Raw genomic sequence first — 576,716 nt, forward strand, 5'->3', positions numbered from 1 at the left:
AGGGATCATTTGTCATGATCAGTTGTACCTTGAGAGACAGAACTTACTTTATGATAATACTGTGAGTCAGCTATAAGGGAAGTCAGCAAGCTCCCTGTACCACACCCCTATTCCACTGCCTCCCATGAAAAGACTGAGGGAAAAGAAATATCCTGCAGAGGGAAAGTTGGTTCCCCTCTCTGATGGCTCCAAATATTTGAAAATAATACAAGAAATAGCTCGTGTACTATTAGTTCTAGGTAAGACAAGACTGTGCTCAGTGAACTAAACAGATTAACCTGAAATTGGACTCTGATCCCCAAGGAAACAGGCTGGTATAGCCCAGTCCTTACTGGCCCTGCAGAGGAAAAACACCATGTGTCTATCTCAACTGTGATCTGGTTGGATATGATCTAAGCTCTGAACAGTGCCTAAGCGCATTTCAGATGCATAATACCTGTTAGACAATACTAAGCAGGGAGCTTTAGGGAGGGGGAGGCTGCACCCTAATACTGAGGAAATACTGAGGAACTGACACCGGAAATGAAGATCCAGCATTGTAATTCTGCCTTCCTCTATTCCATCATTTTAGTCAGACAAATTTCCTTTTCTCTTAGCTGTTTCTCAAATAATTACAAAAACTAACTCAATAAATTAACTAACAAAAAAGTAAGGGGTGGTTATTTATATGATAGAATTCTTCCATTCAAATCATTTGTTGCAGAATTCCTTTTAAAATAAAACCCTTCCCTCACAGTGTGAAAATTCACAGCCCTTCCCAAGCACCCGGCCCTCTCCATTACTCCTCTAACTACTTGAGGAAAAGAGCAGGAAAGGAGCAGGAGGGCAGACCTCCAATGAAAACTTCCTTGTTAATAATATTCCATGTTTGTTTAAGTGCTTTATAGTTTTAATGCACTCTCAGATCCACTGTGGTCTTTTATGAAATGGTATAAACATACTATACCTATTTGACAGATGAGAAAAGTGACATTTACTGATCGGTGCAGTAAGACCTGAACCCAAGATCTTTTCAACCAATGCAATGGTCTGGGACCTGACACGAGTGGTCCCAGGTTCATGCTCACCAGTTTTCTGTGCAGTTTTTTCTTCCCTTCAGTGAGTCAGTTCCAGGCATCCTCCTCCTTCCTCCTCAGTTAATTCTGATTCATGCCTCACCTCATGTAATTACTAAATGGGAAAGATTTGAGTAAACCAACATCCAATCAACTAATATTCACTGAACACAAACTAGAAGCCAGACCTTTGAATTTTTAAGCAAAGGGAAACTTAATCTTCTCTATCATTCAGAAAGACTATGGTGAGATTAATCACTTTATCAATTTTTAGAACCAATTATCTAAAAATAATATTTGCATATTGGTCAAAATGGAGTCCCTAGCTAGATGTGTTCAGTCCCTCTTTATAAATCTGGAAACACACTTCAAGTGGCTTCTGTAAGAAAGTAAGGCTTGGACAATGTCTCTGCATAGACTTGATAAGATTTCCAAGTGTGCCATGGTAAAAATCTCATTTCTTAAATCACTCATTCAACATTAGCTTACTGTACAAACTTGCTTGTGCTTGGTTCCGGAGGTAAGAAAGTGATAAAGTTAGATGCAGCAGTCATGAACCTGAAGGAGGTTAGAATCTAGAACAGGAAGACCAGTGCCCTACTCTGGACTCACCAAGGGTCCCCAGGTTCTGAATGGTCAGGCCTCACAACCCTCTGGGCCAAAGGTGGAACCCAGCTACCCGCACCCCGTCTGCAGCCACATGGGCCTTCTCTCATTTATATGAACTCTCCTGGCTCCTTCTCCCACTGGACTCTATATAAGTCCCAGTTTCCTCAGCTTTGAAGTTCACCAGGCTCTTGGTGGCCTTAGCTCCACTTCCTCCTTCAGCCCTGAGCTCCTGACCTGCTGCCCTCAGGAAGCCTTTTCTGACTTGCAGGTCTGGTCATATCTGCCTATGAAACCCTCTACCACCTTCAACCTAATCACATTGGTAGTTTTACATGCACTTGTCTGATTGTTTGATATTTGACTGTCTGCTCTCAGGTGCTTAAAATCCTGACAGGGCTGGGATTGGTTTTAGATGCCAGTGCCTGGTACACAGTAGGCCCTCTAGGAATGAAAACGGAACAGTCAAGTATGTGTGGAACTAAGTAGCCTGGGCTCTGTGGAGGGGTCAGGGTGGACTGGGTTAGCTTCTTTAACACTGGGCCTCCCAGATCCTATCTTAACCCTTGAATGACACTCTGAAATGGAAAGATTGTTTGGTCAAGTCCCCAGAAGACTAAACTCCTGGACAGCAGAAATCCCATTATATTTAGTGCTGTGGCCCCAGTACCTAGCTGCCTGTCACTGAGCATGAAATACACGTGCAAAACACTTCATAAATATTAGTCATTGCCAGTATTAATGAATACATTCCGGAGGGTGGGTCAAGTGGAAGATGTTATCCACAGCTTCAAAGAAATATTTAAGACTGAATGGACTCTCACAAGACTCCAACCGGGGGGGGGGGGGGGGGGGCATCTGCGTGGTTCAGTCGGTTGAGCTTCCGGCTCAGGTCATGAGCTTCCGGTTGGTGAATTCGAGCAGGCCCTTCCCTGGCAGCGTAGGGTCTGCTTGGGGTTCTCTCTCTCTCTCTCTCTCTCTCTCTCTCTCTTTCTCTCTCTCTCTGCCCCTCTCCAGCTCTCTAAGTAAATAAACTTAAAAAAAAAAATACAAACGACCCCCTAACCAAAGTGTTGTTTTTTTTAAGGAAAAAAAAAAAATTTGCCTGCCCTCTTTCCTCTGGAAAGCAAACAAAACCCCCAAAGCAACACCCCCCCCCCCCAAACAAAAACCTCTCAACCAACGTCTTCCCCTTTCCGGGCCTTCACCTTCGTGTCTCCCCGCACTTCATGAGCGAACTCTGGGCGTCAGTCACTGCGGAGACTGCAATCGCTGCGGTGCAGCCAGGCATTTCCTGACCCGGGTGCAACTTTGTGAGGATGTACGCAGTTGGACCTCCTCTCCTTGAGATGGCATTTATGGGAGATGGGAAAGTGGTGGTGTTTATAAACAGGCAGGGAGGGGTCTTTGCCTCTTAGCTGACATTTTAGCCGGCCACCTCCATCCGGCGTTTGGAGGCGGCAGCCCCAGCCCGCAGGTACCGCGGACCACTGGACGCCACGCGGCCGAGGCCCCTCCCCCGCCGCAACGGTCCTGGCACGCAGGCGCGGTGGCGCGCGCGGGGCGGGACGCGCAGGGGCGGGGCTGCGCGGGCTCACTTAAATACAGAGCCGGTGGGGGCGGTGCGAAGCTGCCGCGGCGCTGCTGCCCGGTTGCCGCGAGTCCTCGCAACTGCCTCCTTGTGGCGTGAGCTTCCAGCCTCGCTCTTCCCCCGGCGGCGGCGGTGGCGGCAGCAGGAGGAGGAGGGAGCGGAGGCGAGCGGGCGGCGGGCTCCATGGAGAGCGGCGGACGCTCGGGCAGAGGCGGCTCTTCCTCTCCTACACCCGGGCAGCAGTGACCGGCGCTTGCGCCCTCCTCCGCGTCGAAGCGGCCGCCGGCTCCGGGACTGACCGGCCTCGCTGTCACTCCCCGCGCCGCCGCCTCGCCTCCCGGCGCCCCTGCGCCCCGACTCGCCCGCGCCCCAACTCCCCGGCGGGGTGGCGGCAGCCGGGCCCCCGCGGCGGCGGCCGGAGCAGCAGCGGCAGCAAGAGCCCGCCTCTATGATGAAGTTCAAGCCCAACCAGACGCGGACCTATGACCGCGAGGGCTTCAAGAAGCGGGCGGCGTGCCTGTGCTTCCGGAGTGAGCAGGAGGACGAGGTGAGGGCGACCAGCCCGCTCTGCGCCTCCCGCGGCGGCGCCGGGGCAGGCTGGGGGGTGGGGGCCAGGGCCGGTCGGGGTGGGGGTCTTAGCCCTTCACCTTGCTCACCCGACCCTTCGTCTGGCCACCAGGCTAGGAGGGATTAGCCCCCTCCTTCTTTCCCTCCCGCCCTTCCTCCCTCCTTCCTTCCTTTCTCTGGGTTGATAGAGGAGACAAAGGGGCTCGCCCAGCCCAGTGTTCTGCCGGGCCATGGTGAGGACCTGAGGCCGAGACGCCTCCTGGCCGGCGGGAAGGTCCCGGGCCGTATAGGTCGCTTCGGGCGGGAGTCACCATTTTAACTAGCGAATTGAGTATAAAGCCAGATAAACCTTGAGTGCTAACGGAGGCGGCAGAAATGGCGTGAGTGTTGCAGTCCAAGCCCTTCTGCCTCTGTTACATTTCCCTTCCATGTTACGGCAATTTGCGGTTTCGGATTAAATCTAGGGATGTTTGTGGAATAGCCAGGCAATCCCCGTGCTTTAAAATAAAACCCCATTCGGTCTAGTTTTCTCAATCCCACTCTTAAGTGGACCTTTTAACTCGCAAGCACTTGGCATAATTTATTTATATATATATATACATATACATATACACATACACACACACACACACATATATATATTTAAAGGCCTCTTTTTAAAGTTTTCTGACTGTAGAAAGATGGCTAGTGAAAAATGTGGAATAATGCCTGAGGAAGAAGATGGACTAGAGGTGGGCAGAGTTGCCATTTTCAGACCATAACCTCTAGCTCTGAGCATATTTATCACGGCTTCTTAACTTTGCTGTATTTGGCTTGACATCTGGAGACGAGCAGCCTTTCTTTTTCTGAGAGTAAGCAGCCAGTCTTTAATTTACCTTTCTTCATTGGGTTGATAGTGAGGCTCTCAAGGTTTTCCTGGAGAACAGTTTTTCCTTCTTTCAGTTCCATTTAATTTAAAATGGTTCACTGTTTTAAATTTACTTAAAGCAAGGTGGCCAAGAAAATATTTTATAAAGCATTGCCACTCCTCTCAATCGGATAAGCATCTGACTTCGACTCACGGTTGGTGGGTTTGAGCCCCGCATTTGGCTCTGTGCTGACAGCTCAGAGCCTGGAGCCTGCTTCGGATTCTGTGTCTCCCTCTCTCTCTGCCCATCCCCTGCTCATGCTCTGCCCCTCCCCCCCCATAAACATTAAATTTGTTTTAGGGGTGTCTGGGTGGCTTAGTTAAGTGTCAGAGTCTTGGTTTCGGCTCAGGTCATGACCCAACAGTTTATGGGTTCAAGCCCCATATTGGGGTCCGTGATGGCAGTGTGGAGCCTGCTTGGGATTCTCTCTCTCTCTCTCTCTCTCTCTCTCTCTCTCTCTCTCTCTCTCTGCCTGCCCCTCCCCTGCCTCTCTCTCAAAAATAAATGCATAAACTTAAAAAAAAATTTTTTTTTTTCATTTTTTAAAGCATTGCCACTCCTAAAATGATTAGACCGGGAAAAAATTAATCTGAATTCTGCTTCCATAACCAACTGTGTCCAATAAAATACCAGGCTAAAACTGGAGACAGGAATTTAATGGCTTCCTTATTGCTAATCCCTGCAGTTAGGATGAATATGACATAGTGTACACTCTGTGGTGTAGTCGTTCTTACTCTATGACCTGAGGCCACTTAGGAGAGCTAGAAACTAGAAGGAGATAGGTTTTTGTGGGGTTGTTTTGTTTTGTTTTTAACATTTACAGAGTAACAGTCAATAAGCATTAAGTGCATCGAGGCCCCGTTAGGAAAAAACAAACTTTGAATATAGAAGCATATAATAGCCCAGAGTGATCAAGATAGGTCAAGGACCTTGTCTAATTTGCTCACTATTGTGTAATCGCATTCTTAGTTGAGTGTTTTTACTGTGTGGGACTTGCCTGAAGACCTTTTAAGTTTGCTGCATTTAATCCTCTTTGTGCTGGTCTGTAGGTGAGGAGAGGGTTGCAGGGCCTAAGTACTTTGCCCAAATGACATAATTAGGAAGTGGTAGAGTCGGAATTCAGGATCCAGTCCCTGTTTCTGATGCTGGGCTCTTGGCACAGGGCTCCATGGCAATTGGGTGCACACTGTTTGCTGAATGAGAGATTTTGTGAGGCTGAGCTTGGAAGCCTTTCTGGAAGTGATGACTTTGAAGTCTTGCCATAACCTGAACTTGGAATTCAGGCTTTAAAAACGGTTCCCAGGGGAAGATATAGGAAATAGGAAATTGAAATGATCTGCATTGTGTGAATGGTAAAGCAAAGCCTGAAGAACACTTCAGAAATTCCTGTAGCAGATAAAGGAGTTATTTCTGTGCTTGGAAATTGTTCCTACTGTAATAAATGCTAAATTCCTAGCCTCGAGTTGAGTCCACAGACTAGTGCCATTAGATAAAATGAAGTAAGGAGGAAGCTCTGGAGCATTTATTAGAGAAATCTGTTATGTAAATAAATCTGGTACCGTGCAGGTTGAGAAACCAAGTCAGTTGGTTAGAGAATATGCTGTGAGGGAAGGCTCTGGAATTCTCTAAGTAAAATGCACAGCCAACTTTAATGTGTGGTCTAGGATCTTCATTTTTGTAGTTGTATATAGTTGAGGCTCCTTCTATTATATAATAGTGACAAAGATGAACCTGTTAGCTTTCCTGAACATCTTGCTATTTTGCTGTGAATTTGATTTCACTCTTTTGAAATTACGTTGGTAGCCTTCCAAGGATAAGATACAAAACAGCCTGAATCCACCTCTTTAGCTAATAGATGAGACTTTTTCCCCCTCCTGGGTTAATAACACCTAGATCCCTGTTGGGAGATTTAAATGTATGCTTTATTTAAGGATGAAATGTTTATAAAGTATAAATTGAAATAAAATAAGGATTGCTGTTTGACCACAAAAAGTTATGCAGTGCTCCAGGATGGCTCTCCTTGTACTGAAGGATTTCTCAGTAGCCCTTAGTTGAGAACAGATTGTTTTAGGGAAGAAACAGCAGTCTATGTTCTCTTGGGGGTGGTTTTATTATTTGCCCATTTTGTCTTCCCCGCGAGGTAAATAAGCATTAGGATTTGTATAGTAAGAAATTAGGCAGCAGAGTTAACTTGTCCCAAGATCATGGAAGCTGGCAGATCTTTTTGAGCCCAGGTCCTTTATTTCTAAATCTCCTGTTCATTTGATCCTCTCTCTGGTTCTGTAGGGAGCCACCCTTAGTTTTGGTGGTTGGGCTTCCACACAAGCCCACAAATAAGCATCCCATAGAGTAGCTGGGATACTGTGTTTGTACAGTGAAAGAGGACAGTACATTCACAAAAGGTAGCCAGAAATGGATTCTGTTCAACACATTTGCATATAACTGAACAGGGATGCAGAGATGAAAAGTATCAGCTCCTAAGAAACATAGGAGTAAACATAGGAGAAACATTCTGTAGTGTTTGGACAGACAGAAACTGACATAAAGGGAAATCAAGTAGGGGAAGAGTACCATCAGGTACTGACAGCAGGGTTAAGATCACTGGAGCTGGATTTCAGTGAGTGAGAGAGGAAGGACCAAGCATCACAAACAGAGCAAGACTTGGGGCTGTGGACTAGTTGAACTGCAACTTGGGATGGCATTGAACAAATAATGGTTGAAAAAGAGCACCTTAATATATAAGGCTAAGGAGTTGCTAGGCAAGACAGGAACATTTACATTTTAAATGTATTCAAGCTTGAGGATGATCTAGCAGCAATATAAGATAGAGTGCTGAAAAGAGAAACAGAAGTGACTTTGATTCTGGGTGGAATCCAGGCACAGTTGTGAGAAACACTAACAAAACTCTCTTAAGAACTGCCTATTACTCTTCCACTTGGACTTACTGCCCTAATTAGCTTTTAAGCTCCTTGAGCCAGGGACTGCATTCTACCACCTGCCAAATGCCAAATGTGTATTAACTAAAATGTCTGAATTCTACAAAATCATGCACTAAGACTTGGTTGGGAAAAGCAGTCTTAAAACCTGTGGGACTCTAAAACCAGAGCTCTAATAAAAACAATCTTAATAAGAAATGCTAGTACAGTATTTGTACGTATGTGTATATGTACTAACATTTGTATGCTTGGGGTCAACAGGCAGTCTGCCTTTTCAGATAAACACTCTGGGGCTCATACTTCTGCAGAAGTCCTTTTAGATTTAAGGCTCTGAAGATACTTGCTTCAAGCGGAGACCACTTTCTAATGAAAATTAAATAACTATCTGAAGGCAATCTTTTCTAAACGGAGGGAAATAACATCTATGCCTGCAGCTTTCCTAGACATAAAGGGCTTCTTGGGCCACTTAAGCGGCCACTTCCTTCAAGGGAAGGCATTTTTGTACAATTTGCATCTGTTTTAGGCTTTTGGTATATATCACGAAGGCTTTCTCCAGTGTGTGTAAAAGCTAAGCCCATCATTTCAAGACATTGATGTGCTGCAAGAAAATGTCATGATCAGTCCATTTAGCATTCTTCTATCTACCAATCCCATAAGGATGGTCCCTGATTTACAATGATTCAACTTGTGATTTTTCAACTTTATGATGGTATAAAAGCAATACGCATTCAAGAGAAACTACTCGAATTTGGAATTTTGATCTTTTCTTGTCTAGCAGTAATCTGAGTTAAACACATTTTCCCAAAATGAGCTGTTATTTCTGACCCTCCTATACAACTGTGCCTCAATAGTCCAAAAAGTAGGACTATTAACTTGTTTAATAGTAGCAGTAGGTAGCTGGTTAATGGATACAGTAACCACTGCCATAACTTAAGATCTTTTAAAATGTCTGTGTGCATACTGGGTGTTCCTAATAATATACTGCTTGCTGGCCTAATTTTGATTAAGAGCCCCTAATACAGTTAACTGTGGTGAAGTAGTTTTAAACCATTCATGCATCCTGGTTCATGATAGCATGTGAAGAAAGAACAAAAACCCCAATACAGCTTCTAAATAGCTACAGTTTAAAACTCTTCATTCCTAATTTAGGGATCACTTGAGGGGTTTTCCGGATAGCCTTTTTTTTTTTTTTTTTTTTTTTCCTGGGAAAGAAATAGTCATTTGTAGTGACTAGTTGTTCCCAGAAGCAAGCTGTGACCAAGAACAGTTATAAGAGTGAAAGCTGAAACACAAATGGCATTTGGGGGCCACTTGGTGTATACAGCTAAGAATTTCATTTACCTCCATGCTCAAATCTTGAACAGCATTTTTTTAGTTTACAAGCTCTTACACACCTCCAGTAAGGAGGACTTACTAGGTGATAGTAGGGTTTTGAATCTATACTGTAGATTATTCCAATTCACAGACAAAGTGTTGTCTAGTAAGACTCAGGGCTGGTTCCAAGTAGACCATTATCACTACACTACTGCTACTTAAAGTGAGAAGTACTTATATAACAAATGCTTAAAACATTAGGAATCGAAAAAGACAAGTGTGGGAAATGGCTTCTTAACAATGACAGGTGAATGGTGTTTTATGTTGAATGTTGGATACACATGGAAGGAAGGTTGAGGTCAGATAGTATAGTAGCAGGAATGCTTATATGAAGGTGGGCAACAGCACTGCCTTTGAGGTTGACTGTGATTCAAGTCTAATTCTGCAGCCTGGTGGATTGACTAACCTTTTTATAAATCTTTCCTTTGGACTCAGCTCTGGCCTATCTGGAAAGTTGAATGCCTGCTTTCCTCTCCATCACCTTGTCACTAATGTGGCAGACTGTCATCTTGTTGAATACACAAAATGTAATATACCTACAAAGGTAGTTGAAAAGGAATTTAAAACCTATGAACAACCAGGTCTGGATTTGTCAGCTGTTGGTGTATCCCCTTACTAAGATTTTATAACCTAAATAATGTTTTTAGAGCGTTACCAAGCATGCTGAAGTACAGATCTAGTAGATTGGGGATGTTGTAGAAATGTTTAGATGGCTCCCCCCCCCCCCCCCGAGGATATGGAATAATAATGATTTGTGATACAGTTCTTTACAGTTCTTCTAACATGTAGTAGGGATTTTAATGGTCTTTGCTTATGCTATTCAAATTCATTTCTTCTACCCTGCTAGGTAATCACCACCACTCCCCACTCCATAAACAAACAACAAACATAATGTGGCCTTGACCTCACTTGAACTTCGAATGAAGTACTCTAGATGAGTAGGCAAATTCATAATGAAACATACTGGTTTTCAAATCTGTTTCATTACCAAAGGCTCATTATCAAATGTTTTAAACTAGTAGTTTAGATGCTGATCATTCTATACCACAGGTATTAATTACTCATTTATTTTGGAAAGATACATTTGAAGTTAATGGTTTGATCAAATTTAATCATTTTGAAATGTCAGGGGATTCTTGCACGATAAGGTCTCAGTTTCTGCTAAATCGTTTGTCCAAAACCATACAGATCTGTCTTCATGAGGCTTTAGAAAAAGTAATTTATGAAGGGAACTGTGGAAGCATGTAGGTATTTCCTGTCACTGACTTTTGGAAGACAAGTTCAGTCATATGTGAATTATGTCCTGTAGACTGCAGATTAAAGATTTGATTTCAGTTAGAAGCATAAGTGTTCAGAAAAGCAGGCACAGACTATACTAATGGGTATTCAACATTATTAACCTTATATAATTTATCTCTTAAATACTATCTTGGGACAGATGGGAATTATCATTGACCTAGATATATGACACTGAATTTCATTTTTTCAGGACTCCAACATTATGAATATTGATGGTTTTGAAATTCCTTGTTTACTAAATAAATAAGAATGTAGTTTTCCAGTTAGCAAGCCCCTGCAGTGTCGTGTCCCATTATGAAGGTAATCAAGGAAGTTGGACTTGGGTAGTTAAGAATTTCATCCAACCTACTCGGCAATGAAAAAGAATGAAATCTTGCCATTTGCAACAACATGGATGGAACTATGCTAAGTGAAATAAGTCAGAGAAAAACAGATACATGTTCTCACTCATATGTGGAATTTGAGAAACTTAACAGAGGGAAGAAAAGGAAAGGAAAAAGAAGTTACAAACTGAGGGAGTCAAACCATAAGAAACTCTTAAATACAGAGAACAAACAGGGTTGATGGGGGGATGGGGAGAGGGAGAATGGGTGAGGGGCATTGAGGAGGGCACTTGTTGGGATGAGCACCGGTTGTTGGATGTAAGTAATGAATCATGGGAATCTACTCTCGAAGTCAAGAGCACACTACATACACTGTATGTTAGCTAACTTGACAAGAATTTATATTTAAAAAAAAATAATAAGAATTTCACCCAGGCAATAAAAACTAGATTGTCCGTAACCCCACACCTAGTGACCAGGAAAAGAAGCCTCCAACTCTGCAGTCAGAAACAGTAGTTACAGTTTACTTTTCCCTTGATGCAAGACATATGCTTTTATACCTCAAGCATTTTTTATTTTAACTTAAAAACTTACACTTGCCAATCTCAATATATAGGCCAAAGCCTTGGAATACCATAGATATTTGGTAAGCTTCCTTTTTGAGTAAAACAAAAGATGAAATCTGATTCGCAGTCTCACTTTGTTTAAAAAATTTTAATTGAACTTTGAACACTTGCAGGCTCTTTCTGGATTTTTAAATTTCCTTTTTACAGTAGTCTCATCCATATTTAATTTGATAGCAGTTTTTAATAATAACCTACCTTTAATCTTTGCAAAGTCTTTTTTGATAATTCCTTTTTGCCCTCATTTCATCACTAATTCTCAATAATTATAAAACTAATGCAACTGGCAAAATTTGGGGGGAAAGCCTAGTTCTTGGTAAGCTGATGCAATTCAATTAGTAGGAAAGCAGAAGAGCTAGAAATGGCCAACATCGAGTGCTTAGGCCAGGATATAAGGTATTTAAGTGTCATAAACACTCAGTAATTCTACAAGGATAGGTGCTTGGAGGAAACTGGGGTACTGAATGGTAGATTATCAGCCCATCATTGGGTGCATCAAGGAATGAAATACATCTTGGGTATGATCTGTACAGTTGCAAAACATCTTTGAGTTTAAACCAGTATTTGCTAATTCTTGCTAGATTTGTTTATTCTGGCTCTTTAGTTTCTAATTTTGATATGTAAGCCCTGTTTGCTAATACTTTAAATTTAAAGCTGTTTTATGTTTCATTTGACCAAAATTGCTATATTTGGACTTGGTGATACCCTCATAGTCAGCCATTCATATTTTAGCTAAGGCTTTATCAGCTGTTGTTAATTTACAGTGCTTTCTCTGGACTTGCATTGTTTTGCCAGTTATTTGTTTGAAGGAATGAAGCTGGCAGAAGCAATGGAGTCCTATCCAGGTAAAGGATGAGAGAAACAACACTCAGACCCCTTGAGCATTAATTGAGCACTGCTCTGCGATGATGGTGTGTCCATAGGCAAAAGTGTGCTGCTTTGTTTTCAGATTGAGGGGATAGGGGCCTGAATAGACGTTCCCTTATCTTCCAACTCAGTGTGTTCAAGGCTGGGGGAAAGGTGGGGGTTGCTGAACTCCTGAGTTGCTGAACCCCGGGAGTTACTGTCATCCTGGAACTTTTCCGTTGGGGAAGGCTGAGTTTCTGGCAGCCTCCTCAGGTGGGAGGTGAATCCTTGTGCTGGCTATGAACTCTCAAGTGCCAGCAGTTCCTGCGGCAGTAGAGTGGGAGCTGGGCAGATAGGACCACCGGCATGTCAGAAGACCAGTACACATCAGGGATCATACTTTGCTCTGAATTGATTGATTTATCTGGAAAGAATGTTCTGTGTTTACTTAGAGATAATATACTAAGGGAATTTTGTAACCAGTTTTTGTTCAAGTTGGTTAAGACACCTGTTACTTCATATAAACATCCTTTGCTTATTTATCATAGTAGCCAAGCCTTTGTTGCTGTTTTAAGTTGGGTGCATTTCAACCTAACCTAGCCCACAAATTTTCATGTAGAAGATGGGTATATAATACTTGTTTCAGGTACTGTTTAAGTAGTGAACCTCTAGGATACTCTGTGGTAATGTTTGTTTTTTAAAAAGCATTTGCAAATTTAAAGGTTAATGCTATTCTCGATTGGGGTCTGCAGACGTTTCTTATAAAGGGCCAGATAGTATTTTAGGCTTTGTGGACCATGCAGCCTCTGTCACAGCTACCTAACTCTGCTGTTACAGCATCAAAGCAGCCATAGGCAACATGTGAAAAATGAATGAGTGTGGCTGGATTCTCATAAAATTTTATCTGTGAACAGTGGAATTTGAATTTCATATAATTAAAAATATGAAAACCATTTTTAGCTCACAGACTGTACAAAACAAGCAATGCACTCAACTGTAGCTTGCCGTCTCTCCTAGATCATAAATTATAGCTGCCTGCTATCAAAAGAAGTGACTCTTACCCATTTATAGAAGTTTGGAATATGAAGGGTACTTCTTCCCACCTAATCATAAGTGTAAAAATAACAAGAACTCTCTATCTACCAAGCATTGACTTAATTATTTCCCCTATTCCTTTTTCACAGTATCTGTTATCTTTTAAGTATCCTTACTCTTTATAGGTGAGAACAGGGTGACCTGCCTAGGGTCACATATCCTTAAATTTGGAGCGGAAGAATAAGATTCTGTAACTCACGAATAGCAGATATGACCACAAACCTAAGTGCACGCAGTTCTGGGGCTAGTAAACCCAAGTATCCACTTTTATCTTTCATTGGTATCCATGATTTAGGGAATTTTACTAACTGAATCTGGTAGTTGAAGTGATTTCATTAGGTTCAGAATGATTTCGTGGTGTGATTACATTATTGTTGAATTCGGAATTCCAAGAGTGTTTACAAAGGCTGTCAACTGCACTTTCTTGTGGTATAATGTGTACACCTACTAATTTTAATGAAATTACAAATGGGCTAATCAGGAAGGGCTTTCCAGCCTTGTAAAGGGTTGAGAATGTTACATCCATAGTGCTTCGCAGGCTGTGGGGCCTACACTCGCGGTTGGTCTTGCAGGTGCTGTTGGTGAGCAGCAGTCGGTACCCAGACCAATGGATTGTCCCGGGAGGAGGAATGGAGCCAGAGGAGGAACCTGGTGGTGCTGCCGTCAGGGAAGTTTATGAAGAGGTGAGACGAGTAGTAGCAGCTTATTTGCTCTCCTTTCACACACACCGTATTTTGAGATTTTACGGTGTGTTCCCTGTGGCACTTTGGCTATGTGCACTGAGAAGGAGGCAAGGCAGGTCACATGAGTGCTCTTTTTGTTGTCTGACTGAAGATTTTTAAGCAGGTGACCATAGCTAGCATTTTGTTAAGCAGGTATTTGTTAAGCCTGGTAAAAGAGAGCTAAAAATGAATGTAGAAGTCCCCCAGAATTGTGTAACATGCAGTTGTATAACAGGCAATAAGCCTGATCAGTGATCGATGTAGAACAGGATGGCCCTGTCTCAGAGCAAGGTTAATAAATATTACACTGCAATGCACTGCAAGAATGCTCAGAGACATTAATCGTGTGCTGTAATTTTTTCAAATGAGTAAGAAGCAAATTGCTTTTATTCTACTCGTTTTGTCTTAAAGTTCAGTAAAAAGTGGTGCACACGCACATGCACAAAAGCGTACACGGCCTGCTTGTCTTCTTATAGTTGATGATAGAACTTGCTTTCTACTCAGAGACAAAACAGCATATTAAGTGCCATAAGAGTTACTGAACAGCAGTGAGGGTGTATATGGGAAGCACATGCTAATGCTCCCGTTGGGTCTTGGTGTGTAGCTGGAGAGGTTTCAGAGAGATGGGTCTCGAAGGATGAGCAGCTTTCTGAGGGAAGAGCGCGTCCCTAGATAGAGGCAGCAGCGGGCACTGATGCAGTGTGGATCGGCATGGGCTCACACTGCAGTTCCCGTCAGTCTGTCACCTGTCCCAGTCCCGGTAAAGTAATGAGGACTGCAGTAGGAGAGTAACCTATAGGAAGAATTGTACCTCCTAAGCCATGTGAAAAAAGCAAGCAAGAAAGACAGTCCTTTAAGTAAGAAGGGGATTGATCAGTTGGTTCAGAAAAAAAGTCTGTTTTCATTCGTGAAGCTTGCCCCAGATTGGTAGAAAGTCTAATTTTTGGTCAATCCCTGTCATTTCTTACAAAATAAATGACAACAAATCTGATCAGTCTGAACTTGTATATGGAATAAATTAAACCATGTTGTATAGCAAACCATAGGTCATGAATCTTGGCATGGCCAAAAAACCTTCACAGACGCAGGGTTGGTATGGAAGGGCCTATTGTGTTTATATCCTTGAGTTGAAATAGCTAGAAAATAACGTTCGTGTAACCTTTTATGAAAGCTAACAGTTTTACATTGCATCTTTTTTATAATAGGCTGGAGTCAAAGGAAAATTAGGCAGACTCCTGGGAATATTTGAGGTGAGTTACAAAAGTAATCCTTGCTGATAACAGAATTAATGATTCTTTCCTAACTGGCCAGATAATCTGGCAGCAGCCCAAGTTAGACATTCCTTTTATCAGTAAGCAAGTAAGTTATGAGGATTAGGGGGAAGGGAAGTAAAAGTTACCTTTGATGTGCCATCAGTTTTATGCAGCATTACAATTACTTTCATATATGACAATACAGTGGAGCTGATAGAGAAAGACAGATCTCTTGGTTCACTGTATATTGTTTAGGTATAAACTTTTTAGGAGGTACAGTGTCCTCAGTATCACCGAAGGACTTAGGTCTCTTGTGGATACTGTCTGGAAATGTACCCTGTGCCTTTAGTGCATAACATGTAGATGATACACAAATAATGACTTAATCCTTAGAGGACTGTATGAAGGTAAAAAACTCAAGATACAAAGAATAGATGCTAACAGCATAGAATTCTCCTGTATATTATTACTGAAGGCAGAATGGAATTTGTGGAAGGAATTTGGAATTGGCAGGTATTCTGTGGAAGGTAAGGAGAAATGTAGTCAGGTCATGAGACCCAAACTATTCTCAAATGTATTTTCTTCCAAGAGTCAGACATAGATACATGGTATACCTGTATACCTGACACATCGTGACATATTTTTTCAAGATAATATTTAAGGGTTCCTTCAGTCCTTCTGGTAGAACCATATAAATTTGATTTTTAAGGCTTTTTACAGAATTCAGAAATTCAGATTGTGGAGCACTTGGTAGAATTGATGACTCCCAGAATACAATGTTAGTAGTGAAGTTCTTAATATTCACTTTCCCAGAATTCAGCACTTGCCTTACCCAATTGAACAGCACCATCTCCTGGTTGAAATGAAAAATACATTGAAGGTTTTCTGTAATTCAGAATAGCCATGGTACAAATAGCACATTGTCAATATGCTGGTAAGATTTTTGAAGAAAACGTCTCACATTATAAATAAAGCTTTTATAACATAGAAAGATAATAGTATTAACTGCTTTACAAGTGCTATTTACATTTCATAGAATCTGAACAGAAAATAGTAACCAATGTACCTTTCTCCTTAGAAGATATAAGGGAAAATTAGAATTGTCCTGCCTATTCACTCTGGTGATTTCAATGAATTTTTGAACATAGAATAATAAATGTATTTATTTTCCAGATACAGAGATAAGACAATGGGTTCTTAATGACTAGTAATTTTTTGTTAACATTTTTCTTTATTTTTGACAGAGAGAGAGAAAGAGCATGAATGGGGGAGGGTCAGAGAGAGAGGGAGACACAGAATCTGAAACAGGCTCCAGGCTCTGAGCTGTCAGCACAGAGCCCGACACGGGGCTCAAATTCACGGACCAAGAGATCACGACCTGAGCCAAAGTCAGACGCTTAACCGACTGAGCCACATGGGCGCCCCGACTAGTAATGTTTTATGTGAGAGATGCCTCTCATTTTTTGCTGTTCCTATTCCTTCCCAAAGACCTAATACGCTATTTGAATTGAGTGTATTACTCAGGTTGTCTGTGGTGGAAAAAATCGGGGCAATTATCAGGCAACCTGGCTACCTGTCAGTAGAGCACATGACTCTTGATCTCAGGGCCATGAGTTCAAGCCCCACGTAGGATGTAGAAAGTTTACTTTAAAAAAAAGGGGGGGGGGTAACTGTGTGGTTCAGTTGGTTAAGGTCTGACTCTTGATTTGAGCTCAGGTCATGATCTTACAGCTTGTAAAATGGAGCTCGCGTCAGCCTCTGCACTGACAGCCAGAAGCCTGCTTGGGATTCTCTCTCCCTCTAGCTCTGCCCCTCCTGGCTCTCCCCTCTCAAAATAAGTAAACATTAAAAAAGGAAATTAAAAAACCCAGGCAACAATCTGAAGTCCTAGACTATAGTAAACGAGGCTAACTTAAATCGAGATGAAAGAAGTGAGCCCCTTCATTTTAAGACCAACTCATGTTTAATTTCACAAGGTGGCAGTTTTAATATGGGTAAAAAATTGAGTTTCAGCATATAGGACTAAAACATTCCAGAAATGACTAGCCCATTCTCAACCCTGGTTGTGCATAGTTCACCTGGCAGCTTTTAAATTGCCAATACTTAATTGAATTAGTCTCTTAAAAAACACATACATTGAAATCAAAGGTGCTAAATGTTTCCTATGGGGAGCTAATTTCAGCATTTTAAATGTTTTGTGTTACAGAAAACTCCCTTCTGTACTGGGTTAGACAACCGTGTATGCTTGACTATGTGCTAGTCAGCAGTATGCCACAACTGAATTTTTCTCCTCGGAGATGTGTAATGGCTAGTTCCTGTAGATTAAAATGCTTTTCTTTTTATATTCAAGCAGAACCAAGACCGAAAGCACAGAACGTATGTGTATGTTCTTACTGTCACTGAAATATTAGAAGATTGGGAAGATTCTGTTAATATAGGTAAGTTCCCTTTCCTTTTGCCATCCAGAGTCTTAATTCTGCTACTACGCGCTTGTAGAGTTTTCGTCTTAAATTATTTTGGGTTACCTTTTTTTAATAAGATCAGTATGTCCACATTTGAATTACATCAAAATTCTTTCCCCAACATATTATTTATTGTCTAAGCCATTCCAAAAAACAATAAAGCTGTTATTTGTAGGGGAGGAGTGATGGGCATTGTCAAAGGATGTGGCTTATTAGTATTTTTAAGTGACTTTACTATATACTGACCAATGTCATACTGTTTTCTAGGAAGGAAGAGAGAATGGTTCAAAGTAGAAGATGCCATCAAAGTTCTCCAGTGTCATAAGCCTGTACATGCAGAGTATCTGGAAAAACTAAAGCTGGGTTGTTCTCCAACCAATGGAAATTCCACAGTCCCTTCCCTTCCAGATAACAACACCTTGTTTGTGACTGCTGCACAGACCTCTGGGTTGCCATCCAGTGTAAGATAGAGAGAATGGGGAGGGCCTCCCATGTGCAGTCTCACGGGGAGAGGTCTGTATTTTCCTTGGCAAACATCTGAATGACGCCTGCAAACTGTCTGAATTTGCCATGCAGGATTTTCAAACAATTTGCATGTTTTTCAGATGTTTTCAAATCTTTAAAGAAAAAAGTGTAAAATATTTTAATAAGCCAAAGCCATGTGTAATTTTTTTTAGATGCCTTAACTATGCCCCCGGCCCCACCCCACCCCCCATTTTAGTTGTCATTTTTTCACAGCATTTTGTTCAGTTTTTTTTGTCCATTTGATGTCAGTCTGTGGTTTTTGCCAGATCACCTTACTTGTGGGTATATTTTCCCTCTAAGTTATTTTCTCATTCACAGCATTAAGGTATTCAACAAATTCTGTTTGGAGATTTATGAAAATAATTCTTGATATTAAATGAATCTACTGGTCCATAAACTTGTTTCATAGGATCACAGTTTTAATTCATAAATTCCAGACTTGGACTTTATGGTTCAATAACTGTTTTGACAAAGGACTTAATTTACTATTTTCAGAAATTTAACTCATTTGTCTGTTTTCACAACTGGTATTATGTCACTAGCTACCCGATATGGCCAATTCCTACCCCCCCCCCCCCCCGTCCCACCCCATAACTCAATAGTCCTTTAACACAAAGTTTAACTATATAGAGTGGTTTTTAGAGAGGTGTTGTAAGAAAAATGCACGCAGTAAATACATCTTATCATGAAAAACTGTGTTCATGGAACTTGAGTTAGCATGCTAGGTTGCCAATTCCTTTTATCTATAACCTCTTTACACAGAATACTTGATTGAGAACCAGAATACCCTTGATGTAAATTCCTTTTAAAGATATATTTCCAGTTTTTGAACTTACTGACCCCTCTTCAGTTAAACTTGCTGGTACTACTAACCACAGGATTAGAGTCTAACCTCAAATGCTGATCAGTGGTGACTGCATCACAATTGAGTAAAATGGCCTTCTTACTGTTCAGCTGTTACACACTTAGGACACCTCAGAATGTCTCATCTTTTATAGATTGCCAATAAGTACTGTTTATCCTGTAACTAACTTTTGGGGCACTGGAACATACCTGAGCTAAGAATTTCGTCTTAACACTTGTCTTTAGTACTCACTTACCATCAAGAATCCCATTGAAAAACACATAAGGTACCCTGTCTGAAACTCCTGTACTCGCCGACCGCCAAGTCACAAATGAAATGGGAGGAAAACAAACTTTGAATAAGACATGGGGTTCGGGGCGAGTGAAAGATCTTTCTCTATGTAGACGTTAGCCTTGTAAATATTGTAACTGGTGAGTATAGAGTAGAAAGTAAGTATGGTTGTACATTTGTTCCACAAATTGTTAACCTTTATAATTGCTGCTAAATAGCGCTGTTACACTTAAGAAAAATCAGTGCCATTGTTCCGAAAAAGATCTTGTGCCATAAATGCAGCTGAACTAAATATAAGCATTAGTTCACAAGTTAATGCTGTCAGAGGAATAAGCAAAGTAGAAAAACTTTTAACCAATGACATTTCATTTGAAATTATGTAGTGTGATCAAACATGATCATCCAGAGTTTTTATATTTTTCTTTGTACAGAGGTTATCCATTCTGGGTGTTTTTAAAAGAAACATTTTAAATCCACAGATTGACACTTTCTATCACTCTTCAATGGACTAGGATTTTTTTTCAGTAATCTGAAATTTCTTTAAATTACATACCTTAACACAGCAGAGAAACTGGATTTTGTATATAAAACTGTCCACCTGAAATGCTGTCACAAGTACTGGGGGAGGGAGGTTTCTTGTACATGATATTCTTAGAGGTAATAATGCATGAACTTATTTTATAAACTCTTGGACTATGTATTTGACATGTAAAATATGTACAGTATTAATGTCTGCCACCTCTTAAAAGTGAGCCTATAAATATTGTTGTATAATTTTCTTTGGTCAAAAGCATTTGGACTAAGTAGTGCCACTCGGGTCAGGATTTTCTTCAGTGCCATTTAGCAAACCAACTGTCTTTAGTCTATGCAACTAGCAAAAATTGGTATGACACAACAGAATACAGTTGTTACACTTCGAATTTCACATGAGGGATTCTTTACTATTCTTCTGGGACCCAGTCTAGCAAAACTAGAGGAAAGGCCCTAAGATTTCTGTTAAGAGAAAAAGCCTACATTTTCAGGCTCAACAGTTGAATCTACTACACATAACAAATAGTGTCTACTATCTCAACCCTCCAAAGTTTACACTGTTGGGAATCATTTGTGCTTTCTGTGGGGTAGTTGGATAAAATTGGCAGCTAAATTTTTCAGTCCCATGTGCCTCCTAAATAAAAGAAATAACTAAGTTACAAGTTGACTTGCAGACACAAAGTAGCAACTATCCTGAATAATTGTTGTTGGGGAGTTTTGTGTGTGTGGCTTTTTTTTTTTTTTTTAAATAAACAGGTGAAATATTCCAAACGGGCACATGCCATTCAATTTTCTGTCAATCACAGTTGTATAAAGTAGCAAAACTGAAGGGGTGGGGGGCGTGGAGATGACTGTTGTATACACTCTAAATTGCCTTGCATGGTCTCATTTGAGATAATTGGTGTAAGAATCTTGACTTTTTTTATATTTGGAAACCAAATAAAAATGGAAATAAATTATCTTTTTTTTTTTTTTAACATAACTGAACATCGTCCAAGTGGAAAACTTGTTTGGCATTCCATTGTAAAAATTTTACTGTTCTCTCGTTGATGGGTCGTAAAGGTCATCTCTCAGTTTATATTTTATACACTTCCCACTTCCTAACTGGGTTTAAAGGAACTTCCTGCCAGTCAGGTGTTACCTGCCATTACTCTCCCAAATGGATATTTGTCTTACTAGATACCATTCTCATGGTGTCATGCTATGGTTGTCTTATTTATTGCCATTTCTGTTCCTCTGTAGATTTTGTTTCTTAATAATTTTCAAGTTCTTCTAGACTTTATTCCGTTAAGTACTCTGCTATAACATGCTGCAGATAACTTTATATACTACCATCACTTCGCTGTTTTAGAAGGGTAAATGGCTAGTCACCTTGTCCACCATTGTATTTCCCCAAAATACTGTTTGCCCAAGACCAACTTAAGAATCCTCATGTAAAAGTTCCATTCAAACCTCATTTGGCTTTTGACTAGGACTATTGCGGGGGGCGGGGGAGCCTGGCATCTTCCAATACTGTCTTCACACTGGGATACAAGAATTCTCTGCAGGTACCTCTACGCTGAACTTCGTAGACAAACCCTAAACCCTAGTCGAGTTTATTACTCTCCACAAAATGGTTAAAAGCGGGAATGCCCTACAGTGGATTCTGTCTCAAATGAAGTTTCCAGCTAACACTTTGTCTAAGTTCTTGGTGTTTATCAGAAGCTGTGCAATAATCAGCATCTGCTTTATGCCCAGGATTGTTGCTTATATAGCACAGAGTAAATTTGCCCTCAAGAAGCTTATAGTCCAGTGGAGTAGATAAGTGACTTATCTAGGTGTTTACATAAGTTCCTAAAACGTCTTTCAAGGTGTTACTTAAGCAACATTTTATTTAATAATGCAACCCCCCCCCCCAGTACTTAGCAACATTTTATGTGGAGCTATAAAAAAAAAAAAAAAAACTGGTTGAAAATGATCTCCCTGGTGCTACCTTCCCCCCTGACTTTCTTTTAATACCTTCCTGACTAGTGCCATTGGCTAAACAGCAGTAAGGTGAGAAGGCCCCTAAGGCCTGTCTTATTATTAGCATTGCATTATACAAAGACCCAAATTTATTCAAAGGCTCAATTGTCTTTTTGCCAGATGCCAGTCTTAATTTCTCTACTTTGCTATGATTCCAACTAATTATGAGCCCCAAAGCTACTCTTACCAGTATATGGAATACTAACTACCCCCTGGAGATACTTCCTGGTTATTAAAACACCAATGCCAGTATTGTAAACCTGGTGTTCTCAAAAATTTTCTTAATGTTTGAGAGAGAGCAGGGAAAAGGGCAGAGAAGGGAGGAAGAGAATCCCAAGCAGAATCCAGAGACCATGACCTGAGCTGAAATCAAGAGTCAGGCACTTAACTGAGTCACCCAGGTGCCTGTTTTTCTCAATTTTTAATAAAACTCATTCCTTTAAAGAATTAAAATGAAGTTAAAAGAATACTTCGACCATTAATGTGTATCAAGAACCTTAAAAACATATCTCTTGATCAAACTATTACACTAGGAATCCAACTTCTGTCCAAGAATGTCGACAAAGATTTCTGTACCAAGATTAGGCAACTAAAGTGAGACATGGAAATAACATACTCATGCCTAAAGGGGCAATGGTTAACTAATAAGTAATATGTCTATGTAATGAAATATTATGCAGACATAAATGACAATGCGGGTCAGGTAAGGATCTGTGCATGTAAATCAGTATAGCCTTCTGGAGAACAGCTGAGTAGTACCTATCAATTTTAAATGCATATGAACCTTTCACCCAACAGCTCCACTTCTGGGAATCTAGTCAAGGGAAATAGACAAGATGCACAAAATATGATTAAAGATGCATATTGCAGACTTTGTAAAACTGACATCAATTTAAATGTGCAAATGGGGGGGCTCCTAGGTGGTTCAGTTAAATGTCCAACTTCAGCTCAGGTCATGATCTCATGGTCTGAGTTCGAGCCCTACGTCGGACTCTGGGCTGACAAGCTCAGAGCTTGGAGCCTTCTTTGGATTCTTTCTCTTTCTCTCTCTCTCTCTCTCTCTCTCTCTCTCTATGCCCCTCCCCCACTCATTCTCCCTCTCCCTCAAAAATAACCATTAAAAAAATTTTAATGTGCAAATGGGATTAAATTAGGATCAACAGATACTATACGGATACCAAGGAAATACAATGCCACAGTGTAAACATTCAAGAACACATTTCAAAAAGCACAACTGTGCAGCATTACCTGCTGAAGGTCACTGTTTTAAAAACCCAGATTTATTTAAAAACCAGCAGAATTTTAATTTTAAAATTAGCATTCCAAGAAATTTTAAATGTGAAAATGTTCAATAATCTTGCATGAAAAAACTAGGTTTGATAAATGCTCAATCTGTATATAAATTTTATCAAAATATGTACACATTAACAGCAAAAGGGGAAAAAGAAACATGTACCATCTTCGTTACTACTGGAACAACAGTAACGTATCACTTTTTAGAGGAGGAGGGGGTTGGAGAGACACAACATTTGGTTCTAATAAAAGAGCAGTGAATAATCAGTCACTGCCTAGTGTGAGGCGGGAGTAACTCGGCCTACCGGCCAAACCTAGCCCCCACCTATTTTGGTACAGCTTGCAAACTCGGTTTTTTTGTTGTTTCCCACAATTTCAGTAGTTGAAAATATTTTGTGACATGTGAAAATTAACGTTATATCACAGCATATAGCATGTCCAATCATTTAAAATGGTCTATGGATGCTTTCTCACAACAATGGCAGAGGTGAGTAATTTGGTTGGACAGACCTATGACCATAAAGCCCCCAATATTTTCTTGTAGAAGGGAAAAAACGGATTGTAAGACTCTGGTCCTTCTTCATTCCCTTGGTTACTCACAGTCCTAATGCTTTCTGCCAAAACAAGGAAAACAGCACCAAGTTCAAATCTAGTGCAACCAATCTACCATGTCTAAACTGCTTTTCTCAGGTCTTGAGTAGTCTACTCTTGAATTCAAGCCAGAATACTTTGTTTACTTATGGGGGTGGGGGTGGGGGCACAAAAAAGGGAAGGGGGAGAGAGAGAAAATCCCAAGCAGGCTCTGGGCTGTCAGTGCAGAGCCTGACGTGGGGCTCAATCTCAGAATCCGTGCAACCATGACCTGAACCAAAATCAAGAGTTGGACGTTTGACTGACTGAGCTCCCCAGGTGCCCCAATCATGGAACCATTTCATGGAATATGGCGGGTGAGAATGGATCAGAGTATGCAAAAAAGGAAACCTGCTAGTTACTCTACATGGCAGGAAGATGAGGTGAGGTTATCAATCTTTTCTGATTTCTAAGACCTGTTTTACCCCATAGATACAAATGATTAGCAAGGGAGAAGTGTTAAAAGCTCCTTAATGAACACGATGAAATGAACTTTTAAATGAAAATGAGACTCAGTCGCTGCTCTGCTACAAGAGACAATAAGCAAGGTCTAAATATTCAAGCAATTAGTCTATTACAACCTATCAGACCCTTGAAACAATTACATCAAATCAGGAGAGGCTTGGCAGTGTAGCAAGTCTACATTCAGACAACTGAAACACCACACCCAAAGGCACAGATGAAATAAGACCAGCTGAAGGAGGCCAAAGTTGTAACTGGGAAGGAAGACCTGAACTCTTCACGCTGAGCTCTACACTTAACAGGAAAACTGTAGCCCAACTTCTAGTTTTGCAGCCAGGGGAAATTTACCCAATTTGTAGTAAGCTGTAGCAAAGCTAACCCTTGGAACAAATCCTCCCAATTTCCAACATCAATGAGAAATGGAATTAACACATGGGAGTATGGCCAAAGTATCAAACAAAGTATCATCAGTCTGGGTGGAAGATTACAGGTTTTTATTCTTTATATTTTTTTCAAGTTATTACATTCAACAAGTTTTGCTTTTGTGATCATCAAATCATTTAAAAAATAAACCCCGGATATAATTCCTTAAACTAAGCAGCATGCTAAATAGCTAAATGTTATTACTCCCAGCCCAAAAATACATTATTCCAATGAAATATTACATTTTCCTTAAATAGGCTGATGAATTAGCTGCCCTATAATCATGGCATTTCAATTGTTTTTTGGCCAGCTTTGCGAGATAAGGCTACTTTTCTAAACCTTTGCTGCTGCAACTAACAAAAATCGATATGGCTAGCATAGCCAAGAGATTCCTGAATCATCAAATAGAAAAATAATGCCAATTCCTAGGACACCAATAGTTCCATTTCGCTAAAATTGTTTATGAGGTCTTGCAGAATACCAGATTTCCTCCCCTATTCTCCTTGAACAGTGCTAAACTATACAGCACCTGTAGCTATCCTGGCTTGTATTTAAGCTTATTTTAAATTACTTCTGTAGGGGGCAGGGCAGGGAATAAAATAAAATGCTTCTGCAATTTTGTATTGCAGTATGTTCTTGGTCTAGAGCAGGGTTTAAGTTCTATACACTTCAGATCTAAGATCTTATCAGGCAGGACTAAGAATAACTAGTGTGGAAACAACAAAGCAGTACAACAAAACAAAAAATCAAATAAAAAAACATAAAAGCTCTTATGAATGCCTCAGGATTTCAGAAAAGCTCCTCCTAACAGGCAGAATCGATTTTTAAGAAGCCACTTACATATTCAGATTCTTTTCTTCTCCCCCAGGACTTTGCACATGCTGTTCCTCCTGCCTGGAGGTGTTCATCTGGCTTGAATCCAGAGGAGCAGACCTTCCCCAGTACTTCCTTTCCCTTCTCCAGGCAAAGTTGGAACTGCTGTTTGTCCGTGCCCCTGCCCCATCAGAAGGTCCAAAAGGGAAAGCCCCATGCCTATCTCATTCACCTAATCATCCCCAAGTAGTACAGTGTTGGATGCATATTAAGCTTCTGTCAAATTAACGGTTTCCTTAAGCTTAGGAGTCACAAAATGAAAGGCTTACAAGGGAAGAGGAAGAAGACTACATGAAGGGGCAAGCGGGCGGGCTGGAAGGGGACTCTAACCAACTGGAGAGTCACTGGATGAGAAAAGAATGACAAGCTCTTTGTTAGGGCGGCTGCTGCTCAGCTCCTCCCAGACGGTGCTGTGCACAAAGGCTGGTCATGTCTGCAGTAGCCAGATGTTCAGATCATTCAGGTCACCAAAACTCTGGGTTTTCACGTGCATCTCCTGACTTTTAAAAACGTTAGCACTGAATTCAAAATATTTTAACCAAACACATTGTGTGGGCCAAGGAAAACAGGCCCAAAAGCCAGATGTAGGTGCCGGTTTTTGAAATCTACCCTGGCCTTCCCAAGCCTTTTAAATCCTAAGCAAGTTCAATCAACAAACTGTCTCCTTTCATCTCACTGCTTAAGTCTTATCAAAACAATGGGGACTCTTAGCAAAATTACAAAGGGAAAAACATGATGCCATGAAATCAGGAATTTATACGTTAGAAACAAAAACAGAATTATTCCATTTCAGTGCTTCTATAACTCTAATTCAGCAGACATCAGAGTCCTATTCTAGACATATTTTTATGGTACAATGGCTTTAAATTTGGAATTTTATGACATACTAATCACTATGTGATACTAGCTATCATCACGAGCAGGGTCACCTGCATTAAAATAAAGCTGCTCTCTACTGAACTGCCTGAGTGTTGGTTTCGGCCCCAGAATGAGATTCAGTTTCCTTAGCTGCAAGACACCCTCTGTACAAGCACAAGAATTGTGATAAATGATAACTGCTCCTAAGAGCTTTAAATTTACAACATTAGGGTTACGAACAATTTTATTCTGAATTAAACTAACATTTGTTTCCAAGCAATGCATTTTATTTGGAAGGATACCAGTTACCAGTCATCAAAACCTTTTGTTATGTTGAAAATGTAATTTTAATAGATAATTCTTCATCTTACATAGGAGCACAATAAAATACACCACATTCTGAAGAAACTCCAGAAGTTATGAGAATAAAGAGTAGGGGAAATTCAGATGGGCTACAATATCCATTACCTTAAATTGCAAGAGACAAAGGTTCCAACCCGCAGGTTAACATTTACATACTTAGGACTGGCTACACTGATGACTTAAAAATAACAAGGATCAGAAATTAGATACGGAAACGGGTGGGAAAGAAAAGTTTTTCTGAGGGGAGGAACTCTGTCAATGCAGAAAAAATTACTTAATATCAAACAATAGCTCCCAGAGCAAATACTGAAGGATGAAAGTAAGAATCATGAACTGAGGATTTGATGCTCACAAAGGAAGAAACCTTTCGGATGACGCTTATGCAAGCTGTTGCTTGAGATCTGCTCGTCAGGTCTACAAGGAAGACTCATAAATGCCTCAGCAAACCCCAAATGATTATCAGATTGGTGTTTCCTAATAGTATCATACACCAGTGGTTACACATGAAGTTTTCAGACAAAAACGAAGAAAAAGGTCATAACCAAAATGCCAGACAAACAAATGTGGCACATGTGAGTCCTACACAAAGCCAGTCACAACGGCTGCTTTGCTGTGACTCTCCTGTACAGTAATTTTCAAACATCATGGCAAGACACCAATGATCATCTAACTAATCAGACAACACAAACACATTTATTTCAAATTTCTAGGACGTAAAAAAAATATCAGATACCAATGCTTTATGCATGCTCAGGGCCAGCTTATAAATACTCCATTCAGTGATATCTTAACACAAGTTTGTATTAGTGAAAAGAAACTGGCAAAATCCACCTCTTGTCATTCGACTTGTCAGATGGTGAAGACCAAAACAGAATGTTCCATCAGTTTTAATTTTTAAATACGATTGTCACATTGGGAAAATGAAACACAGTAAAATAAACTGTACAAAGGCAAAGTAGAATAACAAAAAATATTTTACTAAAACATAAGATTTACAGAAGTTTCCAGACAAGCCATACAAAATGGTCACAAGCTTTTTTTGAAGGAAGGATTCTACACTTGACAGCAAAGTCACAATGTTATTAGTGAGGGCTGTGATGTCTGTTTAATGTTCCCATTTTGGTTCAAACAATCAAGCTTGTCCATCTACAGCGTCTAAATAAAGTTAGACTTGGCTAGAGAGCATATTCTAAAGAACTGGTTAGCTGCTTTTACCCAATGCAATTAGATCACCATAAAAAGGGGGAAAGGAGCCCATAAAATTAAAACTACCTCTCACCCCCTCAAAAAAAATAATAAAGAGAAAACACCCACACCCCTGCAGCTAACCCTGACAACTACCTTCATTCACAGTGCTTTATACTTTAACCATCATTGGGGAAAAGAATAAAAGCAGAGAGGGGCCACTGCTTTTAAACGTTTCACAACAATCCAGATGGTACTTCTAGCCTCTGCTCATGCTTTACAACAGTGAATCAGGACAAGACATAGATTTGCTAATGTGCATTTAATCACCAAAGGACTGAAGATGTCTGGGCTTTTATTCTGTAATGTTTCTAAGACTGTGTCCATTAAATGCAAACAAAAAAGGAAGAAGTCTTGGCAGAACAGGAGAAGTGATGCACACTTGATGATCAGATCGATTTTAAATATTATTCATGGCATATAGCCTAGTCCATGCTCTAGCTGTAGACAAAAACAAACATGCAATTATTATTTTACTTAGCTTCATGTTACTTTCCAAACTCTATAAAAATTAATTAGTATTAAGTTAAATTCATGCCATTTTTCTGTCATCTGGATCAGACAGAAAGCCTATATATGTCTAATTACAAAACACTACAATGGAATCCAGAAGTTCTACAGAATTCAACAGAATGAAAAGACTCGTCTCCTTTTGTCTCCTTCATTTCTAGATATATGATGCTCTCCCCTAATTTTGTTAAAATCTGTAGCAGGAAGAAGCTCACTGATTTCAAACTCCCTAGCTCTAAAGTGACACATAGTTTTATTAACCAGATGAAATACAAAAGCAGCTCAAGGAGTTATAAAAAGCTTTCCGTTTTCTCTATGTACTGCTAGATAAATAGCGCACACACGGTATTTGATACACCAGGTATAGGTTATACAAGAGTTGAAGAGCTCCCCCAATTACAGGCTGTCTTTCATTTGGGGGTCATGAAGCAGGCCGGAAGTTGGAGCTTAAACATCCGTTAAGAGGTGCTCATATACCAGAAGCGGGATCCGACTTACTCCTCTCGATACGTATTTTTTTTTCTTTTTGCTAAGACTCTAAAAGAAGTTTTTTAAAAGGTAGTGTGTATTTGTTTTAAAAAGTGGAAGTGGTGTGAAGGAGAATGGACATTAAATACCTGTTTCTATGGCTTGGGCTTCGTTGGTCTTCCACTGCTCCGCTACGTCATTTGCTAATGGATCATCTGGATTGGGAGCACTTAACAATGCCTGGATCGAGAGCAGAACTGTGCGGATCTGCAGTGCTGGGGACCACTTATCTATGAAGGCAACAGGCCCAGAATGATCAAGCATGAAACGACAGCCACAGAACTACTGCATTTCATTCCCACAGACCTTTGTGGTCTTTATATAATAGGCAAGATTACAGTGTTCAGATTCTCAACATGGAATGCTTAAGAGAAAAAGGAGAAATCTTAATAGCATATATTAATAAAGGTAACACTTACCTTTCAAAATATCTAAACATATTCTTCCCAACTTGTCTACATTAGGATGATAAATTTTGGTCATGAAACGTACTTTAGGGGCTGCCATCGGGTATTCTTCTGGAAGGAATAGTTCAAGTTTAAAAGTCCCTCCCTCAAAGGGGGAATCCTGGGGGCCAGCAATGACCACATGAAAATAACGGGCGTTGCTCTCATCTGGTTCTGCTTTAATGCCAGGAACTGGTTCCGCCAGCAAACGCTGGGTTTCCTACAATAGAAAGACAATGCATTCGTCAAACAAATGTCACTTTGCTGAACACCAAATTAAAAATTAAGAAGTTCACCTCTTGGAATTGGACTTAACAGAACCTCTCCAATCTCCTGATGGGTTTTTATTCATTTTATAAGACTATTTAAATCATCCCAATCAGCTGAATGCAAAAGCAAATGAATACTGATGACACATATACTCTGTAGCTACAAATATCTGAAAATATGTTGATAATAAAAATTAGGCTAATGAAACTGATTTTATATTAAGTTGAGAAGTGAGGAGAGGGGAGAGGGAGGAGAAAAAAGAAAATAACACTGGAATTATCACATAAGTAAAGGCAACTTGCTCTCTTTAAACTCCACTAAAACCAAGCTGTTTAAAAAGTAAAATTTGGGGCGCCTGGCTGGCTCAGTCAATGGAACAAGCAAACTCTTGATCTCGAGGTTGTAAGTTCAAGCCCCACACTGGGTGTGGCGATGACTCAAAAATAAAATCTTTTTAATAAATAAATAAAAAGTAAAATTAGTGTTAAAAGTCACTAAAAATCTTTCCCCTGAAAAACAGAAGGGAATGTAGTAGGGACAAGTGCCTAGGCACCTCAACAGGGCTAGAGAAATATGTACAACCCTGACGACGAACCCTTACGCTGCTCCCCAACAATCAATCTTTAGTTCTCTTTTCCATCTTTCTCCCTCTCTCCTAAAGTACTCAAACGTTCTCTCTCTTCAAGCCTCCAGCATCTTCATTCTCACCCTCACTTTTGGCTGAGAACTCTGCTTTCTATTTCACAAAAAAAGACACCTCCTTAAGTTCCCACTGTAGCATTTGTATACCCACCTTCAACTGCGTGCCCACGTGTTCTGCCTGTCCTCTTGTCACTGTCGATAAAATGGCCATCACCCTTGGCTAAGACTAACCTCTCCTCTAAAGAAAGCACTAGATCTTATCTCCTTTTTGCCTATTCAAGGACATTGCTCTAGCATCTCTTTCCTCTCCTGAATCATCTTCCCTTCTTTATTGGATTTTTCCCAAACTGTACAAACTTGCTATAATTTCGCCCAATAAGAGGGGCAAATGACCTTGACCTCACTCTCCCCAGACCAGCTAATGCCCCACTGCTCAGCTGCTTGTTGAAAGTTATCTATGCTTGCTTGTCTCCAATTTCTCTCCTCCCCTCCTATCTTGAACACAACTCTCCAATCAGGGTCTAGCCACTAACCTGCTTGTTGAGGTCAGCGGTGATTCCCGCACAGTTAAATCAAATGGACAATGCTTAATCTTCATCTTACTTGACCTAAATGGAACATCTTTTCTAGCTGGTCTGCCCTCCTCCTTGTTCCTTGCTCCTCACCCAGCTGCCATTAGCCATGTTCTCCTGTCTTCCTATTAGTCTGGCAGCAACCTCCATGTTGGTTCTTATCTCCCCAACACTGAAGTGCCCCAGGGCCCTGTCTTAGGGCTTCTCTACTACACACTTCCATAGTGACCCCATGTAGTCCAATGAATCTAAATACTAAATATACTCTGTATGATGCTTTGCCAAATTCATATCGGGCACAGATCTCTCCCCTGGATCACACTTCCTCCATCCATAAAGACCTGTTCAACAGCTCCTCTTGAATATCTGATAAGCACCAAACTTAGCATTCCCCACCCTCAACCTGCTCCTCCCTCAATGCCTTCTTTTTATCAGTTAACCATAAATCCATCCTTCCAACAGGATCAAACATTGTCCTTCATAACCCACCACATCTAACCTGATTGGCAGATTTTGTTGGCTTAAACATCAAAATATATCCGTGACTGGACTACTTCTTACCACCCCACGGCCACACTTCTGATCCAAGCCACCATCAAGCTCTCACCTAGCATACTGCAATAGCCTAACTTTGTACTTCCTGCTTCTGACCGTGCTCCCCACTCCCTCCTGGGTCTGTATTTCACAGACTTTTCAAATTCCTTATAATGGCCCCCCAAGAAGAGGTTTTACGTGATCCCCTCACTCAGCCTACTCTTAACTCATCTTCAGCTATGTTTCCCCCAACCTGCTTCCACCCTGGCACTTTGTTTCACCCATATTAGCTTCTTTGTAGCTCTCCAACCTGCCATACTCCTCCCTCAAACAGCTCTGCACTTGCTCTTTTCCCCCAAATTTCTATCTGGTTTGTCTCTCAGCTCTGAAGATCTTCATGCAAATGTGTTTTCTCAGTGAAGCCTCCATAACTGAAACTGCAAAACCCCATTCCACACTAACCTCTACCCTCCCTCTATCCCTGTTCCCCTATTTTATCTCCACAGCACTACTAACATATTACATATCTAACTTATTTTGTTCAAACTGGAAGTGCCATAAAAGGAGATTTGTGCCTGTTTTATTTACTGCTATTTCCTCAACATCTGGAACAGTGCCTGACACCACAGATGTTCAATAAATACTTGCTGAATTATGAATCTATTTGATGTCACAAAGAACAAGGAATAAACTATCAGAATTTCATCTTTAACATTAAAGCAGGGTTATTCAAAGCAGGATGTGCACATCAACTATCAGAATTTCATCTTTAACATTAAAGCAGGGTTATTCAAAGCAGGATGTGCACATCAGAGGAGGAAAACAAAAGGATCCATTCAGGCATAGGAAGAAATAATCTAACTTCTATTTATAAACAACTTACAAACAGCCAAAAAATGTTAACATGCAATAACGGAAATGGACAATACTGAGTACAATTTCATATATTAGTAATATATTTTCAACATTTTGAATAAGCATGTGCAATCAGAAGTTTCAGAACACTGCCATATCAACAGTTTTAGATATAAAAAATGAGAATACTGTATTTATGCTGCCTTCACTTCAGAAAACCCATACACCTTAATACCATTTCACTCTAAGCCTACAGTGCACATACTAAAAAAGATTTACCTTTCATAATCATAAGGTCCAGATAAAAAATTAAACCCTTTCCCAAATTGTGTTAATAAACTCATAGCCATTTAAAGTAATGCCTTAACCCAAAAACACCCTAGTCTCTAATTAGAGACTAGGTTTTTGGTTTTTTTGTTTTTTGCTTTGTTTTAATCATGGCAATGCAAGGGCAAATGGGAAGCTGAAATGCTGTAAACTAAGGTTCAAAGTAAAACATGTTTAGAGCATTAAAAACATCTCAAGATACAATAATGAAGCCTCCCACTGTGGGAAGTCCTCCAACATGGAATCAGAACAAGAGGCCAGTCTTCATTTTTTGCAAAAAAGTGAAGATACTAAGGATGAAGAGTAAGAGTAAACAAAAGAATGAGAAAAAAAAAAAAAGGATGGTAAAATTCCCTGAATTCTGGCCTCTCCTCACCTCCCTCCTCCTTTCCTTTTGTCCCAGGTCTTCGTATTTTTAGAAACCCATTAAGAGAGAGATTGGTAAAAAAAAGAAAAGGCTGGGGTCCAAGAGCCCCAAACCCACTCCCTGGTTACACAAAGTAGTAGCAGCTCTATTCAAGACTATAAAAAGCTCCCGAAGGGCCTCCAAGATCATATCCCAAAATAGCCTCAAAATCACTCTTGGAACACACTGTCAGAGACTGCATTCCTTCCTCATCTTCAGTTCCTCCGCAAAATCAGAGGCTTTCTAAAGAATGTACATGTAAACATATCACACGGCCTGGTCAATTACAAGACTTCATCAGGGCACAATCTAGAATAAGCTTTTAGGTGTGGAAGACTTTTTCAAATAGTTTTTATATGCTCTCAAGTTCTCATAGATTTTGATATAATGAACAGATGCATAATTATTTGACTGTATGGCACTGATTTCCCAAACCCACAGCATAAATTATAGGAGGAAAAACAAATAAAATCCAAACCAAATGGAACAAGTCTCACCCACAGAAGTTAGAGTCCATTGTTTTTCCCCAAAAAAGGCAAAATTGGGTAAGAAATAAAATCCTTCATATTACTTACTATTCACACATGGTAAACTATAAAACACCTCCTAGTTTTATATTATTTTTTTGGTAGAAAGACAGTGAAGTACACTGTGATTTCTTCAAGTCTGTAAGTAATGGGTTCAAATTCCTACCACACTGCTTACTTAACTACGATTTCTAAGCAAATAATTTACACTGCTCTGAGCCTCAGCTGCCTTATCTATATAATTAAGATTACCTCTCATGCAGAGTTGCTATGAAGATCAAAAAATATAATACTGCAGAAAGACTTAAACGAGATCCCATAAGGCGGCCATAGCCCTATACAACCAACTCAAAAAGAATGTTAAGAGCAAAGCACAATAACAAATCTTAAGATTTATTAAATAAGTTTGTTTCTAAAGAAAATAGAATAACCATTAGTTGCACTGTGACCTACTTGTTTAAAAGCAATCCTAGGACCCAATCCTAGGTAGCAACTGAGTTTAGGTCATACAGAACAAAAAGTACCCTAGACTATTTAGGGAATTAGTTACTAAAAAGTAGAAAAGGAAGTACATAAAAGTAGAGTATGAATTTAAGTGACAGTATGATTAAGTCTCAAGGAAACTCATTTTACAGAGGAAGTATAATAATTCATGCTGTAAATATTTTTTTCACCAATAAATACTTTAAGAAGGAATTAAGTAACATCAAATTGATCTGATCATCAATAGATCTACTGGGACTTGAAGAGCAAATCCCAGAATTATACACCACAGTAAACTGTAACACTTGACAGTCTGTCAACTAAATCCCACGAACTAGGTTTTTTCCCCCCTTTAAAGTTCAGTAACGCTTGTGCTCACTATAGCAATGGAAGGTCTTATACGTTTTTTAAGGCAATGATTGAATAATGTACAGTAAAATTCTAGATAATAAACAGAGTTCTTAGAAAAAGAGTGGTAATGTGCATATGAGAAAAGTTAACTTTCTCTATACACTTCCAACATACATCTACAGCACTCAGGTTTTCCCGTATTTAGAATATTCTCTGAAACACAAAATGCAATGTATTACTCATAAAGCCAATTGTAGACATTTTAGATCATCTCACCCAAGAACCATCTGACTATCCTGGACAATATTATCAATTTTGTTATCACAATTAGTCTTAGAAAAACTGACAGATGCCTCAGTGATACCTACTGTCTATTCCAACCTCTGTTAAATACATCTTTAAGCAATTCTAAAGTATTAACAAACAAGGGCTCCTTTTTTGGGATTACTGATAAAGCAAAAGCCAACTTATCATTATATACACAATTGTAAACTACTTAAGGGTATTTACAACATCACCCCCTACAAGTGGGCATTTAAAAAAACGTTACCAACATTTTTGAATGTCATGCCCCTAACATTTTATACATGAGCCAGATGGTTTTTACTGACAATTTTGGTTAACACAATGAATTTTAGGAATGCAAACTATCTCCTTATAGAATTGACTGTGTTTATTCTAGCGGGGATTATAAACAGAGCCAAAGTTGTGCTCAATTTCCCTACTACACTTCCCTACAAATCCTAAAGTCAGCTAGAGGTATGTACAGCATGAAAAGAATGGTCGATGAATGTTTTCCTTACAGCAGTGCTGCCCAACAGAAATATGAGCTGCAAATATGCTAAATTAAATTCTCCACTAGTCACTTTAAAAAGTAAAAAGAAACAGGTAAAATTAATATTGTAGTTAACAATATATCCAAATAGCATCATTTCAACACATAATCAACATAAAAATAATTGGGGCGCCTGGGTGGCTCAGTCGGTTAAGCGTGACTCTTGGTTTTGGCTCAGGTCACAATCTCATGGTTCATGGGTTTGACCCCCGCATTGGGCTTTGCACTGAAGGTGCAGAGCCTGCCTGGGGTTCTGTCTCCATCTCTCTCTCTGCCCCTCCACCGTGCACGCACTCTCTGTCTCTCTCAAAATAAATAAACTTTAAGATATATATATATAATTAATATTTTACAATCTTTTTCATACAATGTCTTCAAAATCCAGTAATTTAGATTTGTAATACATATCAATTCAAACTAGCCACAGTTCAACTGCTCAATAGTCACATGGGGCTACTTAACAGGAAACTGAAAACACAAGACAGTCCTGTTAGAATGATGTTACTTACAGGTTATTAAACTAATTTTATTTCATACAGTGAGTAAAATCTGGTAGAGAAAAGCATCACTTTTTCCCCTCCAAAAATTCTACACAAAAAGTAATGTCAGACCATTGGAATCACTAATAACAGGAATGTGGGTGTTAGTTTGTTACAGTCACAAGATTGTGCTTGAAAATAATGATTTGCAGCAATTTCGAAAAAACCTAGATGCATAAAAATTAATTCAAACAAGGTAACTGCATGAGGAAATTAAGGGTCAATCCCTGAGAAATAATTTTAATTTTTACAGTCCACACTACCCCCTAGTGGATGAAAGACCTCACTTACCTATTCCAACACCTTTTCCTTCACAAATGGCTCATAAATTATTTCACTGTAATTCACTAAGTTTTTAAAAAATGCTTATCCTAAAGTCAGATGAGAAAAAAGATTCTCAAGGCATACCCTCCACCTTCCTCTTTTTCTCCCTCTACTCCCACACACATCAACCTCACAATTTCCTTCTCTGAAAAGAAGGAAAAACTGGTAGAAGCTGTTTCAAAGGCTCTAGGTATCAAGGACTACATCTTAGAGTTCAGACCAAGGTACCCCTTTAATGAAAAGTTTTTTTCCAGTTGGACTGGTAAGTAGCAGAAAGTGCAGTTAACCCGTGAACAACACAGGAGTTAGGGGCATCAGTCCCCAGCATGGTTGAAAATCCACATTTAACTTGTGACTCCCCCAAAACTTAGCTACTAACAGCCTGCTGTTGACCAGAAGCCTTACCTGTAACAGTAAATTAACACAAATTTTACGTATTATATGCTGCATTCTTACATTAAATCAAGCTAGAGAAAAGAAAATGTTAAGAAAATCATAAGGAAGAGAGAGAGTACATTTACAGTACTGTACTGAATTTATCAAAACAAAAAGATCCACGTATGAGTGGACTCACGTGTCAGTGGACCAGCACAGTTGAAACCTGTGTTAAGGGTCAACTGTACTCTGTATTCAACTTGGAGGAATAACCAAAAGATGGGACGGAATGACCTGGGCTAGAAGCTCTAGTTTTTTCTCCCCAAGACTATATCAATAATTTGACTTTATCAAAATTCTGTTAAATTCAGCAAAAAGGAACAGAGATGTGGAAGCCAGAGAAGGATTTCTGAAAAACAAAGTACAGTCAACCAACTTGTTTCTCTGGTTTGAATTAGTCTGGAAGCCTCTTCCCTGTACTTCAGTTTCCTGGGCATTTATACCATTCCTCTTACTATAGCTAGGACAATAACCGTTAGCTGACTAGTCAGGCCCTAAATTGTCTGAAGATAGGAACTCCAGCTACCAAATGGTGGTGGTGAATGAAGTGCTAAGCGAATGCTTGTTCAGTGAATACATACTTGCATGATTAGGTACCACATGGAGCTGAGAATTACTATACTTACTGTGTTAGTTGGTAACTTCCACCCCAGGAACGGCATTTAAAATTATTCCAATCATTGACAACAGACAAAAATCTGAAAATCCTACTAACAGAGTGTGCCTACAATAAGGAAAACCACTAGCCTGAATTCCTTGTCCAGCACCTCCCAATTCTTTTGTCCCACTAATAAGTACACCAGGTTATACTATAGTCTTTCTTTTCCTCCCCCCACTAGTCTGTAAATTCCTCAAGGGCCGGAACTCTATGCAATTATCAAGCACTATGCCCAGATAGGCAGAGAATCAATAAAAGATCAAGTAACAATAAAAACTAACTGTGGCAAATAGTGACTTAAGTGCTCTACGTGTATTATTAACATTTAATCTTCATACCCATTTTACAAACGAGGGAAATGAGAAACTAAGAGTGACCACTTACATTATAACCAAAGCTAGCAAGTGGCAGAGCCAAGATTAAAATCCAGATTACTCAGTCTGGGTTTACTCAGTCTGGCTTCAGAGCCTGACTGCTTAATCTCAATGGTATACAGAAAGACAATTAACAATATACAGTAAATGTCAAATGTTTGGCAGGATAGTAAATAACACAGAAGTCAAGGGCTATTTTCAGTAGTTCATAATCATGAAGAAATGCTTCATGAAAGAGGTAAATTAATTTAAGCCATAATGTCATTTTTTTTTTCCTTTGGGACTGGCAATTGAAGAAGTATAGTCTTATTAACATAAATGAAATAGAATAAATCTGCTTTATTTTGATGGAAAATTTGGGTGTATGCCATTTTGACCTGGAATTATCTATTACATAAGCCACTTTGCCTATCTCTTATATTACATGAAACCACTATGTCTGAAATGTTATGACTTTGAAATATGGATTTACTAACAAATGTTTATTGTTTACTTTGTACATGACATTACGGTATCAACTAATTCAAAGGAAGAATAAGACAAAGACCTTGCCCCTCAAGAAGTTATTTCATGTTGAGTATGAAGTACACATAAAAGTCAATTTTCAATTTTTTTTAAGTTTATTTATTTTGAGAGAGCACACGAGCGGGGGAGGGGCAGAGAGAAAGGGAGGGGTCCACGGAGGGGGAGGGGGAGGAGGAGAGGTAAAGGAGGGGAAGAGGGAGAGGGAGAAGCAGGGGAGAGGGATTGGGAGAGACAGAGAGACACGGAGAGGGAGACAGAATGAGAATGAATCCCAAGCAGGCTCCTCGATGACAGCGTGGAGCCTGATGCAAGGCTTGAACCCACAACCAAAAGATTGTGTCCTGAGCTGAAACCAAGAGTTGGATGCTCAACCAACTGGGCCACGCAGGTTCCCCTAGTCAATTTTTGAAAGATGCATTTTAGAGTAGGGTATGTCAAGGTCTTAGAGAAGGTGGTACAGATGTGATTAGGAATACTAACAACACGAAAAACAGCACTACACTAGAAGCACATTATGTCCCTGCTTGTTTCTAAAGACATTTTAGAAGTTTTCTGGGGGCGCCTGGGTGGCTCAGTCAGTTAAGAGTCCAACTTCAACTCAGGTCACAATCTCACGGTTCGTGGGTTCAAGCCCCGTGTCAGGCTCTGTGCTGACAGCTTGGAGCCTGCTTCAGATTCTCAGTCTCTGTCTCTGTCTCTCTCTCTCTCTCTCTCTCCATCCCCCCATGCTCATGTTCTGTCTCTCTCTGTCTCTCAACAATAAACATTAAAAATAAATAAATAAATAAATAAATAAATAAATAAATAAATAAATAAAAGTTTTCTGGAAAGATAACTTTACATCTTCATCTTTCTTTTTTTTCTGTTTTTGAAAGATTTCTAAATATCAGCATCACAGTTAAAGACATGCCAACTACTCCTTCATAAAACACTCATGAAATTCTTAACGGTAAAACTGTCCTTTGGATACCCAGCACTGTAATTAGACTCATGAAAGTTAACATCTCCATTTTTTTCTTGATTTCTGATTTGATGGATAATATAAACACTTCATTGCCTGGACTTTCTTTAGCACCAGCTCAAAAACTGTAAAGACAAAATATGTCTTTAATGATCTGAATAATGTAACTGTCCTGTCTTAATGAATTCTGTGTCTTAGGAATGATGTCTTAGAACTCTGAACAGAGGATCTGGCTTAGTAACACTTCACTGAGATTGGGGCTGTTGAACAAGGTCCCTAAGGCACCATTAACAAACCCATCAAAAGCATCTTTAAAATATTTGCATATTTTAGGTTTGGGAAAGATGTATGTAACTTAGTAGGCAGAAGAGGAAAGGTCTTCTGTATTCATCCTGAATGAAAATAGGAAAATTTTTAAATGCCTGTTTCTATATAGTGAAAACCAAAATTATGAGTGATGTATTAGCAAAAACCAGTGAACATGTACTTTTTAAAAAATTCAGCATTTAAGTTAGAAATTACCTCAATTGTGGGTTTCTTTCTTAAACTTTTAACTGGTTACTTGAAGTTGATAATTCATTTTAAGGCCTTTATGTGTAATTGTAGCCATTTGTCTACAAACTCATCTATTAAGCAATAGTAAAATCCCCCCATTCATTCATATCTTCCCTCCCCTTCCTGAGTGTAATGCTGAAACTGGGAGCTTAAGAATGTGGAAGTTTGAAAATAGAAAAACTTATCTATAGTCACGTATAAGGAATGCCTGGCAGCATGAGGCAAAATGAGGTTCATAATGGACCTTCATCATTCCTTTTAACAACCTGACAAGAGCCTTGTTGTGAAATAAATAATCCCCCAGCCTTTATGGATTCCCAGATCCCTCAACAGCAGCTTTAGTCTCATAAGATTTCCTAGCTGTCTGCCCAGCATCTAAGACCTAGGCTCAGTCAAAACCTGTGTATCAAAGCTAAAATACACAAGAAAGACCCACTGTGGAGTAGTTACCTTCAGACAGCAACAGAAGGGGTTCTAGAGTAGCATGCTGTACTTGGCATCTGCAATCAAACTGCAGAGTGTGATGCATACAATGCTGGCAGTGAAGTCTCCACCATGATGGGATTCTGAGCCTTGTTTCCTGAATGCCTCATTGGCACCTTTGAAGACCATGTGAGGTACCTAATAACTCAATAAATACTATTTCTATTCAACCTAGCCAAAGTTGACCTCCACTGCTTGCTAAAAATACAAAGTCGAAGCTAGACAGAGAAGAAAGTGAAGAGAAGGTAAGAATTAATAGACTAGGGGGTGGGGTGTGGATGAAGAGGTTAAGAAGTGAAATATCTCTTTGGGATTAAATGAGATCAAAGGAGAGCACCCAAGTCGGCTAATCTCTTTATCAAAGAACTTCTACCTAGTATAACAGCCTTTAAAGAGGGAGCTAATTTCACATTAAGAGAGCCAACTTCAACTAGACAGTCTGGTACATCTACTGGGGAAAAAACTTGGAGCTAGGACACCTAAATTAAATCCCAATTCTAACTGTACCAATTTGTTACCCAACTATACAAACTCACTTACCTCCCTAGCCTTCTAAAAATGTAGTTCCTTGAACATTTCAAAGGTTCTCTCTAGCACTAAAATTGATTGGAAATTTTATTACTGGAATGGGTTAAATCTTACTGCTATATACCTCCTTCCAGTAGAAGGTCCCTTTTATAATACTCTTTAACCTTACAATTACTGTTCAATATTTTGACCTCCCTGTTGAGGGAAGAGGTATTATGGACTGTATCCCCAACATCTACACCAATGCCCAATATCTAACTAAATAAAGAAGAAGTTTGTTGCTAATGAGACCTGCTTTTTTCCAAATTATTTTTCACCTGCTTACTAAAGAAAAATACAGTATCAACTTAAATAGGCCACACTCCTAATAGCCAAAATCTAATTAACATTTTAGTATGTTTATATTTTATCCTGATATAAATAAAAGCCCTTAAAAACAGTTTAATATTGGGGCGCCTGGGTGGCGCAGTCGGTTAAGCGTCCGACTTCAGCTCAGGTCACGATCTCGCGGTCCGTGAGTTCGAGCCCCGCGTCAGGCTCTGGGCTGATGGCTCAGAGCCTGGAGCCTGTCTCCGATTCTGTGTCTCCCTCTCTCTCTGCCCCTCCCCCGTTCATGCTCTGTCTCTCTCTGTCCCAAAAATAAATAAACGTTGAAAAAAACAAATTTTAAAAAACAGTTTAATATTTTTACACTTTTTCGTTTACTGTGTCACTGCATCCTGTTTTCCTGGTTGCTTTACAGGTAAATTAAACAATAATCTTTGCCAACTGTATGGCATAAATAGGCACTTTTACTAGCCTAGAAGCTAGTGGCTACACTTGTACAGCTACCATATATTACTTACCTAATCCCTGATCACTAGTTACATCAGGTTTCAAATGTGGTAATCACAACAAAATTTAACTGCTAAATGCCTTAGGTCTCCACTAAAAGTCCTACACTTACATTAACAGACAAGAAGATGGACAGAAGCAAAAGCAGTTTGAATTTTCAATGAGGCAAACAAAAACAAGTTATAGTTGGTCCAGATTTGCATTCTTAATTCAATTGTGCTGACATAATTTTGTCCGAAATCCAAACCACAGGAAGAAAAAATTATTTTTTTCACATACTGCATACTAATTCTGAGATAAATTAGGAAGCGATCAGATATTAGGATTTCTGTCTCCCCCCAAAACAAGCATCCCTTAAGAAGCCTGCCACACTGCACAACTCCAAGAGAGGACCATTCACATCACAATCTGTATGAATATCACCCCCTGAAGCTGTGCAGGGCAAGATCCTAAATACTTTGGATTAAAGAATAAAACCAGTTTAGCAGCTGTACAAATCAGCTTTATTGTTATCTAACTCAGGGAAAATTGATTATACTAAAATCAAAACAATTCTAATAAAATCACAATGTATTATTTACCTCAAATATACCATTTCCCTACCCACTGTTGACAAATGGGCATTGACTGTGCTTTATAAAGATCTCTGTCCCATTTCAGGGGATTATGTTTAAGGTCATCTATTTTATGGAACTAATACTTAAATGATGAAGTTTACCCACACTGAAGAGATACTCATTCTTTCCCAATTCACAGTGAAGCAACATCTCTGCAAATCAGAAAGCAGTAATAACACTATAATGCTCAGCATTACGATAGGCTCTCCTCTGCACTCTAACCCTCTCAACCACCCTAGAGCTAGACTAATGTATTAAAGAGATAAAGAAGTAGAAGTAGGCTGTACAAGCTAGTACTTGGCACAGCTGTAAGTCAAGCCCAGAAAGCCCAACCCCCCATCCTGTGCTCCTACCACATATATCCTACACATCTAGTTCCACATACCCAAAATCCTTCTGCTATGGAGAATTAGCAAATAGATCTAAGACATTTAAGACACTAACCATTATTTTGCCCACAAAGAAGCATTTCTACCATTTTGAAAATCAACTGTCACTTAAGAGGTAAGCAATTAACTAGATGCTAATTAAAAAAGCAAGAGTATTATTGGACAGTAGGAGTGCACTTTCTGCAAAAAGCTATCCCTCATGCACTTTCCCCCGTCTGACTCCCCAGCTACACTAGTCCCTATAGGTCAAGGCCAAGGTGTAGCATTTGCAGCCCTAATAATGAGCACCACATAGTGTCTCACGTTCCATACTGGCTGAATGAACATATCTACTACTGAAGTAAGCCCTAGAGAGGAAAAATATACATATATTGACAGGTAAAGGGGGATTCAAGAACTTCCAAAAATGGTAGGCCCAAGGCTTTAAGGAGCCAGACAGTGGCCATAAATGGCCAGGAGTATGCAGAAAAAAGGACTTTTTAAGGCTTTAAACCCAATCTTTATGAACTGATTCATACTTTTGCTTAAAAGCCTTGGCCTGGAGGAGCACTTGGGTGGCTCGGTGGGTTGAACGTCGGACTTCAGCTCAGGTCATGATCTCATGGTTCATAAGTTCAAGCCCCACATCAGACTCGCTGCTGTCAATGCAGAGCCCACTTCAGATCCTCTGTCCTCCTCACTCTCTGCCCCTCCCCCGCTCACGCTCTTCCTCTCAAAAATAAACATTAAAAACAAAAAAAGAAAAAAAAAATCATGGCCTTGATATCTTCCTTACAAGTTGTGCACTTAAAGGACCAAACACTAAGCACCAGAGTATCGGGCTTAAGTTTCTTTTGCCCCATTAGCAGCTTTGATGATCTAATAATCATTTTTGTCGAGTTTAATAATAATCATTTGCTCAATACCAACTGGCTGAAGTATCAAAGATTCAGTTTTCTACCTCAAGGTTTTTGGAACAATTTGAAACGAAACTTCTCAAGAAACCAAGGTTAGAAATTTTAATGTTTCACACATTATCAATCTGGTTTGAAAGTTAAATAATCTCAAAAGATCCAGCTGGAGTATATAACTCAGTAGACATTTTATTCTTCTGTGATTTCAGATGATTATTTTGTCCTGTGCTACTGAGCCAGAGAAGGAAATGACCCAGACAACTCAGATTTTAATGTAACTGAAATAACCACAAATTTACATACCGAGGCAGACATATTATATATGACAAAGTATCTGTGTATAATACTGGGTCAGATTCACCCACTTCATGTGGACAGCTAGTCTCTGCAATAATGCAATATGAATGCTGGACTTAGGGTTTGCTAGCAGTGTGAATATATCATGTAAAACTGCACCTAAACAACAACAAAATTTCAAACAAAAATAACAAAAGCTTACAAAATTATAAAATAATTGATTTATGTGGTCCAATAGTGGTTTCCTTGAGGAAAGTAATTAGATGACTGAGACACAGAGGTGGGGGACACTTCAGTGAGTATCCTTTTGATTTTGTAACACATGCAAGTGCTACTTACCAAAAACAGCAAGAAAAAATGTTTTTAAAATAAAATCACCCAAGGAAATTGAATAAGCATTTTAAGTAACCCTATTCTGAAAGTGGCAATGTCTCATTATCAAGAAAACCCTTAAAACTCAGAATAGACAAACTTTTTAAGTTATTTAGTGTTGTGGAGAAAACTGGCTCTCACATACATCACTTGTGGGATGGATTACAAGCTAACCCAATCTTTAAAATTTCACAACTTGGAATTTATCATAAGCAAACCTGTGGATGTGTTCAAAAGTACACCTCCAAAAATGACCACACCAAAACCTATGAGAAAAAGATGTTGTTAAAGGTAATGTGTAACACCAAAGAAATATACCCCCTATATAAAGTGAAACCACACTTCAAAACAGTATAATCTTTTAATTAAGTGTTGTGCTGGGGTGGAATATTCCAAATCTTAATGAGATGTTGGTTTTACAGCTGTTGTCAAAACTTAAATTTGTACACTTAAAATGGATGCATCACTTGTATGTAACTTCTACCTCAATAAAGTTTATATAAAAGGAAAAAGAAAGTGTAGTGTGTGTCTTGAGCATATTGAGGGCAGCAATTGGGTCTTAATTTGGGTAGACAGGGCTCTTTATTCACCTATTTGTTGAGACTTAGAGGCAGGAGTTACACTGATCAAGCAGTTATGAATTTGAGCAGCGGAGCAACACAGGAAGAAAGAAACTAGAGGAAAAACACCAAGAGCCAAGGACATGGCTTATGACCATTGGCTGCTTAAACTCCTAACTCTCCAATAAAAATCACTCAACTTGCAAAATGCTTGCAATCACACAGTGGATTCTTTTATGGAAACTGTTGAAAGGGCTGAGCCGTGTGTCTGAGTTAACAGCAGGCAAAAGGAAACCTCAAGACCTTCAACTACTTGATAAATGGCCAAACCTTAGGAAGGATACTAGCTTTTCAGAAGCTAATGAATTAGAAAGCTAGATAAATTTAGTTAGAACTCCAAGGTGTAGGGATTGACACAAGAATTAATCCTTAAAACTGACCTGGTTGTTCACACATGTTGTTTCATTTAAGCCCCAGAACCACTTCTGGAAATGTACACCAGTGACAGAACATGGACAGAAGCCCACTTCCGGTCAAGGGCTCTCTTCACACTCAACAGAACTTCGAATCCTCAGCATCCAGCAGTGCTTCACTCACATCCACACACTCATGTTAGGTGAACGACAGAGTCAGAACTATAAGGTGTATCAGAGCTAAAAATACAAAATGTTTCTTCATTTGTTCTCATAATATATGAAATGTCCTTAGAGCTGATGCAGAGAGTCACCAAGAATAAACTGCGGAAGTACCATTTGCTTTGGCATTTTTCTCTCTCTAACCCTGCTTTCTTCTCTAACATCCTAGCTTGAAGACACGCAGTTCTGGTCTTTCCTGAGATTTGAAGGTTGGTCCAAAATACAGGGGAAAAGATTCAACTGATTTGGAACAAAGGCACTTCTCTATAGTATATGTTGCTTACTTTCTTAAGGTTATTTATTTATTTTGAGAGAGAGAGCACGTGTGCACGTGCAAGGGACAGGCAGAGAGAGGGAGAGAAAAAAACCCAGGCAGGCTCTGGGCTCTGTGCTGTTAGCGTGGTGCCCAATGCAGGGCTCAACCTCACGAACAATGAGATCATGACCTGAGCCGAAATCAAGAATCAGACGCTTAACCGACTGAGCCACCCAGGCACCCCTATATGTTGCTTTTTAAAAATCCTGACTGTCAAATGGTGTGTATGTTGGGGCAGGGGAGTTGTAGCAGGGGTCCCCTTACCCTAAGTGTAATTGTCCTATCTCCCTTCAGATGTCTATATCCCAGCTGGGGCCCCTCAACCCAAGTTTCTAAATGTTAACAATTTCAATCTTTTCTCTGTTTTCTTCCCAGATTTGTGAGTGGTACCTGCTTCCTATTCTACCACCACAATACCTTAAAGCTCTCTTTTCACCCTTTCAGTCAAGTAACACTTTTTAATTATTATTTTTGATAGAGCGCACACGTGCACGCACAGGGGAGGGACAGAGAAGGAGAGGGGGGAGAGGATCCAAAGCAGGCTCTGCACTAACAGCAGAGAGCCCAATTCCAGGCTTGAACTCACAAACCATGAGATCATGACCTGAGCTGAAGTCTGACACTTAACCAACTGAACCACCCAGGTCCCCCCTGGTAACACATTTTATCTGTGATAGTTCCCACATGTTCACAGAACTGCCAGAGTAAGGATTAGTCCAGCCGCCTGCACACCATTTAGTACCACCCCAACCTCCCACTCCTGCCCTCCACTCTGCAAAGGATAAAAGGACAGCTGGGAAGTAGAAGGGCAGTTATGCCAGTTAAGGAAATGCCAATCCTAGAGGGTGCCCATGCAAGTACTTCAGGCCCCTACATGTTTGGGAGCCCTTCCACTGGACATGGGTAGAAGCCACAATACCATATCTAACAACTAGAATCAAATAATCAAATTCAGTATTCAAAGGGTGGTTTACTCAAAACACTAATTTGAAAATATATGCATCCCTGTTTATTGCAGCATTATATACAATAGCCAAAATATGAAAGGAGTCCCAGTGTCCATCAACAGATGAATGGATATAGAACATGTGGTGCCTGTGTGTGTGTGTGTGTGTGTGTGTGTGTGTGTGTGTGTGTGTGGGAGGGTGGGTGGGTGGGTGATGGAATATTACTCAGCTATAAAAAAAAGGGAATGAGATCTTGCCATTTGAGACAATCATGGATGGACCTAGAGAGTATAATGTAAGTGAAATAAATCAGATACAGACAAATACCATAATTTCACTCATATTTGGAATTAAAAAAACACAACAAACAAAAGGCACTAACAGACAAATACAGAGAATAAACTGATGGTTGCCAGAGGGGAGGAAGGTGCGGGGATTGAGCAAAATGGGTGAAGGGGAGTGAGAGACACAGGCTTCCAGTAATGGAATAAGTCATGGGAATAAAAGGTACAGCACAGGTAATATAGTCAATGGTAATAGCTTTCCATGGTTACAGACTCTAGTTACACTTGTGGTGAGCACAGCATAAGGTATAAACTTGTCCTAGTCACTATGTGGTAACACCTTAAACTAATGGTACATTGTGTATCAAATGCAACTCAACATTTTTTATTTTTTTTTTAACGTTTATTTATTTTTGAGACAGAGAGAGACAGAGCATGAACGGGGGAGGGTCAGAGAGAGAGGGAGACAGAATCTGAAACAGGGTCCAGGCTCTGAGCAGTCAGCACAGAGCCGGACGCGGGGCTTGAACTCACGGACCGCGAGATCGTGACCTGAGCCGAAGTCGGACGCTTAACCGACTGAGCCACCCAGGCACTCCGCAATTCAACATTTTAAAAATGTGGTTTACTGGTAACAATGTATAGGTTTCACAGAGGTCAAGACCAACACTATACCAACTAAGATCCACCATTCCTCACTTTTTAAAGCAGCAGACCACAGCTAGATGCCCTTCAGAGAACAATCTGATGATACGTGCTCAACGCAAGCCATACCCAAATGTGAACAACCCACTTTCATAATCTGGCAAGATTTCTGAGATTCCCAACCCCTATACGACCAACTTCTCCCCAGTCACACTTCTCCAATACCCCTGACAGAAGATTTAGAGTCCAGCAATACTCTGAGGCAACACCTTCACATCTATGGGAGTCAAATGAATCTACAGAAAAAGGTAAACTGCAGATAACAAGATTAAGAGAACAATCCTTGGGATCTCCCTGCCAGAGGATATAAATAAATATCCCTTCTCCGTCTTTCTCAGTTCCATTATAAAGCTTTTTCATTACAGATAAAAACAAGACTCTTAATACTGAGTGAAATGGGCAACATTTCTGTACTTTGCAATTAATCACATTTTTTCAAGATACTTGTTTTCCAACCAAGGTTGTGGGATTGATTCTACGATATAAGAGGCAGCATGATAATGTGAAACATGCACAATTTTATAGTTTTTTTAAATGTTTATTTATTTGAGAATCTGGGGGCAGGGGCAGAGAAAAGGAGAGAATTCCAAGCAAGCTCTGCACTGCAAGGTCTCTTGGTTAGTGAGATCATGACCTGAGAAGAAACCAAGAATCAGATGCCTAACCAACTGAAATACCAAGGTACCCCACCAAGATACCTCATAATTTTATCATTTTAAAGTGAATCTTTGGACTTGGAATACAACCTGTTTGGGGTCTTAGAAAAAAAATAACCTTCTTTCTTCCCCTTTTTCTTAAACTTATTGTGTTTCTACCCCCCCCCCCGCTCCAGCCATACATTTGCTCTCATTTTACTAAAATCAAATATTAAATTATTCTCTGACTATATATGCCAGCTACTGGCAAAATGAAGTGGCTGACATATACCAAGCAGAAAGAATTAAATATTTTCAGTGCCATAAACAGAGAAAACTAACTATAATCAGTACAAAGAACAAACATACTCAGCATAATAATACTTGTAATGTTTAAAAAATTAACATACATAAATCATAACCATAACTGGCCTGATGATTCAACTCAAGAAATAAAGGACTACTTTGGAGTAAAGAAGTATGTGTGTGCACGCTAAGAATATTAAAATTGCTATAACTTGATTACTCATAAGATGGAACGTATGCTAGTTTTACTTTCTTTTTTCACTGACAGTAGACTAAAAGAGCTGCATTTTTTAAATACATACCTGTAGGACACAGGGAACGAAAGCCTGCTCGCTGACTAGGACTTGGTTCTTGGCAGTCAGGGTCCCACTGCATTCTAATACAGGAAAACCTGCTAAAGTAATCCCTACAATGAGGGACTAGCATCAGAATTCTCCAACACCTTTGTTTATTGTCCTGTTATGACTAATCAATTATTATCAATTAAACAGCAGAAAACAAAAAGGCTAGTATGTATGTGTGTGAACCATCAGAGCAAGGATCTATATAGGCTTTTTAAAAAGTATATATGGTGCTTAAAACTTTGACCCAGGGAGTGCCAAATATTTTATTTTTCCAATGGTTACAAAGAGCAAATTAAATTATTTTTTCATCAGCTTTAAAAAAATAAGTAAATCCTGCCATTTGCAACAATAAAATTATGCTAAGTAAGCCAAAAGACAAATATGCATGATCTCACTTATGTGTGGAATCTTTAAAAAGAAAAGAAACAAACAAACCCTAAGTAGAACAGAAGTTAACCACAGAGGCTAGAAGGTGGAGGAAAAGGGAAGATGGTATGAATCAAAGAATAAAATTTTTCAAAATAAGAAAAAAACAAAAAGTAAAAATTTTCAGTTATAAGATGAATAAATTCCGGAGACCTAATTTATCACATGTAACAATAGTACCGTATTGCACACTTGGAATTTGCTGAGAATAGATCTCAAGTGTTCTGACCACAACAAAAAAAATAACTATGGGAAGACCTACGTTTACATGTTTGTAGTAATCATTTCAAAAGGTATACATACACATATCAAAACACCATGCTGTACACCTTCAATGTATACAATTTGTAAAAAAAAATTTTTTTAACGTATTTTTTCACTGTAATTAATGACTCAACAACAGGACCAACAATGGGTTTCCCAGAGTGCCTCAACAGGATTCCAGAAAACAAAGCAAAGAACTTAAATTTGATCCCTGATTTTCTTTTCAAGGAACTTATAGAAATAACAGAAAATAGTATTTCTAGTTCTAAACCACAATCTACTTGTTATTAAGAACATTCCCAGGAGAGCAGAGGAAACAAACCCAAACAACACAGAATGCTGGGCAGTCACATTTGATGAGGGATGCTTCCTTGCAAACATGGCATAATCCAGAAGCCAGAAAATACATCATTTTGGCTGGTAAACAACATCACTATCGGAGGTTGTATAAGAAAGAGGAGACAGGAAGGAGATGCCAATGAAATAAGATGAAAAGGCCATCTGGTCAAAAAGTCGTATATGCCAAGTTGAAAAGTTTGAACTCCATCCTATATACAGTGGACAGCCATATCACATCAATGTTTTTAGAATGATGGTGTGGAAAATGGGGAGAGAGGGTCGGCAGTGAGTGAAGACAGAGAGATTGCAAAAACAATCAGGAAAGGATGAATAAGGGCCCACAAACAAAGACAACTGGAAAGAGAGAAGACAGGAATGGGTTAACAGATGCCAGATACATTTGTCAGGCTGAATCAATCTGCATGTGGAAGAGAAACAAGGGGAGGAAAGAGAAGGAGTAAATCTCAGGCAACTGGGTTAATGGTGACATAATAAAGAGAAGAAACACTAGAAATGCTGACTCACATGAGGGGAGACAGCAATATGAATACATTTCATTGTAAAAAAAAAAAAAAAAAAAGGTGATTTTAAAATGTCTGCAACATTATCAACAACAGCCAATAGCCAAACTATGGAAGAGCCCAAATGCCCACTGACTGATGAATGGATAAAGAAGATGTGGTACAGGGACGCCTGGGTGGCTCAGTTAGGCGTCCGACTTCGGCTCAGGTCATGATCTCGCAGTTCATGAGTTCGAGCCCCACATCAGGCTGTGTGCTGACAGCTCAGAGCCTGGAGCCTACTTCGGATTCTGTGTCCCCCTCTCTCCGCCCCACCCCTGCTTGTGCTCTGTGTCTGTCTTTCAAAAAATGAATAAACATAAAAAAAAAAAAAAAGATGTGGTATATATATACAGAATATTACTCAGCCATCAAAAAGAATGAAATCTTGCCATTGGCAACAATGTGGATGGAGCTAGAATGTATCATGCTAAGCAAAATAAGTCAGAGAAAGACAAATATCAAATGATTTCATTCATATGTAAAATTTAAGAAAAACAGATGAACATACTAAAAGGAGGAAGAAAAGAAAAAGGAGAGGGAAACAAACCACAAGAGATAATAAGAGAACTCTGAGGGCTGATGGAGGGACATGGGTGGGGGATGGGCTAGATGGGTGATGGGTATTAAGGAGGGCACTTGCTGTGATGAGCACTTCAATGCAAGTGATCAGTGAATTATACTCCTTAAACGAATACTGCACTGTATGTTATTTAACTAAAATTAAAAAAAAAAAAAAAAGGAAAAAAAATGTCTGCAAGACATCTAAGTGGAGATAAAAAGTAGGCAGTTGGAAAGACCTGAAACTCTGCACTAGATTTTGGAATAATTGATCGATGTGGACTGAAACCAAGTTAAGCAAATAAATGTGTTCAAAGGAATATATAATGAGAAAAGGTCCAAGGAGACCCCAAGAGAACATAAACATTTAAAGAGGCTTTAAAACTTTCAAAGCTGATAGGATACAGGCCTGCACATTAGTTATACTAGAAAACTATACATTTATTTCAGAATACTGCTTACTACTCAGCATTTTAACATGGGGCGGGGGGAGGGATTGCCTAAGATCCAGTTTAAAAGCCAAAAGGGAAAATCAGTTCCAGGACTATGCGATCATGGCCTTTTCTCACTGTTTCAAATTCTGCCCAAAGGGATCAAATAATCACCAAGTTTTAAAACGGGAATTTGAGGGGCGCCTGAGTGACTAGTCAGTTGAGCATCCAAGTCTTGATTTCGGCTCAGTTCATGATCCCAGGGTTATGGAATCGATCCCCTCATTGGGCATGGAGCCTGCTTAAAATTCTCTCTCTCTCTCTCTCTCTCTCTCTCTCTCTCCCTCCCTCCCTCCCTCCCTCTCCCTCTCCCTCTCCCCCTCCCTCCCTTTGCCCCTCCCATGCTTGTTTTCTCAGGGAAAGTAAGTGACTTGGCCAAGGTCACAAAGTTTCTTAATCCTTGAGATAAGAATAAAAGTCAGTGCTGATCCCTAACCATTGTTCACCAGCATTGGCTTAATTTTCTCAATGTCCAGCAATCAAATCTAATCTTTAAAGATAAAGATTTACTACCTTTGACAATTTAAAAAAACAATAATGGCTTAGAAGGCTCAAGAATATTTCTTAAATGTTCTAAAGCAATGCAGGTTTCAAATGTGACTAGTTTGGGGGAATAAATACAGATTACCTACCTGCTGAAAGTACTGCTTTGTTTCATTCAGCACTGTCATTTCTTAAAAGTTATTAACTTAGGAAACTTCAGCTAAAAATTTTGAAAGGGAATGAAGTACTGACATACACTGCAATATGAACTTTGAAAACATGCTAAGTGAAAGAAGCCAGACACAAAATGCCATGTATTATGATTCCATTTATATGAAATGTCCAGAAACAGATGAAACCAGAGAGACAGAAAGTAGATAAACAGTTCTCGGAGGTTGAAGGAGAAGGGGTGAATGTTAACTGCTAATGGGTGTAGGGTTTCTTTTCGGGGTGATGAAAATGTTCTGGAATTAGTGGTTATGGCTGCACAACTTTGTCAATTATTAAAATCACTGAAGTGTACATTTCAAATGGATGAATTTTATGGAACACGAGTTATATCTCAAAAAAATAAATGGAGCATTTAGGTTTTTCCTTCCATATTCAGTAAGATTTTAGTCATTCAACCTATGAACTGAAGACTAAAATAGCAAAAGAAAATAAGGAGGAAATAATTCTGTATTATTTTATTACAGAACATACTTAGTATATTAATTGAATGTTTATAATGAATATACATTCATAAACTAGACTTCTGGAGAAAAAAATTTTTCAAATTAAGACTGCATTTAAAATGTCTGTGGTCCAAGCAAAGAAGTGCTGACTCACATTACAGCTTTAGCACTGCTCAAGTATCTTCCTGGAGATTTTGAGATGCCTAACCTGAAATGACATTCTAGTCTCCACACACACACACACCCCCACCTCACTTTTCTACTTAGCCTTCAAATGTGAACTCAAATGTCATTCTAAAAACTGTTTCCCTAAACCAGTCTTGAAGGTTTCCCCACCCCCAAACTGTCATGTCTTTGGCGTTTCCATTGATGCCGTGCTTTCTATAAATGAGAAGGTCCTGGCTATGTGACTTTACTTATATCCTGTATCCCCCACATTCTACCCATCTTTACATTGAAGTGGAGCACACACAAGGCCATTGTTCCTGCAAATGCCCATAAAAACCATCTGGAGATCTTAAAACATAACAACAACAACAAACCATGCTAGGCTGACATGTATATGTCAAATTTATGAATGCCCCGGATAATTCCGATGTACAACCATGAACTCAGATCATAAGCAAGTGGTCACAGAAAATATCTTCTAGTTTCTACACCCATACACCAGCAGCCTTCCCAATGAAACTGGGAGAAGATTCTGACAGGAAACAGGTGAGGTTTGGCCAAGTATTCACTGATCTCCAATCGTATCAGTGGTAGGAACCTGAATGGAGCTTGCAGCACTTTCAGCTTAACCCTTTCCTGAAGGGCACCAATAAAGACAGGGTGGACAGAGTGCTTTATTTGAAAAAAAGTAAAGGCAAGAAACCGCAAGCTTTACAGCTGTAAATCACTGTGCCTCCAACTGTAAAAAATGACTTTTCTAAAAAGCCAAAACAAGAATTCTAGTATATGCAGGTGTGTAGGGAAAATTCTACTGGAACAGCACTTTTCCCTACTCTCTCCAAATGAGAGTGAGGAAAACAGACACAAATATCCACCGTGGGTTGAAAACACAAAATTCAATTTAATGTATAAATGAGTGTAATAATTCTAATCTATTTTTAGGCTTAATGAGTGAAAAAAAAATTTTTTTTAAGTAGGCTCCACTCCCAGCATGAAGCCCAACGCAGAGCTTGAACTCATGACCCCGAGATGAGCTGAGATCATCAGGAGTTGCATATTTAACCAACTAAGCCACCCAGGTGCCCCTGGGTGAAAATATTGTTTAAAATTAACATTAGAGACGCTATGCTCTGATGCAGTGATACCTCAAATGTATTTTGCTAGTAAGAAATAGCAAGAAAGAAGGGAATAGCTGCTCTTTAGTTCCTTCTCACCAGAACCCCAAACTTCCCCAAATGCAAGGATTCAGAAGGGCAGGAGAGGAATACACCGCCCCAGACCAGAGGCATTCCATCCTATGTGAAACTATTACTAAACAGGGATTCACTTGTGCAAAAGCCTCTAATTAAACTGCAGTAAGGAGACTTCTGATGAAAAAGAAGAAAGCTAAGCGCTTAGACTCTGCACATGAACATGTTTTTCCACTTCATCTGTCCAAATGATAAAATATACAAATACATACAGTGCCAGTTATTATCGAGGGGCAGATAAGCTCTGGCGCCTTCCATCTACAGCACCTGCAGTCTATAGATTTACACTGCAGAGGTTCGTATCACAGCTCCACCAACCATTTAACACCTCTGTGCAGGCTTCTATATCTGTAATGCAGGACTAATACTAACATCCATATCATAGGATTGCTGTTGGAATTAAATAAATTAATGCATGTAACATGCTTAGAACAATGCATCATACATAGTAAGTGCTCAATAAAAGATGTCTTCCTTACATAATAAAAACCGTATGACCAATCTCACTTCAAGAACAGTTGTCACACAGCATTCTGGTGAATGATTCATACCCTAAGTCTGAACTTAACAATTCAAAACTTAACAATGCTTTCTTTGCCCAACAGTTCTTGATGTCAACTCTCTACACGTAGTATTTGGACACTAATAGTTCTTGTGGGAACTTGATAATTATATGTAAGACCCTATCCATCACACATACTGGATTTCTGGAATATGCTATACTTTTATGCACTTTCTCCCTCTCCCTTTCTCCTTCCAGCTTTCCTACCTGCTATTCCATCTACTCAAACTCACTCCCTCCTTCTCTTCAACTTTAATAACATTCTCTCATCCTTACTTTCCTTGACCCTCAGACTAGAGTAAATCTCATGTATATCTTCTCTCACAACTCACCTCACCTAATTTCTTGTTTCATGACGTGTTTCTTAGACAGGGATTGTCTTTAGACAGGGATGTCTTTCTTGTTCACCTAGCTTAGAGCTAAATATGCATTATGCATTTCAATAAATGCCCATTTAATTGAACTGAAACATGCCTTAAGAATGGATTTTTTTAAAAGGATAATAAAAAGGCAGACAAATTGCAATGTTATGGAAAAATGAAATTCGGCATTGGGCTCTTAAATAGCTTACTAAAGTCACTTTTGTCCCTGCCCTATTTTAAGGGGTGAAGTGGATGGTAATGTCCTTAAGGGTCATAAAAACACAGACTTTATGGGGACATTTTCCTTAGAATAAATTAAAACATCTTTAAAAGTTGTGAAGAAATAAAGGCACCCATAGTCTCAAAACATAAAAATAACATGTTATGCTTCCTTCTAGTATTTTCCTGATATTGTACAATGCCTTCAGTTACTAGATTGTAAAGACTTTGAAAATAAAAAACAGATTTGCCCAAAACAGACCAAATTACTGAGAGACACATACTGAAAACTAAGAGTTTAAAATCTCAACAGGAAATAGCCAAAAAGCAAAATATGTCAACATTAGATTCTGAAACCAATGTCTAAAAGCACTTTAGAGACACTTGGCTGGCTCAGTCAACAGAGCATGTGACTCTTGATCTCAAGGTCATGAGTTCGAGTCTGAAGTTGGGCACAGAGATTACACTTATTTATTTATAATAAATAACATAGGAGGACTTTTATAGCTGAATCCTAATAATTTAGAAACATCTGAGTTGTAGGCCAAGTCAGAATTATAAAAATTTTGATCTCTAAGTATCCTCAGGGGATTTTAGAATAGCTACAACCAGGACTTTAGCAAATATACAATACCCTGAATAGTGTGGTACAGCTCTGAAAGACAAAGAAGTCTTTCTGTTGATTCTCTGAGGGCTCATCCAATCACATAATAGTTTCTGCCACCAGAGATGCTAGGACCAGTTCTCAGACTATGGTGATGTTACATCATATCTAATCCACAAATTAAAGAGAACTATTTAACATTAAAAAAAAAAAGTTCACTTAGGAAGCAGTTTTAGAAATTGCTAAGACTTCAGGTGAAGTTAACTGATTCCCTATTATACCACCTCCTAATTTATATATTCATGCTGATGTCCTTCATACCCTAAATTTGCAAAGAAAATTTTAACTATATAATAAAATACAAGTCCAACTCATCTTTCATACAGGAGTATTCTTGATATAAAATTACTACATATACCTTTCAGATCTATTTTGTTTTCGGAAAATGAAATTATATAGTAATTAGGCACCTGCATCAAAACTGTGATTACTACAACTGTAATGCCCAAAGCCCTGGTGGATGCTATCCTCATCTCCTTGTTTCTGTATTTCTCTAGTGCATACGTATCTGTAACTCATGATAACAGATTTAAATGTTATGTTCACAACCCATACTACCAGAATCTGTAGCACAACTTATTTTCTTCTTAAAACCACTTACACACAAGTAAACCATCCTATAAGGTATAGAGGGGAAAAGCAAAGATATCAACTTGTAAGCAGAATCCTAGTTATCCAACTTCTTTGCCTACAGACTCATCAGAGAATGAAAACAATCGGCATTCTAACGTGCAAAACTCTATGCCTATGAAGTGGTCACAAGTGTGGAAAAAATTATGAACTTCTGCTAACCAAATGCATATTTCTGATGTCATAATTAGTCAGCATGGTGGATACTCAGGCAACGCTTGATAATCTGACAAAACTCAGTTTCTATTGTGGGAGAGCTGATCAACCTGGACTGAAGAAAGTGCTTGACAGAGAGAAGCTTAAATAACACCACAGAGGCGCCTGGATGGCTCAGTCAGTTAAGCATTAGGCTCTGGATTTTGGCTCAGGTCATGATCTTACAGTTTCATAGGTTTGAGCCTGCATTGGGCTCTGCACGGACAGCACAGAGCCCACTTCAGATTCTCCCTCTCTCTGTCCTTCCCCTGCTCATGCTCTCTCAAAATAAACTTAAAAAATAAATAACTATTTTTAATTTACTTTCAATTATGCCCACATTTCATAATCAAAACATTAGGCAGTATATTAAACAATATCCTTATAACCTGAAAGTTTAATCACTACCAAAAGTAGTCCAGGGATTCTTAACCTGGAATCCATGGAGACCAAGATGATTTACAAATAAGCTTGTCAAGAATCTGAATCCCAACGCACCTGGGTGGCTCGGCTGGTTTAACGTCCTGACTCGATTTTGGCATACTCTACGGGGCAGAGCCTGCTTGGGATTCTTTGTCTCTGCCCCTCTCCAGCACTAGAATGTGCACACTCTCTAAAAATAAACGAACTTAAAAAAAAAAAAAATCTGAATCCCCAGAAGTCACCCGCAAAAGTAAGGCTTATTTTCCTAGGATGGTCAGAAAATTCTTAAATTGGGACAACAACCAAAAGAGCCAAGAATCACACTGTTTCTGGTCAAATATTTACTATAAAAGTTTATCAGTTTCCTAAGGATGTTTTAATTACATATAACAAGTCCATCCTCATCACGTAAGATTTCATGGCTTTTTTTTAAATGGGAAAAAAACATTATTGAACTTTCAAGGCTTAAAAAAAGGGCCAGTTTCCTAAATAATTTTTCTTAGTAAAAACTACCTTATATACTAGAATAGATATCCAATGATCAAATGAGTGGCTTTTAAATAGTGCTGGGGGAGGGGGGTCCTGGGTGGCTCAGTTGGTTAAGCACCATACTCTTGATTTCAGCTCAGGCTGAGCTAAGCATGGAGCCTGCTTAAGATTCTCTCCTTCTTCCTCTGCCCCTCCCCTGCTCACGCACACACACAAGCACGTGTTCTGTCTGTCCACCCCCCCCTCAAAAAATAAATAAGGAAAATAAACAGTGATAGGGAAAAAGTGACATCTGTATTTTTAAAAATCAAAATTATTAAAGTAAAAAGTATACACAACTCAAGCCTAAATGCAGAGTCAGATCACATCAGGTTTTTAAAAATCTGGAACCAAATCTCACCAACAGAAGAATAAAAATCTAATCTAAGCAGGTTGGTTTGCCAGGTTTTAATCAAATAAGTCAACTCCTTGAGTAAGTTAACTACTGTTAACTTACTGTTTCTTAAGGCTATATTTTAGTTTTCATGATTTATTTTGAGAACACAAAAGAACATCACTCTATTTTTTTTATTTTTTTGTTTATTTTTGAGAGTGAGAGAGCGAGACAAAGACAGGGCATGAGTGGAGGATGAGCAGAGAAAGAGAGAGACACAGAATCTGAAGCAGGCTCCAGGCTCTGAGCTGTCAGCACAGTGCCCGACACGGGGCTCAAACCCACAAGCCACAAGATCACGACCTGAGCCGAAGTTAGACACTCAACCAACGGAGCCACCCAGGCACCCCAAAAGAACATCACTCTTAACGTAACATGTAAATCTGAAATAAATTTTTGACCAAGGCCACAACGACAGATCTCATTTATCTGCCCCCCAAGTAACTGTAATTCTTTATGACGAGTAGGTTAGGGAGGACCTTTTATTTTAGGTGTCTTTTAATGTGATTTCAAGCTTTAATTGCTCAGTCACTTTGAGAGACTAAAAAAGCTCTGGCCCAGGAAAAGAGAAAAAAGCAAATTCTAAAAATTCTAGCAAAACATGAAACTGCCAAGATTCACTGTAACTCACATGTGTACAAAATACCTCTAACTATGAGACTATTACAGCACTGTTTGCATGCAAATTTGGAGGACAATCTAAAAGTCAGCATTAAGGTCTAACCATACGGTTCCACAAAGAACCCCTTTAAAAAAGGAGTCACCCGGGGGTGCCTGGGTGGCTCAGTCGGTTAGGCATCGGACTTCAGCTCGGGTCACGATCTCATGGTTTGTGGGTTCGAGCACAGCATCAGGTTCTGTGCTGACCGCTCAGAGCGTGGAGGCTGTTTCGGATTCTGTGTCTCCCTCTCTCTCTGCCCCTCCCCTGCTCGCTCTCTGTCTCAAAAATAAACATTAAAAAAAAATGGGTCACCTCAAAGATGTATTGGTTTGGAGGGAATAGACTAAGTAAGGTATTAGCAACAGGAGGAGGGGAACAAACCTACTATATACATACTAAGTCTCTCTGTCTTTCTGGAAGAACACAATAAAAATAATGGTTGTCTGGGCAGGAGAACTTCAATGCTGAAGGACAGAGGAGAGTATTAATTTTCTCCATATACCCTTTAGAACCTTTCAAGTGCTGTGCTCTATGTATGTATTCCCTATTAGACAGAATAAAAAATTGACTTACTTTTCAATGAAGTAGAGATTAACTTTTAGCTCAGAGATTGACTTTTGGCTCAGACACTGGTTTAGATAGAATCTACTAAGCAATAACAATGTCAAGTTAGGATATAGCATAACTCTCCTAAAACGTCTTCCAGAAATTAAAGCACATTCATTCATTCAACCAACAGTTCAATGCCTACCACATCCTTTAGATATTAGAGCAATGCCCAAGTCTTCTAAGAATCCCTGTCTTCATGGAGATTTAGTAGGAGCAGAGATAAATGGTATAAAATGTAACTTCAAATAGTGATAACTGCTACACAGAGAGGGAAATAAAGGGAATAAAGAGGAACTACAGAGGAGGGGGAGAGGAAAGCTGTGTTTTGAGATGACACGTGAGTCAAGAACTGAACAATAAGCCAAAACAAGCAATGCAGTAAACAGAAGGAAAGCCCTGTGACTGGAACAAACTTAGTCTCTTATTGTTCAGTGTACAGCAAAGCAACAGTGTGGCTGCAGTGGAGTGACCCAAGGAGAGACACGCAGGAGATGACCTCCGAGGTAGGAAGATGTAAGGCAGACCTTGAAACTAAGCGGGGGTGGGGGGAGTCAAGATTTTATTCTAAATGTGATGGCGAACCTTTGTAGAGTTCTGAGAAGGGGAGTGACATGATCTGTATTTTAAAAGGTAACACTAGCTGCTGCTTAGGAGGCTAATACAGTAGACTAGGCAGCAAATGATAGAACTGAAAAGTGGTTTCAGAGAGAAGAGTAAATGTGTCTGATAAAATATGTCTGGGTGGATCAGTAGGTTAAGCGTCTGTCTGACTCCTGATTTCAGCTCAGGTCTTGATCTACGATTTGTGAGTTTGAGCCCCATTATCTGGCTCTGCACTGATAGTGCAAAGCCTGCTCGGGATTCTCTCTCTGCCCTTCCCATGTGTGTTCACGCAGGGCGTGCATGCACATTCTCTCTCTCAAAATAAAATTTAGGGGCGCCTGGGTGGCTCAGTGGGTTAAACCCCTGACTTCAGTTCAGGTCATGATCTCGTGGTTCATGATCTCTTGGTTTGAGCCAAGCCCGGCGTTGGGCTCTGTGCTGACAGCTCAGAGCCTGGAGACTGCTTCAGATTCTGTGTCTCCCTCTCTGCCCCTCACCTGCTCACGCTCTGTCACTCTCTCTCTCAAAAATAAAATAAACATAAGAAAAAAATTTTTAATAAACAAACTTAAAAAAAAAAGAATATATTTTGAAAGTTAAGGGGCGCCTGGGTGGCTCAGTCGGTTAAGCGGCCGACTTCAGCTCAGGTCATAATCTCGTGGTCCGTGAGTTCGAGCCCCGTGTCGGGCTCTGTGCTGACCACTCAGAGCCCAGAGCCTGTTTCAGATTCTGTGTCTCCTTCTCTCTGACCCTCCCCCCTTCATGCTCTGCCTCTCTCTATCTCAAAAATAAATAAACGTTAAGAAAAAAAATTAAAAAAAAAAAAAAAAGAAAGTTAAGTGCCTAGAGAATTTGCTAGTGGATTGTATAGGGGAATCTGAGTGGGACAGTAAATGTGTGAAGAGTAATTCAAAAAATCACCTTATATTTGTATAGTTATTTACAGTTGTCAAGGTATGTTTACATACATTATGTAATTTCATTATAATAAGAGGCAAGGGAAGGTCACACCAGGTCAAAATCCAAGTTCTGCCTCTTGCCAATTTTAAGGCCCCAGGAAAGTCATTTGAATGATTTCTAGACTATAAAAGGTAGTCTACTTCACAAGATCAAGATCTGCAAGTATCAAAAGGTTCAAGAATTTTGCAAATGTAGGGGTGCCTGGCTGGCTCAGTTAGTGGACATGCAACTCTTGATCTCAGGGTCGTGGGTTCAAGCCCCACACTGGGTGTAGAGATTACTTAATAAAAAAAGAATTTTGCAAATGTAAATAATGACCAGTTGGAGGTAAACAGCATCCTATTATTAGCTGTCCACCACCACCACCACCATCACATTCTATATGGAACCTTGTATTGTGGTTGACAGAGGAGGCAAACTTAAAAAAAATTTTAACTAAAAAACAAACATTTTTGCATTGGCTGTTATATGTAGGGGATGAATCACTGGATTCTACTCCTGAAATCATTACTGCACTATATGCTAACTGACTTGTGAGTAAATTTTAGAAAATTAAAAAATAAATTCATTAAAAACACTTTTACTGAGTAAAGGAAAATATACATAACATAACAACAACAGGCACTAGGAAAAACATTACAGGCTTGTAATCTTTCCTAGGGATTGGAGAAAACAGTTCTTTTAAGATAAGCTATAAAAGGCATTGAAGTTAAACCACTTAACTTTTACAAGATAAAACTCAAATCAAGCCCCCTTAATAGAGATGTGCTATCCACAAGATACTGTAAAATTATGATCATGAGTTATCACTGTCTTAGTTAAATAGTAAAATGAAAATACCTAGTGTAAACTAAATTATTGTGTGCCAAATGAACTAAATTATGAGGCCTTCAATTCACTGTCATAAGTCATTTCTGTAACTTCATTAAACAAAGCTTCACAGAATTTATTTTTCCATCCAAGGCTTTTGTATTACTGCAGAATATGTCCAGAGTCAAGCAAACTGGAAAAGAAAAAAGTTAAATCTTTAATTCATTACGTGTTCTGGAGAATTATCTTGAATATAAATTTGTATTATGTAGTTGATGACCCGAATACAGAAAACAAAAATTTAAATGAGGGATCCTCTATCCCTCATTTTCAACTGAGCCTCAATAAACATGATGGGGCCACGTGAGCAAAACTACATCGTTAAGAACCATCCAGTGCACACAGCAATTAAACTGCCTTGTGCAGAATCTGAGACAAATCCATAATACAACAAATTTCTCACTATGAAGGTTCACTTTATTAAACTCCAGCATACCATGACAATCTATGCTACTTCCCTGATTTCTAAGAATTTCTACCACATAAAACGTCTTATTTCTCCAAATCAAACACCTTTTAGGTTAGAGATATCCTCGCCATCTCAGATATATTTAAGTGCAATTGCACGAAGCACTACACAATACATCATCCTTCAAAAGATCCTGGGCTTGCTATGAATCTCCCCGCAAACTTTGGAAGAACAAACCAGGCTATGCCAAGGAAACGATGCTGCAAGTTAGTCACTTTAACTCGCATACAGAGGTTCTGAGGTTCTGAGCAATAGAGGTTCAACGAAAATTTTGATTAAAAATGACAAGAAAGTTCAAGGTTTTGTTTTTGTGCACTGCAAGAAATATTGCACATCTGAGGACCTGATATTACGTAAAGAATTTACAAAACAAATATGTCGATTTCCATGCTTCCATATGCATTTGTCAAAGTGTAGTATTTATAAAGAGCCGAAGAATGGTTTAAAATTAAAAGTGCATAAAATCAAGAGGCAAAGGATTTCAGTCTCCCATACCTGCGCTGCCCCTCCCCTCCCCCAATGCTGTGTTAAACTATTCCCTCTGAGCAAAAACAGCTCTCAGAGTTTGCCAACCAGAGTAAAATCACTTCACAGAGATAACGGGCGGAAACGTATTAAAAAGGGAGGAGATCACGAAAGCGAGGGCAGCGGGACGCGGAGCCCCACGTCCCCGGACCCCAGCAGCCAGCGGCGGACATGTGCCTACTGCTGCAGGACGCGCGGCCCTCCCGGAGCCGCCTCCCGGGGCATAGGGCCCCGCCCGGCCTCATTCTCCTGGTTCATTCATTCTGAATCCGGGGCTTCCGCACCCCCGCGCTCCCGCCCGGCCCAAAAGAAGGCTCCAGGGCTGAGGAGCTGTGTCGGGCCACAGCTCCCGCCCGAAGTCCGGGCCCCGCCGCGATTCCCGCGCGCCCGCGGCCTCCTCCCAGGTGGTCTGAGAGACTGCAGAGGCCCGCACCGGCCCGCACCCGAGACCAGAGCCCCGCAACCCAGCGGCCCCACCCTCCGCCAATGTGCAGGCCGGGCCTTCCCCGCCTGCGGGGCGGCCACCTGGAAGCCCCCGGTCTCAGCCGCCCGGCTGCCCCACCGCGGCCGGAAGTCTCCCCGGAGCCCCCTCCCCAGCGCCTGACTTCCCTCGCCGCCGCGGCCAGACCCTCTCCGCGCTGGCCTCGGGCCTCCCAGCGCCGGCCGCGGGCCGAAGGAAGCGAGGAGCCGCGCCGCCGGGTCCGCCGAGCGGGCAAGAGCAGAGCACAGAGCCGGGAGTTGGCCTGGGCGGTTACCTTGATAATCCTGCGGGGCAGCCCGGCCATCTTGTCAGAACCCGAGTTCGGCCTCTGGTCTCGACTCTGGCTCCGCTAGCCTCACGCACGAGTGGAAGTCCAGGGCTCCACTTCCGGGGGACGTTGCCGCGCCCGCCGCCGCCGCCGCCGCCGCCGAGGCCCCTCGGGAAATGTAGTCCCTGCTCGCGCGCGGGCGGGCTTCCCTCGGACCTGGCCCCCTCCCCCGCGTTCCCCGCCCCAACCCCGGCCTGGGGATGGCGGAAGTGACGAGTCCCGGTGGGGCAGGGAGTTGGGGGAGGCGGCGCCGGGCGGCGCGGAGCTCCGGCGCTCGTGGCGGAGCTCGCCGCGCGGTGGTGGGACTGTGGGGCCGGCGCCCCGCCCGCACCAGTGGGCGACGTAACAGAGGCCCGGGCGCGGACGCAGCCCATTCATTCATCCGCTAGTTTTTTGGTTCATTCAACGTTCCTGCATTGCGCGCGGCCGCAGTTGGCGCTGCGGTGAACGACTGCGGTGAAGCTGAGCTGCGGGCCCCTTCCTTTAAGGGAGGTGGAAGATGGGAACTCAGTAGCCAAACTCGTAAATGCGGGCTTCGGAAGTTATCCGCGAAAACCCTAGCCAGAGAATTTTGATATTTAAATTTTGATATTTAAATTTCACATAAATCGGTCCCCTTAAAACCCAGAGAAAGCTGAAAGAAAGCGTTTGGAGAGAGTTGGGGGCAAGGAAGTGGCTTCTGAACGCCCGGACCTCGTGGTTGAGACGCAGTGTTGCTAGCTGGAAGAATGACCAAGGACAGGATTAGGGAGCCCAGAGTAATCCCTAAAAGAGGGATTACCCATGGAGCGCAAGGCTCTAAAGGAAGATTAGAGTGGCGGTACCTGAAAATGGGATTGTTCGGGAAGCATTTTTGTGACATCCTGGTGATTGCTTGCTTGCTATAGTTTTTTCACGGGTTTTATTTTAATTAATCTTCACAGCAATCTTAAGATGTTGTCTCCACTTTACAATGTCCACTTTACAAATGCGGTCCAGAAACGTTAACTTTTTCCAAGGTTATGCAGGAGAAAATGGAGCTGTTTTGATCCGAGGCGTGTCTCCCAAAACATGGACCCCTTAACTGCTTAACCACAGTTTTTCCTAGCACAGCACAGACAGTAGATGGTGAATAAAGAATGCCAGGTGCTGTGTTGGGGGTTGAGAATATAAAGACCCTAACTGCCTGCCAGTAACTTAGAGTCCAATAGAGTAGAGAGACAAGTAAACAATTAATTACAACCCAGTGTGTTAAGGGGTATAATAGAGGTTCCTCCAAGGCGCTGTTTGAGCCCACAGGGGCATTAATCGATTGACAAGTCAGAAAAGGTTTCCCGAAGAAGTGAAGTACTTCAAGGATAAATGAGAGTCTAACTGATCTGGTAGGGAAGAGCATGTCAGGCATAGTAAATAGCCTGTGAAATGGCACTGGACTACAAGAAAATAATTGTATATCTATCTCTGTATCTACATCTATTTATATGTAGAGAAAGAGAGAGAGCATTAAAGAAGTGGAGACTATGAGTGCAAGAAACCTAGTAAAAATGATAAGAAAACATGTGTGGGGCACAATGCAAAATGATTACATGGATTACCTCATCTAACTATAAAGTTCATAAGGTAGGTTCTCTTATTACCAGTGCTTTTTAGATGAGAAACCAAGCCTCAGAGGTAATAATGAGAACTTCACATAACCAGAAGCCTGAAATGAGTGGTTCTGTGATTAGAAGAATCTGGGATAGTAAATGACATCGGACAAGGATACTTTCAGAATATTTTAGAGAAGGCCCAGGAGAATTCACCCTGATAGGAAGAAAAGCAGCATGACTATTAGGTTAGAAGTGTGTTCTTCCAGTTATCTTGTTGCCTAACAAACCAGCTCAACCTTACTGTTTAAAACGACAACAATCATTTACTTAGCTCTTGAATCTGCAATTCGGGCAGGGCTTGGCATGGAAGGCACATCTCTGCCCCATGCTGTGCTGTGTCAGCCTGGGCAGCCTGAATGGGCCCAGATCCACTTCCAAGATGGCTCACATAGCTGGCAAGTTCATGAGACTATTAGTTTCTCTCCAAGTGGGCCTCTCCCTGGGGCAGCTTTGCCTTTCTCAGTACATGGTGGCTAGATTCCATGGGTGACTCTTCTAGCTAGCAAAAACAGAGGCTGAATCGTCTTTTTTGACCTAGCCCTGGGAGTCACATTGCATCTCCCATGATAATTTATTGGTTGACTAATCACAAAAACCCACGCAGTTTCCAAGGTATGTGGCATGGACTCCACCTCTTGAAAAGGGAGTGGAGAGATTCTAGAAACTAGCACAGTATGTGTGTGATGGAAGATATGGTTGTGGCCAACTTTGGAAAACACGAACTATCACAGGTACATTTGTTAGTATGCTTACAGCCACCTGTCTTAGGGTCACCTGCCTGTGATTCCAAGTGCTGGTTAGAATAAGCATGTCCAGAGCCCTTCCCTCAGAGATTCTAATTCTCTAAGTCAGTGGTGAGGCCTGGGAATCTGCATTTAAACATGAGTGATTTTTATGGATCCTAAAATTTGAGAATAAAAGATTTTGAATAAACATCAACAAGAATGGATGAACCCAAAATGTTGCCATGTGCCTTTTTTGGCTATTCTCTATTAGGATAGATAATGAGTATCATGCAAAGTAAGAGTGAGGGTTCTGGAGCCCTGATCTAGGTTTGAAAACTTAATATTTGCTTAGCTTGTCTAGCTTTCATTTTCTTCATGTATAAAATGTACCCACGTGTGACTGTTGTGAAGTTTAAATGAACACTACATAGCTCTTAACAAGGCCTATTATTTTTATAATCTTAATAGAACTAGGTATAGTTTTCCTTAGGAAACAAGATTTTTAAAACTTGACAGTATAACTTTGTTTGGCAGAGGCTGTTTGATGGCATAAAACACTCTTAAGAGTATTAATACTAAAATATATTTTTTCATGCCTCTTCTAGTTGTTTTTCCCGTTCTTTTCCCCCTTGAGAACAGCTCACCCTATACTCATCTGAAAAATAAAATCTGAACTTCTGATTCATGTCAGTCCTGTAGAACAGGATACAGTCTAGAAGGACAGGTTGCCACAGGACCAAGATGAGGTCTATTCTCAAGTTAGAAATCTAGTCAAGAATCCTCCTTATTATATCCATAAAATATAGATAAAACAAGGATATCGACCAAACTGAATCGATTCCTTCAGAACAGGAGTGTTGGGTATTAGAAAACAGAAGTAAAAGGAAGACATTTCACTTATACTCTTGTACCTTTTAGATTTTGGACTGTGTGAATGTAAAACCTACTTAAAACATTAAATAATCCAATTCACGAATTTCAACAGCCTTAAGAGATATTTGAAGTTCTTTCAGTGCTGATCAAGGATTATACCATACACTCAAAACTCATCGAAGGATGCTGGTCCATGGTACTGAATAAATTATATTGACCAGATAGCTCCACTAAGCTGAATAGCACTAGGCAAAATTCTTAGCTAATTAATCTTCTTTGGCTTTTTGTCAGGCCTCACTCTCAACTGTGTTTTGTTTTGTTTCGTTTTGTTTTGTTTTCCAGTCTCTGTTCCCTCTAGGACTCCAACCACAAGTGCCTTTGCATTATGATACAGGGAGGGACCAAGCAAGAATGCTGTGCTGGAGGAATTAGAGGGGTTCTATTCCACGCACTCTTACTCCCAGAACTATTTTATTGCATTCTGTGCCTTTCCCACCCTCACCCCCAAATATTCCATGTTTGCTACTTTGGTCCTATAATACCAGATACATAAGTACTATTTACCTTGCAGGCAATATCTTGGGACATTTTTACCTGAGCTCTTCAGTGTTGTGGATCTCTTCCATTTTGGTCACTAGTGGAGTCCTGGGGCCTAGCTCAGGGCCTACTACATGATAGTTCTCAAGAAATATTTGTCAAGGGAATGAACCAATAACTGGAGGGGGAAAATAAACACCCCTTTGAGAATAGGTCACATCGATTCATGATCAATAAGTGAGTGCTTACAGAAAGCACAGGATGTTTATGTTCACCCCTAAACTTTTCAACTTCCTGAAGGGCAACAGTTGTTTTTTTCGATTGTTTGTTTGGTTGTTTTTTTTTTTTTGGTTTTTTTTTTTTCCCACAACCATCTTGTGCTTTACAGAGACAAAATAGAAGGTGAGTTTGGAATATGGTAGATCAGTCACCTCTAATAGAGGCCCTGTTTCAATTCAAGAGCGGTAGTCATCCAGCAGAAATATTTGTTTGCAAATATTTGTTCCTTATGCTGCAAGAAACAAACTTATTGTTTCTTGCAGCATAAGAAAACCATTTAGTGGGCGGTCAAGACAGGAGTATCTGTGAGAAGAGAGTTCATGAGCAGTGACTCAGGGAGGAAGTGGGGGGGGGGGAGGAAGAAAAGGCTGCACACTGATTTTAAAAAAGAAAAAAATGCCTGCTGCCTCATATTCAAGACTTCAATGTAAATAGCTGAGCCAATGTAAATAGCTGAGCACTTACAAACTGTTAACTGACACAATGCCAGCCTGTAAGGAGCTGAGTGTCCTAAGAACACTCATGGTGGAAGGCATCAGGAAAGACAAGACCCAAGGGAATCAGAGTAATAAGGTTTACCTTTGTTTACTGCTTTATGCTTTAGAAAGCATTTTTGAATGTTATCTCATCCACAGAGAGCCATCGTTGGCTCCACCATGTGTCTATAAAGGTAGATGAGGAGGGTAGGCCTTTCTCTGGGCCAGTTCCCAGTAGAAACAGGATCCCAGGGGATTGTGACTCAAGACATTTGGCCGGAAGCCTGGCTGGAACAGGAACTCTGGAAGCAAGGTTCTTTTCCCTGTAAATGTGTGCCACCCTTTCAGGTTCCCAAGGAACTGTTTGCATTCCATGACCTTGGGCTTCAAGTCAGCGCATAACTTGGCCTGTGATTGCATGTTCAGCCTGCCAGCTAAACTGTTCCTGCATTTCTCTCCTTCTGGTGTGCCTTGACCTTTCTTCTTCCCCAGCCAGCACCCCTCTCCTTCAATCCTATGATTTTCTCATACGCTTCTGTTGTGTTGCTGGCTTTCTGCAGAAACTGCCCACCTGGTTCCAGCACGATATGAAATGTTTTGAAAAGTGTTTTTGCCCTTGATAACAATGACTGGGGATCGTTAAACTCTGGAGGTTTCCAAACTTTGGGGGGTTAAACACCTCAGAGGCTGGTTAAACACACAGGTGCAGGGCCCCACCCAAGGTCTTCTGTGTGCAAGTCATGGGCCCCATGCGTCTGTGTTTTTAACAAACTCCCCAGGCACTACTGAAGGGCCCAAAGCTTGAGAGAAACTGTCTTGTATTTTCTGATCTACTCAAGAAAACAGAACAGTTGCAACAGGAATCTTGACTTATACTGTTCTTGTTCCTGTTTTTCTATATCCTCTTTGACCCCCAAACCCGTATCTTTCCTCCTGTTTGTTCTAATTTTCTGGTCCAAATGTTATATATTTCAGATTATTTGTATTTAAGTTGGCCCAAGTGCTCAGAATTCCAGATTGTTGGGTTTTGAGGAGGCCAATAAATAAAACCCCCTTTCCCCTCCTGAAACCACAACCAATTGAAAGAGATGGAGGTCAGACCATTGCTTTCATTACTAATAAAGCTTATTGGAGAACACAGCTCTGAGTCTGCAGTAATTTGGGTTTACTAATATTCCCCCGACCCGTTCCCTAGTTGCAGGCATAGCCACTCACACTTAGCACAGCCGGACAACTACAACGCCCCTTAACCCAAGACAGAGCAGCGCTGGGAATGCTGGAGAGCAGAAGACAGGCCACTGAAGAAGAAGAAAGAGAAGGAGGAGGAGGAGAAGGTGGCGGGGGGAGAAAGGAGGAAGTGAAAGAGAGAAGGAGAAAGGAAAAGAGGAAAAAGGAAGGGAGAGAAAGAAGAGAGAAGAGAAAGAGACAAGGCTGAGCAGACTCAGCTCATTATTCACCAATCACATTGGGGTGCCTGGGTGGCTTAGTTGGTTAATCTTCTGACTTCCGCTCAGGTCATGATCTCTCCGGCTGGGCTCCGGCTCCGTGCTGACAGCTGAGAGCTGGAGCCTGCTTGGGATTCTGTGTCTCCCTCCCTCTCTGCTCCTCCCCCACTCACGCTGTCTCTCTCTCTCAAAAATAAAATAAACATTAAAAAAATGTTTTTAAATAAAATAACCAATCACAAAACTTATTCCTCTTACCTTCAATTTACAGAGTTACTTGACATCTTAACCTACTGCTCACTTTCAGTCTCAACTCCCCAGAGGCCACCTCAGCCCACAGTCTGGACAATTTCATCGCAGCTTTGGCTATGCTGTGATCCATCATACCTGCACTCTCTCTAACACCGTAATTTTCACATCTGGGTGCCTTTTCACTCACGGTTCTCCACTCCATCTGCCAACTGGTCTTACCTTCCTTTCCAAAACATCTTGCACAGTATGTTCTACCAAATGCTCACTCTGATAATCCGTTTACCTATCTCCCTCACCACACTGTGCACCCTTGTTAAGTCAGGGAGCACCATATTCTTCTTTGCTATGTTCAACAGTAACACGATGACTTGACACATATGCCCTCCTTCCTGCCTTCCTTCATTCTCTACCTATTGTGTCCAAGCTCCTCCCTAGGAACCAGTTTTTTAAAATGAACTGGGTAGGAGTGCCTGGGTAGCTCAGTCAGTAAAGCGTCCCACTTCGGCTCAGGTCATGATCTCCCGGTTCATGAGTTCGAGCCCTCCATCGGGCTCTGTGCTGACAGCTAAGCCTGGAGCCTGCTTCAGATTCTGTGTCTCCTTCTCTCTCTGCCCCTCCCCTGTTTGTGCTCTATCTCTCTCTCAAAAATAATAACTAAACACCGAAAAAAAATAAAATAAAATGAACTGGGTATTGAGGCACCTGGGTGGCTCAGTCGGTTAAACATCCGACTCTTGGTCTCTGCTCAGGACATGATCTCACAGTTTGTGAGTTCCAGCTCCAAGTCGGGCTCTGAACTGACAGTGTGGAGTCTCCTTGGGATTATCTCTGTCTCCCTCTTTCTCTGCTGCTCCCCTGCTGGCTCTCTCTCAAATAAATAAATAAATGCTTTAAAAAATAAAATAAAATGAACCAAGTAGGACCTCCAGTCTTGAAGTTAATTTCTAACATGGAAATATCTTTAAACAAATTAATATATTTGATGTGATAAGTTCCATAATTGAGATAGAAGATACAGTGAAGAGTATATATAAGATACAGGGAAGGCTTCATTCACTCAATTATTTAATAAGCATTTAGTGAGTGCCTACTAAGTACCAGGCACAATACTAGTTTCCACAGGTAAACGATGAGCCAAATCAAACTTGGAATTACCCTCATGGAGAATGGATGCAGACATAAATGAATGAAATTAACACAAGATAAGTGTGAAATGTTATTTTAATCAAAGTTCCTTGTTGCAGGCATAGAAACTGACTCAGACTAACAGAAAAGGAATTCATTGGGAGGACATAGGGTGGTTCATCTGTTCACAGGGAAGGCCTCAGACCAGGCTCAAAAACACAGAAGGTGCTGGCATTCTGGAGCTGGGCAAGGAAGGGAGCCAGAGGACTCACCTTGTGAGTTTTCTGCTGGACACTTCTCCCCTGCCCTCCTCCAAGTATGCTGTTCTTGGGTGTAGAGCCTCTTGGATTCTGACTGCCGTTTCTGACTAGGGTGGACTGATGGGCATGGGAGTGGGGTCTGACTGCACTTTATATGGACTTTCAACCATTCCATCAGTTTTCAGTCCCCTCCTGACTCCCTTTTCTTAAATGCTTGGTGCCACCAACTATATGAGCCTTGGTACGACCTGTAGTCTTAACTTTGCTAAGTCAGGTGCCATTCCTGCATTGGCTGGCTTTCACCCTTGTTCTCATCAATGTGTGGGTATGATTCTTGAGGTAAGAGGGTAAAAACTCATTTTATGCTGAAATGAGTATTTTTGTGTCTTTGAGGCAACATATCCTGCAAAAGGAGATTATTCACAGATTAGTTTTTAATTAACAATTTATTGAAGTAACAGTAAAATCTTTTTCCATAAGCTTTCAATTACAAATCTTATTATTCCATATGTAAGACTAACAAAATATTTTTAAAAATTAGAATCACAGGGGCACCTGGGTGGCTCAGTTGGTAAAGCGTCCGACTTTGGCTCAGGTCATGATCTTGTGGTCTGTGGGTTCGAGCCCCATGTTGGGGTCTGTGTTTCAGCTCAGAGCCTAGGGCCTGTTTCAGATTCTGTGTCTCCCTCTCTCTCTGCCCCTCCCTGCTCATGCTTTGTCTCTCTCTCTCTCAAAAATAAACATTTAAAAATTTTTTTAATTAGATTAATTTAATTCTACTATAATAGCTAATCTAACAGACCACAAATGAAATCTAATACAAATTATCTTATATATTCTAAATATTTAAATATAAACATGGTATACACATGTTTGTAAATGTTATATTTTCAAATCTAACTAGAAGTTAGATGGGTTTGATTTACTTAGTCATTTCTACACTTAATTCTAAATCTTTTTTTTTTTTTTGAGAGAGAGAGAGAGAGACAGAAAGAGAGAGAGAGAGCATGAGAGCACAAGTGTGAGCCAAGGAGAGGACAGAGGAAGAGAGAACCTTAAGCAGCCTCCACACCCAACACAGAGCCTGATGTGGGGCTCGATCTCACAACCATGAGAGAAATCAAGAGTCAGATGCTTAACCGACTGAGCCACCCAGGCGCCCCTAGTTCTAAATCTTTGAAGAACTGAAGTCACTTACATCCAAGGAAACAATTAAGGAACCTCCAGGTAATCTGGGATTATCTATACCAACAATTTGGGGTGCCTTCTAGATTGGTTGTGAGGGTGAAGTTTGGAAGGGCAGTCTTCCAGGATCATCTTCTGAGTGACCTGGAGGGAGAAGCAGAGTCCTATTTTATGGTTGCTATGTCAATAGAAATTCCAAGTCCATGCCCACCAATAGGGTTGTCTCACTGCCCATGTCACTTGAATTCAGGTTATCCATATACTTAAATCTCAGTGTGATTTGAGTCCCTAATCTCTTACCTAGGTTGTTTCACTATTTGATTTACCAATACATTCAATAAAGCTCCCATTGCTCGAAACTATTCAGAATTCCTTTCACATTCTATCCATATGGGAGAGTCACATGCTTATGTTTAAGTGAAATCCAGTTGGATTCTGCACCAGTCTCTGGCTTTCCATTTACAACACTAAACGCATGCTGATGACACTCTTTCTGATATGGTGCCAGTTATCTTCCTTGTGCTCCTCTAGACCCACCCTTTACCTTGTCCACCCTGCTCTCTGCCCAGGAAGTTGATCTGAATGTACTACCCTGCATGGAGGGGGTTCATTGCCCTTTGGTTTGGAGAAGGATGGCCAGGTGAGAGTAATTATTAACCTAGGTTAGTCCTGGCAAGATCACCTTAGGCTGGCTATGCCCTTTGACAGAACATTACTGCTCTTGTCAAGGTAGCCAACTATAGGATTCTCTCCCTTCTGGGATGGAAGGAATAGCCAGTGCTACGAAACCTGGGTTACACTATTACTATCACTTCTTGTGATTCCACTCACACCTCTGTAAAGAATCTTTCTGTAAATAAACCCTTCCGGAATTACATACTTTGACTATGTCATCTGTTTTCTGCTCTGACCTTAAGTGATATACCAACTTAAAGATAGAAATTATTGGGGCACCTTGGTGGCTCAGTTGGTTAAGCGTCTGACTTCAGCTGAGGTCATGATCTCACAGCTCATGAGTTTGAACCCCATGTTGGGCTCTGTGCTGACAGCTCAGAGCCTGGAGCCTGCTTCAGATTCTGTGTCTCCCTCTCTCTCTGCCCCTCCTCCATTCTCTCTCTCTCTCTCTCTCTCTCTCTCTCTCAAAAATAAAGAAACATCAAAAAAAATTTTTTTAAGCTAGAAATTATTATTGTTTATTTTAGACCAAAATATTTTTTCATTTTTAATTACATTCATTAGATTATTCCTGACAGTCAAAAGGGAAGGATTGTATCTTAATGCCTAAGAAATAAGTAATCTTCTTGGGCAAGGTATTCACAAATATTTACTAAACACCTGCAAAGTATAAATGTTACTCACATTGATTGAGTGCTTATTACATGCCAGGTATTTTGCTAAGCATTTTACTTACCTTCTTTTATTTAATCCGCTCAACATTTCTATAAAGTAGATCATTATTATCCCCCTGTTCTAGAAAATAAACTAAGACTCAAAAATATTAAGAAAATAAATTTTCCAAAATAACAAAATTAGGAAATAAGAAAATCAAGATTCAAATTTAGGCAGAGAGATTCTCAGAATCCACTTATTAATCTCCACACTCTACTGTTTCCTTAACATTAAACTATACATATGAGATACACAGATGAGAAGTAAGTTGAGCCTATATGCAGGAAGCCCAAGATCTTATAGGTAGAGAAGACATGAATGTAAAAATCACTTGGAGCATTTGCAAAAGAGCTTTTGAAGGAAAAGCAGTTTATAACTCGTGGTCTATATTGTATTTAGTATTATGTATCATGATGTGTGTATTAGTATCATGAAGGCCCTTACTGTTTAATCAGTACAAATTTTTGTATGTATTTTTCTCGAATCATTTATGATTTATTTCATTGTCATTTCAGTGAGGATTTGGCTCCACTAATAGTAAAAATGGCTTAAAGTAACACTGGCTTAAACGAGATAAAAGTTTACTTCCCTCTTTTATAAAAACCTGTAAGTAGGAAGCACAAGAACTGGGAAATCTGGTCCACAAAATTATCAAAATCCCAGACTCCTTCCAGCTGACTGCTCCATCATTCCAAAGTCAAGGCCCTTCTCTTAGTCTTTTAAGATAGTGACCATAACATCCACACTGCAGGAGAAAGGATGGAGTAAGGGGCAGAGAGAACCTATCAGATGTCTTTAAGGAAGAGACTCCAAGTTGGAGTCTTGTAAGACTTGTAAGTCTTGTAAGACCCATTTGCTTACACCTCATTGGCCAGATTTTAGTCACACGACCATACCTATGTTTGTGAGATATGCTGGGAAATGTGGAGTTTTAAATTATGAGTAGGCAGGGGCACCTGGGTGGCTCAGTTGGTTAAGCGTCCAACTTTGGCTCAGGTCATGAGCTCAGCCACATGTTGGGCTCTATGCTGACAGCTCAGAGCCTGGAGTCTGGAGCCTGCTTTGGATTCTGAGTCTCCCTCTCTCTCTTTCTGTCCCTCCCCTGCACATGCTCTGGTTCTCTCTGTCTCTCAAAAAAAAATAAACATTAAAAAATAAATTAAAAATAAATGAATTCTGAGGAGGCATATACCCAGTCAAAGATTATGGGTTCAATTAATATGGAAGAAAGGGAGAAATATCTATTGGAGAAAATCTCTAGCAATTTCTGTTATAAACTTCTCAAAGTTTCTGGTGGGATCATTTATCAGTGTGATTAAAGGTATACACTTTTTCTCAAGAAGGCAAAGTGGGGGTTCGTGGGTGGCTCAGTTAAGTATTCAGCTCTTGATTTCAGCTCAGGTCATCGTCTCCCAGTTGTGAGATTAAGCCCTGAGTTTGGCTCTGTGCTAGACATGGACTCGTTCTCTCTCCCTTTTTCTCTCTCTCTTAAAAGAAATGAATAATTAAAAAAAAATAGGGGCACTCGGGTGGCTCAGTTGGTTGAGTGTTCAACACTTGGTTTCAGCTCAGGTCATAATCTCACAGTTCGTGGGGTGGGGCTCTGCACCGGGATTCTCTCTCTCTTTCCTCTCTCTCCGCCCCTCCCTCACTTGCATGCACTCTCTCTCAAAAACTAAATAAACATCAAAATAAAGAAACAAACAAACAAACAAAATAAAAACTAAATGAATCATCAAGAAGGCAAAGCAAATACTTCTTCAGAGGAACACCAAATGCTTACTAGGAAAACAGGGTCTTATGTTTTGGTTAAGTACAGTTCAAATAGATGTAGTCTGTAAATCTAGAAAGCTCCTTTTAAGTGTTACCTGTTGAGTGTGAAGTATTTCTGAGAAATATAAAACAGATCTGCCTTTGTCACTAGCTTCATTGTTTTTGTTGCACTCTATATTCTAGTCATATGGAGCTTATTTTTTGTTTCTTGAGAGACCCATACTGCTTCCTATTTTAGGACTCTCACACAAGCTGTTCTTTTTGCCCTCTTCATCTTCCTCACCTCTACCCTTCCTTCAGATTTCTACTTACATTCATATCTGTAGGGGTGTCTTTCCCAACCTCATAGACATTTCCCAACCTCATGGCATTCTTTTCCTCTGAGACACTCAGCACAATAGTAATAAAATGAATAATTACATAATTATACATTTAATATTTGTCACCCCCACTTGATGTGTACTTCATGAAGACAGAAACTGTTGCTTTGGTGTCTGGTACATTAATAGGCACTTGGGACATATGTGTTGAATGAATGAGTGAAGTAGAATGAATTTAAAATTTAGGAGTTGCATGAAATCACCTAATAATGAAATAATTTTATTTTATTTTTTTATTATTATTTTTTAAATAATGAAATAATTTTAAAATTAAAACTATATTGTAAGGATTTTTAATAATGTAAATAAGTCCTAATGATGGAGGCTTGCAGTTTAAAATTGACACTATTTGGGGGGCCTGGGTGGCTCAGTCAGTTGAGCGGCTGACTTCGGCTCAGGACATGATCTCACTCGAGAGTTCGAGCCCTCCATCGGGCTCTGTGTTGACAGCTCAGAGGCTGGAGCCTGTTTCAGTTTCTGTGTCTTCCTCTCTCTCTGCCCCTAACCCACTGGCATTCTGTCTCTGTCTCTCTCAAAAATAAATAAACATTAAAAAAAAATTTTTTTTTAATAAAATTGACACTATTTTTGGGCACCTGTGTGGCTCAATTGGCTGAGTGTTTGACCCTTGATTTTGGTTCAGGTCATGATTCCAGGACCCTGCTGAGCATGGAATCTGAGATTCTCTCTCTCCCTCTGCCCCTCCCCTATCTCTTGCACACGCATAAGTGCTCTCTCCTTTCTCTCTCTCTAAAATAAAAGATAAAATAAAATAAATAAAATAATAAAAAACAAAATAAAATAAGAATAAGATAAAAAACTAAAAATAAAGTAAAAATAAAAAGAAATAAATAAACAAAAATAAATATAAATAAAATAAAATACTAAAATAAAATTAAAAAATAAAAATAAAATAAATAATAAAATAAATAAATAGAATAAAAATAGTATAAAAATAAAATAAATAAAAATAAAAATAAATAAAATAAAATAAAACACTAAAATAAAAAATAAGCAAAATAAAACATTAAAATAAAAAATTAAAATAAAAGAAAATGAAAAATAAACACTAAAAGAAAAGAAAAGAAATAAAATAAATTAAAAAAATAAACAAATAAAATAAAAAATAAAACAAAATAAAAAATAAAAAAACACTATTTAGGCTATTCATAGGAAAGATGTTCATGATACATTAACTTATTTGTTTATTATGCACATATCTATGGTTTTATAAAAAGAAAATCTAAATGTGCAAGTATATGTGGATTTATACATGGATATTAATAGGAATAAAAGAAAACCTAAACATAATGTGTTTGTGTAAAAGAGAGGGAGATTGAAGGAGAACCAGGCTATCTGGTTCATATCTCAGCTCTGCCATTTACAGACATAGGATTTGAAAACAGTACACATAATGTGTCCAATAAATGTTAGCTATTATAACATAGATATAAGAAGCGATTAAAAGTGACAGATTATACACCAGGGTGTTAGCAGTGATTATCTCTTGGGTTTTGTTTTTTAAATCTGTATTAGCATTTTTAAAAAATATTTATTTATTTTTGAGAGAGAGACAGAGCGCAAGTGGGGGAGGGCCAGAGAGAGGGGGGCGGGACATAGAATCTGAAGCAGGCTCCAGGCTCTGAGCTGTCAGCACAGAGCCCGAAACAGGGCTCAAACCCACAAACCAGGAGATCATACCCTGAGCTGAAGTTGGACATTTAACCAACTAAGCCACCCAGGTGCCTCTGTATTAGTATTTTTTTTTAATGTACATTTTCTATTTGGAAATGAGCACTTCACAAGTTCACACAGTGGTCAAGCTCATGGGTGCTGTATCAGTAGTTCTCGGCTTAAATCACAGTTCTGCCATTTGTACCTTGCATGACTTCGAACAAGTTGTTTCACTCTCTGTGTTTCTGCAACTTCATTTGAACAACAACAGTCATAATAGTTATACCCATCTCCTAGGACTATCAGAAGGAAGAGAAGAAAAAAAATATGTAAAGTGCTTGAAGAATAAGGCCTGTCACATACTTAGTGCTCAAAACTGTAGCCAATTTTATATAATAAAATAAATAAAAGGTTTTAGAAAGATTGTCTCTAATAGTTTGGCAGTTAGATTGCTTTGGAGTCTTTGATCTCTGATTTATACAAAAAGTGACTTTATTTTATGAAGTTAGAGGAAAATTAAGGCAATCCCCTTTCAGCTGAAGCCATTTGTAGCCAACTCCAAAGTTGTCCAATGTTGTCTGTTTCATCATTTTACTAGCATGAATTTAAACTGCTTTTATGTAGGCCGATGTAAGTTATTCGCTGGTGTTTCAAGTTTGTATTTTGGGGAATTATAGTTTTAAATTTGCTGGCACCAAACTCTAAAGTTAATGAAAACACTTCATGACATGCCTTGCTTCACTACTCACACACCACGGTCTCTTGGTTTTCATACTGCCTCTCTCCTTGCCACTTCTGAGAGGCCCTTGCTGTCTGTCCTCCTCCACATGACCTCTAAATGTTGGGATTCCCTGGGCCAGGTTCCAGGGCCTTTTTCTTTTTTTTCTACACTGTCTCCCTGTATGCACTCAACATTCCCGTGGCTTCAAATCTGCATCTAGCCTAACCTCTATTCTTCGGACACATCTGTCCAACCACCTGCCTCATTTTACGTGTCTATTATATCTCTATTTCTATCTCAGAGATATCTCAAATCCAACAAGTCCCAAATGGAATTATTCACTTTTACCCTCATCAGACTCCAAAACCTGCTCCTCTTCGAGTCTCCCCTACCTCACGAACCATACCACCTTCAAGCTAGTGGTCAAAGAATCTCCTGAGGTGTCTTTCCTCTCCCTCAACTCCCACATTAATCAATCCATCAGCAGGTTCGGTCATCATTTCTACTTCCAGTATATATCTGGACTCTTTGCCCTTCTCTCCATCTCATCTTTGCCACCCTCCATCACGCCATTACTCCTCACAACACAGCCAGAGTAATCTTTTAAAAACTTATATTGTAGGGGCACCTGGGTGGCTCAGTCAGTTAGGCGTCTGACTTCAGCTCAGGCCATGATCTCATGGTTGTTGAGTTCAAGCCCCACATTGGGCTCTGTGCTGACAGCTCAGAGCCTGCAGCCTGCTTTGGATTCCGTGTCTCCCTCTCTCTCTCTGCCCCTCTCCCCCTCATGCTCTGTCTCTCTCTCTCTCAAAAATAGGTACATATAAAAAAAAAATTTAAACATATATTGTATCACGTCTCTTCTTTTGCATTAGAACCCTTCAGTGACCGCCTACTGCATTTAGAATAACATCTGTGCATATGGCCTCCATCCCAATCCCATGTTATCACTACCAACACCTACAAAGCCCAACGTGATCTGGCTCTTATTCACCTCATCTCCCGCCACTCTCCTCCACACCATACTCCAGCGCATGGCAAGCTATTTCTATACCCTTTAGAGTTTTAAGTTGTTCCCTTCTAGAACTGTCTCTACTCTCTTTCCCATGCATGTGGTTGGTGTCTTTTTCTGGTCTCAGCTTTGTCAATTTTTCCTGGCCCCAATAAGTGAGTCTTCTTGTTAGTCAGTGGTCCCCACTCAACTCACTGTCATCAAGATGTGTCCTCTGGGGTCACCTTTGATCCATCCCTCTTCTGCTTTGCTTAGCAAATGTTTAACAAGTCCATTTGATTGTTCATTCAAATCTGTTTTCCTTTCTGTCTCTTCCTACAGCAGAGTCCAGAAACACATTACAGGGCAGCTTTGAAGGATGGACAAGATTAGAAAGGACAGAGTCGTGTTCTCAGTGTGGGCTCTACAGGAACAAAGATTAGTAGCAGAATGAGCTTGGCATTCTGTGAAAAATACGGAGATACCAAAGCAGCTCACATTTATTTTTCTTTACTGTGAACTTACATTCACTTATTTTCAATATTAATCACTCAGGACTATGGCCCTTACCTTTTTGAGGAGTTTATTGCCCCCCTTGAATACATGATAGAAGTTATGAACTCTTTTCAGAAAAATGTACATAAATACGCAATTTTGCAAATCATTTGGGAAAGGAATTAGTCAGTCATCTACTGTTTTGGATACCCACAGTGTTATTTGTTTCATTTATTCAACAAATGTTGGAGACCTACAATGGGGCCGAGAGGAGTTCTAGATGTTGGGTTTGTATACAGTGTAGAACACGATAGATACTTGTTCCTGCCTTCATGGAGCTTGCATTCTAGCATAAGAGACAGACAAACAAGGAAAAAATGATAATAGAATGTTAAATAATGATAAATGTTATAAAGAAAAATAAAGGACGGCAATGGGATAAGGGTAGATGAGGCTTTTTTAATGATGTGGTCCTCTCCGAGATGACATGTGAACTGGACCTGTATAAAGTAAGGCAGTGGTCATGAGAAGTGGTGAGAGAAAAGCCTTACTGGCAGTGAGAGCAGAAAGTGCAAAGGCCCAGGGGCTTCTCTCTGCACTAAATATAAGGCAAGGTCCAGGATTCTGCACATTTTCTTCTTCCGTAATGAATAGTCAGCACAATTCTCAGAACACAGTGCTGGGGTTTCGGGTGGAAGGGCCTCCGCACTTCCTCATTTCAAACGCCAGATCCAAGCCACCGGCCGTCAGAGCTTCTCTGAAATACCTCTTCCTCCAGGAAACCTTAACTCATCCACCTAGGAGCGATCTTGAGCTCATCTATTAATTTGTATGAACTTTAAAAAAAGGTAGCGCTTGTTTCTTTCTAAGGATGTGTGCGTAGGCACTGATTTTGTTTTTTGGGGGTGTAACGCCGCTGAAGTTTAGCCAAACGGCTAAAACTAACCCGAGAGCCGGTTCGGTGGACCCGCGCTCGGCCCTCGGAGACTACATTTCCCATACTGCCCCGCGGGCCAGGGAGGTGCGTGAAGCGGTGTCTCCTAAGACCCGGATTGAGGTAAGATGGCGGGCTCGCGGTGAGCGTCTGTCAGGTAACTGCTGTCTTCTCCTCCTGTGGTCAGGGAGTTCCTAGAAGCTAGACAGGCTCAGAAGCTTTATGGAGAGATGTTGAGGTCCCCTACCTGTCGTTCGCGGTAGGATAAAGCTGGTATCACCAGTCGCGGTCCATCCTGCAGAAGGGTTGGCGTAATGGCCTTGCGCTTGTGGGGCTTTCCTCGTGCTTGGGTGGGTCACTCGGGGACCCCTCCAGTCCAAGTCTTTTGGATCTGTCCCTGGGTCCTAGTCCCGGTGCTCCTGGTAGCCTGTTTCTCAGACCGCGGGTCCTCCGAGGCTCCCCGCAGCTTTTGTTTCGGGACTGAAGTATGGGCCAAGGAATTGACTACCTGAATTTCTCGCCCTGGAGTGAGTAATCTGGCTTCCCGCTGGGGTGCTTGTCCCGGGTTGAGGGGACCTGATGTTCCTCCAGATATTTTGTTCCTTGGTTTGTGGTCAGAAAACATGGCATTGCTTTCCATCCATGCCACCTATAAAGCAGGGGTAGAAGTGGACAAGTAAATCGTTTGACCTCCCTGAGCCTCGGTTCTCAGTTCTCAGTGTATAAAATGGAGTTGCCTACTTCACAGACTTGTGATAGAACATATATTGTATAGAGAAACGTGAACTGCAAAAACCACAGTGTATGAACTCAGGGAAAGTAGACACATGTACTAATCGTGCAGGGAATCGCCCTGCATAGGTTAGTCCAGCATATAAGACTGTGCGGCCTATGTCCCCATTCCATTTTATCACTGTTGGGGGAAGGGAACCAACAGTTATCAAGGCCATTTAACGTTTATTTATTTTTGAGACAGAGAGAGACAGAGCATGAACTGGGAAGGGGCAGAGAGAGAGGGAGACACAGAATCAGAAGCATGCTCCAGGCTCTGAGCCATCAGCCCAGATCCCGACATGGGGCTCGAACTCACAGACCGTGAGATCGTGACCTGAGCTGAAATCGGACGCTTAACCGACTGAGCCACCCAGGCGCCCCGATCGAGGGCATTTAAAAACAAGGGATGTAGCAATGGTTAGAAGTCATTTACTTACAAAAGCCATGGAGGTTGTGGTGGTTTTCCCCATTTTACCATCAAAGAAACAAAGGGCCCAAAGTTTCCCAGTTTATGAGTGACTGATAATAAAGTTCTTGTAAGCAAATCATTTAAATTGTGTACTTTAGTTTCCTCATGAATGGAAATAAAGATACCTGTCGTGATTAATAGAATAAAATGGCAGTGAAAGCACATTGTTAAGTTAAAAACCTTGTACATGTATAAGAGGGTGAAATTTTACTTGGGACTTCAGAGAGTTTATATGTGTTCCCCTAAATCAGTATTTACTAGGCCAAGGATAGGACTTGTTTAAATTTAATCAGAAACAATCCTACTTCAAATGATGTAGTAAGATCTTGCGTATGGCACCTGAGAGGCTGTACACAGACACATTAATATTATGAGGGAGGATGTTTTGTGTAGCACGTGTGAGTGTTTCTTTTCTTTTTTTTTTTTTTGAGACAAAACTTTCTATTATTATTATTCTTATTTTTTTTTTTGTAATTTACATCCAAGTTAGCACATGGTACGCCAATGACTTCAGGAGTAGATTCCTTAATGTCCCTTACCCATTCAGCCCATCTGCTCTCCCACAACCCTTCCAGTAACCCTCTGTTCTCCATATTTAAGAGTCTCTTATGTTTTGTCCCCCTCCCTGTTTTTATATTATTTTTGCTTCCCTTACCTTAGGTTCATCTGTTTTGTCTCTTAAAGTCCTCGTATGAGTGAAGTCATATGATATTTGTCTTTCTCTGACTAATTTTGCTTAGCGTAATACCCCCCAGTTTCATCCACATTGTTGCAAATGGCAAGATTTCATTCTTTGTAATTGCCGAGTAATACTCCATTGTATATATATACCACATCTTCTTTATCCATTCATCCATCGATGGACATTTGGGCTCTTTCCATACTTTGGCTATTGTTGATAGTGCTGCTATAAACATGGGGGTGCATGTGCCCTTCAAAATAGCATACCTGCATTCCTTGGATAAATACCTAGTAGTGCAGTTGCTGGGTCATAGCATAGTTCTATTTTTAATTTTTTGAGGAAGTTCCATACTGTTTTCGAGTGGCTGCACCAGTTTGCATTCCCACCAGCAGTGCAAAAGAGATCCTCTTTCTCCGCATCCTCACCAACATCTGTTGTTTCCTGAGTGATTAATTTTAGTCATTCTGACAGATGTGAGGTATCTCCTTGTGGTTTTGATTTGTATTTCCCTGATGATGAGTGATGTAGAGCATTTTTTCATGTGTCGGTTGGCCATCTCGATGTCTTCTTTGGAGAAGTGTCTATTCATGTCTTTTGCCCATTTCTTCACTGGATTATTAGTTTTTTGGGTGTTGAGTTTGGTAAGTTCTCTATAGATTTTGGATACTAACCCTTTATCTGATACGTCGTTTGCATATATCTTTTCCCATTCCATCTGTTGCCTTTTAGTTTTGCTGATTGTTTCCTTCGCTGTGCAGAAGCTTTTTATTTTAATGAGGTCCCAATAGTTCATTTTTGCTTTGGTTTCCTTTGCCTCCAGAGATGTGTTGAGTAAGAAGTTGCTGCGGCCGAGGTCAAAGAGGTTTTTGCCTGCTTTCTCCTCTAGGATTTTGATGGCTTCCTGTCTTACGTTTAAGTCTTTCATCCATTTTGAATTTATTTTTGTGTATGATGTAAGAAAGTGGTCCAGGTTCATTTTTCTGCATGTCGCCGTCCGGTTTTCCCAGCACCATTTGCTGAAGAGACTGTCTTTATTCCATTGGATATTCTTTCCTGCTTTGTCAAAGATTAGTTGATCATACGTTTCTGGGTCCATTTCTGGGTTCTGTATTCTGTTCCATTGATCTGAGTGTCTGTTTTTGTGCCAGTGAGTGACTGTTTCTAAGAGGAGTTATGCATTTGCTGAATGCTCACTAAATGGAAAGAACTATAGTAAGTGCCAAGAAGTTTGCATTTAAGAAAAATCGTAATGGACATAGTTCTAAGGCTTTAGGTCTTATATTTTGGTGTTGATCTTTGTCCTATATCACAGGGAAATTTAAAGTTGTTTAAAAGTTTTTCTTGTGACTGTAGTTCTAGGTAGTGGTTCCTGTCTTGTTCTTACAGTGTTCAATATATTGTACCACTTTAATTTACCATAGGTAGCACTAATTTTTCTTTATCTCTTACGCAGGGATGAAAATAGGTATGCCTGGAAGCAGATTTTAAAAGCAGTTTCTCCAGGTCATCTTTCACACCACCGGATAAGCATCTTGAGTCACCATGGTATTAGCAGCAGTAAAACGGGTGATATCAAACAGAACTATCTGGAAACATTTATATCCGATTCAAAGTGAGATTTTTTTTTTTAATGTTTAAAAAGAGTTTAAAAATTTTTCAAATATTATAGAAATCCTTGTTCACTGTAGAAAATTTAGTGTCTAGTTATTAATAAAAAATGTTTATTGTATATGCTCTTAATAGCAGGAATGTTTGCAATAATGGAAAAGGGGAGAAAGTCTAAATGTCTATCAAAAGGGGGTGGATAAATTATGGCATATCTTTACTATGAATATCATACAGCTGTTACCAACATGAAAAGATCTCTAAATAGCAGGGGGTAAAGTAGGTCACAGAACGGTATCTATTGTATGATCCCATTTGTGCATTTTAAAGAAGATCTACCATACATGTGTGTATGTGTATGTATAAATACAGAGTAAAAGATGTGGACCAAAGAGATTATCTGTGTAGACCACTACTGGGATTTAGCTGAGGGCAAGTGAGGGATTGACAAAGAGGAACTTTCTCTGGTCTGAATCACTTACGTTTACTATGTTTTCACACATTACTTTTTTACTAGTTCTTAAAATTAACAAATAAAGGGCAAATTTACAATTCCATCTTATAAAAATCATTGCTAATATTTTGGATTTCAGTTTGTGTTTTCTATATACTAAGCCATTTAAAAAATATATTTACGTATAATATAAAAATGTTTTATGTATTATAATACATAAAATATTTATAATTTATAGGGGCACCTTTCTGACTCATTGGGTAGAACTTGTGACTCTCAGTCTTGGGGTCATGAGTTCAGGCCTCATGTTGGGCATGGAGCTTACTTTTACAATTTTATAATTTATATAATATATAATTTGTACCTTTTTTTCCTAAAGACATGTGGGTAGTCTAATATTTTCTTCAGAGCCTATTAATACATGTTTGATAGTCAAAATATTGACCCATATAAATAAGTAGACTATTAAAATCTTATTTCCCAACTGGTCTTGCTTTCGCTCTCCCTTCCTTCTGTCTGTGAACTCTCTTCTTCCATTTCTAGAACAAACATGGTTATAGTGTTATAATAGGTTTGCATTTTCATCTTTAGCTATGCTAGCCAAATTTTTTTTACACATCTCTGGCTGACCTTAATCTCTTCCTTCATGTTTCCTATTGATTGCAATTTGTAATTGAACAGTGGTTTATTGAGTTGGGGGAAAGAGTTGAAGACTAGGGTAAAAACTGAGTAAAAGTATAATTAACCAAGTAAATGAAGGAGGAGATTGCTAAGAGACTTTAGATATAAACTAAAATCAGAATGAGAACAAAACAAAACTATAGTTTGCTCTTGATTACTTAGGAGCATTTTAGTTGTTGAGAATTGGGAGAGACCTCTGCTGTTTACCCTCCCCTTTGCCTTGACCAGAACCCAGCCTGAAGGCTGATGGGAAATCAGACCTAATCCATTTTTCCCTGGTCTATGTGCTGAAAGAGAGCCCTCACTGAGGTTAGTGTGAAAACCAGTTAATATGCCCCTCGATAAGTGAAAATTTTCCATATATACTTTATCCACTGGATTATAAATTTGTAATACCTAATTTATTTTGGTTTCCTCGGTACCTCTCATACATGGTAGATGATAAGTGGTTGAACTGATTTGAATGGATTGGAGTTGTCAAAATGCGTAGTTAACTAAGAATTAATTTGCATTACCCCAGTAAATGAATCCATTTCACTCAGTCATCCTAGTATTTAGTGAATACCTCACTTCTTGCATTCTGAAGCCTCTTATTCTGCACAAGTTCTATTATTACTATTATTGAAGGTAAAGTATTACTATTATGATATTTTATATGAAAAGGAAGAACATTAAGATTAGAGGCAAAGCAAAACCATGATTAAGGGAGAAAGTTCAGTGAATAGAAATAAAAAGGCCTCCCCATATGCCAGAAGGAACTTTTAAAACCTTTAAAAATATGTAGTCAAAATGGGAATGTAGAATATTTTAGTTTTGTTAAGTGTACTAAGTCATTTGATCTTTACAACTTTGAATTTTACAACTTTGAATAATGTTAGGTATTTAATAAAGGAGAAGGAAGTTGAGTTCTCTGACCTCTCTGAAACCTAATCAAGTTTGTATATCTGATAGATGAGAGCCGTAATCAAAACTTAGGTCTTCCCATCTTGTTTAGCCTGATACACTTTCTCCTGTACCTTCTTTCCTGTACTAACTTAAAATATTGAGTATTTGAAAGTTAGGCAAGACTATTAGTTCTTATAGATCTTAGCAGAAAGCAATTGAACACATGTATACATAACAAAAATAGCTTGTAAGTTATGGAGAGCTGACTCTCTGAAATTCTTTTTAGTGCATTGAGTTGATTGATGTTAACTTTGGCATTAATTCTAGTTACATGTTAAAAACCTCTGATATTTACCATATCTAGAGTTTTTCTCTTGACAAAGTGTCAAATTAGTTTTTTAAATTATGTACTAATTAAGAAGTTAACATTTAGAGGCAGTTTGGGGATCACTTTTTTATTAGTAGTCACTATAGGGGACAGAGTAATGATCAAAATTTGGTTCCTGGCCTTAAAGAACTTATTTATGCTTGTAGGTGAAATAGACATCTATGAAAATAAGAAATACCTGGAATATGAAGTAGAAGGCAATGTATGTCATGAGGGCATAAACAAATGTCTGCACAAGTGTAGGGTAGAAATTTAACAAGAGTTTCTTGTTCACCTGAAATACCATTGTCTTGAGTTTCCCCTTTGCTTATTTTTTTTTTTTTAATTTTTAAATTTTTTAATGTTTATTCTTGAGAGAGAGAGTGTGTGAGCAGGGGAGGGGCAGAGAAGGAGACAGAATCGGAAGCAGGCTCCGGGCTCCGGGCTGTCAGCACAGAGCCCGATGCGGGGCTCAAACGCAGGGCTCGAACGCAGGGCTCGAACGCCCGGCTTGAACGCGGGGCTCGAACTCACAAGCCGAGAGATCATGACCTGAGCTGAAGTCAGATGCTTAACTGACTGAGCCACCCAGGCGCCTCGTCCCTTCCTGCCTGTTTTAAAAACACTTAAGTCTGTCTGTCCTGCCTCTGCCACCCAACCCTATTTGTTTCACTGAATGTATATATCACCTAGCTTGTTTATATTCAGAGAAGACAGACTTCTTTTAAAATTAATTCATATATGATTAGGAAGACCCCCAACAGTGTCAGAGAAGAAAATAGTGTAAGTGGTTTTTATGTTGTCCTCTGATTTGTCTTTTTGAATGCTTCTCTATATTAGCACAGATAATTGAAAATCAAATCTTTTGAGAGATGAGGTTAAATTTCTAATTCTTTGTATTTTATTATTTTACATCAATAGAATTTTGGCATTGACATTTTGCTGAGCAGTCTTTTATGATAAAAGAGAGTTTTGCTAAGGTACTTTTTATGCTTTGGAGTAAGAATTTATATTTAGGTCTATAAGTATATGCAGTCTTCGGGGAAAGAAGTATACAAAGATGGAAAATACACCTTTTTTACACATCTTTTGTACATATAAATAACTGACGCAGAAAAAAATAAGAAGGACCTCACAGAAGTTATAGTAATGTCATATGAAACGTAGGTTGTGGGACATGCAAAATAGACCACTCTTTTCTCTGTGTTGGGGGTTGTGGGGCAGGGAGAGGAAAAAAGATTTCATGAAAGAGTAACATTTGACTTTGAAGGATGAGTGGTATTTGAACAAAGTGGGGATTTCACTCCGTACTGAAGATCCGGAGGCGGGGTTGAAAGAAGTTGATCTTGGCTTTAACCAACATACACAGTAGTTCACCCTTATCCCCGAAAGATACATTCCAAGTGTCCCAGGGTTGCTTGACAATGTGGATAGTACTGAACACTACGGTTTTTTTTTTTTTTAATTTTTTTTTTCAACGTTTATTTATTTTTGGGACAGAGAGAGACAGAGCATGAACGGGGGAGGGGCAGAGAGAGAGGGAGACACAGAATCGGAAACAGGCCCCAGGCTCTGAGCCATCAGCCCAGAGCCTGACGCGGGGCTCGAACTCACGGACTGCGAGATCGTGACCTGGCTGAAGTCGGACGCTTAACCGACTGCGCCACCCACGCGCCCCTGAACACTACGTTTTTGCCTATACATACGTGCCTGTGATAAAGTTAAACTTCCTAGTTAGGCACAGTAAGAGAGATTAATAACCATAATTAATAATAGAATAATTTTAATATACTGTAATAAAAATTATGTGAATGTGATCTCTCAAAATAGCTTATTGTATTGTACTCACCTTTCTTTTTGTGATGATGTGAGATAAAATGTGTATGTGCTAAGATGAAGCAAGGTGGATGACATTAGCATTGTCCTGTAGCTTTAGGCTACTGTTGACCTGACACTATGTCAGAAGGAGGATCATCTGCTTCTGGACTGAGGTTGACCTTGGGTAACTGAAACTGCAGAAGACAAAAACACGGATAAGGTGGAGGTGGCGGGAGGGAGGACTACTGTGTTCAGAACTGTTTTTAAGTTTACTGAGCTACATTTACATTTTTTCTTTATATTTAAAAACATCATTTCTCTGAACATACTTAACAAACTTCAAGTAGTTATGGCTTTTGAATTTGTAGGCTTTCTAAAAAAGGGAAAATATTCTGTGAAATGTGAGCATTTTGATTAAGAAGAGTTAATTATGAACAATTTATTTTATATTTCATCGCTAACACTCCCCCTTTGTGAACTGTGCACTTGGTCTCACAAAAGCTTTTATTTATTTATTTTTTTTACAGACGTTTTTTAGACTACCTAAATACTTCATGTTCTTTCTTACCTCTGTCCTTAGTACTTATAACTCTCTGCAAAGATCATTGTACTCAACCCCTACCAACTCCTGCTTATTCCTCCATCCTTTAGAGCACTGTAGACATCATCTCTACTGGAAGGGCATTCTTAAACCTGCACAGTCCTATTTTGTAACCTGTCCGGGTGCCCCTCTCGTGGTGCTTACCCATCCTAACAGGCTTATCGTTTATATTGGAATTGTTTGTTTATATTGGAATTATCTCTCACCAGACTTGTACCCTTTTTGAAAGCAGGGACTAGATCTTGTTGTTGAATCCCCGGTCTCTAGTACAGCCCTGTTTCCTGTAAATGCAGTAAGTGTTGGCTGAATGAGTGAAACTAGCTTTACATTTATGTGAGAAGGTATGCTGAAATTAACTAAATCCATTTTTTTGCAGACGGCGCTTTATATTGTGTTTGTCATAAATCTACGTATTCGCCTCTTCCAGATGACTATAATTGGTATGTATTTAAATTCAATTGAAAAAATAACAGTCTGTTTGTTGTATCTGAAATGATTTAATTTTATTTCTCCTTTTGGTATTTTCTGCTTTCTTTTCTGATTATTCTTTCTTTAATTCTGTATTTAAAAATTATTTCAGTGGTCTTATTTACCCAGTATCTGGGCTCATAAATATTTTAAATAGAAATCATTATCATTGTGTTTCAGTGAATACTTAATTTGTTGTAAGACATGTTGTTAGAAATGCTGTCTTTTATCCCAAAACCTTCCTTAGCTTTATAGAAAAGTTAATTAGTTTTTATAGTTTTTTTCTCTTGGGGTTCATAGCTGTTAGCTTAAGCAATTATTTATCTTTTGTTTGATGAAGAATAATCCTAAATTACAAATAATTTAATGCAGTCACAATTTATTTGGTATTTATTTAATTCTTGTCACTATGTTAAGAACTAGGAATAACGTGAATAAGATGTTGGCTTTTTTTCTCTGTAGGAGAGTCTGATATACAGAAACAGCAACATATCTTCTTAAGCTATGTTTTTATTGCAGATTTTGGTAAAAATGTATTTTCTGCCCTCTTGACACTAGTTTTAGTTTTAAGTGTATATTTAGTAAGTACTAAGATAGTGATGAGATTAGACTAGGTAATAGGTAATACTTTCTGAACCTGAAAAGATTCAGACTTACAGGTGTTTTGTATTATGTAAAACTCCATTCTTCATCCAAAATCATTGGGTAGATGCAATGTTCGTTATAGCTGTGTTACGTTATTCCATCTTAAAATCGTGGTGAAACAACTTGATACCCTATGCTGTGTTAGCTAAAAGACGTTGTAGTGTCTAATTGCCACTCTGGTTCAAATCTGCTTGGTATTGAAGTCCTAGAAACTTATATTTATAGATGTGTAGAAAACATATAAGATTAATGAAAGCTGAAAGTTGTTCTCTTTAGAATGTATATGGATCTAAGTATAATAGTAGTTGCTGTGGTCTTTGACAAACCAGCGTGGTCAGTTGGTACCTGAATGAGATCCAGCCACAGCACTCCTGGAAAAAATATTTGGAGGAGTATTGCCCAAAATGTGTTTTTCTAGGAATATTAATGGAGGGAAGTGATACTATTCAGTAATTATGAAATTTATTTGACCTCAGAACCCTTTATGGGAGGCTTCTTACAGTTGCACTGTTCCACCAAAGGCACTTAGAGAAATGCTAATCTAGAAAAAGTGCTCAGCTATAGACTTTATGATTGGAAATTCAGGTGATCCTTTGCCTGGAAGATTATTTACTTTGTTGATCTTTAATAATTCAACCAAGTAATGTACTTCTTACAGCTTTTTGAAGGTAGTTTTTAGATAAGGGGAAAAAGTTCTAATAGTGATGAGTAAACATGAAAATCTCTTCCAAAGATTTGGATATTCTACAAATAAATAATCTGAAGAATAATTTAGATACGATAGTGGGTAACGCATTAAGGGTTTGTTGTGGTAGTTAAGCTGACATATTTCGTGGGATGGTCAAGTTGTCCTCTATGATTTGGGTACCAGGTGCCATAGCACCCTTCAGGGGTTTATGATTAATTACTTTTATCTCTAAGAAAATCATTCTGCCTTGAATACAGTATAACTCTTTCTAAAACATTTTTTTTTTAGCAAAGTAGAGCTTGCTTTGACATCTGATGGCAGGACAATAGTATGCTACCACCCTTCTGTGGACATTCCATATGAACATACAAAAGTATGTATGAGAAAATCTCTTGTAATTTTTAATTTGCTGTTAGAAGTATTCACACTTCCTTACAGTATCCAAAGAGAATAGAACTGTTTGATTTCCTTTATATGGTGTAGATCTTTTTGTTTTTTTAATTTTACCATTTCAATTTTTCTCATTTCTTTTCCATCTTCTTTCTTTAAAAGCTTTTTTCTGTACACAAAGTGAACCATTTAAATGCAATCATGGCATCAATTTTCTGGTCTAAAATCTGGTAGATTTTTGTATAGTACAAATTTACAAAACACATTGTCCCATACTACTTTATATTGTCATAAGTCATGAAGCACTATATTTTAGAATGCTGTTTTATACCTTTTATATTGAATAGGATCTGGTAATCCTTTTAATGTTTGGTGAATTTCCTTTTCTTTTTTTCCAGTTAGCTTTTTCTAATGGGACAACATGGACATGTATTTCAAGGACTAGTTTTTTTTCCATATTTCTTCAAAAGCCACACACTAGGTAGAGGAGGTTTTTTGTTTTCAATACAATTTCTTAAAAAAAATTGTTTTTAATGTTTATTTTTTTGAGAGAGAGAGATCGAGCGTGAGCAGGGGAGGGGCAGAGAAAGAGAGAGACAGAATCTGGAGCAAGTTCCAGGCTCTGAGCTGTTAGCACAGAGCCAGATGCGAGGCTCCAACTTCCCAACAGCAAGGTCATGACTTGAGCTAAAGTCGGACGTTTAACTGACTGAGCCACCCTGGCGCCCCTCAATACAATTTATTTTAGCTTGACCCAAGTCTTTTTATTAATTTATCTTTATTTGAAATGCTTTCTCCTATGTCTCTAAGCCTTCTTTTACCATATTTGATAATGTTTGGTGTACTTTTTGAGGAGAAAATAACTAGATAATTCAAATCATGATGTGATGCATCTAGTTGTGCCTGTTTTTAAAAAGCATCATTAGGGCTAGAATACTGGTTGATTTGACAAAATAGATTGTTATTTTGCTAGTTTTTATTCCCTTTTTAACCTCACCATTTTGTCTGCCTGCTTTATACTGCTTTCTATTCTAGCCAGACATCATAGGCGATAATCCAGTACCTCTTTTGTTTCATTTCTTGGGACAATGTGTAGAAGATAGGTGTAAGTCACTGACTTTTATCTTGTAAACGCTCCAGCACATGCTGTTTTGTGTCCTCCCTCATCGTTATTTTGAATTCTATCTCTGGTTATGTGCTTTATCTCTGTTTTAGCAGTTCTACCAAGACCATGACTGCAAAGTCATTTCTCAACCTCAGACTCTCATCCATATATGGCTTTTTACATCCCTGAATCTGACACTTTTCCTTTCTTTCCTAACTCTCAAAACTTTGCACTGTACTTTTAGAACTTACCATCATCATTAAAATCTCTCATGATGTTAACTTCATCCAGAATTTTGCCTTCACCTCTGGCTCTACCAGAGACCTGGCTGTACCTGGGGTCATTGCTTTGCCAACAGTTTTTTTTTTTTTTTTCTTTTTTTTTTTTCAGTGATTGATGTTTTCTTCCCTATTCCCTTTTACTACTGGACCTCCAGGGGAAGTAGAAGTCCCTGTAGCTCCTTGTTGTCATATCCAGACCATTTTCCCTCCTTTCTAACAATTTCTAGCTTTGTAGTTTGTGTCATTAAACTGTAGCATCTACTCCCTTTTTTTGTTGCTGTTATCTCCTGTCTTTCAGTTCACTTCTCCTCCCCCCATCCCTTCACTCTTCCTTGAAGATTTTAGATATACTGTCACACCCTCCAATACTGTTTCTGTTCTAATTCTTTGTTATTTCAGTATCTATATAGATAATCTAATATCCTGGCCTCTGTCTTGTCTTTTTCCCGACATCATCAGCCCCACTCCCATGGCTGCACTCTAGAGATGTTCTAATCACAAATGCCTCCTCCTCCTTCTTGCCAATTTAGATTTCAAGAATTCCCCCAGCTCCCAGCTCCAAGAATTCTTCATCCCCTCATTGAGACCTACATCTGTTGATTGAACCCCTTTATCACAGCTGCCACACACCTCACACATCCTCACTTCTCTTACCTGGTGTAGATTCTGTGGTCCATCCTTGCAGTCACTCCTTGCATACATGTCCAGCTCCCCGCCTCCTTTTTTTCTGTTGCAGTCTCTGTGTGGTAGCAGTTGTTTCCCCTCCCGCATCCTCAATATTCCTCTCTCATCTAGAAGATCACTCCTATCAGTTTACATGTAATCACTTCACTGCTAACCACACTGCTTCCCTGCTGTTATTCAAGTATATTAGGCTCCTACCTCTGGGCCATTGTAGTTCCTGCTTCCTCTACCTGGAATGCTTCCCTGCCAGAAACCTCATAGTTTATTCCCTTTCCTTATTTGTTAACTAGTGAGTAACTTTTGCATTTAAAGTAGTACCCCTGCCCCTGGACTCCTATTGTCTTTTCTCAATAGCTTTTATCATTTTTGGCACAATAGATATTTTCTTGTTTGTCTGTCTCCCACCACCAAAATGTAAGCTCCATGAGGATAGGGCTCTGTGTGTTTTGTTCTCTGCTATACCCTTAGCATCTGGAATAGCACTCGTATTTGGTAGGTGTACAATATTTGTTGATTAAGTGAATACATTTGTTTCTCTCTCTTCATGCTTATGGCTTTCTTGTTTTAAGGCTAAGAGACATTCATATAGGGAAACATGGAATTTTTTTGTTTCTCAAGTGATAAATTATAGATTGGGCTGCATAGTAAGAAACATTCTTGAAAACGTGTTACTGTTAGAATACAGTGTGTTCTTTTTGAATCTAGATTTACAAATCTTATGCAGGTACTACATGATAGTAAATAAATATCTTCAAACATGACTTCAATTTTAGTATTGATTTTTTTTCTTTTCTCAAGGAGGTAGGGCTGCAACTCCAGCAGGCCCTTTGGTTCTTTAGGCCCTGGAAAGCATACTGCATGCAAAGATCCTAGTCATGTGTAGATATGCCTACTGAGACTGGCTTTAAGAAAGTTAAGTTGACTTGCATCTTTGGTGTTCTGGTAATTTATTTGAATCCAAAACATGTTGATTGTTTTCCATAGATCTAAGTAAAAAGATCCTTTTTTCTTCTTTTGCTGAGTATATACTTTATTAAAAGTACTAATATTCTAAAAATGTTTTTCTAGAATTTAGGATTGATTTCTAAATTTCTAAAGTTTAGGAAAATAAAGATATAATTCCAAGGGTAAAAAAATAAAGACTTGGAAAAATAAAGTGAAATGTAAGTACTAGACGGTTCTTTTTAGTGTCTGATTTAGTGGCAAATTTCAAAAGTCAAATTTTGAAAATCCTTAAGAGAAACAAGGGAAATTCAGGATGATAGTTCTGAATAGTTTTCAAAGTTGACATTCAGTTTTATTTTAGTTTTTCTTTTTTACTGAAACATTCACATATCCTTTCTTTGGTTAAGGAGATCAGATACTACCTAAAAATCAATTCTGAGTCAGCCAGAGGCTCTTGGTATAGACTCGAAGAATCCATTAATTCCAATGTCTTTTATCTATGTGCCTGGTAAAGAAGTGTTTTTAATCATACAAAGCAGAGAGAATTTGTGATATGTTAGAATTGAGCCTGCTTGGGAATAGGAAGAAAGACCGTGAGCATTCATTAACACTTGAAAACAACTTAACTTTTGATAATACTAAAAACATTTAATCTTTAGCATCAAGTATAGTAATCTAAAAGAGAGAAAATTATTATAGGCTCTAATCCTGTGTTTGCTAGATCCCTGAGGGTCTGATAGTAGCTTGCAAAAATACTAATATTTTACTTTACATACAGGTGATGATCTTTTAAAATTACTTTAAATGCCTAAGGAGAGCTTTTTCTTTAAATTATAAATTTAAATTTTTGTGTTTGAGGCCTTAAATCTTAGTAGCTACCTACCATTATTGAACTCTTAAGAGTACAAGGGACAGGGCCGTCTGGGTGGCTCAGTTGGTTGAGCGTCTGACTTCGGCTCAGGTCATGATCTCATGGTTCATGAGTTTGAGCCCTGCCTTGGGTTCTCTGCTGTTAGTGCAGAGCCCACTTAGGATCCACTGTCCCCCTCTCTCTCTGCCCCTCCCCTGCTCATGTGTGTGCTCTCTCTCTTTCACTCTCAAAAATAAATAAACATTAAAAAAAAAAAAAAAAGACGAGGGACAGCTAAGCATACTATCTATGATTATTTCATTTAATCCTCATTAAGCCCTTATTGGGTAGGTATTATTTCTCTGGTTTTACAGAAATAGAAACTAAGACCTTAAGTAACTTGTTCAAGGTCAGGAGCTAGTAAGTGGCAGAATTAGAGACCAAAGCTCAAGTCCTTAACTTCTTTTATTATTCTACTTCCTTATTTTCTCCTACACTATGTAAGTGGTTCCTTATTTCTGCTTACCTCAAATTGTTACTGGTAAATCTAATTTGAAGACCTTTCATAATCTGGTTTCTCAAGATCCATTTTTAAAGCTTATCCCTATTGTATGTTCTTACCTACTTTCCTTTACTCATAATATTTGTTATACCTTGTAGAATATATTCTGCACTCTGACAAAGTTCTGACTTTGGCTCCTATTCTACTTCTCACTAATATCTTTGTTACTTTGCATTTCTGTAGTACTAAGTCAATTGTGTCACCTTCATGCCCGTACATACTGCTTTTTAAAGAAGTCTTATTTTGTCATGTGCATATACCAAATAAACATAAGTATATGCTGTAACATTTAATACAATGGTAGAATGTTGTAGTTGACGTTAATAGTGTATGAATGTGAGGACTCTTACGTTTGAATTGTTTCCTTTCTGGTTGTAAATTCAGATTTTCATTGTATTGTAATATATATGGTATCTGTAAAGCAAGGCAATGTTCCCACCCTCTGTTACATACAGTGTCATTTAATATTTAAAATATATATGACTTCACTTTCCAAAACAGTGACTTTTTTTTTTTTTTTTTTTTTTGAGAGAGAGAGAGTACACTTACAGGTTGGGGAGGGCAGAGGGAGAGGGACAGAGAATCCCAAGCAGGCTACACACCTAGCACAGAGCCTGATGCGATTCAGGGCTCAATCTCACAACCGCGAGATCATGATGTGAGCTGAAGTCAGCAGTTGGACACTCAACTGACTGAGTCATCCAGGTGCCCCCAAGACAGTGATTCTTTAAGGCTTTAATGAGCTAGTGTTACTGATGGGAACATGTCATATCACTCATAATGTGTTGTAGAGGAGATGAGATTTTAGTAATTGATGTCTTTGGGCAAAAAATTTCTCAAGTTACCATAAAGCATCATTTGATGACATTTCAGTCACGTAAATGAAAACATTAAAATTTTTAAAATTTCCTTTGGATATAAGAAATACCACTTCAATGAAATGTTTTTTACCGTGGGGCACCTGGGTGGCTCAGTCAGTTAAGTGTACAACTTCAGCTCAGGTCATGATCTCGCAGTTTATGAGTTTGAGCCCTGTGTCAGGCTCTGCTGATAGCTCAGAGCCTGGAGCCTGCTTCAGATTCTGTGTCTCCTTCTCTCTCTGACCCTCCCCTGCTCGCACTCTGTCTCTCTATCTCTATCAAAAATAAATGAACATTAAAAAAATTTTTTAAATGTTTTTCATTGTATTTCACTTTAATGATAAGCAAGGTTAGAGACTATAAACTTTTTTTTTTTAATGTTTATTTATATTTGAGAGAGACAGAGCATGAGTAGGGGAGAGGCAGAGTGAGAGACACATAGAAACTGAAGCAGGCTCTGAGGTGTCAGCACAGATCTCAACGTGGGACTCAAACTTACATACAGTGACATCATGACCTGAGCTGAAGCCAGATGCTTAACCGACTAAGCCACCCAGGTGCCCGAGACTGTAAACTTTTAAGTTAAAAAATAATGGGTACAATTTATAGTTTTAGGAATAGAAATTAAAATAATAAGTACTTTATTACTGGGGGAAAATAACATTAAATAAAGAAATTTATTATTGGAAAAGAAACCCAAAACTTGATAGGAGAGGAAAAGTATTTCTGATTCTTTAGTGGATAATGCAACTAAAGCAAAATTCTGTTCTGAAAACTTACCTACCTTGAGGTACTGTAATAGATTCCTGAATATGGGTATTGTTGTATTGTGAACTCAATCTACTGCTGGCTAACATTCCTACCTTTTGATGTTCTTCGTTACTTATTATTTTGTAGCCTATCCCACGGCCAGATCCTGTGTGTAATAATGAAGAAACACATGATCAAGTGCTGAAAACCAGATTAGAAGAAAAAAATGAACCCTTGGAGCAAGGACCTATGATAGAACAACTTAGCAAAATGTTCTTTACTACTAAGCACCGTTGGTATCCTCGTGGACAGTGAGTTCTATTTTCTTTTCTTAACTCCCACTCGACAACTAAAAGAATACATAACTTTTCTTGCATTAACAAACTTCTGAGGTTATAGTCTGTGTGGTGAAATTAACACCCAGTATGATCACCTAGTAAATTGTAGTTTTAGATGTACATATAGTGTAGCTAAAATGAAATAATACTTCTTTTTTCTTTTATTTGAGTGGGGGAATTTAACCAAACTTTCAGTGAATTTTGTAAGAATTCTTGAAACTTTTTCTGTTCTGTGATACAGTCATTTGCTGTGTTGTTTTATTCATCCTCCTGCCAAATAATTAATTTTGTCCTTGGCCCTTCATCCATTTATTTAACAGATTTCGAGTTATCGTTAAAAAAATTGGGGTACAGCCAATGATTGGGCAGTGTATATGGTTCTCAGTTCCTTTAGAAACTAGTTGTCCCTCTGTTTGCTAGTACTCATATTTTATTACATAGATTTTTTTTTTAACCTCCTAATTGACTCTGGCTTTAGTTTTTTTTTTTCTTTTGATTCTTCTTTCTTTTATATCTATCTTACTCCCTATCAAAACTGAGAGGTGACTGTTTTTAATCGTTTATGTTTGAGCAAATTTTGTTCTTACTGTCACCAGTCACCCATCACCCAGTAACTAAGCACATTTTATGACAGGACATGCTTATGGAATTAATAAATATACATTCATCTACCTGCTCTACTAAGTAACTGCTGGGAGATCACAAACACAATCCTTGTTTGCAAGTTATTTATAGTCAAGGAGAGAGGGTAAACAAAATCAAGTGATTGAGCCTTGAAGAGTGGTTAGGAGTTAGCCATGAGGAATTCTGAAAAGGCAGAGAGAACAGGATGTCATAAAGTATGCTGGGGAAATTGCAAGTAGTTCAGCATGGAGGGGACCCAGAATATGAGGGAATGTAGGAAGGGTCTTATGAAGGATTTTGTATTGTGCTGAGGAGTTTAGGTTTTATTTTCATTGCCATATTTTAAGAAGAAAGGTTTATGCATTAAAAAATCAAGGCGGGGGGTGGCGCCTGTGTGTCAGTCAGTGAAACATTCAACTTCAGCTCAGGTCATTATCTCACAGTCTGTGAGTTAGAGCCCTGTGTCGGGCTGTGTGCTGCCAGCGTGGAGCCTGGAGCCTGCTTTGGATTCTGTGTCTGCCTCTCTCTCTGCCCTTCCCCTCCTCGTGCTCTGTCTCTCAAAAATAAATAAGCATTAAAAAAAAATTCATTAAGTGGGTTCTGTATTGGGATAAGGTGATCTATGGAAAGTTTGGAGTCAGGGGGGCCTGTTTGGAAACTATTATAATAGTCTAGGTGAAATTTGTTGAAGGCCTAAATGAAAGGACCAGCAATGGGAATAGAAAGGGGGAACATAAAAGAAAGAACTATAATAAAAGGAGGAAATAAAAGGAAGAAGGAAGAAAACAAAAGAATTTTAATTAGCAGCTCTAGGTCACTGATTAGGCATGGGAAGAGACAGGTGGCCTCTCAAGTTACAGACAGAGGTGTTTGGGTGGATCGTGGTGCCATTCATACACATGGGGAAACAGGTTTGACAGTGAGGAAGATGAACCCATTGTTGGTCATACTGAGTCTGAAGGGTCAGTGGATCCATTTGGTAGGGAGCAAGTCTGAAAGCAAATGAATGTATGGATCTGGGGCTTGGTTTACTTTTTTAGTTTCTCTTTAGAAGATCCTCCCTTTTTCTTAGTTAAAATAGAGATTCCTTGAGGCTTTGTCTCATACTCCATGTCTTGCTGAAAATCATTGCAAGAGCTTTAATTATATTCATTATACAGATGACATGCAACTTGCTCTATTATACATTCTTTTATTTCCTTGATCTTATTGCCAGTATTTGTCCTTAGAAATTTCAAACTAAGTATCTTGTCCAAAGTTTTAAATGCATTATAACAAAAACACAGCTCTTCTTTTTCTGTCTTAAAAAAGCTCCTCTTTTAATAATCATTCTATAATAAAAGTGATCTTTCTGTATCAGTTTCTCAAGAAGAAATTTGCAATATTTTGGCCACCAAGCTGTCTTTCAATTCCTGCTTCTGTTCGTTCTTTCTTTCTTTCTCTCTTTCTTTCTTTCTCTCTTTCTTTCTTTTTTGTTGAAGTTTTGGGGTGCCTGGGTGGCTCAGTCAGTTAAGCGTCTGACTTCAGCCCAGGTCATGGTCTCACGGTTTGTGAGTTCGAGCCCTGCATTGGGCTGTATGCTGACAGCTCAGAGCCTGGAGCCTGCTTTGGATTCTGTCTCCTTCTCTCTTTGCCCCTCTCTGGCTCATGCTCTGTCTCTTTCTCTCTCTCAAAAATAAATAAACATTAAAAAAAATTAAAGTTTATTTATTTTTGAGAGAGAGAGACGGCACGAGGGAGGGGGGAAAGAGAATCCCAAGCCCATGTGGGACTCCATCCTACAACAGTGATATCATGACCGGAGCTAAAATCAAGAGTTAGACACTTAACCAACTGAGCCACCCAGGCATCCCAACCTACTTCTGTTTTTTATCCTCTTCTTTGGTTTTTCTTTTCTTATTTAGTACCTACTTTGTTTATACACTCTGTCTGGGTTTTTTCGTGTCTTTGTAATTGTAATTTAGGGTATGTGGGAACAAATTAGCAAACTATTTCTTAGCCCCATATGTATGTTGTTACTGTATTCTAAGATTTCTTTCCATGATTTGTAATGTCGCTCATGTTTATCTTTTATTTTGTCTCATTATCCAGATATTTTAGTTCAGGCCCTATCTTGAAATTCTTCTGTAATGGCTTTCACTACCTATTTTCTCCCGGCATGTTCCATACTGCTGTAATCTTTTGGCATCTTTTGTTTGTAACCAAATTACTGTAGTTAATGAAAATCTTGTAAAGGGGACTTGAAGGGGACAAAATTGAAGGTAAGAAGACCAGTACAGAATCTTAAAACCATGCATGTTATCCTCATACTTTTATGTCTAGTATCCCACCTATATTTAATCTTATTTACTTTTTTAATCATTACTGCTAATTAGCTTTTGACTGCTAATTAATTTAATCTCCTGGTATGTCTTGTCCCATCAGGATTACTAGGTTCTGCAGTTGTAAGCAGACTTCAATTAGATGCAGTTGATTATCCCAATATCTCTCCTGATAGTTTACTTTTTTTTTTTTTTTTTTTTAATGTTTATTCTTGAGAGAGACAGAGCATGAGTAGGGGAGGGGCAGAGAGAGAGGAAGACACAGAATCCAAAGCAGGTTCCAGGCTCCAAGCTCTCAGCACAGAGCCCGACATGGAGCTGGAACCCACAAGCTGTGAGATCATGACCTGAGCTGACATTGGACACTTAACCAGTTGAGCCACCCAGGTGCCCCTCTCCTAATAGTTTAGCAGAAAAACTTCAGATACTAGCTTATGTGTATAAAGAAAATTTTTTTTTATAAATTTTTTTTTTCAACGTTTATTTATTTTTGGGACAGAGAGAGACAGAGCATGAACGGGGGAGGGACAGAGAGAGAGGGAGACACAGAATCGGAAACAGGCTCCAGGCTCTGAGCCATCAGCCCAGAGCCTGACGCGGGGCTCGAACTCACGGACCGCGAGATCGTGACCTGGCTGAAGTCGGACGCTTAACCGACTGCGCCACCCAGGCGCCCCAAGAAAATTTTTACTTGTAGGCATTGTCCTTGTGTGATGCATCATCTTTCAGAATTTTAAATAAGCTGAGGTGTGATCACTAATCATCCAACAAGTATTTATTTGCTGTCTAAATATTTATTTTGGATTAACATAAGCCATTTTTCAAGTGTTGATTTCTAGATGTCATTGAGCTCTTCTTAAATATTAGGCATATATAGAAGGATATTTTACTAAATATTTCACAATTTTTAGGTTATGGCAATCAAAAGACTAGGACACATTATGAATTTAATAATTGGGGGTATATAATATCTTTTTAAATAAGTGTGTATTAACAGATATAAAATGTTTGTTTAAAGTATTTTTGAACAATGCATTATTTTAAAGTATAAGGTAGAAATTTTCTTTATACTTATTCATGTCCTGTGCCCCATAGGTAAGCACTGTTAAACCCTTCTTATATGAATAGACCTATCTCATACTCAATATTGTGCTTTTTAAACTCTAGTAAAGTAAAACTCTTTTCTGAGTGTATGGCTTTGTTTTAAAGGGGCCTGGGATTACTCAAATCATCTTCCCTCTGCTAGTTACTAGCTCTTTATTTAATCTTGTTATTTATTAAAGAAAATAGAAATAATGCCTAATTTGCCTGGTGGTTTTTAAAAGTTAATTAATTTAATTCCAGTATAATTAATGCATTGTTATATTAGTTTCAGGTGTACAATGTAGTGATTCAACAATTCCGTACATTACTCAGTGCTCATCATGATAAATACACTTTTAATCCCCTTTATTTCATCTGTCCCCCCATCCCCCTCCTGCCCCTCACTCTACCTCCCCTCTGGTAACCATCAGTTCTCTGTTTAAGAGTCTGTTTTTTAGTTCGTCTCTTTTTTCTTTTTACGTTTGTTTAGTTTCTTAAATTCCACATAATGAGTGAAATTATATGGTATTTCTTTCTCTGATTTATTTCACTTAGCAGTGTATATCCCGTAGATCCATCCATGTTGTTGCTATGGTTGAGTAATAGTCCGTTGAAAATATATATACTACATCTTTATCTACTCGTCTGTATATACATAGATATTTGGGTTGCTTCTGTAACTTGGATATGTAAGTAATGTTACAGTAAACATAGGGGTACATATATCTTTGCAAGTTAGTGTTTTTTATATTCTTTGGGTAAATACTGCATGGTGGTTTTGAGATAAAATATGATCATATAAGTTAAACACCTGGCATATAATATATGCTTAGCGATAATATGGTAATGACAATTATTAATATTGTCTCCTATTCATAGTTTTCCTCTTAACTATTTTTAAAGCATTTTATCTTAGATAAACTCTTTTGAGGTATAATTTACATACAGAAAAATTCACTGGTTTTAAGTATACACTGTGATGAGTTTTGACAAATTTATGTACAGTTGTATGATTACTACCATGAGCATAATAAAGACTGTTACATCACCCCCAAAAAGTTCTCATGCCCTTTTGCAGTCAGTGTCTTCCCTTTAATCTCCACCCTGGCAGTCACTGATCTCCTTCCTATCATTTTTTAAAATTTCCTGAACTTGTAGAATTTCATGTTTGCCCTTTCTAGAATTTCATGTAAATGGAATTATACAGTCTGGAGCCTTTTGTAAAGTCTGGCTTTTTTCACTTATTATAATGCTTGTGAGATTCATCTTTGTTGTTATGTTACCAATAGTTTATCCCTTTTTATTTTTGAATAACATTCTCGTATGGATAAACCACAATTTTTTTATCTATTCACCAGTTAATGGACATTTTGGATTCTTTCCATTGGGGCTGCTTTGAATAAAGCTGCATAAATGTTCAAGTACAAGTCATTGTATTGACATATTTTCATTTCTCTTGGGTAAATACCTAGGGTTAGGATTAGTTGGTCATAGGATAAGGACATGTTTAAATTCATAAGACACTGTCAAAGTAGCTGAACCATCTTTCATTCCCACTGACAGTTCTAGTGTTCCACATCCTCCCCAACACTTGGTATTACTAGTCTTTTTAACTTTAATCATTCTGTTGGATAAGTAGTAGCATTTCACTGTGTTTTAAATTTATGTTTCCCTAACTGCTAATGATTTTTAGCATCTTTTCATGTGTTTATGGGCCATATGTACATTTGGCAGGAGTTTTTTTGTTTGTTTGTTTGGGGGGTGAGGGTTTATTTGTTTTTGGTGAAATATCTATAAACAGCTTTTGGCTATTTTTAAAAAGCAGATTAATTGTCTTACTATGGTATAAAACTTGTGGATCAAAAGTCCTTTGTGAGATATATGTCTTGCAAATATTTTTGTCTGTGGATTGCTTTTTTATTTCTTTAATAGTGTTTTTTGAAGATCAAGTTTTTAAAATTGTGATGAAATCCAGTTTACAAATTTTTCCATTTAATTCACGCTTTTTACATACTACTTAAAAAATCTTTGCTTGACCCAAGATCACTAATACTTTCTCCTGTGTTTTCTTCTAGAAGTTTTATAATTAGCTCTAATATTTAGATGTATTATCCATTTACAGTTAATTTTTATATATGGTGTAAGGTATAACTTGAGGTTCATATTTTTGGCGCGTGTGTCTGTGTGTGTGTGTGTGTGTGTGTTGCTCCAACACCATTAGTTAAATATACTGTCTTTCACCACTGAATTGCCCTGGCAACTTTGTTGAAACTCAGTTGACAATGTATGTGGGTCTTGGCCTCTCTTATTTTGGTCTGTTGTTTGTCTTTTCAATACCACTCTGTTTTGGCTAAATAGCTTTAAGGAAGTCTTGAAATCAGGTAAAGTCCTCTAATTTTGTTCTTTTTTTCAAAGTTGTCTCAGCAATCTTAGGTCTCTTAGATTTCCATATAAATTTTAGAATCAGCTTATCAGTTTTGATAAAAACCTGCTGGGATTTGAAGGAGATTGTATTCTGTCTCTAGATCAATTTCAGGAGAATTGATGTCATAATGGTATCGAATCTTTTTATCCGTTAAAATAGTGTATTTCTCCATTTATTTAGGTCTTTAAAATTTTTTCACTTAATAGTGTTTTATATAATTTGCAGTGTATGAATATTCTACATTTTTGTTAAATTTATTTCAAATATTTCATAGTTTTAATGCCATTATAAATAGTATTGGGTTTTTAATTTCAATTTCCAAGGTTTTTTGTTTGTAATACAGTTTTATTTGTTGTAGAAATGTGGTTGATTTTTGTTTACTGATGTTGTCTCTTGTGATCTTGAGAAGTTCTAGTAGCTTTTTAAATATATTCCTTAGGATTTTCTATTTAGATGATCATGTATCATTGAATAAAGACAATTTTACTTTTCCTTTTACAATCTTTATGCTTTTTATTTTTCTTGCTTTAGTGTGCTGCTTAGGATCTTATATACAATGTTGCAATAGAAGTGTTGAGAATGGACATCATTGCTTTTTTTCCAGTTTTAGTGAAGGAAAACACTGAACCTTTAAACATTAAGTGTGATGTTCAGTATGGGTCTTTATAGATGCCCTTTATCGGGTTGAGAAAAATCCTTCTTTTCCTCGTATGGAGAGATTCTATCGCGAATGGGTGTTGAATTTTGTTAGATGCTGTTTTCTGTACTTATTAAGATGATCATTTGGTTTTTCTTTTTTAGTCATATAATGAATTATATTGAATGACTTTAAATGTTGTACCAATCTTTCATTCCTGGGCTAAACTTCACTTGGTTATGGTTACTTTATCTATCTATTTATTGTTTATTTATTTTTGAGAGAAAGACAGACAGACACAGAGCATGAGCAGGGGAAAGGCAGAGAGAGAGAGGGAGACACAGAACTCAAAGCGGGCTCAGGCTCTGCGCTGTCAGCACAGAGCTCAATGCTGGGCTCGAACTCACAAACGGCGAGATCATGACCTGAGCCGAAGTTGGACGCTTAATCGACTGAGCCACTTAGGCACCGCATCATATATTATTTTTTTTTAATGTATTGTTTGGATTTGATTTGCTAAAATTTTGTTGTGGATTTTTTACATCTTTGTTTATTAGGGATACTGGCCTATAGATTTATAATATCTTTGTCTGGTTTTGGTTTCAGAGTAATGCCTGCAACAGAGTGGGTTTGGTAGTATTCCCTCCTCTTCAGTTTTTGGGAAGAATACCTTAGAATAGGTATTATTTCTTTTCTTTTTTTTTTAACGTTTTATTTTTTATTTTTTAAGATTTACATCCAAATTAGTATATAGCGCAACAATGATTTCAGGAGTAGATTCCTTGATGCCCCTTACCCATTTAGCCCATCCCCCCCCCACATCCCCTCCAGTAACCCTCAGTTTGTTCTCCATATTTATGAGTCTCTTCTGTTTTGTCCCCCTCCCTGTTTTTATATTATTTTTGTTTCCCTTCCCTTAGGTTCATCTGTTTTGTCTCTTAAAGTCCTCATATGAGTGAAGTCATATGATTTTTGTCTGACTAATTTCACTTAGCATAATACCCTCCAGTGCCATCCATATAGTTGCAAATGGCAAGATTTCATTCTTTTTGATTGCTGAGTAATAGTCCATTGTGTGTGTGTGTGTGTGTGTGTGTGTGTGTGTGTGTGTACATACACCACATCTTCTTTATCCATTCATCCATCATTGGAAATTTGGGCTCTTTCCATGCTTTGGCTATTGATAGTGCTGCTATAAACATTGGGGTGTATGTGTCCCTTCAAAACAGCACACCTATATCCCATGGATAAATGCCAAGTAGTGCAATTGCTGGGTCATAGGGTAGTTTATTTTTAGTTTTTGAGGAACCTCCATGCTGTTTTCCAGAGTGGCTGCACCAGCTTGCATTCCCAGAATAGGTATTATTTCTTAATGATAGAATTTACTAGTGAAATCATCTAGATATGGGATTTTCTTTGTGAAAAGATTTCTCACTGCATTCAATTTCTGTGCTTGATAGATAGGGCTGTTTAATTTCTCTCTTTTTGAGTAAGCTTTGGTAGTTTGTATCTTTCAAGGGATTTGCCCATTTCATCTAAATTATTGAATTTATTTGCACATGGTTTATAATATTCCTTTATTATACACACTGCTACACTAGTGTGTAGTGATGTCACTTCTCATTCCTGGTATTGTTATTTTGTTGAGGTTTTTGAGAATCAGCTTTTGGTTTAATTGATTCTGTTGTCTTTCTGTTTTCTGTTTTTGACCCTTGTTATTTCCTTCCTTCTGCTTACCCTGGATGTAATTAGTTCCTTTTCTAGTTTCTAAAGGCTTGTTGTTTAGAAACCTGTCTTCTTTTTTATAATTTTTTTTTAATGTTTATTTATTTTTGAGACAGAGAGAGACAGAGCATGAACGGGGGAGGGGCAGAGAGACAGGGAGACACAGAATCTGAAGCAAGCTCCAGGCTCTGAGCTGTCAGCACAGATGCTGACGCGGGGCTCGAACTCACAGACCCGTGAGATCATGACCTGAGCTGAAGTCGGACGCTGAACCAACTGAGCCACCCAGGCACCCCACCTGTCTTCTTTTTTAATTTAATCTTTTAATGCTATAAATTTCCTGTTAAGCACTGCATTAGCTGCATCCCACAAATTTTGATATGTTTTCACTTTCATTTAGTTCAAAATGTTTTCTAATTTCTCTTATGATTTCTTCTTTGAACCATGGGTTACTTTTCTGTTAGTGGTTTCTAGTTTAATTCTGTTGTGATCACAAAACATACTTTATATGATTTCAGTCTCTAAATTGATTAAGATTTGTTTTATGGCCCAGATTATAGTCTGTCTTGGTGAATGTTTCACATACATTTGAAAAGTAGGTGTATATTCTGCCATTGCCGCTGGTAGTATTCTAAAAATATCAGTTAGGTCTACTTGGCTGGGAGTGTGGTTCAAGTTTTCTATACCCTTACTAATTTTCTATTTAATCAGTTGTTATTAGAATGATATGGAAATCTACAGCTATATTTGTGGATTCTTCTGTTTCTTCTCCCAATTCTATTTGTCTTCATATATTTTGAAATTGTGTTATTAATTGTATATACATTTGTTATTATAGGTTCTTGATGAATTGACACCTTTATCTTTATGAAGTCTTTTTTTTTTTTTTAATGTTTACTTATTTTTGAGAGAAAGAGGGAGAGCAGAGGAGGGGCAGAGAGAGAGGGAGACAGAATCCCAAGCAGGCTCCGTACTATCAGCGCCGAGTCTTATGTGGGGCTTGAACCCATGAACAGTGAGATCATGACCTGAGCTGAAAGCAAGAGTTGGACACTTAACTGACTGAGCCAACCAGGCACCCCTGAAGTCTTCTTATTTATTGCTGGTAATATTTCTTATTCTGAAGGATAATTTGTCTAGTATTAATATAGCCTATCCAGACTTATTTTGATTATCATTTACATGATCTGTTTCTGTTCCTTTACTTTTAAGTTTATTTATTTATTTTGAGAGAGAGAGAGAGAGAGAGAGCAGGAGAGACAGAGAGACTGGGAGAGAGAGAATCTCAAGCAGGCTTTGCACTGTCAGCAGAGTCCAATGTGAGGCTCCAGCTTATGAACCATGAGATTATGACCTGAGCCAAAACCAAGAATTGGATGCTTAACTGACTGAGCCACCCAGGTGCCCCTCTTTTCTTTGACTTTTAACCTATCTGTGTCTTTATATTTCAAGTGGGTTTCTTAGAAGTAGAATTTTACTTTTGGATTTTACTTTTTTGTCCAATCTGACTTTTCATTTCAGTCAAGCCATCTTAAATGCTGTTTCCTTTGATTTTTGGTACTTTCATTTTTCTACCATTTGCTCTTACTTAGCTTACTTTTTCCATGAAATTTAATTTGATTATAGTCATTGACTATAGCACATAGTTATACACACACACACACACACACACACACACACACACACAGCTAATAGTTTCCCTGTTAGCACAACTATATATAACCATAGATGGCTGGATATATGTTAATGTTATATTTGTATTTATGGGTAATTTTTTGTCTACATCTCCTGCTCTAGACTATTTTCTCTTCATCAGGAATACATCTTTTGTAGTTTTCCACATGATCTCTAATACAGTATTCTTAATACAGTGTGTGGGTACTCAGTTGCTGTCTGATGAAATATATCTTACTAATTATGTCCACAGCTTCTTGAAGGTGTTCAGTTTTTTTTCAATGGTACTTTATTTATGGTAGTTTTGGGGAAGGTCCACTGGTAAATTTCTCAGTGATTCTTAGAAGTTTTATTCCCAGAGTTTAGCTATCAAGTTATGTGAGTTTATTCAATTTTCGTTTTATTTGATAGGGTCACAGGTAGAGTAAGTTGTTTCTTATTATCAAATTCTTAATCAAGGTCAGCAGTGGCTTTATGATCCCAGGATGTTGCCTCACTTCATTCAGTCCTGAACCTACATACATTTAATTAATGGCCTCCCCCAAAGTGGGTGGGTTGGAAGTGTAGGTAGTGTGACTGTATGCAATCGATGCTGAAATAGCCCAGTGGCCAAAAACATTGGTGATTAGATTATCTCAAGTCTGGAAATCTAAAGTTAATATTGTTACTGCGAAATTTGTGAATTGCTTTTTGCCTTTTCCTGATCCTGGTGATCCTACTTACTTTGGGAAGGCAATTCAAAGATTCTTCCTAGGCTTGAGCTTAATGCTGAGATTGGGTGCCAGAACTATTTAAATTTTTAGGGTGGGAGATAGATAATGAGGAAACCCAGGACACTGGGTTTGCAGTTAAATCGAACTTTTAGTTCCTTATGTTTTGCCTTTGCCTGAATGACTATTTTTATATTCATTTGTGCTGAGGTTGATTTTAATAGATAACCATGTGGTTCCTGCTACTTCCTGTTTGATAATATTACAGGTATGAAAACAAATTAAACTAGCTTAGCTATTACATCATATTCACCTGAAGTCATGGGGCTTTGAACATGTTCTTTGAAGGATACCCATTATGCAAATCCATTTTTTTTCCATATTCTCAACAGCAGTTTGCATTAGATATCTCCTTCATAAATAGTTGTTGAGGACCTGATTTTGAGTGGCTTTGCCTGCACAGCAGCCCCTGCAGTATCTCCTGTTGGCCTTTAGGGTTGCTAGTACTCAGGAAACAAGTATGTCATCTGTGCCCTTATGTATAGCATTTGTGTACAGGATGTTTTCCCTTTCAGTCTTCCTCAGTTGGCATGAAAAACATCAGAAGTGATGGAACATTCTTTCTGTTATAACTCTTTCCAAAACACATCATTTTAGCAGTGTTACAGAGTCCCTAATAGTTGTATTTGGGTTATCTGTTATTTTTCTCAATAATTCAACCTTAATAGCTTCGTTGAAACTATTTATATATATCTAAAGTTCATATACTAGGCTAGTCTCTCCTACTGATTCCTTTTCATATCTTTTATCAATAAATTTTGGAGTGCCCAAAGATCAGTCCTTGGTTCTCTCTTCTTTTTTGTCCCATTTTCCAAGATAGTGATCTTATCCAGTCTCATGGCTTTGAATATCTTCTGTATGCTGATGGCTCCCAACTCTCTTTTTTGTTGTTGTTATTGTTTAACTTTTATTTCATTATCATAATCTTCACTCTGCAATCCAGCTAGACTTGGAGGGGAGTAAGGAAAACATGGAACCCGTGAAACTGCTGCAAGAACACAAAGATTATAGGAGATTTTGACAGATGGGGGTGGAGGGGTGCTTTCCCAAGCTACAGAAGGAATGGTCTAGTAGTTAAGGTAAAACACAAGTCAAATTTTTTAGATTTGTCCACAGTCAGCAGTAGTGATCTTCTTGCTGGTCTTGCCATTCCTGGACCCAAAATGCCTCATGGCTTCCACAATGTTCATGCCCTCCTTCAACTTGCCAGACACCACGTGCTTGCCATCCAACCACTCAGTCTTAGCAGTGCACGTGAAAAACTTGGAACCGTTTGTGTTGGGTCCAGCATTTGCCGTGGACAAGATGCCAGGACCTGTGTGCTTCAGGATGAAACTCTCATCATCAAATTTCCCCCCATAGATGGACCTGCCGCCAGTGCCATCATGGCATGTGAAGTCACCACCCTGGCGCATAAATCCTGGAATAATCCTGTGAAAGCAGGAACCTTTATAACCAAGTCCTTTCTCCCCAATGCTTAGAGCATGGAAGTTCTCTGCCATTTTTGGAACTTTGTCTGCAAACAGCTTGAAGGAGATGGAGCCCAAGGGCTCACCATCCATGGAGATGTTGAACATGGTGGGGTTGACCATGGCTGGGCAGCATGGGCGGCTCCAGGGTGGTGGCGTCTGCAAAGCCCCAATTCTTTTTTTTTTTTTTTAACTTTATTTATTTATTTTGAGAGAGAGCTAGAGAGAGCACCAGCACCTATGTGGGGGAGGGGCAGAGAGAGGGAGAGAGAGAATCCCAAGCAGGCTCCATGCTGTCAGTGCAGAGCCCGATGAAGGGCTCAATCTCACAAACTCAGACCTGAGACTCATGACCTGAGCTGAAATCAAGAGTCTGACCTTAACTGACTAAGTGACCTAGGCATCCCTGATAGCTCCCAGTTTAATCTCTGGCCAAGCCCTGTTCCTTGATCTCCAAAACTGTATATCCAGCTCCAACTGTATATCCACATGTCTAATAGGCAACCCTAACTTAATATGTCTCTAACTGAGCTTCTAATGGTCCGCCACAAACCAGCTTCTCCTGCAGCCTTCCCTATCTCAGTTAATGCTAACTCCATTCTTCTCATTGCTTGGACCAGAAACCTTGGTGCCATTCTTGATTCTTCTCTTTGTCTCACACCCAGTGTATGTATGGTCTCTCAGCAAATCCTGTTAGCTCTGTCTCCCAAAATGTGTCCACATTTGACCATTTATCACCATTCCTTCTGCCACCATCCTGCTCCATGTGACCACCCTTTGCCTGGTTTTTTAAAGTCACTTCTTAACTAGTCTCCCTGCTTCTGCTTTGCTTCCCTACTGTCTGTTGTTAGCACATTGCCAGAGTAACCCTGTTAAAATTTCACTTATAATTCTTATAATTTTTCTGTTGAAAACCTTCCAACAGTTTCCCATCTTACCCAGAAAAAAAGCTAAAGGCCTTAACTATTACGTATAAGAACATGTGTGATCTGATCCTCCATTACATCTCCATTCTCATTTTCTTTTGTTCTCTTCCTTGTTCACTCTGTTCCAGCCATGTGGCCTTTTTGCTCTTCCTTGAACATGCCTTTCCTTCAAAGCCCTTATACTTGCTGTTCAGTCTCTGTAGAATTCTCTTGCTGGTATCAGCAAAGCTAGCTTTCTCACTTTGGGTTTTTTCTTTCTGAAACCTTCCCTGGCTAACTTACTTGTTTTCCTGTCTCCTGCACTGGAATGTCAGCCTTATGAGGGTGGAGATTTTGTCTTGTTTTGTGTACTGCAGAATTCTGAGCACCTAGAAGTAGTGCCCGGCACATAGTAGATGTCCACATATTTAAAAATAAATGAATGAATAAATGATACTCATTCTCATAATACCTCTTAAAAAAGAAGATAGTAAGCTAACAGCACTACTAGATGTCAAGTTATGTTGAAAGAAAGAAGGATGGAAGGATTGAAAGGAGGCTGGAGGAAAAGTAAGGATTTGGAAAATAATTTGAAATTTCTCAAAATATAGGGCAATCCTATAAATATATGAATAGCAGTACTACTTTATTTAAATAACTATTTTAATATTTTTCCATGGAGCCCACAAAAATTAGTTACTACCATCAGTAGGAAACAGATTTGAACATCCAGCTGTGGTGTGAACCAGGAGATAAAGTTCTGCTCTCGATTAAGAACTGTGGACAAGTATTTCAGATGTCACTGAATCATTGTGTAGTTGAAGAAGGGTAACAATATGTCTTGGTTTTCCAGGAAGAGTCTTGGTTTCGTTGTTTTGTTAATTATTAATAGGGTGGGTTTTTAATTCTCTCAAGAGTCCAGGTCCGAATGGTAAGTTATAAGGGCACCCTATAATCAAGGTGCTTGCTTCTGGCTAGTGATTGTAGCAGAAATTGAAATTCATGCATCCTAAGAAATTGTGACTTCCCAAACCCCTATTCTGGTGACTAGTTGCTTTGAGAGACCCCACCTTTCAGGGTGGCACTAGTAAAACCTTGATTATCTGGCATATAACTGGAGAGCTTAAGAAAATGGTGAGTTTTTTTCTGTGCCAGTATAAGTACATGTAGAAAATATATGTATATTACACTATATGTATATTATTCTACAACTTAATGTTCTGTGTTTTTGTAGATAGATGTACTTTCTGTGTACATCAACATAATTTTATCAACGTAATTTCTGTGTTTTGTCAGTTTTCAAAAAATCAGTATAAAAAAAACAACGTATAGGAAACTTGCCCATATGAAACCATGAGATAAACAAAAAGAATGCTTTTGATATCTTAATCACAGCTAAAGAGTGCAAGATACATGGCTTACTATTTATGGTATAGAAATCCTTACATTGGGTTTCCACATTAGCAAAAAAGTAAATAACTCAGGCCAACTTGCCAAAATCTGGCCTAAAGGGAATTTTTGAAGAGAACTCATCACCATAAACACATGTATCTATGCAGAAATTCTCTTAAGAAAGAAAATAAGGAAATGCAAAGAAGCAAAAAGAAAAATTCTTCATGGTAAAATGACTCAATCACTGGTAACAATGCATTTCATATTTCTATTTTAATAAGTTTTGTTAGTTTGCCTATTTTTATATGGTCTTAATCCTACTGTATATGTAAATGTGCATCCTGTATCTCCCCCTCCCTGATTAATATTTAATATTTAAATATTTAATATATTTTAGTATTAAAATAGTTACTATTTTAACTATTTTTCTATGTGTTTTAGAATAGATTTCCAGAAGAGGAATTACTAGATTAAAAGTAAAGACTATTTTAAAAAGTTTTTTGATATATATATTGCCACACTGCTTTTCCTGAGTATTTTACCGATTAATACTTTAACCAATCATGTCTGATGGTGCTTATTTCATCACACCTGTGCTTGGGTTGGGAATTATGATTTTTTAAAATATTTGTGATTGCAAAAACAAGTAAAAGTTTCCTCACTTAGAATTTGCATTTCTTTCATTTTGTTGTGACCTTGTACATTTTTTCTGTAAACATATTACTGATTGTATCCTATTGTGTATTAAAATATAATTTTGTAGCTTAAGAGGGCTCCATGTAGGGGAAGACATCCCTTTTGAATAAAACTTTAATAGAGCATGCTCAGCACGTTCATGATGTGCTGTTTCTTTACGATAAAGACAATTATTCGTTTTTAATTAAGGATTAATTACCCAGGTTACCATATTGAAATTAACCTCAACAGCTGCAAAATCCTTTCCAAAATGCTTAATTAGTAGAAAACAATTCCCACAGTGGGGAAATGTGGCTTCCTATTAAGAAATATTTATCTAGCTAAGTATGTATAAATTATATCTAACAGCGTATATGTATATATATATATATATGTATTAGGTTTTGTTGATTTCATTGAGTGCTAATGAACAGCAAACTAATCATAGAAATTTTATATTTTTATCAGGAACAGTTAACATTTACTAAAATAATATCTTAAATATTTTCTTCTTTTAAAGGTATCATAGACGTCGTAGGAAACTGGATCCTCCAAAAGACAGATGATATTGAGGTTTTCAGGAATCAAAGAGATGTTATCTTGTGTCTTATTTGCCATTTGAGAAAATGCAATTGAGTGTATTCACTGTTATGTAGCAAAACAATAATAAAATGTCTTTTTATGTCTTAGAATGTCTTAGAATGTCAATTTCTTTATATATCTTAGGTAATTGTGGATTTGACATTCTTATATGCGGAAACCTACTTCATCTTATCTTGCCTTTGAGATATGAAGGTATACCATTTATTTTTATGTATCTAGTTGTGATTAAGTATTTTTACATTATCAGCCAAATATTGTTAGTAGTACAAATATGATTCATAAAAATGTGCATGGTTCTCCTTCACAGGGAGATTTTTTAATTGTCTTTGAAAAGAAACTCATGTGGTCCACCCAGAAAATAAATGTTATGATGTTTTCTTTCTTGTGGCTTCTAGGAAATAAATTCTAGTTGACCCTTGAACCACATGAGTTTGAACTGGTCTGCTTACACACAGAATTTTTTTTGATAAATATAGTACAGTACTGTAAATGTATTTTCTCTTAAGATTTTCTTAGTAACATTTTCTTTTCCCCAGCATTATTGTAACAATATAATAATATAAAATACATATAACATGCAAAATACATGTTAATGAATTATGTTAATCGGTGAGGCTACCAGTCATCATAGGCTATTAGTAATTAAAGTTTTGGGGAGTCAAAAGTTAGACATGGATTTTTGACTGCAATGGGGATTGGTACCCCTAACCCCTTTGTTCAGGGGTTAACTGTAGTTACATTTTAATTAGTTTCTACTGCTTGCTAGGTCCTTTACATATATATACATTATTATTAAATTCTCACAATAATCCTTTGAAGAAAGATCATCATTCCTACTTTATAGGTAAGGCCAAGTGACTTTGAACTCCACTTACCTAGCAAGTGGAGTGGGAGAGCCAGGATCCCAAATGGTCTGGTTCCAGAGCCTTTCTACTGTGCATTACAGTGACAAAGGGGTATTTTCTTTTACCCAAGAATGTACTTTCCTAGAAAGGATATTACAGAATTTGTTTTAAATTTTTTTTTTCTGGCTGTTTTAGAAATTATGCTAGCTTCAGAACACATGCAACTCTGTGGTTAAAATGTTAATATCACTAGTGTGATGAGAATGTTAATTGATTATTTTGCTGTTGGTTGTCACTACCACCTTATATGTGATCCTTAATGGCATTGCTGCCCCTCTGATTTCTGTTTAGGACGTGAGGAATCTTTTAAGAAGGTGGAAAGGTGCTTTATTGAAACTTGTAAAATATTTGTGATATTTTAAAATCTGATGTGGAAAATGATTTCATTGAAGTAAAATTGAAATGAAATTCATTGAAATGAAAACTTCATTTAAAGTCTGTTGTTTTGGGATGCCTGGGTGGCTTGGTCAGTTAAGTGTCTGACTCTGCATTTTGGCTCAAGTCATAATCCCAAATCTCAGTTTATGAGTTTGAGCCCCACATCAGGCTCTGCACTGACAGCATGAAGCTGCTTGAGATTTTCTGTCTCCCTCTCTCTCTGCCCCTCCCCGACATGTGCACACGTGCTCTCTCTCTCTCAAAATAAATAAAAACTTTAAAAAAATAAAATAAAAAGTCTATTCTTTAATCTAGTTCTTTTAATAGAGGAACTCTCCCTGAAGTTTCAAGTATTCAGTAAAAATGTAAGGAATAATAAATAGGAAAGAATTAAGGAAGTAATAATGGCCACCCTCTGTTACCAAAAGGAAATGTTTTTAAGTGGCTTCCTTTTATCATTAATATATTAATGTGGGGGAAAGAGCAAAGAAAAACAGGTTGATAGAACTTACGAATCAGAAATTTTAAATATTTACCAGCCATGTTCAGTGGCATATTTTTGAAAAATGATTAGATTTTTTTCCAGTTGATTTATATCCAAATTTTTACAAAGATTGAGATATGCCACATTATAAAAGTAGGAAGAATAAAGAATAAATTAATTAAAAACTTTTTTTCTAAGTACAAAGATGTACTAAATAGAGATTGTTTGATTGTAAGATGCCCAAACCACACATCCACATGTCAGTGCTTTGGAGAATTAACTTTGATTTTATTGTACTGGAACTACAGGTTAATACTGTAGATGCTAGAATTTTGGCTTTCATGGATTGCTGTTATTTAGTTTGCTAAGTAAGTACATATTCCATCACCACCATCACCTCCTTCCTCTCTGCTCCTTCCATTCTCTACCCCAGGGGTAGTAACTTATCCACCATCACAAACATTTTAGCAAAGGTCCACTTACTTGTCTCCTTTTTTCTAGAAATTTAAAAACTGCATAAGGTGGGATGGTCCTTTAAAGCGAATTCATTCAGTCGTGAAAAATTTTCCAGTTCGCATGTTTCCATTGATGAGGTGGATTAACACACCTCAAGCTGATATAAAAGCATTGTCAGTGAGCCACCAGAGGGCACTCTTAGAGTTCAATTCAAACACTGCTTACCCAAAGGCAGTAACAATGTGCTTAATTACCAGAGACTATTTGGATGTTCTTTAGGTAAGAATGTCTAGTAGAATAAATGGGAGTAGTGAAATTATGTGTTGAGATATTCTGAGGCCATTATTCATTCTGTTGATCTAGTTGTCAAGGATTTACCAAACCCCTAATACATTTGAAGAGGCATTATACTTTTTGCTAGGCCAACAGCAAAAAAATGGTCCCTTCTTAAGGATGATAATATCTACTTAACTAGTATCTACTGAGCCACTGAATTTTTATAATGATGTTTATAACTTTTTAAAAATGTTTAATGTTTATTTTTGAGAGAGAGAGAATGAGGTGGGGTAGGGCAGAGAGAGAGGGAGACACAGAATCCAAAGCAGGTCCCAGGCTCTCAGCTGTCAGCACAGAGCCTGGCATGGGGCTTGAACTTGTGAACTGTGAGATCATGACCTGAGCCAAAGTTGGACACTTAACTGACTGAGCCACCCAGGCACCCTTATAATGTTTATAAACCATAAGCATAATGCATTATTATTTTTTAATTAAAAAATAAATAGAAAATAAAAATTTCCCATAATTGTCCCTTGTAAAGATAACACTTCAATTTTTGCTTCACTTCTTCCCACTTATTTCACTGCATAAATATATTTCAAAGAGTAAAAACAGTATTAATTATGCATGCTGTTTTATAACTTGCTTTTTTCATTTAATAGAATTTTTTTGCCATATCATTAAATACTCTCATTTAATGAATGCATATTATTCTATAATCTGGATGTCATAATTAACTTCCTCACTGCTTTTAGGCATAATCATTGTTTCTCTTTGTTCCCTATTATAAATAATGCTGTTGGAGTGCCTGGTTGACTCAGTTGATTAAGCATTTGACTTTGGCTCAGGTTATGATCTTACTGCTCATGAGTTTGAGCCCCACGTTGGGCTCTGTGCTGACAGCTCAGAGCCTGGAGCCTGCCTCAGATTCTGTTTCTGTCTCTCTGCCCCTTCTCTGCTTGCATTCTCTCTCTCTCTCAAATATAAAATAAAACATAAATAATGCTGTTATTAACATTCTAGTGGATATTTTTCCTTTTTTAAAAAGACTTCATTTTTTAGAACAGTTTTAGGTTCACAGCAAAATTGAAAGGGAGGTACAGGTATTTTCCATGTCCCCACACATGCATAGCTTCCCTTGTTATCACCATCACCCACCAGGATGATGCATTTGTTACAATTGATGTACCCACATTGACACATCATCACCCAGAGTTCATAGTTTACATTAGGGTTTACTCTTGGTATTGTACATTCTGTGGATTTTGACAAATGTAGAATGGCATATTTCTACCATTATATTATCTACAGCATAGTTTTATTGCCCTAAAATTAGTGTCTGCCTATTTATCCTCTTTTCCTTCCTAACCCCTGGTAACCACTGATCTTTTTTGTCTCTATAGTTTCGCATTTTCCGTAATGTTATATGTTAGAATCATACAGAATGTTGCATTTTCAGGTTGGCTTCTTTCACTTCGTAGTGTGTCTTTCCATAGCTTGGTAGCTAATCTCTTTTTAGCGCTGAAAAACAGTCCACTGTCTGGACATACCATGCTTTATCCACTCACCTACTGAAAGGTTTGTTGGTCACTCCCAAATTTGGGAATGATAAATAAAGCTGCTATAAACATCTGTGCACAAGTGTGGACATAAGTTTGCATCTCCTTTGAGTAAATACCAAGGGGCATGATTACTGGATTGTAAGGTAAGAGTAAGTTTAGTTTTGTAAGAAACTGCCACGTTTGTTTCTAAAGTGGCTGGACCATTCTGCATTCAGACCAACAGTGAATAAGTTTCTGTTGCTGCACATCCTCACCAGCATTTGGTGATGTGAGTGTTTTTGGATTTTGACCACTCTAATAGGTGTGTAGTTGTATCTGATTGTTTTAATTTGCATTTCTTTGATGCATGACTGTGGAGCATCTTTTCATATACTTATTTGCCATCTGTGTATCTTCTTTATTGAAGTGTCTGTTAAGGTCTTTGGCCTATTTTTTAATCAGGTTATTTGTTTTAATCGGGTTATTTGTTTAATCAGGTTATTTAATTGGGTTATTGTTGAGTTTTAAGAGTTCTTTTTATATTTTGTATATTAATCTATTATCAGGTAGGCCTCTTACATATATTTTCTCCCAATCTGTGGCTTGCCTTTTCATTCTCTTCACACTGTCGTTTCACAGAGCAGAAATTTTTAATTTTCATGAACTCTAGCTGATTAATTTTTTCTTTCATGGATCATGCCTTTGATGCTGTATCTGAAAAGTTATCATCAAACCCAAGATCATCTAAACTTCCTCCCATGTTATTTTCTAAGAGTTTGATAGTTTTGCATTTTACCTTTAAGTCTGTGACCCTGTGTGTGTGTGTGTGTGTGTGTGTGTGTGTGTGTGTATGTGTGTATGTATGATCCATTTTAAGCAAATTTTTATGAAGGATGTAAAGTCATTGTCTAGATTATTATTATTATTATTATTATTTTTTTTTTGCATGTGTAGTTGTTCCAGCTCCATTTGTTGAAAAGACTCTTTGCTTCATTGTATTGCATTTACTCCTTTGTCAACAATCAGTCGACTGTATTTATGTGGTTCTGTTTTTAGGCTCTCCCGTTCTGTTCTGTTGAAATATTTTGTCTGCTTGTTCACTAGTACTGCACTCCCTTGACTGTAGCTTTGTAGTAAGTCTTGAAATCAGACAGGGTCAGTCCTCTCACTTGGTTCTTTTTCAATACTAGTATATTGCATTAATTGATTTTTTAAAGTTGTACTAGCCTTATACACCTGGCATAAGTTCTATTTGATCATGGTGCATAATTCTCTTTTACACCTTTTTTTTTTTTTTTTTTTTTTAGATTTGAATTGCTAGTATTTTGTTGAGGATTTTTGCATCTATATTCATTTTAGATACTAGCTAGTGGCTTTCTAGTAATGTCTTTGTCTGGTTTTCGTCTCAGGGTAATGTTGGCCTCATAGAATGAGTTAGGAAGTATTCCCTCTGCTCTATTCTATGAAAAAGATTGTAGAGAATAGGTATTATTTCTCTCTTAAACGTTTGGTAGAATTCATAGTGAACCCATCTGGGCCTGGTGCTTTATATTCTGGAAGGTTATTATTGATTCAATTTCTTTAATAGATACAGGCTTATTCAAGTAGTCTTTTTCTTGTGTGAATTTTGCCAGGTTGTGTCTTTCAAAGAGTTGGTGCCCTTTATCTAAGTTATCTGAGGGTATAGAGTTAGTTGTCCATGGGAATTGTAATAATGTCCCTTGTTTCATTTCTGATACTAGCAATTTGTGGCTTCTCTTTTTTTCTTAGTTAGCCTGGTTAGTGGCTTATTAATTTTTTTTATCTTTATAAAGAATGAGCTTTTGATCTTATCAATTTTTCTATTGATTTCCTGTTTTCAATTTTACTGATTTCCACTCTAATTCTTATTATTTCCTTTCTTCTGCGTACTTTAGATTTAATTTGCTCTTCTTTTTCTAGTTTCCTAAGGTGGGAGCTTAGATGGTTGGTTTTAGATATTTCTTTTTTTTTCTAACATGTATATTCAATGCTAAAATTTCCCTTTAAGCATTTGTGGCTTACACTGCATCCCACAAATTTGGTAAGTTGTGTTTCATTTTCATTTAGTGCAAAGTACTGTTTAATTTCTCTTGATATTTCTTTTTTGACCCACTTGTTATGTAGCGGTGTATTGTTTAATCTTCAAGTATTTTGGGATTGTCCAGCTGGCTTCCCATTAATGATTTCAAGTTTAATCCCACTGTAATCTGAGAGCAGACATTGCATGATTTCTGGGGTTTTTTTAGTTAATTAATTAATTTTTAATTTATATTCAAGTTAGTTAGCATATAGTGCAATAATGTTTTTAGATTCCAGTGATTCATCTCCTATGTATAACACCCAGTGCTCATTGCAACAAGTGTCCTCTTTAATGCCCCTTGCCCATTTAACCCATCCCCCACCCACAGCCCCTCCAGCAGCCTTCAGTTTGTTCTCCATATTTAAGAGTCTCTTATGTTTTGTCCCCCTCCGTTTTTATATTATTTTTGCTTCCCTTCCCTTATGTTCATCTGTTTTGTATCTTAAATTCCACCTATGAGTGAAGTCATATGATATTTTTCTTTTACTGACTTATTTCACTTAGCATAATACCCTCTAGTTCTATCCATGTTGTTGCAAATGGCAGGGTTTAATTCTTTTTGATTGCTGAGTAATACTCCATTGTAAATATAAACATCTTCTTTATCCATTCATCCCTCAATGGACATTTGGGCTCTTTCCATACTTTGGCTATAGACATTGTATGATTTCTATTTTAAATTTGTCAAGTTGTGTTATATGACCCAGAATGTGGTCTATATTAGTGACTGTTTCATGTGAACTTGAGAAGAATATGTATTCTGCTGTTGTTGGTTGAAGTAGTCTATAGATGTCCATTTTATCTATTTGATTGATGGTGTTGTTGAGTTCAGGTATGTCTTTACTGATTTCCTGCCTGCTGGATCTGTCCATTTCTGATAGAGGGGGTTAAAGTCTACAATTATAATAATGGATTCATCTATTTCTCTTTGCAGTCTCATCAGTTTTTGCCTCACATATTTTTGGCATTCTGTTGTTAGGTGCATATGCTTTAACAGTTGTTATGTCTTCTTGGAGAATTGATCATTTTATCATTATGTAATGTCCTTCTTTTCCCTGATAGCATTCTTTGCTCTGAAGTGTGCTATGTCTGAAATTAATATAGCTGCTCCTTTTTTTTTGAATAGTGTTACTATAGTATATCTTTCTTTCTTTATTTTTAATCTGTATGTGTTTTTATATTTTAAATGGGTTTCTTGCAGACAACATAGAGTTAGGTCTTGTTTTTTTATCTAATCTGACAATCTCTGTCTTTTAATTGGTGCCTGTAGACCATTGACATTCAAAATGATTGCTGAGATAGCTGGATTACTTTCCACTATATTTGCTACTGTTTCCTATTTGTTGCCCTTGTTCTTTGTTTCTATTCTATTTTTGTTTTTTACTTTTTCTGCCTTTTATGGTTTTGATTTATGTGACTCCGTTTTCTCTCCTTTCTTAGCACATCTGTTACACCTTTTTTCCCCTTAAGGCCTTCCTACTTGCCAGGCCCTGTTGTAATATACTTCTTTTTTAAAAATCCTTTTTAGTGGTTGCCCTAGAGTGATTGCATATATACATTTGCAAATAAGCCGAGTCCACTTTCAAGCAACACTATACTGCTTCATGGGCAGTGCAAGTATTTTATAAAAACAAGATAATTCTAATTCCTCCCTCCTGTCTCTTGTATCGTTGTGGTCATTCATTTCTCATGCATAAGCGTATATACATATAATCAGATACACTGTTGTTATTTTTTTAAACAAACTGTTATGTTAGATCAGTGAAGAGTAAGAAAAAGTTTGGGTTTTGTCTTGACTTATCCTTCACCACTGCTCTTTATGTAGATCTGAGTTTCTGACCTGTCTTGTTTTCCTTCTCTCTAAAGAACTTCTTTTAATAGTTTTACAAGACAGGTCTATTGGCAACAGATTCTTTACATTTTTGTTTGTTTGACAAAGTCTTTATTTCTCCTTCACTTTTGAAGGATAGTATTACAGGGTACAGAATTCTAGGTTGGTGGGTTTTTCTGCTCTCAATGCTTTAAATATTTCCCTCTATTTTCTTCTTGCTTACATGGTATCTGAAGGAAGTTGGATGTAATTCTTACTCTGTAGCACTTGATCAAAGTTTTTAATTAAGCATTTGTGTGTGTGTGTGTGTGTGTGTGTGTGTGTGTGTGTGTGTATGTGTGTGTGATTATTTGATAAATATCCATCTTTCCTACTAAACTCAGCTCTATAATTTGCAAGGTCCCTGACTGGCTTTGTTTACCACTGTGTCCTTAGTGCCTAATATGGCCTGGTACATTCATATAACCACAAACATGATGTTGTAAAAGATTTGCTGTAGTGCAGAGCACTTTAACCTAAGAATTTTACAAATGGGATTTGGGGACAGGTGATATCTATGTGTAGAATTTTGAGGATATATATCTGTGTGTTTTCCTGGGGATAGAATCTGTTGTTTTTCAATTCATTAAAGGCTGTAGCACATAATGCCCTAGTTCTTACTTGCCTGCAGCTAAGTACATAATAACATTAGTACTGGAGTGCTGTTAATATGCAAGATAGAAAGTTTGGTTTCCACATATTCTAAGAAAGCAACCTTAGTTAGATTCCAAGCATTTTTAAGAACAGAAGAAAACAAGACAGCATGTACCTCCATTTTGGAAAGCTCTAGCAATGTATGCAAACCCTTACTTACGGAATATTTTTCAGTTGTGTATTTATGATTTCCAGAAAGGAATCAGCTGAAGTATCAGCACATAAGCCCAAGAGGTTAGCAAATTATTTTATTTGCTGAAGGCATAAATAAATGTCTTCATTGCTTACAGGAAAAGGGAATGATTTCTTAGATTTTTTTTCTCAGAAGTTCAAAATGACTTGCTAATATTCTTAGCAAAATAATTTGCAAATACTGTCCCAATTACAGTTTGGCCATTAGCCCCCTACTAGTTTTTAATATGCTGTTTAACCTTCTGAAAGAAAAGATATTTTAACACGCTGGGAAGAAATGCCCAGGTAGAATATATATGTAATGTGCTTTCTAGTTTGGCACAAAGGCATCTACTTTGATTTAGTCACATCATCTTCATATTTATATAGCATCTTCCTATAGGATTCCTGACATGCTCCACAGTTATGATTGCCTGAATTCTTATAATGTTGCTTATAAACATTTTTAGATGGAGAAGCTGAGGCAGAGTTCCACAATTACATATGGAAATTACAAGTAGAATCCTGAGTCAGTCTTTAATTCAACAAGATTGTATTTTCTTTCCAATTTTCTCTCCAGGTATATAATTACTTCAGCACATTTTATTAAGCACTTGTAGAGTTCAAGCCACTGTATATTCAAAGATGAGACCTTATTCCTGATTGACAAAATATCTTGCCCAGACCTTTCCTAATCCCCTCTAGTCAGAATTCACCTCTTCCTTCTCCATAGTCCAAAGCACATTGAATTACTAATGTATTGCCCTCTTTAATTTATCTTGAATTAGAGCAAAAATTGTGGTTGGTAACATGGTCAGTGTGCCAATTTTAATTAATCCTGTTGGTCTTTTTCCTCATTGCCACCCAGGTAGAACTACCATCAGTAGGATCAAAGAAGATAGAAATAGTAGACCCGAAAATCACCTTAAAGATGATTTTGAGGCACATACTTTGATTTTATAGGTAGGGGAACTGAGATTCAGTAAGACTAATTGACTTGCCCAAGATCACAGCATGGCAGAACGAACCAATGTCTTTAAATATTAAGGATATTTTTATATGTGTTACGCACACACATACTGATGAAATTTGCAACAACAGATGTGTTCATTGATATACTGTGAACTCTGGCTCTGCCTGGTGATGTTTGCCAATTTCCATGGTGCACATATTCTCATCATGGCTGATTTAATCTACCAAAAGTTTAACAACTGGCTCACAAAATTTCTGAAAATTTAATAATTGTATATCAGGTTGCTATGAACCAGCTCTAGCATTCCACTGGATGTGCCCCTGAAATCATGTATTTACAATTAAAACATTCGACCATTTTCTTACTCTTTCTAGTTATCCATTCAGAGACACTTTACCTTATTTTCTGATTAATATTTCCGTGAGGAAATAAATTATTCCTCACATGTCAGCTTTATTTATTTTTTTAAGTTTTTTTTTTTAATGTTTATTTATTTTTCAGACAGAGAGAAACAGAGCATGAACGGGGGGGAGGGTCAGAGAGAGGGAGACACAGAATCCAAAACAGACTCCAGGCTCTGAGCGGTCAGCACAGAGCCTGACGCAGGGCTCCAACTCGCAACCACAAGATCATGACCTGAGCCGAAGTCGGACGCCCAACCGAGTGAGCCACCCAGGTGCCCCTGTACATGTCAGCTTTAATCTTCACTTTAAGGTGTTTTTGTTTTGTTTGTTTTGTTTTTAGGATTTAATAACTTGTTAATAAGTGTTTAAAACTACTTGAGGGTCTGTCTATTAAGAGAACTTTGGATGAATCCCTGAGTATCAGTTATCTATTGTTAGGTTACAAATCTCCCCAAATACTTATTAGCTTAAAACAACAACCCGGCGCGCCTAGCAGCTCGGTTGGTTGAGTGTCCAACTTCGGCTCAGGTCATGATCTTATGGTTTGTGAGTTCAAGCCCCATGTCGGGCTTTGCACTGATAATGTAGAGCCTGCTTCCGATTCTGTCTTCCTCTCTCTCTGCTCCTCCTCCTCTCACACAAGCACGCTCTCTCAAATAAGTAAACATTAAAAAAATTTTGTTTAAAGAAATTAAAAAAAAAAACCTATAGTTTACGGTTCTGGCTAAATCTTGTCTAGGTTGGGCTCACCTGATCCTGACGGGGTTTGTCCATGCATCTGAGGTTGTTAATGCAACCCATTAATAGGGTTGATGAGGCTGGCTGGTCTTAGCTGTTGTCACCCATATGTCCAGTGATAGAGTGGCTGTTGGCTGAAGCCGTAAGGGGAACTTTGTGTTTCTCACTATCCAGTGAGTCAGACCTGGCCTGTTCACATAGCTTCAGGGTTTCAAGGGTACAGAGTGAAAACTACAAGGTCTCTTAAGGCCTAGTCTCCAAACTGGTCATTACTTCCACAAGTCCATCCCAGTTGAGGGAGTAGGGAAATAGACTCTACCTTTTGAAGGGAGAAACACCAAATATTGTGGCCATTCCATTCCATTCCATTACTGATTTGTTTTAAGGTTTAGATCGTTACGTCCATGGGACAGAGGTGAGTGTACATGGCATGGTTGGCCTTCAGTCAGAAATTGATTAGGGAGGCCAGGGTGGCTCAGTCGGTTAAGCATCTGACTTCGGCTCAGGTTAAGCGTCTGATTTCAGCTTAGGTCATGATCTCACAGTTCGTGGGTTCAAGTCCCACACTGGGCTCTGTGCTGACAGCTCAGAGCCTGGAACCTGCTTCGGATTCTGTGTCTCCTCCTCTCTCTCTCTCTGCCCCTCTCCCGCTCGCACTCTGTCTCTGTCTCTCTCTCAAAAATAAACATTAAAAAAATTTATAATAAAAATTTTAAAAAAGAAATTGATTAGAGTTTTCTTTTCCAGTGTTTAAAAGAAATTAATAACCTTTACTTATAAACCATCTCTACTTGGATGATCACTCATTGATACACTCAACAACTAATAATTTCCTTATCAGTTTAATTCATATATTTTAACACTCTCTTCTGCACACACTAGGTAGCTAAGGGTTGGGAGGGGGGCAGAACTAAACAATAAGGCAGTATTGTCTGCCTAACAATTGGAGACCAATATAAGACATTAAGTAATCAATTGATAAATTTTATACCATCATTCAGGTTCAGGAAAAGAAACAGTCACTGGAGAAGAGATTAGTTGGGGAAGATTTCTTCATAGAGAACCACTTTTTATTTATTTTTTAAAATTTAAATCCAAGTTGGTTAACATATATTGTAATAATGATCTCAGGAATAGAATTTAGTGATTGATTACTTACATATAACACCCAGTGCTCATCCCAACAAGTGCCTTCCTTAATACCCATCACCCATTTAGTCCATCCCTCCACCCAACACCCCATCAGCAACCCTCAGTTCTCTGTATTAAAAGTGTCTAATGGTTTGCTTCCCTCTCTGTTTTTATTTTACTTTTCCTTCTCTTCTCCTATGTTCATCTGTTTTGTTTCTTAAGTTCCACATGAGTGAAATCATATGATGCCTTTCTCTGACTGACTTATTTCGCTTAGATAATACATTCTAGTTCTATCCATGTTGCTGCAAATGGCAAGATTTTTTCTTTTTGATCATCAAATAATATTCCATTGTGTGTAAATACCACATCTTCTTTATCCATTTGTCAGTTGATGAATATTTGGGCTCTTTCTATACTTTTGCTATTGTCAATAGTGTTGCTGTAAACATTGGGGTACATGTGCCCCTTTGAATCAGCACTCCTGTATCCTTTGGATAAATACCTAGTAGTGCAATTGGGTACTTTTATCTTTAATTTTTTGAGGAACCTCCGTACTGTTTTCCAGAGAGGCTGCACCAGTTTGCATTCTCACCAGCAGTGCAAAAGGGTTCCTCTTTCTCTGTATCCTCACCAACATCTATTGTTTCCTGAGTCATTAATTTTAGCCATTCTGACAGGTGTGAGGTGGTATCTCATTGTGATTTTGATTTGTATTTCCCTGATGAGTGATGTTGAGCATCTTTTCATGCGTCTGTTACCATCGGAAAAGTGTGTATTCATATATTTTGCCCATTTCTTCAGTGGATTATTTGCTTTTTGGGTGTTGTTTGATAAGTTCTTTATAGATTTTTGGATACTAACCCTTTATCTGATATGTCATCTCCTATTCCCTTGGTTGCCTTTTAGTTTTGCTGATCGTTTCCTTCGCTGTGCAGATTTTTATCTTGATGCTTTTATTTCCCTCGCCTCTGGAGCCATGTTAAGTAAGTATTTGCTGTGGCCGAGGTCAAAAAGGTTGTTACCTGTTTTCTCCTCTAGGATTTTGATGGCTTCCTGTCTTATGTTTAGGTCTTTCATCCATTTTGAGTTTAGTTTTGTGTATGGTGTAAGAAAGTGGTCCAGGTTCATTCTTCTGCATGTCGTTGTCCAGTTTTCTCAGCACCACTTGCTGACGAGACGGTCTTTATTCCATTGGATATTCTTCCCTACTTTGTCAAAGATTAGTTGGCCATGTGTTTGTGGGTCCATTTCCGGGTTCTCTATTCTCTTCCATTGATCTGAGTGTCTGTTTTTGTGCCAGTACCTTACTGTCTTGATGATTACAGCTTTGTAGTACAGCTTGAAGCCCGGCATTGTGATGCCTCCAGCTTTGGTTTTCTTTTTCAAGATTGCTTTGGCTATTTGAGGTCTTTCTTGGTTCCATACAAATTTTAGGATTGTTTGTTCTAGTTCTGTAAAGAATGCTGGTGTTATTTTGATACAGATTGCATTGAATAGGTAGATTGCTTTGGGTAGTATCGACATTTTAACATAGTTCTTTTTCCAAACCATGACCATGGAATATTTTTCCTTTTTTAATGTGTGTCTTCTTCAGTTTCTCTCATAAGCTTTCTATAGTTTTCAGCATATAGATTTTTCACCTCTTTGGTCAAGTTTATTCTTAGGTATTTTATGGTTTTGGTGCAATTGTAAATGGGATCAATACCTTGATTTCTCTTTCTGATGCTTCATTATTGGTGTAGAGAAATACAACCAATTTCTGTACATTGATTTTATAACCTGAGACTTTGCTGAATTCATGTATCAGTTCTAGCAGTTTTTTGGTGGAGTCTTTTGGGTTTTCCACATAGAGTATAATGTCGTCTGTAAAGAGTGAAAGTTTGACTTCCTCCTTGCTGGTTTGGATGCCTTTTATTTCTTTTTGTTGTCTGATTGCTGAGGCTAGGACTTCTAACACTATGTTGAATAACAGTGGTAAAGTGGAACAATGAGCAAGTTTTTATTAATCACTCTTTTTCCCTTTTATCTTTGTTCTAATTCTAGTTGCTGAAATGTAATGTTCATTGAATCAGATAATAAAAAAAATAAAGCTTGGACTTTTAATTTTTTTCATTTCTACTTATTTCATTTTATTGTAATTTATAAAAGCATTAGACCACAAGAGATGAAGGAACTGTCCCTTTAGCAGAAGATTTGACAACTCCTGTTTTATAGTATACTTTCCAGACAATTATTCAGCTTTGGCTTGAACCCTTCTAGTAACTAGGAGCTCATTACCTTTCTAGGAAGCTAATTCATTATTGGACTGTTCTGATTATTAGAAAATGTTTTCTTAGACTGAGTAGAATTCAACCTTCCTATGATTTGTAATCCTAAGACTTGATCCTGCCCCTGGAACTATACAACATAAATGTTTTATGTACGACAGATCTTTTAATGTACGACAGATCTGTGGATATTCAAAAACACTTGTCATATCCCTCTTTAGTTTTCTTTAAGCCTCACTTTTTCTGATTATCCATATGACAGTTTCCAGAACCTCCTTGTCCTGATTGCCCTTTTCTGGACGTACTCTTTTAATAATGTCTTTCTTAAAATGTATTACCCAGAGCTAAATGGATCATAAATTTCTTGTTCTGGACAATAAATATACCTCTGCTAATGGTGCCAATAATGCAGTAAGCTTTTTAGCAGTCCTGTCACTGTTGATTCACAATGAGTCATAATTTCTTAAGAGGGAATCAGAACTTCAGAATAGTCTCCATAGTCAGCTGACTCCTTGTGTAAATACACTTGTCTGCCTTTTTTGATTCCTTTTAGGGAGGAAAGAAAAAAGTTAATTTTCATTTCTAACCTTGCTGATTTTTAATTTTTCCATTTAAATATTGGCAACATGGCTGGTAATGTGACAGCAGATTTTAAGCAGGGGTGCTATATTTAGAAACATCATTGTGGGTAAAGGGTGGAGGGTAGCAGATGAACTGGAACAGGAGGGAGATGAAATGTTGGACGAACTGTTCAGTGACTGATATAGAAACTCAGATGACAAATGACAATGGCCTTAGTTAGAGAAGAAACAAAGAAGATGTAGAGAAGGGAACAGAACCCAGAGATACGTAAGTAATAAAAATTAATAGGACTTGATAACTAATTTATATGGAAATGACAGTAATGAGTGAGGAAGGGGGAAATGGCAGCTCCTGACATTTAGAAGCTGACCTGGCATTTACAGGTAAGCCATGTTATTTCCTGTCGGGCGTAAGAACTTCACAGAATACTATCCGATGAGATATTCTGAGGCCATAATAACATGAGACAAAACAGGTCCACTCCATGCTTTGTCTAAGTGTAGACAAAAGCAGTCACTGTGCCATCTACAAAATTCCAAACACCCGCTTCTTTTGACTGAAATGAGTGATGGCACTTTTTACCAATTATAGCATTGTCCTTGCTCTGGGCTCTCCTTCCTGTACAGAAGATGTGTTGAGATCACTATCATAAAATTTCCCCTTTCTGCCAGCATTCAATCTAGAATAGACCACTGCATCCTTAGACTCTTTCTCAAATTACTCAAGCAAATAGCAAATCCTATAATGGGTTCTTTTTGATGCTCTCATACTGAGTTCTATGGTTCCCTATGCTGTGCATTCTTTACTGCAAATGAGCCATAACTCACCTCATTCAACTAGAGATGGGTTCCTGGTTGTCTCCAGCTGAAGGGCGTTAAGAATAATTCCAGAGTTTCTTGCTTGGACAATAGGTATAGAAATAAAGTATACTTTATTTAGTATAGAAGTAAAGAATACTAGATGAGAGGAAGGTAATGTCTTCAATTTTTAACAGCTTATCTTTGAAATAATAGTGGTTTAATCTCAGTGGGGATATCTAGGAGGATTTTGGTTGGATATATGGCTCTGGGGCTTAAGAAAGATGTCTTTTAAAATAATAATTTTTCTTTTTTTTTTTTTTTAAGTTTACCTATTTATTTTGAGGGGGTAGGTGAGAGTGGGGAAGGGGAAGAGAGATTGGAGAGAGAGAATCCCAAGCAGGCTCCACACTATCAGCGCAGACCCCGACTCAGGGCTCAGTCTCACAAACTGTGAGATCATGACCTGAGCCGAAATCAACAATTGGATGCTTAACTGACTGAGTGAGCCACCCAGGCTCATCTTAAAGGTTTTATTAATTATTATTATTATTTTAATGTTTATTCACTTTTGAGAGAGAGAGAGAGAGAGAGAGAGAGAGCGAGCGCACAAGCGGGGGAGGGGCATAGAGAGAGGGAGACATAGAATCTGAAGCAGGCTCCAGGCTCTGACCTGTCAGCACAGAGCCCAACATGGGGCTTGAACTCACAAATCGTGAGATCATGACCTGAGCTGAAGTCAAGATGCTTAACCAACTAAGCCACTTAGGCACCCCAAGATTTTATTTTTAAATAATCTCTACACCCAGTGTGGGGCTTGAACTTACAACACTGAGATCAAGAGTCGCATGCTCTACTGACTGAGCCAGCCAGGTGCCCCTAAGTGAGATGTCTGTGCTGAATGTATCTATTTCTCATCTCTACCCATACATAAGTATACTCAGAAATATATATTTGAGAGCCATTGTTTATATAACAATTGAAGCTGTGGGGTTAGCTAAGGTCAGCAGGGAGGGAGAAAATGAAAAGAGAAAAGCCTGAGGACTGAACTCTGAAGAACACCTATATTTATGAGGTGAGCAGAAAATGAGATGCCCAGAAAGACTCTTGGGGGAAGCTGCCATTAAGAAGAGAATCAGAAGTAGAAAAAGACCAGAAGTTAGAAAAGGAGAGAGTTTTAAGAAGAACAATGAGATTAGTTCTATATGCTGCTAAGAAGACAAGTGAAATAAGGAGCCCTTCAAGCCATCTGACATGTTCCGTTATTTTTTTGAGCACCTCTTTACTTTCTGGCACAATAAGATGTCTCACGTTCCTCTTATTCTTCCCTACCCTAACCCTAGCATCAGCCATTTGTCTAAGAACTCCTGTTTCCTTTGAGTGGAAAATGGTATTTAGAAACCATGATCTGGGATATTATTCCTTTTAAGAAGCTTGTCTGTGAAGGCCAATGGCTATATGGTGGTCACATGGGGGAATGGAAGGATGGAGAGAGGGGGAAACTTGGCTTAAGTAAAGATGAGCAAACCAGAGATCTGATTATCAGACCTGAAGCTTAAGGTCAGAAGCAAGATAAGGATGATTTGACCTTGAGTCCCGGAGTGGCATATAGAACTCCAAAGGTTAGGATTCATTTTAGGAATCTGCGTGGAGCTCTGCCTTTCAACATGCATTAAGAGAGGCCATCTGCCAGGGTTGCACACCAAAACAAAGCTTGAAGCCACCTGTGAAATATTTGGGTTATCTCCTGTGCCAACCATTTTTCCTGGCATGTGGGCTTTAGTGGTGCAATTGTAACTCTCTAATTATTAAGGTGATAATTATGTTTATTGACTTTAAATATTCTTTATCATTAAGAAAAGAATTGGACATTGGTATAAACATCTCTGGTTTTGTTGACCAAGTATTGCACCTCTCTTTCTTCCAGAAAATATCCATTTTCTTACCACAAACATAGGGAATCCCAACTCCTGGCTGAGGTTATTGGACTAAAGATGAGTAACCACATCAAGTAGGGCTGATCAAAATACTGTGTTTTGGTCCTGAGTGAGCAGGTGACCTGAACCAGGTCAATGAGAGTCCTTTCTTGGGGGTTGAAAAACTGATGCTGGGAAAGAGGCTTACTCCCCCTGTCAGACAGAGAGGTGGAGCGTCAGTTTGTTTGTGGTAAAATTCCCAGGAAGAAGCCAGTGTAAGAGAAACAGAGATGCGAGATGCCACTCCGAGTGGCATTTGAATCTCTCTGATCCCTTGTCTGTGAGGCCCAGGTGCACTCTTGCCATCTCAGAACTGGAGGAGCCTGCTAACACAGATTCCTTTTTGCCTAAGCTAGTTTTGACTCGAGTTTCAGTCACTTTTCACCAAAAGAGAGAGACCTCACTCATACAATGACTTCAAATAAGTCTCATTTGAATTTGTATTGTCAGAAGCTTATGACTTCATTGGTACTGTCAAGAGTTAACTTCATTCCCCCCCCCCTTTTTAAACTGAAGTATATTAACATACCATGTTATATTAGTGTCAGGTGTACAATATAATGATTCAACAATTCTGTACATTTCTTAGTATTCATCAAACGTAAGTGTACTCTTGATCTCCTTTATCTATTTTACTCCTCCCCCCACCCACCTCCCCTCTGGCAACCACCAGTTTGTTCTCTGTATTTAAGAGTATGTTTTTAGTTTGTCTTTTTTAAATTTGTTTTGTCTCTTACATTCCACATATGAGTGAAATCATATGGTATGTTTCTTTTTCTGTATGACTTATTTCACTTAGCAGTATACCCTCTAGGTCCATCTTTGTTGTTACAAATGGCAAGAGCTCATTCTTTTTTATGGCTGAGTAATATTCCACTATGATATATATGTGTGTGTGTATCTATATCTATATCTGTATCTATATCTATCTATATCTATACTTATATCTATCTTTATCCATTCATCTTTTTCCACATCTTTATTCACTTATCTATCGATGGATACTTGGGTTGCTTCCATATCTTGCCATATCTTGGCTATTGTAAATAATGCTACAGTAAACATAGGGGTGCATATATCTTTTCAAATTAGTGTTTTTGTTTTCCTTGAATAAATACCCAGTAGTAGAATTACTGGATCATAGGGTAGTTCTATTTTTAACTTTTTGAGGAAACTCCATACTATTTCCCACAGTGGCTGCACCAATTTGTATTCCCATCAAAGTGCATAAGGGTTCCTTTTTCTCTACATCCTTGTCAACACTTGTTGTTTCTTCTATTTTTGATTTTAACCATTCTGACATGTGTGAGGTGATATCTCATTGTGGTTTTGATTTGCATTTTCCTGATGATGAGTGATGTTGAGCATCTTTTCAAGCATCTGTTGGCCATCTGTAGGTCTTCTTTGGAAAAATGTCTGTTCAGGTCCTCTGCCCATTTTTAAATTGTATCTTTTTTTTTTTTTTTTTTTGGTGTTCAGTTGTATAAGTTCTTTATATATTTTTGATATTAACCTATTAATGGATATGTCATTTGCAAATACCTTCTTTATTCAGTAGGTTTTCTTTTTGTTTTGTTGATGGTTTCCTTTGCTGTGCAAAAGCCTTTTGTTTCGGTGTAGTCCAAATAACTTAGTTTTGCTTTTGTTTCCCTTGCCTGAGGAGACTTACCTAGAAAAATGTTTCTATGGCTGATATCAAAGAAATTATTGCCTATGTTTTCTTCTGGGATTTTTATGATTTCAGGTCTCACATTTAGGTCTTTAATCCTTTATCCTTTATCATTTAAAATGAAGTTAACTTCATTCTGACAAGGATTTCAAACAACCCACTCAAATAGTAAGAAGTAAAGTAACCACAAATGGCTATTGCGTTTTTCCTAATAAAAGCAGCAGTTGGGGGGCATCTGGGTGGCTCAGTCCATTAAGCATCCAACTTTGACTTTGGCTCAGGTCATGAGCTCACAATAGGGAGTTTGAGCCCTGCTGAGAGTGCAGAGCCTGCTTGGGATTCTTTCTCTTTCCGTCTCTCTCTGCCCCTCCTGTACTTGTGCATCCCAGAAGTTGTTCAAAATGTTTTTTCCTACTTATGCCTAATAGTAGAACCTCTATCCCAGGTGGTCTCCCAAGGATCTTTTTCTTATTAACAACCTTAATTTAAATTGTATTTTCTATTCTTCACTTTCTGCACTTTATTGTACTGATTGTATATTATCTTGTTACTTTGTTAAATCTCCCATTTAAAAATTTTTTTTTTAACATTTATTATTGAGAGAGACACACAGAGCATGAGCAGGGGAGGGGCCAAGAGATGGAGAGACACAGAATCTGAAGCAGGCTCCGGGTTCTGAGCTGTCAGCACAGAGCCCGACGCTGGGCTCGAACCCACAAACTGCGAGATGATGACCTGAGCCGAAGTTGGAAGCTTAACCAACTGAGCCACCCAGGTGCCCCTAAATCTCCCATTTCTAAAGCAACAAGAAATAAATGATCTGTAAGAGAAAGTATGTATACTTTCTTATCTTTCACCCCTTTAGTTACAACCTACCAAGTGCTTACTCAAACTTACACTTTCCATAACTGAAAAGTTATTTTGACAGGTTTTACTATCTACTCTTTAGCTTTTCTAGCCCGTAAGGATAAGTAGAAGCCTTAATCCTTATGTTTACCCAGGCATTTGCAGAATTCAAGGACAGCTATTCAAGTTGGCTAATGGCTTTGTACTTTAAAAAGAATCTGGTTAGGGTTCAGTGCTTATAATCACTCAATGCATTCAATGCATTGTTAGTCATTGCATTCCATAGTTTTTCTTTGCCAGCCCCTCCTTACAGAATTATCCTCTAGTTTTCTTCTGGGGATTGACCTTTCCCCCACTTTGAGTCTATGAGATCTCAGTGCACTATGATCCCTGTATCAGAGCCCAAGATCAAGATCCTTGAGCCATGACCCAGGCCCAAGACAATCTGCACATGTGTTCCGGAGGTAAGTACTTCACCTAACCCAGTACAGTCCGAGCACGTTTCGGGATATTTGTTAATGTTACCAGCAGATATATTTTTCTTCTCCCTTGAATATGAACTTAAGGGTCTGTGAGGCTGGGATTTCTGCAGCCATCTCATAAGCATGAAGGGATTCTCTGTCTGAGGACGGAGCCAGCCTGAAAGACACGGAGCTGAAAGAGAAAGAGGAACCCACGCCTAATTACTTGAACCAAAAATTAACTTTGTGCTCAAGCCTATTTGAATGAATCTTTCTGTTACTTATAACCAAAAGAATCTTTTTTTTTTTTAAAAAAAAGCTTATTTATTTATCTTGACACAGAGAGAGAATGAGTGGAGGACAGGCAGAGAGAGAGGGAGAGAGAGAGACAGAGAGAGAGAGAGGAATCCCAAGGGGGCTTCTGATCATCACAGGGCTCAGTCTCACAAACTGTGAGATCATGGGCTGAGCTGAAATCAGGAGTCAGACACTTAATCCTACAGGAGAAAACAGGCAGCAACCTCTTTGACCTTGGCCACAGCAACTTCTTGCTTGACATACCTGTGGAGGCAAGGGAAATAAAAGCAAAAATGAACTATTGGGACCTCATCAAGATAAAAAGCTTCTCAAAAATAATATAAAAACAGGGAGGGGGACAAAACATAAGAGACTCTTAAATATGGAGAACAAAAAGAGGGTTACTGGAAAGGTTGTGGGGGGGATGGGCTAAGTGGGTAAGGGGCATTAAGGAATCTACTCCTGAAATCATTGTTGTGCCATATGCTAACTAACTAGGATGTAAATTAAAAAAATAAATTAAAAAATGGTTAAAAAAAAGAAACACAAAAAAAAGATAAAAAGCTTCTGAACAGCAAAGGAAACATTCAACAAAGCTAAAAGGCACCTGATGGAATGGGAGAAGATATTTGCAAATGACATATTGGTTGGTATCCAAAATCTGTAGAGAACTTACCAAACTGAACACCCAAAAAACAAATAATGTACTGAAGAAATGGGCAAAAGACATGAATACACACTTTTCCAAAGACATCCAGATGGTAACAGACCCATGAAAAGATGCTCAACATCACTCATCATCAGGGAAATACAAATCAAAACCACAATGAGATATCACCTCACACCTGTCAGAATGGCTAAAATTAACAATTCAGGAAACAACAGATGTTTGTGAGGATACAGAGAAAGAGGAACCCTTTTTAACTGCTGTTGGGAATGCAAACTGGTGTAACCTCTCTGGAAAACAGTATGGAGGTTCCTCAAAAAACTTAAAAAATTACCCTATGACCCAGCAATTGCACTACTAGGTAATTATCCACAGGATACAAAAATGCTGATTCGAAGGGGCACATGTACCCCAATGTTTATAGCAACGTCATCAACAAGAGCCAAATTATGGGAAGTCCGGGCGGCTGGCCGGGCCATCCAAGTGTCCATGGGGCTCCAAGTCCCCGGCCCCACCCGCCCTCAGTTGTGATCAGACTCCTCCTCCTCTGCTTCATGAAGCCACTTGAAGAAGGCTGTGACAGATTTAAGGCTACGCCCTTGCCCTGTTGCTCAGCGGGGTCCTTGCTACTCTCCCAGCTATAGAAGGCCTCCTCTTCCACCATGTCCTCGTCATACAGCGCATCAAAGAACATCCAAAGCAGACTGGCGCGCTGTTCTAAGGTCACTACAAGGGCCTGGAGGGCGTAGAGCGCCTGCAACTCCTTCTGTTCATCACATAAGTATTTCTGTAGCAGTTTCGCTCAAGCTTTCAGCACCGCCACATCCACTTGGAGGGGCGTCTCAAAGAGAATTGCAGAATAGCAGACAGCTGTCATGAGGGCAAGAACCAGTGTGTTGGATGCTACCTGCTGCTGACTCAGGTTGGCCTCTATCCAGTCAAACACCCACTGGTTACTGCTGCCCTCCTTCAGCAGCTTCTCCAGCTGTCTGCTCAGCTCCTCAGAGGAGAGCATCCTCTGGCCAGGGGCTTCAGACTCCTCGCCCAAGGTGTACTCCACCTTCTGTTCAGCGATGAATGCCCTGACGTCCTGGCCTTCAGATAGAAATTCTTTCCAGCTGAGTCCAGCTTCTCGCCCCAGCATCCCCACCTTTTTGGGACCCATGCTTTTACACAGAAGCCCCAGGATCTCCAACAGAGAAGCAGCTTTGCCCAGGGGTCTCAGAGGTTTTATAACCTCCCTGAACAGCTCCCCCATAGGTCCTCCACCTTCCTGCAGAATGGGCGTCATGAGTTCTGCTCAGTAGAGCCACACATGGAGGGTGTGTGTCAATTTCCATGTCTTCAGCCAATTCTAGGATTTCATATAAACCTTGGTAGTACTGAGCAGTGGAGAGGTGCCCGGCAAAGAGCAGCTGGTGCAGCAGCCACCCCATATGCCCACGAGCGATGGTGCTGCGCTCCAGTGCCGACTGGATGCCATGCGGCACAAAGGTGAAGAGCAGGGAGGGTGAGGCCAGCTCCTGTACGCACTGTGCTGCCTCCTTCATGTCATTGAGATGGAGATATTCTTCAATAATGGCCTTGGATTTCTTTTTCCAGCTCTTCCTCAGAGAGCGCAGCCTTTGGGGGGCTCGCCGGGGGCAGGGTGGCTTCTCGCTTCACAGCATCCCGCCCACGGTCCCGATCCTCCGTGAGGCTAGCTGCCTTGCGCGGTCACTCAGGCTGGAAGGGCTGCTCTCTACTCCGCTCTTCCTCTTCCTGGCTGAAGCTCCGCTTGGTGGCAGGTGTCCGAGAGCGATCGAGCCGGTCTCCACGCTCACTTCCCCGTTCACTCCGCTCTAGGCGGTCCCCCCGGTCCCCAGCTTTCTCACCTCTTTCCCGGCTCAAGCTACTCCTCTGTACCACACGTCTGCTATCTGTGTTTTCTGTAGGTACTGCTTGTTGAAGGGCTGAGAAGCCGTTCAAGGTACTAGTAGCTGGACGAGCAGCTGCTGGTGCTGCATCAGAGGGCTTGGCCCCTGAGCCTCCACTGCTGCCCTTGCCGCAGCTCGATCGCCCGCCAGGTGCAAAGAGCTGGTTGTGAGAATCAATGGAGCCAGGCTTCGTGATCTTGGTGAGCCGTGAGGTGTCAGTAGGTGTCAGCAAGGCTGCCCTTGCCGATGGGGACTGTGTTCCAGCCACCATCATCCACAAGTGGGAAGCCTCGGCTAATGAGTGGGCCTGGAGGGCCACCCCCACGCTTGTCGCTGCCCTTGACCATTAGCTGCTGCGCTTTTACATGCTCCCAGTGCTCCTCCATCTCAGCCTCCTTGTGGATCTGGTCTTGCAGCATGGTCTTGGGACCCTGGTCCCCACGGCGTGGCACCCAATTGCTCTGTCGCAGATCCAGCACGTCTTGCAGCATAAAGCGGATTCGGGATGAAGTCTTCTTTTCCTTAATGATTTTTTCCGTCTGGTTGAAATACTGATCCATTCGGGGCTTGGCTTTTTCAAAGTCCAGATCTTTGCCAATGGTAGTGAGCAGACGACAAAGGCATTCAAGAGACTCTTCATCATGGTTCTTAAGTAGTTTAACCACACAGCCATGCGTTATTGCCTCCGTTAACATCTTCAGCTTAAACGACTCCCCAATAAACTTGATATTCCCTAACGAGCGCCGCCAGGCTATGTCTCGAGCCTCTTCCAACTCTTCCTTTAGGCGTCCTCGTTCTTCTGCCGTAGCAGCTTCATCCATTTCTTTTTGCTTCTTCTCAAAAACCTCATCATCATCTTTGTCTTTCTCAAACTCCTTCTGACGTGGATTCAACAATAGTTTTCGGAAGTTCACAGTCACTGTTGGCTTTTCTGTAGTGGGCACTTTCAGCACCATGAGGCAGCGGCACATGTTGGCAAAGGCCACAGAGAAGCTGGGCTCTGAAATGGCCTTGTCGAAGATGAGGTCAATGAACCCTTTGAGGCGTTCCTCAGTGTCGATGGCCCGCTGTGTCACCTGCTTCATCAGCTGCTGGAACATCTGGGGTGTCAGCTTATTCAGTATGGAGCGCACCCTGCGGAACAGGCCCTGGGTTTTGCTGCCATCAGCATCCTCTTCCCCTCGATCCTTATCAGCAGCCGTCCGCTTGCTGCTGGGTTTTTTAAAGTTTTTATTTATTTATTTGAGAGAGAGAGAGAGATTGAGAGAGAGAGCGCAAGCGGGGGAGGGGTGAGAAAAGGGGGACAGAGGATCTGAAGCAGGCACTGCACAGAGAGCAGAAAGCCTGATGTGGGGCTCAAACTCATGAACCATGAGATCGTGACCCGAGCTGAAGACAGATGCTTAACTGACTGAGCCACCCAGGCGTCCCTTTTTAAAGATTTTTAAAATGTTTTTTATTTATTTTGAGAGAGAGAGCGGGTGTAAGCGACCATGAGTGGGGAAGGGGCAGAGAGGGGAGAATATCTTAATCTGGCTCTGTGATGACAGCACAAACTGTGAGATCATGACCTGAGCTGAAATCAAGACTAGGATGCTTAACCGACTGAGCCACCCAAGCACCACACTCCTATTACAATCTAACTTGGGTCAGTGAATGGGAAAAAAATCTCTGCTCCACAGAGTCATTCACAGAACGCAGGCTCCTGCCAAGCTGTGGCTTCACCATCCTCTGGGGCCTCAAATCCTCTACTGGATCCTGTGTGTCTAATGGCAGGCCAAGGAGAAGAGTGAGTGAGGAGAAGAGAGGCTTATGTGCCAGGTTTTAGTCAGCCCCCAAAGAGGGGGCTTCTGCCACATTCCATTGGCCACAACTCAGTTCTCTGCCAGCCCATCTTACCAACTGCAAGAGAGCAGAGATCTGTGATCTAGTGGCATGTCCTGGGAGAGGAGAAACTTGAACATCGATAAGAACTAGCTTTCTCTGCGCCACCCTCTGAGCCCCAAGTTTTCTTCTGAACAGAAAAATTAGTAATTGCTATTTGCCAGCACTTTATGACGATTGAATGAGGCAACAGGTGTGGACATGGTGAAGTGGTAATCAAATGCTAGTTATGAATACTCCTGGGTAATTTTGTCCCTTTACCTCTGCATTTCATTTGTGAAATGTGTAGATTGATATGCTTTCTAAGAATCCTTCCCAACCCTGAGACGCTTAGATTCTGTAGTTCTTTTAAACTTTCACCAAGCAAATGCCTCTCTGACTGCATTGGTGCCTTAGGATTCTACACATGATTCTATAACCCAGTCCCCCCGCCCCCAAACCCTCCTTCACTGCTGTAATATTGCCCATGTTCTTTCAGAGTCATAACCTCATTCTCATCCCATGTTAATTCTGTTCGTTCTAACTGGATAAAAGATCATTTTTTGCCTTCCTGTTACATCAGCCAGTTCCAGCCTGCTAGATTTCTTAATTTCGGAAGAAACTTGTAGATGTGGGGAAGAGAACCTAAGAAAGCATTCACCAGATTTGAAATATTCAAAACACACATGATTACTTTAATCCTGTCTTGAAAGATCCTATGTAATAGTCATTTGGCTCAATCTAATTCCTTTGTCTGTGGTTGCCTTAGTTCTCTTAGCCCCAGTGTCCCAGCTTTTTTGCTCCGGCTAAATTCCCTTTGCACAATTCCTGGGGGATGTCAGCGAGGGGAGGTCTGAATTCTCCTTTTTTAAAGGCTGATGAGGGGCTGATATGCCCCTCAGGACTATTCTGGCTTCTAGGTCAGTCACATAAAGCAGAGGTAACTGGTCTACCTACTTCCATTCTAGGCCTTTCTTACCCTTCTCCAGACCACAGCCAGAGGACTCCTTTCACATTTCAAATCTCCTATGACTCCTGTGGTTAAAACACTCTGCTGTATGTATTATACTTTAAAAAAATAGTAAGTTTAATGTATATTATACAAATAACACAATGCACAGATGTTCAGTACAGTTTGAGGAGTTTTGATAACTGAATATGCCTGTGTGAAATCACCACCCCAAATAAGATATAAACATTTCTTTCTTTCTCTTTTTTCATTTCTTTTTGCCTCAGAAAGTTTTCTTGCCCCCTTTTTTTCAGTCATTGGCCCCCTGCCTAGCCTCCACTCCCAAAGGCAACCACTTTCTGATTATCATCACCACAGATTAGTTTTGCCTGGTTTTGGATTTGATACAAATATAATCACATGGTATGGACTTTTGTGCCTATTTTTACTCAGTGTAAGTTTTTTGAGAGTGTCCCATGTTGTTGTGTGTTCATTCCTTTAAATTAAGTATGAGTATATTCCACAGTTTATCCATTCTCTTGTTGATGGACATTTGGGTTGTTTTCAGTTTTAGGCTATTTTAAGGCTTTTATGGATATCTAAGTCCTCTGAGGATGTGAGTTTTCATTTCTCTTGGGTAAATACCTAAGAGTGGAATTGTCACCAAGTAACATGGGGTTCAGCAATCTAAAGATCCATTTAGGATGAAGACCCAAACCCTGCGTGGCCCTGATCACCTCTCTGCATGCACCCCCTTCTGCGTGCACCCCCTTCTCACTGAGCTTTGGTCCCTCTGTCCATGCTCTTCCCTGTGCCAGAAACACACTTCCTTCCCACAGCTGCCTACCTTCCAATCGGGTCATTCCTGTCATAGGCATTCACAGCTCTGTGTCTGTGATGCCCCAGAACTTACCAAGCCTGAAGTTTTATGTTTCTGGGCACAATCATTTGTTTACTGTTTGCCTCTCACTCAGCAGCAAGCTCCATGAGGGCAAGTTATCTGCCCATTTTACTCACACAATGCCCCGCCTGGTTTCTAGCCTGTACTAGCTTGTACTGAGCATCCAGTACTCATTGGTGGGTGAATGAATCATGGCCATTCTGTACCCACCACAGATTCTGTTCTCCACTTTGGTAAAAAGCCCTTTTGGTCAGCCAGAGAAGAAACTGTGCCCTCATCAGGGATTTTCCAACAGTCTGGACTCAGTGAGAGGGGGAAACACCCAGGCAATCAGTTGTGTTCAGGCTGCCTGACTCCCAGGAAAGAGAAAAGCTTGAATTTCAATCTTACTAGCTGTTGTCCTAAGCAGACCATTATCAAAACAAAATTCCTGCTTAAAGGGGCTTCTGATCCAAATAAGATAACAAGGCAACACAGGTAGCAAATACGCTACCTCGAACTAGACCAAAGGGGACTTGCTCCTGGTTTTGTTTCCCCTAGATTTTCTTTTTGAGGACCATGTCCTGGGGGCATTCTCAAGATGGCACTGGTTTTCTTGGAAGGCAGAAGTTTTTCTTGGTAGACAGGAAAATGAAGTTATTCCAGAAAATATTAGAGGACAAAGAACTAGGCGATGAAATTTACTGCTACATTGAAAAGCACCCCTGTGAGGTATTTTTACCGTTTGACTTGCCAGAGCAGAGACGCTGATAGCTAGGAAGGCTCATTTCCCCAGTGTGGGCTGCGATTGTGAGTAAGGCCATTCAGGGGTGTGTTTAGGATACATTGTCACTCCCTCCTCCTCAGAGGCCCCAATACGAATGGTAATGATTACTATAACCTTACATTCCTTTCTATGATTCTGTATTTCTCGTGGGTGATTTCCTCCCCAGGTTGACTTCTCATCTGCCTAGAGTGATAATAACGAGCCGAGTAAATGGATACTCTTTCTTCTGTGAGTGTTTTGGCTTTGCAAAAAGAGTGCAGAAATGTGATCCTAGACAATGGGTATGGTACAGAAAGGACTAGAGGTATTCAAGAAACAACCTGATTACTTTTATTGCCATTATTTTAGGAATCAGCAAACCTCTACAGAAGGAATTGAATATGCTCTCCTGTCTTTAAATGGGGGTGGGTGATTCTTCAGTTGAAGAGGATTTGAGGAAGTCAAAGGTGATAATATGCATTAGAAAGTCTGCCAGAAATATTTGTCAAGAAACTCAAGTGTTCATACCCTCCAATCTAGTAATTCCACTCGTAGACGTCTGTCCTGTAGAATTAATCATAGATATGGACAAGTGTCTATTACAAGGAGGATCATTGCTGCCTTACTTATAATAGGGAGAAATTGGAAATGGTCTAAATGTTTAACAAAACCAGAATGGCTAAATAAATTCTCAGGTCTGCTTATTATAAAATATTATGATACTAAATCATGTTTGCAAAGAGATTTAATAACATGGGAAGATTCTCTGGCCAACTAATCTTTCACAAAGTAGGAAAGAATATCCAATGGAATAAAGACAGTCTCTTCAGCAAGTGGTGCTGGGAAAACTGGACAGCGATATGCAGAAGAATGAACCTGGACCACTTTCTTACACCATACACAAAAATAAACTCAAAATGGATGAAAGACCTAAATGTAAGACAGGAAGCCATCAAAATCCCTGAGGAGAAAGCAGGCAAAAACCTCTTTGATCTTGGCCTCAGCAACTTCTTACTCAACACGTCTCTGGAGGCAAGGGAAACAAAAGCAACAATGAACTCCTGGGACCTCATCAAAATAAAAAGCTTCCACACAGCGAAGGAAACAATCAGCAAAACTAAAAGGCAACAGACCAAACGGGAAAAGATATATGCAAACGACATATCAGATAAAGGGTTAGTATCCAAAATCTATAAAGAACTTATCAAACTCAACACCCAAAAAACAAATAATCCAGTGAAGAAATGGGCAAAAGACATGAATAGACACTTCTCCAAAGAAGACATCCAGATGGCCAACCGACACATGAAAAATGCTCAACATCACTCATCATCAGGGAAATACAAATCAAAACCACAAAGAGATACCACCTTACACCTGTCAGAATGGCTAACATTAACAACTCAGGCAACAACAGATGTTGGTGAGGATGCGGAGAAAGAGGATCTCTTTTGCACTGCTGGTGGGAATGCAAGCTGGTGCAGCCACTCTGGAAAACAGTATGGAGGTTCCTCAAAAAACTAAAAATAGAACTACCCTATGACCCAGCAATTGCACTACTTGGCATTTATCCACAGGATGCAGGTATGCTGTTTTGAAGGGACACATGCACCCCCATGTTTATAGCAGCACTATCAGCAATAGCCAAAGTATGGAAAGAGCCCAAATGTCCATTGATGGATGAATGGATAAAGAAGACGTGGTATATATGTGTGTATACACACACACACACACACACACACACACACACACTGGAGTATTACTCGGCAATCAAAAAGAATGTAATCTTGCCATTTGCAACTATGTGGATGGAACTGGAGGGTATTATCCTAAGTGAAATTAGTCAGTCAGAGAAAGACAAAAATCGTATGACTTCACTCATATGAGGACCTTAAGAGACAAAACAGATGAACATAAGGGAAGGAAAACAAAAATAATATAAAAACAGGGAGGGGGATAAAACAGAAGAGACTCATAAATATGGAGAACAAACTGAGAGTTACTGGAGGGGTTGTGGGAGGGGGGATGGGCTAAATGGGTAAGGGGCTCTAAGGAATCTACTCCTGAAATCATTGTTGCACTATATGCTAACTAATTTGGATGCAAATTTTTAAAAATAAAAAATACATAGGAAAATGCTCCTAGTGAAATAAGTACCTAGAACAAGGCCTGAAATATTGTAGGCACTCAGTAAATATTTGTTTCATCAATACATGACTGGATTACTGCCAGAGAAATGAAGATTAACATTTAAAAAAATTTTTTAATGTTTATTTATTTTTGAGAAAGAGAGAGAGAAGAGGCGGGGGAGGGAGAGAGAGACAGACGGAGAGCAAGCAGGGGAGGGGCAGAGAAAGACAGAAACAGAATCTGAAGCAGGCTCCAGGCTCTGAGCTGTCAGCACAGAACCTGATGAGGGGCTTGAACCCACAAACTGTGAGATCATGACCTAAGCTGAAGCCAGACACTTAACCGACTGAGCCACCCAGGTGCCCCTGAAGGTTAACACTTTTAAAAACTATAGGTAGGGTTAACACTCCTGGAAAGGCATTTTAGAGGGGGAAAAGAAGATAAAAAAATAGATCCCCCCGCCCCCACAAAGAAAGACCACCAACAAAAAACTTGATCTTGAATCTAAGTCAATGGAAAAACCTCTCTTCTGAGACATTGTAGTGTGTTTCACTAAAATGAGATTCTGTTAACCTACTAGCTCTTGGGCAACTAGTTGTGTGTGTGTGTGTGTGTGTGTGTGTGTGTGCACTAAAAATTTTTCTGAGATGTTAGTTTGAGGGACTTTTCGAATTTAAAAGAATTTAATACTTTTACCGTTTTGTTAGGTGAAGAGTTGGAAATATTTTTATCTCATTAAAACAGCTTCAATTCCAAACACCCAGACAGAGCACCTGCCACATAAGCCTGTTTCCTACTCTTGTCCTCTAAGGTTAAGACTGGCAGCTGTGGGCGTTCTTGAAAGTGTGTGCCTTGTAGATTTTAGCTCATTTTGAAAAACTGGCTCATTGCCATTCTGCACTCCAGCTTGTGATACTTAAATAGGAGATTGAACTGAGCCAGATATAAAAGGGAGAGAGAGGGAGAGAGAGAAAGAGTGCGTGTGTAAGGTGACAGTGGGGAGAGGCCCCAGAAAGAAAACTAACAAAGATATATGAGTTCGAAGCCATACTCTGAGCCAAGGGCTGCACTTGTTGAGTGGAAATTGGGGGTCCACCTACAACATGAATGTTTCAAAACTAAGATCAGGACAGAAGCATCATCAATACCCAAGGACATCCTGAGGGATATGTAAGTTCTTTTTTTTTTTTTAAGTTGATTTATTTCGAGGAGAGAGAGAGAGAGAGAGAGAGAGAGAGAGAATCCCAAGCAGGCTCTGCATTGTCAGCACAGAGCCCCACGCAGGGCTTGAACTCACAAACTGTGAGATCAGGAGCTGGGCTGAAGTAGAATGCTTAACCGACTGAGCCACCCAGGTGCCCCTGAAGTGAAAAGCACTGTGCTTCATGGCGTGGGAAGACTCGGCTTTGTGAAGTGAAAGAAAGCGTTATAATTTTAGAAACATTCTTTGAGAAAATAATACAATTTTAGGATAGAATACTGCAACAAGGAGACACAACAGTGCTTAAGAAACATTTAAATATATCCACTAAACCCTACAACATGTATCCCCAAGCCAACTTTCCTTCAGCTAGATCCCATAATGTCTAAGGCCACTTCAAAGCTCTCTGACAGGAGGGAGATTGTGATGGAAGGAAAGTCGGAGAGCAAAGACAGAGGTCTTAACTGATTGTGGTTAAAATACCATAAATTTGCAAATGTAACAAAAACATGTGCCTTTGTGAACACGTTGTTAGGGCTCCTTCTCAGGCCTTGCCAAGTTAGGGGCCTTGAAACTCAAGCTTCATTAACTTTGAGAGAAATCCTCCTCTGACCAGCCCCACCCCTCCTAGCATTTTTCTGCAGATTAAATCCGACTAAACTTAAAGGCAGCCAGTGGGATGAGTAGAAGGCAGAAATTATAGAAAGATCACAGTGGGGACTCATATTCCTCTTGCAAATATCAAGCCCTCAGACTGGGAGATGATGAAGGACACGTTAGGTCTTCGGGAAGATACATAAAGGAGTCTTTGGGCTGACAGGCCTCCAGAGGTAAGCATTAGCACAGACTGGAAAGTAAGGCTGTTTCAACCCAGTGGAGAAGAGAAAATGACCTAGGAGGGCAGGGGGGTTATTTGGAGGTAAGAGAACAAGGAGACAGCGTCTTGCCCAGATGCCTTAGTTTGGGATCTACAAGGAATACTCTCACTGGGCACTCAGTGCTGGCCTTGCAATTCCCTCCAGGCTGGCCAATGGAAAACTTGCACCAAGTTTCTCTGGAGAAGGCTACACGTAAGAAGAAAAACAAAACAAAACAAAAACCAAGGTTGACTTTTGGGTGAACCTTAAATACTGGGCCGAGCCAGGCGTTGGGGGTGAGTCGTGGATGGAGGGTTGATGAAGGACGCACCTGCAACTCCAGGAATCCCGTGGCAGCCACAGCAGAAACAGGGAGAGCGTTGAGTATCTGGTGTTGGGTGGGTGGAAGTGTGGCGGGCCGGGGGAGGGAGGCAGGGAAGACCCTTGAATGAAAGATAAAATCAGACCCTTTAGGTAAATTAAAAGTACAATGCATGTGAGAACACTCAGAAATGGAAGGAGGCAAATTAGATACATCAGAGGGGCTGCTTATGGGAAAGGGTTAGGAGTAAGAATCAGGGTTAAAAGAGAACACATTGCTCGCTCAGTCACTCACTCAGTCCACAATAAACAAAAGAGGACCATGAAAACAACCAAACAAACAAAACACTCCAACAGCAATGAGAGAATGTCAGGGGTTTTTTTTTTTTTTTTGCAAAATGAGGAGATTCCCAATAATAACGCTTGGTAGGGTGTGCGTGGAGTAGTTTCCGACTCTTGGTTGTTCCAAGATTGTGGGGCTTTAGGAAACAGGGGCTCCCTCTCATGCAGGAGAATCGAAGGGATATTTTTATTTTATTTTTATTTTTTATTTTATTTTATTTATCTGAGAGAGACAGAGAGAGAGTGCACGAGCAGGGGAGGGGCAGAGGGAGAGGGGGAGAGAGAATCTTAAGCAGGCTTCAGGCCCAGTGTGGAGCCTGATACAAGGCTTGATCTGAGGACCATGAGATCATGACCTGAATGGAAATCAAGAGTTGGACGCTTCACCAACTGAGCCACCCAGGCGTCCCTAGAAGGGATATTTTTAAAAACTACTTTGTAGTTTTTGGGAAAACAATGATAATGCTTTTGTTTTTTAAAAAGATGCAAATAATACAGATTATTAAATGAGTTGAATCCACAGAAAGTACTTAAAAAGAATACCTGACACATAATAAGCCCTCAATAACTACTACAAAAATAACCTGAAATTCCACCACCCAAAGAGAACCACGATTATGATTTTGGTAAATGTCTTTTCTAGGAAATGTATCAATTAACTTACTTGTACATAAATGAGATCAAAGATCATTTCATGTCTAGGAATATAGACTATCCTTATGCTTTCTAAAGTCTAGTATGTATTCCATTGTACAGATGTTCTATAATTTACGTAACCTGCTCATAATCTGTGACATTGAAGATGCTTCCAATTTTTTATCACGATATGTAACATTGCTGGACCATGTACATATACCCGCCTCTTTGTACTTGTTTGAATATTCTCTTAGAGTAAGCTCCTAGAAGTGGAATAGTGGGGTCAAAGAATATGCACATTTGACATTTTAATACCGCCAAACTGCAGTACAGAAAAATTTGTTGGTGTCTGTGCCCCCAGCAGTGGTGTGTGAGTATTCTGTTATCTCTCAACAAAGGGTGCAATTCTTTTCAATCTCTGGATACCTGCTGAGTGAAAAATACCTTATTGTCAATTATATTTGCTTTTTTGTTATGAATGTGATGGTTAATTTTATGTGTCAGTGTGGCTAGGCTTTGGTGCCCAGTTTTTTTGTCAAACCCTAGTCTAGATGCTGCTGTGAAAGCATATTTTAGAGGAGATTAACATTGAAATCAATAGCTCTTGAGTAAAGCAGACTACCCTCTGTAATGTGGTGGGCCTCATCCAATCAGTTGAAGGCCTTCAGAGGAAAAACTTGGGTCAGTTTTTCCCTGGGTCTCCAGCCTGCTGTCCTGCCCTGCATGTTTTGGACTTGCCTGTCCCCACAATGGCATGAGCCACTTCCTTAAAATAAAGTTCAATTTCTAAATATACACATATCTTGTTGGTTTTGTTTTTCTGGAGAACCCTAACTAATACAATCAGTGAAGTTGCCCACGTCAACTGTTTATTAGCCATCTGTATTTCTTTTCTCTTTTCTTCCTTCTTTCCTTCTTTTCCTTCTTTTTCTCTTCCTTCCTTCCTTCCCTCTTTCTTTCTTTCTTTCTTTCTTTCTTTCTTTCTTTCTTTCTTTTCTTTTCTTTCTTTTTCTTTCTTTTCCTTCTTTCTTTCTCTTCTTTTCTTTCCTTTTTTCTTTCTCTTCCTTCTTTTCTTTCTTTCTCTTTTTTTCTTTCTCTTTCTTCCTCCCTTCCCTCCCTCTCTCTTTTTCTTTCTTTCCTTCCTTCTTCCTTTCTTTCTTTTTCTTTCTTTCTTTCTTTCTTTCTTTCTTTCTTTCTTTCTCTTCCTTCCACCTTCCTTCCTTCCCTCTCTTTCTTTTCCTTCTTTCTTTCTCTTCCTTCTTCTTTTCTTTCCTTCTTTCTTTCTCTTCCTTCTTTTCTTTCTTTCTCCTTCTTTTTTCTTTCTCTTTCTTCCTTCCTCCTTCCTTCCCTCCCTCTCTTTCTCTCTTATTCTTTCTTTCTTTCTTTCTTTCTTTCTTTCTTTCTTTCTTTCTTTCTTTCTTTCTTTCTTTCTTTCTTTCTTTCTTTCTTTCTTTCTTTCTTAAAATTATCTCCTCACCCTGTGTTGGGGTCTTTTTCAGCCCCTCTGCTCATGCCTGACATGGGGCAATATGACCTAGGACCCTACCAAAGTGATGGCTTCTGCAGTATACTCCCTGATTTTTTTGACAAAAGACTTCTACTACAAATGATTTAATGTAAATAAATAGATTGAATAAATAAAGCCAAGTAATGGAGGATGCCGCTTCATTAAGGGAACTTACTTAAAAACCAGTTCCTCCTTCACCTATCAGTTAACAGCTGAACACAGAATTTCCTGTTGTTTTTCTTCTTTCCCCCTCATAGAGGTTGATGTCATCACAGCCACAAAGAAGAATGATTTCCTACAGCAATAGTGGATCTGTGACGGCATCGGGATTACAAAAGCTGGTAAGGAAATTTGCTATCAGTACTTATTATCAGAAATTACAAAGAAAATTAATTTTAAACTTTCTGGGAAAGGAGCTGTTCAGTGAAACTGGAAACTTTTCTGAATTTATTATATAAAGAAAGCCTATCTCCCATCTACCAGAGAAAGAATTTCCTACAACCTCAAGGGACCAAATATACAGGACTGGCGTAAGAAACAGATGGTCCTACTTTGGTAGGTTACTAATCTGTGCCAAAATTGTAACTACCTTCATCTTGGATAGGCTGGTGCCCGGACTATTTTTCAAGCACCAGACCTGCCCTGAGGAAGCTTTGAAATTTCCTGTTTTCGATGTCTTAGGTCAAATCTCCTAAGCAGTATTCCCCTCTCCACCACCCCATTAGAATGGAAACAGGATAGGGGCTCCTGGGTGGCTCAGTTGGTTGAGCGTCCAACTCTTGACTCCAGCTCAGGTCATGATCTCATGGTTTGTGGGCTCGAGCCCCGCATCAGGATTCACACTGATGGTGTGGAGCCTGCCTGGGATTCTCCCTCTCCCTCTCTCTGCCCCTCCCCCACTGTCTGTCTCTCACAATAAGTAAACTTAAAAAGAATGGAAGCAGGATGTATTAGTTTCCTATGGCTGCTATAACAAATTATCACAAGCTCGGGTGGGGGGAGGATATTTAAAACAACAGAATTTATTTTCTCACAGTTCTGGAGGCCACAAGCCCCAAATCAAGGTGTCAGGAAATCACACCTGAACTATGCAAACTGGGCGGGGCAGCTGCTGCCAAGAAGAGCGATACTGTCATCAGAAGGAGGCGGACCCACGCGGCTGAGCAGGCTCATGGTGCAGAGGAAGGTGGGGAGTTCCATCTGGACGTGCCAAGTTGTGACACAGCAGGTGAGACACCTGAGAGTGATGTCCCTGTCCGTTAAATGTGGCAGTAGGTGTATCATTTTTAATTTTAGCAAGAATACTTTCAGTGGAGCGTGGAGCAAGGGGACTGCTGAAGGGAGCTGACGAATGGATGGGAACTGAACAAAGTCGAAGCGGGGCTGGTCAGAAGCCAGAGAACTAGGGTCTCACCATGACGACAGTGTTGCTGAGGCAGCCTTTCAGGAGGCAATGCCCTAAAGCAGTAGTTCTCAAAGGCTGTAACCCAGATCAGCAGCATCAGGCAGCTGGGAATTTACTAGAAAAGCAAATTTTGAGGACCCATCCAAGACCTACTGAATCAAAACCTCTAGGGTGGAGCCCTAAAATCTGTGTTTAACAAGCCCACAGGTGACCCTGATGTGGGCACTCCGGCCTCCGGAGCCTGGAGGAACCAACTTTGACAGAACTACTGGTGCCGTGTGCTCAGGGAGGCACACGTGTGTGGTAGTAACATGTTTACTCCAGCTGGGCTTGCTTGGAAGCACGGAGTCTGGTTTGGGGTGGGGGTACATGGGGGTGCGGGGTCTAAGGGCATGAATTTTTGGAAAGCAAGGCAGTGAGGAAAAGGACGGGTTCCTTCCCAGGGCAAGGTCCCTGCAGCTGGAGTGTGAAATACACCTGTTCTGATCTTTCAAGCAGATCAGCAGCTTGACATCCTCCCACTCCAGAGCCAGCAGCTTTCTTGAAGGATGGGGCTAGTGTTCGGCTAAAGCTGTCACAGAGTAGCATTTCTCACAATATTTGAAGAGCCCCTGGGAAATGTTAACCAGAAACTCGGTTGGCTCTTTGACTTCAGTCTTTATGGTTGAAAACCTTTCTAAAATGGATCTGTCTTTTTGCCACTTTAGAGACTAGAATAACATCTAAAGTAGCAGAGTTGTGAAAGATTTATTATCTTTTACAATGCAGAGTGGGTTTAAGATGAGCGCTCTGATATTATCACTCTCACCCTCTTGCATTTCTGATTTGTTTCTGAGAGATTGGGGTGGATGGAGTTCCTGGTGACTGCTGGGATTTGCATGTGCCCCCTACCCGACAGTGCCTATGACACACTCTGCTGTATGTGTCTGCCTCTGATGTCCCCTGAACAGCTGTGCATGAAAGTCATCTGTCCAGTGGGCAGATAACAGGAAGTACGGCACAGTGTGAATGCCACGAGGGCAGGGCTGGTTAGTTCATGGTTTGACCTCTAAATCCTGGAATTATAACAGTACCCAATAAGCATGTTGAATGCATGAAAGAACATGGTTATTGTAATTGGATTGGGGATCATTTTGGAATCTATAGGTCTTAGGGTTGCCATTCTGAGCATTAGTCCTCACTATCTGGGACCATAAATATAACATGTATAGACAGGACTGGCTACATAATTTGTGGGGACCAGTGCAAAATGATAATTTAGAGCCCCTTATTCAAAAATTATTAAGAACCTCAAGACAGGGACAGCAGAACATTAAAGCAAATATGGGGTCCTTCTGAATGTGGGCCCCCATGCTCCTGCCTGAGTCCCATGAAGTCAGACCTAAAGGTAGGAGATGGAATGACATTTTACTAATCCTGGTAACTTCTGGAAATAGCTTTCAGAAAATTTTTGCAGAAATCCTTGAAATGACCTTTTTATGTGGTTTTCTCTTTTTTTTCATGAAAGAAGAGGGCAATTTAAAGATGGAGGGTGTCTGGGGGTGCCTGGGTGGCTCAGTCGGTTAATTGTCTGACTTCAGCTCAGGTCATGATCTCGTGGTTTGTGGGTTCGAGCCCCACATTGGGCTCTGTGCTGACAGCTCAGAGCCTGGAGCCTGCTTCAGATTCTGTCTCCCTCTCTCTCTGCCCCTCCTCCCCTCAGTAAATGAACATTAAAAAAAAATTTTTTTTTTTAATGGAGGGTGTCTGTGATAGGACTGGATTATTCTAATTCTTCTCTTCCCCCTTGGAATGTGTCCAGTCTTTGCCATGATACTCTCTCTACCTTGCCACTCCACCCCTCACCCCCCTACTGGAGAGACCAGAGTATATTTTCCCATCCACTGATGTTGGACTTGGCATATGGCTTGTTTTGGCCAATGGAATATATTAGCGGACATGATATGAGCAGAGACTTTAAACATGCTCCTGTAGTTTGGCTTGACCTCTTGTCCTTCTGTCCTCTACCATGAGAACTGTCCCTGGGGTGCCTGGGTGGCTCAGTCAGTTAAGCGTCTGACTTCGGCTTAGGTCATGATCTCACCATTCATGAGTTCAAGCCCCGCGTCGGGCTCTGTGCTGACAGCTCAGAGCCTGGAGCCTATTTCCGATTCTGTGTCTCCCTCTCTCTCTGCCCCTCCCAGGCTTGTGCTCTGTCTCTCTCTCTCTGTCTCTCAAAAATAATAAATAAAAACGTTAAAAAAGAAGAAAGAAAGAAAGAAAGAAAGAAAGAAAGAAAGAAAGAAAGAAAGAAAGAAAGAAAGAAAGAAAGAAAAAGAAAGAAAGAACTGCCCTTGGGTACCTTCTGGTCCAAGGACAGTGAGAGAAATGGGAGTGGACCCAATCTCCATCTGCGGCCCGAGGCAGAGCTGCCCCAGCAGCCCCACAGACCTGTGAGGAAGAAAAAGAAATGCTTCTGGTGTGCCACAGAGACTTGTGTCATTTCTTACACAGCATTCACAGCGCAGAAGCCCCACTAATAATGTGTGCTTCGGGTGGATCCTAGCAAAAAGATATTTTATTGCAGTTTTTTAAGCTTCGGGGATGCCAAGAATGACAAAGGAGAGGCTGGAGAAGCAGTCAACATGCTGAACACTGGTGTGCATCCTGACGCTCAAAGCAAGCTGGCGAGTACCAAACGAAGTACTGAACAGTGCTAAGCTGGGTCGCATTAAAGAGATCTTATTTGAGTTGTCTTTGTTTTTTAGAGATTGTTAAGTGCCACATAGTAGCTCCCCGAAGGAGCAGCAGGAGGAAGGGGCCTCATTTTTAGGGACCCTCGTCCCATGTTTCCATAAAGTTGGGCACAGCAGCTACCGGCTCATCACCCCCAGCAGCAGGGAGGACTGTCACCGTATTTAACAGCCAGTGCAAAAGGCTCCGACCACTCAGGGAGAGGGCCACTCTTGAGCTGTGATCAGCTCTTTGGGGGGTGAGGAGGGCCTCCCTTTTCCAAGAATTCCAGTAAGGTCCCAGACCCATCCTGTGAGGCAGGGTTATTGAGCTGGACTAATGCAGAATATATGGTCCGAGAGTGAAAGAGGGAGGTCTCCTGGGGCAGGTAGAATGAGGCTCCCAGAGACACATATCTCCTAACGCTGAGGAGCCGTGAACAGGCACAGAGGAATTAAGGTGGCTGGTCAGCTCCTTCACCCAGGGAGTTTGTCCAGGTAAACCCGATACAGTCAACAGGATCGTTAAGTCGACGAACCAGTGTGAGAAGAGGACTTGGCCTGACAGGTTGCTGGCTTTGAAGGTGGAGGAACCCAGCCATGAGCCTAGGAATGCGAGCGTCTCTAGAAACTGGAAAAGACAAAGGAACGGATTGTCCCTGAGGGCCTCCTAGAGAAATTCAGCCCTGATGATACCTTGCCTTTTAGCTCAGCGCGACCTGTTTTGGACAACTGACCTCCAGAACTGTAAGATAATAAATTTGTGTGGTTTTCATCCACTAAGTTAACGGTCACTTGTTATGGCAATGACAGAAAACCAATATATTCCCCAATAGAAAACAAGAATGCTCTTAGCAAAATGAGAGGAAAATGCTAGCAGGCAAACAAAGAGGCCAGAGAAGATGTATAGTGGAGACTGGGTCTCCAGTATGTCTTGTTCTGTGGCTCTCTGGATCTTTCCCAGGGGAGACGGCAGAAACCATACTTTACAAAGTGGTATCTGTATCGGCGTGCACCTGTTCCACAAAGCCGAAGCTCACAGCACCTGTGAGCAAGAGCACACCCTAAGAGCACAGCCTAAGAGTATTGCCTACAAAGGCACTCTACAAAGACTCGAAACCTAGTTCCTTCACTTACCAGCTGGGTAACCCGAGGCAAGCTGCTTAACCTCTCTGTGCCTCACAAAAAGAGGATGATAAATGTCAATCTGATGGAGTTTTTATGAGGATTGATGTCCATACATATAACTACGCATCATCGTTGGCATACAACTGAGACTCGAACGTTGTTGGCTGCTGTTACAACTAACGCTATGAGGCAGTATGTGTAATGATTTGTAAATCCTTGGGTCTGGAGCCAGGATTTGTAGGGTCAAAGTTGGCTCTGTCACTTAGAATTTCTATGCTTGGGCAAGTCCTTTAACATCTATCAGGCCCAGTTTTCTCATGTGCAAAATGATGATATTAAAGTTACCTACCGGGTTGCCTGGCTTGCTCAGTCGGTAGCACATGTGACCCTTGATCTGGGGTTGTGAGTTTGAGCCCCACGTTGGGTGTAGAGATTACTTAAAAATAAAATCTTTAGGGATGCCTGGGTGGCTCAGTCGGTTAGGCGTCCGACTTTAGCTCAGGTCATGATCTGACAGTTGGTGAGTCCGAGCCCCGAGTCGGGCTCTGTGCTGACGGCTCAGAGCCTGGAGCCTGCTTTGGATTCTGTGTCTCCCTCTCTCTCTGCCCTTCCCCTGCTCATGCTCATGCTCATGCTCTGTCTCTTTCTCTCTCTCAAAAATAAATAAATATTAAAAACTAAAAAAAAATCAAAATAAAATAAAAAATCTTTTAAAAAATATTATAAAGTGAGTGGGGGCATATAAACACTTCTCAGTGGATATTTGATGATATTAATGGTGAGATAATGGTAAGATGGTTATGTTTTTTAAAAAGCTCTTAGGTGGGGCGCCTGGGTGGCTCAGTCGGTTAAGCGGCCGACTTCAGCTCAGGTCATGATCTCATAGTCCATGGGTTCGAGCCCCACGTCAGGCTCTGTGCTGACAGCTCAGAGCCTGGAGCCTGTTTCAGATTCTGTGTCTCCCTCTCTCTGACCCTCCCCCGTTCATGCTCTGTCTCTCTCTGTCTCAAAAATAAATAAACATTAAAAAAATAAAAAAAAAAAGAAAGAAAAAAAAGCTCTTAGGTGTATAAAAATGTATCAGATGGAATTAAAAATTTTTTGTTTAATATTGATTTTTGAGAGAGAGAGAAAGATAGAGTGTGAGCAGGGGAGGGGCAGAGAGAGAGGGAGACAGAATCTGAAGCAGCTCCAGGCTCTGAGCTGTCGGCACAGAACCCGGCACAGGGCTCGAACTCACAAACCACAAGATCATGACCTGAGCTGCAGTCAGATGCTTAACCAACTGAGCCTCCCAGGCGTCCCTGGAATTTTTTTTTTTAAACAAGAAAACAGGGGCACCTGGGTGACTCAGTCGGTTAAGTGTCCGACTCTTGATTTCGGCTCAGGTCATGATCTCACAGTTGTGGGATGGAGCCCCGTGTCAGGCTTTGCTCTGACAGCAATGAGTCTGCTTGGGATTCTCTGTCTCCCCATCTCTCTTTGCCACCTCTCTCTCTCTCAAAATAAATAAGCATTAAAAAATGAAAATAAAATTGCCTCGCTCATAGAGCTGTGTTGGGGCATTAATCAATGAATACATGTGAAGTCCTAGAACAATGCCTGACAGATCCAATCAGTGTTATCTATCCTAATTACTGTTACCAGTAGTACAGGGTCACATAACTCTGGATGCTTAATAACTAAGCAATCACCACCACAAAGTCAGTGGTACCTCATGGGATCACGGAGACCTTCTAGGTTGGAAGAGCTGTGGTCCTCACACTGTGGAAGTTATTGGAGCAACAACACCTCTCTTTTTAGGAGGTCAAAACGTCATGGCAGTGCCTGGGTGAGATGCACATATAATATAGAAAAAGAAAGGAAAGTGGAAAAGTTAGTTTTCAGAAACACACCGCACAAAAAGACTTGTAAACAGGATACGAAGGGAGCCCACCTGCTTTCCTTTCTTCTTTCCTCTGCAATTATACAGGGTTGTACTTGTCTGTTGCTTTTGATTCGGTGTTTTTACACTTTGTCACATAGTAAGAACATTAGGTTAAGGAACCTTGTCATTTTCCTATTCAAAGCAGTTCACTCAATAATACCAAGCATTCCCACTTTGGTAGATAATGGCAAGAAGTAAGACAGCCCGTTAGTAAACAAGCAAATCATTTCATGGCAACAGCTGATTTGATCAAAACATTCTGGTTCTCCCTCGTCTGAACCCACGCAAGGAATGAACCAATCCAACTGGAAAAAAATATTTGTTTTATCTTTGCCACATGTATTTACTCTTAGGGACTATTTAACTTGATCGGGCAGAGAAGTTGGAAGGAACAAAAATACTCGAGGCACTGAACAGCCTTGGTGGGCTATCTCCGGCACCAGGCAGAAAGGGCCTGGAGGTATCGCCATGGGGGTCTGTTCTTGAGCAGTTTCTTGAAATCCTTTGCCCTCATCTTCACAGGGGAGAAATGAACTGTTGTTCATATGCTAAGTTTGGGGGGTGGGGTGCAGAATGGGAATTAAAATGACTTCAAAATATGAAAGAAGTCATTCCACAAAATTCTCTGACAATTGGATATGTGTAAGGCATTGGGAAGATGTTACAGGAAGGCAAAGGTAAACTAGATATGGGTTAGATCTCAAGGGGTGCCCAGTCAAAAAAGTCACATACACGACACACATATATCTGTGAGGAGTAGAAACCCACAGGTGCAGGGCTGTGTGTGTGCGTGCTTTATTGACAAAGGGCTCTAGGGTGAAACCTTTGAGGATGCGAGTGAAGCAGGACAAGGCAGGGGAGAAGCTAGGCAGAGGTGGGTACCGCCTCGGCTGGGTCCCACAAGATGCCCGTGACATAATAAAAAGTATATATCTGACACAGAACTCCTAAAACCCTTAGAAATGATTCTCTTTTGTTTGCTAATGAGGTGAGTTCTGGGGGAGGGGGGCCTAGATAGCTTCAGGATGGGAGCTGCTCCACAGAAAAAAATAGCCACGTGATTAGAAGGTTAGACCTTTCAGCCCTGCGTCCCCACCTCCGGCAGGGCATAGGGACGGGAGATTGAGGACAATCACCAATGGCTAGTGATTGAATCAGTTGTGCCCACAGAATAAAACCTCCACAAAACCCCTAAGCCGTGAGGTTCGGGGAGCTTTTGGGGGTGGTGAACACGTCTACGTGCTGGAAGGGTGGCACACCCTTAACCTAAGAAGCTCCCGCTCTTGGAAGCCTTTCAGATCTCCCCCTATGTACGTCTTCACCTGGCTGTTCATTTTTATCCTTTATAATAAACTGTAATAGTAAGTAGAGCGCTTTCTGAATTTCTATGATGAATTGTTCTAGCAAATTATCGAAACTGGGTGGGGGGCCTCGTGGGAAGCCCTGAATCTGTAGTCCGTTAGACAGAAGTGCTGGCCACTTGGGGACCCCATTTGTGGTTGGCATCTGAAGTGGGGTCTGTCTTGTGGGACTGAGGCCTTTAACTTGTAGGATCGCATGCTAACTAACTCCAGATAGATAGCGTTAGAACTGAACTAAATTGCTGGACACCCAATAGGTGTTGGAGAATTGCTTGGTGTCAGGAAAAACCACATTTGGTGTCAGAAAACACCACAGAGTACCACAAAGTTGTTGCAGCTTGAGGTAAGGCGGTTGAACTTCCATGCCCTGTGTCAGCTAGCCATTGGCTATGGGCTTCCCTGAGGGTAGAATACTCTCCTGAATGTTACTGGGCAAGTTGGCTCCCATGGGTCAAGGGCGACTCTGCAAGGGAAGGGTGCAGCTGTAAGCCTGTGGCAGCCGTTACTTGCAGTAGCCATGGGCCGGTACACCTGCCGGTGAAGGGAATCTGGACAGCACACAACAGCGCTGATTACAAAGTTGCATTTGGAGGAAGATAGGAAAGTGTTGGTGGAAGTTGCCAGGAGATGTGAGTTGATCCACTGAAATCAGTAGGGGGCTGTCGTTCAAATGGTAGCTCTTCCCCCACAAAAGTAAAAGAGATCGCTTGGAAAAATCATCAGGAAGCTCCTGCCTAAAGATTCCAATAAGATATAAGGTGATTATATTACCCAGGGTTCACCAGACAAATAATACCAATAGGAGATGCTAATGTGTGCACACACACACACACACACACACACATGCACACATATATATTGATATAATTATGGAGGCTGAGAAGCTCCACTATCTCTTGCCTATAAGCTGGAGACCTAGGAAAGCCAGTGGTATATTTCAGTTCAAGGCCAACAGCCTGAGGAAGGGGGTTGGGGTATGTGATGGTCTAAGTCCCAGCCTGAGCTGAGAACCAGGAGCATGACGTCTGAGGGCAGGAGAAGCTGGATGTCCCAGCTCAGGCAGAGAACAAATTCTCCCTTCCTCTGCTTTTCTGTTCTTATTCAGGCCCTTGACAGATTGGACAATGCCCACCCACATGGGGGAGGGCGATCTTCTTCACTCACTCTACCCATACTAATCCTTTCCAGAAACACTCTCTCGGACATACCAGGAAATGTTTTAGCAGGTATCTGGGCGTTTCTCTGCCCAGTCATGTCAACATGTGAGATCAGCCGTCATAGTGACGCAATGGAAAAGTGTTTAGGGCAGAATTGACGTGCTGGGCGTTTAAATATAACACCTAGGAGTGTCTGAGGAAGAACACTTGGAGGGCTCCTAGCACTAAAAATAGAGCCAAAAATGAAGTTTAAAATGAAATCCTGGTTTAGGGTGTGAGACTACCATCCTGCTGCTTTTTAGAAAGCTAAGACAAAAACAAACACATAACTATTTATTGAGCACATACTATTTGTCAGATGCTGTGACTATTTGGCTCCAGCTTTACAATTTATAAAGAAAGCACTTTCACATATACAGTCTTGTTTACCTCCCACAACAGTCTTACGAGGGAGAATGATCTCCATTTTAGAAATGAGGAAACTGAGACGCAGAGAAGTTAAATAACTTGCTTATGGTCCTTGGTCCTTGAGTGGGGCTTGGGCTCTGGGAGTTATTCAGAGAAGGACAGATAGATACAGCCCTGGGAATGGAGTTCCAGTTCTCCATGCCACCGTCTCCTGTTCCTTCAGGACTTAGTGGAGACCTGCCACTTTCCTTTTATCTAGATCAGGTTCTGACTTCCAGAAGCATAAGACTGCAGCATGGGGGCGCCCAGAAAAGATGCTTCCATGCGAAGTGAACAACCTCACCAGGGGCACCTCCATTATTCACAGTGGTGTGTCCTCGCCTCAGGAGCTGTCCCGGAAAGTCACATAAGATGTATACAAGAGAGGGCCACTAGAAGGAGGGGTGAGATGGGGTGTGGAGTCATTTTACGGGGAAGTGGAAGGTCACAGGTCACAGGTCAGCACACGGTGAGATACATCAGTAAGGGGAATTCTAGGGTTGTGTCTAGACATTGGCTCCTGGAAATAAAGTGAATCATAAATAAGAATCTTTCTGGAGCTGTTCTGAGAGGCAGGAACCCCTCCTTCATGGCCTTAACGCAGCTTTGCTGGAGCGTGTTTTTACCGCCGTGTCCCTGCCCCTAAGCCCGGTGTAGGTACGCAATGTTTATGAGAGTTTACCTGGTCCGCCCTCTCTTCTCTGCCAGATATGAGCTGCCAGGTCAAGCACAACCTCCTCACCTCAATCAATTCTGCAAACATTTATGGAACATCTTTTCTCTGGTGGGCACCTTGTTAGGACTTATGGGAAATGCCAAGGTGAAATGCCCAGATCAACACGGACAAGCGTCACAGGGGAACACTTGCTCGTCCCAAGCATGACCTCTGGCCCTGCTTTCCCGGTCCTTTTGGTGTAACATCCCCCACCAAGTCAGGAACTTTAGTGTGACCCCCCCCGCCAAAGTCACTTTCTCTGGCACCCCTCACACTCAACCAATGTCCAAGGCTCACTGGGGTGCTGCCCCTAATTCCGTTGTCTCCAAGTATCCCAAGTGAGGGGTCTGATCATCTGTCAAGGGATGATTTCAACAACCACGTCCGTCCATCTCGCTTTGCCCTCATCAAATTCAGCTTTCCCACCATGACCATCAGAGTGACCCCCGCAACATGTTAAATCCAGGTGCATGTCCCCCTGGGTGGAAACCAGTCTCCACAGCATCTTGCTCTACCTGCATTCCGCTCGCAGAACTATCAGGAGCTAAGAACAAATGTGTGTAAACCACTTCAGCCTATCTGGGAGAATGTAAGAGTGCTATTTTTGTTTTTTGATGTATTTTTATCTTTTAAAATCGAGATATAATTGGGGCACCTGGGTGGCTCAGTCGGCCGCGTGTCTGACTTCGGCCCAGGTCACGATCCCGCGCTTTGTGGGTTCGAGTCCCGTGTCGGGCTCTGTGCTGACAGCTCAGAGCCTAGAGCCTGCTTCCGATTCTGTGTCTCCCTCTCTCTCTGCCTGCCCCCCACTCTGTCTCTCTATCTCCCCAAAATAAATAAACGTTAAAAAATTATTTAAAATCGAGACATAATTAACATCTAACATTGTGTAAGTTTAGGATATGTAACATGTTGATTTGATACGTTTATAGGTGACAACATGATTATCACCCCATCCCATAATATTATTTCTTTCTTATGATTATAACATTTAAGATCTAGTGAGAGTGCTAATTTTTAAAAATGTTTATTTATTTATTTTGAGAAAGAGAGAGCACAAGCAGGGGAGGGGCAGAGAGAGGGGGAGAGAGAATCCCAAGCAGGCTTTACACCATCAGTGCAGAGCTGACCCGGGACTCCCATCTCGTGAACCAGGAGATCATGACCCAAGCCAAAATCAAAAGCTGAAAGCTTAAGTGACTGAGCCACCCAGGCACCCCAAGAGTGCTATTTTTAAACCTGTTTTTGTACTGAAGGTAAGTCAGTATCTTTTCTTACGTGTAATTTCACTGACCCTGAACTATTTTCCTTCTTGAATAATCTGAATTAAGGTGGAGGGTGAGCATGTGCCTAGACCTTTAAGTTGTGGGAATTAAAAAAAAAAATCACCCTTACCTCTCTTATTTGTCTTTCTGGGGTGAGGACTGTACAAATGCCAAAATGTGGGTGAGAGGGAAGGAAGGTTATTCAGTGATGGAATCTTCCATGTACACTGACTTCTTAGACTGCACGATACAAGATTTCAGCTTTTCCCCTCTCTTTGTTCTTCTCCAAGTTAGTTATTTTTTAGTTTTACCTTTCTAAGAGTCAGATTTACTGGGAAATAATTTACGGAAAATAAAATTTACCCCTTTAGGAGTGTATCGTTCAGTGAGTTCTGTCCATTGTATACAGTCGTGTAATTGCTGCCTGAATCAAAACGTAAAACCTTTCTACCAACTCCAAAAGCCTCCTCGTGCTCCTCCACCGTCAGTCTCCTCACCCACCCCCATTTCCTGGCAACATCTAATCTGTTTTCCAGAAAGGCATGTCAATGGACTTCTATAATATGTAGCCTTTTGTGTCTAGCTTCTCATACTCCACATACTGCTTCCGGACGAATTCATAGTGTTGTATGTGTCTGTAGTTTGCTTTTTTTTTTTTTAATTGTTGACTATTATTGTTCTATGGTCTGGATATAGTATGGTTTTTTAATCTATTTACCGGCTGGTGAACATTTGGGCTGCTTCCAGTCTTTAGCTAGTATGAAGACGTTGTTACAAACATTCATGTACAGGCCTTTGTGCGGACATACGAAATCATTTCTCTTGCATAAATACCTGGGGGTGGTAGTACCAACCACAGGAAGTGCATGTTTGATTTTATAAGAAACCACTAAGCTATTTTATTTTTAAAGGTTATTTATTTTGAGAGAGAGACAGAGACAGAGACACACAGAGAGAACAAGTGGGAGAAAGGCAGAGATCGAGAGAGAGAGAGAGAGAGAGAGAGAGAGAGAATCCCAAGCAGGCTCCATGCTGCCAGCGCAGAGCCCCACTCGGGGCTCGATCTCATGAACCATGAGGTCACGACCTGAGCTGAAATCAAGAGGCAGATGCTTAACTGACAGAGCCACCCAGGCACCCCACCGCTAAACTGTTTTCAAGTGGTTTTACCATGTTCCGTTCTCACCAGCAATGTGAGAGTTGCAGTTGCTTCATATGCCTGCCAGAGTTTGATAATGCCAATCTTTAAAATTTTCGGCATGCTAGTGGGTGTGCAGTGGTATTTTATCATGTTTTCACTTAGATTTCTCTAAATTCAAATTAGCATCTTTTAATGAATTGATTGGTCATTTATATACACTCTGTGATGAAAAGTGTCTGTTTAAATATTTTGACGACTTTTTAGTTGGACTTTTATATTCTAACCAAGCTGTGAAGGTTTTTTATAAGTATTCTAGATACAAGTTCCTTATCAGATATAGAATTTTCTAATAATTTTCCAAGTCTGTGGCTTTTAAGATTTTTGTCAACATTATCTTTTTTTTTTTTTGTAACAGCTTTATTGAGATATATTCACATAACATTATCTTTTGAAGAGCAGAAAGTTTTCATTTTGATGTCAAGTCCAATGTATCAATATTTTCTTATGGTTTGTGATGTGTGTGTCCTGTGTAAGAAACAGCACTGTCAACAATAGCCAAAGGATGGAGAGAGCCCAAATGTCCATCGATGGATGAATGGATAAAGAAAATGTGGTATATATATACACACACACACATACACAATGGAGTATTATTTGGCAATCAAAATGAATGAAATCTTGCCACTTGCAACTAACTATGTGGATGGAACTAGAGGGTATTATGCTAAGCAAAATTAGTCAGAGAAAGACAAAAATCATGTGACTTCACTCATATGAGAACTTTAAGACACAGAACAGATGAACATAAGGGAAGGGAAGCAAAAATAATATAAAAACAGGGAGGGGGACAAAACATAAGAGACTCTTAAATATGGAGAAGAGAGGGTTACTGGAGGGGTTGTGGGAAGGGGGATGGGCTAAATGGGTAAGGGGCATTAAGGAATCTACTCCTGAAATCATTGTTGAACTATATGCCAACTAACCTGGATGTAAATTAAAAAATAAATAAATTATTCTAAAAAAAAAAAAAAAAAAGGAATCCTTTGCCTGACCCAAGGTAACAAGATTTTCTCCTTTGTTTTCTCAGAAGTTTTATAGTTTTGTCTCTTATATTTGATTTAAAGTTAATGTTTGTGTGTGGTATGAAGTAAGGGTCAAGATTCGGTTTTTTGGTGTATGGACGTCCAATTGTTTCAGCACCATTTGTTGAAAAACTATCCTTTCTTCATTGAATTACCTGGGCAGTTTTGTCTAAAATCAGTTGACTACATTTTGGTGGATCTATTTCTGGACTCTCTAGTCTGTTCCCTTGACCTGTATTTTTGTCTTTAGACCAGTGTTACTCTGTCTTGATTACTATAGGTTTAGAATAAAAATTCAAATCAGATAACGTGACTCCTCCAACTTTGTTATTCTTTTTCTAGAATAATCTAGAATAATTTCTAGGCCCTTTGTATTTCCAAATACATTTTATTTCTTTATTTTTTGTCAAAATTCATTTTTATTAATAAAAAATACTTATTCCAGTGTCAGTTGTTATACTTGAAGTGCTAATAAAAAAAAAAAAAGAATTTAAAATAATCACTCCATCATCCTGTTTTGACTAAGGCAATGAAGCTGTGGGTTAGGAAAAAAGTATTCAGCACCATTTGCTCATAGGCCTTTCAGAATTTATTCTTAAAGTTTCTGGAACTTTCCTGTCTGTAAAGAACAGGAATTACTGAGCTACAAGAGGCAGCCTCTCTGGGACAACCAAAGAGAAGTTAAGCAATCATCGTAAAAGGAATCCGTGTACATTTAGCACAGTAAACTTGGACAGTACCACAATCCCCTTCCCTCTAGCTCAGGAGGGATGTGCTTCTAAGCACTGAAGTATGAAGAGGCAGACTATTATTTGCTGTCAGAATTAGTAACAGTAAATCTCTGGCACGGATGCTACTGGTCCTTAACATCCTGTGATTTTAGGAAATCCTGTAAATAGTTTGGATTTGATTCAGTTTATTCAGAAAATAAACCTGTTGAATAAGGTTCACTACTCTGCCAAAGCATCGCTGGTTTAGTATCCTTATAAAATATATATAGTATGTGCAGGTAAATCATAGTCTTAAAGCATATTTAGGAGTGCCTGGTGGCTCAGTTGGTTAAGTGGGTAAGCGTCTGATTTCAGCTCAGGTCATGATCTCACAGCTCGTGAGTTCAAGCCCTGGGTCAGGCTCTGCACTGACAGCTCAGAGCCTGGAGCCTGCTTCAGATTCTGTCTCTCTCTCTCTCTCTCTCTCTCTCTCTGCCTCTCCCCTGCTTGTGATTTCTCTCTCTCTCTCTCTCAAAAAAATAAACATTAAAAGAATAAAGTATACATATTCAAACCAAAATCTATGTCAACAAAATGCCTATAATTAAAAGCACCTGATGGAACGAAATACTAAGTTATGACAAGGGAGACTTACTCTCACTAAGCTGTGTTGCTTAGAGAAGTTACAAAAGGATGTGCCCTTAAAGCCATTCGAGGACGTGTAAGGAGACACCCTCTCCTCATTCTTTACCATAGGATTCCAACCGAGGATGGGCCAGAAATTAGCATTTTTAAATATTTCAGAAAAGTCCACAGAAGTGTTAAGACTTTTAAGAATGTCTCCCTATCTTTCTGTATCTGTGAGCAGTAGTGCTCATCAGAACTTCCTAACAGTGCAAAGGCAAAGGCAAGTGCATACATTCGCTCAGATGTTAGAAGAATGGGAGGTGAACTGTTAGGGCCATCCTTAGCTGGAGCTTCTGTGGGTTTTTTACTATATGCTGATCACCAGTGAGTCAGGTGAACTGTTGTGAGAGAAAGTGTTTGGTGGCCAAGACTTCTTTTGGGCATTTCTTTCTAAGTGGAATACACAGCAGGTAAGGAAGTAGGGGAGGTAATACAGGGAATCTACTCTTTGCAGCTCAGAAGGAGTTGAGGAAGCCCATACAGGCAGTCAGGAAGCCCAGGGGATCCTCTAGCTGTGGATAGTGGCTAACGTGGTCATCCAGAATCGACACTGTGGTATTTTCCTGTACAGCTCCAAAAACTCTGGATAGGGGACTTACGGGATCCAATGGTCCATAGATAAAATGAATGGGGACAGTTAGAGAAGCCAGAGCTCCCATCTAGCATCTTCTAAACGTCTTCCTCAGGTTGATGTACTGTAAAAGACTGTCGATAACTAAGCTTCCATCATTGTGGCAGATCCCTGCCCACATGTCCCATGGCTCACTCTTAGAGAGGCGGGTGTACAGCCTAAAGACTGGGATGAGACCTCAAGAGAATACAAAGAAGTTCATCAATCGTGTGAGGATGGGTGACATCATGCCTCCATCTTTGAGAAACTTTTGGAGAAGGAGAGGACGGTAAGTCTCAGGAAATATACCTTCCATTTGACAGATAGAGACTCCTTATGGTAAGGCTACCAAATCGATTCTGCCTGAACCTACAAAGCAGCTCCTGAGCAACGATATCTCCATAATCATGAGACAAAAGGTTGATCCTGTGGTTCTGGAACCCCAGGTACCACAAAAGTGCCTCCACAATGCTGGCCTGCTCAAACATGGAATAGTAATGTGGTCTCAATTTGTTACTGAAGCCAAAGCCCACGAAATCAAGGGCAATCACTTGATGAAAACTTAGGGTTTCCCAAATCCTCTACTAATCATAGCTGGAATGTTAGAAGGCCATGTAAAAGCACAACTATCTCAGGACATCCAACCACACCAGAAGAGTCTTGGTAGAAGATGCGCAATCCCTTGTAGGTGAAAAATTTGCCTGACAACTTCCAGGAGTAAAGAGCAGGAGAAAGCTGGGGGTGGGGGTAGGGGATGGGGGAGGGGTGGGATATGCAGACAGGCTGCGAGCAAGGGCACAGCCAATAGCCCAAACTGAACCCACCACTCCCTCATCCTCATCAGGTGAGACCGGGACTACAAGGCTCCATGTTTGGGGGAAACGGTTGTGCATGTGTTCCAAATACATTTTAGAATCAGTTTGTTGATTTTTACAACACAAGGAGAAAGGCTGTTGAGATTTTGTTTAACAGTATTGACCTTCCCATCCATGAGCATGGTCTGTCTCTTCATTTAATTTTCCTTAACTTTTCTCAGCACTCAAAAATTTTCTTTTACATGTACAGCTCTTGCACATATTTGATTAACTTTATTACTATTTCATGTTTTTAAATCTATTGTAGGTAGTATTACTAACATTTTCAATTTCCAGTAGTTTGTTACTGGTAATTAGTAAAACTTATTTTTTGTATTGATCTTGTATCCCGAAACCTAGCTAAACTCACATATTTGTTGCAGTAACTGTTTTTGTTTTTGATTCCTTACAATTTTCTATGTAGAAATTATGCTGTTTGTAACTAAAGACATTTTTATTTCTTCCTTTACGATCTATATACTTTTATTTATTTTTTTGTCTTAAGGCACAGGCCAGTACCTCCAATACAATGGTGAAAAGAAGTTGTAAAAATGGACATTCTTGCTTTCTTCCCAATCTTAGTGTGGGAGCCTTCAATCTTTCACCATTACCATGATGTTGGCTGTGGTGGTTGTTGTTGTTGTTGTTGTTGTTGTTGTTGTTGTTGTTGTTGTTTTGTAGGTAAGGTTTGTCAGATTGAGGAAGTTCCCTTCTATTCCTAGTTTGCTGAAATTTTTTTTATGATGGATGAATGTTGAATTTTATAAATGATTTTTTTACATGTATTAAGACATGATTTTACTCTTTTAGTCTGTTGAGATTGTGAATTACCAACTGACTGTGAATGTTGAACCAACCTCACCTTCCTGGAATATATCCAAGTGGGTCATTCATATATCATCCTCTTTATGTATTTCTGGATTCAATTTGCCATTATTTTGTGATTGTGCTTTTGAGAAATATTGGTCTATAGTTTTCTTTTCTGTATTATCTGTTTTTTTGTTTTGTTTTGTTTTGTTTTGTTTTTATATCTAGAACATTCTAGCCTCCTAGAATGAGTTGTGAAATATTCCCACTTTTATTTTGGGGGGAAAATTTAACAAAGAATAGGTGTTATTTCTTAAGTGTTTGGTAAAATTCACCAGTGAAGCTTTCTGAATCTGGAATCTATTTCTTTATAACAATAGGGCTATACAGATTACCCATTTCTTTTGGGTAGGGTTTGGTGTTTGGTGTTTTATTCTTTTGTAGTGGTCATCTTTACGTGAGATGTTGTCATATTATAACTGTTTTCTGATTTCCCAGTTGCTATTAGTGATATTTATTTATTCATACCATCTTTATTTACTATGCTATCTTTATTTTTGTCCATTTAATGGCTGGAATCAACAGATTACAATATAATTAATCGGGTAGACAATGAGCATGTGGTGGGGTTGGGGGGGAAACTAGGTGATAGTGGCAAACAGAAGGCATGATAGACTTTGGACTAAAAATTCTATGTGGTGAAAGATAAGGATCTGCCTGATGACTTTGCCAGGAAAATTTGTCTCTTTTAAGTATTGGTGTTAAAAATGGGAAGGGTGGGGCGCCTAGGTGGCTCAGTGGGTTAAGCGCCCAACTCTTGATTTCAGTTCAGGTCATGAATTCAAACCCCGCCTCGGGCTCTGCACTGAGAGCATGGAGTCTGCTTGGGACTCTCTCTCTCTCCTCTCTCTGCCCCTCCTGTGCGTGCACTCTCTTTCTCCCTTGAAATAAATAAATAAACATTTAAAAAAATAAAAGAGGGAAGGAATAAAAGAGGGGGGGGAAGGGGAGAACTTGAAATAAAATCTCTGTGGGGCGCCTGGGTGGCGCAGTCGGTTAAGCGTCCGACTTCAGCCAGGTCACGATCTCGCGGTCCGTGAGTTCGAGCCCCGCGTCAGGCTCTGGGCTGATGGCTCAGAGCCTGGAGCCTGTTTCCGATTCTGTGTCTCCCTCTCTCTCTGCCCCTCCCCCGTTCATGCTCTGTCTCTCTCTGTCCCAAAAATAAATAAACGTTGAAAAAAAAATTTTTTAATAAAAAAAATAAATAAAATCTCTGCAACACTGGAAAAGCCAAAGGGAAAAATGGCAGGACTTACCAGCATGATGTCCACAGAGTTATTTCTAAATAGATTTTTTTCAATGTGTTTTATAAGAAATAAGACTTTCCTTTTATGTTTATTTTAGAATTGTTGGCACATACTGAAATGTAACAATTTCTTGATTGGGAATATTTTAAAACAAAACAAAGGAACCTAACCTTTCCCTTCAACTTCTATCCTTTGCTTTTGTTCAAATGTTGTAAATAACATTTGAAAATATTACAGCCACATTTGTTGGGATAGGTACTTTTAGTGACTTGAATGACCTATTTAAAAAGCAACTTACCTGAGGCCCCTGGGTGACTCAGTTGAGCAGCCAACTCTTGATTTCAGCTCAGGTCATGATCCCAGGGTTGTGGGATTGAGCCCCGCTTCAGGTTCTGTGCTGGGTGTAGAGCCTGCTTGATATTCTCTCTTTCTCTTTCTCTTTCTCTCTCTGCCCCTCTCCCCTGATCGTGTTCTGTTTCTCTCTCTAAAATTAAAAAAGAAAAAAAAAAAGCAACTTACCCTCCAAGCTACTTTTCCACTTAAAAATGTTTTCTTTGTTCATATTAAACTCTATACTGTTTTCCCAAGGACAATTTGTTTACAAGTACAGAATAACCTACTTAATTGACTTCAGCTTAATTTATTTACACATAAACTAGGCATTTTTTCCTACTATTGTCAACGTGTTATGTGAATAAGATCAGGTATATGTTATGATACATTGGTGAAGAGAGATTTAAGCCATTATATACAGGCAAACTGGTGATATTATATTGCTTTCCATTAGGTCAGGGCACGACCATTATAATTTTAACATGCTACATTAGCAGAAAAGGCCTGTATGTGTGACCAGCGTGCCTTCCAATGTAGAATGCGTATGGAGGTTGTCCCGTGGCTCAAGGAAGTGGCAGTTGTGCTATTCAGAGCTTGCCTTTTGTAGCCCTGCCACATGCCTTAGGTTAAAGTTAGTCTCACCCATGACTGCCAATCTCTAGCCTGGTTCACTGGGTACTGCTGCTTCTCAGAATTCCATGAGTAAGCCAGGAGTGCTGTTTGTTATTTACTAATAGGTATTTCTTCTGACTGCTCTGCTTACCACATCATCACACCAGGCCTTGACCTTTGTGAACTTCTCTGGAAAATCAAACATACCTAGAAGCTGCCCAGGCTTATGTATAAAAACATCATCAGTTGCTCTTTGGGAGGTTGTGGAGTGGGGCTTGGAAGGTGATTTGAATGAGAAGGAAACACAACTGCTCATCAAATCCAAGGTTTTTTTTGTTTTGAGAAAACACGAATCCCGAGAAGTTAAGGGGCTTGATCAAGGTCCCCTCTCCTGTGAAGCCTTTCTGGACTTCCCAAGGTGGTTGTAGGGGTGCTCCCCAGCTGTTTGCAAAACCAGTCTGCATTTCTCTATTACTTTTAACCCTTTGTTAGCATCATCAGTGATGTCCCTCTCACTTAACTGAGACCCTCTTAAGAGTGGGCTGGATTATATTTGTCTACAAGGCCTAGAGCATTTAAATACCCATGAACATTTATTGGGTGGGTGAGTCTCTCACATGCTGTCTACTAGGTACCATAGTTGTGAGGTCAGGCTCCAGAGATTAAGAAGAAATTCTAAAACAGCCAATTTCTTCTTGGTAACAGACCAGAGTCGGAAGGCTAAGCCATAGATTAAGGTGAGCATCTGGGGAAGATGAAAAGTCAAGGGATCCAGGGCAGAAAAGTGGTAAACGCATTTGTTTTCTTACTTGTGGATGCATTCAATTCATTCATTCATTCATTCATTCATCCATTCACTTTATACTGGGTATCTACTATGGGCCAGGAGCTTCTTTAGGCATTGGGGATAGAGTAGTGATTATAACATACAAAATCTCTGCTTATGTTTCAATGAGAGAGAGACATTAAACAAATGACAAATAAAAGCCATTATAATGTCAGGTAGTAGTAGCTGCTGACATGAAAAATAAAGCAGGAGAAAGAAATGGTCATTGATAAGAAACAGGAGGCCTCTCTGAGCAAAGACCCAAACAAAGTGAGGGAGTGATGCCATGAGAATACGGGGCAAAGAGCAAGTGCAAAGGCCTTGAGGCAGGCTTGTGTGTTTGAGAAATGAGGCAAGAGGATTAGAACATCGTGAGGGAGAAGAAAGAGGACAAGGAAAATTATTCTGCACCAGTGAAATGATGTCCTTTCTAGCACCAAAGTCTGATGATTGGTGATCCTCTGACTATACTACCAGTTCAATACAGAAAGACCCATACAGAACTATCTTCTGTATGATGAGCATCTCTTACTTCTCCCCTGGTGCTGTGCAATACCAATTCCCTTTTACAAGGTCCTGCTCGCTCCACCCCATGATGGAGCCTACTCCTTGGTGCCCTGGCCGGCTTCAGTGCTCTGGGTCAGGGATTCCAGGAGGGAGAAGCTGGGCAGATGGCTTTTATCTCTAGTACTCTTATCTCTAGGGAAGCACTTCCTTGGAGGTTCTCCACCTCAGGACAGGGTTCTTGCCTCAGGTCAAGAGGCCCCTCAGGATTCATAGTTGGGCTTCAGGTTGTCAACTGATCCCCCAAATCTGTGCTTCCAGAAGATACTTCTGTAGAGGCTGTCTTAGATGGAGGCTGTCCACACACGCCTGGGTCGTGTAGGAACATAGAGGAATGAAACAGGTCAGGTATGAGAATCTAGCCACACTTTGTTCGCTTATTATACACAGAGGAATATGTTTCACTTTTATAGAGAAAGAAGTTCTCTCCCAGTTGTCTGGAAATATCTGGTCTTTTCGATCTTTCATTTCCCTGCTTCTGGTAGAGACTGGGGTCCAGAGAAATATCTCACCACCGTAAGAAAAACACTGCAGGTGTGATGACAAATGGCAAGTCATGTTCAGAGTTGGGGAGGCCGGGGGATGGTGAGGACTGTGGTGAATGTGCCTTCCACAGAGGCAGCCACCACTCTGCTTCAGCTGATCTCTGCCTTGAGGGAATGGGATCCAGTGTTGACAGAGTTTCAGGTTGGTTAAGAGAAAGCAGAATTCTGGATCACTTTGGGGTGAAATCTCTAGAATTTTAATTTGATTCACATGGTTTTAGAGAGAATCTTGGCACACCAACCGTGACACTCCGAGGGATCAAATATGGCCCACAGGCAGGTGGTTTGTGAACTCCAGTCTATAGATTTTACCAGAATTTCTGAGAGATCTGTGATTTTAGATTAACAACTACTTTCCTAGAATATGACTCCCCTCAGCTTCTGTGACTAGAAAGACCAAGGGCATGTCCATCTCGCATGCTCCTGGGGCCCAGAAGTCTAGGGGAAAGCCATCTGCCCAGCTTCTCCCTCCTGGAATCCCTGACCCAGAGCACTGAAGCCGGCCAGGGCACCAAGGAGTAGGCTCTATCATGGGGTGGAGCAAGCAGGACCTTGTAAAAGGGAATTGGTATTGAGTAGCACCAGGGGAGAAGTAAGAGACGCTCATCATACAGAAGATAGTTCTGTCCTGTATCTTTTCAATTCTCTATTCCACTCCCTCCCATGGAGTCTTTCCTACCCAACTCCCTACACCCCATGAGAGTGTCTCTGACGACAAGTTACAGGACCCAAGTCAAACTAAGGAGGAAAAATTAACGTGTTGGCTCCTATATCTGAGCCCAAGGGTGGTGTGGCCTCAGGCAAACTGGATTCAAGCGCTCAGAGACCTCTTCGTCCCACTCTAGCCTGAGCCCTGCATTCTCTGTTGCTTCCCTTCTTTGAAGGGCTCCTTCTAGGTGGTAGAAAATTTGGCTCACATGGTCATCACTGCTCATCATCTCAGAAGCGGGGGCCGGAGGGGGGATCGTGTCTGCAAATAGGCAAAACAACAACAACAACAACAGCAGCAACAACAACTTAGTGTGGAGCACTTGTCAACTCCAGTATTAGAACATCTGCATTGCAAATCAAGAGCATCCAGTTTGACTTTGGCACAGAGAGATTTTCAGGCCTTGGCAATTCCTCAAATGCAGGCCACAGAAGAAACTTCTCCCTTCCCCCGTCAAGTAGAATGACAGTTCAGCATCGCAGCCATGCACCTGCCCCGCTGAACAGAACAGATATGAGATACAGTGTTAGAGAGATACAGGGATATAGATATGAGATATGATGATCTCATTTAGTTCTCCCCACCGCTCTCTAAGGTAAGTTCCAGTATTATCTCTGTAAGAGGATAAATAATTTGCCAGAGATCACTCATGTAGCAAGTGGTGGCAGAGTGAGGATTCATGCCTGGGAAGTTTAACCTTAAAGCCACACTGCTAACGGACCACCCATCCATCCACTGACTCATTCAACACGTACGGGGAATGCCGGCTACATGCGGGGGACTATTGGAGGTGTTGAGATGTAGCTGTGAAGAATGCAAACACGAGTACATGGCCTCATGGAACTTACATTCTAGTGAAGGAGAAATACGGGAAACCAGACCAATAAATAAAATATACCTAGGTTAGATAGTGATCAGTGTTAAGGAGAAAACCACAGCAGGGAAGAGAGAGAACTGTGTGTGGAGGTGGGTTGAATCTGAATACGGTGGTCAGGCAAGGTCTCACTGAGCCGGTGGCACTGAATAAAGGTCCGTGGAAGTAAGGGAACAAACCACGCAGATATCTGAAGGAGGAGCCTGGTGGGTCGAGGAGAAGGTGCTGAGGAAGGAGTAAGGGCAGTAGGTGTTGGAAAAGGCAAGGAGTCCAATGTGCCTTGAGCGGAATGATCAAGGGACAGAGCAGGAGGGGATGAGATCAGGGAGATAAATAGAACCGAGAAGCTACTGGGATTTTGTCTTTCACTCTTGTGTGATGCAGCCATTTGGACTGGAGCAGATCCTTAAACAGGGTCACTGTTGTTGCTCTGTCAGGAAGAGTCTGTCGGAGGGACAAAGGTACCAGGTAGAGGCTGCAGCAGTAGGCCAGGCAGAGACTGGGAAGCCTGGCTTCGACTGGTGTGTGGTGAAAATGTGGCAAGGGCTTTACTTCTGGGTTTGTTGTGAAATCAGAGTCAAAGGATTGGCCAACACGTGGGATGTGGGGCGTGTGACAGAGAGCAGGCAAGGACGATTTTAAGGCTTTTAGCCAGAGCAACGGAAGATTAGAAGTGGCATTTCTCAGAGATGGGGAGAAATGAAGGAGGAACTGCTTTTGTTTTTGTCTCAAACAGGGTCGTTTTAAGAAATTATCGGGGGGCGCCTGGGTGGCTCAGTCGGTTGAGCGTCCGACTTCAGCCAGGTCACGATCTCGCGGTCCGTGAGTTCGAGCCCCGCGTCAGGCTCTGGGCTGATGGCTCGGAGCCTGGAGCCTGCTTCCGATTCTGTGTCTCCCTCTCTCTCTGCCGCTCCCCCATTCATGCTCTGTCTCTCTCTGTCTCAAAAATAAATAAACATTAAAAAAAAAGAAAAAAAAGAAATTATCGGGTCTCGGTTTGGGACATGCTACACTGGGGGTAACCATTAGACATCTGAAAGGCAGTGCTGAGTGACCCGCCTGGGAGTTCAGGAGAGAGGTCCGTCAGGACTAGAGTCATAAGCTGTACGGATTACACTCTACCCTCTTAGAGTCACTGAAGACACTCACATGCAACTTTGGAAAACAATGACTGTATCAAAAATACTGGAACAGTATTAAAGAAAGTCAAGTTTAAAAATTTACCCATATCCTGCCACCCGAAAAAAAGCTTTCATTTCTCTACATTTCCTTCTGTTTTTGCCCACAGGCATATACATAATGCTATAATATTGTAACCATAGCATAGATACAATTTCACATTCTACTTTTTTCTCACTTAACACCATCCCATAAATATTTTCCTAAGAGGCCCTCCCATATGTGTTTCTTGGGGATTAAAAAAGCCAACAAAATGCTGGGATCTCTGGGAAACAGTTCAGAAACAAAAGTCGAAAATCTTTCTTTGCTACAAAATTTGGTGCCCCTGCAGTTGGCATTGTGCTTACTGTAATTTTCGTGAACAATGACTGTCTGTGGAGGTGACTTTGAGCTGCGAGCTGAATGATGAGAGCTGGCCACACACCCATTCTGGCGAAGGGCATCCCAGGAAGAGGGAACAGCATGTGCTAGGAGGCAACAGGAAAGTACATGCATGTAGGTTGCATGAAGGTTGCTGGCAGATTCATTTCAACTGGCAATTAAATAGAAATTTATCTTTGTAAAAACCTTAAAATCTTTTAAACTGCAGAACAGGGGGTACATCCTTGGTCTGGGATTCTCCGCAGAGGAATAAGAAGCCAAATGGAATAACCTAGAACATAGTGAACCCTAGTAGATACAGTGGTTCTTAAAGGTTCTCTGGGCCTCAGACTACACACAAACTCTACATGAATCTGATTTGTTCATTCATCCCAGTCCCTGAGCCAGGACTGGAGTCCAGTTCCTTCATTTTATAGAAAAGGCCGAGGGCCCAAAGATGGTAAATGATTTGGCCAAATTATTCAGCCACTTTATGGAGTTTTAACTAGGGTTGAATTAGCTCTGCCCTCTACTTGTTAGACTCTAAAAAACCAAACATGATTCCATCCACACCACTCTATTGTTGACAAAGTCATTTGTTAGCTTGGAAATGCCTCCCTCCCCCCGCACCCCCCCCTCCCGCCCCTACTTCCTGGCTCACCTGCCTATCATTTGCATAGTTACTTACTCAAAAGCAGGAAAATTATTGAGAGAATCATTCCTGCCTGACTCCTGCCTGTCCGGGAAGGCAGGAAGCTGGTTTACGTTTCCTCCTAGGGCCAGCAGGGGGGACATCAGGCAAGGTTTGTGAGCCGGCCTCCCCCACGCCTCCTCCCCCTTCCTCGCCCAACTTCCCCTTAGCCCCTGCTTCAACTGAAAGTGGCCATTGACCTTTCAAGCTTTTGAGCAGTGATGCAATAGAATAGTATTTCAAAGAAAAATGGTTATCGAAATTTGGGATCCGGTTTTCCCGTGAGTGCTAATGGTTTTTTAAAAGTAGGTCACACTTTGGAGGCGGGCATGCAGGCGAGGAGCTGAGTTCCAACGGAGTCCAGGTGGCCTCCAATCGGGTGGGAGGAGGTGAGGGTCTCCGGGCAGGGGAGTGACTAGATCTTTCCGAATTTCCAGTCCCTGGGCGCTAGCCCTGCGGGAGAAATCGCCAAGACGAGAGCTCTCGGGACTGCAAGGCACCGAGGCCGGCGGTCCAGCACGACCCGGGAGCGTAGGTAAGGGCGCCCCTTCAGCAGTCAGAGCAGGTGAGCGGGGTCTACCAGCGGAAGGAGACAGTGGGGCCGTGTAGACTACGAAGAGAGGGAGGAGGGGAAGGGGGAGGAGGGGAGGAGGAGCCCGGCTGGGCTGCTGCCGGTGACTTGAGATCAGGAGCGCCTGGGGGAGGAGACTGAGAGCCGCTAGCGCCGCTTAAGGAGGCACCGCTCTCAGATCGCTGGCTGCCTTCTAGGACCTGGCCGAGGGTACAGCCTTCGGTCCGCTCCCTCCGGCTCTCAGTGGGGAGCGCGGGGGCCTGGATCGGGGCCTCTCCCACCCCCACTAATGTGCCGTAGAGCGAGAGGGGCCGTTTTCGGGGACCCCCAGCCTCTCCCGCATCCCTTTCACAAAATGTGCAGTTGGGAGGGTCACGTCGAGAAGGCGCGGAGCGGGTGGGAAAGACAGAGCCCCGCGGCTGGGCGAGGATATCGCTTGGTCATCAGACCCCCGCGCACAGCTGACATGGTGGGGGTCAGGCTCCGACCGCCGAAGCGGGGACGGCGGTGGCGGTGGGGCTTGTGCGCGCCTCGGAGCACTCGGAGCTGTGCGGTCAGAGGCGGGCGGACTCCTAGGCAGCCGCGCCGCCCGGCACCGCAACGAGCGCTATGAGCCCGCCTCGCCTGAAGCCTGCGCATTAGCGCCGGAGCCTCTTTAAAGCGGGAGCGGGGGCCGCGGTCACGTGAGACGGATTCCTGGAAAGTTCCTGGAAAGCGGCCTCCGCAGCAGCCGGGAGGGGCGCACTGAGAGCGCGGACAGGGGAGGGAGGCGGGGAGCTAGGGAGGCGCGCGGGGCTGGGAAGTCGCGCGCACACCCGACTCCGGGGACAGACGTTTAACTCTTGCCATGTCTGGCCGCCGCCACCGCGGCTCACGGGCCTTGGGCTTCCCTTGAAGCATGAACCTCCTCGCCCGCCGCAACCGGCGCTGCGCGGGCCGCGGACAGTTCGCCCCCCGGACCCGGTGCGCACAGCCTCAGGATCCCCTGCGCCCGCACCCCGGGCGCCGGAGGAGCTCGGCCGGGGGTTGGCGGCAGGTACTGGTCCCGGGAGCCCGAAGGCTCCTCCCCATGGAGGGTCGCCGGGGAGGGCACGGGGCGCGGCTGCGAGCGCCCGGCGGCCTTGGCTTCCGCAGTTCAGAGCGGCCAGGGAGAGAGTCCGAGCTTCGGCTCTGCCCCGCGGCCGGGCGCTACTGCCTGCTTTCTTGGGCTCCTTCTAGGCGTCGGGAAGTCTCCGGAGTTTACTCCCCCGCCCCAAACAGCCATCCAAATTAATAATCCTCCTAATAACCTGATCTGCCGCTCCTCCCCACCCGCCTGCCTCCCGCCCTAGTTCCTTCCTCCTCCCTCTCTTCTTCCCACCTCCTTGGTCGCAGCCGGAGGGAAAGCCAGCAGCTGCCCAGGGTGGGGGATTTCAGAGCCCGGGGGTTCTAGGCGAAGATCCCCCGGGCTTTTGTTTGCCCTCTGCGCAGAGAACTCTGGCTAGTGCGGAGCGCATCCCCAGGCATCTCGTTCCCAAATTAAAAGTCAACTGGGGAAACTCGGGCAGAAACCCCTCCTCTCCCTGGCCCCTCCCGACTCCCCCGCCCCATGTCCGCTGGGGAGGCTGCCTGGTGTGGACGCTGCGGCCGAGGCCGAGGTAAGGGCTCGGCGTTCGTTGTCTTGCACGTCCAGCGGCGCTCGCAGCCGCCCATTCTGCCCCGGCCCGGGTCCCGGCTCCGGGCTCCGAGCCCCCGCGAGGGCTGCGCGCTTGGGCCGATTCCTCGACAGCGCCCGCGGCGGCTGCAGCAGCCGCCGCCGCCCGGCCACTAGAGGGGCAGCCACGGAGCCCGGGGAGCCCCCCAACTCTGCCCCAAGCGGGCGCTGGGGAGCGGGCAGAGAGGAGCCAGGCAGCCTCTGGGCGGGGGTGCGGCAGCTCGCGCACCTTGGCGCCCCGGGCTGGCGGCTCAGGGTGCTTCGTCCCGGGGCCCCCGGGCTGTGCGGGGTGTGAGATAGAGGGGTGCCAATTTGGGGATATCTCCTGTTCTTTCCTTTGCGATTTTTCTGCTTGTCCTTGACTAGGGCCTATTTACCACCATACCCGCAGGTGACTCGTCTTTGCTAGTCTGCGATTTCAGCTAGTAGCCCTGGGCGGGAAGACACCCTGTTCCCCACCCTCATCCTGTCCCTCCCCCCTCCCCCTCTGCAACTCCGGCGTCTTGGATCGCTGCTCTCTCTTTTATCCTCCTTTCTCTACAGCTGGGCCGGGGCAGTCACTGGATGCTTGGGGTTAAATGGTGCGGGAGGATAGACGCGGAGGAGTCCCCGGGATTTTCCACGTCTGTCTTCCCACCCACAATCCCGGACGCAGGGGTCCAATTTGGACCGACCCAAGCCCATACTTTCTTTTTTGCAGGCAAACTGTGGGTGACCGCGCCTGCGGGGGACTTTGCCATCCGTCCACTGGGACCTGGGGAGGAAAAGCCAGAAGCCTCCCATCCCCTCCCCCTCCACCAATTCGGATACCCCGCAGAGACTTGCTTTGGGGTTCTCACTGATTTCCAAGAAGGACGCGTGCCCCTCTCTGATCCCAGTGCGGGCGGCCACCTGTCTTTGCCGCGGTGACCCCTCTCCCATGACCCTGCGGTGCCTCGAGTCCTCCGGGAATGGCGCGGAAGGGACGCAGAGCCAGTGGGGGACCGCGGGGTCCGCGGAAGAGCCGTCCCCGGAGGCGGCGCGTCTGGCGAAGGCCCTACGGGAGCTCAGTCAAACAGGTAGGGAGCCGACCAGCCGCGACGCGCACGAGAAGGGTCGCTTCCCCAAAGACGCGGTTGGGGGCTTTGCTGACGCGGAGCGCGGCTAGGAAGCGGGGCCGCGGTGCGGAGCGAAGAATGGGATTGAACTGCAGCCCCTCGCCTCCCGTCCCCGCCTCAGGGCGGGGGCCCGCGGAGAGGATGTCCGCACGGCCCTGGATCCTTGGGAATGAGAAAGAAAAGTGGTTCTCGGGGGACCCAGAGGCCTAGGGGTGGGCAGAACGCGAGAAGGGCTGCTTGGAAATAGCCTCTCAGGGAGCTGGAGCCTTCAGCTGTTTGCCGCAGCTGCTCAGGGGTCGGTACACGGGCTTGAACCCTAGCGGGAGAAAGAGCCAGGCGCCTCCCTTTCCGCGGGGAACGAGGGCGGCCAGTGGGCGCTGCGCTGCCCGCAGTTTCAGCCGCATCCGGCTTCCGAGCCGAGCCGCCGCTGCAGCCCGGGACCTTGGCGGCCAAGTTCCAAGGACTGATTGCCGCGCGGGCGGCTGCAGCAGGGCCGGGAGGAAGGCGGCCAGCGAAGCCCCTTGCAGAGCGCGGCCTTGAGGGGCTGCGCGCCCAGGGTTATTGCTTGGTTCAAGCGCAGTCCTGCGCTTTGCGTGGCCCGCCGTCGTCTCTCGGCGTCTGAAAGAAGAGAAGATTGGAAAAAAAAAAAAAAAGGCAAACCACGCAAGCTTTCAAAATCTGAATCCCAAAAGCTTACGTTTGGGGCAAAATTGAAGTTTTGGTAGCCCTAGAGAGAGGGAAAAGTCATTTGCGGTTCGGTCTTTGAGTGTGGACCACCGACTTTCCCTCAGCGGGGCGGACCAGGCAGATTGCAGGTATCCGAGCAATTTGGGGGGTGGGGGATGGGGGGTGGGGTGGAAGAGCGCATTGTTCAGACTTCTTATGCAGAATGGCTCGAAGTGATTTTTGAAAACGAGATGGGCCCCGGGATGGTGCAGGCAAATGAAATGGAGAATGGAGAATGCTGGGGGGACGGAAGGTTGTGACGGGATTTGGATTAGGGCAAAGTCCAACGGAGGTGCGGATTGTAAACTTGAATTACTTCTTATCAGTTGGGGTTTCCCTCATTTCTCAGTGGCTGATATGGCAGTTGTAACCAAAGCAACAAACAGAAGCTGTTGTAGTAGAACCGCGCTTCAAAAACAAGGAAATAGCAGTACTTTCCAAGGTCTCTGAACAGAGTTTCTGCCATGAACGGATTTGGGGAGGGAGGGAGAGGGTGGTCGCGAGTCTTCCAAGAAGTTTTGGGATTACAAAACTGCTGGGATTGCAGGAGTTGGGGTTTCCACCTTTGTAAGGGCACGCCTTTTATTTCTAACTTCCGAGTTACTTCTAATTTACTTTGATTTCACCTGAACGGTGCTAGAAGCATCATGCTTTCTCAGCCAGTGTGTCCTATGGCAAAATTCTGTGTCCTTCGGAGAAAATCTCAAGAGAGTTTAAAGGGCTACCGAACGTTACTTTTTAAAGAAGAAAACTGGCTCACAGTTTGTGTTCATAAAACGGACCCACATTTTCATTAGATGTCTACCTAAAATATTTATGGTAGTCTGTGGTAAACTGTCACACACTTCTCTTTAGAGCTAGAAAAATTGTTGCCAAGTATTTGCCCTATTTAAGAAATTCTGTATAATAACTATTTTACCCTCTCTTCTTTTTCTTCTTGAACGGAAACCCCAGGTTGGTACTGGGGAAGTATGACTGTTAATGAAGCCAAAGAGAAATTAAAAGAGGCACCAGAAGGAACTTTCTTGATTAGAGATAGCTCACACTCAGACTACCTACTAACAATATCTGTTAAAACATCAGCTGGACCAACTAATCTGCGAATCGAATACCAAGATGGGAAATTCAGGTTGGACTCGATCATATGTGTCAAATCCAAGCTTAAACAGTTTGACAGTGTGGTTCATCTGATCGACTACTACGTTCAGATGTGCAAGGATAAGCGGACAGGCCCAGAAGCGCCCCGGAACGGCACCGTTCACCTTTATCTGACCAAACCGCTCTACACATCAGCCCCGCCTCTGCAGCATCTCTGTAGACTCACCATTAACAAATGCACCGGCACCATCTGGGGACTGCCTTTACCAACAAGACTAAAAGATTACTTGGAAGAATATAAATTCCAGGTATAAGTGTTTCTCTTTTTCTAAACATGCCTCCTATAGAGTATCTCCGAATGCAGCTATGTATAAAAAAAAAAAAAAAAAAAAAAGGAACCAAAACTTGAGTCACTACTCTGGATAACTACTCGGCATTCTAAAAACAGCTGAAGTCCATCTAACTTAAACGTGTGACGAGGTAGCTAGGTATTTAAAGTTTCCCCAAATGTTTTCACCTGAGTAATGCTTCCTTTCCTAAGGCTGACCAAGACCAGCTGATCCTTTTAAGTTAAAAATAAAATGTCCTGAGTAGAGGCTGAAGGAACATTTTATCAGAATGCCTTGCCTTCCCAGGGTTCCTGTTTGCTAGGTAGAAGGCCCAGACCCTGGCGGTAGAGCAAGAACTCCGTGCAGGAGCACTGAAGAAGTCGAAGGAAAAAACTGACGCAGGCTTAGCTTTAATTTTACATGCCTGGTGATCAGAGTCTACTTTAGGACGTTTTCTGTTTTTGCGTTCTTGATGTACCTAGGAGTTTTGTCAAACAGATCCTGCTTGTGAGTATTTATCCTCCTTTTTATGCAATTAACCAAATCAACCAAAAAAGTGACCATGAAATCCTGTATTTGACTTTTTACTACATGTATGAACTCTCTCATGTGAATGAGTACTGTAGTAATCCATTTTAAGGGAGCCTTATTTCAGAAATATTTCAAACTGGTGCAAACGGAAAAGACTTTGTCTTTTCCTTTAAGGCTAAAGAATGTCGTGCTATACAGGTGCAACTCAATCCCTGTTAATAAAACCATGTAGATACAGACATTTTATCCTTTGAAGTAGCTGTATCCCAACCTGTTGCCATTGACTTTTGGGAAACGGCTTTAGAAATTTCCAAGTTGTCCTTGAATTGTCTGACCACGGACATCAGCACTTGGTCTCCCTTCTACCATGTAGAATACTTCGACTTAATTTTCTTCCAGAGATAGGGGGATACTTGCCTGTTTTTCAAAGTGTTTATTTACTGCTGTTACTATTTGATTAGAATGTATTAAATAAAAATACTTGACTTTTACAAGTTGCACTTGTTACTTTGAATTGTAGGGAACATACACGTTCCTGGTACTAGCCAGTTGTCGTAAAAACGTCTGTCATGTGACATCAACCAACCACTCAGCAAGAGGTAGCACGTGACTTACCCTTCCCTAAAGTTATGGGCCGCATTTGCCCTTTGCATTTGGCAGGCGTGGCTTAGAAAGTACAAGTGCCTTCAAGCGGCCTGGTTTTTTACCGATTGAATAAGGGTAACACTAACGCCCTGTGTGTTTCCCCAAAAAATGGTTTAGAAACTACAAAAACTGTGACGTATCCTGGTCTTTTATGGGTTGATAGGCATAACACACAATAAAAATTCAAAGTTTTATGGCTATTTACTTTTTGCCACCACCTCATGACCGTTGCAGATGTAGAGCCCAGACAGTATTCATTTGGCCGTCTCTAAAAAGAAAAAAAAATGCCCTGCTTGGTTACATTCTTTGGCGTGTCACTGGCAAAGTGAGTGTCATATGTCTTGTGTGCCCCAAGTGAATTATAAAACTCAGTTATAAATTATAGTAAAACCCGCATATCCCTCGTCATGAAAATATTCGTATTTTCATGAAGCTCTTGAAAAACGGTTTTGGGCCTAGAAGGAAAACATAACCATGCACAGCCAAACAGCAAAGATGGCTAGGTGTGCCTTACGAAGAATTTATTTGTAGCCTAAAATTTAGAGAAGAGCTCTACTTTTAGGGGCTGGTCTAGATGTGGACTTTTTCATTAGGATGTTTAGATTCTGTGCTTTATTTCCCACCCCCCCCCCCCCCCACACACACACTAAATGGTTAGTGTGGGGTATTTGACTCTTCTGGCAAAACTTCCACATGATCAATGTCCGGGGCTTCGGACTTTCTATAAGGTCTTTTGCATTTCTGTTCCCATTGGTTCAAACTCTCTGATGCCTCTTGATGTTGAGAGTTGGACAGGACTGCTGGGGTATGAACGAGCACACGGAATTGTGGAAAGTTCTTGGCATTACTACTAGCAGGTGACCGACTATGAGAACACCAGAGGCTAGCCAAGATCTCTAGAGTGTGCCGTGGAATGATTACCTTACATTTCAGTCTTCCCTATTCCAAGTAAGTTGATAAGCATCAGGAGATAGTCCTTTTTTTAGTGGGGGCAGGTGTGTGTGTGTGTGGTTCGCTGTGGGTTTTTTTTTTAACATCATTTATTTAGTTCTTGCTCAGCTCTTTACATGCATTATCTCATTTAATCTTGACACCGACCGTATGAGCAAAGTTCAGTGATTGCAGGAGGTCCGACTTACAATTTGTGAGTGAGGAGGCATTCCAGGAATATCCTAGCGCTTTTTATTCCTGGAGAGGAATTATGAAGAGCAAAGTGCTGCTGTTTCTACATTGATCCAGACAAACAAGTTACAACAGGCTATAAAAGGAACCGTCAGCCTTTTCACTGCTGCCCCAACTGGAAAAGTACAGGTACCTTAATTAATGTCCTCTGTGGGATTCGAATCACCTTGGCCCAGTAGTTTTTTCCTGGTGTAGGGGTAAGTGAGGAAGGGGTTAACTTAAAAATTTTTTTTTAGTGTTTGTTTTTGAGAGACACAGAGAGACAGAGCATGAGCAGGTGAGGGGCAGAGAAAGAGTAAGACACAAGACCCGAAGCAGGCTCGATGCTCTGAGCTGTCAGCACAGAGCCCCACTCAGGGCTTGAACCCACAGACCGTGAGGTCGTGACCTGAGCTGAAGTCGGACACTTAACCGACTGAGCCACCCAGGTGCCCCTTAGATTTTTTTTAAGTTTTATTTATTTTGCGAGAGAGCGAGAGCATGAAGGGGAGAGAATCCCAAGCAGACTCCGTGCTGTCAGCATGAAGCCCGATTTGGGGCTAGAACTCACGAACCAAACCTTGAGATCATGACCTGAGTGGAAATCAAGAGTTGGATGCTTAATTGACTGAGCTACCCAGGTGCCCCGAGGGTTAACTATTTTGCTTGGTTGTGGGCAAATGATGCCAGTTACCAATTATTGGTAGCCCCATTTTATAGATGGGCAAACGGAAAAGGTGAAGGTACACTTGACTAAGTTATCCTCAATGGAGCCAGGAAGAAAGCCGGTATTCTCTCCCTATGGAGGCACTTTGGGCCTTTAGTGAGGGTCTGTACTATTGTTTTTACTGTTGAAGAACAGAGTACACGAACTTCTAAATCTCCATGGACTTAAGATATTTTGATGTGAGTTTCCACTCTGAGCAGATTTGAGGCAGAGGGGTTTTTGTTCCACTGTAGTGGGCACTAGGGACTGCTTTTTAGGGACTTGGGTTTTAGTTTTTAGAGCTTTGAACGGTGGAGAAAAAGTTCAACTTAGGAGCTGAGAGTTCTTTTTTGGCATGTCGGTAAGAAAGTCTTGACTTCATAGTAATTATGTAATCCAAATAGGTAACAGAATGGGACAGTTGTTTGGAGTGTTTATTTTCTTGGGAAGGATTTTTTTTTTTTTTTCTGCTTTTAGAAAATTGTACCCTGGTAGGCGGGTAGGAGACAGAGACGTCATGAAGTAATCCAAGGGATGGAATGTCCTGAGACCAGGCCGTGCCCTTCTCGGTTGTCGGTTTTAGGCACAGGGCAGTGGGGGTTGAGTGGCTGTGGTTCCATGTAACAGCTGGGCTGAGGCCTGTCTTGCCTCTGTGGTCATGGTCTCAGTTCTGTGTTTTGGAGCAAAAAAGGCTTATCGTTCATCCTAGACCTTTCATTTACCAAGAGGCCGGTAACGTCTCCCGATGGTTTATTTCCTAGAATTTTGAAACGTGAAATCACCGTTCAGATCGCAGAGTTTAGTTCCGGCATTTCACTGAAGAGAATTTTCAGACCCAGGGAGGTCAACAGATCTGAGCGTACCTGTGCATGCGTGGGCACACACGCAGTTCAGCAAATCGACGGTGGACTTGGTATTTGTGCCCGGATAGTCTGGCCTTGGGCTCAGTGTTCATAAAAGCTGTACCTTTCCACCCCGCGTGTGCAAGCCCTACAGTGCTTTTAACATCACGTTCTTCTTCCTCTGAAAATTTGGAGAGCAGGCCTTTGGAATGCCATGCGGTATAATAACCAGTTCTCGGCTCTTTCCACCCCACCCTGGGGAATCCACCCTTGCTGGTTTTCGTGACGTCTCAATCCACGTTAGAGTTGTGTGTTAACTTTAACTCCTCAACGCTTCTAATCTGTTTGCTGTTTGAAGATCGAAAACCTGCCATCCATGTTGTTTTATGATCTCATTTCTGCCTCTGCCAGATGTGACTCACACACAGTCGTGGGTGCCCGGGTCACTGCCCACCCTCCTGTCCTCACCAGTGGAGCCCATTCTTTCTTTTGTCCGCTCACGGGCATAATGGCACAGTTAATTCCTGCCTTACTTTCTGCCCTCTGTGCCATAAATTTGCCCTTTTAGCTCATTTGACACAGCCCTGCCCAGCCTTATTTACTCCAGTGAAAGAGGGTAATTATATTCTCCTTGAGTTGGGTAATTTCGAGTACCTGGAGATTAAATCTGTCTCCAGTCTCTCTCTGATTCCTTTCAGGTTGTGAAACAGGTAGCCAGCCCTAAATGCACACTTGTTACGTGCATGTGTTTGTTATTATTTTCTTAATGTCAAATCCTGGAGGCTCCTTTACTGTTAAATTGCACTTCATTTGAACAGAGTGGGAGTGCCTTCCATCCCTCCCTTCTCGTCTCCTTGAGAATGAGTCTGTGATAGTTGTGTTTCTTTCCTCCTGCGGAGGCATATTTTTTCTTGTATTCTCACTCACCTTCACATAGTTTTGATTTTTCTAATGTTTCCTCTGTGTGGCGTGAGTTCAGGGTGCTTAACTTTAGTACCGAAGTAAAGCAACAGCTGTTGCCACCGTAGCCTCTAAAAGCCCCGGAATCCCGAATGCCTAGACAGTAAGTAAGCTGAAATCACGGAGCAGGGCTAGGGTGTTCCTTCAGGAGCTCGGGATCAGACGAAGTGTGGTTACAGAGAATGGGGTTCACATCAAAAGACATTTGCTGAGCCATAAAAAGAAAACCGCTTTTATAGACAAGCCTTACTCGGAACTGCACCCTCTACTTCCCCTGGAGGTCAGGAGCACATTTTGTGACGTGTTATTCAGGGGGTGCCGCCTCCCTTACAAACACTGGGAGGGGGAAGGCAATGTGGCCAGTGCCTTCCTCTTCTGTCAAAGCATAAATACCACCCAGGGAACACCTTTCCTACAGCTGAGAGAGTGGGACTTCATCACAGAACTTCATAAAACTTTTCCATGTCGTCCCGGTTTCTAACCATGTTAAGATAAAAATGTATGTTTTGCTGAACAGTTTTCCCTTATTAGTTTGGTATGTTTTTTTCCTGTTGAGATTTGGGTCCAGAAAGCTGCTGTGATCTGTAACTTTCAGAAAATATTTTCCCTGCTATTTCCACCCAGAGAAGTCCCATTTTCATATCCCCTCTGCCATCTCGATGAACGCGACCTTTCTTAGGTTTCCAACATAGCTGCTTTCTCCCCATTTCTGTTTCCAGGTTGCGGCCGTCAAGTCGATATTCGGTCAGAAAGTGTGTTCGTATTTTGCGCATTTGATTAGGGTACCTGTCTTCGCTCATCTGCAGGAATCTGGGGCAGAGAGAAGGGGGATAGTAGAAACCTATGAACGTATCGTAGCTAATAGTTTTGACCTTCCTCCCCATTCAATCTCCTTTGCTAGAACCACTGACAGAAAAATTAGTTGCCTCTCTGATCTATTTTCCTTGTCCATCAGGCAGTGAGGATGCTAATAAACAACAGAGCAACTAAAACGATGGCAGGAATGAGAAAACTAAGAGGGATGGAGAATCCGTGGCCGGCTGAGGGCTCCCGAGAGCCAGTTGTTAAACACAGCCGTGACTTCTTACCCACCGTCTAGCTGCTGGCTTCCAGCTGGGTCAGTTACCGCTGACCAATCAAGGTTCCCAAGGCAGATGATTCTCATTCTGATGTAGGGTCAGAAGATAGATAGTAGCCAGAGGAGATGTCACAATCCCTTTGTCACTCACTTTGCTTCATCCCTCATGTAGGCATTTTATCATCTCCCATCATCACAAGAAGGGTGAGTACAGTAAGATATTTTGAGAGAGACTACCTTCACATAAACTTATTACAGTATATTGTTGTAATTGTTCTATGTTATTGCTTATCTCTTACTGTGCCTAATGTATAAATTAAACTTGATCGTAGGAATGTATGGATAAGAAAAACCTGGTATATATATGGGGTTTGGTATTACCCGTGTTTCAGGCATCCACTGGCCATCTTGGAATACATCCCCTGTGGATAAAGGCGGGTGGGGGCGAACCACTATACATAGGGGTTTTTTGGGGAGCTCAATAATTATGAGTAAATCATTGGTAGATGGAACTCAGCCACGGTGGGAATAGTTACACCACAGCAATTGGCAGACACAACAAATTAGGCTTTCCCTGCCCCCCCTCCCTGGATGATTGGTTTAACAACACCACTGATCCACGTATTATGTCCTCTATAACTGAGACCTCTTGACGGTAAGATCAGTTTATTTGTATCCTCCTTTGTGACAAGTCCAGTGTTTTAGAGCAGAGTAGGAATGAACAAATTGAGGAATACATTAAAATCTGTATGCCAATCCTATATTGAACTACACTGCTTTCTGGTGGATGGGCCGGTCTCTTGATGATCTTTTCCTAGTGTCTGCAGATATCTTGTCAGAGTTTCCTAGTAGGGAGCAATAGGACATTCTCAAAGTCCTATGACTAATATTTAACAATACCTCTTTTAGCTCTAACAGATCAGGGTGTCTTTTTTTGCTCCTAGCTTCATTCATTCATTTCATTACTTAATTTCCTTCCTCCTTTCTTCCCTCCCTCCCTTCTCGCTTGCTTTTCTCCCTCTCCCCTTTATTCTGCCAACATTTAATGCATGTCTACTGTATTATTCATGAGGAATACAAAAGAGTAAAAAAAAAAAACCAGAAAACAAAAAACCTGTTCTTGCATTACTGAACTCTTATAGCCCAGGGGAAGAGATAACTTAGTCAACACTCTTGTACCTTCTATGCCTTGCCTTGTCATTCCATTTAATCCCTGGAACAAACTGGTAAGGTGTGGATTTCCCCATTTACTGAAAATGAAACTGAGGCTTGGAGAAAGAAAACAGCTTTCCAGTAACATGGTTTAAACCTAGGGTTTTGGGGGGGGGGCTCTGAAGCTCAGTTCTGTGTCTTAGGATCGCATATAGGAGCTTGAATTCTGTGAACAATATATTGTAAAATGCTGTGATAAAGGCAATAATAGTTACCTGTGGACAAGGTGCCATCAACTTGCCTTGAGGGGTTGGAGAAGGACCTCAGAGGAAGGTGCCTTGTGTCTGCTTATTAAAGGGCAGGAAGGAGTCTTTAGACTCCTCGGTGACAGAGGCGTTTCTTTGAGGGATTGGAGAGGAGGGTAGGGGTGAGTTGGGGGTAGATGTTGTAGATCTTAATAGCTTGGGATTTATCTGGAGGGCAAGTGGATAAAAGCTTTTTAAATGGGGGCGTAGCTAAACTAGGTTTGTGTTTTATATCATCCCTCGGGAGCCCCTTTGGAAAATGTCCTGGACAAAGCGAGATTGGAGAGTTAAGGAGACTAGGCAGGTGTGAGCTGCTAGGCGTGGGGAGAGGAGGAGGCAAGATTGACAGAAGATGGAGAAGGGGGCAGCCGTTGACCCCCTTCCTCCTCTGCAGGCTCACGGTTGCCCTGGAGTCTGGGGCTTTAGGTCCTGCAGGCACATGCTTCCCTTGGAAGGTGGGCTTCCACACCGGCCAGGTGGGGTACGTACTTGGCAGATTCCATCCTCAGGAAAGGAGGAGGTGGTGATGCAGCAGCAGAAACTTGAACTACGACTGTATCCAGTGTGCATGGGTGCAAGAACACCAGCTCGGAGTGGGGGTGGGGGTCCCCGTCCCACACACACCAGGTTTGGCCACTCGCTGCTGACAAAACCCAAAGGCAGAATGAAGAACTTATTTCGATGAGGTCAAGACAGCAGACTAGTGTCTCAGAGACTGACTCCAAAGTGCCGAAAATTTCCAGGTTTGTGTAAGGAAACTAGGGGGAGAAGGTCGGTGAGTACAAGCAGGTGGGCAATAAAGGTCAGGCTGATCCTCATCTTGGGGTCAGTTACGCGGGGTCTTGTTGGCATCAGGGCAGTCCTTGCTGCCTGAGGGGGTAGTGGCCGTTCCCATCATGGGCTGCTTTGCCTGAGTCGAGAGATAGTCGGAAAGAATTTAATCAATTGCAAAGTATGGAATGAAGTCAAAATGCAGGTCATTGAAGTCCTCTTTCAGGACTGGGTAAACTTGGGGTCCACTTCTGGTTGTCTGACCTGGGGCCAAACGCTAAATCTCTCAGGGCCTCGGTTATCTCATCTGTACAATGAGAAGCTTGGCGTCTTGGTGCTTTTCGATCCCGTCTGATAAAGTACCCCACGTGCACAGATGTGACCGCCATCTCTCTCCCACTGGGGTGGGAGCGGCCCTAGGAGAGGCAGGCTCCGCATTTTTGTGGCGTCTCAGCTTCCACTTAAATTATAGTGTAGATTGTTACCTCTATGCCATAATATATTTTCATTTATTTTGAAAAAATAGTAACTTCCTTTTAACTGTGGACTTTTTCACAGCTGGAGCCAATTGATTCCATTTTTATCCCGGTTAGAAGAATTTTGTGTTTTCACCTGACTGTGGATCTTTGAGGGCCTCCCTGTAATCAAGGAGTTTGAATGTGGGGTTGTAGATCTTGGTTGTGCAGGAGAAACAGGAATCTGACATGTGTCCTCTATTATCACAATAACTCTGCATGAATTTTCATTATCAAGGACCTGGAGGGCTGGCTTTGCTCCCTGACCAGTGTCATAGATGCGCCCCTAGGAAATTGCGGGCAACAGATGTGTTTCCACAAGTCGTTTTTCCCACCTACATAGATTATTCTCATTTCTGATTGCTCCTTCATGGACAAGGGAACCACTGAGCTTTGTTTTTCCTTTTCTTTGTCAAGCAATTCATTTAAAAAAAAAAAAAAAGAAAAGAAGAAGAAGAAATGAAAAAAACCTGCAAAATACTATTGGAATTCTTGGATTCTTTGGTAAAATGAAAAGAATCTTGGAGCATGATGGATACTGCCCCAATCTATCCATCTTGCATCTTTGGATTTTCCTGCATCTGTTTTAAAGTGGGGCGCACCTTTGATCTTGATAGCCTAGGAGGATGGGGGTGTGCAGCTGTCATAGGCAGAGGCACGTCACTGAGCTTAGTAATGGTTGAGAGCTCCCACGAGATCCAGCTCAAAACTACACTTCGTAGGCCATGGGATTTGTTATGTTCAGGACATGACAATGAGGTGACCTTTCTATAACAAACCAACTCTTGGGCTTCCAGAAGACTCGAAAAAGATAGAATATTTAGTAATGCCAAACACTGCTTTTGCCACTTAACAAATATGACCTCATTCAGTGCTCCCAGCAAACCTTTGAAGTCGATTCTGTTTTTATCTCCTTTAGACAAAAGGAGATTTAGTGACTTAAGAGGGAGAGCTAAGATTTGAACTCAGGCCAGTATGACTCCCAAATCCATGCTTTTATTCACTCTTGCGTCATTTTTCTCAAGCTTACAAATGCTGTTAAGCTCTGAGGCCTCCACCTGGCATGTACCTCAGTGATGAATGCAAGGCCGTGTACCTTCTAGTTGCACATAGTTAATTGCAAGAAGGCAAGAAGTTAATTGCAAGAAGGACCCTGTCTTCCCAATTTGTAATTATGGTATTATCGGGTCTTTAATTTCCAAGTAAAACAAGATCTCCCCAAACCCTTCTCCCTTCTTCTGTTCTCCTTTAGATGTCTAACCAGGGCAGCCATAACCGGTTGTCTCTTCCCTGCTAGCCTTTCTCATTTCTCTGGAGGTAAAGTATAAGAACAATGTGTCAGTCATAATAAGCTAGGTTATGCTGCAAAACAAGTATCTTCATACTCTCAGTGACTTAAAACAACAACGGTTTATATCTTAACAGATTTCCCTGTCTATACGTGTCTGTCATGTGTCACAAGGGGGGCTCTTCTTTAAGTCATTTCAGAACCCAGGCATCCAAAGGAGTCACCTCTTAAAACGTGGCTGAGGTGCTGAGCCAGTGGGAAAGGAGAAACCCAAGGATCTCTCCTTGGCATTTAATTGCCTTGTCACTTCTACTCTCCACTCATTGGCCGGCACTCTGCAAAGGGGTGCCACTCAGACACAAGGAGGCCGGGTGGTCCAGCCCTCCCCTGTGTCCAGGATGGGGAGAAAACCAGAAATACTTAGCAGCAGTAACAACCCCCCACTTATACCATGCCATATAAGGCTTGCTTCTTTTTTTCTATTTTGGCTAATTTGACCTCAGGTAACCTTTATAGGACACACAGAACCTCTCGAATTCCATTCCTCCTTCCCCTTTGTCTTCCAAAACGTTTTCAAGTGCTGCAAAATAGCTTTTCTCTTTCCTTCCCTTGAGCCAAAAGGAAACGTCTTCAGTCTTGAAGTGAAATTATACATATTAAACAGCCAAGGCTTCTTCCCTCAAAAGCTTCTGAAATAACCAGAAGTTCCTTCTGATCTTCGTAAATATCTCTCCTGGCTTCCTCAGCCTGCTAAAATTAAACCTGTCTTTTCTCCAATGTCAATATTCAGGATAAATAATGTTCCCATTTGCTTCTTGCTGCTTTGTCCAATTGGCTATATTACAATAGTATTGAACAGTATTACTTCTACTGGTTTTCAGTTAAATACAGAGACATTCAGGCACACTACAAACCAAATGGACTTGTGAGATACATTGGGCACCTTCTTACTAATTTCAATTTGCTTCTGAGGGAAACTGTGTTCTAAATTCCAGATGACCGGTTTGCAAACCTTGTTTCAGAATGCAACCTGTCTCTAGTTTGGATCTTTTTCTGTATAACATGTATGTATAATAAGAATACTAGAATAAATGGTGTGTTTGAGTGGATAATTATGCTCTGCTGTATTCATGAGTTAATATCTTTGAAAAAATTAGAATCTGTACATGTACTTAATTTAAAACTTTATGAGCACAATTTTTCCTTCATTCTCTCTCTCTCTAGCTCTCTTTTTTTCCCCTACATTAATCTAGATCAGAAACTGTAGCATTATCTGGGCACCTGGGTGGCTTAGTCAGTTAAGCAAGACTCTTGATTTCTGCTCAAGTCATGACCTCACAGTTTGTGGGTTTGAGCATCCTCCCTCCAGACCCTCCCCGTCAGCCCTCCACTACCACCACCCCCCTCCGCCCCCATTGAGCCCAGCTTCAACCCTCATCAGGTTCCATGCTGATAGTGCAGAGCCCTCTTGGAAATCCCTCTTTTTCTCTCTGCCCCTTCCCCATTCTTGCTCTCTCTCTCTCTTTCTCTCTCTCTCTCTCAAACATAAATAAACAACCTGTAGCTTTATCTTTGACTTCTCCCGCTTTATATTTATCTCTTTCATTTATTTAGATCTTCATTCACTCAATCCTTCATCAGAGATTTACTAAGCGTCTCTTTGTGCTAGGCATGAGGCAAGGTCCAGCACAAAGTTAAAAAACAGTTTCCGCCTCAAGGGGATCGCCGGTGGTGGGAAGACAACACACATGGCGGCAACCATAGCACAGTAAAATAATCCCTGTGATGAGGTTTGTGCAATGAGCAGTGGAGACGGAAAAGACACACCTGGGTCTGCTTGAAGACATCAGGGAAGGCATCCGGGAGGAGGCAGCTTTTGACCTGCCACTGAAAGAGTGGGTTGGCCTGAGCTACAGGCAGGGCGCCGGGGTTGCAAGAGTTGGGGGATAAGCCCCAGTTGGTGAGCAGAGAACAGAGCACCGAGGGTTTTGCTTGCCTTTCAAAAAAGTTTGCATTTGCCCCAGGAAGTGAGGGAGCTGTGGAAGACTTTTGCGCTGAAGAACGATAACATCAGATTTACTGGCAATGTGGATGCTGGTCAGGAGGAGCAGATCTCTAGATCAGGACTTCTTAATCCAAGATTAAGATGCAAGAAATCCCTGGACAGAATGCTTGGGATCTGCGAACTCAGATGTGAAAAATTGTTTTTGTCATTAACCTCTATGTGAAATCAAGCATTTCCTTCAAATATAAATGTAGGCGACGAATCACAATAGAATTAGCAGAAGAGGGGCGCCTGGGTGGCTCAGTCGTTTAAGCATCCAACTCTTGACTTCAGCTCAGGTCATGATCTCAGGATTCCTGAGTTTGAGCCCCACATTGGGCTCCGTGCTGACAGTGCGGAGCCTGCTTGGGATTCTCTGCCCCTCCCCCACCCTTTCTCTCAAAATAAATAAATAAACTTAAAAAAAATGGAAAAAGAAAGAGAAGACGTGAGTTTATCACCAATAGAAATCAGGAATTTTTGTTACATATTATATAGATACCATAGTATGGTTGTTGCTGCTGTCTCAAAATACCCTTTACATTTTTCACTAAACTGAAAATCCTGTAGCTGGTAGACCCACAGCTAGCTACATCTTGTCATTGAACGAATTGATAAAATCTATCTTGTTACATCACCAATAAAACATTTTGGTGTGTGCATTTTAATAGAATTCATCTTTTGTGATCTGCATATTCCATTTTTTTTTTAATTTCAAAACAGTATTCCAAGCAGGGGGTCCATGGTCTTTGCTGGACTGTCAAAAGAGGTCAGAACTCAAATACCAGAGGAAGGGGATTGTGAGCAGGGCAGCCAGCCTGAAGCAGCGGTGGGGAAGAGGGTGAGGAGGAAGAATCTGGGGGAGATTCTAGAGACAGCAGGAACTTGCTGATAGATCTGGGACATAGGCAGAAGGAGAGATCTGTGTGTACCCTGCTCCCCCATCAAGTTTCTGGCTAGAGCAGAATTCTTCCTGTTCCTTGCCACATCTGTCCTTTCCTTTCCATCACTAATGTTCGACTCTTAAACCTTTATTAATGTCAGACATGTAGCAAGGTTTTGAAAAAATAAAGCAGTATGGAGAGACATAATCAAAGATCACTATCCCTTGGTTCCCACCCCCCACCCCCAGCTGTCAATCCTACATTGTTCTGAACTCTTGTAGTGTTATCTTGTCTAGCTAGATGGCAAATTCTGTTCAGGAAAGTGCCTTGTAATCCCCACTATGTTTTTCATTTTAGGTGTTGAATAAATGACTGATAGATCCAAAGGCACTTCCTCTCTTGAGGTCACTGTGTACATCAATTATGCCATACTCCAGCTACGGACGTTTTACCAACCGTGACATTCTAGAAAATTGGTCTTTTACTTAAATTCCCATGTTTTCTGTCATTTGTCTTCATATAAAATAACACCGAATGTGCAAATAAAAATTCCATTACTTGGACTTTATGCTTGTTTTTTGTGAAAGTGAGCCTAGTGTGATGCCGAGTTGAATAATCCTGTGTAATCTCACACCAGAAATTGAGAAGGTGGATTTGAAATTTCCACCCATCCCTCTGCGGGAGGGGGGAGGGGGGCGTGTTAGTTAGCTCGGTAGCAGAGGTTAATTTCAGTGTTGTTGCCCATGTTGTAGACTGCAGAGTTGCAGCTGAACACTTGGTTGGCTGGAGGAAATTTTTTGCCGTGCGTCTTGTGAGGTCCGGGAATGTATAGTTTTGTGGTCTGATGTATTTTGATGGTTGCCAGATAAAATTGATGTCTGGCACTTTTTCTAGGAAAAACACATTTAGACGTTTCCAAGTTGATTTGTAGGAACTTAGTGTTATTAGAATTTTGTGGCAGAACTTTTTCTCAAGTGGCAGAAGAAATAAAGGAACTTTAGTTTTGAGGGCTGTTAACAGCACCTTCCATTAGCGCCAAAGCTGAGAAGGTTGACAAAGTAGTGGATTGTTAATATGGATTTATGGCGCAAATAAGCAAGTATCTGGACTTGTGAAAGTTACTGATGCAGTAAAATACAGTTTTAGCTACTGACATTAGATTAGCCCCCAAATTTTTAGAAAAAAGCACATTCCCCCCCCCCCCCCCTTATTTTCTATGTAACATTTCTCAACTCAGTAACTAAAGAGATTACTTTGGGGTTAACCTTGAGATTTGTTTGCTGTTTACCGCTGCTGTTTTTTTGGAGGGAGGGAGAGAGAGCAGGGTTTGGGAGAAACATGCTGTGGAAAAGTTAGCTTCCCAATTTATACATGAAAATCACAGACCTTCCCCCCCCTCCATTTGCATTATAAATATCTGAAGAGCAAGTTAAAGATTGTTAGTGAAGACGTGAGAGGTATTGCCCGAGAATACAATGAGTTAACTTTTCTTTAAACTTACTGGCTTCTCCCTTAACACTGAAGATAACATGTTTTTACTTGTTGGCATTGCTGTTAAGCCTCAAAATACTCTGGGAGCAAAGGGACTTTTTTTTTTTTAATGCATTATTGAAATATAATTATAGTGGAGCAAAGTTTTATATTTGGAAGACATTTAAGCTACAGACCTTCAAACCCAAGTTTTTGAAGACATTTAATAAGCAGGTTAAGTCAGCACCAGAAGAGAGAAACGGTATGGTGAATAAAGGGGGTTAAAACCAAGGCTTCCTACGACAGACTGGAAACGAACTGATTTTGATTTATGCATACTAGACCAGAAACGAAATAGCCCGGTAGATATTTCTAGGAACCAGTAGAGAGGAGCGTGAAAAAGACGGGGAGCGAGGAGAACAAAGTGTGTGTGTGCGTCTGCGGGAAGAGGAGGAATCTCACTTGGGATAGTTTCCCTTCCTTCTACTCGAGAGCTTTCGAGTTTTCGAACGGAGCTGCCTCAGGGACTGGCTCTAATGTCTGCGACACGTGCACACAGGCTGTGGCCGGGGAAGGGATACTGGCGCCGCTGGGTGATACAGAAACAGTCCTTTGTGCGAGGCCGCGGCCCGCCAGCTCCCCCCCGGACGCGGCTGCGGCTGCCTGGGGCTCCTGCCCGTCCTGCACTGCAGCGTCGGGAGACAGGAGACCTTTAGAAACCGACCGATGTCAACGCGTTTCATGTTGGAAACACGCCAGCGGAGCGGGGAACCCAGAGTCAACGGCTGTGTTTCGCATTTTGCTCTATGTCCAACGGGTTAACATCTGCTCGCGCAGCCCTAGCGATCCTGACATACAGGAGAATGTAGCTTCCTTGGATTGTCTCCTCGAGGAGCATCCGCGCGGATTTTGCTCATGTAGGTTTAATGTCAGCGTGTATTATTAGCTCGTTCTGAATTATTCTAAAAGTAATAACAGGGCTGTTATTACCACGATTACAAGTCTAATCAGTTCAGAAGCCCATGAAGGGGAAAATAAAATTGCCAGCCTCCTCTCCAGAGGTCACTATTGTTAAAAGTTTCTCTTTTGTTCTTTCAGAATTTTAAAATGCACGATAAGCGTATGTTTAAATCATTTTTTTAAAAAAAGCCCAAATAGGATGTTATGCATTCAGCTATTTAATTTCTTATTTCAGTATCTGGGATCTCTTCATATCTGTACAGCTTTGTATATCCTCATGAGAATAAAAAGGTCCACCACATTCTTTTCAACATCTGCACAGCGTCCCGTCCTATGAACGCACCATCACTGATTGCATGGATCTCCTTCTCATGGGCGAAATTTGGGTCGTTTCCAGTTTTCTGCTATTACAGTGATGCAGGAAAAAACCTCTGTGCCAACATCACTAGGTGCTTAGGGGGATACATATGAGCGCACTTCTAGCAGTGGAATATTAGGGTGAAAGCATATGTGCATTAACATTTTAATAGATATTTCCAAATCATATTCCAAAAAGGTTGTACCAATTAGATTAATATTTCAGGCTTAAATGAATTACTGCCCTCTAAGTTGTAAGCATAGTTGAGGGTTTTCCTTTAAATGCTGTTAATTTTTAAACAGCATATGTAGTATTGAGACCAAATGAGCTTGTTCATTTGCTAATTAAATGACCTGGAAGTTAAATTTCCATTCTAGAAATGATTGTCTCTGGAATGTTAAGTGCTCTGCCCTGGGGCCTTTTGAACCAGCCAGAGGCCTGGCCCAGTACCCAGTCTGAGAACCTCAGACCCAGCCTGACCAGAGACACCCAGGACTGGGGAGCAGGCACATGGCTCATGCTCTGACTGTGGCTCCAGTTAAAACGGCAGACTGTCTTTAGAAATCTTAAATCAGAGTCAGAAAAACATTTCTTTTCTCTGTGTTATCATAATATCAACTGCAATGAGTTCCGTTCAAAAGGCACCAATTGAGCACAGCTACGGCACCAAGTTCCTCCTGAAACCAGCCCGTCGTCCCTACTTTCTATCCCCTTATCTCTGGTTTCTCTCTTGTTGCTTTCTCTTTCTGTATTTGTTTCTTTTCATACCAACCACTTATCCTCCCGCACCCTCTCGTGTAATACCAGAGGGGTGGCCAGTTCTGTGGACGACACGCTGATTTCCTGCAGCCGATAGGTGGTTCTGGGGAGAGAGATGATTTTGTGTGTGCTTCTTACCACAGTGATTTGACTCTGTGTCTAGAATCTGTGCCCCATGGGATCTGCTTATGACTTCAAATGCTTCAAGAGGACCACCTCTACAGAAACACTTCATTTCTTATTTTTATTTAAGCTTTTTATAGTTAAAACCTGTTACAGATGAAACCAAGATGTAACCAGATACCAAGATACAAGTCACGTTTCAGAAAACTTGTGGTTCCAGTTGCTATGAAGTTGCTGTTCAAACCACCACAGTCGCACCCCTAGATACCTTTGAGATGATAGCCAGCTCTTGGGGAATTACAGAACTTCGACAATTTTTTTAATGTCACAAACTACCTGCTCATTTAGAAAACGCAGCCCTTTAAAACGCAGCTCCCTCATACCCTGAAAAGCCATCTTAAACAAAGACACAGTCACATCAGAATAGGATCTAGGTGTCAGCAAAAAGGAAAAACAAACATGCTGGACTAAATTAAAATAACTTTCCCATTTCAGGTCTGACCCTCTGTGGCTTTGTAAGGAGCTGCACTCAACCATACAGAGACTTCTACCTTAAAATAAAGGAAATAAACCAACAGGCAGAGAAAGCCTGCCTAATTAAAACTCCTAATTTCAAACTCTTAATTTCCAACACACTGGAAGCCAGCAGGAAGAGAGAGGAGGTGAAATGTGTTGTTCCAATGTTGTCCCTAAATAGAATGTTCTTTACAACTGGCAGGAAGCACCTGGGAGATTATTTGCTTTGGACATTTGGAAATAAATTGTTTTTGAAATAAGAAGGGAAAAATAAATTGGTTTCTAAGGTCAGATGCTTTTCACATTTTCACATACATACATTTTTATGATATGAATTCTGAGGGTAATGGATTCAAGTTAATAATGTATTTAAATTTAAGAAAAGATGTAGAAACTGTCAAGATAGGAAAATTGAGATAGGGAATTTTAGCTAAACCCTGAATCTCCCTCTCATTTTGACTAAAATTGACCTTCAATTTTATAGTACTTTCATTTTTACAGCACTTTACATATTCTGTAAAAAAGCCTAAAAGTGAAACAAAGATATTTCTTAACTACTACGATTTCTACCGTCCAGCTCTTGTAACTTTTTAAGTCCATTAAGACTTTGGAAGATATTCTTTACCAAATCTATCCTTTAATTAACAGTGAACTAATGGGAGTTGATATGATTTTCCCATTTTTTATTTTCCAGAAGAGGAAATACTCTGGTTCCTTTCATTATTCTTATCTTCTTTCTTTAGGTGTAATTCCATTTTTATTTTGTAGTTAACATGAAATTAATTCATTGTAGAGAATTCTGTTGCTCTGATGGCTGATACTGTGACTACGTATTTGCTCACATTGCTAGAAAGAATGTTACATAAGGGAGTTAGTGGAGGAATATGAGCTGTCGAACACTGGGAGTTAAGGGAAAAATTAGTACTTGTAGGTCATTCATCTTTGCGTTTTAAATAAAAATGAGAAAAGAATCTCACCGTTATACAACCAGCACTTTAAGCAAATTTTGCTACATTCTGCTAATACGTCAAATTGGATGAGCCAGCCAGAAACACAGGGTACCGATTCTTCTTGTCAGCAATACTTTAAATGGAGAGATTTACTGAGATTTCATTTATTACCTGGACTTCATTACTTTTGCAAAATATTTGATGGGTATTAAACTTAGATTTACTAGTGTACTTACAATCTTGTCAAAAGGAAACAAGCACTTTTTGTCGTAGGAATTACTGATTTAAAAGCATTTGCGAGGGGATGGCTATGCTTTGGGGACCTTCCCCCTTACTGAAAACAAAATATGCTCAACCTTTTCTTTCTACAATAGACTCATGTTTTCCTGATTCCCAGTAACTGTAGGAAAACCTCACATATTTTTATTAATTTTTGTGATTTAGTCCTAAAAATGAGTTGCACTTCAGATCGGTTCCTTTTTTTAGCCACCTGATTTATGTATTTCTGCCGACATGGCACAGACCCTGTCACCCTGTCAGCATATTTTTGGCTGAAAGGCCAATTCTTTCTCCCAATTCTTTGTTGTTCTGATTTCAGAATTTCAAGTGGGTTTGTTGTCAGCTTTAATGTACCTTTTGAGAACAAATCGAGTGTCCAGTTTCTTGCATGTGTGTGTGTGTGCTTCTGGGGCTGGAATGCTCTTCCTCGGCCAACTGAAAGCAAAGCCCGGATCCTTCTCCTCTCAGAGACTCAGTCTCGTTTCAGTGGTTTTAAAGTTAGGGAGTTCGTGACCAAAAGGAAAGAAGTGTCCTCATTTTTCTTTTTTAATTTTAAACGACCACCGTCTACAGTCTTGCTGTAGTCTTTGGGAACTTGAAGCGTATCGCGTTCGGTTGGCTTTATGTCTGGTCAATCCAACAGAGTCGATATTCTCTCGGCATTGAATGTGTGATTACATCGTATTGTTGTCTGTGGGGTTACACAAACAAAATAAGCCGTTTGATTTTATACTCTTTTCTTTTTCTGGTTGGGTCTCCCCGCTACTTTCTAATAACAGATAGAGGGCATAGGCAATTAAGGTCATTTGCCTCTCTCCTGACTTCACCCTCCGCCTCCACTTGTCCACAGTTTGCCACGTCCCCACCTTTCCACTTTCACTTCACCCAACACAAAAACTGTTTGTGTGGTTGGACAGTATCTTACGTAGGAGGGTCCTTGGGACAAATGGTAAACGTATTTGGATTTCTTTCACAGGTAATAGGCTGTGTTTCTTGACTCTTGCTTGTGCCCTGACTCTGCTGTGTGCCAAGTTTTATGCCAAGCCCTTTGCGTGCATTCTTTGATTTTCACAGCATATGTGGTGCATCATCACACAGTCCCTGTTTGGCAGATGAGGAAACCGAGGTTCCGAGTGCTTGAAGTAAAGGGCCATCCCTCTGCTAAGTGGTAGAGTTGGAATTTGGAGCAAGTTTCTCCGATTCGAAGGCGTGGGGTCTGCAGCTCTGCTGTGCAGACCGAGTTACTCACTGGGAAGTCAGGGTCACGGCAGAGTCCTGAGGAAGGGCCCCTGGGGGATCTAGACCCATGCATTTGTTGACTTGGTTGTTCAAAGAAAACCGCAGGTTCTGGGGGCCCCCCTGCCCTGCCCACATACCACCTGCCAAACATCACTTTTCTTCTTCAGGGCCTCACTCGTCTCATCTGTCAAACAGAAATAATATTATGTTAGGTGGACTGCATAGCTCTCTTTTTATAAAAAGAAAAAAAAATCACTCTGGACTCACAGGAAACTGTGAAGATGGTACCGAGAGGGACAGAGAGGACCTGTGTCCCCTTCACCCGGTTTCCCCCAGTGATTACATCTTATGTAACTGTAGCACGTGCAGACCAGAAAATTGATGTCTGTATAAATCTGTGCCATTTTATTACCTGTGGGTTAGTGTGACTGTCCCCAAAAGCAGGATATAGAACTTTTCAGTCACTGCCAAGAGCTCCCACTTAGAGTCACCGCCCCCCACACCCCCTTCCTAAGCCCTGACCACTGCTAATTTATTCTCTATGTCTGTAATTTTGTCATTTCAAATCTCTTTGAAACACACAATTGTGTTTTCATTATGAAATATCTCATCAGAAAAGCTCAATACTTACGTGACCGCTGCTCAGATTTGACAATATGCAGATTTGATAAATGTCATTGTATTTCTTTCACCACTTACAAAAATATCAGATTGATTTTAAAGCTTTGTCCCACTCTCCAATCCTATTGGCCCCTTACCCTTCCCAGAAATAAACTCTACCCCCGTTACTGTCCACGGTTTTCTCTTTTTGTATGTAACTAGGTGCCTGTACCATCATATAGCGTAGTTTTGTGTGTTTTAAAAATTTACCTAAACAAATCAACACATATTTATTGAGTGCCTACTGTGTGCTTGGCATTGCTCTAGACCCTGGGAATACGATGGTGAATAAGGCAAAAACCCTTGTCCTAAATATATAAACATATGAACAAATGGGATGCTTGTAGGTATCTGTAAATTCGAAAATGATGACATAGGATATTGTGGTTCAGACTGGCAGAGGGTAGGGGAATGAGGGGGTTGGTAGGGCACCAAGGAAAGGCCTTGCTGAAGATACTGCATTTAAAATCAAAACCTAAACAGGGGCGCCTGGGTAGCTCAGTTGGTTAAGTGTCTCGCTCTTGACTTCAGCTTAGGTCATGATCTCATGGTTCGTGGGTTTGAGCCCCACATCAGGCTCTGCACTGATGGTGAGGATCCTGCTTAGGATTCTCTCTGTCTTTCTCTCTCCCTCCCTCCCTCTCTCTCTCTCTCTCCCTCCCTCTCCCTCTCCCTTTCCCTCTCCCTCTCCCTCTCCCTCTCTCTCTGCCCCTCCCCTGCTCGGGCACTCTGTCTCTCCCTCTCAAGACAAAAACAAAAACAGAATACTTAAAATCAAAACCTAAACAATAAGAAACAACAAGTCAAACAGAAGGAACAGCAAGCAAGTGCCGATTCCCTCACATGGGAATGAGTTTGGTGTGTACATCCAAGAGCAAGACTTCACACAGAGGCTGGATGTGAACACCGGGCAGCATGAAGGAAAGAGGGGGGGAGGACTGGAGGGTAAGAAGTGGGAAGGAGGCGGAGAGGATTAGGAAAGGCTGAGGAGACCTCGGTAAGGAATTTGGATTTTATGAAGGCTGCTGTGGGAAGCTGTCGAAAGGTGGAAGCAGGATGGTTGCCATGGGTGCCATGGTTGTCTTGTGGAAGATGGCAGAAGGAAGGACACGAATGGGAAGCACTTAGGCTGTTGCAATTTTTCAGGGAAGCGATAAGTCAGAGGGATGGTGACACCTTCCAATAAAATGAAAAGGCTTGATATCACTTTCTCCTGCCATTTGCCTTTCAGATTCAACATTGTGTTTCAGAATTTACTTATGTTGATACTTTTAGGTGAAGTGAATTCATTTTAACCGCTATGTATGTTCTGTTGTATGAGTGTACCAAATTTTCTGTTTATTCTCTTATTAAGAGACTTGAAAGATATTTCTGTTTCTCCTATACACAGTTCTGCCCAAAGCATGCTCATATATGGGTTCTTATGGATAGGATACCAGACTTCCTCTGGGATATACACCTGGCAATAGAATTGCTGGGCTCTGTAGGTATGCCCATTGTCAACTTTGTACAAAATTGTTCTCCAAAGAGGTTGGACCAATTTATGGTAACTAGCTGTGTTTGAGAATTTCCATCTCCCCACATCCTCAACATTTGGTAATGTGCTTTTAACCATTGCCACTCTGATGGATATGAAATGGAGGGTCATTGTCATAATTTGCATTTCCTGCTTATTAGCTACTATGTTTCTTGGTCCTTTGGGTTTCTTTTCTGGGAATTCCTCCTTCCTATCCTATGCCCACTTTCCCATTGGGCTGTTTGTCTGTTTCTTATTGATGTGTAGGAGTTCTTTACATATTCCAGATAATAGTCCCTTGTTGGGTTTTATTTTATTATTTTATTTTAATTTTTTAAATGTTTATTCAGGTTTTTTTAAGTTTTTTTTTTTAATGTTTATTTGTTTTTGAGAGAGAGACAGAGACAGAGAGCGAATGGGGGAGGGACAGAGAAAGAGGGTGACACACAATCGGAAGCAGGCTCCAGGCTCCGAGCTGTCAGCACAGAGCCTGACCCAGGGCTCGAACCCATGAACCGTGAGATCGTGACCTGACCAGAAGTCGGACACTTAACCGACTGAGCCACCCAGGTGCCCAAAATGTTTATTCAGTTTTGAGACACAGAGAGAAACAGAGCGTGAGCAGGAGAGGAGCAGAGAAAGAGGGAGACACAGAATCCAAAGCAGGCTCCAGGCTCTGAGCTGACAGCACAGAGCCCGATGCAGGGCTCAAACTCACAAACTCTGAGATCATGCCCTGAGCCGAAGTTGGATGCTTAACTTACGGAGCCACCCAGGTGGCCCCTACCTTGTTGGATTTTATATATTGAAATATGCACTGAAAACACCTTTCTGGGGTTTATGCATTAAAAATTCTTTTCTGATATTAGCTTATCTTTTTTACTTTTGTAAATAATGGTTTACATTTGAAATTTTACCACAGTCAGATTTACCAATCTTGTTCTTTATGTTTTATGTTTTCCAACCCTGAGGTCATAAAAATATTAAAGTTTAGCTTTCTACTTTAATTACTGAATTGACGTGGAGATTAAGTTTGTGAATGACGGGAAGTGTGGATTTCTAAAAAAATCTTTTTTCCAAATGTCAAATGACCTGATCCAACACCATTTATTGAATAGTCTTCTTTCCCTGCTGATTTGTAATGTTACCTCTGTCATGTATCAAGTTTCCCCATTAGCATGGGTCTCTTTGTGGGCTGTCTATTCCGTTTGCTTGTTCTATTTGTCTGTCCGTACACCAATGCCATTCTTTTGACATCACTGTGGCTAAACCATAAGGCTTGCTAACTAGTGTGGTGAGCTGCTTTTCTTTGCACTTCTAAGTTATCTTGGGCGTTTTTGGTTCTTTGCTCTGATACTAACTTGTAGATCAACTTGTCAAATGCCACAGGGGGAAAACCTATGGTTTTAATGTAATTGTCGTGAATTTGCAGACTGATCTGGAGAGAACTGACCTCTTTATCTTCCCATCCCATACAGGAACATGGTTTCAGTTATTCAGGTCTTTCGTGTGCTTCAATCAAGCTTTACTCCGTAATGACCTTGTATTTCCTTTGTTAGATTTCTTTATAAGTTCCCCAAGTTTTTGTTACTGTTGTCAATGGAATCTTGTTTTTATTTTTTATTTATGCCTTTTGTTAGTTTTCTGTTGGGATATGGTGTTACTATTGATTTTTTTTCACTATTGATTTTTTAATAATCATTTGTATCCAGCAGCATTTGTAATTCTAGTAGTTTGTCTGAAGAGTCTTTTAGATTTTTTTGTAGACAGTCATATTGTCTGTAAATAGCTGTTTTAGTGTTTCAGTTAGCCAACGTTTTACATAATTTCCTTAAGCCCCTTCCAAACCGGAGGATTTATGATTCCATTCAGTGCTTTTGTATCTATGTGTGGAGGAAAATAAGACATGGGTACTCATTCCTGATGCATTATGTAATATCTTGATATGTCGTATAACAAGTTTCCTTTAGGAGCCCCCGGGTGGCTCAGTGGGTTGAGCATCAGACTCTTGATTTCGGCTCAGGTCATCATCTCACAGTTTTGTGAGTTCGAGCTCCGTGTCTGGCTCTGTGCAGGCAGCATGGAGCCTGCTTGAGATTCTCTCCCTTTTCCTCTCCCTCTGCTCCTCCCCTGCTTGTGCTGTCCCTGTCTCTCTCGAAATAAATAAATAAACTTAAAAAATTAAAAAAAATGAAGAAACAAAAAAATTTTTTTTCCTTTATTTTTACCTCCTATTCTCTTTTCTACTTATTAGGAAATGTTCACTGAAACTTTGATAATAAAAATAAAATATAATTTAAGAAACCTTTAAGAGATTAGACACCATTCATCACTTGCTGGTAACCGTGATACCACCATAGACTCAGACAAATGCTACATATATTACGGATTGCAAGACGTGGGTCAGGAAGAAATGAGAAAGGGGCACCTGGGTGGTTCAGTTGGCTAAGTGTCTGACTCTTGGTTTCAGCTCAGGTCATGATCTCACAATTTGTGGATTCGAGCCCTGTGTCGAGCTCCATGCCGACAGTGCAGAGCCGCTTGGGATTCTCTCTCTCTCCCTGTCTCTGTTCCTCCCCAGCTAACATGCACATATACACACTCTCTCTCTCCCTCAAAATAAATAAATAAGCAAAAAAATATTAAGAAAACATGAGAAAAAGAAAACTTTGTCAATTGTTGGTATTTGTAGAACACACATACACATGCATACCGTGTGTGTGTGTGTGTGTGTGTGTGTGTGTGTCTAAAGTCACGTGAGCCGCACAACATATTGGAATAAGAATGTCTTTTCTACTGTTGGAAACATCCAATCCAGGAAATGGATCCAGTTTCCAATTAAGATTCAAAGGTTGTATGATAGGCTTTTAAGAGACTTTGGGAGGTGTTATTTCCCTAATCTCTGATGCATCCCTTGGACCAGGAGAGGTTCAAGTTTGGATGGTCTTCAACTCTTAGGATTCTAGTCAGGATAGTCCTCAGGGCGGGTTGTAGCAAAACTCCCCTTCCCTGCTCAGCTCCTCGGAAAAGATGGCGGCTCTTTTCTGCCTCGGAGCTCTGGATTCTGTAAGTCACTAAGTCACTGCCCTAGCATTATGTGGTGTGGTGGTGGTAGGATAAGGAACACAGAAATTCAGTGAACTCACAACAGGCAACCAGGTTGTCACCTGGGTCTTCTGCCGTGTTTGCAGTTTCCTGCGTGAAACAAGAAGGGCACCGGGTCCGCTCTCTTGGAAAGCCTCCTGAGGGGGCTGGCCTATAGAAATTTGCTGGGCCTGCTTTTCTGGGTTGTCCAGAGCTCCCTGGAGGGAAGTCCAGTCAGGATGTGGTCTGAACGGAGAGGCAGTTACCAGTCTGCTTACGCTACCACCGAATCTACTTGGTCAGAGACCAAGTCGTAGCTGTTCCCCGAAGCTATGAGAGTAAACACTGCCTCCTATTTTTAGTAGTTCACTGCTTGCAAAAATAGCTTGAAATCCAGACCTTTGAGTCTCAACAGCCTTCAGCTTAACAGGCCATCCCGTGGTAACAAGCACCCCAACAATAATACCTGGCACCGCTAACATTTTTCTGGAGTCACTCTGCACAGGTATTAGGTTAAGTTCCCCAGGGGCATGGTCTTGCTTCATCCTCGCACGGAGTAGTCATTGTTATTTATCCTTATTTTTCAGGTGAGAAAACCAAGATTCAGAGAAGTTAGGCACCTGCCCAAAGTCCAAAAGCCTTTGACATGTAAGGCCCAGTCCTGAACCCACGTCAGTCCAGACAGAGGCCACAACCTGTGTTTTTGACCACTTCTTATTCCTGCTTTCCCACATTCCACAACAGCATCTGTGGTGGGATGTTTATTACATGAAATCTGGTCCAGGTTCTCCAAGGAACTTTAGTTGATCACTGGAGTCAAGTTCAATAATCAAGAAATTGTGTCCATCTATATGGGAGATATTAAATGCCAGTTCTCTTATTGTTTCACTATTTTTAAAAAGCTATCGGATTTACAAAGTTACCCTATTCTCATCATGTTATCTTTTTACAGAGAACCCCCAAGGTATTTTTCCAACACACTGTTATTTGGGGTAATTGCTTGACAGTTTGAAGGGCACCCAGTAGCTGTGTGGAATGTAGTCTTAAAATGGCCAGTGAAGCGGTGCCTGGGTGGCTCAGTCGGTTAAGCCTCCGACTTCGGCTCAGGTCACGATCTCACAGTTCGTGGGTGCGGGCCCTGCATCGGGCTCTGTGCTGACAGCTCAGAGCCTGGAGCCTGCTTCAGATTCCGTGTTTCCCTCTCTCTCTGCTCCTCTCCTGCTCACACTCTGTCTCTCTCTCTCTCTCAAAAAATAAACATCAAAACATTTTTTTAAAAAATGGCCAGTGAAACCATCAGAGGATGAGCAAGCTCTAAGGGTGGAGCCAGAAGTGTGGCTGCCTGTTCCTCGTCGACTGCTTTACCAGAAACATCAGGTTTGGGAGCTTGTATTTACGGAGATGATTGGCCTGCACTATCAGAGCAGCTGCCCCTGGAAAATTTCTGAATTAAATGTATCGATCTTACCTAAGTGTCGTATGGAAAGCAAGTTCTTAAACTACTTAAAACAAGTTCAGGGAACACCCACATGGAGACAATATACTTGTTTCTAATTTGACAGCTCTCAGAGGGAGAACTCCGTGGGGCCGGCCACTTCCTGGTGAGTCCTCGCAGGGTGCGAGCGTGTATGAGATCTCCGCTAATTATGTGGCCAGGTCAGGTTGCAGGTGGTGGCCTCACAGAATGCCTGCTCGCCGAGGGGGGGGGGGGGCGGTGTAAGAGTCAAGCCTCTTTCGCTTACAAGTAACAGAAATCTCCTTCAAACCGGCTTAAGCAAAAATAAAATAATAATAATAATAATAATAATAATAATAATAATAATAATACGTATACATGATGTGTATACGTTACGTATGTGTACATCACACGTATGTATACATGTATCCAACCATACATGAGATCACAGAAATAGGACAGGCGTGCCACTCTGGGGATACAAGCTTACCTCGTGGACTCCAAGGATCGAGTGTTGGGGGCTTCAGGAAAGACCAGAACGCTTTTGGTCCGGGGCAGCTGTCCCGTCAGGCACCTCCTCTCTTGGACCCGGGGCTCCTTGTCCCTGCTTCCCTGCCTTCTCTTTTCTCTTCTCGTTCTCTGTGGGTCACCTTCATCTCCTGCTCTGTGCACGATTGCCTCACAATTCACAATGTCATCTGCCCTCAGCTTCTGTAACCAGAAGACCTTGCCTCCGTCCTTCAAGTCCAAATTCAGGGTCAGAGAATGTAACTGACCCAGACCATGTCAGGTCAGCTCTGGCCTGGGAGGGGGAGGAATTGGGCTCAAACACGATGTTAGGGGGCTATGCCTGTGTGAGAAGGGCCAGTTTCCAAATACATCCTTTTCCTTCTATTCTTCTGAACACACAGGTTCTAAAAAATAAAAATAAAAATAAAAGTCGATGTTTTGGGTCACTGTTAATCCTCTAAAAGTGTGAGTAGTAGAGGCTGTCCTTGCACAAATAGGCCATATATCAGTACAATATGGGGAAGGCCTATTTTAAAGAACTGACACCCCCCAAAATCTGCATTTATATTCCTCAGACCAAGAAGAAATGATTCATTTTTTCCTGATCCAATATTTTTACGTTTAAAAGAGTTTTATTGATCACCTATCCAAATTAACTATAATAACTATAATAGAGAAGGAATTTTGTCAGACATATTATTTTATAGGTAGTTATGCCTATCAAATATACCTGAATTTAGTGTTTTAAGGAAAACTTACTGTTGGGTTTTTTTTTTTTTTAAGAAAATGGTTATTTATTTATTTTATTTTGTTTTGAGAGAGTACAAGAGGGACAGAGAGAGAGAGAGGGGGGAGACACAAAATCCCAAGCAGGCTCCACACTGTCAGCACAGAACCTTCGATAGGGGGCTCAAACTCACAAACCATGAGATCATGACCTGAGCTGAAGTCCGACACTTAACTCACTGAGTCACCCAGGTATCCCGAAATACTTCTTTTTTGTTGTTGTTTGTTTTGAGAGAGCAAGGGAGGGACAGAGTGGATTCACAGAGAGCGTCTTTTGTTTTTAATGTTTATTTTAGAGAGAGAAAGCACAGGAAGGGGAGGGGCAGAGAAAGAAGGGTACAGAGGATCTGAAGTGGATTCTATGCTGACAGCAGAGGAACCCAATGTGGGGCTTGAACTCATGAACCATAAGATCATGACGTGAGCCAAAGTCAGGTGCTTAATCGACTCAGCCATCCAGTGCTCCGAGAGAGAGAGAGAGAGAGAGAGAGAGGGAGAGGGAGAGGGAGAGAGAGAGAGAGAGAGAGAGAGAATCTTAAGCAGGCTCCACACTCAGCATGGAGTTTGATGCTGGGCTCCATCTCATGACCCTGAGATCATAACCTGAGTTGAAATCCAGGCGCTTCTATTCATGGGTATTTTAGAAGGTTAGACCTACATTTGTAAAGTGATTAGTCACTTATTAACATAACTATCATCCGGGTAAGTTCAGAATACAGTAAAACTTTGGAGTGTGAGTAAGTTGTTCTGAGAGCACAAGACGAGCAAACATTTCTTTTTCTTTTTTTTAATGTTTATTTCTTTCTGAGACAGAGAGAGACAGAGCATGAGTGGGGGAGGGGCAGAGAGAGAGGGAGACACAGAATCCGAAGCAGGCTCCAGGTTCTGAGCTGTGAGCACAGAGCCTGACGCGGGGCTCAGACTCACAAACCGTGAGATCATGACCTGAGCCGAAGTCGGACACTCAAACGACTGAGCCACCCAGGCGCCCCACGAGCAAACATTTCTAATACATTTTAACTTGATAAACAAGTGATGTCTTGCAATAAGAGTAGTATGTGATGCCAGACGTCAGATGATTACAATTGAGTCACTGGTTCTTGAAATTTGCTTTGATATACCAGTGCTTTGGGTTACAAACATATTTCCAAAAGAATTAAGCTCGCAAACCAAGGTTTTACTGTATTTGCATTTTTTTAAAAAGTTGATTGCTCACACATGTAGGGTAAAATGTTTAGAAAATGACCAACTGTCTCCCTCACCCCACACACATAACACCTGGCCCAACCCGAATGGTCTTGGTGATGTGCATGTTACTATAACTTCTGAGTACTTATTTTAAATTCTCTTACTTTTTATTTAAAATTATGTTTATAATATATTTTAGACATGCAAAAAAGATAGATAATAATGATACTAATGTCTCCCCCACATTTAACAAGGATGATTGTTGTCTAATAGTCTACCAAATGAGAAAATTGCCAAGTGTTAATGTAGTGTATAAATAATATATAAGATTAGAAATTATCTAAAGCTACCCTATGTCTTTCTTATGATACATATACTTATTAAGACACAACTATACAGTGAGGAGGGTACTCAACTACTTCTGAAAGGTCATTACCTATTGGAAAGTGCATGGGTGAAGTCAGAGGCTTCAACCATATCTGTGATGCTTTATTTTTAAAAATCGTCTACAGCAAATATGGAAAATGTTAACAAATGTTGATTCTTGGAGGTTTTCAGGATATGGCATTTGACAATTTGACTTTTTAAGTAGAAGCTGTTTTTCCTTAGAAATGTTTTTCCTTCCCCTCAGGCACATTTGTAATTAATAAAGGGAAATTACATGAAATGATCATGGGTAGATGTCCTTTGTAAACGTGTCTACTGTATGACTGTCACTTGAGTCAGAGAACTGAGTAAAGGGAAGAAAGGGCAATGGGCTTCACATTGGGTCCCTCAGGATTTTATTTTAATTGTCCGATGCTTTTCTGAAGGGTGATAGAGGTAGAATTCATCTCCACTGCTGTCATCACCATAGCTGGCATTTACTGCAAGCCTTACGATGTGTTTGTCACTTGCCAAATACTGTACATGGGATATTAGTGAGGATACAATTTTGTTCACCGTATCAGAGACCTGAAGTAACAGTAGCTTAAAGAAGATATCATTTTATTTGTGACTCCCATAACGGTCTGGACATACGCAATCCATGGCTGATAGGATGGCTCCATGAAGGTCAAGTACCCAAGCTCCTTCTGTCTTGTTGCTTTGCTAGTCCTACAATATTGTCTTTATACTCATAGTCTATGATGGTTCTTGGCTCTCTCTCACTAGTTCTTGCTCATTTTCCCTGGTCAGAATCCAACCACGTGAGCACATCTGGCTACAAAGGAAGCTGGGAAATGTAGTCTTTATTCTGCATAGCCATGTAAGGCAGCTGTAAATATTGGGGCTTCTATTCCTATAGAATAAGAGGAGATGCACATTGGGGAAGCCATAAGAAATCTGTGCCCCAGTGAAGAGTTTCTATTTAACCTTACAACAACACTAGGAGTCAAGCCCAAATTGACTCACTGAACACTTGAGAAGAAGAGAGATTAGATTTCTTGCTGAAGGTCACACTGCTAGTATGTGGTAGGGCTGGGTGCGGCTGTATTTTTGTTTCTTCATATGTTTGCATCTAGTTTGCCGAGAAGTTCTAATACTAGGAACCGAGCAGGGAATTTCAGCTTCCTTGGGACTGCCACACCTTGTCAGTGTTTGCTTGATTTCATCACATCATTCAAAACAATCATCCAGGAAGAAGTGTGTGCCCTGTACTTCAGAGTTGAAAGCAAGCACCCATTTAATTTTGTCCAAGGAATTTTGTGACATTTGTTGAGCAATGGGTAGTACATTTGGGTGTTGCCCAATCAGAACCGGGAACATATACCAGGGAAATGTTATTCTTTAATTTGGTTCAGGTCATACCTGGCTTCTGGTTAGGCTAGAAAATGCACCTCTATTATCTTTTTAATAAGAAGGAAATGCTTTAATAGAATATATGTTCTAACATCTTTTTTCTGTGCCAATGTTAAGACTATGGACTATCTCCTAAATATTAAATAAAAAGTAGCAAATTTTCCAGAAATGATTTTATTTTAAGGAGCAACAAGTAGCATTGAAACCATATGTTGCTTTTTTACAACATCATCCAACCAGCAGCTTCTTCCGTGCAACAACATTTGGCAGGTGACCCCGTTCTTTCACCCTGATCACAATTTCCAAGAGTTGGCCTGTGCCAAAACCAAAATTTCAAATGGGAAGCCTTGTTCCTGAAAGTTCACATCTGACATTATTCAAGTTCATGCTGGAACAGAAGGGAATACCCTAGATAAGGCATGCAGTCACCTGTTGTAGATCTCTGCCTTTGGAAATGTTAAAAGGTGAAATCTTTGTGTGGTTCAGGACCAGCATCAGGATTAGGGTGAGACAAGCGTGGCATTCACTTCTGGCAGCAAAACTCACTTCTGGCAAGTGTCAAAAAACTTAGTAATCAAGACAAATAATATTTTAATGAAAGTTTTAAATGTAAAAACAAATGAAAAAAATCATGTTGAACACATATCAAAATTTTAAATGAAGATAGGCTGTTGTTCGGGTTACCATGGTGCGTTGTTGTGGGATGGGAACAGTCATTTCCAGTTAGCCCCACATTCCTGGCCCCAAAGTCCTCAGATGCCACCAGGAGGGTTTATGAGGGTTGACAATGTGTGAGAACAGATTGGGCAATGAATGCGGGGCTTTATACATGGTCATAATTTTTTATTATAGAGCTTTTACTAATTTTTCTCACTAGGCTCAAAATATTTTGGGGATATTTTGATGAGTGTATATAGGAGTATACATTTTCCCTTTGTCTCAGGTTCCAATATGGCTCCACAGTGCAGTGTTCGGGACTTCTGGGAACCCAGCTTTTCATGCTAAGTGAGCTGTTGCTACAGGAGCTCTAAACTCTTGAGAGACCTAACTGGTTCTTTCTCTGAGACCATTTGGCTAAACACACAACTGCTGTCCCTTTAATCACCATGCCACTTAGCCTTTTACATTTACACTGGATGGAAGTCTCTGCTTAGTTTGTCTGTCTAAATATGCGTTAATATCATCTAACCTATGCTGGAAATCCCCTGATCCCTATCTCCTCAATTTTTCCCTTGATAAATTAGGTTCCTCTTTTTTTCTCTCCTGTTTTAATCCTGATTCCCATTTATAAGTGTGTGTGTGTGTGTGTGTGTGTGTGTGTGTGTGTGTGTGTTTATTTCACATCTATCTCTCCTGCTACATTGCAGGCTCCTTGAGGGCAGGGAGCATATCTATTTGGCTAATTACTCAGCCCTCAGGACCTAGCATAGTGTGTACATATTGTAGGGATTCATACAGGGTTTTTAAAAAATGTTTATTTATTTATTTTTGAGAGAGAGAGAGAGAGCTGGGAAGGGGCAGAGAGAAAGGCAGAGAGAGAATCCCAAGAAGGCTCTGTACTGTCAGTGCAGAGCCCGAGGCAGGGCTTGAACTCACGAACTGTGAGATCATGACCTGAACCCAAATCAAGAGTCAGATGCTTAATTGATTGAGCCACCCAGGCACCCCTCATACGGACTTCTTAATAGATAAAAATTGTAAGTAAAGCTTCAGGTGCTTAATAAATGTTATCGGTAATCATGCTATAGGATTTTTTTTTTTAACTTTGAAAAATTTTTTATTTTTCAAAGTTTATTTATTTTGAGAGAGAGAGTGAGTGAGAGAGGGAGAAAGAAAGAACATAAGTGGGGGGAGGGACAGAGAGAGAGGGAGAGAGAGAAGACGCCAAGCAGGCTCCACTGTGTCAGTACAGAGTTCAATGTGGGGCTCAAATTCACAAACCATGAGATCATGACAGGAGCTGAAATAGAGAGTGGGATGCTTAACCGACTGAGCCACCCAGGCGCCCCAGATGCTACAGGATTTTTTAAAAAAAAATCAAGAATGCCTTTAAATGTCAATGAAATAAATCCCTTTTTCCTGTTTTGAGTTAGGTCTTGAATAAGCCGTATTTCTCCTACCTGACAACTACTCTTACATTTCAAGTGATGTTTCGCAATGTCTGGAAGGGCGGTATTGCAAAGGCAGTTTGACCCTGTGGAAAGAGCATTGGGTCGGGAACCAGGAGGCCCGGTAACTCTAAAAGAGAACGGGATGCCTTTGGTATAATGGGCTGGGTTTCACCCCAAAAAGTCTAGCAGGCCTCATCCTTATTCTCGTGTAGGTCCTTGATCATGAGTATGTTCCTGAAACCCAAAGTTCCCCTGGTTTCTTTAGGTCTGCCCTGCCCACTGGTTAAATCTGACCATGAACCCTTATAGCAAAGACCTCTTCACACCAGAGCCCAGCCCCATCCACTACACCATTGTGCAGCCAGCAAAGCCTCCATGCCCCAGTTCACTGTCTTCTCTGAGTGTCTTCTCTTTGAAGCTTCTGACTAGTATGAGAGGAATCTAGAAGCTACCTCCTTGAGGAGGCCAGTGGTTCAAAATGTTTAGCCAACTCAAGTCATGCTTTTGCAGTAGGCACCAGACCAGGCAAGGAGTCCCTGTCTTCTAGGACTGTCTTCTCAGGTTGGAAGAGGAAGGATAGTGAAGGAAAGAGCCCTGGCATTGGCGTCTGACAGATTGGGCTCTAGTCCCAGAATGACATTCACTAGCCTGGTAGTTTCAGTTTGAAATTGAGAATGTGGAAAGACAATAATGGTAATACTCTGTCACTCAGAACTCTTGGATACACATGACAGACACCTAACTCAAATGAACTTAAATAGGTGTAAATAACTTAAATGGCCTAAATGGGAACTGACCAGTGGTGCTTATCTGGTTTATCTCTTATAAGCCCCCAAAGGGTGGGGTATAGCTAGATTTTGGTGACAGATGGAACCAGGATCTGCAACATTGTTAGGACACTCTTTTCTGTCTCTGTTCTCTGCTTGTCCCTACGTGCAAAAATTGCAGTTCCTAGGGAGTGGTGGTTCTTCTAGTGGTGGGAAACATGACCTCCTATTTCACAGCTTCTCTACCAGAGGGAGATTGGTTTTCTTCCCTGCGATCTCACTTGAAAAATCCTGGGAAGGACCTGATTGGCCTAAGTTGGATCACATGCTGACCATTGGAGCAGTCAGCTTTGGCAAGGGTGGGTGGTTTCCTGTGATTGACAACCTTCTGTAGAAGCACATGTGGGAGTCGGTGGAGGGGTATTCCTCAAGGAAGGGAGTTACTTTTCCCAGCAAATGCAGAGATACCAGGCCAACTGAATACTGTCCACCACACAACCTCTTAGGGTTGCTTATGAGGGTTAGAGATAATGCATAGAAAGCATGAGTAGTGAAATGATGATGATGATGGTGGTGATGATGGTGATGAGGATGAGAAGAAGTAGTCTCTCAGCATCTCTAGATACTCAGGCTCCACATGGGAGCCATTATATCTCACAGAAGGAAGCACACTTTCTTCTTTGTTATTCTTTTGACCCTGGTACAATCATCATAATAGACTCTTATGAACCCCCTTAGTCACAGATGAAGAGATAAGACCTAAAAAGGTTATGTCTGCTCAAGGACATAGAGTGAGTGGTACAGCAAGGCCCAGAACCAACCCTCAAGGCTCCCAATCTACTCTACTTTTTGTATACCATGTGGTGATTAAGAGTGCTGGCCCTGAAGCTGGCCTGCCTGGCTTTAAAGCTCAGCCCCTCCTACTGTGTGACATTGAATAAGTTCCTTAACCTACCTCTCGGAGCCTTAGAGAGTCCCCTTTGCAGGGTCATTATGGGGAATTAAGTGCATTAATATGGGCATATTGGCTATGATGATGATTCCATTCTCAGATACTACCACCGGGGTCTCCTGCCCTGGAGCTGGTCACCTCCCCCTAGTGTGTCCGGGGACATGCCAGGCATTGCAGTGGGGCTGCAGTCTGGTTCCAGTGGGCACTGGGATTGGAGGGGGAACAGCCATTCAAACCACCTAAGGCTCTGAAAACAAATGAAGCCATCACCTCTCTCTCTCTCCATCCCAGTGGTTTTCTAAATAAACATTTTCCCAACAGAACAGTGCTTTGTGAACCACTGATGCTGCAAGGCTCTCCCTGATCTCACATGGGATGCTCGGCAAAACACCAAAACTCCCTGTGTCTTTTCCTCCTTTGAAAGAGCGCTGTAGCAGTGCCTGTGATTTCACGAATAGCACAGGCTTTGGAATCAGATAGGCCTGGGTTCGAATCCCTCTGCGGCCACTGGTTAGCTATGGGACTTAGGCAAGGTGCTGGACCCTCTTTCGTGCCTAAAATGAGAACAGTACCAATATCCACCTTGTAGAGCTGTTGAGAGGAGTCTCTGGAGGGCAAGTCAAGTGCTTAATACAGAGTGTGCTTGGTGCATGATGGCTGTCGTCAGAATTAAGTGTCCTATGATGCATACGTGTTTGAGAACGCACCAAATCACTGAGTGAATATAAAGCCTTATTTTTAATAAAATAAAGACATCTGCAAGTGTTTTCTCATAATTATGCTACCTCTTAGTTCTGCAGAAGCCTTAACTGGATAGAACTTTGGGTAAGAGATTTCCACGTGATTTAAAAAACAATAACAAGGAAATGTACTCTCACAAATGGGAGAAACGTCTTCTTCTTCTTCTTCCTATGTGAAAGGCAGCAGGATTAATTCTGGCAACAGAAACAAAAAGAAACCCCCCCAGAGCAGCGAATGATTCCTGACCCTGGTTTCAGAGGAGGATAAGAATTCCCACATTGATCTACCAGAGTCATGCTGAGCGCTTCTATCAACCAGGGACCTGGAGGTGGGCTGGCTCTGGGCGAGGGATGGTTTCTCAGAAATAGAATTGGAAGGATTCTCTCCTTCTGTTTGTGTCCTCCACATCCCTCATCAGCCGCACCCAATCCTGCCAGGGGTCCCATTGCACATGGAGCCACTTGCTGAAGTCCTAGGTCCTACAGTTTCGAGTAATCCCTGTTTGTAAAATCCTCTTGAACATTTTAGATAGTTCCTTTATACTCTCAGTAGTGGAAAGTGCTTTCTAAGGTAATGAACAATATGACCAGATGTACTTGTATTGGTCAGGATAGGCTAGGTTAAGGCAAACCAACCCCGGAAATCTCAGGGGAGCACAAAAAAGCTCTTTCTTTTGCCCTCCGGCTCTGGACCCACTGCAGGCCTGATGGATCTCTAGGGTAGCTTCTGTCTGAGTGGGAGCCCAGGGACAGAATCTACTTGCCTCGGGTGACCCCAGCATGGAGTTCCCAGGTCACTGGGACAGAGGAAAGACGCATGGGAAATGCACTCTCCCTCGTAAATGCCACACAGCACTTGCATTCATGAGTCAGTGCGGAACCAGGTCTCGTGGACCCACCTAAGTTTAAGGAGAGGGAGATGCGTGGTTCTTCCAAGTACCCAGAAAAGAGAGACAACGGAGTATGAAGGATCAGAAGTCCCTGCTTCTCCTCTATCTTCCTTTTCAAATGCAGAGATCCTGGTCTTGGATCAGGGCTGCTGGTGAGAAAAATCTGAAGGAGGCTTGAAAGTCCAACAGAAGGAAATGTGGAGAGCATCCCATGAAAAGGGAAAGTATTTTCTTAAGAATGCTGAGTACTTAAATGCACAGAACAAACTGAGTGAGGGTTGCTCCAGGGAAGGCAGCGGGGATGGGCTAGATGGGGGATGGGCGTTAAGGAGGGCACTTGATGGGATGAGCACTGGGTGTTATATGCAAGTGATGAATCACCAAATTCTCCTCCTGAAACCGTTATTACACCATATGTTAACTACCTTGGACTAAAAAAAAAAAAAAAAAAAAAGAATGCTGGGTACCTCCCTTTCCTTGGTTCAGCTTTCCTTAACATAACAAGGGAATTTAGGGAACCAAAGCAGCTTAAGGATTGAGACAGTGGGAGCATGTGCGGAAATGCAGGACCTCCCCAAATTCAGCTACCCCAGTCACCCCCCTTACCCCCTCTTCCCTCATCCTGGGAACACACTACCACGTTCCACCTTCTTAATTCTCTCAGTGTGATTATTACTGACTTAGGTTTTTTTCTTTCAATAACTTACTTTTCCTAAAGGAAAAGGAACTTTGTATTTCTGTCTTAGTGAAAATCCAGTATCATTCACCATAGATAGAAGATATCCATAAGAACACATACAATGTCAATAAAACAGAGAGTTCTGAACCTGAGGTTTGCTCTCCCAGTTACAAAGGGAGACTAACAAATCCCAGAATGGTGAAAAAGACAAGCCAGCTCTAAACCGGAACTACTTTTCATGGAATCAGACAGATTGAAAGAGGAGTGTCAAGGCGGAGGCAAATAGCTCAGATGTGGACGCTGTGTCCCGATGCCTGTGTTCTAATTCCAGGGCCACATCACTTACTAGCCATGTGACCTTTGTGCCTCCTTTTCCTCATCTGGAGATCTGAGGATAATAATATTACCTACTTCATACACATGAGACTCCTGTAACAGTGCCTGGCAGATAAGAAGGGCTATAAAATAAGCATTACCAATTTATTTTTTATTTTTTATTTTTTATTATTTTTAACGTTTATTTATTTTTGAGACAGAGAGAGACAGAGCATGAATGGGGGAGGGTCAGAAAGAGGAAGACACAGAATCCGAAACAGGCTCCAGGCTCTGAGCTGTCAGCACAGAGCCCGACGCGGGGCTCGAACTCATGGACCGCGAAATCATGACCTGAGCTGAAGTCAGCCGCTTAACCGACTGAGCCACCCAGGCACCCCAGCATTACCAATTTTTAGTATTATTTCTTACAGTGTGATGTCTTGTTTAATTCTGTCTCCTCTACCTGCTAAAATCTCCTGTACCTCATTAAATTATCTCTCGTTCCTGGTGAGACGCATCCCAATCCTGGAGAAACATCCATCGAATGGAACCAGGAGAGGCTCTGCAAACTGTCAACTCTGAACCACAAGCCCTTTGGCTTCATTGGTGACCCTGTAGCAGATTACAAACTTCTTTAAATCTACGTTTCCTAGGTAAGGATAAAAATACCTACCTCCTAGAAGATGCGATAAGGTCAAACAGGTAAAACAGAATCTATCCAAATGTCAGACCTAACAAGGAGATTGACTAAATACTGGTTTACCTTAAACCAGTAATTCCTAACTGTCTCCGAGGGATTTGTGGAATGCTCCGGTAGAATCTTCAAACGTGTTGCCCATTATATTATAGTAATTTGAAAATACACATACGTACGTTAGAGCACTGGTTCTCAGAATCAAGCAGAACTAAGAATCACATGGAGAGAATCATCTCAGATTGCACCGGACTTTCTGATTTTAGCCCCTCATCCTGAGATGCTCCTCAGTCCTGGGCAAACCTGTATGGTTAGGCACTCTGCCTGGAGAATCGTTTAAACTTGGATTCCTGGACTCCAGAGATTCTGATGCAGCAGGCCTGGGTGGGATGGGGCCTGAAGATTTGCACTGCTAACCAAGCTCCCAGGTTTTCTGCTGTGAGTGTAAGGACCACACTTAGAGAAGCTGTGGCTTAGAGCCCTTTATCCTATTAATGCCTATACTTGGTGTTCTGTTTCTAAAAGTTGAGAGTTGCTCAACTTTTATAGCTTCCCAGATGTCTTCACAGTTCTCTGAGGTTGGTGTTTCTTCCCCATTTAATAGGCAAGAAACCTAAGGCTTAGCAACGGTTTAGTGATTTGTTTGACGTCATATAACTTGGAAGTCACTCAAACTCAGATCTGACACGGAAACAGGTTTTCTCAATCCTACCCCCGTAAGCCACGGACGTCTGTGCTCAGCTCCCTTACTTTGGAATGAATTCTCTCTACCAGAGTATGCTAGTGCCCTAGAGAAGGGGGTTTCTGGCCAATCGTTACCAGAGTTCTGCACTGGACACAGCAGATAAATATGTACACACACACACACACACACACACACACACACATATACTTTTTTTAAAAGTTTATTTATTTTGAGAGAGAAAGCACGAGCAGGGGAAGGGTAGAGGCAGAGGGAGGGAGAGAGAGAGAGAGAGAGAGACACAGAGAGAGAGAATCTCAAGCAGGCTCTGCACGGTCGGCACAGAGACAAATGCGGTACTTGAACTCATGAGCTCATGATCGTGGATCCATGACCCCGTAGGATCTCAGCATATGTTTGTGGAATGAATGCCAATAACATCATTGATAATTTCTGTTTTATGCTCCGCTGCGTCTCCTTTCTTCAAAGGGAACCTAACTTTTCTTGAGTTGCTATCCAGGGATCTCTTTTGCTCCTTCTTCCTCTTCCTTTCTCTTTCCAGTCCCTTTTCCTCCCACCCCTCCCTTTCTAGTGACGCTCTTAGTTGTCACTGAGGAGGGAGGAGAAAACCTTGGGAAAGCAGCTGAGAGATGGTGATGGGAAAGAGCTAAATCAGTTTAGAGGCCAAGTTAGTAACTCCAGCTTTTCTATCAGGAGCCTGTGCAGAGCCTGGAAAGCCTGGGCAGCGAGGCTTTATTTTCCGCCCCCTGGTCTTTGGTTTCGTTTTCTTTTCGGCTTTTTCCACCCCTCCTAGAAAACCACCCAGCCCTGCTGCGGTGGTCGCTGTGCGGTGGCTGTGGCCTGCGTCCCTTGTCTGCAAGGTGGACGTTTGCTAGGGAGCTCACAGAACTGGGCCTTGAGGAGCCCAGGCGAGACAACGGATACGAACGAGATGTGAAGGTGGGACGACTCTAAGGAGCAACTGTCATTGTCACTGTCATTTAAGCTGGAGGGAACAGAGCTTGCGAGTTGAAGCTAGTACCAAGAACATGCACTTCACAGCCAAATATAAAAGTTTTTAAGGAAGTCTGCTCGCCCCGTGGTTGGCCCACGTGATTCCGAATGGACTGGCCTTACGGTGCACTGAGAGCATCATCCTTCTGTGTAAACCGGCGCTTTTTTCAGTTATTCGTCATTTCATGACAGAATTGGGAAGCCGCCTGTTCTCTAGACCAGGGTTTTGGGTTGGTCAGGTACATGGTATTTTCACAGATCAGTTAGTACTTTTCCTTATTTCTCTCCTGTCCGGGGAGGCCCTGCTGTTTAGGCGCGTCTCTGCTTTTCCTCCAGATACATATGCTCTGAGGATTTATGCCACCAGGAATAACCTCCTACCCTCAAGCCTAGGCAGGCAGGGACCCATGATTTCCTTTGTGTAGAGCAACTTTCTGTAGAAAATTGGACCTTCTCCCTTCGACAGAAGGCAGACCAATGAGGTTCTTTGAGCAGCCAGCAGAGGGTCCCAGGTCTGCCCCGTAAATGCTGATGGATTATGAAATCCTTATAATATCTGAGGCTTGCAGAGATCTCGAGGTATTCTGCAATCAGATGTGAGATCTGGGGAGTGGAGTGTGGTCAAATTTTCAGCAGAGATTTGTAGATCACCTATGACCATTTTTGGAACGGGAATGGGAATGGGCTTTTTAAGTCTTTGTTTCAGGTGCAGGAATTTTTCTGAAGAGCTTTATGTTCTATGTGGAAAGGTGAAATGTGAATAAACAGACATACACAACATGGAAATTACGAAGGCAAGTGGACAGATACCGCACAGGAAGTCCCTTTACCATCGGAATGGCGTGATCATAGACTTCTTAAAAACTGGAATCTGGCCTTCCGTCTCTCTGATCCACATCATACTGGTAGATCCTTTGTAAATATGATATGTGTTACATGCAAATATGTACATCATGTGCAAATATGATGTTGTTGTATCCTGCTGACATCCTTCAGTGGCTCCCAGGGGCCTCGGTGATAACACTCAGTCTCCTTGGTTTGGTCCTTCATTTCCCTCCCAGTCAGGCCCAGCCTCCCCTCTTGCCATTGTCCGGATTAAACTCCACATGGCAGTCACAGAACAAACTGCAGTGCCCCGAGCATGCCTAACTAGGTACATTTGAGGATGCTCTTTCTCTGCTTTTCCCATCACGCCAACTTCTTCTCTCTTTCCAGACCCTGTTCGGGATCCTCATCTTAGGGATGACGTCTCTGACTATCCCCTCATCTTTTAATGCCCTAAACCCTGTCTTCCACTCATTAGGTGCCCATCTGAGCTGCCTTATCATCCTGCCATAGCCCTTGATGTTCTAGATGATTAATCAGTGGCTTACATGTCTATGCCTAGCTCAAGACTGTTGTCTTAGAGACAGGGGCTGTATCTTGTTCACTGTGCATTCCCAGAGCCTTGTACAGTGCTTGGGGTCTAGCGCATAATAATTATTGGTCGATTTAATCATTTAATGAGTGGCTAGTTCCAATGCGGTCCCCCTCCCTCTCCAGTGGCACCAGCCTCTTGCTTCCTTCTTTAAGGGTCACTGGGCAGGGATCCTGCAGAGTGGATGGGGAAGACATGCATATATGGTGGGATTTGCCCTTCTTAACAGGCTTATTATATACACAGTTATGTCTTTATTGTTCCCCCTTTTCATTGGATTAAGGGAGTTATTCTCTGAGAGATGAAAACACGATATTGAATTCTTATTGAGAAATTAGGTAGAATAATAGAATGTTGAAGTAGAAGGGACCTTAGAGGTTATAAGGATCATCCTTGTCATTTTTCAGGTGAGAAACCAGGCCCAAGGGTAGAAAGATTTGTTAAGCTTTCACGATCAATTAATAGCTGAAGACATCTGTTGCTTCTGCCTAACTCAGTCCCTTTGGGGGAACCAGCCCTTCCCACTCTCAGTCATAGCATTTTGAGTGGTGCTGGGTTTACTCCCAAATCCAGGATGAGCATATGAACTGGGTCTGGCCAATGAGAGCATCAAAACATGTGTTCCCAGGAGGCCAGTCAAAGGTGATGAGACTTGATTCCAGAACATTGGAAAAGAAAAGTTCATATGCCCCATTGGGGTTGCTGAGAAGATAGGACCAACCATTGGCAGCCATCTTGTCACCAGGAGTGGAGAGCCAAGGAAAACAGTGCCAAGAGATGAAGAGAGTGAGTCTGTCCTAATGACATCATTGGAGACCCTGATACAGATGTGTCTGATCCCTGATTCCTGTAGGAACTCATTAATTATTGTGTGTGTGTGGCTTTTTTGCTTAAGTTCAATTCTGTCCCTTTCAACCAGTTAATCTAATATAATGTTAGAACTAGAACCAGGCCTCTTTACCCCCAAATGCAGTGCTCTTTCCACTGAACCACACTGGGCATTCCTCCAATTAACCCTATGCCACCCATCATCACATAAGAGAAAGTAGAATTGGGAGGGAATGGGAGACAACAGGGCTACATTTTGATGAGTAGGGGATGTCCCTCCAGTGAGGGACTCTGGGGACTAGTGGGAGGTCACTGGGGTAACAGGAGGTGTTAGAACTGGAGCGAAAAAGAGAGTAGCTAAAAACTAAATTTTGCTTGTTTTCCTGTTTTGACACAGGGTGGAGGTGGGGGGCTATGGGGGGTGGTTAGAGGTGGGGGCATATATGTGACTAGAAGCAGATTCAGCCAGGCTTTTCTTCTAGATTAATGAAAAGACCTTTTGGTCTGGACCTTGGGAAGTTGCTGGGGTGCAGATTGGAAAGGCAAAGACAAAAGTCAAGACATCACTATTTTACCCTTAACATCTCATGACTCCCCTAAGTGTGGGAAACTCTGTGCCACAGATCAGCCACAGCCACGACAAGTGAACCTTCTCTATGCCCAGCACCACTGATATGACTGTGCTGGGCCATGCCTGTTGTTGCAGGCAAGATATGCTAATGAGATGGCTTCCCGCCTTGGTGATAATTTGGTTTCTAGTCTCTGAGGTCAAATCTTCATCACAATGCCCAGGATGCATGAACTAAAATGGAGGGTCTGTCCCTGGTGGGAACCCCACCCATACTGCCCACACACACCAGGACGGAGTTTTTAGAGGTCGGATTCATCCTGCTAATGTAACTCTCTTCTCTGTATTCATATAAAGTTCAAAAATAGGGGGCGCCTGGGTGGCTCAGTCGGTTAAATGTCCGACTTCGGCTCAGGTCATGATTTCACGGTCCGTGAGTTCCAGCCCCGTGTCGGGCTCTGTGCCTACAGCTCAGAGCCTGAAGCCCGTTTCAGATTCTGTGTCTCCCTCTCTCTCTGCCCCTCCCCTGTTCATGCTCTGTCTCTCTCTGTCTCAAAAATAAATAAACGTTAAAACAAAATTTAAAAAAATAAGCAAAAGTAAGTTATGGCATTAGAAAGCAGGACAATGGTTACCTTTGGGAGGTGGGCCGGGAGGGTCTTGGAGAGGGTGCAAGAGAGTTTTCTGGAGCGTTGTGTTCTTCGACTGTGTGCTGTTTACCCGCAAAAGTTCCGTTTGTGAAAATCTCTTGAGCTATGTACTTATGGGTGATGTACTTTTCTCTGTGTGTTGTATTTCAATAAAAACATTACAGTGTGTTGAATGCTGGTCATTGTAGGCAGTCAAATGAGGCCACTGAAATTATGTGATGATACTCTTCTCTTGTAAGGTGGGCACACAAATGATCCAGAATATGTTCATATTAATTTGAAAGTATATAATAAAAATGAAAATATAAAAAAAAAATCTCGTAGCATGCTCACTGTCTTCCAGGGGTCCAGGACGCTGGATGGAAAAAACTGGAATATTAAGATACCTCAGAATCAGCGTAAACGGACCTCAGACCCGTTCACCTCTCTCCACTTTGATTGCCGTCACTCTTTTTTAAGTTTATTTATTTATTTTGAGAGAGAGCAAGAGCAGAGAGGGGCAGAGAGAGAGAGAGAGAGAGAGAGAGAGAATCCCAAGCAGACTCTGCAATGTCAGCTCACAGCCCACTGCGGGGCTCAAACTCAAGAACCGCGAGATCATGATCTGAGCCCAAATCCAGAGTCAGACGCTTAACCGACTGAGCCGCCCAGGTGCCCCGATTGCCACCACTCTTGTTCAAAGCACCAACAACTCTAGGCTGGACTGTGACAATAACCTCTCGCTGATGTATAATCCACTGTCCACACAGGAGAAGACTGTAGACTTAAAAAACAGCTCAAATAACTCCCCTACTGGAAGACCTTCAAAGAATTCCTAAAAGTCTTTTTTTTTTTTCTTCCTGCCTTTGATCAGGTCTTTATTCAAAATTAGCTGTCCGAAATGATTTGACTCTTATGGAATAAACAAATTTAACTTTTTATGCAGCAGCCTTCTTTTCCTCCGAGGTGGGTTTCTCTTGTTCAGGCTTCTTGTCAGTTGCTTGGAAGCTGCGGTCCACCCCCACCCCCCCCCCCCCCCCCCCCCCCGCCAAAGTTTCTTCTGCTTTTTCACACCAGCAGCCTTCTTTCCTTTCTTCTCTACACAGACCTCTTGCCTGGAACCCTCTTCTCTGATTTGGCTTCTAAGGCTGCGGCTGCTCTGTCCATCCAGAGTTTGTGATTCTTGGCCTGGCGATGAACGCTGTTCTGGGGCATAGTCTTGACATACAGGGTTAGCTTCAAACGTGATTCTTCAGGGCTCTGCGACGAGTCTTCTTCGGTGGTGCTCAGAGGGCTCTTTGGATCTCTGGGCTTTTCAAGATTCCGCTAAGGTCTGTGTTAAGCATCTTGTGCACGGGAAGCTTATAGTTACTCTTAAGGGAGGCACCCTTCTGCCAAGTGCCATACAGATCGTCTAACTTGCGGGGAGCACTTTCAGTCCAAATGCAGAAACGTCCACATACCCACCACAAGCAAGCTGCGAAATGTTCGCTTGGCTTACATTAAGTAAAGTAAAAGGATGTTTCTGGGGACAACGTTGTCCTCATTAGAGATAACGCAGGGTCCCCTGCACTGGATATGGCAACGGTTTCTCATTTTGCCCCTTGCCAGCTCTCATTTGCTGAGAGGCATAGAACTCTTTGATATCATTCCAGGCCTTAAGTCTCTTAGGAAGCAAAACAGCCACCTTGGACTTCTTGTAACCTTCAACTTTATCTTCAACCATCAAAGGAAGTTCAGGAACTTCCTCAATACGATGACCTTTATTTTTATTTACTTAGTTTTTTTAAAGTTTGTTTATTTTGAGGGAGGGAGAGGGAGAGACAGAATCCCAACCAGGCCCCAGTGCTGTCAGTGCGGAGCCCAAGGTGGGGGCTCGAACTCACGAACCACCGTGAGATCATGACCTGAGCTGAGATCAAGAGTCAGACACTGAACCTACTGAGCCACCCAGGGGCCCAATACGATGACCTTCAGACATGACCAGCACTGGTAAGGCGGAGGCAGCCAGGCAGAGCAGATGACGCACCGCCTCTGTGTCGTGCTCATTTTGCAGTGCTAACGATGCCAGGTTTCGGTTGGTGCGAACACGCGGCCCCCACAACACACGTTTCCAGAGGCACCTGGCCAGAATGGTGAGTCCCATTGCCTTGAACTCTGGGAATTGGAGCCACGGCTCTGCCAGCACCCCAAGACTCAGCACTGCTTCAATGACCTGCTAACTCACTGACAACACGGGGCTGTCTGTCGTTCTTGCCGAGTGGGTGTGAACAAAGTTCACAACATCAGGTCGAATTGGAGGCTTGAACACGGCAGGCAAAGTAGCATTTCTGCCAGATGATTCCCCCTTTTTGGAGTATAAGGATACCAATGAATAAATACATGCCATCGTGGGGAGAGGAGACAGCCACCCTCCTCTCATCCCTGTGGCTCCGATAGGAAATGTAAGAATTGCCAATAGTCTTAAAGCCCAGATCCCAGCACGCCCAGCAGTGACTGGTGCCTTCTATCTCCCTGACCATCGTCCCACCACTCTTCCCCACCTCACCAATTTCCAGCCCCCCTGGCCTCTTGTCATCCTTCCAGCACGCCATGCTTGTTCTAGCCCCAAAACTTTGACATAGACAGGCACGTGTGCCTGAAGAGGGGTCTCCCAGATCCTGGGGTTGCTGGCTCCCCTTCGGACCTTCTGTCTCAGCTCAGATGTCTCCCCCTCAAGTAGCCTCTCTCGGCCATTCTTCAGTCGCATCACCTTTTATTTTCTTCACGGTACCAGTGGCTATCTCGTTGATGTAGTTGTTACCAGAATGTGCGCATCAGGAGGGCAAGGACCCATCCACCTTCTTCATCATTCATATCAGTCAGTGAGTGTCCCGGAGGGCCGTGGATGGCATACTAAAAAGAGTATAACCAAGAAGAATTTAACAAAGGGACCTTGTACAGAAATGTGGGCAGGGCTAAGGGAACCAGCTCCCAGGGAAAGCCACCCCCGCCCCTAGGCCTGAAGGGGCAGGGCGAGGGGGTTCTCTTTTCCTTACTTTCTTTATCTGTTAAAATATCTCTATGAGGTGCTTGCAGGACGTGGTTACATACGAGGACTGGGTCGGTAAAGCAAGCAGAATAACGCCTGGGCCGTATTAAGTGCTATGTGAGTGTTTGCCATTATTATTACCGATCTTATTTTAAACTCATTTAATTTAGTTCCTACAACTCTCTGAGGTGGAGCAGGGGTTGAAAACTGACCGCCTATGGGCCGAACTTGGCTTCCAAACGTGTTTTGTTTGGCTTGCACATATTTCTTTCAAATGAGCCAATATTTAAAAATCTGGACTTTTCTATAAAAATCTGGATTCCTGGCTCTTCTTTAAAAATCCTCATCTGGCAGCAACCAGCAGGGGCTCCGTGCTGCTGGCTTCTTCAGAGGAGGCGTGCCCTTAGCCCCGCCACCATACAATGGGTTGATTTCAGTGGTGACACAGTTGCTTCAGGCGAGGATTTATAACCTCAGTTAAGCCCGAGGTGGGGGTAGTTCCAAGGTTAATACAGTGGCACAAAAACACTGTTAAGGACTGCTCCTCCCCCAGTGCTGAGGTTTTCTGCCTTTCCTCTCTGATATCTTCAAGCATGTCAGCAATGATGTTCCTCCTCATTTCTTCCAACGCTCCAAAGGCTCATAGGACGCATGAAAAAACACACGTGTCCAGAAGAGGAGAGCATGCCCTTGCATTGGTTTCTTTTTCTTATGAAGGAAAGTCTTAAAAAACAACAACAACAAAACAGAACCCTAGCTGACTTCCCCCTGAGCTCACAGTGGCCAGGACTGGATCATATTACCAATTCCCCGGGGGGCAAGGGGGCCGGGGAAGCATGTCCCACACTTCCTGCTGTTCTAAGTGGGAAGGCAGGATCTGCCTACAGGAAGGAAACAAGGTTGGTGAGTAGGCTCTCAAGAATGCCAGGTACAGCTCACCTGGTAACAGCTCAAGTGCATACATCCAGCTCCCGCTACTTACTTAGCTACCTGGGGGGCAGCCGAATTTATGATTCTTGAGGAGGACTGTTTGCCCCATTTTACAGATAAACTGAAGCTCATAGAGAATACAGGATTTGCCCAAAGTGATACAACTAATGCATGCTTTGAAGACTGCTTGCCACGTGATAAGCATTCAACAAGTAATAGCTACTAATTTTCTGTCTTCTGAGAGGTTTGAGGTATGATTACTTTAAGCAAGTTGTTTTGTTTTGTTTTGTTTTTTTAATAATCACTTTGAGTTCTTTAGGAAGAAGGCCTACAGAGGTTGCAAATGCCATGATGACTTTACTTTTTAGAGTTTGAAATTCAATTAAGATACTTACTCCTGCCTGGATAATCAACAGCACCAAGCCATATTTATTGGATCTCCAGGTACACGAATAAGGTGCCACTGAAGATACTATGGGGGAGTGGGTGGCACCTGGGTGTCTCAGTCAGTTAAGTGTCTGACTTTGGCTCAGGTCATGATCTCTCAGTTCGTGAGCTCAAGCCCTATGTCTCATCTCAGAACCTGGAGCCTGCTTCGGATTCTGTGTCTCCCTCTCTCTCTGCCCCTCCCCAACTCACTTCCATGTCTCTCTCCTTCAAAGATGAATAAACATTAAAAAAATTTTTAAAGAAAGATACTATACAGGGATGTGTGCCCTCCCAAACAACTTTGCGGGGCATTGTTTTATGATTTTAATGAATGAATTAGTTAATTTATTTATTTATTTTGAGAGAGAAAGAGGCAGATGGAAGAGAGAGAGAATCTTAAGCAGGCTCCATGCCCGGTGTGGAGCCCAATGCAGGACTCGATCTCACAACCCATGAGATCATAACCTAAGCTGAAATCAGGAGTCACACACTTAACCAATTCAGCCACCCATGTGCCCCACGGAGGGTGTTATTTTATAAGAGCAGAGCATATGAATGTTGCAGACATTGGAGATTGCCTAGATTGTTAGAATTTCTTAACAGGACTTGCATGCCATTTCATAAACTAAGGCGGGGCGGGGGGGGGAAGCTGTAGTTCTGTAGAAGCTACGTAGGTAAAGTTGTTTCTGATGCCATGCTAACGATAGAACCCCAAAACAAGACCCGGCAAGATGTTCCTTGGTGGAAAGAATCTTGTTGGGTTAGCAGTGAAAGTGACTGATGCAACTTACTGTTCTTTTCCAATTGTATCTTATAAACTACCATTGAAACAAGCAGATTAGGGCCCAGCCCTTCACTAATCCCTTAAGCTCATCCTTTTAAAAGTCTCAGCAGCAAGGGAAGGTCTCACTTCTCCCCACCTCTGATGTTGCTTTCAGATCCCTTCACTGTTGGCATTTGCTCTTACTGGTTATTTGGCATTTGCTCTTACTGGTTATTTGGCATTTGCTCTTACTGGTTATTTCCCATGCTGAATCAGGCACCAGCTTTCCGGCCATCTCCTGGGGGAGCCAAATAGTTTAAAACATCCTCATGTATCCTTACTAGTTCTCTTATTTATTTTTGTTGATGGGTCACACGCACACGCAAAGTAAGACTCTCAAAAAGAGTTTCAGTCATCTAATACCAAATCTCTGCTTTCTCAGTGCATGTCTTCACTGGTATTGTAGTTTTCTGGTTCATACAGATGAAATAAAAATTTGATTATTTAATCTTTAACCAAGTCCCAGCTTTAGCCAAGAGTATTAAATTCAGGATTCGGCTTCAAGAAGCTTAAGAATTCCTTGATGAAAAAGAAGGGCATATCATCATTCTTTTGCCCATTGGATCCATTGTTTTGCTACCTTCCACTCTTCCGGCATCCAAACCCTGTGTCTGAAATTATTCAGTAATGAGACTAGCAGAGTCAGTGGTGCAATCCTGTTTTATGATTTTCAAAAAGCCCTGAAAATATAGGATGCTCAGTAACTAAGAGAGAAAGGCCTGATGAAAGTGATAAGCGATGTGAGAGGCACCCAGGGTGGACACTACAGCGAATACTTAGCCCCGCTGTTAAACTGTTCTGCCAGACTTGGCTCTTTACAGCTTGAGATCATCGCTTAAGTCTTCCTAGGGAGTATTTAAAGTAAAATGAGCCTCTTTTTGTTTATCCCACAGCTGCCATTTTGTCTTAACAATGTATTCCTTGAAGGCTTCTTAAAGGCTCGGCTGAATGCGGACATACCTTTGCAGACTATGCTGAGTCCTGATTCCTTAGCATGGCCCACCTCTCCAGCTTTATGTTGCTAGACTTTTTTCCAAAGGGGTGACACCGGCTTAGATTCCCACCAGCAATGTACCAGGGTTCCAAATTCTCCACATCCTTACCCACACTTATTATTATTTGCCTTTTTGATTATAACTGTCTTGGCAGGTCTTAAGTGGTATCTCATTGTGGGTTTGATTTGTGTTTCCTCCTTGATGGCTCATGAAGTAGAATATTTTTTTAATGTGTTTACTGACCATTCGTATATCTTCTTTGGAGAAATACCCATTCAGGTCCTTAGCCTATTTGTAACTGGTTTCTTTATTTATTTTTATTATCTAGTTGTCAAAATTCTTTATATATTTCAAGTCCAATTTCTTTTTTAGATATAGAAATTGTAAACATTTTCTCCCATTTTGTGAGTTGTCTTTCCGCTTTCCTGATAGTGTCCTTTGAAGCATGAAAGTTTTAAATTTTGAAGCCCAATTTATCTAGTTTTCCTTTTGTTGCTGTTTTTTTGGTGTCGTATCTAAGAAATCATTGCTTAGTCCAGGATAGTGAAGATTTTCACCTACAGTTTCTTCCAAGGGGATGGTAATTTTAGCTCTTATATTTAAGAGGTTTTTGATCCATTTTAAGTTAATGTTTGTAAATGGTGTGAGATAGAGGTCCTACTTCCTTCATGTGAATATCTAGTTGTTCCAGTACATCTGTTGAGGAAATTATTTTTCCTCTCTCCAATTGCTTGGGCAACCTTCTTGAAAATCAATTGACTGTAGATGTAAGGATTTATTTCTGGAGGCTCCTGGGTGGCTCAGTTGGTTAAACACCCTGCTGTTGATATTGGCTCAGGTCCTGATCTTGCCGTCATGAGATCAGTTGTGAGATGGAGTCCTGCGTTGGGCTTCTGGTGGAGGGTGGAGCCTGCTTGGGATTCTCTCTTTCCCTCTCTCTCTCCCTCTGCCCCTCCCCCACCTTCTCTCTCTCTCTTAAAATAAATAAATAAACTTAAAAAAGGATTTATTTCTCATTCTCAATTCTATTCTGTTGATCTATATATATGTCCTAGTGCCAATAACCACACTACCTTGCTTACTGTAGCTTGTACTATTTTGTAATGGATAAGTGTGAATTTTCCAACTTCATTCTTCTATTTTAGGATTATTTTGGCTATTCTGGGTCTCTTGAATTTTCATATGAATTTTAGGATCAGCTTGTCAATTTTTGCAAATAGGTCAGCTAAAATCTCAAAAGGAGTTGCACTGCATTTGTGGATCAATTGGATGAGACTTGCCCTATCCAACAATGTTGTCATTTGATCAATGAACATGAGATGTCTTTCCATTTAATAGGTCTTCTTTAGTATCTTTCAGCAGTATTTTATAACTTTCAGGGTATATACTTTGAACTTCCTTTGTTAATTTTTATTTCTAAGTATTTTATTCCTTTTGATGCTATTATAAATGGAATAATTTTCTCTTTTTAAAGTTAATTTATTTTTAGAGAGAGAGAGAGAAAGCATGTGAGCAGGAAAGGGGCAGAGAGAGGGTGAGAGAGAGAGGGGGCGGGGAGAGAGGGCTCTGCCCTGTCAGCACAAAGCATGACACAGGGCTCAAATTGAGCTGTGAGATCATGACCTGAGCAGAAACCAAAAGTTGGACGCTTAACTGACTGAGCCACCCAGGCGCCCCAATGGAATCATTTTCTTAATTTCATTTTCGGATTGCTCATTGCAAGTGTATAGAAATACAATTGACTTTCATATAGTGATATTCTATCTTATAACCTTGCTGAACTCATTTTTTAGTTTGAATAGTTTTTTGGCAGATTCCTTAGGATATTCTATGTATAAGATTGTGTCATCTGCAAATATAGTTTTATTTCTTCCTTTCCTATCTGAATGCCTTTATTTCTTTTCTTGTCTATTTGCCTAATTCACTGCAGTACAATGTTTAATACAAGTGGTGAGAATGGACATCCTTGTCTTGTTCCTAGTCTTAGGGAGAAAGCATTCAGTCTTTTACCATTAAGTTTGATGTTAGCTGTGGGTTTTTCATAGATGCCCTTTATCAGCTTGAGAAAGTTTCTATTCTTAGTTTGTGGAGTGTTTTTTAATTAATGAAATGGTGTTGGATTTTGTCAAATGCTTTTCTGTATCTTTGCATCTATATTTCTGTTTTTAATTTTTTTAATTTTTTTTAATGTTTATTTATTTTTGAGAGAGACACAGACAGACAAAGCATGAGCGGGGGAAGGGCAGAGAGAGAGGGAGACACAGAATCCGAAGCAGGCTCCAGGCTCTGAGTTGTCAGCACAGAGCCCGATATGGGGCTCAGTCTCACGAACCATGAGATCAGGACCTGAGCCAAAATCAAGAGTAGGAGGTTTAACCGACTGAGCCACCCAGGCACCCCTTGATTCTTCTTTTAATTATCTGTAGAATTCACCAGTGAAGCCATCTGTACCTGAGATTTTTCTGTGGATAGTTTCAAAATTACTAATTGTTTTAAAACAATTATTTTTTATTTTATTATCATTCAAGTGTGGTAAAGCTATTAGATAAGGAGATAATTGCTGTTGAGAAGACAATTTGTTACTTGAAGTTCCCAAGGTCTTACACACATGGGGAAACAACACCGTCAGTGAGGAGGCAAGGAGATCAAGGGGAAGGAACACATTGGCAAGGACTTTTTTTATGGTTTTCATGGAAAGCAGTGTCATCAGGTTTAGGATGGTTAATTTAATGGTTTCAGCAGGCTCTAGGGCATAGTGATTTTTCCTGGTTGCCTGGCACTTGGAGCTGGGATGATTAGGGCAGTGGAATAGTGGCCCATAGTATAAGAGCCCATTAACAGAGATGGTGGGGGCTGGGGTGGGGGGTGGGCTTTGGATGTGTTAGTTTACATATGAAAGGTATACTCACAGGTGAGTAGGTTACTATCTATGGGAATTGGCTAATCTGGAAGGGGCAGTCTTTCAGGTTCCACAAGACTTCAGATATCAACGCATCAGAAATACAGAAAATAAAAATGCATGATTAACACACAAATTCAATCTCTTTATTTATTATAGGACTCTTTAGATTTTCCATTTCTTGTTGAGTCACTTTGGGTAGTTTTTGTTTGTAGAAATGTGTTTGTTTCATCTATGTTATTTAATTTGTTGGCATTCAGTTGTTCATAGTATTTTCTTACAGTCCTTTTTGTTTCTCTAATGTTGGTAACAATGTCCCTTTTCTCACTTCTAATTTTAGTAATTCAAGCCTTCTCTCTTTTTTTCCATGGTTAGTCTAGCTAAATATTGGTCAATGTGGTTTATCTTTTCAAAGAATCAACTTTTGGTTTTGTTGATTTTTCTCTGCTGTTTTTCTATTCTCTATCTCATTAATTTCCACTATAATTGTAATTATTTCCCTCCTTCTACTTGGTTTGGATTTAGTTTGCTTTTCTTTTTCCAGTGTCTTAAGGTGTAAGTTTGGGTTACAGCTTTGAGATATTTTCTCCCCTTTTCAGTTTGGGTGTTTATAGCTATAAATTCCCTTGTAAACACTGCTTTAGCTGCATCTCATAAATGTTGGTATGTAAGACTTTCATTTTCATTCTTCTGAAAATATTTTTAAATTTCCCTTGTGATTTCTTCTTTGAGTTGTTATTTAGAACTCTTGTTCAATTTCCACATATTTGTGAATTTTCCTAAAATTCTGTTATTCTTTCTGTTATGGATTTCTATTTTTATTCCACTATGGTCAGAGAACATGTTTTGTATGATTCCAATGCTCTTTACATTTATTTAGACTAATATATACCCTGGAGAATGTTTCATAGTGCACTTGAAAAGAATGTGTATTCTACTGTTGTTGAATGGAGTGTTCTATAGATGTTAGGTATAGTCGGTTTACAGTGCTGTTCAAGTCTTCCATTTCCTTGTTGATCCTCTGCCTAGTTCTATCAATTATTGAAAGAAGGGTATTGACATCTCCAGCCATTAGTATTGAATTATCTATTTCTTCCTTCAATTCTGTCAGTTTTTGTTTCGTGTGTTTTGGGGCCCTGTTGTTAAGCGTACAGATATATTTATAATTATGTATTTTCCTGCTGAACTGACTTTATAATCATTATAATACATCCATCTTTATCTCTAGTAATATTTATTTTGGTTTTAAAATTGATTTTGTCTGATATTAGTATAGCCACTCCAGCTTTCTTATGGTTGCCATTTGCCTGATGCAACTTTTTTTATTCTTTTACTTTCAGCCTATTTGTATCTTTGAATCTAAATTGTGTCTCTTATATACAGCATGTATTTGGTTCTTATTTTTTTGATTCTGTCTGACAATCTCTTCCTTTTGATTGGATTGTTTGATCTAGTCACATTTACCATTATTATTGAAATAGTTGGATTTATGTCTGCCATTTTCCTTCCCCCCACCCCAACTCATGTCTTTTTTGTTCCTTTAGTCTCCTTTGCTGTTTCTTTTGCATTAAGTGGTTATTTTTTAGTATAACATTTTAATTCCTCAAATGATTTTTCTCACGACATTTTTTGCGTTATTTTCTCAGTTGTTGCTCTAGGTCTTACTATATCCTCTTTAGCTTATTGGAATCGACTTAAGATTTATACAAATTTAATTACAATGACATATAGAAAATTTTCTCCTACATAGTTTTATTCCCTCTTCCCCCTTCTTGCGCTGTTATATATATCCTTTCTTCTCGCAATTTCTTTAAAAGACATAAAATTATATAAAATAATAGTAATAATGACGGATTGTTGGGTATATACCATATATAGGTATCATATATGTATATATGTATGATATATACATATACATATTGTGTAGTATACATTTATACTACAAGTATGTATTAGTTTGTTTATATTTGTTTGTTATATTAGCCTTATTTATTCTGTCTAGTTCTCTCCATTGTTACTGTGTATGTGCATTACCATCTAGTGTCATTTCCTTACTCCAGTACAGCTTTGTTCCTTCTATGTGCTGTTACTCTCAAATATATTATGTTCCTATATGTTGTGGGCCCCAGGATTATATATAAACTGTTTTATATAATTGCTATTAAAATAAGTTAAGAAAAGAAATATACATTTTATGCATTTAGCCTTTCTCTTATAATTACCTACATAATTACCTTCCCGGGTTTTCTATGTATTTTGTGTCTGGAGTCAAACTACTCTCCAGACTTACTTGCTTTCAGCTTGAACAACTTTCTTTGGTGTTTCCTGAAAGGTGAGCCTGTATCTTTTGCATTGAATCGTTGTTGTTGTCGCTGCTGTTGTCTTCACTTGATAATGTACCATGACATTTCCTGTCAACTCTTCCTCAGAAAACATGACTTATTATGCCTACATGATATTTCATGGCTAACATGTATCTAACTATTCTTCTAAGGGGTTTATTTTCAACTTTTCACTGTTACAAATCATGCTATCATTAACATCTTTGCATGTATGTTAATGTATGTATGTATGTATGTATGTGTCCTAAAGGACACCTTCATTTTTAAAGTAGGCAATTCATCTGAGAATATGCTTATACCTGAAACCATTCAGTAACACGAAGTCCCCTTCATAGGGCATCCGCATCTCCTTCTAGACATAAGCACTCTTATCAGCTTAGTATGTACACTTTTTAATGTATTTGTCTATGCATTTTCACACACACACTCAGACATACACACACACACACACACACACACACACACACACACACATGTTTTTTGTTTATTTTGATGCTGGTTTTAGTTTTACATCGGGGGGATCATCCTGTATGTCCTATTGTTCGTCTTGTTTTCTTTACCATGTAACATATGTCTAAGGGATATTTCCATTTAATAATTTGAATTCATTCTTTTTTTTTAACTGTCACATAGCATTTCAGAGTCATTTAACAAACATTTGTTGAGTCCCTGCTGTGTGGCAGGCCCTGGGGATTCAGAGACTATGTTCTCATGGAGCTTCACTGTGACAGTATGAATGTACCAAAATTAGTATTCCATTTTGATGAATGTGTAGATATTCTCCTAAAGACAGATGCTTAGAAGAGGAATTACTTAGTCAAAATATATGAAAATTTAAAAGTCTCTTGACATGCAGTGTGAAATTGCTTTCCAGGAAGTGGGACCAGTTTATATTCTCAAGGGGAGTGTATGAGCGTAGTAGCTTGCTTATTTAGTAGATGGAAAATTTCTGTTTTAATTTGCATTTTTTATATTGCTACTGAGATAGAATATTTTTCATGTTTATTAGCCAATTGTATATTCTTTGTGGATTAAGAATTTTTTTGCCCAACTCTTAGTAAGGCTTATTTTCCTGTTTATATAACCATTTAATACACTGTGGATATTTTTCTTTTGTACTTTTTGTTGCAAATATTCTTTCCCACTTGTTTTTGGTATCTAATTTTTCTTTTCTTTTTCTTTTTCTTATTTATTTTGAGAGAGAGATAGAGAACAAGCAGGGGAAGGGCAGAGAAGGAGGGAGGCAGAATCCCAAGCATGCTCCGCATCATCAGCACACAGGCCAGTGTGGGGCTGGAACCCATGAACTGCGAGATCGTGACCTGATTGGAACTCAGGAGGTGGACGCTTAACTGACTGAGCCACCCAGGCGCCCCGGTACCTAATTTTTCTAATGTCTCTTTGTTGGACAAAATGATTTTATTTTTTAAAGGTTTTATTTTAATGAAGTCAACGCATTCATTTTTTCCTCTTTTGATATTTCTTTTACTGCATTTATACTTACCATAAATTAAAGATAAGATAGATAGGATAAATTAAGGTAAATAATCAGACATTTATTTAGCTATTTGGTTTCGTTTTTAACATTAAACTTTTTAATCCACCTGAAGAAAGTACTGTAGGGAGTGAAGAAGGATTTAACTTTATTATTTTTCCCCCAAATTATTCTCCTACAAGTTACCAAATGGCTTTCTTTGCTCATTGTATCCAATGTCACAGAACTCTGTTCGCATTCATCCATGTGAGACCCATCTCTTGATTTATATTTTTACTTCCATCACTGATCCTACTCTCATTTCTTATGCATCGACATTCACCTTAGTATGGTTGATGTAGGTCTTCAACTAACATATGCACCCTTATAAGATATGTATTGTTTGTTGTGTGAGCTTAAAATGCACACTCAGTGTAAAATCCCACAGATCGTTCTGCCTATTTTGTTCATCTTTTCAAGTAATTTGTTGTTGGTTATTAGTCTTCTCTATTTTCTTTCTATCCTTGCCTTCATTACTTCTTTCCCTCTTACTTCACTGAGCTTATTCATTTTTCTTTTCTAAATTCACAGATTAAGAAGAGTTTAGCTCGTTTTCTTTCAATTTCTCATTTTCTAATAAATGCATGCAAAGCTCTAAATTCTCTTCTTGGTACTTTCTTGATATTTCTTTCCTGTAGCATTTCTGATGTTTTCAATTCTAAGCATTTTTTAAATTAATTTTTTAAATATTTTAGTTAGTTAACATATAGTACAATATTGGTTTCAGTGATTCATCACTCACATACAAGGCCCAGTGCTCATCACAAGTGCCCTCCTTAATACACATCACCCATCTAGCCCATCCCCCAACCACCTCCCCTCCATCAGCCCTCAGTTTGTTCTCTGTCATTAAGAGTCTCTTGTGGCTTATTTCCCTTTCTTCTCTTTTTTGTCCCCCCTTCCCATATGTTCATCTATTTGATTTCTTAAATTCCACGTATGTGAAATCATATATTTGACTTTCTCTGATTGACTTATTGTTGCTTAGCATAATGCATTCTGTCTCCATAATGCATCTGTCTCCATTGTTGCAAATGACAAGATTTCATTCTTTTTGATGGCTGAGTAATATTCCATTATATATATACATACAACATCTTCTTCATCCATTCATCAGTTGATGGATATTTGGGCTCTCTCCATAGTTTGGGTGTTGTTGATAATGTTGCTATAAACATTGGGGTACATGTATCCCTTTGAATCTGTAATTTTGTATCTTTTGGGTAAATGCCTAATTGTGCAGTTGCTGGATTGCAAGGTAGTTCTATTTTTAGTTTTTGAGGACACTCCATACTGTTTTCCAGAGTGGCTGCATCAGTTTGCATTCCCACCAACAGTGCAAGAGGGTTTCCCTTTCTCTGCATCCTTACCAACATCTGTTGTTGCCTGAGTTGTTAATTTTAGCCATTCTGACAGGTGTGAAGTGGTATCTCAGTGTGGTTTTGATTTGTACTTCCCAGATGATGAGTGATGTGGAACATCTTTTCATATATCTGTTAGCCATCTGGATGTCTTCTTTGGAAAAGTGTCTATTCATATCTTCTGCCCTTTTCTTAACTGAGTTGTTTGTTTTTTTGGGTGTTGAGTTTGATAAGTTCTTTATAGATTTTGGATACTAACCCTTTATCTGATATGTCATTTGCAGATATCTTCTCCCATTCCGTAGGCTGCCTTTCAGTTTTGTTGATTGTTTCCTTCACTGTGCAAAAGCTTTTTATCTTGATGAGGTCCCAATAGTTCATGTTTGCTTTTGTTTCCCTTGTCTTGTGTCTAGATGTGTCTAGAAAGAAGTTGCTCTGGCCAAGGTCAAAGAGGTTGCTACCTGTTTTCTCCTCTAGGATTTTGATGGCTTCCTGTCTTACATTTAGGTCTTTCATCCATTTTGAATTTATTTTTGTGTACGGTGTAAGAAAGCGGTCCAGGTTCATTCTTCTGCATGTCGCTGTCCAGTTTTCCCAGCACCATTTGTTGAAGAAACTGTCTTTTTTCCATTGGGTATTTCCTGCTTTTTCAAGGATGGGTTGACCATATGGTTGTGGGTCCATTTCTCAGTTTTCTATTCTGTTCCCTTGATCTATTTTTTGTGTCCGTTTTTGTGCCAGCACCATACTGTCTTGATGACTACAGCTTTGTAATATAGCTTGAAATCCAGAATCGTGATGCCTCCAGCTTGGTTTTTCTTTTTCAGGATTGCTTTGGCTATTCAGGTCTTTTGAGGTTCAATACAGAGAGAGAGGGAGAGAGAGAAAATCCCAAGCAGGCTCCATGCTGTGCAGAGCCCAGTGCAGGACTCAAACCCATGAACAATTAGATCATGACTTGAGCCAAAATCAAGAGTTGGATACTTAACCAACTGAGCCACACAGGTGACCCTAAGCATTTTTAAATGCTCCTTACAATTTCTGCTTTAACCTAAGAATTAGTTTAGTAGAATATATTTTAGTTTTCAGACATAAAGAATAACTTTAAATATCCTTTTGTTATTATTTATTAGAACATGATTGGTAAGACATCAACTGTACTTTATTAAGGTGACCTTTGTGATTACTTTTTGTGAGTGTTCTATGTTTGCTTGGAAAGAATGTATATTCTCTGCTCGGTGCATGTTTGTTTATTAGTTGGTTTTTCAAACAATCCATATATTTGTGTATGTGTGTGCCTGTTGGGTTTTGTGGAGGGAGATGGTGTTTGCTTGATCACAGAGCTTCTGACAAGCATATATTAAATATACCAACAACATTCATAGCTCTGTTTCTCCCCATAGTTCTGCCAGCTGTTGTTTTATTTAGTGAAGAGAGGTCCACAGTCATCTTGTTGTTGTTCTTTTAACTTTTTTGGGGGGGATGGGGAATGATTGTTTAAAAGAACCCCAAGATCAAGAGTTGCATGCTCTACTGACTGAGCCATCCAGTTGCCCCCTTAGCCATTATCTTGTATTAACTCTGTTCCTTCTCTCATGCATAATGTCCCTCTTTATCCCTTGTGCTTTTGGTCTTGAACTCCATCTTGTCTGGCAATGAATATTTCCAAGTTATTTATTTTCCTTTATCATGGTAGCAGCCTTCTGTATTTCTCTTTCAAGAGTTGTGTTTTGTTTTTGTTTTTGTTTTTGTTTTTCAAAAAGAGCCACAGGATGGTAAACTTACTGGGTCTTTTTTTCTTTTTTATTGTATGCTCACATAGAAAAGATACTTTAGCTGGGTTATAAGTTTCAGCATAATACATCCAGGTGTTGTCTTTCCCTTAGTTTTGTTTGGCTTTCTGTAAGGTCTTTTGATCTAAAACAGCTTTCCTCTCTCTGGTAAATTCTGTTACCCTTTCAAACACTTCCTCCCCTCTGTTTGTTTTTTCTCCTTCTGGGATTCCCATTATAACACATGTTGACATTTCTATGTCTATTCTCCTATCTCTTAATTTTTCTTATACATTTTTCATCATCCTACCCCTTCTGTGTATCTATATGGTAGAGTTCCTCCAACTTGGCCTCCCAGCTCAGCAACTTGTTCTTTGGGTGTAGTTCTCAAGTTATTAATCTCATTTATTGAGTTATTTCAACAGAGCAAATTAGGTATTCAACCTGGTGCTTTATTCTGTTAGTTCTGATGTCATGTTACCAATATTGTCTCTTACGTGTTTGAAAATTTTGATGCTCATTTAGCATTATTTAACTACTACATTAATTGTTTCTTCTCTTTTTGTTGTCTTTTTTTTTTTTTTTTTAAATAGTAATGCTCCTCTCTTTGGGTTTCTGTTCCCCTGGGAAATCAACTTCAGTATTTGACAATATGCACTTGTACTGGGGAACTGTCAGGTCTTGGGGTGTGGTGGGGTCAGGTCCTGGGAGGCAGAGGGTCTCCTGCCCCAGGATGGAGAGTTCCTTGCCTCCCACTCTCCAGCTCCATAGTATGGGCTTGAGCCATCTTTGCTGTCTCCTGTTCATCACACATAGGGCAAGTCACCTGTCCCTTAGGGAACCTCCATCACTTCTGCCCTACATTTGAGCTTTTTCCAAGAGTTTTTCTCTCTTAAGGGTGGGCATGAGAGCAGGATGAAGTACCTTGTGCTGGCCAGTCCACCTGCACCTGTTGTTTTCTTCTCACCCACCCAGCTCCAGGGCCGCCTGCCAATGTGTTACCCTGCCTACGCTGGCACTGGGGGGCTGGTGCCACTGTTTTTCTGCTTCTCTAGAGGCAGGTGAAAATCAACCCCAGGGTATTGTGAGAGAGGAAGAAAGAACACAGCTCCCAAAGAATCCTCTCTCCTTCCAACTGTCCTCATTCCCCCAAAGTTTCTCGCAGGGTTCACACAGGTCTCATAGAGCTGCATGCACTCCTCATGTTCTGGGTGTTCCAAACTCATCTGCTGCTCACCAGACCCTGTTCCCCAGGCTCTTCTGGTTCCTTGAGGCCTCAGACACATTCCCTCCAAGAGTCTTTGTGCTTTTGCATTTTGCTCCTCTGCTTGGAGGAGTCGTCTGCCTTCAGGGCTTTCTTCCTTGCCTCCTTCATTCTCTGCTCGGTGAGAGCATCTCTGGGCATGCTCCATGAACACTGTTCTGGTAGTTTGCCATCTTGCTAGGATCCAGTTAGCTCCAGACAACACAAAGTGTCAACTTGTTAAATTGTCCCCTCCACTAATCCCACTGAGATTTTGATTAGGATGGAGGGACTTAGGTATTGTTTGGAGTTGCAGCAAACATGAATTTGAACAGAATTAGCCATTTTACATTAGACAAGACTCTCACTGATGGAACGTGCTAAGTGTGTTAGTTTTCCAGGGCTGCTGAACCCAAGTACTGCAAATAGGATGACTTAAAACAACAGAATCTTATTCTCTCACAGTTCTGGAGGCCAGACATCTGCAATCAAAGTACTGGCAGGGCCATGGTCCTTCTAAAAGGCTCGAGCGAAGATTGTCTCTTTCCAGCTTCTAGTGGTTGCCTATAATCCTTGGTGTTCCTTGGCTTGTAGCTGTTTTACTCCAAACTCTGTCTCCATCACGGCCATCTTCCCTCTGTATGTGTTTGTGTTTAAATTTCCTTCTTATAATGACCACAGCCATTGGATCAGGGCCCACCTAATCAGGTATGATCTCATTTTAGCAAAGACTTATCTTCAAATAAGGTTACATTTACAGGTTTCTGGTGGGCATGCATTTGGGAGTACAGACTAGAGGCACTGTTCAACCCAGCATCACAAGTCTTTCAGTTTTCATGTCTTTGTGCCTGCTGGGAACAGGATACCTGCATATATTTTTTAGCCATTGTAGTTTTGAACTGGTAATTACTACAAAAGGAATGCTTTTTGGATAGTGGAAGTAGAAAACCCCACCAGATTTCTGCTGAGCAATCCTGTTAGTGGACTTGAAATTCCTCCCAGTGGAATCTGTAATCGGTTGCTAATAAAGACAGGTCCAGTATCTCTACCCTGTAGGGGATTTGTTCTTTTGTCCTCCTCTGTTAGATTATTTGTATTATTTGACCAGATAAATGCTCTTCTAACTTGGTGGACCAAAGTGATTTTCTGTGCTTACCAGAAAGGAAAAGTAAATTAACTTTGATGTGAGCTAATAAGAGGGTTCAGCATTAGGTGGGGCAGACACTGGAGTGTGAAACTGACTCTGTGGAGGACAAAGGGGGCAACAGTAGGAGGAGGGATTCTGAGAGAAGGGGTCGTCTTCATCTCAGTTGCCATAGCCATTCATCCTGCCCCCATGCAGAGAGAGTAGCTGGATGTGGACAGTAGTGGCGAAAACACGTGCTTGACTCTGACACTTAGCTATTGACCGCTGGGCAAGCATCTCATTGTCACTGAGCCTCAGAGTTCTTGTCTGAAAAGTGGGGCCATGATACCTCAGAATGTTGTTGTTAGAAGTTGATGAGATAACATACATAAAGAGGGTTTCAAGCACCATGCCTGGTCCATAATAGGTGTTTAATAAATGTTAGTTCCTTCCCCAAAACCCTTCTCGATCACTTCTGTTTCCATTGGAAAGTTAAAAACACGGGATAAGGGAATGATTGTTATAATTTTCAGGGAACGTGGATGTCTTGACATTCCATTTACAATTCTTTTCCTACTTATAAAGCACTCAATATTTCTTTAAGTTATTGCAAGCTAGGAACACAACCTTGAATTAAGCTGAGGCATGGGTATCCGAAATTCATGGAAAACCAGTCAAGGAAAAGATACCTTACTCTTTTACCCTGCTCCTCTGCACTGCACCCCAAGCCTTTGCCTTTCCCAACCTGTCTCATTTTGTCACATGCCCTGGTCCTATAATGCAAGCAGGGGGCAGGTAGAGGTAGTCCCCTTCATGTAGAAACACTTGTGGCTTCTATTCCAAGCATTTTCCTCTTGTTCTTTTACCTGTGTTTTGCACGTTTGTAAAACAGCTGCTGTTGTGAGTGCTTCCCAGTCTCCTTGTGAACACTGGGGACTATTTTGCTATCAAAGTCTTTGCAGCTGGCTCCTTGGTAGTATTTTGTAATTCATTCTGCAAAATGGAATAGCCTCTGGTTTTTCATGTGCATAACATTTCTTGTCTTAGAGATAATTATGAGTAATAGTTGAGACTGGTTGGGCCATCTAAACCCTTTTTCACATGTCTTGAAGGGGCACCCAGAATTCTGAATTTTTTTTAAGTTTACTTATTTATTTTGGGAGGGATAGAGGGAGAGAGAGGGAGAGAGGGAGAGAGAATCTCAAGCAGACTCCATGCTGTCAGCGTGGAGCCCAACGTGGAGCTTGTTGTCACGACCGTGGGATCATGACCTGAGCCAAAATCCAGAGTGGGACACTTAAGTGACTGAGCCACCGAGGCACCCCCAGAATTCTGATTTTTGAGGCTGATAGAAGCTGAGTATTTAATTCATTTCTGTTTGGAGTTATAACTTTTCTCAAAGGTCAATTATTTATCCTACTTATAAGCACTGATGTACCCTTGAAGTTTGTGTGATTTAACCTTCTGATTCGTAAGGGTGTTTGCCAAGTTTTCTCCTTTTTACAATTTCTTTGTGAATAATGCCTAAAGAGTTTTGGACTTTTGAATGGGTACCAGACTTATCAATTTCATGGACCGACAAAAGAGAAAAAAGTTGAGAACTGAAATCCTCTGCCAACATTTTATTTTGCCGGGAGTACACCTTTTTAAAAATACCATTTTCTATTATTATCACTTCATAAAAGGGCATTTTAACATCAAAGCAAGCAAGGGAGTAATCTTGTAATAAAGGACGGTCCTTTAAATGGAATGCATTTAAAAAGAAATACTTGCTACATTGTCCTTTTTCTCTTTTTGCCTGGGACCAGTGACAGTCTCTACAAAGACACATGAGAACGGCTACCTTAAGAGCCCTATCCATTCCCTCTTACCAATTTGCTTTGAGCACTTTCTGTTATCCTTATTTTCTCAAGGTTGTTCCCACCTGGCACTTTCCCCTCTCACTCAGCGGCTGTTCAAACGCCTTTCCCCCTGGCAGAGGCTTCGCTGCCACACCAGAGAGCCTTGATCATCAATTCTGTTAGGCTGGATGTCAAAGGAGCTGGTGGCGGAGAAAGCCCAGCAGAGGCGGCAGCTGTTAGCTCGGAGGAAACCAGGCAGCTGTTCGCTGTCGTTCCAGAGCTATCTCATCATTCATTGTGCACCAAGATGGATTTATAGCTCTCCCGCATCCTTGTTCTTCTCACCCAGGCTGGGGGAACGGATGCCTTTCATCTTGGTGCCACGACTCAAGGACTTTGCATTTGTCTTGCTTTCCTTCAGGGCTTTCTGTTAGTGTTTCTTCACGGTCATGGTCTGGACTGTGTTCCGGCACCGAACGCAAAATGTGGGTCTCCATACGGCAATGGCTCCTACCCTTTCGGCTCTGATCAGATTTTCTTTCTGAATTCCCAGCACAGCCTCTGCCAAGTTGGAAAGAAAGTGGAGTGCCTGCTCTTCCTGGACGTTCTACAGGAAAGTCCTTCTGTTTCATCCTTATCTACCCTTCCCCCTGAGATCTGGTGGCTTTGTACCATCTTTCACTCTCCCTCCGGAGTTCTTGTCAGCGTTCTCACTAGTCTCATAAAAACCACTCACAGTAAGAAGTCAGGAGTGTAATTCCCATCCTCCTAGAGGTTCTTCCTCACAATGAAGTGAAGAGGGAGCTCGGCTTTGGAGTCTGAAGGCCTTAATTCCAGTCCTGACGGGACATGTTGGTATGGGACTTGGGCAATTGATACAATTTCTCTTGAGACTCTGTTTCTTCGCCAAGAAAATGAGAATGGTAATAGTATTTATCCCACAGGCTTGATGTGAGATTTAATTGAGATTGTGAGTGGTTGAACTGCTTTACGATCTGAAAAGTGTTTTGATTATTCGTTAGTGTTTTCCTTGGGTTGTAAATAGTAGAAGTCAACTGAGTGAGCATCAGTAAGATACTGGATTTGACCAATGAAACCTCGTATATGACGCAAGATTGAGGGGCTACGGGAAACCAAGAGGTTCTCTCTCTCTCCATATGCAGCAGATCCTTCCAGTGCTGACCAATATCTGGTTCTGCTCTCGTTCATAGACACAAAGTGAAGTTCTATTTCCTTGCCCTCCTCGTGTCTAGATGGAGCTACACGACTGAGTTCTGGCCAATAGATTGTGGGAAGAAGTGATATATGCCTCCTTGAGACCTGCTTACAAAATATCCCGTGTGATTTTTCATGTTCTCTCTCTTCAGTACTGGATGGGAGGGGATGATGCTGGGGGGATCTTGAAACCACCAGATTGTGGAGATGGAATGAAAGAGCCTGAGTCCCTGAATCGCTCTTGGAGAGAGCTGCACCAGAGAACTGCCCAGCCAACAACATTAACATTGGACTTTGTGTGAGCAAGAAATAAACTTGCATTGTGTTAAGCCACGGAGACTTGGGATTGTTTCTTATAGTGGTCTACCCAAACGCACCATACCTTGAGTCTGCTTTTGTCTGCCCCCTTCATCTTCTGTCTGCTGCATACCAGCTTCCTCTGCCTTCTTATTCAGCATGAGAGAAAGTGGCCACCAACCATAGCAACCAAGGTGACCTCTCTTCCATTCAAGAGAACAGCTTGATTGCAACTAAAAACATTTATTTCAGGGGTGCCTGTGTGGCTCAGTTGGTTAGGCATCCGACTTCAGCTCAGGTCACGCGTGATCTTGCAGTGCATGAGTTCAAGCCCCGCGTCAGGCTCTGTGCCGACAGCTCAGAGCCTGGAGCCTGCTTCGGATTCTGTGTCTCCCTCTCTCTCTGCCCCTCCCCTGCTTGCGTGCTCTCTCTCTCAAAAATAAATACAAACATTTTAAAAAATTTAAAAAAATTGTATTTCGTATTTCACATTCCTTTGAGAGAACTGGGTTAATTCCAGCTCATAATAGGTGTCAGTCTCTGAACCATCACTCTATGACATCTGTGGGATAAGGAAGAGGGGGACATTCCAGAAAGGTGGTGCTTGGCCGCCAGCTCAAAACATATTTACCCGGTACCCCATACTTGCTGCTGATGTTTTTTGAAAAGGAACGTGGGCAGAGTGCAGACACGCTTTTCTTTCTTCTATACCTCTGGAGAATGAATCTCTAAGGATGGCTTTGGCTTCTTAGTCATCAGGTAATTATTTACTTCTTGGGTTTGGGTAGCCTTTCCCAACTGCCCTTAAACGGCACGATGCAACAATACTGCCCTTCCAGGGTTGTGAGGCACTGGTGTAGGAGTTGCAGGTTCTGGCCTGTGGGCCACACCGGACATGGTGATCACACTGATGTCTGCAATAGGTGATGGGTGGGGATTATTATCTTGTGCGTTGGACTTCAAGTGTGATGCAGGAAAGTCCAGAAAGGGACCTCAGGATGGTGCTGCAGCGGATGGTAGATAGATAGGAGTTTGACTCCCCCAAAAACACGGAGGAAATATCACGAAACAAAAAAGTGGCCACGCAAACATCTGCTTTTCCACGTAAGTAATTTTCTGTGTCTTTGTCACATCCCACTGCCTGAACGATAAGTTAAGATTCAGAGCATGTTTTGCAAGGGCCTTTGTGAGAGCCACTCCCCAGTGTGATCTGCCACGAGGTCCTATCACACACTCTATCTACCAGCCTCTAACCAGGTCAAACCATGAGCGTTTCCCTGAAAGGGCTATGTTCCCCAAAGGCTCAGTTTTCAAGGTGTACTTTCCCCCCTGCCTGAAATATCCCTTCCTCCTTATGAGCAAATAATCCTGGCTAATTTCAAAACTCAGCTCCAGCACACTTACATTTAGGGTTAGGCCGTGTCTCCTTTATGCTCTGTCACAACATCTACCCATGATGCTTTGGTTTTGTAAACAACATTTTTCCCCTCTAATTGCAGTAATCAAAAAATGTTAATGCTACAAACTTTGGAAGTCCAAATAGGCACAAAAAAGAAAATAGGGGCGCCTGGGTGGCTCAGTCAGTTAAGCGTCCAACTCTTGATTTTGGCTCAGGTCATGATCTCATCATTGTGAGATTGAGCCCTGTGGTGGGTTCTGTGCTGAGTGTGGAGCCTGCTTAAGATTCTCTCTCCCTCTCTCTTGCTCTGCCCTCCTCTGCTCCTACTCTCTCTCTCTGTCTCAAAACAAACAAACAAAAAAGAAAATAAAAATCTCCCATCATCGCACCCTCCAGGAGGTATATATGTACAACATATATACACACACACATCATGTACATATACAGATAATTTCCCCAAAATTTTCATTTTGTACTTATTCTCTTGACAATATGTCACAAGGAATTTCTTATACATCTACAATACAATTAAAAAAATTTTAATGTTTTATTATTTTTGAAAGAGAGAGAGAGAGACAGAGTATGAGCGGGGAGGGGCAGAAAGAGAGAGACACACAGAATCCAAAGCAGGCTCCAGGCTTGAGCTGTCATCACAGAGCCCGAGGCAGGGCTCTAACTTGTGAACTGAGAGATCATGACCTGAGCTGAGGTTGGACGTTTAACCAACTGAGCCACCCAGGCACCCCCATCTATAATACAATTTTAATGTTTATTTTATTTTTGAGAGAGACAGAGACAGAATGCAAGTGGGTTAGGGGCAGAGAGAGAGGGAGACAAAGAATTGGAAGCAGGCTCCAGGCTCTGAGCTGTCAGCACAGAGCCCGATGCAAGGCTCGAACTCACAAGCCATGAGGTCATGACCTGAGCCGAAGTCAGATGCTCAACCGACTGAGCCACCCAGGCGCCCCTATAATACAAGTTAAAAAAAATATGTAATACCTTATGGATGGACGTCCCATACTTTATTTAACAAAATGGATTGTCAGATGTTTATGACTATTTCTTCCCCCCCCTCCAATTTTAAACATTCTTTATTCAGAGCAATGTAATATTAGCAGTTCTTTCCCAACCAATTGACCCTCAATGGGGTAATCCTTGGAGAAAATAGAGCACCATGTATATTATGCCAGTTTTCTACTGTTTATGACCGTTTCTAATTCTCATTGTAGTAAGTAATTCTGGGATGAGTGGCCTTGGCTGTTAATCATTGCATACTTCTGATTGTTTCTTAAGGATGAAGACCTAGAAATACAGTTGCTGAGTTCAGGGGTGTGCAAACAAGATCCAAAGGAAAGAAAGCAACAAATGTTACTGTCTTGGGTCCCTTTCACAGAAAGAGGAAAACCTTGGGGCGCCTGGATGGCTTAGTTGGTTTAGCGACCAACTCTTGGTTTCAGCTCAGGTCATGATCCCACAGTTCCTGGGATCAAGCCCAGAGTCAGGCTCTGTGCTGATAGCATGGAACCTGCTTGGGATTCTCTCTCTCCTTCTCTCTCTGCCTCACACCCTGCTCGTGCTTGCTCTCTCTCTCAAACTAAATGAGTAAACTTAAAAAAAAAAAAGAAAGAAAGAAAGAAAGGGGAAGAGGAAAACCTTCCCAGGAACCTCCTCTTCCCAGAAAATTTCCCCTTACGTCTGACAGACAGAATTACATCATATGCAAATGCAGAAACCAGGTGCTTGTAAGGGCAGCAAGACTCTGTGATTGGCTTAGATGTATCCTATCACAACCAATACCTAAAAAAAAAAAATGTTTTTTTGTTATTAAGGAAGATTTGAGAGTAACTGTTTTATAGGAGCCAAGTTCCTTCCCTACTTGGTACAGGATATTAAAATGTTTAAAAGCCTTTTCTAATTTGATAGGTGACAAATAGTTCCCTATTGTCATGTAATATTCTTTGATTACCAGTGGGAGTGAACATTTTTTCAAGTATTTATTGGTCATTGTATTTCTATTGTGATTTGCTGAATCACATTATTTCGTACACTGCACATGAGTACATCCTTCTGAGTGAACTGTGTTTTATTTTCTGAATGCTGGAGAGCCTGAGGCTGTGTCTGCATATAGTTGGCCCAAAATAAAGGCTTGTCAGATGAATGAATGCCCACATATACACGCGCCTACACACAGTTTGGTGTGTGTATTGTAGTAATAAGTAAGAATAGGTGAGAGAATAGTTCTCAGTGCACTTGACCTCCAGAGACTGGAAAGTTATGGGTTGGAGACCTAAGGCAGCCTGGGAACGGAATAAGAGACTTTCCCAGGATAGGTCAGGCAGTCATGTCTGAGGCTCAGCTTACTTCCTGTTAGTTCAGTGTATTTTCCATTGGCTAGCTTTTGAGCCAGTTTTACAATGACCATTACAATGTCATCATTACTTCAGCTGAAAGTACTTTGATGGGCTATGGAGAAAAAACTTCATCACCTGGAGAAAAAAAGCAACGCACATATTAATTATAGAACTGCTCACCTCGATAGTGATTCTTATAATGACTCCTCATATAATTCTCATCCAGTTTTATGAGAATGAATTTGCAGTTGGGAGAGATTATCATGGTTTCTTAAGGCTAGACGTGCAGAACTCAGGAGAGCAATAACAAGAAATAGTCTATTGCTGAGAAACTAATATGGTGAGTCATTGGTTTGAATTCTAGGTTTATAGGAAATGAATAAGAGGGGGTGGGGGGATCTCCTGGAACCTCGCTTTGGCAAAGGGAGGCTTGGAAGTTTATCTTTCAAACCCAGGAGCTTCAAGTTCTAAACGAGGAAAGTGCACAGTTTTTTATTCCATGATTAAAAATAAAGAAAAGAGGGGCGCCTGGGTGGCTCAGTCGGTTAAACGTCCGACTTCAGCTCAGGTCGCGATCTCGTGGTCCGCGAGTTCAAGCCCCGCGTCGTCGGGCTCTGGGCTGATGGCTCAGAGCCTGGAGCCTGTCTCCGATTCTGTGTCTCCCTCTCTCTCTGCCCCTCCCCCGTTCATGCTGTGTCTCTCTCTGTCTCAAAAATAAATAAACGTTAAAAAAAATTTTTTTTTAAAAAAATAAAGAAAAGAACCTTTTTAATTTTGTGACAAAAATTAACACTTGACTTTTATGGAGCCTTAGATAAATGAACCAGATTTCCTTTTCTGATGCGGTTAATGTTGCCCATCAGCAGAGTGATGAATCAGCATTATCTCCAAGATAATGAATAATTACGCACCCTTTTGTCCATCAATAAACAACTACCTGGTTATGTTAACATAACCAACCTTCATGTAGAAACCGTTCTTTAGATTTGTAATTATTGATAATTCTATTAAATTGATTTTTACAATAATTTATCTAAATCTAATGCTAACAATTTATGCTTATGGTAGGTCTTTTTTTTAAACTACAGGAAATGGATGCATCAAATCATTTTTTCTTTGCTTTCCTTGGATTTTTCAATAATTTAACATTGAGATGACTTTTGCATGAAGGAGATGTGGACCATTCAAGGGCTGTGTAATTGATTATGAATTCTATAATTGAATGCAAAATTCTATAATCCTCCATCATCTAGACATGAAGGCAATCAATGACAAGCTGATGAGCATTACGAAGCCAATTACGAAGTGTTAAGTGTTAAAATTCATTGGCACTCAGGTGTGGAAGAGATTTTAGAAATGTGTGACCGGGAGAAAAGCCATAGAATTCTGCCACCATTGTCCTCTCTCTGCCTCACACAGACATGAGACTCTGAGCATGGGTAGTAGCCCCCAGTGCCCACATCCTGCCTGCTCACTTTGTGATAATGTTCACAGGTGGAGTGTTACATCTGGATGGATGTTATGGACTGAATGTTTGTATCCACCCCCCACCCCCCGCTTATCCCCAGATTTGTATATTGAAGCCCTAACCTTCATTGTGATGGTATTTGGAGACACAGGCTTAAGGAGATTATTGGAATGTAAATTCCATAAGTAATTATGTCTTGAATGTTGGCCTTCATGATGGGATTAGTGCTGCTACGAGCAGAACAAGAGACACAAGAACTCTGTCTGTGTCATATGAGGACACAGTGAAAAGGTGGCAAGGAAGAGGGCTCTTACCGGGAATCAAATTGGCCAGCACCTTGACCTTGGACTTCTCAATCTCCAGAAAGGTGAGAAATAAATGTCTGTTGTTCAAGGCACCCAGTGTATGGTACTTTGTTATGGTAGCCTGAGCTAAGACAGAGATTTAGGCTTCTGAGGATTTGATGAATAAATTGGATTTCTCAGGTGTATTGTCTCATGACTATACCTTTTTTTTTTTTTGTATTAACTTCTTTCCTCATTTTTGTAAGCAGCCACATCATACTTCATCAGCAATTATGGAATATGTAATTTAACCTCATTATTTTATTGTATGTTTATTAAAAATATGCTAACATAGCCAATTTGGCCTTAAGCTTTGGATAGGATACAAAGGTGAAGAAGTGCCAGTCACTGAAAATGAGAATCTAACAGTTTACCCTTGAGTTTTAAAAAAAATAAATAAGGAACTGACCATAGGGGACTAAAATAGATGCTGTGGGAGTCCAGAAAGAGAAACTTCCAGAGGATTCTGAGGAGGCTTTCAAGAGGGGTGCTTATGAGTTTTACTGAGTAATGAAAATGCGTGTGAAAATTAATATTAACACTCTAATGTTACAGGCTGTAAACTATGAAGCATATTACACATACACAAAACACAGAAAATACTGTAGCAGACTTCTGCATATCCATGACCCAAGTGTAATACAGTGAGCTTTGTTTTAGATATCTCTCCTAACATTTGTTTTAATTTTAGGAAATAAAATGCAATAGTTACAGTGTAAGTTCTATCCTTCATCCGTTGATTTTTTCCTTATCCAGAAGTAATATATAGCATGAGATTGCTGGGTATCACCATACAAATGTTGCGATGCTTCCTGCATAGGTAAGTAAGTATGTATACATAGAATTATTCCATGTATTTTCAAAGTGCACATCACAGTATTCTTCTAAAATTTGCCATCTTCAGGTAAGCATATACATTTGAGATTTATTCACATCTAGATAGGTTGATCTGCCACTTTTTCAGGAGGGGCAGTATCAATAATAGAATAAACTTTCATATACATATCTCATGTGCACTAAAGAGTATCCTCTAGATGCCTAGAAATGGAGCTGAGACTACAGTATGGTTATTTCAAGAAAGTGTTGCTCTAACCTAGGAAATTGTTTCACTATTTGAACACAAATTGCTATATGAACCTTGCCAGTAACAACATAAAATAACAGTCATTATTTACTGGGACTTGCTGTGTGTCAGGCACTGTAGTATGTGGTTTACGTGAATTACTTCTTTAAGCATATTTAGTTTCACCTGTTCTATTTGCTATTTTTTTTTTTTTTGGTCTTTCCAACTTTATTAGTATAACAAAATCTTCGTCCCTACAGGATTTTTAATTTTAATAAAGTCTAAGGTCCAGTTTGCTTTCATGGATGTTTTTAAAAATGACTATTGTAAAAAATGTATAACATAAAATTGACTATCGTAACCATCTTTAATTGTACAGCACAGCGGTGTTAACTATATTCACCATGTGGTACAACAGATCTCTGGAACTTTTCATCTTGCAAAACTGAAATTCTAGGCACGTTGAACAACTCTCCATTTCCTCTCTTGGTAACCACATTCTACTTTCTATTTCTATGCATTTGGCTACTCTACACCTCACATGAGTGGAGTCATACAGAGATCCTATTCTCAATTCTTCTGGATAATCCCAGAAGTGGGATTGCTGGATCATATAGTAATTTTATTTTTAATTTTTAAAAGAACTTCTAAGGGCACCTGGGTGGCTCAGCTGGTTAAACCTCTGACTCTTAGATCATACCATGCATATTTTCAGATCACACAACACTATGAAACTTGAACTCAACCACAAGAAAACATTTGGAGAGCCCCCAAATACATGGAGGTTAAAGAACATCCTATTAAAGAATGAATGAGTCAACCAGGAAATTAAAGAAGAAGTTTAAAAATATATGGAAGCAAATGAAAACACGACAGTCCAAACCCTTTGGGATGCAGCAAATGTAGTCCTAAGAGGAAAATACATTGCAATCCAGGCCTATCTCAAGAAACAAGAAAAATCCCAAACACAGAACCTGACTTCACACCTAAAGGAACTAGAAAGATAGCAACAAAGAAAGCCCAAAACCAGCAGAAGAGAAATAATAAAGATTAGAGCAGAAATAAACAATATAGAATTAAAAAAAAAAAAACCCAGTAGAACAGATCAATGAATCTAAGAGTTAGTTTTTTGGAAGAAAAACAAAATTGATAAACCCCTATCCAGACTTCTCATGAAGAAAAAAGAGAGGACCCAAATAGATAAAGTCACAAATGAAAGAGGAGAGCTCACAACCAACACAACAGAAATACAACAATTATTAATAGTATAAAAAATTGTATGTCAACAAACTGGACAATTGGAAGAGATGGACAAATTCTCAGACACCCACACACTACCAAATTCATAACTATTGGGGCCTCATCAAGATAAAAAGCTTCTACGCAGAGAAGGAGACAATCAGCAAAACTAAAAGGCAGCTGAGGGAATGGGAGAAGATATTTGCAAATGACATATCAGATAAAGGGTTAGTATCCCAAATCTGTAAAGAACTTATCAAACTCAACACCCAGAAAACAAATAATCCACTGAAGAAATGGGCAAAAGACATGAATACACACTTTTCCAAAGAAGATATCCAGATGGTAACAGACCCATGAAAAAATGCTCAACCTCACTCATCATCAGGGAAATACAAATCAAAACCACAATGAGATACCACCTCACACCTGTCAGAATAGCAAACATTAACAACTCAGGAAACAACAGATGTTGGTGAGGATATGGAGATAAGGGGAAACCTCTTGCAGTGTTGGTGAGAATGCAAACTGGTGCAGCCACTCTGGAAAACAGCGTGGAGATTCCTCAGAAAAGGAAAAATAGAATTACCCTATGACCCAGCAATAATACTACCAGGAATCTATCCAATGGATACAGGAGTGCTGATTTGTAGGGGCACATGTACCCCAGTGTTTATAACAGCCCTATCGACTGTAGCCAAAGTATGGAAAGGGCCCAAATGTCCATCGACTAATGAATGGATAAAGAAGATGTGGTATAGATATACAATGGAATACAATTTGGTGATGAAAAAGAATGAAATCTTGCCATTTGCAACAATGTCGATAAAACTGGAGGGTATTATGCTAAGTGAAATAAGTCAGAGAAAGACAGATATCATATGATTTCACTCATATATAGAATTTGAGAGGCTTAATAGAAGACTATAGGGGAAGGGACTGGAAAATAAGATACAAACAGAGAGGGAGGCAAACCATAAGGGAATCTTGAATACAGAGAGCAAACTGAGGGTTGATGGGGGTGGGAGATGGGGGTGGAGAAAATGGGTGGTGGGCATTGAGAAAGGCACTTGTTAGGATGAGCACTGGGTGTTGTATGTAAGTGATGAATCACAGGAATCTACTCCTGAAGCCAAGACTATACTGTATGTTAGCTAACTACAATAAATTAAAAAAAAAAAAAAGTGTCCGACTCTTGATTTTGGCTCAGGGCATGATTTTGCAGTTCGTGAGATCAAGCCCCACATTGGGGCTGTCAGCACAGAGCCTGCTTGGGATTCTCTCTCTGCCTCACTCTCTGCCCCTCCCCCATGTGCACGTGTGAATTTCTCTTCTCTCTCAAAATAAATAAATAAACCTTAAAAAATTACCTCTCTACTGTTTTCTAAGCAGCTGAACTATTTTACATTTTCACTAATAGTGCACAATGGTTCCAATTTCTCCACATCCTTAGTAGTACTAGTTATTTTCTTTCTTTCTCTTTCTTTCTTTCTTTCTTTCTTTCTTTCTTTCTTTCTTTCTTTCTTTCTTTCCTTCTTCCTTCTTTCCTTTCCTTTCCTTTTCTTTTATTACCTTTTCTTTTCTTCTTTTCTTTTCTTTTCTGATGTTTGCTCTCCTAATGAGTGTGAGGTTTGATATCTCATTTGGTTTTGATTTGCATTTTCCTCATCATTAGTGACCTTGAGCATTTTTTTGTATGCTTGTTGGCCATTTGTATATATCCTCTTTGGAGAAATGTCTGTTCAAGTCTCTTGCCCATTTTTAAATCGAACTGTTTGTTTATTTTGTTGTTGAGTTTTAGGGGTTCTTTATCTATTCTGGATATTAACTCTTTGTAAAATATATGGCTTGTGAATATTTTCTCCCATTCCATAGGCTGTCTTTTCACCCTGTTGATTGTTTCCTTGTCCATAGAAGAAACTCTTTGGATTATGAGAGTTTTCATTTCTTTGTATCCTAGACAGGGTTGAGTAGTGTCAGATTTTTTTCATTCTTGTCCTTCACGCTTTATAAACTCTGGAAGTCTCAGAACTTGAGCAAAAATAGTTCTGGAACTCAGGATTCTTTATTCCCAACCCAGGGCTCAGTAGTGGTTTAAATATTAACCATTTATGCCCTTGTATCTCTACTTTCTACAAAATTTTAAGATAATTAACATAGTTGTGGGCCTGGAATTTGGATTTGCCTTAAAACCCCCCTCAACCTGTCTAGCAGTAGGAAATGCATCCATCCTTACCTTTCATTTCAAAAGCCTCATGGAAAACATGACCACTTACCTTGCTGTGTTTTTCTAAGTGTACATCGGAAATATGGGCAGAGCACTGGGGATGGTATGATATGCCATCATTTGGAGAGTTGGGGCCCTTTTAAGACACAGCTAGAGATAAAATTCAAGGAATAGTTGAATTGAAAAAGTTCATCAGAATAGGTCTAGGTTATTGTTAATGCAATAAAAAAGAAAGTTAGTTTGGACAGAGATGTCGAACAGTTCAAATCTGGAAGGCTGTTGTGATTCCTCTGTTACAAAAATATGGGGCAGGCATTTACAGGTAAACGTAGTTAATTCCATGCAAATCACACATTACTTTATAGAACTCATTGTTCAAAGATAATATAGAAAGAAATCCTTCTTCATTTACCTTTGTCCCAGAAGACCTTCTTTTATTTATTTATTTATTTTTTTTTCAACGTTTATTTATTTTTGGGACAGAGAGAGACAGAGCATGAACGGGGGAGGGGCAGAGAGAGAGGGAGACACAGAATCGGAGACAGGCTCCAGGCTCTGAGCCATCAGCCCAGAGCCTGACGCGGGGCTCGAACTCCCGGACCGCGAGATCGTGACCTGGCTGAAGTCGGACGCTTAACCGACTGCACCACCCAGGCGCCCCTGTCCCAGAAGACCTTCTATTGGCTGAAAGGTATTCACAGTGGTTTATAGGCATGAATTAGAGCATAGGTCTTCTCCCTGAGGAAGTAGGAAGTAGGCCCTGCATTTATGAATAATGCAGAGTGATGCCAGGGAAAAGGGCAGTATGATGGGTGAGTCTCTCTCTGTCTAGATACATTCCACCAAGCTCTCCTTTACTTAACCCAGACCTGGGTTTGTTTACTTGCAAGCTAATTAACCTTAGTGTCCTCATCTGAAAATGAGGATAATAATAATTCTGACTTCGCAGGACTGTTGTGACCATTAAAAGAGATAATGCATTTGAAGTGCCTAGCATATAGGAAGCACTGGATAAATGCTAGCTTGTTTATACCCTTTCTGAATCCTTAAAAGGCTTTTGGTGGAGTGCCTCATAATTTAGTAGCTAATCGCGTACTGTCTTATATAGTTTGCTCTATTTCTTCGAAGTTAATCATATCTTTCCTATGCATCATAAATTTCATGAAGGAGACATGTCTTAATAATATCTAGACCGGCTCCCTTACATTGTACAGAACGTGTCCACAGGTATTCTTTTGCACATCTTTTGAACCTTGCACTTGCTCAGCTCACAGCTGAACATGGACAAGGCACTCTACAACATATATGAACTGATTGATGGCTCTTTGTCAGAAAGATGAATCCCTCCAGAAGTTACTTCAGTGATTGTGAATCATAAAGCTTCACTTTGAAGAAAGAGCAAAGTGTATTTAAACATCCTAAAAGAAAGCTTCTCAACTTGAGAATTTTTAGTCTGCTAGATTAAATACAAAATGATTATTAATCCTTTTTCATGGGAGCACTCTGGTAAAGTTAAAAAGTTCCTGTGGCACACTGTCCCTTTTTGAAGAGGAAAACACAATACTGTAGCGGTACGTGAAGCCAATTGCTAAGCAACAGAACCAGGTCTGGACTGCCCAGGACTGAAAATTCTTCTTTGTTCAGGATGATGAAGAATTATTAAATGGAAAGTGCTTAATAGAATCTTACCTGCAACAGTAACACTCGTTATTTTTCAGAGCACTAATCAGCAGTTGATAACAAATTTTCACAGGAGACTCTTTGACAGTAGCTTACATTTTCTGTTCTCTGAGTGAAGGAGTTCAACAAGGTTTTGGACATTCATCTTTTGTGGAAGGTATGTTTCTGCGGCCTAGGTTTAATCCAGGACTATAAGAATCCATCTCAAGTAATGTCAATTCCAGTTAATCTTGATGCAAAAGTGTTTGTTGGCATAATTTAACAATGGTCTCCAGACAGCATCATGTTGGGAACTCGTTAGAAATGCAAATTCCCCCGCCCCATTCTGGGCCCTCTGAATCAGAAATCCTGGGGTTTCAGCACCCCATTTTCAGTAGCCCACCTGGCGATTCTAATGACCCTTAAAGTTTGATACCAGGGACATAGAGAGTTAGGATTACTGTGTGAGACATGTCAAAGTAGATAGCAAAGGGCTAAGTTCAGTTTCGTACTAGTGGATCATCTTGAATAACTGTGGAACTGTTGAACCATGTTGAACTGGGGAAGAAATTAATTCAGGAAATAACCATAGAGGGAGAAAAGCGTGTGTAATGAAAGAGATTTTTCAAGGCAGACCACACTTATGCCCTGCTGTAATTGGAGCCGTTTGTAAACACCTTTCACCAGGTACATCTACAGGCAGTCAGTTACCGAAGACATCATTTACTGAGAATATATAGCAATTTCTTTGTTTTCTCTCCCCAGAGACATTAAGGTGAAACGATGTCCATTGCTCATAACAATGGAGATTGGCAACCTGAAAGGTTTTAAATGAAACAAAATTGAAGTCTAGAAAAAAAAATATGTGCACATCAATATCATGAAACTCGGCATCATTTTGAAAGTTTGAAATAATGGGTACTAACTCAGGCAGAATGACTGAAAAGGTCATTGCTCAGCTACATATGGAGAATTAAATTTGGTAAATGGTGTAATTTCATTCCATCAGCTACTAGCTCTGCGACAAGTCACTTCACCTCTCCTGTGCCTCCTGCACTACTTTTGTAACATAAGGGGCCATTTCTCAATTCCTTTCCGTGTCCAGAATTCTGTGAGTGGATGATACTGCACATTCTGTGAAAGATCTCATTTCTTTTCAGAGAGATATCGTATGTACTAGCTCACTTGACTTTTATGAGAACACAATCCTTCTGTACTGGAGACCTGAATCTTAGAGAGCATGTAATAATCATTGTATAGGGTTCAGCCGAAGGTTCACACATTTAATAATCAACTGACTCTGGACATGCTGTTTTGGGTAATGTCTTGCTGAGCTTGCAGGATGTGCATCATAAGAAGCATATTTTTGGGTGGCCATGCCTTGATTTCTATGTGTTCTCAAAGTGAACCACGACATTCCAGGAAAGATCCGTGAGCTCTAAATTGAGGCTAAGCTGCCATGACCATACTCTCTGGGGTGCATATTTCCAGAGAACTTGACTGGTTGTGAAGGGAATAGGGTATCAGGAGGGCAGTAATTAGGATTTAGGATTTTGGGATAAGACTGACTTATATTTGAATCCTAGCTTTGCCACTTAGCTAGTGGTACCTACTTCCTAAGGCTGTACAAGGATTGAAAAAAGTTAAACGACATGATATGTGTAAAGAATGCCCACAGTTCCTGGGAGGAAGTAAGTGTTCAATAATTATTAGCTTAAAAAATTAAGGTTAGAATTGTTGAGGGCAATTGGATCATCCAAAGCGGGTCTCAGTGAATATGTTATTTTACATACAAACCTGTGTTGTTTTGCATTCTGCTTATTCTCCATATACAGTTGTGTCTTAGGTTTACTGACTAATTGACTATTTATTTATTTATTTATTTATTTATTTATTTATTTATTTAGTGTGTGAGAGAGAGAGCAGGGGAGGGGCAGAGGGGGAGGAGGAGGAGGAGGAGAGAGAGAGAGAGAGAGACAGAGAGTCCCAAGCAGGTTTTGCACCATCAGCACAGAGCCTGACGTGGGACTTGATCTCATGAACCATGAGATTATGACCTGAGCTGAAATCAACAGTCAGATGCTTAATCAACTGAGCCACCCAGATGCCCTGATTCATTGACTTCTTAATTCAAGAACCATTTAGGGGTGCCTGGCTGGCTCAGTTGGTAAAGCATGTGACTCTTGATCTTAGGGCTTGTGAGTTTGAGCCCCACATTGGGTGTGGAGCCTACTTTAAAAAAAAAGAAAAAGAGGGGCCCCTGGGTGGTTCAGTCAGTTGACTTGACTTCTTGACTTTGGCTCAGGTCAGGATCTTGTGGTTCTTGGGGTTCATGAGTTCAAGACCCACATTGGGCTCTGCACTGACAGCATGGAGCCTGCTTGGGATTCTGTCTCCCTCTCTCTCTCTGCTCCTCCCACACTTTCTCTCTCTCTGTCTCTCTCTCAAAATGAATAGAAATAAACTTGAAATTTTTTTAAAAATACGATTAAAAAAGGAAGAAAATGAACTATTGAGCACCTATTATGTGTCAGACTTTCTTGTAGACATTGGAAACACAGCAGCAAACAAGATAGCAAAGGTCCTTGCTCTTATGGACCCACATGTTAATGGGGAGAGACAGAAAGAAAGAAACAAATAACTAAGAATAAACAAGCAACAAACAAGAAAATTAACTGATAGTGATAAATGCTGAGAAAAAAATGAAACAAGGTGATGTGATAGAGTCTGGGGAGCAGTTTTAGATCAGGTGTTCAGGGAAGGCCTCTTTGAAGAGGTGACATTTAAAATGTCATGTGAATGACAAGACGGAGCAAAGTTCTAAAGTCTGAGAAAGATAAGATAGCGGTAGTGGTGAGGGTGGAGAGAGACATGACCAAGTTAGGAGATGTGACAATAGAATCAACAGGATTTATTGATGGGTTGGATGGAAGGTGTGAGGGCAAGAGAGGAATCAGAGATGACTCATGGTCTCTGGCTTGATGAGTTAGTGGTACATCTATAGAAGCGAGCAGGTTGGGGAGGAATAGGCTGGGGTAAGAAGAATCAGAAGTCTGGATTTGGAAAGATTGAGTTGCCTGTTGGACTCTGAGTGGAGTTTTCAAGTGGACAACTGGGTACATGAGACCAGAATTAAACGTTTGGGAGTTCTTTTTTTTTTTTTTTCGCCTTTAGATAATACTTAATGGACTGAGCTGGATGAGAGTACTTAGGGAAATGAGTACAGTTAGAAAAGAGAAGAGGTTGTAGGAGTATTCTTAAAATCTCAGGTACTTATGACTCATAACAAAACTTCAGAGTAATAACACTCTTGTAGAATTAAAATGAATTGAAAGGAATTTTTGACTTTCTTACATTCTTTGATATATTTTGGGGGCCAAAAAGAAGTCTGGTTTTAATACACCTGTCTTATATTTGCATTCATTTGACCCATGTTTTTGAGTGCCTACTGCCAGGTGCCTTGTTAGGGACTATGTACAAAATGAGATCAAAAGAAACCAATCATGTTATTGGTGAAACATATTTGCTGAACACATGCTGTGTGCATTGTACTAGATGATTTGAGTATAGACCACAAAAATGAAAAATCAATTCTCTGTTCCCAAGAGAAGACAGTCTACCACGGCCGCTCAAGAGGAGAACAAACCCCTCAAAAGTCGCAAGGAAAGTGTGTTTCTTTTTTCTTCTACATATGGATGGCCTTTGGTCATTGGCCATTAGGAGGTCTATGTGGGCCAAATGAATTTGGTGAAGTAGGCCACAGTCTAAAACCCATTTTGGTTTCCATGCAACACCCAGTGTTCATCCCAACAGGTGCTCTTTGACAATAAATTTCATATTAGAAATACATAAATAAATAAGTCAGTAAATAAATAATAAAATAAACAAAACCCATTTTGTTTTTTCCCCTCCTTTCTACTTCTTGTCTGTGGGAGGGCTTCCATGAGTGGAAAGAAGCTTATTTCAGCCCATCTCATACTTGTGGTTGACTCGTGCTCCAAGCACCCCAGCATGCACATCCTTATTATCTGGGGACAAGAGACATAGAGAATCCATCAGCACTTTTAATGGCTGATTTCTTTTCCCCATTAAATCAAGCACAGTCTCTCTGAAGAACAGTTCTAATGCTTTCAATATTGATATCCACTGTTTGTTCAGAATTCTATACTTCCTCCATTGCTAGTGGATGGATTGGATCTGTGCCCACTTATCAGTGAAAATGGAAAGGAAAGGAAGCACCTCTTCTGGGCTAATGGTTGTATTTGCTTTATGAAGATGCAGCTGAATGTTTTGGTGGATTGTTGTCAGAAAGAACAGCCTAGCATCAATTATGCGGAAACAAAAATCATTATATTTAGTAGTCATTGTCTAATTTTTAAATGGACTTTATTAAATAAACCCAGATAAGAGCTTAGTTCATTCAAATACCTGGTACATTTTCTGATAAATCATCCTGGCAGACCCATTGTGATGATGAAGTTCTGCTTGGAAAGAAAGACTCAGTGAGTTCCATGTGAAGTTTTTTGTGGTCAGTGTGGTCAATTGGTAATGGAAATACTTACATTTTTGGGGGGAGATAGGGTCAAAATAATTTTTTGGTGCCTTATGATGTCAGATTTTGTCATCTCAGCCAAATGCTTGGCCATACGCTTAAACAATTTCAAATTTGTGTTGTTGCTGTTCATTGAGAAACATCTTAACCCTTGTCCCCTGATATCCATATAGTTTGCTTCTTTGTCACTTTCCTTGAACAAGAATAGGAGGTTAGTTACTAAGTTGTTCATCACAAACGTTAATTCCATTAATTCCTTATGTCTGCTATTGGAAGTGAATGGATTTCTCCTCAAATAATGATACATGATCTGAGCCCAGTAGATATTCAGCAGAGAATTTAGCTATTAAATTTTACCATTCAGAAGACTTCGGTTTGGTTGTTAGCTAGTACTTGAGAGTCTAAATGACACTCATTTACTACTTTTTTTTCAGTCACTGCATTTAGTCATATCACCAGAAAGTCATTCTGATATTGTATTAGTTTGTGTTTTAAGTTGGGTTAATACCGGGAAGGTACATTTGAAGAACGTTTTGGTATCTTATACAAAATAACACAGAGAAATCATAGTATTAATTTATCTAGTGTTCCTTATATAAAGAATCACAGGAAAAATTCCTGCTTGAAACCAGCATCAGAGAAATGTTGGTCTTTTTAGATGACTCAGTGTATTTTCTGAGATGGGAACCACAGTACAAATGGTTTTCTCTTTCTATCATGAATGCCAGGAAACTAAGAACTTATTTTAGCATGTCTTAATATCTTTAGGTATCCTAATATCTTAAACTTTTAACTGGCTTCTTATCTATCTTTCAAATGTGTGTAGTACAGGTTTATAATAATTCCAAGTTTTTTGAAGAAAAATAGGAGGCATTCCCCTCCCCTGGCCCCCGACTGGGTTTTCTTATCAAAGCACTCTTCCTTCATTGAACTTGTAATATTTTGTAAATATTAATTATTATTTGTCCTTGTTTATGTTTGTCTCCTTCTCTAGACTCTAAGCTCCATAAGACAGAGACCATATCTCTCTTTCAGTATATTAGCCCTACCTGATCCTAGCACGTAGTAAATGCTCAATAAAAACTTGTAGTCAAATTATGAATGAATTGTAGTAATCCTAGTACTATCAATCACTTAGACTATCAAGTCTTAACATACTTCGAACATCTAGAAATGTTGTTGGGATATTACATAAGTACATGATAATTTGCATGATAATGTATTCAGCTCTTTTAAAAGGTTTACAATTTAGGTTTTTATAAACTGTCCCAGAATTTTTACAATAAGCAATAATTAACCTAAGATCAAAACAAAATATTAGAGAATTTAAGGAATCATTAGAATCCATAACTTAGTAAAAGAGGTATCTATTAGTACACACGATTCATGTAATATTATCTACAGCATTTTACGAAGAGTTATACAGAAAAGGGGATAGCATGGTTGCAGATTCCAAGTCTAGTTTTAAGATTTACAGTTAGAGAGATAGATGCTTATATTTCCTTTGACAAATTCTGTTTTTAAATCTTTTTTGGGGGGATGGGAGGGTATGGGGAAGAGTAGGTACATGAGATTCCTGTTGCGTGTTCAGAAAATAGCAAACATGAAATGAGAAATAAGAATTCAGGTTCAGAAGTCTTCATACTTACCTGATGATGGGCAAACCTTTCACCATCTTCCTTTTCTACTTCTTTCCTCTTCTCTTCTGTACCTTTGTTCTTCTCTTTCTTCAGTTGTCCTATTTCCTTAGTCTTCTCTGATCTGTGACAGTTTCATGACTGTGACACTCTGACTAGTGATTGTCAGATGTTTTGTGGAAGGTCTCTCAGTTTGGGTTTGCCTGATGTTTCCTCATGAAAAGACTGAGATTTTGAACTTTGGGGAAGGACCGCAGAGGTGGTATGTCCTTCTTGTCACATCATGTTGGGACACGTGATGTCAATATGATTGGTTTCTCGTGAGGTTTAACCTTGATCACTGGGTTCAGGTGGTGCCTGCTAGGTTTCTCTGCTATGAAGTTTTTTTTTTTTTTCTATATTGGTTAGAAGTGCTGTTGTACCCAGATTTACTGAGATATAATTGACAAATAAAAATTGTTTACATTTATGGAGCACATGTGATAGTTTGATATATGTATACGTTGTAGTTGTTTACCACAATCAAGCTTATCGATACATCCATCATGTCACATAGTTATTTTTTTTTAATGTATGGTGAAAACATTTAAGATCTACTCTGATAGCAAATTTCAAGTATGCAATGTAGTACTAATGATAGCTACCATACTCTACATTAGATCCCCAGAACTTACTCATCCTTCATTATTCAAACTTTGTAGCATTTGACCAACATCTCCTCATTTTCCCCTCTCCCAACCCCTGGCAACCACCATCATACTCTCTGTATGTATGAGTTTGACTTTTTCAGATTTTGCATGTAAGTGAGATCATGCAGCATTTGTCTATGTCTGGCTTATTTCACTTAGCATAATATCCTCCATGTTCATCATGTTGTAGTATACGACAAGATTTCCTTCTCTCTCTCTTTCTTTCTGTTAAGGATATTTTTAATATCAGTTTAAGATTCACAGCAGAACTGAGGGAAAGGTATAGAGATTTGCCATATACCCTGTACCCCATGCATATAGAGACTTCACCATTATCAACATCTTCTTGCAGACTGGTATATTTGTAACAAGTGATGACTCTACATTGACACATCATCATCATCCAAAGTTTATAATTTACCTTTGGGCTCACTGTTTATTTTTTTTTAATGTTTTTTTTTGAGAGAGAGACAGAGACACAGAGAGAGAGACAGAGAGAGAAGGAGATACAGAATCCAAAGCAGGCTCCAGGCTCTGAGCAGTCAGCACAGAGCCCAATGTGGGACTTGAACCCACAAACTATGAGATAATGACCTAGGCTGAAGTCAGATGCTTAACTGACCAAGCCACCCAGGTGCCCCCACTCTTGGTGTTGTACATTATGGGTTTGGACAAATGTATAATGACATGGATCCATCATTATGGCATTGCATAGAGTATTTTTGCTGCCCTAAAAATCCTCTGTGATTTCCCTATTCATATTCCCCTCTCAATCTCCTGGCAACCACTGATCTTTTTACTGTCTCCATAGTGTTGTCTTTCCTAGAATGTCATAGAGTTGGGATGTACAGTAGGTAGCCATTTCTGATTGGCTTCTTTCACTTAGTGATATGCATTTGAGGTTCCCCCACGTCTTTTCGTACTTGATAGCTCATTTCTTTTTTTAGGGATGAATCATATTCCACTGTCCAGAAGTATGATGGTATAATCAGCCATTTACCTGCTGAAGGACATCTTGGTTGCCTCCAAATCTGGCAATTATGAATAAAGTTCCTATAAACATTTGTGTCAGGTTTTTGTGGGAACATGTTTTCAACTCCTCTGAGTAAACACCAGGGAGGACAATTGCTGGACCATATGATAAGAGTATATCTGGTTTTGTAAAAAACAGCCAAACTGTCTCCCAAAGTAGCTCTACCATTGGGCATTCCCACTAGCCATGGATGAGAGTTCCTGTTGCTCAACATCTTCAGCATTCGGTATTGTCAGTGTTCTGGATTTTGGCCATTCTAACAGGTGTGATATTCTTCTGCTTTAAGGCCAAATATGTGCATATTTAGAATTATACGTACACACACATACACATAATCTCACATTTTCCGTATCCAGTCATCTGCCAATGGACACTTAAGTTGATTCCGTGATGTGGTTATCGTGTATGATGCTGCAATGAACATGGATCTATACTCAGAAGTAGGATTGCTGGATCATATGATAGTTCTACTTTTGATTTTTTTAAGGAATCTCCATACTGTTTTCCATCTTGATGTACTAACAGACTTTTTTTTTTAAATCAAGAGTTTAAGAGTTATTTTATTTAGTTTCTAAGCTTATGGGATCGATGGAAGCTATCTTGTTGTTAAAATTTCTAATTTTATTGTAAAATGGTAGAGTACATAGTTAGTAAGCTATTGATTTTTTTTTTTTTGGAATTTATTAAAGTTTCTTTGTGACTTAATTCGTGATCTATTTTTGTGACTGTTTCAAGTGTGCTTGAAGAGAATCTATTTTTCTCCATGACTTGATTTCCACATCCATTAAACAGTAAGAAGCAAAAGTGTCCAACTCCTTTGATTTTTGTTTTGAAAGTTGCAGAACCAAAGACCAAATTGAAAGACAGAAAAATAATACATTTGTTCTTTTTGACTCTTTGTTTTGCAAACTAACAATGGGTTTGACACAAGTAAACATGGTAGGAGAAAGAGAAAAAAGAAAATATCTGTCCTTCCTGAAAATAGATTTGTTACCACTGAGTAACAGGTGCTTAATCCTCTGTGGGGGCACATTTCCAGCCTACGGAGAGGGAATAAACAGAGTGGAGGAAGAATCATCTGTGATAGAGATTCTGGTCTGTTTGATTTTTTCGGGTCTGCTGGTCTTAGATATTTATGTGAGTGAAACTGAATCTTTGGTGTGCTGCTCAGAAGTATCACTGTATGCTGATGTGGGGTGGTGACCCGTCAATAGGCTAACTGATGGCAGTTGGCTAGTAATCAGAAAGCCAGCCTAGTTGCTTAGGGGGCAGCATGAATGCTCATCTAAATTTGCCATAGGAAGAGGAATTTAATTGTCAAGGGCTTCACCTTCGGGATTTAAGTCAAATTCTTAATAGCCAACCTCTTACATTGTTCACCATTTGGACTCCACACCCCTCAGCTCCTGCACTAACTCATCTCATGCTGTCTCTTACTCTCTTTTCTTCTCTTCTGTGAACTCTTCATGGAACTCACTATTGGCTCCCCACCTCCCCTGGACATCATCATCACTGTCTCCTTCTGGATCCCAGAAGATCTCAAGTCTTTCCAAGTAGAACAAGTCATTAGGAAGTGTTTTAAAGTAGGTAGTTTTATGTGGGTGTGCTTTGTGCCATGTGTTTCAACTTTAGTACATGTTTGAAAATGATCAAAGTTTATAGTTGGAAAAACTACACCCAAAAGTCTGTAACCTCAGCTATTGCTAGTATTACGAGAGGTCTGCACTTTATCTGGCTGAAAGCAGAGGATGTTTCTAATACTTGTCCACATACAAAAGATAAATCTTGCCCAAGAAAGGAAAGCAATTCCAGAGGGGAAAAAAAGGAAAAAAAGAGGAAGAGAGTGAAGAGAGTACTAGGAACTCAGGACTATCAAGAGTAGGAGGTGGCACCAGAATGATCCGCCAATGTTTTGGCTGTCATTAGAATAATGACTCTTCACCACGCATACTGTGTACTGAAAGGGCATGAAGTTGGAAGGACCTGGTTAGAATTCAGGTTTTTTTACATATAGCTGTGAAATTTTGGCGAGGACATTTGGGCATTTTGATTCTACAGTATTCACATATGTAAAATGCTAGTAATAATACTTGTCACCTATGTAAAAAAATTGTCACTGCTGGTATAATAAAATGGTATATTAGTATAATAACACTTTAAACTGGTTACAAAAATTAGAAGGTTTTGAGGAGGGAGGTTTAGAATTGCTTTCCGCTGACTTGCTTACAAAGATATTTTCATCTTCCACTAGAGGTGTTGGTTGAGAAAACCTTTATAGAAATAGTGATATTTGAGGTTTTTTTCCTGTTACTATCAACGAATTTTTAGCAGGCATATGACTTTCTGCATATATCACCCAACTGATTTAAAAGTGAATCAATGAATGTATTTATTGATTGCCTCATTTCATAAAAGAATTCAGGAAGGACCCTGATATTGATATTCTGCCATCTTTCTATATTTGGATCATGCATTTGTCTTGCCTTCCAAATGAAAAATGTGGTGAACTCAGAAGATCACCCCCCAGTATCAGCTGCTGTCTTTTTAGAATGTCTTTGCGTTTCAGAAGTTGGAAAACTCCAAACTTCATGCCCCAGACACCTTTGCTGCTAATGTTCTGCATGCAAAGTAGGTTTTACCAATTGCATGCATCAGAGTAAGATTTGCAGGTGCTGTTTTGATGCTGTTGGCAATTACGGCTGTGGAGACCTTGGTTTTTCTGCAGCAGTGTTTCAATGTCCAGTTACTTGCTCTGTCAGTGCTGAGAAGAGGGGGGGACTGTGGAGTGGGGCTTCCTGACGACACCTTCCAAATTGTGGCCATGAGTCAGTTAGGCAATGTTGTTGAGGGAGTCATTTTTGGACGGCCAGGACTTTTCCAGCCTTTCTTGTGAATGTCCCCAATTTTCTGTGGCAAATTCCTTACTGTCTAGAGTAGCAGATTGCTACAACTGAATCATGACTGACTGACTTGTAATCTCTTTGTGGGCAGGAACTCTGACATAAAATGATATAAACAATCCTACATTTTTAGAGGAGGGAAAAAGATGACAATTAAGTGAAAGTTTTAATAAGATAGTAATACGTGCTACAGATAAAAACAAAGTTGGCATGGAGATGGGGAGTGCAGGAGATGAATGTTGCAATTTTAAATGTTTGTTTATTTTGAGAGAAAAGAATGTGAGCCCGGTAGGGGCAGAGAGAGAGGAAGAGAGAATTCCAAGCAGGCTTTGTGCTGTTAATGCAGGCACCGATGAGGGGCTGGATCCTACCAACCCTGAGATCTTGATCTGAGCTCAAATCAACAGTCTGCTGCTTAACCACTAAACCACCCGGGGGCCCCAATGTTGCAATTTAAAATAGAATGGTCATGGAAGCCTTCGCTGACAAGGTACGCGAATTGTGTACAAGGCCCTGGTGGAGTTCTAGGACTAAAATGCAATTATCCAATTACTCCTTTCCTTAGATAACCCGCTAAATGATGCTACTAGTTTTCCATCTCAAGAGGCTATGTTGTTTACCCACAGTAAACATGGCGAAAAAGGCTTCAATCTGACGCTTGGGTCCCCCAATAAAAATGCTCACAGCGCTTCCTGTGTTTGCCCTCAACAAAGATGGCGATACCACTTCCTGTTCAGGGCTTTCGCCTGCAACAAAGATGGTGCTTATGGTACAGGTTCCCTAACAGTCTGGATTCCGGTTGCGTTTTTTTTTTTTTTTTTCCTTTCAATATACGTGTTTGCAGACGTAAGTAACAGGAAACCAGAAACCCGTATCCATTTTTTTCTCGAAGGCCCCGCACTGTGGTGTCTGCGGCCTGGGCACTGCTTGGCTCCCCCGCCCACGTAACTTGTTGACTGCGTTTCCGAGCCCGACCGGGTTGGGGTGGCGGTGGGGGGTGCCGGGGCCGCTCCCGCTTCTGTTCGCTGTGAAGTTCATTCCCAGCACCCTCGTTTTAGCTTGTCAGGTTGCCCCGAGAATCTCTCATAGTTCTTCACGTTCGTAATACAACAGGATTTCAGCTGGCGAGGCAGGGAATAAAAGTTCCAAATAGGCTCTGGCAGCCAAAAGTGCACACCCTCCCCCTCACCTGCCACCTCTCAGACGTCACCGAGAGCTACTCGAGGGGGTGGGGTCGGGTCACCGGCCGGTGGTACTTTCTGTGGGTGCCTGGAAGCCCCATGTGTCGCGTCCTCCCCTCCCCCATCCCCGCCGCTTCTTTACATCCACGGCTTCCGCACCAGCGCCCTGGAGTTTAAATCGTGCATGGCTACTGACCAGGAGTGGCGTGTGGACATTTTTTTCTTGTAGAGAAAAAGAAGATCCCCATTAAATGTCCTATGCGTGTGTGGTCCTGGCAGTGTAATCATAGGGAGTCGGAATTCTTAGAGGGAAGGGGTGGAGTCTGTGACCATATGTAAGGTTTATCATAGACTGGGCATACACAATATTTTTCTTGAAGGTGATGGTGTATAGGGCTTTTTTTTTTTTTTTGGAAAAGAACCTTAGACTCACTGGTACCTACTGGGCTCTGGTGCTCACTCCCATTGTGGTACAAGTTCAGCAAATGCCCATGGTCAGAAGGGCACCTTGCATGCGTATTGGCAGTTAACTCTGGTATTGGGTATCTCTGATGAAGGCAATGTTAAAATAAAGCCACTGTTTCTTTTTAAGTATGTTAAAATGAAATGCTGCTCTGTAATTCTCCGATCAAAGTTGCTTTTTTTTTTTTTTTTAAAGCAGGGTCTCTGACCCACGTTTTTCCAAATCTCTTTATCAAGCAAGGAATCGAGCTAGGACCCCACTGTGAGGAAAGTAGAAACAGAAAAGATGATTCATGTTCAGGGTTGTTCGTTATGTTCGGAAACGTTCAAGATTAATTTGCCTTGACTTAACAGCCAGGGACTATACACCGTGGTCTGACACTCAGCTAAGATTCAAAGAGGTACCTGACCTTAAGGAGTTTGCCTTGCATGCAGGACACTGTCTTTAGGGGTTGGTCAGCGGTCCTGTAATCTGAGCTGTTATTCTGTCTTTTCCCAGGGAGAGATGGAGGCTAGAGACAAGCAGGTGCTTCGCTCCCTTCGCCTGGAGCTGGGTGCCGAGGTACTGGTGGAGGGACTGGTTCTTCAATATCTTTACCAGGAAGGAGTCTTGACGGAAAACCATGTTCAGGAAATCAAAGCTCAAGCCACAGGCCTCCGGAAAACAATGCTGCTGCTGGATATCCTACCTTCCAGAGGTCCTAAAGCATTTGATGCATTCCTAGAGTCCCTGCAGGAATTTCCCTGGGTTAGGGAGAAACTGGAGAAGGCAAGGGAAGAAGCCATCACTGAGCTGCCTGCAGGTAGGCCTCAGAAAGATCATTTGATTTCAGTTGCAAAATTGTTGAAACTGCCCTTTGGATGTGAAGTTGGGGTTTTAAGCTGGGAGTGGGTAAGGAGTTTGGACTGAAAGCACATGGTATTGGAGGCACAGGATGAGGAAGTGGAATTAGGAAGTGCAGGGAAGGAAGGAAGAATGAACCCTGATTGCGAGGGTGGGAAGGGAGGTCAGAGAATACATTTAGAAATGCTTCCAGGGAAGCTTGGCAAGTCACTTGGGAGGCATGTTCTCATCTGAGAGCCAGGTCATATCTCAGCCCTTGGCATTGGGAGCCATTTGGAAAGTGCAGATGGGAAAGCAGGCATTAGGCCCACTGATAACTGATTCGTGGGGTGCCAGAGCTGCTGGCTGGAAAAGGTCAGCTTCGGGAAGGAGGAGACAGCCTCTAGGAAGGCACGCCTTGCACCTGTTCCCTAAGCTGTCCTACATGGCCAAAGGGGACTATTTGGAAAGCTGGTTAAGTAGGTTTTTAAAGGTTACGATTTAAAGTCGTTCTTTTTTGTTTGGCTTTGTTCAGACACCCGGAGTATTTAATGTTAGAGGGTCAGTAGTTTGGAGAGGGTCTCATTTCGATTTTAAGGTAAGTTGGAAGCTATGGAGAAGAGAAACAGTCCTGGTGCTATTAGCATGGCTTGTAGCAGGAAGATGTGCTATGAAACACTTTCCCTCTAACACTTCCATGACGTTTACTGTTTTACAAAGAAGGAGGAGCAGAGAATTGAACTGGCAAAAAGATAAAAATACAAAATAAAAATAAAAATAAATCTATACATAAATAAAATAAAAACAAATCAATTAAAAAAGAAAGAAAATAAATAAAACGTTTCAAGTTGACTCGCAAATTTCTAACAGGAAGTCAACCTTCTCTTTAGTTTTTAAAAGCAGTGATAGAACTCCTCTGAGACGGTAGTCCTCAGACTTTGTTGTTGCAGTTTTAAACATACCAACCTAACTGGTTAAAAAACAAATAAGGACTAAAAGACCTATCTTATTATTTTTGCCCCATGGACCTCATATTTTATTTTTGTTTTTTGTTCATGGACCTCATATTTTGAATGATTTTTCAGACCACACATACTAAGTAATCATGATTAACTCTTCTATTTTTATTAATGGCATATGTCTGAATATCTGCTCTGCATGAGATAACCGCTTAATGTAAGAGGGCTTGGTTAAATCCTAGTGGAAACAGCAAACATATTTTCATTTTCTAGCATGACCAAATTATAGGTAAATGTATGTTTTAGGCATTCTGAAATACTGAAAATAGCTGTCCTTTGAGGACCACAGGAATTCTCAAATTCGACTGTCCTTACAAAATTAAATACTCCAGGTATGTGAACAAATTGAAGCCGAAGTGTCTAAGACGTATCTACCACTTTACTGAAAACAGAATAAATAACATAGAACTGGGGATACGTGAAGAAAAATAGGGTATCCAGTGTCTTTTCCTGGTATTTGACTTTGAGATTCCTCTTTGCACTAAACAGTTGGAAACAACAAAACAGGCAAACTGAGAGCCTGTTGCTACCAAAATATTTAATTTAATTTTATAACCATTTGAGGTGATGTAAGTGATGTGAGGTGATGTAAATTGTCCTGTTGTATGTTGTTCATAGAGGTGTGACCCTATTTTCATTTCTTCAGATTTATTCAGAGAACAAGAAAAAAAATTATGATTTATTTTTACCAAATGGTGAAAGTTACACAGAAGCCGAGAGCAAGATAGTTTTTTTTTTAAAGTAAGCAGAATGAAACAGTTTAACGTGAGAAAAAATTGAATGTGTCTGTGTGAAAAATAATATCGATTTGTTAATTCTGTGGAAGTGTTCAAATGAACGATAGGTTGGCTACTGTAGACATTGAATACTCTTAACTGTCCTACTTTTTGTTGAGCAACATAGCTATTGAAAAATGGTTTGAAGGGAGAGCTTGATTTACATGTATTTCTCTATATCTTCTACAATGATAATCACATAAACTCACTTTTAAAATAACTTTTGTTAATTATTGAGTATTTTAAGCAAGATTATAAAATATAAGTAAGGTGTAGAGAAAAACGGCACAGAGAACACCTGCTTCCCCATCGCTCAATTTTTTTAAAAAATATCACAAGGGCGCCCGGGTGGCTCAGTTAAGCGTCCGACTTTGGCTCAGGTCGTGATCTTGCGGTTAGTGAGTTCGAGCCTGTGCGTTGGGCTCTGTGCCGACAGCTTGGAGCCTGGAGCCTGCTTGGGATTCTGTGTTTCCCGCTCTCTCTGCCCCTCCCCCACTCACGCTGTGTGTGTGTGTCTCTCTCTCTCTCTCTCTCTCTCTCAAAAATAAACAAACATTAAAAAAAAAAATCACCATTGCCTTTGAGGACCCTGGATGCTCCTCCTAGTCCTAGCTCAGCCCCAAAGCCCACTTACTGATAAATCCTAGATTTGGAATTTATCACTCCCTTCTTTACTTTGTAGTTTTCCCTCTCATAAAAATCACTTTTAATATCCACATGGTATGGAAAGTCCACTATACCAAAAGTTTTAGCAAGATATATAAAGATATAAATTTAAAAAATATATAAAATGTGTGTGGGAGGGTAAAAGATGGAAGAGATGATATATTTTAAAGGAGCTGTTAGTTAATAGCCTTCTCTTATTTGGGACCTTAAACTTTCAGTGTTTAATTAAGTTGATGGCAATATTTTAATTCTATAGTTAATTGGGACTTAATTAATTGAAAACCTACACACACACACACACACACACACACACACATATATATATATATATATATTTTTTTAATCCTGGAAAGAGTATCAGAGTTGAGATGCCTTCAATTTCATGTTCCCGCAAAAACACAGATGGACCCAGAGGTCTATTTCCCCCGGACCCTGTGCTTTTCCAGTGTTGTAAGAGAGTAGTTTCAATAAACTTTTAAAGAGTTCATATAAATCTTGTAAAGGCATTTTTTGAATTTTGAGGGATTAAACTGTCGGACAATGTGGAGCTTATATATTCTGTGTAATACATTAACCTCGTCTGATCTTTTACTCACTTTGTTGTTAGTAATTGATTTGTGTAGGTTTGGTGGTCTCCTCTTAGGAGGCCTGAGAACAAATGGGCTGAAATACCTATTTCTCTTTGGCCAAGAGCCTGCAACTTCTCCAAGAAAGAACTGATTTCATTTGATTAAAAAGCATTTTTGTTTTGGTCTTCTCCAGGAATCCTGGTTTTCCCTTTGCTTGTTTAATTTCTGTGTTTCGCTGTAAATTCTGAGCTGCCTCAGAAGGCCTTATTTGGTGATCGATCCTAGTTAGTTGGTTTTTATTTATATTCTGGGTGTAATTTTTTAGAGAAAAATCGAGTTGTATCTTAATCCCCTCTGGTCTCTTAAATCCCACCCTTATCAAATCCAGAAACATGAAGAAATACCTTAAAGCTTTGATTCCTTCGGTCTGCCTAGATGATAGGTTTTCCTATCTCTCTTAAAAAAAAAAAAAAAGTCTAAGATGTTAATGGATAATTGATTTTGTGTTTTTCTCACCGTGTAAGGACTCTTAATATTTTAAAAAAGGATTTCTGGCAATAAAATTACTTAATCCAGCTTGGCACTGTGGAAGGGACACTTCATAGTGTGTCCCTTGCTAGCCAAGGTCACACAGTAGACAGTAGATCAGCTGGCAGTCCTCCCTGGGCTCCTGTCTGGTCTTTTAGGAGATGAGAACAGGGCTGAATCTGGATGTAGACAGCATGTGCCCGCCTGCCTGGCTTCCTACTGCTCATGGGCCCTGTCTGCTGACAAGCTGTCTCTAGTGCTTGAGCTAATCTGGATCTGGAAAGGAGGTTTATGGGCAGCCCCAGTCTCACCAGCTGGTAGGACTTAGCCTAAGTCACGGTGGGAGGGACTCCTGGGCCCCGGGACTCTCTGTTCTAAGGTGTTGGCCCTGTTTGTGGGACTAGGTCTCTGCTGTGATTCTCACTTAACAGTCAGCCTGGCAACTTTGCCTTTAACTCCAGTCTTCTGTTAGACTTGGGAGTGTTTTTCTCCCCCCTCGTCCGGAGGCTAGATTCCTGCTTTATGTCCTCTTAGCCACTGGCAAGGATGAAGAACAGCAGTCTTGGAACACAGCTCGGTGCCTCATATGTTAGCATCAGCTGCTTCAACTCTCTAGCCTCCTGAGGCTATTTGCTTCAGCTTTGCTTGAGTTTGAGCCGGTCCTCGCCACTGACCCTATGCCCTGACACCGTGGCCGCCCTCATGCCCTGCCCTGCAGGACGCAGGACGGGCCTGTTTCTCCTCTACCCACGGGCTCCAGGGCTCTGTCTGTCCCTTTTGGAATATGACCGTGCAGAGGCACATCGGCTACCCTCTCAAGATACACTCTGGCTCTCAGATGTATGCTTGGATGCATCTGAAGTTACTGAGCAATAATGGCAAAAATCTCAGGGATTGTAGTAGGTTTGTTGGAACAATTTCTAGCCTGGGATTCTCCGGTCGTTACCATGAACGAGCCCTATTCTGCATATGTAAGTTCAGCGTTGATCTCAGTTTTTCCAGCTTGTGGTCTATCCAGGCACTTGTGTGGCTGAGTAGAGTTCACTTTATGGCATCCTGTGTGCTCGAGAGGGAGTGGTGGGTCAGCATCCACGGTAAGACCCTTCGCTGTGGTGAGGGCGGAGTCTACAGAGAGCCCCATCGTGACCATCGTGTACTTCCTGAGGGCCAACTAGATACCAGGCGCTAGGAAATAAAGTCACGTGAAGGACCTCCACATCAACTGAGGGGATTCACTGTTCATTCAACAAATATTGAGCGTTGACATTAGGTGCTAGGATATTATGGGAAACAAAGCCCGTGTGCTTCTGGAGCTCACTGTATTCTGTATTCTGACACGGATAGGCAACAAGCAGATGAGGGGATGCTGTATGTGTGTGTGTGTGTGTGTGTGTGTGTGTGTGTGTGTGGTGGTGAGGGAGGGCTTTGCAGACCGCGCGGGGTGGTCAGAGACAGTCTCTCCGCTGTGATGACACAGAGCAGAGACCTGAATTCTGCAACAGAGTGGGTACCGAGAGGAAGAACGTTTCAGATAAAGGGGACCACAAAGGCGCAGGAGCTCCAGTGGGAGCCCTCAGTGACAGTGTGGCTAGAGCCCAGGCCTGTCTGGGATAATAACCTCCCTCACGGAGAGATGAGTCAGGCTGCGTGTCAGCAAAGGCCCAGTCTTGGTCATTTCTTGTTGTGCTTCCCCAAATGTGAGATGTGTGCACAGCCATGATGTTGGGTAGTTCTTAAAATGATTTTAGGTGATGTGCAGATATGGGAGTGAATCTCATGGCGAGAGAGTCATTTCCTTTTTCTTTCTGTTTCAATCCTGATGATATCCAAATGAAAGCCTCCCTTTGCTGTAATGTATCTCTTGACACTTGCCAGTTTTTCTTTTTAACAAAGAGAAAGAGGTCCTTATGCCTAAAGCCTTCTGTGGACAACAGTATTTAGCTAGATTTGAGTTGTGTTGCCTTTTTTCCCTTATATTAATCTCATGGTCTCCTTCCATTTATGGCAAGTAAAACTGTTTTCTATCTATGAACTTACTTTTTTTTTTTTTACATTTTATTTATTTATTTTTTTTGAGAGAGAGACAGAGCACAGGTGGGGGAGAGGCAGAGGGAGAGGGAGACACAGAATCCGAAGCAGGCTCCAGGCTCTGAGCTGTCAGCACAGAGCCCGAGGCGGGGCCCGAACTCACAAACCGTGAGATCATGATCTGACCTGAAGTCGGAGGCTTAACTGACTGAGCCACCCTGGTGCCCCCTTACTTTTATTTTTTTTAATGTTTATTTATTTATTTTGAGACGAGAGCGAGTGAAAGGAGGAGGGGCAGAGAGAGAGGGAGAGAGAGAACCCCAAGCAGGCTGTGCACTGTCAGTGCAGAGCCCAACGTGGGGCTTGAACCCACAAACCGTGAGATCATGACCTGAGCTGAAATCAAGAGTTGGACGTTTAACTGACGAAGCCACCCAGGCGTCCCGTGAAGTTACTTTAAAAAATATATAGCTTTTATTTAGGTAAAAATGAGTCACTTGAAGAAAAATACTGTGAAATAATGGTTTGAAGATGTGGCAAAAGATTGTAAAGATTCTTCCCACACATTTTCTTATTTAAAAAGACAGGAGTTTGGGGCAGAAACCATCCCCTGGTCGTGTAGTTGGGGAAGGAAGGCTCCAGCTATAGTTCATATAGAAGATGGTACCATATTCAAGGCACTTTATTGTTTTTCTCATTCAGATTATGCAGAATGGCTGGGAATTGGTTAAATTTATTAGTAGAATTGCCAGAATGACTTTATGTTAATTTTTCTAAGTTCTAAACATGTTCATTTGCTAGTGTACCAGAGTCAGCAAGATGGAGACATATTCTGGTATTCCAGAATTTTAGGCTGGGAGGGACTCATAGATCATCTAATTTTTCTCTGAGAAAGCTGAGGCCTAGGGAGATTAAGTCAGCTTGCCCATGATTACATAGCTAGTTAATGTAATTTATTGTCGAACTAGAATCCAGGCCTCCCAACTCTTGATTTAGGATTTTTTTTGCTATTCTTGGCTCCCCACTGGGTTTCAAGTGGAATTGTATTATACTGTTGTGTTAATAATTGAAATAAGCTTTTAAAAAATTATAGTAATGCTTTTTGTTTTAAGAGGAAAAATTTCAAGGGCTTTTAGAGGTGTACTGGGATAAGATTTTGCTAAAATATTTTATTTTTATTAATGCTAATTTTAATCATTTAAAAGGAAATTTTGATAGTTTCGTACTGCATTTTATCAGAAGATTTCTCCCCCTGCTTCTGCAAGGCTGACATAAAGGGAGAGTGGAAGACTTTTATCGAGTATTTATGGGACTGATGAAATAATGCATCTGTTGGCAGCTAATTGTAGCTCTTTCTAGGAATAGCAAACCATGTGACAGGCCTCTCCCCAGCAGGATGCTTCCATTTCACTTTAAAAAATGGATTTTATGTTCTTTTCTCTTAGAAATTCTGACCGTGACTTTTTTCTCCCTCCTGTGGGTGTATGGGCCACTCGGCTACATCAATCACCCTATTGACTATCGTGGTTGATTTAGCTTGTTGTTTCTCGGCCCTGGCTTTAAAACATTACTGATCCCTAGACTGTGACGCAAGCCAATTCGTGCCAAAATCTGTGGAGGTGTGATCTGGGCAGTGGTGGTAAGACACACACACACACACACACACGCACGCGCGCACACGCATTTGCACACCCATGCATGTGTATACAAGCAAGCACAGGGACATGCGCAAATGCCTCAGTGAGGTCTTTGTAGAATGCAGCCAGGGTTGAGAACCGTGAAATCAGACCAGCTGATTAGGCGCGTGGCTTCTTTGTCACTTGTTGTTCCCCAAGTATGAACTTCCCAAAGTTGTGTACTTGCTTGAAGAGTTGTTCTTGTTTTCTGGTGAGGTGAGGTGGAAAGGTGGTAGGAATGGAGATCTAGAAGGATAGGTAGTTTTGTTTTGATTAAAAACAAGTGTTTTTAATTCTTTGCATTTCTTGAACTGTGTTGCTCAAGAATGTTCCAGAACCTTAGACCCTACACACGTGTGACTCTGCTGCCAACATATAAATCCATTAGAAGAACCCTGAGGGGATATACAGGCTTGATGTACTGGGAATGGCTTAGCCAGTGAAATAACTACCATAATATTTATTGGCAGCTTTACTTTGTGCCAGGAACTGGTCCAGGTCCTTTGCATTTATTAATTCATTTAATTCTGGCAGTTACGTGGTGAGACAGGTGGTGGTATTATTACTGTTATTGCACGGAGATGTTTAGTCATGTGCTCAGGGTCATACAACCCAGTAGGGCCAAATTTGGAATCCAGGCACTTTAAAGCCTGCTAATTCATGGCCTATAAAAACACATTTTCAAGGTACGCTTTTCTCTCCCCCCTAATTCTGACAATGGTGGCTGCTCTAGAGCCCATCATTTGCCAGCCCCCAGTGTTCTTCCCTCCCCTACTCCAGTCACTCCCAGGCGAGCAGCCCCGAGGGACTTCTCTGTCTTTCTCTTTACTGCCTATTGTCAGAAGACTAAATTCTGGCTGGTATGTCTCTCTCCCCCGTCTCTTATTTTATTCTTTTTTGGGGGGTGCGGTCTGATGTGAGGCCACATGGGGTCAAGGAACAGAGCCCCTGGGTTGCTCCTGTCCCAGCTTGCTACCTTGAGAGTAAAAAAAAGACTAAATCTTCTTGGCTGTGATTAGGAGACGGTGTATTGGCTCTCCTGATACTGGAATCAGGTTCCACTTTTGCAGCTCTTAAATCTTGCTATCGAAAGGCGAAAGCCATCAGTTCTAATAACCAGCTTTTCCGATGGCACAACCTCAGAGTTTAACCGTATGCTTAGCAAGGTAGCTTTCTATTTTTACGGGTGTCGTTCAAACTTGTAGGCCGTTGTTGTAGCTAGCTGCAGGAATGTTTGCCTTTGCTTAATTTTAATAGGCAGCTGTGTTTATACTTGTTGCTCAGTTTGAACAGTAAGGAGTATATGTATATACTTCTTTGGAGGACTTTTCCCCCAGAGGGGGGAAAAAGGGTACATTGTACTTTTCCAAACAGTAAATTTTAATTGAGAAGGAAATGTGACCTCTAAAAGAAGTTTAGTCCTAGGCTTTATTTTTGTTAATGTTATAAAAGAAATCTTAACTCCTTGTAAGAAGTGCCAAGTTGACAATTCCTGGAAATGTTCATGTTCTATTTATGCTCAGAGAGGGTGGTGACGCTGTTACCAAAATAATACTGCTGAGATGTAGTAAGTGGCAAAGGAGAGCTTTGTGGTTTCATAACCTAAATATAAGACTTTTAAAGCACCTCTCAGTTCCACCATTTGTATATAAGGTGTAAGGTGCTGAGTGATAATGACCAAGTTGTTAGGAGACTTACAGAGGCAGTAGAGCACGTCTGCTGGGACTTGCCCCATTGTTCGAACTACTGTGGAAGGTTAGTGCCGGAAGGGACCTCAGAGACCCCCACTGTACAGATGAGGAAACTCAAAGATGTAAGTCAGTCTGACAGCATGTATGTGAACTCTTTGGTTCAAGCAGTAGCCCTCTTGCTAACATAAGCAAAAATAGGAATTTCTCTACGTGTACTGGATTATTCACAACTTTGAAAGAATTGCTAAAATTTCAGGGCCCAGTAAAGTGGGAATGGGGCACCTCTGGGGATCTCTGGCCATTGGTGTTCCTCCTCCGAGTCCCTCCACCTTGCCGTCTCTCAAGATTCAGGGTCTGACTGGCCTAGGTTGAGTCATGAGCCCTTCGTTTAGGACACCAGAGTCACCTGGAGTGGGAAAGGGACAGATCCAAAAGGAAGAGGTGAGAGCTGGTTAAGCTTCCATACTATATCATTCCCATTGTTTTTATATTGAACCCATTCTATAGTTGTGGACCTGGAAAAAAATGAAAGCCCTTTAAAGGAAGGAGAATGTTCTACATCTTAGTATAGCAAGGCTGAGGTCGAAGGCCAGAGGTAGTAGGAAAAGTAGAGGAGAACAATTTTGAGAGCAAGGTAGGTCTTCTGAAACCTTTCCAAAATGAGAAGATGTTCGGAAAAAACAGATTTGAGAATGTTGAAGTAGAGAGGTGGTAGAAAGAGAATTTGGATTGGGTTCTGGCCTCAGGGCTTTACGTACATAAACTCACTTTATCCTTTGAGGTCAACACTATTATTGTTACTTGCATTTTACAAATGAAAGTATTAGATGAATTGCCCAAGGTCACATAACTTGGTAGTAGCAGAGCTGAGATTTGAACACCGATAGTCTGGCCCTCCTGTCCATGCTGTTAATTGCTAGGCTATTCTGTCCCCAATACCAGTTCTTGGTTCTGGTCCATGTCACGTGTCTCAGAGTACCTGACCTGGGCTTGCTACAGCTTCTTTATTTTCTGACCCTTTCTTCCCTTGAGTCTCACATGTAGCCAACATTTTCATTGTGTTTTTAAAAATAGCTTATCAAATGAGAAGTTAAAAAAATACCAAAGAAGATAAAAAATATTTTCTAAGAAATGTGATTAGACAAAAATAAAGATTTTGAATGAGATTGACACGGCAGTTTTTGTTCCTTGAGTCTTTATCTTTTCCCTTTCAATTTCTTTTTATTCTCAATCAGCCCTTTGATGGGGCTGTGGGCAGTTGTCCTTTTTCAGGGCTCCTCGTAGTTGAGCCCTTTTATTCCTTTTTGTGCCAGTCTGGATCTATTCAGGAAACACAACCACACAGTAATTTGAACAAGGAAAATTTAATATAAAGAATTATTAACTAGTAAAAGGTTAACTATGGTTAACTACTGAAGGGGTAAAAGAGGTCTCTAAGGAATATAGGAATAGCAGATGGAAGGAGCTATTTTTTCTAGGGCTGAAGGAGAGCACAGGATGAAGGCACCAAGAGCTCGCAAGAGACCCCTCGCCACCCCCAAGGCTGAGTTTCAGTCCCCTTTGGAGATGAGTGACTGCCACTTGAATATGAGGCCTACTGGTGGCCAGTGAACTGGCTGGACTGGTCTGTAAGCCCACTTGGCCGAGAATCTTGGTAGAGCATGTGGGTGGGCCAGAGTTGATCCTTAGCAGTCTGCTGAGTGGCAGAGAAATTCCCTGGAGAGTAAGCACCTTTGCGTTTCCCAAATGCCACTGGCAGTACACTTTGGGGGTGGGAGGGAATAAAGCATCCCAAACCCGAATGAAAAGCCCCTGCCTCTGCCATGGGCTTTCAGTGTCCCTCCAGTGCCCTCTTTTGATGGAAACGAACACTACACCATCTGGCAAAGGCCAAATGTTCCCAGGGTCCAGCCCCAGGGTCATGAAGCAGGGCAAAGAGGGCGAATTTAAAACTAAGAAGTCATACATCGCTAACTGGTGCATCTCACCTATAAAATGATGAGAGTATATAATTCCCAAAGTAGTTCTAAGAACCTGATTTAGTCATTCGTTTATTTAGCCAACATTTATTGACTGTCTACCATTGCTGGCTATTCAGCAGAGGCTGTGTTATGGCTATCATTGTCTATTTTTGTTTGTCTCTGAAGATACAGACTAATCACATCTAAGGCAGAGACTGTTTTTATCTCTGTACCTGCATAACCTGTCTAGCATAGTGCTGGGTACACATTGGTCCTCACATGTTTATCAAATGAACGAAGGAATGACTACGAAGATGGATGTAAAGATGGAATCATACCCTCAAAGAGTTTAAATTATAACTGGGGAAAGGTAGAGGCAAAATATAATATGGTATTCTAGTTATATTTTATTGTGTAACAAGCTACTTCAAAACATGATGGCTTAAAATAACAGTTGTTTATTTTTTTCCATGATTTTTTTTTTTTTTTTTAATTTGAGAGAGAGAGAGAGAGGGGGAGAGTATCTTAAGTAGGCTCCACATTCAGAGTGGATCCTGGCATGGGGCTCGATCCCACGGCCCTGGGATCATGAACAGTTATTTGTTTTTACATGCATGTGCAATTTGGGCAGGGCTCGGAAGGGGCAGCTCATTTCTGCTGTAGTTGTTGTCAGTTGGAGTGGCTTAACCGGGGCAGGAGGAGCCGTTTTCCAGATGTGTCACTCATATTGCTGGCAGGTTGGTGCTGCTTGTTGGTTCCTCTCCACAGAGGCCTTTCTGCAGGTGGCTGGGGTTTCCTCACAGTATGGTAGTTGAGTTTCAGGAGACAGGAAGTGAAAACTGCCAGTTTCTTAAGGCCTGGGCCCAGATGCTGGCATAGTGTTAACTCTCACTGTATTCTTTGGTTCAGCTGTCCTAGAGGCCAGATTCAAAGAATCAAAATAGAAACCTCACATTTTCTTGGGAGGTATGTCAAATCATTTTGGGGCCTTACTGCACTTACCAGATGTAGTGACTTAAAGTATGTTTATTTGTTATCGTAAATGGAAATGTAGCTGCCATACGTGAAAGTGACTTGTAAATTAATAACAAATGTTCTTATTAGTTTCACAAAAAAAATGTTTTAAAAAGTGAAAATAGCTCTTCCCCCCCCCCCCCAAATATAAAGGCAATTTGTTGCTTAAAAAGCAAAGGCTCTAGAAAGATACCAAAAAAACGGAAGTCATCCATAATCTTATTGCCCAGAGATAGTCACTGTTTATAACAAATGAGTAGTGAAATGCAGTATTTGGGTTTTTACTCTAGGACATTGTTTTAGAAGCGCTCTCTTTTCTCAACTGCAGTCATTTCCAGAACGTTATTATTTACTTGATACTAACACTTAAATCTGGAATTTCTTGTGATGCCAACTAAAGAATAAAAGTCAGAAGATTCTATGTGTGTGTGTGTGTAAAAAAATATATATACTTTTTTTTCTCCAGAGAGTAAAACTTTTGGAATCAATTTGACGTAGTCTGTTAAATTATCCTTGAGGCTAGTCACTAGTTGTTTCATTTCAGTTAGCAGAGGGTGGGGGTGGGGTGCGCTGGACTTAAATGACCTTCTCCAGTTACCCTTAAGGAACTATGAGGAATATTCTTCACTCTGTTGTTTCAAGTATTTTTCTGTTTATCTTTCTATGAGTATTCTATTTCAAAGTGTTTCACTAGGATATTATATAACCTGATTTTTTTTCTAGGTCTCCTGTTTGTATGTTTTTAAATATTATGTTTCTAAATCTTTTCTCTTCATTGTTTTTCTCAAGCTGCTCCACTATAGGTGATTAAGTTCTTGCCTGTGGCATTTTTAAGATCTATTTATATCCCTCACATTGACTAGATTTGTAAATATGTGAGTGTTCTGGATGGTAGATGAGATTTTTTTTCCCCCTTTGCACTTGGAAAGGCATTCCTAATGACTGTTTTCACTAAATCACGGAGTATATTTCAAAGAAACTGTTAAAACCTTTGGCGGAATAATCATATCTCATCCCTCTCCTTATTATCACAGTAAACACTATAAATCATTGTAGGAGGGGCTGTATAAGTCAGAGGAAAGAGCAGATCTGAGCTTCTCCAAAACTTTGCTTCCTGCATTACTTCAGCGAGCATTTATTGAATTTCTACTGTTGGCTGGGAATACGGAAGGTTAGATACGGAAATTAATAAAGTACAATTCCTGCGCTCGGGTTGCTCCAAATAAATGAGATGATACGTGTAAACTGCTTAGAATAGAGTCTGGCATCTATTTAACATTCAGTGAATGTTAGTTGTCACTATTACCATTAGAGGTAACTGAAGAGTTGTGACGCAGAGAGGTATGTGCAAGGGACGGGATGGCTCCACCTACCCTGTGGTAAGACCGAACTGGGGAAGGCTTTAGAGAGCGTGTATAGTTGAGTGTTGAAGGGTAAGTAGGAGTTCACAAGAAGGCAGAGGGGAAGGGCATTCTAGGCAGAGGTAACAGAAAGTGCCAAGGCACGGAGGCAATGGCTTTACGTTGTATGCACCTAGTGTCTAGGGATGGGATGGGGTGGTGTGACGGCAGCTAAGGCTGGAGGCTCAGGCCCAGTGCTGCTCGACAGGGGCCTTGAGTGCCATGTAAACGTTCAATCCGTGATGGAGCACAACTTGATGAAATTTGAGAAAGGGATTGACACGAACAGATTTGCATTTAGAAAGCCTACTCTGGTGACATATGGATGGGAAGCTGGGCAAAACAGGGGTAAGAAGCCCAGTTAGGAAGCTGTTGGAACAATCTAGATGAAAAATGGTGAGGACTAGTTACTGGCATTGAGGATAGAGAAGAAGGGGATGGGCTGAGAGAGATTTAGGAGGAAGGATTATTAGATGTGTTCTTCATGGGGTGGCGGGGTGGGGGGGCGGTGGTCCCAAGGGGATCTTTTCCCAAGGTGAAAATTGGTTGGGGGAATGGTGTAAAAAAAAAAAAATCCTCAGATACTCAGATTCAAAAGGGCCACAGTACATAAACAGATAAGCAGTTATCCATGCTGTTAGAATTTCATGGGAGCGATGCTATTAGGGACGTCTTCTTAGAGAGGCAGTGACGACACGAAGGCTGAGAAGCATGGGGTTAGAAGGACTCATTGCCTGGTTGAACTGTGGGCTGAAGGAGAAAGAGGATTCCGGTGTGATTCCTGGATTTCTGGTTTGGACAGCTCTTCCTGCTCACGGAGAATGGACACGTGCTGTGTAAGCTCTGTGTACACGCTCTGCTCCTTGAATGCAAGCTGACAGTGGCTCACATTTATCGAGCACTGACCGTGAGCCAGCCCCTTAGGTGCCTTACATTTATTAATAGTGTGAGGTACAGGCTATTATCGTTCCCATTTTTAAATTTTTTTTTTTAACGTTTATTTATTTTTGAGACAGAGAGACACAGAGCATGAACAGGGGAGGGGCAGAGAGAGAGGGAGACACAAAATCCGAAACAGGCTCCAGGCCCTGAGCTGTCAGCACAGAGCCCGACGTGGGGCTCGAACTCACGGACCGTGAGATCATGACCTGAGCCGAAGTCGGACGCCTAACCGACCAAGCCACCCAGGCGCCCCAGTCGTTCCCATTATTCATAGGAGGAAGCTGAGACCCAGCCCAGAGCCACGAGCACTTCGTTCTGTGAAAATGCTGGGTGAGCGTTTGGAGATCCTGGGTCTAGGCTCTGGATGAAGTCCTGCTTCTACCTTTATCTGCTCTGTGAGGTCAGGTAGATGATTTTGTTTTTATTTTTTTCCTCTAAATGTTAATTTCTTCATGTGTAGAACAGAGCTGCCGGCATTCTTCCCTGAGAGTAGTTGTTGAGGTTAAATGAGAGGGTATATGAATGAATCTTTCAAAACAAAAAGTGCTGTGTTCATGGAGGTAGTGTTTTTCATGTCAGTGAGTGCCTCACAGGTAGTCAATAAATGCCATTTTTCTCCTTTGCCTCACTTCTTTCCTTTCCACTCTCTTCAAGCAGCCCCCAGAAGACTGGAAGAACAGAACGAGAGTCCCCTCGGCACCCCCCCCCCCCCAGCCTCAACCCCCAGCATTATTGTTGCAACTGCCTCTGTGTCGTCCATCTCCTCCTCTCTTACCAGCCCCAGAAGATGACTCAAGCGGCTTTTATTTCCTTGAGTTTGCATGAATGTCCTCCCATCTGAACACAGTGATTCACTTCTCAAGCTGTGGCCATTGCACTTCTGCTCCTTGTAGCTGTTTTCACAGAGGTCACCAGGGACTGTTGGTTAAGTCCATTGGCATTTTTCAGGTTGCCACTTGCTGTCTTGGCAACATCTGACATGGGGGCCGCTCTCTCTTTCGTTCTTGGTGTTGCCCCCTTCCTCGGTGTTGTTTTTCCTCCTGCCCTTCCATTTATTATTTCTCTGCTTCTCCTTGCTCTACTTGCCTCTTAAATGCTTCTCTTCTCTGGAGATGTGTTATCTTCTCCCTGGCTGGAGGCTCAGCTTCCTTTCCCAGCAACCTTCTCCTAGGGCAGAGCCCGTCTGCACTCCTGGCTTGATGACCACTTCAAGTGAACTCTTCCAAATCCCTGTCTCCTGGCCGAATAGCCAGCTGCACTTCAGTCCTCCACCTTAACTCCACACGGCCAAAGGAGGACCTCCCATCGCTCACATCACACTTCCTCTTCCTCAGTGATACTTATTTTCTCCACTTCGAAAATATATTCCTATTCAAACAACCAGAAGAAAGTAGTGTTGTTGTTGTCGTTGTTTGGTTTTTTGAAAGCCCTTAGCCCAGACGTTAACCTTGTTCTTGAAGCTTTGTGCACCCCTTTCATGGCTGAGAAACCCCTCTTCTGTGTTTCCAAAGTGTCATGGGAATATTTCTGTTATGGCACATCCATACTATGTTAGAAAATTTTGTCCTCAAGTAGACTGTGAGTTCATTGAAGGCGAGAACTCAGTTTTTCACCCTTGTAGACTCAGAACCTAGCACATTGCAGAAATACTTATTGGGACCAATAAATGTTGGTTGAGTGTATGAATCTGTGGTAGCCTTATTTGCTCCCCTCACCTTCCTCTTAATCTCTAGGTGTCATAACTGTTTGTATTAGTTTGTTTGTGTTGCCATAATAAAGTATCCAGACTAGGTGGTTTAAACAACCCAAATTTATTTTCTAACAGCCCCAGAGGCTGAAAGTCCCAGGTTAAGTTGTCAGCAGGTTTGGTTTCTTCTGAGGCCCCATTGGCTTGCAGATGGCGGCCCTCCTGCTGCCTCTTCAAATGGTCTCCCCTGTGTGTGTGTGTGTGTGTGTGTGTGTGTGTGTGTGTGTGTCTCCATGTGTCCTAATTTCCTTCTCTTACAAGGATACCACTCATATTGGGTTAGGGTCACCCTAATGGCCTCATTCTAACTTAATTACTTTCTTAAAGACTCCAAATACAGTTGCATTCCCAAGCACTGGGTAAGGTTAGGGCTTTAACATACGGCTTTTGGGGAGGCACAGTTCAGCCCATGACACTATTATCGCTTTTTTAACTTTATCTTATTTGTCAGTCTTCCTCAGTAGTCAGTAGATAATAACCCTTTGGTTCTTGATCCTCCATGAAATTGACTCTTTGGCATTTCTTAAAGGTTGCTATTTAATGTTTGCTGGGTGCCAGCCTTTAGCCATTCATTTTATAAAACTTAAAGCATTTTCTTCTGGTCTCTGTGCAATGCAGTTTTTAACCTGTCTGGTTATTAAACCATTTTATCAGCCTTATTTTTAACTGTTGTAACAATGAAATCTCACATATGAGTGTGTTTTTTATCTTCTCACTGGTGAAAATTTGTCTCATAGAGGTACAGATTAGGTATAGGAGTGGGTGCAGCAGTTAGAACCCCTGAAGCCCATCTCTTCCCAGGGCCAAATCATTTTAAAGATGAAGGAAATTCTTGGGTGCCTGGGTGGCTCAGTCGGTTGAATGTCCAACTCTTGATTTTGGCTCAGGTCATGATCCCAGGGTCATGGGATCAAGCCCCATGTTGGGCTCCATGCTGAATGTGGAGCCTGCTTTAAGATTCTCTCTCTCTCTCTGCCCTTCTCCCCCACTCACTCTCTCTCTCTCTCAAAAAAAAAAAAAAGGGATGAGGGAAATTCTAAGACTGAAGACTTGAGGCTTTCACAATTGGCCTTCTTGAACTGATATTCCTAGGAGCAATTGCATAAGATAAAAGCAAAACGAAAATCACCGTCTCCAACAGGCACATAACCCAACAGACTTGTAAGGAGAATTGTCCTTGCCTGCTAAGAGAATAATTTTGTACACATAGTAGTCTCAGTTCTTAAATTCTGGGCTGCTCGGTTAATCTGCATTTTTATGATGTTCAGTTTTCTCACAGTTTAATCTACAGCCCCTCCCCTGGGCTACTCATTAGCTGACTTCCCTTTCATCCCTTCATTTCCCACAGATGCCCTAGAAACTTGGCCTCCTGCTTCCTTTTTTCTACCCTCCTCCCACAGCCCCAAGCTTTCACCTCTTTTACTTGGGTTTCTCCTCCCTTAGGCTGCAGTTTCCTGGTTTCTCATGGGCATCCCTTCTTCCTTCTCTATTCACCTTCTGTTCCTCTTCCTTCCCCAACAACCTTCTTTTAGAAGCAAGCTGAAGTTTCCAAGCTAATTTTGACTTTTTGCTGCCACCTTGCCTTTGGTATAAAGCAGGGGTTGGCAAACTATGGCCATGTCCCTGTGGTCCATATCCAGTCCACTACCTGCTTTTGTGTCCTGTGAGCTAAGAGTGGTCTTTACCTTTTCAAAGGGTTGAAACAAAAACAAAACAAAAGAAGAATATTTCATGACATATGAAAATTATAGGAGATTCAAATTTTAGCGTCTATAAATAAAGTTTTATTGGAACACAGCCATTCTTATTTGTCCATATGTTGTCTGTGTCTGCTTTCACACTATACCGGCAGAGTTCTGTAGTTGCAATAGAGAGTTTTTGGCCTAGAAGGTCCAGAAAATATTTACTGTTTGGGCCTTTACAGAGAAGGTCTGCCCCACACTTCGTATAAAGAGTTAGAAGGGACAGAAAATAGCTTTGCATGACAGGAATCAGTTTTGTTTACCTTTCTTTTCTTTGTGCTTACCAGAGTGCTGGATTAAAGCTAATGCTTGGTTCTAAAATTGTTTTGAGAGTCAAAAGGGGAGAGGCCCTTCTTCAGGACAGACTTTTTCTGTGAAAGTATGTGATTATCTTTGCCATTTCTTTAGAATTAAATTTTGCCAGAAGCGATTCATCATACCAGGGCCATTGAACCTTTTCTTTCATTTCTAAAATTGTACATAAGAGAAAAAGAATTAGGTAAACCAAACAGATAAAACTCCTTTGTGCTCTGCACATTCACACGAGGATTTAATTTCAGCTTATCCCATATACTTACTCATGGTTTAGTCTCAAAATGAAGTATTGGGGTGATGAGATAATGTTAGCATTTGGGTACTAACCACAAAAAGAGTTAAGCAAGGTTTGCCGTCATGAGGATTTGGCTTTTGTTCTCATCTGTCACGTATTTAGTGTATTTTTTACAACCCCCTATCTTGTCTCTGTTTTCACCTCCTTTGAAGGAAATCATTTACCACTGAAATTCAAACCTCTTGACAAGTAATGCCAAGCAAGGTTAAGAAATTTCTTCCCATTTCCTGAGATAGCCATTGTGCTATTTCTGTCTGTTATTCAGAAGTGTGGCTGTATGAGGTTTCTCAATCCCCTGAGGCATTTGTTAACAATACATTTTGAGTGTTCACAAAGTGCTGTGGGCTCTAAAAGGCGTCAAAGTGATTACATCAGAAATAGAAGGTCCTTCAAGGAGTTTGTAGTCTTTATGGCAATAGAGGGGTGACATGCATGTGAATTTCTGGACATTTAACAGTGGCCTACAGAGAATGGAGTGGCACCAGAGCATGAAGCATGACTGAGCAATCTCAGTGGGAAGAAGGGTAAAGTACGGAATGCTTCTAGGGCAGCTCTGGGTCTGGGGGAAGGTAGTCATGATTACTAGGGGAGAAGCCAGTCCAGAGTAGATGCTGAGTGCTTTCTCCAAGATACCTTCCCAAGATGCTTTGCTGGAACATTAAACCTATCATGTTGCAAATGGAATGACCTTTCCCCAGCTCCTCCTCTTGCCTTTAGTATTGTCAGTGTCATTTCACTTTCTGAATTATATACCTGCCCTTTTTACAAAGTAGGTCCTTGAATGAGTGGATTCTGTGAGGGGAAGGATAGCAAATAGATTGTTTGGCTCAAATGAAGAATTGATGTGTTTAGAAAAAGAGAGAAGAAGAGAGAGGCAGGTAAGAGAGAGATGAGCTGACGGATAATCTTAATGTTTGGGCTTGGGGGCAGAGGTCGAGCCTTGAATGTGAGGAAACTGGCCTAGGGAGAGAGAACATCACTCCATCTGCCATCTTCTGGGGCTGACTTATCTGCCCCATACCTTCCAGATTTCCCTAGATTTTAGCAGAGACAGAGATTTTCATTCTGTTTCTCATTTTAACTTAAGTTGGCTTTAGGTCGGTGCTGTTAGGTCTGATAGCGATAGGCTTTGGGGGAAAACCGAGAATCCCATGTCCCGGATGGTAACTGACTGTGGCTCTGCTTGGCATGACGCTCAACCTTGCAGTTTCCCTTGTGAGAGGGAAGTATCTCAACCTGGTTTTCAGGGTCACGCTGTGCCACCACCTGGAAACTGTATCTCCATTTTTTCCATCCTTTCTCTACCCTGTACAAAACGAACAACCAAACCAACCCCTGCAACTTTTTCTAGGAAAATTCACCTTGTAGGTGCTGTGGTGAGCCTGTGAATGGGGGCACAGCTGTTGGTCTTTTGGCACTGTTGATAGTTCTTGAGAGAGCAGTGGCCCTGGAAAAATGAGAGAAAATCACCCACCTGAGGGCACTGGTTTTCCACACTCTGGGCCATTCACATTTGATAAGCTCCATCCGGATTCATTTCACCAATGGCTTCCATCGTTTAGGTTATTTTGTTCAGTTCACTTGGGAAATGAAAACAGACACAAAACTGACATTTTAATTGTTTTTAGAATGAGTGTTTCTTTGCACCTACTATAGACCAGCCAAATGTAGATTTTGCCTCCAAGGCTGCTGACTGCATGCTGCCCATGTTCTTGGCAGAAGTGAACACAACCAAAGATTCTTTTTGCCTTCAAAAGGGGCAAAAAGGCAGTTTCTCTTTAGAAAGCAAGAAAACAGATGCCAATCAGGTATTGCTTTTTTTTTTTTTTTTTTATCTTAAGGCTCTTTTAATTCAAAGAAGTTTAAAAAAAATTTTTTTTAACGTTTATTTATTATTGAAGGACAGAGAGAGAGCGTGAGCAGGGGAGGGGCAGAGGGAGAGGGACATAGAATCTGAAGCAGGTTCCAGGCTCTGAGCTGTCAGCACAGAGCCCGACGCGGGGCTCGAACTCAAAAACGGCGAGATCATGACCTGAGCTGAGGTTGGTTTGCTCAACCGACTGAGCCACCCAGGCGCCCCTAAATCAAAGAAGTTTTGAATAAAAAATATGGTACACTCAAAAGAACGAGAAATCAGGTGATCTAGACTTAGATATTGGCTGTTTCCCACTGCTTCTGTGTCCTTAGACAAGATTTTTTTTTTAATGACTTTTTACTTTGAAATAATTTAAGACAAGAGGTTCCAGAAGTAGTGCAGAGAGTTCTCAGGTATCTTTCACTCAGTTCCCACCAACCAAAAATATCTTATATATAACCATAATACATTGTCAAAACCAGGACACTGACATTGGTACTATTAACTTAAATATAGACCGTACTGGGATAGTTTTAACGTGTACTTCGTGTGTGTGTGTGTGTGTGTGTGTGTGTGTGTGTGTGTGCGTGCGCGTGTTCGTTCTATGAAATTCTATCACATGTTGATGTGTGTATGTTTTTGATTTTTAATGCACACTTACCTTGAAATTATTCTGAGCCTTTGTGTGAATAATTAGTAATAGCAAAATAGAAAAACTGGGTATTATTTAATGTGGAAATCTCAATTTAATACTCTTAATTGAAAGACTTCTGGATTACGAAGTAGAAGGTCAGGTTCTAATTCCAGCTGTCCAACTGGAGAAGGAATGAGGGACCTAACCCAGACAGAAATATTGATTTCCCATGGTTCCAGCTGAAAACCTGGGAATCATCATCCTTGCTTTCATCTTTTCCTGCACTAACCCTCCTCCCCAACATCTGTTCCATTACCCAACCTTCTAAAATGTTCTTCAGATCTGTCTACTTATCTCCTTCCCTTGCCAGGATAATTACAGTGGCTTCCACATGTACGGGAGTACATCCATTTTCCACACAGCAGGGTGCAACTCCTCTGAGCAAACCCTCCTCCGGTGGTTTTCCATTGTACTGAAATGCAGTCCGAACCCGTATGAGAGCCCATGAGGCCCTTGTGGTCGGAAGGCTGCTCCAGTCACATCTGCTGTTGTCCCTCACCGTGCTCCAGCCACACAGGTCAACTAGCAGCTTCTCCTGGTGCCCAGGGCAGTTTCTGCCGAGGCCTTTGTTCTAGCTTGTTCCTTTCTCCGGTGTGCCCTGCTCCTACTTTTCCTGTCATGATTAGCTCCTCTGGTAATTTAGGTGTCGGGCCTCTTCAGCGAGGCCTCCCTGGGCGGTCCAAATTAGAGCCCTCGTCCGTCACCTTCTATCGTGTGATCCTATTTTGTCTCCTCTGTAGCTTTCAACACCATCGGAATCTATCCCTGTACTTGATTGAATTTGTTTTTACTTGACCAGTGAGTTACCCTTCCATAGACTGGAAGCTCCTTGAGAAGTGGGGCTGCTACCCTGTATCCCCAGTGCCCAGGACAGCCCCTGCCCCCTAGGGCAGTGCCTGCCCCATCAGTAATTATTTTTTGAGTAGCCATCATTGGACCATCAGTGGTCCATCAATGGACCAGGTAATCACAGAGATTCATGAAACCAAAAAAATTACTTGATTGAATGAAATAATCTGATGTTTCAAATTATTAAATTTTTCTGTATTTGGGACTCTGAGGAATGCATTATGATTCAATTCCTAGGTACCATACGTTCCCTTTTGTGTACCCGTGTATTAATAACAGGTCTATTTCTGAGTTAGGGCCATTTGAGGTGGAAAATGTAAATCCTCTGTACCTTGGTGACAGGCTCTTGTCTGCCTGAACATGTCAGGCCACATTAGTGATTTGAAGAGGTAAATTTGACATATATTCATTTCCCCCATCAGTGGTGCTTTGGCATTAGAGAAGACCATTGAGCAGGTTTTAGCTTTCTTGGTAATAAATAAGGTGCAAGAAACTTAGTATCATGTGGTTTGACATTTAGCCAAACTTGCTTTCATTATTGGCTTAAACGCCTTCCTTTTCTTTTGAATTTCACATATAAGTAATGGCTCCCGAGGCTGGAAGACACAGAGCTGCTAATGTTCTCACTGAAATGAAAAGGGCATGATTTATGTCCTCTGCTACATTTCTTAAATTCCTGTTTAACTTTCATTTTATTGATAGTGAGAGCCACGTAACCAAAACGTCACTGTGTGTGCTTTGATGGTGTTACTAGCTACTTGTGCCTTTTAAGCAGTTTTAGAAATACAATGCAATGTAGGAATATAAATACATGTGTTTTTAGACATGTGTTTTGCTGACCTAATGATTTACTGCTGCTGAAGGAATGGTTTCTGTGTGAAGGAAATCGTTAGTCTTTCATTAAGTATTTTTATCAAAGGTTAATACATTTTTCTCTAATTAAATTCTGGAGTTCTCTTTTGAAAAATGCATGTACCCACGTAGCTGCTAGTGATATAAATGTCGACATTTGGTTCCTTTTGTTATGATTTTATTGTTGTTATTGATAATGAATTATTTTTCAAGCAAACACACATGCTTATAAATCTGGAAGGTGATGTTCTCTGTTAAAAGCATTTTGCCATTTTCACATTGCTATGCCTCTCGCTTGTAGGGGGTTTTCTTGAGAACTTATTTTCTTCTGTTGATTTTTAAAAATGGCATACAAGTGGTGAGTGTGAAGTCATATTATGAAAACCGTGGTGGAATATGATTAGACATACTACGAAGTAGTAGTTTATGTGAAAAATTGATGCTCTAAAGCATTTACTACCAAAATTTGTTCTCTTCATCTTACCCCTCCTCCCTGCCCTTGGCACCACATAATGGTTCTGTATTGTGTTGTGTGTGTGTGTTTTGAAGAACCAAACATGACTTGAAGAAGGTAGTGGGGGAAGGAAGAGGAGGAGGCTATAAAATGAGCAGGCTGCTTTCCCAGAAGCCTCTCACGTGCAGGGTCTGAAATGACTATTGTTGGGGAAAAGTGATATTCATACTGATGGGGCTAAAAATGCCTGCCCATTTTGAGGAGCTTTTGTTTTCATAATAGAACTTCTTTGCACAAACAAAAGGATGTTCTAAAAGAGAGGGACCATTTGCAGTTGAGTGTTTTCCATTCTGGTAGCGTCTGAGAATAATTTTCACAAATTCCTAGTATTGCATGTAATCATTGTCTAGCAGTTGGATCTTTTTATTTGCATGATAGAATTGTGCATTTAATTTCTGTTTTAAGTCCCACCCATGTTTTTAAATAGTATAATACAGTTGATCCTTGAACAACATGACGGTTAAGTGGTGCTGACCCTCTGCGCAGTCAAAAACCCGCAAATAACTTTTGACTTCTCCAAATTTACCTACAAATAGCCTGTCGTCGACCGGAAGCCTTACCAATCACATAAACAGCCAATTAACACATATTTTGTATTTTTATTTACTATACACTGTGTTCTTACAATAAGGTAAGCTAGAGAAAAGAAACCATTATTAAGAAAATCACAAGGAAGAGAAAATACATTTGCCGTACTGTTCTCTATTTACTGAAAAAAACCCATGTGTAAGTGGATCCACGTAGTTCAAACCCATATTGTTCAAGGGTCAGCTCTAAGTTGTTTTCTTACCTGTTGGGTGACTGAGTGAAAATATGTATAATTTGGTCAATAGCATAATTCTGTGACCTGTATAACCAAATGGATGCTGTGGCTTTTACATTGGATGCATTTCAGGTGACTTTTGTTGGCCTGCAATTTTAGCAGTGAGATTGATTCAGAGTACTCATTCAAAATCACCTCATTTGTCTTCCCTATGTCTATGGGTTAAATCTCTGGGAAGAGCAGTTCATTGGACATAGGACAAATCTTGGACTGTGTGTATCTGTCATTTTTATAAATGATTGGGGGACAGGCACTTTTGTGAGTAGTGATGTTCTATGGTTTTTTTTTTTTAATTAAAAAAAAAAACAACTATTGTATAACAGACTGCCCTCAAACATGGCAGATTCAAAGAACCATTTTACTGTGTGGGTTAAGAACTTAGAAAAGACTTACCTGTGTAGTTTGTCTCTGATCCATAGGATGTCAGTTGAAGTGGCTGGGGCTGGAGGATCCACTTCTAGGATGGCTTCTTTACTCCTGTGTCTGGGCTGGGGTGGTTGACTGTTGATGCTGCTCTTGGCAGGGGACTTTGCTGTGGCTGTTGGTTTGAGCACTGACATATTGTCTCTCCATTGCGCTTGAGTTACAGCATGGCAGCTGGGTTTCCAGAGGGAGTGTCTCCAAAAGGTGTGGGTGGAAACTTTAAGGCTCAAGGCTTTTTGTGACCTAGCCCCATAAGTTCCAGAACACTAATTCTCCTACATTTTATTGGTTAGATAAGTCGCTAAGACCAACCCAGACTCCAGGTGAGGGGAATTATCCTCCACCTTTCATTAGGAGAAGCAGCAAAGAATTCGAGGCCATCTTTAATGGCAGGTGTTGGGATCACATCAGGATAGCATTTACTTAATAGCAATATATGGCTCTGCTGAGGTTCAAATGGCTTAAAGTACAAATACTAATAAGTAGTTCCACTTAAGAGGATCCCATTCCAAGTGGTACAACCTTCATTTAAATAAAAACTCTGATGTGATTCATCTCAGTCATTTAATGGATGACTGTAATCTCAAAATATCTAGAAAGATGTCAGTCCTCTGAGTCATAGCGCAAACTAGTTTGTCAAAAGAGTTCAAAGGAAACATAGATCTTACAGCTGGAAAGGACTTCAAGGGATTACATCATCATTATCACCTTCCAAAAAGATTTATTGAGCACCATGTAGGTAGGTGCCAAGCCCTGGAAATGCAGAGGAGAATATGATACAATTCTTGTCCTTGAGACATAGTTGAGGAAATCGAATTGATGCATTAGAGATGAATAGAAATCCATTGAATATAGACGGGGTGGCAAATAAAAGGACAGGTGATAAATGCACAGGAAGGAGAAGTGATCAGTAGAGGCTTGTTGGGGCGGGGTTAGGGCTGGGAAAGGGCATCAGGACATAGGCTTCCCATTACACTGAAAACAAAATCCAAAGTGTTGGTCATTACCTATAAGTGCCTCTGTGAACTGGATCCCTGCTTCCTCTATGATCTCCTTTTCCACCTCTCTTTTCCTCACTCACTAGCCTCCTTCCTGGAATATTGCAGACATTTCAGGACCTTTGCATTTTCTCATTCCTCTGCCTAGAATGCTCTTTCCCCACATGGTCCCATGGCTTGCTTTCTGACTTCGATCACACCTCTGGTCAAATATGCCCTCTTCAAGTTTTCTCTGACCACCTACCGTATCTGCCTCCTATCCTTCATTCCTGTTTATCTTCATGAAGGCAGGGCCATTGTCTGCCTTGTTCATTATTGTATCCTCAGCACCTAGAACAGTGCCTGACAAATAGTTGGTGCCTGATAAAAAACAGTTGAATGAATAAATGGGTAAGCAAATGTAGAACTTGAGACAGGGGAATGATTTAGCAAAGTGGAGAACAGATGGTGTTGACTGCCTGCAAGGTAGAGTGAAAGAGAATTAGAAATATACACAATAGATTCATAGATAATTTGTTTTAACACCTTGACATCAGGGGTCCTCATTTTATAACTTTGGGTCCTTCAGACCCCTCTCTTCATAGCTTCATGTGGTAAGCACATCACAGGGCTTGCACAGGGAGTGATTCACTTGGACTAGAATAGCTGTGTCATGCTGGGTCTCAGTTGTCAGAGAACTTGCCATTCCTAAAAAATACTCTGTACTACAGTGCTTCTTTGTCTTTGCTCCTGTTCATATTTCCATCTGGAGTATCCTGGTTTTTGCCTTGACCTATTGAAATTCCATGTGAATGACCTCTTTCATCCATTGTACTTATTAGTTATGTGACTTGGTTATCAAATAAGCACATTCTGCTTCAATTGGAAATATTTATGTACATGTAGTTCTTCCACTTAAATATAAACTCTTAGAGAGCAGAGCCTGGGTCTAGTTTATCTTTTATTTTCCAGTACAGTACATAAATGATTCTTAACAAAACATGTTAAATTTACTTGAGCATGAGAAATTAGAGTACTTTAGCTTCTAATGTAAAACAAATACATATGCCTAGAAGTCAGAAGAGGCAATGCGAATTTCCCCAGGAAACTAAACAATAATAAAATAACTTCATCCATGGGCTTTTCTGGTTGGTTTGATCTGTTTAACATCCTTGGATGACTTCATGATTTGCACAGGGCCTTGAGAATCAACAACTCACACATTTTTATATCAGTTAACTATAGCTGCATAACATACTGCCCTAAAATACAGTGGCTTAAAACAATAATAGCTTATTCCTCACAATTTTTTCAGTTGGCTAGGCTCAGCTGAGTGGTTCTTTCGCTCCATGTGGTGTCACTTAGTATCACTAATGCAGCAGATGCTTTCACTTTCAGAGCTTGGCTGGGGCTGGAATGTCCAAGAGAGCTTCACTCACATGTTTTGTGTTGGTTGTAGATGGGACCTCTTTGTTCTTCTCCATTAAGGCCTCATTTCCTCTGGCATCTAGTCCGGTCTCTTTATAGCATGGTCACTGGATTCCAAGTGGGTAAATATGGAAGGTGCTCTTGAGGTCTAGGTCTGGAATTGGCACCACATCACTTCTACCACATTTTATTGGTCAAAGTGAGTCACAAGGCCAGCCCCAGCCCAAATTCGGAGGGAGGGGAAGTAAACTCCACCTCTTGGTGGGTTGGGTAACATGCATGTAATAGGGATGTGAGCACTTATTAGTGGCAATGTTTGCAGACAGTACATGCCAGCATGCTTAGATATTTAGTAGTAGTATCTTTTAAATGCAAAGGGGAGCATTATTAGTGAAGTCACATGTCTTTGAGTATTATTTGAACCCCTTGTTTTTGCATTGTGAATTGTTTATAGAGTGCTGTGCGCATTTTGGGCTGAATTGAGCAGCAGCCGAAGATCATTGAGTGTTGCAGACTGTGAGTCTGGAGTTCTCTCTTGTCCAGCAAGAGAGTGGATGCAGAATTGAATATGAGAGAGGCTAATGTCTGGGAGGAGACAAGAGCCCCAAACAGGGGTTTTGTCTTTGTATTTATTGAGCTCACAAGGTAGTACCCACGTGGTGAACGTGAAGACAACAAGACCTTACACACATGAATGTGGAGAAAACAATCAGACAGTAATCATTAACTTGTATGTGTAAGAAGCAAAGGGTCTCATGGGGCACCTGGGTGGCTCAGTTGGTAAAGTGTCCGACTTCAGCTCAGGTCATGATCTCATGGTTCGTGAGTTCGAGCCCCTCATCAGGCTCTGTGCTGACTGCTCAGAGCCTGGAGTCTGCTTCGGATTCCGTGTCTCCCTCTCTCTCTGTCCCTCCTCTGCTTGTTCTCTCCCTCTGTCTCTCTCTTTCAAAAATAAATAAACATTAAAAAAAAAAGCAAAAGGTCTGGGGGCCAAGTGGTGTTTGTGATCAGGTACATTGGCACCAGATAGAAAGTAATTTCCTGCAGGTGACATAACAAGTTTCTCATGATCCCATTACAATATCTCGCTAGCTAAACTTGGGCACTTTGACCCCGTGGTCGTGGCTTTCTGCCCTAGCTTTTTTCTAACCCATTTATGTAAGCAGCACCTATTTTTCCATAATTGACTGTGTTGCCCTTGTTTTCTGCTTTACTTGCCATTTATATAGTGTTGTTAGTGTTCCCTTGGTTAGAGTGGAGATTGGAATCAAAAGTCAAAGCATCTGAAAGGTGGTCCTGGGCTCTTCTCTAGTTCTCAGTGTAACCTAGAGCGAGTGATTCCATCTGCAGGGCAGGGAAGCACAGGCCAAGAAGCAAAAGGAAACAACAAGCCTGTTGCCCTGGGCTGATGCTATAATGTTAACATATGGCAGAGGAAGATGTCAGCTACTCAACTGCTGTTTGGCTTCTGTCTTCCCTGTCCCAACTGGTTTTTCTGATTCCATCCTTGCCTCCTACAGTTCATTTCCCACAGAGCAATCAGAGTGATCTTTTAAAAATGTAAATCAGATCATGTCCTTCCTCAGCGTAAAATATGCCAAAGGGTTTGCGTTGTGTTTGTAATAAAATACCAACTCCTTATCATAAATTGGCTCCTGCTCCACCTCTTACCCTTCCCCTCCCATGACTCTCCCCTCCCTGTTTATGTTCCAAACCACTTTTTGTTTCTTTCTGTTTCTGGAGCCCCTCGGATTTATCCTGCCAGGTTCATCCTGTCTTAGGGCCTTTTACTTGTTCCTTCTCTCTGGAATAGTCTGCCCCTAGATCTCTGTGTGGCTGGTTCTTCGTTCCAGGCCCTGCCCAGATGACCTCGGAGAGACCTGTCCTGACCTCCCAGACCAGAGCAGTTCACCAGGCACTCTTTCTCTCTGTTTCTCTCTTTTGTTCTTTCTAGCACTGAATCTCTGTTTCTCAGTTCTCTCATAGATAAAATGGGGTTGGTGACAACAGAAAATCCTTCAGAGTTGTTATGAGGATTAAATTAGTATTTACATGATGTGCTCCCAAACGTTAACTGTGTTATTCTATCACTCTCTACTACCGGAAATTGTCATATTTATTTATTTGCTTGTTTACTGACTTCTATCCATTATTAGACTGTTGGCTCTTTGCAAGCAGGGACTGCCTTTGCCTGTCTTGTGCATGTCCCATCTCTGGTCCCATTATGTTGGCATATACAGTAGATCTTCAATAAGTACTTACAAAATGAATAAATGAAAGGCAGGAATGGTCATCCTGAACAAGCCAGAAAAATCCTTGGTAACATGAAATTAAAGCTTGAGAAACTTGAATGGATAGGAAGACATTGTTTAAATGCTCAAAATGAGTTTAAGATTTTTGATCCAGAAGAATTCTATTCCAGGACACTGAAAGAACTTCAGGATAATATATTATTATTAAGTATTATTTCCTGGAATTTTGAAGAATGGAAAAATGTCAGAATTATGAAGGTAGGTAAATGCAGTCCTGATTTTCAGTAGTGAGGAATATGGCTCAAAAGCTACAGACTGAGAGGGAGTGTTAAATTCCTTGTGGCAGAGTTCTAGAATGGATTATTAACAGATGGTTTGTGGATGTTTGAACAGTGTTGTTGTTTAGTGGGAGAGTGGGGGCACCCTTAGAGAAAGAGGCCTGGAAAAATAGGTTCCTCCAACCCCAGTCACCATGTAGTTTGGTAGTAGAATCAAATAAAAATAAAGACCTCCTGATTCTTTTCCAACAGTGTTTTCAAACTGGGATCATAGAGCTCCTCGATATTTATACAAAATGGAATCTTTTTTTAAATTAAAAACAATTTTTTTTAATTAAAAACAATTTTTTTTTTTTTTTTTTTAGGGATGCCTGGGTGGCTCAGTTGGTTAAGCATCTGACTTCAGCTCAGGTCATGATCTCCCAGTTTATGAGTTCCAGCCCTGCATCAGGCTCTGCTGACAGCTCAGAGCCTAGAGCCTGTCTTCGGATTCTGTCTCTCCCCTGCTTGCCCTGTCTCTCTCTCTCTCAAAAAGAAATAAAAGATTAAAAAAAATTAAAAGAAAAATTTTTTAATGTTTTATTTATTTTTGGAGAGAGAGACAGAACATGAGCAGGGGAGGGACAGAGGGAGAGTGAGAGAGGGAGACACAGAATCCGAAGCAGGCTCCAGGCTCTGAGCTGTCAGCACAGAGCCCGACGCGGGGCTCCAGCTCACCAAGCGCCAGATCATGACCTGAGTCAGAGTTGGACACTTAACTCACTGAGCCACCCAGGTGCCCCCGAAATAGAATCTTTTCTTTTGTATGTTGTTATTTTGAGGATAAGCTAAAAAAAAAAAAAAAAAAAGCCACTTTTGAAAGCCTTTTGAAGACTCAGTTGGGGAACACTGATCCCTGGAAGTTCAAGGACATATTCTTAGAGATCCATGAGTTCTAATTCCCTTTTCCTCTCCTTTAAAAGAGGTTTGTGTGGTATTCTAGGTCAAGAACCTTGGTACTATGATATTTGGCCATTTTATTTGATTAACCGAACACTATCTATCTTCCGTCTACAGAAAACTGCATATGTTCTTCGAGTATACCTGTGCTGTTCAACATGGCAGCCTCTACCCCATATAACATATATGATTGTTGAAAGGGAAAATGTGATAACTCCAAGTTGATGTGTTCTGAAGTGGAAAATGCATAATGGAGTTCAGTATAAAAAAAGTAATGTGAGATATTTAATCATTATTTATTTTGTTTTGAATATCTGTTGAAGTGATAATATTTTTGATATACAGGGTTACCTAAAATACATTATTAAAATTAATTTCAGCTTGGTTTTCTCTTTAGCAATGTGGCTGCTAAGCCACTTGAAAATTTAAAATTGTGTGGGTGGCTTGCATTATCGTATGTGTGTCATTAGAACTTGTTGCCTCTCTCAGAAGGGAGAGTTGAAGGAATTGGTTTTCCTTGTGGTTGCAAGATGGCTGCCTCCGTAAAGCTGGAAGTTAGTGGGGAAGGGGCCACTCCTGATGCATCTGTCACTTTTATCAGGAAAAGCAGTGGTCTTCCCAGAAATCCCCAGCACATTTCCTGTTTTGTTTCATTGGCTAAAAGTGTCACATGGGCACCCCTTGCTGCGAGAGAGGCTGCAACATGAATGTTTGCTCTTCCAGCCTCTAGAATAGAGATGGTACAGGAGAAAGAGGTTGGCAACGATAGTTACGTTAGCCCAAATAACAGAGTTTGTCACAGGTGGTCTTAGGTGTGACTGGGGGTACTATTTCCAAGTCACATTGGAGTGCTTTGCAGTCAAGAGAGAACATCATCCAATGCCCTTTTTATTGTTAAAAATTCTTTGGAGTGATTTTAGCTGCCACTGATGGGTTGTGCCCTGGGTTGAGTTTTATTAGACAACTCCTATTTAGAGATGAGTTAACTGAGGACCAGAGATGTTCTTGCCTTTGATTCTTACATAAATTACTTGTAGGGTAAAAGTAAGTTCTTCTCGTTTTATCTCCTTCTACCTTTCTAACCTTATTAGCAAGAAGAATGTATTCCTGAAAAATGATAAGGCACGTTGGGTATAATTGTCACCATTTTTCATCTTTTTAACATTGGTTTGGACATTTTGTTTTACTACAAAGGAATTTTCAGTAGTCTTATCTGATGAGTAGCAGAGTTACAATTTTTATGTTAACCTCCTCGTTAACTTGTTTTCTTTGCCTATGAGTGTTCTCTGTGCCTCTCTTTTTTCACCACTGGCCCATTACGGGTATCATAATGTATGAACAATGTATGTCTAAGAATAAAACAATTTTAAACCACCATGATTACTGGCAGTGTTCAGCTGAGTTTCTGATTGTCACCACCTGCTGCACATACTCCTTAGATAATCATTTGCATGTTCTCAAATCGTTCTGCTTTGAAGAAAAAAAATGTTGATTGATTAAAAAATACAAATTGAACCAAATGCCAGTACTGCCTTTGAAGACTAAAGGCTCCCACCCCACTGTACCCTGCCCCACTCCTCCCAGCAGAATCCCTTGTGAATTACTATGGGAAATGGTGGTGGTACAATGGTATTTGTAAGGACAGGAAAATGAGAGGTTGGAAATATATAAGAAATTCAAGTTTTGCTGAAGAGAATGGACTTGTGGAGTATTGTAATGCAAAATGAGTTTGGTGTGCTTTAACGGAAAGAAGTCAAAACAGCTGGTCCCTGACTTGATTTTTCAGCTTTATAATAGTGTGAAAGCTATACACATTCAGCAGAAACCGCACTTCACATTTTGAGTTGTGATCTTTCCCTGGGCTAGCAATACACGGGACAGCACTCTGGTGACACCGGGCAGCGGCAGGAAGCCCCGGCTCCCAGTCAGCCACACAAGATCAGGTGTGAATAACCCCTACCCTCACGACCATCTGAACCCATCCATATACCTATTCTGTTCCCCACTTTCAGGAATCAGTAAATCACATGATATATTCAATACTTCCTTATAAAATCGGTCTTGTGTGAGATGACCTTGCCCAGCTGCGGGCAAGCATAAGTGTTCTGGGCACTGTTTTTTTTTTTTTTAATTTATTTTTCTAATGTTTATTTATTTTTGAGAGAGAGTGAGCTGGTGAGGGGCAGAGAGAGGGGGAGACACAGAATCCGAAGCAAGCTCCAGGCTCCAAGCTGTCAGCACAGAGCCCGACGTGGGGCTCGAACTCGTGAACTGTGAGATCATGACCTGAGCTGAAGTTGGACATTTAACTAACTGAGCCACCCAGGTGCCTCTGGGCACTATTAAGGTAGGCAAGGCTAAGCTATGATGCTCTGTAGGGTAGGTGTATTGAATGCGTTTTCAGTTTATGATGGTTTCAACTTAAAATGGGTTTATCTGAAAGTAACCTAATTGTAAAGCAAGAAAGATCCGTATATTAAATAGTAAGTGTCCATTGTGTGTTGAAAAGCTAGAGACATTTATTTTGACCATTTAGTGGGCTGAGAATTTGAATAGGAAACTAGTGGGGTGAAATGCCTCCTCTGTCTATTCGTTGTTGGGCTTTATATATACCTTTCTTCAATCCTCAAAACCTCTCCCTATGAAGTAGGTATTTTTCCCATTTTGCAGAGAAGGAAGCTCAGAGAGATGAATTTTTCCAAGGCCTCAAAGCTACACATCATGGCACTATTATTTAAACTCAGAACTGGTTCCCAAGACCTGTGATTCTCCAACTGAGTTAGTCTGAATGCAAAGTCTGCAGCTGTAATTGCTTTCGTAGTTGATGCTCTTGAACTGGCAACAAGTAGTTTATTTAATGACTCTCTCAACTTGATTGGGCTTATTTTTTTGAGACCACATATTATTTATTTGGGTCAATAAATGTATTTTTCACATTTAACTACGCATTTGATTTTTTTCAGATCTTGCTTTTTGTATGAGGGAACCAAAGTTTACTAGTACTCTTCTTGGACAGGAACATCTCTTCTCAGGCAAAAATCTTACTCATATAAATAAATCTATGCCATGATGATTGAAGCACAAAGAACTGCAAGTTATTGCATTTTCCTTATTCTTTTCTGCTGTGAATGTTACAAGGTTAAAGTTTCGTTTTCAGTGTAGGAAAGAACAAATGGCAACTTTGTGAATTGTGGCATTTGAGATTTGACTGATAGACAGGACTACTCTAGCACACTAGTTAACAGAAATGAATAGAGCTGCTGCCGAAGACGAAGACGGAAGAGGAAGAAGGTCCGGTGTAAGTGAGAGTGATCTTTGGCATTGGGCCATCTCAGTTTCACGATAACATGAAGAAGCAGGAACCTTGGGATTGTTCTTCCGTATATTCCATTCCTGGCTAATTACCAACTATACCAAGATTTTGAAAGGTCCTTTTATTTTGTGATTGCATCTTTCAGCAGCAGCTCTTATTATCCTATTATGCAATTTGTCTCATTTATGCTGCTCAGGTGGGAAAACTTTCAGCCCCAGCAACTGAAAAGATCACTATGATCTAGCATTTTGTGGTGCTTTCACTTGTTTTGTGTTGAGTAAGCAGGGTTCAAGACAGGAGAATTTTTTCCAGATGTGCTTTGGAATAACTGGACAGATCCCTGGGATCTCTTCAGGAAAAACACAAGTGATTGTGTGTTCTCTCCCCTTCCTCTCTGCACATCTTCCTGCAGTCACACTGCAGAGGGCTCTGTAGTTGTGGGATGATTCCACAGTTCATACTGAACCGAGGAGGAGGGATAAATAGTTCACTCAAGCAGCCAGTCCCTGAGCTTGACTAGGTCTGCTTATTTGGTACCAAAACCTGTCACTGTCCAGGAGACACACGGCAATTTCGCTTTCATTTGATTTGTTACCATTATAGGCCTGAAATGGAGCCATTTTCTCCAGAACATAATGTCCCTGCTTAGAAATAAGTACTTTAGGGATTCTAAGGAGTCGAGAGCCAGGCCCATTAGTAACTGAAACTGTCATGACTCAACTTGACACTGATGGCCTTTTCCTGAGGCTGAAGAGAGGGGCTATGGGAAGTGTGGCTCCTTGACCCACAGTGTTCTTACGGTCCAGCTCAATGACAGGCGGCCAGGGTAGCTGAGCCAGTGGGTGAAGCCAGCAAGTTGAAGGGCTTTGCTGCCATGTTTAGACGTGGAAGACAGGACATACTCAGCTCTGCCTTAATGGCACTCATTAGTTCTGGAGGATTTAATGCAGCTTCTAGATGTGCCTACTCATTGCCAGGTCTATTTAAGGGGAGAAACAGGGGCCCACCTCAGGGATCAGGGGTCAGTTCTTTGGGAAGTTTTTTCTAATTATACCCTCTACTTGTGGAGGAAGACTGTGTTGATCTCTTGAGCTCTCCTCTAACACAGAGCTTATGCTGCCATATTATGCTGATCTGTGTCCTTGTGTATCTCACTGTCTAAACTGTGAACCCTTGAGGACAGGGGTAGTTTGGAAACTGAATGCCTAGGACGCACTATGTATTCAATAAATGTCAAGCAAGTGAAATGGCGATATTCAGCTCCTTTCTTCCACAAGGTCCTCCATCCCTTCCAAGGACAAATATTATACCAGAAATCCTACCAGTTACCCACAACTGGTAGTCAGAATTAGTTCAGAATAGTAGTGTCAGTAGGATCAGTAGTAATCAGAATAGCACCATGGACATGAACAGAGTTGAAAAATAAAGGTGATCATAAAATACATAGCAATTGTGCAGGGCATGTATAAAGAACCCTTCCAAACTTGACTGACCCATATAGAGGAACAACTTGAATAAATGGAGCAACGTAACATGTTCTTTGGTGGGAAGTGTTAATATAGTAAGTATATCAGTATTGCTTTTGTCCACATTAATCTAAAATTTCAAACAATTCCAACAAAAATTGCAATAGGATTATTCTATGGAATTTGATAGAATAATTCTAAAGTTTAGAAAAAATATTGTTTGAGACCAGTGAAGAATAAAAATGGAAGATTTTATCCCATCAAATTTTAAAATGTTATAAAATATAGTAAATGAAAGTAAAATAGCATATAAACTCAGAACATAGAGGCCAGTATAACCTGGACGCCAAAATGTGACAGAGACATTGTAAGAAAAATTAGACTTCATTAACATAGATGCAAAAATCCTTAACACAATATTCGCAAGTTAAATACAGTAAAACAGAAAAATGATAATATGTCATCACCAAATGATTGGCTTATCCCAGAAATTCAAGATTGGTCTCTCGCTCGCTCTCCCTCTCTCTCTCTCTTCCTCTCGAGAAGCATTTGGAAGTCAATGTACTTCATCATAGTAACAGAATAGAAGAATTTAGAATGGCATAGCTATGATGGGAGGTCTAAAAGCAGGCTTGAGTATGTATGGAAACCTAGTACAGGTCCACAATCCATTCTTTGAAATGTTTGGGGCCAGCAGTGTTTCAGAATTCAGGGTTTTTAGCAACTTCCTTTAGTCATATATGTGTTTATTTCCATAGCCAAACACATTAATAGTGACATGAAATGGAATAAATAAAGATAGCAATGGCCTCAATGTTGGTTTAGGTCAGACTTTGCTACCAGACAAATTTTGGCACCATTCTTTAAAAAAACAGGTAAAAAGTTCTTTGTTTTCAGAGCTTTATGATTTCAGAATCTCAGATAAGGAATTAGCAACTTTTTGATATCAAGGTAGCATTTCAAATCAGTGATGAAAGGATTTCTGAAATCTTTTCTGAAAGGTGTTGGGATTACAGAGTAGTCATTTAAGAGAGAAAAAAAGATAAAATTAAATCCCTACTTTGTAGCAAGATTACTGATGATTAAATATTTTACTGTTAAAAAATTGAAGTCTATAAAAGCAGTAGAATGAAATATATACCCAATCTTTATTTATAAAGACTTCACTTTCTTGTGATAGTGAAGATCTTCGTAAGCATGACACCAATGGCAGAAACTAGAGAATTAAAAAAAAAAAAAAGACTTCACTATGTGAAGATTAACTTCTAGATAGCGAAGAACCCCATAAATAAAGTTAAAAACTCATGCCAACATGGGGAAAATATTGGCAACATATATGGCAGCCAAAGAGTCATTATAACTCATAATTTAGAATGAGCTCTTATAGTTTACTAAACAAAAAAAATGAATTCTTTAGCCCAAAAATGGACCAAGAACATGAAAAGGCAGTTAGCAAGAGAAAGACATACAAATGGCTGCTAATCCTCTGCTACTACTCTGACGACTGTTATGACGACTAAAACTAGCCCTATGATTTACCAAGTGTTTATTGTATGTTAGACACTGAGCTAAGGGACTTAAGAAAATACCGAGACAGGTGCAATTATTCACATTTTGCCATGAAGAGGGTCCAGTTTAAGGAGTTCTGTCAGGTCACACATTTAGCAGGGCTTCTGTAACCCAGGACTGTTTGCGTCCAATGCTCTTGGTCTTCGGTAGACACTGACTTACCGCCTCTATATATCGATATGCATATGAAAAGAAAATGCAGGTGAAAGCAACGAGAAGTTGCCATTTGTTTTGTCTATCAGATTGGCAATGGTTTAAAAAGAAAACTCATTGGGGCGCCTGGGTGGCTCAGTCAGTTGAGCAGCCGACTTCGGCTCAGGTCACGATCTCGCAGTCCGTGAGTTTGAGCCCCGCGTCGGGCTCTGGGCTGACAGCTCGGAGCCTGGAGCCTGTTTCGGATTCTGTGTCTCCCTCTCTCTGACCCTCCCCCGTTCATGCTCTCTCTCTGTCTCAAAAATAAATAAACGTTAAAAAAAATTAAAAAAAAAAAAAAAGAAAACTCATTGCTAGGGAAGGTCAGGGTGTGGAGAAGCCTGTATTCGCTTCTGTAGTTGGTGAGACTGTCAATTGACATGATCTTTCTGGAAGGCAGTTTGTCAATATGTATCAAGAGCCACATCCTTTGACATAGTATTTCGACTTCCAGGAATTTGTCTGAAAGGATTAATTTGACAAGTACTACATGTACAAGAATGTTCAATTCAGTATTGTTTATAAAAGCACAAAGGCTGAAAGAAACTTGTCCATTAATGAAAAACTGGTGAAATCAGTTATAGGAGAGTTGAAGATGTACAGCTATATTTATTTTTGAATATTGTTCCTGATTTACCGTTGGATGGAAAAAGAAAACAGCTGGTTGCAAAACAGTGCGTGTGGCGCAACCCTATCTATGTTTGAGAAAACTCAGTGTTTGTTTGTATACCCATGCACGCCAAGAAAAAAGTGGGACACGGTGTTGACAGTGGGGTAATTATAAGTGATTTATTTTCCTCTTTATGTTTTTCTGTAGTATTTATTGATTTCTTTTTGCTGTACAAATATACTCTGGTTTTTAAAAAGTATTTAAAAGTACTTATTATAATTTTCCCATACTCACGGAACATTCCAACGTGAAGATTAAGCACAAATTTGAGGATTTCATCCAGGTCTGTATATTTACTTTGCTTTTGTTAGAGAGTATTTAGGTACTTCCTGTACTTACATTTTACTCTTTGAGAGTTCACACAGGCATAAGTTCACACATACACATGGTTTCCCACGTTTTTCCAAGAATTGCCAGACTTCTTTTTTACTGATTGTGTTTAAAGTAATGGTTTGCCTGCTGTTTGGTTTATAAATCCAATCAGTGTGAAACTGATGTGAGTAAACTTCTGAATAGACATAAGGGAGTCCTATTCATGTTTGACCAATCAGTAGATCCACAAGGTCAGGTTTCTTTATTGGGCTGACACCGTTTTTTTTTGTTTGTTTCTTTAACCTTTTTTTTTGTTCTTTTTTTTTTTTTTTTATATATATATTAAGTAATCTCTACTCCCAACGTGGGGCTTGAACTCAAGAGTCTGAGATCAGAAGACACATGTGGCACACCAGCTGAGCCTGCCAGGTGCTCCAGGCTGACACCTTCTTAATAACAAATGGAATTTTTAAACCTAGTCCTAAATATAGCTGAAGGAGTCCTGCCCAGGGAACCTGCTGGTTTAGAAAAAAAGTATTATTTCTGATAGGGAGGTAGCCATGTTGGGAATATCGTAGGAGGCTTGATACATAACCTAGAGTTGATAACGAAACTCTGAAAGTTGATACTCTATATGGCATGTGGATAATTTGCATAGTGGCTTTGAACATCTTCCTAACCACTCGACATTGTTTAATGATGAGAACTGTAGACTGGGGAACTAGTGTACATTTTGGTGGCATCTCTGAAGATTTGGATGCAGAGGAGGGAGTTGCATTCGATTGGACTGGTAGTTTAAGAAGGAGATTTTTAACTTGCTTATCAAATGAAGAAGGAACACACTTGTAGTGAAAATGCTGGTTGTGGATTGTTCCAGAGGCCATCTGGGGCAACAGAACAAGATGACTAAGGAAGTGGTTAGTAGCAGTTAAGAGGGTGCATTTTGGAGTCAGACAGACCTGAGTTAAAATCAGTGTTTTTACCTTTGGAAAGTTACCCCAGTCTTTGAGGCTTCGGCTTCGTCATCTCAAAAGTACCAGCCTTATAGGATTGTTGAGAGGATTAAATGAGAGAATTTTTGTAGAGAGCTTAATAGCATCTGGTACACGGTAAATGCTCAGGTTGCTCTTCCAATATATAGTTCAATCTCTTTTAGAACATTTTCATAGTAATACGTGGTATAATGGAAAGAATGTTTACTGTATTATCTAAAAGACCCAGATTTGAACCCTGCATGTGCCTCTTAATAACCCTGTAATCCTCGGCTAGTCACTTATGCTCTGAGCCTTAATTTTCTCTTCTGTGAAATGGGGTCAGTAATGATTACCTTTTCATATGTTTTGAGGATTAGAAATAGTAGGTTGGGGCGCCTGGGTGGCTCAGTCGGTTGAGCGTCCGACCGGTCTAGGTCATGATCTTGCTGTTCCCGAGCTCGAGCCCTGCGTCAGATTCAGTGCTGACAGTTCTGGAGCCTGGAGCCTGTTTTGGATTCTGTGTCTCCCTCTCTCTCTCTCTCTCTCTCTCTCTCTCTCTGCCCCTCCCCCACTCACGCTCTCTCAAAAATAAATAAACATTAAAAAAAATAGAAATAATAGGCTAAGTATCAAACTCTCAGTTTGGAATTAAGTAGGTATTCAATGAATGGTTACTATTATCATTGTCATAAAGCTAATAAATATCAAAGAACATCTTATCCCTCTTATCTTTGTTTTTTACCTTTTAGTTATAATTCTTTAAGAAATTGAGTGCACGCAGCCATGACTATGCAACATAAGAAAAGTTTAAGAAGCTATATAAAAATTCATCATAACACGACATTTGGCAAAGAGAAAGGATAAGAATCTGGAGTGATGGGTTGTATTGGTAGAGAAGACCTGACTTTGGGGTCCCTGTCAGGGACCAGTCTCTCGGGCAGAAGCAGCATGAAGGGCAGTGGTTTCATTTCTCACATCACCTCCGCTTACTACACTGAAGGAGTGGGTGCCACAGGTTTCTGATCCTGTGTGGGCTGGCCTGCTGGCCGGGCCTCTAGGATAGCTGCTGGAGGTGCGTCGGCACCGAGAGGCCTGGCTCGTCCGCAAGCGTCTGTGATGTTGTACTAGCTCGTTCCCCTGTCGAGGCTGCCCTCCTGGGTGGGCTTTGTCCACACGTGGCACCTCTGGCTTCATATGTGTACAGTTCGGTGCTTGATGGGATCCATTTGTCTGCCTGCTCCCTCCCTCTTCTCCCTTCCTCTCTTCTTCCTTCCTTCCATCCACCCTTTAGGTGCTAGTAATAACAGTGGACAAAACAGGTAAGGCCCTTGCCTTAAGGAGCTTCCATTTTAGAGATTTAAAGCATTCTCGAGTGTGTTATCTCATTTGCTTGCTTGCTTTATTTACTTATTTGTTCACTTATTTGTAATTATTGAAGCATAGTTGCAATACAATATTATATTAGCTTCAGGTGTACAACATAGTGATTTGACAATCCTAAGCACTACTCCGTGCTCACCACGGTAAGTGTCATCACCATCTGTCATTATACAATGTTTATTACAATACTACTGACTATATTCTCTAGTACTTTTCATCTCCATGACTTAATTCATTTTGTATCTGGAAGTTTGTGTCTCTTAATTCCCTTCACCTATTTTGCCTATATCCCCAGCCCCCTTCCTTCTGGCAGCCACCAATTCTCTATATTTATGGTCTGTTTCTGGTTTTGTTTGTTTGTTTTGTTTTTTAGATTCACATATAAGCGAAACCATATGGTATTTGTCTTTCTCTGACTGACTTATTTTACCGTAACATTCTCTAGTGCCATCCCTGTCATTGCAAATGGCAAGAACTCATTCTTTTTTATGGCTGAGTAATATCCATATATATATATATACACACACATATATATGTGTGTGTATATATATATATATACGTATATATATGTGTGTGTATATATATACACACATATATATGTGTGTATATATATATATACGTATATATATATATACACATATATATATGGATATATATGGTCTTCTTTATCCATTCATCTATCAGTGGACACTTGGGTTGCTTCCATAATATGACTTTTATTATGAATAATGCATTTGCTTTTTAAAACACATATGTGAATTTGGATTTTTTTTTTTTTTTTTTTTTTTTTAGTATTTTGATAGTGGAGGAAATGGAGATATTTTGACATTAAATAACCTACTCAGGGTAATAATGCTATGAATAGAACACATTACTTTTCATTCTTAGTTTAGCACTCTTTCTTCCCCGACACTCTGCTTTCTATTCTAAATCTGTTTTTTTATCATTAAAAATGCTTTTTCACACTGTTTGGTTTTTCTTAATACATTGATCTCAGGTAGCCAAGGGAATTTGAAAGAACATTAAGTGAGTTCAGTGGACCCGCTTTAACCTTTCAGTGCGTTCCCGTTGCTCTTAGGGTGAGATTTGAAACCCAAAAGGGAGTCTGCCATGCCCTGCATCAACTGCCTGTGCCACCTTCACAGCTCTAACGTGGGACACCTTCCCTCTGTTACCTGTCTTCTGGATACATTGGCCTTTCTTCCTCACCTCAGAAGCATTGTGTTCTTTCCAGATTCAGGCCTTCGCACATCCTGTTCCCTCTGCTTAGAATGCTCTTCTCTGTTCCCCTTCCTGTCCCTCCACCCCTATCTTCATCAAGCTTCACTCAGTTCATGGGTCTCAGCTTTAATGTCACTTCTTTTTTTTTTTTTTTAACGTTTATTCATTTTTGAGAGAGAGCATGAGCGGGGAAGGGGCAGAGAGAGGGAGACACAGAATCTGAAACAGGCTACAGGCTCTGAGCTGTCAGGACAGAGCCCGATGTGGGGCTCGAACTCACGGACTGTGAGATCATGATCTGAGCTGAAGTCGGATGCTCAACTGACTGAGCCCCCCAGGTGCCCCTTTAATGTCACTTCTAAAGGCAGGCCCTCCTCATTCCCCAGCCAAGGTCAGATCCCTAGCCCTATATGCTTTCTCACAGCACTCTGTGGTTTTCCTTCACAGCATGCTGGCCCCAAACCATGGCTTTGTTTACTGCTTTCCTTCCCTCTTGGAATGGCTAGAAGATGAGCTCCATGACGGCAGAGACCCCGGTTATCTTAATTCTCACTGCTGTCACCTCAGCTAGCCCTGGGCCTTATAGTAGATGCTCTAAAAATATGTGAACAAACGAATGATTACTCAAGCAGCATGGAACTGAGAGTGGCACGAGCAAATTTAAATTGATTATGGTTTGTTCAGTTTTGGCTCCCTCCAGAATGTCATTCTAGCAATGGAGGGAGTTTATGAATTGGTGGTGGAGGTTTCCCATGTTTTACTAATATTTAAATAAAGAATGGGAAAGCAACTCCTAAGATTTGGAAAGTTAGTAAAGTGGCAGTAAAAAGTGACAAAAGGGGAAAACAAAACCTAATATAGAGCCTGGGGGAAAAGAATAAGCCAAGTCATTTGTTTCGGTGACTTTCCCAATAAATTGAGTAGTTTGAAGTCAAATACTGGAACTAGTTTGTGTTTATATCCTCAAAAAGAGTAAAGTGCCTGGCTCATAGTAGCTGCTGAATCAATGTTGAATGAATGAATGAATGAATGAATGAATGATACACCTCTTACCTTTGAAGCTGACTTCTTGTATTCTCACTGCTGATACTAGAAACAGGAATAGTACGATTTATGGAAAGAATACTGGATTTAGAACCAGAGACACCTGGGTTTAAGACTGCATTGAGAATGAGAATAAGTATGCCTACTAAATGGACTTGTTGGGAGAATGGTGAATAGATGGTGTATATAAAGTGCTTAGCAAGTACCAGGAAGATATAACAGGTCCTCAAGAGATTTTTAGCTCTCCTGTTCTGCCTCTCTCCCTTTGGTCTAGTGCCAGAAGGTTTTTGAGGCATATGGTATGTACATTGTTAAAATAGAGAAAGAGAATCTGAGAGCATAATAATGGCAACAGAGCTATGACGTGAATCGGTACGTAGCCCTTGTGTCTGTCAAAGCAAGCAAGCCGCTGGGATGCTTAAACAGCAGTGCAGCGCACTGTGTAGGAATTGGGGAATGATGTTCCTATTATTCTTGTCTATGGGCAGCCTATTACTAGAAAAGAGAGACCAAACTGATTTCTAAAGCCCTCACATTCAAAACTTTCTGTTTTGACATTCGTCGTTCTGTTTTTCCCATCTTTTCTTCCAGATACCGCCTCATCCCAGCTCTTCCTTGGATTATTGCTTCTATTTGTTCTCAATGGTAGTTTTATTCTGTTTGCAACAGTAAACTCTCTGTTTTATTTCCATCCATGCCAATTCCAATTGTTATGACGGGTAGCGCGGAGGGTATGTTAAATGTTGATAGATCCACTGGTTTCCTTGAGTTCTACACTGATTTGTTTTAGGATACCACTAGGTAATCCAGTTATTCTCCAGTAACCCAGCACCCCACTGCCCCCCACCAAAGAGCACAGAGAAGTGTGGCCAGGCTTTTTTTCTTTTCCTTTGAGGACAGAGCAAGAACAAATGGTTTCAGACAATAATGTGACAGACTTAAGATCAACCAACATGGTCTCTATGAGCATATGAGGCTCATTATGCTCATTATGGTTAAAAGCTACAAATCATTTTACAGCCACACTAGCTTAGTTCTTTCTCTCTTTTTAATTTTTATTTTATCTTTAAATTTTTCTTAATTTTAATTTTATTTTATTTGGTGCAAAATATGCAAGGCACTAGAGATATAAAAACAATTCGTTCCTTAAGGAATGTGAGTCCAGCAGGGGAGACAGATGTCCTCCCCTGTCCCTCCCCTGGAGGAACAAAAGTGCTGCTGTCTGAGAGGGGTAATCTAGGTACCTGTACAAGCAGCAAAGGGGGCCGTGATGACTTAGGTCTGGGACAGGTGAGAGATGGCGACGTGGGCCAGCTGTTGAAGAGTAAACTAGAGTTTGCTATGCAGATAGGGTTGGAGAGGGAATTCTAAGTAGAGGAAACAGTGTATGGAGAGACAGGGAGACATGGGCTTAGCATAGTGTGTGTGCAGGAAACTCCCAAGTAGATTGCTCGATTGTTAAGTATAAAGGCTGTTGTGAAGTCTGGCAACGCAAGGTAGGTCATGGAATTTCTGTCTTCGGAGTCTTAAAAATCACACGAAAGTATTCACATCTGCTTAGGATGGTTTGGGTATTATTTTTGTCAGAGGTAGAGGCACATGACCGTAAGTGTTAGATATGTCAATGACTTTTATGTAAACATTGAAATTATATTAATTAATTTAAAGAATGGCCTCAAAATTTGCATTTCGCTATATTTACCTGTTTTGTATGTACAGTTTTCAAGTCACCTAACTAAGGCAGGCTGTTTGTTTTTTTATTTTTATTTTTTTAAGTTCATTTATTTATTTTGAGAGAGACAGAGACAGCGTGAGTCGGGGAGGGGCGGTGAGAGAGGGAGACAGAATCCCAAGCAGGCTCCGTGCTGCCAGGAAAGAGCCCGATGCGGGGCTTGAACCCACAAAACCGTGAGATCATGACCCCAAGCCTAAACCATGAGTCGGACACTTAACCGACTGAGCCACCCCAGAGCCCCACTAAGGCACTCTGTTGTACAGAACTCTGCTCCCTCTCGGTGAAACAAATGCGTGTTCATAAAAAACAGTTCAAATTTAGTGTCAACCTTTCTTCACTGGGAGGGTGGTTTCTTTTGGAGCAGAGGTAATTCCCATGGAATCGATGTAAGAGTCAGAAGAAAAATGGAGGGCGGCCCCTCCTTGTCCACTCTTGGCTGCCTAGGAGCGGAAAGGCCCCTTGGATATTGTATGTCTTTACATCGGCCATGTTGCCTCTTTCATGGCCTTCCCGGGCCCGAGGAACTGGGGAGTCGCCTCCTAGTTCTGAGCCCTGGAGCAGGACTGCTGTGCTCGCAGTTGCATGCTTTTTATGGAACAGGGAATGCTGTTTAGGGAATTTAGGCAGCTGGAACCTGCCGCATTAGCAATTTGGACTAAGGAAGAGTTTCAGAGTGAGAAAATAAAGCTCATTATATAATTCATGTGGGTATTTAGGAGGCTGAGAGGGGAGGGGATGACAGTATTATGAAGGCAAGCAGGAGAGTTTCGTAAACAGCTCCCTCTCTATTCATTTTTACTGTGAGAGCTGGATTTAAACAGGGTGATCACGTGGCCCATTTTGCAAAGGGCAGTCATGTTCCTCTGGTGTTTCTTAGCTGTTTTGTCAGTTGGAGCAAAACAACAGTGCTGCTCATTTTTTGCAGGGTTAGAGGAGAAAGGAAGGGCTGGCAGAAGAATGGGGTGGGAAGCTGGAGGAGAGAGGAGAGGCCAAGAGTGTCAGACTGTGGGGACAAGGACCTGAAGGAGGCCCGTTGGCCTCGGGGATGGAGCCTGGAACTCTGCCTTTTTTGAAGCCTGTTGACGATCTCATCCTAACTTAGCCTTTTGTGGAATCTTCCATGAGATGCAGTTGCCAACTTCAGTCTTCCTAGAGAATAGAGCCTGCTCACTCTGTTATGAAGTCTGCCCGGAAGGGCTGGCAAGGCAGGCCCCCTCCTTAGAACGAGGATAACACCAACACGAAGTGAAAATCTTCTCTCTGCTAAGAAAGCACACTCAATTCTTCACACCTACCCCCCACCCCGCCCTGCCAGAAAACCCCACTGACACCCCAGCAGCCCTCAGCAGAAACTGAAGTTGACGTCACTGTAACCTTTGTCTCTGCCTTTTTGTGCGTAAAGTGTTGCCCTCCTATTTCATCTTTATAAGCAACGGAAATCTTACTTCTTTCCAGAAAATCACCTAAGATAACAGGGACCAGATTCAAACAGAATAAAGATCATTAAGTGAGTCTGACTTAAAAAAAGGAAAAAGGGGACCAAAAAAAGGGAAGAAAAGAATGTGCCTACTTGTTGGCCTTCAAATGTGTCTTAAGGGGAAATCATTTAGGTTATGGGTGGTTTCTTGTTCTTTCATACTAACTTATGGTAGTAAAATTTGATTTTGAAAGGATACAGGGAGTTTGGGAATAGAGAGTTTTATGTTCTTTGCTTTTCCCCTTTTTCTCACAGCAGAACAGACAGATAGCTGGCTGTAGAGACACTTAAACTGAGATTTCTGACTGACTTTGACGATGATCAGGATGTAGTGGGAAGTGTGGTGCTACGGGGTAGGCAGCTCCCCGCAGGAGAACGAGGCTGGCCGAGCACTCTTTCCCTCCTTCTCTTACACCCAACTGGGAAGACTTGGAGCCGTGGTTGACGGAGCCTCTTCTTTTAAAAATGCGTACACTGCCCATTTCCGACAGGTTTGAGGCTGGTGTCACTAATCTTAACAGGACATACATATTGAAAGCATGTATTACTTGAAATCAAATACAATGTCTTATTAAGGTTTTATTAAATTATCCTGTTTTCAGGGTATGCCGACAGGCTAAATTTGCCTGAACTATTGAGATTTTAGATTATCTAACTTTTTCTGGCATTGCAAGATTTTCTTAAGTAAAAGCTATTAAGATTAAATATCAGTAGCCTATAAATCCTTCTAGGAAAATATAATCAGAAGCACCAAGGCTATCTCCTATTGTTGGTGGTTTCTGTTCTCTCGGTTCTCAGAGCTGTGACAATGTCCTTGAATTTCAAGAATTCAAAAGATAAATAAAAATAAAACTTGTAGTTTTAAAATGGAGAAAAGGAAAGATGCTGGCAGTTTTCTGTTTTTAAATTAGTCATTCTCACCTTCAAAATGGAAAAAAACCAGAAATCTTTTTTTCATATATTAAGAACAAAAATGAGCTTGTCTTTGTGAGTTAATGCAAAGACCGGTGTTTTATGGATGAACATTAACAATCATTGTGGAGGCTACTAATTGCAACACTGTTTTTGATTTATTGTAAATATGCCTTCAATTTTCCTCCTCATTACCAACTGCCTTCTTTAATTACAAGAGGGCTTTCATTAAAACACTTGAATCATTTATTTTGAAGCATCTGACTTTAGAAAGAGTTTACTGATTTTTATAGCATAAAATACAAACATTTGTATTTTAGGATACAAAATCATAAACCAAAACTTTATGTGGGGAGTTTGGCCAAAGATACAAAGATATATAGAAGGGAAAGTATATTTAATACTGTGCACATTTGTACAATACAGCATGTGACATTTGGATTCAGAGTTTTAACTATAGCAACCTCATCTGTTTAGTAATGGTTTTTAAAACAGGGGGAAGAAAATCTACCGAAGCTGACCAGGTATTTACTAGATTTTTAACTTGGTTGAGCTGAAATTAGAGAGCAAAGCAGGATAATTAGAATAACTTTTTAGTGAATATCTAAATATGCATTTTTTTAACATTTCACTTAAATGTGAAGAAATCCCCAAAATTAGAGACCCATTAGCTGTGTGAAAGGAATTCTGAGAGTTATAAGCTATCCACAGTTTTCTATGTCATGAAGATTTTTTTTTTCTAAAAATAATTTTGCAGGGGGGATTTTAAAATTTGTTAATTTTCCCAAATGCATTTACCAAAGGTTTTATTTTAAACAATGAAAAAAATTTTTTAAAGAAGCTGAGTCAGTTCATTTTTGTTTTAGTGTTGCTGTGATTAATACATGAAAATTAGAATGGAATGGATTTCTGTGAAAGCTATAGTCCTAACATCAGTACCTACCTAAGAAATGCAGGAGGCACATTTGATCACTTGTAATCAGTTTGAAATTTTCTGATTTTTTTTTTTTTTTTTTTTTTTTAAAGCCTGTATTGGCTAATAGCATTGTATGGCTAGTTATTTATTCTTGGCACAGCAGTTGAGTGATTTTTGTATACCTATAGCTTTTTCCTAATAGTTAGGAATATGTCTATTTGTGATATAAAAAAAAAGTATGTACATTTGATAATTTTGTTGTGTAGAATACTTAATACCTGTTAGGAGTTGTTTGGATTGACTTTCGGTTTTAAAACTGCTCTGTAGTTTGGTGACTCCTGCAAAGATTTTGGCTTTCTCCGTGACTTGCCAGCTAAATAATTTTTGCAGTATTTTCCTTTGCTTTCTTATAAACATTTAAAAATTTTCCTTGCTTTTCCGTAAGTCCAACCATTAAGCTAGAAAGCACTGAAGTTACTATAAAATTGCCCTTTATTTTTTCATACATCAGGGAGGAAAGATAGATTTTGTGTATCCCCTGTGAGTTGTTAAAACAAAAATACTTCGGGCTGCTCTTCTCGTGGAGCGGTCTACTTGTCTTATTACAGATGAAATGATTTTGTCTGACTGCCTTGCTTCAAATGAGTTTTGTTGCTTTCATGCTTAGGCAAAGATATTTAATTTTATATTTGTTGAGAGTTTCCTGTAGTATACTTCTCCCCTATCTCAGGCTCCCAAATTTGGGATAAGCATAGAATCCTTTTAGGACTACAGGTAACTTTTTACTGAAAAGCAAGACTCATGTAAAATAGTGACTAAGGATTATGAGTCCTTACTTAAAGGTTATCAAGAAAAAAGGTGAAAATGCCAAAGACAGTGCTGTGACAATAGAAACTTTATTTCCTCCGTAAAACCCTGATACCCCACAGGAGGCCTTGGATCCTGTCCTCAGCTATCAAAAATGGTTAAATATGAAAGTAAAGGTGACGTGAAAGTGTAAGACATTCTGTGCCGAAGGCCCACTGTTCTCAAGGTGTGCGGTTATTAATCTTGGTTTGAATTTACAAATTATGTAGTCTGAGATTAATTTGCAGATAGGGTAGATGGAAGTTAGTTCATGGGGTTTAAAATGAGGAGGCTGGCGAAATAATACTCATGAGCCTTTCTGCTTCTGTTTTTGACTCTCTGGAAATGCTGTTAGATAGTTTTACTGTTTTGTATGCCTTTAGTTGTGGTTGAAGTAAACAGGCTTAGAAATCAAACGTATTACTTCTTTGTAAAATAAGGGGCTGGACTGTGCTCTTTCTAGGCTGTTTCCAGAGACGTGAATCTCCGATTCTGAACTCTTGTTAATCATTCTATGCTTCACCTTTTATGCAAGCCATGATTTTTGTTATCTGATTTGCAAGTCAATGTTATGGCAAGTTCTCTATTGTGATGCAGAAAAATCTCAGCCTCAGGTCCTAGCCGATATCAACAACCCAAAGGCGATATTTCAAACCACCTCAGAAAGAAAAATCTTTTTAAAAGATGGCAAACTTTGCTTTCATGTTAACCCAAAATGAAGTTCTCAAGCGGCATCTGGCTCTGCAGGGTAATCCAATCTATTTTAATGCAAAGATTTTCCAAGAAGGCAGGAAACAGTGAAGGGGAAAGCTTTCAGGCATCTGCTGTTTTGTTTCCAGATCCCTTGTGTTAATTTAATGTTTCTAGGGAACCGGGCTCTTTCTTTTTTCTCAGAATGCCTTCTCTAGGAACTGGTGAGTGCGGTGGCGCTGTGCGAACTGCAGATAAGCCGAGAGTTTGGCTCGGGGCGCTCGTCGGTCCAGTGCAGCCTTGACCGGGAGGCGGAGAGTCACCCCGTCGCCCCGAGGGCGCCCTGGGTGTGATCTGCGGGTGACTGGGCAGTTTCTCTTCGTTCTCAGCCTATTACGCAAAGGCAGCGCCCGGCGTGACAGAGGTATACTTGAAAGACGTGTTTATTTGCGTTCGTCCAATTTGGCCTTAGTGAAAGGTAAATATGAAGTGACTGGCTTGTCCTCACTCCACCAAAACCAGGGAATCTCAGCCAATCTCAAGGAAACAAACCAAACCTAACGCGAACCTGAGTGAAATGTGAATCTTGTACGGACACTTGCATTTGTGTCTGGGAAAGAGAATACAGGGAAAATTGGCATTCCTTACAGCAGCCTACTGCTTCAGTAAATTAGCAATCACAGGTTGCCGGGAAACTTCTTGCTTTTGTGTGATGAGCAGGTTCTGCAGATTTTGTTGTGAAGGGACAAACCGTACTAGTAGTCAGGTGTTTGTGTGACCCAGGGACATTAACACGTTGTGTTCTGGGTCCCTTCTTATCAGGGCAGGTTCGCTGGGTCCCTCTCACCTTCTCATCCTCCACTTCAGAACCAGAAGGAGAGATCCAAACTTCACTTTTGAAAAGGAATTCTACAGAATGAAAAACAAAAGCCTGCCCTCTAAAATAATTTTGTTTCTGTATACTCATGTATGTTATTCTTATTTAGAAACTTAGAATGGTAAGAATTTATGTTGCTGGGAGAATGACCCTGTGCACCTTAATGTTGGAGTTTAAGTTCATGTGCCTGTCTGTATATAGAATGATAGCACCTTAACCAGGACTCTGAGAATGCCAGAGTTCTTGTAGCAGCCAATATAACTCTGTTACTAAGTGGATGAAATCACAGAATTTGGAGTTGGAGGTGGAGCTCATTCAGGCTTTTTTTTTTTCCCCCCTATGGAATTGTAAGCATCCTAGAACATTTCTGACTGACTTTTGAGGTAGTCCATTTTGTGGCTGGAGAGCTCTAATTATTAGAACATTATTCCTTGTGTAAAATTGAATTCCCTCTGTAATTAAAATAATTCAGCATAATCTCTTTCAAATCAACTGGTTAGTAACCTTAATTACACAGTGAAGTTGCTTCACAGCACTACCTCACAGGGGATGGGAATAGTGGGGGCACATCTTTAGAATTCTGCTTACCACATCCTTCCAGGTACAGCTTTCCTGTGATGGTAATAGTCCTAATCCATCATCTTAAAGAGATTTTAAGCACCTTAAGTCTCAGAATTTTGCAAGGTAAAATTAAAATTTAAAAAGGCCAGGTAACATCAAATATTAAGACTTTTTCGAGGTTTAATAAAACATCACCTCTAAGTTTTGTTTTGTTTTTTTTCAACTTAGACTTTTATGTTGCAAAATCTCCACCAGTCTTCTTGTTTCATTTTGTTTTTGGCATCATATGGGGTAACATCAAATAGATTTCAGTTTATAGTACCAATATCATATGTAATGCTAATAATTGCACTTTAGAAAGAATAGTTTTCCTCTGCAGCCTGATTTCAGCCTTGGTGAGCTTTTGATCTATTCAAATAGAATTCGGTCAGCATCCAATTTGGGATAAGAAACTGACCTAGCTACCAGTTACTCATACCTAAGATGTGCTTGACTGTGTGACCTCTGTCGTAGGGCACGTATAAACACCTTTTTCACTTCTTATGGAGCTTCTTACATTTTGGGCCGGGGGCGGGCAGGCTTACATTATGTATCCTAGTTTACTATTTATGGATCTTGACCGCCATTTGTTACTTAAATTCTAATTTTTCCTTTCAGAAATGTTAACTAGATAACTCTTCAGAAGTATGGATTCTATCAGGAAAAATTCGAATGCTTTGGAACCACTCAAAAGAAAAGAAAAGGTTGCTCACCAGATGCAGCCATAGAACAGAAAGCATTTGGCTCTTAGGGGTTTTGTGAATACTCTTTGGGATTTCCCCGTCTTTCAGTAACTCCATTGTCTTCCAGTAACTCCAGCAAGTAGGGGGTCTGCTGCAAAGAGTGGGAATTTCATAATTTCAGGCTCAGATGTGGTGCTGTGGGAAATAACTGATGGTCTGGGGATATGGAGTAGAGAGATAGCTTGAATGCCGATCGAGACTTGAAACTCGTGTCTCCCCAGCCTTTGGGGTAAAGTGATGGTCAAATCTCAATCACATAGCTCGGGTGACAATATGTATATTTGAAACACGCAACATAGCTAAGATGCTTTTTTGCTTTCCCTAATTTATGATCATATAATGAATGATGGCCATGGGCATTTTGGTATAGAAGGTTTTAATTATGGCTCAGTATTCCTGCAGTTAATCAAGTAGAATGATTTAGGGTTCTGTTACTACTGAAGTCTTTACAGCTGGGAGTAAATGGATCCATGCCAGTACATTATTAAGTATACAGTTACTTATTTGTTTATTTATCCAAACTCCACCTTATTAAAAGAAGGTTTTGAGGAAATTTACACCTACAAATGCATCCACTGCTTCCCCTAGAACCACCACCGCATAAAACAAATAGATGAAGAAATTGGGCCAAAGGAAAATAGGAGAAAAACAACAAGGCTGGTATAACTTTACAGTGTAAAATTCTATATAGGAGCTAGAGGAAGGCTATAAATTTGACTCTGGTTTTTCTACCAAACAAAATGGGAGAAAAATAATCAGCTACAGGATTCATCACATTCGTAAGATGATTGGAAGAAGATTGGAATTTTCCTTTGAACGTATCTTGTGTTGAAAAGGGCATTTGATGCTTTCCTTCTGCTAGAAAGGTAAACTTTGGCAATAAAAGTCTTATAAACATAATTTGGCAGAAATATAAATGAACACAAGGACAGAATGGAAGCAGTTAACAGAATTTCTAGTATTACCTCTCTTTTCTTTGGTCCATGTTCTAATATTCCAGCACTCCTCAGTGTATAGGGAAGTGGAAGAAGATTGGCCTTTTTTTTTTGAAGCTGAAGACTTCCTTGAAGATTGTGTGGGAATGGGAAGCAGGGTCGGATCTTTTTTTTTTTTTTTTTTTTTTTTTTTTTTTTTTTTTTTTTTTTTTTGCAGGATGGAAACCTTTTATCATGAAGAATTTTTCTTTATTGTATACTTTTATATAGTTTCCAACCCATGAATTAGTGGTGTCCCAAAAGTTCATTTTTAAGTTGCTTGTTTGAAATTAAGAATATATTTTCCTAAAGAAATGATGCTGTCTGTGACCTAATTTCAGACTTGCGATGAACCCAAGGTTCAAAGAGGTTAAATCTGAATAAAGACAGGTCTACAGTTCTGTATTCAAAACCTTTGAGGCCAGATTTTGCTGACTCTAGATTTTTTTTTTTTTTTTTTTTGTAAAGGATAATATTGTGTATATACCAGTTATTACATAGCACTGCAGTGTGGTCTGGAGCAGGATCCTATAATCAGACACATTAATACTTCTGCAGTGAAACTGATGAATATTCACACTCAGTGGGATAAATAAAAACTATAAATAACCACATGTCAGTTCAGGTCCGGTTTTGTCGCCAAATGAATTCAGGCCAAATGAGTTCAGGTCAGGTCAGGTTTTGCTGCCAAATGAGTTATGAAAAAACTTATGGTTTTCAGAGCATTTTGGATTTCAGATTAGTGGATCTCTATTATCTTTCTTTCTTTCTTTCTTTCTTTCTTTTGTTCTTTCTCCTTCTTCTTCTTCTTCTTCTTCTTCTTCTTCTTCTTCTTCTTCTTCTTCTTCTAAATAAAAAGGCTGCTGCTATTATAAACCCTAACCATAATGTAATGTAATTTTATGGAAAAATGTGTTGAATTCCAATTAGGGAAGCTAGTAAGCCATCACACTGTTGTAGCCCTGCAGCAAGAGTGAAGTGTTTCAATCAGGCCAGAATCAGAGAGGGGAGGCTCTTGTCAGGCAGGTGCTGGTGAAAGTGCGAGACCAAAGTGGAGGGTGGTGGTGGGGGGGGGCTGGTAAGAAGCATCAGGGGAGAGTGGGGAGAGCCGGGGTGGGAGGTTTTCTTTCTTTCTTCTTACTATTCATTACTCTACCTTCTCCCCCCAGATTTCCTTTCCTCCTAATGTTAGGGTGGGGAGCAGGGCAGTGATGTCAGGATGGCATTTCTCCTCCCCTCTACTCCCATCCTTTCCCCACAACTGCCTGTAAAGACATCAGATGGTGCCAGAAATAATGTAGCTTTTAAAGGTAGTTATACCTAAGTCTACATCCTCCCTCTCCTCCCCTCTAGCAATGTGACCTTAGATGGTTTATTCAGTTTACAAAATGGGAAAAAAAAAAATCTGATCTGCTTCCTAGGGTGGTTGAGAAAATTCTAGATTCTGAGGTCAGTGTGATGTTGTTATGTGAAAGTGCCTCACACAGAATGAGTGTTCAATAAATAGTAGTATCTACCAGCATTGTTGTCCCCTCACATACCTTCCAGTAATTCTCTCCCGACTTTGGCTGAGGTGCAGGGAACCAGGGCCTGGGTGGAGTTGCAGTGTATCTAGAAACGGGGAGGGAAGACTCTTCTCAACTGATGGAGAAGTGGTCTGCAGAGGCGTGAAGGCCCCACAGTGTGAGCATTTGTATCTGGCCTGACCAGGGTGTCCAGTCTCTCTTTAGAGCCTGATCCTGGCTTGGTAACCCTTCAGACTCGGAAGCTTCTGGAAGAAGGAATAATCTGTGTGCCCTTCTGAGAGTTAGGATGGAACCAAATGTCTCTGGGGCTTATCTGAAGCTGTTTGCAGCCATAAGGGCTGATATTGCTTCATGGGCTGGGGCCTAGTAGGAGTAGCAGGAGGACTTCCAAGAAGCGACAAGAAGTTGCATGACCTATTCTAGGGAATAGAATCTACCTATTCTAGGGCTCTGATGTGGGACCTGTTGGGTGGTAATCCAGTTCTTCATATTGACCACATGCATTCTTTCAATAATATTAAGTGCTTAGGTACTGTTCTGGGGATGTAATGGTTAGTGACGTAGACAAGATCCCTGCTGTCGTGGAAACAGGTGAGCGTACTAAGTTAGGAAATAGTAAGATGCAGGCAGATGGGGGCTCCTTGAGTTGGGGTGGTTAGGAAAGGTCTCTCTGAGGAAGTGGAATTGAAGTTGGGTTCCAAAGGATGGACAGAGTTAGTTCGCCATATCAGGAGAATCCTAGATAGAGAGCCAGCAAGTTTGAAAGACCTAAGATGGGGAGGAGCTTGGTTCTTCCTAGGGTCTTCAGAGGCCATGTTGGAGCTTCATGACCAAAGGGGAGAGAGGATCAGGGATGGAGGGAAAGGCAGGTGGGCCAGACCTTGCTGAGCCTTGTAAGCTCTGAACAGGAATATGGATTTCATTTGAAGAACAAGAAGCTCCCGAAGGTTTTTAAGCAAGGAAGGAATATGGTTTGCATGAGTCCACTTTGCCTCAGTGGGACATCATGCAATATTAAAAATTGGCAGGGTTAGGTTCTTTTGGCAGTATTCCAGTATTTCCCTTGTTTTTAACTCAAATGTGAATAATTTGATGTCATTTGCCCCTCTTCTATTTTTTATATTTTCTCTTCAAATCCAATTGACAGTTGTCATCAAATTGCCTTTTGGTGAAAGAATGCATGAGCAGTTACTTCTGTAATATTGAGCAGTTCTCCTATTACCTGCTGTTGCTGTTGTTTTTATTCCTACTGGGGATTTTGTCTGTTGTCCATTTATCGTCCAGCACACCCATCCTTTGCCGCCAGCATTGACACGTTTTCTCTTTTAATCCTTCCTCTTTTCCTCCCTTGGTTTTATGCTTATGATAGATTTTTTTGTGTTTGTCCATTTCTTTTGGGACCTTTGGGGCATTCTCTTCTGGCTATGCTGATTTCTTACACAGAATTTGGTTCAGTGTAAAAAAAAAAAAAGATAACAGACCTGGGACCACTCCTTGTACATAGTAGGTTCTCAGTAAAGTTTTGTTATGTAAATGAAAAGCTAGCAAGATCTGGGCTTTTGTGGTGAACGTGAGCAAGAATATGTCCTATTTGTGCCCTTAAATGGGCTGTTGTCTAAGTGGGGCCACTTAAGGACTAAATGTCATTGTTTGGCAAAGGACCCTGATAATGGGAGGTAAGTACAACGTGGAAAGGAACTTCGGGGTATAAATTTGACACCCGAACCTCAGATCTAGCCTCTCTTCTGGCTTTTTAATTAGGTGGGTTTTCAGGGAAAAAGTATAGTTGTTATCAGAATGGACAACTGAATCAGGAGTTTGTTCAGTTTAAGGAAAATGTTCTGAAACTTGGTAATAAGTTAATAAGACAAAAGTAATAACCTTTTAAAATCATACTAGAGCATTCTACAGTAAGACCTAAGGGTCATCGGAGATTCTCTAGAGAATGTAAATTTGTGGGTCATCTCATTCTCTAGACAATGTAACTTCGTTTTATGTATTAACTGCTATTAATTAGTACCCGGACTCTGGTAAAGTTAGAAGTTAACTTACAGAAAATTGTTGTGATGCAAATGATTTTTGTCAGGTAGAAGAGATAACCTGAGGGTTAAGTTTTATTGACCTATAGAACATTAGCTGGTTTTGTGTGTAATTTTAACGATCTTGTGTCAGTTTTTTTTTAAATTCACTATAACTGTTTTTTTTCGCTATAACAATTTTTTTTTACCACCTTGCTAGTTTTCCCCATTAATAAGTTACATAGGTCTTTGACATGTGCTCACTACATATTTATATATCGACTGTATTTTTAGCCTTTTAAAAAATATATTTTGACATTCACATTCAGTAAAGTCCTTAGACCTGAACGTACATGTCATTATCCAAATTACCTAATTGTATGCTACCACATGACTTCTGAATAGAAACATTATAGATGTCACAATAAGGGGAATTCTAGTGTGATACATAGTTAAAAATTTTGCTTCCAGAAAAGCTGTACTTTAAGAGGTTCTCTGAGGGCATCTGCCCCTGTTCAAGTTCAATGTAAATAATCTTAATTTTAGCCAGTCTCAGGGAGAGCTCTCATTGAACTGACCCTGGGAATGGGCCTGTATTCGCCATACTCTTTCTTATATGGTAGCAAAATAAATAAATAAGCTTGAGAGTCTTTCCCCAAATATAGTCTTGCTTTTTTTGCTTAAAAAAAAAAAAAGAGCATGAACATAATTATAGGAAAAAGTAGATTCTGAATTGTTTACCATAAAGAATTGCTAGACCCAAAGCATAGGAAGTCACTTCCAGCTGCATTTGGAAGTTCAGCATGCTTAGTGTTTATTTCCTCAAGGGTTCTTTTTTTTTTTTTTTCCAACGTTTTTTTTTAAATTTATTTTTGGGACAGAGAGAGACAGAGCATGAACGGGGGAGGGGCAGAGAGAGAGGGAGACACAGAATCAGAAACAGGCTCCAGGCTCCGAGCCATCAGCCCAGAGCCTGACGCGGGGCTCGAACTCGTGACCTGGCTGAAGTCGGACGCTTAACCGACTGCGCCACCCAGGCGCCCCAATTTCCTCAAGGGTTCTTTACCGACAATGAAGGCAAGCTGTCAGGACCTGATGCTGTTTTCCTGTCCTCTTTGTCGAAACTGGAAGTTCACTTAAAGTCGCTATTAACTGAAACCTACATTAGTATGTGTTCTGCCCCACTGAAAACCTAAGGAAGATTGACTCTTTATTTGAACATATGATACAGTGAGAGAAAAACTAAGGGCATAAAACATTTATTTGGTACCTCTTGGTAAACTCTTAACTTCTCCATCGCTGCTCAAAGGAATCTTAGAACTGATCTCAGTCAAGGCTCTAGCATAATGCTTTATTTACATGCTTGGCTCTGAATTTTTACTTTTGACTGCTCCTCTCAGGATAGCTCTGGAATTTGAATCTCCTTTCCAGAGCTTTATTCTCATCTTCAACAGTTTTTGTTTTATTTCCCACACCGTAGTCACTGAAGGATGTTTACGTACCTGCTTTGTTAGGGACCGTCCTATTTTATGCCAATACCATTCTCAGTAGGGTTCCTTTTCACTCTCAGAGTTATCCCTGTTTTTATGGCAAACTATATGGTCACCCTCCTTTTCCCTGGTTAGATGTGATTAAGGCTTATTAATCCAAATCTTGTTTGCCTTCTCTGGTCTCTTGGCTCCTTTTTCCCCCTTTCCTATATGTTGCAGAAGCCAAAAAAAGAATAAGCAGCCAAGTGAATGTGTTTTCCCAATTCATTCTACTGTCATTTTTACCCTTTTAAAAAGAATAACCTCATTTACTCATAATCTTAGTAAGTAGCATTTATTGAGCACTTACTACATTCCTGACATAGTTCTTTACTAGGATTACTCACAACAATCTTATGAGACACGTGCTGTTTTTTATCATCCCCATTTTATAAGACTGGACAGATGAATAACTTGTCTCGGGTCACACAGTGTAGAACATACCTTTGAACCCAATTCGTCTGACTTTTGAGTTCCTGCTGTTGACTACAGGTGTATGTGTATTGTTTATTCAAATGTATGTAGTAGCTGGATCTGGTATGAATTGATAGTTAACATCGAATGGTTCATTTGTCAGCTGGAAACTTCACAGTATAAAGTTTTATATTAGTTATCTGTTGCTGCATAACAAACTACCCCCAAATTTAGCAGCAGCTAACAGTAAGCGTTTATTATCTCACACATTTTCTTTTAGTCAGGGATTTAGAAGGGCCTTAGCTGAAGCTCTGGCTTGGGATCTCTCATGACATCTCAATATGTCGACTGGGACTTGAGTGATGTGAAGGCTGGCATGCTTCTGGAGAATACACTTCCCAGATGGTCCACTCACGTAGCGTAAGTGTCCAGCATTGGGCTTTTTTATTGTGATGTAAGTGCCTGGCATTATGTTTTTCATTGCTGAGGCATTTACTTCAAAGACATCCATCTTGAATAAACGTATTTCTAGCTGTGTAACACAGCTACTAGCAAAACAACTAGATAAGGAGCCAGGCTGCCCCCATCCATGAAATTCCCCTTTTAGAAAGCCCCTGGTAACCTGGATAGCTGACCACTTGGGTGACTCTGCTTCTCCCTTCTCATGCCTTAATGCTTTAAATTTGCCAATAAGGAGTGAAGCCATGAACTCCTAGGCACCCAGCCCTTAGACCCGATAAAGGCAGAGCCTCAGGCTCTTCTTCCTTCCTCTCTACCTGCCATCTTGGTGTGTGGCCATTGGGTGTGTCGGATATCCTCCAGGGCTTGTGAGTAAAGAATCTTATTCTTCGAAGTTCCCTGATAGTTTGCTGAAGTGTGTCATGAGAACCACAAGGGCTGGTCCAGCCAGAACGTTGGCTTCGATCAGGGTTCACCGCAAGTAATTGGGCCCAGGGGATGCCTTTCTTGCCCATGCTATCACTGTCAATGGGCTTACTGACACACAACTCACATGGGGCTGGGTGTTGGCAGGTCTTCCTTCCTTCCCATCTGAGCTCCTTCCTGAGCTGCTTGAGTATCCTCACAGCCTGGAGGCCAGCCTCCCCCAGAGCGAATAGTCTCACAGAGCAAGGTGAAAGCCAGAATGTTTTTTTATGACTTACTCTTGGAAGTCACACTCCTCTGTTGTTTCAGGAATATCTTATTGGTTACACAGTTCACCCTGAGTAGGGTGGGGTGGGAGAGTTACAAAGGGGTGTAAATATTAGGAGGCAAGAATTATTGGGTCGTTTTGCAGGCTGGCTGTCACAAAAAGACTTCTGTGTTTTAAAACAGTTTTTTAAGGCTTGACGTTTTAAATCCTAAAACTGAGATCCTTTTACCCACAAATTAAAAAAGCTTGTTTTTTTTTTTTATAAAGTATACCCATATCTAGTTGCTGTTTTCAGTTTCCACTGATAACAGAATCATTTTGTATATTTGTATAAAAACTATGGTTACTATTAATCTCAGAAGTTCTATCCAAAGAGGTATAGCAACAAAGCAGGAACTTCTGACTGTCTGACAACAGTAGAGTCCACGTAGGCACCTGACTCTGGAGAAGGTAGTGAAAAAGCACGAAGTGGAGGATAGTTTTGCCTTCAGAAGGTTGCAGGAGAGGAACAGGCAAGTAACTGCTTGCCCTATGCTGAGGAACTCTTGAAAGCATCTTTACTTGCTAAGTGTGGGCCGTAACTTTTCCTAGGCCCTTATTCCCCCTGAACTACAGGGGAGGGTAAGGCAGGGCTTTTGCTGACAGTTTCCAGGTGGCACTCCAAAGTATAGTTAGCATGAAGGACTGGGGATGGCAACTATCTAGTTAAGTCATAATGTAGAGGTCCTTTGGGTTCAAGGTCTTTCTATTTAGACTTGCTAGATAAGGATATCAGCCATGTTGGGGCGCCCGGGTGGCTCAGTTGGTTTAAGTGGCCGACTTCAGCTCAGGTCATGATCTCATAGCTCATGAGTTTGAGCCCTGCATCAGGCTCTGTGCTGACAACTCAGAGCCTGGAGCCTGCTTCAGATTCTGTCTCTCCCTCTCTGTCTCTGCCCCTCCCCTGCTCGTGCTCTGTCTGTCTGCCTCTCTCTCTCTCAAAAATAAATAAACATTAAAAAAAAAAAAGGATATCATCCATGTTAACATTAAAGGCAGGGATATTAGATTGTGATAGTGATCACTGAGGAATTTTGATACCTTGTTTTGCCAACTACTAAGACCGTATCTCCTGTTAAGTCTTAAGGAAAAATAGACTGGTCACATTAACTCTGTGAGTTTAGACTGTGAGAGCCAGAGTCCCCTGTGGATTCGTGGGTTAGCAGACATGGAACATTTGGACACAGACATGTACTAAGGTCTGTAGCTTTTCTTATCTTGGGTAAAAGATGTATGCTAACCAGTCAGGACAAAGACTCTATCTGATGGTAAATGGATACAGCTCCTGAATGTGGCCTTATCCCTCACAAGAGAGTGGTGGGCTTAGGAGGCCACATTTCAGAGAAGTCCAGCATTTCCTCTGTGCAGGCTTTTATCTCCTTTTGATTTGGACGGTCCCTCCTCTGTGTCCTAATTTCATCCCGTACCCTACATGACAATGAAGGCCTAGGACAGAGCTGGCATCAGCTACTCATTGTGGGGCCTTCGTGGTTTACTGCTGTATCCTCAGCATCTAAAACAAGTCCTGATCTGTAATAGGTACTCAATAAATATTTTTTGAATGCAGAACGGCTAAGTCTTCCCAGGTAGGAGGCAGCTTCTGTATACAGGATGGAAGAGGGAGGAAAATCCAAAGAGGAAATGAGTCCAATGGGGAAAAGCTGATGAAAACATGCCAGACAGGCATAGAACTTCAACCTCTTAGCTTGTCAGGTATCCGGGGAGCTTTCAAGCTGTTGAGAACTCATAGCCTCCTGGTGGTCATCTGTACTGGGATGCCCCTCCTCTGGCACACCGGCAGGGGAGAAGCCTTGAGTGCCCTCTTGAGATAAGCACACCACTGGCAGGGGAACTCAACTTAAACAAGAGTAATTTCTTTGCCAGTCAATATTTTATTCATGTTATTACCATTGTCACAGAAGAGTGAATTTTTCGTCTAAGGGATAAATGAATTATAACCTTTTAAACAGCATCTCTTAAAACCGTTGCAACCATTTTATTGGAAAATTTACTAAAACATATTGTGCATTTCTTCATCTTCCTAAGAAAATATTTGGAATACCATCTAACGTCTTCCTGTTATTTCAGGATCATTTTGGAAATACTGTGCTGTAAATAGTGATACACTTAGGGTTTACTCCAGGTGGAGTTTTTCCATTACACTGAATCCCGTATATTATCATTTGGTTTTTTAAATTCTCATGTTTATTTTTCATAGTTTTGTTATCTCCTCTCTGGCAGGCTATTAGTGTTCACTTTCTGATACTGCCGTGTGCCTGCCTCAAGAGCTCCATCCTCAACAATATATTCTCTCTGGTTATATGTAGGAAAAGGGATGCCTGGGGTTATTAGGTTTGTCTAAAATATGAGGGAACTTAAAAAAATTTTTTTTTTTACCTTTTATTTTTGAGAGAGAGAGAGACAGAGACAGAGACAGGGCACAAAGCAGGGGAGGGGCAGAGAGAGAGCGAGACACAGAATCTGAAGCAGACTCCAGGCTCTGAGCTGTCAGTACAGAGCCCATCGTGGGGCTCCAGCTTAGGAACCATGAGATCATGACCTGAGCCGAAGTCAGATGCTCAACAGACTGAGCCATCCAGCACCCAGGGAACTTTGGTTGTGAGGGAACTTTGATGTGAGGACTTTGTGATATCTCTGAGTCTTCTTTCCCATTTCTATAATTTCTGGTTCTTCTCCAGTAGTGTTTTAGAAAGTTTGGCTCATCAGACATGTGGCTTCTGGGTAAGTGAGGTGTTAACGACTCCAGTAATATCACTACTAAGAATGTGCCAATTTTAGGGGCCAGCTCTCTTAGCCCCATTCTCATCAGAGCCTGAAAAGGAGGAAACAACCATAGGATGTTGTTCACCCAGTCTGTTTCTACGGGAAAAGAAGGATAAGGAGGAGGAAGAAGGGAAGAGAAAATGTGCAGGAAGTAGGATTTTTTAAAATGTTTATTTATTTATTTATTTTGAGAGAGTGCGAGAGCATGTGCACATGGACACACATGCAAGCAGGGAAGGGGCAGAGACAGAGAGAGAGAGGGAGAGAGAGAGAGAGAGAGAGAGAGAGAGAGAGAGAGAGAGAGAATCCCAAGCGGGGCCCATGCCCAGCACGGAGCCTGATGTGAGGCTTGATCTCACAACCGTGAGATCATGATCTGAAACCAAGAGTCGAACGCATAACCAAGTGAGCCACCCAGGCGCACTGAGTGTCATGTTCTAGTAGATAGTTTTGAAAGGTTCTTCTGGCTTTGGAGTGGAAAAATGGGTTGTTGAGGATCAGGAAGGAGCAAAGAGGCCAGTCAAGAGGCTGTGGCAGTTGTCCAAGTGAGGGAAGATGGTGACTTGGGCAGGTGCAGAAGTGGTACAGGTAGTAAAGGGTGGTTGGACTCAGTATGTAATTGAGGTAGAACAGATTATATGGTCCATCGCTCCTATTATTAGAGTTTAGTAATGTGTGTTCATACCCCACACTGGTGTTTGCTAAGGAGTCAAGTGTATCAGTTAGTCCTCACTGCTACTGTTAGGACCATGGTTGGTTTGCTCTGAAAGGTGCATTAGCAATAAGGAATGAAGAATGAAGACCAGTCCCTACCCTGTGGGCAAGCAATCCAGGTGTCTGAGATGAGAAATTAGAATTTGGTTCTAAAGAGTTGTCAGAATGTATGTTTAGCAATAAACATGAGATTTTATTGCCCCTTGGGATTCTTGTTATATAATTTACCAAAGAAAGATAATTTGGAGGCTTTTCTAGAAACTCCACAATTTTTCAGGAAGTGAACACAAATCTTCAACTCAATGACTGAAATATCTCTCACAGGATACTAAGAAATATAATTTACAATTTGATTCATTTCTTCTAGTTAAAATTTTTGTGGTTCTTTTATAGTTCATGACATTTCTAAATAAAATAAGATCGCCTCAGTGTTTCCGAGTTTTAGATACAGTGGGGGGTTTTACATTTGGCATTACTCAAATTGTTTGATTTGTTTTTAGTTTGATTTACCTGATTTATCATTAATTTTAGATTTGGCAGATTTTGATGTGATACCACTGTATATCAATTTATATTCAAAAGCTTCATTAAGATCCTGGGAGTACACAGCTTAAGTATCCAATCTTCTTATACTATTTTATTATAAGAAAGAAAAGTATGGAACCTTTAGGCTGGGACTGTTCACAGCTCACTCTTATGAAATCAGATAAGTTCTCATAATCGTTTTACAGCCATTATTTGTTGTGCTTTTATAGTTGTTTCTTCTGAGCTATCCTTACAGGTTTCTGGGAATGCAAGGGCTAAGAAACATTATACTAAGAACTTGAAATACCAAGGCATTTAATTTTATGGGAGTGCAGAGTGTTTATTACTTTTTAAGTTTTGAGGACTAGCAAAATGCAGACCTGTATTGTGTTACACAACATGCAGTGTTATAAGTATGTTTACTTTTACTGCACATGATGTAACTGGAATGGAAAAAAACCAAAGAAATAATAATTGTTGATATAATCTTGCCTAGGAGTTGGGGGGGGGCACAGGGAATGGGGAGTATTGCACAAGAAGAGAAAAAAATCTTTCACAGTTAAGCAGAATTGCATAGATGAAGGAATAACAATAAAACCTTTACCTAGCTTTTCTGAACATTTACAAACATCTTCCCTATTTCTTTGCTTAGGTACTTGATAAAGGGAAAAATTCCTCTTGGGTTCTTTAGATGAAAAACTAACTCCACTATTTGCTTTCTGAAGCTCTTCATCTTTCATGTTAGTCACCAGAGAATACTGTTTGGCTGTTTTGAAATCATTTCTGTTTCCAGCTTAGCTTGCACTTTGCCCACTGAGAGCCTTTCCTCATCTCATTCTTCCTTTTCCTCCGCCCCGCTGCTCGCCTCATCACCACCTCTTTTACTATAGCCAAGGAAGGAAATTGTTAACCATGATTTTCTCTTTTATGAACCTACTGAAAAATCCCTTTGGTACGATACATTCACAGGCACCCTCCCTCCGTCTGATCCCAGAAAAACAAACAACAGGAAGTACAGGAAAACACGCAGCTCGACTCCACGCAGATAGAAAGAAGTGGCCAAAGGAAAATGTGAGAACAACGAAGACTGTTCATTTGGTTTCCAGGAATGGAAATTGTTGGTAGTCTACTCTTTTCAGAATAAACTTTGACCTGGAGCAGACTGCCTTGTTAGTTACTCCCCCAGATGCCGGATGCTGGGAGTGGCAGCCACCCTTGTTGGCCTTGCAAAGTCAGTGTGCTGATTGCAGATATAACCGGCTAACAGTCCCCCCGCCCCGCGAAAGAAGTGGAGAATGATAGTCGCTCGTCCATCTAGGCCCCAAGGTGAAAGCAGCACAAGGGTATGGGAGGATGTTCAGTTGAAATGGAAAGAAGGTAGAAAAGAGGCTAGGGAAAAATATAGAAATGTTGGCCAAAAAATTACAGTTAGAAGCAAACCATCACCTTACTAATCTATGTGTTATATTCGTGTTCCCTATCATCCCTTCCTTCCTTCCTTATCTCTTTCTTATGATTTCTGATTTCCTTCCCTTTCATCCTCTCCTTTGTTTTCTCTCTTCTTCCTCGTTTCCTCTCTCCTGATCTTCCTTTTATCCTTCTTTTTTGAGCTTAATATGGATGGTGCTGTGGTGAAAACAAAGACGATTAAGAACAAATCTAGCTTGGTTGATAACAAATTCACACACAAATAACTGTACGAGGTACTCAGTGAGAATAATTCTACTCGAGAGATAGAAAACAAAGTTCTGTGGTGGTTCTGAGAAAAATGACTTCATCTACTTGTGGAGGCTAATAATTAGGCATGATTTTTTTTTGCATTCATGGTTCATTCATTCATTCATTGACACCCCTCCCCCACCCCCCATATACCAGGCATCCTGCCTGCCAGGAACTGAGGGAACAGTGTAATAGTGGTGACAATATATGCATGATCACCATCTCCTAGAAGCTTATATGCTAATGGAGAGACAGGAAACAAGCCCGTAAATAGTAAAGTTACAGGTTGTACAAAGGGCTGTGAGGGAAACAAATACTCTTTGCAGTGACAGACAGCGGAGGGGGGAAGTTTCCTTCCTAGGGAGGACTGGGCAGGGTCCTTGAGGAGGGCTATTTCAGGAGACGTCTGAAGGATGAGAGGAAGCCGGTCTTGGGGAGAGCCAAGAGGAGTGTCCTGGTCAGAGGGAGAAGTAAATACAAAGGGGAAAGTGCCCTGAGGGGAAGAACGGGCCACTCTGCAGAACTGGCAACAGTCAGGGTGGCTGGAGTGAGCAAGGTAGGAGTGTCCAAGATGAGATCCAAGAGGGAGGTGGGCCTGGAGCCATAAGGAGTTGGGGTTGTAGGTACACTGGAGAGCCACCGAAAGAGAGTGCTTGGTGGGAATTTGTCTTTTAAAGTCCGATCTGTTTGATGTATAGAGAATATGTTTTAGGGGGCCAGAGTGGAAGCATGGAAACCACAATATGATCTATACTACAAGGGACAAAATGGAGTATTGAGGACTTAGGTGATTGAGAAGTATGTTGTGGACATGATATTTTATATGGACTTGTAAGAATGGTTGGAGTTTGGACAAATGGAGATTTGGAGAGAAGGGAATTTCTAGAGCCAGAGGTAGGATGATGAAGGTATGGAGGGTGAGAGGCGTGAGGTGAGTTTGGAAAAGGGCCAACTTAATATGACTGGAGGGGAGAGTGCATGTAAGGGAAGGTCTGCCTTATAATAGAAGGTCTTGGATACCAGGCCACACTTTTAGGAGTTTGGCTAATACATCTAGAAGATTATTTGTTTAGGCATTTTTTATTTGCTGTGAGAAGTCTTCTAGTTCTCACGTTTGTAGAGAAATTAACCTAAGACTAGCAGTTCTTATTGTCTGTTTTTAAAACATGAGATGTCTGAGAGTCTTTAGACTTCTCCTCTACTCCGTAGTTGCTAGCACTTAATATCTCACCACTCACAGCGGGTCGAACCAGAGCCCAGATGTAGGATGGTGGCTCCTCAGTAGGAACTTACATTTGAGCATCCATGTCTTGGCTGGTTTGTTTGTTGATTCATTAATTCAGCAAGCATCCTCTGAGCACCAGCCCTGTTGCAGGTGCTGTTTATCTGGGGCGAGTGTGAGGGGGTTCCCTACTTTCCATGTGACTTGCTGTTTTCTCCTGGTGTCTTTAGTGAGGATGTGGGGATACCATGCACTGTGATGGGTGGCTTTTGCCAGGGTCGGGAAGCCCCCCCAAGGACAGTTGAGCTGAAAACTAAGTAATGAGCAAGAGGAAGATTGGTCCCAACAGATGGGCCTGCGGTGCAGAGGCCGTAAGGCTGAGCCGGGCGTATGAGAAAGGGAGAGGAGGCTGCTGTGTTTGGGGTTCAGGGAGTGAGGTGAGAAGTGGCGGGAGATGAGATGGGGCAGGTCGGCAGCGTGTTAACCCTGGCTGCACAGTTGCGGTCCCGCAGCTGGCTCAGAATCTATGTGGTGAGATTCAGCCGTCAGCATTTTTAAAAAAAAACTCCCTGGGCAACTCTAATGTGAGTTTGGATTTATTCCGATTGTCCTGGAGAGTGTGTGGAGGAGAGTGGTATCATCAGGTTGTCATTCTTTAAAAGATCACTTTGGGGTTGTGTGTAGTGTGAAGGGAGGAAAGAGATGAAGGGTGTCATCAGGAAGATGACTTAGGGGGTTCTAGTCATGTCCTGGGCAAGAGATGATGGTGGCTTGAACTAAGGCAGCATGGGAGGTGACTGTGAGAAGTGGTTACTTTCAGGAAGTGGGGTGTGGGGCTATGAGAGAGGTCAAGGGGCCACTCCCAGTTTGGGGCCCGAACAGTTGGGTTGGTGGAGTGGCTGTTAATTGAGTCGGGGCAGTGAAGAAGGGCAGGTTTGGTGGGGTAGGGAGAGGGAAGTTGGCCTGGATTGTGATCCCCTTCCCTTTGTCCTCTGGCAACTCCATCTGCTCCTGTAGGACATAGCTTGTATGACGCGCCTTGACTTGCTACAACTTTTCAGGTTCATGCCTCCATTACCGCACTGTCGGGTTGTACCGCCTAGTGTGGACTTGCATATTTTCAGCAAAATTCACTATGGGACCAAAATGGGCTTAAGAGCACTGGTTCCATTTTGTGACAAATAGGAACAGAGGAAAAATTCTCAGTAATTTCCCCAATTTTAATTCTCTGTTGCTCAGTATGCTTTGGGTCCTGATGTATTTCTTGTTGATTTTCAGAAAAATTCTGTCGCATTTTCATATAAAGGAGTGGCAGATAAATACTGTGAACTCAAAAAATTACAGTGTCTTTTTGGAGGATGAGCTTTGCTTTCCTTCCATCTTCTGTGCTGTTTCTTCCTAATATTAAAGGAAGCACTACCCTACTGCAATAAAAACCTAGAACAAAGATCCAACTCAGCAGAAAGTAAAAGACCAATAAGCTTAAAATAAATTTGAAAAGGTTAATAACTTGAAGCTTTTTTTTTTTTTTTTTTTTTTTTTTTAGCTGAAGAAAGGACTCGTAGTCTTTGAAGTGATAGTCTGCCTCTTCTGGGTTCCATCATGATATATAACTGAATAAAGAAATTTGAAGATGGTGTGATCAGTTGTAACTACTACTCTCTGGCTTATGTTAGGCAAGCCATTAACAAATATTTATTGCCGTCATTTCTGGGTTAAGGCTGAGAGCAATAAAGAAGAAGTCTTGTTCCTTGCTTTTAAGGGATTTGCAGTCTATTGGAGAACTATGCCTGCCTGTGTACTTGCCTGCCTTCTTTCCTTCCTTCCTTCCTTCCTTCCTTCCTTCCTTCCTTCCTTCCTTCCTTCCTTCCTTCCTTCCTTCCCTCCCTCCCTCCCTCCCTCCCTTCCTCCCTCCCCCACAGGAGCCAGTCAGGTGAGAGTCTGTGGCTCTCCTGTTTTGGGGTTTGCACTCAGTGATTCCAGAATGATGCATCTGGGCATGGGTCAAGACCTATGCACATTTGCATTCAATTATCTTTTTTTTTTCCATTTTTTTTTCATTTTACTTTATTTTATTTCATCATGGTAAGTCTACTCTTTTTTTTTTTAAATTTTTTTTCTCAACGTTTTTATTTATTTTTGGGATAGAGAGAGACAGAGCATGAACGGGGGAGGGGCAGAGAGAGAGGGAGACACAGAATCGGAAACAGGCTCCAGGCTCTGAGCCATCAGCCCAGAGCCTGACGCGGGGCTCGAACTCACGGACCGCGAGATCGTGAGATCGTGACCTGGCTGAAGTCAGACGCTTAACCGACTGCGCCACCCAGGTGCCCCGGTAAGTCTACTCTTTAATCTTCATCACCTATTTCACCCATCTCCCCTCTGGTAACTATCAGTTTGTTCTCTACACTTAAGAGTCTGTTTCTTGGTTTGTGTTTCGTTTATTTCTTTTGCTCATTTGTTTCGTTTCTTAAATTCCACATATGAGTGAGATCATATGGTATTTGTCTTTCTCTGACTGACTTAATTTCATTTAACATTATACACTCTAGCTCTATCCATGTTGTTGCAAATGGCAAGATTTTATTCCTTTTTATGGCTGCATAATATTCCATTGTGTGTAGGGGTGTGTGTGTGTGTGTGTGTGTGTGTGTATACATACATACATTCTTTATCCACTCATCTATTAGTGGGCACTTGGGTTGCTTCCATCTATTAGTGGGCACTTGGGTTTGCCTAGTGTAAATAATGCTGCAGTAAGCCTAGGGGTACATGTGTCCCTTTTAATTAGTGTTTTTGTATTTTTTTGGTAAATACTCAGTAGTGCGATTATTGGATCATAGGGTAGTTCTAGTTTTAATTTTTTGAGGAATCTCCATACTGTTTTCCATAATGGCTGCACCAGTGTGCATTCCTACTAACAGTGTGATAGAGCTCCTTTTTCTTCACATCCTCACCAACACCTGTTGTTTCTTGTGTTTTTTATTTTAGCCATTCTGACAGGTATGAGATGATATCTCATGTAGTTTTTATTTGCATATCCCTGATGATGAGTGATGTTGAGCATCTTTTCATGTGTCTGTATGTCTTCTTTGGGGAAATAACTATTTGTGTCTTCTGCCCATTTTTACATTGGATTATTTGTTTTTTTGGGGTATTGAGTTGTATCCATTCTTTATACATTTTGGATACTAACCCTTTATTGGCTATCTTGTCTGAAAGTATCTTCTCCCATTCAGTAGGTTGCCTTTCAGTTTTGTTGATTGTTTCCTTTGCTGTTAAGAAACTTTTTATGCTGGTGTAGCTCCACTACTGCATCAATGCTTTTATTTCCTTTGCCTCAGGAGACATGTCTAGAAAAATGTTGCTGTGGCTGATGTCAGAAAGATTACTGCCTATCTCTCTTCAAGGATTTTTATGGTTTCAGGTCTCACACTTAGGTATTGAATCCATTTTGAGTTTATTTTTTGTGTATGGTGAAAGAAAGTGGTCCAGTTTCATTCTTTTGCATGTACTTGTCCAGTTTTCCCAGCACCATTTGTTGAAGAGACTGTCTTTTTTCCTTGTGTATTCATTCCTCCTTTGTTAAGGATTAATTGACCATATCATTGTGGGTTTGTTTCTGAGTTTTCTGTTCTCTTCTGTTGATCTGTGTGTCTATTTTTATGCCAGCACCATACTATTTTAATTATTACTGCTTTGTAATATAACTTGAAATTTCGAATTGTGATACCTACCTCCAGTTTTGTTTTGTTCTGTTTTGTTTTTTCTTTTTTTTTTTTTTTTAATTTTTTTTTTAACGTTTATTTATTTTTGGGACAGAGAGAGACAGAGCATGAACGGGGAGGGGCAGAGAGAGAGGGAGACACAGAATCGGAAACAGGCTCCAGGCTCTGAGCCATCAGCCCAGAGCCCGATGTGGGGCTCGAACTCACAGACCACGAGATCGTGACCTGAGCTGAAGTCGGACGCCCAACCAACTGAGCCACCCAGGCGCCCCTGTTTTGTTTTTTCAAGATAGCTTTGGCTATTTGAGGCCTTTTGTGCTTCCATATAAATTTTAGATTGTTTGTTCTAGTTCTGTGAAAAATGCTGTTGGTATTGCGATAGGGGTTGCATTAAATCTGTAGTTTGTTTTGGGTAGTGTAGACATTTTAACAATATTAGCTCTAACTCATGAGCATGGAATGTCTTTCCATTTCTTTGTGTCATCTTAAATTTCTTTTATCAGTGTTTTATAGTTCTCAGAGTACTTAACCTATTTGGTTAAGTTTATTCCTAGATATTTTGTTGTTTTCGGTGTAATTTTAAATGGGATTATTTTCTTAATTTTACTTTCTGCTCTTTCATTATTAGTGTATATAAATGCAACAGATTTCTGTACATTGATTTTGTATCCTGTGACCTTACTGAATTCATTTATCAGTTCTAGCATCCACAGCCAGGTGGAATCTTTAGGGTTTTTTATGTATAGTATCATGTCATCCGCAAATAGTGAGAGTTTTACTTCTTGCTTACCAATTTGGATGCCTTTTATTTGTCTGATTTTGTGGCTAGGACTTCCAGTACTATGTTGAATAACAGTGAGTGTGGACATCTTTGTCTGGTTCCTGACCTTAGGGGAAAAGTTCTCAGTTTTACACCGCTTAGTATGAGTTTATGCCTGACTTTCTTGAACCAGATAATAAGTATATGAGATGTAATTGGGAGCTAAATGATGGAGATGAGAAGAATGGACATTCAGAGAAAGGGGAGGCCAGCAGGAAGAGCCACGAGGTCAGTAGAGGCCTTCTAGGTCATAGGCTTGGCTCTCAAATGTTTGGTTGAATGAAGGTGGAAGTTGAGCTGGACCTTAAATGATACATAGGACTTTATTCAGTGTTGATTTAATATCTCACATTTTACTTATTTTGAACTGTCAACAGGTACACAGGTTACAAATGCTGAAGGTCTCCTTTGTATTCCTCCTTTGTGTTCCTGGTCCCTCAGTGCCCTAGCCAGAGGCAGTGATAGGAGTCATTTCTCAACAGTTCCTTCCAGATACAATGTAATACTTTCCCACATATATATATCATTTCTTATTTGAATTGATTAGTTTCATTTTTTAAATGTATTCCTTTCCCAAGTGCTAAAATAGTAAAGAACATGTGACCTAAAAACCCCCAAACCAAACCAAAAGAAACCCAACAAATGGTTTCCTTGTTGGCAGGTCCCAGCTGTGCCGGTCTCATTCATTGGTGGTGAGCAACATGTGAGTGAGATTTCCTTTCCATGTGATGTTTGCTTCCACACCCACTAGACTATCAGTAGCTCGGGGCACCTGGTGGCTCAGTCGGTTAAGCATCTGACTTCAACTCAGGTCATGAGCTCGGAGCCCATGGGTTCAAGCCCCACGTCGGGCTCTGTGCTGACAGCTCAGAGCCCGGAGCCTGCTTCCGATCCTGTGTCTCCCTCTCTCTCTGCCCACCACCCCCATTCATGCTGTCTCTCTGTCTCTCAAAAATTAGTAAACATGAAAAAAAAAAAGAATCTCAGTAACTGGAAAGCAAGCAACTGTGAACCCTCAACTGCCTGGAGAATGATGATAATGTTGTCTTGAGTGCTGCGCTGTGCTTGAACTTCATGATTATCTTTTCTAATTTCCACCACAACTCCACCAAGTGGGCCTTTTCCTTCTTTTACAGATTAGGAAGCTGGGACTCAGGCCACACGGCAAATAGGAGGTGCAGTCAAGGTTGGAGCTGACTTGAGCTGGAGTACTGCTGAGGCTCTTTCTTTCTTCTGAGGCTTAAGTTCTGAGACATTGATGTGAACTTGTGGTGACCCAAGAGAGGGAAAATGAGCAGAAGCTTTGTTCCTCTCTATTAAAAAAAGTCTGCCAGCAGGAAAACAGCAAATTCACAGCTCTGTTACAGGGGTCTGTGAGTCAAAGCAGTGTGTGTGTGTGTGTGTGTGTGTGTGTGTGTGTGTGTATTTAATGTGGATAAACCGCCTCTCTCATTTTGACTTTTTGAACTTGAGATGAGAATCTCATGAATAACAAGTACCTTCTTCTAATTAGCATTTTGGATTCAAGTTTAGAAATTTTTTCTTTTTTCGTTTTGTCCAGCATCTCCTTTGACAAAATATTGTCAAAAAAATAAAATAGGGAGGACAGTTGTCTTCTTGCTTGTTTTGCACTTTTTTTTTATTAGCGTGCTTATGTGTAACTGGTCCCAGGCTTCGTGCACAACGCCAACACTCTGTGGCAGGAGGTGATGCCAGGCTCGTGTGACTGCCGCATCTCAGCAGTGATGCATGAGTTAGTGTCAGTGTTCAGAGTGGTGGACTTTATAACCCGAGGCTGGAGAGAGAGCTCCCTCATAGCAGATCCTTGACAGGCTAGTTTTGTTTGTTTGGAGGAGGCTGAGTGGGTCTAGTTAAAGCACAGGGACTCTGAGTTTGAGTCCTAGATCTCCCACTTACTAGTCACGGGACCTTGGGCAAGTTATACCTGCACAGCGAAGAATAGAATAGAATATCTACCTCAAAGCTTTGAATGAAGTAAATGAGTATAAATAAAGCACTTAGAGCAGTGTTTAACCCAAAGTAAACATGCTCTTGGCTACTGTTATTATTTTTCTTAGTCCCACCCCATTTTCTAGTTTCTCTTCCTACTTTCCTTGTGCCTAGAATGTGAATGTAGTGCCTGTGGCTTCCGTCTGGGACCTTGAAGGAGAGAGAGGCCTAGAGAATAACAGATTCACTGGCTCTGAAAGCATTGAGATGTTCACCCGTCTCTCGCTTACTTGTGGCCTTGTTAAGTGAGAGAAATAAGCCTTATTTCTTTTAGTTGCTCTGTTATTTCTACAGCCCAGAGGCAGAGAGAAAATATGACCTGTGCAGGGAATGTTAAGGAGTCCAGTAAGGTTAGCAGGTTCAGAGTGTGAGAGACCAGCCAGGGTTGAGAGATGACACTGAAGCCATTTGCATGGCTTAGACTTGGAAGGTTTTGTAAACCACATTATGGATTTAGGAGTTTTTTCCTGCTGAGTTATTCTAATTGAAGGATAAGACATGATCAGGTTTCTGGCTTAAGAAAAATCACTGGCTGCTCTGTGAACAGTGAATTGGAAAGGATGGGACTGGAAACAGGGAGACCTGTTTAAGGCGATCACAGTAACCCCAGTGAGTGGCGATCATGGCAGTGTGGATGGAGGGAAGTGGCAGAATTCTAGAAATGTTTAGGGATAGAAAAGAAGGAGAAGAAGGACTCGAGTAGCTTGGGAATTTCTGGTTTGTGTAACGGTATTCTTTGATGACAAAGAGCATATAGAAGGGGTGCTTCATAGTCTTTCTTTTATCAATGGATTTTAATAAAGTCATCTCAGACTTTTGAATTATCATGTTTCTTCACGCTCGTTCTGTGTCTCTGTCTCCTTTTTTTCTTTCTTTTTAATTTTTTTTTGGGAGGAGGGTTTGAGTCTCAGTTGCTCAAGAAATCACCTTCATGCTAGGAAAGAGTCTGTGGTATAGAACAATTTTCTTCCTAATTGTAGACTTCTTTGTGATATTTGGTAATTGTTATTGGGGTTTTTTTTTGTTTTTTGTTTTTTTTTTTTTTTGATTACAGGGACTGGAATGGAGATCGTTGGTATATAAAAGTTCATTTTATCTCTTAAGTTTTTGATGTAATTTTATGTGCAAGGAAAGTATCTTCATGGAATTCTTTCTATGAATGTGGAAAAGGGGATAAATACCTCATATAAATGAAAGGCACTCATCCAGTTTTGAATTATTTGGGAAAGAAACCCCCATGGACAAATGAACATAAGGGATCAGTAAAATTCTCTAATTCAGAATTTCAGATACTGAGATATGACTCAATGGACATTTTAAATCATGAGTGTGGTTATAAAGTAGAAATGTAAGATTTGTCTAGGTCCAATCTAGAGACTGAGAAAGACTGAGCATCTTTGCAAATATTAATGATTAGATTGTGAGCTTGATATGCTTGAAGAGAAACATCATTTTAGTGCTAACTGCCAGCCTATCAGGGAGTAAAGGGCTTTTTGGACAGCTATTCAGAAAGAGGTCGAGAGAATTACTGGTTTTCTGGTTTGTTTTTAATGAAGTTTTAAATTAGTAATAGTATTAATGATGTCTTATATTTGTGTAGTCCTTCCCAGTTTACACTGCTCTTTAAAATGCGTGGTCCTTTTAGCCTTCTGTGAAGTAGGCAGGACAAATATCCTCTCCACTTTAGAGATGAGGAAACTGAGATCCAAGGTTTACCTCCGGTTATTTGATTCCCAGAGCGGTACTTTTCCCAGTAAACACCAGTATTCTCTGTGCCTTACCATGGTGTCCATAGTGCATCAGTGTGGAGAAGGGGAGCCCCTTTAGGGAGGGTGAGGTAGTGTATGGTCTCCTAGCTGTGCTCTTCAGATTGCTTTAAAAATTTGCAATATAAAACACACAACTCCAATCGCCCACGTGAATGGAAACAAAAAAGATGCTGGACTAAGCGTGATGGGCTGGTCCTCATTTTTTTCCCAATAAAATTTGTTTTCGGTTCCCTTATCTTTCTCTAGGATTCTTTAGGAAGAGCATTAAGTAGTGCCATAAATTTAAGGGAAAAAAATACGTGCAAATTCCTTTACATTGAGAATGTTTTATTTATTAACTTATTTTCTGTGAATTAGTAAAAGACTGCTATGTATGATATTAGCAGAATGAATGAATATCTTGGTCCCGATTGAGAAACTCTAACCAGTAATCCTTGGGGGCATAGTTTAAGTACCACATAAACACTTTAAAAGTGATTACAATGGACATGACTTGAAAAGGTAGACATGCCTTCTGAGGAACATTTGTATAGATTTTTAAATCATTCATATTTGAAATAATAGCATTATAAAGAAATACAATTTTTGAGAGACAGTTAGTAAATATCTAATGGAAAACTCTGAATGCCTGCCTGTTGCCCTTGACATCCTTTATCTTTTGACAGCTTAAACTAGCTAAGTTACTAATCTCTGGTTATTTTTGAGACTTACTATAAGCCTTCGTTAGCGAATCTAAAGATTCTAGGGCCAAGCTTAGTGGATAGATTGCACCCATGCTGTGTCTTCCCACGGGCATCCCACCCCCCACCCCCCCCATCCCCGCCCCCGCCCCTTCCCTATTACAGTGCCTTTTGCTGCACACAATTTAGCCAAGAATGCAGTCTTTTAATGGGGGTGTAATAAGGGAATGCTCAATATAATTACAGATACTGCTTTTTCTGATTAAAACAAAAGCTAAAAGACTCCCAATTGTCACCTGTAACAAGATACTTTTATTGGAGTTGTCCATTGGGCTGTATCATCCGATTTGAATGGTCACCTCCCTGTGGCCACTCTGGGACTTTTTTCTGGCTACTGTCCTCCAGTCCCTTTATTGAACTGGCAAGGATCCTAATTCTTTTTTCTAGTTCTCTTCTACCTTGGGCCAAGGTTAAAACTAACTCCAAAATGAAGCTGATCCTGGTGAAGGTGGTCATGTTTCATTCTTTCTTGGGTATTCCCCATTCTCAGAAAATGGATATTTTAAGTGTAAATGCCATCAACTATCCTTTGCTGGGTAGTAGAGAATCAAACCTAGAATATAAGCTCCACGAGGGCAGTGAACTTGTTTTATCCATCTCTCTTCCAGGGGCCCAGGACAGTGCCTGGAACATTATAGACGAAGACCGGCCAGTTGAAGGAGGGAAACTTTCCTGTGGGGACTCCCTAGAGACAGCTGGCTCAATTGAGAGATGTGTGCATCAGGTCTCGTGGTTGCAAGTGAAGGATATAGAATGAGCTTGGTCCATTTCCATGATTCTCTTCTCTCACTTGTACCCAACCAGAGACAAAGTCCTTGTCCTTTCTGTGGTTCTAGGCAGAAAGCCCATCGCCTTGCTCTCCAAGATACTAAGTCTCACACTCACAAAGAATAAAAAAAATTTCTTCTGGTTTATCTATATGTTCCAAGCTTCAAACATATGTAAAGGGTCTCAACAAATTTATTTGTGATTTCTTTATATCCTTCCCCTTCTAGAGATAGGTGAAGTGTTAAACTCTTGGTTTCTATTCTTCACTTCCTTTAAGCCTTAACTGGAGCCCCTTCTTACCTAAGAAGCCTTCCCTCATTAACCTCATCTCCCTTACGTCCCTCATACCTCACCTTGTGTTTCCTCAGCGTGTTGCCAGTAGGTTGTGCCGTGTTGCCTTTCATCTGTTTTGTTACATTATGTATACATTTGTTCTGTTTCTCTCTACACCCCCCCACCTTTCATTAAAAAAAATCATTTACTTTATTCTACAACATACATACAATAGTCTTAATGTAACAACACTGATACTACCACCAACAAAATGATTACTGAGAACGATTTGAGATTTTATTTTTTTTAAATCTGTTTTCTTTCCTTTTTCTTTTATGGAAACACTTAAGTTTTACCCTCTTAGCAAATCAAATTTCAATTATATGATATGGTATTATCAACTATAGTCACCATGTTATACGTTAGATCCGCAGATCACATTCATCTCATAACTGAAAGTTTCTACCCTTTTGCCTCCCTCTCCCCTTTCCCCTCATTCTCCAGCCCTTGGCAACCACCATTCTACTTTTTTACTTGAATTTTACTTTTTTTCTTAAATTTTGCATGTAAGTGATATCATCCAGTAGTGTCTTTCTCTGACTTATTTCTATAGCATAAGCGTCCTTCAGGTTCATCCATGTTTCACATGGCAGGATTTTCATCTTTTTTAAGGCTGCACAATATTCCCTTTATATATAAATTTACCATTTATTCATTCATGTGTCAACAGACATTTGGGTTGTTTCCATACCTTCACTGTTGTGAATATCACTGCAATGAACATGGGAGTGAGATATCTCTTCAAGATAGTGATTTCATTTTCTTTAGATATATACCCAGAAGTAGGATTACTGGATCATGTGTTCCTTCTCTTTTCAGTGTATTGAGGAACTACCATACTGCCTTCCATGTTGTCCAGTATACCTTTTCCCCAGCAGTGCACAAGTGATCCCTTTCTCCACATCCTCACAGGCATTTGTTATCTCTTGTCTTTTTGATAATAGCCATCCTATCAGGTGTGAAGTGATATCTCATTGTGGTTTTGATTTGCATTTTACTGATGATTAGTGATGCTTGAGCACCTTTTAATGTACCCGTTGGCCATTTGTATGCCTTCTTTGGAGAAGTGTTTACTTTAGGTCTTTTGCCAATTTTTGAAATTGGGTTGTTTAGGTTGTTTTGCTGTTGAGTTGAGTTTCTTATATATTTTAGATATTAACTCCTTATTGTATATATGGTTTACGAATACAGTAAAACCTTGGTTTGCAAGCACAATTTGTTCCAGAAACATGCCTGTAATCCAAAGCACTTGAATATCAAAGCGAATTTCCCCATAAGAAATAATGGGAACTCAGATAATTCATTCTACAACAAAAATATTCATATAAAAATGATCACGATACTGTAATATATAAAATAATAAAGAAAATACAAAACATAAAGAAACATAAACAAGTTAACCTGTACTTACTTTTGAAAACCTTTGTGGCCAGTGTGAGGGAGACAAGAGAGAGGAGGGTTATTGTGTAGGACAACTTTCACCATCACTAACGGAATCACTGCTATCTACTGACTCAATGAAATCGTTTCCTTTTTGTGCAACTTTAGCAAGGAACCTATCCAAAGACACTTACTTTTGCCTTCTTTTGAGGATTTTGTGGAAATGGCGACATTACATTGTCCTTAAAAAGATTCATCGCTCGCACTGCTACAGTCTTATTCATGTGGTACTTTTCTACAAAATTTTGCACTGTTTCCCTCATTTTACACATCTCCCTATCTCATTTGAAGTGAGGGATTCCTCTGCCTTTTTCTCCCCCTCCTCTGCAGACGAGATCTCCTCCACACCTCTTGCTGTTGCTCACAATGCAGATCTGTCAGTTTGTCGGTGGTCAGCTTCTGGCCATGCTCCTCCACCAGCTCTAGAATGCCTTCCTCATTCACCTCCCGTTCTGTGGTCTTCTCCAAGGACACAATTTCATCAACAATTGGCAGGACCTGTTCATGAGCAAGCCCCTCTAAGTCATGTCCAAGAATGCAATCAGGCTACAGTTTTCTCCAAGCAGAATTGAGGGTTCTCTTGATGATCGCATCCCAGGCTTTGTTGATGTTCATGATGTGGAAATTACTTTTCCAAAATTCTTGGAGGGTAAGGTTTGTTCCTTCAGTCACCTTGAAGCATTGCTGAAATAGTGCTTTGGTGTAAAGCTTTTTAAAGTTCGAAATGACCTGCTGATTCATGGGCTGGAGGATTGGAGTGGTGTTGGGAGGAAGGAACTTGACCTTAATGAACTCGAATTCCTGCAGTAAATCGTCCTCAAAGCCTGGAGGATGAGAAGGAGCATGATCTATAACCAGCAAGGCTTTGAGTGGCAGATTCTTTTCTAAAAGGTATTTCTTCACTGCAGGACGGAAGACCTCTTTGATCCACTCAAAGAACAAGATAGAAGTGACCCAAGCCTTCCTATTGGACCTCTACATAATGTTGAACTGGCTGTTTTGCACCTTGTATTTCTTGAAGGCTTGTGGATTCTTGGAATGAGACACGAGCCGGGGCTTCACTTTGAAATCTCCACTTGCATTCGCACAAAACAAGAGGGTGAGAGGTCTTTCATGAGCTTGCAATCAGGCATTGCATTCTCTTCTTCTGTAATGTAGGTCCTCTTTGGCATCTTTTTCCAAAAAAGCCCTGTCTTATCGCAGTCAAAAACTTGCTCCAGCAGGTAACACTGAGAAACCGTGAGCTTCTAGAATTTGGTAGCAATTGCTTCAGCTGCCGTAGCGTCCAAACTCACAGCCTTTCTGTGCCTCAGAACACTTCTCCTCTTAAAATTATCAAAACATCCCCTGTTTTCCTTGAAGCCTTCTTCATTTTCTGTTGATGTACCTGGCCGTTTGCCTACGAGGTCAGTGTACAAGGCCTTTGCCTTCTCACAGATAAAGTTTTCAGTCACAGTATCACCTGCTAGTTGCTTCTCATTTATCCAAACCAGAAGCATCTTTTCTACACCTTCCAGAACACATGGCCGTTGCTTTGATATTCTCGTGACTCCTTTTGCTGCATCTAGCGCCCTTACTTCTTTTTTCTTTAATATTGTGCAAAAGGTCAACGTAGACTTCTTATAAAATCTTGCAATTTCAGCCACTCACATATCTTGTTCATACTTCTTGATGGTTTCCTTCTTAGCTTCCACTGTAATCATCTTCTTCTTACCACCTTTCTTTTCAACTTTTTTCTGCACGGGGGCCGCTGTATATGCTCACATGGATTGACTACAGTACAGTATTAATAAACTCTTGTCATGTACTGTATTTAATGTAACTGGTGATAAGGCAGCAGAGGAAGGGTCTATATCTGCAGGCAGCCTAACCTAGAACGAAGCAAAGCATTCCCAAGCGTACCCTTGTATGGAAAAGCAAAGGACCATCCATAGGTGCTTTGAAGTGACAAGAAATACACTAGTGCCAGTTGTGGGCACCTTCCAGCGTTGTGAAACACCACTGATTTCTGCCAAACACCGTAGCCTGAGCACGGGAGATGATCACCCACAATCCTGCAGTGAGAGAGAGAGAGAACCATTGGCTCAGTTGTGATCATGTGACATTTGGCATCATGTACTACTTACATTGCAAGACATCTCTTGTTTACCAAGTTAAAGTTTATTAGGAATGTTTGCTTGTGTTGCAGAACACTCACAGAACAAGTTGCTGACAGTCCAAGGTTTTAGTGTATTTTCTCCCGTTTGGTAGGTTGCCTTTTTTCATTTTGTTCGTGGTTTCTTTGCTGTGCCTTTTGGTTTGATGGAGTTCACCTATGTATTTTTGCTTTTATTGCCTTTGCTTTTGGTTTCAAATCCAAAAATTTATTCCCAAGACTAACGTTAAGGAGCTTACCCATGTTTTCTTCTAGGAGTTTCAGACCTTATGTTCAAGTCTTTAATCCATCTGGAATTGATTTTTGTATATTGTTAAGACAGTAGTCCAGTTTCATTCTTTTGCTGGTGGCTGTCCAGTTTTTCAACCATCGTTTATTGAAGAAACTACCAGCATTTTATATTCTAGGCCCTTTCTCAAAAATAAATTGACCATATATGTATGGATTTGTTTCTGGGTTTTCTGTGTCAATGACCACACTGTTTTGATTATTGTGTCTTACAGCTTATTGTAAGATAGTTTGAAATCAGGAAATGTGATGTTTTCACTTTTGTTCTTTCTGAAGATTGCTTTGGTTATTTGGAGTCTTTTGTGATTCTATACACTTTTTGGATTTTTTTTTGTATTTCTGTGAAAAATGCCATTGGAATTTTAATAGGGATTTCATTGAGACTGTAGATTACTTTGGGTGGTATTAGCATGTCAACAATATTAATTCTTCCTATCTGTGAACACATAATATCTTTCTATTTGCATCTTCTTCAGTTTCTTTCATCAAAATCTTATAGTTTTCAGTGTATGGGTCTTTCACTTACTTGGTTAAATTTGTTCCTGTGTGTGTGTGTGTGTGTGTGTGTGTGTGTGTGTGTGTGTTTTGGATGCTATTGTAAATGGGATTGTTTTCTTATTTTCTCTTTCTGATAATTTGTTGTTGGCATATAGACATGCAACTGATTTTTGTATATTCATTTTTAATTCTGTACCTTTACTGAATTATTTATTCTAACAATGTTTTTGGTGGAGGCATTCATGTTTTCTATATATAATATGCCACCTGTAAACACAGGCAGTTTTACTTCTTCTTTTTTATTTTGGATGCTTTTTATTTCTTTTCCTTTCTAATTGCTCTGGCTAGGACTTCCAGTTCTATGTTGAATAAATGTGGTGAGAGTGGGCATTGTTGCTTGTTTCCCATGATAGAGGAAGAGTTTTCAACTTTTCACCTTTAAGTATGTTATTGGCTATGGGCTTGTTATATATGGCCTTTATTATGTTGAGGTACATTTCTTCTGTAACCAGTTTGTTGAGAATGTTTATCACAAAAGGATGTTGGGTTTTGTCAGATGCTTTTTCTGCATCTATTGAAATGAAAATATAACTTTTATCCTTCATTTTGTAGGATAAAATGTGTATATCACATTTATTGATTTGCATATATTGAACCATCCTTGCATCTCAGGAATAAATCCCACTAGATCATGTTGTATGAGCCTTTAAATGTATTGTTGACTTCAGTTTGTTAATATTTTGTTGAGTTTTTGTTTGTTTGTTTTGTTGTTGTTTTGGGTTTTTGTTTGTTTGTTTTTATATCTGTATTGATCAGGGATATTGGCCTGTAATTGTCTTTTCTTACAGTGTTCTTGTTTGTCTTTGGTATCAGGGTACTACTCGCCTCAGAAAATGAGTTTGGAAGTGTTCCCTCCTTTTCTATTTTTTGGAAGAGTTTGAGAAGGGCTGGAATTAATGTGGTTTGTTTTTTTTTTTCTTCAATATTTGGTAGAATACACTAGTGAAACCATCTGCTCCTGGACTTTTCTTTGCTGGGAGATTTTTTGATTACTGATCCAGTCTCCTTACTAGTAATTGGTCTGTTTAGTTCTCTTTTTTCATGATTGAGTCTTGGTAGGTTGTATGTTTCTAGGAATTTTTTCATTTCTTTTAGGTAATCTAATTTGTTGACACTATAATTGTTCATAGTAGTTTCTTATGATCCTTAGTGCTTTTATGTTATCAGTTGTAATATCTCCTCTCCCATTCTGGTTTTATTCATTTGAGTCATTGTCTTTTTTTTTTCTTAATCTAGCTAAAGGTTTGTCAGTTGTATTTATTTTGTCAAACATCAGCTCTTAGTTTCATTGATTTTTTTCTGTTGTCTCTTTCGTCTCTAATTTCATTGATTTATGCTCTGATCTTTGTTGTTTTTTGACTTCTTCAACCCATTGGTTGTTCAGGAGCATGTTGTTTAGTCTTCACATATTCATGAATTTTCTAGTTTTCTTCTTATAATTCATTTCTAATTTTATTCCATTGTGGTCAGAAAAAATGGTTGATATGATTTCAACCTCATTAAATTCATTAAGACTTGTTTGTGACCTAACATACAATCTGTGCTGGAGAATGTTCCATGTGCACTTGAGAAGAATGAGTATTCTATCATCTGGAACTTTCTCTATGTCTGTCAGGTCCATCTGGTCTAACATGTAATTTTAAGTTCAGTGTTTCTGCATTGCTTATTTGTTTGTTTGTTTGGGTCTGGAATATTTTATACATTGTTGAAAGTGGGATACTGAAGACTTCTGCTGTTTTTGTGTTGCTGCCTATTTCTCTTGTCAGGTATGTTAATATTTGCTTTATTTAGGTTCTCCTATGTTAAACTAATAAATATTTACAATTGTCATATTCTCTTTTTTTAATTAAAAAAAATTTTAATACTTCTTTTTGAGAGACAGAAAGACAGAGTATGGGCAGGAAAGGGGCAGAGAGAGAGAGAGAGAGAGACAGAGATAGAACCCAAGGCAGGTTCTAGGCTCTGAACTGTCCGCAAAGAGCCTGATGTGGGGCCTGAACCCATGAACTGAGAGATCATGACCTGAGCCTAAGTCAGAAGCCAAACTGAGGCACCAAGGCACCCCACAACTGGTATATTCTCTTGATGAATTGACCCTTTTATCATTATATGATGGTCGTTTTTGTCTCTTGTTACACATTTGTTTTTTAAAGATTTTTTTTTTTTTAAGTAACGTCTGCATCTAACATGAGGCTCAAACTCGCAATCTCAAGATCAAGAGGTATGTGCTGTACCTAATGAGCTGGCCAGGCACCCCTCTTGTTACAATTTTTAACTTAAAGTCTATTTTATCTGATATGATTATAGCTACCCCTACTTTCTTTTGGATTTCATTTTAATGGAATATCTTTTCCTATCCTTTCACATTTAGTCTATGTGTGTCCTTAAAGCTAAGGTAGATTTCTTAATAGGCAGCATATGATTGAATCTTGATTTTTAACCCATTCAGCCAGCCACTCTGTGTCTTTCGATTGGGCAATTTAGTCATACATTTATTTTTGAGAGAGAGAGCACAAGCAGGGGAGGGGCAGAGAAGGAGACACAGAATCCGAAGCAGACTCCAGGCTCTGAGCTGTCAGCACAGAGCTTGACGTGTGGGTTGAACCCACAAACCACAAGATCATGGCCTGAACCGAAATCGGACACTTTACTGACTGAGCCACCCAGGTGCCCCTAATTTAGTCATACATTTAAAGGAGTTATTGATAGGTATAGACTTATTTTTGCCATTTTGTTTATTGTTTTCTGGCTATTTTGTAGTTTCTTTCCTTTTCTCTTGGTTTCTTCCCTTGTGATGTGTTGATTTTCTGTAGCGGTATGCTTAGATTCCTTTCTCTTTATCTTTTGTGTATCTGGAATAGGCTTTTGCTTTTTGGTTTACCATGAGCCTTACATAAAACATATTTATAACAGTCTAATTTAAGTTGATAGCAACTTAACTCTGAATGCATATGGAAGCTCTACAGTTTTACATTCCCTTTCCCCCCACATTATACGTTTTGGATGTCACATTTTACATCTTTTTGTATTGTGTATCCATTAACAAATTATTGTACTTACAATTACTTTTGTCTTTTAACCTTTATACTAGAGCTGTGATTTACCTACCACCGTCACACCATTATTTTCAATTCAACTATGTATTTACCTTTACCAAGGAGTTTTGTACTTTTATTTTCCTGTTAATAATTAGCATCCTTTCTTTTCAGAATACTCTTTAACATTTCTCGTAAGGCCATTCTAGTGGTCATGAACTCCTTCCACTTTTGTTTGTTTAAAAAACTCTTTTATCTCCCCTTAAATTCTGAAGGATAACTTTGCTGGATAGAGTATTCTTAGTTGGTAGTTTTTTTTCTTTCAGCTCTGAATATATCATTTTATTTATTTGTGGCCTGCAAGAAAAATCTGCTAATAGTTTTATGGGGGCCTCTCTTGTATATAACACGTTGCTTTTTTCTTGCTGCTTTGAAGTGTCTTTCTCTTTGTCTTTAACTTTTGACAATTTAAATATAATATTTGTGGATCTTTCGATTCATCTTACTTGGTACTTTTTGGGCTTCCTGCCTCTGGATGTCTGTTTCTTTCCCCAGGTTAGGGAAGTTATTAGCCATTATTTTTTTGAATAAGCTTTTTGCCCCTTTCTCTTTCTCTTCTCCTGGGACTCCTATCATGCAAATACTGGCCCACTTGGTGGTGTCCATAAGTCCCTTAACGATCTTCATTCTTTTTTCCTTTTGCCCCTCTGGATGAATTCCACTGCCCTGTCAAGTTTGCTGATCCTTTCTTCTGCTTGATTTAGTCTGCTGTTGAACTTTGCTATGGAATTTTTCAGTTCAGTTATTATATTCTTAAGGTCTGTGATTTCTGTTTGGTACTTATTTATATTTTCTATCTGTGTTGAAATCCTCACTTTGTTCTTTCATTGTTTTTTTGACCTCAATGAGCATCTTAATGACCATTATTGTGAACTCTCTATCAGATACATCACTTACTTCCATTTTATTAAGATTAGTTTCTGGAGATTTATCTTGTTCTTTTTTTTTTTTTTTTTTTTTTTTTTTTTTTTTTTTTTTAACATATTGCCCTCTTTTTTCGTTATCCTTGACTCTTTATGTTGGTGTTTGCACATTAGGTAAAACTACCTCTCCCCTTCTTGACAGACTGGTTTCCTGTAGAAGATGAACCTTGTTAATCAGCCTAGCCCGAGCTCCTGGTTGTCTTTCAAACTTTTGTGATCGTCCAAGTTGCCATCTTTGTTCTTAGTGGTTCCCAGTAGCTGAGTATGTGTAAAGACCCATCAGTGTCTTAAAGGGGGGAAGGATTGCAGTCAGCATCTGGATGCAGGCTTATCTCAGGCAGCAGGTGGGAAAGTATATATACTCTGAGTACGTGTACCTTAAGCCCCTTCCAGGGAGATACTGGGAGATGGGTACTTTTGCCTGCTCCCTCTGCACTGATTCTGGGTATAGCTGTGGGGGGTGGGTACTCCTGCTCCTGTTTAAAAACTACTTCTCTATTTACATAGTCTTATAGGACTCGTGAATGCATGTCCCTTTGACTGTCAGAGCTCTGTGATCTGGGGGCTCATTCCTCCAGTCAGCCATAAAATTAGGGCACAAGATAGTATAGAGAAGCTCCTTCCAGGGAAATACTAGTGACTTAGTTTTATTGTTGGAGTGAGCCAGAGGGAGGAGGAAGAAGTGCCCACTGGCACTTTTGGGCTCCAGGGAGGATCGCAGTCAGCCCCTATAAGCATGCTAATTAGAAGCTGATCCTCAGGCAGTAGCTCATGGAATGTGTACTCAAACCCCTTCCAGTGAAAACTAGGAGATGGGCATTTTTGCCTGTTCTTTCTGTGTTGAGCCCTGGGGGTATAGCCACAGCGAGTGCTCATGGGTGCCTGTTAAGAACTGCTTCTTTGCTTCCTTGTTTGCTATAGTCCTGCGGGACTCAGGAATGTAAGCCCTGAACTGGGCAGTCTGGGGGCTTGTGTCAGGTGGCAGTCCCAGAAGCTGGGTTGCCAGACCTGTATTCAGGCTCCTTCCAGAGAGATGCAGGTGACCTGGTTTTATCACAGTAGTAGGCCAGAGGGGGAAGGTGGGGGAGGTGGCTTCCAGCTAGCTCCCCAGGCTCTAGGTGGATTGCAGCCAGCCCCTGGATGCATTCCAAATTAAAGTTGGACCCTCAGGCAGCAGCTTGTAAAGTATGCACTCAGATCCTTTCTAGGTAAAGACTGAGTGATGGATGTTTTTGCCTGATTTCTCTGCACTGAACCCTTGGGGGATAGCCTTGGTGAGTGCTTCTGTGCCCATTAAGAACTACTTCTTTGTTTGCTGTAATATTACTTAGGAGTCTCATGGATACAAGCCCTATTGGCTTCCAGAGCAGAGTGTTTCGGGAGCCTGTCCCTTGGGTGAGAGTCTTAAAAGTTGGGGCACTAGAGGTATAGTCCAAATCCTTCACTGCTCGGGGAGAAGCTGGGAGTTGGAAGTTCCTTCCTGTTTGTATGGCACAGATGTTGGGGGTGGGATTATGGCAAGATATGTCTCCGCCTTCTCTACCAGTTTTAATGTGGGAATTTTCTCATTTGCTTGGTGTTTAGGTGTCACTCAGCTAGTTTCTGGATTTATCTCAAAGGGAATTGCTCTGTATAGCTATACAGTTGATGTGTCTGGGGAAGGAGGGAAGTTCAGGAGCCTTCTATGTTGCCATCTTGGTCCCTCCCTCCTGGTTTTGTTTTGTAAGGTAACTTTTATTGAGGCTTACTATGTGTGAAGCACTGTGATTTCACTGTAGGTCTTACACTATCATGTTAATTCCCACAGCAGCTGTTTGTAGTAGGTGGGATGATCCCCATTTTACAGAAAAGAAGTCTGAGTCTTAGAGGGGGAGCATGTGCAAGGATGTACAGCCAGCACATGACAGAACTGGGGTTTCAACTGATCTGTTTTATTCAATGGCCGTAATCATCACATGTCACACTCGCTTAGAGGAGGGCAGGGTTCATGTCATCTAGTTCCCCCAATCCCCACCAACTTTCTTAAACCGCTCTCATAACAAGCTTCTTATAACTTGGAAAAAAATGTATGAATACAAGTTCTGTGAAGAAATACAGAAGCAAATTAAATTAAACATTACCAGAAACCCTTCCAATGAAGATAAACCAGTATTAACATTTTGGAATATATACTCTATATTTCTTATGCAAAGACTTAAGTATATATATAAGAAGCACTCCCCCCCCTCCCCCCGAGAGAGGGAGAGAGAGAGAGAGAGAGAGCATGAGCTGGGAGGGGCAGTGGGAGAGGGGGAGAGAATCTTAAGCAGGCTACACGCCTAGCATGGAGCCTGACACAGGGCTCAATCTCACACCTGTGAGCCCGAGAGATCAAGACCTGAGCTGAAACCAAGAGCCAGATGCTTAACCAACTAAGCCACCCAGGGGCTCCCCCCCTTTTTTGGGGGGAGCGAGCGAGAGAGAGAGCAAGTGAAGTACTCTCAAGGCTAAGTGCGTTCTGCTAACAAATGTGTCTTTAGTGTACCCAAAATGGTGTGCTTGCTAAGAGCCTTTTGTGCTTTTTCTGAGCCCTGTTCATGCCAGTTGAAGTTACTGTTGCAGTTACGTAATCTAAATATTACATAAACCGATGAAATATGAGTATAAAAATAGAACAGTTTTCTCCACTAAAATTAGGTTGAATGCTTTAGCAAATTGCGATCTCTAAAACAATTGCTCTGGAATTCACAGTGGGTGAAATAGCTATAAAAGATTTGAGAAGAAATGTTAGAAGTCGTGAAGGAGTCCACATTCGTATTGCTTCACAAGTGTATTTACGTTTTTGTTTGATGTTAACAGAACTAAAGCTGAAATGGAGAAGATGGGGTAGGATATGACTTATGCAGGAAAGATGGCGTGGAGTTCTAGTAAGCAAATAGTCAGGTCCTTAGTGTTAAGTGAAAATACGAGATGTTGTGGGCAGCAGGTGTTTTTATTTTTATTTTATTTTACTGTTGGTGAATCCTCACTTTCACTACCTTTTGAAATCAAGCGATTAACTTCTGCTCCCAGAGGTGTTAGAGAAGCATGCTTCTGTTCTATATATCTCAAAAGGAGAATCATGTAATCTGCCGAGCTACTTTTTTTTTTTCACTTAATACATCGTAGACACATTTCCAAGCCAATAAATACAGATTAAAGTATTTTATGACAGTGTAACATATGTTCAGAAAAGTGCACAGATCCTTGAATGATCACAAAGCAGACAAATCCGTGGAGCCCCCACCCAGGTCAAGAAACATTGCCAGTCCCCGGGGAGCCCCCCATAGCCTCCGCTTCCCAGCCAGAGATAACTGCTGTTGCCACTTCTCACTGTTTTCAAACTTTGTATAAAAGAAGCATCTGTACCTTTTTTTTTTTTTTTACTTTTTTACTCCACACTTTTTGTGAGCTTCCATCCGTGTTTTTAATGTGTATCATGTATTCATTCATTGTCGCTTTTGACCATTTTTTCATTGAAATGAAATGCCAGAATACGTACTTAGTCTGTTGTTGATAGCCGTTGGGGTTGTTTTCAGTTTGGGGCCATTGGGAAAAATGTTGCTACGATCATTCTTGTAGTACATGGCTTTTGGGATACCCAGGAAGGTTCTAGTTCTTGTTGTTTGCGTATCTAGGAATTGAATTAGTGGGTCACAGGATATGTTTGTGTTCAACTTTAGGGGGTACCGCCCTGGTGGTTGCACCAGTTTATACTCCCACCCATTTATACCCCCTCATACCAACTCATATGTGAGTTTCTATTGCTCTGTATCTTTGGCAACACTTGGTATTGTCAGTTGTGTTGATTTTATCCAATCTGATAGGCGTATGGTAGTATTTTGTGATTTTAATTTGCATTTTACTGATGTCTAATGAGGTTGAACACTTTTTGACGTGCTTATTCGCCATTTGGGTGTCTTTGGTGGGGGAGGAAGAGGTTTGAAGTACTTACTTGAGTGTCTTGCCCATTTTTTCTGTAAGATTGCCAGACAATTTCTGATTTATTAGCACTTCATATATTTTAGATATTAAGTTCCTTTGTTAGTTACATGTGTTAAAAATACCTCAAAGAAAAAAATATCACCTCCCACTCTGTGGTTTGGTTTTCTTATTCTTCTGATAGAGGTTAGTGAAAGTTCCTAATTTTAGTGTAATCCAATTTACGAATTGCCCCTTTGTTATTAGTGTTTTTTGAGTCCTAGTTAAGAAATCTTTGCTTTGTCTCAACCCCAAGGCCCTCAAGATATCCTCCTGGGTTATCTTACATCAGCTTTATTGTTTTACTTTTCGTAGTTAGATCTACAGCTTACCTGGATTTAATTTATGTGTATGGTGAGAAGTTAGGCTCCAGTTTCATTTTATAGCACATTGATATCCAGTTGATGAAGCAGCATTTGTCGAAAAGACCATCCATTCTGTGTTGCTGTGCAGTGCAATCTTTTCTGTAAATAAAGTAGGAATCTATGTACAGATCCGGTTTTGGACTTTCTCTTCTCTTTCACTGGTGCATTTCTTTTGCGCTAGTGCAAGTTTTGATTGCTGTAGCTTAATAAACTGCAGACAAGTCTTCTTTGTACCAATTCCTGATGATACTCTTTAGTTCTTTCCGTTTCCAAATAAAGCTTAGAACCAGCTTGTCAGTTTCCACAAACATACTCAGAGACATACTAAAACTTCAGGGATTTTGATCAAGATTGCTTTGGATTAAGAAAGGTAATGTAAGAATAAAAAAGACTGCTTTGGACTTGTAGATCCATTGCTTTGACAGTCACATCTATAGGAGAGTTGACATCTTAGCAGTATTGAGCGTCTCAGTTTGTATGCGTGGGATATCTTTTCATTTGGTCTTCTTTACTCAGTGTTTCATATGTTAATTATTTGGTTTTCTAATTCTTTTCAATGGCTTTAGAATTTTGTGGTTAACATCAAAATTTAATCAGTAACTTTATGTTACAACATAGTTTATTTCTATTCTTTTACTGTTATAAACGGTATGAGCATTCATGTATATACATTTAAAAACTTTTTTTTTAAGTTTATTTATTTATTTTGAGAGAAAGAGCGAGAACTCGCAGGGAAGGGGCAGGAAGAGAGCTGGTTGCCACGCAGCCTCTGTGCTGGACTCTGAGCAGAGTCCAGTGTGGGGCTCAAACTCAACAAACCACGAGACCATGGCCTGAGCTGAAATCGAGTCAGATGCTTAACTGACTGAGCCACCCAGGTGTCCCCATGTGTATCCATTTTCAATACCTTTTTACTTGTAATTAACTCCTGAAACTGGAAAACTGGAAAACTGGAATTTATCTTCCCCTGTGAATTGTATCATTTTAAACTCTCACCCACTGTTATAATAGGTTCCATTCTTGTCAACCTAGGGAATTTGTGATTTTTTTTTTAAAAATAGTTTTCAGTTTGATGGGAAAAAATAATAACTCATTGTTCTTTCAATTTGCATTTTTTAGTACTAATGGAATTGAGCAAGCCATTTGTAGTTCTTTTGTGAATAGCCTGTTCATAGCTTTTGCATATTTTCTATTTTTTTTTTTATACCTTAGGTAAAAACCCTTTGTCACATATATTTACAAAATATACATCTGTACAACACATGAGTTAACCAGAATCCTTTTGTTACTAGAATGGGCCTTTGTTGAAGAGCAAAAAGAAAATCCTGTTTCAAATTGTGATGATTCCCCAAATCTTTATGTCCTTCACATATTTAGTAATATCATAGCAATAATGTGCTTGACAGGAGGGACTAGTAGCAACTCGATAGAAGAAAGATAATGTAATAGAGTGGTAAGATCATTGAAATTAGAGTCAGAAGCCTGGGTACTAGACCTGGCCTGACCAATCTCTACCTCTGAGATCTTGGTTAGTCCATAGACTCTCCCTGGGCCTTCATTTGTCTGTACAGAACACAATGTATATCATGTATCTCGCAGGGCTAAGATGAGATCCATGCATTGTAAACAGTAAAAGTTAACACAATACAAATTATAATATGCTAATAAGTATGGTATAATTTTAGCAAGTTGAATGGATGCTTTGTTAAAATTATCTTTTAGGAGCACCTGGCTGGCTTAGTCAGTGAAATGTGTGATTCTTGATCTCGGGGTTGTGGGTTCAAGCCCCACGCTGTGTATACAGATTACTTAAAAATAAAATCTTAAAAAAAATTTACCTTTTGAGGTAACCTAACATAAAATATTCAACCTAACATCTTTCTCAGTCTGTGGTTTGTGGCTATTGTACTTATTTACATGATTCCTCTAAAAAGAAATGTTAAAAAATTGAAGCTGATATTCTTTATGACAATTAAGTGTGTCTGTGGTATATTGGCTTCTAGGGCACTAGGCTTCTCTCTCCAGTATTGACATTCTCTGTGAGCTCATTAGCTACTGTTCTGGTAAAAGTTTTGATCTGTGATAAGGGTACTACATTAAAAGGGCATTGATGTTGGAAATCTGTACTTTGGTCCATTCTTTAAAATGCAGTCCTCACAAAAGAGCAATATGAATTTGCATTGCAAAGGATAACATTTCTTTTTAAAACTCTTGAAACCAGGTAATTTAATTATGTCTTTGCCATAGCCTTTTATCTTCCTCCCCAAAGGAGCTCGGTCTCCTTTGACACCTCATATTGGAAGCTGGTCTTCTTATCCTCAGAATTAATTAACATGCAAGTGCTTGTCTAGAGAAACACTGCTTTTCGATTAGCATTTAAATGTCATTCTTAATGATGTCAAATTGACTCTTTGAAAGGAAAATCAAAATGGTATGGTTATCTCTTGATTATTTCCTAGAGCATGTTACTGGTACTTCTGGTTATCTGGTCTTACTGGATGCTTTAATCTTCTGTTTGTAGACCAAATTGAGTCAGATACAAGACTTACTTCCATATTTGATTGCAGCAAAGCCAGATTCTGGCCTTCCATTGCCTACAGTTTCTAGATAGGTCTACTTGGCATATTCTGCACTACTTCTCAGTAACAAGTTTATTTGTGTTGGAATAGCACCTGTGAACTATTAGCAACAAGTCTGAGGTTCAGGAGCAAGGAGGAGGGTACAGAGGGGCTTTGGTAGCAACTGTGTGATACAGAATAAAGAAGATGGGGGCGCCTGGGTGGCTCAGTTGGTTAAGCATCTGACTTCAGCTCAGGTCATTATCTCACTGTTCGTGGGCTCAGGCCCTGCTTGGGCACTCTACTGTCAGTGAGGAGCCAGTTTTGGATCCTCTGCGCGCCCCCCCCCCCCCGCCCCTCCTCTGCTCTCTCTCTCTCTCTCTCTCAAAAATAAGTAAAAAATTAAAAAAAAAATAAAGAAGGTGAACTTTGGAGTTAGAGATTCATTGGTTCAAATCTTGCCAGTGCCACTCTGAAGCTATGTGACCTTGACATATTACTTCCCTTCTCTGAGAATTTCCTCATCAGTAAAATGTAAATAGTAATATCTACCATTCAGGTTGTTGGGAGGGTTAAAGGTGATCATGTATGTAAGGTACTACTTAGAGCAGGCTATCTGCTATAACAAAGAACCCCCAAATCTCACTGGTGCATTTCCTGCTGTGGGGAGGGAGGGCCCTGCTCCATGCAGACATTCAGTGACCCAGACTTCCTGGCGTTCCCCAAGACCTTGGAACCTTCATTGGGTCATCTCTCTCTGGCTGGGAGGTGACGGAAGATTGTGAGCATGTGGATCGCACAGGAGGCTTTGTGGGACAGGCTGGGGTTGGTGTATATCACTTTCACTCATTTCGCACTGGCCAGAACTCAATTCCATAGACACACCTACTTTCAAGTTAGCCCTCCAAATGTCTGTCTTAGGAGGAAAACAAAATGGGTTTGTTTGGTGAGCACATAGTCCTCCACTACAAGCATCCAGTAACATTTGTTATGTAAATGAAAGAAAGAAAGAATGGATTCTCTGTTCATTTTCTTTTTCATGGACTCCTAGAGTGTTAGAGCTGGTAGAGGGCTTTAGCAGTGATCAGATTTTACTCTCTTTAGATGAAGAGTCTGAAGACCTGGAGAATTTAGTCCAGCTATTAGTGACAGGACTAGAACTTAAACCCACTTTTCCCAAATCCTGCTATTTATTCTGCGTTTAATTATTTAAACATTATTCTTTGTTTTTTGCCATAGGGTTGCCCTTGCCTTTTGGCATATGAAGATGGAGATTTAAAAACATGTTATTCTGATCACTATTGGACTTCAGTTTTCCTTGGAAGGAGGATTTGGTATTTTAGCGTGGTGGGATAGACACTGCAGGGGCTGGAGTCTCCACAGCCAGTGGGTGTTTTATACTGAGGGTGAGAATTAATCTTCACTCACCCACTCCTGTGTTTGAGCAGTCTTTCTTTCTTCCCCGTGTATGTGTATTGAATTATGCGAGGCAGTGTGGATGGAGCAGTGATTAAGACAGGAACATTCACAGCCTAAGGAAGGGGTCAAATATTTTACCCCTAATTACTACATAAAATGAGAGTGCCCTGGAGGCAATAAGGTGGAAGTGACCAGCTGCTGGGGTGGGAGGGAGAAGGGAGTAAAGAAAGCTTCCTGGAGGAGGTGGGTACTTGAATTGGATCTTAAAGAATGGGTTCATTTATTGGGAGTTTGATTTGCTCTGAAACAGACACATCTGTATTTCTGTAATCTGTGTGGATAACTTTGGCCGGTGGTGACTATACACTGGGAAAAATGGGGAGAAAAATGCAAACAAACAGATCAAAATCCTGATCAAGTCTCCTGTATAAGATGAGCATTGAGCACTTATATTTACCATTCATTTATCATTTTGTCGAGTTTTTACAAGTAAACAATTGCATAAGACAACCTTTGGATACAGATCAATCATCAAAAACAAATACTCTGTTGTGAGCCAACAAGTTCTTGATACCATCCTTCTAGGCCCAATGGGCCTTGCATAATTTTTGGTTAGGTACAGACCCTTAGAAGAGTTTATAGAGACCAGAAGATATAGAGACCAGAAGAGTTTATAGATACCAGAAGACTGAATCAGTGTGAAGGGGGAGCACATGCACCCACTGCAGAGGATGTGCAAACACGTATATAGGTCTGAATTTGGGAGTTGATCTTCAAAAGTTTTCTCTGACAGGTACTATTTGGAGCCTAAATTTGTAGGACTGATGGGAATGCTTGGGAGTTGGCATTACTGTTACATCATAGTGAAAGAGCATGGGTTATTCTGTGGTCTGGCCAAGAGGATTTGGGGGAAGACAAGTGTAGTGAAAGTTCCACTGTTAGTAAGTGGCAGCATATATGGCTTGGGACCCAGTCTTGTCTGATGTCTGTCCTTCGCCCTTAGTGCCATACTGTCTCTCTGGGAACGCAGGTAGGAGTCAGAATCTGAGCGGCTTTCGATGGTTAGATTGAGGGTTACCTGGAATCAGTCAGCAAGCAAGAGATGTCTGTTTTCAGCACCCCACTCCTCTTTGGTGTGTCTCTTCTCTTTTTAGCGAGCATTTTCTCACACTCTCCCTAACATTCTCATAGTAGAGTATCAGGGGACTCCTGGAGAGAGAATTTGTGTTGTTTTAAAACATACACCTTAAATTCTAAAAGCAGTCTTATAGAAAGAATTCAAGTTGTACAAAAAGGATATGAAGTGCAAAGGCATTGTCCCTCTTCCCGAAACCTCTGATTCTAATGAAAATAAATGTTATCTTTCTAGACATGTGGACAAAGAAGCACACGCAGGTGTATCCTTTTCTACATACGTGGACTCATTTAATATATGCATTTTTCTGTAAGTCTCTTAGTTATGTAAGACAGCTTTTCATACTGCCACATAGTTCTATCTTGTTATTATTATTATTATTTTAACCCATGGCATTGTCATCCACTGTAGGACTTTTCCATGACTCTTAATGAACAGTCTTTAAGGTTTTTTTCCTAATCCTTTGCTATTTATTGCACACTCTGCTTCAGAGAACATTTTTGTAGCCATCCACAAACTTCTTATGGAGAGATTTTTTGGTAGGGTACTTGCAGTGGAGTTCCTAGACCAAAGAGTACATGTATTTAAAAATTTGATAGATATTGGTAAACTGTCCTCCAGAAAGGCTGCACTTATTTTCATTCTATCCACAGTGTACGTGGATTCTTTTTTTGCCCCCAATATTTTTCATTTTAAAGAGGATCCTGGACTTTGGGTCAGATAAGAACAGGCAAAGAGGAGAGAGCCTACTAAAAATAAGTGATGACTTAGAGAATTGAAAACATGTTCACACAAAGACTTGTATGTAGCCACATTGTACATAACAGCCAAAAAGTGGAAACAACCCAAATGTTCATTGGCTGTTGAATGGATGATCCAGATGTCGTATGTACACACAATGGAATGTTATTCAGCAGTGAAAGGAGTAAGGTACTGATACATGCTATAATGTGGATGAACCTTGAAAGCGTTATGCTGAGTGAAGGAAGCCAGTCACAAACACCATACATGTTTATGTAAAATGTCCAGAATGGGCAAATCAATAGAGGCAGAGTGTATATAAGTGGTTGCTCAGGGCGGGGATGTGGGGGCAGGGGAGATTTGGGAAGTGACTGCTAATAGATACAGGATTTCTTTTTAGGCGGTGATGAAAATATTTTACAGTTAGATTATTGTGGCTCTAACTAACTGTTCTACAGTTAGTTAGAATTGTGGCTGCACAATTCTGTGAGTAACCACTGAATTGCATATTTTAAATGGTGGAATTTTATGGTATGTGAATTATTTGTCAGTGAAGCCGTTGAAAAAAAATGAGTGGTGGCGGAATTCATGGAATGGGATGGAAAGGATGAGGAGGTGGCCATTACCATGGGCTTATGGGACAGGCAGGAAGACAATGTTACAGCGGTGTGGCAGGGAATTTGATGGGGAAGGTATTTCTCTATGCAAAGCTGAGCTGTGTTCAGGTGGTTGATGATAGCCAGCTACAGAGTTGGTTGGTGGGGTTTCTCCCCTAGCAGAATGGAGACAAGGGGCAGGTAATGCCATGCCCTAGTTAGGGTGAGAATGGGGGTTCGTACACTGAATTACTGACTCCTTGTCCTTGTTCAGTCCTTTGAATACACAGAAGATACTGTTCTCCTGGAAGGCAGTAATACTTTCCTTTGCTGACCTAGAAATGCCTGCTGTGCTCCAGCATTTGGAAAAGGAAGGTCAGGGAGAGGAAGCTGAGCTCAGCTGCTGAGTCAAGGAGAAGGGGAGGAAGGCCTAGGGTCACAAAGGACAGTGAGGCCCTCCTTTGTGAATAAGAGCAACTTGTCCATTTTAAATTCAGCAATTAAGCTTTTTCTACATAGTGGAAGTGACTGTTCTTTTGGAATGTGTTTGCCAGCAACTATCATGATTAGAATGTTTAAAAGGAAGTTATGATTTTAAGTGGCCTCTGAGTTGTACTGATTGATAAAATTTAGCTTAAGGGAAAGAGATTTAAACTTAACAGCAAACACTGAAAGTTACAGGCAAATCAACATACCTTTCCGTGAAGGCCCAGTTTTCCTTATAATTGGGGCTTTTTTAGCACTCTTTACCCTTTCGTGTCCTCATTACCCATCACTGTTGCTCTGTAGCACAGAGTAGGTTAAACTGTAACATCCAAAACTTTCTTATTATTCTCAGGTCTCAGGTTAGCCTCAGAAAGAGCCTCAGGTAGGTCTCCATGGTTACATTTTGGAGGTTAATCTTTTTAGGTGGCTACTCCTTGCTCACCAACGGTTTGCTTTAGAAGTCCAGGATGGCACATGTGTGGGTCCGTATTGACGTAATGGCAAAATTATTTTGTATCAGGCAGAAGTGTGGGGTCTCCTGAATGGGTGGAGGCTGGCGGCATGGGTGGTAAAAGAATTCATGTAAGGCAGAACAAAGGAGGTAGAAATTTACTGAATCCAGCACAAAGGAGCAGCAGACAGGACAGCAAAGCAGAGGCTGTCTGCCAGGAGACGGTGGTGGGGGGCTGTAGTTAAAGGGGGAAGGTGAGGAGCTCTAGGAACATATGGAATTTTCATTTTTTGGCACCTGTATCCAGTGTAAGTAACTCAGTGGTCATCTAGGGCCTATGGATATTTTGAGGCGGGTTGCCAAATGGCCCTGTTTATATTCAGCCAGGGGGGTGGGGGGGGTCACTGTGGGCCCTTCTACCTTCCTCAGGTTTCCATTGTTCAAGTTGGTTGCCTAAAAGCAGCCTCTACAAGAAATCTTTTTCTTGGTCACTGTATTTGATTTACTACCTGGAATACACTTTATTCTCTAAAACTTCATTTAAGAATCTACCATGGATAAGAAACCACGAGCCCTTGTGCTCAATTAGGATGTAAATAGGAACCTTACTCACTTTTAAACCTTTATAAGAAATACATTTTCTTCGGATTTTATTTTGACTTGCTAAAGAAACTTTAGCAGTGAGAGACACTTTGGTTGGTGATTCAGAGCACGAGGGAAGGGAAGGGAGCTATTCTGGCCCATGCGTACTAGTTGAATAACTGGCAGATATTTTTATATGCATTTCTATTCTTAGTCTCCAGCCTGCAGTTAACTGGGAAGTAACTAAGCTCAGTTACACTTATCAGGCTTGGTGATCTTAATTTGGATATGTCAATATCTAGACCTCTGGGGGAACTTAAGTATGTTTAGCTGATTGTTGAAAGGCAAACCCTCTCTTAGGGAATTCCCTCTCATTCAATAAATGAAGAATAAAACTTCCAATTAATAAGACAGATTAAACTGCAAGGTAATTAAAATTGCTCTTTATTTCTGGCTATTAGCTAAATCTTAACCATTAACGTAGCCACACAGAGTTTTTGCTTGGTTTGGGTTTGTTTGATTTGGGGGTTGTTTCTCTTAAATACATTTTAAGGGTGGTCAGTTATGGCCTGTATTAGAATTCCTTCTTGTATTAGGATTCTGGAAGTTGTAATGAATTCATAGAAGAACTCAAGAATGTAAGAAATTATGGGTCAATTATATCTAAATTTAAAAAAATAGCAAAAACACACAAAATGAACAAAGAATGTGAAAGCAAGGTTTCTACCACGTACAGAGTTGGGGGTACAAACTTTCATCTGTTTCCAGCCCCATTCACATTGTGACTGTGAACTGTCATGACTGAACTTCAAAGCACAGCTTGTTCTCTTGGCAGTGGCACCAAAACATTTTGATTATGCCTGAATAACTATTATAGGTCAGTGTAGACAAGTGAGTGAGAGTCTTACTTGGCTGGTTGGTGATACTGCACATGCTTAGATTTAGCAAAATGTCAAAATTGCCACAAGCCAAGATACAGTCATTGATGAGGACTTGAAATTTCTCCATGTCTGATAAATGTTTCAGTCCATGGAGAGCAGAAGTCCTTCTGCCATTTTCTTTTTTTAAACCACAGATCGAGGAAGCAAGGAGATGGAAATATTACTGTGAACTTAGTTCTAACCAACTGTAACTGAAGTAGAAATGACTAAAACCTTGGGAGGGAATGGCTGTGATCGTAATGTTTTGCAACTGCCAAAGAAAGGAAAGTTGGACATAACCAAACAGTAATGGTGACTTCAGGAGAATATAGAGAAAGGATAGGTATTTTTCAATGTCCAGAGACTTGAAAAGAGGGCACTACAGAAAGAGAAAGGGAGGGAGGGAGGGAGGGAGGAAGGAAGGAAGGAAGGAAGGAAGGAAGGAAGGAGGGAAGGGGAATTCTGAGGGCAAAAATCACAATTTTGGGGGGTGAAGGAGAAAAGGGAGGGAACCACTCTAAGAACAAGGAAGTTTTTAGTGAGTTGGGTATTAAGAGAACATGTATCCAAGATTGAAAGCGGAGCACATGCTCAAGGACCAATTCGGAAGAGTGGCATAAAACTTGTAAGAAAATACCTGCAACGCTCAAGTTCAGACCGAGGTGAGGCTGGAGAGAGAGCGCTAAAGACGGCAGAAAAGGCTCTTGAAAAGCTATGAGCAAAACAAGAACAATTGAGGGCTAAGCTCGTTGCTTGGGGCGGATGGACTAATGTTAGCATGACGAAAAGCAGACCCACTCAACTATTTGGCTTCTCTCTTTCTCTATCAAAGAGAGTGATCTTCAAACTGGAATGTAGAACATAAACATGGTTCAGAATAAATTGAAGCACACAAGATTGGTGATGATAATAATAGTCACAACTACAATTTGTTGAGTTTCCACTCAGGACTGAGTACGAGGAAGGAGAATTTAGTTACTTTTTTTTTTCTACTGCTTATGACCACTGTGGGTGGCACGTATTATCATCAACCCTATTTTTTTTTCAACGTTTTTTTTTTTAATTAATTAATTTATTTTGGGGACAGAGAGAGACAGAGCATGAACGGGGGAGGGGCAGAGAGAGAGGGAGACACAGAACCGGAAACAGGCTCCAGGCTCTGAGCCATCAGCCCAGAGCCTGACGCGGGGCTCGAACTCACGGACCGCGAGATCGTGACCTGGCTGAAGTCGGACGCTTAACCGACTGCGCCACCCAGGCGCCCCACATCAACCCTATTTTATAGGCAAGGACACTGAGGCTCAGGAAGATTTAATAACAAGCCTGAAGCTACGCAACCGTTAAGTGATTAGCTAGGATTCAGATTCACGCCTGATGAGGTTCAAAGTCTGGCTCTTTTGACCGGACACCCTGACTCCCATGCCTATCAATACCTAGTGGTTTTAAACAGGATTGTGTTTGCAGCTTAAATTATATTGTAAGACACATAAACAAGCAAACAGTACCCTGTAGATGTTAGCCAAGAGCCACAGTGTGTAATTTCAGGGAAAACAAGGAAAATGGAACATCAAAGTGACAAAACACAGACAAGGCCTGCCTTGATTTCTTTTTTAAAGGTTCACTTTGGACTGCCTAGAACAAATTGCTTGATACTGACCCTCAGCACGCTTGCGACTGTGCTACGCAAGCAGATGGTTGTGAATGAAAGTAAGGATTCTCAAAAAGTGGCCTAGCTTTGCAAAGCACGCCCAATTAGAATCGTCCCTTCTTCCTTCTCTTTCTTCCTGTCATTCGATAGAGGACTCCAGAAAGCCGGTAAACAAGTTGAATTAATGTAGACTCAGTAGGCAGATTCATATTTAATTGAACCACTTTATACAGATTATTGACTTTAGATAGATGAGCTTTACTGAAATCACAATACCATGTTTGTGGCAGTCCCCCTATCTATCTGGATAGCGACTCTATCAAAAAAGGAAATGAAGTTTTTTGACTTAAGTTGTTCATAGTAAACCCCTGATGGTTCCTGGTATTTTTTGCCTTCTAAGTGAGTATGAACATTCTGTTTCAGCTTTCCTCAGGCTGTTTTGGGAAGAACTCTAAAGATGCTTTAAAAGTTAATAGAATAGGTGTCATCTCATGAGAGCACTGTTTCAGAAATGCTGACCTGTATAATAATTTGTTGTTAAATTTTGCTAGGGATAGGCATTAAGTTCATTAATCTATGACTTAGGGAATCAGATTCATCCATCCTTTTCAAAATCTGGATAGTTTGCTTTCTCTTTAATTTTTCAGAGTATTCCACATCTTAATACATCTGTCAGTTAATTCAGTATCCTAAATAGAATTCATCTTGGCTTGGTAACTTGGACTCCTTTAAAGGAATTAGGCATATTTTTTCTTGTTTTAGGCTTTAATCTCTATACCTTACTTTTTGAGATTTAAGGAGGAATTAGACATAGTGTGTATAGTGGCCAGTAGCTTAAGGTAGGAGCAGTAAGTTGAAGTTACAAATAAAGAGATTTCATATCAATATAACGAAGTGCTTTCTAGTAATTTGGAAGGTTCAAGAAGAGATTATATTATATCTGTTAGAGATATAAAGAGGAGATTCAGACGTTGGATAGATGATGGAGAAGATGACCTTCTGACTCTAATATTCTATGATTATAGACATTTCTGTCTCGTACGTAATCAAAAATAGGATAGCCTTTGGGTACTGTCAAAATCTTAAAAATCAAAGACTGTTTTGTTGTGGTTCCATTATTATCCAAGAAAAGCATGTGCAGTCTCCAGTTCTGAAAAGTAATTGCTGCCTTGGTTATTCAAAGGGAATGGGTGGTTGGGCAGTGGATCTATTTTATGGTCCCTTCAGTTTATTCCAGTGAAATGATTGGTTCTCACCACTGCCTGAACTTCCAATAGCACTATTCTACGTGGTTTTTATTGATCGTGAAAGAAGAGAAGTCAGATTTTGGTTAGGAAACTGTTTGCATATAACCTGATTATGCTCAGATTAAAATCTTGCGGAAGTTTGAAATAAAATGAACTTTATCTTGCCCTACAGGTAGATTGGAAGCAACGCTTCTGAAATTTTTGCCAGGGCAAAGAGCTGTATGTTCACTTTTTCAAAGCAAGCAGTGGTTCTTTGAAAATAGCTCATTTCTCCACAGTAATGAATAACTTAGTAATGGGATTAACTGTGTTTTATTGTTGAAATGAAACATTGCTGGAAGTTATAGCTGGTATTCGGGACCAGACTTTGAGTGAATTTAGTGGTAACATCAGTGTTTTAAGACTATAACAGTTCCACCCCGACCCCCAAACAAACAAACAAACAACCATTTTTTTCTTGGTCAAGTGCGTGTAAAATATTTTCCACCCCCCCAAAGAATATAACAGAGAATAGTTTTATGATGTTCAGTGCACACTTGTGCTTAACAATATGAAATGAACAAGGGACTGATAAAGTATGAGTGTTGAATAAATTGCATAGAGAGTCATGTTGGAGTAACCATTATATGGTCTTGTGTGACTGTAAGAGTTATGGGACCCTGATATGAAAGTATTGACAGTCATGAAATCTTTTATAAGATTTTGTCACTGTTGCCTCCCCGTTCCAAATTACTTCATAGCAGTGATCATATGAGTGTTGTAAAAATGTATTCGTGTGTCTCTTTCCTAGTAGATAGTAAGTGAATTGGGGGCAATTATAGATTATGTCTTGGTCGTCACTGTGTTGTGCCTGGATCCCTCTGCTGTATGTAGCCACTAGGTGGATGATCACAGAGCTGCAGGGGGACCACTACATCATGATGGTCCTGTCTCTCGCATCTCCTCAGTTGTGCATTCTTCCTAGCCAAGCTCTGTGGCTATAACAAATGTTGAATGAGCAAAGGGAGGAATAAATGAACAGGCAAACCATTTTTGTTATGTGCTGGCAGACCCTTCTGGAAATAGGACTGGCCAATACGGGCATTGGTATCCTATGTGGCAAATGTGGCATGCAGGCACTGTGTCATAGGACTTGTGATATGGCTGCAGTCTTGCTTCCCTTTCTGGCTACTTTTGAGGCCTTTCCTGCCAATTTCCCCATTGTAAGATGTAGCAGCTGGTGGGTGGTCTTCCTTTCTTTCCTCCTCCCTCCCCTATCTCTCACTCTCTCTCTCCTTCCTTCCTTCCTTCCTCCCTTCCTCCCTCCCTTCCCTTCCCTTCCCTTCCCTTCCCTTCCCTTCCCTTCCCTTCCCTTCCCTTCCCTTCCCTTCCCTCCCCTCCCCTCCCCTCCCCTCCCCTCCCCTCCCCTCCCCTCCAATATTTTTGGAATGCCTCACACCTATCAAACACTATGCTAATACTTTTGCATATAGCGTGTATCTAATCCTATATAATGCTCTCAGTTAAAAACAACAACAACAACAACAACAACAACAACAACAACTCCTACTTTGCTGGTACAGAAACAAAGACACAGAGAGCTAACTTACATGCACTCAATAGAAATAAAGAGAAAGTGCCAGGTTTCAACCCAGTCGTCCCTGGGTCCAAATCTCCCGTTCCTGCTGTTACACTAGGCAGCCTCCCTGGACTGCACGCATCTTTGCTCTTTCATTTCTCTCTGACATCCCTGCCCTTTCTCACCTGCTGTTCCCTCACCCAAAACACAGACACAAACTGAGGTGGATCCTTGGCATCCCGCTTTTCAAAGGATACTGAAACTGTGATCCTCTTACATGATATCCTCAGCGTTCGGCCCTGTTTAACTCTTTGGTCAGTGCTAGGCCATTTCCCACTTTGCCTATCAGACCTTAGTCTTTGTGTCTTCTGTTACTTCCCACAACAGGTCTGAACACCATGGAAGAATTCATCTTTCTACCAGGCTAACTGTGCCATTCTTCTCCAATATATCCTATGGGAACTCTCCCTGTTTTCTTCTAGAGAGGCAGCATTGAGGGGTGGTTGAGATCATGGGCTCTGGAGTCAGAATGCCAGGCCTCAAAACTTGGCTTTTGCTTCTTCCTGGCCGTGTCATGTTGGATAAATTATCCCTGTGTCTCAGTTTCCTCACCTGAAAAGGGCAGATGAGAAAGTACCACCATCACAGGATTGCTGATTATGGATTTCACCCAGATAAAAGTTCTTAAAGTAAAAAGCCCATAGTCAAATCCTCAGTAAATGTCAAGTGTTCTTTTGAATAAAGGCCAAGAGCGTCACTCATAGTTTCAGGCTCATCCACAGACTGTTTGGGTTTTCCCGATGTTTTCATTTCTAATCACTCTGGTGTGTGTCCTGCCTGTCCGTCCCTCTGGTCTGGGTCGATCTGTGACACAGGCTTTGTCACCACCGTCCACCAGTAAGTCTGGATCCTCTCCACCCGTATCCCACTGTCTGGGCTGGGCCGATCTTCCCTGTCCGGTTCTGTCAGCTGGTCTCACTTACAGAGCTTTAAGGGCCTTCTGAAGTCCCCTTCCCTTCGTGAAACCTTTCTCACCAAGAGGGAGAAAAGTGAATAATTCCCCTGCTTATACCTTTTCTAAACATAGCACTTCACCTCACCAAAATACAGTACCACTGTGAAGTGTGTTTCTGAAAAGAAAATAATTTGATTTCACTGTTTGCTCTGTACCTGAACGTGTGCTCGGAAGGTCAACATTCATATAGAAAAGGATACTTGTTTCTGAGGCCACAGCTCATAGAGAAGAGGGGCTCTGGTTTGACACACCCCTATCCCAGTAGCACCTCCATCTGTGATTAGTAAATTCCTGATTTGGAGAGTAGGCCATTTAAAATCAATTATCCACCAAAAACCTAACCCCTAACGTGCGTTCTGAAAATGGATGCTTTACTCGGATCCAACAGTTGAAAAGTCGTCTAAAGCTTTCTCGTCTTGCATCAGGGGTGTTTTTTTATTTCTTTGACTCATCAATAGGTGTTAACTAAAGTTTTTTTTTTCCCTCAGGGTAGATGTAAAAAATACCAGTGCTTCTTCCCAGCCACCCCCCCTCTTCTTTTGAAAGCTTTCATATTTACCCCTGTACATTGTTTGACCATACCTTGTACTTCAAGCCCTGTACTGGAGGAATGACTTTCACAGTCACATGGTAGGAACTGTTCCGGATCCTTAAGAAAAAACTACTACTGAACAGTGCATAGTCTTCTCCTTTGGAAAGAAGACAAAAATTATAGTGGTTTTGCCTGTCATTTAAAAATAAACAGACTCTGAACCTGTCTGGATTTATTGGCTTCATAGAACCAGACTGAAAGTACACCATGCACCAAATTATGGCAGAACAAATTCTTCTTTAGGACACTGATGGTAGGTTGGGCTTTTCTTTCTTTCTTTGTGTGTCTCATTACTGGCAATGATTTCTGAAGCATCAGGCGTTTTCCACCTTTGTATAAAATTAATCAAAGGCAGACCCGTGGTGGCCTTGAGTTACTTTTCCTCTCCGTGTTGGATCAAGGTTTTGTCATGACTGCCTTATGGTATCCTAGACAGAGGTGAGTGGGTATTCCTGAAGAGTAGTGTGTCTTGTATAAAGAATGCATTTTGGATGCCAACTGGCTAAGTTATTTTACGTGAACTTTCAAAAGTGAATCAAGGAAAGAATGTGGGCTTTTAGGGAAAATTATGGGTCTTTAACATTAAATGCTACACAAATAAGTAGGATATTTGTTGAGGGAGAAGATGGGGATATTGCTTGAGCAAAAGCCTTTCCTATTGCTAGATGTTAACATTTTAATTTTACTTTAGTTTTCAAATTGATTTCTCACACATAATTGCATTTGAACTACACAGAAATCCCGTGAAGTTGGTAGGGAAGGTATTTATTATCTCCAGCATATGAAGAATCATTCCTAAAGAACCCAGGCCTGGTCTTGTTGGCTCAGATCTCACGACTGAACCCAGAGGGCAGTCTTTCCATTCTGAGTACAGCAGTTTCCCCACTATATCAGGGAATCTCACACCCGACTGTTCAGAAGGCCTGGAGGTGGGCTTAGAAATTCACATTTTTGTCACATACTCCAGGAGACTGATTGTGATGCAGGTGTATAATGGACTGCACTTTAAAAAACTCTCTGGGGCGCCTGGGTGGCTCAGTTGGTTAAGCGTCCCACTCTTGATTTTGGTCAGGCGTGACGATCTCATGGTTTGTGGGACTGAGCTGCATGTCAGGCTCTGCACTGCCAGTGTGGAGCCTGCGTGGGATTCTCTCTCTCTCTCTCTCTCTCTCTCTCTCTCTCTCTCTCTTTCTCTGCCCCTCCCCCATATGCCTGCACACATCCTCTCTTTCTCAAAATAAAGAAAGAAACATTTAAAAATAAGGAAACAAAAAATAAAAAGCTTTTCTCTCTGCCGTATTGTATCTTGGGTTTCAGCCTCTTTTTGTTAAACGTAATGCACTGAAAATACCATTTTTAAGATGGCATGTTTAACTTGAGAGAGGATCGAACAGTTCATTTACATGTTGTGCCCCAAATCTACAATGGTACAGACACAAGTTAATACAATATTGTTTGTAATAGTCCAATATTAGAAACCTTCCAAATATCCATCAATAGAGGAATGGTTGAAATAACCAAATGGTACGTCCATAAAGAGGCATAATATGCAGTTATAAGAAGGAACCAGGAAAACGTCCACATCTTGCCATGACGTCGTCTTCGGGATCCATTGTTAACTATACAAGTAAAATGGCGAGGTGTTTACAGAGTATGGTCCTTGCGCTATAAGGAAGAAAGGAAGATACGAGTGTTCACACACACGCACACACAGCCAGTACTTCAGGGTGAGTTCTTTTTTCTTGGTTTTCCCAGGGAATTTGGGCAGACCTGGGGACAAGGAGGCTCTGCATCTGAAAAACAGCGTTGGACCTCTTGGTGGGGAAGTGGGGCTTGTGGTGGCACGGTGGGACCCGGTGTGGCAGCCAGAGGTTGATCTCAGAGTCGTGGAACTGCTTGACTGCCTGTTGGCAGCACTTGCTGGCCACAGTTTCCTCCACCTTCATGATCTGGATGGAGTGGGCCCGGGTGCGGTGCGGGGCGCCCATGCCTCGCTGGCACTGGGTGACAGCACCTGCAGTGGTCAGGTTCCAGTGCTCCCCTGGCGTGGGTGCCCCTGCGAGAGCCATAGCACAGCCAGGTACCAGAGTTCTTCACCCGTAAGGGGATTTCTCGAATACCTGTCCACAGTAGACAGTTTCCCCTGAAGACGTCATCTTCTTCGGCTGAAACACAAAGTACCAGAAACGGGACTTGGCGACAACATGATTAGGTGCAAAGATTCATGTGCCGTAGAGGGGCAGAGTGCAGCATTCGGGGTTGGGCAGGCAGCACCCCACCACCTTGTACGCCCGCGGTGTGCCTGACGCCTCAGGGCGCACCCTTCATTTTTATCGCCCCCCCACAAAAGGAAGTGCCAGGGCAGGGAAGTTCTTTATAGAGAATGACAGCTAATAAATGCAGAAGGGAGCTAGAAATAGAAAACCACCGTCTTGCAGCATCTAATGAAATAATGGAGCTAGGCAACAGTCATTAATGGCTGCTAAAATCTTAAGTGAAATTGGTGCTTTGTAATTGAGAATCAGCTTGATGACATTTGAACCCACTGATCAGTCTCAGCATCACTAAAAGTAGAATAGCCAAACATTATACTCCTCCTGACGTGATCTGATTGAAAAGAAACAATACCACTTGTGCAGTATTCTGCCCACATCCCTTCAGCACATATTAGAACCAGAATCTTACCAAGTTTCCATATCTACCTGCTAATTTACAGGAAATACAGGAGACAGAGGGACATGTTAAATACCACCACAAGGCTACAGATCAGCCCAGTCCTGAGTGTGGGAAGTTCTACAAAACAAATGACCCAATTTCTTCAGCAAATAAATGTTATGAGAAAAAAGTAGGGTGTAGGAAGGGGAAATGGTTATATGTTATGAAACTTAGAGACCTATAAACGAAATGCCAGGTGTGAACCTTGTTTGGAACTTGATTTGAAGAAAAATAATATAAAAATACCTTTCTTTTTTTTAAACAATAGGAGAAAATGAAACACAACTCTATTATGTGTTATTTAAGAAATTATTGATAGTTTTATTGATCTGATAGTGGTATTGTGACTTTTTTTTTTTTTTTTAAGTATGCTTCACACCCAGCATGGAGCCCAATGCAGGGCCTGAACTCCCCACCCTGAGATCAAGAACTGAGCTGAGATCAAGAGTCGACTCTTCACCGACCGAGCTGCCCAGGTGCCCCTGTGATTATTTTTTTAAAAGTCTTTACCTCCAGGAGCACTTACTGTTGAGTTGATATTATGCCTTGAGATTTTCTTTAAAACTATGTCATCAAAAAAGAAAACAAAAAAGTGTGTTTAGGGAAGTAGATGAAATCAGAATGGTAGGAAGTAACAGTTGTTGAAGTTTGGTGGTATGTCAAGGGGGTTCTTTACACTTTTCTCTCTCCTTTATTGAATATGGAAAATCTACCTAATAAAGAAAATCAAGTTGTGCTATTTTAGAGGCCAAATCCTGGCAAAAAGCCTGGATTTTAGCCAGTATTTGTGTAATTCGGGGAGTCCTGGCTAACTCCCTTTTATCCTGCTTCCCTGCCTTTTTCCATTTCTTCCATTCCTTCTGCTTCACTTGTCTTTTACTCAGCCACGTTTTGCACCAGGCATCACTCTGGTGCTGCCAGCCTTACAAAACTTAGGCACTACTGTTGTCCCCATACAGGTGAGGAAACTGAAATATAGAGGGGTGAAATTTCTTGTCCACAAACCCACATCTGTCTGTCACTGAAATCTGAATTCTTAGGCGTTATTTTATGCTGCTTCTCAGAAATAGGACTTTGATTTTATAATTTTTCTATTTTATTTTTAATTTTGTTTATTAATAAATTTTAAACACTGAGTAAATCAAATGGAGTAGCATCTGTGTATGAGAAAGACACAAAGTGTCTTCCTTATTGGAATAATTACAAAGACCTGATCAAAGGCAAAGCAGTGATGAATCTGAAATGTAGCAACTTTCTTCATACTCATAAAAAAGTAAAACTCTATAAATTGTAACTTTAAGCCCCCAAATAAAGTTAATTTATGCTTGCTCTTCAACAGCAATGTTGAATCATCTTTTTACTAGAAATGGAGGCCAGAGAAAAATAGCTGATTTCCTTTCTCTTGTGTTTGTAAAATACGTTTAGGACTATCGCAATAAGGAAACCCTCAAAAACTAACAAACGAGTAAAATCCTGAACTTCCCCCAAGCCATGGTTTGCTTTACTTTCTTGCAAAAGTATTTTGGCATTTGTAAAACCCAGGCGTGCCCATGGGCACGTGCAGCCATGTCACTGTCATCTGTCACGTGCGACGCTCTGGATGTGAGCAATAGCAGTCATCAGTCAGGGCATGATAGCAAGCCACATCACTGAATTCCTGCTGCAGGGCGTGCGGGAATCATAACCTCTGCTTTGTAAGATTTAGTGTGACTTTCCAAAGCACCTGCAGTGTGGTTCTTCGTGGCTGGTCCCACACGGTGATTTATGCCCTAGAGATGTCTGACTGAGAGCCTAGGAAATTATATTAATGGGTTTGACATTGTTGTTTCCTTAAAGAATCAAGGCACTAAATGTAGTCAGGCTAACTGACAAAATTTTGCTCATATCCAGGGCATGCCAGTGAAGGCACCAAAAATGGATAAATAATAAATATTGAATCTTGCTGTATGCCAGGAACTGTGCTAAGTCCTTTAAATACCTACTAATGTTTAACCCTCTTAGCAGTTTTGTTTTAGAGCTGAGGTGGCTAAAGCGCAGAGACGTTAAGTGACTTTCCCAAGGTTGCACACTTAGAGAATGGAGAATGGCAGAGCTCTGGAGTCAGGCTTTCTGAGTCCCCAGACTTTGCTGTCAACCCCTGTACAGTCTCAGAGCATCAGCAGGAAGTAATCCCACCCAGTAATCCACACTGCCATGGCTTGTCCCTTGGTGGACATGAGGGCACCTTCAAAACCTGGGTTATGTGCCAGAGTGCCATTTTATAGTTCTGCAGACACGTGAAGCCAAACAGAAGGAGATGAAGAGATTGATGGAGCACCTGTAGCAGATCTCTGGTATTTGATGTCAGATACACAGTTGTTGCTAGAACACAGGGTTCCAGAGTGATTTGCAGTCCAGTGGGAAAGCCAGTTGGCCTGGCTACCTTGCAAGACAGTTAAGGACATAAGAATGGATATTCATTCAAGACGACCAGAAAGAAATCAGGTCGGGAATGAAGACAGATGGCAAAGAAATAGCATTTTGGTAGAAATCTAAAATTTTCTCCTGCTTAGTGAAGTGAGTATTCTCTCTTGATTTATTAGAGAAGCATGGAAACTGCTTACTTTGAAATCCTAAAATCTTTTCAGGCCCAACTCATTATTAATGTGGTGTACCTCCCTCAAGGGTGGTATTTTCACAAATGCTGCTTCTGGCTTCAGTCACATATAGAAACATTGGAATGAGTCCAACGTGACGTTTCGCTTTAAAAAAAAAATAGGAACTATGTTTGCTAATGCATATGCTACAAACACCTCTAAAAATAACTTGCAGTTTGACAAGCTGTCTCTTTAGTATCTTCTCCTGGTCCAGGAGACAAGGTTTTAAAACTTAAATTTGATCAACTCAGTAACTTTGCAAGTAGGGACAAGAAGCTTGGCCAGCTTATATGATTTTGGAATATGCTTTAGCATTTATATCATAATTGAGAATGACTCAAACTGATTTTCTCTAATAAAACTGTAAAAACTTCAGAATTAAAACGATGTCTTCTCCGGAGGGTAGTAGGCTTGAGTTACCCACTGGTATCATCTTCCAGTCCTCCACCTGTGAGTGAGAAGTGAAGGGTGCTCTTTGGAGCTTCCTTCACACCTTCTTTTACCCTTTGGTATTCAACCACAAGTGCTGCTGGCAGCTTCTGGCAGAACAGGAAGGGAGGCCAAGGAGCGGATCCGTCAAAGCAGAGCGATTTGTGCACAGGAGCGCTTTGGCGAATAAAAGAAAATAGATTTGAAGTTTTGGCAGTACGAGCAGTGATTATTAGAAACGCAAGCTCATGCTAATAGTATCAAACAGAATTTCGGAGGAATAGTGATACCCTACTTCATAGGTCATTAACTCAGACATATGTTTGGCTATCAGAGAGGAGCTGGGTAGCAGAGCAGACAAGATTAAGAACATTCAAGATCTAGTCCTATTTCTTGTGACGATGAACTGGTCACTTAACTCTTTGGCCTTCAATTCTGTATGAAAGGCTTGCACTCGACCTCAGTAGTTATGGTCTACTTCATCACAGTGGTATGATTCTAAGTTCCTGTGAAATACCCAGGTAAGATATGGGTGGAATATTAGTTTTGGTTTTTGCCTTGAAAGAAAGTGTTGGGGAGGCAACAGAGAATGGCAGGGGTCATAGACCTAAAGACATTATCTGCCTGGCCTGTGTGGGCAGATGAGTGAAGTGAATTTGATATATGAGAAGTACAAATCCATAATTTATGTAAAACCCCTTACTTTAATGTTTTTTTAAGTTTATTTATTTTGAGTGTGGGGGGAGCGTCAGAGAGAGAAGGAGAGAGAGGATTCCAAGCAGGCTGTGCATTGCCAGTGCAGAGCCCGACCCAGGGCTTGATCTCACACACCCTGAGATCGTGACCTGAGCTGAAACTGAGAGTCGGTTAAGCAACTGAGCCACCAAAGTGCCCCGTAAAACCCCTTATTTCTGAAGATTGGCAAGTCCTTTCTGTTTGTTTTTTTTTAATACCCAGAAGTGGAATTGTTAGATCATGTGGTTCTATTTTATTTATCTATTTGTTCACTTATTTAGTTAGTTAATTAGTTTAGTTTTTTAGTTTTTATTTAAATTCCAGTTAGTTAACGTGCAGTGTAATGTTAGTTGCAGGTGTGCAATATGGTGACTCAGCACTTCATTAACACCCAGTGCTCATCACAACTAGTGCCCTTCTTAATCCCCATCCCCTGTTTCACCCATCCCCCCGCCCCAACATTGTCAAGTTTTTTTCATTTTTATCAAATCACTGTTCTGGGTGACACACAGCTGGCCAGTGGGCCTTCTGCTTTAGACTTCTGGGATGGACTTCAAATTTAAGGGGTAAAGGACACGGTTTTGGATTCTGACAAGCCTGAGTTTGAACCTTAGCTCTGCCTTCTAATGTGTTAGCTTGTATATCTGTATTTAACTTCTTAGAATTTCAAGCTGCTGTATCGGTAGAAGTGAGAATGGCTGTACCTCTTTTGTTGGGTTTCCTGAAGATTACATGTTGCACAGTACTTAACACACCGTAGCCACATTCTAAATGTTAATTCCATTACCTTTGTCATGGTGGAAGGTCTCCTGTAATTTTTTTCATTCTTATCTTGATGGTGAGTTGCTCAAAATTTACAAAAGAATGCTATAGATGCCAGTGCTTTTTCGTAGATTTTGAAATCTCTTCAACCTACATTTCAGTGGTTTAAAAATAAAGATTTCTTCTTTAAAAGACACCATTTTGGAAGGACACTTTTCCTATTTGCCAGTGGATATAGGAGGCAGTATAGGATGCTCTGTTACTCTTAAAAACTACTTTTGACAATGATGAAATATAACACTGCATTTCCTCCTTAGAAAAAAAATGTCTGGTGGTTGGAGACCCTGCTGTTACTGGTGGTAATTTCATAGTTTGATTATTCCCAAGGGAAATCTATTTTGAAAAGAATTTGCTACATGTCCTACTATGTACAGGGCACTATTCCAAGGGAATAATATAAAGATGGCTGAGACCTAATGCAGTTGTTACGTACAAGACTGTCTTGACTCTTTAGATTCCAGTTTGTACAGAATTGTGTATGAGTTCGCCTCGAGAGGCTACACAGGCCATCCTGTGATGTTGTTCAAGGTATCTTTGAAGTCTCCCTTTGGAATTTGGCTTTAGAGCCCTTGGTGCATTTTGCTGAAGATTTTCATGCTGATGGCATTCATCCTTAGAAGGTGGGTTTGATTTGATTCTGGCCAAGAACACTTCATGACTAAGTCTGCCACACAGGTGGTAATCAAACTGGCTAGAGTCATTTTTGGTTAAAAGATGGCCAGGACCATAAAGCAATATGACAAGCTTTTCTTTTTTTTTAATGTCACTAAACTGATCACAGAGGTAAGGGTAGTTCCAAAAGAGGCATTCTGCAGGCGTGTTGCTCAAAACCAGTATCACTGGTATATATTTATAGCTTCCCAACAGGGCTACTTTGAAAGAAGCAGGTTTCATCTGTCCCTGTGTGTAGTATGTCTGCTTAAAGATCCTCATACTTAACCTCGTAGCAGACTGAATTTTGTTTTGTTTTTCCCTTTAAAATCGTATAGCATTCTCTCAAGCTCAGGGACAGATTTCCTCCAAGAAAATAAAACAAATTAGATCCATTCTCAGAAGACTTTAATAGAAAGAAATACATGTTTATAACAAGTTCTTTAAAGCTGTCTGTTTTGGAAAGGATTGCCTCATTGTTGACCGTGATTATTCTACCATGATTTGGGGACAAATAAATTTCCTGTCAGAATGTTTAACAGTAGAAATAAAGAACTCTGTGGTGTGGCCTATTGACCTCATTCATTCATTCCACCGATATCTTTTGAGGCTGACTGCATGCCAGGCATTATCAGGCACTTATCATGGTGATGGTGATGATAGATACGTTTCACCCCAGGGAAGCCTTATATGTAAGAATGTAAACTTACTCGATAAGTAACGTGAATATAATTAATAGTAGTATTATCAATTGTCCTACTCTTTTCTTAAAGGATAATTTGGAGTTGCATGAAGTGGTGAGCATCTCTGGTACATTTGAAATATTGTTCACCTTAGGACCATTGGAGTATGTCTATACTCTGCCGTGGCACCTGGTCACCACGTGTGTGGTCCCCCAGGTCCAAGGATCGATCTCAGGGCACCTCTTACTCAAATGTGTCATTGAGCCCTTGTTAGAATGATGTTTTTGGTTCTGCGGGGGAGGCTCCGAGGTTGTTGCCATGTTCCATCACCTCTTGAGGATGCTGTCTGGGGAAGGAGAAAGAGCAATGGCCCTGGAATCAGAAGACAACACTTTCCGGTCCCCGCTCTGCTCTCCTCAGGGTCATTTGACCTACCTAAACCTCAATTTCCTCACCTTCCGAGGGAGATCAGTAACCCTGTTTCTTCACAGCACTGTTGTGGGGCACTGCGGGGGCCTGGGTGTGTGAAAGCATTAGGGGGATGTTAGGCCTTGTTGCTGTTATTGTCCTTCTGATTATGACGACTCAGCGGCACCGAGACAGAGAGACAGACGTAGCTCTCCCTGGGAGCTCCTGAGACTTTGTTTCGCAGCCCTTAGCTCTTATCTCTTCTTCCTCCTGTGGGTTATTTGCATGTCTTAACTTTAGTAGCCAAGTTTCTCAAGGTCAGAGACTGTGCTGGTGGACGCCCCCAGCCCCGCCCCCATTCCTTCTATTTTCACACATCCTACATTGACAGAATCTCCTGATTTCTCAGAGTGGCCAAAGTTCTTGTCTGAGAGTCTGGGTTCATGTTTCTCCCCAAACAGAGGCTAAGAAGTACCCGGTGCAGTCACTTGTTTTCAGAATGTGGCTATTTTATCTCCAGAAAATTGCCCCGGAAGGTGAAGCCTCCAGGGTGGTCACTCCATCTTTCTCGAGTGAACTCCGCATGCCACCTTGATACAGCCTCCTCTGCGAGAACGAACCGGAAGTCATGGTATTCGACTTCCTATAGTGTATAATTTTAGAGAGAACATAAGGTGATGGGTTGGTCTGGAAGATCCAGGGCATGACTATGGAACACATGCAAAACAATAGTGTTAAGTATAGATTTTAGTTTTTGGTTAAAAAACAGGTGGGTTTTTTTGTTTGTTTTGTGTGTGTGTGTGTTTTGCTTTTTTAAATCACGTAGCATTAAAAATTGAAAGCACGTGAGTGGCTAGCTGGGGTGAGGGGTTTAGGCATGGTGGGAGGAAGGGATGGCAAAGGGGCAGGCAAAGACTTCAGGTGAAGATGGATATGTATATTATCTCAGTCGTGGTGATGGTTTTACGTGTGTGTGTGTGTGTGTGTGTGTGTGTATCGAATTGTACCAAATTCCATACTTAAAATACGTATAGTTTATTTTATGTCAGGCGTACATGAAAAAAGTGGTTAAAAATTGTATAGCTTTATCATCTGGAAGGAGGGAAATTTTGGAAGAGATGTTTGCTATAGAGAATAGCCTTCTGGAAAGAAAAACCAAACATAGTTTTTCAGGTTCTTCGTGGCGTGGTTCTTGTCTCCTCCTCTTCCTCCTCCCCCCTTCCTCCTACTCCTCCTCTTCCTCCTCTTTCTCCCCCTCCTTTTCCTCCTCCTCCTTCTCTTCCTCCTCCTCCTCCTCCCCCTCTTCCTCCTCTTCCTTTTCCTCCTCCTCCTCTTCTTCCTCCTCCTCCTCTTCCTCCTCCTCCTTTTCCTCCTCCTCCTCCTTCTCTTCCTCCTCCTCCTCTTCCTCCTCCTCCCCCTCTTCCTCCTCCTCCTTTTCCTCTTCCTCCTCCTCCCCCTCTTCCTCTTCCTCCTCCTTTTCCTCCTCCTCCCCCTCTTCCTCCTCCTCCTCTTCCTCCTCCTCCCCCTCTTCCTCATCCTCCTCCTCTTCCTCCTCCTCCCCTCTTCCTCCTCCTCCCCCTCTTCCTCCTCCTCCCCCTCTTCCTCCTCCTCCCCTTCCTTCCCCCCTCTTCCTCTTCCTCCTCCTCCTCTTCCTCCTCCTCCTCTTCCTCCTCCTCCTCTTCCTCTTCCTCCTCTTCCTCTTCCTCCTCTCCTCTTCCTCCTCTTCCTCTTCCTCCTCCTCCTCTTCCTCCTCTTCCTCTTCCTCCTCCTTTTCCTCCTCCTCCTCCTCCTCTCCTTCCTCCCCTTCCCCCTCCCACAAATTCTCTGTTTTGGGCCTTTAATTGGATTTCTTTCAATATGTAAAAGTAGTCTGAACTCTTTAAAGTTCATTTGAATTTGTCATCTAGGTAGCAGATGTGGGTTTAGAAAATCATGTTCATGTGTTGCTTTTGTAAATTGTAAATTTGCAATTTACAAAATTTTGTGTAAATTTTGTAAATTGAATATAAGCCCACCCGGGGAACTTGTGATCTGATGGAAGTTTGCAGAAACTCCCAAGCATTGTGGGCCCTGGCCTGAGGTGCTGGAGCCAAGGATCCTGTCTGCTCTGTTACTCAAGGCCACAAAGTCCACTTCAAAATTTCTTGTGGAGCCCAGCTGAGGAAGAGCTTTGCTTCTCTGGGTGGAAATAGTATCTATTATCCTTTCTGATAACTGTAGCAGATGCTGTTCCTTTCTTCTCTTTGGCTCCCAAGCAACTCAGAGATAGACCTAAAGCTTAGCCATAACAATCATGGTCTGTGTAACTGTGTTTATATTTTCATGGGTCGTGAATTTCTATTTTATTTATATTCTCCTGACTTAGACACTATAGTTTTTGAATATTGATAATTTTATGACCTTGATAGAAATCCCCTAAAATTCTTCTTATAATGAGTCAGGAGATGAAATCTGTGGTTTAATCCAGTAACTTTTCTTTGGGCAAGGGATATTTGTGCTAGAAAAATCAAAGATTATGGTAAATTTGAAATACTAACAGGGTTCTTCAGGTTTAAGCATGCTCAGTCCTCAGGTTTGCCCTGGACTTTAGGAATGGTCTCTCTAGGTCTCAAATTTTGACTAGGTATGAATTCATTATGAATAATAATCATATTTTATACCCCCCCCAAGAAAAGGCAGTCATTTAATTAACAGTGATTATTGAGTATCAGCATCTCCTCCAAAGTAAAATGTTATACACACACATACTCTCTCTTTCTGGGCACACAGAGCTAATTTCTGCCTCTCCCCTCCTTTTCTTTCCTCCTTTCACTCAAACATTGGGGTCTCTGCTACCACAGGAGCTGTTGTAGCGAAAAGTTAGGTCAAACAAAACTGCATTGTTTCAAAACAGAAGAAACTATGAAAATAGTGCTAATGGATTTTTTTTTTCTTAAGTTAAGGCCATTTTCCAAAATAAGCGCTATGGTGTTCTAGACTGCTTAATTTTTTTTTACTTAGTTTTCTTACTCTGCCTAAATTTCCAGTAATTAGAACTTTTGATAAAAACTTTCTTTTGAGAATAGAAATACTTCTGAGACTCTTAAGATGTTAATAGCTATATACAAGTAATTGTAAATTGTAAAAGAAATAAAATTGTAAATTTTTTCTCCTTACACATAGCTAGGGGTAGAAGGTCCTAGAGAAAGAATTCATGGGTGACTATCATGGTAAATACTGGTGAGTATTACGGTAAAGGACTTAGGACAAAATAAGGGTACTTGGGGGCTTGGAGAGCACGTAGTTCGGAAGTAGGGGAGGCTTGCAGAAAGATGTGATAGGATGTTGAAGACCCTCCATCTGCTTTCTGCTGTGCTCCAAGGCTGGTCCAGTATTCATGAAGGGAATGATACTAGGACTCTTAGTGAGTAGTTTGGTTATACTGTGGGTGAAATTGGTTTGGTGATAAAACCTGACACTATTTATGCTATTATGTCTATCACTTATATAGATTTCAAGTTAGGTTTTACTGATTTTCAGTGTCCTCTCGTGGAACGCTGGTGTCGTAAACTATAATACTGGCACCACTTGTGGTAGCAGGTGTAGTAGCAAAATATGTATGTTAAAATGCAGAACTTAGTGTGTGCCTGGTACTGTTCCAGTTATGGACATCCCACTCATTTAAAGATACAAGTTGTCACTGTCATTACAAGTTACACTGTTTGAGTACTCTGTGTCGTACTGTTATGCCCATTTTTCAGATAATGAAACTAAGGAACAGAAAAGTTATGTGACTTAACTTGCCAAGGTCACACAGCTACTAAGCAGCAAAGCCTTGATTTGAACCTAGAGTCTGTTGAGTTCTAGTTTGTGATCTTAACTGCTATACATCTCAACAGGATTAAGGTTTTCCACAACTGAAATAAAATGATCAAGTCCCCCTCGATCCACAGAGGTTAAGAGTATATAGAATTTTCTGTTTTAAGTTCTGTGTCTCAAATATTTGTAGCCAGTACTGCAGATAATCAATGAATGAACAAGTGGCAAATTAATATCAATGATATAAATATGCATCCCTATATACTGAGGGTTTACCCAAACAACCCACAATACACTAAATTGTTGCTGATGGAGCTAAGTAATTTGTAGCCAAAAAGCAAGAATAGAAGAATTGCAAACAGTAAGCAGCTCAAGACATGCATGGGTGATTAGGGTGAAATTCCTTCAATTTATAGAAATTCCAATCATACATATATATTCTGCAACAGTACTAGGCATTGTGTGGCAATCAGACTTCTTAGCATAATTTTGAATGAGAGTCATCTGCAAATTCTAGGAATGTCCTAATTTTAGTAATCCTAGACAACTTACTTACTAAGTTATACTACTTATTCATGCACAAAACGAAAACCAAAAATAGAAAAAGCAAACAAAAGACCATGATCTTGGACTTCCTTTTCCACCATTAGAACCGATGGAAGGGCTTAGGCCTTCCCATCAGTTTGCTGTTCACCTGCAAGCCCGTCATGGCCACATGGTTGGCTGTGGGCCATAGTTTGAGAATTCTTGCTTTAAAGGAAAAATACAGTTCATACCTTTTATTGAAGTCAGTCTGTTAAAGCAGTAGAGCTGGAATTTTCTCCATGAAACAATTGTTTAATGGGGTTTTCTGTGTTTCAGAACAGTCTTCCTCACTTAAACCCAAAACAACCTTTCCTTGAAATAACGTCTGGGGTTTGCTTCAAAATAACCCTGGGGGTGGAGAGTGGGGAATGAGTGGGGGACTAGGTGAAAGAAGTGTGATGAGGAGTTGAGATTGTGACACTAGAGCTTCATTCTACTCTCTGCTCTGTATCTTTGACAATAAAGTTAACAACAACAGCAACAGCAAAACACCTTCCCTGACCCCTGTCCTACCTACTTCGTTTCTCTGTCTCTCCTTCATTATAGAGCTTCTAGAAAGAACCCTCTGTGTCTCCGCTTCTGTTTCCTCATACTGTGCTCAGGCAACCTCATGAGGCTTCCAGCCCCCTGGCTGTACCTCTGTCAAGGGCACTGCTGACCTCCATCTTGTCATATGTGATGATTTATGACAGTCAGTGCCTTTTTCTCATGTTACTTGACTTTTAGCAACATTTGATATTATAGGTCACTTTTTTTATGGAATATTTTCTTTTCTTGGCTGATGTCAACCCACATTTTCTTGTTATTTTCTATACCTCACTGGTGTTCCTCCTCCTCCTGACCTCTGTTAGGAAGCTTCTAACGCCCAGTCTTTGGGCTTCTTTTTCTCCTTTTCTGGATAATTTCAGTGGGTCCTATTGCTTTCTGTATCTTCTGTTTGCCGGCTGACGTCTTTAACCCTGACTTCCAGACTGGAATGTCTGAGAGGCAGTTTGAATTTAATGCACCCAAATTACAACTCTTACTCTCACTCCGCTTTCTCTGTGAGGCCGGCCCGTCCTCGTTAGCCCCGTCTCAACAAGGAACCCCATTATATACACCTAACTGAGCCTCAAACCTGAGCATCATCCTTGCTTGCTTTTTTCCTCTCATCTCCCACATCCAGGCTATCAGTATCACCTGCTGAAAGACCTCCGCATGGACCCACATCCATCTATCTATTTCTCTCATCTCTTAAACTACCACTCCGGTCCAAACCTCTGACATCTGCCTCTGGACTTCCAGATTGCCCCCTGACCTGTTGTTCTGCTTCTGTGCTCGCCCCTGCCATCAACCACAGGTAGCAGCCAGAGCAGTCTCTTAAAACATAAATGTCACTCCCCTGATTAAAATCCTCCATTGGCTTCCCATTGCTCTTAGAAGAAAATACAAACTCCCTCATGATGTGGCTCCTGCCTATACCTGTCCCTTATCTCCCACCCCTCTCCCATGGCTCACTACTGCAGTCACACTGGCCCCTGTTTTACTCTTCAGATACACCATGTGGGTGACCAACCTCAAGGTCTTTACAGTTCTCCTCTCTCTTGCTGGTATGTAGATCACTTTAGAAGGCTGGCTTCCTTGCGTGAGTTAGGTCTCAGCTCAGTAAGCTGAGAGGGACTTTTCCCTAACTACCCCATCCAAAGTGCCCACGTGATCCCAGGTTATACTCCTGCCCACAGCTTGTTTTCTTTTAATTTATACAAAAGCATGTGTGTGCTTGCGTGTTTGTGTATTTATTGTTTGCTCCTAGCCTGTAAACTCCAGAAAAGCAGATTCCCTGTCTGTCTTATGTGTGCTGTCTCCCCAATACCTAGAATAATATCTTGGACATATAGGAGGTTAGTACTTCTTGCATGAAGGAACAAAAGACTTGTGTTTCTGATTCAGGACCAAAGAACTTCGCTCCCAAGGACCCATCTGTGCAGTCTTACCCCATACTTCTTCCCCATCCTCTGTCCCCTGCTCACTTGGACTCTGTTCTTGCGTACTAGGTAAAAACCTCGTTCGACATTTTCAAACAGGTTAAGGACATATTGTACTTTGGTTTCTTTGTCATTTCCAGCTGTCAGATTCTGTCGGGGGCCCCATCCACACGGGGCTTGTCTAGTTTCCCGGTTTCTCCGAAAGACAGTAATATTTCATAGTTGCTCGCCATGTCTTCTTCTCCAGTAGTATTTGAGCTTCAGACCATTCATCTGCAGAGCTAGGTCTGAGCAAAGAGCAACAGAGATTCACCAGCTCCATTTGCTCTTTGATCTGAGACACTCTTGTTTCTTATCTTTCTTTGTCTTTAGTTGTCAATTTGCTCCTTCCTTTCTTTCCCCTTTATTTTTCTTTTCATGTAGCACACAGCTCATAAATTTCTAGTTTAGTGAGATCAGCTGCTGGAAAGGTCCTTCCCCCAGTTTTATTTGTATAACTAAAAACTATGCTCAAGTCTTAATTTTAATATGATAATTGAACAGCCTTGTATAAAATAACTGGGCAAGTGCGTTGTTACCAGTTTGACTATTAGACTGGGACAGGCCAGGGCTGACCCAGGGATCTGAACAAATTTTAGTCTTCTCTGAGGAGGACATAAGGAAATTTCTGACAAGAGTGAAATCCGTTGTCATGTCTCAAAGTAGGTTAGCAAGTACTTCAGGAATCTCCTAGACAGGGGATGAGTTGGAATCACCAATTTTTATCTATTTTTCTAACGGATGTAATAATAGCTATGTGTGTTTATTTGATAGAGAGCATAGGAGGGTACGTTCTGTTTTCAAGGACTTTGGGGTTCTTTCTCAAAGAATTCTATCTTAAGGGAAAACTTGAGGTAAAATTAAGCTGTTGGGATTTTCTCTTCTGCCATAGCTAACAGTTTTGTTATTGACATTCTTTTGCAATATAGATATGTCTGTTCTTTTGCCAAGATCATTCTTTATGAACTCCCATATAAGTCATCTGAATAATACTTATACCTTATAAATATTAAGTATTTACTTGTAGACCAATGAAACCATTTCTGGGGCTATTCTGTGTCAAGGTTACAATTTTTCGTAGGAGTTTTTCCTTGCAGCCCGTTTCCTGAGGTCTTAGGGTTAATGGGTCTCTTTGACGTTAATAATTTTCAGTTTGCCGGTTCTTAGCACTTCTGCTCTAACAGGGCTCCAGCCCTTTGCAAATCTCTTTTTCCCCTTCGGCGTGTGTCCCATGCTCGTGAGCAGCTTAGACCTGAGGTCATGTGACATGTCCTGATGCCACCTCCGCTGTCTGCAATGGCCACGGCCGAATCTGCCTGGCACTGTTGCTGCTTCTGCCAGGATCCGCCCCTTCTCTTCCATAGAAATGTTAGGGGGAAATGGATACACTATTATCTGAACATCTGGCATCGGAATTTGTTTTATGAAGGAAATAATCTTGGGAAAAACTCCTTGATGAATGCTGGAGGAAGAATATGAGGCCCCAAAGGTCTGGATGTCGGCAGAACTACTCTGCACGAAGTCAAGGGAAAGCGTTTGTTGTTCAGAGAGCAAGAGGGACATGTGCAAGAACAGGAGAGGGGAGGACGGAGGAGGGACGGGGTCCTAGCTAAGTGCAGAAGACTGTGGGGAGGACCCCGAGGGCACTGTTCCGGGTGGCCCCCTGACTTCTCTGTGCAGTGTGCTGAGCTGGTGCACGTCCAGCGCCGAGTGGATCTCGGGAAGGGCACCCGAGATGCAGACGCTCACATCTCAGTCGGTGTGGGGAGCGGGGAGATGGCATCCATGCCATCGGGGGCCCGGGAAGTAAAGGAGGCCCTGAGAACATAATCTCGCCTCAATGTTGAGAAGGCCTTTTGGTTTCCAGAGGCTGCAGACCTGGTGGAGGGTTGAGCCAGTTTTCCCTACCTCTTGAAGGACAGTGAGAGCTCCAGCTAACACAAGAGCCCAGCTACCTCGGTAGCTCGGCTGCTGATGTTGTATTTTATGTGTGCTCTCTCCGTAATTCTGTTACAAATGTTTTCATTGCACAAAGGATATTACATAACTGTGTACCAGGAACAACCTTAAAAACCAAGACAAAGGGACGCGTTCAGCCAAACGTGTCTAGAATGTGTGGCAGACAGGTGGTCAGGGTGGAGCTGCATGAAGAGAAAGTCCAAGAGGAGGCAACTGCTGTTTTTAAGCAGCTTTCCCGATTGAGCTCACAGTTTCCGGATCCTGTGAATCAGCTGTTTTTGGTTTCGCAGCCCAGTAGCGTCTTCCTGGCTTTGCGGAATTGATTACGGGGAACCAGTGAAGTTTTGTTCAAGACGGGACAGAGTCTCTTTCCACATCGCTGAGGCCTCATTGGGAGCATCACCCTCTGGCCTCTGGCTTTAAGCTTCGCCGAGGCTCCCCCCACCCCACCCCTGTAACCTCTGTTGCTGTCTCCTCCTTGGTCCTACAGCGCTTTGTATGCTTTTCGGTTTTTACACTTGGCACAGTATTTGCAACCGATCATAGGAATTTTTCTTTGTTTCCCAGGAGATTATACCTTTCTTGAAGGCAGGAAAGTGTGTCTTGTCTGTGTTTGGTGACTTCCCACAGATATTTGCTGAATGAATGCCTTTGGGGCATGAGGAAAGATATACTTTTACTATCTTTGTCTTTTTGCTGGTATGAAGCGCAAGTGAAGAGGCAGAGGGAGAAATAATATTGGCGATGCTAATAATAGCTATGTCAGTCACTGTTCTAAGTACTGCAGGGATTAACTCATTGAACCCTTATAACAACCCTGTGAGATAGCAGTTGTTATTATTAGGTCCTCCCCTCAATTGATGGGGGAAGAAACAGAGACCCAGAGAGGTCAAGTGACTTGCTCAACGTCACACAGCTAGTAATCTTGACGGTTGGGATTTGAACGCCACAGGCTGGGCTTTTAGCCATTATCCTTCCTCTCTAAGGTTGGAAGACACTGAGAGAGCTCAGATCCTGGACATGTGAGATCTGCGTGGTCGCAGATTTACCGTACTATTACTTTCCTGTTGCCGTATTATTGTAATTACTGTCAGTGTGATAGTAATAGTAATTTGGGTACTACTGTAATATTATTAAAGCGCTACGCTGAACGTGTGGCTGACTCCTTTCGCAAGCCCACCCCCTCCAGATGCACCCCTGCTGAGCTCTCAGATAGCTGGGACAGGTGAGCCCCAGAAAGGCTGGACGAGGAATGCTGAGGAATTTCTCGCCGTGGTCCTGGGAAAACCTGCCCACGTCAGCTGCCAGCTCACGTCAAGTCTGGTAACCTGGCCCTGCAGGCCTGGGGGCCCATCCCTCCTACAGCCTGTGGAAGAGAGAGAGATCCCAGACAGAATTCTGAGCAAACAGAGTGAGGGACAGGGAGAGGTGGCACGTATTCCTACCTGTCTGAGTTTGGTATCCTAACCTTAATATGAGGGACTTGAACTACATTATTCTTTCTCCAAATGGGTCTAAGGACTCAGGGGATCTATGAGGCCCATGAGAACTAGGTAACTTTATTTAAACATTCAAACAAAAATTAATATTGCCTTATTTGGGATCATTTCTCATGGACCCCCTGCCTCTTGATTTCAGTTTCTGAAGTCGTGTCGGTCACCGTGACGTCAGTGAGAACAAGTGTCAGTCATCTGAAGCATCAGCCTTTTTGAAATTTACATTATGTTATAACCCAGCACACACATCCATGTTAATCTGCGTGCAACCAGACGCTTCCTGGAATGTTATGTGCCCTTTCTACCCAGGAAGTGCCCTGTTGCTCCCGACCCTCCCCGGCTAGTCACGACCGCGACTTCAGTTAGAGGGTCACAGCACTGAGCAGTGAGCGTCTCCAGGCTGCTAAGTTCTCTTGCAGTGGAAAGTTGCCCCTGAAAGACATTTTTATGGAATACGTCTTCAGTTTCTTCAGTTACTTAATAAATTAGGTCCTTCACTTTGAGATCATGAGAATAAACTAAAGGTACGAAGTAATGACTCTTTTGTTCTGGATCACTGAGAGTACTACCCAGGTGGTTTAGTCTGTGGATTAGAATGACCACACCAAGAAAAGGCCAACTCAGAGTCTCTGTGCCACGGGAACAGAGGTTGTGTGACAGGGCCATAGGCAGCTGCAGCATGATAGCCTCTGCCATGGCCTCCCGGGCCGTTTTGTTTACTTTGCCAGCAGGTGTATATATGGGTCCTCTCTCTGAATATACCAGCTTACAGCAATTCATTAGCAGAAAATGTGGCAACAAGTAGATGGTGCTTTCTTCATTAAACTTAAAGTCCGTATTTTATTTATTTCGGGACACACTGTTAAAGTGGATGTATCGTTTAACTTGTACAGTTTCACACATTGTAGATTCGGGTGATTTTATTCTTGTGGTGGTGTTTGGTGTGTTTTTCCTTCCCCTGTATTTCCCGTAAGCGGAGTAGTTAGATCTAGGGGCTTGATTAAACTCAGGCTAAATATTTCAGGCAAGAATACTTCATAGATGATAGTGTAAGCTCGCAAATGTATCACACCAAGAGGTGCAGAAAGCTTGGCAGTCCCATTTGTAATGCGTAGGAGCCAGCTCTCCAACCTGTCTGCCCACCCAGTACTGTTTGTGAGCAAGAAAAGAAATATCTGCTGTATTTAAAAGAACTTAACGAATATAGTTTCTCTCTTAAAGCCATTCGACAGCCACCTTTTGGCACTAAGCATCTAAAACCATCCAAAAAACTGTAAGTGCCTTGCCTTGCCAATAAGCTGTTAACAAGTCTTAACTCAGGAGATCTGTCTCTCCTGGCGTTCTGAGAAGCAGAGGTCTCAAATTACTTCCAGCTGAAATGGAAAATAAACAAAACATAAACTCATCTGTGGTTGGCAGAATAATGGCCCCCCCCAAAATGTACACATCTTAACTTGCAGGACCTGGGAATGAGTACCTTGTGTGGCAAAAGGGACTGATTTTGGGATGCAGGTATTATCTTGGATTATCTAGATGGACCCAGTCGAATCACATGAAAGACAGTGGCAAAGGGAGGCAGAAGAGTGGGTTGGAAAGATGCGACCGCAAGGATTTGACCCACTGTTGCAGTCTTTGAAGACGGAGGAAGGGGCCATGAACCCAGGAATGTGGGCCATCTCCAGAAGCTGCAAGAAGCAAAGGAATGGAATTTCTCCCAGAGCCTCCAAAGAGAAACGCAGCCTTGCTGATGCCTTGATTTTTAGCTCAGCGAGACTTATGTTGGTCTTCTGACCTACATAACAGTAAGATAATAAACCATAAGATAAATAAATGTTGTTTTAAGTCATTAAGTTTGTGGTCATTGGCTATGGCAGCAATAGAAAACTCATACCAAAAAGCCCTTACATTTTTATCTCTTTCTCTCCCTGTCTAATGTATCTCTGTACAATAGATACACTTAGAGGTCCTTAATGCCTGGCATTTATCTCTAGAAGCATAGATGCTTAATTAGTGCATTTTGACAGGCATGATGTCAATGAGGATGTTCCTCAGTAGCCGAAATATATTTAGGCTGGGGAAATGATGCCAGACGTTCCAGGGAAAATGTAAACATTTAGTTAGTCAATATGTATGATTCCAAATATGTGGATATTGGAACCGTATAGCCAGGTGTAGACCAGCTACTGCCGTGGGGATCTTTTTAGTTTTCGTCTGGACATCTGGCAAGCATTGACATATCCAGATTGTGTGAGATCCGGCTGGAACTAATGTCGTTCCCGTGTGGTGGGAGAACAATGAAATGTGGCCCTGGATGTCCGCTGGACTCATGGTGCTTTCATCAGGACAAGCCACTGAGTGTTGTGGTCAGGCCCTTGGGCAAGCAACACCACTGAGCTTTTCTTTCCTTCTAAATCGCCACCCCTCCTGTACCGTTGAAATGTGGCTAGCTGCTTCATCTCTCAGGGTGTCACCCTTCTAAGTCACACCAAGCAAGACAGGAGGAAAATAAAACCTCACAGCTGGGCTGAGGAGAGAGGGAGGAAAGGGAGGAAACACACAGCTAGGAACCCAAAGCTAAATGAAAGACTCATAGATTTGGGTCACGTCTTTGTTTGGCCATGGAGTCCGTTTTGACCTTGCATCGACCTCCTTGACCCTTAACTTCCCGGAACTCTAAAAAGTGATTAATAACGCTTGCCACATAAGGGTGGGGAGACCTAATAAATGGTAGTTAAGGATGGTGAGTCAGCCAACATAACAGCTCCTGCTTTTAAGATTTCTCAGAATATATTCATGTTGCTTTTTTAAGGACTGTGATGAGTTCAAGAAGTCATCTCTGGGGCGCCTGGGTGGCTCAGTTGGGTAAGGTTGGACTCTTGATTTCCACTCAGGTCATGATCTCACAGTTCGTGAGTTCGAGCCCCACGTGGGGCTCTGTGCTGACAGCGTGGAGCCTGCTTGGGATTCTGTCTCCTTCTCTCTCTGCCCCTCCCCCACTTGCTGTCTGTATCTTTCTCAAAATAAATAAAAATAAACTTAAAAAAATAAAAAGAAGTCACCGCTGAGCTGGGCACTGGTTATCTTTCTGTGGTAAAGATTCTTAAAGCCGCAGGAATTCCCTTGCTGGAGCTGTAAAGCAATTCTGAAGATCAAATCATGCCATCCTCGTGCTTAGGAATTCTGAGGTGTGCCTCTCTTGCCATATGTGGAATCCTGCAATACAGGTATCAGCCTTACACTGAAGTTGATTGGGTCCGAAAGAGCTTTCTAAGTCATTCTTTTCTTGACAAATATGTGATATAACTAAAGTAACAAGAAATGGGAAATTATGAAAGCATAGAAATTCCTTTGGAGGGGTTACATAGGGTCAAAATAATTTATTTTATTAAAAGTTTTAGGGGCGCCCGGGTGGCTCAGTCAGTTAAGCGGCCGACTTCAGCTCAGGTCATGATATCGCGGTCTGTGAGTTCGAGCCTCGCGTCGGGCTCTGTGCTGACAGCTCAGAGCCTGGAGCCTGTTTCAGATTCTGTGTCTCCCTCTCTCTCTGCCCCTCCCCCGTTCATGCTCTGTCTGTCTCAAAAATAAATAAACGTTAAAAAAATAATACAAGTTTTAATAAATTATTTTAATAATTTATATTTATTACAGAGATTTTACATCACTTGATAGTCCATTCCCCCCCTCCCCCGTTTTTTCTTTTGAGCTAGTCCTCAGAGTGGAACATGCTTTTCTCCTTTTCTCTTACCCAGTACATTGAGTCGTTCACTGAAAAGGAACAACAACAGTATTTTGTATACATGCAAAAAAAAAAAAAAAAAAAGACCAACAGCTAGTTAATATAGGAAAACCCCTCACAAATTCCCTGAAGAAATATATATTAGTAAGATGGCCAGAAACCCACCTTGATTTGTTATGTGGAATTAGGACATTACAGCCATATCCAGCTGCTTACTGCCCATACAGCAGCCTGCTTCTTGGCCCTGGGACAGAGTGTAACAAGTGTCTTTATGATGGTATGCCTGCCAGAGGGCAAGAGGAGAACATGGATCATATTAATGCTGCATAGTACTCGGTTCCTTCAGAAATTACCCAGAAATGCTTGGCTGGGCAAAGTAGCGTACGTCCCTGAAGGATGCTGTGGTTTCTCCGGCCTGATAAAGGAAAGAACACCGTGTGCGTGAGTTGCTGTCTTCTTAGACATTGGCAAGGGCGGCATGCTTGGTAATGAGCTGATTGGGTATTTCAGCATATTTTCTTGCCTTGGGAAATTTTCCGGGTACACCTCTGTTTTCTTTCAGCTGCCAAAAACGTCAGTTACCATCAGACAGGTGTAGCTGGCCTTCTTTACAAAAACAAAGGAGGTGGACTGACACACTGTCATTCTGTGTCCTCTCGTGGCTGGAACGCTAACCAAGTGTCTCCTACCCACTGGATGAGCCGCTTCTGCCTCTCTTCTGCTCCCCCACTCCACGCCTTGCCTCTCCTTGTTGAGAAGTGCCGTGAAGGCAAAGTGTAGTAGTTGCTTTATCCCAGAGTATGACATGTGATGTTTGTAAAAGATCAAGGTCAGACTTTTGGGCTGCTGACAGTTTCACCATGCAGGCCAGATTAGTTTTTAAATAGTAGTTAGTGCCTGAATATAGTCATCTGACACTCTCTCCTATCCTAAATGATACGTAAAATAAGAAATATTTTGCTGAGTGCTGGAAGTCAGAGGAGGGTGCTGTCCGTGAGTCAGAAACTTGAAGGAGTTTCTAATAGGTTCGGTAAGCTGATTCCAGAGAACTCGTTTCCAAGTCATCTTCACAAAACGGAAGCATCGCCGTGAGAGAAGTAAGTGTAGATCAGTGGTCTTCTAACTTCTTTGCTGGATAGCCCCTACAAGGATTTTTTTTTTTTTAATGTTTATTTTTGAGAGAGAGCGTGAGCAGGGGAGGGGCAGAGAGAGACGGAGACACAGAATCTGAAGCAGACTCCAGGCCCTGAGCTGTCAGCACAGAGCCCAACGTAGGGCTCAAACTCAGGAGCCGTGACATCGTGACCCGAGCCGAAGTCAGATGCTTAACCGAGCCACCCAGGTGTCCTAGGATTTTTTAAAACATCATATTTTCTTGAGTTTTTATCTTGACATCTAAATGTCTTCATCATTTGTAAAAATAGAAGGTAGAAAACATTACACATTTCATTAGTTGAAAGAAGGTAAAGATTGATCATGCATGGAATAAATTATTTCATGACATGATTTGATAAAATAGGTTTTAATGACCTCACCGAATAACATATTAAGTCTGAAAGGAATCAATAAAAAACATATGCAGACTATATCCAGCACATCTGGTGGTTCCAGATTTCTTTTTTTTTTTTTTTTTTTAACATTACAGTTACTTTAAAATAATCCACATCACTATTTTGTTTCTTTATTCTGAATTCAGAACTTCTCAACACTGGCCAGGCTCATCTCAACAGACCTGTTGAGGACAGAGAGAAACAGAAAAGCCCGAGGTTTTCCCAAACCAATATTTGGAATCATTTAGGGTGGTGCACCATGGTGAGATTTGAGATCTATAAATAGTAGGACTTGTAGGGTGGGAGAAAAAATGTTGTTACTGCTGAAAAGCTGTCAGGCAGTTTTAGAAAAGGGTACATATGGAAGCTGAGGATATAGGAGCTCATTTCCATAAAACTATCCCTTTGGAAAGTCCATTTGAGGAGTGCTGGAATAAAGCCTGCTGGGATTCACCGTGGACCTGATGAAGGCTGTGTAGTAAGAGGAATATGGAAGAGACAGATAAGACAGACTGAGGGAAAGAATAGGGATGCTCCATTTAGATCAGTTTAGATGCCATGGGTCAGTCCATTTGAAGGTGCACTAAGCTCATTCTGGGTGCAGGCAGTTCTCTCCAACAAAAGGTGACAGAAGAGACGGAAGGGCTTCCCCCAAAGGGGCAGCCTCAGATCACTCATGACCTCAGCCCCCTAAGTTCGTTCAGGCTGCTATGCTAGAGGAAGAAACAGGTAACTAGTCCTCCAACTTACGATCTGAGGCATTTGAGTGTCTGCTATGTGCTAAGCATTGTCTTAAGTACCAGAGATACTCTGGTAATGAAGGCGGATAAAGTGGTACCTCTGTGAAGTTGGGGAGCAGGGAGATGGAGAGACAGGGAACACAAATCTGTGAGAACATGTGAGACAGGATAATGCCATGACAAAAATCACCTGTGTGTTATGACTGGCATGGCAACTCTAGCTTGGCTGATCAGAAATGGCTTCTCAGAGGAAGTGGTGTTCATGTTGAGACCTAAAGTCATCTACAGAAAAATCAATCAGTACATCCAGAATCAGCAAATATTTATTAGGTGCCTACTGTGTGCCAGGCACTGTTTAGGTACCTGGTTTATATTGGAAAACAGGCAAAGATCTTTGAGCATCTTACCTTCTACCTTGGACAGCAGGGGAGACACATCATAAATAGTAAGTAGTATAAATAAGTACATTATATGGTATATTAGAAGGTGCTGAGTGTTATGCAGAAAGACAAGGTGTATAACAGGCTAGGGAAAATGGGTAGGATGGGAACAAAGTGTAACCTTCATTTTTTTTTTCATTTTATTTTTTAAAATTTACATCCAAATTAGCATATAGTGCAACAATGATTTCAGGAGTAGATTCCTTGATGCCCCTTACCCATTTAGCCCATCCCCCCCTCCCACAACCCCTCCAGCAACCGTCAGTTTGTTCTCCATATTTAGGAGTCTCTTCTGTTTTGTCCCCCTCCCTGTTTTTATATTATTTTTGCTTCTCTTCCTTTATGTTCATCTGTTTTGTCTCTCAAAGTCCTCATATGAGTGAAGTCATCTGATTTTTGTCTTTCCCTGACTGACTAATTTCCCTTAGCGTAATACCCTCCAGTTCCATCCACATAGTTGCACATGGCAAGATTGCATTCTTTTTGATTGCCGAGTAATACTCCATTGTATATATATACCACATCTTTATCCATTCATCCATCGATGGACAGTTGGGCTCTTTCCAGACTTTGGCTCTTGTTGATGCAAAACGTAACTTTCCTTAGGGTGGTTGGGGTAGGCGACACTGAGCCAGTCACCTAGGAGCGAAGAAATTAGCTGTGTGTAAGGGACCACATAAAGGAGAGCTAGAGCAAAGGCCCCAGGTGGAAATCATGGCTGATACGTGTGGAAAACAGCAAGAGGACGGCTAGAGCAGAGTGAATGAAAGACTTAGTGTTCGGACAGGAGATCAGAGGTGTCACCAGAGGCCAGGCCCTCTAGGCTTTAGAGGCCCCTGGGAGGAGTCTGTGTGTTCACTCTGAGCAAAATGGAGATGCGTTGCAGAGTTTTGAGCCAACTTAGATTTCAACAGGTCACCGTGGCTGCTGTGTAAAGAGTAGATACTCAGGATTAAGAGGAAGAGGGCCCGGTGTAGTGGGCCGAGTAATCCAGGTATGAGGTGAGGATGGTCTGGAGCAGGTGTGTCAGAGCAGAGGTGGTGGATGTGGTGGGACTAGCTGTGTACTGAAGGGAGAGGCGGCACCATCTCCTTCCGGATTGGACCAGGATGTGGCACGAAGAGAAGACACAGGACGGTTCCAAGGTTGTGGCCTGAGTGAGTGGGAGATGGCATCAGGAAAGCTGTCGTGGAGCAGGTTTGGGTCGAAGATTCGGGGAAAGCACAGAGGCAGAAGGAAAATTTTTTATTCTTCCACTTGTACGTTAAAAAACTGTTACTGGGGGCGCCTGGGTGGCACAGTCGGTTAAGCGTCCGACTTCAGCCAGGTCACGATCTCGCGGTCCGTGAGTTCGAGCCCCGCGTCCGGCTCTGGGCTGATGGCTCAGAGCCTGGAGCCTGTTTCCGATTCTGTGTCTCCCTCTCTCTCTGCCCCTCCCCCGTTCATGCTCTGTCTCTCTCTGTCCCCAAAATAAATAAATGTTGAAAAAAAAAATTAAAAAAAAAAACTGTTACTGAACTTTATGCACTTAAAAATCACCTGGGGCAGAAACTGTATGATTTTTAAAATGAGGGAGTGGCAGAAACGGGGGAAAGAGGGCCAAGGAGATAGAGGGGGGTAGAAGGTATTCCACAGGTACTGTTTTGTTCAGGGGAGTATGTAAATATACTGTAGCTGTGTGCTAAAAGTTTTAATTTAAATATGTATGTTTAAAATTTATCAGTAGACTATCTACTTTTAAGCGGTGGCAGTGGGAAAAGTAACAAAAACTTAATTAGTTCACTGAAAGTCAGGAAGGACAAGAAAATATGGTCTGTAAAAAACTGAACAAAGTGAGGAACCAAAGAAGTCCTAGTCTGAGAAATGGGTAGGAGGTACTACCATTTGCTGACACGAGGAAGGTTGGGCAGCAGGGTTTGTGTCAAGAACTGGATTTGGGGTAGAGAAGAGAGAGAGAGAAATACATCTGATTAGGTCATGTCAAATTTAAGATTCCTATTGGACATCACAGGGGGAATGTCACATACATAGGTAAATACGCTGTAATTAAGTACATAGTTAAATAGTTAAATATCTTCTTGACTCTCTTTGCTATTTTAAGCTTGTTTTAACTTAGGGGTACTAAGTATACTAACTATATTAAATGTTTTAGGGTTTTTGTGTGTTTTCAAGGCTGTTTAGCAATGCATTTGAAAACTGTGGACACTGCATTGTAGTGACCAGATATAAAGGCAGGTGGCAGAAATACTATCTATTATAGAATTTGATTCAGATTTTATAGTAATTTTGTTTGTAGAACTCAGGAAGAAATGGTAGGAGATGTATCTCTTTATTTCCTAGATTCGATTAAGTACAGTGAAATTCTGTTTTCTTAGCTCTGGCAACATGAGTAAAATTGAAGCTCAAGTTATACCAAGGAATCCTGACCAAACACAGGAAACCATGAGATTAAGGGATGGTGTAACAAGTGGATGCCCTGGAAAGTGCTTTTGCTCTTGGGAGAGTATTTCAACTACTCGTAGTGGTCAAGCTTGTTTTTCCCATACAAGTTTGATATATTCCAGGAAGCCAGTAGTTAAAGTAGAGTAGTATTGTTTGTCCTCACTGATTTTAGTGATTTTACTGTTGAGAATTCGGTGTTTAGAATTTTAGAAACTTTAATGCTTCTCCGAAATATTTGTGTGGAAGTCATTAAAGTTGGGTTTTGCAGCTTCACTTTTTCCTATACGACCTTTTGGTATAAACTTGATGCTTCCCATCAACGTGGGAAAATATGATTACTAGCCGTTGATTAAGACAATAAAAATTATTTAATGAGTATCTTTGGTTTGTGTCAGTATAGAAGAGATGTAATTTCTGAGGCCTGTATTCTACTTTGAGAGAAGCTGGAATATAAGGAGTGTTGGTCGGGTTTTAGATAACCCATCCAGCGCAGCTCGAGAGCCACAGGGTTGAACACAGCCATAGTCTTTTAGAGGGCACAGGGGATCAAGATGGGGAAACCAAGATTATTCAAAAACACTGAGAGCGGAAACACAGAGTTTGGATGTGGTAGAACCTGGAATGGAAGAGGCAAATCCAAAACGAAGGAAAGAAAGGGCAGGCGTGCTCTGAAAACCAGAGTGACTCTTGCTTTTAGTGACTTCCGGGCACAGATGTACCAGCTGGTCACCTGCGCTTAATAGTACAGGTGTGTTGTGTAAAAAGTGAGGAATTAAGACATATACACATGAACTGTTTATTCCATTCTATATGAATAGAACATTCTGCCTAGGTAACTTCAGTTTTAATAACAGAATAGGACCCAGAAACTTTTGTAGTATACTATTGTCTTTCAAGAAAATGAAGAGGAAATAAAGTATATATTCACTATCTAAAAATGTTCTCTGAATTTGGTACAATGTAGTGTGGAGTCTTTAGGGTTAAATGCGTCACCCCCTTCAGTATCTAGGTTCTAAACAGGCTACAGCCCCATAATTTGGAAACCAAGTTTTTAAAAACCTTTGAGAAAACTTTTCAAAAGTCATGGTGTTAACCATGACAACTGGCTATTTTCCAAATTCCATCATGGAACTAGGTTGGTTCACAAAACTCAGAAAGGAATTTGAAATAATATACTCTAATATTATATCTAGTATAGTTAAAGTTATTTTATTTATAAATTTATTGGTTAAAGTCGCCATTTTATTTTTTATTTTTTAAAAATTTTCTTTTTTTGAACGTTTATTTATTTTTGGGACAGAGAGAGACAGAGCATGAACGGGGGAGGGGCAGAGAGAGAGGGAGACACAGAATCAGAAACAGGCTCCAGGCTCTGAGCCATCAGCCCAGAACCTGACACGGGGCTCGAACTCACGGACCGCGAGATCGTGACCTGGCTGAAGTCGGTTGCTTAACCGACTACGCCACCCAGGTGCCCCTAAAGTCGCCATTTTAAATCAATTATTCATTCATTTATGTGACACATTCATGAAGGAGGAGTGGAAAAACTAGGAAAGGCAGTAGTCCCTCCTCCACGGGGAATACATTCTAAGACCCCCAGTGGATGACTAAAACCACAGATAGTCCTGGACCCTATATATACCATGTTTTTTCTTCTGCACATGATAAAGTTTAATTTATAAATTAGCCACAGTAAGAGATTAACAACTAATAGTAAAAAAGAACAATTAGAACCGTATGCTGTAATAAAAATTGTGTGAATGTGGGTCTCTCTCTCAAAATATCTTACTGTACTTCAGTTACCCTTCTTGAGATGTGAGAGGATGAAATGCCTACATGAGGGATAAAGCAAGGCGAGTGACATAGGCATTGTGACCTAGCGTTAGGCGACTCTTGACCCTCTGACAGTGTGTGACCACAGTTGACCAGGGGTAACTGAAACCATGGAATGCAAAACCATGGTTAAGGGGGGGGCTACCGTAGCTGATTTAGACAAATTATTCAAGAAATTTTGTCATAAAGGGAAGGGACAGGGTATCCTGACTGGCCAGTGTAACTATGAAGTTCCGTGGAGGAAATGATGTCATGCCATTTGTAGATTTGTCTGATTTTATTGTATCTTGAAATTATTCTTCTCCCCTTTATTCCAACACTGTTGCTACCCAGTTTCTCAAGGAGGCCAGTGAGACCAGAAGGTTCTGGCAAGTGACAGTATTTCAGACTGCTTTGCAATTGTATCCTTTTAGTTCAGCTCCTTGTGATTTTAGTTAATACAGGTCCAGTTCCTGTTCATCTCGGAGTGAACCAATGTTATCGAATAGCTAAACACCATGAATGCATACCCTAAAATGCTTCTCCCAAGTGTCTCTGAAGAACCTCTGCCTCAGACTAGGAGCGTCTGGGAAGGTAGACTGTAGTAGGTCACCTCAAGCACAAAATCTTTGTGAAACCTTTTTATCTTAAACATTTTTTAAAATTTCTATTCCAGAATATATTCATATTTGTTTTGACATATAAATGTTTATCAATTAATAAAATCGACCCTCCAGGAAAATACGCCATGTTTATCTTGTTGCTTGCACACTGATTGTACCCCAGGGAATGGTTCTGCCTCAGTTTTAGGAACTGGATGTATGGGAAAGAACACTGGCTGGGCTGGGGATGGAAGTATTTGGGTAGCCCCATCTTTGCCATAAATTAGCTGTGTGACCTTGGGAAAATCGTTTGAAGCTATTGGTTTCCATTTCCTTTATATGAATGAGGAGAGTTGAGTGGCCAGACTGGATAATCATAAATCCCCTTCCTCCTGTCATTCTATAATGACATAGACTCTGGCATGCTGGACCCATGACCTCAGGCCCAGGTGGTTGCACATTATAGACATAAGATCCAATTTGTACAACTTTTTGCCCTTCTTTACTACTTCATGATTACAATTCAGTTTTGATTATTGAATGAATAAAGATGAGTGGGCATCTTGGCATAAGTGGTTTATACATTTTTCCTTCCCTTTCCTACCCAGATGGAAATATGAATTAAGTCCAGAGCCCTTATCTGGCAAATAAAGAAATGGACATAAGGTTTTCATGAATTTAGTCTGCTTTCATATTCAACAGTCTCATCCCTTCCCCTCAACCTGTATCCTCCCTGATAGAAACCTAGCCACTAATACAAGTACTAGCCAAGGAAATATTCTCCCGTAACCTCTACCAATAGCCAAAACGTTACATAAACTTTTTAAATAAAGACCGCCATCAAAGGGCAGTACTTCTAGGCTCATCCAAATTGCTATGTAAAGCACATTCTCTAAACTAACCAAACTGTACTATCCATGAGAGCAAGCATCCCTCTTCTTAAGCTTCTAAGTTATTTCTCCAGGCTTTACCAAATTGTGCTTTCTCTTAAAGTAGGACATTCTGTGCCCCTTTGCAAGCTGGTGTGACTAACATTGCTAGAATTGCCAAAAAGAGGAGAGAAAGAGAGATAACTGAGGTGCTTTAAGAATAGGGAATTTCACCGGGCTCTTTGCAGAATACAGTGTGGCTGATATGTGTATTATTATGTGGAAATACTATCCCCTACTTCTATGTGGTAGAATGGTCTCCACCTCAAGGTCATACTAAGTAAGTGAAGGCTAGACCTCAAACCTAACAGTGAACATAGGCTGGCCATAGCCCCTGCTTCCCTCAATCATTACTGCCTGTCACTCCTTCCCCACACCTGCACTGTATGTTATGGTGATCAGTTACCTGATGTACAAGTGTGTCTGGATTTCTGCCCTGCTTGAGAATGAGGAATATTCTCAAGATCACACTTCAAGAATGCAATGTAAAACTCCCTTGTCTTGAGCTAAAAATATAGAAACATTTTTAAGTGACTAAATCTCTGAGCTTATAGGTCTTAATTTTTTTTTTCTGACAGAACAACTTACAAATGGCAGCCAGTGACATTTTCCCCCAGTCTTGCATCTTAGAATAGCCAGCTGCTGGTTTTCTAGATCTTTGAAAGATGCCTTGAATTCAGAAATCTGATGCGGGGAGTGGGGGGTGGTTGGTTAGTATTTGCATTACTGAAAGTACTTTTATGGAGTGATAATGCAAAGGTTAATGATAGCAAACTGTCTTTGTCCACAGCTGGAATTGTACTCAGGTGTATCTACCTTTAACACCTGCCCTCTGCCCTGTTCACATGGCCTTGTAGCCCCTCTTTGGAGCTGTGGCCAAGGAGGAAGGGGAGAGTGACTCCATGGCTCAGCAGAGGAGGAAAGTTATAAGACTTGTGCAATCAGACAGTTCCCTGATGTTTGGCTTTAGGCTCAGGACAGGGACATTAATATTTCCAGTAGAAACTGGCTACATACACAAGCACCACTGAAGGACCCTGCCCTGGCTGAATGTGAGTTTTGCTTGGAGATGCAGCATAGTTTGGTAGAAGGGTCACCAGCTCGAAAGCCAGACCAACCCAAATGTGAATCCCAACATTAGCCCTTACTCTGCTGTGTGACTTTGGGCAAATTATTTAACTTCTTGGAATCTCCATTTTCTCATCTGAGTAACGGATGTAAAATGTAATGTAAAATGTACATTGAAGGATTGCTAAAAGATTAAGTAATGAGAAAGCAAAAGACGATAGCCACTTTGGGAAGCAGTTCTGCAGTTTGTTAAGAGGCTAAACACAGGGCATCTGGGTGACTTGGTTAAGCATCTGACTCTTGGTTTCAGCTCAGGTCAACTCAGGTTTGTGAGTTTTAGCCCCGCATCAGACTGTGCACGGGCAGTGCAGAGCCTGCTTGGGATTCCTTCTCTCTCTCCCCCTCTCTCTCTGTCCTTCCCCTGCTCCCTCTCTCACTCTCTCAAAATAAATAAATAAGCTTTAAACAAAAAAGCTAAACATAGTCTTACCACATGATCCAGAAGCCCTCCTCTTAGGTATTTAGCCAAGGAAGTTGAACGCTTATGTCCGTACAAAAAACCTGCACACTAGTGTTTATAACAGCTTTATTCATAATTTGCCAAAAAACTGGAAGCAACCAAGATGCCTTTCAGTAATTGAATAGATAAACTGTGGTACATCCACGTGATGGAATATTTTTCAGCAGTAAAAAGAAACGAGCTATCAAGTCATGAAAAGACATGGAGGAAACATATGCATATAGCTAAGTGAAGAAAGCCAGTCTGGAAAGGCTACATACTGTATGATTCCAACTGTATGGCATACTGGAAAAGACAAAACTGTAGAGACCTCAGTGGTTTCCAGGGGTTTGGGGTAAAGGGCTAAGCAATGATGAGGTGAAGCACTGAGGATTTTTAGGGCAGTGAAACTATTTTGTATGATACTGTAATGGTAGATCCATGGCATTAAGCACCTATCAAAACCCATGGAACGTACAGTGCCAAGAGTGAACCCTAATGTAAACTGTGGACTTCAATAAACACGCAAAGAAAGTTTCCTCAAAAGATCAAACAAAAGGATGTATCTAAACGACCTAACCTACTAACTAGTATATGCTAGGCTCTAATAAATGATAGATATTGTTATCACTTCTATTCTTATTCTAAGTTCCAATAGTATCATTTAGACATAGTTTCTGTCTGGGTTAGATGTATCAGTTTTAATTAAAAGTGATAATATTACTTAAAAATCTAGCTGGTTACCAAATGAGAATTAGTTGTCTTTTATAATCATGGATTGGTTCAAAGAAGCGTCTGTTTTCTCCCCCTGCCACCCATCCTCTGCTAAGTTAATAATTTGTTGCCAAACCCAAGCAAAGCAAACGCTGGCTCAGGCACAAGTTTCATTGAGTTTTATTTCAGTCCGTGAATTACGGTTGGTGTAAACTCTGGGTCTGGATTTGCTTAGTTATATAATGCAATATATAAGGTCTTGAGTTGATTTTGCCATATATCCTGTATTGTTATGTAAAATTCTGCCTTTAATCAAGAACTGCCCCGCTACAATATCCTTATTTGTCTTGCATGAAGTTTCTCCTCTTTGTAAGTTTTTTTTGTATGGTTCAAATTAGTGTGGGAAGAATAGGCAGGAAATATAAATTTAAGTGACGCGTGTTAAGCACAAAAGAATTATATGACAAAGCATTAAAATGGTGCACATTTTAAATTTGCCGACATCTGATAGAATACAAGGGGTTGCATAATTAAATAAGAACTGACACCTATTCTGTGACTGAAAATCGAATGTGTCAGAGTCTCTTTCCTTTTTTCAGTCGATGCTAAGAATCTAGCCATGCAAAAATGTCCAAAGTGGCCAAATCCCACAGAATCCAGTACAGCAATGCAGAGAAGTTGTCAAGAACATGCACTGAATAGTCTTTGGGTTTTTACTGAGCGCTGCAACTAAATGCTACATTTATGTCCTTGTCCTCTACCTCTCGCTTGGCAGCTTTTCCTTGGCTCATTTTAGAGACATGGAACTGCAAGCAGTCAGGGGAAGTTGGGGCAGAAACTTGCGCTCTCTCTTTTCCTTTTCTTTTTCCTGCACATATGTGTGCCTTTATCCCTTCTCTCACATTTACGTTATCCATGCCTGTTGGAAAAGTCTTAATGACCAGTCTAGTTGGTTTCTAATTTTTTTTAACGTTTATTTATTTTTGAGAGAGAGACAGAGTGTGAGTGGAGGACGAGTAGAGAGAGAGGGAGACACAGAATCCGAAGCAGGCTGCAGGCTCCGAGCTGTCAGCACAGAGCCCGACGCGGGGCTCGAACGCACGGACCGTGAGATCATGACCTGAGCCGAAGTCGGACGCTTACCGACCGAGCCACCCAGGTGCCCCTGGTTGGTTTCTTTTGTCCCACCTCTGTAACTATTTTAGATTGAGGTCTGTAGCTCATGTACCAGAGTCTGTATAACAGATCATCTCAAAGCCAAAGGGACCTCAGTGGTCCAAGCGTCAGCAACAGGGGCACTTGCCGGCAGAACTAGGGCTTGCCCTGGGTTCTGTGGATATTGGGGAACCACTGGACTGTGGAAGGGTATGGAGCTGAGCCAGGGTGGGAGGCAGGGTGAGCTCAGAACTACCCAGGAAAGGGAAAGAGTATGTGTTTGAAGAAGAGGTATTTCTGGGGAATCTGAGAGCAGATTGTAGTTCAGGGCAAGCCAGAACCACCCCCTCCCCCATCTGCTGAGGGGGTCACAGAAAAGAAGCTGACTTGAAGCCACAGAATATTGCCTGCAGATAAATGCTCAAATCAAAGGGTTGGACAGGTAGGGGAAAGCAAAGTCAGTAGTCGGAGCCTGGCGGTCATATGAGGTTTCTCAGCTGCCTGGCGACTCTCTGGTGGGTCAGTGCCAGCCACCAAGTACAAGCCATACTTTGGTGCTGGCTGTAGACATACTGTTTTCTCATAACTACTGTCATTCAAACAGGATCTAGTTTCCTGGCATGAGCAGATTGTTCCCACTGAGCACACGCACTGTGCTGTGAGCAAGGCAGGGCAAATCCTCAGAGGAACTGGATGGATTTCTCATTCTGAGATAAGGAAGGGGGTGGAGAGGAGCTGACTTCACCTTCTGTTTATGCAGGTTCTGAATAAAATGAGTAGAGCCCACACTCCACCCCCCCATCCCCCAGAATAAATAAGGTTCAAGTGGGATTACCCAGTAGAAATCTAGTGCAAGTGCATTTCGACTTGTTTGAGGGATCTAAATATTTAATCTCCCTTCGTCATGAATCCTAGAGTCATGTGTAAGTGCTAATGACCAAGGCCCTGAAAGCAAACACTGGAACTGGAGTCAGAAGTGTTGCAACTAGTACAACTTCTGCTGTGACGTCCTAGAAACTTTGGAGTATGCCAGAGGAAACAAGCCTGAAAACGTGGAACTGGCAGTCAGGAGGCCTGGGTTCTCCAGCTCAGCCTGAACCCCAGGGCCTCTTCTGTCAAGTAAGGACATGGGCAAAACATCTCAGAGGACAAGTCGTTTTTCTATCTTGCAACATGATAGAACCCACAGGGGTGCATGAAATCAGCCACACAAATTGTGAAACCTAAGTTCATGGTTCCATTCATTCTCTGATAGTGGATCAATGCAACTGTGTCTTCAGAATAGAAAATGCACTAGATGACGATCTGGTATCTGTGACCCCCACATTTGTTCAAGTTATGCCAGTGATCAAAAGTTTGGCTTGTCACGGCTTCTCCACAGAGATTGGAATCACCCCCCTGGGGGCTTTTAGCAATCTGCAGGGGTGTTTTTTAGATGTCACAGTGATTAGGGGCAGGGAGGTGTGGGTGATATTTGATGGGCAGGAGCCCAGCTGTTGAACAGTACTCTGGACAATCCTGCAGAGCAAAGAATTATCCCACAACTTGCACGGCTTTCATATCAGCTGCCAGATATTAAATGTAACTTTGTTTTCCGTATAGATGTGTATTTTTCACGTTCGAAAATACACACTGAATTTTCCAGGAATATGTACAAGTAGAGGTAAGATTGTACTTTGTTTTCTTCAAAACTTTACCAAGAATTATTCATCATTTCAGAAAAATCAGATCACCAATAGCAAACACTAATGATGTTTGAGTCACCAACACAGCAATAACACAGAATAGTCTGTGTTATCGATGTCACATTCGTGGTGATTCCACAGGTGTATGAATCTGAGGCAAAATTGCTTTTTAGAAGAGTCATGCAGAGTATTTATATATTGACATATGTATCATTTTATAGAAGTTATTTTCTTTTCATTGCTCCTTTGTATTATAATTTGCATATTGTTTAAAAATATTGGTAGGTTTTTTATCAGTCAGTAAATATACTATGATAAAAAGTTTTTAACAAGGCATTGTATCTGATTGAATTGAAAACCACTGGGCCAGAGGATCCTAAGCTCCCTTTTAGTTTTAAAATTCTGTCAGCGTATGTGATTATTTAATCTGATGCCTTCATTTTTACTGGTGAGTAAACTGAAGGCTGTTAAGTCTTTCATGCATTGCATTCGACAGAGATTTACCGATGGTCTCCTAGGGAGATGGGCATGTAATTGTGTGCTATGCACAAAAAAATGTGATCCTTGTCTACAAGGAGCCTTGGGTCTGGTAGCCAAGATGAGGTAGATATATGCCAAGAAATAGGAAAGAGAGAGAAGAGAGAGAGAGAGAGAAGAAAAGAAAAGAAAAGAAAAGAAAAGAAAAGAAAAGAAAAGAAAAAAGAAAAGAGAATGAAAAAGAAAGAAAACCCAGTAATTGGTTAGTAGCTTAGCTGCATCTAGAACCCACCATTGCTGTGAGGGCTGGTTCTCTCTCCCTGCCCGGCCTGAAGGGGGGGCCTGACATGATAAGGCCAGAAATGTTTCTGGCTCTGATCATTGGGTACGTAGGCAATATCCCACCAACTAACGGAACGTGATTTTAATTTACTTTCTTTTTCCGAGTAACAAAGGCCCAGGAGTAGCTATTTAGCTCACCACCCGTACCGCTGCTCATGCATGAGGGTAAGAATTGGCATGAGGACGTCAATGGTGAGAGGGGAGGGGGCACAGAAAGCCGGTTCTAGAGCGCCGTCCTCTAGTAGAAATATAATGCAAGCTGCAACGTAAGTCACAAACATGATTTTAGATTTTCTAGTAGCTCCATTTAAAAAAGTAAGAAGAAATGTAAAATTAGTCTGAATAATATAGTTTGTTTCACCAAATATACCCAGCATATTAGCATTTCAATAACAGGAAAGGAATGGCAAACAAGTATTAATGAGATACTTTACACTCTATTTCTCACTGGGACTTCAAAATCTTGGTGTATACTTCACACAGCCCTCAATTCGTGCAAGGCTCATTTCACACATGGCTGGTGGCTCCTGTACTGGACAATGCAGCTCCAGGGAAGTGGCTCTCAGCGCCTTTTCTGCCTCCACCTAGTTCAGCCATGTAGGCACCCCATCCATGACTTCCCATCCCGCGCAGTGACTCCCATCTAGAGGATGCGCTCCCGTGAGATGACAACGGCTGGGGATGGGGGTGCCACAGTGGCATTTACCACCACCCGCCTCCTCCCTGTGCTAGCGTCAAAGGCGCTGAAAGTACGGAGGGTTTCTGCGAAGTCTTGCTCACATAGGTCAGTGTGCTAAAGAGCCAGCCCAGGAAGGGAGGGCTGATGACCTGGAAGCCGGGGTTGGGATTTGGAGAAGTGGTTGAGTGCCAGATGCTCAAGGGCTCAGTATACAGAACTTGACTACAGAATGTCACAGGTTTACTACTTTTTAAGTAATTTATTTTTTCTTCTCATCTTCATCTACTCATTTGGTTCATTTGTGCAATGCACGTACAAAAGGAATCAGACCAGGTGATCGTCGAAGGCCCTTCCCTGTCCAGGTTACTGCCCCCTCATTTGTAAAGGGGCCTATCAGAGTCTCTGACCTGGTGTTTCAAAGGACTGTTCCTGGCCAGGCCTTGCCTGGCCCTGAGGTATTTGAAATGTGTTTTCATAATTCCTAAGAGTTATGTTCAGGGCTGTGTGTGTGTAGGGATGGAGGGTATGGGGGGCAGAGAACGTGGAGCCTGGCTGGGCAAAGTGCTTTACTTACATCGTCCTACTGAATCAATAGAACAGCCACTTGAGGTAGACGGTATAGTTATCCTCATTTTCCACAAAAGGAAGTATGGCCAAAGAGGTTAAGTAACCTCCTCCAGGTCCCAGTAGCTGTCATCTTTATATTTATGGTTGCCAGGCAGAATTTTCTTTCTTGGCAGTAACCTGCCTGCCTCTGCGTGCTCATCTTTCTTTTCCATGCCACATCCTTTCCCCACCCCTCACCCTCCACCACATATGTGCTTCAGGTGGGAGTCCCTCATCGTAAAACATGTTGAGGGCTTCTACTCCACTATATGTGGCCCTCAGACTTCTAAACTGGTTTTCCATTTGATGGCTCAGATTCCTTTTTTAGGAAGCTCAAGATGGGAATGTGGGACATTCAACTTCTGTCAGGTCACCATTCAGCCAGTGGGGGATCCCATTCGCCTGTCATCTCCCAGGGATCCAGACATGAGAGCAGCCTTAGGGATCCATAGGAAGAAAAGCTGCTTCCCAAGACCAGAAGGGGGCTGCCTGGCCACTTAGGCAGGGCCTTGCCGATGAGCAGAGCCTTGCCGGAACTCCCCCCTCCAGGTCTGTTCCTCAGCTTTGCATGTCAAGGGTAATCTCAGACTGAGGGCAGAACAGGCTGGGAGATGGCGTGGGAGAAGCTAATTCATGACACCCAGTCTTAGGAGAGACTAATGTATAAATCAGAACACCTGTTCATTAATGTGCTGGAAGGCACAGATATTTATGTCTGCAGGCAGGCCAGCATATTTTTATTTCCACAGAAAAACCTTGCATTAGGAGCCAGATTTTTATCAGGAAGTTGTGTACCACACCTGGAATCAGAACTAGGAGAGTTATTGTTGAAACATTTAAGTATTTATAGTTGAAGAGGATGTGATACAAAATGGCATTTCGTGAAAAAGGTCAGCCTCTCTTCCAGGCCTTGCCTCTCTGTCCTTAGCCCCTTCCTCAGAGGCAACCCGTATTCCCAATTTCTTCCACAAGTTAGATTGTCTGAGGCTGTATTTCCTGAATAGGGATGTGCCCACTGCACAGGCCTTTCTTGCAACGTTACTTATGTTGCAGGTAACTTGCGTCTTCTGGGTGGTCTCCCTCCCTGGACCAGTTTTTTCTTGACACATCAGAGGGTCGGGAGGTGGGAAGCGTGGAGATGATAGAGGCCAGCTGGGGAGAGGGGCACGCAGGGCTTGTGGAGTGGGAAGAGCTCTACTGTCCCGGGGAGGGTGTGGGGGTGAGTGAGAAGAGAGCTATCTGGTGACAGTGCAAAGGAGTGTACCCAGGCCCCTGGCAGGAAGTGGACGGGTGGTGGGTATTTCTCTAACCACTCCCAGCCTCTGGGGAACAGGGCAGGAAAGAAAACCCCAGAGTGGGAGAGACAAAGGGGGGCTCTGCCCCTTCACTGTCTTGAAGGGGGCAGCAACCCTGCCCCAGGAAAGCACCCCAAAGGGACAAGGCAGGGACGAAAAACATTGTGAGAGACAACCTGGCCCCAGAGCAGCCAAGTAAGGTGCCTTCCAGCTTCAGTGTCCTGACCTGGAGACGGCACCGGAGGAGGTCTACAGAAGGAACAATTAGCCAATTCATCACAAATCTTGTGACATTTCTAGCCACAAGATAAGGCCTTTTCCCTTAATTAGGGCTGTGACAGATAAAAATATATTCCCAGCCAACCCCTGTTATCCGCATGGGCAGACCTATCATCCCTACTTGGTCTGGCCCTGTCCTTATTAGAGGGCTTGCTCTGTGTGCCTACATTTGGCAGCTCTGTAAAGGATTCGGAAGGAATAAACACAGGGCCTGCTTCCTGCCCTTCGTCTAGAAGAGAAGACTCATTCATACACATGGTCCGTGGCAGCAGACTTCGGTGGTTCAAGAACAGGAAAATAAAACTAATGGGGGGGGGGGGGGTGTCTGGAAACCAGCTCATGTGAGGCAAATAAAGCTAGTGAGGGATTCTGGTCGCCAGTTCAGGTGAGGAAGCAGGGAGGGGTATGTAGTGCGGAAGGAGGGGGGGCGGTAACTAAAAGAAGCTGTGAACACCATCTCGGATGTTGGAGAGGCAGTGGGACTTAATGTGTGGTAGGTAAAAGCCAACCTCTGAAGGCACTTACCCCCGTGTGACTTCAGACAAGCCATTTCACCTCCCTGTGCTTCTCTTTCTCCGTTTTAAGAAAGCGAGGACAATATGGTACCTATCTCATTGGGCTGACGGGAAAACTGAGCAGGTTGATACACAGTAAGCACTTGTGACAGGGTGAGAGAGCACCACTCGAGTATTTGCTGCTATGCCTAAGAAGGCAGGGAGCAGACAGTGGGTTGCACCTGGTACGCAAAGGAGACAAAGTGATGGAAAATCTGCCTCAGTGTATGGATTGCCTTATTTTAAATTAGAGTTACCCAACAGGGGACCTTGAAAAATAAAGAGCAAAGAAAACTTGAGAGTTGGAAGGGGTTTCTTCTCTAACCCAGACCCTTTTGAGTTCTGCATATCTATCTAGTCATCTGTTTGGCATTTCCACTTGGATGTCCCCCAGGCATCTTATGCTTAACATGTTCAAAAAGCTGATCTCTGGATCCTGCGTCTACCTGCTTCTCCTGCATCTTTCTCCATTTCAATGCCAGCAGTGGCCATACCAGCACCCCCGGTCTTGTTGTTGATGCCTCTATCTTGGTCCTTATATTTAATCAGTCAACAACAGATATCCACTCTACTCTTCAATATGGAGTCCATCTACTTTTCTCCATGGTCACTGCCTGGTGACTGGTTTCTTGTTCAAAGAATCATCTCTCCCATGCAGTAACTTTCCAACTGGCCTTATAGTTTTACCTCTGCCTTAAGGCCAGCAAGCCTACAGGGAAGCTTGGGGTAGAAAAAATATATACTGACCACATAAGAAGTTGCAACTGGGACCAGATATTTATAAGCAGACAGAGGCTGGATTTCCCCCATCATGTGCTCGTGTGGCTGGTGTCCATGTGCCTTAACACCTGCTCAGCCATGTGCACTGGCCCTTCTTTCCAGTTCATTCTTCCAACAGAATGATTTTATTAAAATGTAAATTGGATCTCACCATACTTGTTTCTAATATCACCCGGACCCCCAGTCTTTCATGGCTTCCTGTTGCCCTTGAGCTCTAAATCAATTCTGGGTTCCATATACAATGGTACAGTAATTGGCATTAATAGCCACTAATAAGAGATTTTACTGCAAAAACTGGCTCTGGGTAGATCCGGAACTTTAGCTCCAAGATAGAGCTGAGAGGCACTCTGCCTAGTACAGACGCGATAGGCTGGACACTTAAGGTCTGGAGCCAGCCTGCAGACAGGCTATCACAGCATGTAAAACCAATGTTTAGTTGACCCTAATTGAAATCGAGATTTCACCTAAAACCTGGATTCTTGGCTTCCCAAAGTTTACAAGATGTGGAGACATTGTCTCCTCCTCCTCCTAGGGCTTTGGTTGGTGCTGAGCGGCGCTCTCTCCCTCGCCGCCACTGCTGCACGTTTTATATTCACTTGTGACCCCTGCTAGGCCCTGGCAGATACTTGAATTTGTAGCCCCTAAGCTCATTTGACAGGAGGGAAGCTGAGGCTAGAAAGGTGGCACATCAGTCTCCAGGTCTTGTTCTGGGTCTTGAACCACCTCGTGGCTTCTGCTGTCTCTACTGAATCACAGAGGCCTCTCAGTTGAAGACTGAAAGGAGACACAATTTGCAACTGGGTTAATTATTCTTTCTGCTGTGATTGCTAACCAACGCGTCCTTCAGTTTTGCTTATATCTGTAGCAACGTGAAAATTAGAACATACAGTCTGGAGGACCAGGATGGTGTTCTATGAATATCACCTACACTGCTTGAGACTCTAGGCCGAATAAGTAAAGTGGAGAGATAGGGAGGACTGAAAAGGACAGGGAAAATAAAATCCGGACGGCTTTTGAGACGGGAACGGCCTCTTCCTTGCGGAGTTGTGGAGAGCCAGCTGGGCTCTGCCGCCTTTCCCGGGATGTGGAGATCGAGGTGTAGACAGCAGTGAGTCTGTTACACAGGAGTGAGTGTCAGGAAAAGGACCAGAGAGCAGATCTGTGGGCTCAGTGCCCCATGCCATGCTGTCACACCCTGAAAATTACCGTGGACAAATCGATGATTGCAAAAAGGGAAATTTGCAGTTGACTTGGCAAACAATAGCCTTGACCAATCAAGAGGAACTTGGATGAAACATAGCCCCAGAGTCTCGAATCAGATAAAGTCGTCCTGTGTTCTTTAAGGAAAGAGGCCACATCACGCATAGGGAAATTAGCCACGACAGCTACCAGATCCTCCTGGATACTGCATCCTCTTTGTCCCCTAGTGAATCATGGTCAGGAAACTTCCATGAAGTTGTTCTGAGTCCTGAGTGACTCAAGACCTCATCCTCATTGCAACCCTGGGCTCCTTTCTCCTAAGCTAATAAAGAGGCAGGCTGTGTATAAGGGGGAAAATGGAGTGACAGGACCTGTCTCCAAAGGCAAGCCATGGGCGGGGGGTAGGGGGGTACAGTGTGACATGCTTTCACCTTCTGGGCTTTGTCTCTCTTGTATTGTTCTCTTTTTTGTTTCTCATTAGGGTCTAGAAATGTTTAATGGTACTTAATTATACTTCTTTTGTCTGTATTCAAGTGTATCTTGGAACTCATGCATACATTAACACTCTCTCATAATTAAGCCAAGGCAATTAGAATATTTTATCAGTAAGAGAAATACTTTCCTCTAGACCTAGGTGTAGAAATCAGCTCCTCTCTTTCAGATCTCTGAGCCATTGCTCAACAATGGAAGTCAGATTTATGATTTCATAGTCCTCTGCTTTTGATGGCCGACTAATGGACATAGTGATTTACACAAACAAAATGTGCTCAAAGAAGAATAGGCTCACATTGTTGATTTTATTTCTAGAATCCCTGGGGCCTCTGTTTTTCCCCATAGAGACTATACTTAAAAGAGTGAGTAATGGATCAATAAGTAACACTGGGGTGGTGCGGGGGATGGGTGCAATAGGTGATGGATATTAAGAGTACACTTATTTTTTTATTTATTTTTTGAGAGAGAGAGAGAGCACACAACTGGGAGGGAGGCACAGAGGGAGGACGGGAGGGAGAATCTTAAACAGGCTCCTTGCTCACTGCAGAGCCCAACACGGGGCTTGATCCCACAACCCTGGGATCATGACCTGAGCTGAAATCAAGAGTCAGATGCTCAACTGACTGAGCCATCCAGGTGCCCCAAGGGTACACTTAGCTTGATGAGCACTGGGTGATGTGCAGAATTGCTGAATCACTATATTATACACCTGAAACTGATATATCACTAAATTAACTACACTGGAATTAAAATTAAACAATAACTAATAGTCTTCCACTCCCTGCTCTTAGACAAAAGTAATTTTCGAAATTCAGACTAAATTACTTCCACTAATGATATATTTCCATTAGTTGGTTGGTTGGATCAACAGGAGTAAGAAACTTTTTTCTTTTTCCACGAAGACTTCCCTGCCACCAAGTTCTTTCAGCTTAAGAATGTTAGTTTGTCACAATACTTCTTCAGTTCAGGAGGCATTGACTTTATTCATTTGAAGTGTAAAATCTGTTGCTATTCTCATCTTTGTCTAAGCTTGTCTTTTTAAAAGTGAGGCCTTTTTTCTTGCCTGGGGTTCAGGCAGAAGTAGAGAGAAGGATCTAGTTAAGAGGAGGGGTGCAAGGGGGAGAGCATAGAACCAGGTAATTAGTGAGAGTGGGATATGAAGGGGGGATTGTCACAGGAGAAGGAAGCAGGGCTGTTGGAACGGAGTGGTCCAAAGAGACCCTACTGTAAAGGGCTGCCGTCATAAAAACCCAGCTGCACAAGTCTGGGAAATTACCGAATAGCAAAGAGTCCGCCATCCAAGCAGTTCGGGGGCAACTGCTCTCGGCAGTAAAAATACCGAGTTGTGGAGAACACAGTGACCCACTCTGACAACATAATGAAATGGATGGCGATTCCCCAGTGGATGGAAATTTGCTTTTTACCATATCCCAAAACACCGGCTCCAGGGGGTGAGTTGTGTTTTTGTTTGTAATACCCTGCACTGATGGTTCCTGGAAACTTGACTGTGAGTCTCTGCCTTCTGGTGCAGGCTCTGAGGCGGCATCACCCTCACCTCTAGGTCGCTCTTATGACACACCCTGGGTCTCATTTTCAGTGTCTCGGCATACTTTCCAATGTTTCCAGTAATTGATTGTGCAAAACACAAAACCAAAAGCAGATGGGACGTATGTAGATAAGCTGTTTTATTTTTCATCCCTATAATTTGCTGGGTTTGATAGCACTTCAATTTTCTAACCATAAAAGCTGCTTCTATGCTCTTTGGAACACACACACACACACACACACACACACACACACACACACACACACACAAAATGCTGCCAGTAAGTAAGCTAAAAGAATATTACATGTGGTTTTCTGTTGTTGTTTTGGGTTTTTTCTCCTTTCTTTTTTTAAGGAAATACCTTGCTGCTGGGGAAAGAAAGTCAAAAAAATTACTTTGAGTGTATTTCCCAGGGCTCAGATTACTTCTGGAACTATTGTGTTAACACCCAAGAATACTTCGGAATGTCCTATCATAGCTGAAGTTAAAACCTAGCTTTCTGCTGAGTGGTATTCCTGAAGGCACTCCCTCTGGGAAGTCACTGTATTCATTTATTAAAGTTTTAGATGCTGGTTGTGGCATCTGTGTCTCCTGCATCGGTGAGAGGGCGCTGCTCTGTCCAAGAAACGTGACTGACCAGCAGGAGGTGAAGGCTGCCCCTGACACAAATGGGACATGTTGGTGGGGACTTTACAGGAAGTTCCTTTGGGCCCATTCGTCTACTTGTCAGCTAAATGCTCACATTATCTTCTCAGTCAGATGGACATTGCCAATGTGGATTTATAAGGGGCTTGTTTCAAATCAATCATGTATTATTTATTAAATAAATATGTATTATTATTTGTATTATAATATCTATTAGGGTACACCTGCCCCTGAAACTCAGGCTGTGAAATGAATAATTTCTTCTCTGTAGGCGACCTCCTTGTTGGCTCCAGGCTCAACCATTTAGTAGGTGTCTCTGGGCATCTGAACAGTTTGGGAACCATATTTGAACCAGCACGAAATTACTGCCCAGTAATCCTCTTTCGCAAGGGATCTGTGGACACACATCTAATCCGACAGAGACAGCAGAGCACAGAGCCTCATCGGAAGAGCAGACTCCAGAGCCAGACAGACCCGGCTTTGAAACCAGACTGTCCCTCCTTAGGCTTTGGAGAGACTTATTCAGCTTCTCCTAATATTAACACCCTCTTTATAAAAAGAGAATGATGATAACACCTATCTCTGGATGACGGCCTCAAGAGTAAAAGTGTTGCCATTGCCGTCCCTTCTCCTTGTTTTAAAATGATACAAGGGGGAACACACTTATATAGGAGAACTCTCTGAAACCGCCCAGGACTGTGTTCGAAACCATTTACAAGCTGGGAGCAGGGCATTTGTCATATTCGTCACAGTAGAGAATGAAAGGGCTTCCCTTGCTTCTCCTCTCTGTCATCCACTTAGTAGCTGGAGGGGAGATTTGGGTTAAGGGGAGGATGAACAGCAGCAGGAGGCCACGGGAACCTCTTTGGTGCAGCCTTTCTCAACCCCTCCCTGGAAAAGAGCCACTGCAGCAAGGAGGAGGGGATAAGATGCCAGGTGCATCACTCCCCACCTCTCGGACCCTTCGCGGCCCCGGGGCCCTGAACACAGGAGAGGGGGCCTGTCAGTGGCCCCACACCTCCCCTCTCTCCCTCCTCCTCCGGTCTGCCTGATGGTGTTGTTTTTCCCATTAGTAAAAGTACAGTGCCTTATAAATGAACAAATAGCGAGGCAAATACATCCCTAGAATCTGACACGTGTTTATAGAGCTGTGTGTTTTTACATTCTGCTCTGCCTACAGAATGCATAAATGGAAGGGCTACATCGTCTTCAGGAAAATCTGAAAGCCAGGAACTTATTAACAGGCTTCACACCTGCCTCTGTGAGGAATTTCTGAAGCCAGAGATATTCTTTGTAACTGAGGTCCATCTGTTGCACAGATTTTTAATTCAGATATTTTTCCTTCTCAAGCCAAGGCTGAGAGAGCAGCCAATTTTGTGGAAAGATCTCTTTAATATGAAACGAATAAAACTATCAATGCTAAATAAAATAGACCACTGTGAAACTTAGGTTAAATCCCATAGGGGAGAGGATGTGCGATTAACTGCATTATATAACAAGACCGCCTGTGATGGCCGGTGCGGTTCTCTTTGTTGTTCCAAGGGAGAAGCAGCCAAGGCTGGGGCCAAAGCACATGATATTATTTTAAAATACTGCAGCCTCTGGAATTTTTCCTCAGAGAGATGTCTGGAATCAGAGTTTTCCTTTGATTTATGGTTGCTTTAAATGTTTAACACTTTTTACATTTTCAAAGCTACATCCTCTGCTTCCAGCACCTAGGGGTGTGTTTCTGTTGCTTTGAAAGATCGTTTTCAAATGGGAAGCTTTAAAATTATGCAAAAAGGAGGTTTCACAGTACAGAGTGTTCGAGTGATTTTAAATGGATAAAAGGGATGAGGATTAAAGGCAGCCCCCCTCCCCCAGGGCCCCTTTTCTCAGCTGCTTGTGATGACCCAACAGAGAGGGGCTGGCTGGAGAGCAAAGGATTTCCAAAGTGGTGGTGCATTCACTTGGCAAACATCCTTGGGCCAGACTGTCCTCGGACCTCAGAGAATTCACCATCAGGTATGGGGGACAGCAAGCACTTAGGTTGAACTGGGTGCAGCTGCCGTTTTTTAGACCAGAAATGGTAGAATATTGGCAGTTTCATATGGCTCAATCCAATAGTTAGATGATAGCTATCCACAGTGATGAAGATGGCCGTGGGGCCAGCGTGCAGTGTTATGGGGCAGCCTAGGAAGGAGGACCTCACACCATGATGTGGGGCCAGGGGACAAGAAGGGTTGGTGTTTTGTCTTGTTCTGTTGTCTTTTTTTTTTTTTTTTAAACCACTGTATAGAGGGATAATTGGCATGCGGTAAACTGCACATATTCTTAGTGTACAATCTGAAAAGTTTTGACACATATATACATCCACGAAACCTTCGCTACAATCAAATAATGAATATATCACCCCAAAAGTTTCCTCATTCCCCTTTGTAATTCCTTCTTCTTCCTGTCTGCCCCATCCCCAGGCAGACATGCTTTCTGGTATTGGTTTCATTTTGTAGAATTTCATAGAAATGGATTTATACAGTGTTCTTGTTTGCCTGGCTTCTTTCAGCATAATCATTTCTAGATTCATTCATGTTGATGTGCATATAAATATTTCATGACCTTTTATTACAGGATAGTATTTCATTGTATAGATATACCAGAGTTTGTCTTTCCATTCACCTGTTGATGGACACTCGTATCGTTAGCTCTTACAAATAAGGCTGCTGTGAACGTCCACGTACAAGTCTTTGTATGGACACAGGCTTTCTTTTTTCTTTGGTAAACGCCTAGCAGTGGAATGGCTGGATTATATGGTAGGTATATGTTTAACTTTTTAAGAGACTGCCATACTGTTTTCCAAAGTGGCTGTCCCCACTATACATTCCCACCAACAGTGCCTATAAGTTTGAGTTCTTCCACATCCTGGCCAACATCGGATATGTCTTCTTAATTTTTATCATTTTAATAGGTATATAATGGCATCACACTGTGGTTTTAATTTGCATATTTCTAATGACTAATGATGTGTCGTGCATCTTTTCATGTATTCATTTGCCATCTATATATCTCCTTAGCTGAAGAGTCTATTCAAGTCTTTGTCATCTTTAAATTGGGTTGTTTCCTTATTAAGTGTAGAGAATTCTTTGTATGTACTGTAGATAAGGCCTTTATAAGACATATGATTTGTAAACATTTTCTCCCAGACTGTAGTTTGTCTCTTCATTCTTCGAGTTGTGTCTTTCAAAGAGAAGTGTTACATTTTGATGACGATCTTCTTCTATTATGGATCATGCTTTTGGTGTCATTTCTAAGAAATCTTTGCCTAAGCTAAAGTTGCAGGTATTTCCCACCTAATGTTTCTTGCGGAAGGTATCTAGTTACGGGTTTTTCATTCGGAACTCTGATCCATTCTGAGTTCAAGTTTGTAATTGGCAGGCTGAAGTCCTCCCCTTTCTGTGTGTGCACACAGATACCCAGGTGTTTCAGCATCATTTGAAAAGACTCTCCTTTCTCTGCTGAATTGCCTATACACCATTGTTGAAAATCCATGGCTCACGTAGCTGTAGATCTATTTCTGGACTTCAGGCTGTTGCGGTGATCTATTTCTCTGTCTTTTCACGAACATTCCACTGTCTTCATTTCTTTAGAACGAGTCTTAAAATCAAGCAGTGTAATTCTGCAACTTTGTCCTTTTTCTAAATTATTTTGGCTGTTCGGGGTGCCTGGGTGGCTCAGTCGTTAAGCGTCTGACTCTGGCTCAGGTCATGATCTCACAGTTTGTGTGTTCGAGCCCCACATTGGGCTATATGCTGTCAGCTCAGAGCCTGGAGCCTGCTTCGGATTCTGTGCCTCCCTCTCTCTCTGCCCCTCTCTTGCTCATGCTCTGTCTCTCTGTGTCTCTCAAAAATAAATAAACGGTAAAAAAATTTTTTTTAAATTATTTTGGCTGTTCTAGTTCCTTCACATCTCCTTGTAAGTTTTAGAATTACCTTCTCAATTCCTATTTAAAAATATGCTGGGATTTTGATGGAGCATGATTTCAATTGGGAGTTGTTGGACTTTCATGAGGCTGTGTCCATGGGAGGAAGGTATTCAAACATCACTTTTATAATCTGAACAACTGGAATTTTGAGACCAGTACAGCATTTAAAAAATTTTCCACAGCCTCACTTCCAAGTTTATTGAAAACCCACCTGTGCAAAATGGTGTTATTCAGTGCCAAAGGATACAAGGAAAAATAAAATGTTCTAATTCTGGTCCCTATTTCCTATAAATTCACCCTTTTAAAAAATCTCCTCCCAGAGGCAGAGAAGAAGACAATTATCTCGGGCAGATTTCCCCCACTGGGAAAAGACCATAGATAATTGGGAGGATCTATGCTTTCTTGGGTGAGAAGGGTCCCTTTTGCTATGCTCTTCTTTCCCCAGATGGCTGCAGGCTCATTCGCCAAGCAGTAGACTGTTGTGGACTATGGCTTTGGTATAGGAGTCACAGATTAAACACCTGTAGAGCCTGAGCGATCCAGGACAAGGGAAAGCAGCCCAGGAACTGGACTTTCACGTGCATTGTGGGAGAGAGTGGATGTTGGGGGGTATCCAGCATGAGGATGACTCTGGTGAGCTGACCAGCAAAGCCACAAATCTGGAATTTTGCTAAAGCTCCCAATTTTCAAATGCTGTCTCTGTATTTTTTGAACAGCATAGGCCAAACGAAACATTGTTTGCGGGCCAAATGAAGTCCATTGGCTACCAACCAGTGTGCAGCCTCTGATGGATGGGCTTTTTTATTTGCTTTTGGGGTCAGCTCTTTCATCAGCTCCCTAAAGGACTTATTCCAACAATTGCTTATTGAGTACTCGTCATGTGCCAGGAAGTGCTCAGGTGGCCAGGAAATCGATCAGCAATGGGAGGCACGCTTTCCGTCCCTGTGCTCGAGGGGCTCCCGTTCCAGTGTGGGGCTTAGGCGTGGCCTAAACATTCATTCCAGTGTCACCTCCCATTCTCTCCCGAACCCTGCCTCTTGCCTGTATTCTCACTGTCACTCATTTCAGGCGTTGAAGAAGGGCGTGGTTGGTTATACTTGGAAGAGTCCTGGGAGGCTTCTCTGAGGCGGTGACATACAAGCTAATGATTGAATGTAGAGTTAGAAATTAGCCAGCTGGATATATTGTAGAACAGCGTTCAGCAGATTTCCTGTTGCTACCTGTTTGTGGAACATGAAATCATTTTAATGGTTGAATCAGGACTAAAATAAAATAGTATATCATATAGTAAAAGGTAAGTATTTTTTGTTTTGTTAAACTTTTCACTCAGTTTTACACACACATACATGCACGTGCTTCTAATACATATTTTTTTAAAAGAAATTTTTGGTTAAAGGAGCACCTGGGCGGCTCTGTCAGTTAAGTGGCTGACTCTTGATTTCACCTCAGGTCATGGCATGGCATGGTCTCACGGCTCGTGTGTTCAAGTTCCGCATCGGGCTCTGTGCTCACAGTGTAGATTCCTGCTTGGGATTCTCTCTCTCTCTCTCTCTCTCTCTCTCTCTCTCTCTCTGCCCCTCCCTCCCTCTCTCTCTTTCTCTCCCTCCCTCTCTCAAATAAGCTTAACAATTTTTTTAAATACAATAATAAAAAATTTTTTAGGTTAAAAAACAGAAAAGCATAGTCTGGAAAAATATCCTTTTTTTTTTTTTTTTTTGAGAAGAACAAGGAGATTAAAAGAATAGTTATTAACGATTACCCCATGTTATTTCTGAGATCCTGTCATAAATTGTTAACTTCAGCTGCTGATTGCGACTGTTAAGTAGACACTGAATACCTGCTAGGAGAGGTATCTGTGGATGGCCCTGACTGAGCTCTATCACCCATTAATTGTGAGAATGAGCAAGTGACTTTAATTCTTCTGATTTTAGTTCCTGCATTATTTTCCTGGTGAGATAAATGAATTCGTCCAGTAGGTCGTTTTCACTCCCAAAGTTCCACAGAGGTGTGTTAGGCACACTGCAAACGATTTGCATAAATAGCTAAATTTGCCCCCTGCTGCATTATTAGCACTAAGAGATGACCAGGAACATTGTAGGCCGCAGTTAATATTTGCTGAATTAACGCATCTATTTTCAGAGTACCGTTCCATCTTATGTGAAATTAGACATATTTGAAATCATTGATAAGTAGTACTTTAGGCACAAAATTTGAAGTCCTGCAAATCCTAGAAAATTCCAATTTTGTGAAGAATCACAAAGTTCTGAAGCCAAATGGAATTCTCTACTGTGCTTAGCTCTTGCTCCATGGCAGTACCCCTGTGCTTATGTTGTGTGAGATGTTTGGAATGCATCCCCTCCATAAATGCGCTTCCTCCATACTTTTTTTTTTTTTTTTTTTAACTAAAGACTTAAAAGAAATTTCTTGGGAGACATGTGCGAGGTCCTCACTGTGAATAAGACTGATACACAGTTTCTGTCTTGCTAAAACTTGTGGTTCACTGTGGTGGGTGCCTGACTTCCTGTGTGCTTGCAGGTTACTGGCTTTGGGCAGACCCGGTGTTCAAGGTCCGTATAATCTCAGATTCAGGGTCCCGCATCTCTGTCCATATAGTGTGCAGCCAGATCATTGACCTTGGAAGTGGTCCGTGTGACTGACTCGTGTTAATTCTGTGAGACTATCGTCTTCTCGTTTCTGATTCCAGACTGAGGTGTTTTGTTGTTTGTACGTGAGCGTGTTGTGCGTGTGCTGGGTTCCTATTCCCTTTGCCAGCAATGAAAACATCAGAACCTTTTCGCCTGAACTGCATTTAAGACAAGCTGAAAACATTCTGTACTTTTGTGATTGATTTTCTAAGCTTGGTAGGATGTCACATTTATCCCAACACAAATTAAATCTTGTTAGTATCATTCCATCGATCTATCCAAGTGATTTTGATTCTTGATTATGTCACTCACCACACGAATAGTCTCTGACAATTGCGGGAAAGCAGCAACTTAAAAAACCTGACTTCGTGCCCCTCCTTCAGTTGCTGGCATGAGGACTGAAATTTTCACTTTTAAGGTTATTGTGTCATAACTTTGAAAGATTTCCCTTGGCAAATTTACACGGTCTCCATCCCCTTTTATTTCTTTGGTCTTATCGCCAAGCCGCTCAGCCCAGTGGAACTGTCAAAGGAATGTACTTTTGATGCCTGGAGTCAGCTGCCTGTAAGCACTCATCAGTGATCTTATGCTTCTTCCAGGCAGGTTTAGTACTGATAAGGAACACATAGCTATCAGAGTTACTTTATAATTTATAATATGCAGTTGAGGCTTCTTAAACTAACTCCCGTTACCCCTTCCTGCCTGGGAATCAGCCACAAAGATAATATCAAGGGACCATGGGGGCAGCTTGCTTCTTGTAGTTTGGGTATCAGTTTAAATATTGATGTTTCCATCTTGAGGACTAAAATAGAGTTACAAACATTTTTAAACGATTTTGAAAATTTTGAAGAACAATCATCTGTGGAAAATAATGTGATTAAGGAGCTCATTTTGCCTATTTAGAAAAAGGCGACAACCCAAAACTTTATATCCGTATAGTGGAACTTCCATATAAAGGAATCTTTAATGTCATTTGCTTATTACCTACGAAAAAGCAGTGTTGTCATTAACATTGAGAATTTGCATTAGTCACTTGCGCACTCTGGGTAATCTACAAGGCACTCTGGAATTTTGTCTCTCAACAATCACACTCTGTTTTTAATTTCCAAAGGTAGTTTTTAAGCATGTTTCAATAAACCAAGTAATTTTTTGCCACCTGCCAATGAACTTGTAACTTAGAGATGTTAGAAGCAGGGCTGCATTATGACTTGAATGGGCTGGAGGCACTCTTGCCTTTGTGGCCCATTCCTCCATAAAAAAATATTAAAAGTTACATTTTATGACTCTTGTTATAAAGATGTATATATTAATATTATACATTCAAATATTTTCTTTGACCTAAAGTTCCTTTTTTCTTCTCATTTTAAAAGAAATTAAAACATTTCCATGGGCTTCCAGAAGTATTGTGGGCTCTCATGGGCTCTCATCCCCGTCCCCACTGTGTTAATGGGTAAATAGGCTCTTGTTAGAAGTTATGATTTTCCCTTTTTAGTTTATTAATCGTTCTTTTGTGTTTAATGTCCATTATTTTTTAAATGGGAAAAACCAACTCCATTTCCAAAGAACATCTCTTTTAAACTCAATAAGCAACTAACTGCATATTTAGTGGGAATGACATGTATCAGCCTTGAATATATATCAACAACTACTCTGAATAAAATATAAAGGGCTTTTCAAGAAATTGATAAAACAGAGAAATGTATGTCCTTTACATAATCGATTCAAACCAGCTACATGGCCTGAAGCTATCAGCATTTACCCATTTTGTAATTTCAAACGAGATATAATGATCATGAAATACCACATTTTCTGCTCCTATAATCCCCTGTCCTTTCCTACAGCAATGTAAAGCCATGTTCATCTCTTTCTCACTCTCTAGTGGTTTTAAGGCTTAGTGATAGAAGGTCCGGTGTTTCCTCTCATTCATTCATATTCTAATAATGACTCTTGCTATGTTTATAAAAATGATACATGCTCACTTTATATAAAGAATCCCAGGAATTCAGAAAAGTAAAAAGAAAAGATCACAAATTCTATCACTTAGAAGTAAGCCTCAACAATAAGTGAACATCCTGTTGGACATCTCTTTAAGCATGTTTATAGATGGGAAGATGGATGGATGGATGGATGGATGGGTGGATAAGAGAAAGAGAGGGGAAAGAAAGAAAGAAGAAAGAAAGAAAGAAAGAAAGAAAGAAAGAAAGAAAGAAAGAAAGAAAGAAGAAGGGAGGAAGGAGAAATACTTTCAGAAAAGTATGGTTATATGATACATGCTGATTTTTAAATTTAAGAACCACTACATTTAATTTTATTTGAATTTAACTAGAGTAAAAGAAATGAAGTGAGAATTAAGAAATGACTGAACTTTGAATAAACATTTTTTTTCATAGTAAGAAATGTTATTTTTTTTCGTCTGTGGTTAAGAGATGATGAAGAACTTGATGTTTTTGTATTTTCTTTCCCCCCAATTATATTTCTCGGGAGACATTAATGCTGTTCACCCAGGTCTCTCCCCATCGTGGGACATAGGAGAATTCCTATAGGAATTCCTCAGGGATATAGGAGTACTCCCTCAATCCCTTCAAGTTAGGTATGACCTTGTGACTTGCTTTAGCTACAAAATGTGAGCAGAAGTGAGCAGAAGGTCACTTATGGAGTGATGTATTTAATTGCCAGATCTCCTATCTCTTAGCCTTTCTTTTCCGTCTTGGTGAGCATGGACGCTTCTGTGAATATGGAGGAGCATAATATCAATGCAGCATAGAGTGCGCACCCAGGTCGTGCAGGTGATGCCCTGAAGAGCCATGTGGGCCTCACTGAGATTCAGGGCTTCTCTCCTACCATAGATAATAGTCTATCCTGACTGCCGTCCTCTCCATTTTAGGAAGTGTTGATTTCCTCCCTACTGTGATAAATGAGATCATCAGTGCTCTCACAGTCTGTCCTTCTTCCCTTCTGGATTTTTGTTAGTGACGTTATCATCACAAAGTCAAGATATAATATTTATCTTCTGTTCTAGAATCTAGCTTTAATTTTGATCACTTGTATTGTTTTGATATAGTCGGGGTATATAACATTAGATTCTGTTCAGTTGTTTAAAATTAGTCTTATATTTAAATGAATTCAGTGTTCTGTACTAATCTTTTTACTGTGGCATTCCTGTTACTGATATCAAGAAATGGGTCAAGGGGATCAGGGCAGACTACTCGGCAGGGAAGCATTCCACCCCAGAGAAAACAGATATTTTGTCATTTGCATTGTTTAGAATTTTTGGCACATGTTGATATGAAAAACAGATTTTTAGTGGTTTTATTATTGTTTTTCAATTCTCTAGAAACAGTGCATCCTTTTTTTGCTTGCATCTGAAGCAGACGGTTCCATGTATTCACCCTTGGTATCGCACTGCTGGTATCTTTATTTTATTCGTTATACCAACTAGGTAGATTGCCAAGACTTTTAAAGAAAGGCTCAGAACAAGTTCTTGAATTGTTTCTATGTTCAAGAATAAGATATCTACCGATTTACCTATATATTTGACAATCATCTTAGCTAAGAATAATATAATATAATAATAATAATAATAATATAATATAATCTAAGTGAGGCTTTGGCAATCATCTGGTTTTACCTTTTGCAAATGAGAAAACATTCTGAGAGAGGCTAAGTGTCTTACCCCATGTTATGTGGCCAGTTGATGGCAGATTCAAATTTAGATAGGACCCACACCTGCTAATTCTTAGCCAGAGCTGTGGCCACCGTCCCTTCCCTCTTTTATTTCAGTGAGAACTCAGTTATTGCTAGTAGTTTTGTTGTTGACCTTCCGTGGACTATAGTCAAATCAAGTTTTCCATTGCAATAAGTCTGATTTACTTGTATTTTGCAACACAGCCTTGTTATTGGAGTAGGCGGTCACTTCGTTATCCAGGAATCAGTTTTAGAAAGACCAGTTTATTTCTCCACCTCTCTGTGAGGACCACATTGTTCTCTGTGATTATCTATCAGAACAAGTGGTTCTAATTAGTTTTCTTTTTAAGGTGCTTTTCTTTCATTTCCAGGCAGCCGGCGCCTCAGCCAAAGGGACGTCTCTGCAGAAACGCTATACTCAGGGACCCAGGTTAACGCAGCCCCTGGGAGGTGCCCAGTCAGGTTGGGTTTCTCAGTCTGGCATCCCCAGCCTCTCCATTCCCTTCCCTCCCACGACAAACCATTTTTTTCTGTCTCGGATATGTTCTTTCATTTGTGTGTGTTTTCACCAGTGGTGGTGTTTTACAACATACATTTTAAATATTCCATTGTTACAGGTCTCCTTCTTTTTTCTTGTATTTTTGCTTTATCCTAACTGTCCAGCACTCCCTTTGTACTCCCTCATGTTTGCCTCTTCCCCTAGTAGTGAGCTCTGACATTGCTTCGAGCTCCTTTCCTCCCACAGCGTTACCTGATCTAAACAGCCTCGTACATGACTCCTCATGAGTCTGTACGAGAATTTTTCTGGCATCTATAAACCCCCAAACAGGAGAACCGGGTTGGAAGGCATATGTGTACTTGCGAGCACAAACAATGCAACTTTGTATAAACAACCTTGTACATGTCCCTGAGGGGGCTTTTTCAGAGTTTTTCGTGGGTACACGTGCGTGAGAACGAGATTGTGTACTGCGTTCCAGTTGCCCACCTGCTGCTGGCTTGTAGAATGGCTGGCTGCCCAGTGCCCAGTCAAGTCCCGGCGTCTCCACATCTCGGCCAGAGCTTGGCATTGTCTAGATTTCCAGGCACATAAAGTGATCTGTCATGGTTATTTCTGTTGTTATTTCTTAAATTTCTGTGTTTGAGCATCTCTCTCTCTTTTGAGTTCCCTCTTATTTGAATCGCCTTGTCCCACCTTCATCCTTTTCCCCGTGGAGGTGCTTGTCTTCCTTCTCTTGGTTTCGGGACTACCGTCTACCGTCCGGGTAGTCTTCCCTCCTGGGGTGTAGACCCATTCTGCTCCGTCATCTTGGATGAGGGTCTCCTTCATTGCACAGAAATCTTTAATTTTGATGTAAAAAAAATTTTATCTTTTGAAAAGGATCTTCCCACTGCAGGTCATAAAGACACTCGCCGTTATTTTTATTAACTTAGTAGTTTTACCTTTTATGCTTGGACCTTTATCCACAAGGAATCCATCACTGTTTATGGTGTGATACAAAAGTACAGTTTTATTTTCTTCTGTATAATTAGCTCTCCCCAGTTTGGAGATAGCCTCTCCTTTCCCCATTATAAAATTTCAATTGTCATTACGAGACTTGTCATGTTTATATGCCTTCCCACCCAGAACACGAATGACTCCCCATTTATTCAGGTCTTGCTTTATGTCTTTTAATAAATGCTTAAGATTTACCCCGTTGAGGTCTTGTGTGATCTTTGTTAATTGAATCTCTAGATACTTTACAATTTTATTGTTTAATTTTATTGTTTATTATTATATTTTGTGTTTGATTATTGCTAGAATGCAGAAATACTGGTTTGTTGGTTTTTATTTTTGTTTTCTGGCAATTTTACTCAACCCTCTCACTTGTTCTGATGGATTATCTGTTGATCTTGGCCTTTTCTTACATATTAGATCAACTAGCCTGAAAATAGTGATAGTTTTACCTCTTCCCTTCAAATGTTTGTACCTAACTTCTTTTTCTTTATACCTCCGGTTCAGACCTCCACGACAATATGCAACAGTAGTGGTGACATCGAGCATCCTTGTTTTGTCTCTACCATTAAAAGGAAAATGTTTAAAAGCTGTCAATTAAACCAAATACTTGTTGAAGGTTTTTACAGTCTTTACCAAGTTAAGGAGGTTCCTCACATTCCTAATTAAAGATATCTTTTTAAGGAATCATAATTTTATCAAATTTTATCAAATACTTCTTTGCATCTAGTAAGATAATAGTGACTTACCACTTTGGACGATTGCTATGTTCAATTAATTGATAGACCTTGTAATATGGAAATTATTGTAATCCCAGGATAAATTCTACTTGCTCACAATATATTATTTTAAATAGATTTTTTTTTTACTCAGTGAATATTTAGGATTTTTACATCTAAAATAATAATTGCAAAGAACCTGTAATCTTTCTTTTCTTGTGTTCTCCTTATCCTGTTTGGAACAAAAAGTAAAGCAGCCTAATTAAAATAGGCTACATAACTTTTGTTATTTTTCTATTTCCTAGAATTGCTTATAGAAGCTAGGAAGTGAAACGTTTCATGGACATTTGATAGAGCTCACTAGAACACTGTCTGGGCCTAGGGCTCTTTAGCAGGGAAGTGCTTTGATTGCCATTTCAACGTATTTCATTAATACTTTGACCTATTCGAGTTTTCTATTTTTTCCGGCACTAATTTTCGTATTTTATATATCCCAGTATCAGTTCATCTAGATTTAAAAAAATGTATTTGTACACTTGTGGATTTTTTTCATTTTTTTAATTAAAAATTATTTATTTAAACTCACACTCGTTAACATACAGTGTAGTATTGGCTTCAGGAGTAGAACCCAGCGATTCATCACTTACATACATCACCATTTAGCCCATCCCCCCACCCTCCTCCTCTCCAGCAACCCTCAGTTTGTTCTCTGTGTTTAAGAGTGTCTTATGGTTTTCCTCCCTCTCTATTTTTATATTATTTTGCTTCCTTTCCCCTGTGTTCCTCTGTTTTGTTTCTTAAATTCCACATATGAATGAAACCATATGATATTTGTCCTTCTCTGACTCATTTCGCTTAGCATAATACCTTCTAGTTCATCCACGTTGTTGCAAATGGCAAGATCTCATTCTTCTTGATCACTGAGTAATATTCCATTGTATGTATGTGTGTATACATACACACACACACACACACGTACGTATATACACACCACATGTTCTTTATCCATTCGTCAGCTGATGGACATTTGGGCTCTTTCCATAATTTGGTTGTTGTTGATAGTGCTGCTATAAACATTGGGTGCATGTGCCCCTTAAAGTCAGCATTTTTGTATCCTTTAGAGAAATAACTAGTAGTGCAATTGCTGGGTCAGTGTTTATAGATTATTGCTTTTGGCAAAATTTTACTCCTCCCACCCCATGAAAAGACTTAATTCCCTGTCACACTGGTCCTGGCCACATGCCTTGTGTTGGTCAGTGGAACATCAGTGGACTCAACCTGAGTAGAGGCCTTACATGTCCTTGAGGCAGGGATTAGCCTTTTACTCCAACAGTGGCCACATTAGAAAGGGGAAGTCTCATAGCTCAACTTTTTTTCTGGTCCAACAAACCTGAAGCATAATGATACTCGCAGCAGTGATAGCGGCTGACTACAGCAGTGAGTTGGCAAGAGGGATATGTTACCAAATTCTGCAAAGGAACATACGTAGTTTCTAAAACTGCAACCCTATGTCCAGCTGAGTCACTCTTATAAGGAACTCATATGTACTTACATCTCTGGTTATATTACAGAAGTTTATAGTTAAAGGAATTTATCCTTGAAATCCTTTCCGTTATTGTAGATTCCTGAGCATAGATGTGTCTGAGTCTCCCAGCAGCTGCTTACATGTCTTCTGTGACCTTCCTTAGTCTTCATTCTCTGAACTGTGCTTTGGAATCCTGTATAGTTCCTCCTTGCAGGTCACCATTAAGGTGGCCGCATATTATAGAATACAGCTCAAAAAAGAGAGGTCTACCAGGGAGGATGGGCTCGTGGGCTTTCCTTCACTCACAGATTACATACTCAGCCAGGATAGACCACAGGGTGCTGTCTGCACAGAGATTTGTTGGAAGAGATGACTTCTTTTTCTGTAACGAATGAAAAAGTCAGAAGCACAGAGCTGGTGTAGATGATGAGTTGGAAACTTGACTTGGAGCAACTTTTTAAGAATGTGATTAGTTATTGTACACTGAGCTCCATTTTCTGCTTAGCAAGGGGCTAAAGATTGGAGAAGGAGGGCAAGAAGTAGAAGACATGATCTCTGCCCATAATGAGCTTGGGAGACAAGTGACCTATAAGAAACAAAAAAGTGAAGTGTGAATCTTTGTACTTGACTCTAAATGCAATAAGAATTGGGAAGGAGACTTTTGGTTTGAGGCCAGAACAGCTGTTTATTGGTATGAGTGAGGGAGGAGGAGATAGAGAAAGAGAGGGGAACATTATGTTGTTTTTATTCATGTCGTGACCACAAAGATGGAGGGCGGGTGGAAGGATGGGAGGGGATGGGGGTGGGGGTGGGGAGCAGACCTGGGGAGGGGGGCATTTATCCCTTCAAATGCATGGCTTCATTGTGATAGACCCGTTTGTCAGGGAATGTTGTTTCTTCTGAAACATGGGAGTTTGAACTTCACCAGGAATGGGATTGAAGAGTTGCAGGAAGGATTTAGGATCTGTATAAGAGAGAACATTCTGTCAGTATAGAGGGAGAGAATCCCTGCTTTAGGGTATTTAAAACTAGTGGATACTTATGCCACGGTATCTGGTGGTTCTCAACCAGGAACAGTATTGCCTCAGCCCAGGATATGTGGACTTGTGTGCTCAGACTAGGGTGTTACTCGCACTTAGTAAGTGCACACTGAAGGCCTTGTTGTGCACTGGGACAGCCCTGCTGAGCGGATCTCCCTGCCTCAAGTACCAATAGCACCCTTTGTAGAAACACTCAACGTCCCCCACACTTCTGTCATTGGGGTTCTGCTTGTACAATTTTTGCTGTATCTTTGTACCACAGGTGCCACTAAGTTCGTGCTTTAATTTAAATTTACTGTTGACTTAAACATTTATTTTTCTTTTTTTAAAAAAACTTTTTTTTCAACGTTTTTTATTTATTTTTGGGACAGAGAGAGACAGAGCATGAACGGGGGAGGGGCAGAGAGAGAGGGAGACACAGAATCGGAAACAGGCTCCAGGCTCTGAGCCATCAGCCCAGAGCCTGACGCGGGGCTCGAACTCCCGGACCGCAAGATCGTGACCTGGCTGAAGTCGGCCGCTTAACCGACTGCGCCACCCAGGCGCCCCTTATTTTTCTTTTTTGATCACTTGTTTTGTCATCCTATATCCACTTTGTAATGTACTTTCATTTACTTGTCTTGATTTTTGCAGTCATGAGTTTGAAATGGTATTTATACTTTTTCTAATTGTATTTAAGTAGGTACCTGACAATTCAAATACAGAATGTTCACCCGTGTACCACCTGATATCATCTTGTACACCCCCAGTGGTACGCACAGCAAGCTTTGAGGAGCAGTGTCCAGATGGTCACGGTGGATTCATTTATAGCTTGACCTGATTTTATGCAGTAAATCCTTGGATGTTGACACTCCAGCCTTAGGACTCTCATTTTTAAATAACTTTGTATTCAGCAGAACTCACAAGTTGGAAGGGCCTCGTGAGGATTCTTTTCCTGATAGAGGTCAGACAGCACAAACAGCTGTTATTCTCTCTTTCTGTGTGTAAGGTCTCCTTGGAAGGGCTTGAGTTGCCCTTGGCTGTGTCGTGCTCGTGTGCCAGTTATCTTTGCTCCAGACTGTGTCCACAGATTGCTGGCCCTCTCCCAGTTATGTGGCAGTATTCACAAGGCATATGTGACCCTGAAGTGTAGAGGAATGAGAGCAAATACCGCCCTCGCTCCCAAATAATTGGCCCAAAGCGTATGTTGCATTAATAGTTGGCCAGGAGTCAGAATGATGACCGAGTGCAGCAGTCACAGGCTCCTCCCGGACACCCGATAAACTGAACCAAAAAAGTTAAAAGCAGAAACATTCGCCAGCGGCAGCCAAACAACAACAACAACAAAACCCAATCACAGCTTTTATGCCATGTGCTTTGAAAAGGGGCAGGCAGGGAAAGAAACACCAGACCCTGACCCTTCAGAAGCAATCCTGGGAAAAGAAGGGAAGTGTACAAAATCCTAAGGACTCCTGTTAATTCAGATCAGTATGAAAAGAAGCTGGTGGAGGAGGTGAGTGGATGGCCTTGGTAAATGTCAAGAAGCACCCTCAGCAGAGGCAGGAAGGCAACCAAACGCAGGCCATCTCCCAGTCTCCACGCTGAGCTACGGGAAAGAGACCACAGGAGTAAGTGCACCCTGGCTAGGCAAAGCAGGCTCGGTACAAGACATTTAACTGGCTTCCAAAAGAGAGAGCGGGGCACCGCACTCCCAGCAAGGGCAGGCTAGTGAGTCCTGTCTCTCCTCTGTGGCAGAACACTGCATACAAGGCAACAGCCAACCCCAAGTTGTAGCTCAGAGGGAGAAAGTGTCAAGGGTACCTTGGCTTACCATAAGAGAGCAAACAGAAGCCCTGGATAAAGATGCTCATGTTAAATGGGAGCAAGATGAAGATAAGTGTCGTGACAACTGTGCAAAAATGCTACAGGAGAAAAAAGAAAGGAGCACAGCTTGCAGAAAGTAAACATACACCAGTGTGGCCCGAATGGAAACCCAACCCAAGAAAACTCAACCTCACGAATATTTCATGCTATAGGAGAGCTCAGTATGGATTCAGTGGAAATAAAAACTCAGTGTAGTTACGATAAAACAACGAGATTTTTAAACTTCATTATTTATTTATTTTTATAAGATTAGTCCCTCCTTTTATTTATTTTTTATTTTTTAAATTTATTTTGAGAGAGAGAAAGAGAGGGTGCATGCATGCGTGCACACGTAGGGAAGAGGCAAAAAGAGACAGAGAGAGAGAGAATCCCAAGCAAGCTGTCTGACAGCACAGAGCCCATTGTAGGGCTCGATCCCATGAACTGTGAGATCATGACCTGAGCCGAAATCAAGAGTTGGATGTTCAACCGACTGAGCCACACAGGTGCCCCTAATTTTTATTTTTCATTGTGGTAAAATATGCATAACATAAAATTTGCCATCTTTTCCATTTTTAGGTGTACAATTCCATTGTGTTAAGTACATTCATATTGTGCAGCTAACCTCCAGAATTCTTTTCATCTTGCAGAAACTGCTACCCATTGAACAGTTCCCCATTCCCCTCTCCCCTCCCCTGGTGACCTTCATTCTTTCCATCTCAGTGGGATTGACTACTATAGGTAGCTCATATGGCTGGGATCACAGAGTGCTTGTCCTTTCGTGCCTGGCTTACTTCTCTTAGCATAATGTCTTCCAATTTCACACACATAGAACGAGTCAGGCTTTTTTCCTTTTTTAAGACTCAATAATATTCTAATGTATAATCTACCACATTTTGTTTATCCCTTCATCCCTTGATAGACACTTGGTTTGCTTCTACTGTTCGGCTATTGGGAACAGTGCTGCTGTGAAGATGGGTGTATAAATATCTCTTTGAGTCACTGCTTCGATCCTTTCAGGACTATGACCCAGAAGTAAAATTGCTAGGTTGTATGGTAATTCCATTTTTAATTGTTTAAGGAACCACCATACTCTTTGCCATAACAGCCGTACCATTTTATATCCTCACCAACACTTGTTATTTTCTGGAGTTGTTTTTTTTTTTTTTTTTTTTTTTGACAATAACCATCCTAATGGATATGAAGTGGAATGGAATTTTTAAAAGAAATTGAGAAATAAAAACACAATGTAAGATTTGAACCCAACAACAACAACAAAAAAACCCAAAGCAAAATAAAACAGCATAAAAATAACCAAACATCAAATGAATGGCATGGGGCAGAGGCATGAGATAATCACAGGAAGGGAGTTAAGGTAATAAGACAGAAAGTGATAGCCATGGCGGATTGGCAAAGCCATCCTGCATCTGGAACAGAAAAAGAATGCAGAGATACAACACAGGAAGATTTTTCTGAAAGGGAAGAAGGGCAAAATCTTCAGTCAGAAGATCATGCTACATATCTAGAAAAGAAGATAGAGAATGGCCAAGATGTACTCTGGTCTAAAGCTTCAGGATCATAAGCTTCGGACAGAAAAAACAAGTTCTACAAAATGGGGGACGGTCAAGTTGGTGTCCAAATTCCCCATACCAACATTCCCCATCATAAAATATGAGCACAATCTACAAACTTATGAGAGGAATAAAATTATTTAAATAATATAGAATTATATTTGTAATTTAAAAGTATAATAGTGGGACGTCTGGGTGGCTCAGTCGGTTGGGCGTCCAACTTCGGCTCAGGTCATGATCTCGCAGTTCGTGGCTTCGAGCCCCGCATCGGGCTCTGTGCTCACAGCTCAGAGCCTGGAGCCTGCTTCGGATTCTGTGCCTCCCTCTCTCTCTCTGCTCCTCCCCTGCTTGCTCTCTCTCTCTCTCTCAAAAATAAATAAACATTAAAAAAAACTCTAAAAGTATAATAGTAAAACAATATATAAATTTGTTTGCGTATTATTCAACAGTGAAAGCAGAAAGCAGACAGTCCTGATCTGAAGGAACTCAAAGAATATGGTGACCATGAGCATTTCTTGAAAAACATCACCCTGTGATGAAATTGACCCAACTGACTCAAATCAAAAGAACAGATTCAGAAGTAGAAAAGTCATGGTTTAAAACAAACAACAACAAAAAAGCCTTGGTGAACATTCAAACCATTATAATGTAGTTTTAAGACTAAACACCTTGGGTGGGGGGCGAGGGGGTGGCAGATTATTGTTACAGAAGCATAAAAATGTTATGCACCCAACACAATAAAAATGATGTAAGCAAGAAAAATCATGAGGGAATGAACAGGAAATATCAAGTGTTAATTATAGAGTGTTAATGTGAAAATATATAGTTTACCACTTTTATGTGAAAATATATAAATTATGTTATACTTTTTTTTCTCAGCATTAAATCTTTTGGGTGTACATGTTGTCATTGTTTAAATATTTGACTGTAGGTCAGAAAGCCATTTAGTTTCATCTCTGTTTCTTTTTTTTCTGTTATATTCAAGCAAAAATCAATAACTCTTATGAGACAAAAGCTATATTACCCTTTTAGCAGTATGTGTGCATAAAGAAATGCCCAGAATGATGTATGGCAACTGTAAGTCTAGTGGTGGGATACTGGATGCCTTGTTTTCTTCTTTGTACTTTTTTTATTTTCCTTGAATAATAAGGAATAAGGGCTTTTTTCAATGAGCCCACATTTTTATAAAAGTGCCCATATTTTTATAAAAGCTATAAAAATCATTACTGTTAATATAAAATATTGTCAGTAGTATCATCATTATTCTAATTGCTTCTTAACCATTTCCAAAAAAAAAAAAAAAATTATAGTCTCGACACCACCAGAGTCCTTAACCGTATTTTTGCAACTCAGCAACTTGCAACTTGCCTAAGATACTGGCAAGTGCCTCGGGACCAAAGGCACATGCGGTGGAAAACATTAGCTGTTGTAATAGGATGCTTTGTGCCTTCTTCTTGAATTCATAAATCTAAACAATGAGCTGGTGAGTGTGAAGTAGGATTGACTCCAGATCCCTGTAATACTGGTGACAAAGTGTAGTACAAGTAGAGTACTGTCGTGCACACATTTGAGCCAGGAATATGAAAACCTCGCTTCTAGTCCCGGCCTAACCAATAAGCAGCCCCAGAATTTGGGATGTTTGGAGTCCTTCTGACTCTCTGCGCTTAGCTACCCTGAACTGCTTTCTTTTCTTCGATTTACCATGGTTTTCTGCCTCAGGGCCTCTGCACAGGCAATCCCCTCTGTGCGGGACACACTTCTTTATCTTTCCATTCACTGGGCTCTTTCCCTCGTGTTCAGGGCCTAGCTTTAAGCCCCTTCCTCTAGAAGGCCTTCTACATCGTAACTGTGATGGTACTTCTTACTGGATATGCCTAGCCCGTCTGTAGTCACTCACTCAGTGTCAGAGTTCCTTAGCAGACTGGCCTTGGGGAGACGGGGATCTAGGAGGTGCAAGGTCAGGTTCTCTCACTGCCCCTCCACAGCACATGCTTTCTCTTCCTCCACTGGGCTCTGCCAGGGTGGTAACTCTCCTCCTGCTACCTCGTGGCCCCTAAGTTTTATTTTTCCTGAGCAGGCCTCTTTGCTTCTGCTTCTGTTAGGAACTGCAACTTTTCTGGGTAGTGTTCACGTTTATCAGGAGAGAGTAGGTATTCCATGTAGCCCGTTACCCTCCAGCACTAGCCCTTCCTGCAGGAGAGAGTGTCACCCCTGGGGTCCAGGCTGGCATTCTTAATTCCCCACAGAAACCCCTGCTTGGCCTCTCTGATAAAAGATATGGAAGTGAAAAAAATCATGTTATAAAGCACTATGTGCCAGGTAATCCTAAATGTATGTTTTATATACAAAAAAACTGAAAAGAAATATCAGTAAAACTTTGGATTATGAGTAACTTGTTCTGCGAGTGTTCTGCAAGATGAGCAAACATTTCTAGTAAATTTTGACTTGATGAACGATGTCTTGCAATACGAGTAGTATGTGATGCCGAATGTCACATGGTCACAACTGAGCCGATGGTTCTTGAAATTCGCTTTGATATACGCATGCTTTGGATTACAAGCTTGTTTCTGGAACATGCTTGCAAACCAAGGTTTTACTGTAGATCAAATCATCAGCGGGTTTCTCTGATGGGATTCCTAGTATTGTCATTTTCTTATTTTCACATTTTCTGCAATAAACATTTTCATAGATGCTAAATGGTGTTTTGTAAACTCCTGTTTATGGCCTTTTACTGAGCAGCCCCCAGGAAGACTAGGAAAAGTTGGCCCTTCCATATGGAAGTGTTGGGCTGTCCTCCCACAGTTTTCATGTCTGCCCCCATCTGATGTGTTTGCTCTTTTCACCTTTATGTCTTTCTTTTCCCCAGATGACCGGATGACCAGTATCCCCCCACACATCCTCAACAGCTCCCCATCCGACCAGCAGATTAACCAGCTGGCGCAACGGCTGGGCCCTGAGTGGGAGCCCATGGTGCTGTCTCTGGGGCTGTCCCAGACGGATATCTACCGCTGTAAGGCCAACCACCCCCACAACGTGCAGTCACAGATGGTGGAGGCCTTCGTCCGCTGGCGGCAGCGCTACGGGAAGCAGGCCACCTTCCAGAGCTTGCAGAGAGGCCTTCAGGCTGTGGAGGTGGACCCCTCGGTGCTCCAGCACATGTTGGAATAATGGTGTCTCCCTCCATCCACCCATGGGGAGCATGTCCCCAAGTTGCATGTGCAGAATCCTGACTTTCTCCCAGGGCAGGTAGTTTTCGGGGGGTTTTGTGTTGTTGTTGTTCTTGTTGTTGTTGTTTTCTTTTTAAGATTCTTAGATAAAAGGAGAAAATAGGATTTCCAGTTGATATTACTTGAAAGGCCAGATTACTCAGTGGCTCTACCACATTGACAATTGGTTGTTTTTAATTGCTTGAAGATTGCATTGTTTTAATTGTGCAGGTTTTAATTGTGTGGTTGCCTTTCAGTAAACTGGTAAATCACACTGGCTCAAAACACACACACACACACACACACACACACACACACACACACAAACCTACTATGTTATCACATTACATGCAGGTGTTCTATATATAAAGCATCCACTTTTATATTTCCTGGGAACTGAACTGTGCGCTTTGCTATTAATGATGATGATAATAAAAAGTGAATTACTATATATAACGTGACCCTTTCATGAGAGAGTATTGTTTGTTTGTTTTTCTCATTCCTGTAGTGCATAGATTAAAAGTGCATAATTACAGAAGTCATTTTTGTTTTGAAACAGAATTACAAGTAATAACAAAATTCTTACTTTCTCCAGTCAAGGTAAATAGGCAGGGTGTCTGCATTAAATTTAAGACACTGAAGCTCCCCTGCAAGCCCACTTCAGGTACCAGCATGCACACCTGAGCCCTTGATCTTTAAAAGGTTGCTTAAGAAAATAACTGTGCCATTTGTTTAAAGGCTTTAGTTGGGGGACAAAAGAGGGTGTGGTCTTTCTGTTGAAATTGTAGGGATTTAAGTGTTGTGCTCTAAAGGAGTACGATTTAGTCTTCTGTCTTTTTATTAATGACACATGATATTTGTCAAATGGTTCACTGTTTTCAAGAGTTTTCATGTATGTGATCTCGTTTGGACCTCACAGAAATCCTATGAAGTAGTTGGCCAAGAGAGGTGAGCCTCCTTCTGTAGTGAAATTGCATGATTTTCCGGGGCCGAATGAGCTAGAATAGGTGTCTTTGGAGCCCTGCTCCTTTCCTGTTGCTCCATGCTGCTTCTCCTCTTTCTCACATGCCCCTCGAAGAAGCTTGAGTCCTGCTGTCCTCCTGCTAGCAGCATCACCTTGGACAAATCACTCCACTTCTCTAACCTAAGCCTCTACAGATGAGGAAATGATTGTCCCCTCTTCCAAGATTTTTGTGATGGTTAAAGAGAATGTCTGCCAAGGGCTCGTCTAGTGCCTTGCCCTTTGTCACCTCTCAGAAAATGGGAGCTGTTAATTTGCTGCTGTGGCTGCACATGGACAAAGTTCACAGGCAAAGCCGAATAGTGGCTACAGGTGAGGGCACTGCAGGAGGAAGTGCTATTACCATGCTTCCTGCCAAGCTTTAACCTGTGATGTAACGTACTAACTCTACCGTGGGTCCAGTCAAGAGAAGGACAGGTGAACAGTCCCAATCTGTGACCTGTTCTTCTGAATAATCGGGGAATCTATTTCCTAATCCTAACTTAACCGAGGATTTTTTTCAAAGGAAAAAAATTAGACTTTTTACCTCACTGTGTTCCGGGATGAGAATATAAAATGGAAGAATTGAACGTGAAATGAGTGCTCACAAAGGTGACCGTGGCACGTCGATAACATCCTCTCAGATGTCTGGCAGCCATATTCCCTTTACTAAAAAAGATCAGTTATTTCACAGTTCCACAAGCAGTTCAAAAGGATGGTCTCCTGGCCCCATCAGCTTTAATTTTCCATTTTGTAGCCCAGCCATTAATTCACTGTCTTGTAAAATTCTCAGACTTCTGGCCCCATCACTGTGCTAGTGATAGACTGAACTTCTATGGCATCTTCAATAAACTGCCTGTCATTTTGAACCTTGGACTTGCTACGTTGCTGTTTGTCCCCTGGGTTTGCTAATAGAGAATTGCTTTGGCTTTTGTTCTCACCGCATTTATGGCCAAGGGAGTATGGCCGGGCTCTGCTGCCTCTGACTAGATGGCATTTTAGAAAGGGGTCTGATGATAAGCTAGCTCATCTTCCCACCATTTGCTTGGAATCTACCGTGCACAAAGATACCTTGGTGCTCTGTCAGCAGTGAAGGACAATTTGTGATGAACTTGCCCATCATGGGCTGCCAGGGCCATCAGAGAGCTCTGACTTGTTGCCCTTAACGAGCAGGGTGCCTCCACCATCAAATAGCAGTCGCGCCTGCTAGGCCTGCTCACGTTCTTGCAGAAGATTAGCAGAATGGAAGAACAGAGCATCTAAATCACTACCTCATTTCTGCCTGTGGCTGTGAAAAGTGATACTGAATGCCTCTGCCCACCTCCCAAGAGAATTGAGTAGGCGATGCGCCTGCAAGGAGTCCGTGTGTTTTTGCATGGTGGAAGATTCTACAGTTCCAGAGGCTGCCTACTCCCAATAGAATTCTGAAGGAGTACAGTGAAGAGGCAGAGCATTTGCAAGCACTGACCGAAAAAAGATAAAGTCTTGCTCCACTTTGGTTTGGGATACACATGCATGTGCGTTCGTGAGTATGCCCTCTTAGTTTTTAAAAACTATAACTTTTATTAATTGTTCTCTGTATAAAAATAGTGCGTGCTCATTATAGCAGTTTGAAAAATACCACTTGTCAAGAATAAAAACAAAATAAACATTACCCCTACTCTTGTCTTTCAAAGATAACCAGTATGACACCCGAGTTTTAGTCTCTACCCCCAGTTACTTTCCTATGGCTGCATATTTTTATAATGAAAATGGGATTGTGTCAAATCAACTATAACTATAATAAGTAGTTAAAGGACGCACAACATTAAAAGATGTAGGTATCATGTAGGTACCTCAGTTTTCAAAATATACTACAAAGCTATAATAATCAAAATTATGGTACTGGCACAAAAATAGATACATTGCTCAGTGGAACAGAACTGAAAGCCCAGAAACAAACCCACGCATACATGGTGAATTAATCTACAATAGAGAGGGGAAGAATATATAAATGGGGAAAAGATCATCTCATCAGCAAATGATGGAGAACTGGGCAGTTACATACAAAAAAAAATGAAACTAGAACACTCTCTCACACCATTCACAAAAATATTCTCAAAATGGATTAAAGACCTAAATGTGAGGCCTGAAACCATAACATTCCTAAAAGAAGACACAGGCAGTAATCTCTTAGACATCAACCTTAGCAACGTATGTATGGATATGTTTCCCTAGGCAAGAGAAGCAAACACAAAAATAGAGTATTGGGACCACACCAAACTAAAAAGCTTCTGCACAGCAAAAGAAGCCATCGACAAGACAAAAAGGCAACCTACTGAATGGGAGAAAATATTTGCAAAATCTCTATCTGATAAGGAGTTAATATCCCAAATATATAAAGAACTCATATATTTCAACACCAGAAAAATAATTCAAATAGAAAATGGGCAGAAGACCTGAATAGACATTTTTCCAGAGAAGACAGACAGAAGGCCAACAGACACATGAAAATCACATCACCCATCATCAGGGAAATGCATATCAAAATCACAGTGAGATAGGTGTCACCTCATACCTATCAAAATGGCTAGTATCAAAAAAGACAAGAAATAACAACTATTGGTGAGGATGTGGAGAAAAGGAAACTCTCGTGCACTATTGGTGGGAATGCAAACTGGTGCAGCCACTGTGGAAAACAGTATGGAGATTCCTCAAAAAACTAAACATAGAGGTACCATACAATCCAGTAATTCTACTTCTAGGAATTTACCCAGAAAAAAATGAAAACACTAGTTGGAAAAGCTGCACCCCTCTGTTTACGGCAGCATTGTTTACAATAGTTAAGATATGGAAGCAACCTAAGTGTCCATCGATAGATAAATGGATAAAGAAGATGTGGCGTATATATAGAATGGAATATTCCTCAGTCATAAAAAATAAGGAAATCTTGCCATTCATGACAACATAGATGAAATTTGAGAGTATTATGCTAAGTGAAATAAATAAGACAGAAAAAGACAAATACCATATGATTTCACTTATATGTGGAATCTAAAAAATAAATGAACAAACAAAACAAAACATAAACAGGCTCATAGGTACGGAAAATAAAATGTTGGTTATGGAGGATGGAGAGGGGATGGGTTGGGAGGGCAGGAAAAATAGATTAAGGGGATTAAGAGGTACAAACTTTCAGCTATAAAATAAATAACTCATGGGGATACAATGTATAGCATAGGGAACATAGTCAATAGTACTGTAATAACTTTGTATGATGTTAACTAGATTTATCGTGGGTATCACTTCATAATGTGTAAAAATGTCAATTCGCTATGATGTGTACCTGCAAATAATAGGATATTATATGTCAATTATACTTCAATAAAAAATAGGATTGTATTGTACATGCTGTTTTACACTTGGCTTCTTTTATTTAACATATAGCTATCTTTCCATGTCATTAAAGATTTTTCTATACCAGTGATTTTCAGCATCCTTTGTGTTTGGAGCACACTTCTAAGTCCTATAATTTTTGGCAGCATGCCTGGAGAAATTAAAAGACTCTAGCTACGTAAGACTGTCTTTCGCTGTCAAAACATCCACCATTATCCCAGTGTTTGATCCTCTTTTAGGGCCATGTCATTGCTTGAGTAGAGCTTTTTGCTGCTCCCCCCTAACACTTATGTCCTGAAAAAGCAAAGTTGAGCACTTTCCTGTAAACATTCTGGGCTTTATTCTGAGCTTTTTATTTCTTCCTCTAGTCAGAAGCCCTCTCCACTGCACTGTGCAATCCACTCAGCTCAGTGTTCATTTCTACAAGAGTAGAATGTGTTCCGGTGAGCGGTAATATTGTGCTGATCCAAATTTGGTGGCACACCAAATATGATAGACCCGTGTGTGACTGCTGTTCTACACCTTCGTGTTTAGTGGTAGCATACTATTCCAGCATAGGTATGTGCCATCATTTGTTAACCAATTTCCCATTATACAAGATGGATCTTTGGGTAGTTTCTGCTTTTTGACTGTTGTAAGCAGCGATGTGACGCAAGGAAGTTCCTTGTTGCTAAATCTTTACATTCACCAAAAGTTACAATGAATTGGATCTCTCCTTTGTTTAGCACCAGATAAGTTAGTTTTATTATATAGCAAACCACCCCAAGGTGTGTTGGCTTACAACTTGGCTCACAATTCTTGGAGCCAGCTGGACTGTTCTGACCTGGGTCGCCTCAGCTAATCTCTGTGGGCCCTCCTGCATCTGTGGTTGGCTGGGGGGCTGGCTGAGGCTGGCTGATCTGGGACGGCTCGCTTGCACGCCTGGAAAGTGACATGCTGCTGCCTGCAGCAACAGAGGCGTCTGGGTCATTCATCTCTACAAAAGGTTTCCCTGCCTTCTTCACTTGGCAGTGGTGGCGGGGGTCCCCATGGGCAGCAAGGAGGCAAACCCTAGTGTGCAAGCACTTGTCAAGCCTCTGTTTGCATCCCTTTTGCTAATATTCTGTTGGCTAAAGTGAGTCCTAAAGCCAGCCCAGAGTCTACATTGGAAGGCTTTCCCAAAGGGCGTTGGGAGAGGAAGGGGAATAACGTGGTACATTTTTTGCAGTCTACTATAGCCTGTATTTTAAAATTGAGATCTCTGGGCCCTGTTGAAAAACAAAGTTTGGTTACCCTGGATCTCCTCTGTCCCATTGCACTAATGGGCAGACCTGTTGCAGAGTGTCACCATCCTCACCTTCGACAGAATGCACACTTGTTACCCAGCTCCTCTGCCTGCTGCATTATCTGCTCAGCCCCCACAGACATTTACATTTATGGGCATACAGCCAGGAAGGTTCCTAGGATTAACTCCTAGAAGAGGAATTGCCCAGCTTAACGTTGCACGTTTTTAAAAGCTACTTACACTTTCTAAAACTTTTAAAAAGTTATTTAAAAACTACTTGCGTGAGCAAAGTATAATGGGTTGCTTTGAAATATTACGCCAGTTAATTCCCCCAAACATCAGTGGTCACTGCGGAAGTTCCTGCTGGGGCACGTGCACATGCACACACACACACACACACACACACACACACACATGCAACTGAGGCAGTAGAATGAGTCTGTCTTCATACCTTTCTCTGGAGAATTCCCCAGAAGTGGTAGTTTTGGAGAGAGACTCCCCTCATTCAGTTACTCAGCAGACATGTATTGAGAAGCTACTATAAGCCTGTCTCTGTGCTGGGTGGGGAAGCAAAAAGATGACCAATAAGTCCACAGTCCAACAGGAACTCACTGTTTGGCCAGTGAGAAACATGGATCTCTAATCACAGCACGATTCAATAAGGTCCATGCCTGAGTACCAAGTCTCTGGGAATGCAGAGGGGAAGCAATTCATTCTGCCTTGATTCAGAGGTGAGAGGCATGGGGAATACTCTCCAGAGGCTCCCTCTCTTGGACACGTTTCTGTGCCGGAGTCCTCGTATGTAAAATAGGTACAGTAACAGTACCCACCTGTGGTCACAGTGAGGATCCCACAAGATAAAAGCTTATAACAGTGTCCGGTAGAGAAAAAATGTTTCGCTAAATCATTGTGCTGAATTATTTTAGCTATCAGGGTTTTTCTAACATTCTTCACCCTGCTGGGGCCCTGAGAAGTGCGAGGGTCAGAATCACCTTCTCCTGATGTGATTTGCAATATGGAAACAAAGCGCATGGTTTCTCAGTACTTTTAGCAGGACTCTAAAAATAAGAAACAGGAACTAGTAGGCACACTTCAGAGCATATTCAGAATTGGGGTGGGATTCTGATCTAACACTTGACATTAAATGAATCCCTACAAACAGTGAGCTACTGATTTGCTTAGGCTACCAGAGATACAAAGATAAATTAGACCTAGTTCCCGCCCTATAGGATCTCAGCCTGCTGAGGAGACCAGTGTAACAGCTAGCAATTCTGATATTCTTTGGCCAGCACCGAGGAAGGAGTAATTAAGTTGGCCACAGAGGAGGTGGCACCTCAACTGAGGTTTTGTAAGTTCTGCCCAAGTTGGCGTGTTGGTTCCTTTGGGACATTAATGTGTATGGACACCAGAATTCCACTTAATTTATTTCATGCCCAATTTGACAAATAGCACTTCTTGCCATGGGTCTACAGGATACCTCCCTGGTGCTGCCTCAAAGTGATTTAGAAATAAAGAGAACCTTATTTATAGACTAAGTTGGCCAATATTATCCCATTCCGTACATCAAGACAGCAAGACATTGAGAAACATGTGGTTTATTTATCCACAGGAGAATGGGATCAGGCTTCAGATTTTAGATATCAGGCTCATTTGGGGGTTCTCTGTGCCATTTCTAGCCCTTAGTTCTTCCTCTGAAAGACCCACAGATTAAAATTAGATGTTGCTGGCATACAGGGAATGTTTTTAATGTAATAACTGCCTGTTTACTTCTTAGAATCATAAACAGGGCTTAGAAGAACAGGGATGTCTATCTTGTTGGCATTTACTGTTTTTGTAGGAAAAATTAAAGTCTCACAAAGACATAGTTCAGTGAGCCAACTAAGCCTTGTTTGTTAAAATTATGCAAAATATATGGCAATGGTTCTGAAAGCTATTATTAATTCAAAACATAGGCCATGAAATCCAGGTTTGAGTACTTAGAAAAAACATAGACCCAATGTGTTGATAATATTTACATGTCTCCATTTCATATTCACATTCTGTCTTTAGCCAGTGCTGATTGCAGTGTCAAATGACATTCTTCATGGAGAATATTCATGGAAAATATCTGGTATGGTCTGAATGCTTGTGTTCCTCCTCCCCTAATTTATATGTTGAAATTCTAACCCCTACAGTTGAGGGTCTTAGGAGATGGAGCCTTTGGGAGGTGATGAGGTCACAAGGGTAGAGCCCTCTTGAAGAGACCCCACAGAGCTTCCTGGCTCCTTCTGCTTAACGAGGATGCAGTGAGAAAGACCCAGCTCTGAACCAGAAGAGGACCTTCACTAGAACGTGACCATGCTGGTGGTGCCTTGGTCTTGAACTCCCCAGCTATCAGAATTGTGAGCAGTAAGTTTTTGTTCTTTATAAGCTATCCAGTCAGTGGTATATTTTTTTTATAGCAGCACAAATAGAGTGAGACAATATCAAATGGATTAGATCAACTAATTATTATTCTTTCTTTTGGTGGCATAAAACCTCCCTGTTATCAGCTTCTAGGAGATGTATTGATTTAATCAGGGCTTTGCTGATACCACAGTCTTTGGCATGACTTATTGGCTCATTGCTGATCCCAGGAAGAGACCAAGTGTTCACAAATGAAGTAAGTCCATTCATAGATGAGTGGTGAACTTAGTGCCTCTGGCTGTCATGGCCGTTGATGGGGGGTTGGGGGAGCTGTGTAGGGAATATTTCTTGAAGGCTCAGAATATTTGTGATAGGTGGTGGTTCTTACCCATTTAGGGGGCATAGATCCCTTTAAGGGTTTGAAAAGGCTGTGAGATCTGCAAGAAGAATGCAGGCTTCTTTGAGGAATCATTCTTTTAAAAATGCACATGTGTACACACACACACAACAGTTGGCATTTAATTTTTAGGAGATTCCCACCACACCTGCATCTAGTTCATTCATCCCAAGAACCCTAAATCTTTAGGTTGTCAAAAGGTCCCTGGCATCAGACTTCGTTAGCATCTAGGCCTGACTGGTCATTTTCTGGTTTTGTAGAGTATTTGGAAGCCTTGCATCCAACAGAATGAAGCTAAGTGTTTCTGTTGGATTTTGCTAGCATGTAATTCCTGGTATGAAGGGCTAACCACAGTATGGGAATAATGGTGAAACCATTTGTCTGAGCTCTGATCTTTACACAGCTAGTCATAGACCGTCTGCCCTATGGGAAGGCAGGCAGGTGGTCCTCCTAGACTCACCTCTTGGAAAGGTAAGAGCTTGCAGACATGCAGTGCATGACAGTCTCCGGCTTCTAGGAGCTTTCTGCCTCAGCCTCAACTCTTTACAACCAGAGATCTTACACAGGAGAGGACTGAGACTTTTGTGCCCAGCACATTGGGGATCATTGATTTTCAGGGGCAAATTATATACAGTCTCATCTACTTTATATACTGGGAAATTATTTCCAACAGTATCTTTTTGTCCAGCCATCTGCTTGAATCAAGTTTCTGTCAACCTCTGGAAAAAGTAATTATTCCCAGCTCTGAAACTGGGCTCCATGCTGGCTTTCTGCTGACAGCGTGGACCCTTTGGCTTGTCTCTCTTCTATTGTCAGGAGTTCTTTTGTCACTTACTATTTGTCAGCTGCTGATTTTCCAACCAGCACTATCTTTGAGGCTAAAAATAAACCCTCCCAACACAAGTCCTCTCTTTATGATAGTGTGGAAGACAATAGAGCAGTCACTTGTGGATATAATTTTATTCAGGCTATTGCAATAGGAGGAACACTTATTAATGAGAAATGTCTCAAAGAAAAGGAAGGAGGCCTGAATTTTATAGAGGCAAGTAAACAAGGGAGTCACCCACAAGTCTTGTGGGAATAATGAGGAAAAATGGAGGTGGGTCTTAGAATATGGGAAGGCTGAGTTGTCCATTGTGGTGGTTAGCCATTTCTTAGAATAAAAAAGCGTGGGGGGATTTCTCAACGATCACTGCTGTCAGGGTGCCCAGGGTTTAGACAAAGTTCAACACTGTCAAAAGTCGTATCTTCTTTAGCTTTTAAGAGCCTAACAAAATTTGGAAGAAAAAATTGTTTTTATAAGAGTTGGATATGAGGTAAAATCAGAATTCTGGCATCTTGACTGCTTGTTCTATAAAAGACACTTAAGCTGTCGCCTCATTTAATTTGGGTAGAGAAAAATGAATGGCCTACACGATCAAAGCTCAACAAAAGGAAAGGAAACAAAGCTATTATGACTTTCCTAGAGACACAGAGAACACATGGAACGATTTTCAATTTGCACCAGTTATGGGAAGGCTGTGACTTACAAAAATTCAGTCAACATGTACTTTTTGAGCACCCACTGAATGCCAGGCATGGGTACAGGTGCTGGGGCTACAGCAGTCGATGCTCCAGTCCAAAACTCGTGCCCTCGTGGAGCTCTCCTCTATGGAGAAAAAGAACACACAAAGGGACAGTGAGAGCCAGAGGAAGGAGTGATGTCGTCTTTTAAAAAGTTGGTCAGAGAAGGTTTCAGTAAGAAGGTGACAGGAGTAAAGTCTGCTAGGTGAGGGAGGGAGCCATGCTGAGGCCTGAGGGAATCTTCTGGGTAGAGGGAAGAAAAAAACTGTGAAGGTCTGAGATGGGAACTTGCCAGACGTTTTCAGGGAATCACAAGGAGGTCAGAGCAGCTAGAGTGCAGTGGGCAAGAGGGCAAGTACTAGGGGCTGAGGCCGAGAATCTGACGGGCCCCTGTAATGACTTTGCTTTCATTCAGGGTAAGACGGGAAGCTACTGGATGGCATTCAGCAGAGGCATGACATCATCTAACTTACATTTGCAAAGGATTGAGCTAGCTAACATTTTAAGAGGGCTGAATGAAACAGTAGAGAGGCTATTGCACCATTCTCGAGAAGATGGGGGCTCGGATCAAGATGGTCATGGCAAAGTGTAGTGAATGTGAGATACGCTGTTCGGCTCTTCTTCGGGCATGGTAGATTGATTTCTCCAGCAGCTGGGAGGTCTCCAGCTAATGGCCTTTGGCTGGCAGCCGTCTTCAAGGATTGTCTCCTCTGAAGAGAGCGCTCTTGCCCAGTGGCATCCCCCCTTCCCAGGGCAGTCTGCATCCTGTGACCAGTAAGGGGTACAAAGGCCCCTCACCCCACTTCAAGACAACTCCTAAGGGCTGTCCCAGCTCAGGGCTCCTCGTGGAGTCAGCACAGGCCTTTGGGGTGACCAAATCACAGCCCAACTTTTCCTTCTGCCCAAGCCTGTTTGCATCCCTTCCCCAGGCATTAATCCCAGGAGCACTCCTTGATAACCTTCCTGACCACTTAACTCCATCTCAGAGTCAGCTTCCAGGGGACACAACCTATTACGTGGAGAGTGGGAGCAGTGGTCAGATTCTGAATGTTTTGAAGGTAGAGCCAAATGGATTTGTTGATGGATTGGGTGTGATGTTAAAAGAAAAAAAATCAGGGGCACCTGGGTGGCTCAGTTGGTTAAGCATCTGACTCTTGATTTCGGTTCAGGTCATGATCTCACAACTCATGAGTTTGAGCTCCACATAGGGCTCCACACTGAGCACGAAGCCTGCTTAATATTCTCTCTCTCCCTCTCCCTCTGCCCCTTCCCCCAACTCTGTAAAAGAAAAAGAAAAAAGAAAAGTAAAAAAAATCAATGATGAAATGACAAGATTTTTTTCCTAAACAAATAGAAGGATGAAATCACTATTTACCGTTAAGAGAAAGGCCATGGGAAAGGCAGGGGTTTTGAGCGGGGGCCCGGGGGGGGGGGGGCGGTGAGGAAGGTAGGGAATATTCTAAAAATAAAAATAAACTCTTAAGATTCATGTGGGTAAAAGGCCAAATTCCATTTCCAGGAGGACATTCTTAACTTTGGCTTTGAATACTCCCCAACATTATACAGTTTTAGATAAAATCTGTTGTAGTAGACATTTCATTTAATTTGAGGAATGTGAGAGTAATTAAACATACAAAATGTGAATACATATTTTCAACCATTATGCAATGGCTGCTAATTCATAGAGACAGAAAGAGTCTAAGTGGTTTTATAAGGAAACAAAGCCAGCCATTGGCACATCCACCAGGATGTGTATCAAGAAGGGTTTTTTTTAATAAGGCCCTTATAATTCATAGTACAATAACAGACTCCCTTGAGAAGTTGAAAAGAAGCAAAGCTGCTTACAAACTCTCTATATCACACACCCAGAAAATAATCCCAAGGCAACATGACATGACACCGCCCTGCACAGATATAGCTCTAAGAAAGTTCATAGTAAAAAAAGTCCATTGTAGGGTACAATAAATAGAACATGAATCTTTGAGCTGGGGCCTGACAGACCACAGATAAGTAGAAAGGCTGGGGAAGGGTGTTTCTAGAGGGAGGAGGAATGCGACAGGAGGCCCAGAAGTGAGGATGGATAAGACAGAGACTAGGGACAGTGGTGATGAGCTTGCTTCCCAAGAAGATTACATCAGTTGGGTTCAGTGGGACAAGTTCACTAACTTTTAAAACCAGAAGGGTTTGAATTTCACCTTTTTTGATTACCAAGGGAATAGAAGAAATTTTCTCAAAACCTTTAAGGTGCTAATATGCATTGTGAATCTCCAAGATGGAAACGGGCAGTATTTCCCAAACCTATTTTGACATTGAAAACTTTTCTCCATGAGACCACCTGTTGCCATCTTTGGAAAGATTTATTCTATAGGCACACTGAGGCAGAGGACACTCAAACATAGAGCGTGCTGGGAAGACTAGTGGCTCAAAGGTGCCAAAAATTATCAAGATTTTTAAAGGGCATGAATAGTATCCTGGGTGGCGTACAAATAGCATTAATTTATTCTCCTCCTCTCATGATTCCTCCTCACTGTAAGCAGCACATTGTGGGTCACTTGGAAACAGATTTGTGGTCTTCCAGGACCTTCTTTTCTTGCTTTAATGATTGATGAGTCTGTCACATTGGTTTATCATATGATCCTTGTATTCTTGCAAAATACCCTCCTGGCTTGCTGTCATTGCATTTGGTTCAGGCAATAGGTTGTATTGCCTGTTCTTCAGCAGGCAGTGGGCACTTTCTCTGGTCATTGTCAGATGCCAGGTGGCACCTGTAAGACAAGCAGGAAGGAACTGCTCTTGCCCCATAACAGCAGCCCCAAGCCAGAAGGCTCTGTCGACAGCCCCAGGCCTTCTCTGTCTGTCCCCACCCTTGCCAGGAGTTTCTGTATATTTGCTGTCTTCCCATTTGGGTTCTCAATTTGCTTACTCTGCTACCTCTTGCCACTTGGAAATTGAACTTGACTTTTTCTTCTCTTCCTTCTATATTTCAAAAATATCTGAAAATAGCTTTTTTTTTTTCCTAAAGGGGCCTCCAGAAAATCTTTAGGAGTAGTTACTAACCGGAGTGGCACTACATCCCCCCAGCCCTTCACCATGTGGCATTTGGAAATGTTTGGAGGCATTTTTTGGAGGGGGTTGTCCCCATGCGTGGGGGGTACCATAGTAAGCATTTGACACTGTGGGAGGTCGCCCTACCCACCCAGTGAAGAGCTGCCTTGCCTGAAATGCCAGTCATCCCCCAATGGGAGCTGCTGTATGCTTCCCAAACTCCGGTCAGCTGAGTGCCACTTTGTTAATTTTCAGTATCGAATATACCACCTGTGCCGTTATTAATTTAACATTTTTTTTGAATTAACTCACTTTAAAAAAATCTTTAAGCAATAGTATGTTTGAAATATGAGTCACTGTTGTCGTGTATATGTTTTACAGGACACATAGAAATAAATACCTAACACCTCATACAAAATATTCTTCATTAGTGATACACATAGGAAGTTTGGGAACACTGGGCCCTTCTTATACTCTGTTGGGTTTTTGATGGGTGCATTAGCCTTACATGCACTTTCTCTTCTAAACTATGAAGTTTAACCAAGCACAACTGATGGACTCCTTAGTATGGGCCTTATAAGGGCAAAGGCCACATGTTTAATGTCCCAGAAAAGTCATTTATTTTATATAAAGAAGTCTGTTCGACTGGAAACGACAGCATCCTTGACCCAAGTCAGCATTCTTGACCCAACTTTGCTGGTTGCAAAGTCATAGGATACAAGTGAGGCTCACTTGGCATTTGCTCCTTGGATTGTCAGCTCCATGAGGGCAGACCTGTACCTTGTGGTCGACCCTGCCTTTCCTAATCTGGCACAAACTTCATTAATGAGTCTCAGTGAATGAAAATGTGAATAAATGAATGTATGCTTACCCATCCCAGCTAGACAAACAATGAAGTACTATAAATGTTAACTGTCACTGAGTAAAAATCAGTCTTGTGCACATGTTTCTTGGGCAAGTTCTGGAACTTCTCTGTGCTTCACTTTCGTTACCTGTGAAATAGAGATAATAGTGTCACCCTCACAGCACTGATCTGAGGCGAGGAGTCATTGAGATAGTATTTGTAAAGTGCTTAGAACAGTGTCAGGCATAGAATAAATGTTATAGAAATATTTGATGAATGAGTGAATGAATGAATGGTGTCTGTCTTGTATTTAGGTTTTCAATATTTGTGGAAAGAGGGAGTCAACGGATGCTGGGTCTAAATGTTCCTACACTCCACATCCTTGATGCTGAGCAGTTCCCGGGGGCAGCTGCAGCTGCTGAAGCACAGCGTCCCAGGCTCCGCTGAGGGGACCTGCTGTAGTCATCAGCACAGAAAGAACTCTCCAGAACAGGTGACCCAGGATATGCTTCCTTTCCCTCTACCTCATTACAGGCTGCATAGAGACTATGTCCTGGTACTTATTTAAGGCAAGGCTAGAACACATCCCTTTAGCTAAATTCCTGCTCCATCTCAATGGACTCAGTCTGCCAGAGCACCACATTCACATACCCTGAGCAGAGGGTGGGAGGAGAGAAAAGGAGAGGAAGCAGCACTGATGGAGCATATGACCCAGGCACATGGAAGGTGATCTCAACTAAGTTTCGTGTCATTTCATCCTCTGACAACCTTAGGAGCTAGGATTTTAGCCTCACTTCTCTTATTTTACAGGTCAGGAACCTGATGCTCCAGGAAGTTAACTAACCTGGCCGAGGTCATTCACTAAGATATATAGCAATGCCAAAATCTGAACTCAGGTCTGCCTGAGTTTTTGTTTTGTTTTTGTTGTTGTTGTTGTTGTTGTTGTTGTTGTTTATAACCTCCTGAGGTACAGCCAAGGGCCCAGAATGGCCCCGTCAGCTTTATATTAAACATGTCTCCAGTCCACCTGCTGGATTTTTGGTGTCAGTGCCTTTCTCCTGTCATTATTACAGAAATTAAGTGAGTGATGTTCATAAAATAGATGTTCTTTAATATCTCCTGCTGCGCCAACCATAAAGTCATGTGATGTGGCACAGCAAAGTGAGGTTGTGGTTATTGCCCTGTGGGATTTCATCAAAAGCCAAGATAATCCTGGCTGAGACAGTCTGCAGGCAGGGCACAGCTTGGGTTTGAATAGAGCATTTGTCTCATTGGCTGAAGGAAAAGGACTCTATTCATAACCTTCTCCTGATAGCCTTTGCACGAGAAAGTGTAGGAAAAGCCAGATTCTCAGCAAGAAGGGGCCTGTTCCCTTTCTCTGAGCATGAGGATTCCACATTCCATTCCTGGCAACCATGATTTAGATAAATGGTTTAAATTTTCTTTTTCCCACAATTATGGGGACAGTACTAAGAAGTTATCATCATATCTGAGTGTTCTGGGGAGTAAGTATTCTTACTTGATCTAGATAAAGGAAATCTGAGCTCCTCCTTGACATCACTAAAGAATCTCATTGCTCTCTGTCCTCACCCTAAAGCTTTCCTTCTGTCTCCAAGGAGTAGACGCCAAAACTGTTTCCAAAGTGAAATGTCATTAGCCCACTCTACCCTCTGAGGAACAATCGCCCTGCCCTTTATAGCTGACTGTGACTGCCATGCAGCCTTCCAAACAGCTTATCTTTTTAAATCACTCACAGGATTGGGACATGATCTGCCATCTGAATTTGTTAATTCCAGCAAAGATTATGTGAAGTCAATATTGGTCAACCTGAAGTTTGTAACATGTAACAATCTGAGGAATTCCCTTCCTGGTCCCACCGACTGTGACCTAAACAGATCTCCAAACATGGTGGCCTCCCTTGCAGTACAGGGCTTGCTCAGGCAGTAATGGCCCCAGTATTTAAGATTCATAGTGAGTGCTTCAGGCACAAACTCATGTGTGTGCGTCTTTACTGCTCCAGTCTCCAGGTACAGTTGGCACTTCTGTGAACCTCTTCCTTCCCATGTCCAGGCTGTTGGCATCCCACATCAAGCCACTATGGTTTCCTCTTCTTTCCCCAGGCTCTACATCTCACATGCAACCTCAGACTTTTCTGCTCTTCCTTGATTCATTCATTCATTCATTCATTCATTCAACAAATAAGTTTTTGTAGTACCTACAATGTACCAAGCACTGGTGAGGGATATCACAGTGAACTAAACAAGCATATATCCTGTCCTCATGGAGCTTACAATCCAGTGAAGAGTTATAAGCTACAACAAATGATAAGAAGAAAAAGATCAGTGAGCTATGAGAGCATACTGAAAGGAGGCCCACTCTCACTTGGGGGTCAGAAGGTTCCTATGAGGATGCTCTGGTCCCCTACTCTCTGCTTCATTACCTCAGGCTTGGTCCTTGAGCTCTGTCATCGGTTAGCCTTCCATTTTGGTGGCTCTGTTGGACCATTTATTTTGCTTTTGAGTTTTCCTCTCCAAGATGTCACCTTTCAGTAATGCCCCTTTATTCAGTGAACCACAGTCAAAGATAACAGGGCGAAAGCTATCAACGATTATTTTACAAATGCTAGTCAATGACTATGGAAACAGTGAGAAAGAGGTTGGCATGAGACACAATAGCTTGTAACCTGAAAATATTACTGTAAATTCTATGTGCCGGTTCTACAGCACTGGTAATGAGGTGCCATTTCTTGTGACCTGGCCCTTCACCACACTTGGACAGCATATACTGTCCAGGCCCTATATGTAGGACCCCAATATTCTAAGACCTCAATATTATTTCATTTGCCTCTAGTTTGCCTAGAACTTGTTTCATTTTTCCACTAATTCAAAAAAATATTTAAGCCAATGTGTCAGGTGCTGGGGCAGTGAGGGGGCTATGGTGACAAGACATGAACAGCACCTTGTTCAATGTAGCTTGTGTCCATTGTTGCCAAGTTAAATGAACATATCAGGACGTCAATGGAGATGCTGCCCATTGTTGGTGAAGGGGCAACAGTCATACTCAAGGCAACTCACGTGGTCCAGACTTTACGAAGCCACAGTCCGTGCTGCCAGCTTAGGGGATTGGCAAGAACTTCCAGATCTTTCCACTTGCTCTTCAGTCACTGATTATGTCATTTTTACTTCCATTGAAGTAATGCAACCCTATAAAGAGTCAGATAGTCTTTCATGACTGATTACAAAGAACATCCTTTGACCATCCACTTCCCTCATTTAAATTTAGTCCACTAGGGAACCCACTTCAATTTATTTAGCTGTTTCATTTCAGATCCACTATATCTCTTAATAGCTGCTACCCCTTGATTTTTTATGACAATTATATTGAGATATAATTCATATACCATGAAATTTACCCTTTTAAATAATTGTACAATTCATTGATTTTTAAAAATATATTCATGGAGTTATGCAACCATCACCACTATGTAATTTTAGAACATTTTCAATATCCTAAAAAAAACAAAACACCAAACACACTAACAGCCACTCTCCATGTCCTCTGTCCCCAGCCTTGGAAACCACTAATCTACTTACCATCTCATGGATTTGCTTTTTACGGACATTTCATTAATGGGATCATGCAGTATATGGCCTTTTGTGTCTGGCTTCTTTCACTTAGAGTAATGTTTTCAGAGTCCATCCATGTTGCAGCATGTGTCAGTAATTTATTCCTTTCTGTAAGCTGAGTGATGCTCCATTGAAAGGATATGCCACTTTTTTGTTTATCCATTCAACAGTTGATGGACACTGGGGTTGTTTCTACTTTCTGGCTATTATGAAGGAAGCTGCTACGAACATCCGTGTACAAGTTTTTGTGTGGATATATGTTGTCAATTCTCGGGTACAGACCTAGGAGTGGAATTGCTGAGTCACTGATTTTTCAAGCTTTGGGCATTATTTACTGTCTTCTCACATGGAGTCACTATGGAGACATCTTACCTTCCATTGCTACCTCTCTTCCACATACACACTTCCCATCCTTCATTCTTCCAATGTTTATATCATAATTTTGATTGGATCAGAATTAATATGATAATATAAATGTTGAACTACGACTACTTTTCCTTAAGGAACTTTTGATTTTACCTGGAGTTATTTGTCTTATTTATTTTCTATGTATCTATCACTAATTCATCCTTATTTCATCTCCTCTCAAAATGTTCATATGCATTAGGCATTCTATCAGTTTTGTCCTCCCAGGTTTTTCTCAGAGTCTTCTGATTTGCTCCAATCTAGACTAGTTGTTCTTTAGACCTGCAGTATGGTTGTTATCACGAGATTTCCCTTCACCAACACGCAGGGGGTTTCTTTCACCTCTCTCTTGTGGGTTCCTTTTCTCCTAGATCCCATGTCTTTCTCGTGTTTCATTCCCCTATTTTTGTGGAATAGCTCCTCCAGTTGCATCCTGAGAACACTGCATAGTGGGTATGTTGTTTGAGAACTTACCTATCTGAAAAGGCTTTACATTATTTAATTATTGCTTTTTTTTAATATTAATTTTTGCTAGTTTCATTTAACATAAAATTCTATAAAATTCACTTACTTGCAGATTTTTTTCTAGTTTCCTTAGTTGCTGTTGAAAAGATCGAAGCCATTCTGATTTTTTTTTTTTAATTTAACCAGTTTTTTACTCTCTCAAAGCTTTTAGGGTTTTCTCTTTGACTCCAATATTCTTAAATATGATATAGTTTGACTAATATATTTTATTCATTTTGCTGGACACGTGATAGGCCCCTTTTATCTGACTTTTATCTGACTTCAATACTAAGAATTTTTCTTGAATTATTTATTTAGTGATTTTATTTCCTCCATTTTTTAATTTTTTCCTCTTTCCATGACTCATATTATTTGGATATTGAACTTCCTGATTTGGTCCTCAGATGTTCTGATCTCTTCTGTCCTGTTTTCTGTCATTTTGTCATCCTTTGTAATGTTTTGTCAAATTTTTCTTCCAACCTTTTAATTGGATTTTTAGTTTATACCATTTTTTAAATTTCTAAGACTTTTTTGTTTTATGAATTCGCCTTTTAAAACATCATCCTACTGCTTCACATTTATAGCATACCCTTGTAGCTCTCTGATAGTTTTCACCTTATTATTTAATTTCTGTTTTCTCCAAATTAATTCTTTGTTTTTAATCTCTTTCATGTTTAAGTCTTTCTTCAAATATCTGGTGATCTATGGTTGTTCAATTACATTTACATCACAGGGGCAGGGCACCTGGCTGGCTCAGTTGGGTAAGCATTAGACTCTTGATTTCAGCTCAGGTCATGATCTCATGGTTTGTGGGATCGAGCCTCAAACTGGGCTCCATGCTGGCTATGCAGAGCCTGCTTGGGATTCTCTCTCTCTCTCTCTCTCTCTGCCCCTTCCCTGCTTGCATTCTCTCTCTCTTTCTCTCAAAATAAATGGATAAACATCTTTTAAAAAAAAATGGGGACACTGAAAAACTTAATGACAGCTCAGTATGGTCGGTGAGACTGAAAGACCACCAGATCAGGCTGCGCTGTTTAATTGGATAACTCTAGTGTCAGCGTCTTTAGATCTTTCCTTTGGCTTGTCAGATGTTTTTCAGAGAAGAATTGCCTTATATCCTGCACAGTATTATGGGAGCCAAGTGATGGAAGAGAGCGAGGAGCTATAGGGAAGTGTCTTAATATTTATTATTTAATCCTTCTGTTTCCAAAATTGTTGCTTCTCTCAACTATGCCATGTGTCTCCCATCTCAGAGACCCTCCAGGGTATAAACCTCATTTTCTGCTGACGTAGAAAGAGAGTGAGTCACCTGATTGCACAAAGTAGGGAAGAGGGTTTTTGCTGGGAAAGAGGGTTGTATCTAGCTTCCCGTTAGATTTCTGTCCTCCCTTCATTTCCAAATTACAAACTCCTATTGCTTCTAATTCTTGATGCTTTGGGTTTTATACAAGCTTATAAGTTTGCTCACTTAGGACTTAGATTTCCTGGGTCTGCTAGGTAGGTTATCTTTCCTCCTGTTTTTTAACTTGCAATGTTTTCTAGCTATCCTTTCCTCTCCAATTCTCTTTTTATCTTGACTTTATTTTAAGAATATCTTTCTGTCAGTTAGTGGGAATCCAGAGAAAGTACAGGAAAAATGTGTCTAGTTTTCTAACTTTAAAGTGACTTTGACTCTTCCTTTACATATATTTTACTGAGAAAATGTCCCAATATGTAATTTGCTCCCTTAATGGTTACTTTTTAAAGGTAAGAAAGACAAGGAAGTTACAGCAATAATTTTGGAGGCATATTAAAGCATTTCTTACTGACAAAGTTGGCAAAATTGTTGTAGGTTAAAATGAAATTGCAGTGACCTTAATTCACAAAGACAAAATTGTCTATTTAAAATTTTGAGAAATGAAGTAAATTGTGAAAGTAAATGAGGGAATGTGAAAGGATTGCGGTCAATTGTGAATATTCATAGTAGAGCAGCACTGGGGGATAAAGCTCTGGGCCAGGTTGGACCGGGAATGAGGTTTTGCAGGTATAGTCAGAGGAAGCATGGCTGGAAGAATCCAAATTGTTTTTGATGGGGAGCCCAGAAGACAGCACTGATTGTTTCCTTCAAAGGAAAGGCAAGACTGAGACACGATGTCAGAAAATTGGATGGGGCAATAGCTCAAAATCAAGATTGAGAACAGCAAAAAGGGCTGGATACTCCCCATCTTATGAATGTCATATGCATAGTTAATCTTATAGGAAAGATTTAGAAGATTAATAATATCCAGTGTTGAACAACATTCTCATATACTGTTGGAGAGTATATATTGAGATAGCTTTTATTGGAGCGTAATTTGTAATTGTATGTTAAAATTTTAAATATGAATTTACTTTGATTTGTCAATTCCACTCCTAGGATAATGATTCTGTAGGAAAGACAAAAAAATTAATGTATAAGGATGTTTATTACATCATTGCTTGGAATAGGAAAAACTGGAAACCACCAAAATGTACATTAATAGAGGATTGTTTAAATTCATGATGTTGTAGATCTGCAAAGAGCTCTTACAGTCCAGTCTTAATAAGGAGTTGTACTCAAAAGAAAGTAATTTAGTATCTTTCAAGGAACACTGAAAGAGGTCTAACTCATAACTCATAGTTCCATTTAAGCTTATTCTTGTTGTACGGCCTTAGAATTGAATACTTGAAGCACCATGTATCAGGCAAAATAAGGTCAATCACTATATATTGACCCATAGCAATATCTAACATATGTTATTCAATTTAAAAAGTGTTATCAAATAGAATATATAACGTGATCTCCTTTATATTTAAAAAAATATAAAGGCTTCCGGCTTCAAGTAATGGCAGAGTAGTTTGGATTAGACTAAATCTCACATTGATAATAATTATAAACTTTGCTTGTAGACCTACTTCAAGGCCCTAGAGAAGGACCACAAACAGACACAAACTGGAGGACATATAATCCACATTTTGCTGGCTTTTCCCCTGCGGACATTGAGCAATCTGTAGAACTTAGACTTATTGGACTAAAGAGTTAGAGGCCAGAGTACAGGGCTGCCAGAGCAACTACAAGTTGAAGGGGGAAGGGAAGTCCCAGAAGGTTCGGAGTAACAGTGGGGGAGCCCCCAGATCTATGTACAAAATCTTCTCAGAACCTTGGCTGACTCTTCCCAACTGCAAATGCCCAGGGCAAGACTCCAAGGAGCAATAGTAGAAAACAACAGCTGGACGGTTGAAAGAGCTGAGCAGAGACCTCATCAGCTGCCTGGTTCTAGGGAGATAGAGTTTGAAGTTAAAGCCTACCAAATTAGATGGACTTGAGAAACATCTCTTGCATTCCTGTGGTGCACCAAAAGCATCATGCTTTACATGTAAGGGACCACATCCCAGGACTATGAGCTGTATCCTAGGACTAAGGGCAAAAAATAAAGTATAATTCATTTAATAAAACCAAGAAACAAGCCTGCAAAGGACTAGAGTTATCCACAAGAAATTTAGCTGCTTTCTGGAACAAAAGCCAATACTCACCAGAGGAAGATAACAGAATTTAGAGTTTCCACGATGTATCATTTACAATGCCCAGTATACAATAAAAATTGCCAGACATACAAAGAAGCAGAAAAATATGACCCCTAATAAAACAAGAGGAACCCTCCCCAAACCCAGAAAATAAAAGGAGACCCACAGACAACACAGATATTGGAATTAACATACAAGGATTTTGTTTATTTTTTAAAAGTTTATTTTGAGGGAGAGAGGGTGTGCACACATGTGTGTGAGAGCTGGGGAGAGGAAAGAGAGAGGGAGAGAGAGAGAATCCCAAACAGGCTCTGCACTGTCAGCACAGATCCCAATGCGGGGGCTCTGTCTCACTAACCCTGAGATCGTGACCTGAGCCCAAACCAAGTGTCAGATGCTCCACGGACTGAGCCACCCAGCTGCCCCCTATATAAGGATTTTAAAATTACCATTACAAATATGTTAAAGAATTTAGGGGAAAAAATGTGAACACATGGGGATTTAAGGAAAGATATGAAAATGCTAAAAAAAAGTGTAAATCATAAAACTGGAAGGTACAATATCTGAAATAAAAATACAATACCTGAAAAAATATTGCATGGAATTAACACCATGAATATGACAGAAGAAAAGATCAGAGAACTTGAAGAAAAGTCAACAAAAATCACCAAACTGAAGGGGGGAAAAAAAGGCAAAAAAAAAAAAAAACCCCAAAAAAACAAAAACACCCACCAGGGCCTCAATTATCTGTAGAAAAATACGCATCTAACACATGTGTTATTCAGACGGAGAGGAGAGAATTAATGGGGCAAAGAATGTTTAAGGAAGTTTTGGCTGAAATATTTCTAAGAAGCCCAGTAAACCCCAAGCAGGAAGAAAGAAAGAGAGAAAGAAAGAAAGAAAGAAACCACTGTCAAGGCACTTCATTGTCAAATGGCTAAAAATTGAGCATAAAGAAAAATATCTTTAAAAGAGCCAGATAAAAGACACGTCATATATATGAGAAAAAAGACAAGAATGTCTGAAAATTGTTCACCAGCGATGACGAATGGGGTCGCAGGGGTGGAGCCAGGCCTTCCTAGACCCTCTCTGCCAGGAAAATAACAATTTAACTCGTGAAAAATACCTTTTTAAATAAATCATGCCAAGTCTCTGGAAATTGTCCCAAGGGCAAAAAGCATACAGCAAATAGAGAACTATTTATTCAAGAAAATCTACTAAATCTTGGCAAGAACGGGAGCTCCACCTCGGGTGTGTGAGCTAAGAACCTGGGAGGGCGCCCTCTTCTCTGGGCTTCCCGTCTGGGGCTATGGTTTCAGGCCTGGAGGGGCAGACTACTGGCTTTTTCAAACTCGTCCCCAGCCCCGTGTTGCTGGAGTTCTATTCCAGGCAGGCACGGCAGAGAGAACCAGGTCTGGCCTCCTCTACCCAGACCCCCGCTGATAGGATGAAGCCCTGCCCAGGGGCACTGGGTCGTGACAGGCCTGTTGTTTTTACTGCTGTATGCACTTGTCTGGATTCATTAAGCTGTAATGGTTAAGATCTGTGTATTACTAGATCAGGTCTTACCTCAGGTTTTTAAATTAAAAGGGAAAACAGGCATTGGCATTGCACTGAATTTATAGATGTACCTGAAGAAATTTGAATTTTACAAGACTGAATCTTTCTAGTCAACAAAGTGGTATTCTGTGCAGGTACTGCTTAGTGGCCTCCCAGTCTCTGCTCTCGCCTTCCTCCTTTGAAACACAGCATGGATTTTCAGCTCAGCGCACGTTGCCATACAGAATAAAAGACTAAATTTCCAGCTTCTCTTGCCCTAAGTATGAGCGTGTGACAAAGTTCTGGCTAATGAGATGTAAGTAGAAGTGTTGAAGGGGATCCAAGAAGTGTCTTTAAAAGATGTTACCTCAGGGGGTGTGGCTCAGTCAGCTGAGCGTCTGACTCTTGATTTCTGCTCAGGTCATGATCTTGCAGTGGAATCGAGCCCTGCATTGGGCTCCATGCTGACAGGGTGGAGCCTGCTTGGGATTCTCTCTCTCTCTCTCTCTCTCTCTCTCTCTCTCTCTCTCTCTCTCCCCCCCCCCCACCTTGCTCCTGTGTTCTCTTTCTCAAAATAAATAAACATTAAAAAAATAATAAAAGATATTCTCTCAGTTGTGAATGCCCATTTGCCCTTGCTGCTATCTGGAATGTGGAAATAATGGGTAGAACTCCAGCAGCCCTTTTGGGCCATCAGATGACTTGAAGAAGGTCATTTAGGCCTGAAGATGACAGAACAGAAAGTTAGGGAGTGACAGAATAGAACACTCTTCCTTTTATACCAGGCCTGAACTACCTATTAGGCTTATTTTATGTGAGAAACAGCCTCTTTTGTTCAAGCCACTGTTGCTTTGAGTCATCCTATTAAATACAAACAAACCTGATACAGACCTTCCTATTTATTTTTAAGTCTTCTAATGGGAAATACTTATTTATCTGTTTGTTTGTTTGTTTGTTTACTTTTCCGGAAGTCGTTTTTGTTCAGGAAACATGTCAGTAAAGCGTCTGACTCCCACGCAGGTCATGATCTCACAGTCTGTGAGTTCGAGCCCCACATCGGACTCTGTGCTAACAGCTCAGAGCCTGGAGCCTGCTTCGGATTCTGTGTGTGTCTCTCTCTCTGCCCCTCCCCACTCGAGCTCTCTCTCTCTCTCTCTCTCTCTCTCTCTCTCAAAAAGTAAATATTAAAAAAAATATTTTTTTAAACTTCGCCTAAGTTTAAATTACACCACTGCTAGCCTGTCTTGTTCTTTCGGTCACATACGTACTATAAAATTTTCTGAGTAGAGGGAAAGTAATTCCATGTGTCTAGTAGCTAATGGTTTTTCAACTGAAGAAATGACTTTTACTTAGTTGTAAGTGAAATGCTTCAGAAAACTTTGTACTTCTATTGTATGTATTCTGAATCCTTGTACATGGAAAATGTCTTTATTTTCCTCACTCACTTAAAAGCTAGTATAGCTGGTTGATTTGAAATCCTATTTCTTTAAGGTATGTAGACATTCCATTGTTGTCCATCATTCAGTAGTAAAAATGAAATGTTTATTACCAGTCTAACCCAAGGTATCTCTTTATAAGAAACTATTTCCATCCTACCCCACCACTGAATGCTTAGGATTTTCTCTTTAATTTTTGAATTCAGAAACATCAGTGGAAGATATCTGTGTACCTCTCCTTTCAGTATTCTTGCTTGGGATATAGCAGGCCCAGAATTGTTGGTTTTTTCTTTTTCTTTTCTTTAATGTTTTTATTTATTTTGAGAGACAGAGAGAGAATGGGAGCATGGGAGGGGCAGACACAGAAGGACACAGGGGATCCAAAGTGGACTCTACAGTGACAGCAGCAAGCCTGATGTGGGGCTCGAACTCACAAACTGTGAGATTATGACCTGAGTTGAAGTCGGACGCTCAACCAACTGAGCCATGCAGGTGCCTCATGGTTTTTTAAATTTAACCTAGACTTGAGACCTTATTTAGCCTGAGAGAGTAGTTTTCTATTAATGACTTCCTGTTATCCTATCTATAATGTCTTAAATTCCTATTAAACATATTTTTTTCCTTGGGAAAATCTGTATTTTTTTTCCTCATAATTTCCTTCTCTGACTTTTTGCTTTATGCTCTTGGAAAAATACCTTGATTGGGTCTTCCAAATCACTAGTTCTCTTTTCGGTTGTATTTATTCTGTAATTCGTTCTTGGCATTGAGTTTTATGATTTATTAATCAAATTTTTAATTTTTAAGATGCCTCTATTTTTCTCTGATTCTGCTTTTTCTATGGCAGCTTACTCTTGCTGTGTGATATAATATCCAGAGTATTCAGATACTAAATAAAACATTTTCATCATTCTCTTTGGCTTCCTGCATTTGCTCTTTCCTCCGAGATCCATTCTCTACTGATTCAGTTTTTAGGACTTGAGTTTGGTCCAAAAGTCTGGTGATTCTGGGTGTTCCTTTCATACATAAATGGATCAGTATTGATAACTGGCATCATTTCCTGAGTAATTGTTGAGGTTACCTTCCAACATCCCTTGCTAGGCTTGCCCTCCAAATGTGACGACCAACTGTGGCAGATGTGTTGTGCTCTAAGGTTAATGGGCAGGGGGAATAGGCCAGCAGGTTGGTGGCACTTTCCAAATAAGCAAGTGGGGAAAGCTACCAGCCTTGGAACACCTCAGGAGATTTCACATCTGTTCCAAGTTGCCTTTCCTTAATTAACAATTTAATAATAATGTACGCCATGCCCTTCTGTTCTCTCTGGCCCTGATCCTTATTCTGTGAGTCCCCATGACTGAATGGGGACTTTACTTTCCTCAGAGAGCCTGGGCAAACACCAAACAGCCTGTGTGCAACTTGGGGGGCACTGGCCTGTCAGTGCTTCAACTCCCCAGTCAAGCATCCCACAATACACTTCAATCCTCTCCTCCTGGCCTGAAACTTACTTTTCTCCTAGGAAGACCACATAATCCTATTTAACAGTCACTACTGAATACCTGCTCTGGGCCAGGAGCTCTCCAAAGCAGAGGGGACACAGTCATGAATAAGACCGATGATCATTTGTCCTGAGGAAGCTTACAGGCTATAGAATTATTCACCCAGCAGCCCCCTTCTTCAGTTGTGTTTCCTAACTCTCTGGTAGTTTTGCTAGTCTGCTACCACCCAGGAATTCTTCTGTTTCCACTCAGCTGGCATTTTCTAGGGAAGGCCTGGGATTTCGTCTTATTTTATGTATCCTGTTTCACTGGGAGGAAGGGGAAGTAGCTATGTGGGCTCAGTCCGCCATCCTAAACTACTCTCCTTTCTCTTCTTCAAGTGGAATAGGGATGGCCGGTAGAATTCAGATCTCTGTGGCCTCAGAGCCAAATGGATAGTTTGCACACTCCAGAGCAATGCTTTGAACAGAGTTATTCTTTCATTGGCTCTGGCTCCAGCTTTGCGGTCTCTGGAGATTGGGGGAAGATATTAGAATTCTCATCACATTCTAATGTTAGGGGGCAAGCCTAGGGTTGAGACTGTGCAACTTGACATCCTGCTTTTCATTCTGCTTCTTCTAACATCCTTCACGATCATCTTAACAACTGTGACTTTACAAATATGGTTGAGAACATGCCACTTTCAGAGCATAAGAACAGAGCATCTGACCCCTACAAAATCCCCCATACATCCCTGCCCACCCTTTTCCCAAGCTATGCTTCTAAAGAGGAAGCTTTTACAAGCACTCTACAAGTTTTGATTCACTCTCTGATATCTGGAGACCAACCAGACAGGTGGAGTCTTTGGGTCTCCTTTGGAACCCAGAAGATTTCTTTGTGCCTTTCAGTTGTTCTGTGGCTTTTCTAGAAAACCCTATTTTCAGAGTCAGTATTGATTCCTGTTGACCTTTGTTGACAAGTCCTCTCTCCCTTACTAGTTTCAGTAGACTAGTTTTTGTTAGAACCAAACTGAATAATAGGCTGCCTTCTCAGAAGTAAGGACAAGCACCACACTGGGTGACTGGTTTAGCCACTCTTAGGCAAACACAAAATTAAATATTTAGCAATTTCTTTTTTGAAGCTGGGGTGGGGGAAGGGCTCAGGGAAGCTACCCCCAGTTCCAAGAAAGTATAAACACTATTAATGCACTTTTTGAGATGATTATCATTTTTAGCCAATTGCTACATGGTCAACATCTGATACCTCTTACCACATTGAGGTGGCAAAGTTGGCTTGTCTGTCCCAAAGCAACAGAGGTCTTGTCTTCTGGTGATGATTTAATGAAGCCCAAGTCATCCTTGCAAAGAGGAAGTGCAAAGGACTCAAACAGCACTTTTTTTTTTTTTTTTTTGGCAGCAACAATAGTTCTGTGTCTGTTCTCTCTTAACAGAGAAAGCATCGTGGCTGATAAATATGTCAGAGCTGTTTAGAGATGTGTTCTGTCTTATGTGTGTTCTGCAAAGCTCAAAAAAAAAAAAAAAGAGAAATTGGTCTTTTGTAGCTTCCAGGAAAAAGTGCTTTTCTCCTCTTCTTTCTGTTGTTTTGTTTGTTGCACATCTAAATCCCAGAATCATCTAGGAAGAGGAAGGGAGTGAAGACTTTCAAAAGAGCTGAATTTCTCACTACTAAAGTAGTATTTCACCCCACGTATGCAGACACAGCATGTGCAGAAGAGAAGGTACTGTTTGTCTTACTGTTTGTCTTACTTTGGATGTTTGATTTAAGTAGAGAAGCCTTGTATTATCACCAATATGTATTACATCTGTTACCCCTGAGACTAGTCCTCAGAAACTGGATAAATGGAACTCTGTGCTCTGAGTAAAATGGCTTTCTAGGAGATTATCACAGGAAGATAAGAGAACCCTGCACTGTATACCAAAGAAGGGGTTTTATACACACATACACACACACACTCACCTAACTTTGCATATAGACATTTGACTGTTTTTCAGAACTTTCTTAGATTCATCATGAATATAATGTCCTCCTCCTGATAATTTTTCTTCATAATCCATCTTTAAAATAAATTTGGCATTTTTTGGAGTTAAAGATTTTGAACTTTGAGCACCCACATATAATCAACTGATCAACTTGTGAAGACTGCTTTGTCTCTGAGGGAAGGAGAAGGAGTGCACAGAAAGATGAAAGCAGATTTCCTGGGGCCTTTGGCTCAATGTTAGCCCGATTCTCAGAATCTAGATTTAGGAGACAAACAAAATGTCAGCCTGGCCTCTGTGGTTTCCTCTCCATCCTCTCTCTTCTTAGAGGTCCACTCAGTCCTTGGAATTAACATCTGCCAATCTCAGGAGACTGTATAATTGAGTAAAAACAGACCCAAAGTGGCAACAGTAAGAAACTTGGAATTAATACATCTTTGGGGCCAAAATATCCAGCTTAGTAAATATAATTTGATAAACACTGGATATAATTTAATTAGGCATAAGGACAAAGAAGGGAAAAAATAAAGTTCTCCATTGTGAAGAGGGGCTTAACTCTGGTACACACTGGAACTAAAAGTATGAGGCCGAATTTGGAGACAGAGTCAAAACCCCTGTGTAAGTTCAAGAGAGTTCTTCAACTTGTCTTTTACTTCTACACACAGACTTATTTAGTGATCTTAAATGTCTGTGAAATCTAGTATAGATGGCTACACTTGGCTTCTGTTGGAAAACATTCAAACCCTACACTTTTGACATGTAAAATATGAATGTTATTCAACCTAAACAGAGAAGGATATTCTTCCCTTTGCGTCAATGTGGATAGACCTAGAGGCCGTGATGCCGAGCAAAATAAGCCCAACACGGAAGGACAAATACTGCATGATTCTACTTACATAAGGTTTCTAAACTAGTCAAATTCATAGAAGCAGAGAATATAATAGGTGGTTGCCAGGGGCCAGAAGGAGGGGGAAATGAAGAGTTGTTATTCAGTGGATACCAACTTTCAGTTATAATAGATGAATACATTCTAGAAATCTACTGTACAACATAGCGCCTACAGTTATTATGGTATTGTGCACTTCAAAATCTGCTCAGAGGGTAGATCTCATGGTATGTGTTCTTACCATATAAACAAACAAAGCCACAACAACTACAACAACAACAACAACAACAACAACAACAACAAAGAGACAGAAGGAGACTTTGGGAGATGCTGTGTTGGATGTGTCTATGACCTTGACTGTGGTGATGGTATCCTGTATTTGCATAGGTTGAAATTCACCAAAATGTACACATTAAATATGTGCACTTCTTTATGTATCAATTATATTTCAATAAATCTGTTAAAAATTGATACTTGAACAAAAGGGAAAAAATAAATATGAGGTATGACTATAAGCTAAATGTAAAACTAAATTTCCTTCCACTCTTTATTCAAAAAGCATTTATTGAGAGCCTACTATGTTCCAGGTACTGTGATAGGCACTGAGGATTCAGAGACAAGTAAGAAATGTCCATACCTGGTCTCAAGGAGCTGGGGAAATTCAGAGAAACACTCATATAGGGATAATGAGATATAATGGGTTGTACTGGCCATGGGGGATGGGAGCAGAAAAAGAGGGGTAAGTTCTAGGAAGGAATCACAGAAGTCTCTCCATGGGTTTCTCAAGACATGGTAGCTGCTTTCCCCAACGCAAATGATCCAAGAGAAACAGAGCAACCAAGACAGAAGCCAGAGGGTTCTTTATAACTAGTTGAGGAGTTATGTGTCATCATTTATGCCATATTCTATTGGTCACACAGATCAACCCTGGTGCAGTGTGGGACGGAACTACAAAAAGTTATGAATACCAGGAGTAGGAGTTCACTGGGGATGGTCATGGAGACTGGCTACCACAGTTCTCTAGAAAGAGGTAGGCAGAGGACATGAGTCAAATAACAGCCAACAGCTAATAACAGCCATTATAGGTTTTGATTTAAAATGAATGGAAGCACATGGCTTAGGCTTTGGGGCCTAAACAGAACCTCTCACTCCTTCCTGAATCTAAATTTTGACATCTTAGTACCCTCTAGAAGGATGCAGGGGGGAAAGATTACAAAATAACTAGTGATTTGATTTATCTCCCTGGGCCCTTGCATAGAGGAGTCAGAGAGTAAGAGAGCTGAACCCACATGCCCACACAACTGCATGAAACAGAGAAGAGAGAGTACCATGCCTAGGGACCACAACCTTGCCCTGGTCACAGGCTCTGACCACTCAGACTAGTGAGTCCTCTTCCCTTGGGTTGGGGGTAGGAGTCTAGGAAGAGGCAAGATGGCAAGAAGGAACGAATTGAAAAATTCTTGTTTCCTGTGCTGAAGGCAATGTCATTGGGTAATATCTGTCATTCATATAAGGGAATTGAAATGTAGAAAGATTAACTAAAGTTAATGAAGCCTATTTCCAAGAAACCATGAGTGAAAATCCCAACTTTCAAAATCAGCCACAGTGGTCATATTGGGTCAAAGAGACCATAATTTCTGTTGATCTTGTCATGTACTCCTTTTTTGGGGGGGGCATTTTTACTGTGTCACAGGTATTTAGGTTATACATTAAAATAACTGAAGATGCACTTTCGAGAAATAGAAACATGGGAGAGAACCTGGAATCATTTATTGCTACCTGTTCTTTGCAGAAATAAGGAAATTGCCATCCCAAGAGTTAATGTTTGGGAATGAGGCTTAGGTCTTTTTCACCCCAAGTCTGGTGTTTTCTCCTCTTTCTGCACTATGAAGGGGTTCCTGAATGTATGCTTCCTCCAAGACTGGTTCCTTTCCCCCAGCTGTGCAAGAAGAGTGCAGAGTATGGTAGAAAGAGCTCTGGTCTTAGATCAGAAGCCCCATGTGAAGTATCAGCTCCATTCCGCATAAGTGTATATGATCTAGGCATGCTCTCCTCAGTTTCTTCTTCTAAAAAATGGGTATAGTAATATTTGCCAACCTCTCAGGATGGTTGTAGGGATGAAACGAGGTACTATTTGTGAAAGATCTCTGTAGGGTGTAGGTACTAGGCAAAGGTAAGGAATCAATGTTTGGAGATCTAAATCTGTAAGGTGTCCAGCTGCCAAGCTAAAATGGCCATGCCCTGGCTTCTTACATTTCACTACCTCCAGAATTTTTTTGACTCTCCATTCTTAGGCATTGTATCCCCCTGCTCCTTGTTTCCACTGATGGTGGTCCAGCTGAATTCTGGACCCCGAGTTCAAATACTGAGAGGTCAGTGATTCTGTTTTCTATGTGGGATGAGGTTTTCCCCTCCCCACAACCACAAGAATGAGCAGAGCATGTGAGTACTACTTTGAAGGGAAAAAAGCAAACAATCGTATCATTTAATAGGAATCTAAAAAGTTTTAGCTTCTTGAGTATGGATATTGAGACTGACTGGCAACTGCTCCTGCCAACAGTCAAGATTTATTATCATAGAAAATTATTTCAGTCCACAGAGATTCCATAGGGACCAGCGTATGGTCATGGGTATAATTAACAGCAGAACTGTTCGGGAAGGACATTAGCATTTATGCGGTGCTTCCCACACTCAAGGCAGAGAGTAAGGAGTGAGATTGGTGTCATTCTTGCTTTCCAGAGGAGGAAGATGAAGTTCGGAGAGGTTAGATAGTTGTTCCAAGGTCACAAGCTTATAAATGGTGGAGTTAAGACTTGAATCCAGGTCTTTGCACTTCCTATAGTCTCACACCAGGGAAGGTCCAAAGCATTTTGAATCTTTTATTTACTTGTGTTTGAAAATGAGAGGGACGCTTGGGTGGCTCAGTCAGTTAAGCATCTGACTTCACCTCAGGTCATGATTTCATGGTTCCTAAGCTGGAGCCCCACGTTGGGCTCTGTGCTGACAGCTCAGAGCCTGGAGTCTGCTTTGGATTCTGTGTCTCCCTCTCTCTCTGCCCCTCACCCACTCACACTCTGTCTCTCCCTCTCAAAAATAAATAAATATTAAAATTTTTGAAAAGAAAAAGGAAAAGAAAATGAGAGATGTGTGGAGAAACACAGTAACTAAAATAGCTTAACCAATTGCCCAGAGTTTGGAAATGTCAGGTAAAAGCAAGGTCAAAACATTGATTAAAAATTTTTTAAAAAAAGCCTCACACTTCTGCATCTTGATACAAGGCACAGATACACTTTTAATGACAGCTCCTTTTCTGACATTGTCCTCAGGGGAGATTTCAATTTAGGGCCATTAATGAGTGGAAGGTATAGAAAGTCATAACAAAATACAGAGGACGTAAAACAAGGATTTGAAGCCATGTCTGGCAAGAAGAAATTGAGCTCAGGAAGTTCTCAAATACATAGACAGAGATTTATTTTGTTTCACAGCTTTTACCAAAAAAAAATCCCAAAATATGTGGACTTCTAGGAAGCAGAGAAGTTAGCAAATTGCCAAGGCATTAATAGTCAGTTCTTGGTACTGTTAGAGCACAGTCTGACTTGCACATCTGACTGAAATATTTTCCTTAGCAAGCATACTCTTTCCTGGTAGTATTCTTAATGTTTCTGTTAAAAGGTGACTCATTCTTTTGGTAGTCTGATCACTCTAGTCAGAAAAATAAGAATTTATTGAGCATATACTGTGTGTCTGTCTCTGACCTAGATTCAAGGGATACAAATGTAAACAGAATAGAATATATGCTAACTTTCATGGGGTTTGCTTCCTGGTGGGAAAAGAGGTTAAGTCAACAACATGGAATTATAACATGTGCATTACAATAGGACTTAAACTGAGAACAAACTGAGGGCTGATGGGGGGTGGGAGGGAGGGGAAGGTGGGTGATAGGTATTGAGGAAGGCACCTTTTGGGATGAGCACTGGATGTTGTATGGAAACCAATTTGACAATAAATTTCAAAAAAAATTAAAAAAATTAAAAAAAAAAACAATAGGACTTAAAATGAAAGTAGGACAAGGTGCTGTGGAAATGCAAGAGAGAGGTATCCCACTCAGTCTTGGAAAGTCAGTGAAAGCTCCCTGGATAAAATGCCATCTAAGCTGAGGCCCAAAGGATGAATAGGAATTAATGGGGTTATATTAGGGTTCACAAGAGAAACAGAATATATATATGTGTGTGTATATATATATATATATATTTGTATATATATACATATATACACACACACATTAATACATGAATATACATATATGAACATGTATATATGACTATATATGTATACATATACACATTCATATACATATTCATATATGAATATATTACCAAAGGAATTGGCTCATATAGTTATGGAGGCCAAGAATGAAGTTATGGACGAGGACAACTGGGGGTATAATTCAGTCTGAGTTCAATAGGCCTGAGAACCAGGGTAAGTGTAAGTCCTGGTTGAAAGATGGATGTCTCAGCTCAAGCAGAGAGCAAATTCATCCTTCCTCTACCTTTTTGTTCTATTCAGACCCTCAGTGGATTGGAAGATGCCCACCTGCATTGGGTCAGTCTACTGATTCAAATGACAATTTCTTCTAGAAACATCTCACAGACATGCCGAAAAATAATGTTTCACCAGCTCTCTGGGCATCCCTTAGCCCAGTCAAGTTGACACATAAAATTGACCATCACAGGGGCTATATATTCAGCAGATGGAGGAATACATACAAAGGGATGAGGTGAAGAGTGGAGTGTGTTTGGGGAACTGAAAGAGATGCGGTTTGGGTGGAGTACCGAGAGTAGATATGACTGGAAAGATGAACGGGGGCTAACCTTGCATACCATGGTCAAGAATTAGGACTTTATCCTAAGAAAAATGGGAAACCATCAAAGGGATTTAAGCATGATAAAAGACAATCAGACTTATGTTCTAGCAAGATCATCATTCTGTGTGTATGTATTTCAGAAAGACCTATTTGGTGATTTGGAGCATGAGACACAGGTTGGAGGACAAGATCAGAAGCAGGATAACTAATAGGCAGCAATTGTCATCATCTAAGTCAGAGACGGGGTGGTCTAGTCCAGGGTCACACCATTCGACCCGGAGAGAAGTAGATTCAAGAGCTCCTTAAAGGGTGGATTGAGTCTTGACGTGGATTAACCATAAGAAATGAGGTAGGGACGCAGTCCAAGATGGCTCCCAGATTTCTGGGATGGATGGATGGGGATGCCATCTCCTGAACTGTATGCTGCTGAGGGAGCAGGTTTCAGAGAGATGGGGAGGAATGCCATCTAGGGAATTGCTGGAGGAGTGTATGGGACACCCAGGTGGAGCTGTTCAATACAAAGTAAGAACTATGGGTTGGAATCTGAGGAGAGAAATCTGAACAGGGGTTTTTTGAGACATTAGCAAATGGATGGCAGTTGAAGTCAAGACTAACATCACATTGGCAAGGCTACCTTCAGCAGTCCTGTCGTCAGAGAAGGTCTAGAAGCTCCCACTTTTTTCTTGGTTTGCACTTGTCAGACCACATGCATGTCATTAAGACAGACAGTCATTCTCAAGTCGCTTTCTGTTTTTTAGAGTAGTCTCCCTGTGTCCCTAGAACTATTGGTTAAGGTATGTAGAGAGAGGCAACGCACACTTTATATATATATGTCCAAGGTCCTGAAGTGCCAAGCTGTGACAGAGTTCAGCTCTGGTTCCTCCCTGAGCTCTTTCCACTGCACTCAACTGCCTTGAGGTCACCCTTCCTGACACTTTATAAAAATACACTCAATTCCCAGACAGCCATGATGGACTGCAGTTCATGATTACCGCTAAAAGATTTCACCCAAGAGAAGTGCAGGGACAGCCTCAGCCAGGCTCAGTGGCTCTTGGCTCCTGCCTTCCTTACCCCACACCCTTGTCCTCAATGCAGCATTTCCCAGCCTGTGTTGGCCTCCGCACAGATTCACATGGCCCCTCTCTACCCGCAGCACGTCTTGGAGAGAGGTCTTGGCCCCGTGGCTCCTAGGCTCCGGACACATGGTCATTCACTGGTTGTAAGAGGTGGCCTGACCAGCACCCAAATGCTCAAAAGGTGGGAAGAGAAAGTTTTCCTGTTGGTCCAGGAAAGCATGGTAAATGGAGAAGAGATTTAAAAAGATCACTTGGGCTTAGGGCTTTGTTTTCTTTTTGTTTCTGAGCAGTGGAATTCTTTTTCCCAAGGAATTCTTGAATGGGACTCCAGTTTATAAAATGGTTTTTAAAAAGGGAGGGGGGAGCTGCTCTGATAGAAGCAGGAGCCCTGGGGGCAGAGCCAGCCACCTCACCAGATACGCACTCACCAGGGCCCTCTGCCCAGCGGCTTCCAGGCTTCTTGGAACACTTTGTGTTCCAGTCATTTAGTCCACGCCCTCAGGATAGTGGATGATACAGGAGCATGGGAGCATGGACTTTAGAGTCAAACTCCTCTGATTTGAGTCCGGTCAACCTGCTTATTAGGTGTGTGATTCAGGACAGGTTATTTCAATTTTCTGAACTGCAGTCATCATCTGTAAAATGGGGATTGTAAGTCCAGAATTACAGTGAGGGTTAAAATAGAAAAAATATCTCAGGTACTGAGTACCGTGCTCAGCATTTAGCACATTCTCAACAAACAGGTATTATTGTTGTTAGTTGTCAAACATTTGGATTTTTAAAGACAGGCAAGAAATTTGGATTTTTATTTATTTATTTATTTTTAACGTTTATTTATTTTTGAGACAGAGACAGAGCATGAACAGGGGAGGGTCAGAGAGAGAGGGAGACACAGAATCTGAAACAGGCTCCAGGCTGTGAGCTGTCAGCACAGAGCCCTACGCGGGGCTCGAACTCACGGACCGCGAGATTATGACCTGAGCCGAAGTTGGACGCTTAACCGACTGAGCCACCCAGGCGCCCCAAGAAATTTGGATTTTTAGAAACAGGCAAGAAATTTGGATTTTTTTGTGAGACTCTCCTAATTTTTTAATGTAGGCAAGTAATTAATTTTTTTAAAAAAAGTTTTATGAGCTAAATAAGATGCCCTCTAGCAGTCAGCTTGGGGCCACTGGAGTAAATAGTTAATACATCATTATACATGGTATGTACTGTGTGGGATTAAGCACGTGTGAGGATGGGGCTCAGATGAGGCTGAATTGTCCTAGAGGGGGAGGGGCAGGAGACTGAGCAGCCAGGAGGGAGGAAGTGGCCCAGAGCTGTGAGTGGGTCTATGGGCAGGGGATCATGGGTTGCGGTGGTTGGTAGAGGTTGGACCCTGTTGTCCTGCTGTGGGGTAGATGGGTGTTTCCGGGGGTGGTGGGAACATTCTCTTCCCTGGCCTGCCAAGATGGGACCAGGATTCACAAAGGAAAGGCTGACCCCAGCACTTCCGGGCTGCACTCAACTCAGGAGTTTCCACATGGACCCAGCCTCTATTTGAAATATTGATGCTTTGGTCATCATGGAATTTTTTTTTTTTTTTTTGCATTAACTTTGAGCTTTTAAAATATCGCATTAAAATATACGTATGTCCGTTACTGAGTTTCTGGGTGTCCCCTCACATTTTGTGCCCAAGTCTAGCACATCACTCCCTTCACCCTAGTCCTTGCCCGAAATCCCAGACCAGTCGTGGATTAGGGGATTGTCCATGCGGCAGGCTGGCTGTCTGAGGCCAGTGCTTGGAGCAGGTGGACTCTGGGGAATGCAGACTGATTCTGATTGTAGCCAAAGCAAACAGTCTCTAGGAAACAAAGCTACTGGAGGAGAGGAGAGGAGGAGCAACACATTCCACAGGCAAACAGGAACTGTGTCCAGAAGATTTATTCTTTTGGATTCTTGGCACTTCTTTCTCCAGTTCTTTGGTAAGGAAATGCACGGACTGATTTCCAGGGGATCAACTGTGACTCTCGCCTCCCCGAACTTGCAAACAGCCTTCCCCTTTGTTCCATTATGAAAGGTACAGAGATTCCATTCAGAGGAGCTCAGATGTTCAAGGAGAAAACTATTTCCCCTGAAGCATCTCTCCTCGGAGACTTCCATGAAATCCCAGCTCTGGGTCTGGAACTGCCTGTGGGGCCCAGCCCTGCGGCTTCCAGGTCAGGGCCAGAACTCAGGTCACTGAGTCCGTCTGGGAAGCCACAGGTCTGCGAGCTGTGGCTTAGTGCAGGCGGAGCCACTAGGGGAGCTGTCTCTTCTGTGGGGCAGGTGGCGGCTGGAACCTGCATCCACTCCCAGAAACCCCACCTGCCTTTGAACTGAAGGACAAGGCCTGGAAGTTTGGTGGAATCAGTAGGAGTTCTAGATGAGTTCCGCTGTTTCAGACATAGGAAAAAAAGAGACCGTGAGGTTGAACTTCATATCTTCCACCCAAATTAAGAAATCAAACTTTCCAGATAGGATCAAAGCCCCCCTTAAACAACTTAAATGTCCACCTTTGGGAGAAAGGATATTATAAATGCAGGCATGTTCTAGAATATTCTACAGCAGGTAAAACAAATGAATCAGAGCTATGTGTGTTATCTCAGATAAATCTTAAGTACATCGTTGAGCTTGATTCTTTCTCCAGATGTTTCCTGGGACACTGGAACTGACTTGCTCTGTGAGGGCTCTCAGCTCAGAATGGGACCTGATTGTCCCCACCTGCTTCTCTTCCTTCTTCCTTTCTGTATTCCACCCTCCCCACCCCCAGATTCTCTTCTCTTGCCTCCTCCAATCTTGGGTTATATTCTTCCTGCCTCTCCTGTTTCTCTCCTCCTTTCCTCTTATTTTTTTAAGTTGTTATTTATTTATTTTGAGAGAGACAGAGCATGAGCGGGGGAGGGGCAGAGAGAGGGAGAGAGAGAATCCCAAGCAGGCTGTAAGACGCTGGGGACACACACACACACACAGCCTGACTCAGGGCTCCAACTCATGAAACGGTGAGATCGTGACCTGAGCCAGAATCGAGAGTCTGATGCTTAACCGACTGAGTAACCTAGGCACCCCTCCTTTTCTTTGATCTTAATGGGAGAGGCCTGGGGTAGGGGGTGTGAGAATGCAGGGAGATGTGTGTGTGTGTGTGTGTGTGTGTGTGTGTGTGTGGAAGTGGTTAACATGTAGCTCGTACCAGACTATATTAGGTGCCATGCACACATTACTTCATGGTCATTCCATTATTATCCCCATTTTAAGACTGAGAAGACTGAGACACAGAGAAGTTGGAAAATGGGCCAGAGCTCTGCAAGCGTGACCAGCTGAACTGAGACTTGACTTCGGGTCAGAATCTAGACTCTAGCTCCTCCCACCTCCCACCACACAGCCAAGGGGCACAGCCTTTGCCTCCCTCCTGCTTTTTCTCTCCTTCCCTCGCCAAAAACGTCCCATATTGCCTACTACTACAAGTACCAGTATTATTGTTATACTTTCTGTTACACATTTCAAGAATACCATAGGTTAGGGTTTATCAAATGCTTTCATGAACAAGATTTTATTTGGTCCTAACAACCCCTGTGAGGAAAGTGTGGCCGATATTAAGACCACTTTGTGAGAACCAGAATTCTGAGAGACTGGGGACACACTGCAGGCCATGTAGCCATGGGCTGATATTCTGTCCCTGACTCTGAGTCCCAGCTTCTGGTTACTCTGCTTCACCGAGACCCTCTAAAGCTGAGACCACTTGAAGTCAAGTGCTGTTCACTGGAGACACATGATGCTTGTGAAACCAAATCCTGTCTTTAAATTTTGATGTGTTGTCCATCATGGATTTTTTTGGCATTCATCTTGGGGTTTTTAAATATTGCATCAAAATCCTATTTCTATTATTTATGTGATTGCTGGGGTTATTTGGTGCCCTTAAATTTAGCCCTGGGGGTGATACCTTACTGTCCTCACCCTAGTCCCAGCCCTGTCTTTACCTCGTTCCAGAATTACCCTGTGTTTTTAATGAAGCAAGCATGTGCCAGCTGGTTTTATAACAGTGCCACATGGCTGCCTTTTCTGACCCGTCTCCCCAGGTCCCCTTCTGGGAAGCCTGTCTGATCAGAATGATTCCATAGAAGTCAGTGAGTACCTTTGGTTGGTGCAGGGACAATGATGCCTCAGAAAGAGGAGGCCTGCTTTCTTCCACAGGGCCCTTGCTGTTAGTGGATGCTTAGTACTTTGAGCTAGTTAGAATAATAAAGTCGTTTTCTGGGAAGGGACTATTTGGGAATAAACTTCCATGGGTTCCTCCTCCTGTACCCACCAGCCCCCACTCCCGGCTGTCAGCCTTTAGGGAAACAGAAGGAACAGCTTGATCAGGGTTTTTCCTAGAAAAGCCCTTCGATGGGCCCATTATGGAAAACCGAGCTGTTTTTTGTTTTCTTTGATTAATCACGCTGTCCTATTTCCCAAAGCGAATGTGGCCTTGGGTCTTCCAATGAGCACAGCCGCAAAGGAAGGGCCCAGGCTCCCTGGAGCGTGATAAGGACACCAAGACAGGGGGAGGTGGGGCGGGACAGGTGTAGTCCTGTCCTTAAGGACTCAGCTCTTTGAGGAAGCTCAGGTTACCCATTTCCTTTGTGTTTTTTCTGCCAGTGCAAAAGGAGAAACATTAGCCTTTAAAGATTTCTTTATAGTTCCTTGAAAGCTGGTGGGATGAAGTCAGCCAGAGAATTATATAACAGCAAAACTCATTTAAAGCAACAGTATCTTTCTATAGGGCTGTGGCATTTCATTGATCAGTCTTGGTCACTAATTATGAAGAAAAAGATGCTAATTTTGTGAAAAAAAAATAGAGGGGCACCCGGTCACACACTCCTGCTTCCTTACCTTCTATTCTCTCACTGGAGGGATGCAATTCCTAGGGTGTTGATTAAAAAAAAAAAAAAAAAAAAACCTCTTCCAAGGAGGACAAAAGGAAATCATGTTCATTAACCTCAGGCAGCCACAGCATACCTAATCTTGTTTGAATTCGGAAGAAAAATAAGGAAAGAAAAAAGCTTTCTAAAGCACTCGTTTGTTGTAATTTAAGAGTCTTGGGACTTTTCTCCTTTCAGAGGAAGCCAGGCCCTTTGAGGTAGGGAAAGACTCAAGCATCAGATATTCTGCTGCTACGCTCATTTATGTGACACCTTTTACCTCAAAGTGCAATACCAGACGTTACCTCAACTGATCTCCACACTCCTCGCGTTTGTCCTTCTCTCTCTACCCATTTTAGAGACCAGGAAGCTGAGGCCCAAGCATTCTGTGACTTGCCAGGCATCACACAGCTCAGCTGGAGACCAAATTGTGAGATCTCGTCTCTGTCTTCACCGGCATCACCCGCAGAGAGTCCCCATCTCCTTTCCCCTACACCTGCCTTCCAGGGGACATGGAACAATCAATGTCTGGAGGTATTTTTGGTTGTCACAACTGGGGGAGGGGCGGCACAGGAGGAAGTGCTACTGGCAGCTGGTGGATGGAGGCCAAGCGCGCTGCTAAACATCCTAGGATGCACGGAAGGCTCCAGCAAATCAGTATCCGGCCCCAAATGTCGCTAGTGCCGAGGCCGAGAAGCCCCGGTCCGCTCCCTGCTCCGCATCAGAGGGAAATTCCAACCCCTGCGAGTTGCCTAGGTCTCCTCTGCCCAGCGACAAGCTTGGCCTCTCCCCTGCGACTGCTACAAGAGTTAAAGGCGCTGTCGAGCGTGCCCTTTGGCGGTGGCCAAGTGTCCCCTGCAGGGTTTACTGCGGGACACGCAGTGCATCAGCCGGAGCTGATGTGTTCTATAATTTATAGTCACAGGGCGTCTGTCTTCATTTAGCAGCAAGCCCGCTGGCAGCCGCCCTGCCCTGCCGGGGAGGAGGCGAGCTCCGCGGAGGCCCGCCCCCCCCCTCCCCCCGCCAGCCACCAGCCCGTGGTATTTGGGGACAGCAGTGGCTCAGGGGCACCTGGGAATAGGCCGGCGGAGATGGCGCTGAGCACGCGGTCTCCCCTTCCGACCCATCCGTCAGCGGCAGCCCCTGCCAGAAGATGGCCTATTGAACATTTCCAGGAATAGCGCTGCCAAGCCTGTCAACTGCTTTCTTGGAAATTCACTCAGTAAGGATGGCGGGCCTCCAGCAGGGAGAGCAGAAAGCCCGGCCTGGAGCGCGGCGCTCAGAAATGGCAGCGCCTGGCTGCAGGCCTGGTCCTCGCCCCGGGGCAGGGGAGCTGCGCGCGCTCGCTGGGCCGCGGGGCCCAGCAGCTTCCGCAGTCATCTGGAAACGTTCTTAGCGCTCAGCGGAGGTGGTCACGCCTTGCGGAAGGCCCGGGGCCCTGCCAACCTCCTTCAAGTCCGTGACCTTCCCATGCCTGCTGTGTTTGTTCAGACAGCGGCAGGCGGCGAGGCCATCGGGCTGGGAGGTGAGGCGGTCCTTGGCCGAAGCGACCGCCCTCCACTTCATCTGGGGAGCCTCGCTTCCAAAATAGGGCCAAAGGAGCATCGGGAAGGGGCAGGATTTTCTGCCCGCCCCTCCCAGCACTGTCCCCCGGGCACTCTGAAGATGTGGTAAATAAGAGGCAAATATGTGACATTGAAAGAAAAATCTTGTAATTCACTCTCCTTCCCTTCCCCCGCTGCAGAAGTGACCTTTTCCCTTACAGAGGCCAGACGTTCCTATTGAAGTTTCACCACTGCCATTGAGCCAGGCCTCACAGGGGAAGCCCCTAGTGGTGGTTGTGGTGATAGGAAGGAGGGGGACCCCGCCTACGGGCTCTCCATCACCTGCGATGCGAGGAATTGCTAAGGGGCTGCCTCTGGTTACCTGGTCTGCTCTATTAGATGTGTAACATCCGGACAGGGGAATAGGTCTTTCCATTATCTCCAGTGGGGACCAGAAGAGAGCGACCAATGTTCTACTTTTCTGTGACTATTCAGACACACACACGCTCGGGCTGTGTCCCTGTGGGACGTTAATGGTTACAACAATAGCTAACATTTACTGAGTGTCTACTCTGGGCCAGGTGGATGGGAGTGGGGGTACCTTATATACATTATCCCAACTGACGCACTATGTTGTATGTGTATGTGTGTGTGTGTGTGTGTGTGTGTTTATTGTATGTGTATATATATAGGTAATATATGTGTGTATATATATAAAATGTGTGTGTGTATATATATATATATACATATACATTTTTTTCTTTTTACTATTTCCCTTATTTACGAGAAATCATGACCCCAAAAAGTTAAGGTGTCATCTCAAAGTCAATCGATTAGTCAGTGCTGGGGCTGAGATTTGCCTCAAGTGTGCCTGACTCCCAGCTCGCCATTCATCCCTGCAGTTGGACTGCAGGGTCCAAATCCCAGCTCCATTACTCACTAGCTGTGTGGCCTGGGGCAAGTTACTTAATCTCTCTGTGCATCTGTTTCACTGTCTGTAAAATAGGGATAAAATAGGACCCATCTCCCTGAGTTGCTGTGAGGGTTTAAGGAGTTGGTACATGTCAAGCGCTTCGAACCCGGTACTTCACTTCCCTGACTGCACCCGATCCTTCAAGAATTCTCTGAAGTAGCTAATGTTATCATCCTTACTTACATATGAGGAAACTGAGGCCCGGGGGGCTAATTAACCTGTTCAAGGCAAGTGGGAGAGCTGAGATTCAAATTCTGACAGGCTAATTTCCTAGCCTACCGTGGCAGAGTCTACCTCCAATCTGCATACTTCTATGCATTCATTCTGCTGTTTCTGTGTTTTGCAACTGGGGCATTGTGCGGGCACCATTTTTGCATACTTCTACTCGTGAACAAGGTACAGGATCTTTCTTACAGCCACCAAATACTTATCCTTCATAATAGAAGACTCGTTTTTTTTTTTCTGAATTTGCCCTCTGTCACTGTGGATAGTGACACCGGTAGTGAGGCTCAGCAGGCTGGGCGAGGCTATGCTGCAGTAACAGTAAGCCCAGAAATCTCCATGATAAAGCAGCAAAGGTTTATTTCTCCCGTACAGAAAGTCGAGGGATATTTTCCTCCAGGCATTGACTTTGGGGTGCCACACAAGGCTTCCGTGGTCACAGCCAACTGAGAAGGAAGGAGTGGAGGAAGCACTCCCATTGACTACCATGGTCTGGCGTTGACGCACGCCTCTTGTATTCACGGCCCACTGGGCGGAAGAGTCACGTGGCCTCAACCACGGCAAACGAAGAAGTGAGGGGGAGCACATGGATTCCCCCTGCCCCCTGCCAGAGCCCTAGTGGTCTAGGACCAAACCCAGCTTGTGGCCCCAAGTTAAGGACAACTGTTAGCAACTTTGTTAAACAGGTCATGAGAACCCTTTTCTTATTAATTATAGTTGTGTGTTTATTTGAATTGAAACCTCTTTATTTGTTCATCCAGTAAATGTTTACTGAGTGTTCCCTTTCTGCCAGGCACTTTTAGGCTCTGGGAATACATCAGTAAATGAAACAGAACAAGACCATTACCTTCATGGAATTAGCATTCCAGTAGGAAATGGGGGAAGGTAGATAATTAAGCCGGAGACTAAGAAAGCAATATAATAAGTATTTGTATGTGTGATGGAGAAAGATGAAACAGGGAAGAGGTATCAGGGTGTGAGTGTGTGTGTATTGAGGGGGAACTTTTATTTATTTTTATTTATTTTTTTAAGTTTCTTTCTTTTGAGAGAGAGTGAGCAGGGGAGGGGCAGGGAGAGAGAGGGAGAGAGAGAGAGAACCCCAAGCAGACTCCGTGCTGTCAGTACAGAGCCAGACACAGGACTCGAACTCTCAGTCTGTGAGATCATGACCTGAGCCGAAGTCAAGAGCCAGATGCTCAACCAACTGAGCCACCCAGGCACCAACGGGGGCATTTTTAAATAGGATGGTAGGGAGGACCTTCCTGAGAAGGTGATCTTCGAGCAGATATCCGAAGAATGCAAGACAGCTCTGGGGTAAAAGCATTCTGGGAAGAGGAAGTGACTGGTGCAAAGGCCCTGAGGCAGGACAGTACCTGGCACACCACAGGATGTCAGTGTGGCTGAGGCAGAGAGTGGTAGAAGACAAGATCAGGAAGGGGGTGGGGGTGAGACCTACAGAGCCTTGAGGGCCTTGTGACCTGTGTAAGGACTTGGCTTTAAAACCTCCATCACCGGGGCGCCTGGGTGGCTTAGTCGGTTAAGCGTCCGACTACGGGTCAGGTCATGATCTCGCAGTTTGTGAGTTCGAGCCCCGCGTCGGGCTCTGTGCTGACAGCTCAGAGCCTGGAGCCTGCTTCAGATTCTGTGTCTCCTCTCTCTGCCCCTCCCATGCTCATGCTGTGTCTCTCTCTGTGTCTCAATAATAAATACACGTTTAAAAAATAAAAAATAAAAAAATAAAAAAAAATAAAACTTCCATCACCTCCTTATTGCCTTCAGGACCGGGTCCTGCCTCCTCCCACACCTCCCAGTGCCCACACTGTACTCTTCTCAGTGTTCTAAAACTGGGATGGTATCAGGATCCCCTGGGGGTTAAAACCAGAGTGCTGTGGTTCACCCTCAGAGTTTCTGTGCGGGGGCTTGCGAGTCTGCAATGCTAACAGGATCCCAGATGACAGTGATCCTGATGGTACAGGGGCCACACTCTGAGAACTGCACTCCTCTGGGACAAGCAGCTCCCTCTCACTTCTGGGCCTTCCCACTTCCTCAGGAAAGCTTGCCCACGTTCCTGGACAGCGCCGACTGCATAATCCATAAGGCCCAGTGCAAAATGAAACTACAGGCCCCTTGTTCCAAAAGTAGGTAAGAAAGGAGAGTTAAAGGCAAGTTGCAAAGTTTTCCTTTGAAAATATTTTATTATTTATAAAACGTAGTAAGAATGGTAATGACATATGAATAACAATATAAATTTTTTAATGGCCCAAACATGTTTTGATGTCATCATTTTATTTTATATAAGACAATAAATAGTATGGATTAATATGATATCAAGATTTTTCTGGCTTACTTTCATACATATTCATTCATTAGGTCATAAGCATTTTTACTTTTGCCAACTTCAATTTCAATTCACGCAATGGGAAATTATATTAAGTAGCCATCAGTAAATGCAAGGTTACAAAAACATTTTGATAAATTTAATTTTGACAGTTGAAATCTACTATGACTGGGGAAGGTAAGCATATTTTATAGTCTGTGACAACACTGGGATACATTTTCCATAAATTTTTTTGAACTATGAATTTTAGTACATCAGAGGTAATGATTCCTATGGAACTTTGTTTCCAAAAAGAGTTAACTCTTCATACAAATCACTTGTATGTTCTGAGTTGAATATGTGAATTTATATTATTTATAAGCAAAAAATAAATAGTATTTATCTTATGGAAATCATGTTAATTCTATGATTTTTTAAACAATTTTAATGTTTATTATTTATTTTTGAGAGAGAGAGAGACAGGGTGCAAGCAGGGGAGAGGCAGAGAGAGGGGACACAAAATCTGAAGCAGGCTCCAGGCTCTGAACTGTCAGCACAGAGCCCCACATGGGGCTCAAACTCACCAACCATGAGATCATGACCTGAGCCAAAGTTGGACACTTAACCAACTGAGCCACCCAGGTGCCCCTAATTCTATGGTTTTTTGATATACAAATTTAATATTTTAATGTTAATATTTCCTCTGACAATTCCTGCAATTTTTGGAGGTCATACAAGAACCAAAAGCAGCTTCATGATTTTTATATAAATTCAAAATGCCTCCTTGTGCATTTGATCACTGTATCCTCAAATACAAGGAAAATTAATTTTTTAAAATTTCTTTTTTTTTCAACGTTTTTATTTATTTTTGGGACAGAGAGAGACAGAGCATGAACGGGGGAGGGGCAGAGAGAGAGGGAGACACAGAATCGGAAACAGGCTCCAGGCTCTGAGCCATCAGCCCAGAGCCTGACGCGGGGCTCGAACTCCCGGACCGCGAGATCGTGACCTGAGCTGAAGTCGGACGCTTAAACGACTGCGCCACCCAGGCGCCCCAGGAAAATTAATTTTTAAATTATCTTCCTTGTTATTGTTGGTTTATCTAAAACTGTGTGAAGATACTGTTCTATTCTGTTAATTAGGACAGTCTGTAAGAGTTTTTTTAAACAATCCGCATCTAAGCCCATGGGTATTTGGTTTGCAATGTCGCACCAATTTTGAAACCTAGAAATTCTAAAATCTTTGAAGAATTTTAACAACTCCTTGATATCCTTTATTGCAATGTCAGTGCAAACATCTGTTTTGTAATAGTTTGTTGACAGACTTTACTAGCTGAGCCCCAGCAGTTCCCATCCTGGTACTCGGAGTAGACGGTTAATATTTGCAGGTGCTCTGGGGACGGGCTGTGGCGACAGACAGGCAAGCCGGTCTTCTAGGGTGCATCGCAGCGCTGCCCTTCAAGGGAACCCCTCTCCTCTCCCACGGCTTCCGCTGCTGCCCCGTACCCCCACCCACTGCACCTGCTGCTGCTGAAGGCAGCAGGCCTCTGAGGCCCAGGTCCCAGGCGGGGCCGCCCCTCAGAACGCCGCGGGCCTCCGACAGCCCCAAGTGTGCACATGCTCACCAGACGGCCAGGCCAGCTTCTCGCTCTGCACCGGGCCATGCGTGTGGGCTTGAGCCTGCCGCTGCGTTCCCCAGCACCTGGCACAGCGACTCTTTGTGCATGCATGCTCCATTGTCCCTGCTGACTTCCCAAATTCAAAAATAAAGTTATCAAGAATTTCAGGACTGCTGCGACAGAGCATTAAACCAAGGACGGGGTCCCTTCTGAGTGGGCCCTGTGTGACTGCACAGGCCGCACACCCTTGGAGCTGGTCCTGCTCTGGGACCAAGTGACCTACACTAGTTTTGCCCACGGAGCATATAGTACTATATTCTTTAACAACGTAGCATCTGAAATGATTTAAGGCCTGTCTTCCCCCACTAGCCGGGAGTCAGCCAACTCCGGCCCACTGGCCAAATCCAGCCGCTGCCTGTTTTTGAAATGCACTTTTACTGCAGCAGGAGGGCACTCATTTGTTTACCTATTGTCCAAGGCTGCCTTCCTATGCTGGAGTAATGCCACGAGGGGTGTTTGGCCCACAAAGCCTAAAACATTTGCTCTCCGGTCCGCTATAGAATTGTGTTGATATAGGATTTGTAAAATTCCTGAAGGCAGGAATCATGTCTGCCCAGAGTGCTGTATAGAGAATGATCAGTCAACATTTGTTGAAGAGAAAATACTAAAGAAAATGAATACATGAAGAGCCTCCTACTTTCCAAACGTAGTTTATCCTTAAAATATCACGTAAATTTGACGACACATTTTTTTTTTGTTTGTTTTTATATAAAAATTGTGTTTAAAATGTCTTCCCGTACGGTGAGCTTGGCTCTCCAGGGAAATGTCAGGTGTTTGTTTTGTGGCTTGGCACACCCCTTGATCCACCGCTATGTACCTCAGCCTGGAGAAACACAGGCACCGAATATCATTCATCATTTAATAAATATTTGTTGAGCAAAGCACAGGGTAAGGTGTCACGACAAGAGTGACACTAATTCACACTTGAGTCTTCCCGGTAAACCTATAGAGCCTATGGACCAAAAGAGAAAAGACTTGCAAATGTATGTTATACACAAATGCAAATATGTAACTACATGGTAAAAAGTGTTAAGGGCAGATGGAAATTTCTAGATCAAATGCTTTGGGCTCTCAGAGTCAGGACACATTCCTTTTTTGCTGTGAAATCAGGAGCGGCTACTTGCCAGTCAATTTGTTTGGTCTCAGATCCAACCCCTGTCCTGTGCTTTGCTCTGCAGCACAAGGAGCTGACTCCTGCAAACTCCATTTCCCTGGCTGCCCTGCCGACTGGCTGCAGCTAGAGTCAGCAAGTGGGAGGCCACAGAGAAGGACCAGAGGGCTGGGGGAAGGGAGAAGCCAGGCTACTTCTCACCTCCCTCTGAGCCTCTTTTCTACCTGTACAATGGAAAAACCAATAGTATGTTTTCACAGGGTTTTTTTTTTTTTTTTATTTTTTATGAGAATTAAATGAGATAAGGCATGCAAAATGTTTATCCCAGTACCTGGTGTGTATAACAAGCCTTTGAAGAACAGAGCTGTTATTGCTTTTAGCCTTGCTTAGGTAAGTGGGAAAGACTGCAGTGATCAGTGACGCCTAAGAGTGAAGTAGGGGAAGTGGTGCCATGTGAGAGGAGGGGTTACCAACCCTGAGATTTAGGAGCCGTATTGTGGAGATAGACTTGATAGGGGCTGGCAAACGGACGGATAGACTCTTGTAAGGTGTTGGGAGAAACCTGAGAATTTGGACCGTGATACCAAAAGTAGGCATAGACGACGCATGAGAAAGACTAGGTCTGGGGGACAAGATTACGGATCCGTTTTTAGACCAGAGTGTTGAGCTCTTTCCACTTGGAGACATGCGCGCGTGCGCGCGTACACACACACACACACACACACACACACCAAAACCCAATGATAAACTTGAGGATACCTCAGGAAACGTGGCTTTTTGACAGAGATAGACTTAACTTGCAGTGAGTTAGCGAAGAAAACCATCTCAGCAGCTACACATTCGGGCCTCATGGAGAATTGGAAAACGATTCAGGAAACCATAGCAACTCCAGCTACTGGAGTGCGGTCTCCTCTGAAGAAGAGAAACCACTGTTCTGTACAACAATTCTCCCTTGCTCAAGACACCCTCTGTTTCTGCTTCTCTCTCTTCCCAGCTTCCCTCTCCCTGCCTGTCTCTGTGGCTATATTCACTGTGTGTTGCATTCAGGCTTTTAACGGGGCTGTGTGCTGACCCCGGGCCACCTCACGGTTTCCTCTTCAGGTCTGGTCCTTATCAGATGCCTTTGACTCAGCACGGAAGTTGTGGCAGGCACGGCGGCCTCCCAGTGCCTCCCAGTGTGAAGAGCCACATTTCTCAGAAGGTGCTGTGTAACTGGCTTCACGGCCAGTCTGGTGTGGACACGGGTGAGTGACTTGGAGATGGCCCTGAGATCTCGGTGAGGCTGAAAAGTAAGATTGGGTCATGGTGGAGGGAGCCCTGAGGATACTTAGTTGCTTCTGATGTTCTACGTCTCCTAGGAAGTTGATCATTCCAGATCAAAATCTGTCTAAGGTTTAGGACAAAGATGTCAGAAATTATTTAAGAAAAAGACAGTCATTTTAACGGAACCCAGGGAGTTAGACAACATATATCGAAGGGATCTTCTTGCTGCCCTATAGTCACTTGACTAATTTCTCAGAGGAAAAACTTAGAAATTGGTTTGGAAGGGTGGGTGTGGTGAGGTTAGGGTTTTCTTACTGCCTTGAGAGCTCAGGAAAATAAACAAAACAACCCAACCCTCTGTGATTCTTCCCAGAACTCTTCACATCCAAGACATCCATCTTCACGTTGGAACATGAGGGACCCAGAGCTTACAGCATGCATATTCCAAGTTGACACAAGCTCACTTACATGAGTGGCTTTAAAAACAAAGTGAGGAAGGAAAAAAAAGAGCAGAGAAAGAGAAGGCACAAAAACTAAGAGGAAAAAAAACCCTGAGTGTTTTGAAAATCTATCCTTGTTGGAGACAGATGGAGCTGTGAGGGGCCGGGTGGCTGCCTGCTCTTAAAATCCCAGGTGTGGACGAACAGGATAGCTCTGCAGACATCCCCGAGAGGCGGTATATGTGGTTTTCTTTTAATCCTTAAGAGAGAAGTGCCCCAACATGCACCGTCTTTTCCTAAAACAACTTAAATTAGAAAGAATAAATGCCACAGACTATTGAAGAAGTGGAAAATTTTACGTGAAAGAAAAATTAGCCGGTATCCTTGCCTCTAACCATACCCCCTTATTATATAAGTACTTTTACCATCCTTATTCACAGGCATATGTAATTTTTATGTAATTGTCATCAGAAGCGTTGGGGCTCACCTCACAGAACTTCTGGGTCTGGAGCTGATGCTAGCATTTGGCATCTATGTGATGCCAGCTACTTAAACTCTCTGGGCCTCAGTTTCCTCATCTGAGCAGTAGGGATGATAATCCTACTTGAGGATTAGATGAGACTTTCCAGAGGGCCTGGTTCAATGCCTGGCACAGTCCCAGTCCATTGTAACTGCTATGACTGTTCGTCATTAAAATACGGGAGCTCTGTAATCCCAGGTTAGCTGGGGCAGGGGGGTTAGCAGGTTGTGAAGTCTGTGTTTGCCACCCCATTTTTTCTCTTTTTCCCGCAAGGCTGTGATCCCCAGTCTCCTTCCTCAAGCTGCCCCAGCCTCTGCCCAATCCAAGATGAAAGAAGTAACACACGTCGGTAGGTGAGCACCCAATATGTGCTGGAACGACCCGTGCTAAGACTTGGGAGAACAAAGCAATAAAGCTAGCTGATCCCACAGAGAAGTTGCTGGGCTCGGGTGCTATGCCAAGTGCTCCATGGGCATCAGCTGAACCAGCACCCTACAAGGTGGCCGCCGTGGTTTTCATCCAGTTGAAGAATTAGTTTCTCAGCAAGGTTACTGTTAGGGGCTGAGGTGTGTGTCCCCAGAATTCATATGCTGAGGCCCTAACCCCCAGCACCTCAGCCTTTGACTATATGTGTAGATAGGGACTTTAGAGAGGTGATTATGTTGAAATGAGGCTATTAGGGTGGGCCCTGATCCAATCTGGCTGATCCAATCTGAACTGATAAGAGGAAATTTGGCTCAGGGATGTGCACACATGAGGAAAGGCCATGTGAGGACACAGTAAGGAGGTGGCCACCTGCAAGCTAAGGAGAGAGGCCTCAGAGGAAACCAAACCTGCTGACCGCTTGATCTTAGACTTTGAGCCTCCAAAACTGTGAGAAAAATCAGTATCTGTTGCTTAAGATACCCAGTCTGTAATATTTTGCTATGACAGCTCTAACAGACTAATATAGTTACATAACTTCTAAAAGCTTAGGGGGTATTCAGCCTTAAAAAGGAAGGAAATTCCACCACATGCTACAACACAGATGTACCTTGAGGACATTATGCTCAGCGAAATAAGCCAGTCGTAAAAGGACAAATACTCTGTTTCCACTCAGATGTGGTCCCTAGAGTAATCAAATTCATAGAGACAGAAAGGAAAAAAAAAGGTAGTTGTCAGGGGCTGGGGGAGGGAAGAATGAGGAGTTATTGTTTAATGGGTATAGAGTTTCAGTTTTGCAAGATGAAAAAAGTTCTGGAGATTGGCAGTGGTGATGGCCGCCAGCAATGTGAATGTACTCAATGCCATTGAATTATACACTGAAAACTGGTTAAAATGGTAAATTTTATGACACGTATATTTTACTCAAAAACTTAATTTAAAAAAAGCTTGGGGGGGGGGGCTTCCACCCTGCCTAAAGTTCAGTCTCCCTGAGATGTTGGCTAATTGCTGTTGGAGGGATGAAGGAAGGGAGTTGGAGGAAGAGGGGGGTGGGGTAGGGGAGACAGGACTCTGGGATGCAGAAGGCTGGCTTACTTTGGCTGCCCTCTCAGAAATGTGCCGGCGTGCCCAGATGAAAACTGTCCTGGCCCCACCTGCTCTCAAATGCCAGAATCATAACGCATGCCCAGCACCTTTGCCTTTGTCAATAATGATGATAGAGGAGAACATGATTTCCAAATGTGAGGCTGAATTCCCTGAGGTTTTTTGTTTTTTTTTCTTTTTACCTCTTTTTGTTTCCCAACGTCTCCTGGGCCTGCTCTTGGTCACACACAGAAAGAGAACACATGCTCAGTAGTGGTCAAAGCATTTTTCACATTCTTCCACAGCAACAACAAATCAGAACAGCCTTTCCTTATAGTGTGGGTTTCCCACCAAACCTAAGACCTGAGGAGTTGGGGCCCCTGGTATCTGCCCACTGGTTTGGATTGGCTGGATCAATATGGCCCTAACTAGGGAACCCATTGGCACTGCACCCATGGACTCTGAGAAAGGCATATGATCTAGGTTCTCTCTCTCTCTCTCTCTCTCTCTCTCTCTCTCTCTCTCTCTCCTCTGCCTTGACCCCGCAGTGTGGACCCTCAAGGTTTGCTGTGTACTTAGTGCAGGACCTGTGAGTAATAAACCTCTATTCCAATTTCTCTTGTGGCTTACCATCTGACACCCTGTGCTACACTTAACATATGTTCATTTAACAAAGTCACAGCACATGGACAGACCCAAACTGAGGGACACCCTATAAGTGACCTTGACATCTTCAGAAAATTTCAGGGGTCATGAAGGACCAAGAAAGGACTAAGAAACTATTCCAGACTGAAGGAGACAGGACACAACCAACTGTAACTTGGTTCTGGACTGGTTTGTTTTGCCATAAAGGACATGACTGGGACACTTGGTGCAACTCAAATCCCCATTTGAGGATCAGATTGTAGTGGTATATCAATATTTATTTCCTAACTTTGATGGTTGAACTGGGTTACACAGGACAATGTCCTTGATTGAAGGAATTACATACTCATTCAGGGGCGATGTGCCATCAGATTGACAATTTTCTACCAAATTTTTAGGAGAAAGATAATTCTTTGTACTGCTGTCCAAAACTTCTACGAGTTTGTTTCAGAAGGAAAAGAGAAAGGAAGTGGTGTTTGGAAGTGAGTTTGGTTGGGAGGGAGGTCAGGGTCACTGAACTTGTTTTTCAGGTGGTTTTAAGCACAAGCCTGAGAATTTCAAGTTCAAAAAAGCTGGAACTTGAATCATCACTTTGAGAGCTCCAATAGGGATCTTGGTGGAAATGGGATGGAGGGATATCAGATGAACAAGTTTGTACAAAATCTTGCTACTCAGGTAAAAGGACTGGCAATGATTCAGTATATAAGCTTTTAGGTGTGTGTGTGTGTGTGTGTGTGTGTGTGTGTAGAAGCTTCTTTTATATGCAAATCCCATTGTACAAACTGGTTATTACCTCACCAACTTAACAACATCCTTCTACAACATCATTTTTAAAGGTTAACTAGTATATATCCCATTGCATGTGAACTTTAATTTAGTTTACTAATTGCTACTGGGGTTGGATTTGACATTTCTTGCTCCGTGCCTTAGATTTTTGGCTCATACTCCGTGCCTTAATGTGAAAGGGGAAAAAAAGAAACAACTTGCCAGGTTCTTTCTGGGAGGACTTGTGTTGTTTCCCACTTTCCCACAAACAGAATCGGGCTGTGAGAAGGAAGTTTCCAAGAGTGTTTAAGATCCTACCCCTAAACAGATGAGCTGGGTTCAAATACTGACTCTCCTCTCACCACCTGTGTGAGGTTCGCTGGTTCGCCATTAACCATTAGCTAACATCTCTGTGCTTCAGTTTCCTCATCTGCAAGATGGGAGTGAAGTGAATAGTATCCATCTCACAGGGTTATTGAAGGATTCATAAGCTGTGAGTAGCCGGTACATGGTAAGCGCCCATTGGCGTTGGCCATTGTTAATACTATGAATAGACTTAAGCGACAACTTCTGAGGTCTGCAGAAAGCTAGAAAGACATCAAGTTGGGCAATCTCCTCCCCAGAAAAGGAAATAGTCCTGTGTTGGTGGCAAGAAGTAATTATGATGGAAAAAACATTTTCCAAGGTCTGGAGCTGACGTGTACTCCTTGTGACATTTTAATCTCTGAGTAATACATTCCATTGCCTGCAGAGCTGTGATTTTTCAGTTTATTGCTTTTTCCTCTTCTCTCCTCAAACCTGGATTCCTCTTCCTCTCGGCTCCAGCCTGTCTCCAGCAACCATGGACTGTTTCTGGACAGTCCCCATTCTGGAGCCAGCTTCTTTACTCAACACAGGCAAGGAAGCCTGAAGCCCCAGAGTGGCACACTGCCCTCCTTGGGGAAAGAGGCCCAACTGTGAGCTCCATCTGTCATGTCACCTTTCATGCTGGTGACAACTGTGCAGGGCAGATATATCACTGAGACAATCTCCATTCTAGGGTCGTGCAGAGGGGATTCACGTGTGGGGCTTTGGAGTTAGTGAGCCCCGCTCTGGTTTTGTCACTCACTGTGACACCTTGAGCAAGTTCCTTAACTTCTCTGAGGCTTAGTTTCCTTATCTCTAAAACAAAAGGGATAAAAAGGATGCTGGGCTTAGAGGGTTTGGGGGAAGATTGAATTAAATTACATATATAAAACAAGTATACTGCATAGCACCTAGAGCATAGAACATACTCACTAAATGGATTACTACTGTTGTTTTATTTAGAGTTGAAAACACGGAGCCTCAGGGTAGTCATATTTATTATTGTATTTTGCAAATGAGGAAGCCCCTCTACACCTTAGTGCTTTTCCCACTGCACATAGTGGCTCGCCCCTCTGGCCAAGACTACCATTCCCCTGCCTTTTAGGGTAGTAGAAATTTTAGATGGGCATAAGGGCTCCATTTCCCAGCATTCCATGTGGCCAGGTGTGGTCACGTGACTAGTTTGGCAAGTGAAATGTGTCTGGAAGTGACATGAAGCTTCCTGGTTAGGTGAATACAAGGGAGGGGTTTGCTTTTCCTCACCTCTTTCTCTCTTGAAATGACTACATGAACTTTTACATAAGGAGGATATAACCTTCTGTGTTGTTTAAGCCATTGTATTTTGGATCTTTTTGTTACAGCAGCCAAATCTGCATAGAGAGGGAGCAGCAGAGTTAAGAGTAATAGGACCTTGGCTAGGAGTCCAGAGACCTAGGTGTCCAAGCCATACTTCTCATTTGTCACATGACCAAAATATTCATTCACTTCCTCATCTTACAACCTTTAGGCGGCAACTGCACTTGACAACAGCAATACAGAGATAAATAGGACATAGACCAGAAACAACCAAATCCACCTGCAGCCTTGATGATGTTATGCATGTCAATCCTTGAGGGGAACATATTCTCCTATAGAGGATACAGATTCAGTTCCAGAGGCAGCCCGGGGCTCTCAGGTAATTTCTCCATGGGTCCCAAACCTCCTCAGGGTTCTCAAGTGGGTTCCAAATCTGTTAACACAGTTATAAAAATGCTCAAAACTTTCATAGGTACTTAGATACTTAATAGTTGCAAGTCCTTGACAAGATATTGAACCTCAGCTCCAGTGGTTCAATGTCAAATGAAAGTAATGGTACATAAAGGATTAAATGAGAAAACACGGGTAAAATACTTACCACAACATCTGACATTTGGGAGACAATAAGTGATGATGAAGGTGGAGGCTTGATTCTTGGCTGCTCTGGAAAGCGGGCTGTGGTATGAGCTGGCCAAGGAAGGCCCTCTGAAGAGTGGTCATTGCCATTGCTCTGCCCACCATAGACGCCATGAGGGCTTAAATGAAGTTGTGTTTGTTGAAACACTTTTCCAAAAGGGTGATGTGGTAAGTGGGGCAAAGTCTTTGTCAACTTTCAAACCTATAGCATTTCATGCTACCTGCCTTGGTCCTCCAACTGTTTTCCTTGTCCTTGCCAAGATCCCATCTGATGATGCCTGCTGCACTGCAATACTTTGGTGTTACTTCTGAGAATTTATGTTATTGACTGATTATCATCTTGTCCCTACATTCATGGGGATCTGTCTATATACATATACAATTAATCAGAATTCAGGAAAAGGAAAAGTTTCAATCTAATCATGACAATATATGGCCTCTCTACATTTGGATATTCATAACAAGTGACCAATTTTTGAGTTCTAGAATGCCGACTTTCAATACAAGATATCTTGTACCATATATATATATATATATATATATATATCCTATGAAGTAATGATTATTATCCTGATTTTATAGGTGATGATACTGTGATTCAGAATGATCAGATAACTTTTCCCAGAGGCAAGGTCTACATAGAGGCAGGTCTACCATGACCTAAAGCTAATAAAGCTTAAGCTCAAGCCTCGCACTTGTATAAGCCTCTTACAAGACCTGCTATTGATTTTGAATTCATGCATTTGTATTATTTTTCTTAAAGAGCTCCCCAGATTATACAAACTTTAGGCCCTACAAAATCTAGACCTATCCCTACAGAGTTACACAGATGGTAAATATTGGAGCCAGAATTTGAACAGAAATCATTTCAACTGAGTTTATAGTCACTGTAATAGTTCATTATAGCTTGTTAAATAGTGCCATTGACATATAAGTTTGTGCCAATAGGCCAATATTGGTCTATAAGGTTGGGATTGGAATGTCCCAGTGATATGCCCAAATGATATGCTGGGTAGATTTTATAAGGTCAATTTATTGGTATCAGCACTTCCTAGTACTGTCCAAGACCCTACACTGTGATAATGACCATAATATCTTGGTTTTACAGGGCATAGGCATATTCCTTCTGACATGCAGTGATTACATCCATTTTTCTTATGGGGCAGAATCATCATTTCCATCTTCTAATTCCTAGTTGAGCCAAGGAAGCAAACACCTTAACAAGAGAACCAAAGCAGAGGATGAGGGGGACTGGTCATGAGCACATATGAGACACCTCTGGGAATTCCCAGATATGACTCAGTGACATGCTGAAGGTACAGAGCAGCTTGCCTTTAAAATGTGAGTAATTCTTGGGGTGCCTAGGTGGCTCAGTTGGTTAAGCGCTGGCTTTGGCTCAGGTAAGGATCTCACACTCTGTGATTTCGAGCCCTGCATCAGGCTCTGTGCTGACAGCTTGGAGCCTGAAGCCTGTTTCACATTCTTAATCACCCTCTCTCTCTGTCTCTCTCTGCTCCTCCCCTGCTTGTGATCTGTTTTTTTTCTCTCAAAAATACAGTAAACATTTAAATTTTTAATTAATTAATTAGTTAATTAATTAATTAAAAATGTGAGTAATTCTTCACTTGACTCCACTCTTTCTGCAGCCTGAAAACTTCTAATTGATCTCCTTCCTTCCCTCAGATCTTCCAGCCTCAGATTCCTTCATTCCTCTCCTCTGAACAGTCACCATCTTTCAGACTGAGGATCAGCATGGCAGAGGGATGTGGAAAAGGGGAGATGGTCACTCTCATCCAAAGGCACAGGAATGGGAAGATGGGGAAAGGGTGCATGTGGCCACCTTTTGCCTCCTGTTATAACTCAGGTCATTGTTGACAATTGAACTGAATGCTAATATTGCAACATTAATCCTCCTCTTTAGGATGGTTAACCAGAGAACTGTGGGATTCTCCCTCTCTCTCATCTACTCTCACAGGGTCTATCCTGCCTAACAATCTCCCTGCATGGCTTAAATCACCTCCAGAGCTTCACTCACTGAAGAAAAACAAACACACCTTGAAGTTTCTGATTTCCCCTAATTTAACCCCGGGAAAAGTGCCATCTCCGCACCTCCACTATCAAGATTTTTCCTGTCTTATCAGTAAAATGCCATACAAGAACAGTAAAAACTGTGCCTCACATTCAAAACAAATCACTTGGTCTTAAGATATGGAGATGATGTTTTTCTAATCCCTTGAGAGTAGAGATAAGACTAATTCTGATTTTCCAGGAAAGCAGGGTGAAAGTTGGCTAAGGAGATGGGCAGAGAACAACCTAAAGTATTCAAGTCCTGTGCCAACTACTCTAAGCTTGACAAGGGCATGTGGAGAAAAGGCAGACATGCTTGACTTGGTCCACATGAGGGGGTCACACAGGTGAGGGGTCCACCTGTGGGGGTCCACAGCTGAGGGCATTCAGAGGAGGCAACAGCCCTACCCGGGTCCAAGAGACCCATGGTGATCCACCAATGGGGGCACTGTTGTTCCACCCTCAGAATCTGAGACAGAGCTCTTATATAATATGCCAGTGCCCAGAACAGCTTCCAGGGGTGGATTTCTGCCTATTTTGAGAAGAAGGCTTTGAAATTCTGAACATTCTACATTATAGATAGACCAACAATCTTTTCCCCCCACCTCTTTAACGGTCAAAATTTTATCATTTAATGCGTATACAGAGGGAAAAATTAAGATGAGTTTATAATAAAAAGAAATAGTCTCTTGCCCTATTTCTCCCTACCTGGTCCTTTTTGTCCAGAAACCATTTCTCCTTTTAAATTTTAAAGTTTTACTTATTTATTTATTTAGTTTTATTGTGGTGGTTATTGCTAATTTGCTATATTGCCCTTTCATGATTTATCAGCTTTACACATTTTACATTGACTTCTTATTAAGATGTGAGAGTTTTGCTCACTGGATCCCTTCTCTAATCCTATGACCCTTTATATATTCACATTACTATTTTCAGTCCCAGCTTTTGTAATTTAAAACACTACAACTGAATTTCTATTTATCTTATCGTATCTTATCAGCTGAAGCCAATTCTTCCTAGTTCATGCAAAAATTGGATTGAGGGTTAATGAGGAGGACAGACACCCATAGAAAGAGGCTGAAGAGTGAAGCTTCAGCAAAGTAACGATTAGGGGTTGTTCTGGGAATCTAAGGTTGTTTTGAAAATTGATGCACTGTCTCTTTAAGGCACCACCCAATGTGAATTAATGGCCATTCTTAATTTACCAGGAAGAGAAAGTCTGAATGGCTTATATTGGGCCACATGCCCACCCAAACGTGTGGATTGACATTCTCATTAAGACCACATGTGTTGGGGCGCCTGGGTGGCGCAGTCGGTTGAGTGTCCGACTTTAACCAGGTCACGATCTCGCGGTCCGCGAGTTCGAGCCCTGCGTCGGGCTCTGGGCTGATGGCTCAGAGCCTGGAGCCTGTTTCCGATTCTGTGTCTCCCTCTCTCTCTGCCCCTCCCCCGTTCATGCTCTGTCTCTCTCTGTCTCAAAAATAAATAAATGTTGAAAAAAAAATTTTTTTAAAAAAAAGACTGCATGTGTTGGTTGAGGAGGAGAAATGACCCAAAGGAAAATTGAGGTGGTATTTTAGAAGATGGGGGTAAGGATGCTGGGTACTACACTCCTAGATTTGTAAGATATTATTAGTACATGGTCACCCTTTCCTTCCCATAACCTCTCCTCCCTTCCTACATCTCTCATCTGAATTGGCAGCTTTACACTAACAAGAGTTATTATATTTATAGTCTTTGCTGTGCATGCTCTTTGTTGGTTTTAAAAATTAAAAATCATTAAACAAACTTTACAGTATTATCTTTCTGGAGGAAGAGTAATGTGCTACGATAACAATCATCTAATAGTTTTTTAATTTTTCCTGGAATTTCTAATTGACTTAATTTTTTTATTTTCTGCCTTTATCATACGCTTATGTTCCTAAAATGTCTCCAGCATAGTAGCTACTTTTTAGGCTATTCTTCCCCAGAGACCTTCTCTTGGAACTCTCCATTTACCTCCTCTGATTTAGACTGATTGTCTCCTGGGACTGATAATTAGCTGGTTTTTCCTTCCCTCCCATTCTCCTCTAAATTGGACACACCATTCCCTGGATCTTATGACTTCCTCTTTCTAGATTTAGTTCCTCATTTTACTGGAGCACATCTTCTCTAGTAACTCCCAAGTGAACAGTGGATAGGAGATAAACTTTCTGCATATAAAAAAATCTATTCTGCCATTATTATTTAATGACATTTTTTCTGGGCTAGAATTCAAGTCAAAGACCATTTTCTTTCAGCATGTGGTGTTGTTGTACCAGTCTGTTTCTTTCTTGGCCATTTGTAGATGACTTCTTTCTCTCTCTGAAATTTTAGGATATTTTCTTTATCTTTGGTGCTCTGAAATTTCTTGGAGATGTGTCCAGGAGGGGATCCTTTAAAATTCACACCGTTCAGTGGAAAAACTCTTATCCTTCATCTTGGGAAATACATTGGTAGTATTTCTTTCTCTCCCTTTTCTCTGTGTTCTCTTTTTGGAACTCCAATGGGTCAGATGTTGGATTTTCTGCACTGATCCTTCATGGTGCTCATATATTTTTCCTCTCAGATTTTAAGGAACTCATACCAAGTGAAGGAGACAGTGGTGCTACAAAGCATGAAAGCATGGTGCGTATAGTTGGATGGCTCATTCAACACGTTCTAGCTTGCCTTTCTCTGCTACGCAGACTGGAAAACTGAAACTTAACATTTCATAGACCACTTGTAGCTGGAGTTCAGGCATGTGGCCTGCGTTCTTCCAATGACATGTTCTAGTACAAGTGGCGGCAGAAATGATCAACATGAGGAGGCAGCCTTATACATGGAGGTTGAATAATCTGATGAGACGAGGGTAGAGGTGCCCAGTTCTGAGGTGGCTGTAGCCAGCCATGCCTGTCTCCTCAGGACGCTTTGGGTGATTAGTGCTAAGGATCAGAAGCAGTAGCTGCCATGACTTCCCCAAGCAGCTAGTGTGATCAGGCTCTTCCCTGGCTATTATTTCTGGTTAGGTAGTATTGAGACCTGGTTCTTGATCTCTCCTCCAAATTCTGTGAGTCCATCCCCCTAGCCCCCCAATATCCTTTAACAAATCTCTCTCTGCTTGAACCAGCCAGAGTGGGTTTTGTTGTTTGCATATAGAAACCTTGACACGGAGGTATGTACAGGAGACTATGGCAGAAGACACAAAGTGGACTTCCCTACATGAAATGAAAGGAATGATTTCACAGCATGAATGGCAACTGAGCAGAAAATTTTAGGATGAGTAGAAGTTTACTGAATGGACAAAGGTAGAAAGAGATCTCAGACAGAGGCACAAAACTGAAGGAGCTCATACATATTCACTTCCCCATTTATTCATTCATTAAATATTCATGAATACACACTATGTTCCAGGGACTGAGCTAGATTCTAAGTGTACAACAGTGAGTAAGAAGATAACCATGATTCCTGCCCAGAGTATGTTTGTATATTTTCAAGTTATGCATGTAGATCATGTTAACCTGTAACAATTTAGATACGAACGTCATAATAAAAAATTGTGTGTCCGTTTCACATTAAGTACTTGTCTCTTTGGAGGTGATGAAGAATATTCTTACCTGCCTTTCTACAAGTAGGTGGTGGTGAAATAATCCTCAGAATGCTGTGCTTAATTGGTTCTATCCCGGTGAAAATGATCATCCTTTCCTGAATTAGGTAGGACAGTCTTGTCTATCCTACTTAACCAATGTCCAAAGTGACATGTGTTGGTGCTACAGAAAATCAGAGCTATAGGATAGGCATTGAAGACAGGGGTACAATATGCCACTGCCAAGGCCTACTTTTCCATGTCAAGTCTCATGGGAAAACAGTCCAGTTGCGGAAAATCGAAACTACTCAAGCTGCCCACTGTCACTGCAGTCTCTTGGCTTTGTGTCTTGGATTCCAAATGGCCAAGCCCAGTCACGGCATGACATACATAATTGGGGACAACACATAATTGGGGCTGATGCTCCTAGATGAAAGGAAATTTGCTGCCAGCCACTTTCTGTGCGATAATGAATGATCTCTTTACCTGGAAAGATTGATGCCTTGGCTGGGCTTTTGATTCATGTAATGGCTTCAAAGATAATGTCACTTCCTGATTTCATATTATTGTCTATAATACCAATTTCCAACCCTATTTTTCCTTGGCTTTTTCCCTTCAGGGAACTGGCGCAGTCATGTATTCATTATTCAAACTATGGGAACTGGTGGGGAGCCAATGGCAATGGCAATCCAAGAGGCAAATTCTAGATTCCAGTAGCCAGTTGCAGAATCAAATTGTCAAAGATTTCATTGCTGGGACATTTTGTGAAGCTGATCTATAATAATGATAATAGTTAATATTTAAAGAATGCTTTTGATGTGCCAGTAGCTATGATTAAGCGTTTATATGCATTTTCACCTTTAACCTTCTCAGCATCACCATGATGTAAGTATTCCTATTGTTGCCATTTTAAGATGACAAGGTTGGGGGTGTTCAAACTGTCAGCTAATAAGTGGCAGAGCGAAGATTAGAACTCAGGGTTATGAAATCTAAGGCCTAAGCTCAGAACCACTTCACTCCTTTGTCTCCCTTCGAGAGCAGGGGTTTGTTCTGACAATTTGTCTCTATTTGACATCACCCCTGGGATAGTTGGTCCAAAACTAAGATTTTCTTGAGCAAAAAAGTTTTCGTCAGATTATGAATTGAACTTAAGACCAATTAGTTTCATGTGCGGGCATAACCTAAAATGAAGCATTACCAGCTCCTCCTCTGATTGGCCTGACGGGCATAAATTTTGCCTAAGTTGCAAAATTTATAACTCTAAAATATGCAAAATTTATGCCTCTGAAATAGTTCGGGTTTTAACTCAATAAATGAAAGAGAGCAGTGGGACACTCTTAAAATTTAAATGGTGAATATATCCTCTCTGAAGTACCATAATGTTACAAGACGATGTTTTACAATGCTCGATGATAACCCATTGGTGTTGCTACTATTTTCATACGTACATTAATTTCCAAGATGTTTAAATGGCATATTACACAAACTCAGCTGGGTTCTGATCTTTACAAATCTGGAAATGACGGAAATGGTTTTCTGGATTTAAGTGAGAACATCCTCGCTGCTAAAACAACCCTTTGATTAGATTCATTTCTAGAACTGCATTACTAACACATGGAAATGGTATAAATTTGCTGCTAAACCATCTGCAGATGGTAGGGGTTTTTTTCCCCCCCCAGTAAACACCCAGGGGCTGTGATAGTGCTCTTCAGAACAAATAGCATTCAATTCTGTAACTTCTTCATATTTTGCATAGTAATGGTCTGCTCATTGAACTGGGTCCCTAATTCTTGAAAATGAACGCTGTTTAACATTAGCGCATCTTGAAAACTGAGAGCTTTGTTTCGTGGTGAAAAATGGTCGGTTTTCTACTGCGTCTTATTTGGCAAAACAAGGAATAGCATGAATCCGAAGAAACAAAGTGACAGACTGCTGGAATTGCAGGCTCCTAGGAGTTGAGAAGTGCATTGTCAACCAGCCCAAATCTCTTCTGCAGTCTCTGAAAGACGCTCGTCTCCTGCATTCTGGCTGAATATTCCACTGATAAGGTCCCCACCACCCTGCTGGACAGTTCCGACAAGAGTTACGGAGTACCTGCTGTATGCCAAGCTCTGTGCTAGGTACTGGGGATTTGGAGGTGAACAGTTTACCCGCGCTTGTTCCCCTGGTCCCTGGCCTCATGGAGTGTATGGTCTGAGGGCGGGGTGAAGGTAAGTGAGCAAGTAGTAATGGTCTCTGTGGGCTGTTTTCATTGTCTGTTGTTGAAGGGGGGGAATCCCAACCTAGGACTATAAGGATAGCTGAATACATGCCACTCAACACTGGACAGGTGAGGTCAACAGTAGTTTGTAAGTCACATATACTCACAGCCTGGGGGAGGAGGACACTACATGCCATACAAGGCCACAAAAAGGTTGCACTAGGAGACAGAGTGAATCTTCAGGGCTGTGAGTGGCAAGATTCGTAGTATTGAGAAGGTGGGGTGCCCTTGGTTCCCGCAAGGAGATGTGATTGGCTTGTTTGAATAGTTCCATGAGGAGGCAGGGAACTGAAACCCATTAGTCAGAGAGGCAGGAACTACACCTGGGCCATTGGGTAAGGAGAGTTGTTCGGCTGTAGCAGCAGAGTGGGGAGGGGAGCTTGCCGGTGGGCCAGTCGAGGCCCTCCCAATTTCACCAGGTGTCCAGGCAGCACATATTGCTGAGCATCAAATTCAGGCTCTACACAAGAGGGGACTCTTAGGAGGGTCAATTAAAATGTGACTTGGGGTTGGGTCTGGGGAGGTGAGGTCAGGGCAGACATTCCTAAGAAAGGCACATTTAAACTGAGACCTGAAGAATGAGTTGGAGTTAGACATCCCCAAGGTGGCTTGGGGTGGGGTGTGTAGACGGAACAGCACAGCCACACTGGGGTGAGAGCCTGGATTGTGTGTAGGGGAGGGTGGGATGGGGAGGGGGAGACTGAGGCAAGTTAGTCTGCCTTCATCAGGCAGGCATGAAGAGAGAGCAGTGAGAGATGAAGCAGGAGAGTGTCAGGGGGTCAGTCACATAGAGCTTACCCATCCACAGCATCGGACAGGTAACCTTAGAGACCCATAGGAAGGAACTATAACAAGGTGGTGCAGACTGGGAGAGCTGGATCCACCAGGGAGACTCCTCAGCTCCAGACAGTTCTTTCCATGTGAGAGCATGTGCCCAGCGTTACCAGATGCCCTGATCTTCCAAGGGAAGCCTTCCATTTTGATTTGTACACAAAGTTTTCAAAATTATAAACACTGGCTTCACTTGAAATCTATAAAAGCACTGTGTGAGCCAGGCAAAACCTACCATCCCACAGGCTTCTGGTCTGCAAGCTCTAATGAAAAGCCTTGAAAGCCAGGAGAGAGTTGAGATTTTACCCTAAGAGCAATGGGGATCTATTGCAGAGCTTTGGAAGAGATAAGGGCAGGATTGCACTTGTATTTTAGAGGGATGGCACTTTCTGAAGACCAGATGGGAAGCTGAGATGGCAGTACCCATGCTTGGCCTGGGGGAATGTCTGTGAAGATGGAGAAAAGTTGTTTTCATGCAGGAAATATGTAGGTAGAAGCAATAGGCATGGATGTCAGGGGGAAGGAGTCAGGTCTCTGACTTACCACATCATCAGATAGAAAGCACCTTCTTACAGCTTCTAGATATTGAAGGCCATCAAAGATTCACCCTGAATCTTCTTCTAATTATTCCATATGTAGGGGGTGAGGTGAGTAGTAATTAATGGCATGGGAAATGCAAAATTCTTTCAGCCTAGAACTTTAAAACCAGAGCAAATATGATTTGGTGGGGGCGGGGGGAGGGTGGCAATAAATTTACTTGCCCAGCCATAGGCCAAGCTTTAAATGAATTTTCATTTTCTGAGTTCTCACAAAGTGATTCAGGGACTGGGTTACCCCAGAAGTCTGCTGACTGCCATGGGGATTCCAGGCCATAATTAGAAATGTACGTATGCCATATACAGTTCACATTGTATGGTTAATTTAATTTCTTATCAGATGTTCATATGAAACTGAGGGTGGTAGGTTCTCTGATTGAAACCAAACACAACTAATTTAGCCATTTATCTATATTACAAGGAGTTGGGAACTTGATGCAATTGCCTTCTCTCGATAAATGCCCTTAATGGTATTTAGATTTTGCCCTCAGAATCAAATGCTGTGTGTTATGTCAGCCTCTCAAGCACAGGTAAATAAGATAGCCAGTGTCCTGCTTGGATGAAGGTGGGAAAGTGCCTTAAAAGGAATCTCTTTGAACTGCAAACTCCCAAAATGTGAAGGATGAGAGCAAATTTAGCAGTTACAAATGGCAGTTCCTCCGCAAAGAAGATTCTTGGAGGTTTTCTAGAAAGAACAGAATCTCAGGCATTTATAGAAGAAGAGGAAGGATGAAAAAAGTCTGGAGCACATAGGAGATCCTTGGCATGTCCTGGGCCAAGCATGAAAACCAAACACACATCAGTGGAATCTCCTTCATCCTTAGACTGAAATGGAATCAACCCTAAGTGCTGATTATTTATTTTTCTTATTTTATTGTGATTTTTTCCTACCAAAATAAATTCATTGTAGGAAATTAGAAAATAGTTCATTATGAAAAACTAGAAAAGCAGATACATTGAAAGAGAGAGAGAAGATAAAAGGAAAGAAAAAAGGAAAAAAGGAAGAAGAGAGGGAAAGAGAGAGGGAGGAAGAGAAAGATCCAGTAGTGTCACCACCCAGAGGTAACCACTGTGAATGTTGGATGTATATCTTTTCAGTGTTTTTTAGTGGATCCATGTAGTCTTTATTTTTTCCCAAGAATGGAATTCTACTCAACAGGATATTAGATATCAGTCAACCCACATAGGTAACTTAATTTATGTCATAAGTCTCCATCTTCTTGGGGGATGGGGGTGCGGATGGAAATGTGATCTCAGTTCAGTCCCCCCTGCCAGATGCTCCAGGAGTGAAGGAGCCAAGGCGTCTGGGATCCCTTGGCTGGGTCCTCACTTCCCCCATGGCCATCTCCTTGTGTCTGATTCTCCATCCATCAGTGTTCAGTTGTCAGTACGCACAGTGTGCTGCTGAACCCTTCCTTGTTCTAATTCCTAATCGTCCAGGGCCCCCTTCATTTTGGCTGTGGCTGTGCCCTTCTTGGGTCCTGCTCAGCCACAAAAACCTCGGGGAGCCTGTCTCGAGGAGCCCTTTTGATTTCTCCCCATGCTCAGACACATAGGTCAGTTGGCCAGGGCCCAAGACATGCTCCCTGGTTACCCAAAGTCTTCTCCACACACACATCTCTAAACCTTCGTGCTTCATCCCCTCCCCAGGCTGCGCCCAGGAAGAAAATGTGGGCTCGCCTTGGTCAGAGTTCTGTAAACGTCCATGCAGTCATGATTTCTCTGCTTGGTGTGTCCCCTCCACCCAACATCTGAAGAACATTTTGTTTTCTTCCTTCTCATGGGATCTTGCAAATCTGCTGTTCATGCTCTGATTTTTGTTGTCTTGTTACTCCTTTTGAGGGCTTAGCTTTTGAAAGAAAAAGTCAGGAGAGGGTCCCATTTTCCTCTGCTGTTCAGTTCCCACTGCACAGGCAAAAACTCAAAACAGCCTCATTTGAAGGGTGAAGGGGCCACAGGACAAAATTATCAGGAAGGTGAAAGAAGGCCAGCTAAAATTTTAGAGTCAGGTCACACCGCTCACGCTTATAAGACCCGAGGCACTGATTCCTCCTAACAGGACAGGAGCTTTTTAAAAAGAGGCATGGGGTGGGGGTGGGGTGGCTGTCCCTTGGCGGCTCTTTCTACCCAGGTCTTGTGGTTGTTGCTCTTGCCTCATTGGATGCAAACACAAAGGGGCTTCCCGGGTCCTGGACCTTGAGCCCTGGAGCACAGAACAAAGTACCCATCCATGAAGATCCAAGTTTTCTTATCTCACCTCGCACCCACTGTGGGGCCGGGGAGGCCAGAGAAAAGGATATGATCTCCTGGAGGGAAATGCACCTTCTAACTACAATGTAAAACAGATTCATGCAACTCCCTCAGCCAGGCTCCTTTTATTTCCCTGACTCAGAAGAGAGGCTGGAGGTTCTTACTTATCTTCCACCCCAGAAGGGGACAGTGATCAGGGCTTGCTCCTGCTCCAGCCTTAAAGTAGAAACCACAGCCTTGAGACTGTGCCAAGGCAGCCGATTAAGGTGTTGACGACACTTCTTAGGAATGTTTTTCTAGACGATTAACTTTGATCAAAAGTCTAAGCTTCTCTTGACCAGGCAGCACACATAGAAATCTGGGAGAGTTGCTTGGATAAGAATTCTCGCCTTTTGCCCACTTCTGCCAGTTTTCCCAGGATCCTGCCTGTGGGCTCTGGATTGAGAGGGGGTGTCCAGTGGGTCTCATCCTGGTCACCAGAAACTGTAGAGGAAGAAAAATTTCCCTTTACCCTTTACGGGGAATGCTTAGCTGAGATCCCTTTATCTGAAGGGCACCTTGTAAATGGATAAGCTGATCCAGGTTAAAGGCTCTCAGCTGTGGCCACTGTAATTTGAAGGTTACTTTTGGTAAGCTTAACCTGCTTGGTCAACCTTAAAACAAAATTTGATTCACCTGAGCCCTCACAATGGCCGCCTCCACCTCAGTCCAGTTTAACTCAGACCTGGTTTAAAGAAAGAAAGGCTCAGAGAAGTCTGGAAGCTTCCAAGGCAAAAGCTGCAGAGGATCTGAGAAACACTTCCCTACCCCCTCCTGGGGTAGCGGGCTGCAGGGCCTCAACAGGTACCCATGTCTGCTTCCTCCTGGGGGTTGACGGGCGTCTCCTTTCATTCCATCTTCTTACACCAGAACTGTTAAAAGATAAACTGAGGCATATTAAAAATTTTAAGAGTTTATCTGAACAAAAATCAATTTGAATTGGGCTGCATCCAACCTAGCAGGTAGAAAGGAGCCCTGAGGAGCTGTACAAAATGAATGACTTTCATAGGCAGAGGGAGCAGGCACAAAGAAGGTACACTAGGAAAAAAATCAGGTTGCTCATTGCAACGTTACTTTCCTTTAGGGGATATCGGGGGTCTATCGGGCAGATTATTTAACACTGTTTAGGTGAATCGTGATTAGTTAAGTTTGTATTTCTGGGAGAGCTAAAACTGTAAGTCTTGGTTTGGTGATAGGGGGCTCAGCGTAGGCACCTCTGTTTTGGGCCTGTTGTCTTGTTTTTAACAGTGCTTAAATACGATTGCTTTGGGGGCACTAAATTATTGGCACCATTATATTATTATAAATCATTTTTCATTTCCTTAAATGCCCTTTCCAGACATCTGTTGGTTTATCATTCTGGGCACAGAAAATGATGATCCATTTAGGGGCTGTTTAATGCAGATTCAGTCATTTGTCAGAAGATCAAAGCTTTTCAGAGCTAAGCAGCTGATAGATTAAAGGAAATCCTTATTTCATGTCGCATACAGTGTGACTTCTCTTTAAGTATCAGAAAATGGACATTTGGAATTTGTGTTCTTATCATAAAAATGCTCTCTTGCTTCTGAGAAAGCAAGTTACCCTGCCACCAACATATATTTGTGCCAAGACATGGAGTGGAGTATAAGTAGGAAAGCCTGTGATCTTTCTTTTCCTTTGTAGTGATCCTCACTTATGACTTCAGTGACTGTGTTTTAGTGTCTCCTCTATACCAGGTATGTGCTGAATGCTGAGGGCACAGAGATGAATGAAGGCCACAGGAGTCCCTGTCCTCCTATAGCCTGGCTGGGAAGACAGGCAAACGTGGAAGCAATTACCTTAAACTGTAGGGAGTGTTACAACCTGGGATGCTGGTAGAGAATAGGGTGGAGGGACGCTTACCCTGCTTAGACATCGGAGAAGGCCTCGATATGTGAACACCTGGGGGACAAGCAGAAGTAAGATACTGACAATGGCACAACACGTACTAAAGACGTGAGGGAGGGTATGGTTCCTAGCAGGAAGTGCATGGCAGTTCAGCCTGGCTGGAACAGAGAAGACGACATTGCCAAGAAGAGATGACCAAAGGGAGGCAGCATCCAGATCACACAGGGCCTTAGGAGCCAAGGAGATGCTGAAACCAGTGGAGTTTGCCCTAGAATCTAGGGACCATAGGAAACTATTGGAGGGTTTCAGGCGGGAGACTCGCATGATTGGATTTGTGTGTTTGAAGAGTCCCCGGAGGGGACTGGTAAACCTGTGTATTGGTAAATCTGGAAGTCTCTCTGTAAAGCTGTTCTCTTTCTCTCTCTTTATAGTGAGTTATTACTTATACAAGGAAAAATTCATAAGTGTGCATATGCATTGAGCATCTCTGGAAAGGTACAAAAGGAAGGCACAATGGTTGCCTCCCAGAGGGGAGCTGAGGCCTGGGGGACAGAAGCAGGAGATTGACTTTCCACTGTGCGCCTTTTAACACTTTCTGATTGTGGGTATGTTATCTAGTTAAAAAGAGTTGTATTGAGGAGTCTGGGTGGTTCAGTAGGTTGAGTGTCTGACTCCTGATTTCAGCTCAGGTCACAAATCCACAGTTGTGGGATCAAGCCCTGCATTGGGCTCCACACTGAGTGTGGAGCCTGCCTAAGATTCTCTCTCTCTCTCTCTCTCTCTCTCTCTCCCTCCCCCCCCTCCTTCTGCTCCTCTCCCCTGCTCTTGTACTCTCTCTCCAAAATTAAGAAAAAAAAAAAAGGAATTGTATTAAATCCGAGCATTCTGAAGAATTCTTTAAAGGGGATAGAATCCAGTTCTCAAGATAATGAATGGAAGAATCCCTTCTTCATTGTCCCTGACAGATGGGAGTATGACTGTGTCCAATTTCAGGACTGAGCAGTCAAGTGTCTAAAATTCATTCTGACACAGAGCTAAAGTCCATATTCTAGAAAGCTGCTCCCTCCACTCCCCCTGACCCATCTACCTCATGTGGGTGCTGCTTCTTTCTTTGTGGTACTGAGGAAGGCTCTTCCTCTCTCAGTCTAAAACATTTGCAGAAAGCTATTCCAGTTTTCCGTAGTTGGAGGTCACAAACAAAAACTGTCCACGCTGACAGGTAACATGAATGAGTAAAGCAGCCACACCAAGACCAAACAGGCAGTGCCCCCCTCTTCCCCTGGAGACCAGGGCATATAAGGAGTGGCAAGCACCCTGCCCAGGAGACTGAGACACAGCAGCTCTTCTGCAAGGAAATACTGCAATGGTGGAAAGAGGGCCAGATGTTGCCATATCTTCCCGGGGACATTAGAAACCGCTAAATTTATTTTAAAGACCTCAACTTTAAAATGTTGACAACTAATTTTTTTTCAAACACTGTGCAAGCCCAAACGAAAATGTACATACAGCTGGACAGGACCCATAGGCCATCAGTTTGCAGTGTGTCCTGTCCTCTTTCCTCCAGGTACCATGAGAAGGTCTCTTTTTCACTGAGCCTTTAAATAGGGGACCTGATGCTATCTGCCGGTAGATAGTGTAGGAATTGAACTGAATGGTAGGACACCCAGCTGGTGTCAGAGGATTGCTTGGTGGTGTGGGAAACACATCCACACCAAAATTGGTATATTTCTTAATTTCTGTCACAGAATGATGTGCTAAACAGCACATAAACAGCCATAGACAGTAAGTAAATAAATGTTTGCTTATTGCATGTATTCCAATAAAACTTTATTTATAGAAATAAGTGGTGGGCCAGATTTAGTCCATGGGCTATAGTTTGCTAACCCCTCGGTTAGAGAAAAAAGATGTGCCAGTTTTTCTTTGCCTCTCCAGATCCACTCTATAGCTTTTCCCACCCTGCTCTCTATGCCAAGAGGCTGGCCTCTGCAGACTGTCACTCCAGCTCCTTGCCCTCTGGTTTCTGGTTAGGTTTGGCCAATGGGAGGCCCTGGAAAGAGGTCAGGAATGGAAAGAGAGGGTGAAGGAATTTAGTGTCTCTACTCCCTCCCTTCTGGGCTGTGCTTTGGTAATGGCTGTGTTCCTCTATGTGTGGCCACCACTCTGGTGGTTTATACCCAGGGCTATGCCTCTCACCCAATCCCAGCAACAGCTCCCTTCCCTTAACCCTTCAGTCCAATGGGGTGGCAATGGTTTCCTACTGGTCCTAGTTCTGGGCACTTCTCCATCCCTTGTTGATTTCTTTACCATTGCCCACACCTCATCTGTGGTCCCTTCATTAAACACTCTTCAATTATCCCTTTGAGCGTGCTATCTCTTCCCTGCTGGGCAGTGTCTGAGTATGTCCTTAGAGTGGACATTGACTGTTTTTAGGCATAACAGTACTGATTGCACCCTCAGAGCCAGGATGCAACACGTGATCTAGACATGGCCAATCAGGACACTGACTCACCTAAGCCACAGTAATTGGTTCCCCAATGTTCACATGAACCCAGTTGTTGCAATTAGAGGGACTAACAATACTTACATAGGAGATACCAACAAGTGTTGTCTATTTCACTGATTTGAGCCTAGCAGAGCAGGAATTTGGAGCTTCCAGTGGCTATTTTATGAAGCCTGAGGACAAGCTCTAACACTAAAGAAGGCAAAGTCTGGAGGTAACCATGTCTTAGTCCCAGGAAACGGATCCGTTCCTTGATGTTTTTGCCAATGAGACAGTAAAATTCCTTTTTTTTTTTTTTTTTTTGCTTTTTAAGCCAGTTTGAAATTTCTGCCACTTGCATCCAATACCATAACTTATTTAAAAAAACAAAAACCCGTGACCATTCTATACAGATTTTATTACACGCACTGAAGTATCTAAGTAGGAAATCAGTCCATTTTCATATCTGGATGAGATGCACACTAATACAGCATAGTGAAACCCACACTGGATTTCAGTAGTGACAGAAGCTGGAGAGTGGTAGCCATCAGCCCACTTCCAAAGGGAAATGACAGGAGGGAGAGCAGCATCTTGGTGTTTATTGCCTTCCGTACCAGAAAGAAACCTCCCAAGCCATTGTCTCACCCACTTGGACACTTGACAAGAGCAAAGAGAGAAAACTCTTCATCTGAATGAATGGGGATATTGGTGCTATTATTGGCAAGACAATGAGTTGCAGCCTGGCGTTTTTTAACAGTTCTAAACAAATGATGAATTTGTGCCAGTAACCAGCATAGAGACAACTGGGCATAATAAACATTAAGTCTCAAAGAGATCATCTAACAAATAACCTCAAATATCTTTTGTGGACTCCAAGGGTGTTAATTATACTAAATCTTATTCTATTCATGAATTTATTTAAGAATTTGTTGAGTGAATGTCAGCCTCACGCTGTACAAGGAGGGCAAATAGTTTTTCATTTCTCATGCCAATTGTGGTTGTGGCTGCTCGAGGGGCTGTGTTGAGGACAATTGTAAGGCCAAATCTGGTTCAACCAAAGTGAGTATCCTAGTCAATTGAAGGTATCTTCTGCAGAAGTGTGAAACAGGAGTACACAAGGTACTTGTCATCCCTGAGAGTTGAAAAGTGAATCTGCAGTGAGAAAGAGTAAATGTGTGATAAGTCACTTCGTGTCCATGTGCCTTTGTTTCCTCAGATTTTTTAAATAGGGGAATTGGGGCACCTGGGTGACTCAGTTGGTTAAGCATCCCCAACTCTTGATTTCAGCTCAGGTCATGATCCCGTGGTCATGAGACTGAGCACCACATCGAGCTCTGTGCTGGGCATTGAGCCTGCTTAAGATTCTCTCTCTTCCTATCCTCTGCCCCTCCCCAACTGATGCATGTGCTGTTTCTCTCTCTCTCTCTCTCTCTCTCTCTCTCTCAAATAATAATAATATTAATAGTGGAATTTATCCAAATAACTTATGAGGTTCCTCCTTGCTTTCCTTATGTATTTATCCATACTTTGATTTGTTGGCTTATGCTTAGCAGCTATGGATGAAATTTGTCCTTGTGTTTGGGGTGATCTCCTATCTTATGAATGTATACAAGCCAGAACCTGGTTTCTCAGCTTCCTATGTAGCAGGAGTGTCACCATGGAATCTGGGCCCACCGATCAGACATATTTGTTCTGAATTAGTTTGGAAGCTGGTGACGGCAAGAGATGAGCTCTGCACAGAATCCATCTGGCAAGGAGGAAGGCAGAGACCTCCACTTTGTTGAAGTGCAGTCACAGAGGAGGGAGTGGTAATGTCCAGTGCCAGACTGTGATGGCAGCCCCAGCCGGGGAGCCTCTGAAGGTGTCACTGGACCAGCTCTGTAGCCCAGGTGGGGGCACTGTTCCTACTTGTTTCTGGCACCTTCCAACCCTCCATCTTCGGGCCTCCTTTAGCAACCTTTAGCTGTTTAATTCTCTGTACAATTCTCTTTTACTGCCGCAATGAGCCAGAGTGGATTTCTTTGTTCTCAAGGAGCTCAAGAACTTATAATCAGGACTGAATGCCTTCAAACAGACATTTTTCTCCTTTAAACATGAAAAAAAAAACCCACAATTTTTTATGAATTATGAAGAGTATGCTTAGCTAATGGCTTACAAAATGTATCTTGTTGCAATTATCAACAAGATAATTATTGCAGATACATAAATATATATCAAAAAGGGACATTAGTTCCACTTTTTCTTCTTCATTAAGTACACTAGAGAAATGGAATTCTTTCAGTGTTTATGGTTCATAGTTTTATACTGAGAGAAAGACCCTTCTTATTCATGGCTTGTGTGACTTTCAAGAGTTTATAGGAACACCTGGGTTACATTTCTATAGGTTTCTTTGTTTAATTCTTATGACTGGAACTAAATATCTCATGATGACAGATGGCCACAGCCGAGACTCACTTGACTAATTGTCTCGACAAGGTTTCTTTAGAGGATTTGAAACTTACTCTCCAAAACTGTGTGTAAGAAAGACTACGTTGCTTTATTTTCTTTAATCAACTGAAATTTCACTTCACTCTCCAGCCTTCCATACTATTGAAAAACAGGTGTTTAGTAGTCATGTCTTTTTTTTTTTTTTTTTTAGTGTTTATTTTAGTTTTGAGAGAGACAGACTGTGAGCAGGGTGGGCCAGAGAAAGAGAGGGAGACGCAAAATCCAAAGCATGTTCCAGGCTTTGCGTTCCAAGCTGTCCGCAGAGTCCAACACAGGGCTGGAACCCACAAACCGAGAGATCATAACCTGAGCTGATGTCAGATGCCCAACCAACTGAGCCATCCAGGCACGCCAGTAGTTATGTCTTAAAATAGGCTAAAGAAGCTTTACCTCCTCCATCAACAAGCCATTCTTCCATTCTTTGAAATAAACAATAGATACTTTCTTGATGTTTTATGCAAAAGCGGTATTCATCTGCAAATTCAAGTTCCTTCTTTGGAACCTGATTGTTGCTCTTAAGCTCTTCCCGTATTGACATTTTGGAGCCTAAATGTTAGGGGCTTCTTCCTCCCCTTGTTCTCCTAGCCCTTCTTTCCTAGTAACTTACAAAACTCCCAGGATTTTACAGCAAAACTTAGGAGAAAAAACTTACCAGATACAACTTCTAGTACCAGCCATAATAGAAAAATAGGTATTAGATTTCCCTTTTACTTTAAGCAACTATAATGCTGGGCAAAACGTATGGAGTTGTGGTGGGCATTAGATGATGGGAAATAGGGGGGCATAATCTTTGAGAGAAGGAAAATGCACAGATGAACTTCCCATTCATCCCTATGAAAAATTCAATATGTAAAAAAAATCTGCCTGGGGCTATGTTGTAAATCAAGGCACAGAGGAGTGGGGCCCCAACAAACCACAGTGGTTTTCCAGGTAGAGAAAAGATAGATCAGAATTCAGGGATGCTGGGGCTGCCGGAAGTTTCAGTGTAAGGCACCTGAGAGAAGCGAGGCCCCGAATTTTGAATAGGGATCTCCTTGGGTCTTGGCTGGGTACCAAGCTATACATATTTAGGATAAGTCTTCAAGACGTCTGACAGAGAACAATTATTTGTGAGGTACAATCTGAATGGGAATTCCAGAGATATTTCAGTTCTGATAAACCAGAGAGTGAACCTCAGTAAAATCCCACAGCAATTAGTTGATGTTCCAGAGTAATCAAATATTAGGAGTATACCACTTGAACCTTAAAGTAAGACAACTTTAGATCTGCCCTAACAAAGCCTAAAACCAAACCTCCACAAAACCAAGCTAAGCTGCAAATAAAGTAACCACCAGGTGGAACAAAACTCAACACTGACTAAAGGAAGACTCTCAACTACATAGCACATCCCAAAAGTCAAGCTCAGTAACAAATTACTCGATACACAAAGAAGCAGGAAAATGTGATACATACTCAGGAGAAAAAAATAGTCAATAGAAACAGATCCAGAGTTGACAGAGATGTTGGAATCAATGGCCCTGGGATTTGAAACAACTTTTATAAATATATTCAAGGATTTAAAAGAAAGTTGGACATTATGTATGAACCGAAGAAGAGTTAAAACAAGGTTTTAGAAGCATGAAAGGAAGTATAAATTGTCAGAGTGAAAAATACAATATATGAAATAAAAACTTCACTGAATGGGCTTACAGTTTTGACACTGCAGAAGAAAAGGTCATCAAACCTGAAGACAGATCAAAAGAAATTATGCAAAAAATTTCAAACAATTTTTTAAATAAGCACAACCTCAGTGACCATAGGACCATACCAAGAAATCTAACATTTATAATTGTAGTTCCTGAAAAGCCTCAAACATCTCATAAACACCAGAAAACTGTATCTAGTCATATCATAGTCTACTTGGCTGAGAACAACAATGACAAAATTCTTTTTTTATTTTTTTAATTTTTTTTTTCAATGTTTATTTGTTTTTGGGACAGAGAGAGACAGAGCATGAACGGGGGAGGGGTAGAGAGAGAGGAAGACACAGAATCGGAAACAGGCTCCAGGCTCTGAGCCATCAGCCCAGAGCCCGACGCGGGGCTCGAACTCCCGGACCGCGAGATCGTGACCTGGCTGAAGTCGGACGCTTAACCGACTGCGCCACCCAGGCGCCCCCTTTTTTTTTTTTTTAATTTTTTTTTTTTAACAATGACAAAATTCTTGAAGGAAGGAAATATCACCTAGAGGGGAATGATGATAAGGATAAGACCTTCTCATCAAAACCACTGCAAACCAGAAGACCATAGAGTAACATTTAGAGGGCTAAAAGGAGGGGGAAAGACCTGTCAATCTACAAGTCTATGTCCAGCAAAAATATCCTTAAAAATGAAGACCTTTCTATATAAACATGCTGAAAGAATTCATTACATTAGACTGCAGCACAGGAACCGTAAACATACGCCCATCAGTCTGAAATGAAATAGTAACCATCAGAAAGGTGGAGCTACATGGAGGAATGAAGAACACCAGAAATGGTGAATAGACAGGTAAATTAATAACATACTTATTTATAAATTTATTTAAAAGACAATTAACTATTTAAAGTAGAAATAATGAAGGAGTTTACAACATATGCATGAGTAAAATATACATTAATAATAGAAGAAAAGGCAGAAGAAAGTGAAGTATATAAGTATACTGCATATATGTGAGATAGTATACTTTAATTCATAGAAGACCATAATTAACAATGTATATTGTAGTTCTTATTAAAAAATAAAATAGGTACAGGTAAAAGCCAATAGAGGAGATAAAATGGGATACTAAGAAATATTTGTTTAATCCAAATGAAGGCAACAAAGAAGGAAAAAGCAAAAAGGACAGACGCATCAAATAGAACACAAATAGCAAGATGATAGAGTCAAATCCAATGCTATAAATAATTACATTAAATATAGGTGGACTACACGTGATAACCAAAAGGTAGAGATTATCAAGCTGGATAAAAGCAGGATCCAACTATGTGTTGTTTATAAGAGATACACTTTAAGCATAAAGGTACAGATTGGTTAGAAATGAAATTATGAAAAAAGATGTCCCATGCAAATATTCATTGTAAGCAAGCTAGATGGCTGTATTAATATCAGACATAGTAAAGTTCAAAGGAAAGAATATTGCCAGAGATAAACAAGGACATTTGATAACAGGGCCAATTTATCAGGAATATGTAATAATTCTAAATGTGTACATACCTAATAACAGAGCTTCAAAATACATGAAGCAAAAACTGACAGAATTAAAGGGCTCAGTAGACAAATCCACAATCATTTTATCACTTTTCTCTCAATACCTGATAGAAAACATCCACAAAAACATTCAGTAAGGATCTAGAAGCTCTGATGAACACTATGTTTTACTGACATTTATAGAACACTATGCTCAAAAACTGCGGAATACAGATTATTTGCAAATACATGTGAATCACACACCAAGATAGTGTACGTGCTGGGCCATCTAACAAGTTTCATTAAATTTAAAAGGATTTAAATTATAGAGTTAGTTCTCTGATCATATATTTTAAGTTACAAATTAGTAACAAAAAGATATATGAAAAATTTTCAAATCTTTAGAAACTAAGCATCACAACTTCCAAATAACTCCTGGGTCAAAAAGAAATTACAAGAAAAAATTGAAAATATTTCAAGCCAGATAATAATGAAAACAAAACCTATAAAAATGTGTGGGATGCGGCAGAGCAGAGATGGAAGAAAATTTATAGTTTTAAATACTTCATTAGAAAAGAAATGTCATTTTAAAATCAGTGACCTAAACTTCTACTTTAAAAGCCTAGAAAAAAAGAGCAAAGTAAACCCAAAGTAATCAGAAGAGAGAAAATAAGAACAGAAACCAGAAAGAACAGAAAGCAATTAAATAGATCAGACAAACAATAGAGAAAATAAAAAGTTGTCTCTTTGAAAAGATTAACGAAATTGATATACCTCTAGCAAGACTGATCAAGAAAAAAAAAACCCACAAATTACCAATACGAGGAATGAAAAAGGGAGTATCAGTTCAAATATTTCAGACAAGGGATAATAGAGTAATCATATGAGAAATTTTATGCCAATGAATTTGACAGCTTAGATGCAAACAAATTCCTTGACAAGTACCCATACTGACACACAAAAATAGAGAACTTATTAAAAATTATAATAAGCTATGTAATATAGTATAGAATTTTATGTCCTATAATATATATCTTATGATAATGTAATAATTTATAAAATATAGTAATGAAAATCATGTAGTTCCATTATCTGTTAAAGAAATATAATTTATAGTTGAAACCTTCCCAGTAAGAAAATTCTAAGCCAAGTTAGCTCTACTAGTGAATTCATCAAACCTTTAAGGATGAAGTAGTATCTGTCTTATACAAACTCTTTTAGAAAAGAGAAAAAAAAGTGAATATTTTACAGCTCAGTTTATGAGATCAACATAACCCTGACACAAAAACCAGATAAGGACATTACGAGAAAAAAAAAAAATACAGACCAATATTCTTCATGAACATAGATGCAAAAATCCTTACCAAAACATTAGCAAATGGTATCTAGTAATACAGAAAATAATATATCCTACTATTGGGTATACCCCAGAAATGCAAAGTTAGTTTCACATTTAAAAACTAATCAATATAATTCACTACTTTAACAGAATAAAGAAAAAAAGTGATAATCTTAATGCAAGAAAAAGCATTTGATAAAATTCACCCATTCATTATAGAAACTTTCAGCAAACTATGAACAGAAAGAAAATATGATAAAGGCATTTTATGAAAAACCCAACATGATTATGCATTACATTTGTTAGAATGTTCATAGCAGCCTTATACGTAACAGCCCCAAACTGGAAACTACCCTAATATCCACCAACAGGAGAATTAAGATACAAATTGTGGTCTATTCACACAATGGAATTCTAGTGAGCAGTAAAAATGAATTACTGATACATGGAACAACACTGCTGAGTCATAATACATTGTGATCATTAGAATATGTAAGACACAGGGGTGCCTGGGTGGCTCAGTCGGTTAAGGGTCCAACTCTTGATTTCAGCTCAGGTTATGATGTCACAGTTTGAGGGTTCAAGCCCCACATGGGGCTCTGTGCTGACAGCGCGGAACCTGCTTGGGATTCGGTCTGTCTGTCTGTCTGTCTCTCTCTTTCTCTGTCCTTCCCCCACTTTCTCTCTCTCTCAAAATAAATAAAAATAAAAGAAAATATATACAAGACAAAATTGTACATATTGCATGCTTCTGTTTTTATGAAGTCTAAGACAAAACTATGTAGAAAACAACAGTTTTCTTAGTAGTGTTGGAATTAACTGAGTAAAGGCATGAGGGAATTTTCCAGGGTAAATGAAATGTTCTCTATCAGGGTAGGAGTGTGGGAGTATGGGTTACAAGAAACTCACCAAACTATACATTTAAGATCTGTGCATTTCATTGCATAAACATTATAGCTCGATAAAATAAATTAGGGGAAAAATCTTGACTGGATATACCTCTGATCTTTGGTCTACATTGGTTTTCCAAAGCTATGTGGTCACATAAAAGCAAAATTTTCTTTATATCACATCAGAGGGGGAAAAAAATCCCTCTGACGCCATCTGTAGGTGGTTTCTAAGAAAGCACCAATGGCTGGGTCACAGCCCTGGAGACCAATTCAACTGGACCAACTAATTCAACTGGACTAAATATTGCTTTTTTTTTTTTTTTTTTTTTAACTCCCCAGGTGATTCAATATGCAGCCAGGATTGAGAATTGTGGCTCTAGATATTACCACTTATCTGGGAGCTGGAGTTTAATTTTCATTCCTTATGGAACTCTCGGTCAGGCCCTCCGAAGCTCTATGTCATTGTTCTGTAGAGAAACATGAACAACTTAGGATTTGAAATAGGAAATGTAATACAGGGAATTGGTTACCCAGGTGATGGAAGGACCAAGAAGCTAGTGGAAGCCAGTGAGGCAACCCAAAGTTGCTAGAAAAAAGCCAATGTTTTGGTTTAAGCAGTCTAGCAAGAAGAGTTTCCCCTTCCTTAAGACAGAGTCAATCTGTTTTTTCTATCTAGGCCTTCAACTGACTGGATGAGGCCCACCCATGGGAAGGAGAACAATGTGCTTTATTCAGTTTATGATTTAAATGTTAATCTCCTCCAGAAACACTGTCACAGACATACACAGAATAATGCTTGACCAAATGTCTGGGTATCCTGTAGCCCAGTAAAGTTGACACATAAAATTACTCATCAGTTTCCCAGGGAAAACATTTGGAGTCATCCTTGACTTCTCTCTCCTATATCCTATGTCAAGTCAATTAACAAATCCCAATGGCTCTACCTTCAAAATATGATGAGCATTTGACCATATTTAATCACCTCTACAGCTACCAGCCTCATCCAACTATCTATTGTCTACATGATAGCAATAGCTGTCCCTCTACTACTCTTGCCCTTGGATCCCATTTTCTGTCTATTCTTAATCCAGCATCAGAATGACAGAATTGAAATGTGTCACTCCTGTCACTCTGGTGTAAAACCCTATAATGACTTCACAGATCATTTTGAATAAAAATGTCTCCCTGCTGCCTCCTCACCCCATTTCTTCCCATTCTCCCCATTGCTCATGCCATTTTGGTCACTCTGTCTCTTTTGCTCAAACAGGCCAGAACATTCATCTCAGAGCCTTTGCCCATGCTTTTCCTCCTGTTTCAAAGCCTTCTCCTCAGATATAATTATGCCTCCCTACCTGACGTCCTGTAGTTCTCTGTTAAGCTACAAGGATGCCTTATTCAAAATAGTATACTCCGTTGCCCTTTCTATCACTGTCTGTCTCCATCCTCTGCATTAATTTTCTTTATAGAAGTTACTCTTTATAGTGGTATCTAGAACAGTGCATAGCACATTGACAAGCTAATTAATCTCAGAAGCCAGTCAAAGCTGTTGGCTTAACTCTTTTGAAAAACTGTTACCATGGCAAGTTGCTGACTTTAAGCAAAAATCACAGCATTTCTCTAGAGGTAGCAAATTATTACTCTGCACACAATTATAAACCAGAATACTATTTACTAATTTTCCTTCCCTGCCAGGATTCTAGGAATCTAGATGTTAGGAAAGCCACAAACAAAGATAAATAGAGAGTGGGAGAAAATGCTCCTTAAATACCAGTCTTTCTACTTCTCAAGCCTGGAGGTACAGCAGTCAGTGGGACCTGTGGAGTGAGTCTCCCCTTCGTGGGAGATGGGTAATGGAGGGTTCTCCCTTTGTACCCCCACTGAGCTTGAAGGGGTGCCTTTATATTGTACCCATAACAATAACAGCTGTTGCTGAATGAGCTTCTACAGCTTGCAAAGTACTGTGGTAGGCACTTTTAGCTCATTTGATACTCATTACAGCCTTAGGAATAATAGGATATTCCCTTGTTTGATAAGGTAGGAGACTGAGACTCAAGAAGTTACATCCCTTGCTTAGGTCACATACTAAAGACGGTGAAAACAGGATTCCAATCTAAATCTGTGTTATTTTATAACCCTCAGAAATCAGGGGAGCATTTCTTTTCCAAAATGTAGGGCAATTTCTTCTTATTTTAAAATAGCATTTCTTGAGGATGCTGTGAGCCTTTGATCTCTTTTGTTAACATTACTGAGGACCTTCTGCCTTAGGATTCATGGCCTTCCCAGCATAAGACCGAGAAGATGGATACAGCCTGACCAGTGGAGTCTTAGAAGACATAATTAGCTCCATCATGGCAGCACCATGTCATGTGACGTGCAGCACATGTGATGTATGACATAGACCCAGAGCTATCCTAGTGGACCATGTGACGTCACAAGCTCAACTTAAAGGTGTAAATTCTCACAGCGCTTTTTATAGGTAGAGCCTCCTCTCTACATTAAGATGTCTTTTCATAATTTTCTCCTCAATCTGACCCTGTTCTCATCACCTTAATAACTTATACTCCAAAGTGAGTATCGAAGCCATGTGAGCAGAGATGGCCTCCTCAAGAATGCAAATGTAACATTTGCCCCAATTTAGAGATGTTTGTCTATATCAGGCAGGTCTCATGTGGCGATGTTATCTCCTTAAGTTCTCTCAGCCTCTTGCTACACACAGCCTCCAGTCATCACCCTGGAAAAGCCCCAAGTGGATCCTGAGCCTCCAGATGTCTCAGACCCAAGGACATTATGGAGAACATTCTGGGTCTTCTTCAACATTGAGCAAACTCCAAAATTTATATAAATCCTAAATATTCCAGCTCTGTCTGTATAACCATACTATCTATGATCACAACAAAACATTTTGGATAAAAGGAATTTGACTTCCTAAAACATGATCAGGGCACCTTCCAGGGCAGCTAAGGGAAGGCAAATACATGCCAGGTTGGCTTGGTTATATACCTTAGTCCTTTCAGCTCATTCCATTTCCATTTGAGGGGTTCCATTTTTTTAAATCTCCACAACACTCGCTTACTTTTGATCTTTTTTGTGGATTACACAGTAGACATTTCCTCTCCCAGTAATTTGAACAGTGGAATGGGGTTATGATTCCCTCCTGGTTCTAGCCAATGGCTTCTGCTGACGACTGCTAGTCTGTTGGCTCCGCTTTTGTATAGTCTTCTGGGTTTTGATAGAGATACCCTGGCAATCAGTATCTTGTTTTCTGGAGGGAGTCAAGTTTGCTCACACCACTTCCCAGATTTAGGTTGGTCTACTCTCCATTTTAATCGCCGCATTCATGAAATCTTGCCATAATCATTTCTTTAACCTCTGCACAATTCTGAGATATTTGATTGTAGTAGCTGCCAAGGTTCTGGCTCATGCTTTAGTCATTCCCTGACTGTACCATTCTGAGACTCCTGGCTGCCCTTCCCATTTGCCTGCACAGGATTGGCATGCCAAAGCACTCTGTCTTATTTCAAGGATTTTTTTTTTCCAGTTTCTCCGTAAATTTCATGCTAACCTGTTTTTTGTTCAGCTTCATTGCTTCTCTTCATCTAAAGTGTTTTTTTTTGTTTTTTTTTTTTTTTTTTTTTTTTTTTAACTTCCTACTTGTTGGAAGCTTGCTATCTCAGTACTGTCACATTTCATGTAGAAATCAGATTCTGGCCGGGTGCTCTGATATATTTCTTATAAATCCTCCCTGGTCTATTTCCCCTTCTCTCTATAACCTCCTCAGTTGATGTCATGTTTGGGCCACTTGCCCCAGGAAATGGGAGAGGTTGGATATGATGACACTAAGCAAGCATCCATATCGAGTTGTAGAATGACAGAATCTTAAACCTGGAAGGGTCCTCAAGGGTTGGTTAGTTTAACTTCCTTCCCAGTGCAGGAAGTTAATCCACAGTACAGCATCTATAATTCCCTCCTCTTCTTGAATCCTTTCAAGTTAGTAAAATTCAATAGTTGGCTAGGTAAATTGCTCCCTTCTAATTATTGGAATTTTTTTCTTTCATTGAAGTGAACTCTACCTCCCTATAACTTCGTCCCATTAGTTCTAGGTCTGCTCTCTGGAGTGATACGGAATAAGTAAATTTACTCTTTTAATATAATAGTAGTTTTTACCATGTATTGAGTACTTACAAGGTTCTATACTAAGTATTTCGCACATTGTAATAATCAGGGTTCTTTAGACAGAAATTAGCTCTGACTGTTTTAGTTCTGTTTCACTACATAATAACTTATGTGCAAACTTAGTGGCTTAAGAAAATAAACGTTTATTATCTCACAGTTTTTGTAAGTCAGGAGGAATTCAGAAGCAATTTTATGGGTGATTCTGGGTCAAGGTTTCTCTTTGGGTTGTAGTCAAGATGTCAGCAGGACCTAAGTCATCTGAAGGCTTCACTAAGGCCGAGGAATCCACTCTAAGCTCCCTCACATAGCTACTGGCAGAGCTCTCAGTTTTTTGGGTTTTTTGTTTTGTTTTGGTTTGGTTTTTTTGCCGTGTAGACCTCTCCATATGATACCTCCAGCATGGCAGCTGGACTGTCCTGGAGGGAGTGACTTGAGAGAGAGTGAGAGAGACACACACACAGAGAAGGAAGCCTCAGTACTTTTATGACCTAATCTCTGAAGTCACTGATAAGTTTTTAATACATATTTATTTTAACCTGATAGTTAAAATGAGGCTTCTGGGCAGAGGCAGACTAATTATTTAGTCTGGAATATTTTAATGGCAGTCTCCCTTTTCCCATTTCCCCCTTGGGTTGACAAGGTGAGAGGCAGCGGGCCCTGCACATGTTGGGGGGAGGTCTGTACCCCAGGAGAAGAACTCTGAAATTATGAATCTCCAAGCTAATATGGGAGCTGGAACATTTACCATCCTCCCCTTCAGAGAAAAGGGAGAGAACTTGGAATTTAATCTTCCTAATCTGGGTAGAAAGGTGTCTACACAGCAATGCAAGCATTTGGCTCCAGAGAAGAAAAGAAAGGTTTTATTATCCTTTCAAGAGGAGTAGGTGGCACCACCAAAAAGGAGACAAGTGGTATCCTTCTGGCTCCCTTAGAATGTGAAGAGCAAGTGGCCTTGGGGGAAAAGAGAGAGAACTCTTGACCTTTACAGCCCTCCTATAGCTCCCAGTTGTAGCATTCAGACCAGAATTAGAGTCAAGTCAGGCTCTAACTGACACAGGGAATGGGTCAGGCTGAATCTGAATTGCAGAATTTTAGTGACTGAGGCCAGGCAGGGGTAGGCTCACATTAGAAGCTGCTACAAGTCCTTGAAGCATTTGGAGTTAGTTACCACAGAACATGATACTCAAATTTTTCATCATTCAGTGGCCTTTCTCCAGCCACTCTCTGTTTCATCAAAGTCCCGCTGACTGTTGGTATTCAGTGCTCCAGGCATAGTATGTCCAATGCAGAGAACAGTGGGGCCATTAAATACCTCCAGAAACTCTGCCTGAGGTGCTTGTTTGTGGGATGAATCAAACAAAGGAAGATTGTCATGACAAGAACTTGGGTGTGGATTGAGAAATATCTCTGGGATTCACAGAAACATATCCAGTTCAGTTAAGGTCACCATTTATTGGACGCTTTTATATCCCTAGGTCACTGAACTAATTTGGGGGATGCAAACATGAACACCACATATATTTCTTGACATTTGAAGAACGCACATCCTTGATTCTCAACTCCTTCATCCAACCTCTCCACCAGTCCAACCACATCAACTTCACATGTGCACTTGGAATTCATCCAGTCCTCTCCCTCTCCACTGTCACCTTCCATGTCCAAGCCTCCTTCATCATTTACCGGAAGACTTCTGACAGATCCCCACCCCCTTACACTCCTGTTTGCCTCCAATTCTGTCCTCCCCACCACCTCCAGAACGTACTTTATAAAAAATTTAAATCACATGTTATACACAATATAAATAAACGATCACTTTCCTGCATAAAAATCCTCCATTGTTATTTAATTCACTTTGAATAAAATTCAAACTCCCTACCAGGGGCCCCAAGGCTCCGTGGGATCTGGAGCTTGCCTCTTCTGTACTATTTTTTTCCATTCCTCACTCACTGTGTCACAACCACCCCAGCCTCCAGTGCCTGGAGTTCTCAGGTGTTACATGTCTTTCATGCCTCAGGGCCTTTGAATATGCCAGCTCTCAGCCAGAAGGCTCTCCCTTGTTCCTCTCATCACCCTAATACACATCCTTGCCCTGTTCTTTACATGATTAGGTCCATTTCATCTTTCAGGCCTTCCTCAAACATTCTGTTTATGCCATTTTATTATTCTCCAATCAAGGCACCACCATTTGTTCCCATCAGAGAATGCATCATGAGTTGTTAATTATATGTTGCTTGTTTATAAGCCTTCTTTCTCCACCAGGCAAAAAAGTACCTTGGAAGAAGAGACTGTACTTTGCTGCCACTGTGTACCTGGGACTTAGCACGATGCCTGGCCAACAGTAGCAGGTTCTTGCCAAGTGATAGTTTAAATGAATGTTTATTTGAATGATCATTTACATAATTTAAAAAAGAACTTGTTAATTGGGAAACATGATACCTTTCTAAATTTTTATGAGGATTAAAATATTGTTGTGAAGGTTAAATGAGATATGTGAAAGCATTTAATATAGTGTGTATCATCCCCCTCTCCCTCCCTCCCTTTCTTTTTCTTTCTTTCTTTCTTTCTTTCTTTCTTTCTTTCTTTCTTTCTCTCTCTCTCTCTCTCTCTCTCTCTTCTCTCTCTTTCTTTCTTTCTTTCTTTCTTTCTTTCTTTCTTTCTTTCTTCCCTTCCTTCTGGTACTAAGAAGAACATGGAATTCTCTTGACTACCATTTTCTTTCCTGCCCGTCCTTTCTCCTCATGAATGTTAATTATGAAGAGACTTTATACCTAAATGAATCCTTTCCTTTAAAGGACACGGAATATAGAGGAAAGAAGGTTTTAATGATCTTTTAAAACCATCTGTAAAGAGCATTGCTCTGCAAAAGTGTTCAAGCCTCCTTATACCTGTGAGAAATTCCTAGACAAAGTTGCCATCTGGAATTCCTAATTCATTCTCAAGAAGTAAGGCACAGACCATACCAGAAGTAAATTTAGAAATAACAACAGTCACAACTAGTGCTTAATGAGCCCTTACATGTACAGGCTCTGTGCTAAGCATTTTACCTGCCTTATTTCATTTGATCTGCCAGCAACCTGAAGAGGAATGTGCTGTGATTACCCCACTTTACAAGGGAGAATATGGGGCTTAGCAAGGATTCTAATGCAGGTCTGTCTGACTCCAGAACTCTCTGGCAATTTCCTGAGTAGGTTCCCATTTTTTATTCTTCTCTTCCTGTTTTGTACTTCAACCTGGCCCGAGTCAATGCCTCACCCTCTCTTGGCACAGCCTTTTAGGTTTCTGTGCGACAACCAGCCTGAAGAAGTGTACCTAGCTCTTTCATGAATTCTCCCTGCTTCATAATCTCCTCCATGGTCTTTCCATCTTCCTTTCTTGTAAACTATTCCACATTTCATAGATTAATAGATTAATCAATAGATTAATACTCCTGAGACATATTTTTGCATACACCTCAACTCAAAAGGTTTTATGGACTCCCCTGGCATTCAGTTCTGATTCTGCCTTTTACTAGTTGTGTGCCACTGAGTAAGGTAATGAATTTCTCTGATCTCCGTTTTCCTACTTCTAAGATGAAGATGATTGGATCTACTCTATTAGGACATTAAGGTTGGACAAGATTCTCTGTCAATTGGGACAGGCTAGGTTGTGCTCTGATGATAAATGACCCCTCAAACTCTGTAGTTTTGTCCTCAGTCACGCTGTTTCTTTACCTCATGCCTATCTTCTTCACTTCGGGGCTCCAGCTGGTGGAGCATCCTTCATCTGAAGTGTTGGCAGATGTGGGCCAGTGAATGTGGGTGATTAGTCATATAATCTCCAAGATAAGGTAGAGGCCTACCGCTGGCACTGTGTCTAACATGTGGTAAATGCTGAAGAAATGCTTTCTTCTTGGTGCGTACCCTCAAGTGCAAAGTGTGCCAGACTGATGTCTAAATTTTATGTGCAGCCTGTACCTGCAGGGTGTGTTGAGTTTCGATGCTGACCATTTTACAGTCCTCTCTCAGTGGACGTGCTCTTTTGATTGGTTAAATTCTTTATGTTTCCTGCCTTCATAATCTGGGTGGGTTACTGTATCCATTTCCTGGGGCAGCCATAACAAATTACTGCAAACCTGGTAGCCTAAAACAACAGAAATTTATTCTGTCACAGTTGTAGAGGCCAGAAGCCTAAAATCAGGATGTTGGCAGGGCCACACTCTCTGCAGAGTTTCTAGGGGAAAATGTGTTCTTTGTTTCTTCCAGCCTCTGGTGGCTGTTAGCTTTCCTTGACAGGCATCCCCATCACTCCAACCTTTGCCTACGTGGTGACATCGCCATCTCCTCTTCTGTGTGTTTCCTTTTTGTCTCTTAAAAAGACGCTTGTCGTTGAACTTAGTGTCCACCTGGATAATCCAGGATGATCTCATCTCAAGATCCTTAAAGTAGTCACCTCTTAAAAACCGTTTTCAAATAAGGTCACATTCATAGGTTTCAGGAATCGGGATGTGGACGTATCTTATGGGGGTAGCCACCTTTCAACCCACTACAGTTACCAAGTGAGTGCTGTCAAACATTACAAAATTCACGGCTCAGTTGTTATTTACTGTTTGAGGATGAGGTTGATCTTACATAACCTTTTTCTTTCAATGATCAAGTGTTTTAGATATACCTAGAATTCAGTGAAAACATTTGTTTCCACAATAACACTTTGTGTCTCTGAGCAACTGCATAATGTAGGCCCACAATATCCACAATATCAGGAAAGCAAAAAAAGTAATAATGTTAGAAACAAAACAAAGTACCTTCTCCTTTCTTTATTTTTCTGTGATTTATGCTTCATCAGGTGTAACTCATCAGGTGTAAGTTTTGATAAAAGACACTCTATAGTTAAGGAAAAATAATCATAATTCCAAAGGACTTGACCTATAATTAATTGCATTTTTTAATGAACTATATTTGCCTTACTGATTTTTTGGAAGAAGAATTAAATGCAATTTGTATTCCTTGGGGGAAAAGATATACTTCATACATATATTTCCTTTTTTCTAGTACTTGATAATAGTTAATGAAGCACATTTTCCTGTTCACATAAGTTCTTATTCTTGGTGTAAAAATATATTGACATTTGCTGCCCCTTCCATATCATGTATAAGTGATAAAGGAAGGGCAAGAAGGAAAGAGGAGTAATTTGTTGTCATGGAAATGAATTAATACAAAGCTGGTGGTTTGAACTATCCTTTGAGATGCTCAGAAGGGGGAGGAGAAAGGATGACAACATTTCTATCACTGTGAAGCCTATAATCTTGGAGAAATACTGACAACTTTCTGGGAAGATTTTTGTCCCCTCTCTTTCTGTCCCCCTTACATGAGTATTCAGCCTTTGAGCCTACACTGATCTAACAGAACAAGACAAGGCCCCAAGAGTTTTTACCCCTTCTGAGAATGGCATGGCCAAGTAGAATCAACATTCAGTCTCTGTCTTTCCTAGACAAGTACCACTCTCATTTAGATAAAAAGATCAAACATGGAGACATTTACATCAGCTCCCCTTCATGCCCTGTAATTAGATTGACTGTACAACTTCCAGTGATGCTGCCTTTTCTGGGAATGACCCTAAATCACAGAGTTATCCCCGCTGTGGACTACTGACCCTGACTCCTACCATAAAGTACCATTAGATAGAGTTCCAGCCACTGTTCAAAGTGGGACCTAACTCAATTTAGCCAGTCGTGGTCATTTGTCCTTCTGGTCTTGGTTGATTGGTCCAGGAGCAGGCATCTGAGCCAAACCAGACCAACCAGGATCATTCCCCAGAACTTTCTAAGCTAGAACTGAGAAAAGATCATTGGCCCATTTTGGAGGTAAAGGTATGAAACATGAAACCTGGCACCCCAAAGTAGTCATGTTGAACACCTCTTCAAAGAAATCCTCTTAAGAGAATGGAGTGTAGTGTAGCAGATGAGAGATGGAGAAAATGTTTACTAGCAAAGCTCAAGTCCCCAGTTCAGTTGTTCCCAAGGTTTAGCTGCACTTCTAACCATTCCACAGTTATGAGAATCTACCTGTAATAAATTCCCATGGCTTGACTTGGGTATTTAGAGATGGGTTTCTATACTTGGAAATCAGAAGAGCCCTAACTAATATACTTTTTATCCTATGTGTCGTGATTAAAAGTGTTTCTCAGTCAAGTCCTGTGCTTCTCAGGAGATACTAGGGGCTTGGATGACCCAAACTAATGAAGTCAAAAGGCTTTAAATACTGGTGCACTATATGAGGCTGGTGGGGACCCTGGGAATTCATTACTGGGAATGTCTGTTTTGAACAATTTGTTCGATCTGCTGAAGACCACTTTTTGTGTCAAACACAACACACCTAAAGGTTACCGACATTAAAAAAAAAAAATCACCTACATCAAATGTAGGCAGTCCTTTGCCTCCACAGAACTCTTTGTATCTTGTATGTCTCCTACTGTACTTCACATCCACTATCATATTTTACTTCTGAAGAGCTCTTGGAGGTGAGTTGGGCCAAATGTCACCATCATTTTTTGAACAGGAGGAGGCAACTGCATTCCAGAAGGATTAAGTGTTTTGTTCAAGGCTGCTGAGTTAATCTAAGAGAAAACCAGCCTAAAAATTGGGTTTCTTGACTCTTAGAACTTTATCCCTGCTCTACCCACATTCTACAGAGAACAAGTAAGTCTTTTGGCTTTTTCTCTGGTTCTGAGTCTGAGGAGCAGAGAAAGGGGGCCGGGAAATGTCTCTCCAGCTGGTAGATGTAACAGACATACAAAGATCATGGGGGACATGTGGGCAAGACTAATTTTGCTGCTTTCTCACAAAGTGGAATGGGAGAATTAGATGCGCATTGTTAATAGAGTGAAACAGATTAAGAGTAATGTGGGCTAAGGCCGAGGAGGACAGTGTGATCAGAGGAAAAGCAAAAAGTGTATTTCTACCATCAGTATATGTCTCAGAGAGGATGACATCATGACTGGGACCATTTTCCAAATTGGGGGAAGGGATTTCTCCTTGCCAGGAAGGCTGGGCAGGCTCCTCGAAGGCAGAAGTTTGGCTGCAGAAATTACTTGGCTATATTGTTGGGTGTGGCCAACTACATTTCCCCTTCAAACAGGTGGGAATCAGAGAGGGGTAGGGTTTTCCAATGGTTCTTCCCAAACACATCCCTAGAAAAAGGAATCACGGAAACTCCATTAGCAGGGCAAGGAGACATAGCTGGAGGGTGCCTACTGCCAGAGATGAAAACAAAGTAGACCTAGGAATATACCCGGAGGCTCCTTTTCCTAGCTCAGAGCCCTGACAGGAGAAAAAAGCTTTATTAATAGTATTTGACTATGGAGCCCCCAAAATTTGGAAATGGGAGAAATGGGACTGCCTTCTGAGTGCTAAACTCTAACATCAATATATTTTCAATGGGATGTAAAAAGTCAGTGGAAAAAGACAAAATGGCTTCCAAGGCCTTTGGGCCAGCTGGGAGCTGAAGGTGGGTAGGTGCAAAGGGAAGGGTGGTTGTGACAGTCAACCATGGAAACAGAAAAAAGATACAGAGATCAATGCGAGTAGTGTTCAAACCCTACCCAGTGGAGTATGTTGAGTATGCAATACCATTTCTAATGGTAGATGTACCCAGCCGTTGTGTTTGAGTCTTCACATCCTATCTGTAAGACCATCCCTGCATGAGGCGAATGATGTACCAGGTTAGTTTGCCCTGCTGCTCTAAATCTTTGGCTTATCTAATTCCCTCTGAACTAGTGTCACATCCAACAAGCAATCTCCTGATTATTCTCTAGCTTTTGTAGGGAAGGGATGTATTGATCCTAGAGACTTCAGATAGTCTTGGTACTCCTACAAGGTGGTTTCTCATGAAGAGTGAATAACTTGGCATTTTGATTTTTTACACCAGCCTCTTGATCATGAGCTTGCCCTGGGAGATTAACTGCATGGTGTGCTGACAATATCAAGTTTTGAGCTTACCGGACTAATTACCAGCCTGCTGATGATTATAAATTTGTAAGGTAACAAATGACACCCTCTAAGGCCATTTGGGAAAAGCCAGCTAGTCTTTTTATGGTAGGGTGCCCTGGTGTTGCTATTTGGCTAAGAAAGCACATTTTAAACTTTAACACAACACCTTTTGAGGGGGAAATAGGTACAGCAAGGTAAAAATAGAGTCTTGGTCATAGAGGGAGGAAGAACACACAGCCTTAAGGTGGTGCTAAAAATGTTCATAGGATGAGTGTGGTGGCCACAAGAATGTGCCTCACAGACTTCCAACCACTGGGACATAGCTGGGACATGGACAAATCCATGTGGTATTTACATAGAGGCCCCAGTTCCCATGGGCTGCTCTCCACCAGTGACTAAGCACACAGCAATACTAAGGCAGGCCCTTTCCTGGGAATCAGGGGACTCCTCTGATGGCTGACTTTGGCATGAGAACTTCCAGACAGCCTTGCCAAAACTTTCGTAGATTGCATGGCAGTCTAGAATGCTTCCATCCAAAGTTCTTTCCCATTCTTCCCTCGGGGTCAGATTTCCATCATGCTCCTTACACATAAGAGTTTTGTCTTAGTATCTGTTTCTCAAGTGCCTTAGCTGAACACAGTGTGGCATGTACACAGTCAGGATCCTGGTAAGAAAGTGATGACATACTCATACTGGGACATGCTGGATAAAGTTTAATAAAGGAATTATTTTCAAAGGGTATAGAGAAACCACAAGGGGGAGTGTAGTTGCTCAGGGCTAGTGAGGCACTATTCCCCATCTTAGGCCCGAAGGAGGAAGAAGGAAGAAGGGGAGCCATTACTGGAATTCAGAGACCAAGAGGACTGTGAAGAAAGATTTGCCTCTTTGGAGCTGGAAACTGCATGAGGGAGGCTGCCTTCTGCAGGGCCCTCAAGGGGAGGATGTATAGGAGGCAATACTCTTGCCTCACTACCCTCCTCCCTCTAATCTCTTGCTGGTTCTCCCATTGTCCCAACTCAGTGGACAGCTGCAGGGAGGGTAAGCCTGTTGATGCAGTCCCTAGACACAGCATCTTCCTGCATCCTGCAACTGGGAGAAAAAGGATGGAGAATGAATCTGGAAAGGCAGGAGAGACATCTCCAGCAAACTGACAATAGTGAGCTTTTTTGTGACAGCAGCATGCCTTCTCTCCAGGCTTCCCTGTAGCAGCAATGGCAAAAGGGAGCCCCAACCTGGCAAATTAAAGTGCTCTGGTGCCATTTCCCTCTGCATCTCTTAGCCTCAAACTCCCCCATGTGGTAGCTTCACTCTCAGCCTAGTAGGTTGATAACCATATCCATTTCTGGTGTCATAACTTGTCCCCAAAATGTCCAGAGATAGGGTGATCCCTTCTCTTGTGCTGCAGTTAGGCACGAGGAAACCTTTCTAGAGCCACCCCCCCAGGAGAGTCCCCTAATGTACATGACTGCTCAGAACAAGCTGGGGGTTCTGTTGAGGAGGAGGAAGGAGGCTGCTACGTCCATTTCCTACAGAGAAAATGGAGCACTCTTTCTAATACACAAATCTGATCTTATCGTTTCCTGCCTAAAATCCTTCAATGGCTGTCACTACTTTCATGCAAAAGTCCAAAATTTTTATATATGTGCATACAAAGCCTTTTATGCTATGGATCATCTACCTTCCCAGCCTCGTTTCTCAGACTGCCCTCTATCCTGCAGTCATACTGGAAACACTTGCATTTATACACTAAGCCAGGCTCTCCCCTCTATTGCTTACTTCTGCATGTCTACTGTGTCTTCTGTCTGAAGAACACTCTGCTTCTTCTGCCTTCCTCAGCTCTTTTTGGGGAATGCCACGTTTTTCTTGGCCCTGTCATGTGTCCACGCACCTGGTACTTTCCCCTATGGTATCTGGCTGTATTCAGATGACCAAGAGTCTCTCCTCCTGGGCTTTGTGCTCCAAGAGGGAGAAGTCTGTGCTACTGGAAGGAGCTGTCTGGTGTCCTAACTAAGAGCCCAGGTTCCAGCATCAGGCAGCCAGGATTTGGCTCTGGGCTTCACTACTCATAGTTAGTGATGTTGCGCAAGTAATTTAGACCCTCTGGGCTTCTGTTTCCTCATCTGTAAAGTGGGAACAATAATAATAACTAGTTTATAAGATCATTGTGAGGATGAAGTGAGATGATTCATGTAAAGCACTGAGCACAGTGGCTGCAGTCACAAGCAGAGAAGAATTAGTATTTGTTCTTCGTGAGCTTTTGTTGGTTCCTGCAGTGCATCTTCTCCTGTTCCGAACACTCATGGATCCTCCTGTTCTAGAACTGGATCACCTCCGTGCTCACGAGGCTCTCATTGCAGGACACACCTGCTTCCACTCTCCCTACCTTTGGTTGTCTCTAGTTTTCTGGCATCTCCTCTATTTTTCTGATCTTTAGGAAGATTACACCAAGCAGTTCAATCATCTCATTGCAAAATGCCCGATTATCTGGCATGTGCTTTTTAATACATTCCTTACAGAATTCACTCCTTTTAGAAGTTAGTTTATTGGTGCAGATGTCATACCAAAACAATAGTAAATTAGAAAAGATAGATCTCCACCCCCTCACCTCTGTAATAGCCCAGGTGTTAGCAGTCCTGGGCTCATGTGGCAGGATCAAGGGACAGAATTCTTCCATCATGCCACTTTTTCATCTCTAGAGAATCGTCCTTGCCCATATGGTTCAGATGGCTCATCACATCACCTCAGATGCCATCTAGGCAGCAGGAAGGAGAAACAAGGAGGAGGAAGGCACGTACCTTCTTAAAAGTACAACCATGGACTTACAGATGTCATTTCTATTTATATCCCATTGGCAAAGACTTGTTCACTTGGGCATCCAGCAGCAAAAGAGGCTGAAAATTGTAGTGTTTCCATTAGCTGTAACATACCCAGCTAAAAATGTGCAGCTCCAGATCTTTAGGAGAAAAGAAGACAGATGTCAGGGCAAATGCTCCAGCACAGCTTCCTCTCTCTCTATCTCTTAAAGGTCCCTCCAATCTCTCAGATCTGAAACTAGAGAGTCATTTCTACTTTTTCCATTTCTGTTGCAGTCACTCACAAAAGGCCATTCTTATCATATTTTAATCTATGCTATTTTACATCTTAAAATATTTTGTATCAATTTCTTTCTATTTCCTGTGGCCATCCAAATACAGACTCTCATCAGCCCTTGCTTTTATTCTCATCAGCCCCATCCAAAGGTCTAAACTGATTATCTTTCATGTCCTTCAGGAAAGGTCATAGTCAAACTCTCTCCATTGACAAATGGCATTGAACATAGTTTTCTGTTGCCCTCAATACAGATGCCCACTAGAATAAATATTCTGATCTTTGGTTCCTCCTTAGGAGGGCACATAAGGAATCACTGATCCTGCCACTTTGACTTTCTGCCCACATCCAGCCAAATCTCAGGTACCCTGGCTCAGCCCTCTTCCTTCCCAGAGAACTGCAGTCCACCAGTTTATATCATTTGTTTTGCCGCCTTTGGGGAGCTATGTTTTGCCATTTTGTCAATCCTTGATCAAACTACAAGAGCCTTTTAACTTGTTTTTCTGAGAATACCCTATCTTCCTCTAATCCATTCTATACAGAGCCAAATTAATCTCCTTAAAACACTGATGTCATTAAAAAAAAAAAATCTCTTCTACTTTAAAATTTCTAAATGGTGGGTCATTTATCACAGCAGAGATAGCAAATGTGTGTTGCCTTGTTCAAGGCCAACCTCACTAATCAGGATGCTCTGTTTTGCTCTACCTAGATGAAGCTGCAAAATCCTTTTCTATAGTTGGTACTACCAGCTGATTGGAACTTGTATGGAAGATAAATCTTATTTATCACCCCTAGCCCTCAAAATTATTTTCACAAGCTGGACTTTAAGTGTGCTCCATCTCTGAATATTTATTGTGTGCACCAAAATCTTGCTGTTCAATATATGTAAACCCTGTTTCCTCAAATAGATCACAAGTTCCTCATTCATTTTTTTTTCATTAAATTTCTGGGTTCTGCTCACAGAGTTGAGGCAGATATCTTTCATAGGCATTCTCAGGTCAAAGAGGAGATGTTGAAGGTGCTGAAGTCTGAGCTGATGGATGAAGGAAATGAAGTCAGAAAGAAATCTGAACTGTCTTCAAAAAAGGCAGTAGAAAGCTATAATTAAAAAACCGATGCCAAGTGTGAGATCTAAGGAACATGGCAAGGTCACAAATGGAAAAGCAGAGCTCAGGAGCCAAAAGGATAGGAAGCAAGTCAGGTTGCAGAGTGCAAATTGGGATGAATAATTCACAAGTAAGCTTGTGGAAACGCTTCTTGGAATTGTCAGACCTGCCTCTGTGCAGGACCAGCCATTAATAGAACCATGCACGTGATACACATTAATGCATAAATAAGCAGAAACAGAAATCAAAATAATGCTGTCTGATCTTCTGTTGAAATGCTATGTTGAACAAGAAATATCTATAGTTTCTCTCAGTCTCCTATCCCAGTTTACACAAAAGTATTGACTTGGCAACTTTTAAATTAATGGTATCTTCCTAGACGTCTTTAATATTGTATTTAAGCCAGAGTGGAAAAGGTAGCTCTCAATACATGCACTAATAATAAAGCAGACTTTGAAAAAAGTGGCAGATGGAAACAAGAAAGACTCCGCCCCAGGGACTTTTGCAGATTAGATCCCCATGAAGTCTTTGTTGCCCCTCTGCTCCTGCCAAGCCTGAGGGACAGGCTTCTTGCTGCAGCTGCTTTTGCAAAAATTAATGCCTTGCTCCTGCCAAGAAAGCAGGTGACAAGCTCAGCAGCTCTCCTTTGGTTTGGTTTTCTCCATGGCAGGAACATGTGCCCTGTGAGTAGGCATTTGTTTGTGTAATCAGTAGGACTGCAAATGCAAAGACAAGGAGATGAAGGTGAGTCAGGAAGGAAAAAGTGGCACCTGGGAGCGGAATAAAACACCAAAAAGCTAGGGGATGGGAACAAGGCCAGCTAGCATTCACCCGTGTTAATGAGAGCAAGTTGACTCATGCAACCCTGGGAACAGTGAAGATTGTTTGCATGTACATGATGAATCATCTGATGTATAAGTCAAGCCACCAGCTATAATTAATCTTGTGCATCAAAACAAATTTGGGTATTTTGAGCATGAGCTAATGAGATTGACCTGTATGATAGGCAGCACTTATAACTGGGTAAGCATGTCAAGGACAAGGAGGAATCTGGGGGTGCCCTTGGGAAGTGCTTTTCCTCATGGCCTGCAATCTCACCCATATGGGGCTCCATGTAGGGTGTGAACATCGACAGTGGGTTGGACTGGATGGTATTTGCCCCACCCATGCTGCCCTCAATTCCTCCTTTATTTACAGTGCTATAACGTCCTCTAGAATACAAGGACTGTAAGGTATGCTTATGGTTCTTTCTAGTTTGCAATGGATTTTCATAACTGATTGTGGCATTTAGCATGCTAGAGTGACCAACTGCTGGTTGTTGTCATTCAAATTGGTAGTGGACATCTGTTGGGTTTTGGCAAGCCAGCGTCTATTCCACATTCCCTTGATAATAGTACCTGGTTCCTTGAAGATTGATTCATCCTGATTAGAGACAGCTTTGCAAGATTACAGTCAAGGTGCCTTGCTCTGTCTCCACTAAGGAACAGGCATATGACCCATGCCATTCATGGGCTCCTTCCCCACACTTTTGATCTTGGCCAGGATGACAAACAGCCCAAAAAAGAGTAGACCCATTTTGTCCAGCAGTAGCTCCCAAGAAAGAAAGGTCCCAAATGGATCTTTATTGGGAGCAGTAGCTGAGTCTATTCTTTTTACTATTTCATATCCTTCCCCAAATTTTCCTTTTGTTTAAGTAGGCAAGAATCAGTTTCTGCTGCTTGTAACCAAAAGCCCCTAAATGATACAGATTCATGTACCCAAAGTTTCTACTACAGATATTCAAGGAAATGGAGATAATTAGTAAACCCAGCAAATTGATTACATGGACACTGGTTACAAAAATGTCTATGTATTTTACAAGGCTCATTACTCAACACCAAGTCTTCTCTTCCCTATCAGCAGTGTCTTGAAGTTTGTCTTCTGATTAATTTGTTGTTTATTTCAAATCCTTTATCAAATATTTCCCAAAGTATAATAAATGGGAAATATATCAGCTGAAACCTTGCTTATCAACAAATATCTTTCACCCTGACAGGCCTTCTAGGGGTAGGGGTGTAGGGCTGGTAGTACTTAGTTTTCTTATAATATATGAGGTGTGTATTTAACTCTTGGGGTATGAAAAGACAGGCAATCCCTGTGGAAGAGAAAAACACAGCAAAACATCCAAAAATAATGGAGAAAAGGAAATAAAAATAATATATTTTATTGACTCAAAGGAATATTTTATTGACTCAATGCTCAGAAACACTCTTACATACCACTAAGTAAAAAAAAAAAAAAAAAATGCTCCCAGTCAATTTATGGCACCCCATCCCAACATCAGAGATATTGCAAAAAATGCAAAAAAAAATGTTTTAAAGTGATAACTTTTGGTAATAAAAATAACAGCTAAATGTATGTAATCAACTACATGATAGCTCTGTTCCAAGTGTTTCACATATATTAATTAATTTAATCCTAACAATCTGATGAGATATATGATATGTTAACACAACTAATATCCATAGTTAGCCAAACAGATGGCTTAGGCTTAGAATAAATTGAAAATGGAGTTATTAATGCTTTTACTCAAATTGACAAATTTGTGCTTAAAGCAACAAAATTTTGTGGGAAAGTATTGCTTTGATGTTTTCTTTATGAGATTAATTTCTAAGATGTAACCTTGTGTCATGCTCAAAAATTCATTCTTAGTTTTGTTTCAATCTTTAGAATTAAAAAAATATATCATTGTTTCTAATCCTTGTTCCATGAATCTTAAAAGGCCCTTGGGCCAAAAGCAATTAATATTTTGTTTAATTCCCTATATGTAGTCCTGGTTGTGTAGGATTGAAAAGCAGTGATACTAAGCAATTCTTTAAAAATATTTTGTGGAATATCACTGTGGAGATGTTGTGTTATAACCTGAAAAAAATCCCAGGGCTCAAGGAGCCAGTCTCAACATGGTAAACATTCAAAGAAACACAGTTCAATAACCAGGTGTGATCACTATCTTTCCCTTTCTTGCACTTCTCAAAGAATGCTAAAGGGGATCCAGGTCATAATTCACAACATCATTTCTTAAGTGTTTGTTTTCTCATTCTCCTCCTTCTAAAACTGTCATGCATCTCAAGGCTTCCAGAAGACACTTCACCCTTCTTTTCTTGTATTCAATTCCCCCCCAAAACTATTCTGGCACCCCCATCATTATAGGCTGTTCTCTTTTCTTCCCCTCTCCCTTTATTTTCATCATTTACAACTTCTTTTAAGAAAGCCCCAGCCCCAGGGTGCCTGGTGGCTCAGTTAGTTAAGCATCTGACTTTTGATTTTGACTCAGGTCATGATCTCAGGGTTTGTAGGATTGAGCCCTGTGTTGGGCTCCACGCTTGGGAGCCTGCTTGGGATTCTCTCTCTTTCTTCCTCTCTTTCTCTGTCTCTTCCCACTCCCCCTCTCAAAATAAAGGAATAATCTTGAAAGAAAGAAAAGAAAAGAAAAGAAAAGAAAAGAAAAGAAAAGAAAAGAAAAGAAAAGAAAAGAAAGTCAGCCCAGCCCCTTCTGATGCCATCACTGTTTCTTGCCCTTTTGGTTTTCCACCCTCTGGGAAGGACCATGAGGTGAATATCACATTAAAGGAGAGATGCTGAATACCCTTTGTAAGAAGTTTTCGTAGAGCATGTAGGTCAGGAAATAGGCAGAACATTTCCTTCTATGGTAATGATATTTTGTTTTTTTTTCTTTAATTTTTAAAAAATGTACTGTAGTCATTTATGTTGGTAAACATTAGGTACCTCTTGAAGATTTACAATCACGTTAGCATTTTAAAGGTACTGCGAAGTCTTATAGTAAAGAAGTCTATTTATCTTTGTTTTATCCAGTCTTTCTGAAATGTACTTAAAAATCTTCTTTCTCTCCCCCACCCCCTTCCACATACACACGTAAGTACCCATGAATGCCATTTTGGTAAAGTGGCCTTAAATTATTAAAAAATACATAACAAATTATAAGTGTTGAAGTACACTTATAATATATACATAGAATGGTAGGATGGATATTTCAATGAGGACAGCAACAGTTTGAACGTGATCTGTACTTTTCACAAAACATGGAAAGTAGTGCCACATTGCCTTTCATATTGTAGTTGTGACAAGACAACTTGCCCAGAATAGTCACCAGCTGAGTCTGTCCAGCCAATATTTGCACAGATACCAGTTGCAGATCTGGTTCTGAACAATAGTTGTCCTTGAATTTGATTTTGCCAAGATGTTTTGTGTTATTACCTCCCTGGGTATCTTGATTTACCTTGGACATCAGCCAGCTCCTGAAGCTAATGTTGGATATTAGCCCATTGGCCCATTTGCTATTACATAAATTTAATGTCATTGGGTATGGAGAGTATGATTAGATTGTAGATGGACTTGTCCATAGCTAGAGGTAATATGTACCTGGGTGTCTGAGCAAGTTTCCATGTGGGATCATCTGGAAAAGATTGGAAAATAGCACCTGAAGCCACACATGTTCACTTAGACATCCAAAGCATTGCATAGATTCAGACAATGGCTGACGGATAATTTGCAAACTGGTGAGGTTTTAGCTGGATCTGGTAATGTTGGAGATCTTTCCATACAAAGGTGTAGAGAGTCATCATTAACTTGAAAAAGACAATAGAGAAACAATTCTTAGGCAATTGAGGAAGCAGATTTGAATATTATGACTCTTTTATTGCCTACTTTACTTTGAACTGTTGTTATCGAGAGCAATGCTGGAGGCCAAGATACAAGTCCATGTAATTTGTTTAAAGTTTGCACCGAGTCAGTATAAATGATTGCATTCACTAACATTTCCACATGAAATTCACTGGAAGTCATTGGACATCTTTAAGAAATATGCATCTAGGGGCGCCTGGGTGGCTTGGTCGGTTAAGCATCCGACTTCGGGACTTCGGCTCAGGTCATGATCTCACGGCCCGTGAGTTCGAGCCCCGTGTCGGGCTCTGTGCTGACCGCTCAGAGCCTGCAGCCTGTTTCAGATTCTGTGTCTCCCTCTGTCTCTGCCCCTCCCCTGTTCATGCTCTGTCTCTCTCTGTCTCAAAAAGAAATAAACGTTGAAAAAAAAATAAAAAAAAAAAAAGAAATACGCATCTAAAAAGTTATTCGACTTATACAAAATTTGGCAAAAAGAGAAAAAAAACCCATGTATGCAAAATATGCTATTGGTTATTATGTTATATCCATATATAATAATCAGTGCTATCTACAAAAGGTTTCCAATTCTCCTTCTGGACATGTGATAAGATTACATCTCTTTGTCCACTTTATGCTAAGTGAGGCCACATGACTAGCTTTAGCAAGAAAATATAGAAACAAATAACATGTCACTTCCAAGCAGAAACTTTTAGGACTAGTGTATAATTTTCTATGGTCATTTTTCCTTTTGCCTGGATCCTGGAGTGAGTACAATATGGAATAGAGCTCATAACTGACCCACAATAGACACATATAGTGAGCAAGAAATGAAGAATGTTTTTAAGTCACTAAGATTTGTTAACTGTTTATTACTGTAGCTTAACCCAGCCTATTTTGGCTGGTATACCACACAATGAAACTCTAGACAGTCCATGAAAATCACAAAATAGAAAAATATTAAATAATGAGAGTTTCAACAAACTTGTATTCAGCCATTGCAAACTATGAACGAAATGAGGGTTCCTAGGTGGATCTTTGGAATTTTGAAGTTGGAAAACATTCCATTAAATTGATACCTTTGTGGGTAGAGACTAAAAGTTTACCTTTAGGTTTAACTGCCTTTGGGGAACACTTTTAGATTCAGATCTGTAAAGTAACTAAATATTCTTTTTCCTTGAAAAACAATTCCTTTGTTCTGGGCTGGAGAAAGGGCATTGGACCACTTCTCCAAGAGATGGGGAAGCCTAGTGATTCCCTGCATTGGGGAACAAGCTTGCCCCAGCCACACAGAACCCAGGCCTCAAGCTGAGACTCTATGAGCCACTTGACCTAGTTGCTGGAGGGCCCATAGTGCAGTTTGAAAAAAATAGCTGAGGAAAGAGTGTGTCCCTTCCTCAGGCTCCCTTTGGACTTATGAATGTCAGTTAACAACAAAGGACAGCTGACTGTAACAGGGCCACTAAGGAGGGTGCAGCCTGAGAGAAAAGCAATAGAAAGCCCTCAGCTAGGGTCATGGTTCAAAGCATTAAAATTCAGACGTCTCAAGGAGATACAGGGGAGACTGAACATCCACCTTCCCATATGTGTGTTCTCATTCTTCCCTCTAGAGGACAATTCTCAGCTTGCAAAATGCCTGAGATATGTTGTCATGATGATACAGCAGGAAAATGGATGTCTACGACTGGGCAGAACTATCTTTTGTGCTCTCTCTGAAGACAAAGGAGGGTGGGCTACAAGTTAAGAAAAGCTCACCACGGGAAGCTTTTCTCTGAGAACATAAGCAGTCCCAACAGAGTAAAAGAGAAAATAATTATCTGGAAAAGCTATCATTAATAGTGTCAGATTTAACCTTTGTTCCAATATGAGAATGTCTGCCCTAAGTCATCACCCAAGACCTAATGCTCTTTCTACAAGAAAGATTGTGCTTAGGTGTGGAAGTCAGGGCTTACCCCATCCAGTGCCCGCCTTCCCAGAGGATGGTGTTCCTTCTAAGGCAGCCTGCCAACGACCCCAATATTAAGCAGGGGTCTTGTTGTTCTGTCTTCTAGCTGTTACCAAGTTAGCCCTTTCTGTCCTGCCTCCTAAAGAACCTATTGCCAGCTCTGATGCACATTAACCAAATGTAAAATGGTTACTCAAACCTGAGACTATGGTACAAAAATATTTAAAATACAAGTTGGAGAATCCATGTGATTGAGATGTTCATGTGAAGGAGTGAAGTATTCATGCATGTGCACTCATTGATGCATGCATGTGCACACGGGTGTAGGCAAGGAGGGGCGTGTGTGTTTCATAGAGAAATATCCATTCAAAAGAGCATTGACAGGGGCTCTGAGAACTTACAGATGGGGGTGGAAGTGGAAATCCACATTTCAGTGATTTTTTTTCCTCCTTCACACACAAGTGACATTTTTTCAAACGTCTATTCTGTGAGCAAAAGGAGGAGGGACATATGTCAATGTTAAGTGCTTGGGAGACGAATTATGGAGCAACACTACCCACTTAACTTATCGCAGCTCTATGAAAGATTATAGGGTTTGGACTATTTCTGGCTACACCCGAGCGTCTTGTGAAAAGTGGAAGTAAAGTCGTTACGTGGAATGGGCATTTTATGCATTTAGTAATTTGTCTTGAGCAGAGTCTAGACACCCTCCCGGGAATGTGAGGCAAGTGAGTACTTTGCTACAACCTTCAGTACTATTGAAAGAGGAAAGGCAAAGTCCATCTGGGAGACCCTGTAGGTAACGGTCCCAGGAGTTCTTGGTTTAGGCACTGAAAGCAAAGGGAAAAACACAATGACCTGGTGTCCCCATAGAGGCCAGGCCTCACCCGCAGGGGGAGAGGCAGCCAGAGCCAGCAGGACAGTTCAAGACCTCTACTAGATCAGGGCACCGCCAATGTTCCTACCTGGGCAGACTGAAAACGGTAGTTTAATCTCTCTGAGCCTTGGTTCCTCCATTTAGCGAGTGGGCACAATCATTTTAACACCTGGAATAGCTAAACATTTAGGAAAAACTGCCTATGTGCCAGGAACCAGAGTATACATTGGATTCATTTGTTCTCCCTACCTCTTGTGAGGTAGGTAATATTTGGATATTTCATTGATTCTACGATGTTACTTTTTTCTTTCATTATTTTGACATTATCTGTTATCAGGATGCACCGTGTAATTGATAAGAAAGCATGTAAGTCATGATTCGATTTATACTTTTAGTTCTTTTTTAGTGGCGCATAAATTGGTGGTATGTTAGATTCAATGAGGAAACTGAGGCCTGGCCAAGTCAGATAATTTGCCTGGGATCATACAGCTAAAAAGTGGTAGAATGAGCACTTTAATCCTTTAATCCAGGCTGTTTCTAGAGTTGACTTTCTTGTAACAATTTCCCGATTCCTCCACTTACTAGCTGTGTGACCTTGGGCAAGTTCTTGACCTCTCTGTGCACCCATTTTTTCATCTGTCAAATGGTCATACTGAGAGTAACTGCTTCATAGGATCATGGTGTGGATTAAACAAGTTCATATAGGTAAAGTTCTTAAAATAGTGCCTGACATATAAGAGCTCAATAAAATTCAGCTGTTAGCTTTAATCGTTTTAGAGAGAAAGCCAGCATCACTTGTTATGAAGAGAAAGCAATCAGGAAAAAAAAGGATAAAGCTAGTAAAATATATGTTCACTAGCCTATCCCTAAAATCATCTTGGCCCCACAAAAGAGGTGTTTTCCGTATTTGGGGAAATGCATTTTTCTTCTCTCTCAAACTGAGGGATGAGGTAAAAGTGAAAGGGAAGAATAAACTGAGGGAGTGGTCATTACAGGCCAGGGAGAAGAGACTGGGGGAGAGGAAGGTGGCTCAGAGGCTTTGCTTGAAGACGTGGCCATGGCCTGTGCTGCATGAACCAGCAGCAGAACTGACAGGAGCTAACACGGGCTTTCATTCTGCAGATAGCAACCTATCAGTAAGTCGTAGGGTCAGTTTGGTGGGTCACAACCAGCATCTTTAGAAAGGCAAGGGAGGGGTGCCTGGGTGGCTCAGCCGGTTAAGCGTCCAACTTCGGCTCAGGGCATGATCTCAAGATCTGTGAGTTCAAGCCCCACGTCCGGCTCTGAGCTGATAGCTCAGAGCCTGGAGCCTGCTTCTGATTCTGTGTCTCCCTCTCTCTCTGCCCCTCCCCAGCTCACGCTCTGTGTCTCTTTCTCTAAAAAATAAACATTAAGAAATGCAAGGGAGGGAAGGGGAGTGAACACAAGGCAGGGCAAATATCAGAGGGCCACATGCAATAACAATAAGCAATGTTCTATGAAACTTGGGTTTCAGTTAAGAATGAATGGATGCATGAAATGCATTCTGTTGTGTTTCTCTCTGTGGGTCTCTGTTCAACAGTTCGAAGTCCGTTGGACTATAGTTGTGATTAGACATTGGCCGAAGAATAAACACATGGTGTCAGTTTAAAATCATGTGGTTTATATTGACAACTAAGAGCCCCCTTTCCACATGAGTGCAGCTTTCTGAAAGCACAGGGACTCTGACACATTATAAGACCCCTATGAAACAGCCCCCCTTTCTACATCTCTTTGCCTTGAGGAGACTCATTGCCCCCTACCCCATCCTGGGGCTGATTCTGCCTCTCCTTGGCTTGGCCTGTCTGTGTTAAACCTAATTCTGGCCCCTGCCCACCACATCCCTCCTGATGTCCCACTTATCTAAAACCAACTTTCCCCAGGACGGAGCCACCTCTTGTTGATCCACAGAGCCTGGGACCTCCGCACAGGATGCCTGGTCACCTTGGGAGGCAGAGATGCCCTCTTTTTTTGTTTATATAAATGTTATTGAAGTATACATAACAAAGATGTGGGGAAGCAACACTCCTCAGGAGTGATATTAACTGAAACCCACTGGGGGCCTGAGTCTGAACCGCTTGATTTAACATTCAAATCAAGGGTTGGGCGGGAGTGTATCCCAAGCCAAGAACCATCTCTCAGATTAGAACTAGGTAACACAGCTATGCAAGAATAGGACTATTCTGATTTGTATTTAAAACTGACCAGTGACAAGTATTAAGTCTCCATCGGTCCCTGGATTAAATTAACATTGTTTTAAAATGTGCACATGCAAATTTCAGAATAACATGAGACTAAAATGCCTGCCAAAATTTTGGAAGACTCTTTCACTGGAACATAGAACAAAGCCAAGTGCAAATGGTATAAAGCTAGTCTCATCAAGATACAGAGCATGGCATTGGTTATCTCCTCTTTTCCTTCTTTTTTTTTTTGAACAGTTATTAAGAGTTGACTATATCCGACACAGGATTCTAAGCATTTTATACATTTTATACAACAACTTTGCCAATAGAGTACTATTGTTATTCTCATTTTACATATTTGAAAACTGAGACAGAGAGAGGTTAAGGAAATTATCCGAAGATATAAAGCAACAAAGCCAAGATTGCCAGCCGGCCAATCTAACTAAAGAACCCATGTGCTTAATCACTATGTTTTCATTATTATTATTTATTATCATCATCATCATCATCATTAATTGTGTTCACCAAGTTGAAATTTTTAGAGGCTGGCAGGAATGCATTAAAAAAAACCCTCATTTCTTAGAAGGCATTAATGTATTTATTCATTCCCTTCAAACAAACTCTTGGTGTTTTGACTTGTATGTTTAAGTGTTGGCCAACTTTAAATATTTCATTTCTATAAATTTCTACTCCTTGCTATTTACCTATATTTTATATATATATATATATATATATATATATATATATATATATATATATAATGTATATACAATACATATGCATGTTTCATATTGTGTTATATTAGTTATATGATATTGTATGTCCATTATGTCTACGTACAATAAATTGTTAGGGTAGGTATTTCTGAGTAAATTCTCTGTTTCTCCTTCTTTCCTTCTAAGGTCACACGAGGCTGTACTATTTGAGCCACATGAATTTGTGTGTTTTCTAACTTAGTTTTATCTTTTAGGCAAAACAGTTACTGTTAATATCATTTAGCAGCGTAGGGAGGCTCCATAAAAAAAAGCACTGAAGGCTTATGTAAAATTGGAGGTTATTAGCCCATCTTGCAAAAGGTAATAAAATGCAGACATTCGCAGATTTAGAATATAGTTCATTAAAATCCTCCCAACATTGAAGAAAGTACCAAACCTGGACATCACGGAGCATGACAAAGATTTCACATGCAAGTATTCCCATAATGGCGGCATTTGAAACATAGCTACTTTTTGTAAGCCCGCGTTGTCTATAATTTAATTAACCATTATCTAGTGATTTCTTGTTGGTCATTATTATATAATTAACTTTCTCCCCTTAACTATTTATTCCTCTATTAATATGAAACAGGAAAAAAAAACCTTTTTTAACATTTTATTTTTTGTAATTTTTTTTTTTTATTTTTGAGAGAGAGAGAGCAGGGAAGGGGCAGAGAGAGAGGGAAACAGAAAATCCCAAGCAGGTTCTGTGCTATCGGCACAGAGCCCCATGTGGGGCTCAAACCCACCAACAGTGAGATCATGACCTGAGCCAAAACTGAGAGTCAGAGAGTCAGATGCTTCACCAACTGAGCCACCCAGGCACCCCAAACAGGGTTATATTATATATATATTAATATATATATATTATATATATTATATATATATTATATATATATAATATATTATATATATTATATATTATATATATATAATTAATATATATATAATTATATATATATATATATAATTAACTTCCCAGAAGATATTCCTTGTTTTTTATTTACTTTTTAGAGAAAATTGATTTTTGTATGAACATTAAAATTTTTCCCTGCATGTATAGGAATCTAATTATTGAATACATTGAGAAATGAGTGTCTTAAGTTCTGGGAGAAACCTGGGCACAGGTTGGCAGCGGGCAGGGGAAAAGTCGGCTAAATCCCTGCGTTCTAAAGGGAGAAACACCAAGCTGTCTCCAGTCTTAGGCTGTGCCCCCAGGAACTGGGCTGGGAGATGACCCAGTTTCCTTCACACCCCGCTGCTGGGACTCCTCATTTGTACATTCATTTAGTGCCTGCAGCACAGTCTCTGGGATTTCTTTGGAGTTGGTAACCTTTATCCTTGGGTTTAGTTTTTTGAAATGACCAGTAATCAGTTGGAGTCAGACAGGGTGAATCAGGTCCAGTGTGTTAAAACAAGCTATGACTTTGAAGTGACAGTCTGTCTTTCCTTTCTAGCTCATAAACAGACCTTGTAGGAATGAACACACTGGTTCATTAAGGTACACAGGAAATGGTCCAGGGAAAAGGGAAGGGAATAATCAAGGAAAATATTAATCTTTATGGCATGCAACCATGATTAGAACTAGTAAGGTTAACATCACCTTTTCGTGTTTGACTTTAAGGTTTATCAACAAGGGAAAAATGAGAGTAATGAGCACATTTTTAAAATTATTATTTTAGAGACAGAGAGAGAGAGAGCAGGGGAGAGGAGCAGAGGGAGACAGAGAGAATCCCAAGCAAGCTCCATGCTCAGCTTTGACCCCAACACTGGGCTTGATCCCATGACCCTGGGACCATGACCTAAGCCAAAATTAAGACACTCAACTGACTGAGCCAACGAGGCACCCTAAAGGAATGTATTTCTATTTCCTCTAATGAAAGCTAAATTCTAGCACAACTGCAAATTATGAAACAGAGAACCAGAAAGATCTCCTGTGTTCCACTCTCTTGTTAATTCCTCTTCGTCCTCCGTATTGAAGAATAACCAACCCAAATTGGGGGAAGGGCAATGGAAAAAGAAAAGGAAAGTTTAGTACTTTCTCTGTTGCCAAAAGTCACACATGATGTGAAAGGAAAGAATTAGAAAATAGAGAGAAAAAAAGTTTTAAACCTGGCACTGAAAAATCAACCCTGTTAGTATGTTTTGTTGTATCTCTTTTAAGATGTTTATATATCATAGTATATATAAATATATACTTATGTATGTACACATATACACACATATATATACATACACACATAAAAAATACACACATACTCCCTGATGATATAGTTTTGCTTTCTATTAACAATAAAACATGAATATTTTAATGTCAGCGTAATTGTAGATGGTTACTCTGTAGTATTTTCAGAGACAGATAATTTCTTTAACCAACTCCTAATCTTGGACATTTACATTTTTTATAGGTGTTTATTGCTTATGAATAAAATATGAGGTATCCCTACTTACACAGCACTAAGCATTTGTCCAATTTTTTCCTCCCTACAATGAAGAAAAGTCTATTGCTTTTTCCTCCTCCTGATAGAAATTGAACAGTCATTGCCAAAAAAAAAGGAAAAAAAATCAAACAATACATTGAGGAAAAGACTAGAAGTCACCTGAAATCCACCTTTCTGAGAGAATGATTATTAACATTTCAGTGAACAACCTTTCCTATAATTCTTTATGCATTATGTACACACAGGTATAATTTTATGTACATATACATATACATGCACACACGTACACAGAAGGTGTAAAGAGGCATTTTTAAAGGGATTAGTGATATATAATTCTCTATACCTTAGCAATACATATAATGGATGGAAATTCCTTTAAGCCAAGTAGTATATAGAGATCATTAAGTTTTAATTCTTGCATAATATTCTACTGTAAGAATTATTATAATTCATTCAGCTATTCTTTTATTAATGGACTTTTGATTAGCTACCAGCTTTTTATTATTAGATATAATGCTGCAATAATCATCCTTGAATATATACATGCTTATGTACTAGAGCATTTATTTTTATACAGCAGAATCCCAGGAGTGGGATTGCATGGTTGAATTGTATATGCATTTAAAATTTTTAATAGAGATCATGAATTGCCTTTTTCCATTTCCACCAGTGATGTCTGAGAGTGCCCTTGCCCTGCTCCCATCTCTGCTAATAATAGCTGCTATTACACTTTTATTTTTGCTACTCTGATGGGTATTATCATGGCAATTTTAATTTCCATTTCCCTGCCTACTGGGGAAAGTTGAACATTTTATCATACTTGTCCTTCTGTTGATTGCTTATTCATATCCCCAGCCCATTTTGCTATTGGGTTGATTGTATCTTATAAATTGTAAGGGAGCTTTTCATTTAGTATAGATAGTAATTTTTTATCTATCAATTGAATTTAAAATATTTTCCCTAACTTGTTTGTCTAGTGACTTTGATTTTCTATCTCTTGCACTATAAATAATACCATAAAGCTTTACTACCTTAACATTTTATGTGTGTATGTGGTATATATATATATATATATATATATATATATATATATATATCACATATCCTGTCTTAATTTAAAAGATTTCTCCAATTCAAAGTACATATACTGAAAGTACACTAATTTTTTTCTAAAATGATTAGTATTCATTTTTACTTTCTACTCTTTATTGGGAATTTATTTTTGGAATTAATGTAAACTAGGGACCTCAAATTTATTTTCTTCTAAGAGTATATCCAGTTGTGATGAGACTACCAATTAAATTTCTCCACAATAAAATACACACATATACACACGTGTGCGCGCGCGCGCGCACACACACACACACACACACACACACACACACACACTGATACCTAATTCTGAGTTCTCTATCATTTTTACTGATTTTTTGGTACAGTATTGTACCTGTACTGTACCAGGCTTTTAAGTAGTTTTAATATAGTATTTTAATGCTGCTGTTCTTTATTCATCAATTTAAGAGTATTTTATCCCATTGAAAATACTATTCGGATTCTACTGATGTTGCACTAAGTTTATATACTAACTTCAGGAGAACAGAATTTTTTATAATAAAGAGTATTCTTTTTCAAGAACATAGTATAGATTTCTATTTGTTCAGATCATATTTTTGCCTTCCAGTAGGATATTTTAAATATAAATCCTATTCTTTTCTTGTATAATTCATTCCAAACTCATCGATTTTGTCAGTATTATGAGTGGAATATTTTCCTCATTTTCATATGTGTGCTGCTCATACAGAAGGAGCTAATAATTTTATATCTTTATCAAATTCTTTTATCTGAGTTTATCAAATTCTTTTATTACTTCTTCTTGTGTTTTACTAGAGCTTCTTGGTGATAACAGGCAGGAAATTATATTATCAGCAAAAAACTTCACTTCTTTCTTTCAATATTTATACAGTGCATTTTATGTTTATTGCATTTAGTAGATTCTCCAGACAGTATTAAATAATAATGGTGATAGTAAGCATTCCTGTCTTGTTCTTTATTTTAATGGAAACAGCTTTAGCCACATGAATACAGACATATTAGTCACATCTTCCTAGTTAGCTTATGCTGCAGCAAAGCAACTCGAAATTATCCGGACCTTGAGAAACACAAGTTTATTTTTAGCCCACATTATATACTGGCTGCTAATAGGTTGTGGTTCTCTTCCATAAGTCTTTCTTTCTGGATCTAAACTAAAGGCAGAGTATCTGTCTGGGATCTGCCATGCTGTGATAGAAGAAAAAGAGTGATGGCCATATCATGAGATGATCCTTAATACTTCTGCCCAGAAGTGACACGCACCATTTCCACTCACATTCACAGGCCACAGCAAGTCACAAGGCCAAGCCTAATGTCAATGTTGTGGAAAAGAAGAACCCAAACAGGGAGGGCATCAAGTAACTGGAAATAATAATACAATCTACCACAGTCTGCCCCTGGGTCGGAAATATTTTCTTTCCTTCTTTCGTTCACAAAATAAAAACATCTGTTTTTCCCCAAGAAAAACCTTTAAAAAGTCCTAGCCAGTTGTGAGGGACGAGGCCATTCAAGATTTTGTAATAGCTCCTACATCATATTTGGATGTGGCTGCTCTGGATCTTGAAACGAAAAAATGACAAGAAAGAATGTATCCTCTAGTAGTCCCAATGTACAGTGGTGGAAAACAGAGATAGGACAACCTCTATTCACACTCGCCTTGGAAAGGGGGAAGAGTGGAAGGTACACAGCAGTCACCAATCTGTAGTAATCCTAAAATTCCACAGAGGAAATGCTGCAAGGACCTCAAATCCTGTATAAAGGGGAATTTCTTGATTCGTCCTAAATCTCTGCTCCCGACAAGTAGCATTCCAGGCCATTGCTCTCCATCAGACAGGCACTGTCCTCTCAGAGTTCTTTCTATTTCCATTATTTCTCTTGGTCATTTTTAAAGGATATTGGAGATTATGTCCTCCCTTGGGGCTCAGCACCTTTTTTCCCCTCATCTCGCTCTCTGCCCATAGAAGCTTAGAGATCCAAAAATTGTTTCAAGTCTTGAATAGCCAATGGCCACCATAGGTTGATAGCTCTTTTAGCAGTACATCTCTCCCCAAAACGTTGGCCAATTCTCTCTTGACTTAATTTGGAGCATTTTGAGCTTATGAACTTCTGTAGGAAAGTCATGATACAGTCATTCTCCACTGAGCCATCCTTTCCAACTATGTGCTACCTTCACCGGTTCAAAAGCTTTCATGGAATGCTTGATGGCCCTAGTCTTGATTTGGTTCTTGTCACACAACTATCTTCGTTGGCCCTTGTTGCTCAGGGTGCTTCCCAATTTGAATTTATACCGGTTGGAGATAATGCACAGTTCCATTTTCCAATCATGCTTGCAAGCCAGCCAGTTCTTTCCTGAGTTGATCTCCTCCTTGTAATAAGTTGCCGAACCCAGACCATAGCAACCAGTACATACTAGTAGCATTTTATTCCCAAACTTTTCATATGAATTCATAAGCTCATTTGGTCCATTTTCTGCCTGTGGAGACACCACTGGCAATAATTCTGAGAATGTTTGGCCACTACATCATTCAGACCACCATCTTTCCAGCCTCTAATGACAATTTCCTTGCCATAACTGCCTGGCCCTGAGAACCAATGCCCCATATTTTAAGTTTTCTTTTTGTTGGTTCCTTTTTGTTTTGTCTGTTTTTGGCATCATTCTACTCCTGGTTGTAACTTTTTATTTAGCTTTTGCTATGATATGTTGTCATAATAAACCCCAAAATCTCAGGGGCTTACAGCTAACAGTAAAGCTTCAATTTTTACTTCCTAATATACAGGCTGTGGGTGAGCTGTGGCTCTGCTCTTTTGTCTTCTTATTCTAGAGTCCAGGCTAAGGATCCAGCTTTGCACTAACATTTGCCATCCTTGTAACAGGGAAAATAGCAATGACCAATTCATACAATGGTCCTAATGCATCAGCTCTACAGTGACATACATCACTTCCTCTCATATTCATTGGCCAAAGCAAATAAAATGGCCAGACCATAGCCTCATGATGTCATAATGTCAGTGAGTGTGGGGAAGAATAATCCTTTTGTAGGTGAGACAACAGACAATTAAGAACAAGAGTATGATCTACCACAGCATGTCACCATTTAGATATGCATTGCTGCTAGTTTTCCATGAATAATCTTTGTCATAATCGGAGTACTTTCCTTCTATTCCCATTTTACTTTTTGTGTATGTGTATGTGTGTTTTAAGAAAGTTTCTGAATTTATCCAAAGCCTTTCAAGCATCTACTGATATGATGGAATGCTTTTCCTCCTTTAATTTGTTGATTAATATTTATAAATTTTCCCATATTTAACTATCTTTAAATTTCTAGAATAGACTAGTGTTGATAACTGTGGACTATTTCTTGATAATCCAATGAATCCTATTTAATAAAATGTACAGTGTTTGCATCTGTATTCATTAATGTGATTCGTTGATCATCTTTTCTGGTTCGATTTCAGGCTTGGATATTAAAGTATGCTAGCTTCATAGTGTGAATTGGGAAGTTTTTAACCTGTATTTTTATGGATTGCAATAACTTACTGGAATTATCTATTCTTTAAATCTGTCTGGAACTCAGGCTTGAAATTATCTGATCCTGATGACTTTTAAAATCATTATTTATTAACCGTCTATCTAAACATTTCTGTGGTAATTTATCAAAATTTTCAATTCCTTCTTTGGTCACTTTTGGGAATTCAAAATTTATAAGACAATCTCTTATTTACTGTAGGTTCTCAGATCTTTTGTCAAAGAGTTGCATGTATATTTTATTATAATCTTACTTATTTTGTATCTGTGATTATGTCTCTATTCCAAACTTGTATGATTTCACACTCTTTTTTTTTATAATCATACCTGTGAGTTACATATCTATTTTGTTGATAAAAATAGCTCTTGAATTTAGTTCTCCTTTTACCATTATTTTACTTTCTGATTAAGTAATTTCAGCTGTTGTCCTTATTCATTTTTGGTTTATTTTCTAATTTCTTAAGAAAATACCTCCTTCTTGCAAATGTTTTATCTTCTTAAATAACAGACAATAGCAACTATAAATTCTTCTTTAGCAATCTCTCATTTCTTATGTTATAAATAGACTCATTTTAATTACTTTCTTGGTAGTTTATTATATCAATTTGATCACTGTCCCACACCTTTTGTCTTCAGACTCATTAATTAAACTTACATATTCCCGGGGCGCCTGGGTGGCTCAGTTGGTTAAGCGTCCAACTTCAGCCAGGTCACGATCGCGCGGTCCGTGAGTTCGAGCCCCGCGTCAGGCTCTGGGCTGATGGCTCAGAGACTGGAGCCTGTTTCTGATTCTGTGTCTCCCTCTCTCTGACCCTCCCCTGTTCATGCTCTGTCTCTCTCTGTCGCAAAAATAAATAAACGTTGGAAAAAAAATTAAAAAAAAAAATAACCTTACATATTCCCTTTATGGTTCATCTTGTCTACTCCCATGATTTAAGCTACTACTTTTAAACTAATGGCTCCCAAATCTCCCAGGGTCAGATATCTAACTTGCCTCAGGGACATGACCAGCTCAGTCTGCTTGATCTCATCAACATTTCCTTAAATCAACAATAACTATATTTTTCTCAGCGATAACTATATTTATTTGTACCACCATCCATGTAGTTGTTCAAGCTCAAAAGTTAGGATTCATCCTTGACTCCTCCCTATTCCTCATACCCACATCCAGTCAAACACCAAATCCTGGTTATTTTACCTCCTAATAGTTTACCTTCATCCCATCTTTTCCATCCCTGCTGTTGCCACACTTCAGCTACAGCAGATTAATTCCTTCTTTCTGCTGCCAGCCCATTCCCACCCCAAGAATACCCTACAAAAACTCTAGATTGATTTATCTAGACTGTGAATCTCACCATATGGTGTCCTCACTTAAATAGCCCTCAGTGCTCCTCATTTCTAACACAAACTCAACATAGCCTGTAAGGCCCTTTATATCGCTGCCTAAGAGAAACCCAACTAACAACACAAATAACTTAGTATGAACCATGTAATGAGTTATTATATTAATGTGCCTTTGTATTTAAAGAGATATGGAGGGTATTGGGTAGAGAAAAGGACTAACACTTATTCTCTGCCTACTGTGAACCACATCCTATGCCAGGGTTTTATCATCTCATTTAATCATTATAACATGCTTGGTGAGAGGGGCAGTTAGGAATGCTTCCAGCTGCAGGAATTAGAATATCTCACTGATGGCAGCTTCAACCACAAAGGCAATTAATTTTCTCATATTATATTAATATAGAAGTTGGTGTTTCCAGCCAGATGATGCCATCAAAGACTCCTAGACCCTTCCCATTTTTCCATTCTGCCATATCTAGAATGTTGGCTTTTCTTCCTTCTCTTGTTTCCTCTTAAGTGCAAGATGGGTAAGGAAACCCAAGGTTTCACAGAGAAAAGGAAAGGATGGGACACCAGTGAGCAATTCCTTTGAGCATAGCCCCTTTAAAAGGAAGAACAACTCCTCCCAGAAGCCCCTAGAGGGTTTCCATTTACATCTCATTGACCACAACTGGTCACCTGGTTACCCTTATCTACAAGGGAGATGAGAGAGTTTGAATTTAGGGAAGATGGGCCCAGGATAGTGGCTCCACACATCCCATTATCTCTAATTTACAGAGAGGTTAAGGTTGCTCAAAATCCTACTGATGGTAAATGTGGCTTCTGGATTGTGAATTGAGTTTTGTTTCCAAAGTTGGTACTGTCTTCTCTACACCAGTGCCATCTCTCTGTGTACTCTAAAAGTAGAATTTCAGATATTTAGACATTATTAAGGGACATTGCTTGGCACCTGCTGGTTTCCCAAAATCACACCACAGTATGTTCTCAGGCATTGGATAGAACCACCCTAGAATGTTCCAAAGATGAAACCACCCTCCTGACTCTTTGATGAAACCACATGTAAACTGTTCCCTTTGTAAGTGGAAATATTAAGGACTATACTAAGGCTGTCTTAGATTAGCCTCTGAAGCATTCAATATATTTAAACCTGTATGGCCTGATTTCCCTAGCCTTCCTGCTCCCCAGTTGAGAATCCTTGTCATATTTCATCATTTAGTTGTGAATAAGGTTTTGGACACAGTCACCTCAACTTTTGGACATTTCACTTGGCCTAATGAAAAGTTTGTAACTTAATTAGTAGTGAACGTTAAACCTTCTCTAATATAGCAAAGAAAAAATTTTCAAATACCTTAGGAACAAGTCCATTTCAACAAAGAATTCCTAAGGAAGAAAAATCTGCACTTGAAATTTTGCATCTGATGCTTCTTTCATCTTTGCCTTAATAAATGAGAAGCCACAGGCAATAGTCCAGTTTTTTGCTTTTATATGACTAGGATTCAAATCTTTTATTAGTTATTGTGCAATGGCTGTGACATCACCATGGAAAGATTATGACTTCAGGTCATAAGAAGTGGAAGAAGTATATATAAACAGTAAAAACATAAAATGTGTACTAATTCTAACTCCACTGGAAATTATTCTTCCCTGACAGTAATTTCCAGTTCTACCTGGTGAAAACTAATTTTCTATAAAAATGAAGCTTCAGACAACTTAACATTCAAGGTTGTCAAAAAAGTGCTCAGGAACCTGTAGATGGGAATTTTTTTGTCATATCTCAAATCTTTTTTTGAAGCTAACTAATCTTAGTTATTAAAATGGACCAGAAAGACCCGCATCCATCAACAAAGCCTGGATAATCAAAAACGTTCATGCCATTCTCAGAGCACCATTAGGTTAAAAATTACTGCATTGTTTCCAGCCTTACTAATAGTTTTAATGATGTCCTCATTTTTCTTTCAAACTTAGACAATTTTCCTATAATGGAAGCGTATTACTGTTGGAGAAGTAAAGCGCCTTGCATGAAAATTTTCAGCTTTGAACAAGGGGCAGCCATTTTGTTAGTTTTTTCTCCCAAGATCATTCAAATGGTTGGAATTTCTGTTGTTACATGATTTTTTCAGGTGAGAAAAATGTTAGAAAATACAATTAAAACAGACATATGTATAGTAGGTAAGATCATGAGACTCTCTGTAATGTGTGGTATGGGGATGAAAGAAATACAACATTATAGAAGCAAAGCCTTCAGCATTCTTCAAACTTAGTTTATGCCACAACAAAATGTTGCTATAGAAACACTAAATCCCCAACAGAATTCCTGGAAGTTAAAGATCTGCCTGCAGATGCTTCCAGATGCTGACTTGCTTGCTTGTTAAATAAAACTTAGCATTTATCACATGGGAGATTTTATCTCAAGACATACTATAAAAACTACCTAGGATATCAAGTACAGTGCTCACAATGGAGAGAAAAGTATTAATATAGTCTGGTAGATGTCTCAGAATTTTGGATTTCATGCCTATCGGCCAGATTGTTTTTTCTCTTTCCTCATCAACACTTGTGTAAAGAAGTAGCTCTAAAATAGGATTGACCCAGGGTGCCTGGGTGGCTCAGTCAGTTAAGCAACCAACTTCAGCTCAGGTCATGATCTCACAGTCTGTGAGTTCAAGCCCCGTGTCAGGCTCAGTGCTGACAGCTCAGAGCCTGGAGCCTGCTTCGGATTCTGTGTCTCCCTCTCTCTCTCCTGCTCATGCTCTGTCTCTGTCTCAAAAATAAGTAAAAACATTAAAGAAATTAAATATATATATATATATATATATATATATATATATATATATATATAAAAGAAAAAGAAAAAAAAATAAAATAGGATTGACCCTTAATGACCAGATGATGGGTAATCACTCTGTTAATAAAATTGTTCATCCATGTTAAACAGGTTAAGTCTTTCTGAGCACCAGTGAGGAAATCACATTTTCCTGTAGACAGTTCAGGGTCTCTCTTTAAGAGTAATTTTCCCCTAGTAATTATACAGCAGTTTGCTCTCACAAAACGGACTGATTAATTAGGAAGCAGCTAAATGAGTTCTTTAGAAATGTCTAAAAATGTTCTTCTTTTCTAATCCTCCTCAATCAAAATGACAGCTTTTTTTTTTTTAATCCCCTTACATAGTGAATGCATAACAACTACAGTGGAACTCAAAGAATCATCACTGGCCTTAGTTAAAGAAGGGATTTTGAATCATATAGAAGAGGACTACTCTATTCATGGTGTACTGTTGACGGATGTCCCCCACCATAGCCACCACCCACTTCTCTGCCTTCCTCTTATCAGGTTGTTTTACCTCATCTGGTAGCTTTGACTTCTATGGGAGAAAGCCAGCTCATCTCCACTTGGGCATTTGTCCTCAGGCTGTGAGCTCAGCCTTCCAACTGAGATAATCACTTCCTTCCTTGACAGCCCTTGCTCACAATCGCAGAATATCCATCCAACTCTTAATAAATGCATATAAATACAGTATAAGGTAATGTCAATTGTGCCCTTAAAAAGGGAGGAGGAGCCCTACTCCTGAAGAGTGGATTGTATATAGTGGTTTTCTTTCCAAAAGTATAGTATTGAAAGTGGGGACAAAAGAGTTACTTTATAGTGGAGAAAACCGATGAATTCTACTTCAAGCCAGGTAATCAAGGTCAACATCAATAATGATAAATCACATTAATAGTACGTACTTTTTAAAAATCTTATTTATTTTGAGAGAGAGAGAGAGCAAAAGTGAGTGGGGGAGAGGTAGAGAGAGAGAGGGAGAGAGAGAATCCTAAGCAGGCTCCTCCTCACTGCCAGCTCGGAGACTGATGTGGGGCTTGAACTTACACTGTGAAATCATGATCTGAGCTAAAGTCAGATCCACCCAGAGCCACTCAGGCTCCCCAGTAGTATATACTTTTGATATGATGTGATGAAAAATGGCACTTTACCTCTGTGGTCTTCCTCCCCAAAGCCTGTAACCCTATGCAGTCAAGGAAAACATCAGATAAATCCCAATAGTGGGGCATCCCATGATAAGCCTAACCAGTACTCTTCAGAACTATCAAGGTCATCTAAAACAGGGAGTCTCAAAAACTGTCATAACCAAGAGGAGCCTAGATGACATGATGACTAAATGTAATGTGGTACAGTGGGGCAGAAAAAGTACATTAGGTAAAAAAAACTAAGGAAACCTGAGGAAACCATGGACCTCAGTCCATAATGATGTATTGATATTCATTCATTGTAAAGAAAGTAACACACTTTTGTGAGACATTAATAATAGGGAAATTGCATACCAGCTGGTAAATCTCTGTACTATCTGCTCATTTTTTTTTTGTCGATGTAAAACTTCTATAAACTCTATTAATAAAAACAAGGGAGAGATGGGAACGACTGAGGCACCTGGGTGGCTAATGAGGTATACAAAGCCCAGTGTTTGCCATCATTGAACTTGGCACCAAAGTGGAAATTTGGGAGGGATGTGAGGCACCAAACTCCACTGGGGGCCTGGCCTGGCTGAGGTGGACTGGCCTCAGACGAGAATGAGAATCGTGTGTTCTTCAACTCTGTAACTCCGTGCTTAGCTCCGCACATTTAACATAAGTGCTGATGTTCATCAAATATCCACTATGCAACCGACACTGTGCTAAGTTCTTTAGGTACATTAGCTCATAGGTATTGACCTTATTGTACAGATGAGAGAAACTGAGGCACAGAGAAGTTAAGTAGCTTACCCAAGGACACACAGCTAGTAAATGGCAGAGCCAGCACTTGAACTCAGGCAGTTTGACTTCAAAGTACCATACTGTGCACTACCAACAGTAGGCACAATAAATACTGGCAATATGACATGATTTTCTGTTGTCACATCACACTTTGGGGATGAATCATTCATTTTGAACATTTGAAATTCCCAAACTATGTTTGGTAGACCCAGATGATCTTCAACATCAGATTTACAGTTCTCGGGTTTGGCTAGGGGAAGGGGTCCCTAAAAGTCCACGGTATATGGCAATTTCTAATACTGCTGAGACATGGAGAAGAATCACCCTGCTGCGAGGCTGGATTGTGGGATTCTGTTTAATAGTAGTCATTTATTTTGGGAGTTCTCATATCTAATCCCTGCAGACCTAGATCCTCAGATCTGACTTCCTTGACTGCAGCCTTCAGCAGGTCAGCATACTGATGGAGGAATCCTCCTCAGTGGGAGGGTGTAGGGGTAATACTAATGACAAATGTGTAATGGATTTCTTACCTTGATGTCTAATCAAAGTTCCCACAGTACTGGCTGCACAGTCATTAAATGGATATGAGCTCTAATTGAACACATCACCAGATGCTTTTCCTGTATGTTTAGACACCATGATTTACCCAGGACAGTCCCAGGTTATGACTGTTACCCCCACATAATTATTAACAATGCCCTCTTTCACTCTCAAAAGTGCCTGTTTGAATAACTTGTACAGCCACCATATCTATAACACAGAAACAATCTACTACTCCCAAGCTAAAAACTCTAGAGACCATGCCAGCTGCTGTTATAATATGTCTGTGACAGCTGGGCCTCTTGTTCCTAGAGCTTTGGTACAGTGAATTCAACTGAAAATAAGAGTGAAAGAAATCATGGTTTTCAGGGGTATGATTATTCATTCACTCATTCCATGGGGGTAATGGTTTTGCAACTTGGGTAAATTTCAACTACATTTCTTTTGCAATCAGAGAGTGTAACTACTACAAAAAGCACATTTATTAAAAAAGAAATATACTTTGTGACCATCACCTGAGCTATAAACACTAGATCATTGCCCTTGAGAAGTGACAGATGGCATGATCCTCTATGAGGATGGTCAGCATGGTCACATGTGACGCTACACTGAGCATCAGGCATCAGTAGCTAGCCTGCTGGAACAGGGCCAAGGGCAGGAAATGCTTTAGTTCAAACCCCAATTGTCATTTAAATTTTTTTTGCAGTTCTCATACTTGACATACATCCTAAATTTCTTTCCAGGGCTAATATACCTTGTCTTACACTGAGTGTACAAAAATTGATAGTTCTGCCACATCACCTAGCAACACACATCTCTTCTATATTCTTTCTAGTTCTCTTCCACCTAAATCCTTCTGCTCTGTCCATCTCTTTATCATTTGCCAGGTTAACAAACTCACTGAAAATTATGGAGTTTCACTTCTAAAATCTTTTAAGCTAAGGGTCAGCTATTAATTTCTATTATTTTCTTTCTCTCAAGAAGTTTAAGATTTATTGTAATACTATCTTCTCCCATGGTTACCAATGTGTAGCAGCCACCAAGAAATCCAAGTACACACTCAATTCTAAGCTTCAACTAAGGCTGTTAGTGAAGTGTTGTCTTCTGTGTCATAAAGGCCTCTGCTGTTGACTGTAGCCAAATTAATTATAAAATATAGACCCAATTTCTAGAGGTGGAAGGTGGCTATGGTGGTGCAATTAGGTGATTGTACTTAATGCCACTGAACTCTACACTTAAAGTGGTTAAAATGGTATATTTTATGTTATGTATATTTTACCACAATAAAAGTTACAGATATGGAACACATCAATCAGAAGGCACTGGGAGACAAGGACCATACATGTGCATCCGTGTGTGTGTGTGTGTGTGTGTGTGTGTGTGTGTGTGTGTGTGTGTAGATGCCACCTGGGTTGGCTGAAAAAAATGGAAGTTCTCTCGGCCAAGAATGGAGGAAGGGCAGAAGTCCCTGGAGACACGTTTGCCCATTGTTGGGTGGTCTAAACATGCAGCGAACTTTTATAAGGATAAAAATGGATCCTGTTTTATGAGACCAAATTATTGGCTAAATGCTGTCCTAGAGCTGCAAAAGACAAAAGTGGACAGGCACCATCCTGAAGATGCAAATAGATGGTAAATCCATTCATTTATTCAACAAATATGTATTGTGCTCTTGCCACCATATTTCATCAGGTCTAAGACAATACGAATCACTGAGCCAGTTATGAAGTACACATGTGTTTACTATGTGAATTCCTTTTTTTTTGTATATCTGAAATACCTGTTTAAAAGCTTTAATATTATCACAAAATACCTTGAGTCCAGGTATGATGTAAATTTACTTCATTCACATAGAACCGAAATAGGAAAGGTGTATATAAGATCACAAACAAGCTCGGGAAACAAACGGAAGTTCTCGTTGCAGAATGGAGAACAATTTGGAGACAGGGGGGAAAGAGCAGTTGGCAATTAGACTGCACCTAACAATTTTCCTAGACAATACCTATTTTTTTTTTTGTATCAACTGTTTTGATACATTCAAGGAGAAGGTGGATGGCTGAAAAATCCTAAGGTCCTACAGAAAATCTAGACATGGCATCTTCTGATTCAAAACTCAGGGTTCCTAAAGTTAAAACAAGTAGCTCTACAGAAATCTAAAGGGCTACAAATGCCCATAGCAATGGGCTCTAGCACATCAAGGTTGCTCAGGATTATATGTGTAATCCAAAATGAATCACTGATGACCTAATGATTAACTACATGGGGCTTTGATGTCACACAGATTGGTGAGTTAATTCCTCACTCACTAACTGGGGCTGTAGACAAGTTAAAGTTCATTCTCTCAATTCAGTCCCCTGACCTGTCATCCGAAGACAGCATTCAGTCTACCTCCTAGGATTGCTGGGAAGGTTGAGCAAGGTAATATACATGCAGCACCTACCACGTGGTGCTGGGCGCATGTTAAGTGCCAATAAATGTTAGCTGGTACTATTGATATACTTAGACATTTTTTATTTTTTATTTTATTTTTTTTTATTTTAGAGAAAGAAACAGCAAGAAGGTGAGAGGGGCAGAGGGAGAGAGAGAGAGAATCTTAAGCAGGCTCCATGTTCAGTAGGAGCCCCTCATGAGGCTTGATCCCACAACCCTGGGATCATGACTTGAGCTGAAATCAAGAGTTGGGTGCTTAGCCAACTGAGCCACCCAGACACTCCAGAAATTTTTTTCTTATTACTGGTACTGGTAAATGGACACTAAACAAGGAGTCAGCCCTGGCCCTGACCCTAAGACAGCTGGATGGCCCGAAGTCAGTAATCCCCATCTCTGTACCCCAGTTTCTTTAACTGTACAACTAATTCTCACCATTCTGTCCCTTTTAAGGATGTATTCCCTCTCCCATGTCATCTTTTATATTATCCTTGCCTTTGCCTTCTCCCCCATCTCCTCACTCCTTCTTCACCTCTGTCCTGCTTTACTCTGTAAGCACTGAGGCACTTAGTTTCCTTCTCTCTCTGGAAAACTACCTTCTTCTCCTAATCCTTCACTCTGCCATCACTTGTTCCTTCTTCCAAGCCTTATTCCACATGGCTTCCAGGATTCATGTTCTAAAACCCAGTTCTGATGACAGCTCCCTGAAGCCTGCAGAGCCCTCTTCCCAGGCAGGCCTCACTCTGCTCAGAACAACCATCCTTCCTCCTCCCTAGCAATGTTTAAGATCAGCTTTGAATGTCACATCTCCTTTCAATTCTCTGGGACAAAGCTAGATTGTCTCTCTGTGTTCCCACAACCCTATGTACATGTGCCTTTAGAAGCCTTTACTATAGCGTTTTGTTTTAAATTTTAGAGGGGGGGGGCAGAGAGGGACAAAGGGAGAGAGAGAGAATGAGAATCTGAAGCAGGCTCCATGCTCAGCATAGAGCCCATTGTGGGGCTCAATCCCATGCCCCTGGGATCATGACCTGAGCTGAAATCAAGAGTCAGATGCTCAACCAAATGAGCCACCCAAGTGTCCCTATAGTCATTCTTAATAGTGAAGTAGGATGAAACAAAAAATATGTAAAGTTAAGTATTTTATTTGCCTGTACAAGAACTGGAATGTAGTAGGTTTAATAAGTATCAGAGAAAATACTGTTAAGTGACACAATCAAAGACATGGCCAGATTATTTTGGTTTCAAACCCATTATTCTTCCAAGTAGAGAGGAAGAATGGAAGGGAAATCTGTAAACAAATGTTTGTGGAGAGGTAGAAACCTGAGGTCCCCAATATTTTCTGTCTCTCCTTAGGTTGAATTGGAGTCTGTTAAACTATGGCTATAATACATCACCAGAGAGTGCAGAATCTCCCCTCTCCTAGGGGAGACCAGTTAACAGATGACTATTGCAGTTTAGCTATGACATGATGGGCACTTCAACATGCATAGTGTTGGGACTGGAAATGAGGAATAGACACAGCTGAGAAAAAGAAGGCAAAATGACAATATATTGGTGAAGTGATTGGATGTGAGAGTCTAAGGCATAAAAGGAGGTGTCCATCCAAGATGACTCTTGGAAAGACAGTGATGCTGGTGACTGAGATAGGGACCCTAGAGGAAGAACTAGGGAAGGTTAGGGTGATTAGCCAGGAGAAGGTGTGATCACAACTCAAGGTATTCTTTGCATTCTCCACCCCCATCTGGGCAAAGAATGAGTATTAGTTGAATGAGTGTGGACCATTGATGGGAATCCATGGAAGTGTAAGTTGGAGTTCCCAGTCAGATGTAATAGGTGTCTGCCTTCCATCCTTGAACTCTGGGCATTGCAATAGTGCTGAGATCTAGACTGGCTTCATTTGAGGTGATACACTTGTGAGTGGTGTGACTTTCGACATGTCACTTATGCTCTCCCCACTTCAGAACCCTCATTGGTAAAATGGCAAAAATGATGCTTGTCTTAATGGTTACTGTGGACATCAGAGTGCTAATATGCTTGACGACATTTTATGACCTATAAGTGATCATTAATATGTCATCCTAATTCACTGCTGAGCTCTAACCTTCTCCTCTGCTCGCCTCCAAAGCAGGGACACAGTGAAAATGAAGAATGGAATCTTGTGTTTGTGTTTCAGGGATTAAACTAAAGGTGGGAACAATTGTTTCCAAAATGTTTTTTTTTTTTTTCCACAAGCATCATTCCCTCCAATTTCTTACAGTTTTTGGCTAGCAACTATGAAGATGAACGTGGCTTATCCAATCTCAAAAAAAAAAAAATGTACTGACAAGACTTCTACCAAGTCCCCATAACCAGGGGAAGCTCCCAGGGAAATTGTGAAGCTGTTTTGCTGTTCCTTATCCCTCTGTGTCCCTGACTACCCTCATGGCAGAATGTGCTCTCCCTTCAAGGGCTCTGCTTCTCAACCATGGATTCACCTTAGAATTAACTGGGGAACTTTAAAAAGCTCTGATGCCCAGGGTACACCTCAGGCCAGTTAAATCAGACCCTGGCAGTGATACCTACGCATCAGTATTTTGTAATGATCCCCAGGTGATGCCAGAAGTGCAAGCAGAAGTTGAGAATCACCATTCGAGACATATTTACATTTTAACCAGGATAAGTTCCTAAGAACAAAAGGCATACAAATGATAGAATTTCAGACTAGGGCACTGGCCACTTGAGCATGTAATTCTGGCTGGAGAATATGAGAATATAGGACACTATTATTTGTTGCCCTTCACAAAAGTCTGGTTTCAGATACAGTCCACCCAGAATCAGGTGGGGATTTGAGGCCCAAAGCAACCACAGTCTGAGCTTCCACATCCTAGTGTTTCTAGCAGGGCTGCTGGGGCTATTACTTCATGATAGAGAATGTGTTCTAGAATAGTTCTAGTGGTTCCCACTCTGCCTGCGTCACTAGTCATTCAAAGCGTCAACTCCAAAGGAACCAACCCCAAGCAACCCAAACTCCCGTGGCTTATAAAGCCTGTCACAGTCCGATGCCAGCTGGCCCTTCTAATTTAACCTCCCATTTTCCTCCTCACATACCTTGTATCCCGGTCACATCAGACTCATCACGAAAGCCCTACACAGACCCGTGCCAGTGCATATGCTGCTGTTTCTGTCTCCAGAGCTCTTCCCCAGCAAAGTCCCGCTCATCCTTCGAGAGGCCAATCCACCTAAATGCCACCTTTTCTATGAATGTTTTCTGCTCACTCCCACCCTGTGTTCTCAAATGCAGAAACCCCTCTGCTTTCCAGGGGGGAGGGAACATATTCTTCTTTCTTGACTGTGTCTCTCCCCACTCTTTCCTCAAGGTGAGAAGAGAGTAATCTGACTGGTTAGATTTCAGGACAGTGATTGGGTCAGATTCACCAGTAAGCATCAGTGAGTGTTTACCAGCATGTTAAAAGGTCATATGCCCAAGTATAAATAGCATAATGGCGTCAGATCACTTGAGTCTGTAGCTTGCTTATGCCATTTACATGTCAGGTGAACTTGGGAGAATTATTTGTTCCATTAAACTTGAGTTTTCTCATCATAAAATAGGGAAAAAAATTTCTACCTCATAAAATTATATATTAAATTATACTATTCATGTATGGTGTAAGCTTCTATTTCATTGCGTTTGTATCTTTTCCTTTATCATAACTCAAAATTAGAGAAATAGAGACACACTTAGCTTTCATCCTAATCAGGTTGCCCCTACTGTGCTTTGGCCAGGGCTGTCTAGCTGGAGTATCAGCAACTGTTGCCACCAAAAGTACCTTAATTATAATTTTTTTATTAGCACATTGCCCCTTGTTAGTATAGCTTCATCAGGAATTTTGTGGGAGGAAGTAGAGTTAGTAGGACAAGAATTCCTGGACCATCGTTCTAGGTACTGAGATTCAGCTGAGAACACTAACAACAAAATAATACTCCACTCATATTCCTTACTTGGTCCTTTTACATATCTTACTGTATAGTCCTTTTCATATGAATACATAGTTGTTTTCTTGTCTACCGAAGACACAGCATCCCCTCAATGTCCACTCAGGGTGGGAAAATGGAAGTCTAGAACCATCAGGGAAGAACTGGCTCTCATCTGTGATTTCCCTCTCCTTTTCTGTCTCATGTTCTGAGTCATTTCTTCAGCCCTTTCTTCTAGATTACTAATTCTCATTCCAGCTGTGTCTTTTCTACTAGTATTTCATCCACTGAGGTTTTATTTCAGTCACTTTGTTTTTCTATTCCAGAAATTCTATTTGGTTCTTTTCTAAATGCTCCTAGTCTTTTTTGATAGTGTTATGTTACTTTCTTGTGCTTTCAATTCCACTTATTTTCCTTAAATATTTTATTTTAAAGTTGATTTATTTATTTATTTATTTATTTATTTATTTATTTATTTATTTATTTATTTTGTGAGAGAGTGTGCGTGTGCATGACAGGGCGGGGCAGGGAAAGAAGGAGAGAATCCCAAGCAGGCTCCATGCTATCAGCACAGATCCCAATGCAGGGTTCAAGCTCACCAACTGTGAGATCATGACCTGAGCTGAAACCAGGAGTCAGACACTTAACCTACTGAGCCACCCACATGCCCCTATTTTCTTTATCTATTTTAAGCTAATTTCTACATCCTATATCCGATAATCCCATTTCCTGAAGTTCTTGGGGAGGGGGTGTGGTCCTCCTCCTACTTCTTGTTTCTGCTGATTGTGGCAGATATAAAATGTTAGCAATTTTAGATTTGCAAACACAAATTTAATTGAGCCTTGTCTATGGGAATCCTCTGAATCTTGGATTGAAAGTTATCTAAGAAGGACTTTTTTCTCTTCTGTTAAATGCCTAAGAACATTATAAGCCTGGGGTCACTTTATATCAATTTTTATCTTTGGAATTTCCAGGACTAGGTAGTATAAATGTAAATCCAAACCCATGTGCTAGGACATCTATGGTCACTGATTTTGAGCGGATGTTCTTACCCCACTCAGAACTTTTGCCAAGACAGAGGGGTAAATGTTTTCTAGCCTACTCTTCTACTGAGTGTGTGCCTCTAAGAGTTTCAGATTTCCATTGCTTCCTCGGTCTCATTTCTGACTTTTGCAGAGCTAAGATCTTGTTTTTGTCCCCATAGAGCCACTGAAACCTTGTTTCTTGGTTGTGAAGTTGGCAAATACCTTCTGAGCTTGGAATTTCAGCTTCTTGTTTTGGACCCCCAAGGATTTCTGTTACTTTTTTTCATTCTCACCTTTGCATTTGAGAATACATTTATTATACTTTATCCCACTTTTCTAAGTATGTTGTAGTGGGAGAGCTTTCAAATAGCCACCGTACTGCAGATAATGGAGGTTAATAATGCTACCAGAGAAATACAGGAGTTTTTCAATTCTGTTTAATGAGTTTACAGTCTTGTTGGGAGTTTATTTGGAAATATCTTTAGAAAGACATGAAGAAGTATCTTTAAAAGGTTGAGTTTCCCAGACACTATTCAGGTGGGACAAACATGACATGTTTCACTATTCTTCCAAGCCCCATCCCAGGAAGCATAGGCATTGTCACTGTTGTTTGGGTTAAGTGGATACAATACCCAGTTGAGCAGCAAGAACTTAGTGAAGTACATTTAAAAGTTGGAGCAAGAAAACCACCTAAGAAACAAAAACGCTTTTTGAGTAATAGAAGAGAGACTTTCAGGTGTCACTCAAACCAGGATATATTCATTCCCCAACCAAAGTTGAGAAATCTATCATCTTTACATCGCAGGGGAAGACATCTTATAAGTAGTGTTTTTCACAGAGGGAGTCATCTGGCCAATAGCCTCAGAATGATCTCAAAAATGTGTTCGAAAATGTAGAGTTCTGATCTCCACTCTCAGATATTCTGATTCAGATATTCTGAGGTAGAATCTGGAAAACTTTATTTTTAACAAGCAGCCCTGGTGACTCTTAAGTACACTGCAGTGGGACAGGCCCTGATGTGTAGTGTGCTTGCCTTTAAAAGAGTATGTTGCCATAATTTGAGGGGCCCCACTGATTCACGCTGTGGGAATAGAAAGAGCCAAGCAGTAGAAAATCTGTTTCAGTCCTGGAGGTTGAAAGTCTCTAAATCTCCGTTGTACTAAAACCAAAACTTTGAACCATTACAGAGAGAGACATTACAGACACAGACAGACAGACAGACAGACAGAAAGCCCTCTGTAGTTATTCAGCAGGCTTGATCCAAATACATGCTCATCCGGACTCTCATGATGACAGACTTGGACCACCGTAGAATTAAAAGTGCCTAACAAGAGTCAGAGAAATAGACCCAGGACTATAAAAGAACTGCTGGAGCAAAAGCAAGACTGAAACTTCATTCCGCTCTCCTGGAGAGAATCTGTCCCCAGTGTAATCAGGAAGGGGCTGGTCACTAGTGCCACAATCACAGTGTATCTAAAGCCTTGCGTTATTTGCTGTCTATTGTATACAGCATATTTGGTTTAACCATTACTTACCTATATACATTTCCTCCCATGATGGGATTTAATTCTTATCCCTAAATTAAGTCTTCATAAAACCCAAGCTAAAAGAATACCTTCTACAAAGTTTATACAGAGACACAAGAATCTCTGTCCTGTTGCCCAGAGCAGGTACATGTCACATCTACTGAAATGGTGCCCAAATAGGGACCTCCTGGAGCATTAACAGGAAGAAAATAAATGCTACATAACATGGAGTGTGGGAGGGGAAGAGGCACCCATAATCAATAGGATTAGGCAGAAGATTATATTTATAAAAAATAATTCCAATTACAATGGTTTTAAAGGAATGCCATTAAAATGAAGTCTTTTAAAGAGTGCCATGCATTTGGAATCATTTGGGGGAAAATTTGACACATGTCAAATGAAGAAGTCTGCCGTGATGCTGCTTTAAGCACAATTTTTGGTTTACAAATTACATGCCATTTTACAGACAACTAAAGAAACATGATCCAACTGTACTATTCTGTTACCCCATGTATTAACAGTTCCATATGGTTAACATCAGTCAGCTGATTTCTTTAGAAACAATTAAAAGTCTTGCCAGACACATAAGAAGAAACCATGTGAGCATGTTTCCTGCTGGCTGGTGACATTTCATCCCCTCCTCACCACTTTAGTCTCTAACAAATTACTCAGCCCACTGGAGCAGGATCCCTCAAAGGCCGGGAAATGACAGCCTTCATCTGAGACATCCTCTCTTACCACAACCCAAATTTGGCCTTTGGGCAAACAATAATGCAGGAAGAGATCTGTTTTGCTTCTGTGTCACCAAGTGACAGTGTTAAGAAACGAAGCCAGTACGAAAACCAGTTGGTGGGGGTCTTAAAATGCAGCACATCATCCAAGGTAAAGAATTGACAATAAATCCAAAGAGTGTGGACCCACCTTGGAATATTGGTCAGGATAGGCTAAATTTTGCTGCAACAACATCCATCCCCCAATCCTAATGAGCTATGATCATAAAGGTTCATTTCTCACTTGTGCTCTCAGTGAGGTGGAGGCAAGTCAACTCACTGTCAAAACCATCACTCTGAGTTTGAGGCTGACAAAGAAGGAAAGCATAGACCTAAGATACTTGTGTCCTTGAGAAGGGGCTCTGCTTCCTGACTTGCTGTCCCCACCCCAATCCTGGGGAGAGGAAAAATGGAAACTCCAGGTGGGTGTGGGGGATCAGAATACAGAGAGATATGCACATATTCCAGGACTGGGGGAGGGTGCAGACACAGGGCAAGCCTCGCAGTTCCGTGGCCCTGAGCCTTGCCTATGAACAGCAGAGACTCAGCGGAGGGAGGTGCATAAGGCAGACAGAGAGGTGGCCATCTGAGTAGACTCTTGATAGGAGGCCACACGGGAAGGAGGGCATATTAGTGGATGCCAGTATGGACAAATGGAGATGAAGAACAGTACTTCCCCTCCATTGACCCTCCATCAATATTTCCGTACTTTGGAAGCCCCCAAACTTAGACACAACCTAGGGATTGGGGAAAGGTCCTCAGTTAATGGAGATTTAACATCTGCTTCTGAGCAGGAGAGAGATTTGAAATATAGATTTCATTCCTTCAACTTGATTCCTTCTAAAATTCTACCCCTCCCCTTCCTTGGAGAGAAAGCATTTGAGAAACTAAGTGTCATCCTAAAAGGTTGGTGTTCTGGGTAGGAATTCTATTCTTGAGAATTGTGGGTGATATAAGAAGACTCAAACAGAATCACCCCAGGCTCAGGCCCAAGCACCCTGCCTCCTCTGGTTCTTTCCACTGTTCTTCTGGCTCTGGTTCCCCACAGAATTGTCTCCACCCCATCCCTTCCCTGAGTACTCTTCATTTGTCTTCTGTGAATTCTCCACTCCATCTGTAGAGTGCCAGAAAGAATGGTACCCATGAAAAATCATTTAAGATCATACCCTGCTTATCTCTTCTATTTGATGCAAGGGATAGCGAGAGAAAACACTCAAGTTCCTCCAACTTCTCTTTTAACTCCTCACCACAAACCGTTTATTGTCCAAGCTGTGACTGTCAAGCCAAACCTTCCCTTGTAAGCAACATTGATTCCTGGGATCCCCTTGAAATTTTGTAAGAATCTAGGGGTTTGAGGAACCAGAGTAGAATTTTCTGGATTTGGGAGGAAGTTGGAAGTGTAGCTCTTGGGGACTTGTGTCTATTGGTGTGATTACATGTCCAGAGATGAGGGACAGAAGGGCTCATGAGCTATTCAAAAATAAATGAGAAAAATAAAAACAATCCAGATAACTATTCATTCAGAAGTTAATTCCTGATGCCCATAATTACTCCATCCAACATAGACTAGGACCCTTGTGGTAGAAGAAGAGAACCAATCTTTTACAATATAATCAAGAAGCACAGTTTGAGTGAGACATTGGATGCTTGGTCTTTTTGTCCGGTCCTAACAAGTATTCAGATGCTTGTGTGATTATAAACCTGAGACCATAAAGTAAACAGTGGAGAACAAAAACAAAACATAGGTTTGGTGTGTGTGTGTGTGTGTGTGTGTGTGATCTCCATGAACTAAGGGAAAGCTAACAGCAATGTCAGTCTCAGGCACCTAGTTACCTGAGCTAACTACCTCAGCTCCTAGTTACCTAGCTAACTAGCTGCTATTTGTTTCCTGTTGTCATGGAATTGGTTTCCCTTTTTTCTCTACCTTCTCATCTGCTTTTAACCTGCATGTCTCCTCCACCTCAAGGCAAATCCAAACTTGCTTTTCAACCATGGTTTTCACTCACTTCTAGTCTCTGTTCTTTTTCATCACCTTTTTGGGGTATGAAAAACCCTTACCCACTCACTCCCTTGTCCTCTCCAAAGGGAGTCTACTCTTCAGTCAACCAGCTCTGCCTTCTAGAAAAGCTGCTCTGTGGAACCAGAGTCCTATATTTACCTCCTGTGCCTGCTGTACCTAAGTACCACAACTGGGTGGCTTAAAACAACACATACTTATTGTTTCATAGTCTGGAGGCTAGAACTCCAAAACCAAGGTTTTGGCAAGACCGTGCTCCCTGAAATCTATAAGGGACAATCCTTTCTTGCCTCTTCCAGCTTTTTCTGATGGCCACCAGTCCCAATGTCCCTTGGTTTGCAGCTGCATTATTCCATTCTCTGCCTTTGTCATCACCTGGTGTTCTCTCTGTGTGTGTCTTCACGTGACATTCTCCTTTCTGCATGTGTCTCTGTCCAAATGTCCCTCTTCTTGTAAGGACATCAGTCGTATTGGATTAGGGCAGACCCTAATGACCTCATCTTAACTTTGTGTCTTACAAGATTACATCTGCAAAGACCCTATTTTCAAATAAGGTCACATTCACAGGTAGCAGGGTTGAGAAGTTCAACATATGTTTTGGGGACACAGTTCAACCATCATAATCTCCATATCCCCATCTCTGAGTTAAAAACAGAGTGCCCTCAGGTGACTGAATCAAGAGAAGAAGTCAATGCAGGCCCAGGAAGGAAGGTAAATGTCTTTAGTCAGGGAATTCTGTGAAGTTCCCAAAGAGTGGTTTAGAAGGGGAGGAATTGAGGTTCTTGATGGGAACATCCTCTTAGCCCATAGATACTGTACCCTGTAAGGATGAGCACAGCAGAAGGAAAGTCTGGAGAAGGACCACCCAAGGTATAGGACTGGGAGGACTGTGTCAACATCACTGGGAGCTTCTTAGAAATGTAGAATCCCAGGTCCTACCCAGACCAACTGAATCTGAATTTTTCTAAGAGGAGGGTAGGGTAGAAAATGTCTGGGTGTTTTCCAAGCTCTCCCATAATTCTTATGCACGCTGAAGCTTGAGAGCCATTGTTCTAAAGTTTGGGTCCCAGGGCAGAGTCCATCATTCCCTTCTAAGCTTCTAAGGGCAGTGTTAACCCCAAAAGCATCCCAATAGAAGATGTACAGTCTCTGCTAGGCACTGAAGTGATGAGGAGGGATGTCCTTATCTAAAAGGCAGCCCAACTCTTTGATGGAAAGATCTCTGGAAGCAAAACTGCATTTATTTTGTTGAGCAAAAATTGCATCTCTGAAGTTTCTACCTCTTAGTTAACATTACTCTTTGGAACTCCAAAAGAAATCTGTTCTCTTTCTTATGAGCATCCCTTGAAGGTATTAAAAATGAGCTATCATGTCCTCCAATGTCTACTTTAAAAAAAACTGTGCTTTTTAATGTAGGAGAAGAAGGTATGACATAAGGGGGTATAAACAGAATTGAATGGAGGCATTGTTCAGTTTGCTGTTGGTGAAGACATTTGATTTGAAGCCTTAAATAATATTAAAGGAGAACATGAAGGATTGGGTTTTTTTTTTTATGTTTATCAAAAAGGACCATACATTAGAAATGACCTTCTCAAATGACAGGAGAGATAAAGATCCCATCTCTTTTTTTCCAGATCCTTGCTCAAAGAGGTGAAAAAGTCTGACATACCTACAAAGCACCCTCCCAAAAAAATTTTTTTAGAAAAATTGTGGGAGATTTCAAAGTGGAAAAAAGAAATTACTGGATATCTTTCCCATGGAGTATGCAGGGATCATCAGATTCTGTAAGTGTGTGCATCATCGTTTGTCTTTGACTAGGCTCTTTATAGCCCTGAAGAGACACAAAAGTAAACACATAGGGTACTGATGGTAATGTAGGCAGTCCTTGTCAGAGATGCAAGTTGTGTCTGGTGGGATGTTGTTGGTATCACTCTCTATATCACCCCTTCTGCTAGACTTACATAAATATATATATATATATATATATATATATATATATATATATATATGCGGTACTTTTTTTTTTTTTAACATTTATTTATTTTTGAGACAGAGAGAGACAGAGCATGAACAGGGGAGGGTCAGAGAGAGGAAGACACAGAATCTGAAACAGGCTCCAGGCTCTGAGCTGTCAGCACAGAGCCCGCCGCCGGGCTCAAACTCACGAACCGCGAAATCATGACCTGAGCGGAAGTTGTCCGCTTAACCGACGGAGCCACCCAGGCGCCCCATATGCAGTACTTTTGTAACACCTTGCTGCTTCCCTCATTAATTCATGAGTTAAATAAAGTCTTTGACGTGTGTTTATTTTTTATTTCAATGGAGTCATGATTGTATCTTCTTTTGAAAATGTCCCTTTAACAATAATTTTTCTTTTAACTTACCCATCTTTCTACCCATATTTTGGCTTTTTGACCTGCATTCCTTTCATTCTGCCCGCACGTTGTAGATAGGGAAGCTCCTACGATTCCAATGTTTTTATCAGTGTGAACTCAGGAGCTGAGCTGCCTGCACTCAAAACCCGGAACCTTAGTCAAGCTACTTGACCTTCCTGTGCCTCAGCTTCCAAGTATGTAAACTGAGGATACAAACAAGTTACATAAACAAAGCATTTAGGAGAGTGTCTGGGTGGCTCAGTTGGTTAAGCATACAACTTCCTCTCAGGTCACGATCTCATGGTTCGTGGTTTCGAGCCCCTCGTAGGGCTCAGTGCTGACAGTTCAGATTCTGTGTCTCCCTCTCTCTCTGCTGCTCCCCGCTCACACTCTGTCTCTCTCCCTTAAAAATAAAGATAAACATTAAAACAAAGTGTTTAGAAAAGTGTGTGGGGGCACCTGGGTGGTTCCGTCGGTTAAGCCTCCAACTTCAGCTCAGGTCATGATCTCATGGTTTGTGAGTTCAAGCCCCGCGTTGGGCTTTGTGCTGACAGCTCAAAGCCTGGAGTCTGCTTCCGATTCTGTGTCTCCCTCTCTCTGTGTCCCTCCCCTGCTCACACTCTGTCTGTCTGTCTGTCTCTCTCTCTCAATAATAAGTAAACATTTAAAAATTTTTTTTAAAAAGTGTGTGGAACATATGAAAAAAAATCTGTTACTTTTATCACCTTTGCTTCACAAGGACAGAGATAATGTCTCTCATTCTGGGACATCTTACAGATCCTAAAACCGTAGCTAGCTTCTCTGTTGCTTCTGTTAATGAAAACCAAATTCTAATTTAGGACTCTTGGTATCACTGCTTTCTCATTTTCTCCTCTGTCAGGATATTATTATCAAGGAAGGATTTATATCACAATTTTTGTCTGAGAGAGCTCAATTTGTTTTAATGAATTGATCAAATCACCACTCACCTTCATAATTGCCCTTCAGATACATTTACTTACTGTGTTTACTTATTTGGAACAGCAAATTGTAGCAGCCCCCAGGAGCCTCCACTCAAGCTGAGGAGAAAGATCAGTTAGCACAGTAGAAGTGGAAAGACCATGCTATCTTTTAGGTGTAAGATGAGGGATCCCACGTGAATGATCCCTTTGGGGGAAGGGAAAAGGAGTTTGTTTTAACTTCCTTAATCTGCTTCTGAACCACAAAGTTCCGTTTTCAGAATTCAGCTGTTAAGTTCAAGTTTCCAATGAAGGTTGTTCCTAGAATAGGATTCCAAGTCTCTGGTCCCAGTTGAATCAGTCAGAATGAGCTTTTTGTTGCTGTAACAAACAACCCTCCCACATTGCAGTGCCTTAAACAATAAAGGTTTATTTCTAGTTCACACTGTATGTCCCGCACGTATTGACAGTGGTCTCTGCTCCACAGCATCCCCACTCAAGGACACCGTCTGACCGAAGTGCCACCATTCATAATGCCCCCAGACTCACGGCACAATGAAAAGAAGGTGGAAAATCACAAAGTGGCTTTTAAATATTTTGGCCCCAAAGTGACTAACATCACCTCTGCTCACCTGTCATGGACATACCTAATTTCATGGTGGGGAATGTGCCTCTCCCATGTGTCCAGAATGGAGGGAGCAAACATAGTAATGCTTTCCCACACCATTTGTGGCTTCCAAGCCTAGACTGCTTTATCACCTTTGTTCTAATTTTCTAGCTTCTCCATCAGCATTTGGAACAGGATGTGTAATTCCATTTCACTCGGCTTTGCTTCTAACTTAACAACATTCGTAATATTATCTGAAACCTCAGGGGAGGAACTAAGTTCCTCAGCAGTACCAATTTGCTTTTTTAAACTTCAAGCTTCCTCTAAACAGGCGCCTTTGATATTGCCAGGAGTAAGCTTGTTTTTCCTTCCAAGTTCCCCCTCACCCAGCCCTTGCCTGGGTCTAATTGTAAAATGCATCTGGATGTTTTAAAAAGCTCATTATGTAAATGTATCAGAGTCCATATCTATCAACAGATAATTAAGAAGACTATATACATATTTATGAGTTTGCTTAATATTGCTTTAATGAGGAGATTTACTAGAAATACCAAATCAAGGAGGCCAGAAGAAAAATGATCCTAACAAAGAAGAGCACAAGTGTTCAGCAGTTCTCGGTAGTCCTGAAAGCTGTCAGAACATTCGAAGAACACCACAGACTTCCTGTTAGCCTACCATAAATGGTA

At 41.2% G+C, this 576,716-nt stretch overlaps 6 protein-coding genes, 5 long non-coding RNA genes and 4 pseudogenes across 29 annotated transcripts in view; 4 read left to right on the plus strand and 11 right to left on the minus strand.

The window, feature by feature from the left end:
• Positions 1 to 3,133, minus strand: part of EEA1 (early endosome antigen 1) — a 492,836-nt gene extending 489,703 nt beyond the window's left edge. The window contains exon 1 of the mRNA XM_053226593.1: positions 2,870 to 3,133. The gene's annotated coding sequence lies outside the window, so the exon portion shown is untranslated. The remainder of the gene's footprint in view (positions 1 to 2,869) is intronic.
• A 533-nt stretch (positions 3,134 to 3,666) lies between these two features.
• Positions 3,667 to 20,810, plus strand: NUDT4 (nudix hydrolase 4). 2 transcript variants are annotated; one of them, XM_027071105.2, is made up of 5 exons: positions 3,667 to 3,799; positions 13,796 to 13,906; positions 15,151 to 15,195; positions 17,549 to 17,636; positions 17,928 to 20,810. In XM_027071105.2, exons 1-5 carry the CDS (start codon positions 3,701 to 3,703, stop codon positions 18,128 to 18,130), a joined length of 546 nt encoding a protein of 181 aa, XP_026926906.1. In that variant the 5' UTR covers positions 3,667 to 3,700; the 3' UTR covers positions 18,131 to 20,810. The 2 variants fall into 2 exon arrangements, with proteins under 2 accessions (XP_026926906.1, XP_026926907.1); XM_027071106.2 differs by having other exon boundaries at positions 17,552 to 17,636.
• Positions 20,811 to 27,713: 6,903 nt separating this feature from the next.
• UBE2N (ubiquitin conjugating enzyme E2 N) lies at positions 27,714 to 63,627 on the minus strand. The gene is made up of 4 exons (XM_027071104.2): positions 63,450 to 63,627; positions 29,460 to 29,706; positions 29,130 to 29,270; positions 27,714 to 28,443 (listed from the first exon to the last, which is right to left on the minus strand). Exons 1-4 carry the CDS (start codon positions 63,477 to 63,479, stop codon positions 28,403 to 28,405), a joined length of 459 nt encoding a protein of 152 aa, XP_026926905.1. The 5' UTR covers positions 63,480 to 63,627; the 3' UTR covers positions 27,714 to 28,402.
• On the minus strand, positions 39,562 to 41,409 carry LOC128316463 (uncharacterized). The gene is made up of 2 exons (XR_008300404.1): positions 41,364 to 41,409; positions 39,562 to 41,126 (listed from the first exon to the last, which is right to left on the minus strand). It is a non-coding gene; the product is annotated as an uncharacterized LOC128316463 (long non-coding RNA).
• Positions 63,628 to 80,629: 17,002 nt separating the features above from the next.
• Positions 80,630 to 150,085, plus strand: MRPL42 (mitochondrial ribosomal protein L42). 5 transcript variants are annotated; one of them, XM_015070461.3, is made up of 7 exons: positions 80,630 to 80,768; positions 84,024 to 84,182; positions 89,358 to 89,421; positions 91,071 to 91,155; positions 97,357 to 97,520; positions 100,263 to 100,432; positions 113,768 to 115,430. In XM_015070461.3, exons 2-6 carry the CDS (start codon positions 84,113 to 84,115, stop codon positions 100,384 to 100,386), a joined length of 507 nt encoding a protein of 168 aa, XP_014925947.1. In that variant the 5' UTR covers positions 80,630 to 80,768; positions 84,024 to 84,112; the 3' UTR covers positions 100,387 to 100,432; positions 113,768 to 115,430. The 5 variants fall into 5 exon arrangements, 4 of the variants coding, with proteins under 4 accessions (XP_014925947.1, XP_053082580.1, XP_014925948.1 ...); XR_008300405.1 differs by lacking the exons at positions 100,263 to 100,432; positions 113,768 to 115,430 and adding exons at positions 149,123 to 149,206; positions 149,902 to 150,085 and having other exon boundaries at positions 80,761 to 80,802; XM_053226605.1 differs by having other exon boundaries at positions 80,761 to 80,802.
• LOC128316464 (peptidyl-prolyl cis-trans isomerase A-like) lies at positions 109,688 to 112,294 on the minus strand. Its single transcript, XM_053226608.1, has one exon. The coding sequence runs from the start codon at positions 110,396 to 110,398 to the stop codon at positions 109,907 to 109,909; it is 492 nt and encodes a 163-aa protein (XP_053082583.1). The 5' UTR covers positions 110,399 to 112,294; the 3' UTR covers positions 109,688 to 109,906.
• Positions 136,019 to 138,633, minus strand: LOC106973414 (eukaryotic translation initiation factor 4 gamma 1-like; annotated as a pseudogene).
• LOC128316466 (uncharacterized) lies at positions 146,307 to 175,131 on the minus strand. The gene is made up of 3 exons (XR_008300408.1): positions 174,870 to 175,131; positions 168,478 to 168,663; positions 146,307 to 146,502 (listed from the first exon to the last, which is right to left on the minus strand). It is a non-coding gene; the product is annotated as an uncharacterized LOC128316466 (long non-coding RNA).
• Positions 164,446 to 166,052, minus strand: LOC106973398 (mesoderm-specific transcript homolog protein-like; annotated as a pseudogene).
• A 137-nt stretch (positions 175,132 to 175,268) lies between the features above and the next one.
• CRADD (CASP2 and RIPK1 domain containing adaptor with death domain) lies at positions 175,269 to 445,053 on the plus strand. 13 transcript variants are annotated; one of them, XM_053226602.1, is made up of 6 exons: positions 176,251 to 176,479; positions 177,837 to 178,194; positions 179,914 to 180,365; positions 269,729 to 270,032; positions 429,644 to 429,734; positions 440,328 to 440,381. In XM_053226602.1, exons 2-6 carry the CDS (start codon positions 178,056 to 178,058, stop codon positions 440,329 to 440,331), a joined length of 990 nt encoding a protein of 329 aa, XP_053082577.1. In that variant the 5' UTR covers positions 176,251 to 176,479; positions 177,837 to 178,055; the 3' UTR covers positions 440,332 to 440,381. The 13 variants fall into 13 exon arrangements, with proteins under 13 accessions (XP_053082572.1, XP_053082574.1, XP_053082576.1 ...); XM_053226597.1 differs by lacking the exons at positions 176,251 to 176,479; positions 429,644 to 429,734 and adding an exon at positions 175,269 to 175,407 and having other exon boundaries at positions 440,328 to 445,053; XM_053226599.1 differs by lacking the exons at positions 176,251 to 176,479; positions 429,644 to 429,734 and adding an exon at positions 175,421 to 175,437 and having other exon boundaries at positions 440,328 to 445,053.
• On the minus strand, positions 197,035 to 207,522 carry LOC128316465 (uncharacterized). The gene is made up of 2 exons (XR_008300407.1): positions 207,129 to 207,522; positions 197,035 to 200,106 (listed from the first exon to the last, which is right to left on the minus strand). It is a non-coding gene; the product is annotated as an uncharacterized LOC128316465 (long non-coding RNA).
• LOC106973399 (60S ribosomal protein L4-like) lies at positions 224,126 to 225,671 on the minus strand (annotated as a pseudogene).
• LOC113602781 (uncharacterized) lies at positions 281,619 to 294,881 on the minus strand. 2 transcript variants are annotated; one of them, XR_008300406.1, is made up of 4 exons: positions 294,402 to 294,881; positions 289,896 to 290,001; positions 288,075 to 288,279; positions 281,619 to 281,880 (listed from the first exon to the last, which is right to left on the minus strand). It is a non-coding gene; the product is annotated as an uncharacterized LOC113602781 (long non-coding RNA). The 2 variants fall into 2 exon arrangements; XR_003424291.2 differs by having other exon boundaries at positions 281,621 to 281,880; positions 288,096 to 288,279; positions 294,402 to 294,876.
• Positions 375,362 to 411,190, minus strand: LOC113602856 (60S ribosomal protein L18a-like; annotated as a pseudogene).
• Positions 445,054 to 488,172: 43,119 nt separating the features above from the next.
• Positions 488,173 to 493,120, plus strand: LOC128311052 (uncharacterized). Its single transcript, XR_008288975.1, has 3 exons — positions 488,173 to 489,567; positions 489,733 to 489,875; positions 491,128 to 493,120. It is a non-coding gene; the product is annotated as an uncharacterized LOC128311052 (long non-coding RNA).
• The last annotated feature ends 83,596 nt before the right edge of the window (positions 493,121 to 576,716 follow it).

This window comes from Acinonyx jubatus, chromosome B4, assembly GCF_027475565.1.
Source record: "Acinonyx jubatus isolate Ajub_Pintada_27869175 chromosome B4, VMU_Ajub_asm_v1.0, whole genome shotgun sequence".
Classification (NCBI taxonomy): domain Eukaryota; kingdom Metazoa; phylum Chordata; class Mammalia; order Carnivora; family Felidae; genus Acinonyx; species Acinonyx jubatus.

Excerpts from the sequence above, each read along its gene's own strand:
- UBE2N (XM_027071104.2), bottom strand. The coding sequence starts at position 63,479 with ATGGCCGGGCTGCCCCGCAGGATTATCAAG. Across the intron at positions 29,271-29,459 it reads ATGTTTAGATATTTTGAAAG|ATAAGTGGTCCCCAGCACTG; the intron begins GTAAGTGTTACC and ends TTGCCTTCATAG. Across the intron at positions 28,444-29,129 it reads AGCCCAAGCCATAGAAACAG|CTAGAGCATGGACTAGGCTA; the intron begins GTATTTAATGTC and ends TTTTGTCTACAG.
- LOC128316464 (XM_053226608.1), bottom strand. The coding sequence starts at position 110,398 with ATGGTCAACCCCACCATGTTCAACATCTCCATGGATGGTGAGCCCTTG.
- CRADD (XM_053226597.1), top strand. The coding sequence starts at position 178,056 with ATGACCCTGCGGTGCCTCGAGTCCTCCGGGAATGGCGCGGAAGGGACG. Across the intron at positions 180,366-269,728 it reads TGGAAGAATATAAATTCCAG|GGAGAGATGGAGGCTAGAGA; the intron begins GTATAAGTGTTT and ends GTCTTTTCCCAG. Across the intron at positions 270,033-440,327 it reads CATCACTGAGCTGCCTGCAG|ATGACCGGATGACCAGTATC; the intron begins GTAGGCCTCAGA and ends TCTTTTCCCCAG.
- MRPL42 (XM_015070461.3), top strand. The coding sequence starts at position 84,113 with ATGGTATTAGCAGCAGTAAAACGGGTGATATCAAACAGAACTATCTGG. Across the intron at positions 84,183-89,357 it reads ACATTTATATCCGATTCAAA|ACGGCGCTTTATATTGTGTT; the intron begins GTGAGATTTTTT and ends ATTTTTTTGCAG. Across the intron at positions 91,156-97,356 it reads TTCCATATGAACATACAAAA|CCTATCCCACGGCCAGATCC; the intron begins GTATGTATGAGA and ends ATTATTTTGTAG.
- NUDT4 (XM_027071105.2), top strand. The coding sequence starts at position 3,701 with ATGATGAAGTTCAAGCCCAACCAGACGCGGACCTATGACCGCGAGGGC. Across the intron at positions 3,800-13,795 it reads GGAGTGAGCAGGAGGACGAG|GTGCTGTTGGTGAGCAGCAG; the intron begins GTGAGGGCGACC and ends TTGGTCTTGCAG. Across the intron at positions 17,637-17,927 it reads GGAAGATTCTGTTAATATAG|GAAGGAAGAGAGAATGGTTC; the intron begins GTAAGTTCCCTT and ends ACTGTTTTCTAG.